The sequence below is a fragment of the Nomia melanderi genome, chromosome 1, assembly GCF_051020985.1.
Source record: "Nomia melanderi isolate GNS246 chromosome 1, iyNomMela1, whole genome shotgun sequence".
In the NCBI taxonomy this organism is placed as follows: domain Eukaryota; kingdom Metazoa; phylum Arthropoda; class Insecta; order Hymenoptera; family Halictidae; genus Nomia; species Nomia melanderi.
Window position 1 is genome coordinate 27,794,733 of NC_134999.1, and position 576,716 is coordinate 28,371,448.

The 576,716-nt window shown below is 31.4% G+C and overlaps 14 protein-coding genes and 1 long non-coding RNA gene across 44 annotated transcripts in view; 4 read left to right on the forward strand and 11 right to left on the reverse strand.

Moving 5' to 3' along the window:
* Window positions 1–441: 441 nt before the first annotated feature.
* Window positions 442–133,728, forward strand: LOC116428571 (trace amine-associated receptor 8c). Of its 4 annotated transcripts, none has more exons than XM_031980360.2 (10): window positions 442–1,025; window positions 58,329–58,927; window positions 76,199–76,324; window positions 92,617–92,733; window positions 115,722–115,876; window positions 120,207–120,354; window positions 127,256–127,510; window positions 129,120–129,219; window positions 129,903–130,028; window positions 130,920–133,728. In XM_031980360.2, exons 2-9 carry the CDS (start codon window positions 58,712–58,714, stop codon window positions 130,025–130,027), a joined length of 1,242 nt encoding a protein of 413 aa, XP_031836220.1. In that variant the 5' UTR covers window positions 442–1,025; window positions 58,329–58,711; the 3' UTR covers window position 130,028; window positions 130,920–133,728. The 4 variants fall into 4 exon arrangements, with proteins under 4 accessions (XP_031836220.1, XP_031836221.1, XP_076224236.1 ...); XM_031980361.2 differs by having other exon boundaries at window positions 115,737–115,876; XM_076368121.1 differs by lacking the exon at window positions 92,617–92,733.
* Window positions 133,729–142,706: 8,978 nt separating this feature from the next.
* LOC116428638 (trehalose transporter 1-like protein) lies at window positions 142,707–154,564 on the forward strand. Of its 4 annotated transcripts, none has more exons than XM_031980490.2 (11): window positions 142,707–142,854; window positions 143,711–143,882; window positions 145,298–145,478; window positions 145,928–146,063; window positions 148,230–148,438; window positions 149,717–149,986; window positions 150,681–150,903; window positions 151,483–151,679; window positions 152,391–152,570; window positions 153,147–153,281; window positions 154,416–154,564. In XM_031980490.2, exons 2-11 carry the CDS (start codon window positions 143,866–143,868, stop codon window positions 154,482–154,484), a joined length of 1,617 nt encoding a protein of 538 aa, XP_031836350.1. In that variant the 5' UTR covers window positions 142,707–142,854; window positions 143,711–143,865; the 3' UTR covers window positions 154,485–154,564. The 4 variants fall into 4 exon arrangements, with proteins under 4 accessions (XP_031836350.1, XP_031836351.1, XP_031836348.1 ...); XM_031980491.2 differs by lacking the exon at window positions 142,707–142,854 and adding an exon at window positions 143,096–143,246 and having other exon boundaries at window positions 145,282–145,478; XM_031980488.2 differs by lacking the exon at window positions 142,707–142,854 and adding an exon at window positions 143,096–143,246.
* A 761-nt stretch (window positions 154,565–155,325) lies between these two features.
* Window positions 155,326–161,112, reverse strand: LOC116428637 (uncharacterized). Of its 2 annotated transcripts, none has more exons than XM_076368185.1 (4): window positions 159,154–161,112; window positions 156,352–159,069; window positions 156,177–156,273; window positions 155,326–155,439 (listed from the first exon to the last, which is right to left on the reverse strand). In XM_076368185.1, the coding sequence occupies exons 1-4, from the start codon at window positions 159,323–159,325 to the stop codon at window positions 155,433–155,435; spliced, it is 2,994 nt and encodes a 997-aa protein (XP_076224300.1). In that variant the 5' UTR covers window positions 159,326–161,112; the 3' UTR covers window positions 155,326–155,432. The 2 variants fall into 2 exon arrangements, with proteins under 2 accessions (XP_076224300.1, XP_031836347.2); XM_031980487.2 differs by lacking the exon at window positions 155,326–155,439 and adding an exon at window positions 155,619–155,754.
* Window positions 161,109–176,827, reverse strand: LOC116428625 (cytochrome P450 6k1-like). Its single transcript, XM_076374077.1, has 12 exons — window positions 176,656–176,827; window positions 176,041–176,295; window positions 175,300–175,681; window positions 173,628–174,153; window positions 172,772–172,993; window positions 172,175–172,426; window positions 171,612–171,769; window positions 163,889–164,236; window positions 162,869–163,394; window positions 162,505–162,726; window positions 161,868–162,119; window positions 161,109–161,275 (listed from the first exon to the last, which is right to left on the reverse strand). Exons 3-12 carry the CDS (start codon window positions 175,633–175,635, stop codon window positions 161,109–161,111), a joined length of 3,009 nt encoding a protein of 1,002 aa, XP_076230192.1. The 5' UTR covers window positions 175,636–175,681; window positions 176,041–176,295; window positions 176,656–176,827.
* A 6,315-nt stretch (window positions 176,828–183,142) lies between these two features.
* Window positions 183,143–188,834, reverse strand: LOC143174576 (cytochrome P450 6A1-like). The gene is made up of 6 exons (XM_076368191.1): window positions 188,772–188,834; window positions 186,857–187,243; window positions 185,925–186,450; window positions 184,384–184,605; window positions 183,945–184,193; window positions 183,143–183,544 (listed from the first exon to the last, which is right to left on the reverse strand). The coding sequence occupies exons 2-6, from the start codon at window positions 187,187–187,189 to the stop codon at window positions 183,372–183,374; spliced, it is 1,503 nt and encodes a 500-aa protein (XP_076224306.1). The 5' UTR covers window positions 187,190–187,243; window positions 188,772–188,834; the 3' UTR covers window positions 183,143–183,371.
* Window positions 188,835–192,637: 3,803 nt separating this feature from the next.
* Window positions 192,638–212,026, reverse strand: LOC116428535 (uncharacterized). The gene is made up of 11 exons (XM_031980284.2): window positions 211,884–212,026; window positions 209,900–210,286; window positions 208,600–209,125; window positions 207,290–207,511; window positions 206,905–207,156; window positions 206,421–206,585; window positions 197,578–197,933; window positions 196,014–196,539; window positions 193,856–194,077; window positions 193,471–193,722; window positions 192,638–192,807 (listed from the first exon to the last, which is right to left on the reverse strand). The coding sequence occupies exons 2-11, from the start codon at window positions 210,230–210,232 to the stop codon at window positions 192,638–192,640; spliced, it is 3,024 nt and encodes a 1,007-aa protein (XP_031836144.2). The 5' UTR covers window positions 210,233–210,286; window positions 211,884–212,026.
* A 1,308-nt stretch (window positions 212,027–213,334) lies between these two features.
* LOC143176912 (histone-lysine N-methyltransferase SETMAR) lies at window positions 213,335–213,865 on the forward strand. Its single transcript, XM_076374420.1, has one exon. It carries the CDS (start codon window positions 213,335–213,337, stop codon window positions 213,863–213,865), a length of 531 nt encoding a protein of 176 aa, XP_076230535.1.
* Window positions 213,866–216,858: 2,993 nt separating this feature from the next.
* On the forward strand, window positions 216,859–222,444 carry Naxd (NAD(P)HX dehydratase). 5 transcript variants are annotated; one of them, XM_076368194.1, is made up of 4 exons: window positions 216,859–217,103; window positions 217,557–218,568; window positions 221,916–222,098; window positions 222,199–222,444. In XM_076368194.1, the coding sequence occupies exons 2-3, from the start codon at window positions 217,565–217,567 to the stop codon at window positions 221,929–221,931; spliced, it is 1,020 nt and encodes a 339-aa protein (XP_076224309.1). In that variant the 5' UTR covers window positions 216,859–217,103; window positions 217,557–217,564; the 3' UTR covers window positions 221,932–222,098; window positions 222,199–222,444. The 5 variants fall into 5 exon arrangements, with proteins under 5 accessions (XP_076224309.1, XP_031836109.1, XP_031836110.1 ...); XM_031980249.2 differs by lacking the exons at window positions 221,916–222,098; window positions 222,199–222,444 and adding an exon at window positions 218,763–218,909 and having other exon boundaries at window positions 217,557–218,602; XM_031980250.2 differs by lacking the exons at window positions 221,916–222,098; window positions 222,199–222,444 and adding an exon at window positions 218,763–218,894 and having other exon boundaries at window positions 216,859–217,390; window positions 217,597–218,568.
* Window positions 218,882–276,804, reverse strand: NKCC (sodium potassium chloride cotransporter). 9 transcript variants are annotated; one of them, XM_031980247.2, is made up of 20 exons: window positions 276,606–276,804; window positions 250,383–250,485; window positions 236,113–236,251; window positions 233,118–233,178; window positions 230,480–230,735; window positions 229,593–229,846; window positions 227,980–228,094; window positions 227,034–227,362; window positions 226,217–226,448; window positions 225,557–225,678; window positions 224,931–225,130; window positions 224,561–224,708; window positions 223,155–223,396; window positions 222,439–222,647; window positions 222,161–222,272; window positions 221,667–221,770; window positions 221,272–221,386; window positions 220,853–220,998; window positions 220,502–220,613; window positions 218,882–220,389 (listed from the first exon to the last, which is right to left on the reverse strand). In XM_031980247.2, exons 3-20 carry the CDS (start codon window positions 236,214–236,216, stop codon window positions 220,254–220,256), a joined length of 2,997 nt encoding a protein of 998 aa, XP_031836107.1. In that variant the 5' UTR covers window positions 236,217–236,251; window positions 250,383–250,485; window positions 276,606–276,804; the 3' UTR covers window positions 218,882–220,253. The 9 variants fall into 9 exon arrangements, 7 of the variants coding, with proteins under 7 accessions (XP_031836107.1, XP_031836105.1, XP_031836106.1 ...); XM_031980245.2 differs by lacking the exon at window positions 276,606–276,804 and adding an exon at window positions 253,266–253,564; XM_031980246.2 differs by lacking the exon at window positions 250,383–250,485.
* Window positions 276,805–277,734: 930 nt separating this feature from the next.
* On the reverse strand, window positions 277,735–399,872 carry LOC116428647 (uncharacterized). 8 transcript variants are annotated; one of them, XM_031980520.2, is made up of 12 exons: window positions 399,614–399,872; window positions 393,358–393,761; window positions 353,549–353,688; window positions 318,849–318,924; window positions 305,393–308,432; window positions 304,664–304,871; window positions 302,192–302,299; window positions 293,756–293,923; window positions 290,536–290,778; window positions 288,127–288,393; window positions 284,804–285,118; window positions 277,735–283,269 (listed from the first exon to the last, which is right to left on the reverse strand). In XM_031980520.2, the coding sequence occupies exons 3-12, from the start codon at window positions 353,558–353,560 to the stop codon at window positions 283,216–283,218; spliced, it is 4,491 nt and encodes a 1,496-aa protein (XP_031836380.2). In that variant the 5' UTR covers window positions 353,561–353,688; window positions 393,358–393,761; window positions 399,614–399,872; the 3' UTR covers window positions 277,735–283,215. The 8 variants fall into 8 exon arrangements, with proteins under 8 accessions (XP_031836380.2, XP_031836381.2, XP_031836383.2 ...); XM_031980521.2 differs by lacking the exon at window positions 393,358–393,761; XM_031980523.2 differs by lacking the exon at window positions 353,549–353,688.
* A 27,899-nt stretch (window positions 399,873–427,771) lies between these two features.
* Window positions 427,772–479,529, reverse strand: PCB (Pyruvate carboxylase). Of its 3 annotated transcripts, none has more exons than XM_031980431.2 (14): window positions 479,360–479,529; window positions 456,385–456,943; window positions 447,857–448,176; window positions 446,765–446,915; window positions 445,758–445,969; window positions 443,631–443,833; window positions 442,077–442,338; window positions 440,935–441,253; window positions 437,389–437,439; window positions 434,671–435,138; window positions 433,302–433,691; window positions 431,708–432,143; window positions 430,642–431,038; window positions 427,772–430,158 (listed from the first exon to the last, which is right to left on the reverse strand). In XM_031980431.2, the coding sequence occupies exons 2-14, from the start codon at window positions 456,515–456,517 to the stop codon at window positions 429,910–429,912; spliced, it is 3,591 nt and encodes a 1,196-aa protein (XP_031836291.1). In that variant the 5' UTR covers window positions 456,518–456,943; window positions 479,360–479,529; the 3' UTR covers window positions 427,772–429,909. The 3 variants fall into 3 exon arrangements, with proteins under 3 accessions (XP_031836291.1, XP_031836292.1, XP_031836293.1); XM_031980432.2 differs by lacking the exon at window positions 479,360–479,529 and adding an exon at window positions 469,018–469,126; XM_031980433.2 differs by lacking the exon at window positions 437,389–437,439.
* A 1,843-nt stretch (window positions 479,530–481,372) lies between these two features.
* On the reverse strand, window positions 481,373–483,991 carry LOC143175174 (putative RNA-binding protein EEED8.10). Its single transcript, XM_076372908.1, has 7 exons — window positions 483,931–483,991; window positions 483,767–483,849; window positions 483,559–483,692; window positions 483,230–483,492; window positions 482,418–482,923; window positions 482,071–482,341; window positions 481,373–481,752 (listed from the first exon to the last, which is right to left on the reverse strand). The coding sequence occupies exons 1-7, from the start codon at window positions 483,989–483,991 to the stop codon at window positions 481,373–481,375; spliced, it is 1,698 nt and encodes a 565-aa protein (XP_076229023.1).
* Window positions 483,992–492,971: 8,980 nt separating this feature from the next.
* LOC116428605 (uncharacterized) lies at window positions 492,972–519,596 on the reverse strand. Its single transcript, XM_031980434.2, has 4 exons — window positions 519,494–519,596; window positions 515,596–516,045; window positions 508,159–508,568; window positions 492,972–502,251 (listed from the first exon to the last, which is right to left on the reverse strand). Exons 2-4 carry the CDS (start codon window positions 516,032–516,034, stop codon window positions 502,042–502,044), a joined length of 1,059 nt encoding a protein of 352 aa, XP_031836294.1. The 5' UTR covers window positions 516,035–516,045; window positions 519,494–519,596; the 3' UTR covers window positions 492,972–502,041.
* Window positions 519,597–520,818: 1,222 nt separating this feature from the next.
* Window positions 520,819–534,857, reverse strand: LOC116428570 (putative methylmalonate-semialdehyde/malonate-semialdehyde dehydrogenase [acylating], mitochondrial). 2 transcript variants are annotated; one of them, XM_031980358.2, is made up of 8 exons: window positions 534,661–534,850; window positions 529,521–529,593; window positions 527,185–527,384; window positions 526,616–526,694; window positions 525,269–525,636; window positions 522,777–523,205; window positions 521,590–521,868; window positions 520,819–521,178 (listed from the first exon to the last, which is right to left on the reverse strand). In XM_031980358.2, the coding sequence occupies exons 1-8, from the start codon at window positions 534,691–534,693 to the stop codon at window positions 521,077–521,079; spliced, it is 1,563 nt and encodes a 520-aa protein (XP_031836218.2). In that variant the 5' UTR covers window positions 534,694–534,850; the 3' UTR covers window positions 520,819–521,076. The 2 variants fall into 2 exon arrangements, with proteins under 2 accessions (XP_031836218.2, XP_031836219.2); XM_031980359.2 differs by lacking the exon at window positions 529,521–529,593 and having other exon boundaries at window positions 534,661–534,857.
* Window positions 534,858–567,162: 32,305 nt separating this feature from the next.
* LOC116428536 (uncharacterized) overlaps window positions 567,163–576,716 on the reverse strand; it is an 11,887-nt gene continuing 2,333 nt past the window's right edge. Inside the window, exons 2-4 of the long non-coding RNA XR_013001467.1 lie at window positions 570,377–570,775; window positions 569,737–569,850; window positions 567,163–567,555 (exon numbers count right to left, since the gene is read on the reverse strand). This is a non-coding gene — a long non-coding RNA (uncharacterized LOC116428536). The remainder of the gene's footprint in view (window positions 567,556–569,736; window positions 569,851–570,376; window positions 570,776–576,716) is intronic.

Consider the following 576,716-nt stretch of genomic DNA (forward strand, 5'->3'; position numbering starts at 1 on the left):
CTATCCAAAAGTGAAATTTCACGCGAAATTCGTAAACCTGAGACTCGGGAACTCGGAATATGTTAATTGAATTATACGGGGTTCTACAGTATTCCATAATGCATTCGTCTCGTTGGTGGATTCTGTTCTACTGATCGTCAACGCGCGCATAATGTAGTACGGCACACATAGTGTTCAATTGGTAAGGTGTTTATAATTTTGATAGGAATAGATTTTTCACGCGCCAAGTAATAGTTCTCATTTCTGATTTAATGTGCATAAACGGGTGTATGTATGTCATAGTGCGATTTTCGACGCTGAGTGAAGTGGATCACTCGGTTCCGATCAGTAAAGGCCGAGGACGAGGAGTATGGAGTGTAATCGAGGAGGATTGCGTGGCAGGGGTGGGGGATGGTTTTGGCACAACGGAGCGTGTCAGTACAGTGGGGGATGCTCTCGCCCTCGCTACCTCTCATTCTCTCATCTACCCTCCCTCTCGCCCTCTAGGCATCTAGTCAGCTCTCCTTCTCACTCTCTTTCCCTCTTGCCCTCACTAGCTCTCGTTCTGTCTCCCTCCCTAACTCCTGCTCTCTCCCTCTTTATTTCGAGTGTTCGACTGTCGGGAGCAGCTAGTCAGTGCGTCGTCAGCCTCCGCGTCGTCGCGTCTGATTTTTACTCCTTCCGACCTTCTTATTTCTCCTTTGCAATTCGTTCAAAGGAAATACGAACGTATCGTGAAATTGTCAGTTTACCTGGTCATTTCATCCAGTGAAAAGAAACGAGTCTCGCCCCTTTCTACGATTAACCAAATAAATTTGATTTCCCCGTTTTCCATTGTACTCGGTTGTGATCAGCGACGGTTGAACGATTCTTTCTAAGGAGCAGGAGGGGGGCAAGGGCCGAAAATTAGTTTCGTTGAAAGAGGGTGTTCGGTGCACTGCACTCTTTGACTTCTAATGAATTAAACACTAGTTTTCTGTTAGTGAATTTCTTCGGGACGTCGAAGATACCCTTGCCGATGCGTGAGACTTCGTTTATATAAACAGGTACGTATGAAGTATTTATACATACGAGTTTAAGTAAATATTTCCTGGGTAAAATGTATTTCTCTTTTGCGAATATTGTAGTAGTTGTTCCTAAATTTCAAACAATCGAAGGAATTGTTCTGAAGGAAAGGAAGTATTAAGCAGAACCGTTAGTAATAATCGCTCTTGAATTATTTATATAGAGTACTTACGGAATACGTTATTTGAAACGGAGGGGTTCAAGATACATTTTTGCAATGAATTTTCTTTTAATGGAACATTGAAATTGAACTGCAATAAGAACAATAAAATAAACAAATGTTTAGTGTATTAAGTTGATGCGACAATTTCGACGTTCTTTTGTAAGAAATAAATAGAAGACTTCTCAACTGTTCACTAGCTAAACCAAAACTAAGTAAAAACGAAGAAAGAAGTGTCCTTTATACACATTATAATAGTTTGAAAACAGATGTTACTTGTTTTGAAGAAAAACATTTTTTTTGTTAACCACGTACAATAAGCGTCAAAATTTCTACGTCAAGCCAACGCGTATTACAATTGTAATATCAAATCAGTATTCCACCAGTGCGAGGAATGTCTGCCTGAAATGGACAAATTTATGATTTCTACGTGTCTCGTCAGTAGTGTTTACTTTTGTCCCAAATGTTTCTATGGCATTCTATAGGTAGTTCAACCTCGGCACGTTCACCTTTGTTGAGTACATAGTTTCTTAGTTTGTGTATTCGATATTCACGGAATTATAGTATACATATACAGATATATGTAGTACATTTACGTTGATTCACAAAATTATTTATCCGAGTATGAACTTGATAAATATGAATAAAATAATTGAATAATAAATTACTTTATTTGCGAATACATAGTTTATACTATAAATGTAACCGCTAACAAAAGTTAAAAAATTGTGTATGGTTAATAATTACATGAAAAACGATTTATGGCGATTGCATACGTGTGTTCACATTACAAAATTATTTGCACAGTTATTAAACATTATGCAAATGGTAAAGTTAATATTTGGATGGTAAATATTGTGTTTGTTTGTATAGCTCAGTAAGCTTCTTTGGCATAGATCCTACTATAGTGTTTACATACACTATGTAATCCTCTTCAACTTTTTGCCATTTTTTCTTTATACGATTTTGCAATTTAGTCTTGTTTGTTATTGACTATTTACATATTTTATTTTTTATTTATTTCAATGTTATTTACTATTACTATTTCAATAGAATTCAAATCAAGAGACTGAACTAGAGTATTACTTATTTTCAGTCAATTGTATAATAACCGTTCTTGCATCGTTTTAAATTTATATTTGGAGTCATTATCTTCATAAAAATAATTACGATTCTTAATTCCTCAACATTATGTTTTAAATTATTTTTTAGTATAGCTAGATACATGATTTTGCCCATCGTTCCTTCGATAAAATGCAATTTACTCACGCGTTGATAATTATGCACTCTCATATCATCACTTTGCCTCCAGCGTGTTTAACCCTTTAAGTGTTTTTGAAGCGTTCATTAATATTTGGGTAATTCATAATTGTTTGATATAATAAAAATAAAACAATTAACCTCATGTCCCTCGTAGCGAAAAATTAAAATAGAACTTAACAAATATAAATGTCACTTAATTTTTTCGAGCCCAAATGAAATATACCTCTATTATCTATTTTGAAGGTTTAGATGAGGAATTTTTGTAATCTAGACTTTATGGTTTATGGAAGTAAGTGTAGACATAGAATGAACGTGGAATTTTTTTCTGATAATTTCTAAACAATGAAATAATTTTGTCGAGGGTAGTTGTAAAAGAAATCGCAATACAAGGGGTTAATTATTTGAAAATAAAATCCGGCGATTCAATTGTTACTGGCTCTAGTAGACCTTTATTTCATAAGTCACAGCTCTAATTGTAACCCGTATCGTAACCTGTTGGTACCACATAAGAACTGCTCCTAAAGTACATTGAGGACGGGTTAACCCGCTGCATTAACCCGAGTAGGTTATAAGTTACACGTACAGGCCTGAAAGGCATTATCGGTCTGCTCACATTGCGCTCAATATTTTTTAATTGTTTACTTTTTCCGGTGATCGATGGTAAAACGAAATCGGATCAGAATTCATAGTGTGAACAAACGCATCATATACAATTGAATAATCGCGACCACGGTCGTATTTAAAATACTGCGGATGCCTTTCTGCCATGTGATATGTTATACATATAATTTGTATACATTTGAAATATAGTAAAAAACCAAACAATGCATTTTACATAAGTATCATGTACACTATCGGTCAGAAGTTTGGGACCAATGCATCGGTTAAAAGAAAAACTTCCATGTTTTGTAAACAATTTTTATTGGGGAATTTTTGTGTATGATAAAGAAACAAGGATATGTGTGTATTAGTCAAATGTAAGGATATATCATTTTTGTTATCTTATTTTATATATTAATAAGATATATTAATAAGATATATAATTTTTAATTTGTGATGTTACATCTGATGTAGCTAAAGCAACAATAGGGTATACGATACGCCAAAAAACTTCACTTTCCGAATTTTTTGAAATTTTACCATCGATGCGCTCAATGGGTACCTAACTTTTTCTAGTTGAAATAAATTCTCTATTGTTAGGTTCCATTTCACGAAATGAAAAAAATTCTTTTGGTCATATCCAATTACAATAATAATAAAAATGACGAGAAGAATATACTACTTTATGCATTTTATATGGTGGTTAGATCAAGGCTATAACTATGATAATAACGTAAAATATAACGCTTTCTGTTTTGTGGAGTTAATCGATTTTGCCATTTATTGGCCATTTTGCATTTAAACTAGAATAAGTTGTTCATGGTTTTACTACTTTACATTTTAGATGCTCGTTAGATTAAGACTATACCTATAATAATAAAGTGAAAAACATTCTATAATATTTATTTAATTTTTCATTTAAACAGAAGTTTGTGAAGCCAGTGTACACAATTCCATCATTTTCTCTGCTTTCTGTTTTCTGGAGTTAATCGATTTGACCATTGCGTAGCTCATATGTTAATATCGTCATAGCAACGGAAACATTGGGCTCTCTAAACGAATAACTGTGTCTTATATATGTATGTGATGCGTGGTCATGAACATGTTAAATGAAACCGAAACGGAGTATGAGCGGATCAACAGTGGGTTTCAAGACTTATGGAAACGTTCAATTCAAACCGCAATCCAATTTATACTAGTTTGACTTAAGTCTTTAATAAAGTTAGTTAAATTAACTATATTTTCCACTAGTGTAGTAGTGGAGATTTCAAGGTAAAGTTAATTTTTTAAAACGGAACTCTATATTCTTTATTTACTACGCACGTTGTGAAAGCGGGTGTTGAGATAAGTTCAACGACACGCTATATTTTATCATTTTATGTGGCAGTGCCATGAATAAACGGGACTTAGTTTCCGTTAACGCGTATCGAATAGCGTCGATCGGCGAAACGTTCCCTTACTTTACATCCTATCTTCCAGTGCAAGATTGATTCAATTGTTAACCAAATACACATACGCTTAGCTTGAGAGAACCGTTACTGCTGCAATAAGCAAAAAAATTGGAGATTATTTTGAATAGTATAAATAGTTTCATTTTCACTTTCTACTTAACTGTTTTAATTTTTACTTTCTAAATTCGATAGCTCAACAAATTTCTAAATGAAAGTTTAAAAAAATATTCTGTAAGGATTGCACAAATAAAATAAACAATTTTTAAAAATCGATTCTTTTATCCAACTAAGTGATGCAATCCCTTAACTCTTACCGCGAGGCTTATGGTGAAGATTAAAAAACGACATTTAATAAATAGAAATGCAATTCAGTTCTTTTGAATCCAAATCAAATGTTATTTATCTGTCATCAATCGTTATGCTTTAAAATAAATGTAGACTTAGAATGCGTATAAAATTCTTATACTTTACTAATGAATTATTAAACATAAAGTAATTATAAGGAGTGGAGATATGGAAGAAATCATAGGACAAGGGGTTAAATATGGTTATAACTAATTTATTTTTAAGAATTTAATAAACAATCGTCATTGACACACCACAATTGATTGCTACCTTCTGTTCAACACATTCAGTCCATTTGCACAACTGAACAAATTGTAATACTGACAACGAAATCGATGGTTTTAATTTGAAATGAGGTCTGTGAAATTCGGCACTGACTTTCCTGTAAGGTAAATATGTATCCTCCTGCAGGGGAACTACTTCTGTTTTTTCCCGAGCATTTAATGACGTTTTCAAAAAAAAAAAGAAATACAAACTGAACTTTCTGAGATTATCTCTGGACTCAGTAACTTTCTGACGACTGGTCGCAAAGTAATTCCGAACTTTCTGTAAGTTAACTGCGTTTCAAGAAACACATACTTGATTGGTTCGTTTTTTCCTTTCGGAATCTCCGGTGGTGAAAGAAGTGGCAAGTTTCGCAGCTGTGAGGAGAAGGAAAACAAGAATTTGAGAATTCAAAAGTTTCGGATACGTTCACGGGACGAAACGTTTTACAAACAAGGTGCGCATGTTAGATTTAGGAACATACAAGGAAGAATAAGAAAGTCAGGAAAAAGGAATAAATGTAAGATACACGAAGATGGATAAGAAAGTTCATTCTTATTTATAGTGATCTATAGTTCAGTGAAACTGAATGGTGATGCTTGTCGAAGGTCTTCGCGAATCGTAAAAATTCCCATCCACGGAACCTACATAACAATAAGTCCCATTTATTTATAACACTACCATATCGGAATACCTAATATATGAAGCATATCATTAAGTGTTCCTCAACACCCACTATCACAGGTTGTAAATAAAAAACTATAGAGCTCCATTTAAAAAAGTTATTTGAAATTTCCTACTATCGCACCCACGTAAAAAGCATTCACATATACCGTATAACATGCCTCTTAATACTAAATAATTTACCTATAAACATTTTTATCATAGCTTTAATATTTTACGAGATATTCAACCTTTCGCATTTAACCGCAACACCCTGTAGCTACATGTAGTACATTTATATATGTGTATAAGCCACATGTACATGTTGTAAGTTTACTCGGGCATTTAAAATTGTTATCAAGAATAATTAATAAATAACTACATAAAGATATCCTTCTTCTACACACATCATTATCTTTGACCCCCCTGATGAAGCCAATTGCAATGATGGCGAAACGTTGGGAACATTATCCAACACGGCTCTCACCCGAAAGCCAAGATCCAATGTAACAATTCAGGCCGTGAAAGCACCAAATCTACTAATAATTAATAAAATATCTATATTTAATACTATTGCAAACTATATCTACAGTTTGATACAGAGGAGTCTTACAAGTATTTTTACGGATACGTCAAAATCTCAGCCGACCTTACGTACTGGTGGTTAAGCTTAAACCTTCGCTGACAAACATGCTTTGAAATATACAAAACCTTCAGCAGATGAAGCTAAATTATACATCAGTTTCTTAATTAATATAAAAAAAGGAAAGTACGTGCTGATCTCTTGTTGTTTCAATAATTACCTCATTCGTCTGCGACTTAGTCTTCCAAACACGAAAATTTCATCTCGTCCGCAAAGGGTTAAAACTAAACTTTCTTAAACTAAACTCTAAGTGATACCTGGACTTTTTTTTCTTTCTTTTTTAAAGAAAAATCCACGATGTATTTACATTGTTCTCAATTGTAGATGAAGTATATATTATAATTTTCTAAAATTAGACTACTTTCATTTGTACGTAGAGGACATTAGGGAGAGATAGCTCATTTTTTCTAACAAGAATGATTACATCATAAATATTATTGATACCTAATAAAAAAGAAATACGTGAACCTGCTTACGGGGGTCTTGACCTAAACGCAGGTTAGAACGTTGTAATACGATTAAAGTCGTGAATTCCAAAACAGCGTAAGATCACCTTTTAACATTATCCATATGAGTTATAGGTGTAATTATTTCCAGACTACTCAGACCTATTTAATAATGTTAAGAATGGGTAATATATAATATTAAGGGTTTGAAATTTTAATTATAGAGATACATTCTTCGATAAGTCACTTTGATTTTCCAAGAGTTTCGTCATAGAAAGAATACTGTTGTATGGAATGTTTTTTTACGTTCCATTTTTACTACAAATCAATTTCTGTCTCTATCAACTTAACATTTAATTTTTGGTATTTAAATTAACTGTGTGTGGAAATATAGAACTGACATAAATATTTAAACTAAATTCAGTTGTACATTTCTTATGAACGAATAATTTTATGTATAAATACTTATATCGATGTATATATTGTTAATAAAACAGTATATAAATGATATATAAACGTTATAAACAATGAAACACTAAGAATTAGATAATGTAAACTGACAATGAGACTGAGATAGTCAGAGTATTAACCCTCATCGTACCACGTCTGTGATAACTATTATCTTTTTTCTTACTTTCTTGTTTAATCGTTTATTTCGCGTAACATTCATTAGCAATAGACAAGAGCAATAAAATAACAAAATACAGGTTCAAAATGTTTGTGTTAACAAGTTCTGATTATAGGTTCGCGTGGGCCCAGGTGTGATCGTCTGCACAATCACTAGAATCGCCGGTACTGTGAGGGTTAATATCACTTAATTGTCTAGCGGCGCTTGTCGCATTACCACGACCACGAACAAAACAATAAGGCATACAATTATGTATTATATTATGTTATGTTATATAATGAACAAAATAAGCAAGATAATACACATTAATTGCTCATCAACAGATTTTCTTATTCAGATATAGGAAAGAAATTGCTTATTTTAATTTGCTGATTCCATGTATGTGTGTATGTATATAATTTTATACATGTGTATAGTCTTCTTATAACCTTCCTCAATATTTGTTTATTAATGAAATTCATGTCATTAGTGAAAAATGTATTTAATAATTTTGTTAATCTATCGATGCAAATTCTAGCTATCGCTGTTAAAGTATATTTTCAAAAAACTAAAAAAATTATATTAAATACTTAGACGTATAGTATCTTCTTATTGTTGTTCCTAATTAAACAATAGGTTTGTTTCTGATGCTGGTTTTGCAAAAAAGTGAGCATCGTTGGGGCAAAAACTTAAGCCACATCCGATTAAATTGGATTAGGATGTAAATTGCCTGAGTGGGTTAATCCACTCTCACAATCAGTGCACTCATACTGACGCGACGAGTTACGATACGGGTTAGACTGCTGTTACAATCCCTATTTCCGTTAACTCTCCGTTGGGAATACGGTTTTTCCCCTAACGTGGCCAACAATATAGACCTTTATAGCCATGCTTGATATTTCATTTTTGTGACGTTTATAAAAATTTGAGAAAATTCTATGATACTCATTACAGTTAATAAAGCTAATAATAATTTTATCGTTAGGTGTTTTCATCGTGTGAATTTGTATTATTAGTTTTTATTACTATATATTATTATTATATTATTATTATTGTTATTATTGTTATTATTGTTGTTATTGCTATATAAAAAACTATATAAAACCACATAAAACTATATAGAAATATATAAAGCTATGTAAAACTATATAAAACTGTACAAAACTATACAAAACTTTATAACACTTTATTAAATATATAAAACTACGTAAAAAACTAGGATACAAAATTTCATATTAAATTTTATAATTTTGCTGTGTTGAATAAAATGGCGACTGAGTCGAGTCGAATTGAATTACATTTTCGAGTGCAAAGGGTTAAACTCCTTCGAATACATAAAGCTTACAACTGGCATAAACTCTTGACGTAACTGTAGACGTAAACGGAAGTAATGATGCACTCATTATGATTATATAAGGTAACGGTGCTTAATATGGAACACCACGATATTTCGAAAATTAAATTTAAATGTACCGATTTGAATATTAATGTTTATTAATTTCTTCGTGTTTTGTTGCAGGTTTCATTGAAAAAGAGCATACCTCTTATTTTGGCAAGCTTTTAAATTCAGATGTTCCATATTAGGTGCGGTTATCCTATTTATATGGAGTAAAAGGAAAGTTGTATATGCTTATACTAGTCGGAGTAAATACAGATATCTACTACTGTTCCATTTGATATGAGAATAATTTTCGTTTACTTAAGTGTATCATAAATTGAATGTTCCGAAGTAATGAAACATTTGAAACTGTGACATTAGACACTTACAATTTCTGATCTACCTTTCATTTATACACCTTGCATAGCATTTGAAATTTTATCAAATTATATCTCATAGATTGAGTTTCGATGTTGTAAACGATTTTGTAGGCAAATTTTTCTTCACCCTTCGAAGTCACGGTTTTAATTCATTTTTTCACAATCCGTACACAGATGAACAATAGATGAAATTGAAATTGATAGTGTCACCGGTGTTTGTTGACGTGTTACCACTTATAAATTCATGGTATATGTTATATCCGTAAGTAGAAATCAAGTATATACAACGTATTTTTTCTATTGGGATATCGAGTAACGCTTAACCCTTTAGTTCCCGGTGACTTAACCCTTTGAAACCACATATTTGAATATCAGTAAAATACGAACCAGTGAACTACACAGTCGCGAAGCTATCAGTATAAAATCGATATAGTAAGTGTCCTCTTTATTTTCGACAGTTGGAACAGCATGTTTTATAAAAGTATTTGTTTTTATTAATCCTTTTGCGTTCGAATGCCGCCATAATAGTGACTTTGAGTTTTGATATTTAAATTCGAAAGCTGCAAATAAATGACAAACAACGACAGATTGATGTGTGCTTTTCTTCTTTTCCAGTGTTTAAGCCTTCGACACATAACGCGGCTTTTTTGTCGACGAATTTTCATGGGTTTAAAAGATTCTCGTCCGCAAACGGTTAACACTGCCACGAAAATTTTGGGAATTTTACATAACACATGATAAATAGGAAGAATTATTAATTATTGGGTATCACAATTCCTACGTTACACTATTATATACTTACGTTATTAAACGTTTTTATTCAATAACAACATATTGTATATTATAACTGTTTCCAAATAATTTAGAAGTGTCAGTAATCGATGACCACCACGGCAGTCAATGTGTTAAATATAATAAGTTAATCAACATATATTGTAAATGTATTTTCTCTAAATATTTTTATTTGGCACCCAAAGGGTTAACACGTCAAATGTAACACACAATAAGAAAAGGTGTGCAACGCGTGAAGCCATGCAGTATCTTATGCGGACATTGCTGGGCGCGTTCGGTGTTTAATACACTCTCGCATCACCCGGATCGATAATCGTAAGGCTGGAGCTTGGGGACCTTTCTTGAAAAATAAATTTTTTAATTTTATCCTCGTCTTTTATGTGTGCTAGAGTTAAAAGCACCGAGTGCCTAATTGCAAGCACCGTTTCATTAAATTATTGTATTTTGGTATAATGTCTCAATTATTCATAATTACCAAATAATTTGGGAAGTATCTTTGATGACAAAGAAGGATAGTTTCTCATTATAATCTTTTGGAAGATACCAATGTTTTAAAATATTTGAATGACTTTGTTGAGTTTTTTCATTTATCATATTTTTATAGTATAGAACAGGGGTGTCGAGGACTAGTGGCTCACGTGCCTCCGAGGGTTTTTTCCTCTCGAGCTGGTGAGCAAGAGTTACCCTCTCCGTACCTACTTATCTATATACACACTTTCCTTTCCTCTTCCAGTTATGCGTGAACGCCACTAAGAGCAGGTTAGTCATCACTACAAATACAATAATGTAGGGGAAAGAGAGTTTACTGAAATAATTAAATCACTTCTAACATATCGAAAGGAATCACGGATTTGAAATAGAAATCGTGGTGGACTAACACTAAATCTACAAAGAATAAAACTAACATCAATAATCAGATAAAATGTCAACAACGTTATACGCTCACAAAGCATATGTAGTTTAATTTCCGGGGAATTGATGTCCGTGATAAATGAACCGTCAAGCTGTAATAATTGTAATTTTATTAAATATATTTATGATAAATGTGTATTAAATATTTTACATTTTATTGTAGGAGGGAGAGAATTTATTCTTCAATAAATTACTTTATAAAATTTAATCTTTTCAAATTATTAACACATCGTTCAGAAACGGTAACTAAAAATCAATTTACACGCACAATATATACATTCGGATACATCTACCTCGCTCGCACGCTTTAATACATTTCCTATAAATGTATAAACATCATCATTCCAATTATTATTAATATAAGAGATATTAAGAACTATCCTCTCAGCGATATAGTTAGGCCCAGATCCGTGAGACACCCTGTATAAATTACAATAGTGAGCTGTTGCAACACATTTAGCGCATCATTTTCACACTATACGAGTAAATTAAAAAATAATACGATCACGCGTAAGCTACAAATTTTATTTAAAAGGAACGTTATTTAGGGTGACAGACAATGAATACAAACTAGATTTGAGACGATATCCATTTATTATCGAATTATCTACAAATCAACTGTCTTACCTTTCAAGTGGATCTCTTGGGAGATCACACATCACCGTAGGAACAGAAAATTGTCTCACGTAGTTCGATCCGAAGAGTAACGATGTTAGGGGGTTCATCCAAAAAATACGTATTCGCTGTGGTGAAATATTCATCTGCTGGCACTACACTTACGACAGAGTAATTTCTAATAAAGAAAAGTGTCGGAGTACTACATGTAGAGTAATTCAAGCCTAATACATTACAATTTTTTCATCTCGAATTTCACTTTGAAGGGGTGAAATCATCCTTTGAAAACAATGCAAATTTTTCTGTCCCATGGACTATCTTGAGAACGATAAAAGATAGCGACAAAAAGGCTCAACAAAAAAATACATTGTTCTTTCACGTCCATAAAATTGCAAAATAATTCAAAATTTTTTTAATTATTTTGCAATTTTATAGATGTAAAGGACATCGTTTTCAATCAGTATTGAGCCACTTTTAAATCTGTTATACTACTCGAAAACATTTCAATGATAGTTAGCATTATTTCCAGAAACCGTCTGAATCATTTGCAATGTTTTAGAACCACTTTTTTTCAGATTATAGTAAAATTTAATGCGCATTCCTTTTTCTTCATAATTTGTCATGATTAAAAGTCATGAAGACATTAAACAACGTTCTCGTACAACAGCGATAACTCGACTGAACGAAGAGTGTGCGCGATGCTGTTTCGTGCATACACTCTATGCATATTAGATAAACTGCTATCCAAGCCAGGAGATACCATGTATTCAGCGTCACCATCAAATATCACGTTTTATGCGAGATATTTCAAAACTTTTTGAATACACTTTGTATGTATATCATCGAATTGACTGCATTTAATTGCGTACAATGGCATATCAGTTTTTGTAAGAAAATATTTTTTGTGAGACATGTGGCTATGGATGGCGGCATGCGTTAAAAAGCAGCAAAAACGTAAAATAGCAATAACTTAATATTTTATTTAAAAAGTTAATACATTTTATAAGGAAAATTATCTGAAATTTTCCGTAGCACAAAACATGTTAGACAAGGCGTTGAATATGTGTTGCGAGTGACGCGTAAAACTCGCGTCAGATTGGTTATTGATTCTGAGCACGAAGCTGCACCCTGCTTAAAACTTTTTAGGGAGTTAACCCTTATTCAATTTAAAGGGTTGCTCTCTCACTTTTCATTTAGCCACGTATTACCTGTTATCTTGTTTATTCTTACTTTTGCTGTTTAGTAAGTCTTGAACTGTGGATATTTGCAATTCATCAAATACCTTTCTTGCTGTTAAAAAATAAAGTTTTTAACCAAATTAGTGAAATGAGTTTAATGGGAGTTAATGAGAAAGGTTATTTTTATAGTTCTTCCTAGTTTGTTGCCTAAATTTTAAGAATAATTAAACTGCAAATGTTTGTCGTTGGTAATAAATTATGATAAACAAATTTCAACCCAGCTATATAAAAATAAAAATAAAGTAAAATTCAAGGATATTCCATAACATTGATTTAACCCTTTGCATTCGTATGTCATGCTGGAGATGATAATACAAATTTTTTATACTTTATTTGTGATATTTTAACACACCTTAAAAGATTATAGAAATTAAATTTTATTATAATAATAATAAATGAAGTAAATGTAAAACGTTGAATTCTACCGCTATAAATTACTTTAATTCGTTTCCTTAAAAATCAATACAAGTTTACATCCAACAATATCGGAAATAAACCGAGTGCAAAGGATTGTTATAGGTCATGGTTCAAATTTTTCTATAAATTCGTCTCTTATAAGAAGAAGAAAATAGCCTATCCTCTTAAATAAAGCAGTTCACGTAAGTGCACGATTCTAAGCGCGAATTGGGCGGCGCTGGTTAGCCGCGGGTTCGCGCGCGGGGCCGCACGCTTCGCCGCGCTGCAAACAAAACGCTGTATGCTCAACCTTGAAGCAGTTCTCATTGCTTTAAGTTCGGTGTGGACGAGCAATTCGCGGTAAATTACCGCTGTCTGTCGCTGTGGTTTATCTATTCACAGTTACCGATATTGAGTAGTTAAATTATTAACAAATTGTTGCTGTTGGAGTTTCATACAAAGTATAGTGAAACAAAAGATTGTGGCATTCGACGCGGACAGCCACGAGTCTAGCGCAGCAGCACGGACCGTGGAGAGAGTCCGTCGTCTGTTCGATCGTCAATTGTCTCCAGCGTGGATCCCAAAAAATGTATAAAAGGACGGATCCACGCTGGACGACATGAGAGTTGTGTAAACCTACAAGCACAGCATTACGGCCCCATTCCGTGTAAAATTGGGTGGTCCTTCGACAATAAAGTTAGTAGACGGCACGAAGTGCAATAATTAGGGTCTAGTTCGTACCCTGACAGTTGCCGAACACCATTTGTCTTCACTGGTCCTTATATAGCTGATTAGTTATCTCATTATATTATGTATGGTCTGTTCAAAAATTTGATTAATGAAATTATAAAACAAACAATATAGAAGCTATAAGCAAGTTACCATTATTATTCTTGAATATAATCTCTATTTGACACAAAACACCTTTGGCAACGTGTGTAGAGTTCCTGGAAACTGTCCAGGGATTTAATACCGGTACCATTTTGGACAAAATTGCAGTTTAATGCCTTTCCCCAGTGTTCCTAACTTTGCTATTATTTTTGTTTAGAGAGCTTCATTTCACCATTAAAACGAAAAATCAATTGTAGGAGATTAAATTAAAAATCATTGTTGGTCAGACTTCGAGGAGCGGTCCACGGTCATTGTTCGGCACAGTTTTTGCGACTTGATTACCAAAACGTACCGAATTACCGATGGTGAGTGCCGGCTGTGGGCAAGGTTACGAGGCCGATGAGCGCCGTACCGAAGTGGTTAATTAATAGAATGTTAATTAAAAGTAATCTGGCAAGGTACTACTAACTATTATGCCAATTTGTTATCTTTACCTTTAATTGTATGATGAGGTAGCTCGTTACTGTACAGTTTGGCACGAAAAACCAATGACGAGTTATACTCGACGTTTTACCGCAACGGGTTAATCAAAGAAATCAGAGAGTAAAAAGAAGGAAAGATAATTTGCAAAACATTGTTTTCTCTGATGAGAAAATTTTTACAATTCAGTAACTTGTTAGCAAACTAATCGATAGAGTTTGGTTGACGGAAACATCTTCTACAGACATGCAACATCTGGTAGCCACTCGCACGCAAGGATTTGCATCTGTAATGGTCTGAGCTGCTATCACTCACAATGAACGTACTCCTTCTGTCTTCGTGCCTGAAGAAGTGAAAATTAACCAGCAGATTTGTCGTGAATTGCTTTTGGAGGGTTGTTTGAAGCCTTGAGCACATACACATTACAAATCAGAGACATGGACATACTAGCAAGATCCCGCACCAGCTCATAAAGCCAAAGAAACGTAAAATTAGTTGAGAAACAATGTTCCCAACTTCATTTCCAATACAGATTGCCCGTCGAATTTTCCAGATTTGAATTCCATGGATTTTTCCGTTTGGGGTATATTAGAGGCAAAGGTAAACTCTGAAAAAGTCGTTTAACCAGTTAACTGTGAAACGTAGATTGATGAATCTCTCACTGTGCGCGCAATAAAGTGAAATAATAAAGTATGTACTAGTCAAACGCAGAACAAAATGCATGTATAATATATTTTAACGAGAAACTAAATCAAAACGAAGAAGAATTACACATTTATTTGAAAATATAAATAATTTATCGTTGAAAAAATTAGTACCATTTTGTGTTTTAAGATGACGTGTATACACGTTAAACGCAGTTACATTACTGGTTAATTTGAAATGGAAGACAATACCATAGCAGCACTTGCGGGTTATTTACAATAACTTTTCTGAACGTTTAAACAAAATAATTGCATACAAAGGTGGCCCACTCGACTTCCAAACATAATATTTTTTAAATGTAAATATATACAAATATTCCAGAGCAATGTTTTCAATGAAAATATTGTTCATTTCAAAATTGTGACCCTTTCTCACGGAACACTTCAATTGTTGGATCCTGTATTTAGGAGGTAAAAAGTTTCAGTCGAGGAATTATAAAGTAAAAGTGTCGAGTTACGAAGATATAACCGGAAAATACCGGTATTTTACATTTAGGTAGAAGTCGCTGAAACTGTCAGCAAATCCCTTTTTAGGGATCGATCGCAGTGCCGCTGTCACATCTCCTTAGATGGCCGACACGTCTGCAAACCGTGCATCTTTCTCGGAAATCGGGTCGATCATGGATGATCTCGATCATCCACCGTATCCCCCTGATCTGGCGCCTGCGGACTTCTTTCTGTTTCCACGCCTGAAAAAGGTCATGCAAGGGCACGTTTTGCGGACGTGTCGAACATGTAAGAAGATGTACTAGCGATACTACGATTTATTCCTAAATAGGCCTTTGCTGACAGTTTATAGAAGCTTCATACAAATTGTCAAAAGTGTGCTGTGACAAATGAAGATTACCTTAGATAAAGTACTTCGTTTACTTCCACTGTTTTGTTTGTTTTTTTTGGCACCATTCACCGAAATTTTTATGCATACCATGTTTATACAGGTTGTCTAAGATTTTAAATATTTAAAATTATAAATATTTAAAATATCAACAATATTTACATTCAGTGTACTTATGTAAGCTGTGTTAATGAATGAATACAAAAGTGATCTATGTTTACATAACATTTGTTGCTTATTTAGTTCATAGAATATTACCTTATTGGAATATACTCATAAAGTTTGAACATTAAAACCTGGAACTTTATAATTGTAAGAGCTTCCGTACTTTTTCCTTGTACTCTTAGCGCAATTCAAATATTTTACTGCGCTATAGAAACATAATATTCCGAATTGAAGTGGATTCATTCTCTACACAACCACTTAATCTGATTGACCGCATGGCGTATTATCTTATTTCTTTACTAAACTCATATAACATTTTACTATCGACAACTCAAAAGGAAAACAGAAAAATTTTCCATTCCACTGTAAGTGTAAATTTGCTTAAATTCTGTTAAATTAATTTAATATATGTTTTGCTATTACGAATTTATTATTTTCAATCTAGACATTTTCATCTCGAGTCTCACTCATCATTGTGTGGCAAAGAGTTAACACATTCACGAAATTTTTCGTTTTTCTGATGCTTATTACCGGTGAAAGTGAAGAAAATCCTAAGTTAATTCCTGCACATTTCTTTAAAACAGGAATAAACAGTGGAAAATTTGTTTTGGAGTGTCAGTCTTGTAACGATTTTTTATTTGAAATGAAGAACTTTCCGTTAAAGAAGTCGCAAATAAAAAAGAGCAGAAGAATACAATATTTTTGAAAGTTACATTTAAGAAGACGTGAATTCTCGTCAGCGATCGTGAATGTGTTAATATGAATCAGATGCCAGATATATATCGTCGAAATAAATGTTTGATCTTGACCATCCTAGATGAATTCTACATCTTCCATTCGGTGTAGTCGAATGTAGCGAAGACTTAACAAAATTCACTTCTGCCGTGAAAAAAAGGTACAAATTTTTTATCGTTTCATCATATTCTACTCGTCATAAAAGCAAGTATTGCAGTTTGGAAGGAATCATAGCTCGAAAATGGTTCGTTTGCTTGTAAATTGCTATTGAGGTTTGTGCGGGAGAGAAAAAGAACGCGATATTCGGTGTCCTCTTCTATTACATGAGTATTGATCAGTTGGGACACGGGGTGCAATGACTGCGTTTTCCTACTGTGCAAAATAAAAAAAACGTAACGCAATTCGTTCACGGATCTGAATGGACGATTCGATTAACAAACAATGTAGTTCACGTTTTCCCAAAGGACGGAGATCCTACAACGTTACATTCGATGAACCATCATATAACAATAGAGGACACTGAATATCATGTTACTTCATTCTTCTATGCAAATTTTAGTAGAAATTTGCAAGCAAACGAATCATTTCCGTGCCGTGATACTTTTTATGCCATTTACTTTAACGATAAAGAATATCGCGCAATAAAAAATGTTGACCTTTTTTTAGAGGTCAGATATTCAAGAAATATACCGTAAATTTTTCTTTTAAATGCTATAACTTATATATTTTCCATGTTTTTCTTCTCAAATCTGATTGAATGATAGCAGATATTATTTAAATTCAAGAATATATCTAATTTTTCTATTCTGATGACTCTAGTAGATGATGAACTACACATCTGTAATGTGTTCCATCGTGGAAGATGATGACAAGACCTGCATAATACTTTGTTAATGATAACTTAATATTGTTAATGAATAGTTGAATATAAAATAACTCTTTTTAATGTCTCAAAACATTTTCTTAACATCACAATAAATTTTAATCTCAAATTATCAATGCTTAGACCAAAAAGAATTCATGAAAATTGCTTACTTTTATGGCGATTGTTCGAGATTCCCTCCATAACAATTTCTAAATAAAAAAATGCATCTATAGTTTTCCGTACCCGTTAAAAACAAATAAAAACGTATAATTTTAAATATTATATATTGTAAATATTTTGTGCATTGTCCCTGTATTATTAAATCACTTATATTTCTTTCGTAAAAATATGATCGGTAGCTGAAGTGCCGGTACGTTTAGTGTTAATTATTATAAGTTCAGAAGCTTGAGACTAGGTAATTGAAATTCCGACTTCACGAGCTTCCGCGGTTCTTCCGTCTTCGGTAATGAAGTTGTCGACCATGAAGAAAGTAACAGAATAGGAAGTGACAAGTCGCATTGAACATAAGCAGGGGACTTCTCAGCTAATTGTTTGCAGCTGAGAAGACGGCCGTTAAACCATGATGATCCGGAACGAGCTAGGCAGGTTGAGCCCCGGTGAGAAACAGTATTACAATCTATGCAAGGAACCGGATTAGCAACGGCGGACATGCACCCTTTACATTTAATTCCCTTATCAGCCATTGCAGACAGAAACAATTTATAATATCAAAGAAGCGTCCGATAGAAAGTAGGTCGGGCCTGATGTTTGGCGAGCAACGAAGTCAAAAAGCACAAACGCTATGGATGGACATATAAATTGTCTAGCATTATTTATTTTCAGTGTTGTTGGGTGCAAATTTCTACTTATTTTTAGGAAAAGAAATGAAAGTATTTTACGGCGGTAGAATTCAATATTTTATATTTATTTCATTTATTATTATTATTATAAAATTTCATTTTTATAATCTTTAATGTGTCGTACTTTTTAAAACCATTTCCATCGTTCTATAACAAATTCGCATTGTCCTTTCTAGTATGACATACGAGTGCATGGAATATGTATTTTTTTTAATATGAAATTTATGAAAAAAACTAATTAGCGCATTAATCAACCAAAACACATGTACTGATAGCAGATTAGAACTTAAGCTGTCAGCCATAAGCAAAGATCCCCTTTTCAGGGATTGTTAAAAGAAGTCTCAATGTAATATATAATTTTTTAAAAGACTCTGCAAATTATGGAAAGAAAAAAAGTTGTTTTACTAAAATTATACATGTCACTTCGAATCGCACATCATCACGTGAAATCTCGTAAAACAGGTATCACTACAAACGTCCAGAGTGTCCATCGAGTTCTTCAAAAATGTAAGTTTATTCAACGATTAAGAATAAAACCGAAACCACCGCCAAAAAAAGCAACATAAAGAACGCCAATTAAGATTTGCAAATGAACATGTTCACTGGAAAAAGAAATGGCAAAGTGTTTTATTTATTTATCGTAGTTTATAACATTCGTTTTATTGTCTGAGGTGTAGCTTGTTCCTACTTTTGAGGCAGCATTTCAATATCGTTTTTAAATTTGTGTTCACGTTATTTTGTAAGTTTTATTGTATGTTCTTTTACATCAACTAACAGAGTTCCGTTCAGGATTAACATTAAATTATCGACTGACCGAGTTTCGTTCGGGTTCGAAACTAAGCTGGTTTAGGACTAAGCTCATTTGTGACGAAGATAGCTGTAATGCAAAATTATCCTGCATTGAGTTTGCACTTCTGTTACTTTCGGGAATGAATGCATCGTACAATGAAATTCCTGTATCATAGAGCAGAGGTATCTAACTTACTCCCCTCACGCTAGTAACTCGAAAACAGCGTCCCCTCACTACCTCTACTCAAGGAGCTACCCGAGATTGTGCATGCGAGCAGTTTTATGCAGTGTTCAATACAAACAGGAAAAAGTACGTATGAAAAGGGTAGCTTTTCGTGAGAGGAGTGTTATTACAGTGCTCGCGGGCACCGATTCAGACACCCTTGTCATAGAGCGTTCGCTTCCACGTTAGAAGACATTGGGTTGGTGGCGTACTTTCGAACTTGTAGAGGTACATGAATGGTAATAATAAGTGACTGCTATGTGTCGCTAATTTTTACATTGGAAAATATGTTTGAAAGGCAAACTTTGATAAATATATTTGGCATATTTTAATCACAAAGTTCATACATATCAATATGTTTATGTCGCTTTCTGAAATCAAGATTTAGAAGTTTAGTGATATAAATGCAATGTATAGGAACTTAGATTAGTGTGAGAAATATAAGAAAGAGGGATAAGAAGGATATATCGGTAGATTTTGAGATGGTAGCCATTTATGCAGCTGCTGTCGCCAATGATCCACAGAATTCTGGTTTATAAAGGCACGACGGTGGACAAAGTTCTAGCAGGCAAGTAAGTCCTGAGCCAAGCATCCAATCTCGTTATGGAAATGTAGGTAGTACCGGGCTAAATGGTGTTACGGCTAATTGCAGTCTCCCAAAGGATGATTCTTAGCCGCCATATTCGTGTGCGCAACTAATCGTTCAGGCAATAACATCCGCGGGGTTTCCAAGGGTGGGTAGACAAGCGATTATATGGAGACGCAAGCGTCAACACATAGCATGTATGTCTATCAACTCCTACTCTCACCTCCACGTGGTGAAACCTGGGAGCCTAGTACCTCGATGGAAGATGGGGTAACCAACCCCCGTGGGAAGTCGTTGGCGGCTGCAAACGAGAGAGGGGGAGGGAGAATGTTTCTACCAGGTCCACGCTCCCACGGAGGAGAAAGATGGCAGTACCACAGAAAGCTTCTACGACCTTTTGGACGGGACATATGCTTGGTGTTTCAGCTACGACACCAAAATAGTCTTGGGAGATTTTAAGGCCAAGTTGGCGAAGAAAGCATCTCTGGGAGGTCTGTCGAAAAACAGCTTACATGTCAGCACTTCTGATAACAGATACAGGCTGATCGACTTCGTGGCGAGCTGCAATCTCGTGGTAGCTAGCACACAGTTCCCACATCTCAACATTTACAAAAGAACTTGGCGATCTTCTGATCTCCAGCATATTGAATGTCCAAATTTTCCGAGGTGCCAACATCGATTTGGATCATTACCTTATCGTGGCCAAGGTTCGACTGCGGATATCCTGGTACCAAGGATTGGAGTATGATCAGTAGGTTTGACGTAGAAAAGTTACAATTACCAGAGATTGCTAGACCTTTTCTAATCGAGTCTCCCTTAATCACACGAGATATCCGTTGCCTATCTTGCGTGGAAGACCACTGGCAGCTCTGCCAGCGAGCCATTAGGGAAATCGCCACTAATGTACTGGATTTCAAACCGTCACTGTAGAGAAACTACTGGTTTGACAATCGTTGTAGACTAGCGCACGCAGCAAAACAATAGGCGTACAAGAAGGCGCTGTACAAAAGGACGAGAGCTGTCCGCGAGCTTTACGAATAGAAGAGAAGGGAAAAGCACCGGCTTCTCAGGAAGGAAAAGAAAGAGCACGAGAAGCACGTGATCGAGGACATGGAGAGGTGTTACAAGAGGAATGACACTCGGAAATTCTAGCAACGGGGAAAAGGACATGACAGAGCTATAAGTCCAGAATGGATGCTTGCAGGGACGAACATGGACGAATAGTAGTAGAGTTGTAGTCGGTGCTGAGATTGTGGGGGGGGGGGGGGGGCACACACTATGGACTGCTAAACGCCAAAGATGATCGCAATCCCACTGGCGGGCAAGATGAATCATTCACCTTAGATGATGATTGCAAAGAATTCCGCTCTCCTGACTTGGACAAAATTAATCTTTTGCGCTCGCATATCATGCTGGAGATAGCAATACAAATTTGTTATACTTTATTTATGGTACTTTAAAAAGTACTACACTTTAAAAGATTATAAAAATTAAAGCTTATAATAATAATAAATGAAATAAATATAAAACATTGAATTCTACAGCTGTAAATTACTGAGCTCTTTGAAGCAGTTGGAGCCGATACTGTGTTAACATTCAAACAAGAAAAATAAGCAATTGCAAAAATCTCTTTGATTATTCATCATAGCCGAAGAGTTATTCGTAATTTGTTATAAAACTCCGAAAAATACTTCAAACCTCGCGAAGAACGTACTACTGTAGACATTTTCATAGATGTAAAAGAAGTGCGTGTTGTCAGTTGAGTGAACTTTAAAGTAACAAATTTGAACGATGTTCACACAGCGATTTAAATAGAATGGAGCAAAATTTCGTAAAAAATGTGTAAAATTAATGGATAGTGCCACGCAGGTGTGCAGTAGTTATTAAGAATAAGGGTTATTCTTCAAAAAGATAAGAATCCTCTCTTTTCAAAGTCTTAACATCAGGTGTCTCATATTAGGCAATGTCACGTTATGTATTTACATATATTCAACTGAACTCTATAACACTGTAAAACTTGAATACACATGCAACAGAAAATTTTCATGAGCGAACGTTTAGTTTATGCAGCACTCAAACAACAACGCATATTCTTTTAGTACCTTATTTTCGAAGTGTTTTCTACCGCATTCAATTACTTTTTCCTAACGCTCTTTAAGTTGCTAAAACTTCCGCAGTGGAACAAAGTACCAAGTAGCCTTCAGAAATAAATTCCATTAGCGATTGTTCAATTTCTTTACGAATTCCGAAACTTTTACCTCAAATTCAATACTGCAAACTATGAAACGAATGAAATTCTGTTTCTGTTATTCCCCGGCAATATGTCTGCTTGTATAGCGAATGTTCTAGCGTGGCAATGTCATTCTATGGCACGTGTGCTACACATCACATACGGTCTGACGATTTCGAAGAAAGCGTTGGGAAGTAACGGGAAAACGTGAATTATACATTCTACGGCCGGTACGATTCAATTGATGAATTGAACAACACACTGCCACGATGGTCCAAACGATAGTACAAATGCAAAGCATAACTTTTCATATTCGAACGTCAGGTTTGTAAATCAGGTGCACCGTTTCGACTTGCTAGTCGATTGCCATTGATATTAACTGTATGTTTCCATTGCAAGCAAGAGTTGACATTCGTTCGGATTTACGATGTGGACGTGATTTCTACTATTTTTAGGGATTTCAGCATGTATCAAGATTCTGCACTTTCGCAGTCGTTTTTACTATTCATGGTCGAGGGACCTACCTGTAATCCGGATGCGAAGCAATGGCGTACGCTCCGCGACAAAATGATAGGACACCCCCAGATTTTTGGTGTTTCATCAGTTTAATACAATATACAAAAATGTTATATGCCTTAACGCAACGAATATCCTTTCTTCAATAACTTATGAAAAAGTCAGCCGCTGTTTACACTCTTCTTTTTCAACTTTATCGATTTATATGTAAAACATGCACGACAAAATGATAGGACAGGTAATTTATATGAAAACTTTAATAGATTACAAAAATCTTATGTTAATCTGTAACTAATAATGTGTCAATTTTCCCTTTTTCTCAATGACTTCTAACATACGTTTAGGTAAAGATTTATAAACAAATTTTTATTAATTTTTTGGGTATTCTTCATTCTTGCTCTATCACTGTTTTTAACTGATTTATTGAATTATTATATTTAAGATATACCTAAAATATTGAAACGACAAATGAAACTTATTAAGTATGTAATTATGTCTATGACGAAACAAGGGATACATCGTACAAATAACTACGAATAATGATATCGTTACAAATAATTATTCATCATGAAATCGCGATCGGTGCTTTAGCAGAGTCCGTGATCTGTAAGTTCACGTTTCTTCACGGTTTACCCTAATTTTTTTTTTTGGTTGCGTTAACGCCGTGTCCCGGCTAATTAGTACTCTCATTAGTACCAATCGCATAGAAGCAAATATCTGAATATACATGCAATTATACAAACTAATATTTATTCCACTTAACTAACGTTCTGTTTTAAGTCAAAACAGAACAGATAATTTAACGCAATAAATACGAAATCTTGCAGTGCAAACGATAAGGATATATCACGATTCTATATTTGTACTTAGTGCTCTTTTACAAGTTTCCTTTGGAGCCGAGACAAAATAGGATATTTTTAAATAACTGTTGTAGTATTCGGACCCTTTTAGCGCGCTGAATACGACGGACAGTAGACAGCGTAACTGTTTAAATATATTGTAAGAGCCGACTTTTGTGTGTAGCGCGGCATCCTCCTTTGTCGGAAGCCGATACAGAACGAATTCCCGAAATCAATGCGGCATGCTCTTTTACAGAGGACCAAAAGGACATGTGCGATGTCCTTCAAAAGCGTTTAAAAAGGGAGACGATCTTCGATCGTCACGCACTCCAAAGTCGACCATCAGTCGCGTTCGTCGAAGACCAGCCCGGTCATTTTTGTAATAAACTAAATAATTATTCTGTTATCTTTACGCGTTGTTAATCGCCTACTACACTATAATAGATCATTTTTAATTTGATAGTCAAAATGGAAATAGAAATTTATTGTAAATTGTTTTTCTCTATTATTTGGACAGTTTTACCTTCATGATTTACAGTAAAAATATATTGATAATTCTATTACCTAATTGTACATCCAGGGTGTATCTAGTAAAAAGTAAAAAATCAGAAAGGAAAGTATTGTATTACTTATATCAGCTGTTTTATAAATATTTGAAACTCTTCTCTCATTTCATGCGGTATAAATAACAACTGCGATAATTACTTTCTTTCGAATTCTACTAGCACCGATTTTCGTACACAAAGGACATTAATTACTTAATGTCTGTATTTTATACTTTCTTCGCTATTCCAGGTATAGTTCTGTTGTTCCCCGTCGGAACACACTCAGAAAATCACACTAGTTTGATTTTCGAATCTGTCCCAACGATTTCGTGCAACTGATGAAGCAACACAACACTATGGTATATCGATGCTCTTGTAAATTCGTTTGCTTTTTTCTGCTATGCGATGTATGCTCGGTAGACGATAGCTCATCGAAACATTTCATATGACCACACAGGAACAGAATTCCCTACGGTCAGTCGCGCGATCAATGTTTTCCGATGAATTCCTGCTATTTCGGCTATTACTGTATATACTACTTGATCCCAAGCTTTCGGCTTTTGCTACATACAGCACGGATTCTCATAGTTAGGGCTTTCATCCTGCTACGATTTTTTATCGGAAATATTTTGGCAAACCAGGTTGTGACAATATCTTTCATTACATTCTCAATGGAATCGTGATTTCTAAGAATTAATAATACAGGGTGCATCTAAAAATTGAGTCTATAGAATAGTAATCATTTTTCGACCATATCAGTGTAACTATCGAATGCATGTGCACTATTACATCTATGAAAAATCTGTGACCCTGAATATACACAGAATGTTATACCATTTGTTTTTGTCCTGTCACATTTTTTTCTAACTTCAACCAGAGAAGAGCTTGATTTACCACCATTTAAGACCATTATTTACCTATTGATAGCGGTTAAATATATACACCTTAAAAACGGACGTATACTACATGTTAACCTTTTGCCCTAGAATATCGTGTCAGATTCGTGGTGAAGATTTCAAATAGAATTTAACAAAAATAAATATTATGCAATTTGTTTGAATGGAAATTGCATATTGTTTCCCTGTTATTAATTATTATATCTTAGAGCATACGCTGACAAAGAATAAGACTGGAATTTTTTATTATTTTCGATAAATTGTTAATAATAAAGTAGATAGATCAATCACAGTTCAAAAAGAAATCATAAGGCAAAGGGTTAAAAGTCAGCAACAATTGAACATTTTCTCTTGGATGTCACTTTACTTAGTCGTGTTAGAAAAGTAAACAGTAATTAATAATGTTAAATTATCGTGGATTCTTGAATTGAATCCGTCGAACTTGGTTAAATGCACTATGTGTGCCGACTGTGATTTTCTAAAGGTTCGGAGAACCATCAACCACTATTGGAAGAACTATATAATACTATGAATTTAACTAAGAACTTGAAGCGGCCTATTACGTTGCGGAAAGGACGAGGAAGTATGGAACAGATTAGGACAGAGGGAGAGAGCATTTCGTCCAGGATCTATCAGTGGACTCATTAGTAAGCCTCTCTGTTTTTTTTATTTGTGTTTTGATGCGAGCAAGAAACTTATATAATTTTTGAAAGAATCTTTCACTGCATATCATGCCCCACTGAATTAATAGGCAGTGAATATTGAATGTGCGAAGAGTAATAGTGACCCTTGTAATATTGACGAGAGGACTCTTGTATATTACGTGGTCACCTGCATACCTGCATTCTGGACGAGAAACTTTCGATACGTCAAATCATTGTTATCTTTGTACTGCTATTAAGTTTGCTATACTTTCAATTATATTGATACATTGTACAGTGCACACGGATTATTTATTTAATATTCCTTGTGCACCACAACAGGAGATCCTTCGAGCCAAATCTCAAGAAACAAAACACAGCGTACTTTCGATTCACTGTAACGAGTCGCACAGTGCGCCACCAGATTGTTTTCGGTTTCTTCAGACATTCATTGTATTATTCAAGTGAAACTATGTATTTTCAAATTCCTTTCGAATATTCAATGCTTTTAAGATATTAACAATTGCGAAACAAACAAATCGAAACCAGTCATTTTGACTGGTACGGTAATTCTAGTGTTAAAGGTCTTTACTGGTTGAGCGACTAATGAATTCTGTCGAGTCTAACTGAACGTGTTAGCGGTTTGTCTTCGAACTCTTTTCGTTTGGTACCCTCTCGTCGGCGCTCTTGCATCCCCGAGGTAACGAAATTCGCTCCCTTCTCCGAAGCGTGGAAGAGAAACGGTCATTGGGGTGAATGCAAAAGGCCGTTGAGTTTTTCTCGGCTCTTTTTCTATCTCGGGTCCATGTGCGAGTGCACATGTTCGCGAATGACCCTCGCATCTGCTTGAAAATTTGCCTGGTTTAAGCCAGGGACACTTTTTAGTGGAACGAAGAGTGCAACATTGGTTTCCGCGAGTCTGCCGATCAGGGCCCGGCTTAACACTCCCAGTATTGTAACCATCCGTCCCTTCCATAAATCTCATTAGTATGTTTGTGCGTTTGTGTGTGTCGCGATTTACGTATTTTTTATTCTATTCGGGGTTGTAAATCCCGAAGTGACCTTTCGGTACCCGGCTCTTCCGTGACACTTGCCCGCCGAATTAATCTTGGACAATTTAATCGACAGCGTTAGATCCCGACTGATGGACTACTTATTTCGACTATATTGTTCCCGAAATTTAAAGAAGTACTCGCGATCTCCCGAATGATGGACTTGCTTAGTGTTTCTCTCTTTTGGTACTCTCGTCTGATCTTCGTAACGTAGTGATGTCACTTGAGTGTGACTGTTTTGCTGTCTTGTCTATGATATGTGTTTCGGTAACGTGTGAATTCACCTTTTTATAATTTTTGGTGCCCGATCGAGGCACCTCGAGGTCGTTCCAAGTTCGCTGATTGGGTTTTCCGATTTTTCAATCAGCGTACATTAAAATTCAATGTTTTGGAACGCCTCTTAATCAATCCCCTTCCTTGCAAGGGTGGTGGTAATGTCGATGCTTGGGGGGTGTCTCGAAGGTTCGACGATGACTTGGAAATTTTCTCCAAGTCGACTTTTGACTGCAAGAACCGTTACGCACGTGTTTCAGTCGACCCTTCGGAAATTCTGAGTTTATGGCATGGCTAATCTTTAGGACGGACGAAACGAAAAATTTAAAGTTATTGTACAAAAATGGAAATGACTCGAAAAATAAACTTTACTGTCGCGAACATGAAATTACCGGTAATTGAGGTAAATTTTAAAAAATGTTCGAGAAAATTAAACACGACAACAATCTTTTTGTCGCGTCCATGTCAGAAACTAATTTTCGAGAATTTTTGCCGTATTGTATTCCGCATCAGACGGAACAGGTATGTACTGCCTGAGTTTAATGTATACGATTAGATTTCATTTATATTCATAAATGTTCTTGAACTCGTAGAAAAAGTGTGAAGATACATCTGAAAACTGTGTGATTTCTGATTGATTTCTAACATGTACATATTAGTTCTTTCATTTGACCTTTATGACCTTTTACAAACTACTTTTATGACCTTTTACAGACTTCTTTTTTTCTGTTATTGTCTTTCATAGAAGAGCTCTCCACACCATGATATTAAGATTTTCTCCCCAAAATACTTACATTTCTATAAGTTTCCAATCAATTTCTTCCCTGCGTCTTCGTTGGTACTTGCACTTTCTTCGTAGGTTTTAAGCACACGAATGTGATGGTTTTGTTTTAAATTCTAGGAGTCAATCTTCCCTCACATTTGAATCCGTCAAACTTGGTTGAAGATTGCATTACGTATGCCGTATGCCGAAGATTTCTAGAGTTTCGAAGGACCACCTTTCACTCTTAGAGGGAATATGTAATGATGTGAAATTGACTAAAAACCACTGTCGAGGTCCAGACGCTTCTAACTATTAAACTATGTTCTTGAAATTTGGTTCTATGACCGTTCTCGAGAGACTACGCTTGAGAGACTATGCTCTAGAGACTTCCCCACCGGCGTTCTTATACCCCTAGGGAAAATGAATTTCGCCTCCTTCCCCGATGATGGGAAGGGGAACGACTGAAGAGTGGATGCAAGACGATGTACAGTGGGCTAGAATCGTCAAAATGGTCCGCAAAAGTCAAACTTTCAGCATTATTAGAATTTAATGAAATTGGGGCTATTAACTCTTAAATGTACAGAGTAACTATTGATGTAAAAACAAATTGCCATAGTTCACTGACAGTTGTTTAAGAGAGCTTTGAAGTTGAACAAAAATGCCTGCCATAGACAAGTTACACGTGTTTCGGGAAACACCGTATTTTGACACAGGTCATTTTCATATATGTATACGCATGCATGTAAAAGGGATCAATTCATTGCCTGTAAGTTGTGAAAATACAAAATATTTTAGGCATGCTATGTTTTTGTCGTAGTATGTAACAACATGCGAGACAATTTTCCCAGTAATAGCGTTTTACGTCACGTATACCATAAATCTTGCTGTATTCTTGTACGCCGAAAGTTTTTCTTTCGATGTCTGTCAACGGCTATAATTTCAAATTACGGAGTCGCATTCGTGAACAAGACCTAGAGATAAATGCTAAGGAGTTTATCATTGTTCTCTTACAACAGACAGTTTTGCTTTTCCCACCACGGTACGTAGTCAGATCCTTCAGGAACAATATTCCAGTACATATTCATTTAGGCCAGACAATCTATCGTCGAGTTACGTGTCATTCCTAAATTTTCCCATATTTTTCTCCAAACTTGATGATGTATGGTATCTCGGTAGTATTCTTATAACTTTGTAAAGTCAAAAGATAAAGAAATTATAGTATGTTTAATACATTCACATCAGGAAATTTTTTGCATACGATTTGAGGCTTTCACGGCCAGGAGTACTATGAGAAGTGTTCAAAATTTCTGGGTGTAAGCCCTGACCATTAGAAACTGTTTCCCGACGTACAGTGTACCGTACGTAATAGTACCAAATATGCAACAAGAAGAATATACAGCCTTACGTAATTTCGACACTAATTTTGGGGCATCCGACAGATACAGATTCCAATAGTACTGACAGTATATAAAAGCGAGTGTAAATTTTGTTTTATCTTTTCGTGTGTAATCTTTATGTTTAATCATGCCTCGTGACGTTTCGCTAGCAATGCAACTCTCATCCTATATCAGTAAGTAATTTCACATCAATATTTTAAAATTTCACTTCGCATTTAAAATTAATTAATATTGTATCGAGATCTGTCAAAATTTGTAATTTGCTCGACTTTGTGCCGATCGTTTTCATTGAGGTCATAATCCAATACCTTAAAAGCATGACAATTACATCATATTTAATTATAAATTTTATCTGCACGTTCGAAAAATAATATGAAAATTTTACCGAATGCAAAAGCTTTTCCGGGACTCAAAGGGTTTATGCGCTGTTCACTCGTAATTGCTGGCAACGCAGGGGCTACGTTGGCATCAGTTGCCTGCGGCGCTAATTACCGGTCGCTTAGCGCGGTCTGCGCTGTATCGCGAGACACCTCGCCTCATCGCATCCTTTACAAACGATTTTTTCCCATTACCCAGCTGAACAGTAACTCTTCAGTATTCGAATGTAGAAAGAACGTTATAGATATAATTGGGCGAGTGAATTTTATAATATTGCACACTGATATTGAAGTGATATCGGTTTGCTTATAATTAAGAGATTTTTTACAGAGCACAACTTCGATCAACCAAACTCTTTGTTGAGTCACATCCCATGGATGGGGTAGTTCCACGTGAGATCGCCCGATTTCATTTAGCACTAAACGTACCGACACTTTGTATATATCTATTCCTACCGGAACTAGTCAATTAACTGATTATAAAATGAAGGTAAACAAGTTAGACAACGAATTTTTCTTAGTGGAAACAGAAACAAAAGGAGGAACAAAAATGAAAAACCTTAATAGTTTTAATAAGATTAGTCGGACAATATAGGAATTCATATAAAGTTAAATAGACGAAAGAAAACACAGAATTTTAAATAAAAGAAAACCAGTCATTTGCCCTGTTGAGGTAAGTTTCATGTTAGATTTTTAAATATCTATATTTTTAATAGTTTTTAGTGGTATGTTAAATCTTGTACAAAGACTTATTGAAGTATTCTTACATGTATTTACTTTTGTACATATATTTTTCCTACTACGTATTAATAATACATATTAACAATATTTAAGATTATTCAGTCAAAATGATATTTGTAACTATCAATTAAAAAGGAGTATATATTTTTATTTCTCTTTATGAAATGTACATATTACTCACTTTTTCAAAATAGTTCATTACGTGACTTCGCATTGAATCGAAATTGATTTAAATATAGAGCCTATTTATTCATAGATCTAAAGCTAAACACAATCTTGTAATAAAGAGCAGAACCGTGAATGTGTCATTCGTCGAAATGAGAAACCAAGGAATTCATTGTCACTGACAGTGGTTTCCATTGATTCGCTGTAGCGCTTTCAGAGACTGTTGTGATTCCAACGAAAGTGTTCATTACCTTCGGAAAACGTTCCGATTCAGTACTTCCCCATCCCCCTCGGTAGAAATGGTTGAGATTCGTCTGGTATCGGTACACGAGCCAAGCTGTTGCTCGTCGCGCGCATCCGACAGATCACTGTTCACAGCATCCGTATTTCTCTGCGGAAGAGATCATCTTCCATTGTCAACGCTAACAATAAGATGCACGTTTAATCAATGCTTACGGGCTAACACGACTGAAGCATTTATTGCGGTGCGACACGGATAAACGCTGTACTCTGTACACTCGTCATAAAGACTGACATAAATGGGTTACGGAATGGCACGAGACGCACACCTGACCACCGCTTATCGACTAATACAACTGGCGCATAATTACAGCACAGCACGGCCGAGGATCGCGTCTCAACGCCTAGGCTAGCGTATCGGAAGGGAGGACCATTGCTAATGTGTACCTTCGATTACAGGAATGCTCGCTTAATCCGTTAACTGTGGAATTTAATTTCTAAAATCTCTGATAATTACCGCAATGAAATCAAATAACGAAGTGTATACACGTCAAACGCAGGCCAAATGCACCTGTAATATATTCTGACGAAAAGTTAAAGTAAAATGAAGAAGAGTTACATGTTTATTTGAAAAAATAGTATAATAATAAAAAATAGGAAACTCATCGGTGAAAGAATTAGTATCATTTCAAACTTTAAGATGACGTGTATACTCGCCAAACGCAGTTAACTGGTTAAATTCTGCAATTCCGGGTCCCAGCAGTGGAATTTAACAAAGCAGGAAAAACAGGAGGAAGCTATTTGCTTCCAGGAATTGATTCGAGCACAGAGACGCGGGTCTTTAAAGCGACGTCGCACGCGTCAAATGTAAACAAGCAATGAAGAACATTTCAATTGCAGTAATTTTAACCTTACCTTCTCAAATGTAGTGCCAGTGAATTACTGAGATTGTTGTGATTAAAATGAGTCCAAACATGATAGAAATCGGATTTTAATGAAATTAACGAAATTAAAGCTCCATTTCCCCCAAATCGATAAAACTAGACCGATTTACGACGTGTTTGGGTTCATTTTAATGAGAAGAATCTAGACATTCAATCGGTATTACGATTGAGAAGATAAAGCTAAAATTATTGTAATTGAAATTTTCTTCATTGCATATTTATATTTGACGCCTGCGGCGTCGTTTTAACCCTTTGCGGTTCAGTATCACTGGACATCATATTTTGGTTGAACAGGTCCACTGTCTAGTACCACTGGACTTATTCCATTGACACACTTATAACGGTTCTAACAAGTACAATTCACGTGGGAAATTGTTTTAAAAGGTACCATATGGTAACTAATTTTAAATTATAATTCGTTTTCATAAGCAGATAAATGAAATCATTACAATAGTATTTTTTTTTCATTTATTCAAATTGACTGATTTGAAAGGGTTAAAGTCCCGCGCCTCGCTCCTTAATGTTCGATAGACTTCGTCTATCTCGTTTCTGCTCGTATTCATTTTCTGTCCCTGTTTACTGGGATCATGTTACACCGATCTCGCGACAATAAGTAGTGGAGGAAGAGTAAGAATTGAGCAGTGGAATTTAACCGAGCAGGTTTTGTGGAATATAAGCGAGCATCATATATACCCTATTCCTTGGACCAGTGCGTAAATTTGCGAAGGCTATATTCATTGAACGGTGTGTTCCGTTTTCCGGCACGCGAACAGTTACGTTTGATTCCATTTACATTTAGATGATTATTGCATATGTTCGATCGGTGTCGGTCAGCGGTGGGCTCAAATATTATACGGAAATGAGAAGTTGGCTACGCTCGCTTCACCCAATTCCCTTCAAGAAGACCCGTAATGCATAGTAGCGGGACCTCTATATCCGCAGGATATTGGGATAATTATTACGGATTCTGTAAACATACGAAACCACGGATATGGAATCTTACTGCGCAAGCAAAATGTTGGGTCTAGTGGAAAGTTTCGTTCGTTTCTGAATTCAGAGAAAGTAATATATTTTCACTACATTTATTAATGTTTACTAAATAATGTAATTTTCATCGTTACTAATGACCCCTTCTCAGCGTGATGGTAATGTGTGGATTCTATTTCTGTAGAGTGATTCACCTTTGGAAATTTGAGATGACATTATCAAGTAGACTTAATATAATTCTGTTCACAAGCCCATATTTAAACAAATATGTATACTTTTAATACAGACCTGGACAAGATGATAACAAACTTCATCTTAATTTCTGATTATTGCGCAACGAAAATTAAGTTTCTGAGCGTTGATGCGCCCAGGCCTGAAAGACCATTATCATTAAATGATGCAGATTTAAGGACTGCAATTGAAACCAATTCGCAGTTAACTTGTTCAGAACTTTCCGTTACTTTTAATGGGTCGGGTTGGTTGCCGTCCTCAGTCGCCTGATAGTTATAGCAATACTGGAAATTTCGCTTAAGAGGAAAGGAAAGAAACTTTCCGGGGCGCAAAAAGTTAGTGCAAAAAGACGCAAGTCAAAATTCGATTGCATCAGAAATACGAACAAGTTAATTTTAAGCTGTTGATTTGGTTAATAACTGATACATTAAATAATTGTCTAATATTGTTTAACCGTTTTGTGTAACACTAAGGATGCAGTGTTTAATTTCGTTGGAATATCTGACAAGATTTATATTCGACACACTAATAAGTAAAATCAAACTTGTGTACGTTCATCGATAATTCAAGCAAGAAGGAAGGAAATTTATTTGATAAATTTGTCTGGTTAATTCTCTTGATCAATATCATACACGAGTCACAAATTTTACAAATCTGTATAATAATTTTTAGTTATAGCTTCATTTATGTGTTCCTAACATTTTAAGGATAGAGTGGAAGCAAGTTTTATATGCGTAAGAACTTTTTGATTCATAACTCTTTGGGCATTTATGGTGGATAAGTACACAACGGAGCAACGAATGAAGATAATTGACTTCCGTTCGCCAGCATTATAATGAAATTCCAATTTCAACTGACATTCCAGGTCGTTCGACTTAATGGCACCTAATTTGTTTTTGTAGGGATACTGAAAGAACCGAGAATGTGTTAATAAACTCCGAATAAACTTCGAAGTAGACTACTTACAGGAGACACGGTCGCGACATTATCTTTTATCCTTAAAACGAATAATAAATGATTCGAAAATGGATAATAGTAAGTAATTAGCAGTAAAAGTTCATTTAACGTAATTCACAGGAGAAAAATTCAGGAGAAAAATTCAGTTGGAAATGAATAATTCAATTATTCGAATAACAAGGCATTGATATGTGATTTACTTTTTTCCAAGTGTTTAAGTGCTGAGGAGCGCGATAGTGCTTCTGTTTATCAGTATCAATTACAATTTTCTTACTATGTTTTTCAAGAAATAAATGAAAGTAAAGTTACTTGAATAAATGTTATTTTTTGATATTTTTTTGTAATAACACAATACTTGTAATCTAATTAGATAACTACTTTTATTAATTTTTTTCATACACACCTAATCGTTTCTGCATTCTTGGTATATATCCACAAAATTTGTTTAGCACTCAAACGGTTGAAAAGAAAATGCCTTATGAGGAGGTGGGACGTGACGATATAAAACTCCGTCGCGTTCGGTCCCGCTTCCCGCCCTTTGTTATTACCGCGTGCTAATAACGACCATGCGTCGAAAGTCGAGGCGACCAGAGCATCGTGAGTGGAATAGTCCCCTTGCCCCTGTGCACTTTTGAACCTATGATCGGCGCTGCACTCGGAAGAGACGAACTGTAAATACCTATAATTTTTTTCTTTTCAGTCGAAATGAAATATATTCTTCTTTGTGTAGAAATTTAATTTGTATATTAACCCTTATCGGACGCTAGCTTTTTATACATGATTCTCACAGGTTGCTGTTAATTTCGGTAAATATGCGAAAATTGCGATGTTAATTGCTCCGTTGCTGATTCTTAGCTGACAAGGCAATTGCACCCATATTTTACAGGCAGCGAATTTTGACAGGATCCGTCTTATCACTTCTCATGTGAGACTTACGACCGTTAAGGGTTAACACATTGCATACCGGAAACGAGAAATCTTGTTTTTATTTTAACCTATCTTTGTAACTTTGATAACTACCACATCATTTGAAGAAACGTTCAGTTTTATTAGAACTGATTACTTGTTTACTTATGAAATAATAATAAGAATTTTGAATATTTTGCATATAGTGATATATCATGAACTTACAACTTGATCTCATTGAAAAGTCGGCCGGTTTTCTAAGAATTAACCGGTACACAATGTGTTAACCTGTTAACTCTGGAATTTAATTTCAGAAATCTCTGATAATGCTCGTAGTGAAATCAAATAATGAAGTGTATACTCGTCTGATGCAGGCCACGTGCACCTATAATCTACTCTAACGAAAAGCTAAGGCAAAACGAAAAAGAATTACATGTTTATCTGTGTACGGTCTTAGAACTCGCGTTTGCGGAAAGTAATCAACGAGTCTTTGACCGGTGTGCTCGACGGCAAATTAATGTCGTGAGGACGCGTTTTGTAGGTGATGTGATTGATGTACACAGTATTATAACTCAACACTTATTTATTTAAAGTTAACTAGTCGATTGATGGTGCGTAGAAGTCTTTATTTCTATAGATAATTATTGTGAATAATAAAGCTTTGAAAAGGATGATTGAAAAAGAAATGGTAAGGCGAGTGGTTGATATAGGTAGCAGCTTTCTACTCGGTACAAAAGTTTGTATCGAATTGTATGAACCCAGGTCAATATGATTTGGATGTATTTTTATGATATTTATTCGTCTATGCCCTTTCATACATTGAAATTGAAGTTCAGCATTGAAGGAGTATCTAGTAACTGGGTCAGGCTACAACTCAAGTGTTGTAGATAGAAAAAACTGCAAATGAGAAATATGTAATGTTTAATATATTGTGTTCAATATGCAATGCATCTTGTTAAGCAAAGTGCAATTGCTTTCGTTTTATAAATTTTATAATATTTTATATAAATTGACTCCCCGTGCCATCATGAATAAAAAAATATTATGGTGCAATGTGAGAAAAGTTAATATTTTATAAGACACTTCAGTTTGTACGGAATAATTAATTTTAGCGTTAAAACATCTTGTCGTATAATTAATGCGTTTATTGTCATTGCACCTACACCGTGTTCTTATGAATAAAAAGAAAGTTATATATTTAAAAAAATATTGAATTCTTTGTAATCGATGGCTACAAATCGAATAGGGACTGCTCAGTAGCATTGTGCTGTTAAATTTTATCTTGTTGTCAAACAACAATTTAGTTTTGGATACCAACTGAACAATATCTATAAAAATTGATGCGTGAAAAACATCTCGTTTGCACGAAGTATTTTTGAAACATTGTTTTACAGGGTTGTAAAACAGGGTTGTACATGTTTGCATTATTTTGTTCTATTGAATTGAAATTTTTCAAAAACTGTATGTAATTAAAAAGAAAGGGTTTCAGAATTCGCATTCAGTACACTAAAGTCTATACGAATACTTGCAATATAAATTGTGTAGTCGGTCATTGCATCGTGGTTTCGTCTTATATATTATGATTTCTGGAACACCTTGTGTATAGAACTCTATCCCTGTAGTGACATCGATTTGAATTGATAATCCGATTATAGAGAGCAGTGGAGATTACTGTACCTATAGAATCGTTTCATTGGCTGATACCTGGCGTTTATCTTGATACCCTTCATGCATTGCTAACTAGCTTGATGTTATAGTCGAGATTCAGATACGATTATGTCAAAGTGTAGTGATAGGGACAAAAGAGTACTTTATATTTTTCTGAACTGATCTTTGACACTTTCTTGTCTGACACAGAATTATGGTTTAATAAAGAGTTCAAACAATGTGTTACCTTTAGGAGTTAGATCAAGTTTAACAGGTATTCACGCATTCAAGTCAACAACAGTATTCATGCTTTGTTTTACAGAATTCAAATATTACTCGTAAGATATAACATTTCATTGGATTTTAGCATGCGCACCTGTATTTTTCAAAAACTTGTTATACAGCGACGAAAAGTTGGCCGTATGTCTACAAGCTAAAATGGCACTGGGAAAGCTGAAATTATTCGCTCGCTCCACCTTCACCCTTCCAACAAGACTCGTAATACATATTACTAGGATCTCCATATCCATGGTATATCAGGTTAATTATTATAAACTCCATGGACACATGAAACCTTTAATATGGAATCTTACTGGATGCACAAAATATAATTCCGTTTACGTAGGGTGGTCCGAGGCGAATCGGATCAGTTCAGATTTAGCAGCGAAGAACTAATAGTTAAAACTGAGAATGAACAGTTTCTTCTATAAATTTGTTATTAACCCTTTGCACTCGAGAGATGACGTTCAGTCACTATTTGATTTGATATAAAGTGTAATATATAATATTAAGTTTTATATAATGCATCAATATGTGAAATATTTCAATAAAATAGCTTCGTTTCTTAATTGACGTATATTTTCTCATTACTTCGCTTCAAATAGTGTCGACTATGTCTCATCGGAATGTGTCAAGTATTTCTAGTGTAAAGCTTCCGAGTGCAAAGGGTTAATACACATTCAGCTTGAATATCAGTAAATAAGAATTTTTTAAAACTCAAAATTTTTCGTTTCATAAGCAAAAAACTGAAAAATGGAAAACATCCGATTCGCCTCAATTTCAGGGATCGTAAATTGTATTCCCTCTTTCCACATTATACAATATTTTGTCATTTGATTCCATTGCTTTCATCATAGTATACACTTGACAATACTACCATTGGTAACGAAGAAATAATCTTCCTTCCATGACACTTTGAAATAAACTGGCTTTTGGCTGTTCGTTTAAAAGAACTTGGATTCGAATAGTCCATTGTATTCAATAAACTTGCACAAGAAACTTTCCAGTGCTCTCTAAGAAAATTCAGATTAGAATGATGCGACGATAGGGCAATTAACATGAATATTCCGAACAAATCACATCAGAGGGGATAAAACATATCGATTGGTCATTTCCAATTTGTGAGAAGTGCTAAGGGTGGTGGTCAAATTTAAATAATTGGTTAACGTTGTTAAGACGAGCGGACTAAAGTGACCACCTCCCAACTAGTGGTTACTTTCAGGCACAACGATACCCTACGGCCGTGTGTAGTAGCAATCCGCCTCAATGGGTCACGACACCATTAAGAACTACTTTAAAATATTCTGTTTTATTGACACTAGGTTTACGGACATTTACAGTGCAGTTTATTTTATTGTTCCTAGAAAAATCGTCGTTTAACCATTTAGTTCTTCGAAGTTAGATTTAAGAAATAGACTATTAATCAAAATTAACGTAAACATTTGCCAAATCATGTTCAATAAACTTCAATATGCATCGAATTGACGCGTTTTGAATTTACTGCGTTTCGTAAATATAATGTTAAAAATAAATATACTTTTTCACAATTATTAGTTTTATTATTAATTTAAAAATGGAATTGAAATATTTGCTATTTAAATGATTAGCTCTAAGAAAAAATGTACCAAATATTACATTTTATATACTCCACATTTTAGACTCGATAAAGTTCTTAGAAATTTTATATTATAATATAAATTATATTTACTATTTACACATATTGTTTGTTTCATGTAGACCTTCTTCATGTAGATACAAATTAAGGAAACTCATGTCGCTGTTACGCATTGAGAATGTTTTCCGTACTTTGGCAGGAAGCACCCTGCGCGTAACCTTCATCTACATAGTAGCACCTTTTGAAGTAGAGGAACTGGAATGCAACTGCGATAATACGTCATAGGGATGCTCCTACACATTTTATGGGGTCTATAAACCACTAATTTTTATTCCCATCGGTTTAAATTGAGAAAGACTTCCGTGTCGTAACGTCGGTCCACATCAGTTAGAAGTCGGTCAAACCGATTGGAATGAGATCGGGTTAAAGTTCGCTTTCGAATCAAGTTAACCTTATAGAATCCGCGAGTCCGGTGAAGTTCTATTCGGCATTTCCTTTCAACATATTCTCAGACTCCGCATTGCCAGTGCATTAACAGCAAGCAACTTCAGGTAATAATTTTACAATCTTTTAAATTCATCCGCGACACTAAACATTCTCCTTATATAGAATATAATTGAGTTATATTATAAAACGTTAAATCTAAGACCTCTATTTAAGTCCATTTTTTTGATACTTTCTGATTTTAAAAAATGTTACCATAATAAATAATATTCTTTTTAGTTATTAAAGGGTTTATTCGTTCCTTCGTTTTTCTTTTATATCACAAAACCGTTCCTTTCGTTACTTCTAAATATGTTGTATAATCATTTCAGAAGCCAAAACATTAATTTTCTCAATTTTTATTTTCTGGACTTAACCCTATTGGCTTCTGAGCGACTCAATTATCAACTAAAATCCTAATCTAGCGATTGAATGTTCCTACACGATACAATTTACAGGTTCGTTTGCGATAACACTTATTTCGAAAGAAAAGATTTTTCCAACCTAGCGACTCCCTAATTTAGCATTGGGTTCGTCTATGAAAACTATACCATTCTCCATATTGGCTCCCTAATTTTATATTGAATTTGTCCTCGCTGTTTATAATCCCAGCGGCTCCTCAATTTCATTGGATTTCCCCTCGCATCAGATTAACAAACTGATTCCATATTATCAGGGTATAAATCCTCTACCCGACCTCTCGCGCTGCTCACAGATCTGACTCGTAACATCACGTATAATGTGTCTACTGTTTCGGACCATCTCGCATAATGTTCGATCGGAAGTTCGATGCTCTTTCAACAAATGAATGTCAACGGAGCGCGTTTCAATGAATGAAAATAAAGTTTGCGAATATTTAGTTCATTTGCCGGTCGACCGCTCAACCGAGTTGACTCTCTGCGGTTAGAGGCGGAGTGGTGTCGATGTTTTCCCCAATTCGGAATACGTCCCCAGTTAGAGGGGGTTGTAACTGTGGTGGTGATTTGTTTGATTGGTGGTGTTCAACAGATGTAGAAATGGTCTTGCAGATCTTATTTGCAGAGTGTATTTATTGAAGTCTTAACCCTTTGCACTCGAAAGTTCTTCACTACAAATATTCAATATTCCTGAATGCAATATAAACGACATTCTTTGAAATGAACTATTAAGAAAACATACATGAATTAAGAATCAAAGCTATTTGGTTTCAATATTTCACGTTCGATATGTTATATGAAACTTAACATCACATATAAGATCTTATAATTTTACCATATCGAATTAAGTGGTCACTGAGAGTCGCCTCTTCAGTGCAAAGGGTTAATTAATTTACAATTCAGTTTGCGTATGGATAAATCAATTTCTTTAATAATTTCTCATACAGACATCTGTTATCTTTTTAATAATTACAAAAACAAGAAATCAGGAATTGGCCATTTTATCCATTTGGTAGTTTTAGTGTTAAAATATGCAGAGGATTTGTGTCATTTCTATATCCGTCACTGTTATGGCGGCGAATGGCGATCCTCTTTCGACGTCTTGACCTGGATACAGGAATGGACGCCGGTACATCTACTAATACGAAAAAAATACTGCTGGAAAAAGTCAGTATATATTACAAAAATATTTATTTCGTATACAATAATTAAATAGCCCAAAAATGTTGAGCTTGATGTGAAATCTTAATGCTTCATAACTTTTGAAACATTCGTTACTCTCGAAATATTTAGTGCTTGGTACATAGAATGACATATAAGTCGTTCATTGGTCAAACTGGTTAGCTCCATTTTACTAATTTTTTGAAATTTTATCGCCAATGCGTTTAATTGATTCCTAACTTTTTTTAGTTGAAATAAATTTCTCTATTGTTGGGTTTAGCTCTATAAAATTACGAAAATTCGTTTGGTCATATCCAATTATAATAATGATGCAAATGACTAGAACGATATATTACTTTATGCATTTTACATGGTGGTTAGATTAACGTTATACCTATAATAATAGTGTAAAACATGTTCTATAATGTTTATTTAATGTTTCATTTAAAGGGACACTTGTTAAGTTAGTGTACACAATTGCATCATTTTTCTCTGCTTTCTGTTTTGCGTAGTTAATCGAATTAGCCATTGAGTGGCTAATACATCAAAATTTGGGTTATACAAGAGGTTGCTCTTTATTTAAATAATTACGAAAGCTCTTACAAAGGATAACCCTTTTAATGTAATTTTCCGTGACATTTTTGCGTAATTCTGGTCCTTCCATTTTATTAATAACAGCTCGTATATTATCTTTAAAAGCTTAGATCGTGTTTGGAACATTAGTATGGCCCCAATCTTTTAGATGGTCGCAAAGATAAAATTCCAGAGGTGTTAAATCGGAAGATCTGAGTGGTCAATTAAATCAAATTATTTTGATGTAAATAGTGACCACATTAATTGTCCTATCAAAAATACAAAGAAACCATTCACGAAGTGCTTACTATGAAGTTGCACAACATTTGACATCTTTAATAATGTATACGATTTACTAAAAAATAAAGGAGTTTAAAGAATTGATCTACGAAGAAAATATGTTTTATTTAAGAAAAGAGTGTAACTGCATTTTTGAAGTGCAGCATAACAGTTATGGAAAATTAAGAAGTTACTTTAGCTTACTCACGGAAAAGTAAACCGAAGTACGGACACTGTCAAGCTGCCTCTGCGGTTCATTCTGTATATTTGGCTAATGAATCAACGGTATAAGCTGAAGAGCAAACACTTCATTTCAGGCGCTACTAATAGACAATGAAACTTTTCGTCCTTTGACTACCTTTGCAAATACAGTTCACTGAGATCAACAAAGAAAGCCTTTCCCTCTTTTTCAATATACCCTGACGTCCGTTCTTGTCCGATAAATTGCGAGTGGCAAGTCTTGAGCCCACAAGAAGAAAATTATTGTTGCATAAAATATGAAGTATGATTTTCGTTGAGTTTAATATTCAACAACAGAATACATTAAAATTTTTATTTTTAAAAAGAGTTAAACACTGTTTACTAATGTGATAAATTGAAGCGATAATTACGAATTTTAATAAAACTTTCTTATAAGGTACTTCACATGGAACATTTGGCAGATATTTTTATTTAACTAAGATCGTATATCTTGAAAAATAAAAGCAACATTCAAAGTTGGGGATACACTTATTTTAACCAATGTCCCTAATGAATTTGTAATTATTCATGTTATCGATTCCTCACCGATTTAGATATCCTTGAAATATATTGTCAGGGACCTGATTGTACAACTGTTCCCTACACACTCGCTCCTTCAGTTACACGGTAAATTATAATTTTTATTGGTATCTTCAATTGGTCATTAATGTGTTAAAATCATTACAATATCTTCTTAAATATAATTTATTAAAATGAAATTATTAAGTATACTTGATTCAGGAAAGAGACACTTTAATATTTCAGGAATAGATGGAAAAGTCTTTGGAACAAGTCCTTCCGAATCGGAACTTTCTTGTTTTATTTTTGAAATTGTCCATTTCGATAAACCTGTATATTGCGCTGCTCAGACAGTTGATTTCTCCAATGGTAAAAGTAATGTATTTTTTAATTTCTCTTTCTACTCTTATTTGCTATTCTTTTCACTATGGTTCCCGCTTGACACTAAGTAGTGAGGGAAGAGCAGGGATGGCGCATTGAAATTAAGCCGAGTAGATTTCTGTAGAATTTAATGGAGCATCACTGTATTGACAGTTATTTTCAGGCCACCTCGGTGGTGATGAGGTAGAGCCTGCGGCTGAGTCCCCTTATGTATCTTCACTTTTGAGCTAGACGTCGGCTTGTCTACTGTGGAAATATTTTTCAAGAAAATATTTCACACGTATTTTTTCTTATCGGCTAACACCCACGTTCAAGAGGTATAAACACCCCTCAAAGTTCAGAGTTGAAAATTTACTTTTTACAATATCTCTGAAACTAGGGGATTAGTAAAAAAATCAAAATTGTTCATTTCGGGGCGAACAATTTATAGAAATAATTTCTTTCCTACAATATAAAAAATGTAAATAATATTATCTTGCTATCAACAGAATGTGTGTATACGTAGGAATAAGAAATAACGAATTGAAAGTAACGAATAAAGGCTGCCCGCATGAATAACGAATAACTGGAATATTAAATAATCGAATAATTGAATAACAATTAATTATGTATTCATTATTTTTATTGAAATAAATTTTTATTCGAATAATGCCCAACATTGGCAGCACGCATTGTTCCGCGAGTCAGCAGCAGATACTACTGGGTGGCACGAGAGCCCCGCCTCCATCTGACGTGCTGACTACAGATCAATTTCAAAATACCGTTTATATTGAACGGTACTGAATGTGGTTTCCAGATGTTCAAATAAATTCTACATGATTTTCTAGATGCTAAAATATTCAGAACATTTTCAAGGAATTTCGAAAATTGTACGGACGCAGATGTATCGACTGAGTAGGAAATTCGTTCGATACAGACCGCCGTTCTACGACGGGTAACCGATCGGCTTTTATTTAAGAACTACCACAAATTCTACGCCACGAACTTCGAGTGGCTGGAAAGAACTTTTGTAATAAGCAGTGCAAATAAGAAAGAAAACCTATCCAGTATCTCAAAAGGGCTACGAAAGAAATTATTGGAAGCTCCAATAGACCAGAAAGATGAAAACGAATAAAATATATCACAGTATGTCAATTTTAGAAATATCCGAGATAATCATTAATGGCGATAAAAAAATCATTTCAGAAAAGTCAAAATTACACAATAGATGAATGAATATATGCCACATTTCACTGGTAGGGGCAAAAGGTATTTCTTCGCTTGGAGAAGCTGTTGCAGTATTTATATAGAAAATTAATTCAATATTTGAGAAACGTGATATAAAGTATGTTTTCTCTTCTTATACGACAGTCACAGAAACAAAAAAAGAATCAATGCTGGATAATTTTAATTATATCTGCACGCCAGTTAATTAATTTATATTAAAAGCAATAAATAAACATTTTTAATTATTTTTCATCCCATTTTATACTTCATCCTGCTTATAACTTTATTAAAATTGAGACAAAGTTTGTAGGTATATAAGTCGTTCAAAAGCTAATGCAGTTAAGTCCATTTTTTTTGTATATTTTCTGATTTTTGCAAATTTTACTGAAATAAATAATATTCTTTTAAGACTTTTATAACTTTTGAATATGTTGTATAATAATTTTACAAGCCGAAACATTAATTTTCTCAGTTTTTGTTTTCTAGACTTAACCGCACTGGCTTCTGAGCGACTCATATAATGAATTCATAAAAATCAAAAATTAATTTGGGTCGGACTGCTGTGAATAAGACAAATTAATTCGGACCGCAAATGGCTTAACAAGTAGAAATATAATATATGTATAATTAAACTGCCAAGTAATTTAATTCTAATAATGACAAACATAAAATCAGTCTATTTCTATTTATTCAATCGTTACATACTTTTGGCCAGTAAAGTTATGATCTTACCCACTGTACAGTGTAGCAGACCGTGCGTCTGTGCGAGTGGCGAAGCTATAGCGACGAATGCAAACTCATTGCAGAACAACTGCCACGAAAACTTGCGTCCTGTGCGAATAGTTGCATTTAAGCCTATGTTCTTCTATGCAACGGCGGCGAACTGAATCCCGTCTGCACCAGGCTTTGGACTAATGTCTCCTAGAAATCAACAAAGTTATCAACAGTCGAAGTTTCCGGGTTACCAAACTTCTCTTGTTGTACAATATACTGCCATTGGTAGACGTTACTTACAACACTGGTCTACGAAATTGAATTCTTTTTTGTCCGGGAAGGTTTAACGGGTGATCTTGATAGTATTTTTTATGCTGAATTCAAATATGCAATCCGTTTTTCTTGATAATGTTAAATTGTTTGTATGTTACTTGATCAAATGAATCGCATTAAATGATTGCCGTAAATATTATAAGTTAGGCAAAGAAAGTATCTATTTCATCTGTTAAATTTATATTTGTTTTTTCAACGTACGTAATAAACAAATTTGTTTCCTATCACATGTTATGAATTTATGAACAATACCATGTTCACCGCTCAGTCTAATCTTTACTTTCTCAAACTTCTACGTGGTTTCTTTAGACCGTTTATTACCCCTCAATATCATTTCTACCACACCTCATTCTTCTTCTTAATCCGGAATTACATTGTACTTAGTAATTGTACTTCAATTATAAAAACGAATTACATTGTAATTTAACTGTATGAAGGAGCTGAATTCCAAAATATTTGCATAAAATGTAATTGAATTACTTTGTAATTATAATTCATGAAGTAATACAATCGTAATTCTACACAAGTTCGGTTATAATACTTTTTAATAAATTGTAAGACAGGAATTTGCAGGCGTAAAATAAAATGGTGAAAACTCGTTGGAATTGTAATTCTAAGTGCTGACCTGAGATGCTTCCGCACTGTTTGCGGCCATGCCTAGGGATACCACATCCGCGGCACCCATGCCCGGTATTTGTTGATTTCCTCCTAAGCTTATACATTGCCGTAAAGCATGATATAACAGTGCTCATAACAACCCGTGACAAATCATATCACAGTACCAATCCAGGAATGCACCGTTAACCTTTAGACTGCCACACCTCTCCCCGAGACACGGTGTCCGGCTGAGTGTGCGTTTACCTGAGATGCCCTTTGGCACCGTTTGCAGTCATGCCTAGCGCTTTCGTTATAGCGGGCTTCGCCGCGGAATCCCTCCTGTAGAACGAAGCGTCGTGCCAAAGGTGTAAACATTGCACGCGCAGTCTTCAGACTTTCGGAGCCAAGTCTTTTGTCTTAAAAACGCCATTGTGACACTGCTTTTAGAAGCAAATTGATTTGTATTCACAGCAATGTGTTTATCATTTTTCCATTACGTATCTTCAATTAAACAGTACAATATTTTTACACTGCGCAACAAAATGCTCCAAAAGCTTGTATAAAAAATGGCCCAACTAGAACGCAGCTAGTCTTGAACTAGATTTTGAATGAAACGTTTACTTCACTACAAGACTCCTTGATTCTATGAAATTTCCTTTAATTTTAATAGAATCCTACAGGATAAGCGAAGCATACCACACGTCCTATGTTCTGGAACTTCCCAAGATTCTTTTACCGTCTGAACCTTTCAGATTTGGGATAAGCGAAGCATACCGTTTGTCGTATATTTTGAAAACCTCAAGACTCCTGGTCGCGGAATATTGAATTAATTCCTCAAACCGTCCGAGTAACCTCCACGTGACAGAGGCGTAATTCGGATGGGTCCTGTGGTTTCCGGACTGCATTGTTCGGTTCGTGATTCACCAACACGTAATCTGGCATTTCGTCCACGATATGGCTACTCACATATACCTACTTGATGATAAGTCACTGTCTCTACTACGAAGTCTTACGTCACTGATTAATTAGTCTCTATATTAACACTATGCTATTCTTAACTGATAACTAAAAATATGAAAGAAGCGAAAGCGTCTGTATCGCGAATAGTTCCAACACTGGGTGTATCCCACTTTTGATTTGTAAAACTTTTGATTGGTGAAAACTTGTTGGAACAGTACTCTTTTTAGTACAATGTTCCTCGCTCGGAGGCTACAGAAAGAATCCCCTGAGACACCAATTGACGAAATGCAAACGACCAGCGTTCGACTTTCCCTTCACTAAGCTATCTTACAAAATGGAATAATGTTCCGGCGTTGAGATTTAGAAGGTAACTCGTCACACACAACACAATGTGATAGGGTGGCTTATACATCTATTCGAGATTTTGATACAATTCAAACCCCAGTACACATAACTAATAACTTTTAATAGATGTTCCCATTATTCAATACATTAGAATGAGTGACAAATAAAAAACATGAAACTATTACCTCTCATATTACTACTATACTCGGTGATTTTATGTGTTGCTCCTTTACTCTGTTGGTCGAAGACTGCTGCAAAAGAACATCCTTCTAAAAAGAAAAGTGAAGGTGGTAGCTTTTAAGCCATTATCTCATCGCACGTGCTACTTGTTTGTCCCGTTAGAAAGATGAAAGCAGCAGCGAAAAATTGTTAGGAAGAAAGTAAAAGCGCAATGATGCTCTGGCAAAAAAATTTAATTTGCCCATCTGAATGCATTTTGTGCTATTATGACATAACTGGTGCACCTCGTAACATACTTCGAGATTACGTCTTGCAGTTTCCCACGTATTAAAATTATTTTAAGCTAAATTTTAATTTTCGTACCAACCTAACTTCTTCATTCTTTTTCCAGAAAATTATACACTTCTATTTACGATTCTCTGCAACGTGGCACAGTTCTCGGAATAATTTAATGTTATGAAAGCTGAATTATAAAATTTGTAGTAACGTCTATTACACGTGTAAATAATTAAACTCAAATGTACAGGCTGTTTAATTTATCTCGCAAAATTTAAATACCTTGTGACAGATAAAATGTTACAATTGTTGTTAGGTATAAATAATACGTCATGTGGTATAAATGATCTTTTGCGGGTCTAAGTCTTCAATCAATTCAATCAATAATTGATCATACATAATACTAAGACTTCAACAAAACAGTTAAAATTATTAACTACTTTGAATTGCCATAATTCTGACACATTCAATATGAAATTAAAGGTATTTGTAATGAAATGTCCTGAGTGAATTAAGTGTCTTTTACATGAAACGCTTTAATACTTATTTTCTACTCTTCAATGGCAGTTTCAGATAACAGACATAAAGAAATCATAAATACATTGACATTTGTTTTAATAATTGCTAACGAATACTTAAATTTCTTATTTATTGGAGCACAATAAATATTTGTAATAAATAAATGAACATTCGAAATGAATACTTGATGAATTTTGTGTCAATATGTGTTCAACAGAACAGACACTAATTATTTGACTGCTTAGAACATTGTTTCATATAAATACAACCACTGGCTGAAAAATTAGTTAGACGTAAAAACATTAGTCGATTAGTCACTATAATGAAACTAAATGTTCTAATTCATATCTTGCCAAATAAATTATTTCAACCTTGTCAGATTTTTATATTTAAATAATTGTTGTATCTAGGGATCAAAAATAATGATTGTTATCAGTGACTAGAATAATCTTTCTTCCCCGTTAAATGTTATGAAGTATCAAAGTATATTTCTCTTATTAGTAAAAATCTTCGGAAATGAAAGAAATTTTCAGACTGTAAACAGTAATTCACTATTACTGTGATTCTTTTTCATTTTGGTTATAAACGTCATGGTCCCTAGTGTTACGCATCTACTTTCTCTTCAATAAGGATCAAACTGATCGTTTAATCAGTTAACTGCGTTTTACGAGTATACATGTCATCCTAAAACTTGAAATGAAACTAATTCTTTCAACGAAGAGTGTTTTTATTTTTTTTCAGATAAAGATGTACTTTTTCTTTGTTTTTCTGTAGTTTTTCTTTGAACTATACCGTAGGTGTATTCGTCTTGCGTGTGACAAGTAGACACTTCCATTTTTGTATTTTATTACGTGCAAAACAACGGATTTTTCAAACTAAATTCCACAGTTAACAGGTTAAGCGATTGCACGTAACTATCTAGAGGAGTATGGTATTTTGAGAATTTGATATAAATGGCATTCATAAACTTTTGATTCGTTTTTAAGTGAATAGTGTCACATTGCTGGCAAGCAAATTATTTTTACGAATTATATTATCATACGTTTTGCTGCTATTTAAAATTTACTTGACAAAAGGCATTCTACACTTCGAATCGTAGTTACTATATCTTTTAGAAAGATCTCAATGGTAGGTAAGTCCGCAGGGTTCGATCGTTTAGGAGACGACGTAAAGATGGAAGAAGTTCTAACCAGTTACTGTGCTCAGCATACACAAATGAAGAGAAATCGATAGCAAGAGTTAAATAACGAGGACGTAGTTAACGAGCCGGAACGAATCATGGCGGTCGTAGGCTACGATATAATTAAAAAGGAACTGCTCTTCCGTAATCCACCTCTGGTCGTTCATTTTCTTTTATTTTACTATTCTCAGATTTTCTTTTCAGTCTTTCAGTAATATTTATAGAAGTACTATATAAAATGTCTGAAAATATAAGAAAACTTCTTCCTACAGCAGTTTACATATTTGGTTAATTTCTCATTTCCTTATTTCTCAGTCCTTATTATTGATCTTTACTATCTTAAGAGAATATAAAATGATACACTCAACAAATTGTAAATATTCACTGAAATAGAAATTTTTCTAAGATATTAAAGCGGCTTCTTATAGTGACAGCTCAGAAAAATCGATTTTATTAAAGCTCAGAATTAGCACTATTTATTTTAGACGTTTACAACATCAGAGTAGAAACTTAGAAGTAAACTGCAGATACTGCTGCAGATGTTACACAGAAATGCACAAAGTTTGTAATTTATGAGGTCTACATAAATATATGATCCCCACTGTAGATAGTCAAATCTCTTGACTAAATTGTTAAAAAACCGTTAAACTAACTTCTTTATATTTTTAGTAAATACTACCAAATATGGAAAAATTAGTACTAATATTGTAAGTAATTATTAGGTTGACAACTAAATTTATGGCCTATTACATGATAGTGAGTTAGGAGTGTTATTTATCAGAAATTTATCGAAAATGGTAGTAGCGTAAATGTTTAACATTAGACAATTTTAAACATGGATGTAAGATTGTAAAGAAAAATTTATATTTCAGTTAATTTTTATTTAAAGTTCATAAAATTTGTACACAATACTAAAAACATGTTAGATTTCCTTTATTATTAATCAAGTCAAAAAGAAACTTTTCGCAAGTGCATAAAGCAGCGACATATCGCTCCTTGGCACTCAAAAGGTTAAAGTTGCGAAGCAGTGTGTGTTTCCCAGCCCTATTGAAACAAAGGTGTGGCACAAAAGTGCTGACTAGACCGCAGAAGTTATTTATGTTCCCCGAAAAAAACGAACTAGCCTCTTTCTTTGCTACTGCTTGCGATAAATACCTTGGGTCCTACTCCTATTCCTGCCCTTCTCGTGTCATTTTCACTTGGAATCGGCCATGAAATGGTAATCGTGCCCGTTCTGCAACGTTGCAGAATTCCCTCGGTCTCTGAGATCGAATAACCGATCACCTCAGATTCTGTTACGTAAAGTGCAAATTTTTGGCCTCCTCGAGGAAATTCTGTGATTTATAACACGGCAACTTTAGCTACCGGCACGGAAACATTCTGGAAATCTGGGTACCAAATGACTGTGAACCAAACCTCGAATTTAACTGATTCAAATTTAACACTAGAACTATCGTACCAGTCAAAATGATTGATTTTGATTGTTTTGATTCGCAATTACTGATATCTTAATAGCATTGAATATCCGAAATGATCTTGAAAATAAATAGTTGCACTTGAATACTATAATGATTGTTTGAAGATACTGAGAATAATCTATTGTTACAATTTTTACAGGGATTTCATATTAATCGTATTAAATGCTCGGTAGTTTTAGCGTTAACGACTGTTCGGATCATAAACTTTGCCTCATGAAACCTTATCAGACAACGTCCTTTTATGCAGACCGTTTATATGAAGGTGTGTGAATATATTGCTTTATGTAAATAGATAGGTTTAAAAATTTAATTTTAAAAATTTTATTCCTGGTTACCGATGACGTAAATTCACGTTCTTTTCAATATTTTCTTTTCAAATATTTGATTCTTCTGCTGTCTTCCATTTGCGACTTCTATCTATATATATTCTATTTTCAATATTCATGTGATATCGAAGTCACCGGTGGTACGTGCCGTCGTGAACGTGTTAATGTCCTATCAAAACTTCAATCGAAATTTGCAAGCAAATGAATCATTTGTAACCATGGTTCCTTTCAGACTATTTACCTTCGCGACGAGTACAATTCGATGCAGTGATAAAAAATTGTAACTTCTTTCTCCAAAGTCATAGTGAATTTTCAGGTCACTTGCTTACACCAGTTTCCATCAAATCGGAGGTGTAGAATTACGTTGTGGTGGTCGTGATACTTAATTTAGAATTATCCTGTACAACAAATATCTGTAGAGTTAAAATTAGTGTTAACCCCTTGCTTTGTAATAACGTGTCAGACTCGAGATGAAAATTTTTAATTGAATTCGACAAATCTAATGGTCATTCATTTATTTTTAACATAAATTAGATATCACTTGACTATTATCAAGCTTTAACATTTGCAGTAAATGTAGACACAGAATCAGTATAAAAATTTCTTTTTCTACTAAATTATTAACGATAAAGTTATTTTATCAAGTATAGTTGATAAATAAATTATAGGGCAATGGGTTAAACCCGGTCACAATGTTTCGTCTGGTTTTTTTTTAATATCAATACATTCAAGAAAGGACACTTTCCATTGACCTCGGTCTCCATAGTGAACCGGATGTTTGGGTGTTAGTTGTTCAGACCATCGAGGTAGATATCCAGTTTTATGGGGCTATACTACGAAAAGGTGTCATTTACTTATCGGAACCATTTGACACGTTTCAGGGAAGCCTCCTTGAAACGGCATTCTGGAAAATGGGTGAACCCGTTGCTGTTCCCGACGATTGTTCGTAGTATTCTCTCTGGAATACGAAGTAATGTTAATGTAGGATGGCGATGAAAGCGAGAAATCAGGTTATTCGGTATTTTATTTTTAATTTTCATGAACATTTATTGGGTATCAAACATTGGGGCTCGAACATTTTAAACTCGCAAAATAAATAATAACTGTTCTAGTATTGAATAAAATAAGGTTCAAGTTTTATAAAAATATTATTTGTCTACTTTTCTGAACATGTTAATCCTTTGCACTTGATTTATTTTTGATGTTGTTGGGTGTAAACTTGTATTTATTTTTAGGGAAATGAATAAAAGTAATTTGCAGCGGTAGAATTCAACGTTTTAGATTTATTTTATTTATTATTCTTATAATCAAATTTAAGTTGTATAATCTTTTAAAGTGTGGAACCTTGTAAGGTACCACGAGTAAAGTATAACAAATTCCTATTGTCATTTCCAGCATGACATACGAGTGCAAAGGATTAAAGTAGTTTAAAAGATACAGACAGTTAAAATTTAAAATCTTACCTGTACATCAATATGCGGCGAAAGACGCATATATTATACACGTAATAATCAAGTATAAAATATAAATCATCCATACTAGTTTGATGAACATATGAATATCTATTAGGTGCCTATATGTGTAGGGCTACTAAAATAAAAACTACGTCTGTAGTCAGGTTAAATATATTTATCATACGATGTGGCTCTAATGAGGAACGGCGAATAACTGTTCTTTCTGAACTGCTTTTCCAAAAAGGAAAACTCCTCAGTCGAGGGCGTATGTGACTCAGGTCATGGTGGTCCCCTTGGTTATAAAGTTGTCAACGGGCCTGTACTATCTCTCAGGTCCCCAAGTATCGACAAGCAAAAGGGCGAACCGTATAGATATAGAAACTTTAATGTCTTCATATCTGCTAAAATTTTGGGTAGGCATTTAACGTTTCACAAAATATTTATATTTATCTGATATTTCAAACACTGAGAATCAGAATGACAATAATATTATATTAATACACGACATGTACCTATCTTATTCTTTAAATGTCAAGACGAACTTTTTGTAACAGTGACCACTCGGGTACAAAATGAAGGTAAAGTTTACATTTGACCGAGCTTGCATAATTAAGGTATTACGCGGTCACACCAGAAAAAGTACGTTGTATCTGCAGCCCTCAGTAAATTTTAAATATAACCAGTATTTCCATTTCTCTATTTTTCTACAAATCTTATAATTTCCCAACATATGTAAGTAAATCTCAGTTGAAGATGTATCATAGAGAATTAATTAAATTATTAATTATACACGCTGCATAACTTTTTGTTTTACAAATGCAGAATAAGGCAATATATTTGTTCTATATTGTTCCTAAAATCCACATTGTTTGATATAAAACGAATATTTAAATGAAGAAAATTGTACCAACCAATAACCCATAATTCATCTTAATTTGTTTGTTCCTAAGTAATATATTATACTGAATATCCATAAAGTTCGGCTTTATAACGAATAACAAACAACAATATTTACTATTTCTTCGGAGTTTGAGAATACGCAATCTGCTGGTACAGAAATTTTCATTATACGAATATATATTTTAGTATAGATAAACATTTGATGTATTCCTTCATATTTTCTTTCCAATAGATAAAAGGATCTCTTAACACTAGAACCACCACACTTGTCAAAATGATAGATTATAGTTTTCTTATTTCGGAATTATTAATATTTTAAAAGAATTGAATATTCGAAATGATCTTGAAAATAAATAGATTCACTTGAATACTATAATGAACATCTGAAAAAACTGAAAATAATCTATTGTTAGAATTTTTATAGGGATTACATATTAATCGTATTTAATGCTTGGTAGTTATGGTGCTAAATAATTATCTAATTTTACCTATTTAACTATTTTACATTAAGGTTATTGTATTTTTTGTTACCACATTATTTTCATTTCAAACGTTATCTGATATTGGTTACATGAAAGGCAAATGTAAATCAGCAACATCTGGTGCACTTATTAAAATGTTTCATGCCTGAACCGTGTGAAAACATTTCACTGCATGTTAACGTCACTTCAGATGTCACGCGAACAACAACGTCTGCGTCCTTCCCTCCGCAGGGCCAGTATATGAGCCACCTCTATACCTCAACTACAGACTTTTCAGGCCCTCAGGGTCTCCGGATCTCAGGCTCCCATGTGGGAATCACGACCCAGTGACCACAATCTTAAGATGGAAGGACTTTTCGCGTGGCGACGTCGTCGATTCCTCCCCCCTCACCCAGACGAGAGGGATGAGAGGTATCCTCTCTTTCCTTCTCCGCCGCCCCTTTCTATCGCATGACCTCCTCACAGAAGGAGGCGATGGCTTTCCACGTTTGACCCCCCTTCGACAGGGCCAGCACGACCGCTCCCGGAAAGAGGTGCCCACCTATGATACGGAACCTGTCACAACAATGCCGACATTTCGCATTCCAGGCTTTTCCGTGGCCGTTCCTCTTCCATACATCGGAAATACGGCGAATTTTGTTGCCTCGGGGGTGCAAGAACGTGGACGAAACGGTACGAAACGAGAAGAGTTCGAATACAAGTCGCTAACACGTTCGGTTAGACAGAATTCATCAGTCTCTCGATCAGTAAAGACCTTTAACACCACACACCCGCAGTAATTCAAAAACATTCAACTACTTACCAATATTCTTATAGTAAAAATAAATTAAGAATAATACTAATAGTAATCTACCCTTCGTACACTCAACATTCGCTTGCCGTTAATTCAGCGAGTGGAGCATGGTATGCAGTGAAAGTTTCTTTCAAAAAGTAGATAAATTTCTTGCTCTTGCCAAAACAGGGGCTAACAATGCACCGAAAAAGAAACCTTCAGCGTACGAGAGTTCAGTAACATTTATAGTATGCGCAATGTAGAACGCTGTTTTTGAGAAAGTGTCCTTAACATCTTTAGACATTTGGCTGACAGATAGGTCCACGTAGCTTTCCCATGACAGTCTCAATAGGGCAAGCAGGCGCTATAAACGTTGGGTCGTCAAAAGGGCTGCAGCTCGAGGCGCCCAAGTGAAGCGTGCGCCTGGGTTTCGTCAACCGGCAAAAATCGGAGTCCGGTTACGCGAATTCAAGACTGTGTGCCGCACTTAGGCTAGGCTTGGAAGATACTCCGCTGCATCATCACTAACCCACAGGGAATTGACGGTGCCAGGGTACCCAATTTAGGCCAATCAAGCCCTGGTATGAACGATATACCACGATATGGAAGATGTCGCTTATTCTTGTATAAGAAATCAAATAGGTCCCACCAATAAATCTACGATAGTAATTGGTACTATGGAGTTCGGGTGCACGACGGTTTCGACCGGACATTGGTGTCGACTTCGTAGTGACAGTGATTGAAAACCCGCATACTAGACTAGAAACTTTTTGAAGGTCTCGGAGAGTGAGCAACGTCCCAGCTGTTCCTGGACTGAACAGGAGATTTAATACAGCTTTGGAAAGGAGCTCGGCGCTATCAACAGTCTACCTCCCGGGTCGTCATCCCCGGGAGTCCACGCTGGTAAGGCTTTGGCCTCGGCTAATTGAGCCTCATCCCAATTCCACGCCTATAGGGGTTCTCCTTGGTAAGCCTCCATAGCAGGAGCAAGGAGGTAAATGGAGAATCCTTCTGCATCATCATCAATAATTAGGAAAAAAATATTAAACAACTACCTCTGCTCTGAAGAAAGGCACTGAGGGCGCAAAGAGTAGGTGGATAGTTGTAAAATTACCTGATTGTTGGGATCCCCTTTTCGGGACTTCCACCAGTCGGCGAGAAGCCAATCGGACTCCTCCTTAGCACGGAGAATTTCCCTTATAAGGGGGAGGCCGTGGCAGTCGCCGGAGTTCTGATTGAACTGGGAGAACCGTTAGGGAACCGATAGAGAACTCTACGAACGTCGATACGCAATTCACGTCACAATCACTCGTGCGCCAACAAATTCTGTACGTAACTTTATGCAGATAAAGACTCTGATAAACGAATACGCTAGATGGTAATTAACCATCATCATACTACAAGTTTCATCGAGTTATTACTGCTACTTTTAGTCTATGACGCGGTGAATTTGTTTGAACCTTTTCGGGTTTCGGTTTATTTATCTTTTTTGCACTTTGTTTGAATTGTGTGGCATCTTATTACAGTATTTGTGATAATTATAATGATTGCAGTTGTACCAACAAATTTAATAAATAAGTTAGAATAAATGAATGAACGTAATTGGAACAACTTTACATTGTAGTGCTTACTTCTCAAGTTATGAATTGATGACTGCTTGGGCGTGTGGCTGGTGTCATATTGCGACGGGGTGGCGCCGGTATGTTTGGGGAAAGCGTGGTTATAGACGGGGTAATCTTGAGTGGTTGAAGATATGCAAGAAATGAATGTTTACAACCGAGTGACTGGATCGTAAGAATTACGTGATTTGGAAAGTGTGTACGTGACTTCGAGAATTCTAGCTATTGATGCAGGGGGCAGGGTGCAAGTAAGAAGAGATGCATGTGGAAAACAGAAAGAGTGATTGAGTGCGAACGTCAAAAGTGCGTGGAAGTTGAACAGCAGGGAAGTATGGTAGTAGGACAGAAGGGAGTATGACAGGATAAGCGAGGAGAGCGTAAGCGAGAATGGTATAACATAGTTTAAAGGACACTTCGACGAACATACAGTAGACGCACACTTGTTCTATAGGTCGATTATTCAGTTTAATGAAACTTTGTTAATATTAAAGTTTGCTACGGTGTCCCAATTTTACATGTATATTGAGACAATAAATCGAATCGCACGTTTTCAGGTAAAAGAGATAAATCGTTAGGCATGATACAATTAACCCTTTGCACTCGATTTATTTTCAACCTTGTTAGATGTAAACTTGTACTTATTTCTAGAGAAATGAATTAAAGTAATTTACAGCGATAGAATTCAACGTTTTATATTCATTTTATTTATTATTATTACAATAAGATTTAATTTTTATAATTTTTTAAAGTATGGTACTTTGTAAAATAATTTCCAACCTCCTATGACATATTTGTATTGTCATCTCCAGCATGACATATGGGGGCAAAGAGTTAAATGGAGATTCAGTACAACATATTTTTAGTAATCATATTTATATGATGTATACTATACTTTTATCGGGTATTAAGCTAATATTGATACTTTTATGTAATTTTCAACGAATATCAATATTTTTGATACCTACATGTTAGGTACTATTCTATACTGCATTATAATTTACGAGTTGCTATCGTTAGTATTGATTTGCTGTCGGTCTAACTACTAACCCAGCTATTAATGACCTGATATTCATAGTATACCGCCAAAGGCTGGAAAAATCTAAAATATTATTTTTCGTATCAATATGAGACAAAAATAACGAATAAACACGGTCTGGTTTCGATTCTGCTTTTCAAATTACTAATTACAATGTGTTTGTCTCATGATACAGATGGGATGGCAAACGTACTTCATTATACCGTTCCCAATTAGCAAACACAATTTCCAAAATTTTGCGCCTATCATTCAAAGATTTAGCACTTGATTGTTGTAAACTACTGTTACTTGATGAAAATGGAACGAAAATATTAATAATGTAGGAGAAAAAGAATATTTAAATTGCATAAACAATGTTTTTAGTGCACGACTTGCAACCAAACAATGACTCTAAATCAAATCGCGTGTACAATATATACATTCAGATATATTCATCTCATTCACACAATTTCTAGAATGTACTACGTACATTTGGAATATTCTAGATTCATTTCACATGAACATCATTAATATGTAAAAATCAATATTACAAAAATTCAATTTAGTCTACAATATTCTAATGCCTTGGATATTTATTCCAAACACACACGCACGCACGCACGCATAGTCGCGCGTTTAACTATTGCACACAAATTCATAGTTCATCAATACATCCGTTCCCACAACAATGAAATAATTAAGTATCTGTTTATCTTAGGCAATTGTTCGAAATGTAGCAATTAACATCCCACAAACTTTTTGAACTGGGAGATTAATATCTTGTTGAACTTAATCTTTCGAAAAGTTGAGCGAAACCAGCAAACTTAAACAAATTTATGTTATTCGTATATCTTTATAAAAGCATCATGCAGGAATGTGTATAAGAAAGATTTTGTATTATTTTTTTAATAGAAAGAGGTTTAATAACTTTTAGAGCGTGTTATCTTTTAATAGTGTATAGTGTAGCTCTGCCGAGATAACAGACTACCCGCGAGCGGAAAGGTCCGAACAACGAGAGGACTCTTCCACTCACAATATTCGAGCCGCCTCGGTCTTCGACGCATGGTCATTATTGGCGTGCTACAGTAACAAAGGACAGAAGCAAGACTGAGTGCGACGGAGTGAGATGTAACGATAAAGAACGAAGTTGGCGGCACTATGAACTTTGATCTCTATTGTTGCGTCTTACTCTGTTGCATTCAGTTTCGCTTCCATCCCTTGTTATCGCCGTGCACCAATAGCGTCTATGCATCGAAGACCGAAGCGACTCGAATATCGTAAGTGGCAGAATCCTCCTACCCCTCTCATGTTTCCACTCGTGGGTAGTCTGCCATGTTGTCAGAGCTACACTATACATTCTCGTACAGTTGAAAATGTTTCCCACGTCACAAACTGACTTTATGTTTCAGGTGTCTTCGTTGAAACATAACACGTCGTGCCTTGACGTTATGTGCCACTTAAAGAATCAGCCTCGCCGTGAAAATCGTCAATCGGATAATCTGGACATAAAGAACCGTTGAGTCGATAATATTGCGGAAGAGCGTCTCCGTAACACGCGCGCGAAGAAGCTGATCACAGGAAAGCTGTTCGTTTGGCGATGATGAGGAAGACCACCACGGTGATCGTTTCAGATGATGAAAAAGCGAGCCCGGTGAAACTGGCGGTACAGCAGGGATGAAAATCTATCGAGTAACACATGTGTCAGACCTGCCTTGCACGAGACGAGAGCGTCTCGTCTGGGCTAGGAGATCGAAAGTAATCTTAAATATTAAAAGCGGTACTCAAAGAGAAAATGGAGCACAAGCCGACACTCATGCTCGCACCTGCACTCAGCAACAGCAGTTGTTGGCGAAGAGACACGTCCGAAGCCGCTTGGACCTCACCGGGACCAGGAGAACTGTTACGTGCAATTTTAATCCTTTTCTTAAGCCTGGGGATCCTTTGCGCGAACTTACTGGTAATATGCGTCATTAACAGCAGACGATACAGCAAATACATCCACGCGCAGGTCAGTGAATTATTCATGTTACTCGCAACACATTGTTGACCGGCAATTTTACGCAGATGCTATCCCATGTCACCGGTTATTATTCCGTGATTATATATGAAAGTGAAAGTATCTAAATAAACTTCAATATAAGGTAAAAGCACTAGTAGTTGATCTGTTAAGACAATTTTTCTCCTTTATTAAATAGAGAGACCCAATGTGTGAAAATTCTGTTTGAACTTCTAATATTACGTAACAAAACGATCTTTCTTGAAATAGTTACATTATCCAAATTTTGTAGACATTTTTGAAAATTCTATATTTGCGTCAGAAGTTGACCTTCCTTGAAAACGAGAAAATTAGTAATTGGCCATATGTTAGTTAGTGGTTGACCACTTATAATAAAACCAAAGGCACTAAAGCTGATTACTTCAATATCGTTTATTTGCAATGATTATGAGAAATTACAAGTAAAAGGACAATTACAGATGAAGAGGAGTTAATTTCTTATCCTGAATTATATGTACATCATTTCTTAACGATAACGTTAAGGAAATTACAGTACGGACGCATGCAAACCACGCCAATGAAATAAACCGTTAGTCTTTACGAATTTAATTCCGGTAAAAGTGTTTCGGAGGTGGGCGGTAGATGCTGCAGCATATCTACTCTACTGCGGCTTTACCGAAAGATTATTACTTTTAAAAATCTTGTTTCTTACGTTTTCTTGAAAAATAATTAACCACTGATACCAGGTCAATGGCTGGTGGCTTTACCTTACTTTATTTATACATAATGAATTGAAATGAAAAACTTTGGACATATTTTTTAAATAACCTGCATATTTTACTTTTGCAATATTCTATATTGCCCTGCGTTTCAAAAATTGAAATAGCCAATGCAAGTGACTCGTGACCGGTCAACAATGTGTCAACCTGTTAAGTGTGCAATTTAGTTTAAAAAATCTCCCGTTTTGCGCGCAATAAGATCGAAAAATGAAGCGTGTACTCACCAAACGAAGAACGAATGCACCTAGGGTATGTTTTAATAAGAAATCAAAGCAAAAGAAAGAAGAATTACATTTTTATCTGCAAAAATTAAACGTGACAAGCTTTAAAGTGACGTGTTTACTCGTCAAACTCAGTTAACTGGTTAACGTTTCATTGGCTTTTGGATTTATTCGTAGAAATGTAGAAAGCAAGATTAATCAATGTAAACTCTAAATAACTTCGAATTATTTATTACCAATTAATTAATTAACTCAAGCTTTCTTGTCGACAAGTTTTCATAAATTTAAAAAATTCTCGTCCACGAAAAAAGGTTTACAAATAAAAAGATCATTTAATTTTTAAAAAGAGAGTGACTTATGAAGTGAGACGTAACGATAGAAAACTTCGTCGCATTCAGTCCCGCTTCCGTCCTTTGTTATCGCCGTGCGTCAATAACGATCACGCGTCGAAAGTCGAAGTGGTCCGAGCGTCGTGAATACAAGAATCTCCTTGCCTCTGTCCACTTTCAGCTTGGTATCTGATGAAACTGACGTGAGAAGCGTATGATATTTTAATCGTATACTAGGATCAGTATAGTGCAGCCCCGGCGAATTGGCAGACTACCCACAAGCTAAAAAATCAGAGGAGCAAGGGACTTTTCCACTCACAATGTTCGGGCCGTCTCGGTATTCGCGGCATGATCGTTATTGGCCGCGCGGCAGTAACAAATGACGGAAACGGGACTGAATTTGTAGGAGAAAGAGAATTTTATTAGAAACAGTATAATTATTTCTTGATAACTCACAGTGAAACACTAACTAACTCGAACAACGCACACACTATTTATATACTCAGATGCTCTTGTCTCACTCACACACTTTCTAGAACATTCTTTCATTACCATGCATTGACTTCACATATATTTGGAATATTCTAGATTCATAAAAAAAAACGAACATTATTAACATATAGAGAAAATCAATATAATCTAGAATATTCCAATGCTTTGAACATTTATTCAAAACGCGCTCACACACACAGTCGCGTCATTCATCTATTGCACACACATTCATCACTCATCAGTATATCTGTTCACACACTCAAATACATCCATTCCCACAAATTCGACAGAGATGTAACGATAGAGATCAAAATTGATAGTGCCGCCAACTTCGTTCTCTATCGTTACATCTCACTTCGTCGCATTCAGTTCATCTGCGTTGAAAACTGAGACGGCTCAAATATTGTGAGTGGAAAAGTCCCCTTTTCCCTATAATTTTTCAGCTTGTAGGTAATCTGCGAATTCGTCGGAGCCGCACTATAGTTAGCTAATCCATCCCTCGGTCATGTCAGCCCGATGATGTCGCGCACGAATTTGAGCTAAATGCAGTCAGCATCTGTGAGATGCGGTCAATACGATCCCACCGATTATCGTGGCTGCGAACTACGCGACCGGTCGCGCGATTTTCGTCTGCGCTTCGTCCGGAGCTTGAGCTTCGTCGTGGTGTACGCGATCTTGTCTTCCGTTGCTCCTAGACGCGTTATAATGCTGACGATTGCTGTAGTACCTTTTCCATCATCGCCACCAATCGTTGAAGCCGCGATTCGAAATGGTTCTGGAATCCCCTTTCCGCGCTACTGCACTCACGACTAATTGACGTACGATCTGCCATAATGCACAGCTCAAAGTTCACGGAGTTCACTAGCACGGGGGCATCAGAAGGTACTTAACAATAAAGTTCACAGTCTTTACAGCTATCGAAGTCCTATCACACTAATAATAATTTATATACACTACCAATATACACTGATGTAGGATAGGCGTTTGTGGACTTAAATAATGTTGGAAAACTGTGTTAGATAGAACCTTTTTACATTGACGTTGTCATCACGGAGGCTACGAAACGAGTGCCCTGAGAAAGGCACTGTTTAGTCGGAAGACCATCTTTGTCAGTGTGGCTCTCGCTCTGTTTATTGCATCCCGAGACTCGGGAACACTTTCCTTTAAGGCGTTTTTTAGCTTGTCGGTGATTTAAAATGTTCATGGTACCTATGTGTACCATTCGGGATGAAGAGATTAAGCAGCGAATGTCTATGACAGGAATAATTGGCTGGAATCTGCCTGGGTGTCGCTTTGATTCGAGCGAGTTCGGGTAAATTCTCGTTGTGTCCGACCAAACCCACCCTTTGTGGAATCCCTAGTTCTGACAGCAAAGTGTACGCTAAGCTGGTGGACAGATGTGTAATATGATATTCCGTCTCTCTGCTTCGAAATGCACGTTATTAAAATGAATAACGTAATGTCTAGACTCACTTTTCTTTAGTCCAGCCTCGCGAAACAGCTCTTCAAAATTGTATTACACTACAATGAGAAATGTAATTTTTAAAGTACGTGCCACAAACGATTTATACAGCGAATTTTAAATTATTTATTATAATACAATTTCTCGATAAATAATATGTACAATCAGTGTCGCAATCAGAAATATAAAATTATTAACTTCTTTAAATTTCCACTGGTGTTCTTAACAAACCACACTAACGAACTGTGTTCCGTCGCGGAATATTCGAGTTTCCATACTTAAAATACTCTCGTCTATTCACAAATTTTTCCTGGTCGACACGTTTGCATATCTCTTTCACTCTTATAATTTTCTGACAAATGCTGAATCATCCGCGCTTCCATCTCAGAAATAATTTCTCCTGGTCTACGCATTTTTGTTATTTTTCAATTGTATCTTCTGTGCAATATCTGCGAATTACACGACTGACCTGCACATCTGCTTTGTTTTTTACAATTCCAGAAAATTTTCTTCATAATTTGCCACACCTGGTAAATATATTTAAGAAAATGGTACTTTCAAATTATTTTTCACGTCAGGAAGCAGTCGGAGTGTTGTCCACTAGACATTGGCCATTGACTCGCGGAACGATACCGTAATAACCCTATTCGTTGGAAAATACTCCGAAACACGGCCTCAAAATTCATATTTGACCATTGTAGTTAACTATTTTTCACTAGATTCCCTTGAAGGAGACGTTTGGAGACAACTAATTAGAAGCGTTAAATTTAAGAAAATCAGGAAATGTTACTCGTGCACACATATTTGCCGAAAAACGTGGCTAAGATATATATCTTCGTTAGTTATACGTTATTCATTACAAAAATACGCGTTTTATGGGTTTTTTAATTCGGAAAATCTAATTGTGGAGTTACCTATTTACTAGGATAAAAAACTACCCTTATAAAGGGTGTTTCATCTTAAAAAACAGAAATTTTGTGTGCTGATTTAAAATACAAGTTTCAGCAGATAACGTCATATAGACATAATCTTGTTTCCCAATAATTAAGGAGTTATTGTTAATAAAAATCATAGACTCACCGTGATAACTTCTCAGATCAAACCCTTTGAAGGTTAATTTTAAGTCGAGGATAATTTACGTTTCAATTCGGAAGTTGTCCTTTTTCTAAATAATTACGATAGCTCTCTAATAATCTACTGATACATAAACCAAAACAAAATCTATAAACGATTACAGTGTATTCAGCTTTAGTAGCAGAAAAGTTTGTATTTAGTGTAGGGGATTAAAAGTCTTCGCGAGGATTTAATTTTAGTTTTGCAGATTACTATTCAAAGAAAAGAAATTCACCCCTACTTTATTTTAATGAGAAATAATTCATTTTTTCAGGAAAAGAGAGTTTTTGTTTCATTCTTAAAATTACTTTTATACAGACATTGCAATATATATTTTCTTCTCGAAGATGAAATGACAATATTCATTGCTTCCTAAAAATTCAAAGAACTGTTTTATATTACTGGCAAGTATTTTCCAAGTAAAGATTTAATAATTACACAGACAAACAAATTGTCGCCACGCGCGTCCGCTTGCGTCTACGGAGTCGTGAGTAACCGTGCTAGTTAACTTTCTAACCACCTTGGGGTTGTAAATCCCAAGTTTTAAGCCCAGTGTAGGACACGATTATTCCGTGGCTATGTTGGAATGGTTAATGATCGAGAAGAGAACTCGGATACTCGCATTTGTATGAGATTATAAATTTGGACGAGATCTAGTTTTCGAATGAGATCATTTGGTAACGAGCCATAAATGTCATGACTTATCAAAGCGAGAGCTGGTGCTTGACCGTTCGAATAGATTCTTCAAATGATGTTTACAGACTGATTATGAAAGTGACGACCAGGACTGAATTTGCGCTCCGTTCGAACTCCTTAGATTTTCAATAATGAGGAAAGAAATAAATTTGCCTAGCTACATAATTATGCACACAGTGAGTGCACGTTATATGCCAACGAATATTTTTAGACTTCTCTATAATAATTCCTATAATAATTATAATTTTCCATAATAATTCTTTAATAAATATATACAAAAATAATTTTGTAAATAGTAATAGAGTCTCGTCTTGTTCCGTATATGCGACAAAATGGAATGCATCTATTTACACATCTGACAGATACGAGGTATCAATTGTAAAATCAGTTTTAAAGGATTCTAAGCTAGTCTTAAATACTTATTGAGAATTTCCTTGATAAATAGTCATTTTCTTCTTCAATGCAGATTTGGGTACTCTAAACCTGCAGCTGTTTTAAGATACCCCTTTTTTCTATATAGCCGTTCCAACAAATTCTTACACTGATACTTCAATTACGTCTCTCTACTTTTATTTTCTATGTCCAAACCATTTTATTAAAAAATTAAGTGACATTACGAGAATGTCCCCATTTCGCCCAAAATGTTGCATCAAAATAAATTCAGTGATAATATCATTATTTATTTACTATTGATGTTCATAATCATATATATACAAATTTTAAGAAATTCCTTATCTAACGATAATAAAATGATAATATGATCCAGAATTGTTACTCAGTTGTTAATATTTACAACACATCAAAGAATAAGATCACAAACGTAAAAATCGAAAATATGACTGACAAATGCACAAAAACGAAATGAACTGACTAACCAGTAGCAGTGTATCATCTATTGTATAATCAATGTGCATTTTTCATGTTTAATAGCATGAATGGATAATAATACGAAATAAACAATTGTCTCGTCTCGCCCCACGAGGGGAAGCCCTATACTTCTATTATATTAGTAAACAATATTAATAAATATAAATCAACAAACATTACTCATCGAACAATCAAACCATGAGAGAATATAGCTGATATATGAAAAACGGCGATTAATAGCTAAAGGATTCAACTGCTGAAGAAAGTAGTATTATTAGGAAGTTAGTGTTAAAATTCAATAAAGTCTTCTGTGATTTCCACTTCTAATTCATTCAACCTTGCTGCATATCGGTAAGAGAAGTTAGAACAATGGTGCTGATAATGATGACGATGAAGGTGATGCGAGATAATACAAAATTCTAATTAATGGGGCAGGTCTACGATATTATTTTGTTCTGCGTGATTATATTCACTTAGTGGTCGCGAAAGAAATATTTGGAGAGTTCAACAGTAGTATTCAATCATCACAATCAGGCATTACACTCGCTCGCGGATAATTTAAACGATGTGGATGAAAACGCGGATAAGAGGTTGGAAACACTGGGAATGGAGTGGAAGTGGTTCACTTCCAATTATCTTTTACCTGCTGCATGAAAGTAAAGCCTTTATTTTTTCGTCGTCAGAGCATTTGCAACGTGTACTTAGAAAAGTTGTTTCGAATAAAGGTACCGCTAATTCACGAGAATATTCAATACATTTCATTGTGTTTTACTGTATGTACGAAAAAATTACATAATATTCGGTATTGATAAATAAATAATGTTTTTCAATTGAGGACTTCTTACCCGCCGGACATTTAGCTCCATTCTACCTACCTCTTGGGTGAAAACGTTTTCGAGGCTCGGAATGCAATAAACGGTCACGTTGACAAGGAGTATTCTAAAACTAGAGAGTGCCCTTTTCGGGGCATTGGTTATGTAGCCATCAAGACGACACCATTGTAATAAAACTCAGTATATTTTTCAAATTTATCTTTATTTTGTGCTCGCATTGTAAAATCAGCTGACTTGTAGATTAATAATAATCTATTTCAGTGTTAGCTATACTCTTCCAAATCAGAAGCGGGGTACATCAAATGTTGCGTAACTGAGTATTTCTAGTCTTCGTGCGATGTATATTAGTATAATAGACGCTTTTCAGTGATTAGTGTAAGAAAATTTAAACGAAGGGAAAGTCGAACAGTGGCCGTCCGCATTTCGTCAATCAGTGCCTTCTTAACCAGTTAACTGTGTTCGATGAGTATACGCGTCATCTTAAAATGCAAAATGGTATTTTATATTTATATTAATTATTTATATTAATTTTTTCAACAATAAACTATTCATTTTCTTAGTTAAATGTGTAATTCTTCTTCGTTTTACTTTAGTTTTTCTAAAGTAAATTGTGCGCATAATGAGAGATTCTTGAAACTAAATTCTACAGTTAACTGGTTAAAGATAAAAGAAAATTGTACCATACGGGGATCTTTATAATTACCTTGAAAAAATATCTAATATTTTTTCTAAAGTTCTTTTGATTTGCAAAGTAGCTAAGTCACTTTGGTATTTATTCTATTAATTTTCTGCAATATTCGGGACCGATATTGTTCCATTGCGCAACAATTCTGCTGTGTAATTCAGCAGTACATGTTGCATAAGAAACATGTACTATTCTTTCCAAAAATATAATCACTGTTGAGAACAATACAGAACGTTGTTATGATTATTTTGTCTATGCTTTACTACTCATGATGCAAAATGAAGAATCATATGTAAACCTTAATCACCGAATCAATTTTGCTTTTTACTGTAAATCAGTGTCACAAACCCTTCCAATATAAAACCTTCCTATTTTTTCTTTTAACATAATTATTACTCTTTTTGTTCATCTTATTAATATTACAGTTGGAAATGTCAATAAAAATTGACTGCATCTAAAATATTGTATTCAGGGCACCAATCGCCTGTGCTAGAAATATTTTCAAAAAAAATGATTTATCTGTCATGCTTTTCGATTTTGTATGGTACGTTAAGCAACTGATCGCCTCGTTGCCGCTGAGCGAATCACACGCAGCCACCGTGCAACCGTAATTTATCTCATCGGCAAAACATTCTCGCCCGAGAATGGCGCTGGGGTTGAGGCGGCACGGAAGCGTGCTGGTGCTGTAAGTATAGAAATGGCGCGCGTAGGTGAACGCGACCCCGTTTCAACAACGTACAGTAGAACCTCGATTATCGGATTTAATTGGGTGACTAACAGCCAAGATAAATGGAAACTCGAATAGAAATTTTTCAAAGCATGGTTGCACACCTCGATTGTATTGGGTCATCCCATAAATAATGCGGCTTCTCATATTTCTTTTATTTTTGAAGGTAATGATTAACGACACTTTTTCTAAACGAATTATAATGTATAGATACACAATTTATAGATAATGAAGAAAAATGTGTTTTAGATTAAAAACAGTTTTGTTTATCTTTACTTCTAAAAATAAAAGAAATATAAAAGACCGCAGTATTTATGGGATAACCCAATATATAAATGGTATATCCTCGGATATAATCTAAACCAAAATTCTGAATGATCTAGATCCCGAAGATCACGCGCATTTAGAACTCTGCATAAACACTTTGTATTATTTCAATCATATCACTGTCAATGTTTATCAACACCGACTTGTACAAAGTTAACCGGTCAAAATAACCACCATTAAATCATATTCAGTTGTTCAAATTTCAAAATCGATTTTCTCTCAAAACGAAGCTTCATATGAAGAAATATTATACCACATTTTTGTCTTATTTTCTTCGCGTAGAATCATCTCCTGCCCGATTGTACTACGATTCCCGACCTACCTTATATAAGTACACGTCTAATCTCATTAGTCAGAAATTTTAATGGTTGAATGAAAATGATTTTCTATGTACTTGATATTATTGGATATAACGAAGTAGTGTATATATTATTATGTACCTACATACTATACGCCTCTCGCGTTAGCACCATCGACCACCAAGCTAGAAGTGCACAAGGGCAAGGAGACTCTTCCACTCACAACGCTCGAGCCGCCTCAGCTTTCGACGCATGATCGTTATTAGCGCGCGGCAATAACAAAGAGCGGAAACGAGACCGAATGAGATGGAGTTTTCTATCGTTACGCCTCACTTCATAAGTCACCCTGTATTTAAAAATTGTGTGATGTTTATATTTGTAAACGATTTTTCGCGGAGGAAAATTTGTTATGAAAACTTGTTAACATGAGAGCTTGAGGTACGTATCAAAGTCCTAAACATTAGAAAAAAAGAAAACAACATATCAATGTCTCGTTCGAACAAGAATTTGAGTAAGACGAATCTGTAGGGAATTTGTTATTGTCGCGCATCAATAATGACCACGCGTCGAAAGTCGAAGCGGCCCGAGTATCGTGAGTGCAAGAGTCCCCTTGCTTCTGTACACATTTAACTTTGCCGGTCGATGGATCTAACGTAAAAGGCGTATAGTACTTGCATATAGGAAGTGTCAGAACATGTGGACATGACGTCGCTATCAGTATATTGGAATAAATGGAACGTTCATGCAGATACTATTTCTGTCTTCCAATAATTCTTTTGACGCAATAAACTTTTCATTTAACTGTTCGGTCCATTATACATGAGCCAGCTGGCTATTGTAGAAACACTGTTTTGTAATATTTCTGAATCGGTTCACTATATTCACTCGTAACATCAAAATGTGTAAAGGACGCTTGATATCCTATCATATTATAGTCCTGTAATAGTTTACATACACATACACTAACACTTTCATTGCCACAGTAGTCCCATGGGACCAGAGCTTTGAAATGACTTAAAATAATTATAACTCATAAGACAACTGACGTCGAATAAAAATGTTCAATACCGTAAATAACTAGATAACATAACGCAAGAATTATGGTAGCAAATAATTAATAATTGTTCTTTTTATCTTCGCTACAAAGGAATAAGTGATACGTAAAACACTGATGTTTTTCGTGGCAGTCAACGTGTTAATAGAACTTCCATTTAGTTTATTTCGATTTAAAATTCCATTGCGCTATTTAAAGATGTTTCTATGGCCTTCTATTTCTTTCGTTCCGAATGGTACATATAGGTACCACGAATGTTTTAAATTACCGGACAGATAGAGAACGCCTTAATGATAAAGGAAAATTGTACCATATGGAGATCTTTGCTTATGACTGACAGCTTCAGTGCCAATATTTATTATCATTAGTGCTTATCTTATTTCTTTCACCGAAAAGCTTCTATTTCAATTGGAAGCAGCTGTTCTTTGCCCTCTTTTTGATTGAAGTGAAAAAATACATATTCAGAAACGAACGGGTTAAAGAGCATTGTAAGAGCTTCAACAAAACAATGAATATTCTACGGCACCTCAGGTGATTTTCCTCAGGTTCATAATGACAGTATTTTTCTCACTTGAAATATTGAAACTAAAAACAGTCGTTGACTATTTGAATAAATCTATATGCAGAGTGTGTCACTTGACTTTGACACCTCAATTGCATCGTCATTAATATTCGCAAGGAAAAAGTTGTTCAACAGAGCTGAATGGTTTCAAAAGAAGTATATTATGGGTTTATTATTTTCATTCTAGGTGGATATATAAAAATCAATTTTACACTAGTCTTTACAGAAGTCTTTTTTTACACTAATCGATGCAGAATTTTGTTTTCCATAGAAACGGTATTAACCAATTTATATCGTAAAGTTATCAGTGTAGGAAATATTTTAATTTAAATAATGGACTATCATTCCTTTCTAATATTAGTTTTATTTACAGAAAAAGTTCGTTACAAGTACCATGTAAATTATAATTTGAAATTGAAAGTAAAGTTAAAATTATTTGCTGTGTTCCTCACATGGAAGGTCAGAGTTTCGTTAATACTAAGGCAGATAACGATGAAACGGTGCAACCTTTTTCGTTCACGATGAAATCGAAATATCAGAAGTTATCAGTTACGCTAAATACTTCGTAGTAACACCTGAGAACAATTTTCTATTGGATGGTAGTCCGAATTTGTAGGCCATTGGTCAACACACTTATTGTTACTGTTGGTGTTGAAGAGTTCATCATTTAACTTTTCTTATTCATTCGTATGAATAAGACAAATGTTTGATACGGTCAGAAATCAGTTGACACGATATGAATAGTCAGATATTTGCATTTCATTCATTAAACATTAACATCCATAAATTTCCAAATTATCTCAAACGTATTCAAAACATTTTCAAACTTATAATTAATTAAACATACGAAATCACACGTCTAATGTTCGTTTTATTGCATTAAACGAATCGCACTATTACCATTTTAATTTGGAGAGCAATGAAAAATAATGCAAGTACTGTATGAGTATTGAGGTATGATATGAAAGAGCTTACATAAATACAGAAATAACAGATATTTATTTGATATATGGCTTTGTCGATTGCAATATCGTTTCGGTACACCATTTACATGCAGAACGTTCGGAAAATAAGGAAACATTTAAACGAATATATGAACGTTTTGATGGTATTGGGTTTCAAAAATGGGTTCGTGTATAATATCCAAGCAATAAAATGTTTCAAGTTCGGAAGTATTTTACGCTGTTGGAGGCAGAAATCGGTTATTTTTCATGTAAATGAGTAAGGGAGTCAGATTTGGTTAGTTGCGAGTTCAATTTATTCCCGTAAAAAATGTTCCGTGATTATCGACTTCATCGATTCAAACTACCTCCGAAATTATAAAATTGAACCAAAAATGTTACTGCTTAGATATTATCCTAAATTCCTGATGAAAAAATTAGGGCCACTCATAGTTTCCAACATTTTTCGCAATAATCGGGAATTAAAAGACTAAAGTTTGATGTTTAATACTAAACTTTGTATAACGCATCATTATGTGAAATATCAAAGTACAATACTTTTGTCCCTTAATTTATCGACTAAATTATTTACATTAGTCGCAACAAGCATCGTCTGTATTTTATCAAAAGCTGTTGAATATTTCTAGCAAAGAACTTTCGAGTGCAAAGGGTTAATAAGTTCTTAGAAAAACATCTATTATCTTTGAAATAATCGCAAAAAGAAAAACTCAGGAATGAGTGATTGTGACCTGTCTGGTAGTTCTGGTGTTAAACTATTATATCTTTTTCGACCCTTGTCCACGGTCTGCCGCACTGTGCGGCGCGTCTATTCTCTTGGCTCCTCTTGACCATTTCCCAACTCGGCCCGCTGCGGCGTGACACTGAAAGCTTCTTCTAGTACGCCCCTAGACGGTAAGAGCTCGAAGGCTTTGCCGGGCGTCGACAGTTCCTTCACTAGTGTCCTTCCTGGCCGCAGTGTCAGCAGTAGGTGTTGCTCACCTCAGTGGATTCGCTTTTACAAGTCACCCGACAGACTCGAGCTCTTTTCCCTTTCAAACGTTGTCGTCTTTGTCGTAGTAATAGCCCGTAAACTTCTGCGACGAGCAGGTGGGATAGGGCGTGCTGCTCCATTCCTCAGCCAGCTGTGAGTGACTTCGTCTGCACGAATTTAACCGAAGTTATCATAATAGCGCCTGCCTGTCACACTCGAATTATTTCGAATTCCGCCCGATTTCACTCGAAACTTCGGATGCATTGGCTCAGCCCGCTCACGTTTCTAGCTCACAAAGGAACCTTTTCAACCAGCACACGCCGATTTTAATGAAACTTATGTGCGGCATAGTTCTCAAGAAAATATTCGTATTTTTCTTATCGGCCAATATCTCGTTTGAACGAGTGAAAACAAACCTCAAAGTTGAGGGTTGAAAGCATACTTTTGACAATATCTCTGAAACCAAGGGGTGTAGAAAAGAAATTGTTTCTTTAAATTCTTCGTTCCGAAATGAACAATTTAGATTTCTTTTTATGATGACAGATTGGTAGATTATAATATACAATCATTGGTAATTAATACGTACGCAGTCAAGTATTAGAACAATTGTAGGAATTGCAGACTAAGGTGTGTCGAAAAGGAATTATTTCTTTAAATTGTTTGCCCCGAAATGAACAATTTAGATTTCTTTTCTGCACCTCCTATTTTCAGATATATTGTAAAGAATATACTTTCAACCCTTAACTTTTTGAAACCTTTCTTCAAACCGTTTTCGTAATGCTGAGAACTCTAGTTTACAATTTCTGCGTAAAAAAATCGGGAAGACCCATTTTTCATCTTGTCTAACGCCCTTCGCTAGTTTTTCAGGAAAGAGAATGGCAATTTATTTCCACTTGCGATGTGAGGAACGAAAAAACCCTTATAACCGTGTCGGGTGAGTCCGGGTCAAATGCTTTACCGATTCCTAATAGCCGTTAACGTTTTTCTGAAAGTTAACCTTTGGGAATACGCTTTGTCACACGCCAAAAGACTGATGTCCATGACCTCCACATTTCCGATAGTAGTTTGAATATCTAACTGCTGGCTGTCAAACCATCTTCTGAATTCTAAAATATCTAATCGAAATCATTTTATCCGAATCTGTGGCATACAATGCATTTTTAGTTTGAAAGTTGGGAAATAGTAATCTTGCAGTCTCGCATTGAAAGTTATTCTTCTTTCCGAAAATATAAAAATATATATGGAGTAACTGTTTTGCAATCTTAAGCAAACTAAAGGTTTAAACATGTTCTTTTTATGTGTTTATATACGCAATGTTGATATTTATCATGCGAATGAAGATTAATGTATTATTGGTTGAAGTAAAAATCAAACTAAAATGAAGGGGTACCTTCTTACAACTACGATAGATGCCAACTTTCTTGCTAATTTCCTTGTATCGCTTAGGGTCAAAGTAAAACGTTATGCAAATGTTATGTTAAACGTTTAAATAGAGAAATAGATTTTTACTGCAGGAATTCGCAAGTTTAGTGTCGGAGCACCTCTTTTTTAACGTTACGAGTATTGTAACAAAAAGTGAGCTATATGTAATATAAACGTGAATGGTCATGAGAAAAAATATTTTAACACTCTTTAACACATTATATCGCTTGGTAATTACATTATTATACATTAGACTTCGAAATGACCGCATTAACAATAACTCCAAAACAGTGACAGAATCCAAAACTTCTCTCTTTTGTCGCATTTAGTGAAATAAATTCTTCTTTAAAACGATGAAATATTACTATAATATTATTATTTACTATTCATAAAACATTTTTGAACAGTATGTTGTTTATTACCAACAATATAATTTTAAAAATTATAATATGACCACGTGAATACATCGTGGTAAAATGTTATTAATTCTATCAACATAAAACTGCGTTTATAACATTATACGCGTTTATTTCGTAGATAATAATATTAACGCATCCATTATTATAAAATGTAAAGAATTTACTTTCTGGGAATACAAAATAATATTAGTTGCTTTTTTAAAAATAAAATTACCTTCATATTTTTTCATTGCAACTGATGTTACTTTGTGTGTTACGTATTATTATATCGTAATTACGACGGAGAAAGTCGTACGAGAAAGATGTCCAGGTCAATTATTTTCCATGAACAATTGATATATATTGATATATGGTTCCAGCAATCGATCAAATTGCTTGAAACTTCATGCTACAACACGTAAGGGTCGCAATATTTACATAAAAAAAAGAATGATCATTTAAAGAATTCCCCTGTTTTCATATCATGAGTATCTTTTAAAAAATTGACTTTATAATTCTATGTATAATAAATGTAGTATTGCGGGACTGTAATAAATTTCTACGAAATATCTTGATAAAGAACTTCCTAAATATTTAAATCACACGTACACCGGAAGAAATTATTTTAACAATAGCAACTAGTACGTATTAACATACGAAAGTTGAAATAATTTTTGCGTGCCACCCGAAAATAATGGTGTAAAGTTACATTCTCATAACGTCAGAGAGTTAATTGAAGAAAATTTGAACAAAAGGTCAATAATTTGCATACTAAAACAATGTAAGCTGCACGGCAAAATATTCACTGCTCGACTACCCTGTGTAATTATGACCAACTTCACTGTAACAAAAGGATTAAGTTGGTGGTGCATGATAGTCTACGGTCCGCGATATAATTCAATTAGACAGTAAACGTTGATAGGATTAAATTGTTCTTTGTGGAAGAAATCTAACCTTTGAAAACTGTGATTATTTGAATTGCAAATATAGCTTGCTTGGTTTGTGGAAATATTTGATGTATCCTTAAAGCATCCAGACAGCAATTGGCATTGTGGAAATAAAATTCGATTTAGATAATTATTTAAACAACAATTTCGATTTAATCATTATTCATGTTGTTACTATATTTCGGTTGTTTTTTTCAATACCTGGGTCGTTATATCACAGCGTTTAACATGATTAAGATGTAATTCTTATAAGGATTGTAACAATAGATATCTTTCGATTTTTCTATATATTGATTACAATATTCAAGTAAAACTATTTATTTTTCGAGTTATTGTGGAGATGTAATTTTGTAAGATATTAATAGTTGCGAAATAAGAAAATTGAAACTCGTAATTTTGACAAGTGCGGTTGTTTCAGTATTAAATAATTATCTATCTATACAGATTATAATCTGTTGTTACAATTTTCGTAGGGATTACATATGAATCATATTAATTGCTCGGTAGTTCTAGTGTTGACTAAGTCCACAATTCAGGCAACATCTTTTCATAATACTCTGCTAGTAAAGGTAGTTAATTATTGTTACTTTTTTTTTTGTGAAATATTTTGCTTTCTTCGCAGATGCCTGCTACGTTGTATTATTTTCTAGAAGGGTCACCCGTGCATTAATTTCGTGTGTGACAAGAAACAGTTTTCATAAATCTTTCGGATGCGTACACCCAGCGTTGTAAAATATAAATTTTTCGGACCATTTGTGCACCAAACGTTTATCTTTCGGGCGTACAGCTAGCCGCTACAAATTTACCCATACATAATGGTATTCCGCTGTTGTATGATAATTGCATTCAGTGAAAATTATCCATTTGGATAGTATTAAATAATGTATATATTTTCATATATAAATACGTATTTATATAACTATTATTTATAATATTTATGATTAAACGGCCATTTTAGCAATTTATTTTATACTATACTGTATATGCGAAACACATATAATTTACTGCGTACAGAAACATCGTAATTTTTTTGCCTTTCGGGAGATAATAAATCCAGCTACGCTGAATGCGATGTTGAGTAGGGGATATAGGTTAAACATGAATTTCGAAATGGTATTACTAATCTGATGGAAAATAAGTAACAAACAGATCACCTAATAAATATCAGTGAGTTCGCGTTCGTGAAATTTGTGGCGTTGAATTTTGAATCGGTGATGTCAATGTAACATCATATTCATCATCAAGGTGTTATCAGTAGAAGTGTCCCAGAATCAGTACGTCACAGAGAGTGTCAGGAAGCCGAGGGTTGAGATCGTTCGAAAAGATATTAGATTGGGTCGAGACGAGCGCCCAAAAATTCCAGAATTCCTGAATGAATCGGGATTCTCAAAAAACTCGGAATTCCAGAAAATGTTGAAGATTCTTGAGCATATTTAAATAGCTTAAACATTTTTTTAGACGTTTTCAAAGGTTTGTTCTTATTTCTCGTAATTTTCGGGTACCCCGAATATTCTCGGGCATCCCAACTATTTCTGAAATCCTGACTTTTTCGAAAATTCCATCTTGAGTGTCTCGACTCTTTTAGAAATTCTGATATATTCGGAAATTCGTGCTGATTTCCAACAAATTCTTATTCCATCCCCACCTTATATTTACAAGTCCTCGCACAGTTCTAGTTATCAGTTTGTTAATCTGTTAACTGTGGAATTTAGTTTGAAAAATCGTGGTTTCTCGCGCAATGAAATTAAGAAATGAAGTGTGTGCAGAACGAATCCACCTAGGTTATTTTTTAATGAAAAACTAAAAGAAAACAAAGAAAAATTACGTGTTTATGTGAAAAAATAAAGAATTCATCGTTGAAAGAATTAGTATTATTTCAAGGTTTAAGGTGACGTGTATACTCGTCAAACGCAGTTAATTGGTTAAGATGTTTGCAGAATGATATTACAAAAAATAGTGAAATATAATTAGCGATAACTGTGATTCACTTCACGGGGTTGCATTGTGACTGTCAGTCACTAATTGCCGTTCGTACAAAGTTTTGTCCGAGCCAATCTTGTAACTGTATTTGAGAAAGCGAACCACGCACCATCAATGTAATTTAAATGATCAACAGGTTCTCTTCACCTTTATTGCAGCCGAGATATTTGTTGACGAGTCTGGCGAGCAATGACTTGGCTATTGGACTGTTGGTTACTCCATTCGGTTTCCTGCCAGCCATTTATGGATGCTGGCCTTATGGAGAAGTCGTCTGTCAAATTCAGGTAACGTTGCACCATATTAACAGCTTCCTATTTTTTTATTGTAATCAGTAAACATGAATTTCAAACATTCACGTGCTTAACCCCTTCGCGGGATACACAAATCATTAAGACGTGATTTCATCACATGTTCATTTAAAGTTAATATCCTTTAATTTAAAAAAGCTGTCAGGAGTATGCAATCTTAAGAGCTTCGGCTGGAACACAGCTCAGTCTTAATCGTACAGTTTTGTTTCTTCGAACTTTAACCTCTTGCTTTATGATTTATTTTTCAACTCTAATCGATGCAGCAACTTTGTCAGCAATAATTTATTGAATAAAGAAAACAATTCTATGTATATTCTATGTCTACGTTTGTCTTATAATATAATAATTGATAACAGAAGAATAATATATCATCTAAATTCGCAAGAATTGAGTAATATTTATATTTGTTAAATTCTATTTAAAATGTTCACCACGACTCTCTCACGTTATTGTAAGGCAAAGGGTTAATAGCTATGAAATACCTGTACATGAGCCATTCATTGGTCAAATCGATTTATTCCACAAAAAAAAAGTAGGGAAAAGTGATTCAATGGTTACACATTGATTCTGAAAATTTCCTTTTACGTGCAAAATCCAATCATCATGACAGAATGTATTTTACTTGATTAACACAGGTACAGCTTCAACCTAAGAAATATGTAAAATACACAAAATAGTGTATTCTTGAAGTAACTTCTATTAATATTGCAATTTTTCCACGACCAAAAGGCGTTTTATTATTTCGTGGTACCAAAAACAGTCACAATGACATTTATATTAGATAGAAAAAGTTAAGAGGTAATAAGGCATGTGAAATCATTCTTCTGTTATCTTGACTTCACTTCAACTCGTGCATCCATATAATACATACTGACATAGACTGAGTCTGCAAGTACCTACTCAACGTTGTTCAAGAGGAGAGCCCTGAAAGTCACTTTCATCTTTTCCGATCTCAATTTCGATACTAATTTGTTATCCGTCAATGCGGTTGCACGCAACCAATCAAAACTATGAACAAAACACATAGTGAAAGACCTCTCTTGCCTCTGCGCCCGCCGTCCCGCGGCTTTTCTCTTGAACAACGCTGAGTAGGTAGATATATACCTATGTATATATACCTATATACGGTCTAAGGACTCTGCGAGCACGAAATCGGGCATTGATCCAAGCGAGCAAAATTAGTTACCCCCTACCTTGTCACTTTTTTTTCATTGCTTAGTGGCCATCACTAATTACTAGACTGCGGATGTTTATGTTACTAAAATATGTCAAAATATGCAAATAACATATGTCGAATATGCAATTAATGCGTATTAATTAGTTGACACAGTATTAACTCTTTGCACTCGAAAGTTTTTCACTGGAAATATTTAACATTTTTCGACGAGGTACAGACGACACTGTTTGAAACTAATTTAACGATCATTCACAGATAAATTAAGCGACAAAGTAATTTTATTTAAATATTTCCTATAGCAATACAAAGTTTCATTTAAAATACTAAATATTCAATTTTATAACTTTACTGTATCAAATCAAGTGGTGACTGAGAGTCACCTCTCGAGTGCAAAGGGTTAAGTATCTCAACATATGAGTCGCTCAGGAGCCAATGCGGTTAGGTATAAAAAATTGAGAAAATTAATGTAATGGCTTTTGAAATTATTATACAACATATTCAGAAGCTATAAAAGAAGGGCTTTTTGACTAAGAAAATTAATAAGTAAAAAGAATATTATTTATTCCATTAAAATTTACAAACGTCAGAAAATATTAGAAAGTGGACTTAACCGCATTGGCTTCTGACAGGCTCATATGTTGAATACGCATTAATAGCATGTCAACATAAACTAGAATATACAAATGTATGCTACATATACTGGAAGTATGCTATAATAATTTTATTATTCAAACATAGCAATTAACAGTTATAATTTTAATTACAATAAGTTACGAGTATTTTCTTGAGATTGCCAATTGTTAATTGATGACGTTTATCGCTTAAGGTAAACTTACACGCTCAGACCGAACATTCATCGCAAGGTGTGATCGGGGCATTTTGAAATTTTCCCCAGAAGCATGCTTTAATCTCATTCAGTTCTTCAATTACCGAACCTCGCAATGTTTAAAATTGTTTGAAAATTTCTTGCTGAAACTGCATCTAATTTTGACACAATTTTGTTGGCACATATTTGGCACTGGACAGTTTCTCCATCATTCACGAAACTTCTTTCTGATATTCAGTCGATCCAATTCTGTATTTTTCTGTGTCTACTGTTTCTTGTTTTAGTCATCTCGTATGTTTTATTTCAGTACTGTCTGTCTGCTATTAGTGGAATAAGCTCCTACTTTAGTTGTAGTTTTGCTTTATCGTGGAGATGTTCTAAAACACCTGAATTCTAAATTTCAAATTAAAAAATTAAGGAGAATATCTTATACCAATGTCTCATAGGCTCTAATATCGATGTTTATATTAAAAATTCGTAGAAAATTTTTATTAACACTAGGTTTACGGAACGCGTAAATTTGACGCAGATTGAATTTTATAAACATTATTTCTACATCTACAATTTCCAAAATCTAAATGAACGAATATCAACTTTCCCAGGAACAATAGAATAAACTGTACAATAAATGCCCGTAAATCTAGTGTTAAAATTAATATTACCACGTGGAATTCCACGAAAAACATCAGCGTTTTACGTATCACTTCTTCTTTTGTAGCAAAGATAAAAAGGAACACTTATTAATTACTTGCTACCTTAATTCTTACATTACTCTGTTATCTAGTTATTTACATTATTGAATATATTTATTCGACGTCAGTTGTCTTATGAATTATAATTATTCTCAAGTCATTTCGAAGCTCCGGTCCCATGGGACCACCGTGGCAGCGAAAGTGTTATAGATAAGGGAGACAGATTGTTTATACAAACGAGAAGGTGGACATTACTTGTGCAGCAATATAATATTATCATCACTTGATTTATACGATTTTTTAGTCCATCCTACAGCTCCCTTTTTAATATGTGATTTTGCCGAGTGCAGTACATCTCTGGCATCGCTGCTGAGCAACTACCTATTTTAAAAGTACATTCAAAAGATTAAGGGACACTTTTGGACGAGACGGAATAAGAAAGTAAATGGCGCGGTAATCCTTCCATTCATTTACATACGGGAACACTAGTACTGCTCAAGGAGGATAATTCACGATAGTGAAGCGGAAATTCGAGCGTATCACTGAAATCCAGCTCCGAGAGGCAAACGTTATTCGTGTGGTCACTGTAAGAACCGCCAATCTACCTTATATACGGCCAATCAAAAAGTGCTCCGTACACTGTACTAAAAACTAATTAACGTAATATAAGGTAAAAGCACCAGTAGTTGGCCAGTTAAGACAAATTTTCTGCGTAAATGATAGTAAACGTTTGCTCTTTTATTAAATAGAGAAACTCTATGTGTGAAAATGCGGTTTGAACTTCTTCCATTAAGCAACAAAGCGAACCTTTTTGAAATAGTTATATTATCCAAATCGTATAAACGTTTCTGAAAATTCAATACTCGCATCAGAAGTTTACCATCCTTTAAAACCGGGAACTAATAATTGAGCATATATTAGTTCGCAGTTGGCCATTTATAATAAAACTGAAAACACTAAAAGTGATTATTTTAATATCGTTTATTTGCAACGATTTCCGTGTTGGAAATTGGAGGTATACAACCGACGTCAATGAAATAAATCGTTAGCTTTTACGATAAATAATTTAATTCAGGTAAAAGTGTTTCGGAGTTGGATCGGTAGATGCTGTAGCATATCTATCGGGTCTTTGTGGAAAGATTATTACTTTTAAAAACCTTATTTTTCACGTTTTACTGAGAAATGATCAACTACTGATATCATGTAAATTACTGGTGCCTTTACCTTAGTTCTTGAAGGCAGAGTCAGAAACAAATAATTTTTACGTTATTATATTCAAAGGCACAACATTTATCATTAAATAAAAACAGGGAAAATATCTTAACAAGAAAAATAAACAAAACAGCAAATATAATAAAAATATGGTCAAAAAGTCCACGGATACATGATTTTAGTATCTATAATTTTATAAATTAACCGTCGAACCGCGAGTAATTTTTTGATTTTTCTCTTTAGAAATGCAGACGAAATTTATAAGTTGTACTTCTTTATCACAAAAATATTTGTAAGGGAACGCGAAAAAGAGATAGTAAAAAGAATTGGAAATGGAGAAATCGTATTTATTTTCGAATATGGTTTTGCGTGTGATACGCTTCACAATCCGATTTTCTACGCAAATTAACAATAGAATTTTAAGAAAATTCACGCAACGTGGATTTCACGTTGTTCGAGGCTAGAGAGTTAATAGTTAGCCCGTCCTATACTGTATTTTTTGATAGCTCTATATAAAAATATTTTCTTTCGTTACTATTTCATAGCTCCATTTTTCCGGAAGTATACGACCACTACTATATAAGTTTATGCATCACAGAATGAGTCATTTCAAAATTTGGTAATATCTCTTATCGTGAAGGTATCGCTTAACTCGTGTACGTGTGTCTTTCAGAACGAGAATGTTAAAAAGCATATAATAGCGTTTAAAACATTTAAACTCCAAAAATGTCTTAATTCATTTGGTGAAATAAATTGGGATGGTATCACATAATCTTATTTTATTGTATCTATAATTGTTTAATCCCAGCACAATGATAAAATATTGCTTTACATCTCAAACGGTTGAAGCGAAACAAATTATTCTATTCAACTGTTTTGCAGCTTTTATGACACATTGGCTGGACGTTATTGGAGCAAGTAAAAATACCATTGGATTCATTTTTCTCTTCGAAGGCACAACATGTTTATAAGGATAATATAAATAAGCGTATGGAAAGATGGGACAGGGCAATAACAAGCTATAGAAATGATATAATAGATTTAGTCAATAAAAATACTTGAAGAACTCTCCTTTTTATTTCTTATAAGAAAACGTCGGAACTTTGGAACCAACCCAATATTATACCAGTAATAATATATACTTGTGTTCTTAGTACATAATTATTCTAAAGAAAATATAAAGTGGAGTATATTTAGCTTATAAGAAAATGAAGTAATCCTACTCGATCGTCTTACTTTTGTACTGTCAATAAATATATATTAAATATTTTTTTTAAATGATTAACACAAAAGACACAAGTATAGCGAACTCATAATTACCTAGTACCTTTCTAATGAGCTCATATATGTGATAATTGAAAAGTATCGATACTAATCACGCAAAATAATTAAGATGTGTATTAGAATTGAAGGAAAATTTCTGCACAACATAAATAGAGTTTAGAAATTAATTGAGATGCATTTGAAAAGTTTTCCACCAAATTATCAACATTAATTCAAATTTCTATTATTGTAAAATGTAAATGACTTCATGAATTATAATTACAAAGTAATTCAATTACGTTGTCTGCAATTATATTGGAAATCGTAATTCAGTTTCTTCGTACAATTAAATTACAATGCAATTCATAATTCTCGATCTTAATGCCTAATCCCTTAAATATCTTAATATGTGATACCTATAAAAATTGTAACCATAGATTATTTTCAGTTTTCGGACATTCAATATAATATTCAAATGAATCTACTTATGTTCAAGATCATTTCAAATATTCAGTCCTTTTAAGATGTCAATAATTGCGAAAGAAAAAATCGAAACCAATCAGTTTGACTGGTACAGTAGTTCTAGTGTTGACATTAAAAACTATCGAGCAGTTAAACTGACTTTTTGAAATTCCTTTATAGAAACTCTAAAAGTGCATCTATGGAGACTTCAATTGATTTACAATTCAGTCTGCGTATTGCTAAATCAATTTCTTGAATAATTGTCCACGGAAATATCTGTTACCTTTTTAATAATTGCAACATGAAAAATCAGGAATGGGTCATTTTGACTCGTTTAGTAGTTTTAGTGTTAAGAAACATAAGGATAGAGAAGGGTCCTGTACACTGTAGCGAGGTGTATGTGTGCATTCCTTTCGTTAATTAAATACACGTGATTTTCTATCCATACTAGATGGAGCTCAGCGGAATTTTCCGACAAAATAACCATAAAGGATTAGATGCAGTTGTATATTACGTCTGAACACGGGGCAGTAAGTTGGTTTGCGTTGAAAATTCTCAGTTAAAGTCTTTCGTGGCTTTCTCAAGGATCGTTTGAAACGAGGTCAGGTCGATCCTGGCCTCTCTAGATTATCAGGGCTTTCTCCTGGCTATACGCCAACCGTTACCGTGGCAACCATCTTAAATGTATACTACCCTCCATCCAGCCTTTCTTACCTCGCACTTTTTTTTTCCTGTCGACACGGATTTATCGAATCATGTTGTCGCCTTTGGTAGACCGTATTCGATTTGGGATTTCGGACTGCCTACTTGAGTCGAGGAGAGAGATGTCCTTGAAAAATCATCTCCAATGATATTTCAGTTATACTTCAATTACACAAAAAGCAGTTCTTGTACATTTTTATGCGCAACAAAACAAATTTGAATGGGATTAAGGGTTCCACTGCAGAAGGAATTATGTAACAATAGTAACGTTCTGAGATATCAAGGATTTTGCAAAAGGTTCTGTTACAGTGCAAATTGCATAATTTACGCTAATATTATATTATTGAAACTTATTAATATTACGATCAGGTATCAGGGAAAATTTTTTACTTTATGTTTCATTCTCGACATACTTAACTTTGAAAATTAGATTATGAGAGAAATGTTGCAAAAGCTGTTTTTGAAAAATGCTTTATGTAAAAATATATTAATTGAGAAGCTATGTGTTTGAATGCGTTTTATTTATCTCGAAGTGTGTCAAAATTTTGGAACTTCTATGAGAAAAATGTAAATTTTATTCTTACATGTGTCCTTGTCAGTATCTTCTCGCGGTGTACGTTTGATCCTTTTTGTAAGTATTGTGATGTAAGGATCGAGTAGAAGATAATGCAGAAGTTTAATTTTTTAGTTGCACAATTGATGTCAGACGTTACACAAAAATAACTTATGGCTCAGCTCTCTTTAGTAGGATATAACAGAAATAGGTAAATAACAGAGTGTTAAGAAGCCTGAAGATGAATAATTATCTCCTGATCGAAGTTTCGTATTCTAGTGAAGAAAACAAATTACAATCTTAAATTTAAAACTTTTGTACGTTATCTATGTGAAATATACAGAAGGTGAGTGTAGAAACTAATTCTATAAACTCTTTGAAACAAACCGAGATAACCAAACAAATGAGAATAAACAGATAAAGTAAACGAGATATCCAATTTCTGTAGATATTTCTCCACTTTGGAAGCTAAAGGTTTGAGAAAGATCTACCTAAAGACGGTTATAAACTACACTTTGCATAAAGTCTTTAAAGGAAGCAACAGCGCGAATTCTGTTTCCAATTTAAAAAGTATATATTTGTGTATTCGTTGTGAAATACCGCCTCTGATATTCAACGACCGTCTGACGTTCTTTCAGTGCAGCGTACAATTTTGTTTTGACGATTTTATTAGCTTGATCCTCAGTCGCGGGTATCGTTAAAGGAATAAGCTATCGTCGATCATTACGTAAAAGAAGGCGTCAGGTGTTACCCTATTCCGTGGATGAAAGAAAAATGAATTCCTTTGAAATCGGTGCACAAAAGCAGAAGAAAGCATTCAAACGCGAAGGGAAATTTATTAATACTGTAAGGTTCTATGGAAATATACATTGCATGGTTCTGGAAATGTCCAGACGTTCTATGCAATGCAAAATTTCAAATAAAGTGCCGTTTATATAATTTTCAACGACATGCACATCTAAAGCGTGCAGTGTTTGTAGCACAGGTTTGCAAACTATCTGTTGCCACCCCTTTTGAAAAAGAATCTTATTTTGATGCCTCCCCCTTTAGTTCATAAAATAATGCAGATACATTTTTAAATGGTAAAATATATTAACTCTTTGCGATCGAATGTCGTTGTCATGGCTACTTCGAGCTTCGATATCTGAAATCGAAAACTGCAAATGTGTTTTTGCATTATGAATTGCATCACTGCATTGTGAATTTTTTATACAAATTAGACCATTACGTTTCTTGGGATTCGAAGGATCTCCTAGTCTTGTATCTGTGTAAATACACAAATTTAATTGAAAATTTAGTGTTAATTATTCAAGTAACGAGGGACTGGCATGTGGTGTTTTTTAATATTTAAGACTTTGATGCATAATTCTGTTTTCCATGAAAAGAATTGTTAGAAGTTCTTAGAATACACTAAACATGCCAGCACTTTATATTTGACTATTCCCACACTAACCAGCTAAATAATTAGTTACAAAATAAAGGTAAACAAATTAAACGATCCATTGTTTTAGCAGAAACTTCAACAAAGGGGCAGACAAAAACTGTTAAACTGATTAATCAGACAATGTAAAAATTGATAGAAAGTAAAATGGTCGAAAGAAAATACAAAATTTTAAACCAAATTTTAAAACCGCTTATTTGACCGGTCGCGGCATATTTAGTGTTAAGACAGTCTCGGCTACAAAGAGCTAATAGAAAATTGTCAACCGTCAAGGGTTAATAGAAAAAATGAGAAAAACATAAATTACGCTTCTGTTAAATTTTTCGCGCGTTCCAGTTTCAAAATCGTCGGGGTATACTAATAAAATGGCTGTTCCACCGCGGAACAATAGCGCGTACTCAGGGTATGTGCCTTTACACAATTTCTAGAAAACGTTCTTTACGTTTTGTCACGGCTGGTGCACACGTAACAGCTAACAGTGTGTTCGAGCGTTCCACAGTCAATTCTCCGAGCAGAACCTGAATTTCAACCCTCGGCCTGTGCCGCTGATTCGCAGAACAATACCGACCGCCATAAACCCTATCTCTTTTTTGCACTTCGAGATCGACTCGGTCACACTGGGAATTGACCATTTTTTCGAATTATTTTTCATCGTTGGAAAGGAGACTTTCTTCTTCATACATAACTCATCAAAATAAAACAAAAGCATCTTTTTCTTAACCCCTTGCGGTACAATAACATGTCAGACACGCGGTGAAGATTTCCAACATGATTTAATAAACATAAATATTACTCGATTCATTCGAATTCAAAGTAAATATTATTCTTCTATCATCAATTATTATTATTTGGAGCAAAGTATTGTACTATTTTACTATATGGAGCAAAATATTAAACTATTAGGCTATGTATTATACTTTTTTGTTAATAAATTATTAACAAAATTATTAGCAAGGGGTTAAGAAACTATGTACAATATATAATAATAATGACATTGTTAATAACTGTATTGAACGGTAGAGTTTATTTAATGTAATTAAAAAGTATAATTCTAGAGGTACGAATACTCTTGTGACTCACTGTATATACGCACTGCGTATAACACAGCTACATTTTTCTTTTTCAAGAAAATTGAGCTGAATTTTCGATTTCCATAAAAGTGAAACACCTTTGGTATACCCTGCAACAATTACACTAAAATGTATATATTAATGCCTTATTCATCTCCGTCGTCTGTATCTGTACCTTCGACAGTAGGTTTTATTCGTGGAGAATATTGATTTAATTATACTGATATCTTTTCTGGTGATACTAATATCCTTTCCAAATTCTACGTGATACTAAATAATGGCTAGGATATAAGCACAGCAACTAACTGTCCTTGCACCATTCCGGCATTATCAGTAATATATGACTGTAGTTTCTTATCGGTGGTGGTAGTGTATCAGTTGAAATTAAAATGGAGTACTACCTAGCTAGAGGGTTACTACCTACTCGACTATCCCGCTTCTACACAGTTCCTCTTATTATCTGTATAAATATCTTCCGTAACTGTCCGACATACCATCTTTATGTCTAAGATAGGGATCTACCAGAAAGCCTTACTGATCAGTCCACTGGTAGATCTCGGACGAAACACAATTCTCTCCCTTCTTTGCCTTCCTTTTTCACCTATTTCTTCCTCCTATTGATGCATTACAGGATGCCACTTCCATACTTTCTGGGAAATGTGTCTGGTCAGTAATTCAGCTTTGATTAATTGCGGTGAGTAAATATTTATACTATATTTATTGGCGGATAATTTCTGTTGCCTACAAGAAATCCATATTTCCCTATAGATTACCTATATCCATATATAATCGAGCCGGGTAATTTTTAGAATTTTGCACAACCCCGGAAATTATAATGATGGTGTTCTGATAAAGGTTTGACGTTTTTTTATAATTTTACGTAATTTTTATAATGAGCTCTTTTGCCGACTATATATTTAAATGTAGGAATCTTGAACTTACTTCGTTTCTATGTTTATCTGATATATTGACCTGTTCTCACGCGTTGGCACACTACCCACTAGCTTAAAAGTCACAGGGGCAAGGGGGTTTTCCCACTCATGATACTCGAGCCTGTTTAGACTTCGACGCGTGGTCGTCGTCGAGTGAGCTACGTGACGAAGAACGCAAGCGAAGCAGAATACGACGAAGCGAGATCTAACGGTAGAGAATGAAGTTGTCGACAATATAAAGAGTGACCCATAGGTGGTAGGTACACGCATTTCGTTCTGTACACAGCAAACGAAAATGGTTCTAATGGTTTCGTGTCCTGTGACTAAGGCAAACACTTCATCATAGTCTACACTATTCTTGCGATTAGCACCCGAAAATCGGGACTGCAACCGAGCACTAATCGTGCAGTGGTGTTGATTCCAAGTCGAGATAAGATCCGAGTCGAGCCCTCTGTTTGTCTTCTGTAAAAAAGGACGTCGCGAATGAAAGAGCAAGAGATCCGATCTCCGGAACGATCAAAACGAACAGATAAGTGAGGGGATATTAACACAACGTTAAACTTTTTTATTTTTCACTTTCATTGACTGAAACATTCATCAATTGAATTGTAAGGTTTTTCTGGTTAAAATGAGATCAAACACGATATATTTTGGAACATATTTACTTATGAATTACAATAATTTATTTTCTTGTAGTGAATTGTGATTTAAAACATGTCGTGTTTCGTCTTGTTTTAATCAGAAGAATCTCACAAATGCATTAATGAAAGTTTCATTTACAAGAAAGCTCTTGCAAAAAGGTTATGTCACTGTATTAATATTGTCTCACCGAGATCTACCACCACTGAGCAACGTATCGTATTACAACCGCTCGGCGGTCGAGTTTCGTGGTTTGATGAGGAGACTCGTCCCTCAGTGCAAGGTGTGACTACCGGGTATTATTCGAGAGAACACTGTACTCTCCTTTTCTGCAAATCTCTTCGTGCTATCAGTCTGGCTTTAAATCTTTCCATGGAGCCGCTTTGATTTTTTCTCGCTCTGGTAACCCGTTTATTTAATAATACTGGTTTATCTTTTGTTGTAAACACTAGGTTCTATGTGTGATTTACCATAAAAGAATTGTTCTCGGTCTACATTGCTTTTAGACAGAAATATTGTAAGACAAGATGTTATGGGCTGAATAATGGAATGGTACGAACTTGGGTTGAATATTACTTCTTTGAATTTGATGTTCCTCGCTTGGAAGTTACAGGAAGAATACTCTGAGAAGGGCACTGTTTAGCCAGAGGACCTCTTCTATCAGTGTACCTCTCGCTCTGTTTATTGCGCCCGAGACTCGGGGACGCTTTCCCTTAACACTAGAACTACCGAGCAATAAGATTAAGCTGTTTATAATTTGCTGCAAAAATTAGAAAAACAAATTCCTTGAGATTCGAAGAGCTTCCTATTGCTGCATTTGCACAAATGCAGGAACTTATCTCAGGAAAGCACCTTTATCATTTTAATAATGACGAAATAAGAATCTTGAAATCGGTCATTTTGATCCGTCGGGTATTTCTAGTGTTAAGAGATTCACCGGTTGAAACGCGGACTACCAGCGCTCGATTTTCCCTTCACTCGGACTATCTTACAATATTTTTCTGAACTTCTCAACGCTTCGCTCATAGTGTTTGGTGATATGAGTTCGTTGTCCTCAGTTGCATTTGTTCTTCGAGAAAATACTTCCCTTGATCCTCTGTCTTGAGAAATTGGTTTCTCCAGTTTGCGATTCACTTTCTTTTTGTAATTCTTCTATGTGAACCGACTCCCCTTCGTCCCTCTCTTTCTTGGTCGCTTCGTTTCTTTATATTTATTAGATTATTTACTTTATTATATTTATTCTTACATCTTGTTTTATGCATTCTGCAGGTTTCAAGTGTTGTTCTGGATTTTGTCAATGTTTCCTCAAAAATCGCATGCCTCTGTGCTTAATGAATGATATACCATATTTCCCCACGATCCAACCTTTTGCTTCTTGAAAGTAATTAATCAAAATATATTTCTCGTCTTCTAGATGAAATTTGTTATTTCTATATTTCCACTTCTATGCTGCGACACAGACCCCTAAGGTTCTCATGAGGCAGAAGTGTGATTTCTCACCTGTCTACATTTCATAGGGCGTTAAATCAACTAAATGTTTCGTTGGACAGTGGTTCGTGATATATAGGATAATATGGATGCTTCTACCCATATGCTTTTAGCAAGATTAATCTCGAGTAGCACGCATCTAACCATTTCCACTAACAATAAGCTCCGATTCGCTCTTTCCGCAATTTCGTTTCACTGTGCACTATATTCCGCGGACAGTCCACTGATCATCCATCCAATTCACCAGGTAATTATTCTCTTGCGTTAACAGTTCTCAATTTCTTCATCGTGTATCCTATAACCTTTGCACACGTGCTTTCTTTCTCTGAACGCATTAAACATATCTACTTTAAAATTTTTACTTCAATCCATCGACTTTTATCTATATATTCACCTATAATTGTTTATATAATGATAACGAGTTTATTTACAAAAATAAGAAAATATCAATGCGAAAATACCAATATGATTCGTTAGCTGAAGGAAAACTGTCCTCAAAACGGGTGCGTGCCGTGGTTACACTTTGTCACACGTCCCAAATGTAAGGAAAGTCCCATCTTTGAGATATGTAGAACTCATCACCGAGGTCTACGCTCGCAGATGATTGCGTCTGTTCAACGTCATTTAATACATTGTTGTCCGGTCATAAGTTAACTCGTGTTTGCACTTGCATTAGCTACTTCAATGTTTGAAACGTAGGGCAATATAAAATATTGCAAAAGCAAAATATTCGAAGTTATCTAAAAGATATGTCCAAAGGTTCATTTTAATTCATTATGTATAAATAAAGTATATTGAAGTTTAGATCGTTTCACTTTTGTATTGGATTACGAAATAATAACCGGTGATATGGGGTGGTTTTTGCGTAAAATTTCCGGCCATCGATGTGTTATTAAGGAGATACTTCGATTTGGAATCTTTACAAAATCGACATTTTACATTTTCTTAAAATTTATATCTTTAAAACATCTATGACGAAGGATACGTCAGGATTCTTAACAATAAAACTACCTATTTTTTATAAAAATTGGAACAATGCTTTTCTTGAAATTGGGTTCTGTATCTGTACAGGTACACAAATTTAATTTATAATCTTTCGCAAGAACGCTTTCATAATTTAAATGCTTACAAAAGTGTGTCAATGTGATCCGTCCGGTAGTTTTAATGTTAGAAACAACGACGTTACAGATACTTGAAGAACACAGTTGTTGCATAACACGACATGTAGCAGCAGGTACATGTTTCTACTACTTGAATTTACTGTGTTTTAGTTTAGGAAATTTCCTTCTAAGTCCTTCTTTATGCCCTTATGTAATCCTCGAATTGCTGATTAATTGAGAATATTCCAAGCAATAAAAAAAATTCCAATCAATAAGCATTGACATTGAAAATCCGATTATTTGGATTCGAGTAGGTAAAATGTTAATATCTTCATTACCATGACGAATTGAATAGTTCACTTGCCAAATATGTTAACTCTATCTTTTGAATTTTTTTTAAATATTACTGTCAAAGCATTTGATTTATTTCTAACTGTTTATATTTTAAACAAACTCTATTAATAAGGATTAATACCACCAAATGACAAAATTTATTTGGCCATTGAATATTAAATTATTTATTTCTGAAGTCCATCTAAATAATTCCATACTCTAATTTAAATATTTCCTGATTTTATTAATACGTAATAAAAATTATTTAAGAATTTTTTAATACAATAATATAATACAAAATGATAACAGTAAATTGTTCATTGTTGTTGTATCATCACAAAAACAAATAAAATATAAAAAATATTTAATCTGTTACAGGCAAATTGCCACTGAAACAGTTACTCGTGAATTTTTAAACAATTATTTTAATTTCAGTGTAGTTTAGTTTTTAAAAAAGGGAAAAAATCTTCGAGAAAAATGTATATAATAAATCTTTTCTGCAATATAAAAAAGTGAAGATGTAATAATAACGATTACTCCAAGGATATTTTATTTTATACATTTTATATGTCGTTAAATGAAACATACATCTGTAGTAATATATTTTACGATGTTTATTCGAATTTATAATATAAAAGGAATTTTAGAAAACATAATGTATTATTTTATCATTTTTTCCACTTTTTGTTTTATGGAGTTAATGGATTCTGCGAGTGAGCCATTTAATTATCTCTCAACGCAATATCGTGTATATAACGTCACAGACGAGTTACTCAGCGACAAAGTGTCGTTCGTAATATTCCGATTATCAATTAAATTGTGTTGTTATTGAAAATTGCATGCCCTCGTTTATTATTCTATAGAAAATCCTTTGAGTTAAAACTTTATCTTTATCCAATAAAGAACTGCGCGAGATATCCTATCTGTGGCATCGTACGAACGGTATTGTGCGGGGGATAATTCATGTATGGTGTTATACGAAAGGTAATGTGTTCCGAGATGACTCATCTGTGACTGCAAAGAGGTTAAAATGTCTGTGGCGAGACACTCGCTGAGAAAAAATTCATAATACCTAAGAAAATTTCACGCGTTTTCTGTCCGCCATAAAATATTCTGCTTCCCTTACAGAAGTTGTTTGCATCGGCCTACAAGTATCTTTGAGCACGAGTCCTAATATATCCTTTTCATTCCTATTTGATTTTCTATCGATGTCGGTTTTCTTTCCAGCATATCTTATAAATTACAGCGTTAAAATTTAGGACATGGGGTAGTTTCTGTGTACAACTGTCAGTCAACATTGTATTAGCAAATTCTTGAATATATCCCTTCAAAGTTGAAGTGGGTACCTACCTTGGGTCTGTGACGTTGTGCGGGCGTTTCTTTTGACAGTTACAGCTTCTCTCTTGCTCATACTCATACTCATACTCGCATTCAAGCTTCTTAAAAATATCCTAATCTACGCTAAAATTCTAGATACTACATATTTTTTACTCGTTGGATATAAAGTTTAGCAACATTGTTGTTACTAAATTCATTCGACGCAATGGTCGCCACCTGTTGCACGGTGAACTATGAATAAACAGGCGTACAATTACCCATGAATATACGAATATAATTAACGCTGACAATGAATGCATAGGTTTACACCCTACCACGTTTGCCGGAAGAAGGAAGAATAGGGCGAGAAAGCTTCCTTACGAGCTATATAGACGCTTCCTATGAAGGGAAGTCAACACTAGGAAACGATTCATCATGCACAGTTGACTTATGGGTGTAGAACCTACATTTTCGCGTTAATTTTAATATAAACAATATTCCTTTCACATAAAATGATAAGATAAAATAAAAAGTTGTATTATACAACGTTCTTATTGAAATTAATAGCTGCACAAACATTTTCTACGTTAGCTGTATATCTTCGAATGTAATGTAAATTAATTTCTCTTTTATTACTTACAATTAGATCGTCGCAATTCTCTGTTGGTGGATTTCCAACACGAGTCATTCTATTTAGTAATGCACGAAAAGAAGAGGGTTGTAAAATATGAACTTGTTCATTGTGTAATTGTCTCAACCATTTTAACTGTTTACAAAGTTGAGGGAATTGAGCTGCCGAAAGAGTAAAATTTTTTTAATTATTTATTATGACTACGATAAAGTGTCAGCGTTTCTAATAGTTGTATCATATTATGAACTTTACACTGTATTTGATAAAAACAGTACTCATCTCCTGAGTTATACAAGCTGAGTTATCATGTTAAAATATTATTAGATTAATTTTATATACACATTCGATTGATTTTACGTTTTATCTTAATAGAGTCACACCGAAAAATAGAAGAATTTTGTTTAAGGGTTTGAAAATTGTATTGTTTCAGGCACTCCTTAGAGGAGCCTTAACTCAACAAAGTGCTGTTATTCTTGTCTGCATGGCAATTGATCGTTACGTTTGTATGCTGCACCCTCACCATTATCATAAGCACGCATCTAAAAAGGTATGTTACAAACATAAAATCTGTTTTATGCGCTACTTTCCATTCATATATTATATTTCATACGCGCGTACCTTCCATGCAGGCTACTATACGTTTAAACCTGTCAATTTCATGTTTACAGCATTTAATAATCGATAACAAGATAATACTTTGCATCTTACAATCGATTGCCAAAGTTTCAATAGGTCTTCTGTAGTCCCGCAAACATTATATTACACGTATTAGGAAGATAAGAAATTAGCTACAAACAAAAATGAGAAATATTATATAAAATATGTTTCATCAAAAAACGATGGAACAAAGCAGAAACAAGTTGATTTACAAATATGTTGTTACATGTTCAAAATGTTACTATATCCCACTAGTATAAAATATTCCTAGAATATGATACATAACATTTTAAGCCTAATACACATTATCGGTCCGTTTTCGATCGGCCCACGTTTCGCTAAAAATTCCTTTCTTGTTTGCATTTTGGATTGGGATTCACAGTGTGATATGCATGTAAGATTAATATTAAACTACGGATTATTTATTAATCCACGTGTTAGCTGATATTACGGTGTAGACGTGAAATAAGATACCGGTTGAAAATATATTCTGAAGTTTATTCTGCCTTAGGATCCTTGCCAATAGCAAGTCTGGCTAACCGTCCTAAGACAATCTTGCAATGAACACCTGTGCTCAGGTCTTATTATCTTTTCAGTGGATGATAATCTGTAGCCCATAATTCCTCTAGACCGAGTGATGTTATCTACATAAAATTTTCATATCCGCAAACTCTTTGCATCATTATACCACATGAGTTTCGCGCCGAAACTTTACCACAGATATCGTATCAAGTTTCCCGCAGATGACTTCTGCATCCGCTTAACGACGTGACTTCGAGGACATCTCGGTACACTTGTACTCATCACCTGCATGCAACCGACCGTAGTTGCGGAGTGCGCAACTCACTTACTAGAAATGGGGCGCACCGGATCTTTAGCAGTTCGTTACGTCGCGATGTTAAGTTTAACGGCCCCTATCTGACGCAAGACTATTATGTAGTTCTTAAGATATATACCGATTTTTCATTTCTTTTCCATTTGAGAATAGTCAAACTTCAAACAGCAGTTGATCAAACAGGGATTTGTTAATAATTAGAGGAAAAGCTGGTAAGTCGGCACCCCAGTTGGTACATGTCCTAAAATTTGACTCGCAACTTCAATTGCTTCAAATTTCTGCGTGAAATGTATATAAATTAATAAAGTTACTTCGTGACAAAAATAACAAAGATGAAAGTGAAGGAAATTAATTGAATCGAAGTTAATATGTATTATGACAGTCAGTCGTTTTTGGACTTTTTACAAAAGTAACAGTAATATGGCCCCCCTAAGAAAAGTCGTAAAAAAGTCATTCTTAACAGCATTTTAAGAGTAAAAGTAGACAGATAAAGCAAACTTCTGGATTTATGTACAAAGAAATTCGCAGTATTTTTTCTCACACAGTGTGGAGTTACTATGTGTTTATAATTAGGTTAGTACACTCCCTGATAAAACTATAAGACTCCCCATAAAATCGTACATATTAGTATTGTACGAAGAAATTTGTTTCTTCTGCTAGTGGATTGTTAATGTTTACTTTAGAAGGTAACCTTCAGTGAAATATTCGGTTTATAGTTCTCCGAATACATGTAAGATCATAGAAACACCTTTGATGTCCAGCGACAAAACTGAAACGCTAAGAAAACGCTGGGAAATTGCGGGACGGTTAGTGTTAACCCTTTGCACTCGTATGTCATGTTCGAGATGACAATATAAATTTGTTATAGAACGTTGGAAATTGTTAGAAAAAGTACCACATTTTAAAAATTTATAAAAATTCAACCTTATAATAGTAATAATAGATAAAATAAATATGAAACGTTAAATTCTACCGGTGTAAATTACTTCAATTTATTTCTCTAAAAATAAATGCAAGTTTACACCCAACAACATTGAAAATAAATCGAGTGCAAAGGATAAAGGCCCATTATATTTAAAAATGCATGTGTGAGGTGTCATAAACGCCCCACCCGCCTACTTAACACTAAAATTACCGAGCAGTTAAATTGACTTCTCGAAATTTCTCTACAGAAACTTTAAAAGTGTATTTATTGAAATTTCAATTGATTTACAGTTCAGTTTGCGTATTGCTCAATCAAGTTCTTTAATAATTTCTCAGAGAAACATCTGTTATGTTTTTAGTAATCGCAAAACGGAGACATCAGGAATAGGTTATTTTGACCCGTCCGGTAATTTTAGTGTTAAGGATTAATGGAGTTTTCGATGGGTAAACATCAATATCCTAAGCAATAAAACTATTTCGTGATCAGTCACGAAGTGCCATCACAATACATATTATAAATGAGCCTCATTGAATGTTTCTGGAATATCCAGTTTTATATTTTTAGGGGATATCTTTCCGGTACTATTGGCAATTATAAGAACCTAAATATAAAGGAACTTTGAAAAGACTTTGCCATTTTAAGCTCATATATTGTTTACAGTTTATTGTAAATCTTATTGTCTTTTTGTCTCTTTTATTAATTATAGATGTACGGTTTTTAATTTCCATACAATTATTCGGACTTTTTAAATATTTATCACCAGTAGTTTTTTAAATTTATTCTTTTAGCTACTTCATGTTCCAATTTTTGCTTGGATCATCGACTGTTGTAATCAATATACTCATCTTGCAACTAAAAGAGTGGCCAGTAGGACTATTTTAGCTATGCTTAATTTTTAATGAGAACATCAAATCATATTTCCAAAAGTTTTTCACCACTTAGGCTTTGCAAATGGAAGTGATAGCAGAAGCTGGACCATTCGGTAATGTTGGTTTACGTGCACAACCATATAACCCTTTTAGTGTCAAGCCCACCTACGCAGTAGATGCGAAGAATGCGGGGATCGATATTCTGAACGTAAACAAACGAGACCGATACATCCGCCCGTGCCAATTTCCGCGTAAACACCTAGAGCCTATAGATCGGCGTGCTGGCACCAAAAGACTTAAAATTCCCTTAGTATCGAATTCTTATTATTTATATCAAGATTCCGCACTGTTTGAATAGTAAAACTGTCGATGCACTGCACCCGCACCGATTTTGATCATTTTGAAATATGTTGTTGAGGACATGATTTTGAACAACTTCTTCCTTTACACGTTGCGTGCGGAAGGCTTTAGTTACCGAGATAATCGCGACAAACTTGTGCTAGTACACGCCAATTTGAGGCCTTACATTTACTTAGTAAATGTTTACGTCGATTTTAATTGATACGATAACACAAATATGTATTTTAATTGTCTATCTTTAAACTTTTAATTTCCAAGATATAAATGAATGAATATCAATTTTTCTAAAACCAATAAAACCTGAATTATCAAACTTTATTGGTATTTGCACATCTATATCGACTTTTATTGTTGCCGAAGAACCATCTTGTCCAAGAACTACTATAGCTATATTCGACAGTGAGCTTCGTCGTGTTCGCTAACTAAAACTAAGAAACTTAGACCACGATGAGATTGCAGCAAAGTTTAGGTACGAGAATCGACTACGTATTACGAAGGTTCAATGACGACTAACTATTGACAAGTTTCTAAGACGAGTGGTTTCAATCAAGGGTTAGCGACAAGTGACGATTAACTGCGACTAACTAACTATAACTACTATTGCAAATTACTAACTGAAAAATTAAATACGAAGTCGAAACTGGCACTCGATTCTCCTCATTATTTTAATGTTACTCTTTGCACTCGATTTATTTTCAAAGTTGTTGGGTGTAAACTTGTATTTATTTTTAGTAGAAACGAATGAAAGTAATCTATAGCGGTAGTATTCAACGTTTTATATTTATTTTATTTATTATTCTTAATATAAGATTTAATTTCCATAATCTTTTAAAGTGTAGTACTTTTTAAAACAATTTCCAACGTTCTATAATAAATTTGTATTGTCATTTCCTGCATGACATACCAGTGCAAAGGGTTTACACGTTAACACCTTGACTTATAATATCGTATGTGACTCGTGGTAAAGATTTCAAAGACAATTTAACAAATATAAATGATTGTTCTAAAGTTGTTAGTACGTATATCAATCAATGTAAAATTTAATATTGCAAAATAAAGGCATAAAAATGATAAAAGCTTTTTTTGTTTGTAACAGATATATAAATCACTAAAAAGAAATTTTGTGGAGATCGATAAGAGATATCGAAACTTTTTAGGGGGTCGGTGATCAAAATAGTTTGGCAACCCCCAGTTTATTATGATTGCAATATATCTTACAATTAATAAAATATGGAAACCTGAATAATTATTGATCCTGTCGCTCTATTTATGCGAAATTTCGAGGATACATGTGAATAAATATAAGTTTTTTTTATACCAATAATACTATTTACCTTACATTTCTCAGTATTGAATATTTTTTTTCGCCTTATACGCGATACTAACATAGTGCCAACAGCATCTGTTCGATAGCTTTACGCGGGACAACAATGTGGTGTTACTGGCATTTGTCCGACAGGTTTGCACGCGACACAAACGCGATGTCACCAAACGGTATAGTGCGAAGACACCTTTTTTGACAGCAGAGGTTAGGTTCACTAAAGGCACGTGATCGATGCAACGAAACTGTGGAAAATAACGGTCCCTTTTCGAAGTACTTTGGCCTACGGCACATCTGATTACCATCAAAGGTTGCGAGAACTTTGGAGAAAGTGCAAATAGCAAGCCAGGCAAACGCCAAGCATAATTGATTTCTGCATGTCGTTTATTTTTTTACATTTATATACACAATCTCATTTTTACATAATAAGTTTGATAATAATTAAACTTTAATAAGCATTAATACTAAAAATATGTATAAAATATTTAAATGTGAGAAAAGCTAATCGAGAAGTACTTGCTCTATTTGCAATCGCTAGTGAACTGACTGCCAACGTGACTATAGGAAAAAAATATTGAACAACAAATTCGAAACTGTAATATTGCGATTTCTAGTTCCCAGTTTATTTTAACTTGTCAAATTAAATTTTTTAACTAATTCTGCGTAAACACGTTCATATTATTTGCGAGTTTCTCAGACATACTTTTTATTACTCAACATAGTAGACATGTGATTTTTTACATGCAACGTTCCAATATAAGCAAATATAGATACACAATTGGATTAACAAAAATCCATTTGCATTTTTTGACAAATCAAAATGACGGATTTCTGGAATTGCACTGTGTATATTGGAAGGATTAAAATTATCTAACTTATGTACTAAATTTCGTTAATTGTGAGTACCATCGAAATGTGTGAGATATATGTATTAATATTCTTTCACTGCACTTAATATTGAACGGCATATTTCAATTTTAGTTCTATCTTTACCGGTATGCTTTGCGCGCACTTGTATTTGTTCTTCTTTTTTTTAATAAAATTTTTCAATTGCGACGGTTCCATTCTGCGAACTACTGAACTCTGCACAATAGTTTTCCGTAGAGGAATTTCTAACGACACGCGCTTACGAAATCAGAATTGAAACTAGTACAAGAACTAATAATGGAACCGTACAGTGGATCAATACGTGTATGTGCACCGGCGATCAGAATACACCCCACTCCATTTACCCAGATGTTATGAGTGTGAAATGATCAGACTAGGATGAAGAAACGTTATAACCGTCGATACAAGGTTGGGCAAAAAATGAATCAACGATTAATGGTGAAATTTCACCTTTAGTTGTCGATGACAATCAACGACTATATTAGTATTTTAGTCGTCACTTGCACATAATTGTTAAATACTTATTTTAGTTAGTTGCGATTAACGATTGATTACATCTCAATTTCATCGCCGTTTAGATGGTCGATTAGTGACTAACTACTAATATTTTTTTGTGATGAACGTTTTATGTGAAATTTGTTGAGACATTTTAGTTTGTCTTCGAATTCATTCACAGTTAAGATTTGAGCGTAAGTGTATATATATATTGTAGTATCTAGAATATTTAGCGTAGATTAAAGTATTGTAGGATGAATGGTTTGTTGTGCGTGCGTAAGGGCGACCAGGTCGTATTGCGACGGACCGGCGCCGGGATGATTGGAAAATAGTGTGACTGCGTTTAGAAAATCTCGAGTGACTGAAAGAATGCGAGGAAGAGTGTCTGGAACTGAGCGACCGGACTGTGAGAAAAGCGTGTACGTGACTGCGTGAATTTTGACTATGGACGAAAGATGCGAGTGAGAAGGGTGCAAGGGTGAGAAAGACAGAGCGAATGGGGGGTGTGTTAAAAGTGAGTGGGAATGCGTGCATGACGACATTTTGGTGAAAGACAGCGGAGAAGAACATTTTTATGCGTGATAGAGAGTCGTGTGTTGGCCTTCGTGGTATTAAGTTGTATTTTTACGTGTTGTCCATATTGTTTCTTTATCTCATTAAATACATATATATTTATTCCTAATTCTCTTTTTACTGAAGATCCACCTTTTCAATATTTATAATAATAGTAGCCCCACTATAAACTTGGGGGCTCATCCGGGATATATATATATATATATAGCAATGAAATATTGTACAGCGGCTAATAGTATAAATATTTAATAATTAATCTCCTTAATCAATTATTACTGGTTATAATCAATACTATCAATTAAATAATCAATCACATCAATTGCCAATTTTCTGACAGTTAATATTTATTAGTCAGTGATTAATAATTACTATATCTTATTAATCCTCCAATCGCGGACAGCGTGGAACTCGTATTCCTTTACGCTCCCACGCGAAATTCAACAGCGATTTACGAGAAAACTATTCATTTTTGTTGTATGGTTCTTTTGGGACTATTTTCTTGCGCGATGAGTTCTATTAGTCACCTATTTCCAACTCTATAATACTTTTCTTCAAAGGCAAAAATATATTGTATTAACTGTTCCCACAATATTTCAACGTATTTAACCCCTTGATCTACAATATCAATATTATTTGACAAATCTAAGTGTTATTTATTGTTTTTAAATCTAAATTAAATATTAACCTTCTATTATCAATCGTTACCATTTGGAGTAAGCGTAGTCATAGGACAAGCATCAGAATTGTTTGTTCCTTAATAAATTATTAATGATAAAGTAGTTGTATCGATCATAGTTAAGAAATAAATCATAGGACAAGGGGTTAACACCATTCATATTCGATGCAACAAATTTTATCTCGCTCCTTTCATAATATCCTATTCCGGGCCACACCATGATGTCGCATCCGCCCATTTGCCTTTTCATAAATGCAATTCCTTCACTCGTAAATCATGAAAATAATGTGAGAAACCATCCGGTCCATCCATATTGGAGCTTTTTTCGTTAGAGAAAATATTCTTCATTTTTTCCACCAGACACATTTCTCAGTAAACGCTTCTTTAGCTGCTTTGTACCTTGTGTGATTTGTAAGTGGCGAGTTTCTTGCAGCTTACACCTTCTCAGATGTTTCTTTCGTTTAAGAATATTATCCACAGACAACGTTTGGTAACTTGTTCATCGAATTGGGCAAGTGCGGCAAGGGGACACGGCCACTCGCGATGAACCCTGACGCCTTGGTTTCGCCTGTTTCTGTTATTGGCTTGTCCGCGTAAACGAAGATCTCAAATCAAACAGAATACGACGAAGTGAGATATAAATAAGACGTTGATGTCCATATTCATTCCCTATCGTTAGTGTGGGCCGAGGCAAATCGGATCATTTTCCGTTTGACACCAGAAAACTAAAAATACTTGAACGTCAACACTTTCGATGCCACAGTGATCCCATGGAACCGGAGCTTCGAAATGACTTGAAAACAATTATAATTCATGAGATAACTGACGTCAATTAAAAATGTTTAATAGCGTAAATAACTAAATAACAGTGTAACGTAAGAATTGTGGTAGCAAATGATTAATAATTGTTCCTTTTTATCTTCGCGACAAAGGAATAAGTGACACGTAAAACGCTGATGTTTCTCGTGGCAACCCCTCGCCCTATGATTTATTTCTCAACTCAAGTGTATATTTGTTAGTACTTTATTGCAATAGATATGTTACCATTTTGTTCTTAGATGGAAGTATTTTTTTTGGAATACACAGAACCCTACGATGTAATCCATTTCTCATATTTTAAATTCGCAATATTGCAATGTGATTCGTCACATACACCAAATTCTAGAAACGTCATTGAGAAATTAAAAATAATATATCTAGACTATCTTTTTGGCGAGGACTGTATTTGTACGAAATTCGCTGGATCCTCACGATGTTCGCTCTCTCCTCGATGTTCACAAACTGCCTCATTCCCTCAATTTTTATCCACACTTTTTTCGACCAACCATTTTCCAACACTTTCTCCCAGCCAGCGAGAGTCTTACGAAATGCATTTCCGCGAAATGCATGCTAGCCCACGTACATAGAATCGACTACTCAGACCTAAGCACCCTCATTGATGCTCAAGGTTTTGCAAGTAAGGGGAATTCTTCTAACGCCAGATATTATCGTTTACTAAAACACCTGAAATTTAGTGGAAAAACTCTGATTGGGAAAGGGTTGGAGAGAACGAAACAGAAGATATTTTGACTTCGATACGCTTGAGTAATGCACGAATTGACAAAGAAAAAGATTGTTTATCGCGCACGATGATAAGAAAATTGTATTATATATATTATATTATAGCGAATTATATTATACAATTCGAAAAGTATCGAACATTTTAAGTTTTTCTCACTAATATATTTATAAAATCATTTTCGTATACATTGATAAATGCCTTTTAACACGTTCACTACCAGCATTACATATTTGTGACGGCCGCAATTTTATATTTTACATAAATAAAATTCAATTAATCCTACAGATACTGTTATTTAAGGTTATAAGCTACGCCAGTATATTTAGGAACTCAGTGACTCGTTTCAGTTTCATTTTTTCAATATTTCATTTAGATGATGTATTGGACTGTATAAAATATTATAAATAAGAAGACCGTCACGGAAATAAACGCTGGTAACGAACATGTTAAAATGTCTTTGACTAAACCACATATATCTGATAGTTTTTCAACAATCTCAATTTGGATCATATTTAACGTGCCAACATCGTATAATTTGAATGCTTCTCTAATATTTTGTCAAGGGCATGATTCTGAATAACTTTTTTCTTACGTATAATACACGCATGGTTGTAGTTTCCAAGATAATCGCAGGAAACTTTTGCTACTACTACATTGAAATCTATATACATACGCGTATCTGTGTGACAACACAAGTTAGTACGTTCGTTGCTTCGGCCTTCGACCTTCTGGGGTTTCAGGTACATAGGTACTCTGCTCTACAAAAGTTTCAACAATTCCACTCACTCGCGGCAGTTTCGTACGCTGTTTCGTATATATAGAAATGAGTTTCACTTAGATGGTAGAGGTTCGTGTGAGTGAGGCTATACTTTATATTTTAATTTAAATTTGGAAAAATAATTTACAAAAATTTCAAACTCTTTTAGCCTTCATAAAAGAGACTGAGACCGGAAGTATTTTTGGGAATTATAAAGTAAAAGCGTGGACAAGGTACATACATCCCAGAAAAACCAGCCCCATGAATACAAACCTCTATGACTTTTGGCAGGAAAAAAGCTGTTCAGAACATTCATTTTTACAACGTATGACAATTTTATAAAAATTGGTGCTATCGTTTAGGATAGAATTTATTTTGAAAAATCTCTTATTGTGTGCGCAATAAAATCAAATAACGAAGTGTATACCTGTCGAATGCAGATTAAATGCAGTTATACTATATTTTAACGAAAACTTAAAGCGAAACAAAGAAGAATTACATGTTTGTCTAAAAAAAATAAATAGTCTTAAAAAAGTTAGCACCATTTAGAGTTTAAAGATGATATATATTCTCGTCAAACGCAGTGGAATATACTTAGCATATAAGAAGATGAAGTAATCTTACTCGACCGTTTTACCCTTCTAATGAACTCATGTATGTGATAATTGAAAAGCATGGATACTGATCACGTATACAAATTAAGACGTGTATTAGAAGTGGAGGAAACATTTCTGCAAAAGATGAATAGAGTTTAGAAACGAACTGAAATATATTTGAAAAGTTTACTACCAAATTATCACGATTAATTCGAATGTCTATTATTGTAAAGCGTAAATGAAATTACTTCATGTTTCATGATTTTCAATAAACCAGGTTTCGTTCATTTTTGTCAAACTATGTTGTCTCGACAGATGTCAGTTTATATTAGGTAACGGGAAAAGTTGGTGCGAGTTCTTAAATCATTTAAACACAAAGAACGTTTTCTTAGAATAATTTTACGTTATTTGATATCAAGGACATAAACACAACTTGCTGCTAATAGGGATTTCGTTCATTAAACCAGTGAAATACTGATTGAAATCGGATCTCGATTCTCTGCTAACAAGAAAACCGCACGAACTTTTACCGATACAGTCAGGCTCCGAACTTACGTCCTAATTGGTACGAGAATGGGCGACGTAAGTCGAAAAGGACGTAGGTCTGGATACATAGGGCAGACATGTATGCATGTATGCGAACATACGTATTTGTACACGTATTTATCAGACTGGAAGGTGCATTTTCTTCTAAATGTATACAAATGATAGAAGAGATTACATTTAACGAATGTTTACGAAGAATTGAAGAGATCACGATATCCACGAATAATACTGGAACGTACTGGATGGTCTTTTTTTATTGCCATTAAAATACGTTCTTTATCTTCAAAAGACGCCCTCGCAGTTGTTTTCGGTAAATTAATATTTTTAGTCCATCTCAAAACCTTGTATTCCATCATCCAATAGTTAAGTAATCATTAATCAAATAATCAACCATCAAAAGTATCTCTAATTTAGTTTCTAAACTTATAGTACTTCTCTTTTCAAGAATATAATTTAAAGATGAGGACATAAGACGCTGTGATGCCATTCCACATGCGGAAACAATGGTCTTAACTCTCGATTAATTACACTTGTGTACTTATGTTTACTGTAAATATATTTCTATAAGTTCGAAAACTGTGTATAAACTATATAACCTAAAATGATTTATCCATAAAAATACTTTAGTCAAATAAGTTTCAACTTGATTCAGTTAAAACTGAACACGCAGAACAAGAAATATTGGTTAAAAACGATTGATTACCGCGTTATATAGAGACGACGTAAATCGGAAGGACGTAACTCGGGGCCTCACTGTACCTAGCAATAATAAAATGCTAAACGCATAGACATTGCATCCATAAACAGATCGAAACCTGCTTCGTGTCTTTGCTCTATGCATACTCGTAGATTGCCACCCACGCACACTCGTGCTGATTCAGAGGTGACAACGCTAGTAATACCGGATCAGTGTTGGTTATAGCGACATCATGGTGTGTAATTCGATGATGTATCATCCCCATATGTTTGACACTCGAATCTTGAGGATCAGATGAGTACACTTACCAACGACAACCTACGTTCACAGTTGCTCGGATCGATCCTGAATCAGGAGATGATCCTTTGGAAACAGTATATCATGGTTAAGGTGGATTCCCATAAATGCAGGATATAGCTTTATCTGTTCTGGCTGCACCGCCACATTACAGTGCACGCGGTTAAAAAATCGGAAAGCAGAATCGTTTAGACATTCAAACTTATCAATAAATCAATCAGAATTTCGAGCGAAGTATGAAATAATTCTACTGCCTCGTCTGCGTTTCATTCGACAGACGGATTGACGGATCGCCAATCTAGCTGGACAAAATTCAAAACAAGCAATTCTTTTGGATTTAACAGCTGATATGCTTATAAATGTATTAGATACGAATATATCTGTATATGTATGAATAAGAATTTCATTTTTATAAACATTAATTTGTTTTTGTACATTAAATATATTTTAAGCTATTTATAATTATGTATAAAGTGTAAGTAAGTATAATACTGTAATATGAAACGATATGTGTATTGTATGTTAGTATAACTGTGTTTTTTATTGTGTTCTTTTAACTTCATGTCGATATGTATAATTTAATCAGTATCCATAGCATCTGAAGATTGAGTTACTTTTCCTTCAGGAAAATAATTTTCTTGATAACAAATGGCGGGTTCTTCTATGAGATGTTATTTGTCAGTAGCGGTCATTTTTTTGTAAAATTAAAATTGCAACGAGAGACAAGCATCTGTTTCTTTAAATTCATCGTATCCAACTCTTCCCCTTAAATTTAAAGGAATCTTTAAATATGTTAACTTAATTTCTCTACAGACTTTACGGACTTTGGTTAGCTTAAAGTTTTAGGTAGTGCCTAAATCTGCAATCATATTACTTGAACCTAAGTTCTTTAACTTAATTTTTCCTCCTTGTAATACTTCTCTAACAAAATGATTTTTGATTCCAATGTATTTTGTTCTGGAATGATACATAGGGTTGTTTAGTAATTTTACCGTTGTAATTATCATGAAAGATAGTAACATTCTGATCAATCTGTACCTTAAGTTATCAGAATGCGCTCATCTAATAAATCGCCTCTTTTAGTTGCATTAGTAATAATTACGTAATCCGCTTCTGGTGCAAGTAATGGTACCACTCATTGCTTCCTGGATTTCTATCGTATAGAACCACTGCTAAAATAGAACAAGGAATCCGTAAATTAATGTCCATCATTTATGAAACTTCCCCAATCAGCATCAGTAAAACCTTCCAAACTTTTATTACTAAGACGATAAATCAAAGAATAACTAATTAGTTCTTTTCAAATACCCAAAAACTTTTCGCGGTTTTCCAGTGTACTCTTTCATAACAGCTATTAAACTGACCCAAAAGACTTAATGCGGAATAGGTAATATCTAGTCTATACTGTATATACATCAGAGGAATACATTAACACTAAAACTACCGGAGGGGTCAAATTAACCCATTTCAGAATTGTTATTTTGCAATAATTTAACCCTTTGCACTCTATACGCGCATCTCAGTCGCCAATTGATTTGACACATCAAAATTATGAAGTTTGATATTTTATCAAATATTAATATCAAATTTCGTATAATGCATCGAAACGTGAAATATTGAAAGAAAATAGTTTCGTTCCTCAATTTACGTGTGATTTCTCGTCAAGCCAGTTTGAAATAATGTTGTTAATATCTCATTAGACAATGTTAAGTATTTCCAATGAATAACTCCTGGAGCGCAAAGGATTAAATTATGAAGGCGTTTCTGCGAGAGATTTTAAATTACACTGATGTATTTATACAGGCACAAGACTAGGAGACTCTTTGAAACTCAAGAAACGTATTGTTTTAATTTTTATAAAAAGTTGGAAACAAGTCACTTTAATTGGTCGGTAGCTTTAGTGTTAACTTACCCATTTAACTTACCCACAGTTTTCTCTGTGAATATCGTTTTTCCTCAGTGATATTTATACGTTTTCATTTAATTAATTTTATCTCTGGTTCCAAAGGAGTCTTGGCTGGATCAGTATTAGGTTGATACTACAGTTTTGACGTTCTTTATGAGAAATGAAAAGAAGGGTTACAATAAATTATATTTACATAGTAATATTTATTTATGTTTATACTAGGTTTTCGGACATTTATTGTACGGTCTATTGCACTGCTCCTACAAAAATGAATTTTCGTTCAGTTGGATCTTGGAGGTTAGAAGTTTAACCCCTTGCCTTACAATATCGTGTCAGACTCGAGACAAACATTTCTCATCTGGTTTAACAAACATAAATGTCATTGAGTTGTGTTAAGTTTAAATGAAATATTATTGTTCCTGATAGCAATTTGTATGATTTCTACTAAATCTAGACATAAAAAGAACATGGAATGTCTTCTTTTACTAGTGCATTATTAACGATAAATAGTTTTAACAAATGCATCTACGAAATTAAATCGTGAGGCAACGGGTTAAAAATAGATAACTCGACGTAAATAGTTACCAAATAGTGTTTATAAAATTTAATGTGCATCAAATTGACGGGTTCCGTGAACCTAATGTTAAAATCAGTTTTGCGCTTTTTCTGAAAAGTACAGAATTTGGAGCTGTGACTCTGTTCCAGCAAAGGGAGCAATATAGAGGAAGTCGCTCTCGACAAATAGCTTCCGTGCTTGGAAAAACACACGAAAAGCGCAAAAAGTGAGCGGTGAATTCAACGTAAGCGTTGGTATAGCTAGTCGGAAGAAAAGCGTTGATATAAAAAAACAAATGCTCTGGTTCGCAAAATCTGGTTCTGAGTAAGTTCCAAATTGTTTTACAGCTTATATAAAATGTCTGATAGGTTTAATTTAAAATCAGTTAGGAGAATACAATAATTTTTCAACGATCTTATTTTCTTTTAATTCATTTTTCCCCTCTTTCTATTTCTTCCTTTGCTATTTAATAAATTCGCATCACGAATATGTATTACAAATTTGTAATTTGTTTTATTACTATAAATTTGACTAACACGAATTCGCCATTCGATAATTCATTTATCTTTAACGTCTTCTTATATATATATAAATTATCGTCACCTCCTATAAATGACGAGAAAATTGAATTAAAAGACCCTAAGAATGTGAGTTAGTTCAAGATGATAGTATAGAGGAAGATGAAAACTTTACCAACAAAAAATTCGATTATATGAGTGTTTCAAGGAAAGCAGTAACGCTGGCTTAAGTTATAAAACTCGGGCTGTTGAGTTTTGGATAAGCGACAAAAACATACAAAGAATTCTCGTCGGTGTGCTATGTAAGTTGAAAAAAGTTAAATCGATCGTGGAATTGTACCAGTGGGAAAGGCTATTGCGAGAGATGGTACACGTAAAAGAAAAATGTTAACTTTGGTAAAGTATGTATTGAACAAACTTAAGGTTGTTATCGATCAGGGCTTATTGGTGCTCGACATGGATACAAGAAGATAGCCGGTAAGAACAAAACAGGAGATCGACTTTTTAACATTTAAAGCTAGTCGTACTTGGAGCGTAAATCTCAAAAGAACGTACGCTGTTTCAAGAAGTTGTACAAGTTACAGTTGTTCCACAGAGTGCGCAATAGAACAAATTGATAGTTACGTTGACACTACATTTTTCATGTACTTTATCATTTACTGATTACAGTCTGAGGTTACATTAATACAGGATTTTTTATTTTCATACCGACAAATGTTGTTGCGACCCGCAACCCTTAAATTCATCGTTTATAATTTTATTTACTGCGTTGACACATTCATGACTGATGTAGTAACCATGACTTGAGTGGCGACTTATAGAAAGTACACTCTTTAATACTAAAATTACCAAACGAGTCAAAATAATCCATTCGTGGTTTCTTCTTTTTGCGATTATTACAAAGATAACAGATGTTTCTCTGAGAAATTATTTAAGAAATTGGTGTAACAATGCGCAAACTGAATAGAAAATTAATTAAAGTTTCAGTGGATACACTTTTGGAGTTTTTATAGAGGAATTTAAGAAAGTCAATTTAACTGCTCGGTAGATTTAGTGTTAATACATTTTCCGCCCCAGACTCCAAAAAAGGATAATCGCCTGTACCGATCATAATGGTAATTAATAGCGGATCGAATACAGATGTACCGCCTGTATGGCCTTAAAAATTCATCGCCGATGGACATCATTTCAAAAACTTCCACGTCCGTTATTTCCCACTCCAGAAATTTTCCTTCCCATTTTCTACCTATTTCCAGACCACACCTACAAATCAAATCTTCCTTATACATCTCCGCGACTATCGCAGAGTCCTATTTCGACATCGTACGAAATAACGCCACTGACATCAATAAGAAATAACATCAATCTATGTCACGAAAAATTCGCAATTCTATTAGATCTTGTGGTTATACGAGAATTAAACTGTTAAGTATTACGAAGCCCAAACTATTCCTTCTAAGCTCCTTTGTTATCACCGCGAGCGAGCGTAGCCGAATTTACAACTCCATAAAAATTCAGTAATCGGATTAGTGATATTCGAAGTGGCAACAAATGCTATTAATAGAACTTTCACCGTTTATGAAACGGTGCATCATGACGCAGAACTGAAGTCGCTTGGAAAGGTAGATTTTATGAGGACGCTTTTAATGTAAATGCCACATATATTTGCAATTCCAACCGCCCACGCAATTACAAGTGAAAAATTGCGTTTATATTAGATCCCTACGTACTGAATCAACGCATGAGCACACGTCACCCCTACACAATATTGCATACATTATGCATTACGTAGGTGGTAACCACTTACAGTTTTAAAATGACTACATAAATAACCAGTATGATATTTTCAAAGTAATAAATTGGTATTCGTGTCATTGTTTAAAGTCCACTTTTTGGAAATTGTTTTAGCATACACGATGTTATAAAAACGTTTGAGAACTTCGAGAATAAAGAATAGAACATGGGTCGAAGGATTACTGTTCTCATAGTTATAAATAATTAGCTATCTATTTTATTGGTAAACGTATTTTCATTCTATGCTCGTATTATAACATAGTATGTATCACCAAATTTGAAATATTACTGAAACCAGGGAAAGAAGAAATGGTAAAGCAATCGAGTACTATCTACCCTTAAACATGTCTTTATATACACTCTATGCACTACGGATGTAAAAAATGATAAATTCTTCGAATAGAGGAACGATTGATTAATCCACTTGCGGCACAGCTATAATTGTTCAGAAAGTTATAGAAAATATCTTAATTAATGAAAAGAATATCGTGTTTCAGAACAATAGAGATCCAAAACATGACGAAAAGTGTACAAAACTGGTTACAAATACAATCCTTCCAAGTTCTGGACTACTCAGTAGAAAGTCTAGACCTTAATCCTATAGAAAAACTCTGACTAATATTTAAGAAACAAATACAAGACACATACAATTCTCCTCCATGTAACATCGATGAATTACGAAGAAGAATTTTTTACGTTCAGAGTGAAATGAAACCTTCCCTTTTATTATTATTTCATCGGTTAGAGCGCAATTGGACAATGCTTATAACATTCTGAGAACTCTCTAATTGATTACAGTATGGTCTTTGATATTTTAAGATAACTTGAAACAACTTCTGATCAAACAGCTAGCAGTAGAATAATCGAACAAAGAGAAGATCAGACATAAAAATCTGTTTTGAATGAAACCTTATTACACATTATAGTAAATATCTAGAAATGAAAAACCCTTATGGCTTTTTCAACAATGGTCCTCCGTTTTCGAAAAGAAATGAGTTTTAAGTTTGTATGTTACTATAATAAGATAAATAACATTACATTAATAAAATACAAGTTATTTAAAGATTGTAATTAAAAATAAAATAGAGAAAAACGGAGGAAAAAAAGAATTGTAATCATGGAGATTTGGAACTTACGACCGCCAGCATCATAGCCAGAGATGCTATCATTGCTGTTAGGACACCTTTTTGTAGTAGGCTTCTCCTAATCATCTTATTTCAATAACATATAAATTTAAAACTCATTTCTTTTCGAAAACGGAAGACCATTGTCGAAAAAGCCATGAGAGTTTTTCATTTCTAGACATGTACTGGAACATGCATAGGATTTCATTCAAAACAGATTTTTATGTCTGGCCTTCTGCTTATAAGAGGCACCCGTATGCAACTTATTTTGAGTAAGTTTTTCTGTAATAATATTGTTACAATTATTTATATGTGCTAATCGATGCTCACACTTGAACATTTCTGTAACCTATTAGAATTAACGTTGTATTGCAAATTGGTTTTAAGAAAGAAAATTCGACTGTTTTCGTTTGATAACCTTAACGGTAAGTATACATGATTCTGCGCGATTTTTGAGATATCCTGCTCGAATAGGAAATATCGATGACGGTCTGGGTCGAGTGTTGGGTCCTTATTTAGCATCTCTAGTGGGTAAAGCATTGTTAGACTGCAGATCTAATGGCATACCTCCACATCTACTTCTAAAGGCATTGTTTATACATGGAATTCGAGCGTTATTTTTCCCCTGGAAGTCGCATTTTCATAATCTATATAGCATTAAATTGCCAATATTATACAGCAATTATTTAGAAAGAAAATTTTTCACCCTTTGCACTCCGTTATTGCCGCTACGGGGCACTCCGTTGTTGCCGCTGCGGTAACATGTATAAGGAAACTTTTTTCATAATCATGCCTCCAACAAAATATTTCAAGGTTATCAAAACCTGTGAGATGACCACGATTACACGTACATAATTACCGTATTTTCGTGTAGACAGCTAAAAAATCGATGTTATCGATTGGGTCCAACTCCTCCGTAGCCGGTGGCAGTGAAAACCTTTCCTTCACGGTGAAGTGCACACGTTAAAAACAAATTAATAAAATGGTCATGCGTGCTCCTGACTGTGCCGAATTTCGGAGTGTCTCCCAGCGGTAAAGGTTTATGGCGGCATTGTTCCGTAAGTCAGCAGCAGGAACTGGGTGGGGCGAAAGCCTCAACTCTATTCGACACGATGCACTGATTGTGGAATAATTCGAAAATACTGTTTCCACTGAATTTAACCACCATGATGTTTTACTTTGAAAAAAATAGTTTCGTTCGAGGTTTAGTAGGATTAGAGGGAGTCGATCGATCTCCACGTAATTTTCACTGTTTTAACAGTGAATTCACTTCGTTTAACCAGTTACCTGCGTTCAACGTGTATACACATCATCTTAAAACGCAAAATTGTACTAATTTATTCAACGATAAATTATTTTTTTCAGATAAATGTGTAATTCTTCTTTGTTTTGCTCCAGTTTTTCGTTAGAATATACTATAGATGCATTTGCTCCGCGTTTGACGAGTATACATTTCGTTATTTGATTTTATTGCGCCCGCAATGAGAGATTTTTCAAACTAAATTCCACAGTTAACTGATTAAGGATAGTACAGAAGTAAAACCCCTAAACTTAGTCATTTATTTTCCCGGTTACTATCTAAGATTTTTAAATGAAACAGACGTCAAGTAAAAGTTATATGCAGATATCTATTTCATATATTTTCTCAGAATATTAGCTTTCGTATTAAGGGTAAAAGAGAGATTTGTCTTAAGGGTGGATTTTCAAAACGTCCTTTTAGTGAAATCCGCTAAGCAAATTAAAAATAATATTCTCTACAACCTAAAATTTATGTATACAAATTTTAGGAAAGTTAAGAGAGTAAAACTCGGTTCAATAAAGTAAAGAAGAAAGAAACTTGTTTTTTCTTGAATGTGAACTAAACTGGAAAGACCTAAATGTTTTTTGACCTAAATATCTATCAATGTATCAGCTGTTTCTTCATATGTTAGACAATATTCTATCTCAATCACATCCTTGTTATATTTTTCGCTTATGAAAACCTACCTTACATCTATTTGCATACAATTTAGCATTTTTTATTAACACTAGGTTCACGCACATTTATTGTACGGTTGATTCTACTGCTTCTAGATAAATTCATGTTCGTTCATTCAGATATTGGAAGTTAGAGGTTTAAAAATAGATAACTGATATACATACTGTAATTGTGTCAATCAAAGTCAACATTTATCAAATAGTGTTTATAAATTTCAATATACGTTAAATTGACTCCTTCCGCGAACCTAGTGTTAAGATCATTGCACTCTGGTTATTGATTAATGATTTTATTTTCCTTTTACATTCATCTTTGTTAATGCGTATATTTTTCAGATATTACAACTTCTTGCAGCATGCTGCTGGTGCTACATTTATGATTTGCTTTTATTGAAGAAAGTGATATTATTGATTATTTTCGAGAGTACCAGTTACCTGGTCTTCCTCTATACATTATTGCTTAACCAGTTATGCTTTCTGGCGCGTGTTGATGTACGTCGCGAAATTCTCATCGCAATATTGAATGAGCTCATTGTTCCGAATCACATCGTTCCAGGAATATTTCACTCCTATCTCTTCCGTACTGTAATGCACCGTGAATGATGTATCAGAACATATTTTGGAACATAAACATTGTCAGCTGCCTACCGTATCTCGTAGAGAAATTTCTTTTCTCGTTACTTCATGTTACTGTTTTCCGATTTATACAAGATCTATTGTAATAATGTATTCAATAATTGTTTGATACAATAATATACTTTTATGTTCTTAATGTTGAACCCTAGGAAACTTTCAAAATTATAAATACATTAATCGTTACATCGTCTATCACTATTTCATCCTCTATATATAATGCTAATATATTGAAGTTTATTATCGTATGTAAAGATATACTGTTCTACCATATTCAACTTATAGTCATACCATTTCAAGGTTTTAAATCAGTTCCAGTTTATTAAAGTTTGTTTAAGGAAATATATTTTCTTTTTTAATTCATGTTACTTTCTGCGATCAATGATCTACTTTACGCAAGTGTATATAAAATTAATTCTTAGTTCAAATATTCATATAGGAAAGTTGTGTTAATGTCAAAATTTACTATAAGATAATACTTTTGTGGAAGTGATGCTATTATTAATCTAAAGCCATTGAGATTCAATACAGGATTGTAAGTTTCATCGTAGTCCGTTCTTTTGCTTGCAATCTCTGATTATGAATTGAACTCTATATATACCTTTCATCGCCCTATATTTGAAAAACCCTTTTTGCAGTAAGAATCTTTTTATCTTCTACACCTGCTTGGTCTCTATCAATTCACGTTTTATTTGCTTCTAACGAGCTCATTTCTTCTTCTATGGCATTTTCCACTTATCTCAGACGGGTCCACTGATTGCTTCCCGATAAGATAAATGATCGTAATAGTTTCCATACCTACGTGTCAGATTCCTTTGCCGTATTGGTGTTTTTTACAGTGTCTCTAACAGTATCTCCTCTTCCATTGTATCGGAGAAGGTTTCTATTTCTTCTATCTCTTTTGTACATTTATTATATCTTCTATTTCTTTAGTAATTTGGTTTCCTTAAATATCCTCTGTTTCTTGATTTATCCTACCTATTATTTATTGTGTTCTTGTCTTACCTGTGTGGCTCGATTTTTGTCAGTATGTGTTTCTGAAAATAATGTTTCTAAGAATTATGATTGTTTTTCTTTCATTAAAATCCGAAGATATCAGAAACCAGATGATCGAAATGGATCAGATCGGGCAGAAAGAATCGGGATTCTCGAAATTTTTGAAAATTTCGTAACTCTCGATAACTATGACTGATTATAGAAAATATAGCATGGAGTAAAAATAATATCCAAATATGTCATTCCTAGAGGTAATATCTTATTTCAAATTCTCGTGTAAAAAGGCTAATCTTCCTATGTTCTTTCCTAGAAATTTTGTTCTACTTTGTGTAAATATATTGCGTTTAGTGAAAAATAGTGATATGCTGGTTGCTTGCGTAGTACAAACACCAATACAACCTCTTATATCCTTTATAGGGGACTATCTTGGTGCTGTCTGTCCACCATTGAATAATATCAATATTTTTATAAATACAAAATCTTTCTCAAAATAAGTTTTTATTTCTACATCTGTACGTACGATGAATGTATCTAGTATTCAGTATTAGTTGCTATGCTATCAATATCATTATTAAAAAAATGTTTAAGTTTAAATATGGGTTTACCTATAAAAGAAAAATTTATTGATAAGTGTTTGAAAAAATCGTAAGTCATATAACTACTTCACAAATATAACGCTATCATATTTTTCAGTTGATGCACATTCTGTATTATTATTGCATTATTAGTAGCGATGGTAAATTGAGTGAAATTTCTGTTATTTCTAAACAATCAGGAAGAAACAATCTCTTTATGTTCCTAAATTCCTTTACATTTGGAAAGCAGTTCGTACGAACTACGTTCATAAAATTTCATAGGATGATATCATCATAAATATATTATATTTACGTTCTGATAAACACTAATCTACTATTGGAACGTCATTTGATGGCAAGGCCTGAGGAATGCGGGACTCATCAATCAGCTTTCAAGTTTTCTCACTTCATTTTCGATACTAATTTGCTATTGGTCAATACTATTGATATAAAACAGTAAAGTACTAAATCATCCCTTGCCCCTGTGCCATCCCGTTAGACATCAAGTGATCTGCCAATAGCAAATAAAAGGCGAGTAATCCATGATTTTTCTAACTTACGTGACTGTAATTGATTCGGTGATTCGGTGTTGTATTTTATGCAATCTTTGCAACAAATTCCAATTCCTCAGCCGATCTTGTCCTAATTAGGTCCTCCACAAAAATTTACATTCGATGTCCAATTTATCCTGTTTCTTGTTGGTGAAGACAATTACACGCCAAACTTCAAAGCAGCAACATTATATAACATTCGCAAAAATTAATGCGATTTTCGATTTACAATTGCATTCAACGTGAATTAGCATTTTACTGTGCAACAATATGGAACAATCAGCCAACCTGGTTTTGCCAGGCAAAGGAATCACATGAGCGTAATGATACACTTAATTTGAATGGTACGAATTAATATCAGTAAGCGCAAACCGCGGAACCAGACCACAGATCGAAATTCAACTGTTGTATTAAAGAATATCAAAGTTCGGCTATGGTTTACTTTTAAAAAATATTTGAGCTGGAAGTTTAAGGTAGAAACTAATTTTTTAGCTTATTTTTATACATCTTCGTCAAGTTAGAGCTGTAGAATCACGCTATAACGCTGTTTACACTTCTAATTTTCGTACACCCTGTACAATAAATTTCGCAAATGCTGCACATAAAATTTTAATGTGTTCTTTTGTCAGTTAAAGCTCTCCAGAAAATAGTTTCATTGATTATGTAACGTATGAAGTTAATTTATCGAGCGTTTTCGTGGGAAATTAAAGCTTACGAATTATCGATTAAAATGTTAACAGCCGTACTTGAAACACTGTGTTTTACAAGTGTAAAGTCGCATGTGTATTTACACATGCCCGATTAATTGCTAAAAGAACAGAAGAATGATCATTTTCTGTGTATGTGACGCAGTATTACATGCGGCAGGGTTGCGTGGCCGTGATGTCAACTACATGGATAGCGAGCGTGGCCATCTTCGGTGCACTCGTGCTTCCAAGAGGTGGTTATTATTTCAACGGTTCCGGCCTCCTCGCATGCGACCCTTTCTTCGCCAGAGCGTCACTTAGGTATTGTTAAATTGAATTTATTACTTATAGACGTAATACATAATTTATCATAATACTTATTATAGTGTATATATGTGGATATCGGGAATATAGAAAAACTAATGAATAACTATGTTCATTAACCCCTTGTCGTACAATATCGTGTTAAACTTGTGGTGCAGATTTCAAATAGAATTTAACAAACATAATGTTATTGAATTTGTTTGAATACAAATTACGTACTATTTCTCTGTTATCAATGATTATACTTTGGAGTACACATTGACGTAGAATAAGATCGAAATTTCTTCTTATTTTCAATAAATTATTAATAACAGAGCAGTTAGATCGTTCACAGTTCAGAAAGAAATCATATGGCACGGGGTTAATATAAGAAACTATATACCAATGATGCACAACTAAAACGATACACAACTTTACACTTACTGCCACGAAAGCCAATGCACGACTCACTGTGCACAGACTTTCTTTCGAACGTTCGCATTCAAAAATCATTCTCTCCTCTACAATCATTCTTCTCACTCGTACTCTCCGCAAATTCTCAAACACGCCCCTTGAAAGCCGAACTGGAAACCTTGGGCCTGCGACGTTGTGCACTTCCCCTCGACCCCTTTCTTATTCAGGAACTATAAAGGATTCTGTTTTCTATCGTTATGTTGCACTTCATCGCATTCAGTCTCGCCTCCGTCTTGTGTTACTGCTACGTACCAATGATGACTGCTGCCTCGCAAGCAATATGCTCATAGAGCCATCGACTTCAAGTAGACCTGAACAAATTCATTTAGGCAACAGATGCTTTCTGCATCTGTGATCCGCTTACTCGGTAAACTGGTACTTCGTAAAAACTTCTAACGAAAGTTCATGTTTCGGAAAGACTCAGCACGTTGTATGAGTTTGTTGTTTGTAATCTGCGATTAGGATATCCGGTCAACGCGCGTCGTCCCGGAGTGCGTCTGCACCGGAGGACAATGGTTGGTCAGGGTGGATTTTCCCATTTTTTACGTACACATCAGCATGTCCCCACTGTGTCGCTTCTTCCATTCTATCATTCGTATTTCTTATATATTTTAACCAATCTGCGTGTCCACCTTTGGCAGCAGGCCTAACTTCAACGCTTCGACATGATCGGGAATTTAGTCAGCAGTCAACTGTCAAGGAAACGCACTCGCATTCATTCATAAATACATTCAGTTCAATTGTAACATGACTCCATCAAACAGTTTGTTTCCTCCCTTGACAATCGATCCTGAGACGGTTAAGTTCGCGATACAATAGCTGAGATAGTTGAGATCAACTCTCAACTATGCAACAATGACTATGCGTCGAAAACAGGCGGCCAAAACATTGTGAGTGGAAGAGTCCCCTTGCCTCCCTGACTTCTTGCCAAAAAGAATAACCGCCAACACTTCTGAGCCTGAGAGTACTAACGTGAGAGGCGTATAGTAGGAACACGTTCAAATTGTTGGTTTCTACAACACATCACGACATATCCAAAAATCATCCAAACCGGTCCGCGCATAGCTTCTCGATCACTCCAAGAAAATTGTATAAAAGTATTATTTATTTTTAGCGTGAAATATGAAATATTCTCAAGTAGGTTTGCCGTTGAATTTATTATTAAAGTGAGAGCTTAAAAGTGTACCGCAAAATATATAATAATACTTTTAACGTCTTCAGCATTATTGCGACAGTTTTAACCAATACTGGAAATAGGTGTGGAAGAAGGTTGGGCGATTAGCTTCTAGGCTATGATACCTCATTGTCAGACATTTTTTCCGGGTAGATATACTTTTAACGTCTTGGCATCCAACTCAATAGCAATTGCAGTACCATAAATTTCTCGAGGCGACACAGGACAATGTCTGCTGAGTGTGCACCCTTCTTGGTCCAAAACTGTTACGGGCTACCACGATGTAGATTTCTCACTCCTATAAATAGCTATCGTTGTCCCGAGTCTGAATGAATTACCAATTCACTTGTATCGAATTTATCAGTTAGAAATAACGTGATCAATGCTAGGACGTCTACGAATATTACTCTTGTCGAATGATTTGTTCAAATTATTCTCAGTCGTTTTCATCTTGCTTAGGCATATTTGGGCGATGCCTGAGCCGCTTACTGGCTAAATCGATTAAATCCACGTTCTGCATTTCCTAAAATTTTATCATTAAAGCGCTACATTGGCTCTTAACTTTTTATATTTAATATATATTTCATTATGACATTAAGTTTTTGGGTTACGGAAATATTGCAATAATAATAAAATTTATTTAAATAATATATTATTTTATGTATTTTAAATTGAAGCTGCATCTGTTTGAACCAAGTAAATACATTCTGTTATGATGACTCCATTTTTCATTTAAATGGAAATTTTAAAAATCAACATATAATTGTTGCACCATTTTTCTCTGCTGTTTGTTTTGTGGAGTTAATCGATTTGTCCAATGAGCGATTCATATGATTCCTCACGTTACATGAATAATACTGAAATTCAAATCCAAGGTGAAATTCAAATTGGCTTTTATTAAAAAATGCATTCTCGTTGGTCGATCTCGATCAAGGCGACTACAATTTCAGTTTAACCCATTCGAGACACATTATACAGTGTGCGCATAATGCATTTCTTAGCCAAAAAATGAGTTGCACAACGTGTGTGTGACGATCATGAATTTCTATTATTAAATAGAAAATATTAGAGAATTAGAAAATTTCTTTATCATCAAGTGAGAAAATAGCTTATTCTACTAGTCAATAGTAAGAATTAATCCTTTGTACTCGATTTATTTTGAACGTTGCTGGGTGTAGACTTGTATTTATTTTTAGAGAAATGAATTGAAGTAATTTACACCGGTAAAATTCAACGTTTTATATTTATTTTAATTATTATTATTACAATAAGATTTAATTTTTATAATCATTTCAAATATGGTACTTTTTAAAACAATTTCCAACGTTCTATAATAAATTTCTATTGTCATCTCTAGTATAACAGACGAGTGCAAAGGTTTAAAAGTGTGCAATAATTAAAGCTTGTATTGGTTTTAAGCTAAGACTTGGTCGTCTCTCAAACACGATCACGTATGTAGAATTCAATGTAATGATACAAAAGTTCTTCGCGGTTACCTCGGAAACTAAATCAGCAATATTTTTTGGAAAGGAGGAAGTTGTCCGCAATATGCATTTCTTGCAATATTTAATGGTTTTATTAAAATCAGTTATCGCAGGGATCTGTTTACGTTTTACCAGCGAATGCATGAGTGCAAGAGGGAGAGAGAGAGGGAGGGAGGGAGGGAGAATGAGAGCGCAAATGAATATAAGACGTGAAAACGAAGGTGATTGACCCTGTTTTAAGCGATGAGCAAACAACAGTAAAGCAATACAGCGTGTTATATTTGATTGTCAGCGTAATATATGTTTCGTCTCATTTTGTACTTTTTTGTTTAGTAAATTCTGTTTTCGGTTTGTCAGACTATATATTCGTTATTTTCTATTTTTCCGCCTTTTCGTTCCTCCCGCACTCTTTATTCCTACACTATTTCTTTTAACCGAGTTCCATCTGCAAACTGTATTCTAACGGTTATTAACTACTTTGCTTTTTTACTAAAATTCGTGCGCTTTAAAATAAAGCAATTATACTGTAAATTAAAGCATACCTTCTTCATTACATTTATCGCAATTTCACCTTGTTATTAGGTTGGCAAGAAAATTTTGTCGTTTTCTAGGGAAAATTTAATTTTATATATTCAATATTAAAACGAAAATTCATCTATATATGAACTAGGTCATTTATGCCGGATGTGCAGATAATCTTATTCTTCGACCATAAAACGAAAAAACAATGAAAACCATCTTTAGACCCTACGCATTTCGACTTTATATGATTCAAAAACAGCACAAGTTTTTATGAGTTTCCATGATGTGCTAAAGTTGGAACTTGAAAAGCATAGAGTGCCGGAAATGAATTGTATCTCCATTCATAATAAACATTTATTTTACAAAATCTAAAAATAAGAAAAACTACTCAAATTTAAAAATCCAAATTAAATAATATTAGCTTTCGATTGCCACCAAGATCATTCGTATCATACAATGAATAACGAAAGAATAAGCGTGTTAAGCGGAGTAATCGGAAAATGACAGAATTTTCTTGATAACCTAATATTTGTTCATTCCAACCTTTTCCATTGTTACTCTCAATTCGTTGTGGAATATTTACGAATTGCGATTGAATAATTTGTACACATGCCCAGATGAGTCTGAATAATATTCACTTTCATCAAACGAGTAGCGTGAGAACTTAATTAACATTATGTCTCCTTATGTTTAGGATCCTCGCGTGCTGCAGTTTTTATTTTCCTACAACGATGGTGTTGATGTATTGTTACGGTTCAGCCTTCCACGTTAACAAACTGCGTCTCAAGAGGGTGGTTTGCATTAATACTCCGGAAGTCGTTAGGGGAGGCCATATGGAGCGGGTAAGTTTGCTTTCACTTGAAACTCCGATCAATAAGATGAAATTAAAGGGTGTTGATTGAATGACCTTACAGAATTATTCGGGTTCATTCATTCCCCCATTAATTTCTTTACGCCTGCACAAACTGTTAATACATGCTTTTCATTAGTTCTTTGGAAAGTATTGTAACTACTGCATTGAATATTTAAAACGTTCATAATATTCAAAAATATTAGTACGACTCAAAGCATAACTTTGCAACAATTTACAAGTCAAGTCATAATTCATTCGTTTTTACTGCTGACTGCTGATTGCTTATATAGTACATATGTATAAATTACTGATTAAAAATACTCGGTAAAGTGTAACATCATGCAAGATCTTGAGACTGCCATAAATTTTTAACATTTAATGGGCAGCCACTTCAGATTTCCATCCGCTTATAATTTTCACTTTTCTTCTGTCATAGTTTCTCGATTGATTGAAAACCGGGATTGAGCTTTTTGCTTAATGAGTTGTTGCATTTAGCAATTTCGAATACGTCTCACTATCTAACAATTTTAAACATTGTCAGCAATGAAAGTAGCGTTTTTGTGAACGTTGTTTTCTCTCCTTTCAATAATTAGAACACGAATAATTACTTTTTGTTTAAAATCTGTCAATAGTTTTAATAACATTTATACGACAAGCGTTATGAAAAGTGATATATCTTATTTGTTTCACGAAGACCAGTACGTTGCTGTTTCTGACCATGAGAAGCAAAATATTACTAAAAATTCGAAATGATTTTTAAATTTCTTTCATGAGACAAATAAAGCTTAACCGTTTTGAGTACCACGTTTTTCTATTTCTACATAAGAAAATTCTAAACAGTGCAGTCGTTCCATTCTTCCATTTCTAAGTAGGTAATTAAGAAAATACAAATAAATAGCTAAAACAAAAATAAATAAATAAACCTAATTTGATTCTACGAACCGATAGGCTGGTACTTTTAGACGATACAATGGAAAGACACGATCGGCACGCTTGACACTCAAACAGTTAATGGGACGTAATTATACAAATGAATTTATTCAACTGCGGACTTTATTATATTTAAAAACAAAAGAAGCAACTTTAATTATCTATTACCTTTCATAAAAAGCAGAGCACGTCGTTAAAACTGAATTCAAGCATCTGAAAGTAAAGACTTCACTGTTTAAAAAAACGTCAAGTAAAATGTTGTCTGATTTTTTTTCGTAATGCTACGCCACTTCTAATACAGACAATTTTTTGTATCAAAGTTTAATGCTGTTTTAATTTCATGACGTAATATGGACAAACTCGGCAAGTGAAAAAGTTTGTGAACTTGTAAACGTAGTTTCAATAACAACTTTACAGTGTTAATCTGAGTTACTTCCGTTTTCCACTGATTTTTTTCTCAAGCAGACAGTAAAAAATTTCCTGACACTTCTGATCATATCGTAACTCGGTTGAAACATATCAGTATAAAAATAACCGTTAGGAGCTCGATTCTAAATTGTTCGAGGCTTGATTTTTTTAGATATACCTGTGCATACCTAGAGAATATCTAGGATCATATTGGGAATATTATAGAGACATCGGTGCTCTCTGCATAGAGTGTATGATACGAAAATACCGTCCATTAAACACAATGATTTTAAAAGTAGAGTAATGCTCGCTTAAATTCCACAAAACTTGCTCGGTTAAATTTCACTGGCACTACATTTGAGAAGGTAAGGTTAAAATTACTGCAATTGAAATTTTCTTCGTTGCATGTTTATATTTGACGCATGCGGCATCGCTTTGCAATTCTGCATCTCGACCCCGATGCTTGACGGTCTGTGTCTATTCCGCTTCCGCTCGCTATATTGATTCTCTGTCTCTGTCAGGCTATGATCAAGTCAATTCCTGGAATTGCTGGGACCTGAAATTGTGGAATTTAAGCGAGTATTACTCTATCAAAATACGCAACTTTTATCTAGTACGATACACCAGTACGGAACACTCTCTCAACTTCCCTGGTTCAGTAACCATTCGATGCTAAACAGTGTTAAACTCCTTCACTATATCAACAAATAGTTGTAGCGAGTTTGATGATAGCGTAGCACCAAGTTTATCAGAAACACATCGTCTGCACATTCTCCAGGACCTGCAGACCCAGCACAGAGCCGTGACGTTAGTCATGAACGTTAATCTATCTGGCGAGCTTATAGGCTTCGAGACCTTAGAATCAGCTTCGTCCCGGTGTCTCTTGATACATGAAGTTTGAGGCATAATTAAATGAAATTGGAGATCCTGTATTAAGGGTTATTCCATGCAAAACCCTTCACGCAAATTGTCAGTCTCTGTGCGGTCTCCGCTTTGAAAGAGCGTATCAAACTTCATCGGGTGTGACGTGAAAGGGAAGAGAAAGGTTCTGTTAGTCGTAATGCTCTGCCAGAAGCCCTCTCGAAGAGAGTTTGGTTTCACTCGTTATAGAATTATCACAGCGACCAAGATCAATATACTAGAACTCTTGAGTTCTGCTGTAGTCAAAACTGCACTACTTACAGTTTGAAAGTGACTGACACTAATTCAGCCGAGAATGTTGCTATACAGTATTCTCGCGATCGGCACCCGAAAATCGGGACTGCAATCGAGAACTAATCGCACAGTGGTGTTGATTCCACTCTGCTTGTCCTCTGTAGAAAAGGACGACGCGAATGAGAGAGCAAGGCATCCGAATTCTTCGAATCTTCGGAACGATCGAAATAAACAGATGAGTGAGGATATTAACGCAACGTTAAACGTTTTTATTTCTTACTTTTATTGACTGAAACTTTTATAGATTGAATTGTGTGGTTTTTTGATTAAAATGAGATCAAGCGCGATATATTTTGGAACATGTATAGTCATTTGATGAATTACAATAATTTATTTTCTTCTAGTAAATTGCGGTATTTGTCTACCACCGTGACATAAAACTCTGTACAAAGAATCTGCGCCTAATTGAAGAATGGTATTGATTACCAACTGTTAACGATACATTTAAGCGCGTAATAATCGTTTGCTTATCTTTTTGTGTATATAAGAAAACAAATTGTAATATTGAATTCGAATACATTATTGTAATTAGTTATGTTTTTGTGGGATTATCATGGAAAAATGTAATAATTTTTTCCAGCAATTGATAGTAAGATAGGGTAATATAGGGTAACATATATAGGTTAATATAGGGTATACCTATTACAATATGTTTGGAAATAATTAAAATACTGATTTGATATTAAAGGTGTTTGATATATTGGATGTGTATTTATACAAATATTCTTGTAACGGACAAATATAAAAATATGTGATCTAACACGACATCGTACCGAGCTTTAATTCTCCACAATTTGTCACTGATTTCTATGTCTCTTTCTAACTGCAGTTCTTATACGTTTTTAAGTAAAAAAAAGTTGGGGGAGATAGAGTTGAAACTCCACGAAGATGGAGCGATAAAATATGTAAATCGTCTGTAATAAATTCTAATCGTGGCTGTGGAAGCCACAACCATTCAGCAATGAATCTTATAATCGTTAATAATGAAAGGTGAGCATTCAGAAACGACATTTTTGTTCAGTAACATTGCGAATTTTTATGTATTTATGGGACATTTTTAAGTGTACAATTACACAAAATGCACACGATATGAGAAAATATATAAAACACTAAAAGTATAACGCTTTTCATAATCATGCTTTATTAGAAAAAGACCTTCTTAATTCTGTTTTTATAATTGTGTTCTTAAAATTTTGAATTCGCGTAAAGATCAGCGGTCTAGTTATGATACTCTTTCGGTTTTCCATAACTGTTTTAGTCGGAACCGAAATATAATAGTTTGAAAGGGGTATTTCCGGAATCCAGACCGTGCCGGATAATTAAATACGCCGGGTGACGGGACCACATACCCCGATGAAGTGATAAAAACAAAGAAAATAATTGAAAGAAGCGCCATAGATAATGTAATAATGCATTTCATTAACAAAAATAAAATATACTTTAACACAGTTTTTAATTGTGTTACATTTTCAACATCTGCTTGCTCTACCATACATCCTCGTAAATAAAATTCAATATCCGGCGATCTTGCGTAGAGTAAATTGGAAACAAAAAGTTGTGGAAAAATTTAAGAAATGAATCAGTAGAAATACAAATAGAATTCGTTAGTATCTTATTAATTATTCGATCAACATCCTGCGTGCAGCAACAAGAACACTAATTTCAGTAAACTCTGTTACGAAATGCAGGAAATTAATATTGTGCAGAGATCTACTGTCTTTTGGACCACATCACTACCGAATGTCTATTAACACGGATAAGACGGTTCTTATCGTATTCAGTCATGCACTAATGAATTTTCAAAGCTGATTTTCTCTAAAACAAAGCTTTTGTCAAAAATATTTGGTGAAAGAGATAGTTATTATTCTTCAACAGAAATTACATGAAATACAGTTACATTATGATTTCCAATGCAATCTGTATTATGTGATATAATAAACGAATCCTTTTAACACGAGAAAGTTTCGAAACAATAAATATTTATCTCGATGACAAGGTATCGCGGTAATGCTGGAAGTCGTAGAAAGGGCGAACAGTTGCGTAAAATTGGAAAGACTAACAGACAAACGTTACAGTGATCATTTACAAAGGAAACAAAATACGGACGATCCAATCACAAGCCCGAGTGAGCAGGACGTCGTTTCATCCTCAGAAACAATAGGCATGCCAAGATTACTTGAGCCCCGAGACCCGGTGGAAACATATGACCCTGTCGAATCTAGAAGAAAGGAAGAGGAAAGGAAAGAAACTCACCCACAAGATCTCTTTAATCTCTTTGGAAACCACTTCCCGTCTTATAACTCTTATCGCTGAAACTGACAATTATATCTATCTCAAAGATCACATCGAAGATTTTATCTCTGATTTCAATCGTTTAATAAACTCATTATATGAACCATTCTTCTGAAACGTAGGAATAATTCTGGAAGAAAGTTCTGATTGCTACTATTATTTCATAAAATATTCATATTTTATTATACGCTGACATAGTGAAGTCACATTGTTTGGGACTGTTTCGGACTATTAGGTATGATGAACCGGGAAGTCCAATGCTTTTTCAAGAATTAATGCCGGCGGACCGCGTTGAATGATCGAAAGTAAAGGTTCGAGAATATATGATTTATTTGCCGGTTGAATGTCGAACATAGTTGACCCTTTCGACGCACAGTGCGGCCGCCTATGACCAATCCCCCAAATTCGACTATTCACATAACGAAAATTGAAGAGTACCAATGTGTTACTAAGTAGTCCCTGTTACACAAAATGATTGTTTCAAAAATAAAAAAGTTGTGTAAATAAATTCCGTTTCTCTACTTGTATAACGTTCGAATCAAAGCACAAAATATCCATTGTCATTTAAAAAACTTCATAATGTCCCCATAATATAAACAAAAATATAATCATCATATGTTTAGCTCTATATCTTACAATTTTTGTACGAAGTATTTTTTTGTATCACTCATACTTTTTAAGTTACTAAGTTTTGTCCAGAAAACGGCCGTTTGGCCGCATTCTGCGGCGGTTGGAGACGAAGTGGCGATAACGTTTCTCCCTAATTCGGAAAACGTCCCCGATTCAAGGGTTACAATTGGTGTGAGGGATTTCTCGGGCTGATGGTGTTCGGCAGATGTAGAAACGGCCTGGCAGATTTCTTTAACCCCTTGACCTACAATATCGCGTCAAATTCGTGATGAAAATATTAAACTAAATTTGACAAATCTAAGTGTTATTTATTCTTTAAAAATCTAAATTAAACATTAGTTTTCTATTACTAATCGTTACTATTTGGAGTAAACGTATACATAAAATAAGCATTGGAATTTTTTCTCTGTCTAATAAATTATTAATGATAAAGTAATTATATCGATTATAGTTCTGAAATAAATCGTAGTGCAAGGGGTTAAGATGTACAAGGTAGAAAGAAATGATTGTACTTCCCTGTTGCAGCGTGATTCTACACCTTCGGTTTGATAAAGTTTGAGGTAAAGAAGCTGCCGCAAAATTACTTCTGATCTTGACAAAAAGGGTTAAAATTTGTTATTGTCCAATCGTATTCTACTTATTGCGGAGACAAATAGTCTCAAAGGAACCATCGATAAAAAATGAATAATTTTCTTGTAAATCGCTGTTGAATTTTGCGTGAGAGAGTAAAAGATCGTGATATTATTGTCCTTTTCTGGTACACTCCGTCCTTAACCTGTTAACTGTGGAATTTAGTTTGAAGAATCTCATAAAATGAAAAAAATGGAGTGTGCACTTGTCGAACGCAGGACGAATGCACCTAGGATATATTTTAATGAAAAACAATATTAGCATCGTTTCAAGCTTTAAAATGACGTGTTAACTCGTTAAGGAAAATGGAATCAACATTGTTTATTGTTCGGGCCGTCGCCGCGGTAAGTGATATGACCATTTTCACCTGGGTAGCGGCGATAATTCTTTTATTAAAGATGCGTAACAACACTATGTAGTCAACTCAATAGTGATCAAATTTTTAAGCAGTTCTCGCATTTTATAGACATTAAGTTTTCTTAATGCTGGGAGGACACTAAATGTAATATTTAGACGGTACTCAAGACGCTAAACCACTTAGCATAAACCGTGTTCAGCCAGAGCAGCAATTCATTTACATTTACTTTCTATTGATATTTAAATTAATGATAACGATTAATTATCCTAATGAGAATCTAATAGCCAGACTTAGTAACCTTAATAACTAGTAACCTCAGTAACTAGACTTAGTAACCTTAATAAAAATAAAAAGTGGCGTAGTCAATGTTATTTTATTCTAAACTAAATTTCTCAGCGTTAAACGAACGAAATGTTATTAATTCCAGCTTGTAGATCACGAAAGACGGCTGTCAACTTCTGCCTCAAGGACAATGGCTGCGATGAGTTTAGGATTCATTGTTATGGTCACGCCATGGACAATTCAGGAAGTTGTTGCAGCTTGTACCGGAAGTAAACCACCGCCGTTCCTTGACTTTCTGGCCACATGGCTCGCCCTGTCTAATAGCTTTTGGAATCCATTTCTATACTGGCTATTCAACAATCATTTTCGCCGGATTTCTAGGGAACTACTTTACACTAAAGTGAGTATAAATAACAATGTATTCAGTTAATGCTTTTACTAAATTGCTTTTTGTATCAAAATTTATGCTTATTTCGTTCATTTCGGAAACTATTTTACAAATTTAAGGGACAACAAAATGGTTTAATGATTTTACTGATTGTAAAATAATTAAATAATTCACTACAGAACATCGTGGCATACAACAAACTTTCCGTAACATGTTTTGGAAAGCAGTAGTGAAATTAGCAAACATTTACTTTGACAATATGCAAAGAATAATTAACATAAATTTAACTGCAACAAGAATTGTTGATAAATGTTATTAAATAATCCTTTGTAAATGTTCCAACAAAAAACGAGATCATCTGTGGTACAGGTGTAATATAAAAAAAGTATCGTATCGTAAACAGTGATAAAGTGATCGAGAAAGGACGTGGTACGCCGATTTATTCGATCGTATAGGGTTTCCATAGAACAGCACGATGCCAGTACTCTTTTTGTTATTTAACGACCTTCTTTTCCATTGTATTTTGCAACCATTTTCTTGCTATTCATTGATTTAGCATGTCGTCGCGATACGTTACGTTACGTTGACCCTAGTAACAGTAACGATCATATATCTTCGTGCTTCGACTTTACAGTCCATGAATCTCGAAAAGCTTGTCGGTGCCCCGTAAATTCTACTCTCTCCAAGATCGTTGCACGTTTCCACGCCGTTTCTACTCGTCATTGATGTATTTTCGTATTGAGAATCATCGTTATCATTCATTACTCTTTTCCATTAAAAATTAATTTCGCTTGTTTTCGCATTCAGATTAAACGTTCGAAATATCGATAATCAATTTATTCAGAAACTTGTATTTATAACAAGTAGAGTGCGGATGTTTGGCACAAAAATATGTCAAAATGTGCAAGTAATATATGTTGAATATGGATCAATAATATGTTAACATATACAAGAATATACAAATATATGCTACATATACTGGAAATATGCTATAATAATTGTATTCTTCAAACAGTATTTTCAAGAGTCATTCAAAAGTATTTTCTCGAAATTGTCAAATATTAATTGATGGCGTTCATCGCATAGGCCAACTTATAAGCTGAGAATGAAGTTCGTCGCAAGATGTGATTAGGGCATTTTTAAACTTGCTCCAGTAGCATGCTTAATTTTTAAAACTGTTTGAAAATCGAGATTTCTGGCTAAAACTGCATTCTATTTTAACACAATTTCATTGTCACATATTGGGTACTGGACAGGTTTCTCCATCATTCACAATACTTTTTCCTGTTATTGAGTCGATCCAATTTTGTATTTCTTGTTTTAAGATAAAATACGTATCGGATTATTTAACTGTCCATATATGCAATAAGTTGGTTAGGGGTTGCTAAAGCAATGTGAACAAATTATTGAAAGAAAAAAAGGGCACTTATATGAACTACGAAACAGTGAGTTAAACATTTTTTAGTTTATAAATTATCTGTGTAAACGATAAATGAACATAATTTTAAAGTGAAAACACTTGCGTGTATATTTTTACGTAACATATGTGACGGTATTTTCAATAATTAAGATTACAGTTTATAGATGATTTAATTGATTTCTGTTTTTCTTATTTTTGCAGATATTATGTAGACCAAAGCCATTAGGATCGAAACAGCATTGTTGCGCGACTAGCACAGGCGGTCTTGACGTTTGCAGTATGGGTGGTGTCGACTTATCAGGTATTATATTAAAAAATATTGTAATATACCCGATGTAAAGTTTGAGATTTCGCACTAATACTTAATACAGTGCTTACACAATAATGGCAATTTAATGGAGAACTTTTTAAAATAATGAAAAAATTGAAGTTATGCTTAAACGTTTATTGCAAAGTATCTGATTCAATATGATTAAATTAATTAAACAAACTGATGATACTAAAAAAATCTAAAAAACTTTTTATTTGTATTTGTATGTAATGTATAGTTTTATATGCTCGAGACACTTTGTCTACATAATTAATGAGAAGATACTTTTTTACAATATATACACAAATGAACATGACATTTATAAATTAATATTTCAACGGAATCATATAAACAGATAATATCATTCTTTAAACCCTTGCCATACAATGAGTGAAATTCTTGATGAAGATTTTGGGATTAGTTTAATAAACATCAATGTTGTTCAATGCACATGAATCAAAGCAAAAAACTATTTTGCTATTACCAATATATTATCTTGAAAGTAAATTTGTACTTAAAGTGGTGTGGACAATTTCTTTGCGTTTCTTCTAAACTACGGATAGAAACATTTTGCACGAGCTTACTAGCAAAAGTAAATAATATGGCAAGGGGTTAACTTAAATACTTTATTTAAAATCAAATTATATCTATTATCAGCATACTTTCTTTTTTAGGTTTAGAACGCTGTTCAATTGACCGTTGTTCAATGGCTCGGTGTTCCTCATCATCATTAACTAATACGCTACCGCTCCCTTGGGAAACCGGGCACATTGCACACAGTGATACTACACCTACGTGAGGTATTGTAGACAAATCATTTTTAATATCTTTAGATAGAGAACAAAGTACACGGCACTATGAGCTTTATTTTCTATCGTTACATCTCACTCCGTCGCATTCAGTCTCACTTCCACCCTTTGTTACTGCCGCGCAGCCAATTTAGAGGGCCAGACATAAAAATCTGTTTTTGAATGAAACCCTGTGCATAGTACAGTGTTTACATGTTTAGTGATGGAAAACCCTCATGGCTTTTTTGTCGATAGTCCTCCATTTTCGAGAAAAATGAGTTTCTAGTTTATATGTTACTGTAATAAGACGACAAATAATATTACAATAATAAAATACAAGTTATTTAGAGTTTATAATTCAAAGGAAAACAAAGAAAATGGGAATAAAAAAGAATTCTAATATAACATTAACAATTATATAACATATAAGCTTAAAACTCATTTTTCTCGAAAACGGAGGACCATTGTCAAAAAAGCCATTATGGTTTCTTATTTCTAGATATGCACTATAACATGCGTAAAGTTTAATTTAAACACAGATTTTTATGTTTGGCCCTCTCCTTGTTATCTAACTATTCATAAACTGAAAAGTCACAAGAACAAGAGAAATCGGTCCCATCGTTACATCTTATTTAGTTTCATTTACATCTTGTATTACTGTCGGCCAGTCAATAAGAACCTCGTGTCGAAACCTAGTCAAGTTCGTGTATCATAAGTGGAAGAGTCAGGAAGTATCAAAGACAAACATAAACACGTACCTTACAACTGCATATTCTAAAACTTATAAGACTAAAGAATCCAATGAAAATTAGATGAAATATGGTTTAGACAATCAGAAAACAATTCAAACTGATATTTTTGATTGAAGTTCGTTTAATGAATTGTTTAATCTTGTGTTTACAGGTAGGAATGCTGCCACGCAAACGGAGGATTTGAGATCTCCAACTCAAGTTAGTTAGTATAGCGTGGCGGCAGAATGGCATCCGATACATCGTGACGTTCAACAAGTACAACGGTCATCTCAAATTTTTCGAAACAATTCATCTTCTTTGCTACGTGGATACCCTTCGCACGTAGACTCAGCAGACGTCGAAGAAACGGCACAAATTCAATATGATTATCGACTTCAGTTGGAGAATACTCGTTTCAAGAGTATGCCTGATCTGATTCTAGATCTTGAACATAATTAATATACATGTAATCTCAGGTACTTCATATTAAATATAAGCGAGTTAGGCATGCCAGCAAAGTTTGCCAAATCAAAGCGAGGTTATCGATGATCCTTATTACTAACTGAAAAGTGATCAGAATTTTATATTATAGGGTATTATTGTCTAATGGAATATGACAGAACATACTTCTTTGAAACAAGAGGTTATGGTTTTTTCATAATTTGCATTAGAGTCAAAATAACTGCCTTCGGCATTAAAATACCAAATGAATAAATAAACAAATACATAAATAATTAAATAGAAGAATAAATGAATTAATGTAGTTCAACGTGAAGCTCTTTTAGATATGACTTTTTGCATTACATCAAAGTAATGTGAAACTAGAGAATTTTGGAGATTATTGTATATTAATGTTACCATTAGCTTTAAATGACATTAGCCTAAAAACGCATCAATGGAACTCACATATTTATTATTTGTCACAAAAACATGATCATGATAATCGCACAAATTGCAAATAAAAGTTAATATTTACCATCTTGCTTTTGCATTGTTTTATTGCTCTCTATCACTTAGGTAATAATATTCATATTGTTCTTCTTCGGGCACTAAAGTTATAACAACGTATTAATATAATTATTTTTAAATTATTTAATACAATTTCACATTTAATTTAATGTCATTTTAATTATTTATTAGTTTGCTCCTATGTTTCGGGATTTCATTATTTAATTACTTGAAAATACGGTGAATGCTTGCCAAATGAAAACGTGTGCTTTGTCACAGTAGAAATAAAGATATTGAGGGTACCTATAAAGTAATGTCGTCTCGATCCGACGTTTGTCGTTGAATCAATGTTGCAAACTTCGTGTGAAACAAGTCGATGATCTATTAGCACTAAAGTGACCTCAAACACTATCCTTGAAAGCTGCTTAAAATTACTGGAAGATTAAATATCATTTAAAAAGAATGAGTTCAAATAAACTGATGAAAGAGCATATCCGACATTGTATGCTTTACAAACTTCGTAAAGGAAACAGTGCTACGTTACAACAATCAATATTAATAGCGTTTATAAGTGTCCGCAAATGTTAATGATGGCTCACAAAACTTTAAAACAGGAACTTCGATGAGAGATCAGGAAGTCCGTCCCTTCTTAACCCTTTACGGTCCGAATTAATTTTTCCTATTCCCAGTAGTCCCGCAAAAAAAATCAGAGAACTTGATTGGAAAACTTTAGTACATCCGCCTTTCTCCCCTGACCTAGCCCCATCCAATTTTCATTTATTTAGATCTCTACAGCATTTTTTAGATAGTAAAAAATAGTTCAATTACAAAGATGTTAAAAACAGAATACAAAAGTATTTTAATGAAAAATTAAGAGATTTTTGTAAAAGGGACATACAAAAGCTCATTTCCAATTGATAAAATGTCATAGACAATTACGGCGACTATCTCATTGACTGTGTGTTTCATATATGATTTAAAAAATTTAAATAAACGTTAATTTCAAGAAACGACATTACCTATGGATACCCCTAATAGATTCATGTCTTCATTCTAGGATAATAGTATCTTTAAGAAGTGTAGGTTTGCAGGAATTCATGTTTGAAATGAATTGTATATGCGTATAATGAACCATACAGTTAATGCTCACAAGTTCATGTCGTTGTCAATTCTAAAACAAGGACAATATTTTCACAAAATAACAATTAGCGATTATTAACATCTGTAATCAGACAATTAACAGGTTCATTTTCACTCTTACAATAGTGTATTTGAGAGACTTCTGGCATAAACTTAAAATCTGCACGGGAGTTTTAAGTAATGAGATTTTCTGTCTAAGATTCGAAGATATCTAGGATACTGATACTATTTCAGTACAATATAAATCATTCACGAATCTTATTCGGTTAGTACAGATTAAGCATTCTATATCCTTCACTGCTACTGCATGTACTTAATTTAACTTGTTGGGATCATGTAACATACAATGGGGTTACTTGAAAGAGGGAAACATTATTTATTGAATATAATGTCACAGAAGGACAGGTCTTATTGTTTTTTGAGCATAAATATTTCTATGCATACGTTTGTTTCATAAATTATTCTACATGTATAATTATATTTTCATATGTGTAATTATTTCGAGTAATTATCTTCAGTTACTAAGGGTTATTCAAAAGAATTATATTCTAAGAATCTTCCACATGAAATTAGCGTTGTAAGAATTTTGTCTGTGAGACACAGTGAGCGTGAGGGACATCATATTGTACATATGTAGTAAGTACATTAGAAGTAATGATTTCGAACTAATTTGGAAATATTAAGTTTTTAAATAAAGTATTTAATAATAAAATTTCCTTAAAATCAATACACTGTAATAGAATGGGAAAAAGGGAAATTTGATATTAATATATACTCAATAATCTATAGTGTACTATTAAAATCTTTCTTGGTCTTTTTATTGGATAAATACTGTGTAGGATAATTGAAACTACTGTTGTACAAGACAAATCATAATACTAACCAAGTTTTCAGGACGTAACTTAAATTTACAGTGTATTTCGATATTTGAGTGTACGTATATTAACGTATCAATATATTGATTTGTGTAATTTTTAATGCAATCTCACTCGCAGTTACATACATTATTATTTTAATTGCCACCCGCATTACCATTTAAAATCCTAATTACCACCAGCAACAAATTACTTTTAAAAAGGATTATTAATAGAATTTAATGAATTTTATTTCAGGGGTGTGAAATTGAGAGTTCGTGAGCTCCATAGTGACCTTGCCCTCACTCTTCCATCCTATTTTTTTAACACTACATAGAGCTGCTCACACACAGTCACAGGCAGCTTCTAGAATAATGGTAGTGGAGGAACACTGATCGAGAGTCACTAACACGAAAGAAAGCAGTTCGACATCTCTAGTTTATTTTCATGTTCTGTTTATACCAGATGATATAACTTAGCAGAAGATATATGTTTCAGGTTTTTAACACTAGGTTTACGGACATTTATTGTACAGTTTATTCCATTGTCTCTAGAAAATTGGATGTTCGTTTATTCGGAACTTGTAGATTAGAGGTTTAAAAGTAGACAATTATCGAAACATTCGTACAATTGCATCAACCAAACTCGACGTAAACATTTACTAAATAATATTTGTGAAACTTAACATGCCTCAAATTGACGCGTTCCATAAACCTAGTATTGCTAAAAATACAAGACTAATTAATGCAAGGGTATCGAAGTGGATGATCACTACCTTTTTAGGGTATTTCCTCACAAGGAGAGTTATCTTTTACATATCTACTTTGACCTGTTTGAATTGACTACTACAATGCAACTCTCACGCTTGAGGAACAACAACAACAACAACAACTTAGTCCATCAAGCTAAAAGTGTACAGGAGCAAGGAGAATCTGCCGCACACTCCACCGCTGTCCTTCCAGGTAACATAGTAACCGAGCCTCTGTGTCCCCGGGATTTCATAAACATAAAAAGCTGCCGTTACGCAGAAACCAAAATCGGCGATAGTGTTCATATATCTCATTTCATCACATTTCATTTCGTTTGCGTAAAAATTCAAAACCAAACAAATTACAACCTCCAGATACAGACTACAAACTAATGGATCGTTGGTACGAAGTTACATCGTTTTTACGGAATATCTCAAACATTAATTAAAAACATACGAAGACTACCTGGCTGAATTAATAACTATATGGCACAAATTCGTAATATAGCCACAGAACACGTATAACCATCCCATTCAAACCTAAGCCTAAGTGTTCCACATTCTAAAGAGCAGGATCACCCTCACCCTTCTACGGTGTCCTGATAAGAACTCGAAACCCTATATAAACAGGACGTCGAGCCTATAGAAATCACAGTCTCACGTCCATGCACCAATGAACGCAAACTGGTATTTCTGAGAGAACAAAGAGCATCGCAGTCCAAAGCGGACAAATCAGGAATTGTAGTAAAATAACACTGAACTGGAAAAAGTAGAAAAAAAGGAAAAAGACAACCATAGCAACCCAGACAACAAATAAGAAGGACACTCGCCAACAACTAGAGGAACTTTTCGAAGTGACGGATGAAAACATACGTAACTGAATATCAGGGGAGCGATGTCGTTAATAAAACCCGTCAAAACTCATAAGACCACAATGGCCTCTCGATGCAATGTAACGGCAGTTGAGTCATCGTTCACCGCGTGGATCAGCGCGGAGGAGCACTCAGAGGAGGTGAAACCCTACCTCCGAAACTTCTCTTATCACATGCACCAACGGCATCAGTTGTGCGTGCCGATGCTGAACAGCATGCAACTTTCTGGTTTCGGGGAGAGATCACAGAAGTCCACGCAGGAACTGTGTCCGTACGGCTCAGAGACCTGGAAATGTTTGTGACCCGAGAGGTCAGCGAAATACGGAGCCTGCCACCACGCTATCGAACTATGCTTTGGCAGTTACGGCAGATAACCTTGGCAGGTATTCGCCCATGGGCAGTGACAAACTGAAGAAAGAACACGAGATTTGCAACCTTTCTCATGGAGTGGAGAAGGGGTAGCTTCCACGAATCCACCGGCACTGAGAGCGGTCGCACCCTAAGACTACTGATGCTCGATCGACAATCGGGCCAACCTCCGGTGGACATGACGGAACATTGGGTACAAGTGGGATACGCTGTCCGGATCTAAAACGACGACGACCCACTACCCACCACCACTCCACAGCTAGAGAATAAGTACACGACACCACACACTGCACTCGAATTTAGATTCCGTTGTCCGTAGGACGTTTCCCACATCACGCACATCGTGATGTTTTTTCTTAGGAGTAGAGAGGGGAAAAGGTTACGTGCGGAAAATGCTTTTTGTATGACTCTTTGGTCTTTGGTAGGAAGCGATCTATGGGTAACCTTTTAACCCTTCGTGTAAACAATTGCTTTGAAATAGACCAACTGGACTAGCAACTGCGACAATGCGTCATACCGCTACTCCTATTCATTTTTTGGGGTATGTAAATCCATTAATGTTTACCCTCATCGGTTCAAACTGAGAAAGACTCCTGTGTTGTTACGTCGGTCCACGTCAGTTAGAAATCAGTTATGTCGATTTCTTATTATTCTTTTGTCTAATCGTTTGGCATACAAAATTTTACATGGAGAGAAGGCAGTGGTTGTAAAGTTGTTTGTATCAAATTCGATGCTATATCCTTTTATTATTCGTTTTTTTTCCACCATATGCTTGGAGACAAAGGTGGCGGTGTCCAGTTCTGCTAGTTTCGTCGATGTGATGGCCTTATTTGCCTCCAGATAGTTGTTGAAAGTTAATTTCGCCTTTCCCATTCCTTTGGGAAAGAGGATTTGGTCAAAAATAACATGTTCCGGAATTTGTTGGGTTTAGTTACTTCGGGATTAACCTTTATTTCTATCAAAACCGATCTTTTGTGAGTGGTGGGGTATATACTGGTTGGTTGGTTACTGAATAGAGTGTTATTGTTAAGCTTGCGCGAATTCTCGTCTATCTTTGGAGATAGGTATTTTCTTTTCATCGATTCCTCCAACGCTTTTTTGTTGGCATTTTTTTGGGAGAAACTGTGCACCATTCTTCTTCCTTATCTATATCCACGATTGCGTTTTTCCTTACCGGAATTGCCATTGTTGAAGGAAATAATAGCATTGTGCATTGGCGACATCTATGGAACGGTAGATGTAGCCGCCAGCAGAATATCTTCGTTTATTTAACAGATCTACTATTTATGTTTTTCTTAATGGTGCTGTACAAATAATGTCAGTAATTTCAAAACATATGTAATTTATAATTTTGTCTCCATCAGATCCGATCTCATATACTACGTGCATGCGTGTTTTTAACTTTTTACGTTTGCTGATTTCGCCAAGTTCAATCATCGGTATGAATATAATTAACGCTAAAACTACCAGACGAGTCAAAATGGTCAATTCCAAAGTTCTTCTTTTTATAATAATTAAAAAGATAACAGATGTGCCTCTGAGAATTTATTAAATAAATTTATTTAGTAACATGTAAACTGAATTGCAAATCAATGGAAATCTCAGCTTTAATGCTTTCACGACCTGGAATATTATATTCAAAAGTGGCTTTCGGGTTAGAGTCGTGTCCAATAGGAAATTGTTTCCAGCATTTCGCCATCATTGCAGCTGGCTTTATGAGGCGTTAAAGATACAAAATACATACAGCGAAAAAATGTAGTGTTGCCATCTAGCAATGCATCCTTCAATACTAAGTCTATATTATCAGTGCACGCTAACTTCCTATAAAACGGATCAAAATAATGAAAATATATGACATTAAAATCACTGACGAGGAAAAGAAATAAACCGTCATCATAGATAAGACATAAAAACAGTTTAATCATCTGTACTAAACTATTTCATTGACCAAGAAATTCAAGATTGAAATACAAAATTGGATCGACTCAATAACAGAAGAAAGTTTTGTGAATGATGGAGAAACTGTCCAGTGCCAAATATGTGACAATAAAATTGTGTCAAAATAGAATGCAGTTTTAGCTAGAAATCTCGGTTTTTAAACAGTTTTAAAAATTAGTGAAATGTTGCGAGGTCAGATAATTGAAGAACTGAATGAGATTAAAGCATGCTACTGGAGCAAGTTAAAAAATTCCCCGATCACATTTTGTGACGAACGTTCGTTCTCAACTTATAAGTTGACCTTAAGCGATAAACGTCATCAATTAACACTTGAAAATCTCAAATCTTTTTGAATAATGCAATCATTATAACATGTTTCCAGTACATGTAGCATACATTTATATATGCTTGTATATATAGACATATTATTAATGCATATTCAACATATATTACTTGCATATTTTGACATATCTTAGTAGCATAAACATCCGCAATCTAACAATTAACTCACTCATCATTATATGACAAAGGATCAAAAGTCCTTTGAATTCCTAAGGGATAAGAAACAAGTTCCCTAGAAGCCTCCCAAAGATTTCTCGGGACTATGAAAACTCTTCGTTATCCCTAATGATCTCTCGAAGGTTTCTCAGGACTTTGAAAGGAGTTCCGGAAATTTCTGCGGAAGATCTCTGAAGATCCTTTGAGGTTCCCTAGGGACCCTAGCAGGTTAGTAAAAATCTTAAAAGATTTCTGAATATTTCTTAACACGTTCGCTACCAGCGTTTATTTCGATAACGACGTCCTTAATAGTAATATTTTATTTAATACAATAGATCTTCTAAACAAAGTATTAAAAAAATGAAACTGGAATGAGTCATTGAGTCCCTAAATATAATACCGTAGCCTATAACTTTAAACAACAATATCTATTAGAATAATTTAATTTTCTGTAAGTACAATATAAAATTGCGTCCGTTACAAATATGAGGCGCTGGCAGCGAACGTGTTAAGGTCGTCAGATATTCGTTCGAGAGTACAGCAAAACTATTAATGTATTATCCACCGTCTCACTATACTTTGCGATCTAAATCGTTCAGAGTCTTGATTATTCACAAACTCAATAATTCAGATTCTTAGATTATGCCATAGGATATACAATAAGATGCAATTTTGCAAACATGCTTTGAAGAATTGTTTACTCCAGTTTCTACTTGTTTAAACTGTCAATCACCTAATTAAATTGAATAATTGAGGTTCTACTGTATTTTGAGATTTTAAAAATTGTTGAATAGAATTCTTTTCTCAACACTATTGTTCTAAAGTACTTTTAACACTAAACTACCACGACCGGTCAAATGACCGGTATTAAAATTTGATTTAAAATTTTGCATTTTTTTCGATCATTTAACCTTATATCGACTTTTATATTAGCCGATTAATCGGTTTTTCAAATTTTGTCTTTCTTTTCGTTTCTTTTCTTTAAGAAAAATTTATCGTCCACCTTGTTTACCTTTATTGCATAACCGATTATATGCCAGGTTACGGAAGAAATAGTTCATTATATAATTACGGTACATTTAGTGTTAAAAACTATAAATAGGTGTATATACAAGTGGATTTCACATTTAATGTACTTTCATAGTCTAATTCTTTGGGGTTCTGAAACATTACCAACTGTGAATTAGTAGATGAAAATGCAAAAATATATTACAGGCTCTTTTTAACTTTTTGGCATGTATATATCTTTACCTTAAATGCAACAAAATTTGGTTGGTTATTAAACAAGCGAAGAAAAACACCACTAAGAATATCTGTTGATGATATTTTCTCTATCACCAAAACTTTATAAGCAGACATTCAGAAATTCGAAGTTTCAAAAGGTGAATGTAAGAACGAATTAACATTATTAGAATTACCGCGCCCCTCAAAGTGACGGGTTTCAGTTTTCTTATTTCGCAATTATTACTATATTTAAAGTATTAAATATGTTAAATAATTTTAAAACTAAATAGTTTCACTTGAATACTATAATCATTGTTTCATAATTATAAGTCCAAACAACGAGGTTTGAAGTTAAGCAATAATAATGAAACAATCAATAATATTTATCGAATAAAAATTTGTTGCATTTGTATTATACTTCAGTATATAATATAACATATTTTCGGTCATTTAATGAAAGGAATAGTTTTATCTTAATCAATTACACGAAGATAGGTGACAGACGTTGGGTTCCTTCATCTGAGTCCAGTAACCTTGACCCAATATTCATATAACTGCCTAGCAAGGCTAACAGCTCAACTTGACCCGTTACATTGACGGTATTTTGCATCCGTGGTCAACTGCATAAAAGATCGTTTTCTATGAAAAATGACCTAGGACGACAATTGGATTATGTAATACAGGTAGTGAAAGTACAAGAAGATTTAATGACCGTTTGAAACTATTCCGAAATACAATCAGTTGATCATAAAAATATTCCTTGTTTTTCATTCTTCAATTTCAGATAATTTAATGTTACGTAGTTCTTCGTAATTCCTCAGAGCAAGAGAAATAACAATTCCAACCACACAAACAATAATTGACCTTTCCTGTATGATACGAAAAATCTTCCGGTTATATCGTTGACTCGTGTCACTGCCAAACTCTTTTTCATAGTCTCCCTTGTCACTTATGTTTTCCATTTTCTAAATGTAGAATTCCAGATAGAAATAAAATTACGTTTGCTATAAATTGAATTTACATGTTACTATTATCTAAACTATCCAATTTTTTATAAAGAAAATTAGAAAGAAATATAACCTATTTATATCATACAGTAGTTTGTATTCTAATTACTAGTAAAAGCAAAATTAGTAAATTCCAGATCTATTAATGACGATGTGGGAAAGTTTATTAATAGTGTATTGTATTAAAGTAGATGCATCACATTGTAATATTCTATTATACAGGGTGTCCCGAATTTAAACATCAGAACATCAGAACACCCTGTATAGGGTGAATCTATGTATTATAATTGTTATATATAATTCTATCGTTCGTGAAGTAGTTGAATAGTATTATTATTAAAAAGTATTACTTAATTTTATTAGCTATCATTTACTGTCATGTAAAATTTACAAATGAATCTACTTTGTTGATTTTCATCGATATATACGGCTGTAAGGAAATACTTTCTACTTATTGTTGTAAGTAGTTAACTCGCGATATGATCTGTAGAAATAAGCCGCATATCGCGGCCACTTTGCGGCGACGAATATTAATCCGTAGTTCGCCTTCCGGAACTTCTATAATTTCACAAAGGACAATCAATCTATCTATATACGACTTTCGTACTTATGGGTCAAGGTTTTGTTGAGTACTTGAAATTTCGGTAAAACAAATTATCATACACTTGTGCCTTTTATGCATATATAATAGTTCAATTTTTAAACAAGTTGTTTATTTATTAGTTGTTTATTATCGTGAATAATGCATTTCTAACAGTACATTTCACAAAATATACAAACGATACCCAATAGAATAATCGGAAAAGTTAATTATAAATCTGCACGATAATTTTTCTCATAATGAAGAAATAATTGAAATAATCGACTTCAAAACTTGGGGGACACCCAATATTTCGGTTTTGGCCCGAACAGTCGGGTATCTGACACATTAGGCGGCCCGCACATGTCTAACATTTGGATCCCAAGAAATTTTCAAACGTGATTATTTAAAAAACGAAGTGTCGTGTGAAAAAATGTTATTGTAAGTTATCTTTTTTGTTCTTTTATATAGAACAATTTCCCTACAGGTTGCAGTACGATTTCGGAAGCATACTGTGTATCCTACATTAAAAACACAATCCAAGTGAATTTACATTTTATCGTTGATTTACACCTATGTAAACAATCGGATGTTGTTTTGTAAGATATCACTTCGTAATACAGTTTTTTTATTAACCCTTTGCACACAATTTATTTTCAAAATTGTTAAGTGTAAACTTGTATTTATTTTTCTGAAAATGAATTAAAATAATTTACAGCAGTAGAATTCAGCGTTTTATATTTATTTTATTTATTATTATTATAATAAGATTTAATTTCTATAATCTTCTAAAGTGTAGTAATTTTTAAAGTATTACAAAGAAGGTATAACAAATTTGTATTGTCATCTCCAGCATGACATACGAGTACAAAGGGTTAATTCCAGCTTACATTATTTTATTTAGACTTTCTTGAACTCATAATGTTTGTACTCCGATAACTGTGAGTGATTATAATAACTCGTAAATCCTAACATTGACTGCGTAAATTCAGTGTAAACATCAGTCACCTCTAAGCGTCTGAATAACTTTGTGACCCTCTGTTTTTGCATATTCAATGTATTTCAAGTTGTACATGAATAATCTTGATACTCTTGCTGTATCTTGCTATATCTCTGATATTTTACTATAGTTACAGTATACTACTATATTACTATACTACTTACTATATCTGATATCTTACTATAGTTCTTACATTACCTTACAGAATCAAGTACATCAAATATATTTTCACCACATACGATTCATAACATAGTTTCGTAACATCGTGTGCACACTTTTAACACTAGATTTACAGATGCTTATTGTGCACTCCATTGTATTATCTCTAGAAAAATAGGTGTTCACTTATATAGATCTTAAAAATTAGATCATCTAAAACAGAAGATTAGTATGATTTCATCCATTAAAATCGACTTAAACTATGGTTAAATAATAGATTGACAGTGAATCGCAGTGAACATTCTGTAAATCTAGTATTCAACAAAAATGAAATGCTACTACGAACGAAATTGAACTAATTAAAATAAACATCCAGAGTAGAATAAGGTATAATTGTATTGCACGATTGTCCCTCAGAACTGAACAACTTCCTATAAAGATGAAAATATGAAAATATAAATATCCTCACATAATTGACTTATTGATCATAAAAAACATTATAACTTTCAGAACACTGGAATGCAACATAACACTCTAGCACACAGTAAATTCATTAAAGAGTTCATAGTTCGAACAAAAAATCGATAACGAACACTTCAATGCGACAGTAAACAATTTCAAAGATCGCGGAATATGTTGACTTAGTTCCGAAGTTAATTATGCTACACTATTTTGCAAAATATACCCTGACTGATGTTATTCATTGATGTTATGCATCTCTAGATGAAGATGAGGGAGTTGGAAGCAATCGTTGCAGCATTATCAACCAGGTTCGCACTCAACATTGAGAAAGGCACTTAATGAAAGTGAGCGGTTTATAAGAGCGCGTACGGTCGAATGTTTCATTCAGTTGGAGTAACGTATCCTACGAGAGCCAGACCTTTTTGTGCTTACTAATACGCAAACTGTTATATAAATGTCCGGTTCTACCAGACGTTAATGGGGATTCTATTTTAGTGCTACTTTGCTCGAGATACTTCATACACGTACCTTGTGTTGTGAAAGTAACAACGATATCAGAAAGACACGTTACATTCCTCCTGACAGTGAATGCCGGAAAGTGTTTTCACGTGGGACTGTTATCGCATAAAAAAATGATGTGAAAGGACACGAAAAATTTGAAGAGATGCGAATTTTGGAGTATCCCATTTTACGAGTTCAAGTACAACATTTTTATTTTGTATCAAGTGGAGGAAAGATAAATGTTACATAAATATAGTGGAATATAATTTAACGTCACTGTGTAATCATAATTTCATGATCAAAATTTATTAATTAAATATACTACTTTTTCGTTTTATGATTATAACCTTCTGATAACATCAAACACAACAAATATGTGTAGAATATATTTTTATCGAGCAACTTATATCAATTTATTCATACACATAATATATACATATAAACAATTAACGGTAGGAGATAATTACTGATAATAAATAAGGCATTTTATCTCCTTATTACTGATAACAAATAAGGCATTTTGTTTTTAATTATACAAATGCAGGAGAAGCTACTTTTTTACTATAATAAAATACATTAAAAGCAAATGTCTGAAAAACATATTGCATGTTACTTAACTTATTTATAAATGAAATTTATGATTTTTATTATATTTTTTCACAGAATTACTTGAATCTACTGAGTATAAACGCAAACATGTTGAAAGAAAAAACTAATGCATCCAAATTTGCACGGGAGTATTAAGTCGCATAGTAAAGAACGTTGGCAGAATTTAATCAAAAATTTCTATTTATTTATTTTGGTACACTGGATGTAATATGGCTCCACCCGAAAAGTAAGTTATTAGTTATTATACCACGATTACTTACCAGAATTATATTGTTATTAAAAAAAGAACTTAGTATTTACCTGCTGTATACTACATTTTTCTGTCTAAATTAAAAATCACATCAAACAATTAAAATAACCTTTCTTGAGTTTAAAAAATTGTTTTTAACAGTTTCTAGAATTCTATACATTATATTCATCAGATGAACTTTAACTTTCGGAGAGCAGATGTTTTTGAGGACATTATTGACAATAATATCTAGCCACATTCAAACTATAAATTATCAATTTTTCCAGATATTTCTGAATATATTGTTGCGAGATGTGTAGATTTTCATATTAACACTTTGCACTCTATAGTTCCTTCACTATTAAACATTCATCATTTTCTAATAAAACATTGATAACATTTTTACAATTACCTTAAAGAGAAATCACATAACAATTATGGAACCAAACTATTTTATTACAATATTTCATGAATCTAATGTAATAAACTAACGATTTAATGTAGTTATAAAAAAGTGAGGTGCTGAATGAAATCTTTGAAAATCTGGGTCAAAATATATTCAGACATCATCATCGAAAAGAATAAATTTTGATTTTTTGATATTAGTTGTAGTATTTCTTTCTTGAAAAAGGAAACTAGTGATGAATGAGAGAGGCAGGAAGAAAAATACGAATAGATGTAAGCAACTGTTTGTATGAAGATAGAAATAATTGAATCATTATTTCTTTTATTTTTAATATATTAGAACAATACAATTTGCCAAAATTAAATCGTATAGGATTTCTTAAATTGTTAATTATTCTTGACCAAAGTTGTAACATAAATCAGCAATTAAACTAACTTAAATATAATTATCACTACAATACTATTTTAATAATAATAATAGCTTCTCATGCTTTACACCTATTTATATTCGTTTCTTTTTTTTCGTTTCTAAACTGACTTGTATCAGGATCCAGATAATTATAGAGCAATTTACAATGACACTTACCAATAGGAAGGAAATTTACAATAGTAGTTATTGACATATCTTTTCGTTTGTAAGATCTTAAATCGTTCATGTTACGACACAGTTCACGCTTTCATTGACTTAATTTATTTTTTCCATAATTGAAGAATTTCAGCGATTGAAAGAAATTTTTAATTGTTTCAAACATAAAAAGAAACTCTGCATGTATTTTGTTGTTCTTGTATTTTCTACACATTAATGATAGTTTAATACCATCTATAATTGCTGGCTACAATTTCCAGCAATTTTCTAATATTTTTGAAAAAATCTGTATATCATAGTATTGTATAATAATTTATAGTTTTTGCGCAATAATCGATTTCGTAAATCATGAATAAATATCACGTTTGTATAAAACGTTAAGAGCATATTCCACTATATTTATAGGATAACTTTATTTCAGTGAAGAACACCATTTGATGTTAAATTACCAGAATGTAAATTATGCTGAGATAACTCAAGTTGAGAATATTTGCGATGACATTGAAAATAACAATGCACACAAAAAAGATGGATGTAACACATTGGATGACAGCAGTGGCCTGGCAACATATACTTCAAATTCAAAAGGAATACTTGCACAGGTAAAAATTAAAATAGTATAATATCATATATGTGTATATATAAAATAAACATACTCAATATATAACATATAAAACACAGTTATAAAAATGATCAATGTATAATTTCATTATTTGTGGAACTATTTTATATTACCTGCATAAATTGTCACTAATATTAATTATAAAGCTGTTGAAGAAATTCATGACGTAATTTAAAAATAATTTAAACACATTATATCCACATAAATATACAATTTTATAAAGTAAGAAAAGAACAAAGATATTTAAGGTATTCAAGATAAACGGAGCATCTTGTAAGTACACATTCGAAATGATATTGCACATTTTTTTTTAAACGTAGAAAACATATATAAACATGTTAAATTATGATTATTATTTTTAATCCCGTCTGACCATTCAAAACAAATTATTTTATATAAGTGTACAATACATATAATATTGTGTTGTAGTGTTTGGTTTCTGGTGCAGTTTTATTACTGGCGGCTGGAGGTGGAATGCCAATTGGATATAGTGCAATTCTTTTACCACAATTGGGCGAAGAGAATAGTACAATTCGCGTAGACCGAGAACTTGGATCTTGGATAGGTATGCACACACTACAAAACTAAATTATAATACACGTATTTTCAATAAAAAATTTGCTACCCCAAGTATAACAATATTTTAAATGCAATACTACACGTAACTATGAACATATGCGCATCACATTTTCTTCCGAAATAAATGGTATTCTATAAACATATGAACTTGAAAAAGCAATTATTACTAGCTGTAAGAAAAAATTTTTATTTATGTAAATACCTAACTTACCGGTATAATTTTTTTAATTAAACTAAACTGTTATTGAAATCAATTCGTAATAAAATTAAATGAATAGCTTTTCTTGTCATTTCTGTTAAAATGGACTCTACAGTTCATACTTTTAGTCTATACCATTTTGAAAGAGCGTATTAACACAAGTACAATATCATCCTTATGAATAAAAATTAACAAAAGCACGATTTGAATCGATTAATATTAGTAAGACTTCCTGCTTAATTTAGGTAACATAGCAAATTATTGACCAGTTGAAGTTATTTAATTGAGAACGTATTTAGCATAATTTTTCATGGAAGAGTGACTCACTCGCCATGCTTATATTGTAACTCTAACACATAAGTAGGGGATTGTCTGATATGCTGTCACTGGTAATATAATCTTTCAAGGATTGATTGCCGCACACCTTACGATTTGTGATGTTAAAGAGGAAATAATAGATTAATAATAGACTAAGGGATGATGAAATATGAATAGGGGGTTTTGAGAATGTATATAAATTCCAAGTTGCAAAATTACATTATTTATACAGGTTGTTTCTGAAATGGTAAAACAACCGCATAAAAATTAAATGTATATGTAAAAACAAGTCGAAAAAGTATAATAGAAGTTTCTCATAAGATAGTTCATTTCCAAAATAATCGACTTTGAAACCTTATCCAATAAGGTACTTCATGGTTATAAGAAGTAGAAATGGTGAGTCATGGTCAGACGTATTAACTGATTTCTACTTAATAGTACGGGCGGCTGATAAATTTCCAAACTTGATTATTTCGAAGACGAAGCAGACAAAAACATTTTACACGATGTTTTCTATTTAGTTCTTCCTGTAAAATAATTTTCTTACCAGCTGTAGTACGATTTCGAAAACACCCTGTATATAATATACAATTAGATACAAATATAACAAAGATTTTCATGTGTTGTAATTCATCACTATAAAGGATAATGTAATAATGTAAATTGATTTTGACATTATTGTTGTTTCTATTCACTTTTGAATAAATTTGAATTTATTATAGTAATTCTCATTAATTTCAGAAACATTATTTTGAATGAAACTGATACCTAAAAAAGTCAAGTTTAAGTTAATAGTACTTCAAATTTGATGCATGTTCATTTGAATTTTTAATAATGTTTTATGCTAGAAATATTTATTTCTATATATCAAGTAATCATTACTGGCGTCTAGAAATATTCATTTCCGAAGTTCAAATTGTAATAAAAAACTTATGTCAAAACTTTAACAGTAGTTTGAATTTGCTATTTAAAGATAGTGTTTAAAGTCCGTTGCGTATAATGCAACTAGCAAAGTTCAAGAACTGCCTCACAGGTTTAAGGACAGTCTGCAATCATTTCAATGCTCACTAGCTAACTATATGTACTGAGCCACAAGCATGTGGTCAATAGCAATTGACCTACATAATGTCTGATTGAATAATTTTTATCAATGCGAGTCAAAGCCAAGTGTAATGACCAAGGTTTTCAACTTGTCCTTGAGGTATCTCTAAGTGACAAATCTCTCACGTAATAGTAGACAATTAGATCATGTAGTATGAGGGTGATAATAATATATGTTTATCCTTATGTAAACGAATTTTTTCATTCACAGCTCATATTTATGGTCCCTTTCCTGAAACTTGTTTATGTTAGAAGAATTTTCTTGAAAATTTTATGTTTATAAAATATTTAACTAAATTTTATGATTATGATTTATTAATTATCCGGTGGTGCATACAAACCGAATTTATTGTTACCTTAAATATTGTAAAATAGCAATTATAATGTTTTTAATTTTTTCAAAATCATTAATGCCATGCTTGAATCATACAATTAAAAATCTATTTTGTTTCAACACGATATTAATGGTGATTTGAGAAAAATGTTAAAATTGTTATCTTTACAGCTTCACAAATAACAAATGTTATTTTACAGCTTCAGTCCATAGTCTAGCGACACCCGTGGGTTCTTTGTTATCTGGCCCACTCTTAGATGGGATCGGTAGACGTGGTTCTTTACAATTATCTGCTATACCTCTCTGCACTGGCTGGATTATTATGGGTGTCTCCACGAATGTACCTTATCTTTTAACAGGTCGAATTGTATCCGGTTTAGCTGTAGGTTTGATGTCTGTACCAGCTCAGGTACGACATAATTTACTATTTCTACTTATATTATATTATTTAGTATAATACTGTATATAAAATTTTTATAATAAACATAATATTATATAATACTTTCAAACAACAAAAGTTTAACCTTTCGAACTTTTTAGAATTTATTATACTATATTATATTACATTATATTATATTATGAAATGGTACAGTTAACTTTTGGAATTTTTACTATAATTTCTTCCATTTCACTTTGTGTTCGTGTATACTATTGATTATATCTCATAGAAATTGTAATGCAACCAACATACACGGTGATATATGCAAATACAACACATAAATACGTGAGTGTTATCGCTGTTCCAATTACGATTAAATACGATAAAATCGAATGGTTCAAAGAATTTTACAGTTTGGGGATCATATTTCCTTTGCAAGTGCAATGACGCATGTACAATATATTTCGATATAAAAGCATTCAAATAAAAATGTAAAAAAATTATTCTGTTTTCCTGAAATATTTTAAACAAAATAAACTTAAAAATATACATGTGTACATGTACAATTATCGTAAATATTTAAAATTTTGCTCGTATCAAAACCGTTATATAAAAATTCATGGAACACATTCATATATGAGTCAATTGTCCACTTTGATTGCTCTCGTTGAACGTATGAATGAGTCACTAAACTGCAGCGATGACTTGCATTAAACGCACGTCTACATCGTTCATTGCACCTTAACCCTTAGAGTACCAACGGGATACTTCGTCCCAGAGCGTACTTAAAAATTTCTGGTGAGCAAACAAACCTTTTGAATCGTACCATTATCCATTCCAATGGTGATGAGATGCACTTTATGGAATAAATCAGTTATTTAATATAAAAATGGGAATTATTCGATCATTTGATTAGTTTATTACAATTTACGTCTAATTATTTATTTTAACTCAATTTTGTCCGAAAGTCAAACAAAAAATGCTCGGTAATCTAAGAATTAAGCCTTCTAATGACTACTTTCTTCTTCCTTTTCTTCACTTTACCTTCTATCTTGCTCCTTTATATATTACATCGTTTATATTTTTCATTGTCTTCATTCTTGTCTCATTTGTGTTGCTACTTATCCTTGAGTCTTCGGTTATTAATGCCTCTATTCTTTTCTTTTTAACCTTTCTTCTTTCATTTCCTTCTATTTTTCCCTGAAGGATATCTTAGGAACATAAAATAGATCAACAATGTTTTACGCGTCGTTAAATATTTTTATAAATATAACTTTTTCTATACAGTTTTAAAATTATCTTTGACAGGTCTTGCTAGCAGAAATGTCAGATCCAAGGCTTCGTGGCATCCTCACAGGACTTTCACTCGTTTTTTATTGTTTCGGTATTCTCCTAGTGTACGCACTGGGAGCTTCGTTTACTTGGGACGTCGTAGCTTTCTGCGGTATTATACTTCCTCTTATGGCACTGATTGCATTCACTTTAATACCGGAAAGTCCTGTTTGGCTTGTGAGGCAGGCAAAGCTGAAAAAGGCTAGAAAAGCTCTGTTGTGGTTAAGAGGGGGTAACACGGATCAGGTACGAATACTAATTCTTAAGAATAATTACATTTTTTAACGTTTATAATGATATTGCGCTGTGCACAATTTAGTCGATTAAATACACTGTCGATCAAAAGTAGGGAACGAATACATTGGTTAAAAGAAAAACTTCTATTTTTTGTAAACAACTTTTATTGGAGAATTTTTGTGTATGATAAAGGAACATGAACATATGTGGATTAGTCAAACATAATTTTATTTATTTAGATATTTATAAAATATATAATTATTTATTTGTGGCGTTACATATTAAGTGGTTCCGATCTTTTAACTGACAGTGTACTTCGTCGTTGGAAATGTAATTAATATTCGTATTTTTCATAGTGTTAATATTAGGTTTGAAATAAAAAAAACACAATTTAACCCTTGGTGGTCGAATAACACCTTAATGTTGACCTCGAGCTTTCATATACAAATTCGAAGACTGCGAATGAGTAATTTAATTATTCAGATAACGAGAACTGATGTGCTTCTTCTTTGTTAGTATTTAATTTTACGAAAGAAGTTTTTAAAAGTTTAAAAAATTCTTATCCGTAAAAGGTTAATATCTGAAATGATAATATTTTCTATGTCACTGAAATAAAAGAAACTAAAGTTTCATTATACTATACATAAATTCGGAAACATACTAGAAATTTTGTATTTGTTGGTAAGTAACGTTTTATTTTCAGGTAAATACCGAAATAGCAATTTTGGAGGCTCGAGTAAAAGCAGATTTAGCACGAAAGATCATAAGTACGTCCTACACAGACCAGATGTTTTCAGCAATATCTACAATCCTCGATCCAACCATTTTAAAACCATTGATAATCATCAATGTTTTTAACATCCTTCTATTAAGCAGCGGAACATATATCATTGTGTTTTATGCAGTAGAATTGATTTCAAACATTGGTAAGAATAACTTTTATATCGAGATTCTTGCATTATCCTACTGATCTCTGATTAAGGAAAGTTGAATAATATTGTATACAAATAGAGATTTGCAAACGTTACCTTTAGACATACACATGTTCCTTTTAACTCATTAAAATTGTAAAGTAAAATCAAAACTAAAAAATTATTTAATAGCACATACAGTAAATTTCAGTAGAGAAAAATTGTTACAGAAATTTTACTCGTGTGTTTTAAATCAGTCAAGAGATGAAAATAGTTCCTAAATTTTGGGATAAGAATTGAAGCAAATAAATACATAATAATACTTAAAATGTTAAAATTAATACATATATTTACGTATCCTGAAAAGGAAATGTTTCCAAGCCTATGTTTCTAACATTTTCAATAATTTTAAATAATTTTCATCTAAATTTTCATTAACAAACATAAAATATCCAAAACTTTTTTTGATAAGATGATGTAATTTTATAAACATCTAGACATTTTTATGTTCTTATAGTAGGTTCTATGTTATTTCATAAAATTATTGTACGAGGTTGCATTTTACAAATGTTCTATTCTGTTTGTCACATACAGGCGGTGAAAATATAAATAATTATTTTGCGGCGGTGATTACCGCAGTTATCAGACTTCTATTCACCTTAATAGGAAGTACTTTATTATTGTTTTTGGGCAGAAGAAGCCTAGGAATATTATCGGCTTTCGGAAGCGGCGTGGCATCGTTATTTCTTGCTGGGTATATATTAACTAGGAAAGAATCTTCTAGCATTGACGTAAGTTATTTACTTTCATGACTAGATCATGATTAGACAAATATTACCTCCAGAGATATTCCACATAAGTTGAAAAAACTAGCATTATATACAATACAACAGTATTTCTCTTTTATAATCGCGCATTATTAAGTCCTTTGTAATAACATAAAATGATATTTCTTCGTTTATCAACTTTGTATCTTTAAACAAAATCGAACTAATCATAGAATTCGATGTATTATTCTCTATATCTGTCTTAACCTTTAGCATACATAAAAGAAGCAATTGACATTCTTTATTTCACACAGATTTCTAATATTTTTTCAAAAATCATTTTAACCGATCGTGTTTGGCCTGTTTTTATTCATTAAATATAGTAAAAAATTCTGTCTGATTTTTTGATAAAATCATAACTTTATTTAAAACAACGATTAATCGATAAAATAATTGCTACTGTTATTTATGATATTTTGCCACATTTCTAGAAATTCGATGGCCTCAATGAAGTGAACTCATTTAGGCAACTAAAGTTCGTTGAAAAAAAACTTTATACACAAAGTTTATACACAAAAACATTGAAAATAAATCGAGTGCAAAGAGTTTAAAGAGTTGAGTGGGACGATTATAACTGAAATATTAGGCTAGCCAAGAAATCTTGTTGCTTCACTTTCCATAGAAAATGTTCTGGTACGAACTGCATTACTTTTGCGTTCTTTTAATATGTTTCAGGTGTACGTCGTTGGAGTTTGTCTATTAATGTATGTAGCAGCCAATAGTTTAGGACTGATGGTACTTCCAGGTATAATGGGTGGTGAATTGCTACCGCAAAGAGCTCGTGGCATTGGCGGTGCCTTCAGTTTCTTTGTCTTTAACATGTTCACTTTTGCAGTAACGAAGATTTTCCCAATGGTATGTTTCCATCAATAACTTCGATAATTACATTTATTAGTGAAATTCCGAGGTATCTTGCTGTTTTATTATTTGCACGAAACTTCCCTATTTTCTGACGTTTTTTAACCATTCGTTTAATATATTTTTCTGAGAAAAATCTTGTTAACTACACAAATTAAACTAGCTTTCAGTCATATAATAATCATATAATAAATCTAATTAGTTAATCATATGATAACCTAAAACAAGACATCTTTGTATTTTTATACGTAAATATAAGTACATTATAATGCAAATTTTTTATATTTATACTTCACTCGTATTTCGAGCATGATAAAGTCCTTGCATATGCATTTCTAACGAAATATTATATTTTCGAGATATTTTACAATTACAATTCCTACCAGCCGCATTATGAAATATAATTATGTATTGTGGTGGGATTTTGGGTCGCATGCTTATGGTAAGTGTGTATATAAAGTAGCGGGGGACTTTTAAATTTGCATCTACATGTTCTAAATAGTCCCAATATTTTTTCCCATTTTATTATAACGAATTAAAACCTACAAGAATTCTTATTTCTTTTTAAAAAAGATAAGCGAAGCTGTTGGGATACCAGGCATATTCATCATTTTTGGTAGTTCTGCGTTATTAGAGACTGCATTCATCTACGTTGCTTTACCGGAAACAAAAAATCGTACTCTTCAAGAAATTGAGGATTACTTTCAGGTAAATCCTTTTAATGTTCTTTATTATTTATTATCGTGTCTACCTTTTTATTTAAAAATAATTTATGATACCCATTTTCCCGATCAATTACTACTAATACACTATATCGAAGATTATTTTAATGAAACTTTTCTTTTCTAATTAAACGACGACTTCATGTTTTTAAAAAACATACCACAATTCTTTAAAAGAGTCATCTTTTTATACATTACTGTATTTGTTTCGTAATCTTCTGTTTAATGTCTAACCGTATTATCGCTTTTATATCGTGGTATAATCAAGAAACATATTTTTTGCCTCTATCAAAAAGGCAGAAAAGAGCTGCTAAATAATACTCGTAAAAATTATTGCGAAATAGTATCAATATTAGTGTTTTGCCACAAACGAATTATAGGATGGATCAGATATGAAATTTAATTCTTTATAGTCATTAAATAGAGTTTTCAATTTAGACTAGTTAGCAAATACTTACATAAATATTGTAAACATAATATTTTTTTTCCTACTTGTCATACGCCTTGATAATTAATATATTATATTTTATATATAATATCATTAAGCGAATTATAGACCGAGACTCACGGGTAATAAATTTTATTAGTTGCAATTTAAGGATACTTAAATAGAAGTACATTATCATAAATAAATTGTTATATTAATAACAAATACAGTACATTATAAAGATATAAGTCTGAAGAACATATACTTATAAACGACTTATACGAATACAAATAGGAAAAACAAACAATTCGGAGAGTGCTATTTAATCCAGAAATTCCACATTATGACAACCCTCAGCCTAAGTCGGATTAAATATAATTCCCAAATTTCTAATTGTCATAACGTAGAGGCGTGAAAGTCACAGGTCGCTTTAAGCGATGATACTACAAATCCTACGAGACACTAAACATCGTGACATGTGTAGTTTATCCTATTCTTCGCTTGTGGTATAGCTTTCGCTGCTGATTGTTACAACACTGACAATAAGAGAAAGGGAACCGAATTATACCATCAGACACGATTCTGACTAAATCTAAATTTCTTTGTAAACCGTTTAAAACTTCTTTATTAATCTATTAGTGACAATATATATGATTTTTTTTAAGTTGATATTGTGTGTAATCTTAATTGCAGCAAAAGAACCTTCTTTGGGTGACACGGTTAAGAGAAAAAAGGAAGCATAAGTCCAAGGATTATAAGTAAGACATTCGTCTGTGCATAAGTTCAATGACACAATCATTACATGATTTTCTATTGGTAACATCGTATGTAACATTTCTCTGTATCATTTTAGTATGTTTAAACGCGTATACCGCTAAGTTATTTAAGATAATTGAAGTGTATAAAATGACTGTAAAAACCGTACGTACAAACACATAAAATACGATCCTCATTGTGATACGTATTATTGTCTCTCCATCCATTTTATACTTATGCAAATCTGGAATGGTATTTTAGATTATAAAACTTTTATTGTTATGGTTGCACAATATTGAAATGCGTTCGAATGTTTGCCTCGATAGAGTCTACGGAACTGATTCCTCTTTGAAAAATTTTCAATTTCATCTTAAAAATGTCCGGAGTAAAATTTATAAATTATTTTTAACTATAAGTAGTATAAGATCTATAAATTATTTTTAACTATAAATAGTATAACTCAGGACAAATTGTTTCGACTGAAATAAGGAGTCGACAGAAAAGATTCTCCAGCACTGAAATTTGTTTTATATTAGTAACGAGCTTTATCTAAGAGCAAAAAAAGGAGAAGGTAGTTTGTAAGGTAAACTAAACTCACTAACCTGCTTGTTATAATAAGAAAAAAATTACTTATTACAAAAAATTAGAACTCAAAGCAAAATATTACATTCTTATACCTCTATTACTGTTAATATTTAATAAACTACTGTTAGTACTACTTTTACTAAAGCTTCTTGACTTCTGGACTAGTGTTCCTTACATCATTTCTAAACATACCTATTAAAAACATTTTTATAAACCGCTTTTGACCATATTTATCATACTACAAACCACTGTAGGAAAAAATCAATACATTAGATTATTATCTTATGAATACAAAACAAAGCTAATAATTTTCCAACCATCTACAGTCCATGATCTTAGTGTTGTCACCACCATTCCAACTATCTACAATCAAATACTGATATAAAGACCACATTATGAATAAATATAAACCATAATTGTGTAAAAAATTTTCAAATTTTAATATAAAATTATACAAGTATTATACAATTATATATAAGTTTCTCAGTCTAACACATAAAAATAGATACGTTTCTATTGGAATCGTTGATTTATAATGAGATTATAAAGATTACTCGAAAAACACTTTATTCAACATTTAAGTTATACCTTCTTGTACTTCGTATCTCGAAATAAAGTAAAAAACTATTTACAATAAGAAAAATAGATTATCATCCTTAGCCGCTCCAGTGCTATGGATCATTGCAGAAATCTGATCAAAAGTGCAAACCAATGCGATTAAACAGAACTCTTTTTATATGGAAAAATATCAAAGTATAACAATTGATTTGATATGATAATAGTATATATAATAAGTATAATGTAATGAAATGTTTAACCAAATAATTATGATCGTTCTGAGCTATGCTCTAATGATTGGTATCCACTGTGCAGTATAACTTTTAACGGAAGTACATTCACAGACCGCCCTTACAATATAAAAAGGCAATGCAAATAACGTAAATAATTTTAATTCGATAATGATACTTTTTACTCTGCAATATTTACTAATCTCATTAATCTATGAAGTAAAATTAAAATATGTAATTACATTCATAGACTGAACATAAATATAAAAAGAGAATAACTATTCTTTATTGTATTTGAAATAATAGAAAATCTTCAGTTACTTACTATACTTCTTCTTTGCTTTTAATGGACTTTCTACTCCGTCTAACATGAGGAGTTACAGGAAATGCTGGCTTTACCAAACAACCACTGCATTTGTTTTCTACAAAAGAACACATTTATTGATGCAAATGTGAGTAGCTGTAGAAAAAATATTTAGTTTATTAAGAACAATCATTACCATCAAATTTGACACTTTTTCGGGTAGATCTTCTTCTCCCACTATTCTCTTCTAGGCTCATGTGGGCAATAGCATCATGTAAATCTATCTTTGAATTGACAATTTTGTCATCTTTAATGCTAACTTTACGCAAACTTTTTCGTTTAGTTTTTGTAGGAGTTGTATTTTCTTTATGCTCAAACCCTTGGTCACATAAACTCCTGGAAAACTTCTGTTTTTGTATGGATGTGTTTCCTGTGATAATGCTTCTATTCCTTAACACTCTCGTATTATCACCATGTTTATCGATTTCTTCAGTATCACTAATAGAAACATTTTTTTGTAATTTCTCTTTGGAAGTATTCAAATCTGGATGATTTGAAATCTTTTTTAATGGCGTCGACGCTACAATACTTGATGATAAACAGTCATCGCTACAATGTAAAGCATTTTGTCTTTGTAACAGTTTTCTTGGTGATGATATATTTGATCTATCATGTAATATGGGTTCTTGGAGTGGTGTTGCAGATTCTATTTTTATAGACGGTATATGTATCTGCATACACTTCTTTTCTTCTGTAGGCTTGGTTATATCCAAATTTTTGTTAGCATTAGTACTATTTTCAGATTCTTCAAAACTACTGTCATTATAGACAAGCTCCCTTTCTGTATGAATTGGTGTTTCTTCACTAGCACAATCAAAATTAAGACTATCTATATTAGCAAATGCAGTAGCTAAATCCTTTTTGATTCGAAACTCTTCACTTATTGGATTTTCATTTAAAATTAAACTATCATCAAAATTAACTTCATGCGTTGCCTTCACGCTGGATCTTGATTGTTTTAATATACTTTTTGCTGGTGTTTGATTTGAATTAGTATAGGATATAGTATCGTCTAAGCAAATTTCTGGTACTTTGCACATTTTACTTATTTTCATTATGGTTAATGGACTTTTGAATTTCTTTGTATCAGAGAATTGCACTTTTTCAAGCAAACTTAATTTTGGTCTGTCGTCACAGAGACTGATAGATTTTCTTGATGTGTATTTAGTATTAAGTCTGTTTTCACTATTTTCATTTTTATTATTCAAAATTCCAAATTGTTGTGCACCAACATCACTTTGTGCTTTTTCAGTCATACTCTGTTTCTTTTTTGCTAAGAAAGCTCTAACGTTACTTGATTTTGTATGCAATGCTTTCTTTTTTGTAACTTTCTTTTTTGTAAGAGGTTTACCAACAACAGATACTTGTTCTTCTTCCCAATTTCGCAAACGTAGTTGTTCTAACTTTTCAAATCGTAAAGTACAATTCTCCACTTCCATGTACATCATATCCCAGAATCCTTGTAAGTCATTACAAGTAACTAACATTTCCCCTTTTCCAGTTGCACAATCAAAAACTAAACTACGAAATCGTTGAAACTTTTTATTCATCAACAAATTTGCTTGTCCGATAGCCTGATTAATTTGATACTGGGCATCTTCCGTAATCCCTGGTTCTTCTTTTATCTTACTCCACTTTTCACACAATTTCTTCTGTCTGTCTATTTCTTTGTTCAGAAGAAATTCGAAATATTGAGCAGTTCTTTCTTCCTCATCCACAGAGATGTTAAGATTTTTCATGACAGTCTCTTTTGTTGGAATGTTATCATTTGTTGAACGACTAAAACTGAAGCCACGTTTAATTTGCTGTTCCTTTCTAGCATTGCTTTTTCCACAACTAGATACTACATAAGGTGAAAGAGAAGCTGGTTCGTTAGAAGAATCAGATTGCAAAGATTTTGGTGTATTATCATTAGTAAAAGGTTCACTTTCTTTAGAAGTATTATTTATCGTATCACAAGTATCTTTAATATTGTCCCTTATTGTGATATTAAATTTTTTACCACTGTCATTAAACTTTTTGCTACTTTTGTCATCTTTAGTACTGTGATTGAATTTTTCACTGATTTCTATATCTTTCTTAGAGTTTCCAAGTTTTCTGTTCTTTTTAGACTCATTAAGTTTTTCACTAAATTTTTCATTTTCCTGACTGTCATTGTCACTATTTCTTCCACTTTTATTATCATTTTCATTTCCTGAAAGAAATTCTTCCTCTTCACCAAAAGATAATTTTAACACAATGGGTTCAATGGAACCTTCTTCTATGTTATCATCATCTTGTTCCTTTTCAATAGTATAAGAAGTATTTAACAGTTTGCTGTTTACCTGTTCTACAGTCAACTTTGCATAACTACTTCTTCTACTGGCTCGTGTAATTTTTGAAAATGACGATACAGGTTCAGTTGAAATGACAGGTGTCATACTACACGTGACTCTACCAAATAATATCTGGGGCAACCCTTCTGGTGGTTTAAATTTGTAATTATCAGGAGCAAAGGAATATTCCTTTTCCTTTGGTACTTTGGACTGTTTATTTTTTTCAGGATTCGCAGGATTTGTTTGAACTTTTGTTGCGTTATTTGTTAAGGCTTTGTACAGTAATCTTTTTTCTGTGGCTCTTGTAATTCTTTTTGTTGGAACCAACAAAGTTCCTGGTACATTAGATTTACATACCTTTTTAGTTATCATGTCTGGTTCATCTTTCATTCCTGGAGAATATAATTTGTGATGCACAGTCCCAACTACGAAAGGTGGTTTTTTCTTTATTTGCTCCAACTTTTTCCGACGATCACGCTCTTCTCTCCATTTCAACAATCGTACCATACGATTTTCATTTACAGAAGATGACTTCATTTCTAAAATGAAAATGTAATCATATAAGAAACAATTGTGACACAAATAAAGATATATATCAAATAATAATAAACCATTTGACAAACCTTGAGCTGCGTTGTTTACTGTACTGTCTAAAATATTTCTGTTTTCATTAAAGAATTGATTCCTTTTATTTTTACGCCAATTTTTATGATTTTCTGTTCGAACAAATTGTGACTCAACAGCGTCACCAAAACCGAGAGGTTTGCACTTGTATTTGCTTTGAAAGCCTGCCATTTTATCGTATGGACAAAAATGTAAAACTACAGCGGAGAAACCGTTCAACGAACACTATTCAAAATTGATGTGTTTGAAAATGGCGCTTGGCATGAATTATGAACACCATATAGAGACGGGTAATATGTTTTTATCATGTATATTCTTATGCTCCCTTCTGTAATCTACCACAGACAAGGTACACATAAGGATAGATATAGTAACATGCAATCTAAAATTTTGCGATAATGTTAAAATGCACAAATTTTGCTGTCCAACAGTTCGAGTATTTTGCCATGAATAGCGTATAGACATTCCCTGTGACTCCCACATCGGTAACACTTGTCTACTAATTTGAGCGTTTTGACACGGATGGCGCTATCAGTCAAGAACGCAGATTTTCCAAAATAGATAATTTTTGCCACTATATGCATTAGATAGTATGTATAGAACAGTAGGAATTATTCTTTTATTAGGAAGATAAGCTTAACATTTTTTTTATTTTAATTTGCAACCATTTGCTCGATATTACTCTGAATTTATAACGTCTTATCGAGAGGAATATCGATTGCCCAGATATCATAGAGATTGCTGCGAAGAAGCTCTGGGAGGTGGATGGAAATTGAATTCCATCGACCTCCTTTTCTAATTCTAAATCTCATTATTATACAATGGATAACACACACCTACGTTTACGTACATATACCTATATATTACAAATATGACTTATTATAGTTTGAGCTTATCAATATGATCCCAGAAATATCTTAACTATGACATTATAGCATCACAATGCTAAAATCTTCGATCACATTTGAAAATGATATTCGATCATTTCTCTAGTGCGAGTACTCGCTTAAACCTGTCCGATATTTTTTCTGACTTGACTGTTCGGATTCTTAATATCTTACTTATTAGTAAACATACATTGATCTATACACACACGAAATTACTGGATTGTTACAGCTAAATCTTTTTACATGCATATACTTGTATACTATAGTTCAAACTATACTTCGAACAAAGAGACGTTTGCTGATTAATAATTTGCAAACAAAGCCGAAATCATAACTTCGCCCTGTAAAATCACTTGTTAACCCTTATCACTCCAAACATATTATAGCATGTTTGCCAAATAACTCAAAATAAATTCTGATAATTTCAATGAGGAAAACAAAGCCGCGGCATAATATTCATAAAGTACTTGTTTATAAGAAGAAATACTTGTAAATTCCAGATAATTATAAAATAGTACTAAGAAGCAAGATATTAATTTATTTTTTATTGTTGTAACTATATTTATGATACTTTTGTTTGTTAGTGGGACTGCCGGTTGGGCCGATAAAGGTTAAAATATTTATTGCACCCAGTCCAGCAACTACTCTTCTACCTACTCTTTTATAAATTAAGAAGGCGAATTTATCGAAAACAGGTTTCTTTTCCATCTTGGATAATTTTTTATCCTATGTTCTAGAACTTATCTATAATAACTTTTTCCTGTATAAATAACCGGTAGTCTCGCTTAGTTTTCGAGATATTTTTTTACGTAACTTCTATTTATAAGAAAAAGCTGTTCAAAACATTGATTTCTACATTTACAAAAATCATTCAAATCAGTGAGGGAGCCAATTTTCCATACGTTGACCATTAAAAAAGCAAATATAAAATTAATACTTTCATATTATAACAAACAGTTGTATTATGTACTGTTTTCAAGTGTAGATTATTTTGAAAATTACAATTATTGATGACGATAAATTTTAAACGGTAGCCGAGTTATAAGTGTAACTTTCAAAATACATTATTATTTAACTTTCATCAGTTTTAAGTATATTCCCCCTTTAGGCTGCAAGAGGAATGCGCCAGGATCGAATTCATATGGAATTTCCGTTTTTTCGCATACATCCACTTTATGATTTCGAAGTATTGTAATCAAACCGACTTTGGTTTGAGTGACTGCAAAACGAGCACCTGAAAAATATTATATAATTATAAAAAATATTATAAAATATAACATAAATATCATATAGGGAATAACAATTTGTAAAAGATACTTTTACGTAGGCATGTACAACGTAAACGATACAATAGAGAGTTTCAAAATATTATTTTATACATAAAATATTAATCCACGGTTAATATAATACCGACTGGTTTCTGTCGATTTTATATTTACATCATTAAATATTTTATATAAAACACCGATTTCTACAGCATACATCAATTTTATGAAAATCGGTATTACTGTTCACATACCTTATGCAGTTATTGATAACACTTTCTTAATGATTTCTTAAAGAGAAGTTAGCTTCAAACAATCAATGTTCAAAACTCAGACCGCATAAACAATATCGAAGAGCTAAGCATCGATTTTCAGCTTGTGTATCGAATTTCATAAGCCAATGCAACTTCATGAAAAATCAAGAACATATACACTGAAGTTGTTGCAATATTTATCATCGACACTTGTTTTCCATTTATATAAACAAATCATTTAAAAATGGGTGAATTCGATTTTCTATCTTAATATAGAATTAATTACATTAGAATTGATATTACATACCAATGCAATTCCTTGGTCCATCTCCGAAAGGTAAATAATGCATAGGATGTCGAGCTGCTATAGCTTCCTCGCTAAACCTTTCAGGATCGAATTTATCAGGATTTGGATAAATGTCAGGGTCCCGATGGATCGCAAACAGCGGAATCCAGACGACAAGTGATTTTGGTATCGTTACTTTCAAAGACTCGAAAGTGTAATCAGATGTTGATTTTCTCATTATGATTGGTCCGGCTGGATACTTCCTTAATGTCTCTACAAAAATAACAAAATTTTAATTTGTATAAAAATATCACTGATAATTTGTATAAATATGAACATTTAAATATCTACAATCTTCTATAGAAATGTTTATTCATTTATTAATTTAAGCAGTGTAATCTGCAGGGAAAGGTCTATAATTTTTAATTCTATTTTTGAATATATAATTTGTAGTTAAAATGAATAAAAAATTACAAAAAAGATATTAAGAATTATATAAATAGATTGCAATACGCTGTAAATGCTTTTGTAACTATTTTTACTTAACGATTAGTTTACCAATCTATATTTTGCATTTTATTTTTTAGCATTCAATTTTTTTATCGAAAATTGTACTAAATAATTAAAAAATGCGATGCAGGATATGAAAAGTATTTACCTTTAAATACTTTATCTAAGTACGGCATCTCTTTTATATCTTCATATTTGAAATTCCCACCGCATTTACGATGGTGTTCTCTAATTTCTGCACGTAACTTATCTTGCACCTCATGATTTTGGGCTAATTCATAAAGAGCGTTACTCATAGCCGCTGAAGATGTCTCAAAACCAGCCGCAAAGAAAACGAAAGCCTGGGCAGTTAGTAATGTCTCTGTAAACTCTGAAGATAACATAAGGTTAAGGAATTGTGTGAATAATCTCACACTAAAATATATTGTTAACATCAGTTTACACATGAGTAAGAACTATAATCTAATTTAGGCTACTTCCTTCCACTGTATTTTATTTTGCAGTTAACTTACCGACGTTGTCCAGCTTTTCTGGATGCTTTTGAAGCTCCATAAGCATGTGAATAAAATCGGGCCTGACGATGCCGTGCTCCTTCCTGTACTTCACCGTGTCCATGACAACCTTCGTGAAAAAGGGAGCCAATTTTCTGTCGGGCACTACGTATCCCAGTAAGTTGTAAAACGTTGGACTGAATAATTTGATTTTTAATCGTAAAACGTTTTCGAAGCTGGCAGCAAAGATCTCTCTGCCCTTTCGACGAAACTCGCTCTCCTTCTCGTCCATCGCGTTCATGTCGATTCCAAATGCGCAACTACCGATCACGTCGGTCGTGAATTTCGCAGTTAGCTCACGGATTTCAACTGATTCTTCTTTTTCAACCACACTGTCCAAATATTCTTCCAATTGTTTTCCACAATCTATCATAAGGCTGAACATTTCCTTCAGTTTTCCTGCGGTGAATGTCGGACTTAGTTTCGACCTTAACGGCCGCCATCTTTTTGCCTCCAGATTAAACAGATTTGGCGACAAGGGTTCGGTCTGTGAACATTTAAAGAAAGTTTTGTTATTTGAATATCGTTGAATGGAAGAATGTTCAGGGATAACAAACACTTTCAATTGTAATATTTACTTCGTAAGCAGGTAACCTGAATATATGTGGTATACATTTCGATCACTGTAACATTTTATTTGACAATAGTCTATTAAATTATAGTAATAATTATTGTATTGAAGATTCATTTGTCAAATAATAATTTATCAATATAATTCTAAATTGAACTATTCGTACAGAAATATTTAGTGAGTTTACAGTATATCTTGCATATTTTTTCTGTTACAGTTTTAAATCTCACTATTAAAAGAGTTTTATATAAATAGGTTTGTGTCTATAAGTATGTGAATTATAAGTTTTATTTTAAGAAAAGAAAATTAAAAATATTTGTAAGGAAAGAAAAATTGTATACACGATTAGAAAGATTTCAATATTATAATTTAATAAAACATCACTTATTCTTCTCCCTTTTCATACATACCCGTTCATGGACATTAAATCCTCGATCTGCAAATTTCGAAAAATCCCTGATCATAACATCTTTTATGATTTCTGGGTCAATTATAAGAAGAGTAGGGGTCATTGCCGAGTATAAACCCACGATTGGTTCATTTTTGTACTTCTTATATACGTCCATTGTTAAGTCTGCGATTGACTTTCTCGCAAACATCACTAGTCTTGTATTGCCAAACAAGAATTCGGGGGGTGGTGCATTTACATTACGTTTCTTCCAGAAATTATACCGAGAAACGATGTAATAATACATGGCAATGAGTAAAGCGCCCACAGCGCATAGAATTTCCAAATAACCCGTCATTGTTTCCGTTATTCAGCGGCTGACGGTGGAAACAGTTTATTTATTTCCTAAAAAATAGTATTTTTATTTCAAATGAAATTATTCTTGATCCTTTTATCAACAGCAAACAATTTATTGGTGTTATAAAGAAGTTTTATAAGTCGAAGTAGGTGGATATAAAACTATATGTTTTGGATATCTAGTGACGCAGTATTTAAGTAGTGTCCTTTTAATATCAGTCAAGTAAATTTAGTGTTAATAAAGTTAAAACAGTATTAATTTCTGTAATTCATTAGCCACACACGAATCACTAATATTTATTCGTTTATATTTACTTACAGAAGAATTTCGTTAATTTGTATATTATGAATTGAGACGCATATCATATCTACCAATATTATTTTTAGACTATACTGAGAGATATATGTGATAGGAGTAATAGTCGATCCTAACGAAATGCAACTCGCTGATGCGAAATGTTACTACAGTTAATGAACTGTAAAATTAATAATAATAAATAAAATATATGATTAATTTATTTAATCTACCACTTGCGAATTAAATAAATGCACGAGTCACATTAATTCATTTAAAACCCAACACGAGGCTATTTTGTAATTGAAATTTTAGAAAATATAAATTGCTCGTTTTTCTACACATTTACAGAACACGAATTTGCAATGTTGAAAATAGAAAAATGTATCTTTATATAAGAAACGAAATGTGAATAATTAAGCTTCATTAGCTTTCTTCTTATCTTATCGCTTGGTAGTTGGTATTTTTAGATGCTTATGATTAGAAACTGTTTAGATTATGTTAGATCATGTTAAATGTTCAACTACACAATAGATTGTTTAGAATATGAACAGATTGAGGCAATGGAACCTTTATCGTTTAATAGTTAAATTAAGGTTTAAGAAATATAATTGTTTTACTTCTTCTAACTATTTTATTCAATTATTTGTAATCAAAGTTCTGCATGTAACTTCGAAAAATCGCATTAATTTTTATTATATTTCATCTAACTTTAAAAAATGCTAATGAAGTTAAAGTAACACATTGTAAGGAGAAAATGCAAAAGAAAAAAAAGAGTAAGTAGTATAAAATTCCTTCATAAAATATTCTATTTTCAGAGAATTTGACTTCGTCTCATTGTTTGTTTCATGACGTCTGCAGTGTACTGATATAATTTCACAATATAAATTCTATAATAGAGATTAATAAATAAAAAAAGAATATTATTTTTTGTTTAAATCATAATCTCACAGGAAAAACTGGTAATCAAAATAAACGATTTTTCGTAAACAAACATTAACCTTTCCTAATTGAAAGCGTTTCTTGATATTGACATTTCAAAAACATCAGCACAAAAAGTAATTGTCTCTATATAATTCAATACATATAAACTGAAGTTCATTGCACTTAGTTTTACCATTTATAAGGATTAATTTCACATTCATTAATTTGCACTGTTTTAGATATCTTTTAGAATATTCATCTAATATGTTACTTGTCGTTATTAAAATTTTTACCTGTTTTATTCGCGGGTTAATGTTATTAATTTTTCTTTTTAAACAAGATATTTAAAATGTACTGCATGAATAATTCACGGTATAATTAACACTCTTTTATAATATGTACAGATGTGCCGTAATTGTTAATCACAATGCTTAACACAATAATAAACTTCAGTTCTCACTTTTCACACTGCAGGAAAATTGCATAATAATTCCACGAGAACCAAGTGAGACATGATAACTTCCGCGCATCACTCTTGTACGACAATTGTGGCTCATCAATGCTACTCGGTTCATATAAAGATCATCTTTTCAAGTCACCATGACTCACTCAGCTAGTACTCACCATGACTTGCGCTTATAATATAGGGTCGTATCTAACTTTGTTGTCCCCTAAAAACAGTGTTTGGTTAATCTGTGGACATTTTGGTATTTGAATTTCACATTGTTTGAATACTGATTATAAGAAATATATAAGTTAAGGTGACATCATAATATTTATACTTCGATTAAAGTTGGTTTTCTTTTTGTGTGCATGACATACATTTGAGTTTTATCTTTCACACGAGCGAGTCAAAGAATTTTCTTAAGAATCGATTTTACTTCAAAATATATGCTAAACATTCGCGTAATTAATTGAAAATATAGCTTTATTAATATTTTTTTGTCAGATTAATAAGTCGTAGAAAGTTTCGTAAAAGGTGAGTTATAATTGGGTCCTTGCAGAAAGATCTTAGATATTAGGTTGACCAAGAAATCTTGTCATTTTACCTTGCAAAGTGGAAATTATATTATAATATTCAAATAAATTATATTATAATATCTGGCTAAAAAATGATAGAAATCCTTCGAATAAAATACACAACATATGTATCAGTGCAACTTCATTCAACGAAGTCAAATTCTTCCTTAAATTTAGTTTACAAATGCAACGAGACTTTGTGATCAACCGAATATATTTTTAGAATATGGAATCTCTAAGAAAATATGAAATGAATTTTCTGAAATTCTTATAAAATTTTTGCTTTCCTTGAACATTTTCATTGTCACTAACACAACCTACGCGTTGCATGAATTATTTCAGTAATATGGCTTATATAAGTATCTGTAGCTGCTGCGTTTTTACTCTTATACGTGTATGTTATAGATATTGGCTGTTATCGTGTCGTTGCAGATGAAATGGAATGTGTCGCTATACTGGTATTATTTATTACTTCTTGATGCAATGTTGTAAGATAGCATAATGTTTTGGCGAAGAAAAATAAAATTTTAGTAGGAGGGATAGTAATAACATAAAAGCTATTTGAAACAGACTCGTTCAGTACATTGACCCTAATGAGAAGATATCGCGCAATATTTCATTTGAAATGTGATAAATATAATTAAGAACAAAGAGTACAAAAGTAATAATTAAGATTAAAAAATGTCGAGATTATTTACACAAGTTTTACGAAATAATTTACAAGGAACCCAGCATCGATAAAATTCTATTTTGGGAATTTATCTATCGCTTTCTCTTCCTCAGTAAAGCAGCGACGAAAACTGAACGACCATTTCGAACAATCCAAGGCTTACATCACAGTAACGAAATGATTGAAGCAACTGTTGAATATGTAAATGAGAAAAGTACGTTTCAGAGTATTTTAATTAAATTGCACTGGTCTGGGATTTGCTAGTATATTTAAAGAATCTAAATGCGACAAATCGTTCATAAAGTGACTTACATCGCAGTGATATTACGAAATAGATTAAAAGAAAGTAAGATAAGATTTATTTATACGATTCAGATAAGCAACTATAACCAATTTTTATCAGTATCAACGTAGATTTGTCAGATGGACTTCTAAAAATAATGTTTTCCACATCGATGAAACACATTTTATGTATATGCGCATACATAGAAAAAACCTATTGAAAATACAAATACACATTTAAGGCAGAAATTTTTATCTAAATTTTAATTCACATGAAGCCTCATTCTGAAACTTTAAGTATAGCAACACGGCGCTGGTAAACTGATTTCTCAAAGTGATGACGCTCGCACCAAATATAAACATGCAATGAAAAAACTTTCAATTGTAGTAATTTTAACTTCATCTCTTCAAATGTATTACCGACAGGTTGTTGAAATTTTTCTGATTAAAATGAGTCCAAACACGACGTAAATTAAACTAGACTTACCGACTTAATGTAATTAACGAAATTAAAGATTCTCACAAATCGATAAAACTCGACCGACTTGCGTCGTGTTTGGACCCTTTTTAATCAGAAGAATCTCAATAAATCACTGGCTTGAATACGTAATAATGAAATTATTGTAGCTGAAATTTTCATCACTGAACGATTGTTGTTTATCTCCGCGGGGCCATACTGAGAAATGTCTGCTTCCTTCCCACGTATTGTATTAATTTTCTGTCTCAGACGAGTTACCTCACGCGGTCTCGGCAAGTCTATCGGATTTATCACATTAAACGTGGGATAAATATCTGTATTTCAAGGCAACATTGAATCACGAGTTACGCTGACGGATACAAGCGATATCCAACTTTTCCACTCTAACATCCATTATTATTCGTGATTTTAATAAAATAAACCTAAACAGAGGTTAATTTTATTATTTTTATTTTAGAGTCGTCTACATAGTGTTTCCAAACGAAATAATATTACGCATGTTTGCAATGTTATCTAATTACGAGTACTGATGAATTAATAATTGAGTACCCTGCTGATAAGAGCTTCACTATCAGTTCTGTTGTAAACATCTGAATTTCTTGACTGCAAGTTGTACCGTTTTAAACTCTTCAATGATTATATCGAGTATGCTTATCTATATGCGATTTTTATTTTTAATTATATATATGCGGGTATGAGAACATGGCACTTTTTGGTTCTATTCTTTCAAAATAGAATAACACTTAAAGAGATAAAGGATTGTTTGAATTAATGAAAACAACTCATAAGAAATCTTGTATAATGTATGTACGTTTTGAATAGCGTAACACGCTTGTATGTACATAGTAAACAGCGATATTGTAATTATTAGCATTTTTTCATATGCATATAATCAGTGGGGTCTGCTAGTTTTCGAAATATTTGCGAAAACCTGCTATTAGCACTATAATCAATTCTGTGTGCGTGACAACGTATATTGGTATTCAGAGACTGAATTTCAGCCATTGCGCATATAGAGGAGAAGAAAGAACACGCGCATTCAAGAAAACCGTGATTCACTAATACTGACTTGAGCTGTTTAAATTAAACTGATTTTAGACTGCAGATCTTTATGCATTTATGATTAAATTTGATCACATATCATTATTTTATTTGCATTAAACCTGAAAGTGTAAAATTTCACATGATGCCCACAGTCCGAAAGAATATATAAAATATGTAAAACATACTGATTTGTCTAACATTCTTGAGGAAATACCGTTTTATATCGTAATTCTATTTCTCTAATTATATTCTTAAAAATTTGAATTTGCATGCAGATCTACTGTCTACTAATTCCTATATACTGTGAGAAGCAGATTTTAGGTGGTCTACGCAAGGTAACTGATTTTTCTCAGTGTATACATGTACAATAAAAAAATACAAAGCTTAGAAGTTAAAATTATACTGATGTCCCAATATTTTCGGGGGTGACTATATGCAAATTGAGTCGCAATATATTGATTGTTGTATCTTATCGTTCCACGATTACGAGAGTCGGGTCACGAATGAATTGTGTATAACGAAGCTAACAGGTAGTAGTGAACACTGGAGAACCAGTTCGTTTTATTGTAAATTACAAATATTTAACTCATTCGCTCCGAATGGTGCACGTAGGTATCACGAAGGTTTTCAATTACCGAAAAGCTAGAGGACGCCTCAAACAAAAAGGCAAATTGTACCGGGATACGCGGAATCTTTGCTTATGGTTGACAGCTTTACCCGTTAAGTGTGGAATTTAGTTTGAAAAATCTCTTATTGTGCACGCAATGAAATCAAATAATGAAGTGTATACTCGTCAAATGCAGGCCAAGTACACTTGTAATATGTTCTAACGAAGAATTATAGCAAAACAAAGATTTACATGTTTGTCTAAAAAAATAAATTATCCACCGTTGGAAAAGTTATCACCATTTTGCGTTTCAAGATGCTGTGTATACTTGTCAAACACAGTTAACAGGTCAATTTTTATTATTATTATTATTATTATTATTATTATTAATGTTTATCTTATTTTTTAAAGTGAAAAGTTTTAGTTTCACTTGAAAGCAGCTATTCTTGATCTTTTCTTTGATTTAGAGGAAAAAACACATACTCAGGAAGGAAAGAGTTAAGCTTCCCAGGTCAAACTCGATTTCTCGTGATGAAGCTATTTGTTCGGATGTTGAAACAGTTATGTTTACAATAGCTGTGGAGATGGTTAAGAAAAATTTGTTTGTAGATGTAGTCTAAAATATGGACTAATATTCGTTGTAGGGTGTGTCTGAAAAATGGTGGAAATGGAGAGGAAATTTGCTGGAGTGGAAATTGGGTGGGTTTGCACGGTTCAGAAGAAACAGAATTTATAATATCACGGGAAGTAACGGATAGTTTCTAAAAATGTATCTATCGGCGATAGATTTGGAAGGTCATCAAACTAAAGATTATACAGGTGGTCGGTACATCAGGACGCGATCCGCCGTTAATGACCATTAGGACTTATGCACATGAACGACGCAATTCCGCTGCGGTGCCGTCGGTTGACGCTGGTGATTGTGTCGTGACCTCGCGGTGGTGACGCTGGCGACTTTACGTACATGTATTACATATATAGAGCAAATTTCATCTTACGTAATATACATAATTAAAAAAGAGAGATACATATATTTGTCATCCTTGTCACAATCCATGGTAGTTTTGTCCATCGCGCGGTGTCGCTGACAATTCCGCCGCGATCTCCGCACGGTCGACACCAAGACATATGAGTGTAAAGAGTTAAATTGCTGGTAAGTTGATCAATTTTTGCTAGGCGTACGGTATTTATAGAAGGTAAAACTAAATACTTCGGAAAGGAGATTGATTTAACGATTTATACTCATTTACATTGCTTTCTCGTATCATATAGATTTCATTATTCAGCTCACTTATTTAATCAAATAGTTTTATACTTTACAAATTGGTTATATTGTTAGCCCAACGGAAGGTATAATACACTTAACTTGTATTGTACCTTAAAACGTACTATTAACACATTGCGTACGGGTGACGAGATATCTCGTCTTTAGCAAGCCGAACGTTGTGGCCGGGCGACGAGATATCTCGTTTTTAGGTTTCTTCGACTCAATCGATGATTTAAGGAATTAAAAATAGATTTTCTTATTACGTTACCAGAGTAACGAAGTCTCGCGTGTTCTCCTAATAAATGATTAGCGAAAAAAAATGAATGTCGACATTCCGAGAACGTAAAAGTCAGTCAGTCAGTATAGCCATTACATCGGTAGCTCTGTGTCGATCGTGTATCGTACTTTATGAAGTGTTCTATTGTTGTACAGCATTTTGTTATTACAAAGTTCGCATTTTAATTTGTAAGGAAACAGCTTTTTAAAAATCATTTATACTTTCAATCTTTTAATGATAATTTATAATAAGAATTTTTTATCAAATAGGCCCTAATTCTAAAATAAAAGCAAAATGACGCATAGAAGTAAATAAAATGAAAGTCAAAAAATGTTAAAATATAAAACATGTATAAAAAATATATAGTAATATTTAAGAACCCCTTACGTGAATATAATACCAAATGCGAATTAAAAAAGTGCATATATGCATCGTATAAATTGTTTCTGGGGCGCCCAAAAATGTGCGGGTCCTGGAAGCGCGTTGCGCGAGCAGAGCGCCGTACGGAATGTGTTAATTACCTATAGCGGCGAAAATTTTAAGTACAATGGTTTCGCGGTCATAGTTATAAATGAAAACGGATGAATCCTGTACTCAGGTGTTTTCTCACATACATCGACTTTATGATTGAGGAGTATTTTGATCAGTCCAAGTTTCATTTGGTAATCGGCAAACCGTGCGCCTGTAACGAAAAAATTCAATATGATTTTAATTAGTAAAATCAAAGGAAAGGATTTATGGCGTAATGGATGGTCGAAAACACAGAATGAGATACATTGAAATATCTTAGGCTTTTGCAATTCAGAAGAAACAACATATGAGCCAGTAATAATATAACCAGCTTAGTTCATTAAGTTCACCAAAATTTATAGAATATACATGAAGTTGCAAGATGTAGACATTTTTTATATAATCAAATTTATGAAATTTTTAGAACAGCGATGATATAATGTAAAAACGAAACTTACTGTTGTATTTGATAATTCTATTATAAATAAATTTGAGAAAAAAATAATTTATATAATTATTCTGATGATCCAAAAAAATTTGCTTCTAATATTTAGGAAAATTGAATTTGGAGACGTACCGATACAATTTCGTGGACCATGACCGAACGGTAGGTAATCCATTTGATGTCTAGTCTTTTTCATGTCTTCATCAAACCTTTCAGGATCGAATTTGTCTGGATTTGGATAAATATCTGGGTTCCTATGTATCGAATATACAGGTATCCATATTTTCGTGCCTTTGGGAATTGATACTTTTGTATTGGCAAACGTGTAATCAGCAGTTGCGTCTCTAGTTAATATTGCCAACACTGGATATTTTCTTAATGTTTCTGTAAAAAAATACAATGCCCTTCGAATTTTCTGCAGAACTCCACCAAAAATTAGTGTTTTAATTTACCAAATAAATTTTTTAAAATTTTAGGTAAAAGTGAGTCTCTTTGGAAATTGATTCTAATAAATCTATTTGAAATCCAATACGCCTGTTTAACATTTTTAAATACTTCCATAGTAAAATTTGTTAATAATAAAATTAAATTAAAAAAGTTATTAAAACTTGTAAAAATTGTGGCTAAATATTTTGTGCATGTCAAAACCATTTATATATGAACAATTAGAATATTCCAGTTAATGAGCTGTGGCGCATACACAGCGAATTATTAATTGTTAAAACTCACCGTCAATCACTTTTTGTAAATAAATCATTTTTTTTGTAACTTCATATGTCCAACTTCCATTATTATCCGAGTTAAACCGAAGGATCTCTTCTCGTAATTTTTCCTGTATGTTATGGTTCAGTGCTAATTCATAGAGAGCGTGGCTCATGGTGGTTGATGACGTCTCAAAGCCAGCCCCAAAGAAGACGAACGCTTGTGCGGCTAGAAGGGTATCCGTTAATTCTGGAGAAGTTAGAAAAGATTAATAAGGAATTACGGAATTCTCCATGAAATTACTTTAATAAGTGAATTACATTGATATTAAATACAACGATTGTTCTTCTAAATTGTATACTTTATAATTCGTTTTATTGTATCAGACATGAATTCTTATTTTGCAAGTGTTCCAATTGTGAAGGCGTTTTCGCGAAAGGTTTTCAATTAAATCCGTGTATTTGCAGAGATACAAAGCTAGGACACCCTTCGAATCTCAAGAAACGTACTGTTCTAATCAACATTAAAAATTTGGAAATATTTTACTGTAATTGCACGTAGATACATTATCACCGGGGGATTATGTATAACCCCCGCTTTATCATATTGACCGTGACCTATACACAAACACGGGATATAATACTATTCAAATCAGTTGCGTCATCATTTGTTGCACGTTTATATCATCCGATATCACCGATGTACAGTTACCTTATTTGTAACATTGATAAATTCTTGGAAAATTGTTTGAGGGTCACCATTGTGACACCGAAAGGTTATATATAATATGTATGTAATAAACTCGTGACATTACTCGTTGAAACAACCGTATCAAAATTATCAAATGAATCAACGGTTTTATGAATTTTATAAACGAACTTACTAATGTCACCAAGTTTCTCCGGATGTTTCCTGAGTTCTACAAGGATATTTATAAAGTCATGTCTGACTATGTTGTCCTTCATCCTATAATCCATTGTTTCGATGGTAACGTCTCTCATAAATTTGGTGGGAGCGTCATATGGCAACACGTAACCCAGAAGATCGTATAGTGCGGGAACGCATTCTTTCATTCTAAATTTAATTATTGCCCATAAACTGGCGGAAAAGATTTCTTTGCCTGTTTCACGAAATTTGCTCTCCTTATCTGACAGAGAATTCATTTCGATGCCAAATACACAGCTGCCGATTACATCGGTCGTATATCTGGCCATTAATTCGCGGGAATCGAGGGGTTCACCACTTTGAATTAAATTGTCCAAGTATTTCTCCATGTGGTTAGCACACTCGAGAATAAGGGAAAACATTTCTTTTAATTTGCCTGATGTAAAGACTGGGGTGAGTTGATTTCTCAGTGGCCGCCACCTTTTTGCTTCCAGGGCGAAAATATGAGCGGACAATGGCTCGGCCTGCGTTAAAACAATAATCGTGTACACCATTCGAATAATTTATTACATAATACTTACAAGAAATACATACTTTCAAATATCAGTCCTTCATATATAAAATATTAACACTACTGGCAGGAACATTTAAATGGTTCTCTTGCCAAATTGATTAACTCCATAAAATAAAAAATGGTGAAAAGTGATAAAATAATATATTATTGTTACACTTGAGGTGTATTCATAAATAAACAGGCGACAAAGATTCTTAATTTTTACGGCCTCCATACTTGGGTCATGAAACGCCCCGTCATCGCATGCGACGCAACAGCTACTTGCGAGTTACTATCATAAATCACCACAACGACGAGACTGGAGTAATAGTTATTATTACTACAATTTTTGCATTACTAAGGGAGTTAATCGATTTAACAAGTGAAAAAAACATTTTCAAATTTAATCTTCACTTTTCATAATTAGTATTACTCTCTTCCATGTTAATATTATAACGGTATATTTTTTCCTTTTTTTTAAAAACTGACATTATAATTGAAATAATTGTTTAAAAATTAACAAATAACTGCTTCAGTGGCAGTTTTTTAGTAACAGATTAAATATTCTTTATATTTTATTTGTTTTTGTGTATTAAATTATTATATTAAAAAATTCTTAACTAATTTTTATTACGTATTAGCAAAATTAGTAAAGATTTCAATTAGAGTATGGAATTATTTAGATTGGTTGCTGAAATAAATAATTTAATATCCAATGGCCAACAAAATTTTGTCATTTAGTAGTCTTAATCCTTATTGATATAGAAATTCGTTTAAAATATAAATAGTTAGGAGTAAATCAAGTGTTTTGACACTAATATTTTAAAAAATTCAAAAATTGGAGTTAATCGACTTAGCAAGTAACAGTGTCACACCGTAAACAAATTGGAAATATGAAATTTTATAAATATTCTCAATAAACTCCTATGTAAATGATATATGATAATTTCTTATTTCCACTATGAATTTTATGTTGTTTCACTATGTAATATTTAAATGTATGTAAATACAATTATCAACATGCAACAGATATGTGTTCTCTGTTACTGTCATGGAGTTATTACCATAGGATATCAGTTCACGTAAGTGTAAAATAGATATTGTATAACATATTTACCACTTCATTCATCGGGAACCCGCGATCTTCGAAACTTGTGAAGTTTTTAATTAGAACGTCTTTAATGTAATCTGGGTCTTGCAAAATGAGAACAGGCGTTCGTCTCATAATTATACCAAACATTGGTTCATGTTTGTATTGCCGACAAAGATTCTTTGTAAATATTGCAACGGATTCTACTCCTGTCATAACGTTTAAAACGTTACCAAAAACTGGCATAGGCTTTGGTCCCGGTACATTTCGCACCTTCCAAAAATCAAAATGCAGCGTAAAGTAATAATACAAAGCAAGTAATACAGTTACGATGCCCAAAAGTATCTCGTAGAAGATAGCCATCTTGCTTCATATAACAATGGTCCAATCGACGTATTGTATCTGTGACCTAAACAATGCAGAGTAATTTTCCAGTTATTAACACTAAAACTATCGGACGGGTTAAATTGACCGACATCAGAACTTTTATCTTGCAAGTATCTGAATTATGAAGGCGTTGTTGCAAATGATTTTCAATTAGATCCGTGTATTTGCACAGATACGAGGCTAGTACATCTTTCGAATCTCAAGAAACGTATTGTTTTAATTTTGATAAAAAATTAGAAACAAATCACTCTAATTCCTTGGTAATTTTAGCATTAAGTACATTGATCGTGTAATCTATGTAAAATTGTCACGTAATAACTAAAAATTGTATTAGAAGCCTTCAAATTCTATAAAATCATATTTGAAGGAAAGACCACTTACCACTTTTGTCCTAGATTTGTATTTTTCTTGAAAATTGTTCTATCTTAGTGGTTCAACTGTAGCCATCATCGACACTCTTTCAATAATATATCAGAAGTTACACGTATGATCAACACTTAAATTGCATTAAGCATCAGTAAGATAATTCCAATTATCCGGCACTGCAATATTCGTAAATTAATTATCTCGAATACTTCCGAACTTGAATCAAATCAGACTTTCAGTGTCACAAACGCATTCACAGATTCACAAAGACTGCAAATAATTTCAGTAAATTTGAATTGAAGACTTTTTTATTGAATGTAAAATGTACTATAGTTCATAGGTATATATACAATATAATATAGTTTAATATATTTAACTGAAAAATACATATGTATAAATGAATATCATTTAAGTTTAGGTGATATACGTAAATACATTAAGTTTTCTGATAATTTTATAATAATCCTACTCTCATTAAGTATTCTGTTACTATTTAGTTGATTGGTTTCTGTTTCCGTCAGATAATCATTAGAATAAATTACAATGGAAATGTATTAAATTAATATATTTACATATTACATTAAGTAGATTATAATAGAAATATTAAGTTTCAATAAAAGTATTAAAAACCTCAATGAAATTTTGTCCAGTTTGATGTTCACGGATATAGATTAAATCCATTTAGAATCTCCAATGTCAGATGGAGACGAATCACTACACGCGGTCTTAGCAAAACTGACGAATATACAGTAGGTTACTCGCTTGATAACAACCAGCCTGCGTCTGAAACGGGTAGACTTCTACCAATAACAGAAACGTGCAGAAACTAATTGCATCATTACTGTGACGTCGAGCGTTAATCAAACTCACCATAATTGACCACGCCTCAAGACGTCTTAACATAAAAAGCTACATCATGCTGACAACCAAGAACTAATCTCTAGATTTTCCTTCGTCTGTATTGACATTTCATTGTTTACAACATTCCAATTCTCGGGTGTAAGTTGTGCTCCTTCGAAATAATCATTTCAACTTTCATAATATTACAACTAGCTAAAGCATATATTTTACTTACCTAGTAATTAACGATATTTTGAAGTATAAATAATCCTATTAATTACCCTGTATTTAACAATGATGCATCAATGATATAAGTCGACTGATACATTATTACTTAATAATTAAACGTCTTTTTCTTATTGATCAACACGCGATGATCGTGGATGATACTTTCATTGATTTGAAGATTATAATATCTTTCAAATTTAACGGTATACGAATATTTGTATATTCTCCACACCATTTACTTGACAGTAGAATAAATCTGGGTCAGATTATCATATTAAGTGAAAATAAGTATAACTTCTTCACATTTTAATATATTTATTTAATATATTATGTAATATGTAGAAAAAATAATAATTTTATTATTATATTTAGTTTAAAATTAAAGACTGTTTCATTAGAAAATTGGCCATGGTGTAATTCCCAACTATTGTGTAAAATGGTTTACATACGAAAATCATATCCACATGTTACCAATTGGTAATTTCTGTTTAGCGAAATTACAGGATAACCATATCAACCTATCAAAAAGATTTCATAATATTTATATATTACCTACTCTTAATTCAGTATGTAACTATTATTCAAAACCGTAATTCACTTTCACAATCCAATCAGTTATATTATAGTATTATATTATATCATGGTTCCGAATATAAGTTTGATTGTTTATTCACTCTAGATTAACGGACATTTAGTATATACTGCACTGTATTGTTTCTAGAAAAACAGGTGTTCATTCACAGAGATCTTGGAAATTAGCTACAAAAACACAGAATTGGAATACGTATTAGTACAGTTGCATGAATGAAAGTCTTCTTAAATTATTAATAAATAATATGCATATAATTTAATATCCGTCGAATTAACTGCGACCATAATAATATAATATAATATGATATAATATAATATAATATAATATAATATGATATAATATAATATAATATAATATAATATAATATAATATAATATAATATGATATAATATAATATAATATAATATAATATAATATGATATAATATAATATAATATAATATAATATAATATGATATAATATAATATAATATAATATAATATGATATGATATAATATAATATAATATAATAATTTTAGTAAAATAATTCCTAAAAATAAATTTATAAACAAATGACGAATACTAAAGTTCTAATAATTTTAAAACTAATTTCACGCTGGAAAACCGTCACATCCTCATTGTGTTACAAAATATTATTCGTCGGGTAAAAGATAACCTAGGTGTACTATCTTTAATTTATCAATGACGCATGCAAAATTTTATCTCTGCAAACACCATTCAATGTTTCTTGACGTAATATACACAATATTCTTTGGAATTAAGTACTAAGGAAACATATATGAATTAAGAATCAAAGCTATTTTATTTCAATATTTCACACTTGATATATTACATAAAGCTTAACATTGCATATAAGATTTTATAATTTTACTATATCGAATTAAGTGCTAACTGAGAGTCGCCTCTTGAGTGCAAAGGGTTCGAGCTGCTTTTGGTTTCTCACTTTGAGGTTCGCGTCGACATTAGTTCATTCAATTACAGCTTAATATGACGCTGTATTTATTTATTCAAGAATATTTCGGAGTCATTGAAATGTTACCTTTAAATGGTACAATTGTGATACTACAAAGAAATATAGAAAAAATTGTTAAAACAGGTAAAGGTTGTAATAAAGTGGAATGTCAGTCTGACTCGACATAGGACTGCTAAGGATTAATAGACTATGCTATCATACCAGTCTTGGTACGGAATAGTCTTCCTTCGTTGTATACAAACCTCTACGATATTGCGATTTATTTTCAATGAACCGCGTATCTTGAGGTCATAATATTTTGGAATGACTCATCATGGATATAAAATTTTGCATGCGCCATTGAGAAATTAAATATGATACATCTGAGTTATCATTTTGAAGAGGAGTGTAAATACATACATAACGATAACGAAGAGACACTTAGGAAATGGCGTTACTATTTCACTCTAACTCTTCAGAGTCACGTGCATGCAAGATGAATTGCCAAAAGCTAAGATACAATATCTCTGGAGAAAGTACTAAAGATGAACTATGAACCCGATTGACTACAACGTGACATGTGACATGTGACATTGTATGTATTAAAGAATTAAGAACCCGTGTTTTTAACACAAGTCTGTGTTCACGGATTCACGTATACATGTATATAAACAGAATTTTTTATTATTAAATTTTTATATTTTCACTTTAGTTTAACCCATTTGCTGCCAGCATTTATTTCAACAACAATATCCGCGGTTACAATATTTTATTTAATAAAACATATCGTCTTTACGAAATACAAATAATAATCAAGAAATAAAATCTTTTATTTAAAATTATTTTATTTATTTTATATTTATTTCATTTATTTTATATCTATTTTATTTCTTTTATATTTATTTTATTATAGTAAGATTTAATTTCTATAATCTTTTAAAGTATGGTACTTTTTCAAACAACCTCCAACGTTCTATAACAAATTTGTATTATCATCTCCAGCATGACATACGAGTGAAAAGGGTTATTAAGTCATTATATCAATTTCGTATTTTCATACAAACGTATACTATTATGAAATAATCAAATTCAATTTTCGGTGGACTTCGATTTTCTAACTTATACATGAGCCGACTTGTATCATTGGCCAAATCAATAAAATAAAGAAAAGAACACAAAATAGATAGTAAACAAACCAGTGAAGTAAGTAGTAAGTCTATATTTATGGCCTCTGACTCGAATTGTTGGATAAATTATAGCATAATAATAATCAATAACACGCTCTCATCGTTACAACTGGCAAAGCATTGTTTGCAAAGTAATGGATTTTAATTGCTCTGACTTCTGAAATAAATTTTGTATTTTAACACTTTATTTACCACTCCTGCTCAAGGCAACCACTTACTAATTATCAATACGGTTTGTAACTATGGAATTTAATTTCAGAAATCGCTGATAAGGGGAGGCATCCACTCAAGGAGCTCGGTCCGATAGTAATGACGGAAACAGTTTCAGTACTGACAGAGTTGTTACTGACAGAGCTGCGAGTTACGACAGAACTGCGCCTTTGTTACTGACAGAGCTGCGAGTTGAGCACACTTTTGAGCTACAGATCGGCTTGACTCACGCGAGTAACACACTGTACACGTTTAACGTAGGCCAAATACACCTATAATATATTCTAACGAAAAGCTAAAGCAAAACGAAGAAGAATTACATATTTATCTGAAAAAAATAAATAATTTATCGTTAGAAGGATCAGTATCATTAATTTTATTTTGTAGGACGAGCGATTTTTGTAAAGATTATTAGGGCAACGAACTGCGCTAAGGCCGCCGCGGTCATTCGACCCATGCGAAAAAACGCGAGTCTTGTCCTGTAAGACAAACAGTGCGAGCGTAAGGTTTTCTGGAGGTCGGATGACTAGCCTAACATCAAAACAAATGATAGATGAGCGAACGAGAGCGCGCGCGGGAAAGTCACCTATGTCAAAATAGGCGACAGTTGATTGGCCCGATGAGGAAACAAAGTCGAAACAATGATAGGATGCGATGACCGCTAAGTTTGGATGTCTACAAATGTGTGTGTCTGTCATGTGTGTCCGTGTGTTTTCGGCAACAGCATATACCTGTATACCCGAGATAGGTTGTGGGAGCGCGGGTAGTGAGTGCGAGGGTGAGGGCAAGGGCGAGGGCGAAGAAGAGAGTTAGCAAGTATAGACCATGTCGTCAAATCACGCAAGGCGAAGTTGGTTCAAACAAACTTTTATTTTACGTTAGTTAGATGTTACAATAATGCTTACAGGAGTGTATAGTACTAGCAGAGTGACGATAGAATACTGTTTTGGTGTTGCTTGAGTCCTCTTTTTATAAGAAAGTTTTGGTGGAAAAATCGGGAGTAGGGGTAGGTAGGAGAGCAGAAGGGTCCGTGAGGGAAATTCAGGGAAGTGGTCCCGGATGCATAAACATGTCATTATGCAGGAAATGGGAAAAAGAGCCTTTTTCAAGGGATGATCAGACAGGTGAAAAAAGGGAAAAGGCCCGGATGCAGAAATATTGGTTACATAAGGAATGAGAAAATTCGCTTTAGAAGGAAAAATAGGTGTAGGCCCGGATACATAAAGTACTAGTTAATAGCGAACCGTGGTTTGGGGAAAAAGGTTTGGGACTAAGGGTTGATTGAGAATCGACAGCGGATGACGAAAGGACGAGTGGATCGACAAACATGGAGTCACTGATTCTTAGAGTCGAAATTAGAGAGTAATATTTCTATTATATTTTGTTAAATGAAAATCATCTACACCAGTCATACGAGGGATTGCTATCCTGGCAGATACAAATAAAAATCCCTACAATGTTGAGATAATGCGTATATCTACTCGTCAAACGCAGTTAATTGGTTAAACCAGCGTAATTTTAATAGGTTACCAATTGCTAAGCATTCGAAATCGAAAAGGTGATTAATAGATTTGCGATAGATAAAGTATTAAAGTATCTTAAAGTTTCTATCATATCGTGATGTAAAACCAATTATTAATTTATTTCAGATATGAAAAGGTAAACTCAAAACCTCAACAAATTTTAAAAGTGGACTTAGTCGATTTCGCCTGTGTGTGGCTCATGCCTATATAGAAGTTTCATAAGTCTATACAGAAATAAATATATAATGTACAGAGTGTTTGCCATAATTTGTGCCATCATTTTTTTCGTAAACGGTAAACATTAGAAAAGAACTGAAGAGCAGGAAGTTGTAGTATATTTTACTAGCAATGTAACTATCAATACAGGTGACATTAATTTTTTTTTTAAATAGAATGTAGTATACTATGGCCTTCAGAATCATACAAGGACAGAAATAAAAGAAATACATTTAACATTTCGTAATATTGTATTTAATTGTATGATGTAGTGATCTCGACTATCTTGTGTTCAATGTGACCTCCTCTGACTGTAGGAATGTTTATGTTTTCATAAGACTAAAATTGACAAAATATCACAAAAATAAAAATTGTTTGAAAATATCCCGAAAACTAAGCAAGACTGCCACTTATATGTACAGAAGAAAAAGATAAAAACATCGAATTCTATAATAGATTCGAGAAACACAAGTCGGTGAGAACATAAGTTTTCGATAAGTTCATCAATCTCTGCTAATTTCTCCAACCAATTTCTCTGCTAATCCGTGCAATACTCAAATGTGTCAAAGCCGAAATATTTTTTGTTTTATTTTTCCCAATCTTTCCTCGGACAAAATTTGTCCACTGTGCATCAGATATTTAATAAATTCTAATGTCCAGCATTAGGGGGATTTCTTCTACAGATATATATGTCGCAAAAATATTTCGAATTACGAGAAATAAATGTACTGTATCTTGAAAATGAAAAACTTTACATTATGAATATATATACAATTTTACATAGCTTATTCTCTATTACACAAAGTAGTTATCGTACACTAATTACGTTTAAATGTTTATGAAAGTCTCAGCCTAACAATGGGAATAATCATGAATTGTTTTTTATATCTACATTCTATGTCGTTACATGAATCTTGATCGAATTGTTGAGTTTCAATGTATTGTAGCTTCAATGTAGTGAGTTGAACTAATGTAGACGTAGTTCGATAACACAATTAGATGTGATTAGGTATTACAGATATGTTTTACATTAATTTATGTATGTTTTTAGCATAAAATAATTAATGAATGACTGGAGGAATATAAAAAGGAAAAAAGGGAGAAAAGAGAACCATGTTATTTTTCTTATTTCAAATTTTCTTATTTCAAATTTTATAAAAAACTTTGTCCAAACTGATTGAATGATCATATTTGTTAAGACGTACATTACAAGACAAGTGTATTGATATCTCAACAAACATACTTGAGCAATATTCGTAAGAAATTAATGACGACACTGTAAGTAATGGTAGTTCTGGTATGAGTAGAACCAAAAATAGTAAACGGCATTAGCAAAGTGTGTAATAAATGGAACAACAAAATAGTAGAATAGGAAGAAGTGAAGTTACGACACAAAGAAAAAATGGATAAGTCAAATGTACTTATGAATAAGATACTTCTGTAAAAATATTTGCCCTGAGACTAAATAAATATATCTGTATTATATTATAATGGATGAAAATATAAACACTGATTAAATTTAATCTAGTTGCATTTCGAGGGAAACGTGTTATTTATTATATTTGAAAAAGTCTAAGCTGTCAGGATGATAAAACATTCTATGAATCCTCAAGTTTTGTTACTTTCAAAGTTATCAAATGTTTTGGAGCCAGCAGAAAGGCACGTTGATTAATTACATACGGAATTACAGTGTTATTGCAAACGTCGACTTTATATTTGCGAAGTATCCTTATGAGACCAACTTTCGTTTGGTAGATTGCAAAACGTGCACCTGCAAATAAAGAAGTTTTCATTTTATTTAAAAAGTAGCATATTTTATTTTATTCATAAACCATTATATATTTTATTATATTTTATTTTTTGAAGTATTATATATTTTATCTTATTTATGAAGTATTATATATTTCATTTTACACGTGTATGTGTTATATGTACTTTAAAGCAAATGAACATGTTTCAGAGAATTGAATAGTGTGTGTGAAAAAATTAAATTTTAGAGATGTATTTTTCTGAAATACAATGCATGTGTTTAGCAAGATTTAAGATTACAGATGTCATAACTTTGATAATGATACTTAAATGATATTTATATTTATTTGAATTTAATAAAATTTACTTTTTGGTTTTTATAAAAATAAAAGAACTTGGGATTAATAATGCTTTGTACGTACCAATACAGTTCCTTGGGCCATCCCCAAAGGGTAAAAAGTGCATTGGATGTCTTTTCGATACTTCGTCTTGTGTGAATCGATTAATATCAAATACTTCAGGATTTGGGTAAATATCTGGGTCATAATGTACTCCATTTGCGGGTATAAACACACGTGTTCCTTTAGGTACCCATATTTTCGAGTCTTCGAAAGTGTAATCTTCTATTGTCTTTCTCATAATTGCAACTGGCGAATACTTTCTTAGTGTTTCTATAGTAATAAATAAAAAAATTAAAACATGAAGGCTTCAAACAAAAATTCCAGAAAATAGTATTTCCGTCGTATAATAAATAATGAAATATTGAAATAAAACAGATATGTAGAACACTAGGATAACAATTATGATAGTGAATTATGTATAGTAAAAAAAAAAAATTAAAATAATGCAAATAATATAAACCTTTAAATACACCATCTAAAATTGGCATAATTTTTATATTTTCATAATGCCATTCTCCATTGTTCATCTTCTCATGCTCTTTAATTTCTTCTCGCAATTTATCTTGAATATCCTGATGCTGGGCTAATTCGTAAAGTGCATTACTAATTGTCGATGATGAAGTTTCAAAACCAGCTATAAAGAAGACTAATGCTTGCCCAACGAGAAGGTTATCAGTCAATTCTGAAAAAAGATATAACTCTAACAGTTAAGTAATAAACATATTATATGTTTATTACAACTTATCACTGAGTCAGGAGATAAATAGTATTGAGTGACAATGTAGTAATGATAATTAAAAACGAGTGAATATGTTGTTTACTTCAGGAATGAATGATGACACCGTATCAATTATTATATAGTAAATATTACGCATATAATAAAATGCACAAAAATATTGCGATGCGTCATCTGTCCAACAGACGACTATTCGATGGTTAACCGAAATTGTAATATCATTTATGTTAAGTGTAGATTATTGGAAACCCGAGAACCTCGAAAATTCTCGAAACTTAAGAGCGAACAGAGATCAGAGAATTCAAAATTTTACACTACTATATTCCTGTGATTCAAAACTTTCGAAATTCAGATTAACCCTTTGCACTCGACAGTATTTTCCACTACAAATATTTATTACTTTCTGATGAAATATTAATAAATATTAATATTAAACATTTTTCACAACTAACACAAGAAATTATCTTGCATGAATTAATGTGTTGTGAATTCCACATGTGGACCCATTATAAACAATTAAATACTGAATTTTAAATTTTGTAATTTTATTGCGTCAAATCAGATGTCGGTTGAAAGACATCTCGAGTGCAAAGCGTTAGAAAGGTTACAAAATCAATGAATGAGGAATCGTTTATAACGTGAATATAAAATGAAGAATTTAGTGAATACACCTCGCACTAGAGTGGACAGTGAAAAAAGTAAAGTATATCTCCATAAATCTTTATAACGCGTAACAAATGTTGACTTCAATCTTTACAAAAAGATATTTCTCTCGCAAAACAAAATCAGCATAAAGTTTGGAATCCGAGTCACAAGCATTTAAAAATTAGGTTCTATCTCACTTTAATTCATATCTAATTAATATACCAGAAGTTAACATGTTAACACTGCCACAAGAATTTTGAGCATTTTGTATGTTAATACTTATACTTTCGTAACAATGTTAAATGATATTAAAAGTAATTACTACTAATCTGATATCACAGTACTAATGTTACACTATTATCTAGTTACATATGTTACTAAATATTTTTATTCGACATGAATTTTGCATAACACTAGAGCATGACCTTTTGCATAACACTAGAACAACCGAGCATTTAACATGATTAATATGTAGTCTTTATACAAATTCTAACAATAGATTTTTTCGGATATTTAACACTTTTACGATATCAATAATTGCGAAATAAGAAAACTGAAACCCGTCGTTTTGACGAGTGTGGTTATTCTAGTGGCAGTTATCAATAATATTGCATACGTACCGATATCTTGCAGTTTATCTGGATGCATTTTAAGATCAACCAGCGTATTCATGAAATCCTTTTTGATGATATTATTTTTTATTCTGTGGTCTATCATTTCCAACACCCTCTTCTTAAAGGCATCATTGCCAACGGGGTACGGTATCACATAACCAAGCATGGTGTATATCCATGGAAAGTATTCTCTTAGTCTAAATCTTATTAATTTTATATACTTGTAAGAAGTAAACTTTTGTCCTATAACGTGAAACTCTGACCCCTCCGCCGACATTGCATTCATATTGACACCAAACACGCAACTGCCAATGACATCCGTAGTGTACCTTGCTGCCAATTCTCGAAAATCGACTTCATCGCTGGTAGCTAGCAATGTTTCTAAATAATTGTTAAGATTGTTGGAACATTCGAGAATCAGAGTGAACAACTCTTTAAGCTTGCCGCTTGTGAATACTGGCGAAAGACATCTTCTCACTGGCCGCCATCTTTTCGAGTCGAGAGCGAACAAGTGTATTGAAAGTGGCTCTGCCTGTATTAAAAAAATGTTTATATATTTAATCAAGTATGCGAGCTGTATACACAGAAAAAATCAGAAGTTTTCACTTAATAGTTATTAACAACGATATTCCTAAAGTTTACCTATGTTTAGGACTCCTCTAGGTGGTGTCCCCCTTAATGAAATTATTATTGTCAAACGAATAGAATTATTTTATTCTAATTACTTTATTCTAATAACATTATTCTGGTAATTGGTCTATACCATTTTTATACTAATTTATTATAGTATATAATAAACTTATTTCTTGCTTATATAGTAAGAATACTATATAGTATTTATATGTATGCAATAAAAGTATTAAATAGATGAATATGACTTAAATAATTCTTAAAAGTAATTTGTTAGAATTTAAATTTATCTATGTTTCTGTACTTACTACTTCATTATACTCAAATGCACGATCAGAGAACTTCGTAAAATCTTTAATAAGCACTGTTTTAATTAACTCAGGATCATTTACAACCAAAGCCGGTTGTCTATTTATGAATATGCCAACCATAGGACAGTTTTTGTATTTTTTGTAAATAGAACTCAGGAACACAACCATTGTCTCTTTTGAAAACAGCAATGGCGCAGCATTTCCAAAAAGTGGTATCGGTTTAGGTCCAGGAACGCCTTGTTTCTTCCAAAAATTGTAAGGTCCTATCAAATAGTAATAAACCAGAAGAGACGCCAGTGCAATGCCACAAAATATCTCGATTCCAGTCATTTTTTATTCAGTTTCGTTCAATTTCTCAATAAGCGAAATCCATTTAGTGATGAACTGCAAAATAGAAAAAAGATGAATATTAATGTTTCTCTTTTCTATGAAATTTGTAACGTACACTACATTGTTATCAGTCTTCAACCATGTTCAGTAGCTGGAAATATTGAAAACGCGCGTCAAACTTTAAAATATTCATTATTTGTTTTATAATCGATAATATTTTTTTGTTTAATATTGATTTGTATTAAAAATGAAATTTATCCGTTTAAAATATTTACTTCTTTTGATATAATTCGTTAAATAATCATATAGTTATCACATTGATAATTAATTAAAGTAAAGTTAATTAAAGTAATAATTAAGTAAAGTTTATTTAAGAAAATACTTCGTTTTATTATTAATATATTATTATTTGTTGTATATATAAAAAACAAACAAAGTGTTTCTAACGTGATCTTAAAACTACGAAGAGAATTATTTTATACAAAAGACTAAGTAGAAGATATACAATAATGTTATCTCACATGATACTTTATCTACGAAATATATAATCGCGTTTAAGAATTTATCAAACACAAGTATCATTCAAAAGGAAGTAGCTTATATTTCTGACCGTTTTTTATCATTTTCAGATATAAATGTCTATATATATATATTCACTCTTTATGCAATTGTATTGTATTACGATTTCAAGAACAACCTATACAATCAAATGGAAGTGATGATAAACATGGAATCGTACTCTTATCATACTTCAGTGTTTTACATACGCGCTTTCAGAGATAACTCTGTGCACAAATTCTTTTCAGTTTTTTCTGGTGCTTAAGGTGTTAATCAGTTCACATAATTAGGGTTACTAATACTTCATCGCATTAGAGTTCAACGTACGTTAACAGTTAGTATCGCAGAAATAAAGCAATGTAATGAGTCTATGTTATATAATAATTAGTCTGGCTGTTATCACAATATATATCTATAAACTGTCTGAAATTTATCTGAAAAATATTACTGTTTTGACGCATACTTCCATTAATAATCATTCAGTATTTTGCATTACTGTATCTTACCGATATTGTACACTATCTATTTAAAATAAATGAAATGGTGTAAAGAGTTTGTAGAGTAATATTTGGAATTTAAATAACGTAGACAAACACAAGAAATATCACTCGACTATAAAAAATTTATCACGCAGAGGGAAATGATCTTCATTTTACTTGCATCCATTTTACAATTAGATTATTTTATTTTTATACACATAAAATGGTTCCTAATGAATGTTTGTTCATATACAAAGAATAGAAGAAGTGATATTGCACAGGATTAGGTTGCAGTTTTCTAATACAATTTAAAATAATGCATCCTTCATTTCAAAAATTAAATACGACTTACAATTTAGTAAAACTCTACGTTTAGATACAAGTACTTTTCACTTATAATAGCAAAATAGTTTTTTGCTTTGATCCATGCACATTAAACAACATTGACGTTTATTAAACTGATCCCGAAATCTTCATCACGAGTCTCACTCATCATTTTATGGCAAGGGGTTAAGTAAACGACTTTTAGAAAAACTAGCTCTTACTTGAAATTCTGGCAATTACAATTACTGGGATATAGGACGGAACAGGCGATGGCACAATCTGAGACACACTGGTTGCTAACTGCTTTCTGTCTGCCTACTTATGATATTATTATATGAAAAAATTATCACATTCCTTGTACCCCCCTTCTGAATTCCCTCTTTCTTAAATCATACACCTGTTTATAATCGCTTTATACATATGTTTCACTGTTCGAAGCAATATGAAATTTGAACTTTCATTACCGGGTTCAACTGTGATAAGAATACCAGAAAACTCTGTACAAAGATACTTTTTTTTACAAATTTTCAGTGAGTGCAACATATGCAAATTAAATCAGAAATAAAAATTTTTTAATAGTAGAATAGTCATTCTCCTAACATGAAATTTCATTTATTACAAATTTCAAGAAAACTATCTGTTCGTTTAAGTGTTTTATGATCTCGTACCTTTTTGGATAGAATGTAATCTGATAATGTGTAATATAATTTTATATTATAAAAATATAATCTCGCTTCTTTCTAACATAGAACATTCCTTTCTTCTCTTAAACCATCGACATCTTCTGTTAAGTGTACGAAAATCAACTTTTTTCAATTTAAGGTTTTTGGAACAAAAACAAAAAAACCATGTAACACCTAAAAATCATTTTTATCATTTAGATTTTGATGATTATTATAAGTGTCGCGTTGCACGTCAATAATTGTAGTTCATAATTTTTAAAAAATGATTAAAAAATTAGTTGATTTTATTGTTATAACTGCAGTTTCTACCCCTAATACGTGGTCTGTTTTATGAAAGAAGAGCCCCTGAGGGTAGTCCGCTTCTGACCGTGTATTATTACTCTCTCGGTGGCTCGATAAAGTAAATTTTTACGTTTATCGAAGATAGTTTACGCCATGGCGTTCAGAAGTTTCAACAATATTTGTTATCTCAGAAGATATTAATCATATATAATTCGTTTTTACTTTATATTGACCAGAAAGAATTGAACTTTTTGAGAAAATTTTAGTTTCAGTTTGAACATTATTTCCGAACAATATAATGATAAATAAATTATTTTATCTACTTCGTCTTAAAATAATAACTTCAAAATTCTAAGAAAAATATAGTCGGTTTCTTTAGAATTCTGCTTAGACAACGCAAGTTTAAAAATGCAGTTCATAATGATTCAAACCATAACTGGTTGTATTAAAAATGACAGCAATGTGTCAGAATACACGTATATGTAATAGTTACATAGATACTCTTATAATAATTACTTAATTGCACTAATTAAGACAGATATTTATAGCAGATATATACAGCACGATTGCGTGAGCGACACGTGACAGCAATAACTCGCTGATAAATTAATATCTTGACGCTCATTGTTACTGATATGATCCCAGCCGGCCAATGGCTCAAAAGTGAAGAGGGGTAAGGAGATTCGGCCGCCGCTCCACCGCAACTTACAGCTGGGCCAGTAACAAAGACGTGTCAAAACTAATTCTGTCACTACTATCGAACCAAGCGCCGCGAGTGGACGTCTTCCCTTGCGCCTCTTCACTTTTAAGCCGCAGGTCGGCTTCATTAACGTGAGATGCTTACAGTACTTGTACTTCGCTCCAAACTAATATAAGTATTTATCAGTATATTGAGTATATACTTAGTATTAGCATATTTCATTGAATTATTAGGTATATATGTTACGGTAAATGTGATTAATCCCGTGATTATGTATAATTGTCGATTATAATATATAATCACCACTAAGTTTGGTAAATGTGATGAATTCTTGAATATTTATCAAATTAACCGGCGAGTTTATATAATTCCCCACTCGTAATGGCGAATGTGATAAAAGTTCGTTACTGTTCGTTATTGGCGGTCTTTGTCGATGTCGGATGCACTCCCTTTTTTTCTTACGCGGTCCCTTTGACGAGCACCAAACGCGTACGTGTCGCGATCAGACTTTGTCAAAAAGTCTGGCAAACTTTGTAATTCCAAATGTAATAACAGCCTAATACGTTTAAATAAGTAAACTTAAAATATTTAATCATTTGTAGTAGTAGCAATAAACGTTATTTGGAAAAATGTATTTTTTTTCTCTAGAATATGGGTTTAGTTTGTCTTTGGTATGTAACTGTTCTGTATGAGTTCTAATAAAATTATTTTCTCTACTTAGGTCTTTCATTTGATAAAACATGTCAGTCCCTTATTCAAATTTCGTTCAGGCTACATCCATGTGACTTAAAATAGCCATTTATTGAATTTATAATTCTATTCTATCTAATAGTAAATTTTACTAATAGTAAATTTTAGTAAACTTAATTAATTTTTAAAAACATTTCAGATATCTAATTCTTTCAAGATATTAATAAACAAAAGATAATAAAATATATACCAGCCATTTTGACTGATTCAATAGTTTTAGTGTTAATCATCGTAATAATATTACTCGTATATGTGTATTCACATATTAAACAGCAAATTATTTAAAACAGAACGGTCGTGAAAAGATTTTCAGCGACTAAAACGATAGTGGCTATCACAAAACAAAAATCGTGTTCTACAGTGTTATTAGTTACAATATAATTGATTAGCATAACGATAGTTATGAAAGTTATAATAGCTATGATAGTTATGGTAGTTATGATAAGGTAGAATACAAATAAGTATTACTAATAAGTGTATTTACATTAAGGATAATAACAAAAATAAGTTTATTACAAAAGAAAAATCATAATAGAGCTTTGAACGGCTCAAACAAGAGTATATACATATAATATACATATAATACACGTATCAAAAATTTTGAAAATGTAGATATCTCAGATGACGTATAATTGAATGTTTGTACTCCACAAATAAGTACATATATATAATACATTCCCAGGAAAATTTTATGTATAGAATATAAGTATATAAATACACAATGTATTCAACGCACTTTTCTTAACGAGCCTATTTAACATTAGGTTTTCTATTATTTCTAGACAAACTGATGTTTGTAAATATACAATTGGGACATATAGTCATACCATTGCATCAATCAAATTCGACGTAAACGTGTACCAAATACTATTTATAAAGTTCAATATTCGTCAAATTGACACGTTTCGTAAATTTAGTATTAATTCTACATATTACAATTTGCATGTATTTACCTAACACGACTAGTATGACAAATCAGAGTATAATGTTCTAGTAATTGTTACTCATTTCATCAAATGAGACATATTAAAAGCATAACAAAATAGAATGTTTATTATGTAATATTAATCCTTAAAAGACCATAAAGAAAGGTAATGTTAGAGACCAGTGGTGTCAAATTATCCATACATGGAAAGTGGTTAAAAAAAGTGTTTATATATTGTTTTAAATGTATGGTATTACTTTTTAATGGTCTATGTATACTTATAAACAACAATTTTGATGACTGATAAAAGACTTTTGAATAGACGTAAGTGTCAAGTAAGTTCAATGAACTCTTCTGGTCTTTTAAGGGTTAAAAATGTTTCTGTTTACTTTCCGTATTACTGCTTTACAATTACTGCTTCAGTTACTAATTGAGTATTTGGTATCTACATTAAATTCTTCTTTGTACTAATTTTTGTACTAATTTCCTTCAATTATCATGCATTTAATGATATTTGTACAAAACCGACGTGGATTAATATAATAGACGCTGCATTGTATGATGAAGTACTCCTAGACTGCAGCAGTGCAGCATTAATTATATAAACCATGTAAGTATGGTAATAAATCGATTACAGTACTTGAATGAAAATAAAAGTAAATGTAAGTTAATTGTAATTTACTGTTATTATACTGCAAGATTATTGTTATTACGCTTGAAAACCATACTTGAAGTGCTATTATTTTATTAACTCTCAATTTTGGTCACTTTCAGAGTTATTGGATGGGTTGGAGTCAGCAAGAAGGCACGTTCATTAATTTTATACGGAATTACAGTATCTTTGCAAACATCCACTTTATGATTACGAAGTATCTTTATGAGTCCAATTTTCGTTTGGAAGATCGCGAACCGTGCACCTGAAACAAAACGTACAATTCCTTATATTACTCGATAATAAATTATAAAATTGATGCATTACGTTTACAAAATTGATACAAATCTTTGTTGTCACTTTATGTTTCAACTTTCCAGTGTTTTTGTTTTTCGTAAACTATAATTTGTAGATGAGAAATACGATATTACAAAAAGCACTCAACCCAGTTTCAGTAATCATTTTATGGAATATATGCTTTGTAAAAACTGTTTAAAAAATTCTTTAATTCAATTCTTTATAGAGTTAATAGAAGCATCTACTTCATATTCCGCTAGCACTGTGCAACATATTTGAACTTTCTTTGTGTCGTGTAATATCCACTAGGTAATCCTTATAGAGTTCCTTGCCTTAAATATGAATCCGAAAACCAAATTCCTGGGTCACGTCCAGTTTTGGAAAAACATGGGTTTCTATTTTTACGACAAATTCGAACTGCCTGTCGTTTTTCGTTTTCACATAACACTCGTTTCTTTCAAAAATTCGATCGTTCTTACAAAAACCCACGTTTTTCCAAAACTACATGTGACCAGCAATTTTGTTTTGGGATTTATATTTAGGACAAGGAGTTCTATAAGAATCACCTAATGGCTATTACAAAACAAAAATCGTGTTAAACAGTGTAATTATACAAACAGTTCTTTCTTACCAATACAATTCCTTGGGCCATCTCCGAAGGGTAAATAGTGCATTGGATGTCTTCTTGATTCTTCTTCTTCTTTAAATCGATTGATATCAAACATTTCAGGATTTGGATAAATATCTGGATCGCGATGTATTCCATACGCAGGTATGAACACGATTGTATCTTTGGGTATCCAAACTTTCATGTCCTCAAAAGTGTAATCTTCCACTGACTTCCGTAATAAAGCTGATAATGGTGGGTACAGTCTCAATGTTTCTATAAAATTAAATGAAAAAATTGTTCTTTAAAGAAACCCTATCTATGTCGAAAACATTTCTATTTTACTTATTGAAAATAACATTTATTTGATTGAAGATACAAATATTTTCAATCAGTTTGAGATACATACCTTTAAATACACCATCTAAGACTGGCATTGCTTTTATATTTTCATAATGCCATTCTCCATTGTTCATCTTCTCATGCTCTTTAATTTCTTCTCGCAATTTATCCTGAATATCCTGATGCTGGGCTAATTCGTAAAGTGCATTACTAATTGTCGATGATGAAGTTTCGAAGCCAGCTATAAAGAAGACGAACGCTTGTGCTGCGAGTAGGGAGTCCGTAATTTCTGGAAAAATACAATGAATGTTTTACATGTACTTCTTGGATACACATTTTTTTAAATAATACGATCACGGATCCTTGGGTATTATTAATTTAGTGCTTTCTACGTAGTTAAAACCATAACCACGAAGCTGTGGATACTGTTTTAACACTTAGCCAACCGAATGGTGAAATGTCCAACTCTTCACTTAGCAACGTGTTGCCTTTTATTCCGTTTATATTTTATTTTATTATGTGGCAAGCCTTCAACTAAGGTTATTTCCGATTCATCAAATATCTTATCTTATTAAAAACAATTAGATTCCTCAATTAATAATGAATAATGTTACAATTTTTAGTGAATTAATATGATTCATAGTGCTATGAGATTAGGCATGTAGCCTTTATCGGGGTTCTATTTTAACACGTTCACTGCCATGAGAATTTTAGGCATTCTATATAATATTCCTTATTCTTTTATAACAATGACAAATCGTGTAGTAACCGATTCACTGCTGGCATAAAATGTGTGATTTCATTTGTACTTTCAATTTTTTTTGCTTTATATTACAACACATTTCAAATACAACCAAGATTGTACCAAACTGGAAATCTCTTGCTACAAGTATATTCGTGACTGGCAACGAATGGGTTAAATAATAATGCGAATTTGTGAAGATGATAATAATAACGTCACTAAGGATTGCTTATCAATTTGAGTAATAGATAAGTGAACTGATTAGATACGTTAGATACAATTAGATACAGTATAGTACACAGTATAGTACACAGCAGATCAAATTATGTTCTTTTAAACAGAACACTTAACTTTCCAAGTATTTCATTGAGACGATAAATCCTTTACGATGCTATTTAATATCAGTTAACGCATTATCAGTACAAATTGTCGAAACAATTCGAAAATTATCAGTTATCATCTACCACAACGATTTTTATTGTTGATACTTGTACCTACCAGAAATTTGTCCAGAACGTCGCTAGAATGTTACACTATTAAATGTAGAAATTAACTCCATGCTTTTTAAAAACTAATTTTCTACCTAAATACCAGAAAATTATACACCTTTCAACCCTCATAATATTTAATATTACCTTCCATGAATTAATTTCCATAACTAATACATTTAATCAAACACCCTGTGTATACACTAGTACTATGTAAAGCTGAAATGTTGAAATATAGAAAAAATGCAAATTTAGTTAGTAATATAATGTATATAATTAAACAATATATAGACAACGAATTAACCGAATGAACCCCTTACCATACAATATAGCGTCAGACTCGTGAGATAGATCTCAAATTGAAATTAACAAAAATAAATAAATCCCAATTTTCTTTACTCACAATGAAATATTGCATTTTTGTTATCAACTATTATACTTTAAAGTAAATGTGGGTATAAAGCAACATGAAGTTCTCTTTTGTTGCCAGTAAATTATTAATGACAAAGTAATTCTCGGTGGTGCAATTATGAAATAAATCGTAGATTAAGGGGTTAATACCGAGATCAAGTATGTAGTGAACACTGGATAATTGCAGTATACAATGGGACCGGAAGATTGCAGTATGAAGAGGCAGAATCGAAGATTTTAGCACAGCTGACGTAGAAAAGGACAACGCGAGTGAAGGAGAAACAAAGACTGAGAGTCAGAGCGTTGGCAACATTAAAGGCTTGCGACGAGATGCAGACTTTTAACTCAAAAATCAAACTTTGTTATTTTTTATTTTTGATTAATGCAACTTTCACCATCACGTTTGTCATGTTGTTATAATTAAAATGACACCAAACACAATAAAATTACGATAATAATTGCTTTATAATAAGCAACTGAAGTTTCGGATATAAAAAAGGACTGCGAATAGAAAAGATAGAGAGCAGGTTTCAACGTGTATGGGGGCCTTTAGATACGTCTGGTATAGAACATTGCATACGTACTGATGTCGCCCAATTTTTCCGGATGCGCTTGGATGTCTATCAACGTATCGATGAAATCTTTCCGGACAACATTATTCTTCTTTCTGTACTCCATCACTTCCATAACAGACTTCATAAAGAACGTCGTGGTTTCCTGCTGCGGTAATACGTAACCGAGTATAGTGTATAACCACGGTGTCAAATCTCTTATTTTGACTCTTATTAACTGTCCGATCGAGGTAGAGAAGAATTTCTTTCCTACTCTACGAAATTCAGATTCCTCTTCGGACATTGAATTCATGTTGATTCCGAACGCACAGCTGCCAATGACATCGGTAGTGAATCTTGCTGCCAATTCTCGACAATCAATTTCATTGCCATTTGCCAACAATTTGTCCATATATTTCTCAAGACCGTTGGAACATTCGAGGATCAAACAGAACATTTCTTTAAGCTTGCCGCTTGTGAATACTGGCGAAAGCCTAGTTCTTAATGGTCGCCATCTTTTCGGCTCCAGAGTGAACAGGTGTTGCGAGAGTGGATCTGTCTATATTGTAAGGTCGATATACAGTTAATATGATAAACTTCTTTTTACCTTCTTTTAAAAATAAGAACTATAATGATTATACATATATAATTAAATTATTATGATAAATTAATATACAAAATTAATCGGTAATATATATTCTGTAATTCATAAGTTTTAAGTATAAACTAAATATCAGTACATATAATAACGATACTACTGATAATGTTTCTTTAAATAATTATTTGTTTTTTATAAATATGTTAACAGTTTCTTTTTGTTGGCAGTTAGCTGTCTCATATAGAAACTATACAGAATATAAACTGAATATTTCTGAACTACTTGAATAGAGAATTTTATTATTTTATAAAATAAGTTAAATTCTGATAAATGAAACGTTATACTTGGCATAGTTCATGCAGATTCTTTTATTAACTAATGGTTAATTAATTATACATGTATATCCATTACTTTTTCAAAATTTAATGTAAAAGTTTGTATATTTGGCGTGTTAAGTATCGGCCAAGTTTTATGTTTTTGTTTAGATGATATCTTGGAAAATAACTGTGCTAATAGAATATGCGATATTATGTTAAGAATTAGTGTAATTTATTGTAACAGTTGAAACAAAGTTGAGTTTTGCATTTATTTACGGTTTATTTTAGGCAGTGAGCGTATTTCACCGTTGAACGGTGGCGAGTGGGACAAACTTCAACAGGATAAAATAGACGTTCCACTTAATGTGTTAACATACACTTAAAGTAATTTCAGCTAAGTTCAATTTTTACGCTATTCATCTATATACGTTTAAATTGCTTAATATTTCAACAAATTGTTTGCCTCGAATTAGAAGAATGAAATATTCTTATCTTATCTAAATTCTATTGTTAAAATATTCATTTACGTATAATTAAATTATTCAATACTTCAAAAAATTATGTAACTCGCGACAAAGGAATAACAAATTTCTTATCTCGTATTTACAAAACGTATCCCTTTACTCAAAACTTGTAACAACTAAATCCTTCTAATAGATATTTAATAGGTTTACATACTCACCACTTCATTAAAGTTAATTCCACGACTAGAGAATTTCGTAAAATCTTTGATAAGCACTGTCTTGATTAGGTCGGGATCGTTTAAAACTAAGGCAGGCTTCCTTCTTAGAAATATACCAACCATGGGTTCACTTTTATATTTTTTGTAAATGTCTGCCGTGTAGGAACCTAACGATTTCTGCGAGAATAATATTTGCTTAGTCGTACCAAAAACTAGTTCTGGTTCAGGCCCGGGAACTCCTTGTTTCTTCCAGAAGTTGTAATGTGCTACTAAATAGTAGTAAAACAGAAGGACCACTGCGACAATGCCACAGAATACTTCGATCGCAGCCATTTTTATTCTGTTTTTATCAACTTTTCAGGAAACGACAGTCAGCTACCGAAGAACTGAAAAATACAATAAGAACAATCGTCAATACATTTTCATTTTCTATGAAATACATAATATATCCTACTATATTATTTTCAATGTTGTTGGGTGTAAACTTGTATTTATTTTTAGGGGTATGGATTAAAGTAATTTACAGCGGTAGAATTCAACATTTTATATTTTTCTAATTTATTATTATAATAAGATTTAATTTTTATAATCCTTTAAAGTATTGTACTTTTTCAAGCAATTTACAACATTCTAAGAACGTTACTAACGTTCTAACAACGTTATAAGAAATTTGAATTATCATCTTAAGCGTGACATATGAGTGCAAAGGGTTAACCCCGTGCTCTACAATATCATATCAAACTCGTGGCGAAGATTTCAAATAGAAATTAACAAACATAAATATTATTTAATTTGTTTAAATGCAAATTACATATTATTCCTCGATTGTCAATGATTATACTTTAGCGCACGCGTTGACATAGAATAAGACTAGAATTGTTCTCTCATTTTCACTAAATTATTAATAACAAGGTAGTTAGGTTGATCGTAGTTCAGAAAGAAATCATAGAGCAAAGGGTTAAATGTATTAACACCAGGAAAAGCTCATGCGAGTTAACACTAAAAGTACCAGGCAGCTCAAAATGACCCATTTCTAATTTTTGTTTTTGCAATTATTGAAAAGATAACAGATGATTCTCTGAGAAATTATTGAAAAAATTGATTTAGCAAATAGGTAAACTGAATTATAAATCAATTGCACTCTCAATAGATGTACTGTTGCAGTTTTTACAGAGAAATTTAGAAAAATTAATTTGAACGCTCGATAGTTCTAGTATTAAATCAAAATTTGAACACGGAGAATGTTTTTGTAAAATAATTTTATTTTATTTAATATCAATAGCGTAAAACTATCTTGCTGGTACTACCAACTTCATTTATTAAACTAGTGATATACTAATTGAAATCGGATCTCAATCCATTGCTACGAAGAAAACCGCATGAGTTTTTTCCGATACCCAATGACACAAATGATAGCTACTCTAGAAGCGTTCAGTTCTTGGTTTTATATGTTAACAGTCACGAATGTAAGCACCATACCAATATCTCTACTACTGTAAACATTAAGAAGTTGTCGCTCGAATTTTGCATTACGAAATTTACATTTTTCTACTCTTTGGGAGGTTTTACATTTTTCATGCTAAAAAGTTGGAACGAAAAAATTTCAAAAAATTCTTAGCTATGCACTGCTATGCCAGAAATGTCTCCGAATTTTTACATAATCAAAAAAAAAAATTGAAATAGAGGACTGAAAATTGGTGTACAATGTTTATGATTAATAAACTATCGAAGGAAACTTTCTCAAAAAAAATCGGTCTATGGGCACTTTTGACCCCCTTGTCCTGCTATACCCGTTTCACCACTGGATAAATTAAATTTTGTAAACCCGTGTAATGTAACTTGAAATAGAGAAATAACATTTGCTTTCACAGTAATATAAATTAAAAAATATTTCTATCTTTTCTGTATAGTATTTCCAGAATTAAATTAAATTTGATATGCTATTAAAAAGGTATAAAATATGCCTAGATATTCAAACCTGGTTCAGAATAAATTTCCACACAGCGTTAGATAACGTTGAATCGCAGAAGAAGTGACTTGCATTTCCTTAACACGCCTTCACTATCACAGGATTGTAAGGTAAACAATGAAACACAAGAATAGAGTAGATAAGATGGAATGCAACAGAATGCTCTTCTAAGTCTTTGGGTTGAATGATTCATTTGCTTTCAACTACGAGAATTTTCAGACTAAAAACGAAAGGAAATTTGCTGAAGCTGTAACCGTTGATATTAATAAATTATTTACAATTATTTGTATATCTCTCAAACTTTTTGTACATATTTAACTGTTTTTTTTCAAGCTGCAACTTAAATCAAGATAAATGCAAATTAAATAAAAATAAATACAAATTTAAAATAAAATTTTAAATACATTCGAGAATCTATTATATTTAACTTTAAGTATAATTACTTACTCTACGGAAGGATCATTATTATTGTAAAACATATATTTCGATGAATTTTTAGTTAATGTTAATTAAATATTTGTACAATACTAATTACATATTATACGTGCTTTATTACTAACTTATTAGTTTCTTAAATGCACATAAATACTGTCATCGTTTGATTATACTCGTACCGTATTGCAGGAAGTAATAACAGATCCGTCCTTTAATAAAGCAAATTCATAAGTTAAGAAATCCGAGGAGCTCAGTCAATGAATATTAAATGAAGTGATTGTCACATTATTCACGATAATTCACAATGCAATAACACTATATTACCTAATCACTTCTCACTAACCTATTCTTAAATCTATATAAGAAAAACGCCGAGAATCTAAGGAATCGAGGTGATTCACAACACCATTAGATGACACATCGGCGAAGAAAGACGTAGCTAACATATAGATTGCGCAGAATTTAATTAGGTTGTTAGAAGTAAACAGTATTGCATTAAAAAGGAATTACAATAAAACAATATTGATGTGCGTATAGGTCACCTACCTGTTGACTAGCTTTTCATAGATATGATAAGAATTGAAAGCACTGTAGAAACGATCTGAAACACACTGGCATCTTACTGCTGGTTCAGCTGTTTTATAACCTCGGTAAATGTGTGTGAAACAACTGGATACTGATTCATAACGGTAGTCTGCACTCACACTGTGTGTATACTTCGCCCATTAAACTCCATGACTTGTAAAATAGAAACAATTTGGCTTTGCTTTGGCTGAATTTTTTACAACTTAATTTAATAACGTGTAGTATAATTGATATGATAAAAGTAATAGTGGATATGATAGGATTAAAATAAATGAAATGGAAACTTGTAAAGTATGTATATTTATAAATATACTATAGATACGATTAAAATTTCAACGAGAAAAATAATTGTGATTATTTGTATGGAAGTAAGATTCATTGTTATGCAGCGGTGTCATTGATTTTTTCAAAATTATATTTTTTTGTCATTGAATATACGAAGTTACGGATCTTTTATTTTTATCATTTGAAGAACAGTTTCATTTCTAAAGGAAAGTAGCTTGTACTTTGTATACTATACTCTCCTGTCGACTTTTAAGAAATTTTGTTATATATCACTAATCTTGTTAGTATTATAAGAGAAACGCAAACTGTGCTAACTTTAGTTTCGCAAAGCTTTAAAAAATCTCGTTGACACCGAAAGATAAGAAATGCTATAAGCGGGATATCAACGTTATGTATTGTTATAATTAATTTGTGTTATACTATGAATCTGGAAAATAATACATATGTCCTTATATCAAATATTTGTTTATTTCTACGATGCTTCTTATATCCGATAGAGAAATAATTGTAGGTTACTTATTTTTATTACACCCATTAGTTTTATCTCTATTTTTATTTTCCCATTAATTAATTAATTAGTTTTTACAATCCCTTCTGCATGTAATAATGTCTTCAAAATGTCATTATTCTTTTTTACTTTTGTCAATACCTCCGTAATAATTTTCGTTATAAATTTTATATAATTCTAAGTCAAATTTATCTTTCAATTACTTCTACTTGTAGTTTGTACCTCCGGTTTTTCAATGATCTGTCTGTACATAACAGATAAAATCTACATTGATCTTTTCATCAGTGCATATTAGTGATTAGACTAAACTGATAGGATATGACATGCGAAAATTCCATTATATATAACATTCTTTATAGTCATTTCTATTCAATTTTGTTTAATAAGTGTAGATACAATTTTTTAGCCAATTCAATTATTTTATACGATATATCTAAGGATTTGAACTCGACATAAAGTTGTCGTATATTTAAAACTAACATGAATTCAGATAAATACATCCGAAAGCATCTTTCTTGTAAGGAAGGCAAAATTCTTTTTGATTTAAGAACAACGAAGAAACACTTGTAATTTTACTGATACATTATTTGATTAACACCGCCTATTTTCTCCCAAAAAGGGGCCTGAATTATTCAGATAAAATTATTCAAAGTCTCAAAATTGAGGTTTCATTATTAAATACTATAATGAATCCTCATTTTTTATACATGATAAATATACACTGTTCCACGAAATTTACTAATCACTATATTGTATTCGAACGATTGCCAATCTCTGTACTCTTATAACGTTGTAATAGGTAAAGTATCGCACAACATTTTGTCTAGGTTTATTATAAAGTGGAAGCTTCTATTTTCGTTGCTCATTACAAAGTGTGAAGCTGCGATTTTTCCTACAGTGTGTTTTCATTTCTAAAATTGTACTCTTGACTCTCAAAGTGTCAAAGGGTTAAAGGGTTAAAATATGACGTTTTTGCCAAATTTTTGCCAAATTTTTAAATATATACGTTGTTAGTCGTTGTTATGGAGAATGTCCTTTATCATTATTGGAAGTTGAAAGAAAAAGGTAAAATGACAAAAATATTCATATTTATATTCGAAATTGTATCAATAAATGTAATGTCTTCGTTCCTAAATTGCTAAAGAGATATTATACACATCGATAATTTTATTACATTACATATTCTCCATTGATTTGATATTTATCACCTGGTAAGTAGATACTTATTCATAAACAAGAAAAGAAAAATTCTTCGTGCAAGACTTCATTGAGTCTCTGAATTGTTGCTAGCGGAAAGGGTTAAAATTGCTGTCATTTAAACGTCAATTTCAATCCGCTTAACAGCTTAAGATCGTCTGTCAGCCAACAGTTTTAACTTCTTGCCTCTATTATGTGTTTTCACGAGAATCCTTTATTTATCGTATAAATAAAATGTATCTTCTCACAAACAAAACTACATTTTGTAAAATCCTAATATTCTAATATATAGTATTATATTATTTAGATATAATTATTCTGATATTTATTCTAAATAGGTGCATATAAATTATAATGCAGTAAAACGCACATCATAAAATAAAAGCCGTAAACTAAACACCAATGTAAAAACGGTAAAAGGGAGTAAATAAAAACGAAAGTCATCGTTACTTTAAGAATATCAAACAATAATCTTCTGATAAATTTCAGTAGTATGATTGGAAAGAATTAAAGTGGACTGACATTTGTGATACGGAACTTCGTGAATATCAGGATGACTATACCATCTAAGACTGATACTGACAATTAACAGGAATTCTACTCAGATAACAGTTTATTTTTCCGCATATTTCATATAAGTTTTTCTTTTAACCGATGTATTGATCCCAAACTTTTAACCGACAGTGTAGGTAAGTACTTATATAAATACCTACTTACTTTTCCGGCGGTCAATTCATCTCGGAGACCACCCCTAGACCAACCCTTTGCCCCATGATTTCTTTCAAATTTCACTCAACAGAAGTATTTTATTATTCATAATTCATTACAAAAAGAAAAAAATTCTACACTTACTCTATGTCTACGTTTACTAAGGAGCATTACAATTAATAATAGAAAAATAATATTCAATTCAGACTTGGAAGAATTAAGTCATATTTATGTTTGTTAAATTTTATTTGCAATCTTCACCATGAGTCTGACACGATATTGCAGGGCAAGAGGTTAAGGGATGGACTATAGCAGTTCCGAATATTGTAACAAGTCTTATCAATTTTCCAATAACATAGTTATTATTCAAGGGAGGAAAGCTTAAGAAAAACATTAAGAAACAGTCTACTAAGTTTCGATGATTTGAAACGAAATATTATTCTCTTAACCTAATATACACATTGCTGTCCTTTAGGTGAAGCTGTTCACGTGTATTCTGTCTATAAGAATAGATATATAATGTATAATATATAAGATATACGATATAAGATATAAGATATAAGATATAAGATATAAGATATAAGATATAAGATATAAGATATAAGATAAAAGATATAAGATATAAGATATAAGATATAGGATATAGGATATAAGAATATATAAGAAAAAATATTTTATAAGATATAAGATATAAGATATAAGATATAGGGTATAAGATATATAAGTAAGATTTAGTTAGTTTTGAGAAATTATGAAAGGCTCAACTTTCCGAATATGACGTTGAGTGTTTCTGGTCCTCCAGAGCTGGGCAATCGATATTACTCTGGACATGGTGTTATAAATTCAAAATAATAACGAGCTAATGCTTGCGACTTACTAAATAATTTTAATTACTGTGATAACTGTTACTTGTTAAATATGGTGTTAATTTTCTATGAAAATTTTACAAATCCCAAAGTATATACGGAATTTTCAATAATTTATTAAAAAACTTCACGGTTTTACTTAGCGATTTTTTGATTAAAATTAACATTTAACACGTTGAATGACAGGGGGGTCACCAGTGACCCCCAACCAAAACGAATTACTATAGTTCATTCTGTTAAACGACTATTATTTGAGGACATTTCTATATTATAAATAATTTCACCTAATGTAGCGACATTCACCAAGATGAACGAACAATAATAATAATAATGCAATTCAATCAAATGATTTAATATTATATTTTCCCATTTTATGTATGTTGTTCTATGAACTCGTGTGGCATTCAACGTGTTAAATTGTTATTGCATTAGGCTGTTCGTTTCATATTTATGCAATGCAATTTCTGTACCATTTAAACGATAATTTCGGTCTATTCAACGATTATAAATTTTTACCCAGACGAAAGGAGTTACGATGACGAAAAACAAAATCGCTTTCATTTATTGTTCGTTACATCGAGTGTTTACGAAAGACGTATTTATTTTTTTCTAAAAGGTTATAATTAGAGAAAGGGGAACAGGGGGTACAACGTGATCATACGTGTGCTTCCATTTGTAAAAACATACGAGCGTAACGCTGAACTGTTGCGACCACTAGATGTCCTAGTCGAAAGTGATTTTATCGCTAGTGAATTTTTTACACTGAAATCTTATAAATTCGTTTAGAATTTGAGTAAAGCATCGCTTCTGGGCTCCATTGAGCTATGATCAAAGTGTAGTCATGCGATGACTGTTGTAAGCAACGCATAATGTACTTGCTTACTTGGATTTTATTTACTTACTTTGTCTCCACACTATTGTACATACTATTTATTTGATCTATTTTTATTCTGTTTTGTATTCTTTTTTATTTATTTTTCTTTTCTATTATGTTGTTGCTTATTTGTAAGTTATTTGCTAACCAAAATTATATTTAATTATATCATGTTAATCGTAGCTGAATAGCGAACGTATACTATAATTTTAGAATTAACCACCCTCGCCATTAAGGCGCAATAATGTAACTACTCTCGCCCGAACTTTGTAAGGCTGGGGGAACATACTTTGTATACACAAAATTGTCTATTCTACTTCAAGTGAAAATTTTATTTGAAGATAATACAATGATAATAGCAAAATAGTTGTTTGCTTTGATCCGTGTGTAATGAGTAACATCGATTGTTGTTAAATTAGTTTAGAAATCTTCATCACGAGTCTTACTCGTTATTGTACGGCAAGGGGTTAATGAATACCAGCTCTATTAGCATCAGCTGGACCGACTCGCCTTGATCGCAAAACGATTTCCCGTATTCGGACTCTGCGATTGAACTAGTCGAATCACAATCGGGCGCGGGTGCCGCGACAGAGTGTAGTTTCAAGTTCAGCGCGGGACTTCACCACTGGCTCCTCCACCAGAGACGACGGCTGGACAGCGACTGCTCCGTCGGGAAGGCAAGACCAGAAGCCCTCCGACATCTACGGGCGATACCCCGAGGTACGGCACTTTGCGTGTTTACACCAATCATTCTCTCTCCCTCTCTCTCTCTCTCTCTCTCTCCCGAAAGTGACGAGAACGCGGTCAGGTTCCACCGGCTGCGCGACTCTACTCATTGGCGGAAATCACTCCCCACCCTACGCGCGTACACCTCCACCATCCTTCATTATCACGAATTTATAATACTTATACAAAATTCAATTAACTGTTAATATCTCGCACGCGTTAAAGATAGGACTAAAGTAGGATCACAAATGTAAGAATCAGAATTGTGACTGGCAAATCATTCACGATGTATCATCTACGGTACAATTTACGTTTCTTCAGTTTTTAATAATAAAGTTGCATATAAACACAAAATAAGCAATAATTTGATTCTGCCTTTTCGCTTCATTTTGTCACACTTTTCTCTATTTAAGTACTTACTTCAAGATGTGTATTTATTATGCTCGAAATGTACACTTAACACTAAAACTCCCGAACAGTTACAATGACTTATTTCCAATTTTTTATAAAAATTAGGACAATACTTTTCTTAAGACTCAAAGGGTCTCTTAGTCTTACATATGTGCAAATACATCAATTTAATTAAAAATCATTCGCAAAAACGCCTTTATGATTTGAGTATTTGCAAAATAAATATACTGAAGTGGGGACCGGTGGTTGTAAAGTGTAAATTGTTAGGAAATTATTAACTCTCAATTTTGCTAATTTTCAGAGTTATTGGATGGTTTGGAGTCAGCAAGAAGGCACGTTCATTAATTTGATACGGAATTACAGTAGCTTTGCAAACATCCACTTTATGATTACGAAGTATCTTTATGAGTCCAATTTTCGTTTGGAAGATCGCGAACCGTGCACCTGAAACAAAACGTACAATTCCTTATATTACTCGATAATAAATTATAAAATTGATGCATTACGTTTGCAACAGTGACACAAATTTCTATTGTTACTTTATGTTTCAAGTTCTAAACAACCACAGATATTTAATTTCGTTTGTTTTTCGTAAACAACAGTTTAAAGATGAGTAATACAATATTGTAAAAAGCACACAACTCAGTTTCAATAATTATTTTGTAAAAAATATTTTAAAAAATTGTTTAATCGAATATTTTATAAACTTAATAGACTTGTTTACGTCACATTCGAATAGTTATCAGAAACAGTCCTTTCTTACCAATACAATTCCTTGGGCCATCTCCGAAAGGTAAATAGTGCATTGGATGTCTTTTTGATTCTTCCTCTTCTTTAAATCGATCGATATTAAACACTTCAGGATTTGGATAAATATCTGGATCGTGGAGCATTCCATACATGGGTATTAACACGGTTGTACCTTTGGGTATCCAAACTTTCAGGTCTTCGAAAGTGTAATCTGCCACTGATTGCCGTATTAAAACTGTTACTGGTGAGTACATTCTCATTGTTTCTATAAAAATAAATGAAAACATTGTTCTTTAAAGAAACCCTATCTATGTCGAAAACATTTCTATTTTACTTATTGAAAATAACATTTATTTTATTGAAGATACAAATATTTTCAATCAGTTTGAGATACATACCTTTAAATACACTATCTAAGACTGGCATTGCTTTTATATTTTCATAATGCCATTCTCCATTGTTCATCTTCTCATGCTCTTTAATTTCTTCTCGCAATTTATCCTGAATATCCTGATGCTGGGCTAATTCGTAAAGTGCATTACTAATTGTGGTCGATGAAGTTTCGAAGCCAGCTATAAAGAAGACGAACGCTTGTGCCGCGAGCAAGGAGTCCGTAATTTCTGGGAAAATACAATGAATGTTTTACATGTACTTCTTGGATACACATTTTTTTAAATAATACGACCACAGGTTCTCGAATGGTTTTAGTTTAGTGCTTTCTACATAGTTAAAACGATAACCACGAAGCTGTGGATACTGTTTTAACACTTAGCCAACAGAATGGTGAGGTTTCCAACTTTTCACTTAGCAACGTATTGCCTTTTATTTCGTGTATCTTTTCTTTTCTTATTTAGCAAGCCTTCAACTGGGGTTATTTGTGATTCATCAAATACTTGATTTTATAAAATAAAGGTTTTAACCACGTCAGTTGAAACAGTCCGATTAAAGATAATAAAAAAGGTTATATTTATGTAGTATATAGTGTTACATAGCTCAAATGTTGAAAGATGGAAGAAATGCAAATTTAGTTATTCAAATATGTACATGTTTCATATGTTAGGTAGATCTCAAATTGAAGTTAATAAAAATAAATAAATCTCAATTTTCTTGACTTCAAATGAAATACTGTATTTTTATCATCAACTATTATACTTTAAAGTAAACGTGGATATAAAGAAAGATGTAGTTCTCCGTTATTTCCAGTAAATTATTAATGATGAAGTAATTCTCGGTGGTGCAATTATGAAATAAATCGTAGATTAAGGGGTTAATACCGAGATCAGGTATGTAGTGAACACTGGATAATTGCAGTACACAACGGGACCGGAAGATTGCAGTATTAAGAGGCAGAGTCGAAGATTTTAGCACAGCTAACGTAGAAAAGGACAACGCGAGTGAAGGAGAAACAAAGACTGAGAGTCAGAGTGTTGACAACATTAAAGGCTTGCGACGAGCTGCAGACTTTTAACTCAAAAATCAAACTTTGTTATTTTTTATTTTTGATTAATGCAACTTTCACCAGCACGTTTGTCATGTTGTTATAATTAAAATGACACCAAACACAATAAAATTACGATAATAATTGCTTTATAATAAGCAATTGAAGTTTCGGATATAAAAAAGGACTGCGAATAGAAAAGATAGAGAGCAGGTTTCAACGTGTATGGGGGCCTTTAGATACGTCTGGTATAGAACATTGCATACATACTGATGTCGCCCAATTTTTCCGGATGTGCTTGGATGTCTATCAGCGTATCGATGAAATCTTTCCGGACAACATTATTCTTCTTTCTATACTCCATCATTTCCGAAACAGACTTCATAAAGAACGTCATGTAATCGGGCCGCGGTAATACGTAACCGAGTAAAGTGTAGAACCACGGTGTCAAATCTCTCAGTTTGAATCTTAGTATGTGTCCGATCGTGGTAGAGAAGAATTTCTTTCCTACTCTACGAAATTCAGATTCCTCTTCGGACATTGAATTCATGTTGATTCCGAACGCACAGCTGCCAATGACATCGGTAGTGAATCTTGCTGCCAATTCTCGACAATCAATTTCATTGCCATTTGCCAACAATTTGTCCATATATTTCTCAAGACCGTTGGAACATTCAAGGATCAAAGAGAACATTTCTTTAAGCTTGCCACTTGTGAATACTGGCGAAAGCCTAGTTCTTAACGGTCGCCATCTTTTTGTCTCCAGAGAGAACAAGTGTTGCGAAAGTGGTTCTGCCTGTATTAATAGAACAATACAATTAATGCGATTTTTAAAGTAGTTATTGGTTTTAAGCTTTCTAAGTTTATCTCATTTTGGAAAGAAGAATTAGTAATAATTAATTTCCAGTATGTGTATTTGAATATTTAACACTAGAACTACCGAGTAGGTAAGCAGACTATTCATAATTTTCTTATACAAATTTCAAGAGTCTATTTATTGAAATTTCGATTTACGTATATTTTAGTTTATGCATTACTGAAGCAATTTATGTCATAATCCCTCAAAAAATCATTTGTGTCTTATCAATAATTCTAGAATAAAAATCCGAAATAGGTCATTTTGACTCGTCTAGTGGTTTCAGTGTTAAAAACAGATGTATAAGTTGTTAACTGAAAATCGATTTGTATAACAATGGAACTATTTATAGAATATTTACTTATTTTAAAAATTAGTTTTGTACTAGAGAAACTATACTATACAAATTGAACCTTTTTAAACCTGGCTTCGAGTGAATAATGCATTATTTATTTCAAGCAGTTTTTTTTGGTAAATCTGACGTTAAATTTCGTAAGGTCCAATTAAAAAACATTTAATTTGAAAATTGTGTATAATTTCTTATATTTTTTCTGTTTGTCCATTTATTCCATTATTAAGTAAATAAATGTAATTACGTAATCGCAGATGGATGTACATGCATTACTTTTGTAAAATGTAATGTAAAATTCTATTGTTAAAGATCCTTAAAAGTATACTTTTTGAAATAGGTATTAAATATATTTATACACTCACCACTTCATTAATACCAACTGCACGATTAGAAAATTTCGTAAAATCTTTGATCAGCACTGTCTTGATTAGATCAGGATCATTTATGATTAGGGCAGGTTGTCTATTCTCATATATACCAATCAAGGGTTCACCTTTATATTTCTTGTAAATGGCTGCCGCGTAAGAACCTAACGATTTCTGCGAGAATAATACTTGCTTAGTCGTACCAAAAACTAGTTCTGGTTCAGGCCCAGGAACTCCTTGTTTCTTCCAGAAGTTGTAATGTGCTACTAAATAGTAGTAAAACAGAAGGACTACCGCGACAATACCACAGATTACTTCAATGCCAACCATTTTTTATTCAGTTTATATCAACTTTCCAATAAATAAAAGTCGATTATCGATTAACTGCAAAATACAGAAAGAAGGATCGTTAATAACGCTCCTGCTTTTACTTTATAATTACTAGAAATTCATTAGATTTTTCATGAAAATTATAAGAGTTACAGGTTTTTGTAATTTATTATTTTCATTTTAAAATTAAGTGGGTATTTTATGGGTAATAGATACTTTTGATATCTAAACAACCGAAAAATGGTCATTTTCTACCATCCACATTTCGAAAAACAATATCAAGGAAACAGGAATACATTTTTCAGTCCCTACTATGATTTGAGTATTTATGCTACACAAAATATTACGCATGCACAACTAAATACGTATTAAAATGTGCATAGATATTGAAATTACGTACGAAATAAATTTTTTAACTAGAAGCATTAATTCTTTTAACACTCCACTATTGTATTATCAGAGTACTGCAAGATAAATATTAGATATAACACCACAGTATGGAAGATAATGCAACATAAAACGTGATCGAAGGTTGTTACGATGAATGAGCAGTTTCCTTCAATTCCGTTAATCTTCGTATTGATCAGAATGGAAATTTACTAAAACTACAACCGTTCGTGTTAATAAATTATTACTACTGCCCTGTACTAGCATAGATCTTATTCCATAAACTTTTTCATACATCTTCAACTGTTTTGTTCAAGGTGCAATTTAAATAAAAATAAGATTTTAAATAAATTGCAGAAAATTAAATCAAAAAGAAGGAAATTTATTTGAACCTTTTAAGTACCAATGGAAATTGGCATTCACTTATGGAAAATGCCATATGATTTTAAGTAAAGATCATTATTATTGACAAACATGTATATTTCGATGAATTTTTAGTTAAAGTTAATTAAATGTTTATGGAATATTAATTACATACTGGACGTCTTTAGTTTTTTAAATGTGCATAAACACTGTTATCGTTTGATTATACTTGTATGAACTTACTGGAAGTAGTAACAATTCCTTCTTTGATCAACTAAATGCACATGTTAACAAATCCGAGAAGCACAGTCCATGAATATTAACATGTCCCCTACCAACATTTATTTCGGTGACAGTCTCCTCAATTATATTGTAATATTTTCTTCAATCTAATAAATCTCCTGAACAAAATATTAGAAAAATGAAACTGAAACGCGTCCTTGAGTTCCTAAATATAATGTTGTAGCTTATAATCACAGCTGTCACTAATATGCGACGCTGATAACGAACGCCTTTAACGAAACGATTCTGACATTATTCACACTGGTTCAGAATTCATTAAAACTATGCTACCTGACCTTTCTTCACACACCTATTCTTAAACCTGTACAAGAAAAACGCGGATAAACTAAGAAAACGAAGGCACTCGTAAAGAACTTAACACTAGAACTACCGTTCCATTCAAAATGACTGGTTTCAATTTGTTTGTTTTGCAATTATTGATATCTTAAAAGCATCAAATATTCGAAATGATCTTGAAAATAAATAGTTTCACTTGAATATTATAATGAATGTCTGTCGAAACTGAAAATAATCTCATGATATCATAATAATCTTAAATGCTCGGTAGTTCTAGTGTTCATTAGATTAGTAGAAGTAAATGTACGTGAATGATGCCTACCTGACAACTAGCTCTTCGTAGCTAGAATGAGAAACGTAAAGCACGTGAAAACAATTTGAAATAGACTGATGTCACACCACTAGCGGGGTTATCTTATAAACTCGGTGAATACGCTTAACACTATTCCTACGGACACTCCACGTATACCTATTCCTATCGCGACCAATCAAATGACTGCTCTTTAGCACAACTTATATTTTTTAATATATAATGAAGATAATAGCCAATTTTACAGTATACAAATATAGTTTCTTTTATTTAGAAATATATAATTTACATTTTATTCGTTTTCACCACATTTTTTACAAATAGGTTTGTCGATTGTACATTTCCCACACACGTACTTTTTACATTTTACACAGATTTTGTTGGTCTTATTGTTTGTGCAATATTTTATTTGGCATGGTTTCCGTTCGCGTGAACCTGTACTTGTATTTTTGACGGGTGTTGCTTGATTTTCTTTGTCTAACTCTAGTTCTTTTTGATATTCAATGGCAAGTTCTTCTGCCATTTATCCCAGCTAAATCTAAAATATTGAAATACCTGTAAAAATACCTGTATCTAAAATACCTGTAAAGGCCATCTCCGACATTTAGATTTTACCGATTCTACCAAGGCCGATAGGCGAGCGAGAACTGTAAACACTTGGAAGTACCGTAAAGCAGTCCCTGAAAGGCACTTGTTGGCTAAAATCATGCCACAACTGCATTACCTTTCGTTTGTAACGACTTTATAGTATCGGAATTGAGTCTTTGAGAGAATACTATTACAAAAAGATATAAATCATTCTACCGGTCAAATGACCGGTCGTGATAGGTAAGACAGACTACAAATTTTTCTCAGAAAATAAACAATAGAAACAGGTGTGAATATTGAAAAATAATTTATACATATATTTTAGGAAAAGTCGTGAAGTATAAAGGCGATTCAATTACGTTGTCTATAGGAAATTCTAATCGAAATTGTAAAAACAGTCATTTGACTGCTCGCGGTAGGAATAATGTTAAGGAAGTGTGAATACTTGAAATCTAGGCATACTTCGACCGATAAATGACATGACTAATCAAATAAATGCATTTTGTTAAGAAAATAATAGTATTATGTTAGTTATGTTATTTATTTTGTTGGACGCATGAAATATAAGTGTTTTTTCTGACAGTCAATTTATTAAAGTGACCAGCAAATCTGTATGAGTTTATTTTTCATGTGTGGTGAAATATTTGTCTTCAGTTTGCTGAAAATGAACAAAATGAAAATTTGTATATATACTGAGTTGGCAAGAAAGTAATTTCGGTTTGCACAAATAGATAACGTTATGTTTGTTTTGTTATGCTTCTGTCAATGTTATAATTTTTTTCTTTTGAGATTTGATAGTTGATACTTTTAGATTACTATAGAAACAAATTCCGAGTGATTTTGTTTACAACTGTTAGTATACGGTCAATTTTAACATGGAGTGCAAAAATAGACATTTTCGACATATTTTACGTTTTTATTTTCATAAGAAAGCGGCTAAAGCGGCTAAAGTTCACAAAAAGATATGTGAAATTTATGGTGTTGATTACTTAATAGAACGCACGTGTCAGAATTGGTTTAAAAAATTTCGGTCTAGACATTTTTCACTTAAAGGTGACCAGCGTTCTAGTCGACCTTCTGAAGCTGATGATGACAAAATGAAAGCCATAATTGAATTTAATCGTCATATCACTGTGCGAGAGATTGCAAAGAGGTTAAATATATCACACATAACAATTGAAAATCACATAAAATATCTTGGATTCGTTAAGAAGCTCGATATTTGGGGTCCGCATGAATTGAAAGAAATTCATTTAACACAACGAACCAATATTTGCGATATGCATTTCAAACGTAATGCAATCGACCCTATTTTGAAACGAATTGTCACTGGTGATGAAAAATGGACCGTTTACAACAACAATAAGAATAATAATAATAAGTTTACAAAACTTTTTAAATGGTAAAAATTTCAATAATCAAAATGAGCTCAAATCGCACTTGGTTGAATTGTTTACTGATAAGGATCAGAAGCTCTATGAGCGCGGAATCATGAAGTTATCAGAAAGATGGCAAAAGGTCATCGATCAGAATGGAACATATTTGTATACAAAAAATGAAATCTCATTTTAATAAGATATTAAAATTTCTACCAGAAAAATTATTCTGATATATTATAATTATGAACATGGAAGTAATATTAAGTGCGCCGTAATGGCGTCACTGATTTTCTTGAACTTATATTTATTTTTTGTTATTGATTATATGAAGCTAAGAATTTTTGTATTTATCATTTGAGTAATGTTTTCATTCAGGAAAGAGCATGATGAAAACTTTCACACACTGAACATTTCGTTATAGATATGTCACTCATATTGTTAATGTTACATGAAAGACACAGACTATGTGTACTTTAGTAAACTTTCATGACATACGAAGATAAGACGTCTTATAAGATGAATGCAGTTTTAATGAATTGTTAGAATTCATTTGCGTCGTACAGGAACCTGGAAAGTATGCTCTTACGATTATATTTCTGTTACTTCTATTATGATTTTTATATCTGATAAATAATTATAAAGTACTTATTTTTGTTATATCTATTAGTTTTATCTTTACCTTTTTTATTTTTTCATGATTTATGATTTATCATGTTCTTCTGAGATGGTCTTTCTGAGATGTCATTGTTTACTGCGAATGTGCTTACGCATCTATTTCGTTTATTTGAGTAATAAATATAATTTCATTCATGTTTAATGCTACATATCTCTTTATTTATACGAAAAATAAATAAATAATATTTAGGTTTGTTGAATTCAGTTGAAAATTTTCATTGCAAATCTTACACGATATTATGAAAGGAGTTAAGTCAATGTTCGGCCGTGAACTCAGGGCGGGGACTTTGGGTTCGTGATTACGCGGTCACTAAAATGACAGCGGTGCAGGGCGCGACCTCCCCGCACTGCTGATAAGCAAGGAAAAAAATTATGTCTTATAAGTATATGAAATAAAATAATAAAAATTATATATCTTTATATTTAACTAATACACGTATGTTTATATTTCTTTATTATACACAAAAATTCTTCAATGAATGTTGTTTACAAAATGAAATTGATTCATCTAACCGATGTATTGGTCCCAAACTTTTGACCGACAGTGTACGTAAGTACTTAACCCTTTAGTCTATAATGTCGTGTCAGACTCGTGGTGAAGCTTTCGAATAGTATTCGGCAAATACAAATGTCACTTAATTCTTCCAAGTCTGAATTAAATATTATTTTTTTACTTTTAATAGTTATGTTTCCGGGTAAATGTAAATATAGAATGAATATAGAATTTTTCTCTTTTTCTACTGAATTATGAACAAAAACAAGTCTCTGCTGAGCGGAATTGGTAAAGAAATCATAGGGCAATGGTAACTTACTTTTCCGCCGATTAATTCACCTCAGAGACCATCGTCAGGAAAGCGCTTTGAGGAATGAACTGTGACTGTTCCGAATTTTGTAGCAAGTCTTATTAGTTTTTTAACAACATAATCATTATTCGAATAGGGAAAGCTTAATACGTTTGCGACCAATGTCATATATTTGTGATGCTCAACATTTTGTATCTTGCGTGAAGGATATTAAATTACTTTCACGTGCGCTTGTATTTAAAATCGTAAGGCTTAGTGTAAAGTGTAGGAAGCCGATACGAATTTTTCTTTAAACTTTATTTACATTTTATCAAGACGATTTGTTGCATTTTATAAAATATTGTAACTATGAAGACTGCTACTGAAACAAACGCTGGTTGCGAACGTGTTAAGGGAAAAAACATTAAAAAACAGTCTACTAAGTTTTGATGATCCGCAACGAAATATTATTCTCGCAACTTAATATTCACATTACTATCATTTAGGTGAAGTTGAAAAAATATTCGTGCACCCCAAATCGCATGATTTTCTTACGAATTTTTAATACCCAAACGTTGAGTGTTTAGTAGACACCATCTACAAGTGACTTGTGAATTTGTCTCGTGAGCGAGAGTGATTGCAACGATGTCAATGATTCGAAAGATATTCGCAGATTGATTTTTTGGTCATCTAATCGAAGAACTTAGTTTTCCAAAGTTCCTCTAAAGGAACAGGAATTTCCTGGGAATTATTTTTCACGTGAAACAATAAAGCTTTGACAAATTTAAACATTATTACTGAAAAGAATTAAATGTGGAACAGTTTCTGTGATATGAAACTTCTTGAATGTAAAGATGACTGTGCATTTTCACATAGATTATGAGTATTATGAGTTGCACTGTGATAACAGGCTATCTTTCCAAGTATTCCAAGTGAAAACCTTAGAAGAAGAAAATTGTTGCAATACTCATTATCTTTATGTCAAGTATGCAGTCATAGGCAGATAGACAATATTTCTATTTTTAGTGGATGATAGAGAAAGTTATTTAACTTGTGTACTTTTTAGTGTGTTCACTATTCCGGTATATAATTAAAATAATCGAAAAATCGCCGACTTTTCGAGTTCGAAAGCGAGAAAAACTGTTAGGCGGTATTCATGAAGTACACACTTTACAGATTAATGATTAAAAGTTTCATGGAAAATAATTTTTACGATTTCTACGAGAAAAAATTTCTGGTTTTTCGAGGTATAAAAATAAATTGTTCGAAAAACGATAAGAACTTCGCCGATTGTATTATGCAATTAAATTTTATACATTTTCATATTGTATTGTAACATGTTGTTATATGTAACATACCGTTTTTCATATTGTATTCTACTTTGAAATTATGAATTATATTTAATATTCTGATAAATGTCTATATGAAGTAATGGGTATATAGAAAAATGTAATATTTGGATAATATGATTAAAAAGTAATGTTCTTCATTAATTTATTCTTATTCACTTATCTACTGTCGATAATGGTGAGAATGATATGACAATGATAATGGAGTTCTAAAATCTCAAAAAATTAGGATACAAAAACATATATATCAAATGCTGGCTATGTCTGTATCTCGTCGGCAACAGTTCAGCTACGGAACAGTATTTTTTTGATTAAATTTTCACTGTCATTGTTATACAAAACGAGTGCACTTTGAAATTAAGTCTTACGCAATTGCATTTGCACGTACATATCAAGAAACCAATTAACACCTAACTTCTTAGTGATTAAATTGCCGACCGCTTTTAGATGTTTTCAATTGTATACTTGTCATGTTTTTGTATTGCGTCTTTAAAATTTTCTAGTTATCGCAACAATATTTCTGTTTTTTGTAATCAAATATTTAATTTCAACAAATTTATATTTTTTGTATTACGTGCGTAGTAAAAAAATTGGTATACCTTTTTAAACATATACAAATTAGGTTATAGGTTATCTGCCTGTTGATTAAACTCTTCATGTTCTTGTTCGATTTCTTTTGATTTAATATTTTATACTAAGAGACGACGTTTGTATAAATCGTCACTTATTTATTCCGATTTTCGCAGGTAATATAGTAATTTAAGAAATATTTTAATTTTCATAATAGATTTCAAATAGTTGTCCTAACAATGTAATTTATGTCAAAAAGTATAATTCACGTATTAGGAGAGACTAAGATTATAATTATAATACTATTAGTGGTATCTATATTCCTTAAGACAAAGCTGTTAGATCAAGAAATGGCTCTCGCAATTTTACATTTTGCCTACAGGAATTCAGTGAAACTATTCTCTACCGCAACCATGACTACATCAGTATCAATGGATGAGCGTATGTTAAAAGGAATAAGAAGAATAGTTCCAAATTTGAATAATGTTAAATATAAAGGACAAGATGGCAGAATTGGCATATTTGGTGGTAGTTTAGAATATACTGGTGCACCATATTTTGCAGCTATGAGTGCTCTTCGCACTGGATGCGATTTAGTACACATATTTTGTGTAAAAGATGCAAGCATTCCTTTAAAGTCATTTAGCCCAGAGCCTATTGTTCATCCAGTTTTAGATCAATATGATGCAATTAAACAAATAAGACCATGGCTTGATCGTTTACATGTAATTATTATTGGTCCGGGTCTTGGTAGAGATGACAAAATATTTAAAACGATTGTTGAACTTATCTCAATTTGTCGTGATATGAAAAAACCATTGGTAATTGATGCTGATGGATTATTCTTAGTTAGCCAAAAGCCTGATATCATAAAAGAATATCCAGGTGTTATATTGACTCCGAATGCTATGGAATTCAGTCGTCTAATGAAAGGAGTGCTTGACAAATCAGTTAAACCTACACCATTAGTTAAAGCTACTGATGTGAAATATTTGGCGGAAGCACTTGGGAAAAATGTTACAATTTTACATAAAGGATCTAAAGATGTGATTGTAGATGGGCATAAAGGTACAGAAGCTGTGTCATGTGGATTAGCAGGTTCTGGCCGAAGATGTGGCGGACAAGGAGATTTATTGGTCGGTGCATTATCCGTATTTTGGTGGTGGGCAATTTGTGCAGGAAGTTGCGAGAGTTCCTTATCAGCTCCGATAACTGCCAGTTATGCTGCATCTAGATTAGTAAGAGAGTGCAATTCGTCTGCGTATAAGATAAAGCAAAGAGGAACATTAACATCTGACATATTGGAGCAAATACAGCCTGTTTTTGCAAGAATCTTTGAAACCCATTGTAACAAGTGAGCTATTTAGTTACATTGATAGCTGGTTCTGGTATGTTTTTATAACAAAAATTTAAATGCTTGTATTAAACAGATTTGTAATAAAGATTTTTATATGTATCATACACAATACATAATATTTTATGTTACATATATGTAGGTATATATATGTACATGCACATAGTAGTAACATTATATAATGTTCATTATAGAACATCTTCATTCAATGGGAGAAATCGAACACGGAGCACTGATTCCTGAATTGTGCTCAGTCGCATATTTCAATGTTTTCAAGAAGCATATAATTTTATGATAATTACATTGCATAGAATTAAATTAGAACACCTTTTAATTACAACAAAATTTTTATATTAGGAACAGAAATCATAAATTCAGGAATTTAACAATATGATTAATTACAATAAATTCATTATAATTAATACAAAATTTGTATATCATTAAATGCATTACAAAATAAATAATACATTTAACAGTTGTGTGTAGATTCAATTATACTTATTGTTTTATCTTATATTTACAAATGATGAATTTGAAGTAATGTTTCAAGTGAAAAATACTATTTTTTACACATTCATGAATTACAATTTTTTTTATCATAAAATAAATTTCCATTTTAAATATAAAAATCGTGTTCTGCGCATGATGAGAAATTTCTACAATATTTTAATAATATAAATTATTCATATCTAAATAATATATTCTGCCTTCGACTCAAAACGTTTTCAAATAATTTATAATAGATCACTTTCAAAAGTTCAGTTTTTATTTCATTTTGTATAAAAACGTTATCCTTCGAAAATGAATATTGATTCTACAAATGAGGAATATTTTAAAATATGAGCCCACATTTTTTAACTTCGTATTAAAATCACAAATAACACGTTTGCGTATAAAATATATTGTATCCAAGCATCAATACTGTATTTTTCTAGTACAAGAACTTTTCAAGTACAATATCATTTAAATTAAAAAATGTTGACTTCTAAATGTTACTGGTTTTCTAAAATGGCACAGAAACATTTATTGCCTTAATTAACAAATAGAAGTAGATCAATAAAAGTCATTAAAAGTACAAATAATTCTAAGTACAATGATTCCGTTTTGTTTCTCGTATCAATTCTGCATTATACACTTAATTCAGTTACAAGATTTGTAATATCACGTATACCACGTGACTAACGAAGTTAACAGATTACAAATTAATCTTAATATATTCCTAAGAAGTTTACGATGTTTCTATACTATTTCTAATATTCACGCATAATATAAAAGTCGTTTATTAATAATGTAACTAATAGAAAATCATTTTTCACTCAAAAGTACGTGACATTTCTCAAGAAGTTTGATTTGTATATGCACTTCTTTATTTGTGTGCCCTAAAATCTTACAAATAGTAAAATTATGATATTATAATTTATAAGTGTCCCTATATTGTTGTCTTTCGTTTCTATGCTAAAATAATCTCGTTATTAAGTACCCCGGGGTTCAACATTGAGGAAAATACTGTATAAAAACGAAAACAGATTATAGCACCTATATAACTTTTGGCATGAATATACCGAATACTGTCTGTACGCATCAGAAAATGTCTTCGCATTCGCTCAGTTGTCGCGTTGTTATTTAACGTAAATTTCATTCTAGAGATTTAAATTATAATTCTCTTTTTGAATTACGTTGATGAACTACGAGTAAAACGTCAGTACTGACGTTTGATTCCCACGTATTAATATTGTTGGCGGCATATCTTTGGTTAAAGCTTCCAACCATGCCATATACAGCGGAGCGGAGACTGCACCTTTTCGTGGCATTGGTAATGACCTATTAAAACCATAGTTACATCGTTTTATGTAATTCATGTAAAAATCATGAATTTAATTCATAAAAAGACAGAAAAATAAAAATGTGTATTTTGAGTAAACATAATACTAACATTACAACCAACGTGGACTGACTGGAATTCTCTAGTAATAACTCCCGAAGTCTTAATTGCCTATGCGTCTTGTCCTTCAAAGATTGGAGTTCAAGTTCTGTCACACAACATTCTGTAATAAAATTACGATATTAATCCCTTGGTGTAATAATTGATTGAATTTATTAAATGAAATTTACCATACGAATGTTGTTTAATTTTGTTTGTGATTGAAATATTTTCGTGAAATTTCAGATAAATAATATTATAACGTTAAAATGATAATATTCTAACTGATATTGACGATTAGAATTATCGGGAAACGTAATTCAAACTACTCAAATTGGAAGAGAATGTATTTTCGTGTTTTACCTGTATCAACAGTGTCATTCTTTCGAAAATCGGATATAAGTTTGTCAAAGAAGTCTTGTGTTTCTTGCTTTGGTTGTACACTTATATCATCCACCATTTTGAGACTAGTATATCTTATCCTGAACTTTGCCATAATCTCTGCCATTCTAAACACCACAATAACAAAAAACATTTCATTAATGATCAATTTTTTTAATATTTCGAATTTCGTTACTGGAATTTATTACAACAAATAATTAACCATTTTTCCGAGCAATTACTACGCGCATACTATTGCAATTTATTGTATACAAATAAAAATTGAGATTTCAAAAATAATTTTAAAAAGATAAATAATAATAAATCTAAATAATTATAAAAAATAAGATTTAATTACAACGATTAGATTTTCTTCGGTTTTTTTTGTATTTCTAACTTACTCTTTCTCTTGCGCGACAATATCTTGTTTGTGGTTCGCCAGTGCGAAAATTCTCATCTTACAGTGTTCCCAATTCGAGCGTGTGCTGATGATATACGGCAACAGAATCGTCAGCCCTGCCGAATAAGAACTTCTGCCACTTACAAATGAGCCTATATTCTTACTCGATTGAATTGCAAACGATGGGAATGTTGAATGTAAATGACATTTATAAATAGAAATTTAAAATACAATAAATGCTTATGTGGCGGGCATTCCTTTTTTCATCTTCATTAAAGAATGAAGAGTAATTATTTTGATCAATGCTCTTAGATTAAACTGTTAATATTAATAATTGCAAGTTATAAACATTTCAATCGTTTGCAGATTCACAATGAGAATATTTATACGAATTACCTCCATCGTCGTATAACCACCACACATCAATTATTCCTTTTTTATGTTTTTTCTGGAATATTGCCAAGTGTTCAGGTACAGCTGTCATTGCGTGCCGTTTTTCCCTAAATATTTAAAAGATACAGAATGTCACACCTAATGTTACTTACATGTAAGAAATTGTATTGAATGAAGAAGGAAATGTATTTAGGTTTCGAATTTTTATGATAATATTGACGCCAATAACAATGATTAAAATTATGTTTTTAGTATGCTACAAGAATAAGAAATCTGATTCTATGAGTATATCAGAGAACATCATCTTCAAACATCAAAGAAGAATATTAGTTCTTCAATTACATAAACAAACATTCAATATGTTTTTAATTTTTTAACTAATTAACCATTGCATTGACGTTAAGTTAAATTAAATTAAAAACATCTTAAAAAGTGGTAAGAATTGATTTACTTTATATTTGTAATTGATTTAAAAATAAAAAAATATTAGTTCTTACATTAATTTTTCGATTGCATGTTTTCTCTTATGTTTAAGATGCTCCCGAGCACTTCCGTGAGTCGGTGAATCTCTAATTATATGTGGTCCATCGACTGGCACAAATTGAGTTCCTGAAATGTACATTTATTTCCCATTGAACTTTTTCGCAATTTTGTAGCCTGTATAAATAATATATGGGAATTATTTATATCAAAATAAGAATTTAAATGCTGGATAGGTAAAGAGTCAAAAAAGTCTACATAAAATTATTATATTTATATGTATATGTATAATTACCCATTGTTGGCACACTTTGAACCCTTGGAATTTCACTGGACATTGATAAATTACTGTCTACATGCATTAAAGTGCTCCCAGTCAAGTCGTAGCTACTTTGTGCTAGGGTACCGTGATCTTCATCACCATTTGCAGTTACTACTTCCGAACAATCCAAACCTTCAGCTATTCGAAGCATAGCCACAGCTAATTTTTGATCGAATGCGTTGCTATAAATAATAATGAATTTCACCTTATTTATTATATTATTACGTGCGTTTTTTCGTACAATTTGTACAATTAATTCTCAGTTTTGTTAAAATGTAATAAAATAAAATTTACAATATAAAAAAATGAAGTTCATTTTGACATATTATTTTACTTCTTCAATGGAATCGTCGGTGAAGATAACTTTTTGTTTCATTTTAATCGATTTAAATAGAAATTTATTTTAATATAATTAACTAAAAATTAATTTAATGTAATTTTAATGAAATAATGATTTCAAATTAAATTTTGAAATCAGCAGTTAAAAGTTTTGTTAACGGATAATTTATTAACGGATAAAATACTCAGTTTGAGTATTTTATAATTGTGTAAAGTAAATAAAAAAGAGAATATGTATTATTGATGATCAATTTCCAACAGAGGTGGGAATGGAGAGTTCTAATATTATCTTTGTATAAAACTTAATTTCTGATTAATTATGATTCAAACACTAATTTCTATTTTCTTACTGGAGGACGTTGAAGTATTCTTGAAGATCTTTATGGTTACAAGTTGACCAATGTGTTTTGTAACCCATTAGAACAACGTTCGGTGCTAATTTTCCAACGCCTGCTACTTGCATCAATGCTGAAGCACCTCGTTCGAAGCACAGATCCTCCACCATGTGATAAAAAGATTTTATGCGTTGTTGATGTAACCACGCGTAACCATTTCTCAATCGAACTGAACGGAGTCGGTACGATAAATTCGTCTAAAAACATGCGAATCAGTTGATATACCTAAATGAACGAGTAGTTTCAGGTAAATGTTTCCTTGGAGGAACGAGTAGTGTCAAATGTTTTCTTGGAGGAAATACTTGAGTACAAAAGATTAATCTATATATGTTCTAGGATAAAATTCTACAAATATCTTAACACTTTATAGTTCTTATGGGGAAGAAATTTCATTTTATATATGTATCAATATCATTTGTTGAAATTTCTGAAATTATCCGCGAGAAATGTAATATTTATTAATATTATCAAATACATGTATTGCAACATTGTTGTAATCTTTTTAAACATTATTGTATATTTTCAACTATTGAGAAAGACGAACTTTAATCAGTCTATCTCTATCTTTTACTACTAAATTAAGCTTTTTATCGTTTGTAGTTTCCACATAATTTCACCATTTTTAAAATCATTTTTATGTAATTTGTATTTTTCAGAAACTAACAGTTGTAGAGCAATTTGGCTTGAGAATTACTCATCTATCCAGTAGATAATATGTAAATAATATTCATTTCATACTCTTTATGTAATATTTCATTAATTCATTAAAACATAGTACAAATATCCCAGCCTTTAAAGATTTAGATTAAACATGAGTAGAAACTTCATGATTAATCATTGGCAACTATTATTTCCTAAATAATAGTTTTTATATTACTCAAAATATTTCGATCAACATTAAAAATAAGGTGAAGGCATCAGTAATTGATCTGGTATCAGTAGTTGACCATTTTTCAGGAAAACGTAAAAAAATAAAGTTTTTAAAAGTAATAATTTACTATTATTTTACGTTTACTATTATTCACGCAGAAAATTTATCCTAACTGGTCAACTACTGGTGCTTTTACCTTAGTATAAGTAAAAAACAGTATACTAATATTGCGACCTGTAATGAACCGTTACATATTTACACGTAAAGTGTAAATCATCACGAACCATACAGTTAGAAATCACGAATCTACGGACGCGTTAAGTTTCTCCTATTACTCAGGGCCACTTTTTTTAATTCTGTGGTGTAAATTGGGTATACAAATTTTTCAACAGTCTTCCGAAAATGCCTAGCGTTAAATATAGGAATCTAACGCGGATTCGTCAGAGTTGAAGGCCACATGGAAGAAAACTTGTTTAGTTATACTACATACCGGATATACTTCACCGCAAATCAACAGGGAATGGTTTTTTGTAATGAGATTAGCCAGATGCAGTAATGCTGGCCTGGCGCCAGGGGGTCCAGCTAGTGCCAAAATTTGAGGAGCGTAATTTTTCACGTGCTCGTCAATCGAATTCAGCCTAGAAAATTAAAATTAATCTTATTGTTACGTTGCCACTGAAGTATAAGCCAATACTTCATAAAAGCCACATATAATTATAACTGTTATTTCGTCCTTTTTAGTGAATTTAAATTATATCGTTATTTTATTTAAAAACGCGATCTTCATACACATCTTCTCACACACCACACTTACTCCTACATGTTATTGTATGCAAAATAAAAATGTATGACATTCTCACCTGTATACGATAGAAAGCGCAGTCTTGTAAGTTTGTGCTTGCGTGCTGCTGCCCCAATTTACGTCTGGTTTCCGATAAACGACAATCAAATATAGCGCGAAGATAATGACGAAGGTAACAAGTGATGTCACCCAGTCAATTAAAAACATTATGGAAACACATGTGATAAAACCGAACAAGGACAACCAGGTGTTGTAATACTGTAACATTTATCAAATTCCATTAGTCCTTTCGTCTTTATTATTATATTATTAATAATTTGTCATTATACTGTTAATTGGAATTCATTGTAAGTAATTAGTAAATTATAATGTAATTTATTGTTATATTATTAACATTATCCTTAAAGGACATCATTAGATATGGAAAATGCGAAGAAAAATGTTTTAAATGATAATTTAATCCGTGTGTAAAGTTATATGCAATTTGAGCTTACAAAGGAGTGTACTACGTCGTCACACACTAAATCTGATAAATTTTCCATGAAAAATAGAAAACAAATTTCTAACAAAAAATTTGCATAATTTTCTTACTATTTCACATTTCTAATTATCTCTTTCAAAGAAAAGTGTAAAGTAAAATAACTTGTATATTTCATTCATAAGTGTTTTTAATGATATTCTTACTCTGAAGGTAGGACGCCATCCAAGAGGTCGAATGAATGCTGCATGAAAAGTGCAGAAATTTATTAAGGCATACGAAGCCAAGTAGAAGTTTGAGATCAAAGGCGCTACTGCATTCAAGTTAGCTGAAAACAGGAACGGTAGATACAAAGATTATATTATAATATTGCAAAATATAGACAATTATTTTAAACAGTTTTTAGAGGTTTATGTAGTAATAAGAGAAAACCTTAAAACGACTTAAACTGACAAGCAAACGTGTTTGCAATGATCATTGGAGATTCTACATCAACTTTAGATTTATTAATTACAATTAAATGAATTGTTTAAACTTATAGGAAAAAAGAATATTATATAAAATCCATATCAAATATCACTTGTATATAACTTTATATGGGAATAGCTACTTTTTCGTTTAATTTTCTATTTATTGCGCTCCTAATTTTTAACATTACGTGATACATTTCTTATTGGTATAGACGATTATTAAGCAAATAATTGATAATTAACCAGTATTTACTATATATTCTACATTATCATTAAATATAACAATTATTGAAAAACTATTCTTCATTTATGATTTATTAAATGTCTACTGTCTTTAATGACAATTTCTTATGTTTCCATTTAATATTGTAAAAAAGGTTGAAATATTTGTTGTACCTATCAAAAGGAATAATGCTGCGACGAAAAACGTTAGAACATATCCACGGTAAGGTTCACCATGTTTTCCATAGCCTTTGCTGAAGTATATCAGACCAGGGTAAATACGGTCTTGTCCTAACGCCTGTATTAATCGTGGCACTGACAACAAGTTTGTTAAAGCTGTCGAGAGAGTTGCAGCAAAACATCCGGCGTATATGAATGGGCCCCAAACGGACATAAGTTGCATTACCTTAAAATAGAAAAACGATTTACGTTCAAGTTGTTTTAATATGTTACTGCAGTTGCATACAAATTTTGAGATATTTCATATTAATACATATTATCAATAGATTTAACTATTTGACACTTTTGAATAAATGAAATTAATAGATAATATTTTTGTGTAATATTATCTATCGTAAAACACTATTATTAATAATTAAATTATCATTAAGTCATTCATATTTATTCAATGAAAATATTAATTATATCATCAAAAAGACAGATTGCTTCTACGTCGAAAAATACATTAACATCAAGTGAAGGTATCGTATGGACTATTTATAAATTCATTAAGTGAAGAATTTATTAAATAGAAAAACAATATGAGAGAAATAGTATTACCATTCTCAATATAGTACCAAAATTATGAATGAGATATTTTACTTTCTTCTATTAGCATTTATTTAACATTCACAAATGGCAAGTATAATTTTCATTTTTCGAGAATTTAATGAACTAACAAGAATCTATTTGCCAAATAAGTAGCGTCTTTTTGATATGACGTATTCAATTTCATGATGATCCATTGATTACTTAAACTGTAAGTACGTACTGAATAGCTGTTATGTAATCCATAAGTGCAATTCACTTGTGGAATGCAATCTATAATGGTGTTATTTGCGATGAGACCACCGGCATCTCTTAAAGCCGCGCCACCAGCGAACAAAACGAATGTGAGGTAACTCAGCATCGAAATTAGCAGCGCGAGAAGGGTCCCTATCGGTATGCTACTGGCTGGATCCTTCAAGTCGCCAGAAATATTAGCTCCTGCCTGAATTCCGGTCACCGATGGAAAGAAAATGGCGAACACGGAGAAGAACGTCTGATTGTTGTTCTCGGAAAACCGATAATCTGGTCCCATATTGTTCATGAACACTTCGCCTAAAAATTGAAGAAAACAATTTTAATCATTAATAAATATTGATAAGCATTTAGCGTTTTAATAGTAGAAATAGCACACCCGTCAAAATTGTGGGTTTCAGTTTTCTTATTTCACGATAATTGATATCTTAAGAGTGTTAAATATCTCAATTGATTTTTAGTACAGTCTCACTTAAATACTATAATGAATATATGAAGAAATCGAAAAAAATCTATTGATATAACTTTTATAAAAATTACACATTCATTATATTAAACGTTTGGTAGTGCTAATGTTGATTACAAAGCATTGTAATATTATTGATTTCTTAATTAATTAATGGAAGTATATCTCTACATCTGTAGGATGAATGGTACGTTATGCGTACGTGTGATATATCTTACATATCTTATCTGTATGACAAGGTACAAAATATTATTAATATCAAATATTTATGTGAAAATTTCACGATGTACATACATACACGTAATTTTAATTTCTTGTAAAATTTATACGCGTTAGCTTATTATTCTATTTTTAATTATTATTAATTCAATTTTTTGTTAAGTGTAGTTGAGAAACAAATCTCAAAGTGTCAAGGGGTTTAAATTGACATGCAAATTTCAACTTAACTTACTAGAGAATCCAAGGAATCCTTGTGCTTTTTGATCGATACTTGATGGTCCCATAATTGTACCAATCAGAAAATCAAAAATGGCTGCAACAATGATGGCTATGAGGAAATTTTGTGCCTGGAATGAAATAAATTTTATACGGAGTCTTTTGGGAAAAATATATTAGTATTCAGTAATCCAATTACAATCTAATGCAAGGATATCTCATGAATTTAAATTGAATGAAAACATTTGGAAGCAATATCGTATGATAATATACTTCTACTTTTGATAAAATCTCTCAATTGCGTTGTAATCGTGAACATATCATAATATCAACTATAAATAAGGTTTATCTGAATAGGTGATTAGAATCAATTACACATTGCCATTGTTTATGTCATGCATGCATTGTCAAGGTCTCTTCTTTCGTTTAATATGTATCAAACGGAACACATCTATAATTCTTTGGTATGTATAATTGTCGAATAGAATGTAAGAGAATCGCATTTTTCTGAATATCGAAAATATGAAAGACGATAAACACGAAATGTGAACGTTATAATTGTATTAACGATTTAAATTTATGCACATTTTAATTGAAAATGAAACACGTGTAAATGAAATACGTGGTGATTATATACTAAACAAGAGAAATATGATAAATGGAGTCCCAGTAAATAAATATAGTTCAACCGATTAATAGTGTAAATTTTCTATTTACAAATAAGAAAAATATCTTTCTTGGGCGAACAATTGTTTTCAAGTTATAAAACATATAAACACATTTTTAATTTGCACGTTTATAAATGTCATTGTATATTTTTGAATAAAGAAGATGGATAGAATACTGTGAAAAATATGTAAAATATTAATTGGTACTCATTATCGATAAAAGTAGATCAAGTAATTGGTTCGTAAGAGTAGCAATTTAGATAAAAATTCGACAGTAAACAACTTTAAACTATCTGTCGACCTCCTCCAATGTAAATACACTTTTGAATTGTTTAAGAAATTGTAACTGTAATTTATTTTTATATTCTGGTCAATATTTATTTTATAATGTAAAAGTTTGACTATAAAGTTTACATAGTATTCAAAACTAAGATTGTATAAAAGACATTGTGATAGGAACTTAGATAAATATGTTATATAAAATAAATTTACACAAACATTTAAACAATCTGATTACAATCTACTATTATGCTAATATTTATATTAGTTATATTAGTAAGTGTTATAAAGGTCATTTGTATAATATATTTACTTATATTTTAATTCATACATACGTGAGGAAGTTTCGTGAACGTGATTAATATTTTTGAATCAATTGAAATGCAAATTCAACACTATTTTTACCGAAGGTATCAAAAACATTTTGTAAAACTTTAATTGAAAATCATTTTTTGAGTTCAATCATATTTCCTTAATAGAATATATAATATCATCATAAAATGAATTTAGCAGTACATGTTTTTAATAGATTATATTATGCAATTTTATAAATTTTATTGCATTACCTCCTGGTATAAATAGGTGGTAAAAATAACGTTAAATACCTCAATACAGAGAAAATTAGAGTTACTCTATTTTTATAATAAACGAATATGTACAAAAGAAAGTATTTAGACAGTACCTTTGATTCCCATTCCATTCCGATGGCGCAAATCAAAATCATAACAATGAGTGCGACTGTTCCCACTATTCGGACGTCATTTACCCCATTGTCTATGATTTTCAACTTATTTTCCCTTAGCAAGTCGTTTAGGGAGTCGCAAAAGCCAATGGTGTTCATTGATGCCGAAACCGCATTGGCAAATGCAAAAACAATTCCAACGGAAGCTCCAAATTCTGCTCCCAACGTGCGTGATATGATGAAGTATATACCACCTATAGGTATTCATGATTTATAATATATATCATTGAACTCGTTCATTTATATAAATTTAAATATGTAGTGTAAAAAATACATTATAAGATATAAAATATATTGCAAACAGATATATTGTAAATGGATTAGATACAATACAAAAGTGTGGCAATATGATATTTACGTGTAAATTGTAAAAAACTAAAAATTGCTTTTGTATTTTTTTATTACGTGAGAATAAAAGAAAGCAAACTGAACAGTCGTTTAATGTAAAATAAGTTCATCTCTATTTTCGAATCACAGTTGAAAAGTATTAAGTTCCTGTTAGATTTTCAGAAATAAAAATTCGATTAGCAGCGAATATAAATATTTATTATTTAATAAGTAATTTTACATCTACGTTGTAAACGAGTAACATTAACATACTAATATAACATAACAACGAGTCATGGTCGAAGTAATAACTTTTTGTAGCCAGATATGGAGTTCTCCGATTTTAAATTGAACTACTTTTGGGAAACTGTCGCAACTAGAACTTTGCGTTGCCGATTCCATGATTCTTGGAAAAATAATTCTCGGTGTGTGGTTAAAGCACACATTGCCACACCTTTGACAGGGAAAAAAAATGAGAAAACGGGGGCCCTGTAACACACCTCCCTTTACTTCCCCATTAGTACTAATTGCGCTAAGGCTGAGCGTTGTGATGACGCAAACTGCCGCCGATATGCCGATAATAATGACACTTTGCAATATGCCGGCCTGCGCCACTACCCAGGACAGCCGCAGGAAAAGCATTACACCCCATATGTTCAAGAGGCATGGTATTAGGACACCCTGGATCCATCCTAGCTTTATGCCCGTGTGTCCTTGTTGCGACGATCCAACTTGGCCAGCTTCTATATTAGCGTCCTGAAATTCAAACGTTCCGGATATATGATAGTGGTACAATATAACTGGAGTTTTCGTTCTTATGAAAACCTTGAAGATAACGCGAAAATGAAGAAGATGATATGAAGTGGAAAGAAGAATAAAAATAAATTGATGGAACAAACTGTAAAGAAAGTATGATAAGCGTAAAGAAGAATGAAAATGAATAAGATAAAATAAAATGTAAAGAGGAATAAAAATAAAAATAACTTGATAAAATAAAATGTTACTGATAATATTGCATACAGTATAAATAAATGTGATACTTTTTTAAGTATTTATATGAACACTACTTTAGTTTTTATGTGAATATATTTATAGAATAAATTTGTTTCATTTTAAATGGTCATTAAAATTGTTGTTTACTTTCTTCGTACAACTATTCAGCCTAGAAAGGAATCTACATTAAAACTTTTAAAGGTTAACGTTAACGTTGATAACTTTACAATACAAGTGTTTAAATTGATGGGAAAATTCTTATTTTATTATTAACCGAATAAAGTTATTCACAATCTAGTTACTATAGTTCAGGTAATATACGTTAATAAGATGTAACTTTATAATTTTTCATATTATCTCTCCATTAATTTTCGTTTATTTTAAAATAATATGGAATAGTTCGTAGCTATGTTTCACATTGGCAACATAACTTCTTGTACGATAGTACCAATTTCTTTACGTAAATACATTTAAGGTATATATTTCACTTGTTTTATACATATGAGGAACATGTAAAGACATATTCTTAAGAACGATAATCTTTTTGTTCTGTTATGATAATCTTCCTGCAGGTCACAGGTTTTACAAATTGATACTTTTTCTAATTTTCTTCGCAGCTGGTATTTACTGCTTCGCAAACCTAATATACTCTCCCCCTCAAGGTTCTCGTTATGAGTTCGATCGTCCTTACCGAAGGAGAAAACTTTTCTACGTCATGTCTCATTAAACGTGGCTACAACCGCCATCAGTTCATCTTATCAGATTTAAGTGTAAAAAATGTTTAAATTACAATACTTTCAGATTTGTTTTATGTTCCGTATTTATTTACCAGATTTTATTTATAAAACAGTTAATTCAAGCGTTTAGTAAATTATTCCACATTTTTTATAATGTCTGTCTTACTTTATTAATCAAAAGAGTTCTACAAATTAATTTTAATTAATGTTAAACCTTTGCACACGAAAATTTCTATTGTCCACATGTATTTATTATTTTCTAATGGAACTTCAATTAAACTATTAATTCTATTACATAGAAATAATACACGAATCAATGGATAGAATTATTTTATTTTAATATTTTATGTCTAATTAAATTATATAATAAATAATATTGAATATTCAATGTTATAATTTTATAATTTTGTTGCATCAAACCGAGTGGCAACTGTGGGTTGCTTCTCGAGTGCAAAAGATTAACTATGAAAGTAGTTTACTTTGAATTTAACAATATCTTTCTAAACTATAGTCTTACAAATAGTTTCGCATTCCTTTTATATTTTATTAATACTGACGACTGTTTAATGTTAGGAAACAGACGAATTTTCGTGATAAGGATTTTCAGAAATCCTTCGAGAAAACAATAATTACATTAATTGTACCTGACAAATGTCACCTTAGAGAATATGACACGTATGTGCTTACATGCAAATGCGCTGTGATATCAATATTAACATTTTCACATTTTCACTCACTTTTTTGCTAACTCGCTTGGTACATTAACATTCAAAACAAGTGAATCATATTTCTAGTTCTTATGATATAATACTACCAGTTCTTCAAAATATTCTTTCTAGTTCTAAGGTAAATATGAAATTTTTATTATTTTTCTCTATAAGTTCAAAATAATTTATTCTACAACTAAATGAATATCAATGCAATTTTTGGAAACCGAACCACTAATATCTGTTACATAATTTACAGTATAATTTTCAATGGAATGGAAGTAGAAACTTTAAGTCATATAATAAGTCGATAAAAAAAACAACACCTTAAAAGATGGTTTTCTTATTAACATTCAAGCTTATTAACACTCTTCGAAACAAATATTTATTTTCAAACTTTTATAACATGCGTAAAAAACACTTCTTTCTTCGTTTTTATTTAGTTTTGGTTTACCCAGTGAACGGTTGAAAACTCTTCTTTTTGTTTTTTATAAAGGATCGTCAAAATGTTTGCATCGACCCAATATTATCGAAATTAAGGAAGATTTTATATATTATAGTTTAATGTTTATAAGCTTCGTTCTTGAAAAATAATTTGTTGAGTAGCGATTTGTAAAAATGATCAATTTTTAATGCACATTGATGTATCACAACAAGGACACTGTTCATAGATGAATGTCCTTTGGATGTGGCAACCTTACCTTTATAAGATTTCCTTCGTGCAGGGTGCTCAGAGATGGTCTTTTAGCGCGCCGACTCAATCTACAAACACAGACGTCCTTGTTACTTGATGTAATAGTATCAACGAGGGAATGAAGTTAATTAAATTAGGATAAATTGACGAACGGGGAGGAAAAGTCGATTAACGTCGGAAACATAATTCTCCGTTCGAGTGTGAAAGAGCCTTAAAATATTGGATCGGTCAACCGATCTTTCTGCAGCCTTCAAACTTTGCTCTTAATTGCTAATTACAAGTCAATTGAACATGATTTATAGTGACGATATAACGTAACTAATTAAATTTTGTGGGTGTAGGGTAAACTTTAAAGATGATGCATTCACCCATTCAAGTAAATAAATTGTTAACACTAGAACTACCGAGAATTTAACATCGGGTTACGGACATTTATTGTACAGTTTATTTCATTGGTATTAGAAAGCTTGATATTCGTTCATTTAGATTTTTTAAATTAGAGGTTTAAAGATTAGACAATTAAAATACACGTTTGGATTATTGCATTAATAAAAATCGATATAAGCATTTACTAAATAACATCAAATTGGCGCGTTCCGTAAACCTAGTGTTAATATGATTGATATGTAATCACTATAAAAGTTGTAACAATAGATTATTTTCAGTTTCTGCAGACATTCCTTATAATATTCAAGCGAAACTATTTATTTTCAAAATCATTTCGAATATTCAATGCTTTTAAGATATTAATAATTACGAAACAAACAAATTGAAACCAGTCATTTTTAATGATACGGTAGTTCTAGTGTTAATCTAATCCGGAGTATTTCGATCACGGATAAAATTGTATCGATATGTTTCTTCTTATTTCAACTTAAACGAAATTACATTAGGTCTATACAAAGTTTCATAGTTATGTTTTAGTGATACCTAGCTTTCATATGGAATATTACATATTACAACAACAGCAAATTTTATGTATCAACCTGTACATGTTGTTGATACTAAACATCATAATGATGATATTCAATGAAATATGATTACTTGAAATATAAATGAAAACTGCATGGACTTGATGAATTTGCGAATATAAAGGAAAGTGTCACATGTTGCGTGTTCTCCACTTTGAACTTTGAGGTAGAGCGATTTAAAGTTTTACCAGCTGATATTTACAGATTACGGTATTTAAACAATCTTATGTCAACAGCTATTTCATTTTTAACGTGAATCGTAAATCCGTAACACGATCCCATAGGTTTTAGCTGCTCGACGACCCGCGATTCGCGGTGCCTTGATTCCTTGGAAACTAGTTAATGTGCGGCCTTCTGCTATATTGAATGACACAGTGCGGTGCACCGTTAAAATTGTCTTAACTAACGTAGTATAGACCATTGTATACAGCAGTATTATATTTAACAGAACAATAACTTATTTCTGAAATCTCTACCGGCACTCTATCTATGTAACATTATTTACACTGTGCAATGTTTTCAAACATATCTAGTAAATAAATCTTACAACGAACGTATGTACATAACAATATTTTAAATCAAATTAATTAACTTGCTTTTATAATTTTCATTAGTAACTAATTTTTAAAGTATTATTTACATTATATAATACTTTGTAGCATACGAAATAAACTTCATAATTTTTGGCCAAACATTTACAAAATATTTTGGGATATTCAATTAATGAAATATCCTGTAGATTTCGATTATGCTGTAACTAAATAACGATTGTATGATTTCGATAATCAATTGTAATAATCGTTTGATCTTTGAAACATTAGCGTTTCCATATAACTATTCTGTGCAACTACTTTCACCGATATTTCAACATCTCTGAACCTTTACGGAAACGTCTGCTTCGATATGTGGCTAAGAAGATTTCTTTTTGGTTGATTCCTATTAATTATATATTTGCATTAGAATATAATGAATTTTATATATTATGTACTATATTTTTATGTTAATATTATATTATATTCTTGAGTTATATTATACATTATATGATATATATAATATATTAATCAGTAGCCTATTTTACTTTTACATTCATTTATTCAGTGTTTAATGGTCTTTTAATTTCCACAAAGAAATATTGGAATTTTCCGCTTAAAAAAAGAAAAGTAACCTTCGGAGCTTTTTACGTAAACGAGGCATAAAGAAATATTTATTCTGACGCAGGAAGAGTTCACAAGTAATTCCTGTACTTCTGTACTCAGAATTTACTGTGTACCATACTTCTGTACTCAGAAATTTGGGAAGTCTGTACATCTGCAAATGTTCAGGAAATTCCCACATAGACGTGAAAAAGCTCCTTACGAAGCGTTTAGTTTTCTTTGCGATTAAGTGTTAGCTTGTCCTGTATCATCGACTGAAATGTACATATTGCTATGTACCTTGGATTTGCAGAATCTATTTTTGTACATACGTTCGGTTACTATAGTTTTTAGCCGTTTTCTTCGAAGAACACTTTTTCGTTTGATCGTCTTTGATACACTTTTATGATAAAACTTTATTGAGTGGTAATACCAAAAAATATGATTATTACGATAGATATTTTTTAATTTTGTTTATATACACATTTTGATAGTTATATTAGTATATTCACCTAACCTAGGTAACGAATATAATATTGTTCATAAAACTTGCAACACTGATGATAAAAAAAATAATGATGATGATGATACTTATATTAAGAAATTCACACCATTAAATATTTAAGAAAAAAATGACACAGTAAAGCTTTTGTTATCATCATACTTATCACAGATTTTAATGTATTATATATCCAAAATGAAACTCTTACATTAAGTTTGTCTTTGATAGCTTATCTGTTTTCGATTGAAAAAAGGAAACGATGCATTAGTATTGAAAGCAATAAAAAAATTTGCAACATATTTCCGATCGGAAAACATGATAAACACAAATTAAGCATTATCAATACCAGAAAAAATAATTTTAACCAATATTTAAATACACATATTTTAAACGTACCTGTAATGGTCTAAACGCGGGACAACGTCCCATAGTCCAGTGACGTTTAAAGTCATCGGTGACCTTTTATTATTCTGATTGTTACCAATTACCTCATCGTCCATAGCTTTAAATGCTGTTCACCAGCGTCTTATTGAATCTATAACAATAAAACAGAAACAGGTGAAAATTTATTTATGTACTTGTAAATAATTCTTTTTGATGTAAAATAATTGTTAATAATTATTTTCAAAATTGATTAAGCAACAGCTAATGAAGAATTTATTGTGGAAATAATATTGTCATTATTATATAATATTATCAGTCGACATACAAATTTCTATCATACGATGCAACAGGTTTTATTTTTAGTAGAATTCCTCGCATAACATGATTTCAGTTCACAGAAATAATATTTTACTGTCCTTTAACAAAATTCCAGTCACAGTTATATTAGATAGGATTGTTCTCACTGCTTTTTTTATCAACCTTATCTTCTTCAAGTGTTAGAAATATTTATTAAATAAAACAGTTGCAAAGAAAATTTAAAGCTGTTTATATTTAATAGATTTAACCTTTTGTCCGTTTTATTATATTTTTACCGGATTATTATTATGAAGTATCTGACAAAATGTTCTCCTGTTAAAAACATCTTTTTATAATTTATATAATCTATAATTAAGATGAATTACAAATATGAATGGAGCACTAAAGAAAATGTAAACTTTTTCGTTTTTCAGTACATTTGTATTAACGTCATCATAGAGTTCCTACGATTTTGATAAGATTCCTAAGACGTATATAAAGAAATAGTCCAATATTTTAACACTAAAATTTGAAAATATTAAAAAATGGCGTTAACCGTTTTCTGTTTTCCGGTACATTTGTATTAGTGCTGTTATTAATCTTTTGCACTATGATCTTTTTCACAACTGGGCTCAACATAACTATTTCATTGTTCAAAATTCATTAGAAAAAGAAAAAAATTGTACTCGTAAGCATTACAATTAGTAATAAAAAAAATAATATTCAATTCATACTTGAAACAATTAAGTGACATTTATGTTTCTTAAATTCTATTTGAAATCTTCGCTCTGAGCCTGACACGATATTGTAAGACAAAAGGTTAAACTCCGAAGACTTTGATAAGATTCCAAAAATTTACATAAGGAACAGTTGAATATTTAATGCTGAAAATTGAAAACATTAACAAAATGGCCTTTGTCCGACACACATGCATACTAACTGTACCAGAACTTTTCCTACCGTAACTAGTCAAATAACTGTCTACAAAATAAAAGTAAAGAAGTCAAATGACAATTTATTTTGAGTGGAAACAGAAACAAAAGGAAAGATAAAAATTGCAAAAACTGATTATATACAATATAGGAGTCGAAAGTTAACACGTTGACTGCCAAGAAAAACTTCAGCGTTTTATGTATCACTTATTTTTTTGCAGCAAAAATATAAAGGAACAGTTATCAATTATTTGGTACACAACTATTAGGTTATGAATTATAATTTTCTTCAACTAATTTGGAAGCTCCGGTCATCGGTGGCTACCCTTGCAGTCAACGTGTTAACCAGTTAACTGTGTTTGATGATACACGTCATCTTAAATCTTCAAATGACACTAATCCTTTCAACAATGAATTCTTTATTTTTTCAGATAAACATGTAATTCGTCTTTGCTTTGCTTTTGTTTTTCATTAAAATATATCCTAAGTGCGTTCCTCTTGCGTTTGACGAGTACACACTTCATTTTTTTATTTTATTGCGTACGAAATAAGAGATTTTTCAAACAAAATTCCACAGTGAACAGGTTAAATGAATGGAAGAACGCGCAAAATCTGAAATTCGATTATTTGATACTGGATCCCCGATACGGTTAGCGTTAATATTTCGCGTTTCGAACTGCCTCCGTGCGAAGCCAGAGTAAACATCTAAATCCCCGTTTATTCTTTGGATCATATTTCCAGCCTTTGTTCTAAAGCTCCAAAGAAACTTCGCGGGAGAAAAAGAAGAGAAAAAAGGAAAACAAGATGCATTGTACGCATACTTGGTCAGAATATTCATGATTGTTTATAGTCTCATGTTCTTAACCTTCAGGTATTTTTAAAGATCGTTAAGTTAGAGGGGTAATGGCGGGAAGCTTGCGCGCGGTGGTCGATGGAAAAATAGATTTTCGGAGAAAGGCGGATTTGTTGCTACGACGTTCGAGCGAAAATGCGGGTGCTACGTATTTCCCCTGTTCGTCGCGTTACTGGCTTGCGTACGCGTGCTCGTAGCGCGCGAAATTCCCCTGAAATTACTTGGCCCCGTTCCCGGAAAACGTAACAGTTGACTTGACAGTTAGCCAAACGTTCCTTTCATTCATAGTTTCACATGGGTCAGTCACAGTTTGGTCAAACTAGTTTTTATTGAATCTAAAATTCACTCGTGACGTTACTTGTAGTAGAACTTGGAACACTAATAATTATAATAATTATTAAAACAATGATTACTATAATAATATTATTAAAACAGTAATAATTATTAATGTAGATCGCAATTATTAGTATTCCAAGTTCTACTACGAGTGATGTCACGAGTGAATTTTAGTTTCAATAAAAACTAATTTATATAAAATATATAATATAAAATACAATAATTATTATATGAATTTTATATGAATATTATTATTATGTTAATAATATTTTAATACACTATTGGTTAAAAGTTTGCAACCACTTGATATGCAACATTACAAATTAAACATCATATATCTTATAAATATATAAAATAACAAAAATTATGTATCTTTATATTTGACTAATACACATATGACCATGTTCCTTTATCACGCACGAAGACTTTCCAATAAAAATTTTTTACAAAAAGTGGAAGTTTTTCTTTTAACCGGTATATTGGTCCCAAAATGTTCACCGACAGTGTACGTATTTAATTTTTCTTTTTTCAATATAGATCATTACCATGAATTCTAAATCACGAACTCCCAAGTGAAATCATATTTCTTTTTAAATTGTATATAAAGATGTGAATTAAACAGAAATGTGTTTCTATTATTGAGAATTATTTTGGTGTATAAAAATGTGATCATAAGATTATTTATTTTAATTTCAGTTTTTATTTCTTTATGTTTTGAATATGAGTATGTATTGGAATTACGTAAAATCCACAGTCTAATGATTGTTAAAATTTAGTAGGCTTTCAGTGATATTACATATCGCTAAATATCAATTTAAATGCATATCAATAAAAAATAGCAATTATTTAATAAAGAATTTTGCAAAAATAAGAAAACTAAAAAAAAATTACGATTTTTTTGTGGCAAATAATAAGAAGATTCATGCATCTCATTGAAGAGCGCATTACCTTAACTTTTTGCGCACTCTTCTACGTCAGTCGGTAATTTGGTTTCACTTGGTTCGTGAATATATAGATTTATAAGGAATCCGATAATTACATGACACTTAATAGTTTCCGTAAATAACAAACCAATGAAAACAGAGATGTCTGAGTCATTATCGTTTTGTGTTACGATTATCCTTTTCAATTCTTTGTAGAGATCTCCGTTTGACGAGTATTTAAATACACGTAACACATGCGATTAATATATCTGTGTTTCAATCCGTATAGTTTTTAATATACGAGTAAGTACATATACATCAAAATATACAGGTGCACGTGAATTTATTAACATATTCATATTCAATTTTATATGTATAAAATATCTATAAATGTATGGACTTATTAATATTTTGTTATTTCGTAACATATTAATAATCTTTCAACACAAAATACAATTTATAATAATAACCATTGAATTATGACGATTCATACCATTAAAATTATTACATATAACAAAGCATGTATTATTTTGTAAATGGATTTCAAAATTTTGTTATACATTAATGATTGCTGGAAATAAAATATGAATCTGTTAATATATATTCAGTACCATGGCCTGCGTGGTATTAAAGATTATGGTTAAATAATTGACATGTTCAGCGATTAATTAGAGTTGTAATAGTAATTGAAATTATGAGTATCAGTAATCTAAACTTATATAAATTATGCCATTCCATGGACATCTTTCTGCGCAGGTTTTCTTTTTCGAAGAAATCCATTTCGGATTAATTCATTTCGAATTTATTTATAGGTCTGTTCAAAACTAAAAATTTCTATGATACTGAAACTTGCATTCAAAATTAAATAATACTGTGTCATAATCAGTATTCATTATAAGTATCAATTTGTCCATATTTATTGTAAGAACTTTATTTATATTATATAAATTGAGAATTTTATTACAAAAACAATCATTTTTCTATATTTAATAATTGAATTATGGAGTTAGCATAATAATGTTGACATGTTCATTGCGAAAAAGTATTTCATAGACTAAATTTCAATTTCACTGAACTTCATAATTTTTTCGTATTTTTTCAAACAACCAAGGAAAATGTAAAAGATCTATCTGAACTTTCGAGTTGCGATTCCAATACATTCAATTTACAGCCTGAAACTTCCCTTTATAGTTTGAATTTCGCTAACGAGATTTGTTCATCTCAGAGAATTCTTAAGTAAACTTAAACAGACAATGAGGTAATATAAACTTGAAGTATAGCTTATCTGTGCTAACAAAGTACCAGAAAAGTCAGTCGATCTTCGAACTTCGTGCTGTGAACTTGTAACATATATTAACTGTGTTTTTTCGAGATATTTATACTTCATGAAGTTGAAACTACTCGTAGGGAAATTTTATACGTAAAAATTAAATAATTTTTCATTTTAAGTTAGAGCTAAAGTTTATCAATTATAACGAGAAATATAAATATTTCTCTGTATTTTTATTTTATCATTTTATCATTTTCATTTATGTTAATAATATTTCTATATAAATATTTCTCTTTGAACTAGACTGACAAGGAAAAGTATCGAATCCGGAAATTTAAAAAATTATTAAACTTTCTGTGTTAATAGAGTAAGTCAAGCCTATTACATTGCAATTTTGTTTAGCTGAATTTCACTTGGAAGGGCTGACATCACCCCTTGAAGAAAATGCAAATTTTTCTTCCCCATGGATACCTTGAGAACGGCAAGAGATAGCGGAAAAAAGTTCAAACAAAAAATATATTATTCTTTCGCGTCTATAAAACATTATTTTGCAATTTTATAGAACCACTCTGCATCATAATATTATTGATAATATTACAACTATTAAAACAGTCTAAGTGTTTTTGATATAATATTTTAATAAAGTTTTTGAACGACAGAATGTCGCGTTACATAATTAATGAGAACAAAAATCAAACTTATGGGACGAACGTTTGCGTTACTTTATACAATTCATAGAAATTATTTTTTTAAGTACAATTATAAATTGACATTGAATTTAATTGATTAAAATCTCTGTGCACAGTAAATTGTCAGCTGTTTCTAACACAATCAAATTTCTGGACATAGATCTTTTGTCAATTACGTTTTAGTAAACTGAATATATATAATACGTTCAACAGATTTTGCTGCTCTTCAAAGCGCATTTCACGTGATCGGCTGGTGTCCTTTCTCAGCACCTTGGAACATCTAATACACATGTTACGGTGGAACGCCAAAGCAAATAAATTTCGAAGCATTTTTGCTGTCAGTTTCACAGACCATCTCCTCGTATCGATGGCCATGAACGTGAACGTAAAAGTTAATATAGTTGGAAACTGCAATTTATACATCAAATAAAATTATAAAATAATTTGTCTATAGATTAAACTATTGTCATTAGCTTCTTGTACATTCATGTGTATATAATTATTCTACTAGCTACTGGTAAATTTTGTATAAACATAATTTTACTATGTTATCAAAAAGATTCTTTTATATAATTTTTCTAGTTACATAAAGAATTATTATTATATTTTTTCTAATCAGAGTTATTCACCTGTTACTATTTATAAATGTAGATGTAATCGTAAATTAGAAACTAAATACATTTTTAATTTTTTAAAGTGTATACTTCTGTTTAACGAAATTATTGATTTCCATTCATTAATATGAATATCAATAATTAATAATATTTAAAAAAATGAATCGGTAAAAAAATTTTTTAAAATCACTCATGGTTAATAACCTAATGGTTTAATGACTTTCGGGTGTAAGCCAGTAGGATGATTATGCCAACGTTTCGTCATCAATCAGGAGTCATTGATCACTGATACTGATGTGCATCTACATAGGTAAATAGACACTTTTGATATAGTGTTTATACTCATATTTCAAAGCACTGATCCTTAATAGTTTTTAATTATCTACCAAAAGAAACAGATTTACTTTACCAGATTGTTTGAAACATTCCCTTCCTTAATTGCAACAGAAATTTATAAAAAGAGAATCATGACACGTAACGATCATAGTTTAAGAATCACTCACTGTTAGATAAAAATATATATGTTTTCTTTTGTTTCTAAAATGTTTCGATAATATTTGTGATAAAATTAATATAACACACTGTGATTACTTGTTGAATTCAAGTGTTTATCAATTCAAGTGTCTACTTATCTACTCATATTTCATAACATATCTAGTATCTGACCTTTCCGACTAACCGTGTATTTTATTTTTCATCCTTATCAGTCTGCGTGACACAGTTATTCTTACAAATTAAATGGCCAAAATTAACAACAAAGAAGTGCTTTTACGAATGAAAACTAAGAATTTCAAAAAATGTTAAGTTATAACTTACTTACATTTAAAACATCTTATTAAACATTAATTATGTGACTATAATACTACCTATTTTAATAGTACAACATAGTACTGTGAAGCAACACAAGAAAAAACATTTGAGTTCAATTGAATAAACAAAAAAACTAAGAATAAAAATTTGAAACAATTATTTATCTTCTTGTTTCTTTTATTCATTAGTATATTCAACTTTTTACCGTTACGCGAAAGTTAGTGATATACTCTTTACCTTTATGTTAACTACATAATTATTGATTTTTTCTTTCCGGAAACACTTTATTGATTCTATATAATTAACTAAGCCAAAATATACATGAAAATTTCTTACTAGAGAATATAGAATGATACAAATTTTCTCTTGGCAATTAAGTAGAAATTATATTTAAAACTAATTAAAATCTCTTTAATCATTTGTATACAAGAAACAATTTTATCTTAAACAGTTAAGCTTAATTGAGTGTCTTATTTGATTAGAATTGTGTAGAAATAAAATGGAATTAAGAAGATAATTAAAAAAAAATGCGCCACTTAACCATTTCTTGTTATCATTCAACGTTCGAAAGTAAACAGTACACGTTATAAGGAACGAATTAATTGCGCGAGCATATGTCAACAAATAATCGACTATTGATTTTATCGATAAAGAGTTAAGATAATTCGATCGACTTTACGCAAACCTACAGTCCGTAGTCGTAAATTTCTCCGCGATTGCTGCCCGTGTTGAAGTTAGATCGAATACATGCTCAGCGGATAAAAATAGTGCGCTCTACTGTAATAACTTAAAAATACGAAGAATCACTGTTGATTTCTGGAGCCTTAAATTTCAGTGGAAAAAAAGTTGCTTGAGAACCAGGGCAAATAATCATAAAGAGAATTTGATTAATTAACTTGTAATTGATGAAAGTATTTTATTTCTCTCATTGCATTTCTCCCATGGCAAACAGAATGTTTTAGAATTTTTTAACATTGACATAAAACTACTTGATTGACTCATTTTTCAGCTTAGTAGAATCAGAGCTCGTGGAAAACTCGTAAAGTATAATATGTAATTTAGTAAAATAAAAAAGAAGACGCAACCTGAATCGTAAATATTGTATTTTTCCATATGTATTTAGTTTTCCATTTGATTTTTTAACTTTTTCGTTTACTTGTTTATATGTCTTATTATTCAGGTATTTTGAATTTAATTTTGTAAGTACAAATTACTATGGGATTATGTTTACGTAAAAATTTGAAGCATTTTTGTCATTCGTATTATAAATATTATATAATTTACCTAAAAACAAATACATATTATACATCTTTTACTTTTAATTCCGTTTAAATACCGTTTCATTACTATAACAGAATAATATTTGGACCGAAACATTTATTTACTCACGAAACATTTTACTTGTTTTGAAATTATAACATGAACCAGATATGTCAGCGACAGAGTAATTATTTAGAACGATTACATTTCAGCGAAGAATATTTCTATGCATCTTGCTTCATTATTATGAAATAAATATGACAGTTTTATGCAATTTACTAAAACTGAGAGTAAATTAGTGAACTTTGATTGTTGTACCTATAAGATAACAGTTTATTTCCTCTGATTTTATCTGGCGAACGTTATTCGAGGAGAATTTCAATTCTTGCAGACGTGAAGCATAGTTTGCGAAAAAAATAGGAAGAGCAAAAGAAGTATCGATCAGAAAAAAACTCGATGTCAGTTGTTTCTAACAGATAAAACTGATACAGCCACGATGAATCAACCTTCATGAAATGTCCGGAAACTCACAAAAATAGCTGATAACCAAATCAACCCATAACAAAATTAGTTTGTTAGTATTATTCCATTGAATTGTTATTAGTTTTCATCAAATAAATTTAATATCCGTTACATATACTTATTAATCTCATTAATATCAAAGTCCTTTAGAAGATCTATTTATTTGTTCAAATTCAATTATAAAAATAACTATAAAAATAACGTTCCAAATACTGTAATAGCTAAAACATAAATCATTCCAATGGTTAACTAAGTTTTAGTTTAATTAATTGAGAACATTATGATTAAGTTACACAGATATTATACTTCTCATCATTAGTAATAGAACAGCGATTTTTAAAATAAAGTATTGATTATTTAGTATGTGTGTTTGTGTGTGTTCTTCGGTCACTCGATCTTTAATCTTGTACACTTTGTGTTCAAGATGAATGATTTGTGTACAAAGTTTTTACGGTATTATTGTTTGCCACTTTCCTCGTGAAAGATAAAAATTCAGATACAGGTTTGCCTCGCTTCAGCAAAGAATGTGATGATTTAAATCAAGTTCAAATATTTGCAGTAAATGTTTTATTACGGGAATGGTTTTAATCTTGATAATGGAGATACAATTCTGTTGTATTCAATGAAAGACTTTATAATCCTGTGAATAATGTTCAAGGTCGAGTTGGAGGTTAGAAACAACAGTCTCAGTGAAATGTTTTTAACTTAGATATGATGCATCTAATGCATAATTTTCGATTGGGATCTTTTTCCAATATTTTATTAACTTTTAATATCAAAGTTACTTTTATTATTGTCACTGTTACTCATATTGGTGTACAGAAGACTATTCAATTCCGTACTCTATAATATTGTGTCAGACTCTTGACGAAAATTTCAAATGGAATTTAATAAATATTATTCAATTCGTTTGAATTCAAATGAAATATTATTCACCTGATATCAATGGTTATATTTTAGAGCAAATGTTGACATAGAGTATCCCTAAACATTTCCTTTTAATTTCAATAAATTACTAATAATAAAGTAGTCAGATCGATCACGGTTCCGAAGGAAATCATAGGACAAGGGTGTAGCAATAGAACTTTAATTTTCAGTAAACTATATTTTATTTCTATTGTTCATTTCATTACCTTGAATTTTTCACAATAAAAGATCTACATTTCAAGATATTCCTACTTGCATGTCGAATTGTTTCACGGAGATTTCTCCTTGACACAGTAAATATCCTAAACCATTGATATGTATATTTGCTCAAGTTGCTTGTAGACACTAGATCTTTCATAATCGGTAATAAAATACCTTTTCTACGCTATGTACATACATTAACCTTAGAAGTATTTTATCACACGCGATAATTATATTGTAGAGAGAAAGATAAAATAAGAGATTGCGGCAGTATCTTATTTTATGATTGTTTAGTTACTACTTTGGTTTCGTTACACGTGTCAATTTTAATTGCACAAAACCTACAGCATTCACTCATATTTTTTATTGTAGGAAACGAAGATTATTTATGAAATATGTGATCACATATCTTTAAGCAGTAATGAAAATACTAATTGCAAGTAGTATATATTAAAATAATCATTGGCAGTGGCGTGTGGAAGTATCAATTCATAACAATGTTTAAAATATCAATTAAACATTTATTTCAAAGTAATCTTTTAAAAATTGATCAACATTTTTTCACATTTAAATAATTTTATTTAAGAAAATTATTGTGCATTCACGTGTCAATTATTAGATTTAGTATAGTCCTTTCAGAGTTAATTTCTTCATTACTAGTATATGAATAAATCATAGGTACAGTAAGCTATTTTCGTTTACAAGTTCATAATATCTTCGAACCATAGATAGATAATAGTAATAACTGATTATTAACAAAAAAAAATGTAAGTAGAATGTTTGGTTCTTACTTATCTTGTGCTCTTTACATTATTTTTTTTATTATGTACCATTGTTGTTTTACTGAATTTATTACAATTTTGCATGATTTTTATTGTATTCGGCCATATTAAATTTCTAATCCATAAATATATTGTATTATATTGAAATCTCGATTGAAAATATGTGTGTATTTGAAGTATGAAATTATATTGTTTAATCGATTAAAAGAAAAGAAATATTTATGACATATTAACTTTAAAACTTGCTGCGGGAAAAAGAAATGTCATACAAGCATGTCATAACATAACATTTTAAAATGTTAAATTTTCTTAACAAACCATTAACTGAAAAATATTTAAATTCGTTGTAAAATCAAACTCGAAGAAGTATACATTGATTAAAAAAAAACATTTGAATCTTTATTCATACGTTTGAATTTGGTCAACGAAATAATCGATCATTCGTTTTCCAACGCAATGTTTTCATTTCGCTTACGCTTTTATGTAGCAGTATCTGGAACACGATAAAGTTGCAACTGAGTTTGTTGTATTACACTGGGAATCTTTATTAAGAGCTTATCAATTTATAGAATTCAAATCATTGCAGAATTACTTGATAATAAAAGAACGTGCTACAAATGATAAGGGAAATGAAAAAAAAGCGAAAGACGAGAAATACAGAAATAATTCCAATCCTTTCTTTGTCTCTACACATTCCGAAGAATTCGTTGTTTTGGAAACAGTTTTAAAATGGTACCGAATCTCGGGCAAAAGGTGTGTCAGACGAAAGAATAAAAATGAGGAAGTAAAAATAGTAACATATGCGTAATACTAACGATTCTGTTATAAAAAATGTTTAAACGAATAATCTTCTGTCATATGGAAATAAAGATATTTCATTATGTGAACTATGTTCTTGGTATTCATAAATATATACTTCGAATAATCAGGATTCTATTGTACGATGGTTGAACTTAAATCTATTGCGTATTGATATGAAAAATCAAATTATTAATGCATACAAAATATTTTTGTACTCGACAATCGTTTTAAAAATGATTGTTAATAGAAATCTAATTTTTTCAATTTATTATAATTTTAGCTGAAGCGAGTTTGGGATTGAAAAAGAGTATGCGCGATCGTATGTTTGGAGATATTTCTCCTCCGAATTGTAAACACTTCGAAGTTTTACGAAAATAGGTATATACGTAAGAAACTCATAGAGATTTGAGTTCAGAATAGACACTTTGCTTCGTTTGCTTTATGCGTGTAACGTATAACAGCTTTATTTGGTTAAAATGGAAAATAGTAAGGTACAGTAATTATGTTTATTATAATTGTATCGAATTTAATAATTATAAATCAATCGAAATGTGTGACTAGTTTATAATTGAAATTTTTATAAAAGCTTATTAAGGTGAAATTTTCCAAATTTTTACCATTTTCCTGATTCGAAATTAATGATTTGGTCTTGGTACCTGTGCAAATATCATTATACTAGTAATAAAGTTAAATAATTTAATCTTTTGTGTCCGTATACTATTTGACGTACAGCAAAGATTTTCGTAAACATTATTTAACGATGCTAACGTTGCTAAAAATGTTTCATATACAGTAATATAATAATCAAAACACACTTTCTCAAATATTCTTAAACATTTTTCTGGTCTGAACTTAATAATAAACTAAATAAAATACAAAAACTGATCTTTGCTAGACAACATAATGCTGTTTGGTCCTTGTCAATATTGCAACTTCAGAAGAATTTAAAATTTATTTTCAATTATTCAATCAGAGTGGACTAACTGCATTCGTAAAAAATCTCAGAACAACGCAACATTAAATAACTGCGACCTGAAAACCCTTAACGTTCCCAATACAAAATTAACTTTCTGCCTATACAATCCGAATGAACCTGTTGCATCGTGTCTACCAAAAATCTCAGAAAGAAACGTACCAACAACAAAAAATCCTACTTTCACTACGAAAGCTCACTCCGCCCACAATTACACTCGCCGTTCCCCTCAAAACGAACAAATAGAAAACAAAACTTACATGTAATTAACATTCAACATGCAGAAAGAGCATGCACAACGTTCCATCGTGAAAATAATCGTGCGAAACTTCAACAAGTGAACGTCTAAAAAAAAGCCCGCAAAATAGAAATCGTTCTCTTCTCGGTGTGCCACTTTGTGTCAAAATGTTGCATGCAAAAAAAAAACAACTGTTCCGCGAGGATTCACATGCAAATTATGAATTTTCCACGACGCAAGTGAAACGAAGTGCTCTCTTCGGTCCTACGGCTAAAGACACAACATTTCGAGTGCGTGACGATGGCGCGCGATTTTCGAATCGCGGCGCTCGAATTGCCGGAAAAGCCACGTTCCTCTCGTTTGTTTCTTTGAATTTTCGCACCACGGCCCGATTCGTATCGAAACAAGGATTCACTCACGGGTCGCCGAGAATGGCAGTGGACGATGCGGTAAGCACGGGACGCGATCCACCCGTGGAATCACGAAACTTGCGCGAGCCGCGAGAGCTGCTTAGAACGATCACCGGGGATCCAACGCGAGCCACTGAACACTGTAGAAACACTCGAATCCTTCTTCGGGGGGCACGGTAGACATTAAGGAAGGAAGCATGCGTCGAGCTTCCCTTCCTCCGTAAAACTCTTTCAAACACACGCGTGCACACCCACTTAAATACACAGGCGGTGGCGCGTGCGCCCGCGCGCGCCCCAGTCGACCCGGACCACAGTGGGCTGGATCGGAAAAATAGGTGACGTTTCGTTAGAACTCTTCAACCACGAAAGGTATAAGGATGAGATTTGCATTAGAATTCATTGAAAAATTAGTATTTTGTAATGGTAAACATTGTAATATGTTGTACGTTTTTAAAATAATTTTTTGGACAATGTTGACTTAAAAGATCGGAAAAATAGGTGACGTTTCGTTAGAACTCTTCAACCACGGAAGGTATCGGAATGAGATTTGCATTAGAATTCATTGAAAAATTAGTATTTTGTAATGGTAAACATTGTAATATGTTGTATGTTTTTTAAATAATATTTTAATCAGTTGTTTAAACAATGTTGTTTTAAAAAAACTTTTCCAGTCGTTCATTCTTTACCTCTACCTGTGTATCTTTATATACTTGTAATATGAAGAATAGATCTTTATTCTTCTTCGAAAATTGTCTGTTCTCGATAATGAGAAGGTATTAAATAATAACTCTTGAATACGAATAAAATAGTTGTAATAAGTGTGAAATATATTAAACATATAATATAATGAAGTGTTTAAACAATATCACATAATATTCTTACTAAAATAGTTTGTATAAGTGACAAAGCATAGAAAACTTAGTGTTAAATTAGTGTTTTCGTGCAACTTTGGACGCTAATAACTTCTGAACGTAGTCGAAGGTGGAAATGATTTTTCCATAATCTTCTAAAGAAAACTATGTTGAGTATATTTCAATTTGTTTGATCCTAGGATCTCTTGGGATCTAAAAATTATTCCTTGTCGAATGTAAGGAATTTTGAAAATTTTCATTGGTTTATTAATCGTTATTGCTCTAATGGATAACAAACAGTACTGCTTAGTGTAACTGTAATTTTGACCAGAAAAGTAATCTGAACATTTTAAGAGTAGAACCAAGCAAAAATATTGGATACAATTGTTATAGCATCATGTAGAAGAAAAGTAATTTCTGTTGCAAGAAATGGTACTTTTAAAATGTGTAACTTTTGATATTTATTACAACTATAATATTTACTAAATTATATTAATTGTTTTGTTTCCGAGGTTTATAGCTATTTAAGAACCAAAATACATTCAGTAGATATCGATTCCAGAAAATTGGCTTTTTGACGAAACGTCACTTACTTTGCCGATCCAGCCCACTGCGCGACCCACGAAAGAGTTATTGTACGCGCTGCTTTGGGAGAAAGGCCGCCGCGTCTTTTGACGCGTGTCGAAGATCCTGAAACTTGTAAATCGATCTGTTAACTACGGAATCAGATGTGAAACCCGTTTTGGTGGCCAAAATTCAAAGGTCATGCAAACTTTAGGGAAATTGGTAATCAGGGGATTTTGGGGTGACTGATAACGAATCTGACACAAAAAATTTGAAATTCAAGATAGCGGATTGGAAACGAATCTTTGTACTGACTTTGTCTCAAGAAAATTCTATCGTTCCTAGAAAACCTGATGTTCGTTCATTTCTATTTTGAAAATTACAGGTTTAAAAATAGACAATTCTGTTACATAATCATATAATTGTATCAATCGAAATGGACATAAACATGTACCAAATAATGTTTATAAAATTCAATATGCGTAAAATTGACATGCTCCGTAAACCTAGTGTCAGGAGAGCACTCGCTATGAAACATTTTAACTTTTCAATTTTCATTTCTTTAGGAAAACTGCTGCGATTATAGTAATTTGATCAGTGTTAAATGGGTGATCAACGTGATGACACGTTAAATTTCTTCATTTTCTTTGTAGTTCGTTACTAATTTGTCAACAAGCAATGTATTTCCTTCACTGGTGAGATGTTACATACGAATTTGTGGACATTGAAAATTTGCAGGTATTATGATTAAGTGCGTAAGCCAAAATACAAACGTACATTGGAAAAAGGGAACCGTATTTATTCAATCCAGGAAGATGTTCGACTGTTTGGGTAGGTTTAAAAATATTTTGGTGACGGATGGAAAACGGCCGACGCGAAGAAAGAGGCACTTTGTGAGAATGATTGGAGGTTGCTCCAGTTTCTTGAAGTAGGTACACCGTTTTTACAGTTCCTCATGAGTTTATGGGATGTTAGCATAATTATAGGAGTTCATCCACTTCCGTATCATTATTTGTACAACATAATTAATCGAGACCTTATAATCATCCCAAAAAGAATTTCAATAAAGATATTCACATATCGTTAATTAAAAAAAAAAGTTCTTTAATCTCATTACTAATTTTTGCTGAACATCTGCAGTTATCTATGGTTGCAGTTTTATTGCTGTTAACAAAATTAACAATAGAAATGTTTAACTAGAGCAAATCGATTTATTTCAATCAAAGAAGAGCTATGGGTCGTCTTTTGTCTTAAAATAATCTTGTCTGTTAATTAATTTCAATTTACTGAGTGAAGCTGCATGCTCGTACAAGGAATTCGTGCATCCACCCGAGAAAAAAGAAAATGATCATTTCATTCCGGTAAGAACCGATTTCGCCGGGTGGTTTTCATGTGAGATCATCTCCTAAGAATTGTTTTCCTCGTTGGTCAGTCACTTCTCGCGAAGAAACATGACGACGATTAATATAACTCTATGGTAATTGTTGTGTATCACACTGGTAAATAGATGATAATGAAATATTAAGGAATCCGACGCTAGTGGTGTCATTGTTCTAAATGAAAGTTGTTGGATTCATTAAATATGGAGACCATGTCTTAATAAGCAACATAGAATCTTATGTATAAGGGATGAAGGAAGTATAAAACATTATGGAAATGATATAAATTGCATATCAATAGTAATGTATGTTTGAGCATAAAACCCACACGTTTCATTTGAACATTCGAAATTTCAGTGATACGATACAATATAATTTAATAAATTTCAATGATATTATAATATATCAAAATTTTAAATATTTCATATTTTTAATATGTTTAATTGGTTTGTTTTATGCAAATGATTTACATTTTGTATAATGTGTTATGTTTAGTAGTTGTAATTGATAACTGAAATATTTAATATTTTTTTTATTTGAAAACTTTATAGCTTGGTTCGATATTTCAAGATAAGACAATCATTCTTCCATAAGATCACATAAATGAATCACTTATTATATCAATGTTTTAAGTATGGTACTGAGAAACAGTATAAAAATAAGAAACACCGGAAAAAGTTTGTAATATGTTATTGAAGAAATTTTACGGCAGTAACTGTTTAATTCTAAGAACAAACTCTGCAGTATGACAACGTAATTAATCATATCAAGATCAAGAACATATTCGTTGATGGTATTGGCCTTGTATTTGATATAGCATGAAATGTTTGAATTAAACAAAATTTTAGTTGAGTATGGTAGTCTTTACTTCATGTTTAATCCAACAGAATTTTGAATAGAATAAATAAATCTCTGTATAATTATTATTAGTTATTAATGCAGTATATTAATTAATTACTTTGAGCAGTGAATTATATTTGTTTCTGATAGACTCCATAATTTCTTTTTTTTTCATTTTGTTATGGTAGTTTCAAGAAAATAATAAATAACTCTTTCTCCATAATTAATATTCAGTTCGTATTATTATTTAATTCACAATTTGAGTACTAATTACAGTGCCATACTTCTTTGTTATCAAATTTTAAAAATTAATAATTAAATTTCGGGTATTTATACGATTCACACAACCTCTTTTATTTAAGAAAGAAAGAACAAAACAGAAATATATATTTTTTATGAAACATTTCCTAAGGCTGAAACTAATTCTTGTTATTATAACAATTATTATTGATCAATTCTTTTGTATTATAATGGTCTACAAACTGTAAATCTGTTAATTATTTATAGTAAATGTCTATATTGTTTCTGCCTGTGGCAAAAGTGAGGAGAACATTATTACGGAAAGTTAATTTAATTTCAAAACGTGTATCTTGCACTAATAAAAAATATCCTTCAATATCATGTCAAAAATCATTTCATCATCTCATTTTGGAATCTTTTATATCTGCTATTATTTGTAGTTATTTATCTTACCTTCAATAGTAACGAAACTAATTTAGGGGTCCATTACATGTGAAACACTTTATACGTTAAAATTACGAAAAGTCTGCAGTATATTGATCACAAACTTAGTAAAATAAAAAATGCTATGTAACGTTGAAAAATCATTTGTAATGTAATAAGAAAATGCACCAGCTTGTGCATAGGGCTAAATTGTGAATCACAAATTCTTGCACTTGTTAAGTGTGATGGAACGGGCTTCAAACTTCAGGAGTTCAATTGTAGGGACGTACGTCACCAATTAAAAAGCAATTGCTTGTTTCATTGGCCGTCGCGATTGTATTACTGGACGATGAGAGATGTCGCAAGCCACATTCGATTATTTTACCGGATAAAACTGATACTGACTAGCTCATTACTATCACGAAGGCACAAGTATTTACTATCGATGGTCGAACGTCGGATTCTTTGTAGGTACATTCCCCTGAACCTTAAAACGCAGAAAAACAGTATCTTCAACGCAATTTTTGTTACAATTACTGAATTTTTGCCATCTAATCATGCAACATATAGGTATCTACAATTTTTGTGCTTCTCAAATGAGGTGTTCTTGGTAGTAAAAGCAAACTCAGCGTTTTATGAACAATTTTTTATGTTATTAACTTGATCTACATCTGAATTACCTTTTAATCTCACCTTATGATTTATTGCTCAATTATAATTGGTACAACTACTTTGTTAGAAATAATTTGCTAGAATAAGGAGAAGAATCTAAGGTTTATTTTATATCGACGTTTGCTATGAAGTTTAATAATTAATAATAAGATAATAGTATTTAATTTGTTTCGTGTTTGTTCAATTCTGTCTGAAATCTTCGATACGAGTCTGGCATGATGTTACAAGGCAAGGGTTAATTCTTTTTTTGTCACAATATAAGAAAAGTTTTTATTAAAAATAAAAAAACATTTTTATTATCTATCGTATACCTAAATACTATTTGTTACTCTTAACATTTAAGGAATTGGAAAAATAATAAAGTTCATAAGATATCAGAACTTTTTGTTAAGTTCTTCTATATGGAAGTATTTAAAATACATTTTTCTCGAAATATGGATTTGCTGAGTTCGTCCTTACAACTCGGAACGCCTTAAATGTTCTCAAGTAAATAATTAAAGTGCCATATTAACTATAATTGAATTAAATAAAGGGTTCATTAAGTTTGAAGCCATACGTGTTTTATTACAAATGCAACAAACTTCCTATTTTATACTAGTAATAGTGAATGAAAATAATGTAAATAATGGTAAATAGTTTCTAGTAATACAGAATAGAATTGTATCTAACTGTCCATAGATTAGTGTTTGGAAATCTGAATTAATATAACTGTCTATGTATAATAATTTTCATATTCGTCCATGAAAAACTGGTAGCCTTTATTTTCATTTTCCGCGTTGACACAAGATAAAAATCGTATGCCGAGTGTACGAACAAATCCAATCTCAGGAATCACGTATGTTTATTTTTCCAATTACGTATAATTAATGCTCGAGACGTAACTCAGTGTAATTAATAGAGTCTTGGGAGGAAGTTGTTGGTCAGTGTTGAATCTTTTGTTTGTTGCAAAAGTACATAAGAACAACTGTTGGCGATTCTCATGTCTTTGGTCACAGTTTTTATTTGAAGGAAATATTTTACGTACTTGTAGATTGCGACATTGTAATTTTCGATAAGTATGGAAAATACTGAGCCTAAAATATTTAAAATTCCACTTTAAAGTACGGTGAAATTACGTTTAAGGACAATATTTACATTACAATTCTATTTTAAATGAAACAGTGGCAATAAATACATCAAACGTATTTACACATATCTAAAAGAATATACTTTTTGTATAAATTGAGTGAGAAACTGCTAGTAAACAAAAATTGTTAATAATTATCAGTAAAATATTTCAACAATATTTGAAATAATCATAGAAATTACGAATTTCGTGGTAACATTTAACGAATGTTAAAAGAATTTCCCTTGTAAAATTTAATATTAGCAACTGATTTGTAGCAGGAGATGAAGAAGCCGTAAAATATTTATTATCGTACTACGAGATACGTTTAATTGGCTGGTTTCATTCAAATTATGAAAGGGTTTCCTTGATTCTTACTGACAAGTACACGTGTTAGCGATAACAAGCCAGGTTAATTCGGAGAGATCAAAAGAAATGTTGCGAATAAAATTAGAGTGTTTCCGAAGAATCTCTGTACAGCATCACGGACGACCTCAAGATGCTTCAGAAAGAAATGGTCCCGTAGGATGGAATTTTTTATGATTAACGGTTTCCGATGCTCATGATCTTGCCATAAAAAGTTGACACTTCTGAAGATCCTAGTGAAGTATTCTGGAATATCTTCTGTAATTATGTACCACACACACATACCATACTGTCATGCAGTTTGCGTAACATATTGTGCTGAAATACAATGAATGAGTTTCATTAGTCTCTGTTCAGTATTCAGGATACAATAGCAATTTTTAGGTGAAACAAAAAAGATCGGTTTTTGTAACGAGATAATGTGGTACAGCTGGAAATTGAGTTCCAGTTAGTATCAGAAAAAAACTGTTCTTTTGTTGTTTTACACGTACAATCTCGTTACTATATGACTCAACATTTTTTGCAGACATATTTGTAAAAACTCTGTGGTCACTACAAGTCAAATTTAAATTAGAATAATAGATATATTTAAGTAAAATATATTTTATAATTAAAGATGTTCATAGTTTAAAATATTTACAATTTAAAATATTTTAAATATATTTTAAGTAAAATATATTTATTTCTAAATTAGTGTTTCATACATTAAATCTAGGTCGCCAAAGTAACTGTGTTGGTGTACTGCATGCAACACGAACCTGGGATTTTGTTGAGGATGATAATCACACCTCTCATTTTTCTTCCTTGTTTTAAAAGAAATTTAATTATTACGCAACAAACGCACATTTGCATTTATTCTTTATGCTTACTTTTTCATAATTTTTAAAAATATTTTGTAAAGTGAATGGAAAATTGTGAATATTAGAAATACGCTACTTATTAAAAACTAAACACGAGAGTCCTTGTTTGAGAACTAAAATTTAATTCTATTGGGCAAAATCTTATTTAGACGCCGAATGGGATTTATACAATTATAAATATTATACTGACAAGTAAATTATATATAATATATAAGTAAATTCAATATAGTAGATATTGTATAAAGCATAACATTGCTGGTACCTTTATGATAATGAAACGAAATGAAATTACGAGAAATAATTAATCAAAATACTAATCACACAAAAAATGATCTTATCTGCCCTATATCTATGTAATTAAAATTTATCTCTCCCCAAACAGGAAATGTTATAATATTACGTGCTCAATTTATCTGCCATCAAAAATCACCCAACAAAACATTTACCCTAAATGAAACTCAGTAATATCCTTTTTTATAATCATGGTCAATAAATCCATTAACTGAAAATACATTTCATTGAACGTTAGAATACACACAGAACGAAACGTTCGCACAATAAAACACTGATCCAACAAAGACTCTAAACACACAGGCTTCACTGAGCGAAAATTTACCATTTACCATTATGATGTCGATCAAGAAAAAGCTCGATCAGGAAATGCAAAAACCAATCGTCAGAAACAACGACGCCAGCGATTCCGTGAACGATTGTATTACATCTTATCGATTAATCGGGACGAGATAAAGTGGACCATGACGCGATTCAATCGGAGCTGCATTTCGGTATTCATATTCCGCGTGCACGGCACGACGCGAGTAAATCTGGCGCTGCTAGAAATAAGCGATTAGTATGACTCGTAATATTCGAAAAATGCGAAACGCGCGAAAAGTAGATGCCGCCGAAAGCCGGAAATGCGGAAGTTTGATGCGTTGCCAGTGAATCAAATTAATCCGGAAATGAGCGGCAGTTGTTCCGGGAGCGACCAATTAAAATATTTCGGCTTCAAACGGATTCATAGGAATAGGTGTTTGTCAACTATCACATGCGCGGCTGATTCATGATTTTCGGCGAAGTCACTCTGTTAAGAATGTTCCTCGTTGGCGTCATTTGCTCTATATCGCTGGACATAGCGCCAGAAATTTGTCTTTGGCCGAATGAGTTATGAAACGTATAATTTTGATTGAGTATACGACAAACTCGCTGGTTTCTTAGATTTTAATTATTAATAAATCCTGACTCAAGAATCGAGTAAGGTGGGATGAGGTGAATCGGATTTGAATATTTTCGGTTTGACAGTGAAGCATTAAAAATACTTGATCGATGATAATGGAAAATGAATAGGAATTTTTAAATATTCCTTCCGTAAATGAGAAATAAAAGTGAGAAATATTAGGTTGATTAGAAAGTTTTGATTTATATGTACAATACACACAAAACGAAAAACCTAAGTAATATCCAAATTATAGTGACTTTTATCATGCTTTTTAGTATACATCATTTTCTATCGTAATTCTGTTTCCCTAATTATATTCTTAAAGTCTAAATATACATAAGAGTCTGCAGTCCAGTAATCAAGTAAAAAATATCCTTCTAGCTTAATATTGTGTCTCGTTGAAATCACGCGAAATTTTCTAGTATTCCCAATAATACAAAGAACTTTCATAGTGTGGAATATTTTACGTAACAGGACGCAGCCTCTACAACTGCACGATCCTCAGGATCGGCAGCGCACAGTTAAACGTTCTATTAGCTAAAGGTATGTCCAAGGAGGAAAAGCACTGAAAATGATTGACAGGAAATGTCAGCTAGCGAGATATTTTGATCGTTTTACACGTCCTTCTGCAAACTGGATGGAAAGAAGGAGCCTCCTTTGATCAGAATTTCAACTTTTACGCAGTACGTAAGCACTTACAGTCAGCAACAAAAGTACTCGAACGTGATCCTTATTAATCTATTAAATTTTAGGGATTATTTCGTTTTAATTAATAATTTTGAGGGTAATCTTTTATTAATGAAATAAATTTAAAGATAATCCACTTTAAGTTTTGCTACATGAGTAGGAGTATTACGTTCATCTATAAGAAGAATTATTCGTATAGAATTAAGATGCTTAAACATAATAAATGCTCCGTAATTTGTGTGCATATTGCTAAATATTTAAAAAATTGTATTGCTTGTATATATGTACTATGAATGCAACTTGTTTCAGTATATAGTAAAATGCGATGTATAATTTTTTTAATGACAATTCATTTATTACTACGCTGTTCAAATACTTTCGTTACTGACTCTATACATGCTATTTTTAGAATTATATTTTATATTCCTTTTCTTACGTGAATTGTGTGTAACATTATATATAAACTCAATTTAATACTGAAACTACTGAATGACTTATTTCGAAGTTTTTATCAAAATTAGAATATGTTTCTTAAGATTCGAAGAGTCTCCTAGTCTAGTATCTGCTCAAGTATACAAATTTAATTAAAAACCTTCGCAAACATGCATTTATAATTTAAATACTTGCAAAATAAACATTCTGAAGTGGTCAATTTAGTGGTAACTCTTCGTCCTGTGATTTCTTTTACAACTGTGCTTAGTAAAGATACCTTATAGTTAATAATTTAGTAAAACAAGAAAAGAATACATGCTTACTCTGTGTCTACGTTTCCTCAGAAAATTAAAGATTGTTAATAGATAAGTAATATTTCGTGTATATGGAAACTAAATAAATAACATTTAGATTTGTCGAATTCGAGTGAAAATTGTTCAATGAAAATCGTTGCTGCGTGTTGTCGACGTTAACACTAAAACTATCAGATAAGTCAAAATTACCTATTCTTGGTGTCTTCTTTTTGCAATTATTAAAAAGATAATGGATGTTTCTCGGATAAATTATAGAAATCGATTTAGCAATACGCAAACTGAATTGTAAATGAATTGAAGTTTCAGTAGATGCAATCTTAGAATTTCTCTATAGAAATTTCAAGAAGTCAAGTTAAGTGCTCGGTAGTTTTAATGTTAAAGGCGTTTGTTGCTATGGGCAACAACGGCGATACTTCTGCTCCGCATAGAGCAAGTATCTTATTACTCTGCGACTGACAGTTGAAGGGTTAATCACTTCGCGTGTCAACGTTTATAAGGAGAGGTCGTTATAGTTTTATTCGTATATTACGAATTCCACGGTACTACTCATAAACTTAGATTGCAAATTTGTATATATTTATTTTAATTGCGAATATATAAAATGCAATGTAATGCTAGGAATATTCTATTCCTTGTTCTTTGTTTTTATAATCGATAACATTCCTTTATTTATCGTTTTTGAGTGTTGTTCTCTAAATTGATTAAAATGAAAATCTGTCTCAAAATATTTATTTCTCTGGATATAATTGATTAAACAATCATCCAGTTGTAACAATAAAATTGAAGGAAATACTTCGTTCCATTATATAAGAAACATTGTGTTAATAAAACTTAACGTCACTTCGACATTATTTTTATTATAAACTATGTTTCAATTAGTGACAACAATTTTAAGCGGAAATATTGTTACTGCGCCATTCATTATTGGCGGATTAATTACTTTACACGTCAATGTTTGTAAGCTAAAGTAATTAAAAGTTCTGTATGTATTGGAATATTTTACTATATTGGTGATGACTAAACTGCAGATCTTTATGTGGGTATTTATATTATAAAGAAATTTGTGAAATATGAAAACCATTATATTAACAAAAGTTAATGAAGTTTTTACTTTATTGTTATTCTAATTCATTTTTTAATCGACGAAGTTAATATTTTTCTCGTTTTGATTTTTATAAAATAATCTATGAAAATGGTAATTTACATGAAGGTACCATATTAATACCAGACGCGGAAGTGATTACTTAGATTTAGTTACCCATTAATTTTTTATAAGAACAGCAGCATAGTTTTTGTTTAATTGTTGAGATTTTGCATTATTTTTATTGTAGCATAGATACGGACGAATATTTAATTATTACCCATAAAGGAATCCTCATAAACTGTGTAATTGTTTCGTCAAATTAATCCGTGTGATTAATGAACATTATATTAGTTACGGCTTGTCACAATTATCGTTATCGCTTTAAACTATGAAAAATGGAATATCAATTACACCACTTATACGCAAAGTAATTCAAGAAATCGGTATATTATAAAATGCTATAATACAGTTTAAAAATTAATACACATGCTGAAAAATATTATAAATTCGATAAAAATATCGCGCTTGATGCTTAAAGTTTTCCTTTTTCAGTTTTTTAAGCTTCATTGATTATAACACAAGATATTCAATTAAATTAAATGAGTAATTCTGCATAATTACAAAAAGGGCAACGATTGTCCAAAATTTAGAAATTCGCTTTATCAAACCTTACACAATTAAAGAATATTTCCAGACAACGTAGTAACTATCAAACTTCAAATTTTTCAGATTGAAGGGGAAAGTTACCTAACGTCACGTTGAATGTATTCTATCGTTACGTTATAATTACGTCATCTTTTAGTATTGCCAGAATTATTGATGATTACAAACAGAAAAGAAAATTGCTCTTAAATTTTCTACTATAGAGCAGTAAAAAAACAAACTTTTCAATTTTAACACTTGATTGATTAATTTTGACAATGTTTTCTAAAAAAAGAACTCATCAATTCTTTGACGCCTCGTATTAATTAAAACTTTATCTAAAATGTTAATTTCGGGGGATGCACTTTCCACGTGATTGCAACGAGGACAGGAAGCGTGGATAAATGTTTAAACCTCTTCAGCTTTATGCTCGGTTACGCGCTTAAGGTTTCTACATACACATGGCCACGCGTTATATGCGTTTTATGCGTTTTCGAGGGGATTCTAAATAAAGCAACAGGAATTCGTATAGCGCGGATTAGCGTGTCCCTTCATAAAAGATGGACTCACCGCGTTTCTCGTATACAGGCGCACGTCTTAATTTGACCAAGAAATTACTTCATCGCGGTTAGAGGTTCGTTGCAGTCGGGGAAAATGTTACGTGACACCGAATAACACTATAAAAGACTTGCGACAATATCTGAGTTCTAAAATACATGATATATTCTAAGGTTAAAAATATTTAGGTGATCTATGTTATACGCGATATTCTGCTTAGCATACGATAAATAGTATTTAACTGTGATACACTCTATAATTAATTTACACATTTGAAATATTAAACGAAAAATAGAAAGACAGTATATTTGTAACAAGATTTTTATAATATTCGGAAACAAGTGAAATAAGTTAACTGGAAAATAGTTAAATAAACTAAATGGTGCTAACAAAATGAGAGAATGATTGGGTTCAGTGGATTCGAAGTATCCAGCAGGGTTAATAATAATATAAGTCCTAAAATACATTATTATACAGTTAAAAACTAATATTCAGTTATTTTGTTTTTTTAATTATTTTATTATTTTTTTCTGAATATGTCGCCGACCAGACAATTTGTTGTTCATCATGTCTATAGTAAACATTTGTTTGTTTGCGTCAAGTATTTTACAGTTTCTTACAGATTACATAGCTAAAAATGTTAAAATAAAAATTAGGTCTATCATTTGTGTAGTTCAATTTGTCATATTGTTATATAGTCTAATTTATTTATGTACTTTGTATTATTAATTTGGAAAAGAATTGGTAAAGTTTACATTTTTAAGAAATGCTTTAAAATTCCATTTATCTTTAAATGGTGGCCATTGATTAGAATCGTTCAGATTAGGTGAACGTTTGTTTTGTTAATTATGATAAGTAAATCGATTGTCTTCTTGTATCTAACTGTAAGTTCCTTTATTTTCATGAATTTACAGAAATGTGCAAATTATTGTCGTCGACCTTACAAAGGTGCGAGAAATAACAATTTTCATCCAGTGAAGAATGGTTTGTAATTTTTTTTATTTCATTTTGATACCTAAGAAGAACACGTGTTATGATCAGTATTTCGTATATTAAAACACGATGAAAACTTTTAATAGAAAGTTTAAATTAGAAACTGTAACATCAGAAAAATTATTTTTTTGTCCTACTTGTTAATATCAGAAAAATTATTTTTTTGTCCTATTCATTAGTAGCGAAAAATTAGAAACAGTGCTTTTACATTTTTTTAATGTTACTTTCAATATATGCTTTACAAACAATGAAATTGAACTGTTTGATACATGTGATAATAGTTAAAAATTTCTGTTCATTTATTCTGTGTTTAAACAAGCTTAAAAATTTATTTGGTGTATTAATATTGCTGCAATCCTATGGTTTATATAATTATCTACATAGTAATATGATTTAGTGATCTAGGGTTAATATAACTATACATCAATTCTAGTAATGCATTAAACGTTGCACGTACAATTTAAAAAGTACAAAAAAGGTAAATATCCAGAAAAAAATATTTTTCTTCCACAGCTTTTTTTCGAAATTTTCATACGTAAACGCTGTATTTTTACGTACAAGTGCACAATTTCCTTTCTTGCATATCATAGCCTGCATTTCCATATTTTGTGTCGCAACAAATTTTAATATCAGTCACTCTATGCAGGACAAGCGAGTATATATTTGCATACAAAAAAGTATATATTTTGAAGGTGAAAAGTGTGTGAAATATGATCTCAGAACGAGAATGTTCTTTGTTATGTATCCAACTTTTGACTGCATTGAAACTGCGTTTAAAGTAATTATTGTATCGCCACAAAGAAAAAAAATGTTTAGATGATCTGTCTTACATGAGGGATTCTGATTAATATAAAAGAAATAGTATTCAACTCTGATGTACTCTACAATTAATCTACAGCAGGATTAATAATAGTTTTCCGACTATGAACTAACTTATGTAAGTATGTTTTTTAAAATGCTGTTTGGTTTTTTAGAAACTATTGCACAATAAATGAAGCTTTGTTCTACAACGAGGCTGTAAATTGAAAGAGCTAATGCAATTAACAGTAGACAAGTTTACTGCTTTTGTTATTAGGTGTGTATTCATTTTCTATTTTTGCAACCCATTATTCTGCATGCACAGATGAGAAAAATTCCAACTTTGACAAATAATCTGATTAACGAAGCAGCTTTAATATGAAATATCAAAAATACTATAAAAGTTTGTTTGTTAATAAAATATTTTCTCTAAGTGTATAATAGGACAATATTTTATAAAATATAAAAATAAAATGAAATGTATGGCAAAATTCTTCTAACAAGGTGATAAGATGATTAAACATTAAAACGTTCCGACAATAAGAAATGTTATATACATAAGAAAAAATAAGTTTCGCGAAGGTGCTATAAATAGGTACCGTTTCAAAAGTGGCTCATTTAGAAGTTTCCATCAGAAAAATTATGTAAGACTGTGCTTTATTTAAGTCAGGAACTCATGAAACGATAATGCATGACACAAAATGTCAAGTAATGTGAAAATTAAGAACACAATTGCCCCTCTGAGTCACTGGTCAATCAGTTTAACTAACAGTTTATTAAACACGTGAGTTAATGTAATAGATCCATCACAAACATAGCTTGGAACTAGCGCGAACCTATTCAATCTAGAACCAATTCACGCCTTGGTTAGGCTAACTTTTAGAAAAATTGACTGTTCCCTGGTAGCTGTTACCACATAAATTCATCTGTTTACTAAATTATAACAATTATGAAATTCATCGCCGAAAAGTACACTATTAATAAATGTAATATGTTAAATTTGATAATACTATTTATATACAAAACGTGTTATTCAATCAATGTAGTAAATGTTAATTTCGATGAAAAATGTTACATTATTAGTCTGTTAGCTGGTACAACAGATAAAATATTTGAACACCATGTAAAATTGTATTTTATTAACATTTAAATTGATGTTCTAGCTGCTTAAAAAGTTTCGTTTGTGAAAATGTATTTTTTTTTTTTTTTTGTAATAGAGACATTTTTATTTTTCCTTTGAATTGAACAAATAAATTGTCTCTGATTTTTGAATATTCGATTATGAGACTAGAAATTTGCATTAAAATTCGGCCAGAGTGAAGTGAAGAAAATAATAAAATTTGGTATTACAGTTTTTCTACACGTCCAAGGAATAGTGTTGCAATCATTCTTTCTTACACGACAGAAATGTGGTTCACTCTCGAAATAGTGAAGTACCAAAGATTAATTGACGATATCTGTACAGTATATTCGGACTCGTAAATACTGATCAGATTGTTATATGTAACGAAGACTTCGTTCAGATACAGCGGATTTGACTGTGCCAGAGGAAAAAAGGTAAAAAAAGAGGTGCTCACACGCAAGCGGCTGCCGCGCAGTTACTTGGAGCATACCACTGGGACCAAAGTGTATCTTGGAGTATTTAGGACGATGGTGTCAATCTGCTTTCATTTTGCCATAACAACACCTTAAGATTTAGAAATACCTTTATGTTTTCACACTGTACTAATATTTGTAAAAATGTGTCATTTTCTTAGTGTATTGCTGAAGAAAAATCTCAATATATTACATTATATATTCTATAGTTTTATGAACTCCTAACAAATTATAAATAATTGTACTTTTGAACAAGCGAAGCTCGAAGTTCATAGCCATTGCTGCAAAATAGAAGTAAATCGAACATGGAGTCATACGACATTTCTTGTTTTAATTTATACTTCTTAAAATAGTGTAATATATGTTTGAAATTATAAATCATTTATATTGATTCGTGCGATTATCTTCGAATCTATATCGAGATATATTTTAGATAACAGAATATCAAAAATACTAAAACAATTTAGTTCAGTGTTCCTTACAACAAATTAAGACATCAACGTTTGAACCATTAAGTAATAAGGTGTTCTTTTAATTTTAGTATTGTGTAGGTATCATTGTTCAAATTGATGTACTTTTATACATTTTTATGTACAACTTATTGATATATTATATACTTGTAGGTTCTACGTATGTTTGTAAATATATGATCTTACATACGCTCTCACAAGTATTTTTACATATTTCACCATACGCTTATAGATCTCACTCACAAATTTACTGCTTAAACAAACATCTCCATGACAAACCATGGGAATTAAGAGCAATTTCTTCTCCGCGACATGTGAACAGTTACATTTGATTTTACAAGCTGTAGGCTACATGGTTAGTATCGTTTTATTTGAACCAGACGAAACATTCGTGATTTTTCAAGTTGGAAAATTATAACACACCTCTGACATAAGAAAACTAACGGCGTGTAAATTGTATAACGCACCAGATAAGCGTATGATAATTATATTAATTACAGACTTGAAAAAGTCGATAAAATTCTAAGTTGTAATTTCACACAATTTGAGACAAATAGTACCTCACAAATATTATATACAAATATTTCATACTGTACTACAACTTTATAATGAATATAATCTTAATTTAATATAATTACTGAATATATAGTAATATTTAATGAACAGTGTAGTAGTAAATACAAATTATTTTTAAATAATTAGCAATAAAAGTTCGATGCAGTGCATAATATCGTATTAACAGTATACTTACAAAGTGTCTTTTCTAGGACCTTTAAAAACTGATGCGAAATGTACAATAAACGATGAGATATCGAAACCGTGTAATCGATACCTTTAACATTAGGCTTGAATTAGACCTTTTATATTATCACGCACAGTTGTCGAAAAACGTTCGGATTCGAGAGTCACTGATAAAATGAAATTTCCCGTGACGTTTTATAGCTTTTAGGACGGATTACAGCGTTGCGAAGTCGGGTCAAAGAAAAGAGATTTAATGTCCGAGATACTCTCCTAAGAAGGTATCGTGACAGAGTAACACGTGTGCCTTAGGATTTCAACATTTTCATACAGAATACACACGACGATTACATTTTTATCTAATACTCGCAATCTTTGACGAAATTACCGTTTTCATTCAACTATATTGCACCGGCAACACTAAAGTCGTTTCTCTGAATTGTAAACTTGAGTAATTCTTTTATCGTGTTCTCTTAGGAAACAGTGCCGTTTAAAAGTACAAAAAAAGGGGATTCACAACTGATCTAGCACGTAATTATATCGCATATGTGTACACATGCAAATTCGCGTTTCCACAAATCAATTTCACGATATGAACATCGGGATAAATTAAAATTGTTAATGAACTACATAATCTCCATCATTACATCGTGCTCTGTTTGCATATGCTTGAAATTCACACTTCGACGATTAAGTGTTTGTTAAATAGAATGAAATTCAATCGAAATCTCTCGTAGTTTTCTGTTATTTCGCGGTCACAGTATTTTAACTTGTCACGAATGAAAATAAAATTAATATAAACTATAAAATTCACTTTCCCAAATATTAATTTTGCTAAAATAATACTGCTACAACTGAAAAATTACTTTTCATAAAAAATCAAAACAACGATATCTTTATTATATTCTACAATAATACAAATAAAACTAACATAAGTACGATAGAATTTCACATAGGAAATCTTTATCTCCAACATTAAAATTCAGCTTCCTAAATATTAATTTTACTAAAATAATCCTGTTGCGACTGAAAAATGATTTCTCTCTGGAAATCATAACGACGATATCTTCATTATATCCTACAATAATACAATACTGGCAACATCTCGATTTCTCCCATGAAAAAAATTGAAACCATAAGAAACCATAGTTCGCATCACCATACAGGGAACGGTAGTAGTTCACTAATTGTTGTTTCACGAATTGATCGGAACGAAGTGCACCGGTGAATCAGGATTAGCGTAGCGTTCCAGAAACATTCTCGCAGTTGTCACAATGTTATGTGAACAATAATTTAAAGGACTATGACAGACACCGGCCTCTGCGTAACCAATTATTCCGCGAATACGCTCAGATTAATTTGCGAGTATGTTTCCTTCTGCGATCGAGTAAACCAACCCGGACGTCTCGAGATCCAACAGCCCCAATCCAGTTCGAGCCAGTCCGATCCAGCAAACGATCTTGTAGACCACCTGGATAAGAGACGGCTCTGCTACGGGTATAACATCGATGGACTCGTCTTTGATGAACGTTGGCTATAATATGCACGTACAGGTACAAATACGAAGTGGTAGAACGAGACCATGGGAAACAATGGAGTCATTGCTCTAATGCACTAGCCGAAAGGACACGCGGCAGAATTATAGGAACGCATAAAACTGCATAGCGCGCGTGATAATCACGATTAAGAAGTTTTTTCAATTGTTTTCAATCATTTTGACAGTAGAACTAAGTCTAATATGATTTTTATAAAGATTGTAACAATAGATTTTCTTCGATTTCTTCATATATTTAGGATAGTGTACGCATGAAACCATTTATCTATAAAACTAATACGGATATTTAACATTTTTAAGATATCAGTAATTGCGAAATGAAAAAAGATTGTAGTTTGATAGAAATTTGAGGAAAGGTGGAGAAAAAAGGATTTACTGTGATTTTAAATCCCTTTTCGATCCATACACGTTTCAATTCAAATCTTTAACAAAACGACTGTGCGTGTAATATAATTAGTATGTAATCCTTTTAAAAATTGTGACAATAGACTTTTTTTCACAATTTCTTCGTGCATTCATTATAGTATCGAAGTGAAACTACTTACTTTTAAAATCATTTGATATTTAACACTTTTAAGATATTAATATTTGTAAAAGAAGAAAACTGAAATTCGCCAGTTTGAAGAATGCTATAGTTTTAGAGTTAATGATGCAATGTTCAATTTGTTTTTTAGAATAGTTTGCTAGTTAAGTCGTTGAATTTATTCTTTTACTAGACTGAGACACATGCAATACGAAATTTGCGTGTATTTATTTATATATTCAGGATGGAATTGACGATTTAAATATTATAAGGTACTTTTGGAAAGTGATTGTGCTTTGAATTGGAAGTGAAGGTTTATTTTGCTCATAATATTTCAATTTTGAACGATATATTGATTTTATGTGTACTTTATAGATAATGAAATGGACTTATTTATTGCAGTTTATGTATTTATATTGTGAATATCTTGTTTTCGAGGTTCTTACTGATATTTTATTTTCACTGGACATGTTACGAATACAATACATTTGTTAATATATTTGAAAACGTTTTGTTTTTATTATTATAGAAAATACAATACTTTTAATACGATAATTAGTTAAATGAAATAGTAAATGCAATTAGTTTTATGTATGATTGAGAAGGAATTAAAAGAATGTTTATTTATCTGTTAAATAAGTGAAAGACATTTCATGGTGAGTTCTTAAATATAAATTTAACATAGAGATTTCTGTATCTTTGCTTAAGAAATTTAAGCAGTAATAAAGAAATAATTAATATTTTGATTAATGGTCATTTATAAATCCACTACAAATCGAGATTATTAAATGATTTCAGTCACGGTGGCCCATACATTGTCATTTCTCCGCTGACACTTTTGTTTCTAATGTTCTTCCATTATGTCTTATTGTCATTATACACTGAATATAAATAATGATTATTAAAATTCAAAGAAAACGTTATCTGAAAGTTATTTGCATTAATATATTTTTTGCAAGAAATTACCGTTTATGTAATTGAATATAAATTAGCATGAAATGTAATCTTGGGTATCATACGACTATACGAAATTATGTCATGGTAACACTAATTTCGAAATCATGGTTGTATCATGAATTTTTCATGATGAGATCGCGTATTCAACAAGTTTTGTGAATTCAGCTGAAAAAATAAATCGTTCACCATTTAATTCAGTGATTTTATTGTTATGATTAAATACATTATAACGATTAAAAACAGAAATTGTACTTTTATATATTTTGCTTCCTTCATGTTTCATAATTTATAATTTTAAAAATTTCGAATTTTTTGTTTCGTATTATCTTTTGTCATGCCATGTCAATACTTAATTATTTTTCAATAACTGATCATTGTGTGTTAACCCATAGTTTATTGCAAACAAATGTATGTTGAATTATATTTTCTAAGTAGATTTCTTTTATATCATTTTGGCTTCATTATTTTATGTCACAGGTTTTGTAATTAACAATTAATGGTTAAGCGTAAGTAATCCTAGAAATCAATATTTTTAAATTTTTATTACTGATCTATGCACAGTTATATACTTATAATCATAATTTATGTTATAATAATTACATTTCAAAATTTTTACAAACATATCGAGACTTATAATGACCTTTATGTTTAAATATCTTCAAAGAAGAATGTAACAAAAACTTTAATAGAATGTTATTTTTATTTTCATATTATTATTAATACGCTACTATTATTAATACAATTATTAATACAATAAATAAAAAGGTATGCCTTACAGTTTCACGATTCTTGATAACAAAAATGTATTTATGACTTTAGAATAATGTAAGGCTTAAATGAAGTAATGAAAAAGATCTCGTACATAATTATGTAAATTGCGGGAAACAATGTACGAAAAAATATGTTTTGAAGAAAAAGAAATTCATTATCATAATCTAAGATTCCAAGAGACATATTCACATTCATTAAGATTTTCCTTCATATTGCACTAATCTCGTGAATGTACTTGCGGTTCTGGCATTGCTAAACTGTTTAATTACGCACGTTTATGAATCAAGTTTGGAGCAGAATCACTGTTGTTATGCAATTTACGCACCAGTCGTTATGACGTACAGTTAAAAATAAAAGAGACATTCATTATACAGTTGATAAGTGCAAATTTAAAAATCCTGCTTTAAGGAGACATTATGTACAATATTTTCTATAATACAAAGAATTGGTTTGGTACAATTTTTAATATATTTAAATACATCCTTGTTAAAACTGATGTGTTACTATAATTGGTTATTTAAATTACGGAGAATTATTAGTCATTGTAGCTCAATGTTTTGATTCGTTGCAATTTAAAAATGTTATTGTAATATACTGCTAAAGTCTAACTGTCGATAATAATTAGTTCGACTGAAAATATGCAAATTTATTTTAAAAGAAAGATATTAATAACAACCTGATGAATTAAAAATCTGTGATCTGGCCCTAAACACTTTAAAACTATAAGTAATATCTATTATTAGTCTATGTTTGGAATAACATCGTCTGCTTTCGTCTTTATTCTATTTAACATATTCTCCTCAATTTTATTCAATTATTTATCACACATTAATGGTATTCATGTATTTATTATTTCTGGAGAAGATTAAAGCAATAGATGGAAATGGCAGTTATTAATTTTATTCTCCTCGGAAGACTTAACATCCATCATTTAGTACTGATTTAATATATTAAAGAATTTAATATTAGATGTATGAACTATTGCGTTACTGACGTTTTATTACTCAGTTTTCAACACGCGAATTTAGAAATAATTAAAATACAGATTTAAAGACAAGAACAAATCTTTCAATTTACTGATAATTAAAAGTACTCCTAAATATAATCCTGTTTCGTTGAAAACCAATGTTACACATTAAATTACTTCTGAAATCGCCTCACGTATACACCAATTACATACACTTTAGAAAATGTATACATATTGAATTGAAGATAAAGTTCTGTCGGTAGATTCAAGGAAAAAAGTATTTACTAAAACAAAATAATTTATTTCTCAATCTTAAATATATAATTCCAAATCTTCTTACCTCTGAAAACCATAGATATAAATGGTGCCTGGAAAAGGATTATTAAGTCCTTTAATTTAAAGGATATTTAATAATAAAGATAACAACAGATTATTTAAGTTCTTTAATTTAAAAGATTTTTAATAGTAAAGATAATAAAAGATTATTTAAGTTTTTTAAAAAATGTTAACAAATTTATAAGAATTTTGTCGACAAAACTTTCTGTTCACCGGAATAAGGAGCGAAACGATCCAACCTTAGGAGAACCCTTCCTAGGGATGCCGAAGATATCCTTCTCAAGGGCATCCGACTATTGACCCAGTATGGTGCCGTCAGCAAATAAATATCGTCTCCAGATAAATGTGGAGAAGAATGGCAGATAACAGCTACATCTTCATATGTAAGCACATATGAAGGCGGTCGATTGGGGACCCTTTATAGAGGGTGCTTCTGAACTAGTGTCACAGTGTCACAAATTTTACGACAGCTCATGCCCTACACTTCCTCTAGTAACAGAAATTCCTTTAACACTAAACACACCGGCACTTTATACACACACATCTATTCCTCCATAATTTACATTTTCTACATCATGGGAAAGGAAATTAATAAAATGATATTTTTTGTATTAGGATGATGCATTTTGTGTTATTAAAAATATACACATACTGTAATGATGAATTGTAATTAGTTTCATCAGTTAGATGATGCTATTATCGCGTGAATTTGTGCAAGCTGAGGATTGTTTATAATATCATAGCAACATAGTGAATATTTTTGTACGTTCCAAATATATCAGAATGTAATCATTGAATTTTGAAAATTATAATAAATAATGTAACTGATTCCATAAAATATTCAAGTATTAATTTTTAATAAAGGGATAGTAATAGAACGCCTAAGAAATTTATCTTCAGTTTCTCGAAATAACATCAACATTTTTCCTAATAACTGTTTAATCATTCTATTCAGTATTTTATCAAGTAACAATATTGTTTATTTCTATATTTGTCCTGTTCCCAAAATAAGCATCATCTAGGCTCAGGGCTGCAAACGTTTTAATTTTACTTCCATCAATAAATATATCTTTCGTCCACGATTCTTCTCCCTAATTGAAATATTCTTTTTATTAATTAAAATCGAGCACGTCGATTGCTTTTGATACCAATGATTCTATGTTTATCTACACATATGCCCAACTAATCTACCCATTAGTTTAAATTTACCTGAAAGACATTGAACAATTCTCACAAAGAGATCTTCGTCAAGATATGACAATATTTCATTATGAATATCAACTGTGGTTTCAAAACGGATTTCCTTAAAATGCTGATGAATCACATGATTTGGTGGTCAGTTTCTTTTACGAAGTTTCATCTTTCAAAGAATATTTTTCAAAGTGTTATAAGCATCAATATACTGCATAGCTTTTCAATATGTTTCAATGGACATTCGCAATTCTGGTATTCTTGTACGTCAATCCCTGTTCTTGGAGGAACTACAATTTACGTAATTACTGTGAGTTATGTTTTATCTTTTACTCATGATTAATACTTTTGAAACTTGTGTACAAACTGCACGCAAACTGTATATTTCAACATCCGGATAAACCAGTGAAAACTGACTGCCAGGTCGAAAAATATAACAGATATTTACAATGTTCGATGTTTGCAACAATATTACAGAGCTAACAAGGTAAGTCTACCAAGAGACACCTGTCGTCTTTTAAGCACTTCTACTATGGTATAATGTTTGAAAAAATATTTGATATGTTCTTTTTGCATCTGCAGTTGTTCATTTAGTAGGGTTACAATAAATGAACAATAAAAGGTTACTGCAATAGCTGTTATTAATAATAATAATGATTACAGGAGTCCTTGAAATTAGAAATAAAAAGTAAAGTTTTTGCATTTCACTTTTATTAGATTTAAGTTAGTTTTTTATTTTGTTAGTTTAAGTTACTCTAAAGTTAGTTTTACTGCCCGGCGTTATGCAATACTATTAGAATATTATTATAATATTATAATTACATAATGAATATTGTAATTAGAATACTATTATAATATTATAATTACATAATGCATATTGTAATTAGAATATTATTATAATATTATAATTATATAATGAATATTGTAATTACGTTTGCCTAGGACAAAAGTTTTAGTTTGAAGAAAGTTATATAAAGTAATATTTTTCGAAAGCTTTCCTTTAGTCATCGCATAACTGAGAAATCTAAAAAAAGCACCTTCAAATTGATCATCAACGTACGTATAGCCTAAATGCTTAGAATGGAAATAGTTAAATGTCTCGGAAATTATTGACAAATTGAAAAGTTTCTATATTAATTCTAATATAAAAAATGTCTAATATGTACAGAATATGCGTTCTCAAATAAAGGATCCATATAATGCAGCAAATCAATAAAATAATTTATTTAAGAATTATGTTCAAAACTAATATTTTCTTGAAAATTGTTTTGTCTCTATAATTTTATGTACACATAAATTTAGTATTAAAACGTAGTTCATTGCGGAACATATGTATAAAGTTGTATGATTCCCACAAACTTAACGTCAAGTCTGTCATTTATAATTTTTTCTAATCAATTTTCACTCGTGCCTTTCTCTTTTAGAAGAAACATTTTCCCATTCACGTTACTTTTTGATTTTCTTACGACAATTAAGTCGTAAGAAAGCAAACGCAAACAATCCGTCGAGTCGTGCAGAAATCACTCAAACGTTCGCAAACACTCGCCCCAAAAGTCAATCGTTTGTCAAACATTGACAAATACACGTTCGAATAGTTGCAAACAATCTCCTGAGTCGTGCAATGTACAATAACAAACAGTCTAAAATAAATCTCTCGTCAAACAAGTCTTTCTCGAGTCTTAGATCAGTTTGCATTCGCGATTTCTTATTCGATCAAGTCCAAAGTATTTACTCGGTAACAAACAATCTCAAACCTACGTAACCGTTTGTTCTGCCTTTTAAAATCAATTGTTCAGTATTAATTTGATGGACAACAGCCTAGGGTATTTATGTTCTGCAAATGGTCAAACTCAAGCTTTACAATATTAAAAAGGTTAAAGCAACAATCCCATGCTTATTCGAGTTATACAGTTCTATGATAGTTTGAGCTGGATTACAAACAATAATGCGTATGTATATTTTATTTATTTATATATTGACAGTGACATAATTAAAAATTTCTAATCGTTGTTAATGTTGCCCTTTAAATTAATCTTCAGCTTCTGTTTTATATGGTTCAGTTAGCGATTGCGCAGTACAAGATTGTATTACATTATTTGTGTACGTTTCTATGTGTACTAAGGTTTGAACTGATTGAGAATCAGACAAGCGTGTTTGACGATCGATTTGAGCTCGTTTCACGAATTATATTGTATAAATGCACTTGGTTCACAAACAATTGAAGAATGTTTTATATGAATTCTTGCACTGTTTAACGAACGATGTAGTACTCTTCACGGCAATGTGAAGACTATTTGTCTCTTTGAACACGATTGTTTGTTAGATGAGTGGTTTGACGCACGATCAAGGACGGTTCGAAGTCTCACGAATGACTAACCGAATGGCTTCTAATTGCTTTCACCCCGCAGGAGGAGGGATGCGCCGTTTTTCTCCATTCTCTGTGACGGTGGAAACTTGACCTTCAGGGTGAAATATACGTCCGAAAAATTTAGATATTTAAATTATTAACAATAAATTACATTTTATGACACTGTACTTCGTGAACAGGTTTATTAGTTCTTTAATTAAAGGGTTAACTCCTCATTGCATTATATTAAAGCACAGTTCATTTTATTCCCATAGCTACGTACATTACCACATTTTGCTATATAATTATTGATAATATCATAATCACATGATCAAACTTTAGGAATACGCGAACATTTTATTTACATCATAATTTTAGTTTTCTAAATATATATTAGTCATCTATTTCATCTGTTTCATTTTTCTCCATATCTGTCACGATATCACGCAAGATTAGCTAATGCTTTTTATATTTAGTAGCTAAGAGTAAACATGAAATTATAGTTACATTTCTGTCGGTATTTTTTTCATGTTCTATACATTATTTGATTTTCTTCGCGCAATTTCTCGCTTCTAACGTTTCTCCCAATGCTTCGCGTAGATATTACTACCTTCGGTGTACGTTTACCAAGCTCTCACGAACCCTTGCACTCTGGCTGTTCATTACTTTCTCACTTTTTCTGTGTTTTCTTTGTATTCCTGTTTTCCTCTACTACATCAATTATACCGTTTTAGTTTCATTCCCTTCCTTCCCTTTTTGTCTGTTTCGCAGAGAGACGCTTTCGGCTTGAAGAATTTTATTGTTTTAATACATTGAATTGTTGAAAAATAATAAAACAAAATATGTTTTGAATAAACTTTCTTTAAATAATTTATTCTTATAACTGGGTGATATTAACTTAATAAATTATGCTCAAATAAGGGAATATTTTAAACAGAGTAAATTTAACTTTTAACCTGTTCGGAGAGAGTGAAACAAACTGATGTAAACAAAAAGATGTTAACGATTACAAACAAAGAATGAATGCTTCGAACTTTGTTGCGCGGTTTGAATATTTCTAACAAACATATTTTGTCATTTAATTCTTTATTGCATGAATTTTTATGAGGAATAAGGAAGTATATGGCTGTTATCCTATTTAAATTATGGTGTGGTAATAAAATAAATAAGAAAGTATGAATAAACAACGTTATTTGTGGCATTTTATGACGGTTCCCATATGAGAACTTCATACACATACCAGTACAAAATCAAAAATAATAATTAATTTCATTTCAGACAAAGTTCCCACTCGGCAACGGGATCCAATGGAAGGTTAACTTCTTTACTTCAATTGAATATTTAAAGAATGTACTATCTTATTTTATTTCACATTATCTTAAAATTATTATCCGCCAGTTGCTTAGAAGAAGGAGGTAATTTTCGTCTAAGTAATTTTGTTGGTCATCAAATAAATTCTTACATTGCCATACGTTCTATGGTTTGAATAAATGTTTCCATAAATAGTTTTTTAAGGGTGAGTACTACGTAAGCAGTTTAAAATCAAATTACTTAATTCATATGATTTCTGAAATAAGAATAGTAAGGTGACAAAATGATTTACAAAATTGAATTTTCTTATTTTCTACTTTGATTTCGAATAAAATTCTCGAACTTCACTGGTCGAAAAATTTGTAATGATGCTACAATTTAGGAATTCCTGAGTAATTATTAAATATTGTTAAATACTTTAAATATGCCAAATCAAGATGCTGTGAAAACTACAGTAATGTAATAAAAATTTTAACACTATTATCCTGTTCGTCGTAATAAATGTGGATAATACAAAACTGTTATATAACCATAATATTAGGGTAAATCCGAGGGAGATGGCTCACTTTTTTTAAAAAAAAAGATTGTATCATAATTTTCAGTGATATATAAGAAAAAATAATCATTTATGAAAGTAAATATATATAAGAAAAATAATTATTTAATTATAAGCCTCTGTGCAAGAATCAATATACCACTAAAAACAGTTAAAAACGTAGATATTTGATGATCTAAATGAGATCGGGCAATCTTATCCGGAAATACCCTATATATTCATAATAACAAGTACACGATATTTCAAAGATAAGAAACCGTCAGAAATAATAATCAAGAGGAAAATAATTTTCCTTGAATTGTTATAATTTTTTCACAGGCCTTACCGTGGCATTCCCTTTATCAAAACACTATTATTGTCTTGCTGTTAATGTTTCATATACTGTACACAATTTTCACACGTGCGATCAGACTTTATTATAAAATTATTTTAAACATATTGCAACAACAAAACTACACGCGATGTCATCGACGGTAATACTAAATCGAGTTACGAAGATCATTCTTCTGATCCTTCAGACTTACCGAAATACACTGCACATATACATAAAGTTAGCAATCGCTTATCGCTCATAGTGATAGCGAATAACTGAATGTGTACCAGTGATGGTAATTCCATGAATGACATTTCCGCGATAATAATAAAAAGAATGTTTTTGTTCCAAATCAGAGAAACATTTCATTGGTCACCGGAGTGTAGAAGATAACGAATCTGCGTTTTCAGATCTCTAATGTTCAGTACAACTGGAGATAATCCATTCATACGACATGTTTATCTTTAAAAATTCTTTAAAGTAATATCATATAGTTGGTATAAAACATTGACTGCCACGGTGATCACCGATGACCGGAGCTTCCCAATTAATTGAAAACAATTATAATTCGTAAGATAACTAAAGTTGAATAAAAATGTACTATAGCATACATTACTACGTAACTAATAGTGTAACGTAAGAATTGTGATGCAAATAATTAATAATTTTTCTTATTTAACTTTGCCACTAGAGAATAAGTGCTATATATAAATAAACTATAAAATGATGAAATTGTATATAATCAATGTGTTAAATAAAATTACATAACTGGCTACAAGCAATAAACAGATCCTTACCATTCCAAATTGTTGGAAAATAGTCGAAACGGGAGCTAGTCGCAGGTCATAGCGGCTACAAAATATTATTAATAGTAAAACTACCAAGCAGTTAAATTGATATTTTGAAATTCCTCTAAAGAAACTCCAAGAGGGCATCTATTGAGACTTTAATTAATCTACAATACAGTTTGCATATTGCTAAATCAATTTCTTTAATAATTGCATACAGAAACAATCTGTTATTTTTGAAATTATTGCAAAAAAAAGGAATCAAGAATAGGTCATTTTGACCCGTCTGGTAGTTTTAATGTTAATAATAAACTTTGAATAAAGGTGAAGGTAAGGAATAATTTTAAACGAAGTTGTACATATCGAACAATTACATTTATTTTCTTGGTCCAACTATAGTTTGGCGTAGTCAACACAGTGATCATGACAACTATGCGATTCGACAAAGTTATCATATTTTGTTCGCCGGTTTCCAATCTCTCTAGTATAATTATACGTGTAGATTTAAATCGAATTAATAGGCATACATATTAACTCGCGAACATTCGGTTCCTCTTATATCCGCGACAAAGATACGCGTTTATTCGCCATTTATAAAGGATTTGTTATACAAACACGTCTTTCTTTATTTTCCGTTGAATATAGATATCTTATAATACCAATACTAAACACGTATATCACTAAATATTTAGCTTCTTTTTTGGTATCTCAATCTCAGATTGTCCCATAAATAACGACCACTTTTAATGAACACATTTCGTTGCGGCAATTTTTTGAAATACAAGGTTCAATCCATTTATAATCCTTATAAGCATTTAAAAATATCCAGATAATTATTAAATTCTTTTGTTCTTATGATTGTAAAAGTAAGCAATATTTCGGAGAAACTATAATTATCCAAAACAATTATAAGTTTCGTAAACAAATGTATCAATGGTTTATTTAGATACAATGAAACTTGAATGATAAGCAAATAGCTAATTACTTTTTTTATCTGTTAAAGAGAGCTAACGAATATAATATTATTTTCGTAATTAGTGTTTTGTTGGGCAATTGCAAAAGCAAACAATGACAGAAGTGGGCATACATCGGAGGACAATCCGGTTATGTTTCCTGAAATTCCTTGTTATAATGGTTAATATATTTAAATAACATTCATTCGGTGCATTAAAACCGGTTCAAATATTCCACGACCCATGAACTGTACGGTACTTTTAATTTGCACATTCAATATATTTGACGATATCACACATAAATGTTTTATACTATCACGATTATTACGTGCTACTTACTTAGCAATTACAATGTTAAGTAAGACAAAAATACTACTACATGTATATGGTTACACCATCTTTCGCGTGTATCTAAATAGTATTCGACGAATAGTAAAAAACATTCTAATTTTACGTACGTTTTAACACTTGACATGCCACACATTTTACGTTTATAATAAAAAATCTCACGTATCAGCTACATCACTACCAGACCTTCTCTTCTACCTTCCATTGAAAGCAACCATTTTTCTTAGTCACAATGGCGGCTAAGAAAAGTATTGTTTGCTTACTTCGAAGAAATTTTAATTCACCTTAATACCGAGTTTTAGTACATGAGATCATTATGCTTTTACTTCTACTTTTTTATAGTTAGAATCTATCCCTTAGAACTCTATGAAGGTATAAATTTATGTTTGGCAATAATCGTGCTGAAGTATATATGAAATATTATATCGACGACTTCTGCATGCTTGTGAATACAAATTATTATGATAATTATAAACGTTCGATAACTGTCATACTCCTGTCGATCAATAATTTTAAAACCATCTTACATAAGTGTCTTTTGACAAGTGAAATATAAACTGTTATAATATTTTTGTCGATTACTTAAAATTGCTCTTATAAGTAAGAATCTTATCAATTGATCTATATGGTTACAAATAATTGGTTGACAGTAACTACAAATTAACCCTGTGTCCCTCATCTTTCTTCGTATAAATGCTAATAATTTGAAGAACAATTGGAGTGTCTCTAATAGTTGCATATATGTAGTAGGTTTAAAGAGATAAGAGTACGATTTTGATTTTGTAGAACATTGATTCATACAGAGTTTAATTGATAACGCATCGGTAACGTTATTAAATTATTCCATAGATTTTGTCGATTAATTTTATTAGGTTTCATAGTTACATTTATTATTTATTTATCGTTTAAAAGTTTAGCGTAAAATTCCTAAGCGTATATGCAATTGATCGCAGATTCATGGACGTCTTTTGTTTCCATTATGCATGGTTCAGTCTAGAAACGTTACTTTTTTAAAGTTTTTTATCATTTCGAATATTTCTTGTAAATTCTTTGCTAACAAATCCGCGGACTTCATAGATTTGAAAATGATTAAAGATTCTTGTTAACCATTCTACATATTAAAAATACGTAAAAGGAATCGAGATTAAATCTTGTACAATAAAATTGTAATTACGTATATTATATTTGAGTGATTTATGAACAATCATATGGAATTATTTAAGAACCGAACAATCACAGAAATTCGCTACTCTGGATCAAACAAGAATCTGCAATGTACATAAAAGTCTGATAATTTACAAGATTGTTAAGAAAATTAACCATTTGCCCTACAATTTATTTTCCAACTCAGATCGATGCAACTACTTTGCCATTAATAATTTATTGAAAAAAGAGAAAAATCTGGACATATTCTATCCCCACGTTCATTCTAAAATATAATAACTAATAACAGGAGAATAATATTTAATTTAATCTTCACCATGAATCTGATACGCTGTCATAAGGCAAGAGGTTAATACAGAAAACGTAGACAATAAAAGTAACTATTTTTACAATCGTAAATCACGTGAATAAGCGTTCACGTTTATTGCAAGGTTTAATTATCTTCGATCGCTAATGACGACGCTGAAATACATTTATTAGGGAAATACGACAAAATTTACGGGATGATTCAGCCCATCTCTCAAATGTTGTCGAGATCCCGGAAAAATGGCGATCAACGGCAATTACGCCGTAACATTTCACTGAAATTGCGATACTAATCGAAGAGTCGAACATCTACAAACAAAGAATGCATTTTTCTTGCTTTTCATTCTCACGAAATGACACGGTTAAACTTATCTCTGACTGGTTTCTATGTGCAGTTGTAGAGAGCGACGTGCTACGAGTCGAATAATCTGTACAATCATAACAGCAACAATAACAATAACAACAATAATTCGGTAATACTTAGGTCGATTGGAAAAAGAAGAAGGAAAGAACGGATTCGATTCTGTAATCTCTCTGGATCTTTACAAACATAATACTACTCGCCTAAAAAGATCGTGGTATTAAAAAATAATATTATCATGTACACATATTTACAGTGACCCATAAACATTTTCAAACAAGACCGTCACATTGACTTATACAAATGACATACTCTTATCCTTTGCATTAGAAGCGGGCAAAATAGGTACTACGAGATTGTTCTATAAATAGAAAAATAAAAACTGAAACGGATTAAGGAGTATAGATAACGTGACCGTTTTCATAATTATTCGGAATGTATGTGAATAACACTATGAGCCACTATACAAAAGTTTCACTTTGTATAATTCATATACATGAATATGTTTACGGTAATAATGCGCACAATTTTCAAGACATGTACGGTAATAAAATAGATGAAATATACTTGTTTCTAACAGAGAATAAAATGACATAATAAAGATAAGTATTAGGATACTCTGAAGTTATAGAAAATTTGATTGATAAAACCAAATAGTTTTCACATTTTCTTGCAACCATTATTAATGCAAAAGAATATACTTTTTCTGTACACTATTGGATAAATTGGTAAGGACTTTAATAGAACAATGTACTAGCGACAATTTAATGAAAATAAGAGAAGAAATATTTGTACTTTAATAAATTCATTACAAATTTTGATTTAAGTCGACTAGTGTTAATTCGTTAATTTTTTATATTTTTATTGTATCTGTCCTGCACCATGTGATAGAACTCTTATTAGTGTATGAGTTTTTCTCAACATTCAATTAATCCAATTTTTGTAAGTTGTTTTTGACTTCGTAAATAGTATATACTTTTAAATCTGTAAAATAAAGAAAATATACTTTCAAAATTGTTGTCTTCTCAATTTTCTATTTTAGTTAAAATGGATAAAATGTTGTATTTTATTTTTTTTTATTCCATGAAATTCTCGTAATTGCTAAAAAATTGTGCGGGATATTACGACGAACACTCTACAGACGTGTAATTCTCAAAAAAGGATATCTTGTTATCATCGAAAGTTTCTAGCTGCGAAATGTTTATAAAAAGAAATCGTTAGCCACGACAGCCTTTCTGAAGTAATTCTACCAGCTACCAACGTTAAATATTCAATCTATGCTTAATTAATTTTACCTATAAATATACAACATATAATACATATACATATATCTCTATAATAAAGTATTGACAAAGAAGGCAAAGCCTACAATAAAAAGAAATTTACGAAATCGTAGAGACTTCAGAAACATGAAGCTATATAACGTCGACAAATAGTTCGAATATCACAAATGAATTTTTGCCTCCCGATTCGTATTTTTTCACTCGAACGAGGTATCTCTTACTTCGTCTTCTCCTTTCGGTCATAAAATTTCTTAAAAACAGTACATATTAATTTTATGTATCATAATGCATGTTTTAAGAATAATTTATAGAAAATAAAATAAAATGTACAAAATAAAAGAATTTAATTTCATTTACAACTGAATGTATGAGCTGTGATTTAAAATTTTGTTTAGCTTAAGGAATATAGTAAAAAGTATCAGTCTGTGATACTCTGTACCTCTATAACGTATAAAACTTTTACATTAATAAAACATCGATTAAAATTCATCAGTGAAAAATATTTGTTTAATCATTGTAACTGAATAAATTCAAAAGAAAGATATCGTAGGATTTTAAAATCTAGAATTGTAGAAAGATAGAAAAATCCGAAATTTTAAAAAATCAAAAACAAAACATTTTGCTAAAATTATTCAGGTTACTAAATTTTGCATGAATCATATTGCTTCCATTTCATAATCGTTAAAATGTGATGACTTTAGATTCAATTGTTCTTATCGAATAAATGTTAAGAATTGTAACTTCCGAAATTCGGTTTAACTGATGTGAAAAATGTTATATCTTTGGGATTTATTCATTTACAGCAACCGGCAAATTCCTCAATTAAATAAGTTCCACTTAAAACCTAATAGAAAACGTATACGAAGTATCATTTGTCAATATAAACGAAAATTTGCAGTTTTATGGAACAGCCATATCAGAAATTTATAACAGAACGGTATAATCCTTCCAATAATATCAATTTGTCTTATTTTTTACTTTCTAATAATATTATATTGTAATATTATTTATTTCGTCAGAATCGTCCTAATATTACGTGAAAATTCCTTTTAAGTTGTAATTAGCAATTGTATAATTATAATAGACGTAATATAGGCCGAAAGAGAAAGACAAGTAAATGGGAACTGGTGTCTCAATTTTCTCTTATCAATTCCTCAAGTTCCTAATAGATCAAGTAAAAATCGATAGAGACGATAATTGATCGTCGGAATGGTCCACTTATCACAAGTCGCCTTTTTTAATTCAATTATTACATAGTATCTTCCTACTTAGATAAATCTTAGAACTCGAGTGTTTCATAATCTCGCGCTGTACGTCGCCTCTGGTGATGTTCCTTTTACCCTTCATTGATACAACAGATTTCTGATCTGCATTAATCTCTCTTCGACGCAAAAGATTTTCGATCTTCACTCGATTAATTCACGTTGAATCCAATACACCGCCGGCTAATTTAGTAGCGTACAAATTTAAAGCCTGAAAAATGAAAATTTAATCATAAGAATTCACCATATTCTAATTGAATCATTTTTTTGTCAATGTTGACATAGATATAAAAAAATTCAATTTTTTTATTCATACAATCATCAATGAAAGCATTTTTTGTATATTTTCCTGACATTTACATATTAGAACCTTAAAATTGCAAACTTGATCTGAATTTATTAGAAAAACATTCAAAACACTGTATTCGTTTCTCACTACAATCTTTATGAATATTATGTCCAAAATTGTATGATGGAAAAAGAATTTTTTTATAATTAATTTAAATTTTTGAATTTGTTTCAGTATGTTAATGTTAATACTTTGATGGTCGTATATTTAAGCATAATAATAAGTATACGCGTTTATGTACCGTCGGTAATTCTTTAGGAGATTTTACCATCTGCTGTTAGTGCCATTCTTACAAATCTTACCATCTACTTCCAAGTGAATGTATTTCCCACAAATGTTGCAGTGTAATTTTGAGACACTTATCAGAAGAAACATTGAAACTATAATTCGAATTTCATGGCACATTTTCAGTTTTTTGTATTAGTAAGAGACAATTTTGAATAACAATTTTATGATATGTATCTAAACATCGAATTGGTCATTAAAGTCTTAAATTTGAAACTTTTAAATTAATTACGTATTGTTTGTTTATTTAATAAATTAAAATTGTACTTTCTTATAAGATATGACCAAATTCGAAAGCTGAAAATGGATAATTTTATTTTTCAAATAACGAGAGATTGATATGTGGTTTTCTTTTTTTCTAATGTTTAACACTAAACATACCGCGACCGATCACAAAAACGCTTTTAAAATTTAACTTAAGATTCTCCTTCTTTGTTCATTCATTTAACATTGAATCAATTCCTACATTGCCCGATTAATCAGCTTTTCAATTTTTGTCTTTTCTTCTGTTTCTGTTTCCAGTAAGAAATATTTATCGTTTAACTCGTTTATTTTTATTTCATAGCTATGTTTTTTCACTAGTAGTTTCATCAAGTTTTCATAAGTTTAAAAAATGTGAAAAAATCTCATCCCTAAAAGGTTAATAAGTTAATTATGGAATTTAGTTTGAAAAATCTCATTGTGCGCGCAACAAAATCAAGCCATAAAGTACATATATACTCTTGAAACACCGTGAAACTGTACCAAAACAAAAAATTACATATATCTGAAAAAATAACTAATTCATCGTTGCAAAGATTAGTATCATTTCGAATTTTAACACTAAAACTACCGATCAGTTAAATTAACATTTTGAAATTTTTCTATAGAAACTCCAAGAGTGCATCTATTCAGACTTTAATTGATTTTCAATTCAGTTTGCGCATTACTACATCAATATCTCTAAGAAGTTCTCGGAGAAACATCTGTTATTTTTTTAACAATTGCAAAAAGAAGATATCAAGAGTAGGCCCTTTTGACCCGTCTGGTAGTTTTAGTGTTAAGATGACGCGTATATTCGACAAATGTAGTTAACTGATTAAAAGTGAAAACCAGGAACAAAGAAAATCACCTTATAAATGAACGCATATTGTTCCTTCGTCTGGACAGCCCCAGCACGATCCCGTCTGATAGTGTAAACGACCCTTGGCACGTCCACAGTTCTCGTAATCTCATATTGTCTAATTCCTAGGTCAAGAGCTATTAACGTTCCCGTGCGTCCAGTGCCGGGACTACAGTGGACCACAATGGGTCCAGGGCCACCCCTTTGGAGTGCCCTCGCCTCAAGAAGCACGGCTATCAAGCCCGCTCCGTCCGATTGTGCGCCATTGACAGGCCACAAATACCAAATATGATACACCTCCCTGAACGTGTTATTCTCCAAATTCTGGAAAAAGGAGATTTAATTGAAAAACAATTGATTTATGCAAAAAATATGAATGTCTTTTAGTTGAAACTTTACATATGTTTTTACAATACTTTCGTTAAGTTTCGTGAATTTTTTTTAGTTGAATTTATTCAGAAATACAGTTCTTACAGCTCATAGATAAAAATGTTATAATTAAAAGACATTTATATTTTCTTCTATAAAGGTTGAATCTATATCCTTTATTGAAAAAATGAGATTTTCCTCTTAAATTGTTGTGAGTTAATTATTATCGCGTTAAATTATCGGAATATTATTGTTCCGTTAAGTAATAGATGATTTGATGTGACGATACAGTTTCATTTTTTTAATTGTAGAACAGAGAGAATTTTTCTGTAAAATTTTCTGTTATAGAATTTATGTATTGAATTCCTAAAAATATGTTGTGTTTTTAGTCACGTATTTGGACGACACATTTATTCATTGGTCACGTGTTTAATAATTCTATCCGTTTAAGTCATATGTCATGCAGCTACGAGCGGGAGAAATTATTAAAGTCCTGCGTTCACAGGAAATATTTATTGCGTTGCTCCTAAATCTACGTGGTACGCACAATTTACATAACAATGCAAAAATTAGGCAAAATAATTTATATTCTAACTTACTTTGATTAAAGTATCGACCTACTCATATTTACAACACACGTTTGAAATAATTGCTTTTAAATTACAAATTAACGATAACGTGCCTAATATTTTATTAAACGCGATATCGTGCTTTTCACGGCATAATATTATTTTAAACTGTACATTAACAAATATTTCCTTTTATTCCACTTATTTCCATATTTTGTATTATTTTCAAGATCTTCTTATAATAAATTAATACAAGATTGAGTTAACAAATAAAATTTCTTTTTCCTCTACTTATTTCCATATTTTGTATTGTTCTGAAAATCTTCTTATAATAAACCTACATAAGATATAAAAAGAATTCTCGATTTTGAACAGAAAAATATAAAAATTGTCTGTAGGTTAGGTTCTTCTATGCGCACTCGTTGCGTCGTCCCTGCCTCCTTGAATGTTATACAGTACAATGATATCAATTTGTTCGATGAAGGTGCTCTCAATCAGGATTGTTTTATAGTAGAACATTGATTCTACGAAGTAAGAGGGAGGAAGTAAAATAAACAGTATGATTGTTTTCGTGGTATAAAGTGGGAAGCTATATGATATCCTAACATTTTACCTATAGAACCTTAACCCTTTGAGGACGGATTCCGTCATACTAGTGACATCAAAGTTTCATATCTAGAATACAGAATTGGGAACGAATAATTTAATTACTAAAATATTCAAAGCTCAGTACGTAGTTTCCTTTTGTTCTAGCAGTTCAGAATTCAGTCTATTATTTAGCTTCCTCTGCTGAGGTTTTTGAGTACTTTGAAAAGCCCCCGTTCACAAAGAGTTAAGAATATAAAACACTACTCTAAAGGTTAAGATAGAAGCTTTAAAGGCTCAATATAAAAGCATAATTTTTCTTTAAATAATAATGTCAGAATAAATTGTGACGTTGTGTTATTTAAAAGAATTTATCGATGTACGATTGCCATTCTGATTTCTATTGGAGCTAAACTGATATTGAATTGAAATCCTTATTACTGCAGTTATTGATATAATTATTTAATGTCGATGTTTAACAAATTAGTAAGTAACATAATAATTTCAGATTGTGCTATTGTTAATATCACAATTTTGGACTAATCTATTAAGTTCAGGTGTTGATTACGCGATGTGAGGATATTGAACGTTGCTTTATGTAGGGTCCTCAGCAACAGGTGGGAGAACATTTAAGAGGAGATCCTCCACGATAATATTATATGAAAATTCAGAATAAAAAACTGAGATTCCAGCTTCATTTCCAAGTTATTAATTCGTTTTACGCGAATGAAAATCGCGTAGAGTTTGTCGGTACAAGAGAAAACAAAATATTGGAAAGAAAAGTCGGTATAAGTTTTCGAAACACATACTTATTGCACATAGCCAAACAAAAGAAATAATAATAATGACATTTCAGAAAACGAAAGTATATTTTAGTCGGTGTCAATGAATTCAGATCGTGTAAATTAGGATCGTGCATAAAACCACCGCGTAAATAGTGCTATAATTTACGGTATAAAAAAAGTTCGCGTAAATCGAGGGTCAGGTGTACCTTTAAGCTATAACGATTCGATGATAGTTGAATGACGCATGAAGCATAATTGGAAGTCTTGTACTTAATTAAATTTCAATTATTAAAGCAAATTTATTTTTGCTAGACCAACTTAGAAAGCTAGAAATAACAGAGAATTTAACTTTTCCATTAAAGGTCGTCTTTAATTAAGTATAAAATAGGAGCTTTATATCAGATTAATTTTATGTTCGTAGATTTTCCTAGAGCCCGCATTCTATTAACATACATTATATAATAACTGGGAACGGTTAATAGCATTATGCGCATAATTAACGAGTTTGTGTCTTGTGTAATTAGATTACATTACTAAGATATATTAATAACAGTTTTGCCTAGAATTTCAAGTAAACTATAATTGAAACTTGAAACTGAACTAAAGAAAGGAACATAATCTTATGGTTATCAGATGCAAATATAATATGAGAAAGTTTAATGATCTGTAATGGTATATATTAACATATCTGGAAGATGCATAGAAATTAATTGATTTTCATAATGTCAGGCAAATAGTGTTTCTTATTCTGATAACTTGGTAAATGGGTAAAAGTGTTGTTTAATAATCATATAAGCAGAATAAGTAAAGAATCTACCTTTTTGTAAAATAAGAAATTTCCCAAACTGACGTGTAGAAACAGAATGAAAAATTAATTTCTTTGCAATTCAGCCATGTTCCATATAACGGGTAGTTTCAGAAATAATAGCATTTACTTATTAGAATGGAAGACCCTGCATTATATGCACTCGTATTTCTCATAAATGCATAGAATGCTCTTTTAGAATAAGAATTTGTTATGTACCTTTAAATGAAGCGTGGAAATGGCATATTTTTCTTTGGTTTCTCTCTTCTTCAGAGTTACTTGGAAATCACCGTACAACCGGTGGCAGTCAGTTATTTCTGAGGGTGGAATGTACTCGGTACACTTTTCCACTCCATTTTCAACGAGGTCGGTTAACATGATGATCACTTTGCACTGCTGCTCCCAGATCATTCTCCAGAAGTCGGTAACGGTCAACTCCATTGGTGCTTGACAAGCGATATAATACCGCATCGCGTTCTTTGGTCCCTGGATAAAGGGGAATAATCATTACTAAACAGTGAAAATTAGTAGAATCCCTGCAACGAACGATTCGCACTTAATTTAATCGATTAATTTTTATTCTTCTAGAGTTCATTAAACTAATTTAACTCCTTAACCTATGATTTATTTCAAAACTGCGCCTGCAGTAATTACTTCGACATTAATCATTTGCTAGAAGCAAAAGGAGAATTCCACACTTGTCTATATCTACGTTTACTGTAAAGTGTAAAAACTGATAGCAGAAAAACCATATTTAATTTAAACTAACGAATAATATAATACATATAAATTTATTAATCTATCATTTATTTATTTATAACGTAATTATTCTGAAATACAATGAGTTGTGCTTACAGATGGTTATTTCAGTCAATGAATTAATTTTTGTCGAAGACAATTTGAGATGATTAGAATAATTTTTCTTCAGTATTTCAGTGAGAATTCATTCCTATAAAATGTAAGTTGTATTTTCATAAAAACGGTAAGACGTTTCAATGTAAATTTACATTAATCAATAAAGTACTTAGTATCAATTTACTGACACCGATATGTCAACAGGAATTTAGTATTTAAAACGGAATTGGTTTCAGTCAGTCCAAGTAAGCTAATACTTGTAATAAGCGTGTGATCACGGGATTAGGATATTGATTAATAGTATTGATTAGCTACTCCCTGCCGATGTTAATTACAAACCGGAGGGCACTGCGCTGAATGCATTCGATCTACACTAATGCATGCCGACTAATTGAATATACATATATGTATGTATATGTGCAAACTATCGCTAAAACATCATCAAATTCTACATTTTTAATCACAGTACACAACCTAAATTTCACTTTACTTATATAAATTATTTATTAAAAGTTATTTACTAAAACTTGATTTTTATTCCAGATTTTGTATATGAAATAAAAAAGCTGAACAGATAAAAAATATGTTCATACTTTTTGCTCTATAAAGTATGAAATAAGAAATATTATATACGTCTTTAAATAGTTTTGTAATTCGCTCATTTTTTAAATACATTAATTCAATATTTTTTTATACAAACCAATAAACAGATATAATGCATGTGAATAAAATATATCTGCATTGTCATAAAAACAGTATTGTATATATATAATCGTATAAATAATATATTTGTTGAATTACTTATTTTTTCATATAACATTTTTTTCTAATTATAATGATAGCAAAACTATGATTTCTAACAATTATATAAATCACTTTTCTTAATATTATCTGTTTAGTTTACAACAGCAATGAAACTATATTTGAAATTAATTATACTTATTAATTTAAGACCTATCGTGTTCTACATTAGAACTTCCTATGCATTTAAGGCAACTGATTAGTGTAATAACGATTGCCCATAATTTTAATATGATCACAATAACAAGGTAATTAATAGTTTTAAAGATCATCGATTACCATTTGTCTTATTACAAGGCATAATTTAAAGTTCCTAATCATTCAGTAGGAACAGGTGTTAACGTCCGTCCTGCTTCCGCGTATTGCCGCGCTTGAGGCTTATGCAATAAGCATTCGTGTTCTTCGTAATGCATTATGCAACATCCTTTTCTCATGCAGACAAAACGCTGTGTTAGCTGTTACTTCTGCTTGGATCACACGAGACACGCCGAAGTGCATTGTTACGTAGATACATAGTCACGTGTACACCGAAGATTGAATGCGGAATTACAATATTGAAGGGAATTCGAAATTCATTTAACACTAGAATTATCGCGATACATTATTTCAGATTGTTTTGTACAAATTATAAGATTGCATTTATTGAAATCTAAATATATTTATATTTTAGATTGTCTATAATAGATAGTCATTTTGATTCATCTGGTAGTTGAAATTTCACTAAGTTACCAAAGAACCCTTGAACTAAAATGTTCAATTGAATTTGACAAATCTAAGCGTTACTTAACTTTCAAAAATAAAAATAATTTCTAATTTTCTATTATCAATCTTAATATTCGGAGTAAACGTAGGCATAGGATAAACGTACAAATTTTCTCTTTTCCTAACAAATTATTAACGACAAAAGTAGTTGTGTCGATTATAGTTGAGAAATAAAACATAGGGCAAAGGGTTGGTAATGGTATCACTTACCCTGACGTAACTGGCGTTAATGTATTCCGTAAGAGAATCGTTGTTAATTTTTTGGAGCGGCACCCTCGTTTCCGGGAGAGGTATCACGTTCGCGTATCTGTTCTTCACTTCAGCCCCGGCCGGCAGCTCGTCTATCTTCGCCGAAACTTGCGGAATACCGGAGAATTCCTCGTTGATTGCATTAACGTCGTTACAGAAAGATGAAAGCCCGGCAAAATTCAAAGGGTGGGACGGTATAGCGCTCTGGAACGAGAACACACCGTTCGTAGAAACACAATTTTCGAGGCTTTTATCGCGACATTAACACAGTTAACTGCAGTTTCGCTGGCTGGCTAGCCGTCATTTGCCCTCAGACTCGATTTTCACGATTCCTTTCAGAGTTGTTGCAGTTTGATCAATTTAAACGAACGCTGGCTTGATGCATTTAAATCGTCAGTCCTTAAATGCGCCGTTTAATCAGCCTGTATGGCCACTGTTTTCACGATTAACACCAGCACTACCGAGCATATGAATCGCTCAGAAGGCAATGCGGTTAAGTCCATTTTTTGACATTTTCTGATTGTTATAAATTTGAATGGAGTAAATAATATTTTGTTTAATTATTAAAGGATTTATTCGTTCTTTCGTTTCTTCTAGATTAGAAAGTCCTTCTTTTTATAGCTTCTGAACGTGTTGTATAATAATTTCAGAAGCCGAAACATTAATTTTCTCAATTTTTGTGTTCTGGACTTAACTCAATTGGCTTCTGAGCGATTCATTTAACCCTTTGCACTCGTATCTCATGCTGGAGATGACAATGAAAATTTGTTATACTTTGTGGTACTTTAAAAAGAGATTATATAGATTAAATCTTACTATAATAATAATAAATAAAGAAAATATAAAACGTTGAACTCTATCGCTGTAAATTACTTTAAATCATTTCACTAAAAGTAAATACAAGTTTATACCCAACAATATTAAAAATAAATCGAGTGTAAAGGGTTAATACGATTGACATGTAATCCTCGTAAAAATTGTAACAATCAGTTTTTGATTTCTTCAGATATTCGTTATAGTGTTTAGGTAAGGCTATGTATTTTCCAAATCGTTTCGAATATTCAATGCTTTTAAGATATCAATCATTGCAGAACAAAAAAATCAAAACCAGTCATTTTAACTGTTACGGTAGTTCTAGTGTTAATGATGCTTATTGTGCCCGAAATTCGCGTCTGTACTTACAATTAATTTTTTATCTTATGAGTTCTATTGTTGGGGAAATGTGGCTCGTTATATCGTGCTGCGATACATTCCCTTTATTAAGCGATAAATTAACTTCTGTATGTGTAAATTATTTTGTATCTTATTATTTCCATTGTTAGAAAACGTGGAAATTGATATTGTATGAAATTTACGTTAATTTTATTATCTGTCAATTTAATTTTAATTTAATTTAATTCAGCTTTCATCTGATAATCTCTATCGTTGAATGATGTAAGTTATGATATTGTATGAAATTAATATTTGGAAGTATTGAATTGGTTGTAATCAATAATAATTATTATTACAATGCTTCTGATAAGTTGTATTTTTTATGTTTTTTAGAAAGCGATAACAAAAACTGATTATTTGTTAATTATTAAGGAAGGGATATAAAATATTCAAACATTATTATACAATATCCATTAAAATTTTTTAAATATTAAAAAGATATTAAGAATATTGGAATTCTTAGAATTACAGATATGGCATTGAAAAATTTTATTGTCTATCTTAATGAATTATAAAATCTCTGATTTAATTATCATACATATGAATGTAGTAAACTTGGATTAATTGAGCAATCAAACAACAATTAAAAATAAAAAATCTTACACATTCGCTTAATTCCATGAAACTCGATTCGTTTCAAGCCTGTAGATTGATCTGAATTAGATGCATGTATTCGAAAATGAGAGGACCAGGATTAATTACGAATTCCTAATTTTATAAAATCATTCTTATTAAGGTATTTAAACAAACTTTTTCTCTTCATAAGGATAATGTTTCTTCTTCGAGTGAAAACAGAAAATGACATCACATTTCTACAAAAAGGTTCCACTATAACATAATTCAAATACTACAGGGAAACAATTCTGAATAATTTACCTGTGCAATTAATTTATATTTACAAGAACGTGTTAAATGCATGCTGTAAACAGAAGAATACGTGTGCTTGGTATAAACGAGATATATATTCCATAGCAGAAAACTGCTATTCACATGAACGAAAACAAACAATATTTATCTTCCATCATATAGACATTCTATACAAAAAGTTTCAGTATTATTATTTACAAATTGTTCACATATAAACTCAAATTATTTATAAGTTCTCAATGATTCGCCAAAGTCTTTGCTTCGAAATCAACTAAAAGGTCGAAATAAAACAATAACTCATAAATCACGATACGAAAGTCAGGATGTTAACACGTCCAGTGCCACGTGTACTACATGTGATACACGCCAATTTTTATAAGAAAATATTAAGGGACACATGGTCACTGATAGCGCAATACGTTGCAAAGCAGTGAAAACATAGAGAAACAATATTACCACGTTGAATACCATACGATTTCATAATACAAAATACTCGAAATGGAAAAAATGTAATATTAACACTAGGTTTACGGGCATTTATTGTACACTTCATTCTATTATTTCTAAAAGAATTGATGCTCGTTTATTTAGATTGTGGAAACTGGAGATTTGATAGTAAGTGATTGGGCTACACGTCAGTGTGATCGCATCAATAAAAATCGGCATAAACATTTACGAAATAATATTTCTAAAATCCAATATGCGTCAATTTGATGCGTTCCGTAAACCTAGTGTTAAATCCTTTGCTTGAATTGCATTGTTATTATTGCACGTTCATCCAGCGGAATGTCACCATATTAGCTAGTATTATTTATAATATAGAAATGTTTTCAAATAATCGTGGTTTAATTGAGTGACCTATAATATTCGATTTGGTTCGCCTATGGCATTCAACGTGTTGAAGCATATAAAAATTACCAAAAACTTGATATTTTTGATTAAAATATTAAATTATATTCAATACAATTCATAAGCAAAATATAACTGAAACTTCCGTGGCGCGGAACGTGTTTATCGTCAGACGTCAATTGCGATGTACAGCGCCGCTGTTTCGCATCCTCTAATGAAAACGTGCAAAGTGCAATGGCTGATCAATACTTACCGAATCCTCGAACGTGGGATTTCCGTAACTTCTTTTCGAAGATCTGGCCACTCCTTTGCGTCTCACGCTGTTGTACGCTGAAACGCTGTCCACACTGTAAGCGTCTAAAGACACTGGACGACACCTTTCGCCGTAATTGAATCTCGTTTGCCTTTTCCGCATTATAAACTGCAAAGAAATCATTATTATGCTGTCATTCATTATTGTAATTACCGTTGTAAGAAGCTTCCAGGCTCAATCTTAAAGGCTGGGTTTTGAATGCTTACAGTTAGAGCTTCATAAAGCTCCGAAGCTTTAAGGCTCAACTTTAAAGGCTCAGTCTTCGAAGCTGTAGGGCTCAACTTTGAAGCTTTGAAAGCTGGTCTGAGCTTTGAAGCCTTAAATTTTTGAATTTCGTAGGCTTAGACTTTACGATGTTAACCAATTGCCTTATGATGTTCTTTGTAACTTCGCTCCTTAGAATTACTTTATGATTAATAATTTACTAGAGAAAGAGAGGAACTTTATGCTCCTTCTCTGTCTACGTTTACTGTAAAGAAAATTATTTTTGATTGCTCATTATTCAGCTATACAATTTTTTATTATTAATTGTAATATTTATTTATATACTTGTTGCAAAATTGTTCAAAGTGTAAAATTGTAAATGATAAATAGAAATTAAAATGTTTATTATTAAAATAATTTATGTAAAATAAAGATTTGTTATTGCATGAAATTTATCTGAAATGTAAAAGCAGGTCATAAATTTTGTAAATAAAATTAATAAGACAGCAAAGGGTTAATTTGAACTGAATAACCATGAGTCCGACACGATATTATAAGGCAAAGGGTTAATACAGTAGCAGACGATACGGGTCTTTGATAATAAAGATTGAAATATTAAAGACTTCAGCTTTTGAAGCTCAAATCTTGAGCTTTGAAAGCTCGGGCTCTTAAAATTGAGCTGTGGAACGTTTCCAACACTAATCAAAGTAACACAACATGAAAAAACTCAGTCACTCTGCAAAATAATTGTTTCTAAGGTACTCGAGGCGGAATTTCAATGTCAGCACAAGTCACGTGGCACGCTGTTTGTCAAAATGTAAAGTGTTAGCAGGTAAAGATAATATTCCGAGTGTCCGTGCTAATAAAGTTAGAGTCAATGCTCAACGAACGTGGAACGTTCCGTTGGATGATTGCGGAAACAAAAAAATTAAGCAAAACTCGAAGCGAAATTTGCACTTGAAGGAAGTTCGTGAACATATGGTGCAGCATGATTGTTGTGATTGAAATCATGAAGAAAATTGAATCAACCCACAAAAATACGAAGAGTGTAGAAGAATAGAAAGCGTTCAGTGATTTGAAAATGATAGGTAAATGATACCATGCTATTAAGAAGTTGTTAGAGAATTAGGTGAATTTTTTGTGATCGATGTTATGCATAGAAATGATGGTTGTCGAGTTATGATCGTCTTCGAATTGCCTTCGACTGCGACACGAAGCTTTACGCTGAGTATCTGTTGGAATTATACTCATTTATTGTACGTGATATAGAAAGCAGAAGCAACGATAATTTCAAATAGCAACCAGACAAGATTGTATTTAATTGAATAGAAAGTTTTATTGGCAAAATTCTTACGAATTTGTGAAATTTCTTCAAGGATTTCATTCTTTTCCAGATAGTTTTTGTTTGTTTTGTGTTTGAGAGATAAGGAAATGAGGGAATATATATTTTAAAATGAGAAATGAATTATCTTTTTAAAATAAGTTATTACTTTTTCATCAAATTTATCGAGAAAACTTTCTGTTTAACTTCATATGTCAATGCTTTTATGTTTTATCGATGTCTTGTAATTGTTTGACTGTGTTGTATTGACAAAAGTGGAATTTACATTTATCGTTATGTTTAATAAGATTAGTAAAATGGTCATTAGCATTAAGAATGATTATATATGCTGAAAGCCAAAGAATTCAAAATTAATCCAATAACAATGTCCCCCCAAAGTAATTTTTAAGGAATTTCATTTTGAGGAAAGAAAATGGGATATTCAAATTTAAACATCACTTATGCATTAACTATAAAACGAAAACAATTGTTATCCTTCATATATTAATTATCACAGTGGTCACTGATAACTGTAGCTTTCAAATTGCTTGAAAACAACTGCAACAAGAAAACCTGATGTTGAATAAAAATATTTAACAAAATACGTAACTACCTAATAGAGTCACGTAAGGACTCCGATACCAAATCATTAACGATTACTTCTAATACCATTTATATTAATAATTTAAATCTCTTTAGTGATTTAGTAATTTATTTATTTAACGATTTAAGTAATATTATATAAACGGCTAAAAGCTTTTGTGACAAACGCGTTAAAAAACGATTTTATAGGCCAATCTTCAGATCAAAACAGTCAATCTTGACTTCAACATTCAGTATTTAAAAAATTTCCACGTTTCATAAATTATTCGTTTCGATCAAAAATAGCTTTCAGGAACTGCGCATAAAAGTTAATGTCCGACATCAATGATAGATCATAGTTAATGGAACTTTGACAAGCACCTCAACAGTTGTTAAAGCAATTCAGTAAAAAAACGGCACTCTACGTATTGCGATATCATCCAACTAAATAACGCCGTTGGTACCCGTTAATTCACACTGCTCGCCGACGATGAACATCACCGAAACATCGGCGATCATGTAACAAGCTACATGTTCCTCCTCGCGGAACACGTTTCAACAGCGGAGCTCAGGTACGTACACGGAATACGCAAGGTGGAAATCAATGAAGCGGCGATTGTTGCGCGATCTAATCATCGATTCAAGGATGAACGTTATATCCCTCGTTCGCAACAAGTATCGCGGCGCATCGCGCTTCTTCTTGACACCACGGAACCACAAATGATCTCGGGATTGTAAAAAGATTCGACGCGCTACAGAAAAATGTCGTTAAAACTAGAACTACCGAGCATTTGATGTGATTAATACGTACACTGTCAGCCAAAAGTGTGCCAATACATCGGTTAAAAGAGAAAGTATCATTTTTTGTGAACAAATTTTATTGGAGAATTTTTATATATGATAAAGGAGCATGAACACATGTGTGTTAATTAAACATAAAGATATATGATTATTGTTATTTTATACTTGTAAGATATATAATTTTTCATTTGTGACGTTATGTATCAAGTGGTTCCAAACTTTTGACCAGCAGTGCAGTTCTTATAAAAATTATAAGAGTACATTCATTTTAATTTCTGTTGATATTTCTTACATTAGGAAAGCGAAACTATTAATTTTTCAAAATATTTTCAAATATTTAATATATTTGTAATATCGGCAATTGCGATATACGGAAATTAAAACCTGTGTTAACGCTAAAACAACTGTCAAAATGATTGGTTTCAGTTTTCTTATTTCGGAATTATTGACATCTTAAAAGCGTTAAATATCCGAAATTATTTGAAAAGTAAATAGTTTCATTTGAATACTATAATCAGTATATGAAGAAATCGAAAAAAAGTCTACTGTTATAGTTTTTATAAGGATTACATGTTAACCATGTTAAACGCTCGGTTATTATGCGTTGTTTTATGAAACTGTTTTATTTTCTCAATCGAAAGCAACACTACACAAGTTTTGTAACTTTCTTTGATGGTTTCCGTACGAAAAGAAACTATTTTATCGCATAATAACAAACAAATAATAAATGAAATAAGTAAATCAACAAATAAATAGACTTTTATCTAAAACACATACACAGTTTCCAAAATAAATTAAAAAACATATCCCCTCAAAGAAATTTTTCTTAAAAATGATCACCTCGAAATGAATAATTTAGATTTATTTTCTAAACGCCCTAGTTTCAGAGATATTGTAAAAGATATACTTTCAACCTTCAACATTGAGAGATGCTTTTACCCGTTCGAAATAGACATTGACCGATAAGAAAAAACGTGTTAAATATTTTTGAAATATGGCTTACATAAGTTTCATCGAAATTGATGTGTGCTGGTTGATAAGGTTCCCTTGTAACCATTGTTAAAATATAATGTTGTATACAGTTCTATGTAGTTTTATGGAATTTTACATTGTTCTGAACAGTTTTGATGATGCCAATGAAGAACATGAATATAATTGAAGTGTTCTTACATAAAAACACTTCAAAAAAAGTATCTTGCTTTATAAAAACATGGGACAAGTGAAATAAAGGAAGATAGTTAGCAGTGAATGTTTTAATTGAAGCTCTTGGAACATACGTTTGTATTATGTCCTCGACATATAAGAACGCTATATTTATTCCAAGCTTGTTCGATCATAATACGCAAAGTAGTACGTCGTCATTTCGACGACTGGTTAGTTATCTAGGGTTAAACAGTCGAGCGAATGGACTTGCATATTCATCCTTTCCTTTCGCCTTTCCGTAGCGAGGACATTTAAAGTCTTTAACAGTGATGGAAACGATATTTATACGACCGTGTGAATGGCAACGTTCGTAATAATGACACGAAAATTTTTGTTCAAGTAGCAATTAGTGCTTTACGCTTGAAAATTTTTTACTAAAAAAATTCATTGTTTTCTTATGAGATACAGATGCAATTTTTTAAAGAAAAACCAAATTAATGACCGTATTGAATTAAGGAACAAAGCTATCTTATTTCAATATTTTACATACTGATGGGGTATACAAAGTTTAATTAAATATCAAGCTTGATGATTTTACCGGATGAAATAAAGTGGCCATTGAGAGTTTCCAGCGCAGTGAGTTAAAGTATTTTATAATATAATGATCCGTAGGCTATTGCAACTGTATTAAATGCATAGGATTCGTAGTTTAGTGATCGTAGAATGTATTTAGTGTAATGATTCCTTGGTAATCGGACTCTGACTAAAAAATCAATACAGAAACATGCTAACTTTGTTTCATCACGGCATTTATGTGTGTACTAGAAGTTTACTTAAAGTTCACCACGACTGTCACCATAGTTGATACGTAAAACGAGCATTTTGTAAACTATTGATTTTCAGTGACCTTACCATAGAACATCCATTTGTATGAAGAATGAATCAAGGAATTGATTAATGTAAAAAGAAGGGTATGGCAAAAAAGAGTGAAATTGCACTTTACAAACGAAACAATGGACTGCTACAGCAGTCGTGTTGTAAAATTGAGTTCAGTGGCGGTAGTTCGTGTTTTGTGAAACTGTTTTATTTTCTCAGTCGAAAGTAAAACTTGTGTTGCAACTTTCTTTGGAAATAAACTGCTTTATCACATAATAACAAATACATTAAATAACTAAATCAACAAACAAATAGACTTTTGTCTGAAATACTTAGATAGTTTCCAGAATAAATTAAAAAATCTAAATTACGTATTTAAATACTCGTAATCGTAAGAAATATGTAATATCATATAAAAGTATCATGATATTCATAATTCAATATCATGGAAATATGATGATATAAAAAATATGTAAACAATATACTTTTCTTATTATCATTTTATATTGAGGATGTCTATACAATTATTTCTTGCAAGAAAAATTTATATACAAAATTGTTGTAATTAAGAATTTGATTTTGTGAACAAAATTAAATTGACAATTGTTTGTCGATGGAACATTATGTGTTATAAGAAAATATATAGAATATTTACTTTATAAATGATAAACTTTTCTTGTTTAAGTTAAAGAGTTATTGACTATCAATTAAACTAATTAAGCTTATCAATTTTTCAGATACAGTTTTAACTGAATACAACAGAATGCAGAGTCCTGCTGTTATTGATTAATTCTACGTGTGTTGGGTTTATAAACAGTGACAGTGACACAGTGTTATTTTTTATGATAAAGTGACGTAAATTGACATAATAAAAGACAGCCGATAAATTATAGATAATATTATGTCATTGTCAATGTTTGCAAAAAGTGCAAACTGAGTTATAAATCGGCACAATAATCCATTGTATTGTAAAGTACTTGTACATGTATACATGTTTAAATTTATTTCATTCGAAAATGAACCTTTAAATATAATTATTTTATATGGTTCCAAATAAAAAATGTTTGATAATTAATAGATACAAATAATCTCAAGTTATTATATACAATAATATATATTCATATGAACATTACATTACTTTTAAACTCCAGTAATATACCTTCATTCAGATATTTTTCTAAAATTTTTTCGTATTTTTACATATATTTTTAATATTTACTATTTTTTAATATTTAATCTGATGTGAGTACGATTTTGAAACGAATCCTCTGACGTATAATTATTTACGTAGATTATGGTGTAATATAAAAGAATTTCTTGAAATTTCTCGTGTATAATTAAATAGGGCTAATTAAATAGAAGAAACCTTTATAATTTAAATGTACGCTCTTGGTCAAGATAAAAGGTTGAAACTTGGGACACAATGGTTTCTCTTAAAAATTTGCGGAACGGTTCATTGTCGATTCAAGTGCGTTAAAGCGTACTTTTAACTCCCTATTCAGCTATAGTCTTTCATTCTACATTTTTTATTCATTTTCGCATAGAAAATTACCTGCTGCCTGCACGTACCATATTCTCGACCAAATTTAACTCCTCCAATCCGACATCAGTACAGTCACTAGCCGAATTTAATTTTTCATGTCAACGTGTGGTGCATATTTTAAATAAAAATTATATTACAGCATTTCAGCATCTTATACATCGATTTTTAAATTCAATTTTTTTAAAATGTGAAATTGTAAAATGCATTCCGCTACGTCATGTACCTTTTTAAATATTAGATTCTCTTATAACATTATTTTTAACGAAGATCTCAATTACATCGTTTAAAATTTTAACTTGACATTATTTTCTAAGTTCAATCATTTTCCTTTCATTGACTTTTGAACTTTCTCTATAATGAATATATAAATAATTGAACAGTATATATTTCCGTTAAACTATATTAAGTTATTTATTAAATTATTAAATATATTAGTGAATAAATTTGATTAAAGTTTTATTAAAAATAGTTATATACAAAAAAGCTGTAAAAACAGTGTATTTTAAAAAGTAATTCGTATTCTTCATATGGAAAACTGTATAAAGCCTCACTATGAATTCAATACGTTGCAGCAAAAGTTTCAAGAATGAGAAAAGTCATAAATAAGTTTGAACACGGTTTTACTATTTTCCAAAATATTCTCCTTCACTATTACTATATTCTCCATCGCGTTAGAACTTCCTAAACTTCAAAATGTGAAGCTTTACGAAAAAGACAAACAACTGAATGACAGTGGATTCTCGAAACTTTTGCAGTAACGTAAGTACGTATCTGTTCGGAACATCAGTGAAACCATTTTCCTGCCGAGAATTAATTATTCAGCGAACAAAGGTCGCCCTGGCTTACAAAATTAATTTCAGCAGAAACTGCTATCATTTCGAATGGAACCTACAATCCCCGACATTAGAGTACGCGTTAGGGGTTGCTTCCGACCGGCAAAAGCGATACAACACAAACACACATATCTACTAATGATGCGTTGTTACGTACACTGTGGTTAAATCGCGAGTGTGGATGGATGAATACGTAACACCACGTGAAATGAGCTTAATGCAAGTACGGCGAGGCCTTTCAGAGAACATAGACCTTTGCGGACCTGCGCAGCTAAAGCTTCGTTCGTTAGTTCAGACCCTTAACAATCTTGCTTTTATGAGGTGTGTGCGAATTGGATGGCGTGCTTTAACTGTTAACATATGTCTCTCAAGTGGACAACGCAACAAAATGGAAAATAATGTTTTCATGTAACATGACTTATGATGTGATTTCAGTCGCAGTGAAGCCGTCTTGACACTAAAACGATCGAGCAGTCAAATTGACTTTTCCAAATTTTTCTATAGGAACTTTACAAATGCAGCTACTGTGATATCAATTGACTTATGAATCAGCTTGCGTATTACTAAATCAATTTCTCTAATAATTTCCTAATCGATTCGTTACCTACTTCTTCAACCTGATTTCTTAAAACCCGGTTCAAATGAAAGTTCGAAGGAATTACTGTATTTCAATCCATTCATCAATTAAAAGAATAAAATGAGGTCTGTTGTTCTATTGGGAAACAAAAATATAATATTAATATTTCTAATTATTATAGTTACAAGGGAATCAGTTAACCCTTTAGGTCCCAAATAAAAGCTTTTAGGAGAAATACATTTGCTTTGACGATATACGTTAAACAATAAATATTTTTATAAAAAATGTTAGTAACAATAATAATAATATTGCGAGAGCAATGTCGATTTTATATTGGTGATATTGAAATATATGGTATCAAGGCGATGCCACTGGGAACTAAAGGGTTAAAATTAATTTCAGGGACTTGTTAACGTTGGAGGAAAGGCACGCAAACAGATTAGTATCTATTTGGCATTTTGGTAATTGATTAATGAAATTTAGATAAGAGTCTTACCAGGAGACCGGCCAGAAGAAGCAGACAGATGAAAGCAACCACGGAGACCACAACCACTGCTATCGCATTTCCGGAATCCGGGATCGTTTCCAGACGAAAGCTGTGTATCTGAAAAGAGCGGGTGAAGCGGTGCCAACCGTTAGCCATGTTGAACAAATCGATAACGCATCTAAAATTGACATTTAATCATCTTCTATTCGTTCGTCAAATTGTAATAAATTCCAGTGAATTGTAAAGACGAAAACTGTTTTAATTAAAGATACATTGAAAGGCAGTCACACTGGCTGATAAATAATACTAAATAATTAGGTAATCTGATTTAATGAACGATAAAATAATTAAGCCTTACAGATGAATATTATATTATTGTTATGTAGATATTATTCGGTATATTGATTACAAAGCCAAAGGTCTGTGCTGTTGTCAATTAGAATTAAGTACTCGAGTATTAATTATACTTCGTATTGTAGATACCAATGGAATAAACTAATAATAATAATAATAATAGTAATAATAATAATAAAAATAATAATGTCTTTTATAATAACCCAAAAAAATTAAATCTGTGTATTAGCAAGGACATACTGACTCTGAGTGACAAAAATAATGTTTGTTGCAAGAATTAATTATAATATATACAATAAAATCATTTGTAACTATTATCTAATTTTCAGACCTTTGTCCAAGTAAAAATTTCAGTAATCCTTCCATTAACAATTAACTTCGATTTATTTCTTTTTGAATATCAAGAAAAACATCAAAATAGGAATAATGAATTGCTTCCTAAACAATCATTATTTCATAAAAACTCTATGAATTATTTATTAATTTTCACCAATAATGGTTATAAAAAATAATATGAATTTTGTTACATCTGTTTTACGGATAAAAATTTTATGTTGGTAATTCCTTTTGAGGTGAAAATTGCAATACATATTTATATTTATGTCTAATACATGAAAGGAGATATTAATTTCGAATGGAATTGATTATTGGAGTTTATTTCAATGGAAGCGACGTCCGCGATATCCACTACGAATTAATTTTTATTCTGTACTCCATCTGCGTGAAAATAATTTTTATTTCCAATATTTTGTCGATCCTTTTCATTATTTTAGTAAATATAAAACTTTCATATATTGAACCTGATTTTTAAATTGGAATAAATGTTTGTAGCGTCGTATACTATTATAATATAATTAAATATAATAATATCACTTCCCTGTTGTAGGTTTGTATCAATAACTAACGTTTTGTAACACAACACTATCAGAAAATATGCACAAGGTTTAGAAAATTATCATAAATAATGTATCTTTATACATAAAAATAAATGGTTAAGAATATGCAGCCTTGTTGGAATAAATTCGTGTCAGGGGTGACGAGTTTAAACAGAAATAGACAAATGTAAATGTCAATCAATTGTTTGGATTTCAAATTAAAAATGAATTAAAGATGATAGATATTAGTTTTACATTATCAATTATTAACCTTTGAAGCAAACATTTCCATGAATGAAAGTGGAATTCTTTGCTTGTGTACTTAATAATTAATGATCAAGTAGTTTCAGCTAGTTCTAATTGTGGGACAAAATACAGGGCAATGGCTTGAAGAGCTTTCAGGTTCTAAAATTTGTCGTAAAGAAATTTTAAGTATTTTTAAAGTTCGTAAAAGTTACAATAAGAAAAGACAAGTATACAACGCAGAAATAGGAGGAAGATAAAAACGAGAGCAGACAAACATTGAGCTACACAAGACTATAAAAATATTACAGTCATTTGAATCGTATAATTTGTGGATTCTATCTATTTACAAGGAGCAAAATCATTTCCATTCAATGTTTTTCTGGAATTCACTAATACCAATACTTGAGTAGTTCAAAATAATAATAGCCTCTCTCCTACTTCTGAGCTCTTGAGAAAGAAAATCGTTTGTGACATATTCTAGAATTAATTAAATACCTACTAATATTACTATTGCTAACATCAATATTAACACTAATTATTGGTAATAATTAATAATGTAAATCATAATTATTGATGATATTTAATAATATTAATCATAATGATTAATAGTGTAAATAATAATTAAACGTTATTAATATCATTAACTCTTTGCGGTCCAACATCGAGTCTGACTCGACATAATATTTCCTTGCAGCAGGTACAACGTCAAGTTCGACATAGTTTTTAAATGAAAAAATTCTAATTATTTTAATTATTTCTGCATGTCAATTAATTAATGTATATTAAAAGCAATTAATAAAAGTCTTTAATTGTTTCTCGGCTCATTTTATACTTCATCTTGTTTATAACTTTATTAAAACTCGGACAAAGTTCTTAGATATACTATGAATTGGTAGAAGTCAATAATTAATTCAAGTCGAACCGTAAAGAGTTAATAATTGTGATCCTTTTTTCTCGATAGACAGCTATTATTCTGAGCCAATCAATTATAATTTTATGAACTTACTGCAATAGGGAATTTGACAGTATCTTTGACGTCTTGGTACAAAGTAGGCAAACTATTTGTCATAGTGCTGTCGAATTTTCCGTTTTCGTCAACGACGTAAACCAGTATCGACGTCAACGGTATATCCGATGTCGTCGGTGTGGAACTCGCAACCTCCGGGCAGAGTCGAGGTTGCCGATGGAACATAATTTGCTTATCAGAAACCGACCTGCAACGTGAAAGACGACGATGTATCACTGTTCGCTTAGCATCTTGCCGCGATGTCAAGGATTAGTTACATGTGTATTAATTAACCTCAAAGTGACTGACATGACTGTGCGAGCTGCGAATGAAGTTGTAGCTTATATACGACAGTGTATATAGAATACAATGAAAGATTAATGGTTTCGGATGATTTATTAATGTGAATTCGACTGACCGTTTTGTTTATATGAAAAATAACAGAGCTTTAATCGTAGCTAATCTTAGCGTATCGTAGCTTGTTTATTTACTGAAAGTTAAAGCAAAACGCAGAAGAATTACATGCTTATCTGAAAAAAGAAATAGTTGATTGTTGAAAGAATTAGTATCATTTTGATTTTAAGGTGACGTGTATACTTGTCGAACGCAGTTAACTCGTTAATACGGAATCACCATTGAACCAATTGCACCAATGTAAACACCCCTAAATGTCATTGTAAATTTCAATTCCCAATTTCCATCACAATTCTCAAATCAATCCAAACTCACCCCTTCATCCCAACCTTCAAAACCTCAGCCAGAGTCGACCTCAGCTTCTCCATCTCCAGGCAAATTTCATTCCAGGTGCCTTCCATGACGATATGCACCAACGAAGTGATCTCCTCGGGGCCGGGTGACATCCTCGTGTCATCTGTCGTCTCCATCGGTACCCCGGGAGCAGCTGGAGTGCTGCTGCTGGTGCTCGAAAATGTGATCCCCGGTCGCGGACTACTCGGCACAAAGGGGCTGAAGCCAGCCACTCGAGTCGCACCTGTCGTGCTAATACCCGGCGCCATTGTGGCCTGAGCCGGAGTTTCAGTAACGTTCAGCATACGCCGAGAATCTTTGGAATCCGTTGTAAACGACTCTTCCGTCCTCCCAGTGACACCTGCATCATCCTCACTCACGGTAGTCCAAGAATCCGTCGCGCTACTCGTTTTCTGCCCCTCATCCTCCCTCGTCGAGCTCTGACTAGTCTCTTCCTCAATAACATTCGTCTGAGTCGTAACATCATCCCTAGCCCCTAAATTCGTCGTCGATATAGGAACCGTCGTCTGCTCAGTGGTCGATGCACTCAATCTCTCCTCATTATCAGTAGTCTCCGTTTCATCGATCAAAGAACTCTCAGTAACCGCTGCAATCTTCACTGTCGACGTCTCATTCAGGGAATTCTTACCAAATAGATCCTGCACCGTGGGCACAGTCGTGGTTTCACTAGGAGACCCGTGAACATCGGAAGACACCGTTTCCTCGGTAACATTTGGATTAAAGAAAGTAGTTGTCTCAGAGAGCCCGACGAATTCATATTCTATCGTCGTCGTCGAGGGTACGGGGCTATCATCAGAACTGAAAGAACCAGTGACACCGGAAGGGATTTCATTTGTACCATTCGTATCCGGGGTGTCAGGTGTTTCGGTGACATTTTTTAATGTATCGACGGTGGTAGGTGGTTCGGTGATGTTATCAGGTATCTTCACAGTGGTGATCTCTAAGTTGGTAGCAATGGTAGTGTCTTCTTCGGAAGAGTTCTTTTTGACCAAAGGGTACTCGGTGGCGAGTTCCGTGGCGTTTAGAGTCGATCGGATTAACAGCGAGCTTTCAGCGTTTGTCTGAACGTCGGCAACGTTCAACCCGTCCTCCGTTTGCGTCGCTGGGCCGGATGTGGTTCGGTCGCCGGTTCCGCGGAAAGGCGGCTCGTAAGTTCGTTTATCGGCGCTCTCCGGTTTTACGCTGACTTCCGTTATTCCGTTCCCGGTCATGTCGAAGTTCCCGCTCCCAGTAATCGCGTCGCGACCTTCGCTCCATCGCGGAACATCATTTCCGCTGGTCGAGGACTTCCCCTCGGCCGTCGCCGGATCGATAGATCCGACCGACCGATTCGTCGGCCGCGCTTCGTCTGACGTCGACGGTGACACCGTGGTCGTAGCCACTGACGGACGAAGCGGAGTTGTCGAAACTGTCGAGGAATCATTGCTAGACTTTTCATAGTACGTAGGCCTGAACTGCTGGATGCTATTCTCTAAAACGTCGGAAGCCTCTGTAACTATGAACTTTTCATCTGGTTGACCCCTGACGATCGTATTCTCCAGTGCTGAAGCTTCTTCGGTTGTAGCGTCGACCACTTGATTGCTAGCATTATGAGCTTCTTCTTTCGTGGATGATTTCATGTAAGGATAAGGCTTTTGCTCTGCTAGCTTCTCAGAGCTAATGTTCTTCTTCGAAAATGCTACGTCGATTTTCGAAGTTGTTGTGGGTTTCGTGTCTAGATTCGGGAATTCATTTATCCCTGAAAAGGCGATGGTCCTGCCTCTAGGAACAGGGCTAGAAGCGTCTTGAGTTGCTAAAGCTTCAGTCTGATTTGATTTATCGGTTGCAGCTTCCATCAGTTTCTGCTGATTCTTCTCGTCGATCAGCTCATGCGTTTCGATCGCGATTTTTTCGGATTTAGGAGGATCGTGTAGCGATTCGTTTGGACTTAGCGAATGATTAAACTCATCTAGAGATCTCGTTGAATTCTGAGATTGCTGCGCTTCAATCCTTTCAACTGCCACTTCGGTCGCGTTGCCGACAACTTCCACGTCCTCTTTAGGATCCCTCGGTTTCTGAGTTATGGCACTGTCTTTGGAGATAAAGTTAGTGGCGTTCTCGATAGCACTCGACTGCCCTCCTGAGACCGTTCCCGAGTTTTTTTCCGTCGAGGTCTTGTAATGGCGACTGTAGTTGACGTACGTGTCGTTGATTAACGAGATAGGCTCGCTGCTCTCTTTATTCTCATCCGTTTCCTTTAGGTCAGGTACCTCGACGTTCTTCGTCGGGCTCAAGTCTTCTGTTTTCTTCAGCCTCTCTTGAAGCTTCTCCGATGAAAGAGTTTTATGCGTGGTCGATCTATCTTCAACATTTTTCCCCTCCAGTTTGGAAATCTCGGATTCGTTTGAAGATGTTCCTTTTTCTGTAATAGTTTCATGTTCTTCTTTGGACGTAGACGATTCGTTCGTTTTGTTTTTGTCATGATGACCGACGTCGGGAATCGTCTCATTTGTCTTTTCGTCGGATTTCGACTCTTCCAACGCGGGTTTTGTGGTTGCAACGATCAAATCGTTCGTCCTGGATAATCTGTTCGACTCTTCGGAGATTGTTTTCGTGCTGGAACTCTTCCCCGAAGTTCCATAAAGAGTTTCATCATACTTCGAGCTTGCGTTGTTCGAATCCGAGGACCAGTCGACTTCGTTCCGTGGTCTTGCCCCTTGCCCCTCGAACTCTCTGTCAATCGGAGTTGGCACTTTCTCTTCGTCCTCTGTTTTGGCATCATTGGCAAGCTTGCTGAACGCTGACTCTGCATCGTTTTTACTCGCATTCTGCGAGCTGATTGATTTTCTATCGCTGTCCACTGAGGCGAATTCTAGCGTTTCGTCTCTTGAAGGTATCTTGTTCAATATCGTTTTGTTCTTTGCAGCTACCGACGCATTCGAAGCGAGGATTTCGTCGAGGACTGAAGACGAACCTATTATCGTGTCCGCTGTTACGGTGGTGAAGAGCAGCAGGAACGTACCTGGAACGTGAGTGACGGCAAGCTTTTTAAACATTCCAAATAGTGTATGTGAAGTGGTGATCGTTATTATTCACTGTTAATATTTTGCACTCGGGAGGCGACTTTCAGTCGACATTTGATTGGAAGCACCAAAATAAAGTTTTATAATTTAATATTGAATATTGAATGTTATATTTCATAATATTAGTAATATTAAATAAATTTAATATTAAATTCTGTATAACCTATTAAAAAGTGAAATGTTGAAATAAAATGGTTCTGTACCGTAATTATTATGCAAGATTTTCCTTTATCTTAATTCCGAAAAGTATCGATATTTCATTAATGAAATTATTTTCTAAAACATGATGAATACATATGGTGGAAAATATTGTTGAATGCAAAGAGTTAATATCGTGTCTACTAGAATTTTATTAACGCACTGTTCATACTGGCACAGAAATGAATCCCTTTTTGCTAATAATATCAATAGAAAATGTTATGCTTTTGTTCTTTACACTAACAAAATTTCTTAAAAGAAGCTCACATTGTTTACGAGGCATATCCGTTCTCCGATGTTCCTGTTATTCTTACCTGTTCCATTATCCTCGGGCACACCATTCATAGATAATAACGCCTAATAAATTGCGCAACTGTGCGCAAGCAACTTTCCCTTACACAATAAATTCTTGAAACTAATGTATTACTATATTATATAAAATAGGCCGCGGTCGAGAGGTGTCACGATAATAACGAGAAGAAAATGAAACTGCCGAGTGATGTGAAAGTAGAAATACTTATATTTACGTCGAGATCCGAGATATGTATCAAATAAAGTTACGAGACAGACTGCAGTTAAAGTTTATCTGGGAATTGCACATCCTGAACAACTTTCACGCGGAAAAATTCGGTTCAAGTGAACATGTCCAAACCGGAAGTACCTTGATAATCTATTTTGTTTAGATTTTTCATGAGAAAACTTTGCATATAATTTCTCTATGACTGTGAAAGATCGAATACTGGAAAATATTAGATTCTTTTTTCTGAAAATTCTATAATTTTCTAATCAATATTGATATCAGTCTGAAATATCATGAAATTGATATTTAATTAATAGTTTTATCAAAATTATACATATTACTATGCATGAATTTTTATTCACAATATCTTACTTATCATGATTATACTACTGTATGCATTTCTTATGTTCATTGGATTAACCCTTTGCACTCCGAGTGTCTTCTACACTTCCTTCTCGATAATTTTGTATTGTTTTAAGTGTTTCGTTTGAAATCGATTTCAAAAGAAATTAGTTGGGTTAGATAATAGGGAACATTTCTATTCTTTACACCAATATTATTGAAAATTGTATAATAATATAATTTTAAAATGTACCAATAGAGAAGCACACTTTTGAATAAACCTGATATCGAATCATATTCGACACAGGAATGCAAAGGGTTAAAGCTGAACCTATAGTAATAAAATAAAATACATGTTGGTTTTCAATTTAAAGACAAATTTCAAAAATAAATGGACACTGCTGCATCACCTTTCTCTATTTTTTCTTTTACGGAGGTAACCGATTTGCCCAATGAGTAGCACAGATATCAGGTCGCATCACCATAAAATAGAAACGCGACACATCACCAAACGAAATTCATACTGAACATCGAACTTGCATTAAAAAACTCATAAATTGAATTTCCAACAATGCTGAACACAATTTCGTTATCAATAGTATTCGCATAGCTCCGATTCCTCGCGAGATATTCCAGCATTCTCATTCAGATGTGAAACCTTCCAGATCTTATGGGCATCAGAGAAAAAAGTAATGCACGGTCGTCGAACGAATCGATCGCCGGCAACAACGTTTAGTTTCCACAGTAAGACAGAATAAAACTGAACAGAGTGTAGATGAAGCTTTTAATGGACCTAAAAACCGGTTGCCTGAGAATTACTCAGCCGGCTTTATGGCGATTCATGAGATTCTATGATATAGTTCGTCGCGCATACTACGTTGCAACGGGCGCAAAAATGCATATGGATCACCGTGTGTGCTCTCGTGCCACTGAATGTTAAACAGACCTCGGAATTATGCAGAAGATTTAAGTATGCACACCTGATCTCTCGCCTATGCGGTCGAGTTACGTGTGAATGCGTGCGATTGTATAAACTTCTGTCCCAAGTGTGAACCGATCGTCGCAGCGGAGCGATTAAACTGAATATGGATCAATCCGATACATAACACTTCTTTTTTTATATTTCAGTTTACTTTGTGGTGTTCACATTAACATCGCATAAAGTCATTAGTGACTATTAACATTTGAATACATTACTTGAATGGCTCACTTGTCAAATCAATTAACTCCGTAAAACACACAGCGGAGAAAAGTGATGCAATAGGTCTACAATGATTTTCAAAATTTCCGTTTAAATATAAAATTAAATAATCATTATCGAATGTAGTTTACTTCGTTATTACACGTGTAGCTTCAATCTAAAGAGTATGTAAAATGTATAAAGTAGTGTAACTCCGAAGTAATTCTTATTATTACTGCAAGTTTTGCAGTAGAATTTTGTTATTTCGTGGTATTACACTCAATAATAAGGAAATTTATTTTTAATATGAAAAGTCAATAACCAATGAAGCGTTTTAACGATAAAATCTTGAAAAAGCCAAGAAGCGAAGTTAATCGATTTGACAAGTGAGTCAGTCACTTGTTATTTAATAATACTTAATGCATAATACAAGATTTTCGGAACAGACATGACTTAATTATAATGAACTCAGGAGGTTAATTTGTCTGATAAACTTAAGCACACTCTGGATATCGGTAGGATCATTCAAGTTCATCTTCACATCAGATTTAATGTTACAGTTGTTTCTATTAGAAGAGAAACGGGGTCAATACGTGAGATTTATTTTGTTATTATTGATAATAATTAGAAATGAAATAGAAGTATCTAGAACAACGAGTCACAATTACTCTAAAATTATCTGTTCATTTTATCCGATTTAATTTAATGAAATTATTATATTGTGATTTATAGTATACGTAATAATGAATTTCATTTTATTCTGGTACCATTTTTCAACTTTCACGTACGTCTAATTGACATTCCATGCGCAGGAACATATTCATAAATCATAATTATGGCAGAGACCATTTTTTTCTACTCTATCTTGGTTTATTTGAAAGTTAAAAAATTGTATTCGTTCAAAACTGGAAAACAGGAAATACTGCTGTTGTAATGTATTGTTTGATCGTGTCTGAAACTTTTATTTGCGTTGTTTGGAGAGACGTTTGTTTAGTTTTTGACCACTGGAATCACGTCTCACGCGCGTGAATGCAATCTCAAGCAAGAAGTTTCAAAAATTTTACATTCGTCGTTTTGTTCAATTCTGTGGGATAAAATATTGTATCTACTATTATAATTGTAAGTATAATATAGATACTTTTATTTCGTCACCATCAGAGATTGTTTTTAACTAAGATAAATGTACTAATAACTAACTACTTAAGGCAAAAAAACATATTAAATAAATACAGCTATATTACTATTATTTAAAAAATATTAAGTAAATATTTATATTTATATTTATGTTTATGTATATATTTGTATTTATATTTATATTTATATTTATATTTATATTTATATTTATATTTATATTTATATTTATATTTATATTTATATTTATATTTATATTTATATTTATATTTATATTTATATTTATATTTATATTTATATTTATATTTATATTTATATTTATATTTATATTTATATTTATATTTATATTTATATTTATATTTATATTTATATTTATATTTATTATCCTTATAGTCCAGTAATTGGTACATTTACCCTAACTATTATAAAATTAAGTACACACGGATGATTCCAATTGACGTGGTTAAAAAAGCAGATGTTGCATTCTCTTTAGAAGAAGTGATGATTGGAAATGTTGCGGCAGAAACGGTAGCTGGTTTCAGGGATCAGGTAGAACTATTCTTATAGAAACTTTTTTTACACATTTTGCAGGTAAAGGATCTACGAATCTAGGAAAATATCCAAGGTAAGGCGAATGGAATATTTATTCCCACGTGCTGACCCTCTGCTTGTTTTTCTTTTTAATACGAGACGCTACGTGTTTGCTTGACGTTTTAGAACGACGCCAAATCGAGTCAAACTTTGTATGCACGATTATATTTTTGTATTTTTATGTAATTCAGTAATATCCTTTGTTTACTAGATCTAAACCATGAATTTACATTGGTTATTGAATACTTCAGAGAAAATTCTGATCATTTCTTTAAGAAAAATGTATTTTATAACAGGAAACGTTTAATATAAAGATTTTGGAATTTATTTCAGCAGTTGATCTTAGAAAGGAGGTTATAATGAACAAGAACAATACAATCATTTGTCTTCGAAGAATCATTACGCAGCTGTGTCTATAATCGGTGACCATATCCGCTGTAATACATTGCAAAATACACGTCCATTGATGTTGTACACAATTTTAAATATTCAAGTAGTATTTGTTATTATAGAATTGATTATGTATTTAATATGTTATTTGAATGATTAAAAATGCGTCTATTTGCAAATAAAATTTCTATATAATTTAAAATTATACCGTAATAAATATGTCATTAATATATTGTGTAAAAAAACATTATTGAAATAAATTAAAGAAAATTATTTAGATAAGTACATGAAACAGATAATTTACTGCAAATAATGATTAATTATTGTTCGAGTAAAGTCATCGAATAACAAAAATTTATTCACCTAATTATCTTGGACGAGTATTTACCTAATTGAAACAATTTAAGAGAACCTACGACATTAGAATAATTCTCAATGATCCGTTTCATCATCCTCTTATCTTGATTCTAGGTAGAATTCAATAAAGACCTCAATTCTTCAAATCGATTCAATATTGCAGTGCATTGAAATATCTGCCATCAAATCAGCTATTGTCCAAGTTATTATACGTGAATACAGATAAGCTTAAAATGCGAATAATAATTATACATATATTGGTATATTCTAATTACGAAATATTTATATTCATCCATTACGAATTACGAAAAAAGTTTTTGTTCATTTAAGAAAAATATCTTGTGTTCTTTTTTAATCTCGCATAGATATAATAACTGAAAAATACTTGTTTAATACGATTTTTTAAAATTTATGATTACTTTTAGTTTTTATAACTAAAAGTGATTTTATACACAGTCGAATAGGGATTTAATATCAACGCAAATTCTAACCTTCTAATCTGATGGTCAATAATCACTTTTACTTAATTAAATTAAATTCGTAATAATAAATGAAAAAAGTAGCAACTTTTAGATTTCAGCGATCGAGACTAGGAATGTTTCTTCAGAAAATTATAAAATGTTACTCAAAATGTTACAAAATAGCAGAATTATTGGCTAGGAAACTGAAAAAGAAACGAATTAATCTTTTTTATCCATCGCAGGATAGAAACCGTCTAATTTTCTGTTACACATTTACATAATTCCATTAACTACCGATGGGAAAATTGAATGTTACAGGAAAGTGATTAAACGAACGAGTCTGCATATTCTGTTAAATTGTCTACAACATGTAAATAAGAAATTCACTTGTAGGATATTACAAAGAGTATGAAATAATTTAAGAATCATTTCGATGGGAACATTGAACCGCGTGTACCATATTCGAGAAAGAATTCCGCTTTCTAATTCCTTAATTGATCCAATTCCGCGGTTTGAATTTCTTACGAAGTTACCAGTTTGGAACGAATCATCCGGTAATAATATGGATTCGGTTGGCAAGACCAGATTACAAGAAACTTTCAATTTCGATCCCAGAGGACTGAACGGATACCGGAAACTTTCGTTCTCGATACTATGGTTTTGAACGTCGATCTTTCGTGTAATGAAAAAATCGTGCGCGCACATCTTTCGGCATCTCCATGGTTTTGGTTTAGAATTATATGGTTTATTTTTTTAGTATTAATGATTTATTTTTTCTTACTACCACTGGTTAATTTTTTTTATTATTAATGGCTCATTTTGTACCATCATGAGTTTGTTATTTATTTCATTTTTATATCCGTCACTAAAATTAACCCTATCTAACACTAGGTTTACGGAACGTATCAGTTCGACGCATATCGAATTTATTAAACATCATTTAGTGAACGTTTACATGGATTTTCATTGTTGCGATTGCACGAATACGTGAAAACTTTAATCGTATACTCTTAAATCCCTAATTTCCAAAATCTAAATGAATGAACATTCATTCTTTTAGAAAGCACAGAATAAACTTTACAATAAATGTCCGTAAACCTAGTGGTAAGCAAACATTAGTGTTGCAATACTTTTGCTAAAATTCTTTATTTTTGAAACAAAAAATCGAAGTACTAGTGTTAATGAAATGGAAATTCAATGTAAGTCAGATTTTCAAGGGAACGAAGCAATTTTAACAATTTTCAGGGACCCAAAGCAATTCTGTCAAATTTTCACGAGAATAAAGCAATTTTGGACAAATTTTAATTTATGTACGTCTTTAATTGACAAGATATTACACAAAAAGTTTTATATCAATCCTCGTAATAAAAAAAATATTGTTGTTTTATTTTGACACAAATAATGAATCCTTTGTACAATTTTATACAAAAATATTTATATTATATAACATTTATTAATTTGATATAAAACAACAATATTTTATACCTTTTTTTTAGTGTGAAGCATTCGAGGACTTCATTTTTTGAGAAAGAATTTAGAAACTTATTTTGTAATAATTTATGCAACATGGTTCCTTAATTACATGTTAAACTATGTATCATATATACAGTATATGATGTGGTGAAATGATTTATAACGCAACTAATAATTTCCTGGTATTTCAGTATGTAACATCGTGCAATAAAAATGACTGTACACATACTTTTAAGAAATGCTGCATATTTAACAATAATACTTGATTAATATTCAGAATTTCAGTTACTGTTGTAATGTTTTGCAAATATTAAATAGTTTTAACACAAAAGTATCAGAAAATGGCAATTTAAATAAACAAGTATCTTCTAAAAGTATTTCATGTCCTATTGTCTCGTGTCATTTGAATTTATGTAACATTTGAGTGCTATCGAGTTCTTGTAACTTTGTTAAAGATAAATACATTAATCTTTTCTACACGCTCTGTCGATTTGGAATTATAATTGCAAAATTTCTAAGCATAAGCAAAATAAATTGCCATACATTTGACCTGACAGGTGTGAAATAATAGTGATACATATCAAAGTCTTTCTATTTTCTGTTCTTGAGCAATTAACTACATAGGTACGTGAATACCTGTTTCCTTCCTATTAATAGGATTAGAGTGTGAAAAGAAGAGATCATGAAACTATAAAAAAGTGAACTAATATTTGTTACTTCTATCTGATTAAAAAAGAGTTCATGCAATGAAAATAAAACGCATATATAAAGGAATCTATTCACATTAATTATGTATCTAATGTTTCATATGACATATTGTAATGAATTAAAAGAAAATAATTAAAAATTCATCTTTTTCAGAAAGTACACTAGTACATACATAATACTATGCAATAAATGTTTATATCTTATGTAATTGAATTTCACATTTGACAAAATTTTATTTATATTTATATTAATATCTATGTAATCTCAAATAACTAAATAACTGCGTTTTGTTTGAACAAAATAATAAGTTACTGTGGAATCGATATCAAAATAAGATATAATTACAATATAGATTTTAATATCCATATTAAAAATATAACATTAAATGTCTAATATATTTGAAAACAATTCTTATTTGTCGCTTTACTTTATACGTATCTCACGTATTATTATAGATTAAAATAAATCCTATAATTCATCAATTACAATTAAACACTTCATTGATCAGTTGGATTAGTTATATCACTATAGAATTGGAAATATCGCATTCCAGTACAACCAAAATTATCAGTATCAATTATCCAAATAAACCGCAATTTTTTAAATTACCTAAAGAAATAAGGCTTTAAATAAAACATTTGTTAATCCTGCCGAAACTAACTATTTCATAAATTCCATAAACCGTTACAATTATATCCTTAACAAGCAGTGAATGAACACAATTTGTATTATTCAAGAACGAATGCACATTACACGTGTGGTGCAAACGTGAAATCAATGAGATGTAATGTATCGTGTGATCGCGAAAGTAAAACTTGGGAAAAAGTTATTCTGCTTTTCCACGGGAGTAAGTGGATTCTTGAGTGCATCAAACGATGTAACGTTCAGGGGAACGATAAATCTGTATTGTCAAGACAAGTGTTACGGTTAAGTTACAGTCCGGTACAGTGCAGTAACTCTAACAGTACTTCGTGCCAGCACAGTTCGTGCAGTCTCCTCGATTGGCAATCTTCGGATCACGGTATCGCCACGGAACAGGATGCAATGGAGACTTCAATGCTCTCTTCAACGGAAACCTACTTATGCAAATATATACTTCTCGTAGTTACATTCGCGTCGAAGTTATGACGAAACGTTCCTTTATAGTAATTTAATTTATAGATTATTTATTTATAATAAAAATATTTATTCACAAGAATTAGTAATTTAATTTATAGAGCATTCATTTATAATAATATTCAATTACGAGAGTTAGTAATTTAATTTATATGTTATTAGCTTATGATAAAAATATTTATTCACAAGAATTGGTAATTTAATTTATAGACTACTTATTTATAAGAATATTATTTATTTATAGGAATGACTGATTATTTCTGCAATTGCTTGCATTTTGGGAAAAGTAAATAATATTATCAAAAATTTAGAGCAATGTTTGAATATACAAAATGCAGCATATGAAGATATCTACGGCAGTGTGTTTTGAATACTATGAGGTCACAAAACATTCTTTACTTATGAAATATTAAAATCAATAAGGCCATACAGCAAACAACAAAAAATCTATACGTATATTCCTTATTAGAAATTAGAAATTACATAAAACATTAATTACAGAGATCGTAAAACATCAGTTAATAAACATTGCTTTCATTATAAAATAATTAAACTTAGAATAATTTGTATAAAAATATAATAGCGTACTTGTACTTATTACTGTATTTGTATTAATTACAGATTAAAGAAGTAATTGATGTAATACTTGATAATTGGTGTCTATGTAATAAATCTCTACTGTACCATAAAACATTATGAATATGTATATTAAAATCTAAATCAATATAAGTACATATATGTATATGTATGTATATAGTAAAATAAATTACTATTTTATCGACCATCTGAAAATATGAATATTGCATAATAACCACTGTTTATTCAAATGTATGAATGCTAAATATTAATTGTCGATATCACCGATGCTTGCACATTTTTAGTTTAGACAGATTCTAAAAGTAAAATAAGGGTTGATAATGAATTTAAAATAAAAACTGCATTCGGTTCAGTGCCTGCCTTGTTGACCTACTTCCACCAACCGAGCAGGATTTTGATTTAATTGATAATTGAATTTTTTTCAATTAATCAATGTGACTATACGTCTGCATAAACTTTTTGTATCAAGTAAACAACTGAGAAATGTTTATTCTTTAAACTTATCTTATGAGTGTGTGTCTGATCATCTGTCACCAATTCTAGTTTAAAGGTTTTATATTTATTAGACAAGTTACTGAATGTAACAAATAAATATTAACAAATGAATTAATGACTAAAATAATTTAACTAATTAAAAAGTATTTAAATAATACTTTAGTTTGAAATAAAATAATAACAAATGATTCATTATTTCACTCCCTTTTATTTGACTTTTTGAAAAGTTTAACAGTGTTTTAAGAATCTTGTCAAGATACTTATTTTTTTCAATTCTCATCGATTCATGTGAAGATATTATTATTTAAAACTTATAAAAATATCGTTGATATTAACTTATAAAAATTCTTCTTCATTCGAAGAATACTCATATCTTAATTTTACGAAATAATTATAACTAATTATTATTAATCGCAAATACATCTGTTAAATGTTCTAACCAAGTAGAAATAATATTAGATTATCGAATAGGATATATTTAATTATATCAAACAATTTAATATTTGTACATTTTTAAAACGTTAATCACAATTGACTGCTACCAAATATTTCGAAATGTATTTTCGAATTTCACTAAAAATAAAAATAAACTGCTATGTGATTTTAAAATAAATTTCTCTTCTATGATTTTGAACATGTTGAGCTTTTCATTTCATTTCTTACACCGTTTGGTTAAAGCAATAATGGTCGGCAACCTTGACCATGGAAATATTCCAGGGATGTGTATAAAATGCACATACGATATAATGGATTATGCAAATCGATCGGTAAATACTGGTTTTTAATGTATTCTTACCTATGCATACTCTTAATGCGGGAGGTAATCTTCTTCCTCGAGTCATCTCAACGTTCGTTAGACCTCCTCGCGAAATCTGCAACGATAATGATATTCTGAATTACAACTTCATTCGACATACCATTCCTATCGTTCAATTCTGTGCACTCGTATGTCATGCTGGTAATGACAATACAAATTTGTTATAGAACGTTGGAGACTGTTTTAAAAAGTACCACACTTTAAAAGATTATACAAATTAAATCTTATTATAATGACAGTAATTAACCCCCTGTTTTGTGATTTACATCGTCTTGAACGTTCTTGCTTAGGCTAATTAATTTTGTCCCAACACCGTGGACAACTGTTAACAAATTGTAGAACTGTATCTACAATCAGGAATACATAATTATTCGAATAAATTTTTATTTCATTAATTATTTACTTAACAAAACTTGACATTTATCGGTACTTCACTTTTAAAGAGGAATAGCATATTATTTTTAAATTATTTAGTACATAATTTTTAAGTACGAATAATGTGTGTTGGAAATGATATAAATTAAGAAAAATCGTAGTATGCTCTTTGAAACTATCACTGATTAGAAATTTTATTACGTTAATAAGTATGAAAAATTAAAATCAAGTGTATGACTTGTGATTGTATATTTCGGAAATTATATTTTAAAATAACGTAAATAGCCCTGTTATACTCTCCGTATGTGGGTTTATAGTGGTTCCAAAGACCAAGTTTCTAATCCTTTTTTATTGTTGACCTGGCCTTCCACTTTTTTCCACAATTTTATTACAGTGTCATTTATTTCCTCTTTGAATATTTTCTACCTCTGCGTCACATGCTCGTAGAATTCCTTATTGCTTTTATGATAATGATCCAACAGTTTCCTTCTAATTTATTTCCCTGAGTTTAGTATTAGGTATCTCTCAAATGTATTTTCATCCTTATGAATAATTTGAAAGGAGATCTTCTTCTGATACGTAAAATACTAGGAAATTAAACTAATACAATTCATTTGGTAATTACTTAAGGTAATTAATGTAATCCCTGTGTTAATATATTTATTATAATATTTATTTAACTACTTCATGTAATTTATGTAATAATACTATACCAATTACATCAAGTAATTAAATAATTAGTCGATACTGATATCTTTGATCCACATATTATTATTTAAAAAACACCTCGACATGGTCCGAGCAGAGTTTAGTCAGCGTAGAAATAGGTATCAGATTGCTGCGCTCTACTTATCTACAATGTCGATCTTCATTGGCAGATGCTCTGTATTTTCATCATTACAGACTTTTACAATTATATATGTGCAGTATCGTTAATTTAATTACAATTGTACCTACAGTCACGATATTTTCTGAATATAATCATCATGTGGTAAGGCTTCGTTTACCATAGACAAAGTTTGATAAGTAGACTCACTGATAAGTAAATTGCAGATTTTTATAGAAATTCAAACTTTAAAGAACGTAATTAGAATATTAAAATTATGTTCAAAAATGTTTTTTTTCTGTGAAACATTATAAGGAACACTTTAACACTTTCAGATCTTGAACTTATTAACAAATACAATAAGTAGTCACAGAACTGAGGAAAGTTAGAATTTTATTTTCTTCCCGCAATTAAGTTTTTGTCTTAATCGTTTCTGCGAGTTTTTGCGAGTTGTCAGTGCATTAAGGTTGGTAGTATACTAATTTGACTTGCAAATCTGGGGTAAAATTCCCTTCTCATTATCCTTCTCTTCTGCTTTCAACCGCCAAAGGACTCATTTAATCAGGAAAACATCCCCGAGCGAATGGTACCGTTTTCACAGCAATCAGCATGACTTATAAAACAATTTGATTGAAATATATATATATACTCATATATTTATTTATTAATGTAAAAATATAAAATAATTTGATGTTCATGAAAAAGTAGTGTTTGTCACGATTGCAGTGTCATCTACTTAACTCGCTTTTTCCACGTCATCGATAGTTACTAAATCTTTATTGAAATTTCCATTTACACAAACCATTATAAAATTCAGAATGAGGAAACAATTCTTTTATCGATTAGAAGATTCTTTGTGATAAATGTGAAATTAAAATGCTATTCAGTACTTCCTAAAATATTTATTATTGTTTATTCATTAGTTTATTTAATATCTTTTAAGTACACATTAACTTGCATTAGGTATATTTTCAAATAACATAAGCACACTAGAATTAGTTTAAAACTGTCAAAATAAAAGGTTTCAGTTTTCTTATTTTGCAATTATTAATACCTCGAAAGTATTAAATACCCAAAATTATTTTAAAAACGAATAGCTTCACTTGAATACTATAATAAATATATGAAAAGGAATATTATTACAATTTTTATAAGAATTATATCTTGATCATATTAAACGTTCGGTAGTTTTAGTGATAAGACCTCAGTTTTCCATGTAATCATTAATAGATTGCGAATTATTGTGTAAACATTTTTAACACGGACTGCTGTATAAGATCTAGGAATATATCAATTTTAGTAAATTAGAACATAGATTATTCAGGATAATATTAAATATCTCTTCCACCTAACATAAGGAAATATTAAAGAGCCTACCCAGGCGGGAAAAACAACAGAATAATTAAAAGTGAACACGTGAGATGGTTCATCTTGCATATCTCCGTGCATATATCAAGCATATTAATACTTTATCTACCGGAAGCTTATTAACAGATTCCTTAATGGTTGTGCTACATTGGAAAGAAGTTCATAGTTTCCTTTTAAATAATAATTTTCAAAAAATGATTCGTTATATTATTTAATACTGTTTAAGACAATTGTAATCGGTGGAGTGCGGATTTTTAAGAATATTATTAGAAAAATCATATTATGATAGAACATGTTTTTTCATAAGAAATATTGTAAAAAGCACTATAATTTGCATATTTTATATACGTTTTTATAATACGTGTACATTCTATGCAATTTTGCATGTTTAAATTTCCTATAAATGTTTAAAAATCCTCAGTATAGTAATTCTTCTTGTAACTAGAAAATTGATAAAGTGGTTCTCAGTTTTTAATTATTGATTCCTAGAACTAGTTTTATCGAAATTGCCAAGAGACATCTTTCAAAATTTTCACTTTATAATAACATCTTACAATTTTTTATTTTTTTTTTTTAGATTTATCAAATCAAAATCAAAAGGTTATTTTTTCACAGTTATTTGCATCCAAATGCAGAAGTGTCATGTAATGTCTCTTGGTAAAAATAGGTATATACAAAAGAGCGGAAAAAATAATGTCAAAGGAATATTGAACTTAATAAACAAGTTATAAATAAAGTTTCTTAACCGTAGATCATGAATTGCTCGTCAAAATGAAAATCGTAGTTATTATGTACGTAGCATAATTGATTATATATGGTTACACAGCCTAATTTATTTATGTTCTTTTGTATCATTAATTTGTAGAAGAAATGTCAAAGATTATGTTTGTTTTGTAACTTTTATATGATATTAAAAAATATTATTGAAAAAAATGTAGTTTAGTAATCTACAATTAAATCAGACTATAATATGACCTGGTACATGTGTTTCAATTGTTAAGCTGGCTACAAAACATCGAGTTCAACCGTACTGCAGTTTAAAAATATAAACTCCAAATTTTACCACAGCTTTGGCCGATCCAAGCATTTGAAGTTAGTTGCTTCTATATCGCGAGTCCGCAACTGTTGTTTTCCAGCTTGCATAATACACTACATGGAATAATAGATCGTGTCTATCTCGTGGACACAAAATTGTTCCGTATCCTGGTACAAGTTTGCTTGAACCTCGGTTTCCGCGTTAACATGGCAAAGTTAAAAAAAAAGGTACACCACGTAGTATTTTCCTTACTGTTTCGAGTTCTCTCTGCTGTCCAAATGAAATGTAAACGATTTATAGTTTTTCAATAAGGCAAATCAACATAAATATTTAAAACTTAAGTTTATTTAACGCTATTTCCAGCAAACGCGTAAAAGGAAACCTTTTGAAATTTTCATTCAACTTTTCCAATAACGATTATAAACTGAAGTATGCGAAATGTCCAAAATGAAATTAAGGAAAAATTATTAAACCGAGAAAATAATTTTAAATTGAAGTTTCGAAAAGTGTCTTTTGACACCTTCGGTAGAAATAGTGTTAACATTAACATAAATAAATACTGATTTGAACAGAATCTGATTTGTCGATTTTTTAATTATTTTTTCACTGCTGGTCAAAAATTTGGGACTACTATGTCGTTAAAAAAAATCATTTTATAAAAACAACTTTTACTTGAGAATTTTTGTACATAGTCACGGAATATAGAAATATTTATATGTATTAGCTAAAATACAAATTTAATTAAAATACAAAATTTTTGGAATCAAAACTACATTTTTATACCCAATGTTGCTTCATAATTGTAGAATCATTCTGTTTTCAATTTCTCTGACCACTACAGTGAATAATAGATCGTTTCAACCCTTTGCACTTGTATGTCATGCTGGAGATGACAATAAAAATTTGTCATACTTTATTTGTAACACTTTAAAAAGTACTACACTTTAAAAGATTACAAAAATTAGATCTTATTATAATAATAATAGTCAATGGAATGCAAAGGGTGAATATTTTTCTGTAATATTTAGGAAATGTAATATATGTCCTTCTTGCAGGAACTCATTGAGTTTTCATTGTGTCCGACTGCACCTCGTTTATTTTAATATAAAACTCACTAAGTTATGCCTTTATTTCGTATTTTATGTTTGTCGACTGTCTGCAGAAGTGCTTATTGCGATCGTTGAAGTTTTATGAAATGAGAAAGAGAGAGAAAAAGTTTACTTCCCTTTTACTGTTGGTCGAAAAATTGTGGTTGAAGTAGGAAGGAAAGAAGGAAGAATGAAAGTTGGAGGTGGACGCAAATTTATGACTCTGGAGGTCTAGAAATCGTCTTCGAGCTTCTCGAGTGTAATACCTATTGAATCATGATTCTGCGAATTTCAAAGAGGACGGAAGTGCTTAGCTACCATATGTTGGGAGATATATGAGCGTTTTTTGTACCTAATGTCATATCACGCTTGAAAATGTGTTATCGCCAGAGTTATCAGATTGTAATGTAAATAAATGAGGTTACGTTCGATATCACTTCACTGCTGATTTTTCTGAAAATTCAAATTTTTAAGAATATTGTTAAAGAAATCGAATTATGGCAGGTTCTTAACAAACATTATATTACTACACTTACAGTATCACTACATTTTGAATATTTCATATATTTTTTCGTATTATGGACGATTGTGCAACTCTGCAGCTTTAAATTTCCTATAAACGTATAAAAATTCACAGTGTAAACATCATTACTCTACTAGTGATCATAATTCAATCGAGGACCTTCATACAAAACTCCGTTTCCATGGAGAAGTTTATGAAGATCGAAATAAGAGAGATATTTATTTAGCGTAATAATAATAGCATTAATTCTAGCTAAAGTAGAAGATGCATTGAAAAGAAATAAAGTAACAATGCTATGAATTTGTATTAAAATACATGTTTCCTATGAAAACTGTGATTTCATCTAAGAAAATAAGAATTAAATCAGTTAATATGAGAAAATGGAGGAATTTCAGTATTTTCAGTTAATTTCACCTACCTATGAATACATAATAAATTTTACGAAAATAAACCAAGTTTTTATTTTTCTTTCTAAAAAACAAACAGTTTGTTTGTTATCTACTTTCAGAAGATAATCTGAAATAGTCTAAACTTACAAGTCAGAACTCTATAAATTAACAAAATTGCTTTCAGACGTTATACATGGTTTGACAGAAAGTAAATTTCTTTTTTTTTAGGTTACAAAGTAAGTCTACTAGTGTCTCAACACATAGTAAGTAGAATATTCCAGGCCAAAGATCAGAAATGCAGCAAGATAAGTAACGAAAGCAATGGAAAAATATTAACCAGTTAACTGCGTTTGACGAATATACACGTCATCTTAAAGCATAAAATGATACTAATTCTTTCAGCGATGAATTCTTGATTTTGTCAGATAAACATGTAACTCTTCTTTCTTTTGCTTTGGTTTTTCATTAAAATATACCCTAGTGCATTTTACTGCACTCCAACCGAGATATTTTTCAAACTAAATTCCACAGTTAACAGGTTAAGCAGAAACAAAAACTGCTTCACTCATTTTTCATTGTTCACAAATTTGCTATTGGAGAAGTGTTTACATATAAATTTGTTTCATCCAAGAATATTCAGTGAAAGCCAAAAAATATAAATATTATGCTATTTTTTACTATATCATTCGCCACCCAACGGTTTCGAACTCAAGCAGAGTACAATGCTATGCTAAGTTACGCGATGTAGTTAGGAAAATATCTCTTCAAAGGATTTTTACGTTTTCCTTGAACCTGTTAGTCCGTTCGGTACATACTGCGTTCTTCTCAGTTGTAAATCTATTCCGGTACCTTGCCAAGTTCGTCCGAGAATATCACGATTTGCACGAATATTGTGCGCGTTTTCGTGATCCTGGATTCCAGACTGGAATACCTCGTTGAAAACGATTTCACGATTTCCCTTTCCTCGCGCTACCACTTTAATATTTATGCGGACAATTCGCAGGAAAATATTATGGCAGCAGTCGTAGAATGCGGTCGACTGCATAAAAAAAAATGATTCTAAACATTCTGAGAACCTGTCACTTCTTGAATAAATCCTTCGGACTTCATGAATTAAACATTCAGAACTAAAATGCTTGTATTAATTCGTTACTATTTCTATGTGTCTCACGTCTGGTAATATAATTATTTCTGCTTCCAATGACTAAGAATGGAATTATTAATATATTAATAATAAATGTATATAATAACCACATTTGTGACAAGTATTAAATTCACAGATTTCTAATGAACAGCAATGCTATAAACTACTAAACATGTTTACATTTTAAACAACAATGAATGTCCTATTTGCTACAGTAAACAACGACGATTATTACGGCACTTAGAAAATGTATTTTTCTAATATAGAATATTATCGTTACTTAGATTAGTCTTATTTATAATATTACTATTAGTATCAATATAGAATAATGACAGAAATTTGGTTAAACATTAAAGAAAACGTTCTGAAGATTAATTTGAAGAGAAACTTCTAAATCTACAAACTGCATAAACAAAACTTCCATACCACATTTCATCGGAGTTCATTAGTATATTATATTTCTATTAAAAAAATATACTATCGTTAAAATATATAACATTACATTACTAAAAAAAAAAAGAAATGAAATTCATCTTAACCCTTTCGTCTCTGAATATGTATTTTTCCCATAAATCAAGGAGAGGGCCAAGTGAGCTTCTTTCAAATGAAATTTTAACTTTTTAGTGAAAGAAATAAGATAATCACAAATAATAATAATAATAATAATAATAATAATAATAATAATAATAATAATAATAATAATAAACACTTAAACTGTAAGCAATAAACAAACATCCACGTGTGATACAATTTTCTTTTATCTTTAAGGAATTTTATAGTTTTCCGATAATTGAAAATATTCGTGGTACCTATGTTTACCACGTAGGATGAAAAAGTTGAACATGACAGAATCAATTTCAAGGAAACAACGTTCAAAAATAGGGCAGGTCGTTTAGAAGAATTTTATCTCTTGTATTAATTAACAGCGTGACGTTAGATTTCATGGCAAAACATTAAGAGAGCAGTAAACCAATGAGAAGCGAGTGTTCCAGTGAAACGAGATTCACCTGAGATCATTTTCCGAGTTAACAGGGCATGCCACTAGAGAACTTGTTTATTGTTCCACATACGGTGCGTCGAACCTTATGTAAATTAATTGCTTGATCCCCGGTCAAGGTGAGGCAAAATGTCAAAGTGCAAAGTTCGGGGTGACTCACAGTCACTTACATCGAATTTGTACGAATTAACCTTTTCCTCGACCTTCTGCTTATTTATGCATTCATAAACTCTTTTGTTTCATTGAAGCATTTTCTTGAATTTCATTCAGCAGCCACTCGAACGTGGTAAACTTACTTTCTAAAGCAGTATAATTATAATTCCAAAAATGTATAAATCTTGATTTCTCTTTGTATAAATTATTCATTACTCGTAGCCATTCATAAACAGAATTGTGGCTTTATTTACGTAAAACGAGAGAAGAATCTGGTCGTTAAATAGAATCGTCCGACAGATTTATAATTTTATAAGAATTTCTACATTTACATTGTAATTTTGTTTAAACTATCGAAACACTCCTTATTGGCGCGTAGCTTTCTTGCGCATTATTCCTTCACGCGAAGTGGCATACTTTTCTTTCGATCACTCGGGATTATTGCATTTAAAGAGACTTTTAACCCGTTGCAATCGATTTATTTTCAATGTTGCTGGCTGTAAGCTTGTACTTATTTTTAGGGAAATAAATTAAAACAATTTATAGCGGTAAAATTGAACGTTTCATATTTGTTTTATTTATTACTACTATACTAAGATTTAACGTTTATAATCTTTTAAACTTTGCTACTTTTTCAAACAATTTTCAACATTCTATAACAAATTTATATTGTCATCTTCAGTATGACATACGAGTGCAAAGCATTAACTCTTTGAGGACTAATGTCGGTATTTTCAGTATATCAAACTTTCATATCCATGTTACAAAATTAGCAACGTATAACGTTATTATTCGTATAACAAAAGATCGATGCATATTCTTCTTTTTCTTTAGTGTGCGGAAATTTCGTACATAATTTAGCTGCCTCTGTTGAAAATTTGGAATATCTGGAAAAACTCTCGTCCGAAAAGGGTTCATTAATTTTGTTTTAGGTAAAAAGCATTGGTTTCATCTCTTGCACGGTAGTCTCACTTTTCAAATCATGTTTAAGGTCGCATCAACTGTTGTGATTATTAGCAACCATCGTTTCTATTATACTATTTTCTTCATTAGATATACTTCTTTTATAAATTTTACGAGGATTTCTATTTTGTCTTCTTTTTAGGCTCTCCTCTAGTAGTAGGTTAATGTGCCTAGTATAGAGACTTTTATCGATAGTCTTGTTAGATTACACAAGTACTTTGGTTTGAAATGTATCAATCTACATATACAAAATTATTAATCGTAAAATCATAAAGTTTGATATTTAATATCGATCTTTGTATAATGCATCAGTATATGATATATTGAAGTCAAATTGTTTGATCCCTTAATTTATTAATTAAATTAGTATTAATTAAATTAAGCAAATTCTTATATATCTCAATGTATGAAAAAATGGACTTATACTATTTAAAAAGAAAAGAGACTCATATTATGTATGGGACAACGAAGTACAAGTAAATACATATCGAATGTATCCATGCAACAGCTTCCCATTCGTGGTCCGTAACTTTTCAAGCATGCGCACTGAATGAAAAGCATTGGACGACCTTGGACATCCTTGAGAAATGTGTGTCAGTGTCTTTACTGTTTCCAAAGATACAATGCCACGTAATCGAATATACACAATCCCAATTTCAGTAGTACAAGTACAGAAACAGAAACTGAATGCCAATCACTGTCTATCTAAGATAGGCATCAGTAGATTGTAAACGTTTGTGCATTTATGTTAAACACGATTTTAAAAGATATAATGAAGTTACGATATAAATTCCAATTGAATATAATATTATTTTTTATTAATATAATATTATTTTACAGCAGAATCACAGTGTCAAATTTTGTATAAGATATCAACATGTGAAACGCAGAAATTGGATAAGTGTGTATATCAATTTATGCAAGATACTTTTTGATAGATTGCGAATGATAGAAACTTCGCACTTTAAAATCTAAATAAGTGTAGTGGGAATGATATACAAGTATTTTTCACACAGTTAAAAGTAAAAGTTAGAATATCGGTCATTTTTCACTGAAAGTTCAATAATCCTTTAACCTTTCACGTGAATACATATTGAAATCCTAAATAGAGGAAAGAAATTCCTGTTTCATTCCAGCTCTTATAAAATACACAAATTTTATTTCATGTTGCGTAAAAATTTGCGGTTGTTTTACAAGCAATTACAGTAACTCTCCCCAATATCTCGAAAACTAAGAGACCACCTATTACATGCACACAAAAAAGTTGTTTACAATAATGTCCTCGACAACATATTTTATAATCATTAAAATCGACGAGAACCTTAACATTCATCCATTTACAGAAGAAAATGTGTTGATCTCCTAAACTTCTCTCCCCAAAAACGAGAATTATATCTCCAAATATTAAACATTATAAAACAGAAAGCCACATATTATCAACATAATATATTATATATTATAAACATAAGCCGCAATTCGTTATTTGTATAATTAAATTATTCATTTGCAGCTTTCCATTTTAGAGAAATCAAAGCAAGAAGCCATCATTATCGTCGTCATTCGACCGCAAAGGGTTACACCCTCTTCATTAAAAGCTTAAAGACGCATAAACATCCGCAATGTGGTAATCACTGAAGTCAAAATATGACGCGTCTTTCATAATTACCTTCTAGATTTACGACGTTTTAAAAGTTCTATAATATTCCTGTTTTTCTTGGCACGCAGACTTGCCGGAATAATTAGCCGCGCAACAGGTAAAGAATCAGTCGCCAATCTTCATTCAACTCCTACACGCTTTTCATCTCGCGAACAAACGGCAGTTGCGCAACGGCAATCGTTGCATTAGATAACAGTTCAATCGGCGCGCGACTGTGAGAACTCTCGACTTAAAGCAGCACATTAAAAAGTGCATTTTCTGCCGCCACCCTTTCACTTTCGAGCTCTTTGTTCCCGTTGATTGGGCCGTTCTTCTCACGCCGATGGAAAAACCCGTTGCGTTTCGTACACGCTTGTTTCCCGCCGGCAAATTGGGCCCGCGCACAGTGGCCTAAAACGCTGAAATCCTGGTCGAAAGTTATGTCTTGAAATTTCACGAGAACTTTTTGAATAAATTATAGTAATGTGACTTTAGAATGATAATAATGTACTTTCTTTAACCCCTTCCCTTAAAGTGATGTTAGAAGCTCGTGGAGAAGATTTTAAATAGAATTTAACAAACACAAGTATTAATAAATTGCTACGAATTCAAATGAAATATTATTCTTCTATTATCAATTATTATACTTCAGAGTAAACGTGAATGTAAGATATGTCTAGGATTTTTCTCCTTTTTCCAATAAATTATTAATGACAGAGTAGTTCATCGATCACAGTTGAGAAACGAATCGTAGGGTAAGAGGTTAATGTTAAACATCGAATACAAAAGTCACTTTTATTAACCCTTTACTGTCCGAATAAATTTTTCCTATTGCCAGTAGTTTGGTCTAAATGAATTTTTAACTTTTATCAATTCATTATATACCTAAGAACTTTGTCTCAGTTCTAATAAAGTTATAAGCAAAATGAAGTATAAAATAAGCTGAAAAACAATTAAAAACCTTTGTTGATTGTTTTTAACATAAATTAATCATATTAAATTAATCATGTTAACAATTTCGTTGACTGCCACGAAAGACATCAGCGTTTTACGTATCACTTACGTTACGTTATTATTTAGTTATTTACGTTATTGAATATTTTTATTCAACGTCAGTTGTCTTATGAATTACAATTGTTTTCAAGTAATTTCGAAGCTCCGGTTACCAACGACCACCGTGGCAGCCAACGTGTTAATTGGCGTGCAGAGATAATTAAAATAATTATAATTCTTAAATTTAAAAACTATGTCGAGCCACATTCGACGTTGAACCAATATTATGTCGAGTCGTACTCAGTGTTGAACCGCAAAGGGTTAAATATAAGAATAATTAAATTTATTTATACAAACACAAATATATTCTATAGTATATTTATCAGTTTATTGTAGTACAATCATTTAATTAGAAAATTAGTCATATTATACAGGTAAGACATGATCTTACATAGCAAATATACCGCTCCGTAGAAGACATAGACTGCATAAAAATAACAATAACTCAGAAAATCGGAAAAAGCCGCAGGGAAATATAATGGAGCCTTCTTGAGGAAGGGTCAGACTTTATTATGATATAAGTATGACTGCGTAACTCCGCGTAACTCGTGACCTTTTTCTAGGTGAAAAGAAAAAACATACAGATCTTGTATCCTCCCTCATTATAGTTATAAAAAGTTAAATGAAATAATAAAACCAGCGTGTACTATTAGTTTAGACCATGTAGATAGCTACCAATACTAAAAAAAGAAGTTATATTTGATATAAAACCAGAAACTTATATTAAATTTCATCTAAAAAATCTCACGTTGTATAACCAACAACTTGTATGAAGATGAACCTGAGTGATCGTACCAATGTCCAAAATGTGCTTAAGTTTTTAAAACAAATTAACCTCCTGAGTTCATTGTAATTAAGTTATGTCTATTCCGAAAGTGTTGTATTATGTATTAAGTGCTATTAAGTAATAAGTAATGTATCCAAATGTTGGTGGTCACTAATGATTTTACTGTTAATGTGACGATCTTAAAATAAACTCAAATATAAAAAATAACTTTCAGATCATGTATTTTTAAGAAAATTGTACAAGGAAGATTATTATTAATGAATAAACCTACTCTGATTTACAAATGAAGTGCAATTCAGATATTTTTGAAATTGGGAAACATTTTTTTTACTTTTCGTCAGGATTTAGGTGTTTTATTTTTCTATTTATAGGGATATTATGAAGCTTTTTAAATGACAATGGATATTTTGCGTTTCGATTCCAATGCTATATAAATAGTGAAACGAAATTTATTTACAGAAAATTATGTGACATCGGGTCTACATATTACGGAGAACATTTCCCATTGTTAAAAATCTGTATAAATGTATTAAACAATGAATACAAGGTAAAAAGATAAATACCTAGTAAACTCGGAATATATGTAGGAATTCGTGAATTTTTGAAATAAAAATAATTTTGTACAGCAGGGACTACTTAGCAATAGATTGGTAACCTTCAATTTTTTTTTATGCGAATAGTCGAATTTTTGGATTTTGTCCACAGGCGACTGCATTGTGCGGCGACCTGCCATTTGTTTCGGTAGAATTCTACGAAAAATGCTACCCAGCTAACGGTTCTGTGCACCCTTTTTTTTCTTTAATTCACTTTACGGCGGGAACAATGAACTTTTCTGGCACAATAGCGCCATTTATTCGAACCAATCAGATGACAAGACGGTTCGATCGACTATATTGGTTCGATAATAAGGGTAAGTTGTCGCGAGTAGCTGCGCGGATTTTTAATTAACCAGCGAATAATTAACAATTGAGGAATATGCGGGGTACCGGATTAGCAGAGGACAGTATTGATGTGTATAAATTCATTTGAATCGATGAATGTGCTTTATTTTCTACGCATATGTGGAAAACTTTTGATATGCAGAATCGAATTATAGGTCAGATTTGGTGTTAAATAAATTGTAATACAAACTAATAATTCCAATGAACAGTAAATTCAGTTTCTATTAGACGAAAATTTCAAAGAAGGTTCAATAAATGATAATAGAATATAAAGTCAAATGATTAGTACTAGAATAATGTACAAGAAAAGAATTCGCGACAGATAGACACACGAATCAAAGTCACAATATTGAAATATTCTTTCTTCCGTTTTAAAAACGCTTGCTTCGACGAAGGTGATATTTTCCACTTATTCAAGTCAGATTAATTCTGATTAATGGTCGCTCTAATAATTATTAACTCGCAGGTTTCGGACACATCCTACGCATTGAACTAATTTGTAGCTGCGTTTATGAATAAGAATCAAGACAACAAAACGGAGCATGTCGTTCGTTTATCAACTTTGACTACGACTGTTCCAGTTTTTCTTTCTACGAAATATACGAAATCGTTCTATTGTCCTTTGAAAAGATTGACGATCCTTTTTTATTTGTTCATCATAGTGGTTCGATATCGAGCAGCTTTATTTTACAGAAATGGTTGACTGCCGAAGAACCATCGCCGATAGAGTAGTTCCTATCGAGGACAGTGTTGGGCTGATCGGCTGCGAAATTGTACGACCGATGTAAAAATATGCTGAGTAGTTATTCTTTAGTTTAATTCACTCATTTCGCTTGTTTCTCTTTATTCCGGTTCACTTAGCCATATATGCAGTTTTGCTCTCGTAACTCGATGTGACCAACTCGAAAGACCACGATGGTGGGACTAGGAACCGGTACCTGCTACCGGTATGCTCCCGTGGGTAGGGCGACATGGTTGGCCTGTGCCCATCAAAGCCATAATCGTCACGGAGATCCTACTTCTTTGTAATCCGCCCGCACTGCTCTCTTAAGGGCAGGGTGTTGAGAATTTAATGGGGGAACGCTGACGCCGGTAGAGATCATCCTCCGATCCGTAGATGAGGGAGCATCGTACCTCGGCACTGTGGTTCTGACTAGTCTGATCCGCGTTGCCTTCACTTTGCTTTTTATAAATCAGAAACTTCTTTTCTGATTTCTCTCATTGTCAAATCGAGAACTTCTTTCTTGATTCGCCCCCTTTGCTTCTGAAGATTGCTCGGCATACTGCGACCCATGTCATATTATAGGGATAAATTAAGTTAAAGTTAAGTTTCCACCCCCTCATTTTGCTCTTGTTGAAACAGAGACTTTTTCCCTGATTCGTCTTATGCTGGAAACAAGGACGACTTCTTCCTCGATTCAGTCCCTTTAATACTGCGACGAATGTATAATTTAAGTCATCCGTTAAGGTTACATTAAATTAGAATTAAGTTTACGAAAGAAGACATCGATCATCCGCCGTGGGATACTTCATGTTATAGGCAAGAAAGGAAACAGCCGCCGTGGGATTAATATTAAATGCGATAGCTCTAAGTGCGTTAAAAATAAGATTTAGAATTAGAAAGGGAGGTCGATGGAGTTCAATTTCCATCCACCTTGCTGGGTCTCCATTCGCAATAACCTCCACATGGTGAGACCTGGGCAACTAACATTATCCCGAGTAGAATATTTTCTGTGAAGAATTATGTTAGGCTAATTGACTACGATAATTTTGAAATTTAAATATGAAAGATACCATCATGGCCAGGTAAGTATTTAGACAATATTTACGTTTTTCGTGGATGATGGAGAGAATTGTTTAACTTGTGTACCTTTTAGTATGTTCACTATTCCGGCGCATAATTAAAATAAACGGAAAATCGCTAAATTTTCGCGCTCGAAGGCGAGGAAAATTGTTAAATGGTACTTATTCACGTTACGAAATGTGCACTTTACAGATTGGCGATTAAACATTTCATGACAAATCATTTTCAAAATTTCTATGGGACAACAGCTCTGATTTTTCCACATATAAAAATTAATTGTTCGAAGAACGATAAGAACTTTGTCGATTATATTATACAAGTAAATTGTGTACACTCTGAATATTCATATTGTATTGTACTTTAAAATTGGGAATTCTGTTTAATATTCTGATAAATGTCTATAAGAAATTACGAGTATACATCAAAATGTAATATTCAGACAAAAAAATAAAAAGGAGTATATTTTTATTTATTTATTTGTATTTATTGGTATCGACTTAAGCAAAATCATAATATCTAAATTCAAAATAATACCTAAAAGTGTGCTATACATTTTAATCCTGAATGTTTAACAATTTTATCAGAAACATTATAATTTAAATAAAAATGTATATTGAGTTTCAATTTTATTTCTAAAAATTTCCATTATTAAAATAAAAACGATGGGTATATATAATTTATCGAAAAATTTTCTACAACTGCATAATAAGTCAAAATGTTTTCTTATATAAACTTTATGGATGTACTTTACATAGTAACTGTATTTATAAAAATATTTACATTTGTGCATTGTTATGAAGTTCTATTAGATAAATACTTATTATATAGTTTCTGTACACAGTTATCCATGACACACTTACACATATTAATATTCATTATTCATTGATTACAAACTCATTAAATATACAGTTCATTTAATTAATAAAAGAAGTAATCTTGTATGTTTCTAATTAACCCTTTGCACTCGACAACCGATTCTCAGCTGTCACTTGATTTGATGTAACAACATTATAAAATTCGACATTTAATATTAATCTTCGTACAATATAAATATCAATATCTAAAATATTGAAATAAAATATCTAATTAACTCTTTGCACTCATATGTCATGTTGGAGATAGCAATACAAAGTTATAGAACGTAGGAAATTGTTTTGAAAAGTACTACATTTAAAAAAATTATAAAAATTAAATCTTATTATGATAATAATAATAAATAAGGTAAATATAAAACGTTGAATTCTACCGTTGTAAATTACTTCAATTCATTTTGTGTAAATTACTTCAATCATTTTCTGTAAATTACTTCAATTCATTATTCATAATGTATCAAAATATTGGTGGCCACTAATGACTTCACTGTTAATATGTCCACTTAAAACTAAACTCAAATATAGAAGAATGAAAATAATAGACTCTTTGATGTAAGTGATGATAAATCGCCACAAGACTATCCGCTATGCAAGGGTTAAAGGACCGATTCCGGAAACCGGTCGTGCGGATCGTCAAGGGTGTATATAAGGGGTCGCGGTATATGATGTTATTGTCCGGCGGTGCGTGAGGTAAGTATGTAGCTAACGGTACTACATAAACTGATGCACACGTTAATTGAACGCTCGAACGTTTCGCTTTTCAAACAATACGCCGTTCTTCGAAAACACGTTAATAATGATCTCTCGAAGAATGCAGTCAATCCCTGGAACAGAACGATGAAATTATCACCAGTTCTTCTTCCCAATAACTGTTTATTAGCTTATATCACCGGAACTGAGATTTATGTAACTAACTTTTATTTATACATGATACTTATACAGGGTGTTCCAGGTTTTAATATTCCAACTTTGTCAGTATATTCTATGGAACTAAACAAAAAAAAAGAATATTATGTAAATATAGATCATACAGAGCTTTACTAAAAAGTTATACTAAAAATACGGAATACAAGTAATATAGGAATAATAAATAACTTGCTGTTACTCCGAGCATTGGCTCGAATAGATCAGCAATATTCACATTCAATGTGCTCGTGTAAGCTGTGTTAACAAATGAATAATAAAGATTTATAACGCATTCAATGAAATCAAACAGAACAGAAGCGAGATTCACACAGTTGTAAATTCGATCCTTAATTGCTGTCAATTATGTATTGCCAAGAACAATAGACATTTTAAAATGAAGTATTAATTAAACCTGAAAGTGACGATGTCAAGTAGTAAATATATTGATCCATTCGAGCTAATGCTCGCAGTAACAATAAGTCGCTTACTATTCCTATATTATGCGTATTCCGTATTTTTGTTATGACTTTTCAACAAAGTTTAATGGACCTACGTTTGCATAATATTGGTTTTTTACTTAATATATATATATATATATATATAATTAAATATTAAATTTATATAAATATAATTAAATTAATAAATATATGTATGGAACATAAATGGCAAGCATCATATACGAATGAGTTTTAACGCTAAAGATTATTATTTATATTAAGTTTATTATTAACCCTTTGCGATAAGTGCCGCCACAGTGGCAACATTTAACATTTGTTTTCAAAATCGGCGTTGCCAATATGGCGGCATGATCTTTTTTTCTGAGTGCAGTGTTATTTTACGATCGCGAGGTATTGTAAGTATTTATTATTCTTTACAGTATTTATACTCAACAAAATACATTATCTTCAAAAAATAATTTGTATGTTTTAATATCCATGTATTTATTATAAATCACGTTTAGAAAAATATCTTTAAGAATATATATTTTTGCTTCGACTGTTTGGTACTGCCACCAACACAATGTGTCAATCGTAAAGGGTTAAATGATGACACTTTGCAAATACGTGTTACTGTGATTAGCTCCTTGTGGTCAAATGCTGTTACAATAACGACTACAAGCATTGATATCTAACAGTATCTTTTTCGAGAGTGTCAAAAGACAATCTTTACAATTTTAATATAAATTGTTTTCTAAGATTAGACCCAGTAAGCAGAGAGAAATATGTACTGCTAAAGTAGTTTTATAATAATTATAACAAAAGTGAAAAAATCAATGACAAAAAGATGATTAAAATTTGAAAATATTCTTATGTTAAAATTATAAATGAAGTTTTTCTGTGCGAAACTGTACTTATTTCATCTTTTAAATCGACGACTTGCGTTATGGTAAATGAAGATAATTTGATAAATAATTCATTTGATGAATAATATCATTAATAGTTAATTATTAAATATTAATAATTCATTTCTTGTGGAATATACATACATATAATATAATCCTAGGTTTGATTTTCCGTAGAAACGTGTGCAAATTGAAAGATTTAACGCTACAACGATAAGGTTATTCTAGAGAACTAGTCTTCGATAAAAATATGTTGAAAATGTATTATAATAAAATTTCTTGAAATAATCCATTCGGAATAATATAGATGACTCGGAGATCGCTGATTACGAACGTTTATCTGATGAATTTGTATTGTTTATACATATTAATAAGAAACAAGTGAAAAAATTAACACACGTTAACAAATATCTAAACAATTGCCAATACACCCATCAAATTTTGTAATGCGGTTGTAAACATGTTTGTTTATCACATAAAAAGAAAATATTTGTTTAAATGGATCTAAAAATATTTTTATACGATGAGCAAATCTTCATATATTTCCTTAGATAAATCTTTAAATATTTCATTACACAAATCTAATCTAAATCCAAATCTAATATATATAAAATTTCATTTGTATTTTAATCCGTACTATACATATATGCAAAGTTAAAATCCATTAATTGAACGCTATTGACAGGAAAGGTTCAACGTATGCGTACAAGGATCGATACCATAATAGAAACGCTGTTATGAAGCTGGAACTAAATTACCGGGTTGCACGTTTCCTCTATGAGTAATGTATTAATGACCGTGATGCGTTTTTTGCACACACTTTTCCGCAGAAAGTTTCTCGTTCTAATAAACCAGTTTACTTCAGTTTACCCGGTATAGAAGCCGACACTCTCTCCAGCTGAACCGTAGTTACGATCACAGTGATCACGAATCTACTCGTCCTTTAATAGAAGAAGATAACTAAATCATAAATCTCCATAGAAAGCAGAAGGTCATCGGGTTCAGTAATCAACAACATATGTCTGATACTTACTGCAGTGTAGATATCTACGAAAATAATATCCCACAAAGAGAATGTGGCTATTTATGTATGTATTTAATTGTTATTATTTATGTTTATTAATCCTTTGACCTATAACATCGTGTCAGACTCGTGACAAACATTTTCAATTGAATTTGAGAAATCTAAGTGTTATTGCTTTGTTTAAATATAAATTAAATATTATTTTTCTATTATCAATCGTTAACATTTGAAATAAACGTAGATATAGACTAACTACAACACTTTTTCTTTTTCTAATGAATTATTGACGATAAAGTGGTTGTATCGATCATAGTTAAAAGGAAACCATAGGGAAAAGGGCTAATTGTTATTATTATTTAGATTTATTTAGTTATCATTATTTACATTTATTTGATTACTATCATTTACATTTATTAATATTATTATTTTTTTATTTATTTTGTTAATAAATTTACTTCATTTTTCATTTTTACTACACTTCTGTAATCAGAAATTTTCTATTAAATGAAATAAAATATGTTTTTATTCTGGTTTTCATCAAGTTATTTAGAAAAATAGGAATTTGCACTTATTTGTGAAATCCAATTAGAGAAATGAACCTTTCAATCGAACTAATAGAAAAAGTTAATTCGCAAAGACCAGCAAATACTGTTGAGACATCAGGTGTAATAATGAGATGTGGTCCTTTCACAAGTATCCTTTTATGGACATTGAATAATTATGTTGTACATTCGAAGTTTCGTTACAATATTTGTAATATTGAAGAAAATATTATATTTTCTTTATATTATAACATAGATATAAAAAACATGGAATGATTAGGATGTCAACAGTTGTTGTTAACATAAATATAGTTAGGAATTTTTACCGAATTTTATTTCAATCCACTATATCTTTTCAATTAACCAAAATAAGCTTTCGAAATTTTTGATGTTGTAACAAATAACACGTCTTGCAGACTCCAATTTAAAACGCAATTGATGTGTGCAATTTGATTCATAAAAAAATAAGCAAATGTATCAATCAGTGAAACTAACATTTGATATACACCGACATAGTATATCCATTTAAAACACATATTTGTTATTCAATTGTATACATTATTACAGCATTTGGAAATCTAATTTGACTGTTAATATTTATTATAATATTATATTATTATAATGATATTTATTAATTTATTATAATATTTAATCTTGTAATTATTATTGTTCTTCATATTATCGCAGTAAATATCATAAGAAAAATGTCTGATTGCACTATCTATGTAACATTCCATATGTTTACTACAATAATATTGTTGCTTAATATATTAGCATTGTGTTTTAATGTTCAAATTAGAAAAAGTTCTTCGATTGAAAGGAATGGTTACATGCAATTAGACGTATGTCAAAATAATCTTACATTTTGTTTAAAAATATAATACCTATATTTCTTAAATGAAATATAACATTTAAAAAGATTATTATATTTGCAAGTTCCAATAGTTCATTTAATACTCTACGAGGTTACGTGTATTTCCTGATTCTTCATGTTTCAGTAAATATGAAATGGATTTCGAAATTGTGTTCTGAGACGTGAGAAATGTGGCACTCGCTCGGTATTGCATCCGTGATGCACCAGGAAAAGATGCATTCATAGCTGAGATGATGTGTCGATATGTACGGTACGTAGATCTACTGTATTTCATATACACATGGAACATCCCCTCGGACTCTACCACTTTTATGTAATTTCTATGTACAGGGCGTACAAAGAAAAATATATTCATAAATATATATCAAGTTAACTTATGGAAAATTTTCGTTCTATGCATTCTAAGATTACAGTGATTTATAAAAACAGTTTTAAGTATAAAAAATATTTTCCTTCCTGAAAGTAATAAAATAATATAAACAAAATTAATGTAAGTACAAACGTTAATACAATTCAAATGACTATTATAGAAAGTTTGTTAATATGAGTAAAATATCGAAATATTAAACCCATTTTTCTTTAAATTGTCCACACTATTTAGAAGTAAGTAAACAAATATTATTTAAGTGCTGATAGATTTAATAAATGATCAGGAATGTTTGTATGTTAATAATATTAAATAAATAACACCTAATTATGAATATTTACGAAGATGTATAGGTATAAATTGCATAATTCGTCATTTTAAGCATAACGTTAAATATTACTAATATTCAGCACCATCTTTCCTGTACACCCTTTACATTAATGCGTCTCTTTCCAGGACTTTCTCCCCTTTTAATACCATTTATACTTTTCCTTTTCCGATGCTCCTTTGCCAAGACACTTTTTTCTCGTTTCACTTGTTAATGTTTTTTTTTCCTTTTCATAAAGTTCAACCTTCTTTCCGCTCTACATTGCATGTCTTTGTCGCACGATTATTATTTATACCTTACTTCCTGCAGAGCAGTTGTTTCCTCTGGCGATTCAAGTTTTTCTCATTTCGTATCGGATAAACAATTACTCGAACCCCTCTTTGGCGGTACAAGTCTTTCTCGTTTCACGTTTGATAAACAATTTTATCTTTTTTAATGCTGTCATTAATTCCATGTTTTATTTTCCTCTTCATTTCTTGGTTTAATATCGTTACTTCTGTGCACTCTTACATATCCCTTTATTAAATGTGCCATCTATTTTTATCACTTGAATGTTCTGTTGATTATATCTTTCGTGATTGTTATTCTTGAATAAGAAAGTCTAAAATAAAAATAAAAATTCTTAACCCTTTGCCCTATGATTTATTTCTCAACTGTACTTGATAAAACAACTTTATCGTTAATAATTTAGTAAAAAGAGAAAAAAATGTTATATTTATTCTGTATTTACGTTTACTACAAATATCAAAGATTAATAATGGACAAGTAATATGTCATTTATGTTCAAAACAAATGAATGAAATCTAGATTTGTCGAATTCAATTGAAAATTCTCATCACCAGTCTGAGATGTTATAAGGCAAAGGGTTTAAGATTTGGATAATTTAGTGAAGGACAAAAATAAGAAGTTTCGTTTTGTTATTCGTTTCTTTTTCATTTCTATCCTTTATTAAATTATCCTAACCAATCTTTAAGACTTTTTATTGACGAGACAAATGGAACGTGGCATTAACTATAATTTAACACATGACTGACGATCGCTGCGAGTCATTTTGATTCATAAAAATATAATCAAATCTACCAACCACTGAAATTAACATTCCACATGCACCGACATAATGCATCACTTTAAAACACATACTTGTTATTCAATTATACGCATTGTTACAGAGAGACATACATATATACACGTACATATCGCATCAGCTTAAATCATAGTTAAATCACTTCCATTTCAATCAGCACCGTAGTTGTCGCGACGCAAATGCACATCGCTTTAGAAAAGGGTAAGTATCAGCGAAGTTCACCAAACGGTATTTTCAACTCTTGTCAAATCACCATTGGACTTAGGGTTCTAGAAGTTAATTTATTACGAAACATTTTTAGCAAGCACGCTTCTAGAGTCCTAGCTCCTAATTCAATGGAAACTGACGTGTCATAAACCTTCAGATCTGACACAGCAATCAATAGATCCGCTAACCGTATCTTCTTCTTGGCTCCATTGACTCCGCGTGACACCTTAAACGCATTTTCATCCCTACCAGAATGCAATAAAGGAAGTAAGTCTTCTCGTATGGTCAACCAACTACGAGGTATGACAAAAATGTGAAAAAAATAAGGACATTCGAGGTGTTACTCGTAAAAGCATTTATGACTCGCGAATGTAAAATTAACCCCTTGTCCTACGATTTATTTCTCCACTATGATCGATACACCTACTTTATCATTAAGAATTTATTGGGAAAAAGAAACGAATTTAGGAGTATTCTATGGCCATATCTACTAAAGTATAATACTTAGTAATAGAGGAATAATGTTTAATTTAAATTCAAGAGAATCGAGTAATATTTATGCTTATTAAATTCTGTTTAAAATGTTTATCACCAATTCAACACGTTGTTATAAGGCAAGTGATTAATGATAATTGCTGTTGATAAGTCCTGGGACAACTCAGAAACTGTCACTTATATGATTATTATGTCAAGGCAGAGATTGGACTCTCGGGAAACGAGATTTTTATTCAAAATTATGTTCTTTTGAGTATTTTTTTTATTTGAAGTGGAGAATTAATTTCACGATCGCAATTTTAGAACTATACATGTCATTTTGAAGGTTGTAAAAACTAACAGCAGTGTTTCTAGAAATAGGAACAAGGTTTTCTTTTCTGTATGGGTTCTCAAGGCAGCCACACTGAAAGCGATAAAGTCGATTTATAGATAAATTCGCAATAAAAGTGTCTACGTTCTGTTTCGATATTTTTCTGACATAGGTCCTTCATATATTTATATAGATTTGTTAACCTTCTTAAAAATTAATTCAGTGTACGAGGAATAGATTTTAATTCAACAATAGTCGATGCTTTATTTATGTTAATTTTTATTACACTTTTGCTCTGTTTTCTTTCGTACCGTTGTCGTTAATATTTTACTAAAGAGATAAAAAAATTCATTGCACGTATATTTTTATTGCAAAATATAACAGTTAAAGAAAACTACTATATTGAATTTAAAAGAATTCCCAACGAATTAAATAACTTTTATATTTCTTAACACTAGAATTATCAATCAAAATATCCGCTTTCAATTTTCTTATTCATTTTTATTTTTAAAAAACGAATAGTTCCACTCGAGTACAATAATAAATACCTTAAGAAACCGGAAGAAATCCATTATTACAATTTTCAATCATATTAAATACTCGATAATTCCGATATTAAATTCTACTTAAAACCTTTACCAAAAATATAACAAAACATCGTGAAGAAACAGATTAACTAATTTATCTCCACGATTTTTATCCAATTACCTATACAAGCAATTATACGTAATACAAGTGTGCACGAAATGTAGCACATAATTTCTTCTCGACATTTGCGTACAATGGAGGATCTGTTACAAATGAAAATGGTCGTCCGTTATGAGAGGGTTAATTCGCTAACGAGCAGCAACATATTACGAGCAAGGATTATTCAAGCATCTTGACTGTGATTAGCGTTGCAGCGTACACTTTCAATATCTTCGCTAGAATTTCTTGGTTCCTTCCGTTCTCTCCTGCTTTCGCTATCTTTCCATTTCACCGCGAATCTACTGAATTTCTCCTCTGATTCACTGTTCCGTTCCCTTTCGACCTCTCGATCTTACTCATTATTCCACTCCATTTCCCTTTCTTCTTCGCTGATTTCCTTTCTTTCACGTTGTTTCCTTTTCTTCTTCGCTAATTTTCTTTTATTTACCCTTTTCTCTTTTATTACGCCCTTATATCCTTCATCCTTTCCTTCTCTTCTCCTCTTTTATTTTCTTTCTCTTTTTCTTCGTCTCCACTACACGTTTTTTCACCGTCCTCGTCCTTTCTTCGTTTCATTATTTTCTCTGCCCTATTTCGTTCGCATCGCATCATATCCCCTTATAACCCCCTCGCCAAGTCAAATGGGCTACAGCTGTAGAATCGCGTTGCCCGACTTCCTTAATTTGCATGCTAATAGAGGCACAGATGAATCGCGGATAATTAAAGGCCCATTGTTGCGCGTGGAAGAGCGAGCTCGCGTAACCCGAGCGTGAAAATTTTCCGACATTCCGGTGGCTACACTTTCGCTCGGCTTCAATGGCCGACGGGCTAAGGGTTCGGGTCACTCGCAATTATTTCGCGATTGGAACAACTGGCGAGGAATCGATTGTACATACTCGTTTGCTGATGGTTCATTAGACATTTGAATTCGACACTTTGTGGAGCGAAGTGTTCTCGTTACTTGACAGTTATTGTTAGCCAACCGTCTACAAGCACCTATAAGCATAACCTTTTTCGTTAACTTGAATTGAACTTATTCAACAGATTTGATTAGAAATTGTGTTTCATAAAAGCAAGAGAAATATTTAATGAATTGCAGATAGCCCCAGTTTAAGACTTATTCAAGGATAAACTAAACTGCAATGGCAATGCGTTGCTAAGGGAAAAGTAGATCTTCCCATTCCATTGGTTAAGAGTTAATGCTAGATTCAAAGGCATTTATTGTATTGTTTATAATACATTATTTATTGTTTATACAGTTTATTTTATTGTACCTGGAATAATAGGGACCCATTCGTATATACTGGTTCACGAAAGTACTTACAATATGGAGAAAACCATTAGCGTAATAAAATCATTCTATTTCATTGTCAGATGTATATTGTTCGATATCAATGAGATTTATACACAAATCTACTTATGTAAATATCATATGCACAAGAATTTCAAAATATTTATTGGTCTATCCATTTCTGTTGTATATCATATTTTAAATACTTCCTTATACCCCAGTATAGATGGTGGTAGTTAAAGTCAACAAAATAGAAGATTAGGATACGTATTTCTGTAGGTAATTGTAACAATTAAAATTGACATAAACCTTTGACAAATAATGTCTATGAAAATTAATATGTGTTAGATTGATAGGTTTCGTAAATCTAGTGTTAAGAACTTCAGAATGTTAATTACAAAGCAACGTTCTTATGTTTCTCTGAAGTATTTTTGTATTTTATATTACGTGTAGTTATATTTGTCAATAATATATCAAATTTATAATTGTAGTATTAACTCATGAAACTTCTAACCACGATTAAACCGAATTTATGCTAATTGGTGTTTGAAATTCGTACATTAGAAAGAAACAATTTACGTGCTTTAGTGAATATTTCGACAATCTTGTTTTCAAATTGTACTTTCATGTATATAGAATGATTGTGATATTATGAATAATTGAAGCGGAAAATGAACAACTTCATAGCGGTAGAAATAAAATTGATATAAAATGCGCGTGTTTTGACATAAAACAGCAAAGTATTAACGTTTCGAGATTTGAAATGTTCTTCGTTTCTCACTGTGGAATTTGCATCGAAGTTTCTTAATTTAGTACAGAATTACGTTCAATCAACTGCATTATCCGCGACTATTGAATAATTAGAACATGTTTACACTTCCGACCGAACTTATTTACGTTACGAGCTAATGAAAGAGGCCGATATTTAATCGATGTTGTGTAATCTTCGTCAGTTTGGTTACATGGTGCAATTTACTTAATTACTTTTTTTTTAATACCACTTGCTTGTTAGTACAAAGTATACTTCCGCCTGTGTAGAAATTCATTAGAGTTCTTTCTATGAGAAATATCAAGAAAAACTGAGACCATTTTATGAAACTTATACCTATTAAATTCATTTATTACTAGACTGTGAATTTCTATGCATTCATGAGAAATATTAAAAGTATAGAATTGTATAAATTGCACACAATACCAAAAAAAAGTATACATAGGTATATAAAATAGTAGTTATTTTTATGTATCAGAACGTACGACCGTGTATTATCAAGTGAACTATCTCACGTCTGCCAGATTTTATATCTTGCATTGATCGATACTGATAGAAACTGATTCACGCACGCAAACACGATAAACGTACATTTTTACGAGTGGCACACAGTAAACACATCTGGCATTGCTGTAATCATGAACAGTATTCATTTGGTGCGAGCTTTGAAATCAAATTAATGTTAAAATTATTTAAAAATATAGTGGTGGCAACTTTTTCTTAAAAATCCAAAAAACGAATAATAACAATAGCATAGAAATATACACCACTTGTTTTACAATTTTGAAATAAAATTTTATTGTATTTTTAATTATTCTTACTGACAATGTTTGCCAACAATTTTTACTAAAAAAGTACTACAATAACCTCTAAAGATTCTGAAAATATCACTCTTATCCCTTTGTATTCAAGAGGAGACTTTCATTCACCACTTGATCCGACAGAATAAAAACATAAAGTGTAATATTTAATATTAAACTTTCTATAATGTATCACTACGTGAACTATCGAAATAAAATAATTTTTTTCCTTAACTTACGTGTAAATTATGATTGAGTTAGTTTCAACAAACATCGTCTATATATCATCAGAAAGTGTTGAATGTTTCTAGCGAAAACTTTTGAATGCAAACAGTTAAGATATATAACATGTATACATACAGTAAATCATAAAAGTATTCATACCTCCTGAATACAAGTTTCAAAGTTCTTATTAAGAGGAATATATATTACAGTTATAAAGGTTTTAGACTTATATAAACTTTAATTACGTAAAATTAAATTTTTGTTATATTGACATGTTGTTTTGCAATAATTCATATATAAGTTTGAAAACTTTGTAATTCCAACATACATTCCTATTGATAACAACTTTGAAACTTCCATTATAAACAAACGTTAATCGTTTAAATTCGGCAGTTCAGGATAACTACGAATACTCTTGTGACTCAGTGACTTACAAATCAATAAAAGTTGTATAAAAAAAGTGAATAGATATAAAAAGAAGCAATTTCCACTATTTAATATATAAAACTTGAGTGGTTCTTCAAGTGAGTCATCTGTCTGTTGGGGAGTGTAGCTTCCCCCTTGCGACGTTTCTAAAAATCTTTAAGGTCGAAGGTAACTCTAGGTCTGAGGGCTGTAGCTGGCCGGCTTCATAAAAGAAGCTTTCGTTTATGATCCCGCTGGGTTTACCGCCTCGCTATGTCGTTACATGGATGTATAAATTTCACGATTGGATGGTTCGACGCTGAGCTAACAGCCTCGTGATTAATACGTGAGGGAACTATATAGTCACGTGTCGAAAAAATGTTACAGTTATACAGAGCGTTCCAGTTAACTGGAAATGCAGGAGTGTCTCGTAAACCGTGGAAGATATGAACAAAACTGTTATTACGAGAGTCCCCTGGTATGAAGGCCGATTGAACTCAGTTAACCCTTTCGCCCCGAATGGCGCACATAGGTATAATTTAATTTTATTCAAAACGAATTTACAATTTTAACAAAAAGAAAAATCAATTCAATTTAATTACATTTTTAAGATTCTTTTATTTTATTATTAGTAGAAGCGTTAGTCTGCGTGTATGTTTGAAACAGAAACAGTTATGTCCGTCCATCACGATTGCACAAATCTACAAAATATATAACATGGAATTGATATACCACGAACATTTTAAATAATCGGAAAGCTAGAAAACCCTAGATAGAGGAAAAATTGTACCATACCCGAATCTTCGCTTATGACTGACAGTTTAAGCACTCATCAGCTGTCATTACATGTGTTTTGGTTGATTAATGTACAGTAGTAAGGTTTCTTTCACAAAATGAATATTAAAAAATACATATTATAAAAGGGTTAAATAGACTGCTATTATACCTTCAGTCTTTGATCCTGCAACTTTATCGTAGTCATTTCTTTCAGGATTAATCAGTTAGCTGTTTCTGACGAGTCCAAAAACAATTCACTGGTTAAGGGAATTTTCATTGCTCTTGCACGGTTAGATATTATCAATACTCCCAAATGTAATTGTGGTTATAATGTATAAAATCTTAATCATGTAGTTTAGCAGTGTCCCATTCTAAACACTCAGAGAGTTGTCTTACTGGACAAACTGAGCAAATACCAACTAAATTCACCATTAAATATTATATCGCTGCTCCACAGGCCGAATATTCAAGCGTGTCAACTTATACATCAATTTTTAGAAAAATGCAATCTAAGAGTATAAATTTCAAGTATAGCTTTATAATTCTTTTCTGAAAGTTTCAATTAAGCTTTAAATAAAAAAAAATCAATATCAAGTTTACTATAAAAATTCCCTAACAACGAGTGCAAAGTATTTAATTCAACAAATAGATATTATTTACATATGTACATGTCACGACTATGGGGACCCTCGGAATCTTCACGTTTAAAATTTCTATTAAAAACATCTTCCTCAAGTGTGAAGAAGGTTTTTACGGTCACCCAAGAAAGTTTTAGCAGTTCGCTATCTCTTGTCCGCAGGCTTCAAGGGGAAGCTAATTTAGAAGGTAGATGTTTTGCAGAACGCTGGGCCAGGCGTTAATTCCTTAAGCTTATGATACCTTTTGTCGACCGCTGGACTCAAACCTCAAGCTAACCACTATTTATGGTATTACTGGGTTTGCTACTTTGCTAAGTCGTTACCGTCCATTGTACCCGCGACGTGTACTACGAAAAAGGATGCAGAGGAGACTGTAATAAATAGGAAACTACAGTTGGCGCAATGCCTGGACGTCTGTAACTGTGTAAATAAATGTTATTTATAACAATTTTAACGGTAACGCTTTCATGGGATATAAATACTGCGGATAGGTGTAGCTAAGATCAAACCATTATAGAATTTAACCTGTTTCATAAGTTAATTTTAAACAAATGTTTCAAATAACTATAAAATGTAATAAATAACATAAAGAAAATACCGCTGACATTTAACTCCTTGCCCTATGATTTCTTTCTGAACTGTGATCAATCTCACTACTTTGTTATTAAGAATTAATTGAAAACAAGAGAAAATTCCAGTCTTATTCTATGTTCAACGCGTACTCTAAGGTATAATCATCGATAATAGAAGAATAATATGTAATTTGCATTCAAACAAATTGAATAAAATATATGTTTATTAAATTCTATTTGAAATTTTCACCACGAGTTTGACATGATATTGAAGGACGAGGCGTCAACACTAGGTTTACGAACATTTATTGTACAATTTATTCCCAAAAAGATTGATGTTCGTTCGTTTAGATCTTGGAAATTAGATATTCAAAGATATATTATTAGGAAACATATTCCCACAATTGCGCCCATCCAAACCGACGTAAACATTTACCAAAGAATGTTTAAAATTCAATATGTGTCAAGTTGACGCGTGCCGTGAACCTACATAGTGTTTTAATCGTGTAGATAATTTAACTCGGATTTCTGTTTATTGGAATAAATATTCGTAGAGAATTGTTCCAGTATTCGTGGAGAAATGCTGAATATTTTTTCCGTGCAGGAAAAGTGATGATTCTCTTATCACCGATCAGACAATACAGTTTGTGCCGTCGATAAAATTAGAGTATCCTACTCGTAAAAATATTTTCATAGCCCAACGCCTCTGTTTCATCGCAAATTTACGCTTTTAGACATTCTTCAGCATCGGTTAAACGTCCAATAACAGTTAACGGTATTCCAGGATTCGCGAAGTAAATTCTCTATAAACCCTTACCGTTAGAAGCCACTCGTACGCTCGACGCGATCAAATTGAACGTTCATCATACCTTTTATGAAACTTTGCACGTTTAATGAAGCTTGGAATTTTTATTGTCAATAAATAGTAACAGAAATAATCACCTTTCGTACGTCGAAAATGTTCGCAGATTCTTCGCGAAACGATTTCATTCAAAATAATATACATTTTAGATTCCGTTGAATTATTTTTCTGTTTAATTACTCCACCCAAATCATTAATTACTCCGTTTGAATACACTGGAAACAGTTTTATGTAAATATTTTAACGGTATACACGAAATACTATTCTTCTATTAATTACAATTTTATGTATACTTTCATAATGGTAAATATTGTTTATAGATCATACAATTTTTATTTAGAATCACTTAAAAATAAACTGAAGGAGACCTATAAGTTGTGATTGTATTTAAAAATTGAAATTTGAGCGTGGTATCTGTTTATAAATATTAATTTTTATTATCATTAACTTTACAGTTCACCAATGTTGAAAAGTGTGCACCTTTACATCACGTAGCTTCAGTTAATCATTTTTTACCTTCAGATGAGCTAACAAAAATAACAAAAATAACTATACTATAGTATCTACAGGTAAGTATAATGCATCATAGGAAACACTATACACCGAGTAAACACATGCTAATATAAGTATTTATGTGCAAATTACTTTAGCTTCTGTTGCATAATAAAAACGCAATTTATGATAAAAAATCTTAAAAGTATTAAAGAATACAATTTCAAGTAATGCTCATTTAAAATACAAAATATGCATCGAATTGAAAGAATCTCCTTCCATGGAAGCTAAGCATCGGATAAATAAACTTTTCGCCAAACTTTTGATTTATTCACGCATAACAAATCACCTCTTGCCCGGTTATACGATAACTTCGGATGTATCCCGCATATATCATAGTATAAACTTTGATTTATAGCGTGACTAATGTACTTCCTAATACGATAACTAATAATTCAGTATAATACTCGTCATAATTTTGGCATTGAAGAAATTAAGTAGCTCATAAATAACTAACTTTCCTGTATCTTCGCCATGCGTTATTAATGTTCGGATCAATTGAAGAAACGAGTCTATGAAAAAGAAGAAAGCAATACGTATACCATATTAGAACAAGAAATCGTACCATAAAATAGTACAGTAATTAAATCTATAAATCCCAAAATAGCTCAAGTCGATCAATCAACATTTCGAGAAAATAAATGTTTCTTTTCATCTTCGTTCATTCATTTTCTACTTTGTTGATTCTTGCTGCAAGCATTGGCTACACATACATATTCATTACATGCATATTTTTAACATTATTAAATTCCTTTGAGTAAGCTGAAAACAGTTAACCTGTCAGCTGTGGAATTTATTTTAAAAAATCTCTCGTTTCACGTGTAATAATATCGAAAAATGAAGTGTGCACGCTAAAACTACTGGACGAGTCATATTGATCCACTTCGCAATTTTTGTTTTGCAAGTATTTAAATTATCAAGGTGTGCTTGCAAAGGATTTTTAATTAAATTTGTGTATTTGTACAGATACAAGGCTAGATTAGAAATAAGTCATTCTAATTGCTCGGTACTTTTAGTGTAAATGAAAAACCAAAGGAAAACAAAGAAAAGTTATATGTTTATCCGAAAAAATCAAGAATTCATCGTTGAAAGAATTAGTATTTATCATGTCAAGCTTTACTATGACGTGTATCATCGTCAAACGTTAACTGGTTAAATCACTAACTCACATGGGTAACGTTAAAAGTGGATTTATGCTGATTTGGAATTCACAGCTTCAAATGTTAAATATTCTCCACGATGGTTTTCAACCTTACTCGGAACTACAATTCAACCCGGTAGCTGGAATTACTCTCTACGATACACGGCTCGTATAAAGTATGTCGGAACACCGATTATCGCGCGACTGCAATAGAGTGATTGTACGTTTGAACGAATAGAATGTGTGCGTGTTTCACTGGACAATGAAAGTAACAAGGAGAGAGTGATAAAAGAGAAAGTCTTCTACCATCAGATGGATAATAAGTACACTTCGACGTGATTACAACCTTTTTTGTCAAATTGCATGATATATCATTGCTGGCTTAATTTCTTTTCAAGTCTTCCACTTCGGTGCTGTCACTGAAACAGCAGATACGGTCTGATGACAAATTATTCTATGATAATCAGCTATGTGAGACACATAATGTTAGCAAATTTTTGTAGATAATGTGGAATAATGTACAGTTTAATACATTTTTAGTATACAGGGTATTCATTACTAAACATCGTTTTTATTGAAAATGATAGGTACAAAAAAATAAGTAAGGAAGAAATTGTACAGTTTCGAGAAACAAGAATGACCGATTTTTTAAATGAAATGGTATATATTTCTTTATGTCATACGAAAGCTTCTATTAAATTAATTAAAACTGTCTGTTTATACTCATGTGATTGATTAATATATTTATTTTTGTAAAAATTGCTTTGTTTAACATAATTGTACTAAGTTGTCCCAAAAGTTTCTTTCGTGGCTTACACATAAACATTTAGTCTTGTAGAAATTAAAAAAAATAACCATATAAAGCTTCCAAAAAATGAAAAAAGCCAATCGGTCTGACTTTATTAACACGATATAAAATAAAATACTGTGCATCCATAGCATATTAACTCTTAACACACCAATGCCGCCATATAAGCGACACTTTTACTTATTGAGTCCAATGCCGCGTATGTAGTGGCAAAAATCAATTTATTATTTTTATCACTGTTATTGTTGTAATATTTACATTTAACACGTTAAATATTGTGCTAGGTCACTTCTGTGAATTTGTTTCCGCTTGTTATCTATGATACGGTGTTTTTATATCGGCAAGTAAATTTGAAATACTTCCGGTCCGTTAAGGGTTAATAAAACGACAGAAACTTCTAGGGCAACCTAGTAAATTTTCGAGGATCTTGGAGATTATGAATAAATTATATTGGAATATCAAAGTTAAATTTGTAGGTTTGTTTCTCACAAAGTGAGGGATCCTTGAGCAGTGACCCAACAGGGCATGGATGCGGAATATGTGCATCATGTTTGCAGGAGTTGCACATTTCAGAGGAAATCCTAATTTGCTACTGGCTCTTCCACGTTCCTGACTATGCATTTTCTTCAAAGGGATGTTTAGAAGGAGAATTCAAGTTTGTTTGTTAATAAACTTTCGGGGCACTGGTATTTAGATTTATTAATTTTACGTTGGTAAACTAACGCATGAAATTTTGAAATGATCACTTTTCCTTAATTAGTACAAAAGTAAGTTTAGTAAGTTAAGTAAGTTTTAAATAATCATGTATGTCACGAAGACAGTAATAATTTGAGTCTTTTTATTGAATATTTCTTTTATTAAAACACGATTCTCATTAGGACTTTAAATGGCATTTCACGAAATTTAGTCCTACAGGTTAATCTGTTCCAGAATAAATGTGCATAGGAATTTTATTCATATTTCATCTGAATCTGTCAGACGTTTTAGTTTATTCCAGTCCGTTTTAATTTATAGAACAATTTATTCTTGAACCTCACACTTGCCCTGTATATTTAATAAGAATATCTATTTCGTGTAATTTTATTCAACACGTATAAGTTTCCACTTAAACGTTTTAAAAATAAAAACTTTGAGAAAAGTTGAACACTTAGTGTGCTTAATTAGGAACTTGAATATTTTAGTATATTAATTAGGTACGGAGAGTGGGTACATTATTCATTTTGTGTCTTTATTAGCGTTGGAGAGATGATGGAGAAAGGTAGCCTATTAATGTGAAACGATACTACCTCTTCGTGCAGTTTGAAAGAAATTGAATGATAAGGTCTAACAGCTCAGACGTATGTATATGTTCAATAGCTGCGAAATTATTAAAGTGAACCATTTCTCACGATCAGTAATAGCTTTTACGTACGTTGACGTGGAGGATTTTCAATACTAATGGTACTTTGAGAGTTACTTTTAAAATATGCTCATAAAATCGTACAAAAGAATAAATGATAACATTTTCAAAGATCCAGCTTCATAATGCTCAGAAGCACATGCATAATGTTTCGTGCACTTAAATACATCGTAAGATCAATTTCCAACTGAACCTGTTTTATAGAGCATTAATAAAGGGTACACGCTGCTATTAAAAAATACATTTGCGTTAATAATAATTAAAACGACGTAGCAACTAAATATTATAGTAATCACATAGCACTTTTTAGTACCCTTACCTTAATGCTCATGCGTGAAGAATGATGGGAAAGGGCGCAATTGCATCCTGCAAGTGCATCGTTGTATTTCTGAGAATAATGGTAACATGGGAACTCAGACTTCTTCAAAATCAACTTCTTCCTTTAGCATTTTTCTTCATCTAAAACCGAAAGAAGAAAGAAGATCCTATAATAAGTGCATATGAATTTTTAATAAGTTTGTAATTACATCTTGCACTTTTAATTTTTCAAGTAGACTAAGTCTCAAATTTCATAGGTAATTTGGAGGAAGTCAAGATCAAAATAAAATTTATCATCTTTGATTTATATTCATATACTTAATTTATACGTAAAACAATGGGAAACTCGTTTTTCTTTTCTATAGCAAAAATTCCTTTTTCCCGATTATATTAATTATTCACGTTTATTGAATGTATCTACATTTATTTATATTATAATTTGTTCTTTAAATTTAAGAAAGGAAGTATAATTTAATTTTTAATTATAATACATAAAATTCTAGATACTTTATATAAATCTGACAAGTGATTCAAGTGATCAATGATATGCTACAGGAAATTAGATCAACACTATTTTAAAAAAACACAGCTTTGAAAATTTTGCCTATAAATTATTTTCTAAGTTTAATCATTTTTTCTTAGTCCTCCTATAATAATTATAAAAGTAATTATAGGGAAAATCGAAAAGTCAACTGAAGAAAATGATTAAACTTAAAAATTAATTTTAAGTTAAAACTTTAAAGGGTGTCATTTAATTTCAAAACATTTTAACCATTCATATCAAGAAATTTTTGCTAAAATTTTCCGAATAAAACTCTGTGTTTTAATGATATAAGAACATTACAACATGTGTATTAAAACTGCGATAATTATTTTTGTAATTAATATACAATATAATATATAATCTAGTATTTTAATAGTGTGAACTTAATTAAATAATAATATTGTTAGAAGATTTCTAACATGGTTTAATAAATATAAATGTCACTTAGTTCTTTTGAATTTAAATGAAACATTATTTTCCTTATCAGCAATTTATGTGATTTAAAGTAAATCTAGAGATAAAGCATGGAATTTTTTGTTTTACTAGTCCATCATTAACGATTAATAGTTCTAACAAGTGCAACTGTGAAATTAGATCGCAAGGAAAGGGGTTAAAAAAGAAGTACATACAACTTCACCTGTTAACTGTGGAATTTAATTTGAAAAATCTCTCATAACGCTCGCAATGAAATCAAAGAATGAAGTGTATACTTGCCTAACGCAGGCCAAGTACACTTGTAATATATTCTAACGAAAAGCTAAAGCAAAACGAAGAAAAATTACATGTTTATCTGAAAAAATAAATAATTCATCGTTGAAAGAATATACTACACGTACCAGCACATATATATTACTATTTCCACTTTAACCAGCTAAATAATTAGTTATAAAATGAAGATAAACAAATTAGACGAGCAATTTGTTTAGTTAAAAACTTAAACAAGAGGAAAGAGAAAAACTGATAAACTGATTAATCGGACAATATAAGAATTGATAGAAAGTTAACTGGACCAAAGAAAATATAAAATTTTCAATCAAATTTTAAAACCGGTCATTTGATCGGTCGCGGTACGTTTAGTATTAAACTGTATTGTATGGGAATTAAGAATACACATGTACAAATCTGTCGAGTGATTCGGTGACATGCTAGCAAATTTCTGTTACTTGTACTGTCTTGTCCACGTCACCAGAGGCTGCGGTACAAAGATCAACGGTTCGTGACCACCTGTTCCACGATGATGTTCCATTGTTGTTCGTGGCATGACAGAAGCCGCAATTGTTCGTAGTATGGCATTTTGCCGGATACAGGATGCAGCAACATGCTCCATCAACTTTCCCGACGTCTTTTATCATCAAGACACTCGGGGATTAGCGAAACTTTAATGCTGATTAGACACCAGAAGACCCTCAATGAAACGTAAAACACGTAATCATGAGTTTTTTTGCACAAACCAAACGCCTGTGGCAAAAAGTGCGCACAGTAAATATTGGAAAATCGAAATTGGAATTGAAGTCGTGAATTATAAAACAGTACAATTTCACTATTACATCAGTTAACTACGTTTGACGAGTATGCACGTCATTTTAAAGTTTGAAGTGATACTAATTGTTTCAACGATGAATTCTTTATTTTTTCAGATGAATACGCAATTCCTCTTTGTTTTACTTTGGATTTTTATTAAAATATACTCTATGTATTTACATTCGTCCTGCGTTTGACGAATACATACTCCGTTCTTTTATTTTATTGGGCGCAGAACGAGAGATTTTTCAAACTCAATTCCACAGTTAACAGGTTGTCCATTTGAATACTCAATACCCGCAAACAAAACGTTCCGTGTGGACGAAATATTCTGTTGGTCATCTGAAAATTCATGAATTCTGTTAATTCACACAATTAGTTCAGTTGTAATTAACCCTTTGTACTCCAGAAGCGTTCCGCGGGAAATATTCAACATTTTCAAATGAGATACAGACGACATTTTCTGAAACTAACTTGACGAGAAATCGCACGTAAATTGAGGAATAAAACTGTTTTATTCCAATGTTTCACATATTTAAGCGTCATACAAAGATTTGTATTATATATCGAACTTTACAATTTAACATAGTGGATCACTATTCTAAGATAAATTTAAAAAATAATATCTTTGTACAAACAAAAATCTAAAAATTATTTTAGGTAAGTGTCAAAAATTTCAAATAAAATATACCGAATTTTAGGCAAAATATTGTTTTCAGTTGTAAATACATATTTGTTTTACAGTAATAGTAAACACAGGAAAGTGATGTAACGGTACAGAAACAAAAAATTATTTTTCCGTCAAATGCCTAGTGTTTAACGGTTTCGACCAACTATACGTCGAGGGTTGTAGCGTATTAAGGGTAGCTTGGTGGAGATGTGGCGGGGATGACGACGTTGCAATTATGCAGAGGTCCATGATGTTGCAATTATCCAATGTTCACTGTATTAAAAATGTATGAATACCTCTTGGAATCGAAAAAATTAAATATTAAATATCTTTATAAATGTCGTGTGTTGAAGAAAATAGTCAAATAAAGAACGACTGATTTTTGCTCTAGATTTATTAAAATAAATTTTATTAAAATTGATGATTCAACCACTTTGACATCTCCTTACCAGTAAAATTGACTTTTTTATTATTTTCATTTTTATCTTTAAATATATTATAAATACAGTAAATAAATAAATATATCAAATATATAAATAAATGTATCAAACTCATAAAACAATTCATGTTTATAAAATAAAAACTGCTTCACCTATTATTCCTTACTTAAAATATTTATTCAAAATGTTTCGCACGTCACTGGCAAATACTCGAATGCCTAAAAGAACATATCAATTTTACGAACGCGATACGATCCATTTCAAACATAATCCCGAATTGAATCTCGGAAAAGTTTCGAGCTCCCGAGCAGTCATGTGCAGAAATATACTTTCGGGATCTCTTTTGAGCCTGTCCGAATTTTTCCGGCTCAATACGAAGCTCGGTTATATGTATATCTGTATATCTCTATCGTTCTTCTCTGTGCTTTTCATTTTATTTTCTAACGATAGTATCCTTTGTTTTCAACGTATTATTAGTAAAAAAATAGGAAAATAATTATTGCAATGAATAACGTTGTAAAATATAATTTTATAAAAATTAGTATAAAGATATTATACAAAATTTAATTACAATTCAGTGAGTTTTGATGTTGGTTTCATCTAATTTTAATAGTAATTGTGAAAATTTATAGTTTTATACAGTATCGACTTCAATTTGCATGATTCAACTATATAAATAGAAATAATGGACTACGTTACATGTTAAAAATAATACTAACGAATAAATGAAATTATAAAATAAATGTTTCATTTATCTACTACATATATCCACATGGTTGAGCAATAACGAAGTTAACGAATCGTAATAATCAAGAAACAAGTTTCTTTAATGCATCTTCATTCACGATTCAACTGGATTTTATATAAATCTAGAACTGTTTTTTCTTTATTTGTTACTTGTATATACAATGAACAAACAGAGCGTGGAGTCAGTTAGAGTCAGATCACGAAAATGCTTTGCCAAAGGCATTTCGTCCAATGTTTGTCATTATTTTTTTATTTATAACAGCTAAAGTTAAATATTATTTGTATCATTAGTTGTTAACATACATGTGTATAAAATAAGTACAATGATAAATCTGCATTGGAAAATTTTACTTTTAAAAAGTAGGCAATTAGTAAAATAATTTTACTTGTATAAAATATTTTATCTTTTCCAAAAAAAGTGAATAATAATCAAAATTTATAGGCGACAGTGTAACTGGATCTATAGATTTTTAGTTAATTATTACAAAATAATAATTTACAGTTTCATTAAATCCTGAACTAACTGTAAGTTCATTATAATTAAGTTACGTCTATTCCGAAAGTGTTGTATTATGCATTAAGTACTATTAAGTAATAAGTAATGTATCCAAATGTTAGTGGTCGCTAACGACTTTACTGTTAATGTGACCATCTTAAAATAAATCCAAATATAAACAAAATAATTCCTCCTAATAGGATTTGAAGAAAACATCAAACGAAAGGCTGATGAAAAACTGTTAAAATCGTGGAAACAATTATTGTGACGTACAACTGCACAATTAGCTAACAACAGATTTAATCGAATGCTCCTGGAGTCACGTGTATAATCAGCCGGCCTTGTTAGTGCAACGTTAGGCTTCACAATGCCTCGAAATAAAATCGAAACTAAAGGCGAGCAGGTGTGGCCAACTGCTGTCGTTACACGGATTCGTTGTGATGTAATAATTCACGGCATTCGATAGAAAAACCGATTACACGTGACTGCGCTATCGACTTTCTCCTTTACAGATTTATTGCGTAACCCTCAATAGAATATAGGAACAAAGAAAATTTTCAATAATACAAATTTCCAAACGAAAAAATGTATTAAACGTTCTTAACATAAAGAACTATGTTAAAATATAAAATATATAAAAGACAATTTCACGTAATACTGAACTTTATCTACATTCTACCTTACATACACCTTATCGACATTACCCACATCTATTTGCATTCAGTTGCACATCTATACACATAAAAAATTGCAGTAGGTATTCATTTGGAACGTAAAACGTATATTCTAAGAATTTGTTTTAATTTACATTAAGTTGAATTTTAAAATAAATAAATTTTAGATACGTATGTTTATGAGTAATAATAATATGATATGAATGTCGTATTTTTAGAATAAAGTATAGAGTTACGTTATCATTGAATACACAATAAATATGGGAAGATGGTTTGTAAAGATGTTTGTTCAAGAATATTCTGACAAATGTAAAATTTAGATTCCTGTTTCATTCATAAATGTTAGGTGGATTGAGGCACTTGTAACCACTTAACGAAATTACATTGAAAAGTTTCACTAATTATCGAGTGACATTATTATTGGAGACACAACAGACATGGGAAGATGGTTTATAAAGATGTTTATTCAAAAATATTCTGACAAATGTAAAATTTAGATTTCTATTTCATTTATAAATGTTAGGTGGATCGAAACGCTTGTAATCACTTAACGAAATTATATTGAAAAGTTTCGCTCGAGAATCTCTCTCATTCTTGTTTAGAACAAGAAGAAAAACTCTTGACAAATCCGTTTCCGAGTGGAATCACCACTGGTCCGCAAGAGGAGTTCGAAAAGTGCTTCAAAACACGACTCGATCGTTCAACTAGAGGATATCGAACGGTTTTCCATTATCTTCGTCCTTTTCACTGGAAACAATTCTATCGAACACCGATAAACCACGTACTATTTTCTAAGCCATTTAATCATTTCTTAAACGATATTCCAATATTCTGTAATGCACTTGGTATTCAAATGTTAACTGACTGTGTCGTTGCAAATAATCACTGAATTAATATGGCTGATTCAAAAAACGGAAAATTCGTAAACTGTTTTTTAAAACATTTTACAAAAATATATGCGAATATACATGATATATAAGTACTGTTTAATATATAACTTTGTTAATCTTAAATTAAGAAATAAAACAATATACACATATTATATTTGCTTTCTTTTTAAAAACAAATTTAAAAGAATATTATTGCAAATTCATGTTTGATTATAAAACATATATATTGATATATATATATAGGATTTTGTGGTATAATAATATATCCAAAAATGAAGGAGATATGTATTACACTTTATCCCAAAACTTTAATTACTAATTTAAATATGTATAGTGATGTAGATTTATAATTACAAACTTAATTAACTTTAATCTGAGGGATTGAAAGAACTGACAGAGGAATTGAGTGAAAGCTAATACATGTAGTAGATAAGTATTTAACTATTATCCCTATTACAATCACTAAGAATTTAGTGACTATTCATTTAAATATGAATGATATTAATTGCATCAAGAGGATTAGTATAATATCGAATTGAAGATTATTTAAATGCGATTTGTTATTATATTGATTTCCAATGTTACATAAAATTTCCCAAATTAATTACATCCAATCTTTGTAATTGCATATTAATTAAATTCGAATTAATTGATCGAAGTGTTAAATAACTGAACTGTTAGTCTTGTTCTCACGCTCATTAATAATCGTTAAATATCCAGTGAAATTGTTCTCGCGTTTAAATCGCTATTATCAATATTAATTGTTAGTCATCATATCAACCGATATAAAATAATATATTTGGCACACAAAGGTTATCAGTGTTATGAAAAAACATACAAGTATAAATCTACATTCATAGTATCTCTGTGGAAGCTGAATAAAAACATCGAACCCAGCAATTTCATCGAGCGTCATCCATTTTTGATTTCTCCGGGCGGAATTATTTGCAACTCCACTCTTGTACTTCTGCAATTAAAGGCACAGAAGTAGGAAGAGCTGAGAAAGTTTATCGACGAAACTCCGAAACGATCCACTTCCACGGAAACCCAATAAAGCGGAAGCTTCTCTCTGCTGCGTGTGGAATCATTTGAAAGTAGCTCGAGAAAGCAGCTCAAAAAGATCTACTATTAAATTAATGCGATTTTAGTTAAACAACACTGCGTATAATTAAGCTTTGCGAGTTTAAATGAACACAGCGCCCTCCCGCTCGCGGAAATGAAAGTTGCGAATCTCGAGATTCTTCTGAAGATAGCGATTCTAGGATTCATTTTAATGCAGCAATACAACATTGTACTTCACGGGACTTTGACGTTAATCGTTTATCTTTTTTTAGTTCTATTTTAACACGTTCAATGCTATGCGGTCATCGTTGGCCCCCAAATAAATGGAATTACTATAGTTCACTCGATTAAGTGATGAGTATTTAAAAACATATCTATATTATAAATAATGCTACCTAATGCGGTGATATTCAGCTGGATGAACGTGCAATAATAATATTGCAATTCAATCAAATGATTTAATATTATATTTTTCCCATTTTATGTATTTTACGACTTCTTTTTAAATTAATTTCAGAATTTCAATATTTTGTGACATTCAATGAATTAAATTCTTTCTTATTATTATTTCTTCTTTTTCACATTGACTAGCAAGGTAAATAGGTAGGTCGGTGTTCTGTGACTTACGAATCACTGTTTACCATGCACGATCAAAGTTGCACGATCAGCAACAAGTTCAATAATTAACCCCTGACATACTTTCATGTTTGGAATACCAAGTTGCAAACAAATGATCTAACCACTCAAACAGCGAGAAATCAGTACATAGTTTCCTTATTCTTCATTATTTAAGCATTCAATATCTAATTTGACAGAATCTGCAGAAGGTTTTGTACGTTTCACAGAATCTTCGTTGGCTAAAGGTTAAGCAAGCATAATTTCGAATTGAATTCACGCAACAGTCTGTATCTCTATCAATGTTGTTTGAGTGCATTATAATCTTCAGAGTAGTTTCAGATTGAACTCTGATAATAGTTCCACTCTTAGAAAATTCACAGCAAGAAATTGTAGGGTGAGGTGTATAAGAAATTATAACATTTCCTGAGGATGCGGAGAGTTCTGTTTCAGTGAAATCGAGAGGAGACTCGAGAAACATGAGCAATGCACTCGTCTGGGATGTATGCAATCGGATATTGCGGAACAGTAAATGATAACAGGACAAAGGATTCCCGTCAGCGAGGCAAGAGTCATAACCAAAAGAAATCAGTGAAATGAATGAAACTTCCCTTGAGTATGCAATAAAGAGATGATGAAGCACCTTAACACGTTGAAAGCCAAATCGGCCCTCATTAAATTATTCGTACGATTAAGGTAATTTTTCGAACTATATAGAAACTGAAAAAGCAAGACTTTCTAAAATAATAGCTCTTTTAATCTGTTAATTGTAGAATTTAGTTTGAAAAATCTCTCATTTGGTGTGTGCTCGTCAAACGAATGCACCTAGGGTATATTTTAATGAAACCAAAACAAAGAAGAATTACACGTTTATCTAAACAAATAAAGAATTCGTTGTTGAAGGAATTAGTATCATTTCAAACTTTAAGATGACGTGTATACTCGTCAAACGCAGTTAACTGGTTAAAACGTTGAAAGCTAAATCGGCACTCATTAAATTACTCTTACAATTATAACAATTTTCCTAACGACGTAGAAACTGAAAAATCAAGGCTTTCCAAAATGATAGCTCTTTTAATCTTCTTGCACCTCATCAACTCAAGAATCTTCGGTTTGTTCGACATGTTCCAAGAAAATTCATTTTTCAATTTGTGCAAAAAATGATGTCACCCCAATTCAAGTGACATGGCGGTTAAAGGATTAATAGCATGAGTATTGACATACCACGAAATAGTGTTAGGAAGGTTTTAATTATTGAAATTTAATTTTAATCGTTAACTTCGTAAAGTAGGATTTTTTCAGAAAATCTATGCATGAAAATTGTATATGTTCAAATCATATTTAAAGCTTTGGTAACTTCCAGCGAAAATCTATATAGTGCTGTTGATTGGTATCATGGATTTAGAGATATTGATTATATAGATATACATAAAAGTACAGTTTTTCTGTTATAATAGATTGAAGTCTTAATCGATACATTTTTATTAACATAGATTTAATTAGCACATTCCTTGCTCTTTAATGTCATTTAGATTAATATTATATTACTTACAATATAAATTAGTTGCAAAATTTTGAAATAAAAACACCATATATACATACCATTACATCAATCAAAATCGACATAAATTATTGAAATGTAACAAACAGGTGTAATTTCTATAATTTGAAATCATTTGTAGCATGAAATCTGAAATTCACTAAACCGACAGATTTCGTCAATCTATTTAACAGGGAATTGAACAGAATATAATATAAACGTTTATGAACGTGATAAATAATAAGAAAACCAATTTGCTGTTATTATTCTTCAAAGAATAATTAATTTATATTTAGTATTTTTCAAAGAATAATTAATTTGTCAGTAAAATTTGCATTCTACCAACACTCGACGTACTCACAGAAACTACAGTGGCTGTTAATTGCTCGTCGAACAATAATAGTTTTCTTAAACAACACCGAGGTGCGTTCAATTAATAAACATCCTATCAGCAGGCCGACAAACAAATCGGACTCATTTTCAAATTGCCCCACTGCTTAATGGTGTGTTGTTGTTGGCAACGGAGCCTGAGACTTAAAATCGTTCCGAGCTATTATTCTATGAGGAGCATTGCATGAGAGAAGCATGACTATGAATACGAATATCAGCACGGGTGCAAATACCGCTGTCCAATTACTCAATGATGACCCACGGCCTTGTCTCGCCTTTTCCAACAATGATGACCTGTTATATGCTTTTTTAGTTTGTTTGTCATCGAACAATGACACCCTGTTTCGACGGTTTGTTCGTGATAAACGTTGGAAAGTATACAGCAAACTCTGCCAATCACCATAAGGCAGTTTAATTTACTGTGAGAATGAAGAAACGTAGCAAGTGTAATCGTGTATTATAAACTGTGCTTTGCAAATCACAGAACACTGACCTACATTATTATTCAATGTAGAGTAAGAAATAATTAACATTATTGGAAACTGGACTGGATTTTATTATACACCACAAAAAGTTTCGAATTTACAAACAGTTGTTTGATTTAAGCATGATTAAAAGCACTTAGAATGAATCAGGAAATATTACATGTGCTCTTGATCATGATTAAACCAAGCAACTGTTTATAAATTTGAAACTTCCTGCGACGTATAATAAAATTTCCAACTCTCAATGATATTAATTATTTCTTTTCTAGATTTTCTATATTTTTCCTTATCAGGGAAATCGAAGATTTGATTCATGCGATTTTCGAACAGTTTAAAGTATAATCATATTGTTTTACTTAAGAAGATAACCAAGAAAGAGAAACTCGTTTACGTAAAATGTTCGTGTTATGAAACTAATGGAAAAATCTTATAAAATGACGATAACACTAAATTGATTTGTAAATGACAATTACTGAAGAATGTTGCATGTATTTTGTTATCGACATCCACTTATTATACAATTTATGGTTTACTAACATTTCAGTTGATTATAATATGTTATATCACTATGTACATGCAGATTAGTCAAAACTGAGTTACATGTTTGGAAATATATTTAATACATTTCTATGGAAGTATTATTAGAATATTATATTATTGTTACATTATAATATTACTAAAGTATTATATTATTATTAAAGTATTATATTATTACACTATAACATTCTTATAATATTACTCTAATATTATATTACGTAATCTTCTCTACACTAATCCATAAACTGCACGCTATCTAACAATGCCTATGCAAATCGAGTATCAAGTTAACGGTCTATGATATTCTTCACGTTACGTTTAATCCGTCCAGTAATTTTACATATCGTCCGAAATTAAATTCCATCTTCCGTATTTTCAAACGCGAAACATTTCCTGCTGCCTATCTGCTAATTTTATAAAATGCTTTTTTATGTAAGATATAAGTGACGCATTATTCGGCCCTGTAATAAAACTTTACATAAGAAATTAACAACAGATAGCAAGAGTTTCCCCGTTGAAAAAAAATGCTAGCATGTAGTGGGTGATTCATGAGCAGAGAAATATTTCAAACGGTGAATTCATGCATTGAAAGAGAGGAAAAGTGACTTGCCCTGTAGGTCGTGGGTAGAATCATTTCTGAGCCATGAAAGATTACAGGAAATGCTTGTACGACGTGTTTTGAGATTGAATCTCTCACTTACTGTACAATGTCAGACATCATACGAATAAAATTCAATTCAATTCATACTATTCTGTAAGTATTATGAACATTATTATGCATATTATTATGAACATTAATACGAATATTACTATGAATATTATTATGAAAATTACTATGAACATTATTATGAACATCGTTATGAACATTACTATAAACATTATTATGTATCACGAGACTAACACATCTTATTTATTACTAGACTTCGAATTTTCATTCATTTGTGGAAAATTTGAAAATGCAAAATTACAAAGAATGCACATAATACGAAAAAATATACAAAATGTATAAAGTGTAATACTTTTTATAACATTCATTAGGAAAATCCATCTTCAACGTGATTCTATCGTTCTAATTATATTCTTCAAAATTTGAATTTGCTAAAGATCTGCTAATTACAACATTCTAATGATTTTATTAGAACACACCCCTGCCCATTTGAAATCCGTTTAGTTCAACCGGTAATGGGAAAATTACTCACTTCCAAAATTTCGGGAAGTCACCGAAGACGCCCTCACCTTCTTTTTTTTTGGCAACGACAAGAATTTTCCAGGAATTAACCAGTAAGTCAACAACGAAACTCTATAAGCTCAGGAGCATTTCCAATTTACGTTTGTACATTTTCCTGTACATTAATTTTAGCGACTGAGGTCGCTGCATAATCAAACTCCAAGTATCAGCTAATACAATTCACTTTAACCTATTAACTGTGGAATTTAATTTAAAAAATCTCATTGTGTGCATAATGAAATCAAACAATAAAGTGTATACGCGTCAAAAGCAGAGCAAATGCACGTATAATGTATTTTAACGATAAACTAAAACAAAACGAAGAAGAATTACATGTTCATCCGAAAAAGTAAATAACTGTTTATTGAGAAACTTAATACCATTTTGCGTTTTAAGATGACGTGTACACTCGTCAAACACAGTTAGCTGGTTAACTTATAATAAATAATTCAAAGTTACTTGGAGTTTACAAATAGTTTGTCAAGCAACATTAAATCTCGTATGAAGACGGACCTAAATGGCCCCAGCAGTATCCATAATGTTTTTAAGTTTTTCAGACAATTTACCCTTCTAAATCTATTAAAATTAAGATATGTCTATTCCGAAAATCTTGTACTATTATTCACACTAGTATATTATTATACAATAAGTCATTATGCATTAAGTATTATTAAGTAATAATCAATGTACCCAAATACTGGTGATCACTAATGACTTCACTAATAATGTGACCACCTTAAAATAAACTTAAATAAATAAACAAATAAAAAGTAATAGTTGGACTACAAATCTTTATGTGAATTTAATTTTTCGAGATTATTAATATGACAGAATACACATTAGGTATTTCATGTATTTTCTATATTATACGGCTATAATTTATTTTCATATTTCATATAGTTTCTCTATAATATAATGAAATAAGTAGATTTTAGTACTGATGTGTTGTCGGTATGATTATATGTGACTTCTTTATCTGCTTTATTTCTAAGGGTAACCCGGTATACTGTTATGCGTAGACATGGAAACGATTCATTGAATGATTCGTAACCGTGGAAATATTCACGGGAAATTTTCCGGGGGTACGCGAGTCCCGTTACGTTGTCAGCTCCTAGACAACAATAACGAGACAATGCAACGATCTCCCTGTATGAATAATTCTCGACGCGCGGCGCCATTTCGCAATTGCCCTCGCTCGCGTGCGCGCGCGACAAAATCGGCGTTCCCCTCGAACAATGCGTTGTCGGACTTCGAACGAGACGCGTTATTGCCAGCGCGAGAAAAGAAGCGAAAGTGATGAAATTATAAATGCATGGGAAACTCTCGACAAAGGAGCCGTGAATTACTCGCATGAGACATTTCAATTGGGTCGCGTACGACTGACCTTGAATGTGTAATAAATGAGAAAATCAAAATTAGCGATAGATTGCACGCGTAGAAATGGAACGGTAATGTGTTCGTTGCTGAAATAATAGTGGACACGATTTCGATGGTATGGAATATTTCGATACGTTCATCATTTATCGATTGTGGATCTATGTATATTTATGATATCTGGAAATTTGGGAAACGTTAGAAAATGTTGATGTTAACTGTGACTTTGCTATTATTCGTTTATTTTTATTACAGGCAATGTTTTATTACACGAAATTGGTTTGTTTTTATTCTGGCTTCTTATTAAATATTTTATAAAAATGAGAATTACTCTATATTTTATTCTAAGCAACTACGATTTTGTTTCAATTGGAAACAAATGAATAATATTCATATTATATTTATAGTCATTCTGCAATACAAAATTAAATAAATCAATTTAACCCGGTATATTGATGTGTGACTTCAAAGTCGCACGAGCCTATAGAGGGTTAAGAATCATATCTCTATCCGTTTTGTTTGTTACGTCTTCATCGCAACGACCCTTTTCGTAGTAAACCTTCTCATAACGGACCTTACCCCCCACACGAGACAGTATGAGATCACTATAAACGTGAAAAATGACATTTCACAATGGCTGTTCTGGAGAATGCTTCGCAAGCTATCACCGTGGACAATTTTAACCTTCGTATGATGAATGTTGAGTCATTTTGACTCAAGAGCAACCTTTATCGTATTTATATATTTCCATATTTATTAATACTAAAACTACCGAACAGTGAAATTGACTTTTTGAAATTCCTCTATACAAAATCCAATAGTGCAGCTATTGAGACTTCAATTGGTTTACCATTCAGTTTGCGCATCGCTAAATGAATTTCTTTGATAATTTCTCAAAGAAACATCTGTTATCCTTTTCGTAATTGCAAAAAGAATAAATCAGGAATGGGTCGTTTTGACACGTCTGGTAGCTTTAATATTAATTTATTTACATAATTTTGTACACATGTGATTATAATATATGCAGTTAACATTATGTTAAAAATTAAATATAAAATACATGCGCGTACAATACAAATTCTATCATAGTTCAAAATGACTATTCGTGATCTGGCTTTAGAAATATTATTTTGTTCATTATTATTAAATAATATTTAGCATTTTAAAAATATCAATGTTTTTTTAATATCAATTTAACTCTCACGTGAACAGTAACTGTATGTATTATCAGATATTAGAAGCTCGATCTACATTAAACAGAATGTAATTTATTAAACTGTATCAACAAATATTTGTAAATAAATGTATCTACATATGTTGATTTTGTGAATAGTTTACACTTTGAATAAGTTACAGTAAAGAGAATATGTCGTGTACATTTTTTATACCTACCCATTTCGAAATATTAAATACAATAAACTTAGTATTCGTTTCGCATGATCAAGATTGTATTACGAGTTATTAATAGATACACTCGTAATCGATATTGTTACTTGTCAATAGATTATATTTCTATTTGCAGCGGATATCGAGAAGGGCACAAAGCGAGTAGAAAAGTAGGTAATTCGACACTCGATAAAAATTGCTTCTGTCAAAAGCTGGTTACAAAACAGTTCATGTCGTAACCCGTAAAGAATAGACAATAATAAAATAAATAAAATAAAAGGAAGTTCTTCTGAAAGAATCTTACGATGATGATAGAAACAACTATTAATAATAGCGTAACTAATAATTATCATTATAAACAACTGTTTTAATTTGATCTGAAAACACATCGTTTCAGTGTTCTAACAAACAATTTAACCAATAAAAATATTTAATATAATAAATTGTTTGTATGTACTTCTATTGTTATACTAATATTATAAACTCTCACAATCCTTAAAATTTAAGGTAATGAGGATTAAGATTGACCGTATTATCATAAATATATTAAATTATATTTTCTACCATTTTACCATTCACTTCACTGTAATCATTACGACGCAATTTTACAATATACTATTGTTAGCCATCAATTAATTTAATAAACAGTAATTAACACCTTCACCTTCGTCGACTAAATACACCGTCAAACACCACTACACTATTACTTTCAAACAATTGGAAATAAATGTATTTCTCTGATACATCACAATCTGCTTATTGAAAGTTAGCTAACAGTCATAAACCGTGGCAAAATAAACCTTTATCAAGCACGCTATGAGATTAAATGTGAACTGGTTTCATTTAATGAACCGATAAAATTGATCCTATAGTAACCACGAAATTTTATTGCCGAAAGAAATAACAGGTGGGATGTCTTTTTTTCGATCGACGTCGAAATTATTTTGATCAATTAAACGGCGAGATAAGATTGAACACAATTACTCAGTCGTATTATCGTTAATACGAGCAGGCTCGAGAGAGTTGAGATATCGGCCGTATAGTGACTACTGAATCGAGGCTAAGAAACGAGTTAAAGGCCCTCTTTGAGTCAATAAATCACCACAGAGTCTTTACGACTTGCCCGTCTCTAATGCAGAGAATTGCCGGACGTGGTTGACGTGCGATTGAAAATAGACGCTTCCGGCTTCACCTCAACACCGTGCGTTTGCTCGCGACATATAATTCGTGCCATGGAATCTGACCAAATCACAAAACAACAGTTTCTATTGGAGAGTAAATATCATACAAGTCCAATTATGTATCAGTTTATTCTCTAAGTAAACTAGCTTCTTCTTTTACTGAGTATATTAAAGAGACCGTTTCGTTTCGAATACTGTACAAATACTTAATCGTCATAGCAATCGGCACTGTTGTTTATATAATGTTCTGTTATTTTACTGAAAGCGATACATTACTAGAAATATAGTAAATTAAATATAGTATAATTAATAATAACTAATAAATATACTATAAATAGTGTAAATTAATATAGTATAATATAATTAATAAATATAGTACAAATATAGTATATTAATATTAAATATTAACAGTAAAAAATTCTGAGTAGAAAATTTCCAATACATAGTCTGTTCGACGAAAGTTATTTTTATTAAACATAATTCGCAAATCAAATAAACAGTTTATAAAACTTTCAATACAAAAATTTATGATACGAATATTTAGAGTCCAGTATTTTTAAGACCCTATAGACAAATAATACTTTAAAACGAAATTGATATTCATCGGAAACAAAAGTTTAACTGTAAATGCTCCCACAATATTGTTATTCAATGTACATAACAGATATTTCTATTTTTATTGATTTCCCACACGTCGAAGCTAAGAAGCAAGAAACTTCAGAAGTTACTTTATTTGAAACGAGTTTCACTATACACGTGAATTTTTATCGTAAAAACGGTAACATAAACAAGAAACGAAGTATTTTACATTTTCTTGCTTGCGTTCGACGTAACTTCTTTTTCTCAGTAAAAGGAATTCCTAACACACGACTGAAAACTTTACATACGTATTTTCTACGATAAATACACTCGAAATTAAAACAAATTGACAAACACATAAAAAATCAAGAAATATTTGATCCGCTTTAGACAATTCTAAATTCAAAAACTACTAAAAGTATATCGAAAAACGAAATCACCATGCATTGAATAAACATTACAAATATAATCACTATAACGGTGTCAATTAACATTCTTCTAATCACTTCAACTTATTTGACGGACAACTGATGAAATTTTGAAAAAATATTCTTCATACAAATAAAAACAGAAGACAGTTTGTTTTATAAATGTTTTCATTAATTTTGCCTACCATTCAGCTCGCAAAACGTCAGAAAAAAGACATTTAAAATCACAATAGAGAAATAGAATTGCGTTCTATGCGAATTTTTCCCACGAGTGAGACCCCATCGAACATCGTCTCGATCGAAGAATCGCAATTTGCATTTTAATTTTCCTGTTAAATTCGCACCGATGAGGAATCGATTCACCACCGGCGTGCGGTTTAAACCTTTTTACAACACGGCTGGCCTTATCTTATCATCACGGCCGCCGTGACGTTCGCACCTTGGCTGCTACCGCTAAATCTCATAAACTTCGAGGCATAGATGAGCCGAGGTAACGATTATCGAGGAAACGCTTCCCGTTTTTCAGCTCGACTACTCTAAGAACTGAGAAATCGTTTCCTGAGTTACGTTTAATCCGAATGTGCGGAACTATTGCTAAGTTGCACGTTCTTCCAGTACTCTTACGGTTTTCTAATAGTCATTTAACTTTATGTTTTTATTTCCTCGTACAACAGTTTCTGGGTTTCGTTCGAATTTCATGCTGCATTTAACACTAAACCTACCGGACGTAGGTTGCTACACTAGATGGTACACTTGTCTTCCGTAATTTAGTGTTAGAAAGTAAAAATAAATAGATAAATGTATATGTGAATAGATTAACGTTAAAACTACCGGGTTAAATTGACTCATTTCAGAATTTTTATTTTACAAGTATTTAAATTGTGAAGACGCTTTTGCGAAAAATTTTTTATTAAATTTGTGTATCTGTACAGATACAGGGCTAGGAGACCTTTAGAATTTCAAGAAACGGATTGTTGTAAGCTTATAGAAAATTGGAAATAAGTCATTTTAATTCCTCGGTAGTTTTAGTGTTAATAACAAGTACATTTTTCAGACAGTAGTGAATTACTAAATGTTGCAAAATTGGTTTCTAAGTATCAAAGCGGTTATGAAAGAAATTTGAAGGTGTTACTCACAGTCCTGTATATACGTGTATGTAAACAGGTTCTAAAAATTTGTTCCTAAAAATCATCCTTTTTTTATTTTAAGAAATTGTTATATATATATTCTTTTTCATTGCACAAAGAACTTTATCCTTAAATAAATTTTTATGACATTCTTTGTGATTGATTCTTTCCATTTGTTTTCGTTGGGTCATATTTCATAGATATCAGTTGTCAGTAAATGACACAGAACATTATAATTACATACAAATGGCCTGTTTAACTTTCAAGAAAAAGTTACATACCTTGTACACAATTGGATCCAAATTCTTTTTTACTGTTTATGTAATTCAAATGTTTGCGTCTCATTATAAATAGTGAACTTACTAATGATTTTCACACAAAACATTCAAACGTAATTTTTTCATACTTATTTCTCCAACATTTATTTGCACACATCGTTATACGTACGTATGTACATGATATCGCTTTTAATTATCAAGCGTTGTTAAATATTGATAAGACAAAATATTACACTTGAAAAATGGAACCATTTCACATGGCAAACTTATAGGCTAAATTACAATATCATAGTGGTGCTCATTATTGACTAAAAAATTATCTTAATTTTATTTAACTCGTCTCATAAAAATGTAATAAAAGTAAGATCTGGTAACTACAATTTAGAATATGTATAACTACAACCATTAAACGATAAAAGAAATAAACACATAATATTAAATTTACTGTATATTGATTTTTATATAATTTTATTTTATTTCATCATATTGTAGTTTCAATTACAAAAAAAGCATTAGTGGAGCAATCACTGTAATTTCTATTCCCACATTATTAAATAAGTTTTATGCTATAAATTAATTTATGATATTTATACTATGTATAATCTATATTATTCTTATTATATTATAATATTTACATTATTGATTTAATATAAAGTTACTAATATATTATTTGTTATATTTATTAAGATTTATATTATACCAATTATAATGAACATATCAATAACGCATTTACAGATTTACTAGTATAAAGTATGTATAAGAGCTAATGTGACACCCCTTATACACATCCTAATTGCTTCGGTTCCGTGTGAGTAATTATTAACGATAATTCCTGTGGACATGAATTATTAATGATTGCCTACAGTGTTTGCTGGTTACAGGAAAATGGTAAGTCCATTAAAAAGTACAATACACGTATTATTCTTGCAACTAAACAAGTTTACAGAAGACGTTCAACGTTCAAGTTAAATGGCAAAATTCTTCGATCTTGCGAAACAGTCCACACAAGCTGAGGAGTAGATGGAAACAATTACATCTGAAATGTCAGGACCGAGTGTGCCGCATGCAAATGTTTGTTGTATGCTGTTACGGAGTAATACAATGTTAAACGCAAACTGGACATAGTCCTTTGAATTGCTTGGCTGAATCGTGGGTAGAATGCATACGAAATTCCGCGCCGAGTATCTATTGGGAATGGTTGCAGCACACACCTACCAAAGACAGTGCCCTAAAGTGAACCGTTTTAACGAACTACAATCTTTTATCTCAACCATTTAACATTATAAGGTAGACCGAGGCGAATCGAATCAGTTCAAATTTAACAGCGAAAAACTAGTAGTTAAAACATAGATTCAACATTTTTTTTCATAGATTTTTTATTAATAGACATTCAGCTTCGATATCAGTAAAAAGAATTATTAAAAAACTTAAGAACCTTCGTGTTATAAGCAAAAAACTGAAAAGTAAGAAATATCCGATTCACCCCGGGACTTTGAACGAATCGGTTGAATTCTGGATAAATTTCCGAAGCCTGACGTACGATCAGTTATTTGGAGTTAACTCTCATTATTGTGTCTTTTATTGTTTCTAGGCTGCGGGACGGGATAAACGAATAAAATACAATATAATAATCTAAAGTACATTAAATACTGAATTTAGACACCTTAGAGACTAATAATAATCAACTCATTTGAATTACCAAGCTTAGCTTGCCATGTTAAGTGTGAAATTCCGAATAACGTATTTTTGAGTAACCACAAATTCGTTGCGTTCGCACGTGTTCGCTTCGATTTTACTACGTGTTGGTGGCAAACAGTAGTTTGAAACAATTGAAGATGTGTTGGATTAAATGTGGGGAAGATGTACGAAGTCATATAGACAGTCAGCATACGAATTTCTATAACAAGGTAACAAATATGGCCAATATTCTTATTTTTACCCGTTTCGCTATAGAACTACCGCACCCGTCAAAATGGCAGTTTTCTTATTCTCTTACTTTAATTATCAATTTACTTTAACATAATTTAATGTAATATAACTTTTCTCGAATAAATTTTGTAATATTGTTTTATCTTATTTTTAATCTCTAAGTATGAATAATTAACCGTTAAATATTCTTGTTTGTAGCAGTTAATAAACAAATTTATTGTATTTATTTGATTTTACTGATTTAAATATCTCTATATAACAGTAGTATTAACTATATAACGAAAAAAATTCACGAAGGTCACTACAGCTAACTGTATAACACTAAAACTACCAAACACTTCAAAACGATCTGAATTCTTCTTTTCTAAATAATGAAGTGAAAACAAATTATTCTCAAATAATCATCGAAGAAATTGTTTTCGTAATAGGCAAACTGCATTATAAGTCAGTCGAAATCTCAATAAACACACTTTAAACGATCCTATAAAAAAGATAGTAAAAGGCAAGTCGATTTCTCAGTAGTTATAATGTTAACAAGTACCGGACGGGTTAAATTGACCCACTTCGAAATATTTACACTGTAAGTATTTAAATTATGAAGGCGTTGTTGTGACAGATTTTCAATTGAGTTTGTATATTTCTACAGATAAAGACCAGAAAACCCATCGAATCTCACGAAATGTATCATTCTAATTTTAATTAAAAATTGGCAATAAGTCACTTTAATTGCTCGATAGTTGTAGCGTTAAGTAATGATTCAAACGTATCTGTAATCTTAAGTTCATGAGAGATATTGTAACCCAATTGCAAATTGAGACTTCGCCAATAAACAGTTCGAAAAAAAAAAATATGATAAATGTACTACGAGAGAAACTGGAAATGTTGAATACATTAAGAACGCGATAAGACACTTTAGAGGAGAAAAGGTGATGCAAGGGCAGGGAATGGCAAAGATCTAGGCGCGACAAAGCGTTTGCAGGAATATAAAGCATACGTATATACGGACTGTAACCGTAATCCGGCCGACAGAGCCAGTCTCTTGACCTGACATTTAATGCTGTTACACAAGACAGAATACTCGGTGCTCTTTGTCTGCAAAGATCGTGCTACTTATTGAAACGACAGGGCAAAGGTAGAAACGAGTCTACGGTTCCGTCGCGTCATTTAAAGTGCACTCGACTCGTCGCTTTTCAGATTTTTTTGTGTCATTAAGCGACTTGCGCAATTACTGCTAGAATTACTTCCCTCAAAACCGTTCCTCCATGAAACTTGTTGCAAATAGACCTTCAATATTATTTCTTGTAGTGTTTACGGATGTTTTTTTTGTTATTTTTACGTAGAAAATATAAAACTGTACAATACGAAATATATAATTAAAGGTAGCGTGAGCAGAACATCATATTTACGTAAAATTTTAGATGTTCTATTTAGTGTTTTAATTGTTGAAATTAATGAATGAAGTACTAAAAATGAGTAAAAAGGATTAAATGAAATTGCAGAGAACATAATATTAATTATACTTTTGCTGAAAATACAAACATGTATAAATGTTCGAAGTTAGTTAAATATTTCGAGAACATGTAACTTTCATTTCGTGTATGGATTAATTATATTATTCCATAGAAATAAATAAGAATTCTTTTATGCTTCGATTAAAAATAAATTTTTTTATTTAAAAATGCAAACATAAGAATTCCTATACAATAGAAGTTCCTGCGTTGAATTTCACTTAAGGATCATTAAATTTAATTGATCCCCTATTAAACTATAACGTTCTAGTACTAGAAGTTTTGAAATTACGACTAATTATTGAAATAACTATTTATTTTGATAACGTAATATTATCTTAAAAATAAAGTCAACACCCCTTTTACACCATAGTGTCCTATAACAATAAAATTGTCCATTCCAAATGCAACAATTCCTAAATTAATAGCATAATTTACTATAAAGCATTCTAATTATCAAATATTTAACTACGAAATGTAATTACCTAAACGAAGAGGGAAAACTTTACGAGTATTCGCGAGTACGAATCTCGAAGACTGATTTAAACGCAAGTAATATTCACGTCGCAGACGGAGAGAACAAAGCTTCCCTGGATTTGTCAAAGTTTCCGAACCCCAACGTGATTAAATCGATTTGACTTGTGGTGAAACGAGGTTCCACGCTTCTCGAAACACAAATTGTATGTACTTGGCAACTTTGATTGATTCGAGATTGAATCCAAGCGGAACAATGCGTACGTCAACGTACTGTTATACTTATATGACAGCGGGATGAAGAATGAACTTTACATACACTATATTCTCCCATTAAACCGCGTTCCTCAGAATCACGAATTTATTCGAATATAAAGCGTGTTATCATTAGTTGAATGTTTATATAAATTCCCATTTTTATCGACAAGTTTTCAAAAGAAAAATTATGTAGAATATTATTCTTTCTAACAACGGTTTGAATATATGAAAAGCCTGTAACTGTATCAAATTTTATTGAGCTTCGTTATGTATCGATTATTGAATTGTTACAATGCTTATTATAACACTAACGTAATAAAATTATTATATTATTTTGTTGTATCGTGAAATGCAAAGAAATGAGAGGTTGATGTTTATACACAAGTTGCATACGATATTAAAAAAGTTGAAGATACATTTTTATGAAAACCTCATATTACAAGCCCTTAATTACCAAAATATTTGTAATAATATTGGTTTGTAATAATAATTGATTCAGTGCTTTTATTCATAAAAAAAAATAATTTCGTTTGTAATATTGAGAAAACGATCTTATTTTATATTTATAATAATGGAATCATTGAAAAGGAGATTTCTTTCTGTGTATGCAGATAAACAAATAAAAACAGAGAAAAGTAAAGAAATTCCAAAAATATAAATTCACAAAACAAAAATAGAGACAATAGAGTAGTTCAAGATATCGAATTTTGCCCAGAAAAATATAACCTTGGCATTCAAAGGGTTGAAGTGGGTTAAACACTATTAGTGGCAGTAGGAAAAGAACCACAACGCTGTAGTACTTAAAAAACGATTTAAACCTTGCTGTTCTGCCTGATTCGTACATAAATCGACCAGCAACTCTGAATTACAGTAGAACCCCCATTACCCAAATTAACCTTCGCCCACTGAATGCCGGATCACTTTAACCTGCCTTGTACAACAATTAACTGTCACATTTTGAAATTGATTCATATTACTTTTGTATAAATAATGCTACGTTCACTCAAAGAATTAATTGAAAAATGTAAGAAAAGCTGTTTTAATGGTTCAAACGTAGTTTCAATCTTGTCTATGAGAAACTTTGATACAAAAGTTGCAAGAATTTACATACAAAGCGACTTATATAAATTATTTACATCTTCCAATTGGTATAAATACCATAATTAATCTACGTATCTTCATGGAATCTAAAATTTTTAAAAAGATAATCACAAAAAATAGATTTTCTAACAGATACTGTAAAAAGCACTACATCTTGGATATTTTATATAGTTTCCCGTGTTGCGTGCAATATGTGCACTTTTATATTTTCAACTTTTTCATAAATGTATCAAAATCTGTAGTCTAATTATAATTGAATTCTATTATATATATTATATTTTTAAACTACATAACTTATTATTAACCTAAATAATTAATCTAAATTTCTAAAATCTCATTGATCTAAAATTAAAAGGGCTATACAGTTTTAATCCCTAAATGACTATTATTTTTACATAAACAATGCTACGTTCATTAAGAGAATTAATGAGAATAAGGAAATAAGAAATGTATTTGAATACTTCGACTGACAATGAGAGTCGACAGTGAATTGTTTCTATTACTAGCCGTGAGTAATTAACGTGATGCGCAACGTACAAAATGCATTCTGTGCACGTACATTTCACACTTAGTGTTGTAATTGTATTGTGTTAACTGTTCTATATTTTTACGCAACGTTATTTGTACAATGAAATCAATTATTATTAACTTAAAATTTAATAAATTACATGTTCTTATTGGACATCCAAAATATTCCATAATACGTAAGTAAAATGTTAAAATCAATACATAGTTGATACAGGATGTCTCACTTATAATAAATATTTTAATCATTCCCACAGTTATTCAAAATAAAAAAACTATGATGAAGAGGAGTTTATATGTTTCGAAATGAGCATCGTTCTGTGACATTAACCAATTAACGGCGTTTGATGAGTATACACGCCATCTTAAAGCTTGAAATGATATTATATAATTCTTTCAACGATGAATTCTTTATTTTTTCAGACAAACATGTAATTCTTCTTTTATTTTGCTTTGGTTCTTCATTAAAATATACCTTAGGTGCATTCTTCCTGCATTTGACGTGTACATAGTTCTTTTTTTTACTTTATTGCGTGCAAAATGAGAGAGTTTTCAAACTAAATTCACAGTTAACAGGTTAAATCAGACTCCTAAAACTTAAACACATCTTAAAGATTATTCCGTGATTATCCGCATTCTTCCTTGCCCAAATACCTGGATTTTATGTTATCCCATAAAAGCAGTTAAAGTCTTATAAACAATAAAATGTCTTCGAAACGTGTCGTTAACTCTTTATCTTGCGATATCTTTCGCGACTGCCCTCGCCAAAATTGTTTTATCACTAACAATTTATGGGAAGAGAAAGGAATCCTACTTTCACTGAAAGTCTACACTTACTCTGGACATTGAATACTGATAACAGGAAAATGGTACTGCATTTCAACCGCAGTGAAGCTAATAATGTTCCTGTATGTTAAATTATGTTTGACAGTTTCGATTACAAGTAAAACTCGATACCGTTAGGTTAACCAAAAGATCTTCTTTCTTTTTTACACGATGGGACAATAATACATAATATAAAAGGGTACAATGAAAAACGATAGGAAGATATTAAACCTAAGCAACAGATTATTAAATGGAGTCCATTTTAAAGAAATTTTAAAGAAAAAACTTTTAAAATTAAAAACTTAAACAAAAATTTTTTTAATTAACACGTTGACCAGTACGAGAATTTTGTGCGTCTTGGATAATATTACTTGTTCTCTCGTAACGAAGATAAATGGTATTGAAACTGGTCATAAATAATTTGATATCATAGTTCTTAAATTACATTATCATTTATATAGTTATTTATGTTATTGAATACTTTGATTCGACATCAGTATCCCCCATATAATTGTCTTCAAGCATTTTAGAAGTTCTCATCACCCTGGCAGTCGACGTATTAAAAAATTAACAAATTTTTTTAATTTACAAAAAATATAAAAAATTTCTGAAAATATCAGAACTAACGAAGAGTGTACGACTTTTTCTTATCTTTCATTAGAAATTATAAGTATACGCGTATTTTAACTAAATTTTATAAAGCAACCTTATTTAGACTCAATTTCAAAAGGCTAGGAATTAAGGCAGACAATAAATTACATAATAATCTGACGTCTTATAATTTTTATTAAGTTGGCCACTTTCGATGTAATCGACTATTCGCTAAGAACAATAGGCTCGACGACTTTCGTTCAGATCCGATCGAGGTTGTCGATCATGCGTTACGATTCCGACCGGGGAGAACTGAATGACTTATGGGATCAGAAATTAAAAATTATAATGCCACCGGCCGCGTATTGCGTAGGTCATTGAGAGTGTCACGCGTGACGTGGGAGCGTACGTACGCAGAGGTATGTCAGAGAAAATACGACGGAAACACGTACAGGTCTTAGGTACCGTGACGGCGAAAGAATGAAAGGGAAGGGGGCGTTTGAAGATGGGTAGCAAGGCGAAGGGGAAAACAACGTACAAACTATATAATCGTCTTTTCAACAAGTCTGTTCGCTTTACTGTGAAAGAATCGCTTAAAAATCAAATTTTACTTCGGTCATATGCAATTAGCTATTTAATTAAAGATTCATTTTGGGAAATCGTGTAAAATTGGGAAATCCTGGATAAAAATGATGGAACTCATACATGTCGAGATGTAAAATGTATTTCTTTCAAAAAACTCAAAACAATCATGTAAATAAAACAATGTTTATATTATATACACTGTCGGTGAGAAGTTTGAGACCAATACATCAGTTAAAAGAGAAAGAACCATTTTTTGTAAACAACTTTTATTAGAGAATTTCCGTGTATAATAAAGGAACATGGACGTGTACGTATTAGTCAAATATAAAAATATATGATTTTTGTTATTTTATCCTTACACATTTATTACATGTCTTTACTTTTTCAGCAGTTTTACGGAAGTAATAGAAAATAAATGAAAACTAGATAAGTATTGCATTCTGATAAATGGCACGTATGTAGACATAAGTTGCGAATTTGAAAAAATAGTAAAGAATATTCCAACATATATTATACATAAGAATATTTTCTTTACTTTTTTAAAAATATTTCGTAGTCAAAGGTTTAAATAAATCATCAATGGTTATGAAAATCTTTAATGAAGCATATTTTATATTAAACTCAATAAAAAACAATCAGTACTTTGATAAATTACAAATTTCATCCATTAGCAACTCGTTTGTTCAGAAACACTTATGATAACGCGAACGCCAATGCTCAGCGATAATAACATTTCGATGCATAATTGCAACAGAACCAATAATGATTAATGTACATTAGAATCTAAATGAACGAAGGATCAAGTTTTTATTGCCATTCAGTATTATAGATTCAGTATGACGCAATAATGAAAGAAAGGATCATGGGAAACGATAACGAACGCATTCCGTGCGTCATTTCGATCTAACATCTTTTATACTTGCGCAATCTGCTCGAACGCATTCACTTATGGATTTTCTATGCAATCTTTAACCTTTTACAGTTCAGTATAACTAGCAACGCAAGGTGTACAAGCGCATCGAATAAAACCTAAAGCATGCAAAGAACTGTTAGTTAACAGAATTTAGTTTTATATCTCATAAAACTCGCACACTTGAGTGATCGAAAGTAGTAAGTTTTCTTATAAGACAGTTATTCGTCCCACTTCGCAATAGTCAACGCGACCACACATTTTTTGCTCGTATTGAACGGCAACTTTAAACGCACAGCAAAATACGAAGGTATTCGAGCTTCGTTACATTACCATAGATTGACAAAAAGTGTAAGTATGTGTATAGGTATATTGAATAGATAAGCCTTAAATAAATATATCAACCATTTTTAATTGAATTTGAAAATGGTATAAGTCCATGTATTCATACATTGAGATATTTAACCCTTTGTACTCGTATGTCATGCTGGAGATGACGATACAGATTTGTTATGGAATGTTGAAAATCGTTTTAAAAAGTGCCACACGTTAAAAGATTATAAAAATTGAAACTTATTATAATAATAATAAATAAAATAAATATAAAATGTTGAATTCTACCGCTGTAAATTACTTTCATTCATTTCCCTAAAAATAAATACAAGTTTATACACGTTTCTTATCATTTTCAATTTTAACATTTTATTACATTTTCACATCAATCCACACTTTCGTGTTTTGCGAGAAAATATTCGTTGTTATTCCTATCATTTTGTATGCAATATTTATGCATAGATTCTTAAGAAAGCGTTTAGAAAACTTGGACTGCTTTTCACATCTTTATATTCACGTAGAAGCAGAAGAAATTCAATTTTACGTCGACCAGTTTATTCTTCACGCTCCTAAAGCGAAATGTTCATAAGAATATTTTCCTATGAACATTTTTCGTAATTTTAAGTCTGCTACGTTCTTTGAGATTGTTTTTACCCAAACACGTTTTCATTTTATAAGTATTATTTCGTCTGTTCACTTTCTTTTGATTTTGTTGCGTTCTCATTTTGTAAAGGATATTTTCAAATGTGAAAATATCATAAGAAAATGATTAACCCTTAACGAACCAATGCTGCCATATAAGCGACATGGCACTTTTACTTACCGAGTCAAATGCCGCGTATATGGCGGCAAAAACCATTTTACTATTTTTATCACTGTTATGCTTGTAATATTTACAATTAACACCTTAAGTATTGTGCTAGGTCACTTCTATGAATTTGTTTGCGCTTGTTATCTATGTTACGGTATTTTTTGGCGGTAAGTAAACTTGAAATACTTCCGGTCCGTTAAGGTTAATAGACTTTTAATAATATTTCCTCCTACTTTTTTAATAATATTTCAAATTTATAGATAAATTGAGGACTGCAGCAGGATTAAAAATAGTAGGAAAAAGGAAAAGCATTTTATGGTGTTTGTTGGTCCAATTCTCGAATTCGCTGGACGCAGCAGAAGATATTTATCAGCAGAGATTAAAACGGGACTCTCTGTGTGTAACTGCATACGTTTAACTTCCTTTCTACGACGACAGTACACTCACGAATTCGAATACCGTAAGTTTTGGGTCCGGCCGACGAGTACGGGCAGCCTCCAATGCGTGAGAAAAATAGGAAGTTTCAATCGTATTATCTCAGAAGATTTGTAGGCATAGAATTATGAATATAGAATAAATACAGAATGTATATATTACTACATATGTATTTATGTGACATTTAAGTATCTACCATTTGTAATTGACGTTTTTCGGATTTAAATACATACGTAGTTTCTACTTTAATACTTGTTTAATTGCCAATTATGAATAATAAATAATAGAATTTTAATAAGTCCGTAATAAATATTTATTTCAAAGTATTATTTAAATGTAATAAGTATAAAAATGAATACGATATCGTTTAACCATTTATACATCCGTTTGAAACTTCCATATTTGCCTTTCATTTGGGGATTTTTCATTTTTCCTTTCAATAAAATTATTAAAAATACTGTTTAATATTTTCAAGCTCGAAACACGTGTCATTTTCTTTGTAAACTCATAATAAATTTATTTTAAAGAAGCACTAAAATAACTTATACATCTAATATTTGTGTATTATCTATATAAGTAAATTAACATTTATTTATGATACTTGAATACCTTCTTTTTGTTAACTATGACTTGAAGTATGTTAAGGTACGTGTATACCTTAAAATTTTTTAAAATACGATTAAAAAATATAATTTACTTTCATGACTAATCCAAATTCTTATCATATTACTCATGCTGAGTGATTCAAGCCCCAAAGTATCCTGAGTCAGAATTTGAATACCATCTTTTAATTTACGTTTCGTAACTATCAGCAGTGCAATTAGTACTGTAAAATACAACGAAAAATATTTAAAAGAGACGTTAATTGAAACAAACTCTAGATTCTTCTTTGACATTTGATTCAGAATTAAATTTTCCTAAAACAACTTTATCCTATTTCATCAAAAATGAATCTTTGGTTTCAAAGATACTTTTATTCTTTGTATTTCATCGCTCACTAGTTTGGCAGTACTTCCGAAGAAACTAATGAACGACTACATATTTCTAAGAAGAGCGTACGTTAATTTTGTAGAAATTCCAAAAAACTATCACGATTTATTTCTCATTACTGTAATTAGAAAAGTTGAAAAATAAATAATTACATAATAATAATTTACTAACTGTAAATATAAAATTAAGTATAAAAATGACTATTTCTGATGAGTTTTAAAACTGCTTTCCAAAAGAAAATCTCTTGAAGAATTTCTATCATACACCCCGTCTTCTAAGTACCAATTTAAATGTTCTCTCAACGATTACGTGTTCTCCTGTTCTTGCGTATGTATTAACCAAGTAATTCTTACCGCTCGAACCGCACGCTGGCTAGTTACGAATGGTAAGAATCACTGGAGCACTACGTACACTCCGGAATTGTTCCGCAACGTTGAAAAAACCACAGTGCAGATGAGTCAGCAACTTCTTTCGCAACTTTCTAACGTCATTTACACGCTCGCAAATCCGTGTCCAATCATTTGCACGTAACCTGATTCGAGGCTTGTCTATTTGTCACTGATGTACACAATTGTCTTATCGTCAGTTTTCGTATATTTACATCCATCAATACATAATTCACTACTTGCTTAACACCTTCGCCTAGAATGTCGTGCCAAACTCGGGACGAAAGTGTTAAACTGAATTTGACAAATTTAAGGGTTGCTCATTTTTCTTTAAATATAAACTGAATATTATTTATCTATTAGCAATCATTAACGTTTGGAATAAACATAGGCATAAAATAAGTTTCAACATTTGTTCCTTTCCTAATAAATGATTAACAATAAAGTAGTTGTATCGATCACGGTTAAGAAATTAATCATACGCCAACGGGTTAAATATATTAGTAACATTGTAAATTTAAAATATAAGTATTGAGTTGATGCAAACTTTTCAACGATTTTTCTACGAGGTTAACAAAAACATTTTGTTCGAAATAAATAACATCTGCTTTCAAACTATTATAAGGTGTATAAAGGACATTTCTTGCTTCGTTTTTACCAGATTCTGGTTTAGCTATCGAACAATTGGGAACTGTTCTCTTTATTTCTTGTAAGAAAACGTCAAAACTTTCGCATCAACCCAACAGTTCATTGATTTGAGTAAAGATGATTTTCTTTTTGACTAATTTTTAGTGAGTTTAATGTCTTTTGTCTGGTTTTCATTGGATTTGCTGGTTTTGTTAAATTAGTACAAGAGTTATAGGAAATTATGTGGCTTCTATGAGAACGTTATTAACTATTCGTTGTATAATATTTTTCGTAACTATGATTGTTATAGCACATACGTTTAAGTCAAAGATAATTTGGTTCATTTAAGAATTTTTTAAATTTTCTGATTCATTCTAATCCGTTCTTTAACTCCTTGTTCTGTGATTTCTTCCACAACTGTGCTTTATAAAGCTATGTAGTTTATTATTAACAACTTATTAGAGAAAGAAAAGAATTTGATGCTTATTCTATATCTGTATCTACATTTTAACTCAATTTACTAGGTCGTTGCAAACAAACTGTCGTGTTTACTACATGATGCATTCGATAATTATTGTATATATAGAAATAATTAATAATGGCTACTAACTGAGTTAAAATGTACGCTTCATTATTTACAACGCTCTGATTGTTTTGATAACAATACGATTCAACGATTGCTTAATATGAATTACAGTCGAGAATTATTCTTCAAAAATTGATTAATAACATTCAAGTTTATACTGACACTCGTATAAAATATAACTTCACTGAAACACACACGTAACGTATATTTGATTAATCACATTGATTAAAATGCATTACAACATGGAATAATATTAAAAACTTCGTCATTATATGTACATAGGCATATTCTGCAGGCACAACGATACAAATATGTTTTCCTGTCAAGTTTTTAGGTTTAGTTATTAATTACCAGTGAAAAACAAAAATGTCAACTTCCTTATCTAATACAGTAATGTAAATTTTTTACTTAGAACTGTACAATGTCTACGCAGTAATTAGTAAATATATTCATTATACTACCTGTTTTAATAATATTTTGAAGTTACTGGAATTTTTCATAATTGTTCATCATAAATTGACCATGTTAGAATACTTTTAAATAATTTTGTTATATTCACTCTTTCGAAGATCATAATACTGAAAAGCACACAATATTTTCGACATATTTCATCGTCATAATGAAGCACACGTAAAACTTTCACTGAAAATTTCATTTCGAACGATGACCATGATGAAGACGGTATTAATTAATTAATTTTCCAAATGACAGACACACATTGATTAATCGACACCTCGCAGAACTGGAACGTGAATTTATGGATGAATTAATTTATAATGAATATATTTCAGAACGTTTTATTACTTCATAATTAACAAATAATTATGCTTTGCATCCAATAATTCCATTAATTTTGCATTTACTAAATATTATGAAATCATGATTAATCGAAACTATCAAAATCTATCCGAACTTATGATTGTAAGCAGGAGTAGACGATATTCATAAAATACGTGTATTTGGTAATTGCTTTTATTCCTTGAAATGTATTGTGTAAATCATACCTTAATAACGAAATTAATAAAGCTATGTTAATTTTTCATATTCTCTATATACAAAAGAAATACAATTAGTACATTACGTTATATTATATTATTACTACCTATTTTCGTAATAAATAATTTAACTTGCCAGACTTCCTTAAAGACAATAATACGATTACTTGAATGCAAACAAAAAGTAAATTATTAAATCGTCCTTCAAATATTACATAAAATCTCCACTATTTTATTTAATTTCTTTTGAATAACTCCTTTTCTTTTGCGTTTTTCTCTAATCCTTCTCTAATAAGTATATCTTAAAATATCTTACTACCTGGAAAGTGGAGAAATATCTGTGATCTAATTGCAAACTCTACATTTAAATTAGAAAGCCTCCGTCTTAGTTACGTTAATTCACTTTCCGATTAACTTTATCTAACAAGATTTGTGACTCTAAGTTTTCCGCAGTGTCCTAAGGATTCTTGAAACTTGCATTTTGTAAAAAGTTAAAGGTCGCTTAAAAACGCACACTTTAGTAGATAATATTATTATGGCTGTCATATGATAGGGAAAGAACTTATCATTAACAACGAAACAATGGGGAAATCATTAATATTTTTTTATTAACAGTTTCTCACTCCATCAAACTATAAAAGTTCTCATAATGAAATTTTGACAGAATTATCATATTTTACTATCAAAGCATTACGTGTACTTTAACTTTGCACTCAAAAGTTTTCCGCTAGGAATATTCATCGTTTATACCTTTATAATTTTGCTATATCAAACCAAATAGCGACTGAGTTGCCCCTCGAGTACAAAGAGTAAATCGAACATACAGAAATTCGAAAAAATTGCTTCATTTTGTAGTTCACTTATTTCATGATTAGCAGTTAGACATCTTCCACTTCGTCAAAAAGATAAGTTCAGTATAATACGAATGTCTTAACGTTAAAATAAATTACCACATTCTTTTATTTTCATCTTCAACTGCAAGTGGCGCACTTTGCGGCGGAAAATTGCTGCTTAATGAAATCTCTTTCTTTGCGTTTGCCTAACGCACTATTCAAAGCAGAATAACGTCAAATCCAATTACCTTAATTTGACTACTTTCTTTCCGCAAGCACTTTTCTCAGTCCTTCCAAACTGGAAATTGAATATTATTTCGCGTTGAAAGCCACGATTGAAGCTTAATTAGATTCAATGTACCAGTAACGAACCTAGATATTGCCGAAGTTACAATGCTTGTCAGCTTCTACAGAAAATACCACGTTGAATTATAATGATTAGAATTTGCTATACAGACGATTGAATATAAGGGATTTCGCGGAAGTTCATTTACTATTTTTCATTGGATACAAATTATACCCACCTTTATTAATCCTTTAATAATATTCTAAAGAATTGACGTTGTCAATTTATAATTACGTCGTAACAATAAAATGTTAACCGTACTATCGATTGCATGCGTTTGATTAGCATGAAGTTAAACTGGAAATTATTGGGACATCCCATAAATAATGCGGTTTTCTACATTTCCTTTATTTTTAAAGATAAAAATGAACAAAACTGTTTTTAATCTAAGACATATTCTTCTTCATTATATGTAAATTGCCTATCTATACTTTATAATCACTTAAAAAAAATTTTGCTTATCTTCATTTTTAAAAATAAAAGAAACATAAAAAATCACATTATGTATGGGATGACCCAATATTATGTTTCTTTACTTTCGATATCCCGTTAAATAGCACTTATTATTAGACGCTTGGTAATTATGACATCTTTCAAACACACAATACAAAAAGTCTCACTCATAATGAATACTTCAATTGTTTCCATAGGTATGAAATATATGATGAAATTACTAATAATGATTGTACAGTGTCTTAAGACACGCTTTGAACATTACGCAACGATCTATTGTAAGAACATAGAAGTGCAAAAAGAATTGCATTATAAACTACCACATATCAAAGTAATCAAACTTCAATAATAAATTCATCCACAGCTATAACGAATGTCAAATTTTAACTTAATCCTTAACCCTATGGACTGGCAACGAATTCAGAGATTCGATGAAGTTTCGCGTGAAAAATTTTATACTTACCAATTTTACACGAATATGCACAGTAATTTTATTGATTAACCCTTTGCGGTCGAAAGCCGTCATAATGGCGACTTCGAGCTTTGATATCTAAATTCGGAAGCTGCAACTGAATAATTGAATAATTTGAATAATTTCATTATTCAAATAACGAGAAATTTATATGTAACTCTCTTTTTTTCTAGTATTTAAATTCATAACTCAGCTTTTTTATGCAGCAAATGTTTAAAAGAAGTCAAAAAATTCCCGTCTACAAAAGATTAACAATTCTATACAGAGTAATACATTTCAGAAGAGTCTTGAATATGTAGTGCAACAACACTATAGCATGGTCGTTGGTCATTTAGGAACAACAACCAAATTTCTGTTTATACCTATTCTTTCCATTTTCATTTAGACAGTATCTAATCTTGTTATGCCATATATCTTTTAACCAGAGTCTAATAAATAAATAAACAATGTTAATAATATAAATAATATCAGTGTGTAAGATTTTTTATAATAGTTGCACAAGTTTGAAAGCCTGCAGTAGTTTCTGACCTTCGTATGATATCTATCTTTCAACTAGACTCTGGCAAATAAATAACCGCGACAAATATTTCTATGACAGTTATGTCTGTTTGGACGCCTACATTAGTTAACAGTTAATATGTAAGAAACGTACGACGATAGGTAACTATAGTCGCCTGCAGGACATAGAAGTAGCTCAACAAAGAGCAATTATAGTCACCTTTAACAACGATAAGGTTAGGTGGATGCAGCTCGGTCAACCGTCAGTTGGAAGACTCCCCGACAGTCCTCGCCGCACCGACCTGTCCTAGAAAGTCTGTCTTTTTACTATCAGCTGCGCTTAGCAGGCGGGAATAACAAAAAAGCAAAAAAAAAGACGTTCATTCAAACGTGCGTACTGTTTGACCCGGTTTCCGAATTAGAGGCATTCTTGTATTTCAGCAATTCTCTCGCAAGCTGAAGCAGGGTTGCGTATTCATAGAACCCTGTTTTCAAAGGGACTATAGAAAATGGCATTCTTGACATCAATACGTGCTCTTTCGCCTCTTTCCATTGAATCCCGACACACTCCAAAATTCCGAGTGCTCTAATTCCGCGGAGAATTGCTACACCTCACAATCAGTTTCCAAATGTTATCGAAATGCATAAGAATGCTTGCACCGCGAACACAGGGTCGAATGGAACAATTGCACGTGTTCCTGTCCGTCATCTGTGTACTACCAATTAACTCACATTGCAGATCTCTTTACACGCGTATATTTAGATAATACCCTTTCTCGTAACAGAAAGCATCAACAAATTATAGGGTAACTCCAAGTGGGATGGTCTGAATTCATTAAAATTGTTAACCTGTTAACTGTGGAATTTAATTTCAGAAATCTTGGATAATGCTCGCAATGAATTCAAATAATGAAGTGTCTGCTCGTCTAACGCAGGCCAAATGTACCTGGGATATATTCTCACGAAAAGCTAACGCAAAACGAAGAAGAATTACATGTTTATCTGAAAAAATAAATAATTTATCGTTGAAAGAATTCCTATCATTTTAATTTTAAGGTGACATGTATACTCGTCAATTGAAAAAAAAAATTTTTTTATTGAGTAAAACATGCAGAATTTCAACTAAAAGAAATTGATTATCTTTTCCACAAAAATTACTAAAGAATCTATAATTTTCGTGAAAAAATGGCATTTCCCTTAACACTAAATTTAGAGAAATCTATTATTTATACAGTTAATTCTACTATCCTTAGAAAAATTGATGTTCATTTACTTAGATCTTGGAAATTAGAGGTTTAAAAATAGACAATGACATAGAATACATATCCGTGTAATTATATTAATCAAAATCGACGTAAATAATTATAATTCACTAACATTTATGAAATTCAATATGCATCAGACGTTTGCGTTCCTTAAACCTACTGCTAATAGACCGAGTACGAGCCAACTTAACACTAAAACTACAAATTCAAATTGACATACTTCAGAATGTTTATTTTGCAAATATTTAAATTGCGAAGGCGTTTTCGCAAAAGACTTTTAATTAACACTAAGTTTATGGAATACGTCAATTTGACTACATTAAATTTTATAAACATTATTTGTGAAATGTTTACGTCGATTTTTGTTGCACGAATACGTATCCTCATTATCCATTCTTCTACTCCTAACTTCCAAGATCTAAACAAACGAACATCAGGTGCTCTAGGAACGATAGAATAAACTGTACAATAAATATCTAAATCTAGTGTTAAATTTCCATATTTTTCCAGACAGAAATCCCTTCAAATGTCAATAAACGTATTGTTCTAAGTTTTATAAAAAACTGTAAATAAGTCACTCTAGTTGTTCGGTGGTTTTAGTGTTAAGTTCACCTTTCTTCAAATTCCAATCAACTCACCGGATTAATCATTCGAGCCAAAAGCTTATCGCGTCTTCAAGCAACGCGTCATCGCGCAGTTCGCGTGCTTTAATCGTCCCTATCGATCGTGAAGAAGACATAAGTAGGTGCCCGACTGAACGAGCCATACGGTAACGGTTTATAGGACTTGTTACGACCTCTATTGTACTTTCTATTGACCGGCTAGACCCTGCTGGAACGGTCCTTGAATAAATCGGGACCGTTTATGATCCGGTCGGTTTTCTTTCTTTGAAGGATATCCGCGGTTAACTTTGCGGTCAGTCCACCATGCACTTTCCAGGTCGAGATTTCAAGTTTTCATTGCAACATCGGTGAACTCATTTTACATCCTCGTAATTCACGCGACAATCGAGAGTCGAATGATATCGGGAATCGAACAACAATCGGATAATCAAATATTTACACTACACTTGAATCAATCAACTATTTTTAACGATGCGAAATACGCCATTAGGGAATCTACTGTTTCCACGTGAATGAACCATTTGTCTGCAAGAAAAATGAAACGACCCCTACTGGGTCCTTCGGGTCTTCGATCCAATCACCCTTTCGATTCTTTAACGCTATTATGCTTTTTTAGTCGTTACTGATTTAGTTAGGTTTTAATCTTGTTGAGGATACTTTTAAATTTGAGAAAAATTCAAGAATACTGTAATTAATGTACTATGTTTTTACTTTCTCAATAATATTATTTCAAATCCTGTTAGATTTTTATTTGTTCTTCAACATCGAAAATCAAAAGCAATTAAAAAATTATTGAAATATTCTATAAAAAATTGTTGTCTTTACAACTTGAAATAAGAACATATGTCACAATAATATTTATTAACTAAAATATGCTCCATTATCTTTGTCCTAAAAGACTGATTAAATTCTGATTGATGAATTCACATTTTCAGAAAAATTAGTATTGTTTTAAGTCGATAAATTCTTTTAATGCTGTATAGTTGATTTATTATGGATGATTTTACTTTTCTTTTGAATGTATGGACAACAATAACAGTGATAATCTGTTGAAAAAGATTTATGTCGTGATTACGATAAGTAGGTATGATAGAATTTGATACGTTATTTCAGGTAATAGTTCTTGGAATTACGATAATGTTATTATTGTTTCTCGGAATTGCAAAAGGAAGAATGGATTACGCCCTTCTGAAACCATACAGTTATCAGTCTTTCTAACGCAATAATAATTGCGTGAACAAAAGTGTAACAATCTTATGTACGTAGCCTTAACGAAGACCTCCTCTTAATCTTCCACATGATAACACATTTAAAATATCTCTCTTAACATTAAGAAATCTATACTCATTTATGTAAAAATTATTTCAATAGTTATTGTTAAGTTATTTTTCTCATCAAATAAATTTACAAGGAGTACAGTAAACTTCAAGTTACATTTAAAAGCAACGTAGCTATAAATACCTCATTTACTGTCCATTATTGTAGACAGGAAAAGATGTTCAATTGTTAATTATATGTACATAATTAGAGACTAATGCAATATAATTAATGCGATATCTGAAATCGAAAATTACAAATGAATAATTTAATTATTCAACCAACAGGGAACTGACATGTGGCTTTCTTTTCTTTTAGCATTTCACGCTACAATTACTGAGCATTCAATACGATTTAATATGATAAACCCTATAAAAATTGTAACAATAGATTATTTTCAGTTTCCTCAGACATTAATTACAGTGAATTAATTCGAGTGAAACTATTTCAAAATCATTTCAAATATTCAATGCTTTTGAAATATCAATAAAGAAAGAAAACAGAAGCCAGTCATCACTGGTACGGTAGTTCTAAAACAAATGTCAGAAATTTAAAACAGTCTCGTCAGCAAAGAGTTGATATAAAATTGTCAACCGCTAAGGATAAAGTTATTCATTTATATCTTTCAATCTTTACTGTCAAATCTCGAAGTCGCCATTACGGCGACATTTGCCCACGAAGGGTTAAAAACGGTTACATAAAAAAAGAGCACATGTAAGAAAACAACAGAGAGAAATCGCACAATGTATAATACGCATAGTGCATAACACGTATAAATATGAATTATACAATTGTAAAGAAAAGTGTGGGCTGCACCCCTACTCCGCGAAAAACTAGCATCACCTATACCGATTTTTATGATCTAAATAAATCTCTTCTGGATGCACAGTAGCAGCAGCCGTTAATACTTATAATACATTGATAAAATTAATTTAAAAAACTAGAAAACTACTGAATTTTAAGAAGAATTGCAAAACAATAAATAATTTGTGAAATAGGCATTTGTGGACTGAAATAATATTGGAAAACTGTGTTAGATAGAACCTTTTTACTTCGATGTTGTCGTCGGGAAGTCTACAGAACGAGTGCCCTGGGAAGAGCACTGTTTAGTCGGAGGACCACCCTTATCAGCGTGGCTCTCGGTCTGTTTATTGCACCCCGAGACTCGGGAACGCTTTCCCTTAAAAAGGCACCGATCGACGAAACGCAGACGACTAGCGTTCGACTTTCCCTTCGTTTAGATATTTTTACAAATTTGTTTAAGTAAGTAAGGAAGTATTTCTTGCAATAATTTAATAAATATGTAGAACTCCTTCCTCACTATCGTTTTACAATTGTACAATTCATATATGTACGGGTTATGAACTCTGCGTATTTTACATTGTGCGCTTTTCTCTATGCGCGCATTTCGCTATGTGCGCATTTTCTACGTCCGCTCTTTTCTTGCGCGTTCTCGTACATGTGCCTTATTCCATAAATATGCGTTTTCTGAACCCTTTGCAGTCGTATATCATACTGGAGATGATAATGCAAATTTGTTATAGAACTCTGGAAATTGTTTCAAAAAATACCACACTTCAAAAGATTATAAAAATTAAATCTTGTTATAATAATAATAAATGAAATAAATATAAAACGTTGAATTCAACCGCTGTAAATTACTTTCATTCATTTCCCTAAAAATAAATACAAGTTCGCACCCAACAACATTGAAAATAAATCGAGTGCAAAGGGTTAATGCTTATTTTATTTTCTTAAATTTAGACATTTATTATTATAAATATTTTATTTTATTATTATTTTTTATCATTTTATCATTATACACCATTTTTCTGTGCCTATTTTTCATATGCGTTTCTTTCCTGTCCGCTGTCTTTCCGGTTACCCTTGAAAACATCCCCTAAATCCACGCACCAAGAAAATCCAAGTTTTCTCTACTTACTACGAGTAGACCCGAACGTCCTGTTGATCAAGGCGGAAGTACCGAGTCCGCATTATTCTCGCCGTCTCGGTCACTCTTGGGCCCCGTTCTCACTTGCGGCCACGAGAGAGTAGCCTTTCGAAGTCTCGCCGGTCACGCTTGTCCACGGTCGTTCTCTGTCTTCCCTTCTCGCCGGTCTCCGTTCGTGCCTGTCCGTTTCTTATCCTGGCTCGCGGCACTTTTTCCCCTACCCCGGTGACCTCTATCCCTCTCTGTTTTTCTTAACTGTCGATCCCCCGTCTCCCTTTCACTCTGGGCTTCCTCTTGATTACGCGTTCGCACTACACCCGCGGGCCACAATGCTGGGTACCCATAGCGACGCGTTCTCTCGACGTTCGCGCGGATCCCGGCGCTCCCTTCCTGATCTACGAAATATCATTCCCCTTAATCCGATCGCATTCACGGATCCGCTGATTAACGATCGAGTTCCCTTTGTGAAGCTCGTTTGCGACCGTTAACTCGGAACCGGCGGGCACGCGAGTCAATTTCACGATCGAGTTACGAGTACGAGAATTTAGGGACGTGCCGATGCACTGCTCTGTTGAGGAATAGCGAAACCCTTTATGGATTGTTTGGAAATTGTTTGAACTTCGGCGAAGCCTGTAGTGGGTACTAGAATTACTGTACCAGTGAAAATCACTGGTTTCTATTTGTTTGTTTCGCAATTGTTGATATCTTAACACTAGAACTAACGAGCGTTTCATCGGTTAACTACGTTTGACGAGAATACGCGTCATTTTAAAGCCTGATACTAATTCTTTCAACAATGAATTCTTTATTTTTTTAAATTAACATGTAATTCTTCTTTGTTTTGCTTTGGTCTGTTATTAAAATATACCGTAGGTGCATTCGTCCCGTATTTGACGAGTAATAATGAACAATAACGACTAAATTTCACAATTAATTAGTTAATATGATTGATATGTAATCCCTGTAAAAATTGTAACTATAGATTATTTTCAGTTTCTTCAGACATTTATTGTAGTATTTGAAATCATTTATTTTTAAAACCGTTTCGAATATTCAATGCTTTTAAGGTATTAATGATTGCGAAACAGGAAAACCGAAATCAGTCATTTTGGCTGGTATGGTGTTTTACTGATAAAAGCATTAAGTATTCGAAATGATCTTGAAAATAAATAGTTTCAGTTGAGTGCTATAATGAATGTCTGAAGAAACAAAATAATCTATTGCTACCATTTTTATAGGGACCACATGTTAATAGTATTAAATGCTCGGTAGTTCTAATGTTAACCTCTTGCCCTATGATTCTTTTCCAATTGCGTACGATAAAGATAATTTATTGTTCATAATTTCGTTAGAAAAAGAGGAAAATTCTACACTTGTTCTATGTCTATGTTTACTCAGAGCATTACAATTAGTAATAGAAAAATAATATTCAATTCAGACTTGAAAGAATGAAGTGATATTTATATTTGTTAACAATAATTTATTGAAAATAAGAGAAAATTCCAGTCTTATTGTATGTCAACGTGTAGTCTACGGTATAATCATTGATAACAGAGGAATAATATGTAATTTATATTGAAACAAATTCAATAATATTTATATTTGTTAAATTGTATTTGAAATCTTCATCACGAATTTGACACGATATTGTAGGCAAGGGGGTAACTATATCGAAATCTCGAATACCAGGGAATAGGGAAGTTGCGTATCAGTCTATCTTATTTGAATAATTAAAACTGTTCCTGTCGATCTTTTGTGTATATTTTTAGTAAGAGGTAATGGAACGGAATCTATTAAATTACGCAGTACAATCTAAACATATATACCGACAAATTAATTTCATAATCATTGGAGGAAATATCGAAAAGTCTATTGGGGGAAAGTGATTGAAGTTATGAAACTAATTTCAAGTTGAAATTATAAAAGGTGTCTTTTGATATTTTGGAAAAAAATAAAGTTAGATTATTCATTTGAAGCTTTTGGGTTTAGGTATCGTAGCTTAAAGTCGCTATTATTGCAGCATTCTACCGCAAAGAGTTAAAGAGTGATATATAAAATGTGTAGTGAAGTATGAGATGTTTAAAGGAATATTATGTGTTTTTCGTGTAAAAAGAAATAATTTAAGAACATACCAATATAAATATAAATTTATAACAGTCTAAATGAATTGAAGATAATTAGGCTAAATAAGATTGTAATTGTAATTATCTATAGTTTGATAAATACAATGTTTATAGACTAACTATGTTTGTGTATAAATTATTTTAATTTGAGCTATAGTCATCTGCGCCATTTTAAAATCCATTCGCTTTACACAGAACATTCACAGAAATGTGAAGAAACAGTTTATAAAATAGTTATAATTCAAGGAAGCAAAAAATGATACTTAAATTATTGTCTTTATAAAAGGTAATACAAAAATTCAAATGAAAACAATTATTTTTCAGTGATATTTCCAACAATTCCTTATGGTTATAAGATAATTGACTTTGTATTGCATAAATAATGTAACGATGCGGGGAATTTTGCGACGAAATCAGAACTAGCGTCTGGTGATCTGGAATCTACATATATATGTGTAAAATCATTTCTCATGTCGCTATATTTTGGTGGGTGTGACGATTAGCGATGAGTAATGGATTATTAATTAGTTCTGTCAAGAAAATATAGATAAGTATCCTCCTCCCTTTTCCAAATCATGCGATGCGAATATAGCGATAAAATGAAGGCGAATATATAACTCATCTATTGTGTTTGACAACTACATTATCATCCAACAACCGACTACTAATAATAAATTAAATTAGAAGATAAAGTCGCAAATAAATTGTTATTCTATTATATAGCACTTTTCCTACTTTCAAATCAGATATACAGGTTTCCAATGATTTAATTTAAAAGAATGAACGTAATATTTAAAAATAAAATATTTCGTATGAGAAGTCGGATTCCTGAAGTTTACAAATTAACATAGATATAATTTCAATATCGATTTATTAAAATGAACGTCACAAATTTGTAATTAAATAAAATAAATATTAAGGAGATAAAATAACAATTATTAATAAATGTTCAGTATCATAAACGTTCCAAGGTTTAAACGTTTCAATTAGATAATAAAGATAAGATTGCAAAGGTGAATCTACTTAAAAAATGTTTCACTCTCATAAAACGTGTAACTCATCAACCTAGTAATTATATAAAAATGTTTATTGCCTCTTATGGAATATTTGTAGCGTCATACTCATTTATCGGTTTATAAGACCGCTTGATACATCTGATATGTATGTACGCACACACACTGATTAGATCGCGTTTAAGCGAATTTCCCGTTCTTAACACATTCACAATCGCAAGTGCAGTAACTAATTGCGCCCATTAGTTATCTCACTTTCTCAGGGCATTGTTTAAAAAAAAATACTGCTACCAACTGCCTTATTAAATAATCAGCGACTGTTAAATGCTTCAAGTAGGTACTTAGCATAACTCTCTAGTACATTGTGTACGCGGAAGACTGGCGTTTCTAATCATGCTGTGCTGATTTTAATGCTACGTTTACGGGAATTTCATTGCTAATAAGATGACTGTTTAATAATCACTGAACTGCATGTTTTGATGCATCGAATCTGTGCAAAGGAATTTGGAATTTATCAGAAATTGTATTATTCTTGCAAGAAGTGAAATACAGTTTGAATGGAATAAGGAATTGTGTAGAATGTATTATTAGTTTGTATATGACACTTCTTATTCTATAAGTAATTAATTAATTAAAGTAACTAACTAATTGTGAATATTGTAAATCTGCAAGATCCAATGTTGAATACAATGTAATCTAAGCGTAACGAAAGAGAAAGCTGATCAAAATGGTGAAGGCTCTATTCCAATAAACGTGAACTATGCATTTATTTTAGTAGTGACTTTTGCATTTAACTGCTTCTGTTTTAGACAACTGGAAACATTATAATTTTCAATATACGAGTTAACTTTACCAGTAATTATTAAATGCATATTAATATAAACAAAGGTCATTTACAGAATGTATTTGTTTATATTTTAATTCACATAAATGTGAATAAAAGCATTGGACTTTACTAAATATTATTTTGAAATCGATTGAAATGCGAACCTTTAAACATTTTGATAAAAAACGATTTACACTTTTATAATAAGTGGCCTATTTACTAACCTGTTTACAATGTCTACTGATCAGAAGAAAAATCAATAAATTAATTTGATCATTGCCAACTGATTCCTACTTCATGAAAATTCTGCTTAACCCTTAACTACCAAGATGAAAAAAACTTCTCGAGTCCAACATGCACTTTAAGACTCAATAATAGCATCATATAATTTTCAAAAACAGAAAAAAGTTTTATTTACGATTTATCTTAATGTATTTTTTTTACCAATTGGAATAGAAAAAAAAGTCAATATTTATTTTAATCAAAGTCATTCACTAACCCTTTGAGTACCGAGGGCCGATATATCGCTCCTTCATGAACTTGGGAAAAGTTTCTTTTTGATCTTATTAATAATAAAGGAAATCTAACATGTTTTTAGTATTGTGTAGTAATTTTATGAACTTTAGATAAAAATTGATCCAAATATGACTTTTTATTCATAATGATGCATCTTTTTTTAACATTGTCTGGCATTTCTCGAATATGCATGAAAATTTCCCTTGGCACTCAAAGGGTTAATTTCTCTGAGGGTCATATCTCATTAATACTTTTTTTTGGTCCCTGAGATTAAGATCAGTACCTTAACCCTTTGTCTTATAATAACGTGTCACACTCGTGGTGAAGATTTTAAACAGAACTTAATAAGCATAAATATTACTCGATTCTCTTCAATATAAATTAAATATTATTCTTCTGTTTATAATTGTTATATTTTAGAGCAGTCCTGAATATGGAATATGCCTAGAATTAGTTTCTTCTTCTCGATAAATTATTCATCACAAAGTAGGTGTATCGATCATAGTTGAGAAATAAACTGTAGAGCAAGGGGTTAAAAGTGAAGATGATACGAAATTCTAAGAGACATCGGTAAGCAGATGTGTACAAGTACATCGCGAATTACGATGGTGGGAATATTCAGAGCAATTCGACAAACAAAGAGTTTAATTATTGGAGAAATTTGTCGCGACCGTTGGCTGAATTGAACGGAATTGCACGGCTGATTGTCAATCGTACTCGTCTGAGTAACCAAGCGTTGAATTTCAAACTAACAACTCCTATAGAAGGAAGTGGCGTCGTCCAGACTCCTGCTGAGGGATGCTAAATGTCCTCAAATGCTAACGAGACTGCTTCCAATTTTTTCTCTAAATTCTATTCCATAATAATTTTATAATACTGTTCAAAGAATCTCAAGATTATTACAATTATGATTACTATGATTATTGTAATGATAATAATAATAATAATTATTATTCTTATTATTGTTATTACCGATTGAAAATACAAAACTAGACTACATAAGTGATGAAATAATAAACGGCCGTTCCACACTGAAATTTGTATAGGATTATATTTCAGTGATAATATTTATTTATGTTAGCGCTTGTGCATAACGAGAGATTAACATGGAAATAATAAAGGTGAACAAAATTGCAGCGTTATGGTTACGATGATAACGAGAAAGGTTGCTAAAAAGTTATAGAATAAATAGAGAATGCCAAACGCTTTGAAAACTTACAAAAATATTGACAGATGTCAAACAAATAATTAAAATGAATTTTTAATGGGATTAGTGTTATTTCATCTCATTATATTTACATACTATTAACGTCATCAGATTTGTAATACGATTAATGACATTACATCCCTGAAATACAATCCACTGTCATCGAATACAATATAAAATAAAAGATAACATTCCCCAGCTTCGTTAATTATAAACCGAACACACATTTTAACCAGCAATAACATTTCAAAACATCCAAAATTCCGATAAGATTATCATTTCCATCGTCGTGGAAAATTTCTTTAAATGTCATTTTCTACTTCCGGGACAAACAACGCGGTCAACCTCTCGAGTGCAGACGAGAATACGTCAAAAGGTATCAAAATTTCACCGATAAAAAATCTCCCGCGATAAAGAAGAATATTTTTCACTTGGGAGAATAGAATGGGCCAGGAGTAGAAAAAAAAAGTGAGAAACGAGCGTCAGTAATCGCGTCGAATTACACGACAATTTTTCACGGCTCGGAAACGTTCGCGGCTACAAAAACTGGAATGATGCTAACCTTCGAATACTCGTGATCGACGAATGCAAACGGTTTACCGACGCGTCGTCGATACCTTCCCGCCGGAAGTGTCACTAACTTCTCGGCTGTCACGCACACCCGTCGCTTGGTTTTCGAATCCGCGGAAATATTTGGTTTCAACGCTGCGGGAACACGGAACAACCTCTCCACCATTAAAACGAACGACAACACGCACTGTACGACGCTCGCCGCGAGACTGACGACGCGAACGGTGCACGTAAGCGTGCTGTTTCGGAGCGTCTCGACGTTTACCAATCAGTACAGCGGATTCTTGCGTAGCTACGCGTCCGCGCACGCGCGTTGCGCCGCGAGTCAGGCCCGCTTGCCGATCACCGGACTCCGGTGACAACTTATTCGAACAAAAGTGACAACAGAAAATATTAGATAGTGTAATATGGAATGTTGGATTTCCCTGGAAAAAGGAAACCTTGTTTGATGCTCCGAGAGACGTTTATGTAATGAAGATATGCTCCATTCGATTCGATACACTTCTGTTAACGTGTTTCTAATGAATATATTCCTCTTTTGAAAAATTATAAATATTGGATGTTTTCGAACGTTGTATACTGCTAATTACAATTATATGTTTAGGTTTTATAATTAACATGTTAACTATCGGTGTCACATGTTTTTGACGGCCGCAATTTTATATTTTACACAAAGAAAATTAAATTAATCGTATAGATATTGTTATTTAAAGTTATAAACAACAACGTTATATATATATATGAGCTCAATGACTTGTTTCAGTTTCATTTTTTCAATATTTTGTTTAGAAGATTTATTGGTTTGAATGAAATATTATAATTGAGAAGACCGTCACCGAAATAAACGTTTGTGGCGAATATGTTAATATTGTATTCAATATTAGTGGATTCTATTTCGAGGATATAAAGTCATTAATACTAAAGATATCATTATAACCTATTAATTTGCTGGTTTATCACCCGGTTCATTTTGCAAGGGAACATCACTGAAACGAAATTTTGCAAATCAACGCTTCACTGTTCTTTCGTTCACAGTATTGCCACTAAATGCTTTGTTTATATTTGCAGTGGTTTTTGCAGCAGTATTTCCAAGTTTGAATTCATATGAGGGAATTACACGTTTGCGGTATCCATGTTTACAAGAAACGATGCAAGAAATAATTATTATGCATCATTCGAAAAAGGTTTTTGCAAAAATTGCTTTGATAATCGACAATGAAACTGTTTAAAGGGTTGTATGAAAAACAAAGGAATAAAACCAAGAGGTGTACAAACATTTATGAGTAAGAAACACCTGATATTTCATATTACGCGATTTAATAATTTTGAGGCGTGCGACCTTTTGCGATCCGAAGTGTGATTCGGTGATTCGATCGAGAATTTACAACAGGGTTACTTTACTCAATTATAATTCAATATTTTGCTTTAATAATCTATTTGAGAACATTTGAGAAACGCTAAGTTACATAATTTATATTGCATGAGTATAATATAACTAATAAATATGAATGAAATATAGTAAAACACAAAGCTACTGGAATGAAATTTAATCCAGTCTCTCTGGACACAAGAGCGCAAAAGGGTTACACATTCGCGATCGATAAATTTTTCGGGTTTCTAATACTCACCCCTAGTGAAAATGGAGAATAACCTTAAGTTCCTTGCAGTAAACTTCTGATGAACTAATTTCTGATTAACCCATAGCACTTGTATCTCATGCTGGAGATGATGATACAAATTTGTTATACTTCATTTGTGGTGCTTTGAAAAGTAGCACGCTTTAAACGGTTATAAAAACTAAGTCTTATAATAATAATAATAATAATAATAATAATAATAATAATAATAATAAATCAAATAAATATAAAACGTTGAATTCTACCACTGTAAATTACTTTAATTCATTTCCCTAAAAATAAATACAAGTTTACACTTAACGATTCTAAAAAAACATCGAGTGCAAAGAATTAAAATAGAGAGAGAAATGAGAAAATTTGAAATATTAGTTTTGTAACGCTCTGTCGTTTATAAAAATGAAGGACTTCACGTTAAAGGACTCGCAAATAGAAAAGAGCAGAAGAGTAAAATATTTTGAAAATTATATTTGAAAAGACGTGAATTCACGTCAACAACCGTCGCATTATTTGATTGCATTGAAAAAATAATGCTATTTTATCATTGATAGTTCATTGATTATTATTAATACGATTTTATAGTTTTAATTAAGATTTTATGTTAACATTTTTTTACATTCCAATGTTTCTTAGAACAAAAATTTTAATTAATAATTCTTTTATAATTTTTTCTAGCAATGAGTCAGATGAATATTGGTTTCACAATTAGTAGAAAATATCGTTTGTAGCAAACTTGTTTTTCGAATTATCACTTTGTGCATAGTAATGATAGCAGCCAAGAGTACAGTTTAACCACACGTTCACTTATCAATAAGTATGAAATATCAGACAAATTTTTATTTTCATAAATATTTGTAATATAGGGCAAGTTGAATATATTTCAATTTATACTTGATACATACGTATATTTAATAAATTTCTACGTAATAAATACTGTTTGTTAATTCGATATGGAAGCATCATTTTAATAAGTACTTCGAATGGTTTAATGAATTCTCATAACCACGTGTATCTGCAAAGTACATGGAATCAGTAATTCTTGAAATTTGCAATGAGCAAATTAATTATTCAAACAAACTCCGAAACTGTGGACGTAATTATTTCGCGCTCACTATGTATCGAATGCATTTCCAGTAATATTCAAACCTGTTGATTTTGAACATGGACGTACACTGTATATACAATACTTATAAATTCTGAGTGCATATGTCCGGCTGTACACAGTTTGCATACTAATATTTGCCATCGAATTGAACTATAATTCAATATATTACACAGTTTAATTAAATTCATTGTGATTTTTATTTTATTCGCAACTTAATATTTGTAACATTTTCTTTTGAATGGTGTATTAATAATATATATATTTCATATGTTTCAAAGATACGCCATTATGTTCACTATTATGATACACAAAAATAAAATTAATTATGATATAGATATAGGTATAGAAAATATCTTATTAACTTGTCTCGCTTTATTTCATTTTATTTTTAGAAACAGGAAATTATAGTGTACTTATAATTCTTCAATACTTCTAGCAACGGGTTTCCATAATACAATTAAAAACTGCGGTCTCTAATCAGATGAAAACGTAAGACTGCGCATTGAGAACTAAGGGAGCATTTCCGAGGAAGATTACAAGCTGTTTGAAGAGGTATTAGTTAAGAAATGTAAAAAAATTAAATAATAGACCGCTATGATGTTTTGATGCGGAAATAAACGTATCAACGGAATGTCATTTAAAATTGTTTGCAACTAATAGAAGTTCATTTAGAAATTATGTTACTGTTCATGAAATATCGTAAAATCATAAGAATTTGATGAATATGGATAGATTTGTTTACACGTACAATTAAGGGTAATCATGATTTCCCCGTTAAATCCTAACGAGTATTTAAGTATTTGCCATTTCCAGGATAGCCTCTTTGCTCCTATAATTGTGATTTATTTGCTCTTTATATAGGTTTGATATCACGGAGGAAAATTATGGAAACCGACAGATTTTTGTTTTAAGTATCTATAGGAAATGTATATAGATTCCACCTCATTGCTGTAGATTAATTCTTCTTCTGTATGTACAATAGCTATCATTAATTTCCTAATAAACCTTTCAATTTCAGTGAGTCTCTAGTATAGAAAATTAGATAAAATTAATCTTTTTTCGCAGAAATGTTTCAAATTTAAAGTTCTTTTAAGTTAAAAAGAATAACTTTACAACAAACGTTGACCTTTGTCAATAATATAATTGTGTTATCTTCATTAGAATATTCTTAATTTATTTATACTTTACTATATTTCATTATTATGACAGTAGTAAAAATTTAACTTCCATATTTTTCATTGCACCTTTTTTAGAAGTTTCCAATAAATCAACGTTATTCCCTTGGTAAATATAAGATATAAGAATCCAGTCGAAAGAAGTTCAATATTAATATCCCAAGACGATACTTGAAAATAAGACTGTCGAATATAATCAAGCTGAATAAACGTGTAATGACATGTCACCGATAACTTCTTCAATTTAAAAAAATTAATGATTTCATTTTCATTGATCGTTTTATAAGTAATCGTTATAAATACATATGCGAGGAAAATTGCCCAGAAGAAGAGGCAGATTAATGTTAATGTTCAAAGTTTTTGATCTTGATGTTGGTTATACCTATGATCACCTCTTTTACCGCTGATTTTAATAGCATATAATATGCTGGTTATTTTCGCTGTACAATGTATATCACAAAGGCACAATACGTAATACTTTATATTTTAAATCTACATTTTAACTTTTTAACTACGTTCGAAAAAAGAATTTCATGCTCATTCTATGTCCATGTTTACTTTAAAGTATTATAACTGATAATAGAAATATAGTATTTAATTTGGATTTGAAAGAATTAAATGATATTTATATTTGTTAAATTGTGTTTGAAATTTTTGCCATGAGTCCGACACGATATTGTAAGGTAGGGGATTAATTTACAGTTTACCATAGTAAAGTAAAAGCAAACTTTCTTCTTTCTTGTTTATTATCATTGATGTTCGCTTGTTCCTCTTCTAATATAACAGACGATCTATCTATAACTCATTAAACGTTATCACTAAATCATTCGATGAACTAGGAACAATCAATTTAATTAAATGATCAATAAAAGTGACTATTTATTTTCAAATTATACGAAATCATTCGTTAATTTATTTATAGTATATATATTTTAACACAAAAATATTAATTTTTGAAATCGTTGGAAAAAAATTAGAGATGAAATTAAATGAATGAAAATTACTTTAATATTTTAAACAGATATTAGGCACGTGGTTTTCTAAAATTGTTACCTTGTTATTGTGTACTTTTTGCGATGATTATAATTACTTTCTTCACGATACTACGTGATTCGTGATAGGTGAAAGATTGTTGAAATAAAACAATCATAGGATGTTGATAGCCATCGAGATATACTTCCACATAATACGTTTCTGTTATAGTGATTCTGCACGAACATGGGGAAGATATATTTTTCCCAGGAGCATGTATGCTCCTTACAATAAAACTGGAAAATCCATTGCACTACCACAGTTTGGTACGGTCCACGGGTTTTCTCGTTACGTGGCGTGAACTCGAAAATTGTACTTCCCGGGTACTGCGCGAATTACAGTAATAATGAGCACTGATTAACTGAAAATCTTTTCGCTGCTGGTCCAAAGATTATAGAGATATTTCTCTGTAGAAATATTGTGGTTCGATTCTATAATAAAAATCTCTTTGGTGAAAGCTGTTACTATCTTCTTCTGGAAATATAGAAAACTCAGTTATTTAATTTTATAAACAACATTTATACACAAAATATGTGTATATACATAAATGTAAAAAATGTAGTAAAATTATAAAGTTTTATTTATTATATTTTTCAGAATACATTTTTAACTGCATAAAAATGGCAAGATTTTTTTATTTTATGTAAAGTTTGACTATAAATGGTCATATATTTAGGAGAAACCCCGATGTTAAAAGAAAATGAAGAATGATAAAGTTATGCTAGAAGCTACCTTTTCGAAGTATTAACAATTAAACATGTCCCTGAACTATGGTAATCCGACAAAAGTGGCACATGTGAGTCAGTCAGTACAAGAATGGATAACGACGTATCTACCATGTCAAAGACAAACAATTAAAAATTGTAATTTAGGGTCTGTATATAATTTCTTTTTAAATTATAATCCTTCAAAGGGATGACTAACTGCAATTAATCATCCTGTAGATATAATTCTATACATTTCTATCGCATTAATTATAGCAAAATATTTAATTATAAAGTTTAAAATAATTACATAATTTATAATTATACCATCGATATGTATATATTTATAGTGCACCTTTCTCTGAAAGACGTTACAAAATAAATGTTACAATAATACTTTTCCTAATTGTTCAGTTCTCTTTTATAATGAAAATAAATGTCTAATTTATAAAAACATTCACAGGTTTGTATTATAAAAGTTGGAAATTTTATAAAGAATCTTTTTTCATGATGTTTTTTTCCAATAAGTTGTAAGAGTTGTTTAATTGGTTGTAAATTCGCTGATTGTACAAATTTAAAAGCGATTCAATTAATTTCAGGTTTGCAACAGTGTTAATTCGTAAAATAAATGCATTATAATATTATGAAACATTAGCTGATGTATGCTTGTCTCCAATTATTATTCCATGCAGAATAATGACAATAACAATATAACTTTATTCGTTGTAAATTCAAAATGTATGCACCTTTTATTGCGGGACGAGCTTTGAAGTTTTTAAATTACAAACCTACCAAGCTTGTATGTAGGCACAAAAAGGTTCGCTTGTATATGATGGAGGATCTTACAAAGTGAAATGTGTTGAACTTTATATGAACTCGTAGTATACGCTTTACCCGGGAATAATGCACACTGCACGCATCATGTGATAGAAACGAAAAGTGGAATACTTTATGCGATACGTATCGTTGCACAAACGAGTCTTTAAAAAAGGGCTAACGAGAAATTCTGAGTGAGTGCACAGTAAAAAATAAAAGGGAGTCTCAATAAGCAAAAATTTCAACGTAACTATTACACTTGTATGACCAATGTTTGACATGTTTTATGTTATTCTAAAAGTCTTTTCTCATTTTTTCATTTACATTAAAAAGAGAAACAAAAGGGAGAATTTTAAACTTGACGGGATTTTTTTAATTATTTACTTTTTACTGATCTCTATAGACAAATAAATTTTATATAAACTATAAAATGTATATTCTCCTGTTGCTCGTATGGTAACAATTCTACTTATATTTTCTTCTTATAATTAGTAGTTTATGACGTTACAAAAAAATCAACGTGCCCAACGCAACATGGGTATCACGTTACCCGCAAAGAAAATACATGTTTTTGTGACATGTTGAAACGAAGACTATTAGTTTAACAATTCATTAAATTGCACATCTTTGGACGTGATTTAATCATTTTTATTCTATTGGTGCAGAACCCTCAAATCTGTTTCAAGAACCTTTTTAAGCTTATTACGAACTTTCCTTTCTACCCGAGTAGAAATCACATTCAATTATATATTTTCTGCCTTTTCTTGCTTTGAGCCACATTTTTATATTGCCCAAAATAGTTCCACGAATTTTCTTCCATTATTATATCATTAGGTTAGGATGCATAATAAATCGTCATAGAGAACAAAAACGTAATCACTAAATAATACTGTAACATCTGCCCTTTAAAGAACAGATTGCTGAGTAAATATAAATTCAATGCGCAAACTTCTGAATACTCAACTTCCGAAAACTAATATTTATTCCTTGTCAACCTAATACGTCGAGAATTTTACAATTTTGTTCTATTTTCTGCGGTTCATTGTAAGTTTAAACACCCTTTTTCCTGCGTTTATTAACAAATTGATTGAGCTTATGTAAACTTATATGGCCAAAACTAAATTAACGAAAAAAGCATTCAGTGAAAATTTGTTCTCTATATTACGATTTTATTTACTGGATCAAATATAAAATAGTCTTGAAAAATATCCACAATTTACTGATCGATAAATCTCGTGATTTGAAAGCAACATTTAATAATTCTGAAAAAGAAAAATTTTCAATTACGTTGTATCTATATCTGCCTACATTTTTAAAACTGTTCCAATCAGTTCTTTGTTCATTACGAAGGGAAATATTATGCAATTTTCTTTTTGAGAAAAAGGGCGTATATATCACATCCAACATTATTCTTTCACAGGTCCTCAAAAATCATGTTATCACTTAAAAAAGAACAAAACATAACAAAATATCAAACAACTTACACATAAAAATTTTAAAATATTTTGTACACTTAACACTAGATTTATGGAAAGTGTCAATTTGACGTACATTGAATTTTATGAACTTTATTTGATAAATGTTTAACTCGATTTTGATAGATGCAATTATACGGATATATATCCAAATTATCTATTTTTAACTCTATAGTTTTCCAAATTTAAATAAACAAGCATCCACTTTTCTAGGAACAATAGAATAAACTGTACAATAAACAACCGTAAACCTATGTAGCGTTAATTACATATCACAATTCCTAACCTAAATATACAGTTAGGTACTTCGTAAGGTTTTCCCGGAGTTTCCCTAAGAAAAACTGTTCTTTATTATAATCCTTTAACTATACAGATAAAAAAAATAAGTTTTCTTTCTCTCAGATAAAAAGGTGGTTTCTTTTCACCCTCTGGCAGTCGGTGTGCGCACCAAACGATCAGCCTCCCCTGACTATTTCATTAAAAAACAAATGTAATCGTTGTCGACAGTGTTAGAGAAAACAGTCGGTAAGCTTTCCTTTTTAGTTTGTTGTATTCTACATCGAGGTAAATATGAGTGGGGTTCACTGTAACTGCAAAGCGAATTACTCCCACAAATACCAGCCACTGTACGCGACTTTAACGCAGCAAGCAGAGAACGAAAATGAGAATGGATGCAGCGCTAGACTTACTCTCTCGTTCTCTGTTCAAGCAAAACGTGATAACACGGTGAACCCGTGAATACAGAATACCACGCATCTCTTTCAGTGCACTGGAATACATGCAATGTACTTATAATACTATTTGATAATATGGAGATTCGTACATTTCATTGCACATCTCTGGAACATGGTCCCACATTCGCTGCTGGTACCAGCATTCCATTATTATTACATTGAGATTATGTTTTGTTATCATTGGATTTAATGGAGAAGCTTGTAAAGACAAATATGATATAAAATGTACATTTATAGAGCCTTTGATTTTAAAATACTGAGATTTACATTGGTTAGTTAAAAAGATAAGAGTCAATTAGTGTATAAAATGATTTAATAAATGTGGAATATGAATTTTGACTGTGGATATATAATTTTATAAAATTATTTATTAAATAATTATTTACATATAATGCAAATTATTATTAAAAACTTATGATTTGGTGTGAACAGTTTTGGAGAGAAAATAAAATGAGGGAAAAAGTTTTTTATTTCAATATTCTGGTTGTATATATATTTGTCATATTAATAAAATAAACGAATGTTTTCATATGCCCTCTGGGGGCATATTGTAGATAAAATATTACTTTTATTTATAATTTATTGCTAGTAATGTTCATTGCAGTTTTCAGAGTAAAATGAAAGTAATGAATTTACGTAAATAGTTATACTGTATATTATAAATAACATGCATTTATTTCTGCTTACATAAAAAATTTTATTATTTTGACATTAATTATTACTTAGTGCTATTTATACCAAGTAAAAATTAAAGAATGTATGTTAAAAGCAAATGTCACGTTGAGGAAAAGTAATGGGCAAAATTAGAGAAAAAAGTGTTATTCACTAATAAACGTTGAAATAATAAGACTTTAAAATATTCGTATTCATCATTTCTACAATGCTATTTCTTCATGTAGTATCTCAATTATCCTATTATTTCCTTATTTATTGACAATTTTAAAAAAAAACAGTCGAATATTTAAGAAATTTATTACCTATCAAGTATATCATAATCATTTTAAGTTCTATGCATCTTTTGTATATCTATATTTATTATTATCCGAATTTCCGTGCTTTTATATCAATATTTTTATTACGATTATTAAAATGATTGCTTCATTACTATATAAATGCAGTCCTTGATAACGAATCTCCCCATGCAAGTTAATGTTCGTCCGTTTATGTAACTTCGTCTTCTTGCCACATCGCACTATGTAATTTGCAGTACATTTCACGCTTTCACGGTGTCATGTTAATAAAAATGAAATATCCGTAGTGATTGTTACCTTGGTATCGTGATTTTAACTAAAGATTGTGGTAAGCTTAAAAATCTGATTTCTTTGTTACCCGTTGTCGTAAAAAAAGAAAGAATAAAGAACATTTAATTGTGTCAAGGCATGCTCGAATTCCGTATTAATTCTCAATTCTTCACCGTTCCTTTTCATTCGCTACGTACGGAATTAAAGGACAAATATTTTAATTAACTAATTAACTGCGTTTGATGAGTACACACGAGTACATACATCTTAAAACTCGACATGATACTTATTTTTTTCACGATAAATAAGCTATTCTTTTAGATACACATGTAATTCTTCTTCGTTTTATTTTAGTTATTCGTTTCATTGTGCGCACAATGAGAGCTTTTTCAAACTAAATTCAACAGTTAATAAGTTAATCGACTTAACACCTTAACTGCCTCGTAAAATATCAGCGTTTTACGTATCACTTATTCCTCTATAGCAAAGATAAAAAGGAACAATTATTAATTATTTGTTATCAGAATTCTTTATATTATCTTATACTTTATACTCGTTATACTATCAACTAGTTATTTTCGATATTGAACATTTTTATTCGACGTTAGTTGTCTTATGAATTATAATTCTTTTCAAGTAAATTCGAAGCTCCGGCTCATGGGACCACTGTGGCAGCGAAAGTGTTAAACTTCACAATTTCATCAATGATAAATACATTTTGTAATTGTCAACTCTATCTAGAAATGCAATTGTTCATCGTGCTTTATAATTATGTATCTAATCAGCAACAAGGTTTCGTCCCGCCATCAATGGAAAATTAATTTCTCCAAGTATGGTTACTCAAGTCGGCCTCCATGTTTCACGAAATTATCAATTCTTCTTACTCGTGCGTACTTACTTGTGCATGAAATCTCCGATAAGTTTCTCCATAAATCTTGCACAACCAATTTCCCAGAGTTGGAAACTTTATTCCTCGTTGGAAAATAAGTTGTCCGATCGACTTCGCTGTAACTTCGATGAACTCGGCGAGCTCTTCTTTAAATGAATACATTTGCTCCGGAACATGTGGGATTTTCGTTCGCAACATCGTGATATATAGAGACGGAACTTACCGCGCTGCGATTCGATTCCAGACTGCACGCTCTGAGAACTAATTGTAATACGAGCCCACGAAACCTTATCCATCGAATTTCGGATTAATTTGACCCGCCCATTGCGATACCAGACAAAATTAATTTCCCCTTTAAAATTGCACAGTGTAATTGTAGTATGTAATTGCATGGTGTTACAGTAAAATTATAATAAAAAACACGTGCCATGCAAATTAAGTTTTTAAAGGGAGTAGGAAAGTTTGCTGTTCGAATTTCAGATCGAAATTCTTAGGTTACTTCGAGTATCAATATATACAAAGATTTTTTGCAGTTTCACTAAATGGAAAAGAAATATTTCATAATATTGTTCAATATAGTTTCAATATTTTCTGAAAAAGGGCGTAGAGAATTGATCAAATTATCTGGTAGATTGAAATTGATTTTGAAACATCTATGAAAGAGCGAATGATCAAACTACAAGATAATTATTTTGAAAATTTATCCAGATTGTGTCATTTGAGGAAAGAATTGTTAATAGGTTCATTAACAACAGAGGTAATTTTACATTAACGTAATTAGATGGCATCACATCCACCCACCCACCCAATACCCACAAAATCATTCGAATTCGTAAAATGTTGGTAACGAAATAATTCATTTTCCCATTCGTTACATAAAGCAAAAATATCATAGGAGAAAATGGCTTATGAAAGGCAAAAATAGAAGTTCTATGCTTTGTAATGAACTCAGACAAAATATTGTACCATTTTTTATTACAAATTTATAGAAGCTAAAAGATCGATAATTCTTCAACTATAATTAGTGATCCTTTAATCCTATGCTAACAATATGATTTTTCATCAACGTGGCCAGTAATACAAACCTTTCACAATTAGCTTTAATTTTTTTTATTGCTATGAGTTTGTCCTTTAACCCTTTAACTATCGAATTTTCTCGGTAACCAGTACCATTCAAAATCATTAAATCAAGTATTAACCTTATTCCAATTTTCTTATAAACACAAAATTGTTGCCATTCAAATCCTAGCAACAGAAACTTTTCGTTTGTATAGGAAAAACGAACCGTATTCCAGAATTTTAAAAAATTAATGTTTAATATTGATTTTCGTGAAGTCTTCGTATATGTAACGGGCTCGACAGTTAAGGGATTAACACTCAAACTACCAGACGAATCAAAATGACCCATTTCTGATTTCCTCTTTTAGCATTTACCAAAAAGATAACAAATATTTTTCTTGGAAATGATTAAAAAACTAATTTAACAGCACGCAAAATGAATAGCAAATCAATTAAAACTTTGGTAGATTTGGAATTTCTATTGAGATTTTTGAAAAAGCCAATTTGACTAAAAAGTTTTATTGTTAAACAGAATGAATTTCTCTTTTAACAAGGTTCAACGGGAAATGAAATTATTTGATAAAAAAAACATTATCAAATACAAAAGACTAAATTGAATTTTTCTGCGCGTTTTGAATATTTCCAACAATTACGATTTCCATTATTATATTTTTCAATAACGTACATGATGTATTGTTCTTTTTTAACCAGTTCATGGAACTAGAAATTTAAAAAATTTAGTTTATTTGATTAAGATTGCTATCAAGTTGAAAATAAAAAAAGTACCTTATTAAATATTAATTAATACATAACTGTATAAGACCTTATTTCAGTTAAAGCTTCAATAGGCGCAATCCTGAAGTTTCAATAGAAGAATTTCAAAAAGTCAATTTAACTGTTCGGTAGTTTTAGCGTGAATGGTCCATATTATCGGTGGATGGTTAATTTTGTGAAATAACATGTATATCGATTATAAAATAAATTCCAAGATCTATCTATTTGTTACATCAAAATTACTCAACGTTCCCTTTCAGTTACATGTGTTAACATTAATTACATAAAAACACAAGTGTTCTTTGTCACATAACCAATCAAATATTGTCCAGCTTTAGTCTACATACATTATTAACACATTATCGACCGGCAATTGTACGCAGAAGCTATCTCATGTCACCGGTTATTATTCCGTAGTTAAATATGAAAGTAAAACAACCTAAATAAACTTCAATATACTTTGTTTGTACATAATGAATCGAAATGAAACTTTGGACATATCTTTTATATAAGTTTAAATATTTTACTTTCAATATTCTACATTTTCTTGCGTTTCAAGAATTGAAATAGCTAATGCAAGTGCAAACATAAATTAACTCGTGATCGGTCAACAATGTGACTGATTTCAAAATCCAATTAAAAATGCTGCGTTTTCTGTCGTTCATTTAACTTTATATCAATTTCCATACTATCCGATTAATCAGTTTCTCAATTTTTGTCTTTCCTTCTGTTTCTGTTTCTACGATGAATGATTTATCATCTAACTTGTCTACCTTACTTTTGCAATCATATATTTGAATGAGAAATATATTTACTGTGAGAAAATGTAAAGATACATACGCAATCGATCTTATTCAATCGAACTCAAGGAAACGATGTCAAAAAGCACAAAAAATTATTCAGTCGCAAGAAGTCAGTATCTACTTATTTATAAATACATCAGTTTCATAACACCAATGCAACAGCTGCTCGATCATGCGGAAGAACGTTACACTTTTTTCCAAACCGATTTTTCAAATCGATTGGACTCTGTCACAATACTTCTGCTTCCGTTCTAGAACAACCGTGATCGAGTTTCCAGTCGATAAAATTCTTTTCGGCAACGTTCTTGTACCCATTAACCTTTAGTGGCACCATAATTGCTGCTCCGATTCGACCACGTACCTACTTAATTCCATGATTCTATCGATCGAGGCTTCGTCGGAGGCTGCGGCGCCCTTAACCCGAAATTAAATTGGACAATCGCGACGGAGCTGCCTCGATTCTAAGGTTGTACGCAACGCCGAGATGGGAAAACGATTTGCATCGTCGAAGTTCGTCGCCAGGTTTCACGGAATATACGTATATTTTCCCACGTCCGATGACTCCTACCGTGTCAAGGAAATCCGCTTGCTTTTTAACCTTCTCTCTAATCTCGCTTCCAGGTAAGCGTCGTTTCTCCGCTAACCTTGATCCCGTTCGCCCTGATCTTTGAGACTGTTGAGTGCCGTATAAGCGTTACAGCTTTTCGACGTTGCCGAATATATTTAGACGCACCGTATTACAATTTGCGTTGCACTACGGATCAAAGCGGTTAAGGTAAAAGCATCAATACTTGACTAGTTCAGACAAAATTCCCTGTGTAAATAATAGTAAACGCTTGCTCCTTTATTAACCCCTTATACTCGATTTCTTTTCAATGTTGTTAGGTGTAAACTTGTATTTACTCTTCGGGAAATGAGTTAAAGTAATTTATAGCGGTAGAATTCAATACTTTATATTTATTTTATTTATTATTATTAGAATAAGATTTAGTTTTTATTACTTTTCAAAGTAACACAAATAAATTATAATAAATTTATATTGTCATCTCCAGCATGACATACGAGTGCAAAGGGTTAAATAGAGAGACTCTATGTGTAAAAATGCTGTACTAATTGCTTACATTATGTAACAAAGCCAACTTTTTTGAAATGGTTATATCATCCAAATTTTATAGACATTTTCTAATTTAATATTTGCGCAAGAAGTTGACCGTCTTTTAAAACGAAAGAATTAGTAATTGACCATATATTAGTTAGTAGTTTGCCACTTACAGTAAAACCGAAAACACTAAAGGTGATCACTTTAATATTGTTTATTTGCAACGATTATGATAAATTACAAGTAAAGGGACAAATACAAATGACAATAAGTTAATTCCATGTTAGAAATTGCAGGTATACAACCAATGTCAATGAAATAAATTGTTAGTTTTTACGATATACAATTTAATTCAGGTAAAAGTGTTTCGGAGTTTAGTCGATAGATGTTGCAGCATATCTATCGCACTTTTATCGAAAGATTATTACTTTTAAAAACTCTATTTATCACGTTCTCCTGAAAAATGGGCAACTACTGATACCAAATCAATTACTGGTACCTTTACCTTAACTCCACTGAAACGCTTGATGTATTAGGTCGTGTAATGTGGAATATCGAATTTTGCTGGAAAAAGGAAACCTTGTGTGATGCTCTAAAAGACGAAATACGCTTTAACACGTTCGATATCAGCGTCACATATTTGTGACAGGCGTAATCTTATATTTTACATAAAGCAAATTAAATTAATCTTATAGATATTGTTATTTCAAGTTAGAAGCTACGGCATTATATTTAGGAAGTCAATAACCTGTTGCTGTTTCATTTTTTCGATATTTTGTTTAGAAGATTTGTTGAATTCAATAAAATATTACAAACGTATTAATCGATTCGGCACATTTCTGCCAACGTGTTTCTAACGGATATATTCTATTTTTGAAAAATTCTGGATGATTCTTATTCAAACTTTGTATATTTTGTAATATTGGGGAAAATCCACACTTGTTCAATACCACACAAAATAAACATGCAGATAGCGAAAAGCGCACAATGTAAAAATTGCGCACATAGATCAAAGCGCACACTGTAAAATATGCTCAACACATGATCCGCACATACAAGAAATGCGAAATATTTATTGAACTGTTATAAGAAAATTAATTTTTGCGTGCTATTTCATACGATTTTTCTGTACAGCATTGGAAAATATTTTGGTGAGTGCGAGGAAACGTGTATATATTTTCGGTACAATTATTTTTTACAGTAGAAACTCGTTTTATGCAAATGCTCTGTTTTCTAAGTACTAAACAGGTGAACACTAGAACGACCGAGTATGTAACATCATTAACATGTAATAACATGGAACTGAAACCTGCCATTCTGACGGTGCGGTTGTTCTAATATCAATCAACTCCTGTTTTTGTATTTCGATCATAACGATGTCCGATAATATCTTAATAATTTACTAGGAAAAGAAAATAATTTGATGTTTATTTAACATTAAAACTACCGGGAAGTTACATTGTATTTTTGAAATTTCTCTATAGAAAGTCCAAAAGTGCATCTACTGAGACTTTAGTTAATTTACAATTCAGTTTGCGTATTGGTAAATTAATTTTTTTAATAAATTCTCCATAATAATTGCAAAAAGAAGAAATCAGGTATGGGTCACTTTGACCTGTCTGGTAGTTTTAGTGGTAATGTCTACTGAGTTGAGTTAATCGGATTTATTAGGTGCTGCATTTTGATTATTCTAATTAATTGCTATTTTTACCGTACCTAAATCTTTCAGTTCAATGGAGATACGAGTTTAGCTTTTACGTACACAAAAGAAATTATTATTATGTTACCAAAAGAAGTAATTTTAAAGTAAATACTTGTTTACGTTTTAGTTCATTCAACATTGGAAAATATATTCACTGTTCGCGTATATATTATATTATACTTGACTTATCGCGCCCAGTTCACTACAAGAATAATATCGATCAGTAGAAAATGCTTATTAACACGTTATCGACCGGCAATTGTACGCAGGAGCTACCCCATGTCACTGTTTATTATTCCGTAATTAAATATGAACGCTAAACAATCTAAATAAACTTCAATATACTTTGTTTATATATAATGAATTGGAATTAAACGTTGGACATATATTTTACATAACTTTAAATGTTTTGCTTGTGCATTATATTCTACATTACTGTGCGTTTAAAAAATTGAAATAGCTAATGCAAGTGCAAACACGGATTAACTCCTCTTACCTCGTGACCGGTCAACAATGTATTAACTATGATCGGTACTACTACCTTATCGTTAATAATTGATTAGAAAAGCAAACATTTTTTTATTTTCATTAAAAATTTATTATTTAATTAAAGTATTATTTAATTTATATTTAACACTAAAATTACCAGATAGATCAAAACGATCCATTTCAGATTTCTTCATTTTACAATTATTAAAAAAAACACATGTTTCCCTGTGAAATGATTAAAGAAATTGATTTAGCAATACGCAAACTGAATAATAATTCAGTTGAAGTCTCGATAGATGCACTCTTCAAGTTTCTATAGAGGAATTTCAGACAGTCAATTTAACTGCTCGATAGTTTTAGTATTAATTAATAAATAATATATATTTATTTCAAAGACGAGTTAACTCGCAACCGGTCAACAACGTTTGGCTATGAAAACACGAGTTAACTCGTGACCGGTCAACAGTGTGTTAACGTTCGAAAATGCAGTAGATCGTACAGAAACGCGTTGACCGTTTCGATATTTAGGAAGCGTGGGAAAGGTCGTCAGTTGGTCGAGAAATTTAATAGAGGGTAATGGAATAGCAAATGTCGAGTCAGACGATGCTGCTTGCTTCATTTGAAGAATTTGTGTTAGGGTAAGGCTGAGGAAACTATCACGGTTCATATACGGTATTAACATAATCCGATCCACCCATCTTTCATTAATACCTTTCAGACTAACCAATGTTCTTTTTTAAAAATTTAGTAACACGAATTGCTATGATTACATGAATTACTAAGTAATAACTGTATTATGAAGCTTATTTCACCAAATAGTTTTTAAAATGTCTCAGAGTATATATAATTCATTCCCAACGTTATTGTTGAGTTTCCCCAATACATTTGTAAATTCATTGAAACTGAGCACACGTTAGCACAGTTTGAAAAAAATTTTATTAATAATATTGATAATTATCAATTATTAATATTAGCAATTGTGATATTAGTGTCTAATTAATCCAATAATATTTTACAAAAGTTTACTTCCCAAGAACTTAGATATTGTAGTTGGACCACTGTTGTTCTAAGTCACTCACCTATTATACAAATAAAATCTAGTACCTTTTAATATAATGTTGATAACCATATAGTTATATTAATATCAACATATTTTTATATTACACGCAATGGAATACTGAAAATTAAAGAAATATGAATTATCATTTATATGAAATCATTCAATTGCATTGAAAGAGAACGAACGTCACTGTCATATCGACACACCAATAAATTATCAATAAATATTTATGAGTGAATAATGCACATATGCACGTACGTCTATCAAAACGAACATGTGAATCATGCAAAATTTGACGCTCGTGTATTAATATCACGTTATCAGGAAAACTTGTATCTGGCGCAACCATTGATAATTTAGTGAGGGGCGTGTGGTAGATTAAATTCACAGGGAAACCTAATTTCTGTTACTTCAAGTGTGCTTAAATTCACTCGCTTCCGAGATTCATTTCCCTATGTGATTATTAAATGAAACTTAAATACGAAATGTATTACCGGTTTCCAAATATGAGTAACGAATAAAAAATACTGCCTATTTGCATTGAAACTTTTTACAATGATAATTAAAAATTTATTGGAAATGATAACACATGACTCAATTCTAGTTTTCTTTTTCGATGTTGCCTTCTGATTTGCCTTCGCATTGTAATATAATAACGAGAAAAGTGTTTTAGAACGTGTGAGATAAATGAAACGTGTTTTTAAAATGTATTTTGTACATGCAAATAGCATTATATGAGAATAAAATGATAAATTAAAATATTTTTAGTTCACAATTATTATTAACTCTTACTAATTATGAACTAATAATAATTGTATTAGTAGAAAGAATTTGGCAACTCTAATAATGGTAGAAACTTTTAATATCATTGTTAACCTAGTATTTGATCTTTCCAATTTTCCCAAATGAACATCTCATACGTGAAATAATTGTCCAATTAAAACACTAAGTCAATTTTTGTCTACACCATTTCACGTTAGAAAAAAGGTAACTATATTGACAAATGAGTATTATATTGCGCTATACATAAATGATAAATAATATATTTATATTAATATTGTAATCTTTCATGAGTAAACGGAACACACACGCTTTATCAATAAATATTAAATATGTACCATATTCGGACTTATATTTTCTTTTATTGTCATGATTTAATTACTTGATAACAATGAAATTTTCATCGTTGTCCCACGCAATTAAAATCTCGGAACGCTGCAAGAAAATTTAGATTTCTTTGATTCAGTATTCACTTATTCGTATTCACTGTTTCCTCCTGGCTGTTTTTACGGCATCGAGAGTACCATTCACTTACCTCACCACTTTGCAGTCTTGTTTCCAAATATTTTAACTGTAGAAACTAGGTAAGTGGAAAGGGACTTTAAAACAGCATTCTATAATCATTTGGCTATTAAATGAACGACGTACTGGCTGCACTTGCTTAATGCATCGGTGCGCAAGTAAAATATTGACACTGTCTAAATAAACTGTAATTGAATTTCAGTGCACCACACGATTTAAAACTTAAATTTCTACGACGAAGCACTTCATTTTATTCGTAGTTGAACAGAAAAAGCAAATAAATGTATTACGTAATATTAAGAATCTTTGTGAATTATTTTTCTGCAAAAAGGTTAAATATTTACGTATTTTCCTAATTTCATCACTTAAAAGATGTGTGCACTTTATAAAATAAGAGCCGAAAAATACCTCGCAATCTGAGTACTCTTTCATCTTTTTCATCGTTGCAGTGCATTTCATTTCGTTGAAAGTCATAAAAATGGAACTCAAATTCAGAGAATTTATTTTGTAACGGAAGTCTTTCTCCATTTTCGAAAATTTTGTTTACTTTTTATCTGTAGCACTGAGTATATAACAATTCTCTCTTGTTGAGTTACTAAATAATATCAATGTTATAGTTCACGTTATATATTTAATTTTAAAATATAATATATTTAACAAAGGAATCAAGAACAAAAATTGTAATAATTTTTATTAAAAACTTTATTTGACCCTTTGCCTAATAAAACCTTGAATAAAAAAAGAGAAAGCGTTGTATAAAAGCTTTCATTATAAAAACTGATCAATAGGCAAAAATAAAAATAAATATGATAAAAATAGAAACAACAGGAAAAAATAGAAAAAAACAAAAAAATTACATAACTGGAAAATTATAAATTTTTGTAAGACAAGCTTGATTATTTTGAATTATTATAATTTTATAGCGACATATGGAAATACCAATTCGATATAATAAGAAATCTATGAGACAAAAATGTTATAATGACGTCATTCGGTGTTATAAATTTTCGAAATCGTTCTTTTCCTATCCATAACGGGGAAAGCGCAGTTTCGAGTTGCACTATTGCTGCAGCAAATGAGCGATACGTACATTCACTGACGCTTGAAACTCTGCAATCACATGACGTCCGCAATACGAAAACGTAAATACATTTAGAAACCTATAACAAAATACATACGTAAATGGTGATTCGAGAAATTGAGTCTACAGTATTCAAAATCACCAACGCCAAAAATTATAAGCAAATGTTGCTAATAATTTTTAAAATAGGAAGAGTAAGAGAATGATTTCAATATTTCATTTCATGATCATGATGTTTAATAATATCCTTGAAACAATAATCTTATAAGTTTAAAAAGATTTGTATCAATTATATTATTTCTACTTGTAAAAATATATTTTTACATGCTTCAATATATTCTTATATTCTTTAAAAAAGATGTCTTCCTGTATAACATATTATTTCAAGCTTACTTATTAGACTGTAAAAAGCACACAATAAAAAGAAATTTATAAAACAACAAAAGTATAGTGATTTTTATAATATTTCTAATAAAACGAAGTATGTCTTAAATAAAATTTATCTAATTCTCTCATTGTTATAACATGTTTAATCAGATTCAGAGACAAAGACACAGATCGATCTAAACAAAAAAATGTTATCGATTATTAAACAAAGAATAAATGTTTTGAACTTTGGAAATTTTGGCAATTTTGTTTTTCTAATTATATTCTTGGGAGTTTGAACTTGCATAAAGATCCTCAGTATATTTATTACATTCTAGTCTTTATTAGTTCATATACAAAGGACCCATACGATATTGCAAAGCAATCGACAAATACATTATTCCTGATACAACGCTGAATCGAAAATGTAAAACAAGGTGTTTTTCATACAAGGCTTCGTTCACCGAAACATCTCATGCATATTCATAAGTGCATGTGGTATTGGAACTCTGCCGGCGTGACTGCAGGTTTAGTTACTGTTTCTACTCATTACAAATACGAGTGCATAGAAATCAGATAAATTTACAAAATCGATCCTCGCGAAAAGAAATCTTTATATGGAAAAACTGTATTTTACATTTTATATTGCAACCGCACATTAATTCCGTCAGATGAAGTTTATTGAATACTATAAAGAAAAAGCCATTAAATTATACAAATAAAAGGACTTTATACGAATTCTGTGAAATTTATTTATTTTGTCGAAATTTATTTCATCCATTGTGCATTTATTTCATTCAATATTCAATACTTTAATATAGCAATGAATTCGAAGAACGACGTGGTTATGAGTTTGTTAAATAATAGAGAATTATCACATTTAAAAATTCCTTGAAAGAATAGTTGAATGAAAATTTTCAATTAGTGTATAAATGTACACACTTCGGAGTTTTTTTAAAAATACGAATTATTAATTTTTATTATTCTCAATGTATTTTAATTTAAAATTTGGGAAAATCGTTTAATTTAGTAGAAATATTTGAAGGAACGCCTAAGCACGAGTGTGATTAGAAAAATAGACGAGAAAGTGAAATATCATTTAAAGATGAAGTGTAGTAAAGATCTACCGCAGTATTGGTTAAGTGATGTAGGAAAAGCATGATGGCGGGCCGCATCGAAACTCGATGCCAAACGCGATTATTATTCCCGTAAAATCTATAATTTATAACGGTGGGCGTATCTTCTGATTTTTCATCCAGGTCCAAATAAAATCATACAATATTCATGGGTAAAATGGTATTGAGTATGTCACCAAAATAATATTTCTGCTGAAATATGTAAAAGAAATAACAAAATTTGATAATCATTTTCCCGTAAAATTATTCATATCTTGCATTTTGCTGTAGTAAATTGTTCATATTAAAACTTCATATTTCTACCTTGCTTTTGAAAATTATTCATATCTTGCATTTTGATGTAGTAAATTGTTCATATTAAAACTTCATATTTGTACCTTGCTTTTGTAAATTATTCATATCTTGCATTTTGATGTAGGAAATTGTTCATATTTCGCAGCTTGCTTTAGAGTAAACAAAGTTGTCGAAAGTTTACATTCTGTTACATTTACATTCTGATTAGAATGCTTGTTGTAATATTAGATATATATTAATAAATAAATATAAGTTGCAAACTGAACTTTTACTTTTTACTTTCATGATTGAACTAAACAATTAAAGCATTATGAGAAAAGTTCAATTAAAAGTGAGATATAATTGAGAGATATTGTAATTCTGCAATTTATTTTCTATGGAGCCATACTTGTATCAACAAAATATATTTTCTATGCAAACATTTTTCCAAATTTTCACTTTCTCTAAACTTTCGAATTTATCGGAATTGGATTGACATTCTTAATAGTTTCTATTGATACAAATTGCGATTAGACTAATCAATTTAACAATAATAGAACAAAAGTACAGTTCAACATAGATTTCGTTTCATTCTTAACTTAAAATGAACATTTTCAAATTTCCAATATTGCAAATGTAAATACATGGTGGTTTAATTACCACTTTTGAAAAGGAAAAATAATAAATTGAGTTGGGAAAAATTTCGTGAAAATTCAGAGAGGAATGTACAATTTTTGCCAGCAACGGATTGGTGTTTCTGTTACCGACATAACAGTGTTTGCAAGCGATGTATTTCAACGAGCAGCGTCGACATTTTGCGGTAACACCGATCGATCGTCGCACATTCATGTTTCTGACGACTTCTCTGCGAATAAAATATTTAATCGGCCGGACTATGCCACACACAAGCGTAAGTTATAGAAAGGGTCAGTACCCTCTCAATCGATTTCCTCCGCGTTCTATGTTTAATTATTTAATGATCCATACATTTCCCAAACTTTGCGTGCCGAACAACCCAGACATATAATGTCGAAGGATTATTTTCTGCTCGGTTATATAATACTGAAAAATATTACATGAACTCACATGAATAGTTTAAGCAACCTTTTAACTCCACTTCTATCAAAGGTGTCAAGAGACACCTTTCGAAATTGTAACTTAAAATCATTTTCCAAGTTTAGCCATATATTCTGTACTGACCTTCCGATTTTTCCAACAAAGATTATAAAATTAACTATAGGAAATGTGCAAAATTCAATGAAGGAAGAATGAGAAACTTCAGAAAATCATTTTAAATTAAAATTTCATAAGATGTCTTTTGACACCTTCGGTAGAAATAATGTTAATACGATGTTTTGACTGTTGTGGGGTTCATATATGGTTAACAAAAATTAGAGATAATGTACTTTCTTAAAGTAATTAATTGTTAAATATTTAATTTACTTGTTATATTAACTCAGTATTCTCTATAATTTACTACATACGTATGAATATATCTAAAATAAACATTGATGGAAAGTTATCAAATTGGAGACTGTACGTGAAGTTTGCTTCTAATCTAATCCGTATAAAAAATAAATGTAGTTGAAAATATGTTGGGTTTTTCATCATTATTATTACGATACAATATAAACCTATTAGGCTTTTAATAAATAATAATACTTTTATTAAATACACAAAGCGCAAATAATACAAACCATAAGACACCGCAAACAAATGAGATAGGAATATATATATGACATACATCAATGTGTATATACTTTTCTAACAAAATATTCCTTTTAATCGTGTATATTTAAATTCTTGGTTGTATGCAGTTCTTAGTTTATGAACAGGTTATAATTATAATATAGGAACAGCATGTATATGTAATTTAGTATATTATGTACAACGTGATTATACACACTTCACGTAGAAAATGAAAAGAACTTTAAAGACGAATTATCACAGAATATATAAGACAACTTTTGGCATAGAATTTATTTGAATATAACAGTCATTTAAAAACAGGAATTTTTGATTATTGAAAAACGAATAGATGGTAAATATTTAATTTTGCAGGTAGAAACAGAACATTACAGATTTATGGCTAGTAAGCATAAATAATAATGATAATAAATATTATATTAGTCTAATAATATAAAATAATTCTGTCGAATAAGATATGTATTGCAAAATGTAATAACTTATTTATGATCCTATTGTTTCTGCTTGGTTTCGAAGAAAACCAATGACTGTTTAGAATTTCGCGGAAGTTCGAATTGTTAGATTCTTTTTCGGTTGGATGGTAATGAATAGAAAGCGACAGGCAAACGAGCTATGAAAAATGAACAAAACGCTATCGGATGCGTTCGTTACGCCACACCTTTCTAAAGTTCCCTTCAATCATTAAAATATTTCCTTAGTAATAACGAGAATTAAACCCTATTGTATAATTTTCACTATCTGTTTCATATTTATTAGTTATTACAACAAAAATATTAGTTTCCATCTTCAATTTTCACCTGAACCTTGTGAGTTTATTTTAACTGCTCGAACAAACTTTCTCCCGTTACAAAAAGTTTCATTCAACGAAAGAATAATTGTCATGTTTCTTATAAATTTATTCAAACAATGAAATTATTCACACTCCCATCAGAAATTTAGCTGGTTTTTAGATTTTCGTGTCAATATTCGTCAAATATATAAAGGGTCAAAATGAGTGTAATTCGACATTACAAGCTGCATTAATTTATTAACGATAAATGTAACAGAGATGCAAGCTAGTACAATTGAATGCATTAAACCTTGTGTCATGTAACACTATTTTGTCCTGTCAATTTAAAACAAAGTCGTGTTGTAGCGTTCTTCGATGGTTTTTACACAAACAAAGGCTGCTTTATCGAGTTACAAGAGACTAAAAATGAAATGATAAAACTAAAATCCAACAAGATTTTCATTCACTATGAATATTCTTTAAATAAGTTTAAATCTGTCTAACCTTCTAATGTTACATATTATCTTATTTGATACACTTTATAACTTATTAAATATTCAAATACAAGAGAAGAATTTAAATTTGTTTGACAGTATTATGGTTTTCTACTCTTTCCTCAAAATTTCGAACTTCTATCACGCATATGTAAGGATACATTTTGGAGGAATTAAAATAACTAAATTAATTAATTTGTACTCTGTGTACAAATTAATTAATAAATCGTTCATATTGCGTGAAAAATGAAAAGCAATTACTTTTATTCAAAAGATATTCCTTCGTGCTTTAAAACCATCCTTCACTTTTAAGCGGAAAAAATTGTTCATAAACGGAAAGTCTCATTTTCATAAATGACTCATTCATCGGTTTATTGTTGCATATCGTTTTGACTTTCATTTTCAGATTAAATGACACTATCACTAACATTATATCAGCAGCAATGACAATTTATACGCGTAACTGAAAGTAGAGTTATCGACACTTATATTCTGGAAAATAATAGAAAGCCAGAATATATTTCGATTTCGGTATTTGTGAAAGCTGCTGAAAGAAATTTTTTCGAACTGCTAATATCCTGAAAAATATCGGCTGTCTGATTCACATCACAGAACTAACAGGCTTTAACGATTTATTTTGTACTCCTTATGCCTCTAATAATCGATATTAATCGATTCGACTTTACATGAATACTATGTATAAAAGAAGTAACGACTGTTCCTGTTTCTAAATATCGAAAAAGAATTAGATGATGTTCTTTTGAATAATAAAGAAAATATTTTATTAAATTTGTACACGTTGTTTGATCAAATGTTTGAATATTTGCTTGAAACCATCTTTCTTCAGTGTTATGTAATGTGCAATTGATTGCCCAAAGTTTATACGATTATTATGCCGCAGAATTGGTGGTTGACTACGAAGAAATTAGTATCTGGATTGGTTAATATTTTTCTCGAGGTGAAAAACGATGTTACTTCCAAGAAACCTTTCAGGACTATTCCGACAAAATTAAAGGATTGGTTCCGAGAACCAATCGCGCGATCCATTAGGGGTATTTCGCATGGGTCGCGGTTTATGACAGTATTGTCCAGCGACTCATTGACGGGGCAATAAATTGTAAGGCTATAACTTCCGCAATTGACACTCTAATCGTAAAATTACAATATCGTATCGATAATGATTGTTATCGCTTTGGAAATATTTTGTTATATTGTTTAAATAAATATAAATAAATATAAAAATATTTTCTTGAATGATCCTGCATTAGAGGATATAATATTTCTCTGAACAACTGTTGTTAGAATTGATATTTAAATATTTGAAGAAATCTAAAGTGTAAAAACATTATCATGTAATAGTCTTATCTCCATTACGCAATTTTTGCATGGCAATTTGTTCTTTAATTGTTATAATTTAAAAGACATTTAATGTAATTTTTACTGTTTTGTCAGGCACGGCTGACATTCGAGCTTATTTGTGAAAAATTCGATTTTATTTTTTAAAATTAAGTTTCAAAGAGATTGATAGAAAGACTCTTTTTAAATTTTTATTCAATAATAATCTATGTGAATTACGAAATGTTGGAATACAGTAAAAAGAATAAGATTTGTTGGACAATATTATTACACTTAAAAATCAATTTAGATAACTGAATATTATTAATTTTTATTAGTTTACTGTGTATAGTGAATAACCTGATTTTTTAAATAAAATTTAATTTTGTCTGTCAAGATAGGTGTTTCGGTTCTTGTTATTTGCTTAAGAGTGGGCTACTGATCTTTATTCGTTTATAGAATTTCTGTATTACCTTACCATAAAGAATCTTTTAATTAGTGAAATAAATTTGTCCTTTATTCTGATTTTTATAAAATAATTTATGATCTGCATAAAGATTCGTAGTTTACTTATGATTGTATATAGATACATAGAAATTACCGCAAAAAGATTATCGTTTGTAAATAAATATCAACAAAAATATACATATATTATAAAAGAGGAATTACACATCAGAAAGAAATACCTCAGACTATTAATTGTAAAAGACTCTTTTGCATTTGTAAAAGCATCATACAAATGTAATTACATTCAATCAATTTCAATATCTATATAAATACACTTCGAACATGTTTTTCAAACGCACATTAGGGTGTGGATTGCGATAATTGCAATATGAGATGCCATCAGATGTTTATATGTCACATACCATTCTAAAGTGCTTCAAAATGCAAACAAAGGAGAAACCTTGTTATTCCTTACATACCTACACGTATACTGTATTTATTTATATGTACAACGTTTTCATGAATTTTACACATTCATTTTCAAAAACTTCTTAAATTAAGTTTTTGTTTGAATGTGTAACAATAAATCAAGTATGACAGTATATATTTTTTTAGCAGTAATATCAAGACATTGTAAAAGATTATAATGACTTTTCAGGAGAAATGTAGACGATACTTGTACTATACAATATAAAAATGGGTGAAGTTATTGAGATGTGATGCCAACACTGATTAGAATGATTTCTGTATACGTTGTGAGTCGAGATAAGTCGGGGAGAGATGGCTCACTTTTTTAAAAAGCACTAATACGTCATAAATATCGTTGATACCTACGAAACAATAACATATATGTGTGAAAACAGATATACCTATATAAGAATAATAGTTAAATAAATCTCTGTATGTACAAGATTCAGTATACCATTCAACAAAATTGAAGATATTTGATAATTTTAATTAGATCGGACCATCTCACCCGAAATTACCCTATAAATCAATATTTTGAACAATTTTTTTTTATGCATATGTATAACCAGTGAGCTCACTTATGTTTTCTAATTATGAAAAGCTGTCGGTAATACTACAATGAATTTTGTATCCGTGACAACGTACATCTATACTGTTGTTCAATCATGTTACTTATGAATTAAAGCACCTAGTGTTTACACCCCCACCCCGAAAAGACAGCCTCACCAATACTATCCTCAGCTATCTAAATAAAATTCATTTCTTTACATTTAAGAAACTGATTTTAGGTAAGACACCCTATAGATACTGAAGCTACATCTAACAACACTTTTAGCTGCCAGAATTAGCAAAAGAACAAGTTATATATATAAGTGAAAGTTGTTCAAAATATTAATTTCTACAACATATTAAAAAATCATATGAATCAATGAAGACATAGATTCTTGACAGGTTCACCTAAAAATAATGTAAACCTTCAAAAACGATTATGCTAATTTATTTTAATATCATTATGTAAGGTATGTAATTTCTTATTGAAATTATAAACAACAGAGAATTTAATAACAGTCACTGAAGGAAACATCATCTATTATATAAATAATATACAACTACAATAATTCAATTCATTATTGAGTTTGATCATTTGTGCATAGAACTATTTCAGATTGTTTTTACATTTCACATAGACATTCCAGAAATATCAGTACCCGGTAGATAAATCTATTATTGAAAATATATAACATTTCTTGCAAACACTTCACGTTTCTAGATACTTTCGGTCTCCATTTTCATTTTACAACTAAGGGAATGATTTTCCCAAAACTAATTTTACATATACTTGGACATGAGAATTGTTAAGTTCTTACAATTCCGTTGAAAAATTCGCAATGCTTCAATAACACATTTTGGCAGCTTTGATCGTACTTGGAAGAAAACAGTTTCACGAACTGCTAAAAGTTTAATTAATATTATTCATGGTCATTCGATGCGAGAAGCATTAATATTTTGTGCAATTGTTTAATTCACAATTTTACTCTTATCTAATAAAAATTAGACGCAATATGTAAGAAGTATAATATTTTCTACTATTTTACTTAACAAAACAATATTTAACAGATCAGAACTTTGCGCCAATATTTATTTATACGTACCGCGACAAATTATATAAAATTCATATTCAAGGATATGTAAACTATATTGTACGTAACACCGGAAAACCTTTTCGTGCTGTAAGCATAATTTCAAAACGGAATTTAAATTTAATAAACACTTATCGTATTTCCAGAAATCATATTAAAATTATGATACTCAATATCTCCGAAAAAATATTTCCCAAGAATTTCATAACATTCACGTACATAATTAATTGGTATGTGAAAAATAGAGGCACAAAATTTCAAACTGATATTGCATTTAATTTTTTAAAATAAAACTTTTCAATTACTAATAATAATTCGACAATTTCATTAAAAAATGAACTGTTAATCATGCGAAAAATGTTTCGACCAGTAATTCGATAATGCAGTTTTGTTACAAAACAGTGAAATAAAATAATTATTTACACGGTTTCGAGGTACAGTAACATTAACAATGAATTAAAAATAATAATTTTCAATTCTCGATTATTCACCTCTTGACACTCGCTTCCCGATTTCTTAAAGTCGTAGGCCTATATCTACTACAGTTTAGTTATCACCAAACATGAACACATTAGCCGGTTGAATGATCATCTTCAATTTTTCATAAAAAATAATTGATATATTTGCAACATTAAATTAAGTACTAGTAAATGATTGACGCAAAGCAGTGACTACAGAGAATGAATAAAATCAATTAAGATAAGAAGAATGCGACATAACGGTGTCACAGAAACCGTTTTAGCAAGTAATGCATCTACAGTGCGATGAAAATTTTAAAAGAATATTCATTGCTACTGTTTTAATTAATGTTGCAAATCGAATTCTTATGTGCAATGTTCTTCCACATTTTTAAATCCTTCTACTGATTTACGAGGTAGTAAATTAATTCCTAACTTTCATAAAATCATTCACAATTTACTGTATCATACTTTCTTTTTAATGCTGCAGACAATATTACTTCACCTTTTTGAAAAATAACAGATGTATTAAAATAAAATTTTATATGGACAAGGACATAGAATAAAAATGTATTTTAAAAATTCAAATACGTTCCTTATATATATATATATAAAAGTTCATGAAATTTCAACCTCTGGTTAAAACTAGAATATGTACAATATCTATTTTCTACAATTTCTTAGACGAGTAAGACTTATCCGTAGACTGCTGATTTTTATGCGAATTTCTGTCTATACCTATTCTACAAAAATTATGATCAGTGACACATTTTGTTCGGCAGTAGAAAGATCGTACCAAAAATGAAATAAAAATTTCATTATTATATATTAATATACACATTCCCTCATGTATTACGAATTTGTATATGCAATGGATGCACGGAAATCCGCAGTCTACTTATCTGTATACAAATAGTAACGACATTCAGCAACTATCAATTAAACGAAACGTACTCTTGTCTTAAGAATGTATACAACGACATGATTTCACAGTCATTCCAGTCTCAGTGGATATGGAACTCTATTCGAATGTCAGAACTAGATCTTCTCCCTCTAATCTCATTCCCTGAGAGATGTCGAGAGTCTTAATCTTTCCAGCTTTCGGCGCCTGCACCACCATTTCCATTTTCATGGCCGACAAGACGATCAACGGTGCTCCTTTCTCAACCGTATCGCCAACTTTTACCCTGATGTCAATCACTGTGCCAGGCATCGGTGCTCCAACCTGGTTTTTGTCTCCTTTGGCAGCTTTTGGATGAACATGAAGTTCCTAACAAAGAATAATGTTTTTTTTTTAATTACAAACTCCTTCGTGAGACAATTTCTTTTTGTTTATATTATAATAAACGGATGGGCGATTTTTACATTAACCCTTTACGAATGAGAATTTTTTTTAACTTATGAAACGTGTTCATAGAAAAACTGAGTTATATGTCAAAGTCTTAAACACTAAAAAAGAGAAGTCACATATATATCTTTTGTCATCTAAAGAATTAAATGATTCACTCGCTACTTTCAAATTTAAATATCCAAACTCTGAAAAATGATGTATTATATTATGATGTTAATAGAATATTATGTTCATGTTCTGAGTTCATCTGCTTCGAACAGTGCTAAAGGAAACGTGTAATAAAAGCAGTTTTCCAATCATTCAATATCATGAATAGAAACGATCATTCTCATTAATTTGCAAAAAAATTGTAAAATTAGAAAATTGAAAAAATTGAAACAATTTTGAAAATCATGACTTTACCTTTACAGCTTCCTTATCCCTGATAAATACAGATCTGAGTTGTCCATTCATTTCGAAGAACACTTCGCGTTCTCCATTCGGCGTGAGATCTTCTGCAACGGCTAGAGTCTTGAAAGCCAAAGTTTTGCCCTTTTCAATAGTGACATCGAACTCTTCTCCGACCTTTGGGCCTGTTAAGAAAATTCTAGTTTCCAGTTTGTCTACTGGTCCATACTGTTCTCTGAACGTTAAGAAATCGTTCGTCACTTCAGGATAGAGAGCCGCTGACATGACATCTTTGTTTGAAATGTGTGGATGAGATTCTTGCAACTTAGCCTTCAATGCGCCGAAGTCTAACGCAGGCAAACTTTCTCCGGGCCTGCCCTTGATTCGTGGCATGTCCTTCAATATTTTTGACCTGTAAGGAACATAATGTTGATAGCGAAAGCTAGGAGTCCTAGCATAAAATCAGTAAGAAAAGTACACAGAAAGATTCTAATATCAAATTATAATAATTACAAATTCTATTATAAGTAAATATGATCTGAAAGTTTTAAATATGATCGTTCATATTAATTTAATATGATTAATATGTAATCCTTATAAAAATTATAACAATAGATTTTTTTTATTACTTCAAATACTCATTATATTATTCAAGTGAAAGTGTTTATTTTTAAAATCATTTCGAATATTTAACACTTTCAAAGTATCTTTTTTTGACAATATAATTTAAAGATGAGGACATCTAATGTTGTTATCATCTCAACTCTCGATTAATTACACTTGTGTTACTGCAAATATATTTCTTTGCTCAAATAAGTTAGACTGATTCAGTTGAGACTACGTAAACACGTAGAGCAAGAAATATTGGTTAAAAACAATTGACTACCGCGTTACATGGAGACGATGTAACTGTGAAACAACATAAATTGGGAACACGTAATTCGACGCTCCACTGTATTTAATTTGAATTCACAAGAATTGAGTAATATTTGTACTCGTTAAATTCCCTTTAAAATCTTCACCGCAAGTGTGACACGTTGTTATGAGGCAAGGGGTTAATATTTATATAAGCTTAAGTTACCTAAGTGGTTCAGGGAATCCTCCATAAGGCTCGCCAATCGCACCCTGGAAGAACTCGACCACTGATTTAGGGAATGACAGTTCTTCGGCTTTGTTTCTGACGTCATCAGCCGTGAGCTTATTTTGTACCATAAATTGGGCAAGATCGCCGACAACTTTCGAACTCGGTGTGACCTTAATAATGTCACCGAGCAACAAATTGGCTTCCCTATAAGCCTTCTTAACATCTTCGAAGAATTCTCCCAATCCAAGGGAATAGGCTTGGAATTGTAAATTCGTGTACTGGCCACCAGGAATCTCATTCAAATAGACGTCTGCATTTCCGGATTTCATAGTGGTCGTACACTCGAACGGCGCGTATAATGTTCTCGTTTGTTCCCAGTAAGCGGAGTATTCCGAAACGTCACGGAGGTCAAGATTAGTATCGTTCGGCGTACCTGCAAAAAAGGGAAGCACAATGCTTACAGTTGGAGTATGTACTAAAATAGAACACTTATTTGGATACTGTTTACAACAATTATTTGAAGTTTAAGAAAGATTATCAATATTTTAATAATTGTAATTACTTAAACTGTAAACGAAGTTATCAATATTTTCATAATTATAAGTATTTAAAATATTTAAAATGTTATGAATATTTTAAAAATTATAATTATTTAAAATATAGAAAAATTAGGATAAAAAATCTACTTCTTAAGAGTGTTTGGAGATAAATTTCATTTCACTAAATTAACTCTTTGCTCTATACCGAAACGTGATACAGATAATGTGAGATATATAAGACAATTTACTTTCGTTTATATCGTCGCAAAAATTTTCTATTGTTTGCAGTAACTATTGAGGATAGGTATAAGCTAAAAAATCTCTAACTCATATAGACCATCGTAATATTATATAACTTTATCATTGTGTATTTTTTAGTAATAAAAAAATAAGAAAATAGAGATAAAATGTTGATAATAATTCCTATAACAACTTTGGTTCACAATTATAACCAGAATAAACAAAAATAGACCAAAAATAATAACTAGAATAATAACTTGATTTTTCTACCGGAAAGTTCTTTTTTTCGAATTAAAAAAAAATAATACATTTTCAATACATTTATTAATATTTAATATTGAAATTTGTATTGAATTAATATTAATTTATATTGAATAATATAATTTCCATCGTAAACCTTTTAACTACTATACATCACTATAGTGGCTTCCGTGTATAACATCCTTTTGAACGGTGCGCCACTATAGCAGCTCAATTCGTTCTCTGTCATCGATAACTGTGCACATTATAGTATAATCTAACGTAATTATACAGTGAAAAATTCTATCAGTCATAAATCGCAGTGCTGTATTTATGATACGCAAACCGTGTCAAACCTTGCTGTACAGAGGTATAGCCTTGAGGTTAGTCCCGCCGTAGCTAAAAGGTTAATGACCTCTTCCCAGCGTGATGGTAACTCGTAGATTCCATTTCTATAGAACTGTGCGTCTTTGAAAACTTGAAATGACATTATCGAACAGAACTTTCCAGTAAACCTAATTATAATCATATACAAGCGAAGAATAGGTAAAGTCGATGGAAAAAGAACTCACCACTAAGTGCCGCAACTATAGCACCCATGGAAGGTTGACTGGTCATTCCGGACATACTGTCAACGGCAACATCGACAACATCGGCTCCGCTTTCCGCGCAGGCTAACATGGATGCTACCCCAGCTCCAGCAGTGTCGTGCGTGTGAATGTGTAATGGTACGTCGGGATGTTTCTGCCTGATCGCGTCGATTAGCATTCTCGCTGCTTTCGGTTTCAGTAATCCTGCCATATCCTTGATCGCCAGGACATGAGTGCCGGCTTTTACCAACTGATCCGCTAAGTTAGTGTAATACTTCAGGTCGTATTTCTTCTTGTTCGGATCGCTCACATCTCCAGTGTACGAGATAGCAGCTTCGACGATTCCACCGGCCTTGCCAGCTGCTTCCATACCTAGAGAATTTCATTTTGTTTTATACGAGTGAATTGATTAATGACTGCCTTTTAATTTTACGTTGATTCATGTTTCTCGGCATTATCTGTCGTAACTCGACGTTGCCTAATCTATGACCGATACCAAGAAAATACTATTTAAGATGTTTTGTTTTTTTTTTTTAATTGAATGAAGTTGAAACTATTAGTTTGACTTTTTGGAAATTAATCAAAATAACGCTAAGTAAAAAGATATTAGAACAATGATAACTAACTCTTTATTCGTAGTACCTCCTAGAACTTACATGGATATTATATATTTTTCATACAAAATACAATACGTACTGTTTTTCATCAACTATTCTCTGAGATATCGTGTTCAACGTATTTTCATGAAAAAAATAAGACTAACAAGGAAAGGCATCGAACCCGTAAATTCAAAAAATTATAAAACTTTGTGTGTAAGTATAATGACTCAAGCTTAATACATTTTTTCGTGCCAAATTTCACTTTGAAGAAGTGAAACCATTCCTTGATGAAAATGCGAATTATTCTTTCCGATGGATTACCTTGAGAATGGGAAGAGATAATGAAAAAAGTTCAAACGAAAGATACACTATTCTTTCATGTCTATAAAATTGCAAAATAACATTTTCCAAATGTTCAAATTTTTCAAAATTCCCTCGCCACCATACCTTTTAGAAAAATTTTATTTTGCAATTTTATAGACACGAAAGAGCAATATATTTCTTGTTTAAATTGTTTTTCGCTATCTCGTATCGTTCTCAAAATAATCCACGAGAAAGAAAAATTTGCATTTTCTTCAAGGGGTGGCTTCGCCCTTTCAATTGCAATATATACGACTTGACTTACTCTACTTAGACACAAAGTTTCATAAGTTTTTGAATTTCCGGGTTCGATACCTTCCTTGTAAGCTAGCAGACCAATGCAATTTAGAAGAAAGTTCATTTCTAGAATCTCGAATATCCAAGTTACTCACCGATAAGCAAGTTCGGTAGATAGTTCAGCGAATCGAATACTCTGAAGACGTCCATTCCAGTCTGTACAGCCAGTTCGCAGAATTTATAGACAACATTGTCAGGATAGTTAGTGTAACCTACAGCATTAGCACCTCTGAGAAGCATTTGGAAGGGGATGTTCGGTATGGCTTTCCTCATATCTTCCAACCGCTCCCATGGACACTCGTGGAGGAACCTAAGAGCGACATCAAAGGTAGCGCCACCCCAATTTTCCAAGGAATAAAGAGTGTTAAATTTCTGAGCGACGAAAGGCGAAATCATTAGAAGATCGTGCGATCTCACGCGAGTAGCTAGCAGGGACTGATGAGCGTCACGGAAAGTGGTGTCCATCAACAGCAATCCTTTGTGTTGCCTGATGGCCTTCGCGAACGCTTCCGGCCCCTTTTCCTTGTAGATTTGACGGAAACCTTTCGGTGGTTCTTTAACATCTGAAAAATTAGTAGAAACTTGTTGAATAACGCGTATCTTTGGAAGTCGGTATAAGCTTCTACGTGCAGTTGTTAGTAAGCTGAAATTACTTTAGACAAGAGAGATTAATCGAGAAATGAAAGCATCCTGAAGTTACTTTGAAATGATTTCTTTTGTTATTTACAGATAATTTGATTGTTAATAAGCACCTACAACCAAGAGTAGGGATTATGATTGAAGCGTTTCTGTCGGGTTGTATTACCTACCATCACAAAATCTTTGCTTCTAATTAATTTCTATGTCTAAATTAAATTAATAAGAAGTTTAAAACACAGTAAAGGTGAAAATATTTGTATATTTAAAGCTACGAGACTTTGTTATCTCGTTTTTTATTTATTGTATCCAGTTTAATGTATAAAAGAATTGTTTCATAATTAAATGTTATAATTTGTTATTATCGACCTAATTCTATTTGCTGTAGCAAGTATTATTCTGATGTTGGATCTTCCATTTTATTGAATAAATTAAATACGAATTTCAATATTCTTTTATTTCATTATTCACTTTTATTAAAAATCATTTTACGTACGGAGATTTGTCAAAAACATGTTCATTTTTTTGCTTCCCAATTCGCAGTTTGTATTTATATTATTCTGAGCGAATTGTATGAATGATATCCCCGAATTTTTGTTAAAAAGAGCTTGAGCTTTGTTCCCAACAATTTGAGAACTCTATAGCCCGATGAAGTATGAATGTAAAAGTATCTGTGCATGTTGTATCAATGTTTGTGTTCGTTTCTGCGTGCAAAATGTAAAATAATTAATCTTATACTTTGACATATGTTTAGTTACAGCATCTAGACTATTATAATAGTTACTAAACCAAAAAACTCTTTTGTATAAACAATGATAATTAATTACAAGCACATTAATAAATTATGAAAGTAATATTATGCAAATGATTGAAAAATATTCTGTAATATGTACAAACAGACATTCCACATTTAACACAGTACACCTGATTCATTTTATTTAAAAAAGTCAGTTGTTCAGTGAAAATAAAAAATGCCTTTAATTGAAAAGTCAATGTGATTTTTTAGAATAGTATACAGTACGTTAAATGATATTGTTAATAATATTATTATACTTAAGATTACGTTAATCCTTACTATTTACTATATTATAATTAAATTTGTCGTATTAAACAAAAAATGTGTACCTATAAAAATTGCTATAAATATCTTTCTATGTATTAAACAAAATTATTGACATATTTTCAGTGAGAATATTAAAATTCAAAGTAATTTCAAGAACACAATGCTGTAAACACTTGAAAATAGCAACATTACAAATAAAATTCGATTTGAAAAGTTTGAAATTAGCTTTAATTTTCTAAATCAAGTAAAAGATTTTTCGATTTCATATTCAATTCAACAAGTTAAATTGTTCATAAATTACTTTTTTACCATTCCATTATGCATGCCTCAAAAAACATATATGCAATTACGATGATAAATTTTTCTGTACATTCTCAAAAATGGACTTAATCAAATTCACACATAAATCAAAATCTGTAAACACAGTGTTTAGTCATTCTAACCAAATTTTGTAAATTCGGCTGTAACAAAATTGTTACCTTCCTTTGCTTCTATCGATAAAACAGGAACGAGTGACTTGCGAACGAAACAAACTTAATATTGTATTCATTTTCTTTAATAATTATGACATTTAAAATAAATCGTGTGATCATATTGAAAAAGTATAGTAAAATTTTATTTTTTTGTTTCTCGTGTTCATTCTCAAAAGAAAATTTTGATTAAGCTTTTATACTTAACACTTTTATTATCGCATAAATATATGCACTTTTATATTTAACGCGAAAAAAACAAATGAAATTTTTATGTACTAGTATTATTCAAAATATGAATTGAATATAATTGAATATAATTTAATATAACTAATAAAAGTATTGGTAATGCGTTGCAATTTGCAATCACAATGAAGATCGTTTATCGGAGAAAAATAAATACTAAGAAATACTTTGAAGTCAATTATTCCAATTAAATTATTGAACACAAATTTCTAGGCTGGAAGAAAATCAAATAAAAATGACCAAACTCTCCTGAAAGCAAATAAAAATAAAAAGTCGACGAACTGCACCCTTTCCTGCTGTATTTTAGATAAATAAATCAATTCCCTAACCACAACAGTAGTTTCTGTGTCTTAAACCAAAATAAAATAAAAGGAAAAGATAATACATAGTAAGCATACCTGGTAAATCTGCATCACCGTTCTCTTCAGCAGCTGCAAGCTTAGCAAAGTCTAAAAAAATGGCCAAACGAAAAGATAAAAGCATGCGGTCAACAATGAGGTATAATAACTAAAGGTCATTAATATCTAAAAGAACGTGAAGAGTTATTTAACAACAGAAAAAATAGTGCTGGAAAGATAACACTCTAAACTAGAATTTTCTAGTTGGGTAAACTGTTACGAAAATTAACGAACACAGGAAGAAAATTTGAAATACCAAACGTTCAGTCGGATCTTACCCATCGGTGAAAACATAAAGTTACAATACATAGAAAAAACGTGAAATACCATGCCAGATTGTAATAGAGAATGAACGTTTCGTGTTTATATAGAGGATGTGGAATGTGTGCACGTGATGCACTGTGTTCAATTATAGGTGTAGAAATAAAATGCAACATAAAATGTTGAATAGTGATGACCCATTACAATTGTCTGTGTACCCAGCACGAAAGCATGAAATATTATTTTACTAAATTCTAACTATAAGCTAGCAGGGTGTCCACTCCTATTTCATTTTGTAATATTAGTAAATACTTTTTTCTCATAAGAATTTCTGATTTGTTACAAAAATTATTAAGTTTTAGAAACATAGTGAATATTAGAATAAACTAATGAATGAAAATAAAACTAAAAGTGTAGTGTAGAATTGGGATAATAATATCTAGTTTTATACTGTTGTAATGTCTAGTGTTAGCTTATCTTACTATGATTCTAAAACTATAGAATCTAATACTAATTAAAAACCATACATTTCTAATTTAATAATAATTTTAAAAATCGTATCAAGATAGAATTGATTGAATAAACGTTTATAATAATAACTAATGTAAATAATATTTCTCTTAAAACTTTTATACACGACTATTACTTGCTTTTCATATTCTTATTCTTATATAATTTTAATCAGTTCAAATATTAATGAAATCGAATAAAGTAAATTCAATAAATAGTGTTGAATTTATTTTTGCAACTAGAATATTAATTAATTTTTCATATTTCTTAGAGATTTAACTATCACTTTTTAGTCTTTTTTGATACTTCTATTTTCTGTATTTTCAAATACTTATTGAAAAAAGAATTTTTGTATTCGAATGTTATGCGGAGATTGTAAAAGATCATATCAGGGACTGCTGCTTCCTGTAAAGGACAATCAGGTTCTAAAAATATATGACTGCTTACAAGAAAAGGATTTGAAAAGTTAATACGCTTTGTTAAATGAATTACACCTTAAGTCAAAAGATTTTACGAGACATTTAAAAATTATTGTATTTTTCTTTTATGAGGAAAATTTATTTTCTTTTATTATTACGCTTTTAATTTTACATCCTTTATCCTTTGTTATCCCCGTTGGTAAAGCAGAAACTAATAAACGAATAAGAAAGTAACCAAATATGATAGAAAATGTTTATTTTTTCAATTATTTCAGTCACTCGTAAGTCTCATAAACAATATTTAACTTTCTAAACCAAAACTGATTATCTTCTTTTCACCTAGACATTTATTAGAATAAGTGACGTATTTCCATTGTAAATTTCGTTCCTCTGACTCAACAGTGAAATAAAGTAAGACAAACCGAGTGACCAGCATATAATAAACTTGGAACACAGTTATATCTAGACATTTTATACGTCTATTCATTACATCACAGTGTACTGATCTGTTTAAATGTCTAAATAAGTAAACACTTCACTTCAACACTAATTTAATGTATCCCCTGAACAGAAAACTTTCTATAGTGATTTCACGTTAAATATACGACGTACGAAATTAAAATCAAAAGATTAATAAAATTATATCAAAATAAAATCGTAAATCGTATTATAATCTATATAAGTATTCAAAAGCTGCAGTTTCTAAGCGATCATAAAACCGAGATTCAAGTTTTCTATTGTGCGACTCCTTATCCTGTTAATAACAATATCTGATAGTAATATTTTTATTTTTTTCTAACTGAACATCTAAACTGAAGAAAAAGAAAATATATAATAAAGAAAAATGTTACCCACATTACAATATTTGGACACTGAAACACAAACCGCTTTCAAACAAATATAGGATTCATTTAAATCTACAGAATATTCACGTAATTGTTACTACGTGTAACCCCTTGCCATACGATTTCCTTCGCAATATAACTCGACCAATTTTATTATCGATCAATTCTATTGTCAATAATCTGCAAGAAATGCAAAGAAGTGTTTCATTTACTATAAATACACATTAACTTCGAAGGTAAAATATTGAAAATAGCAAAACAGTGTTTTGCTCTGATCCAGAGTCTTACTTGTTATTATAAAGGAAGAGGTTCACCGCAACTTGAAGTGTGATTCATTAACAAAAGCGTATTTCGTATTCCAGATCTCTAATTGTCAATGTATAACACATTCACGCTGGGACATGTTTCTATATGTTTAATCATACATCACAATAATAAAATTTGTAAAGCTAATGTTGAAATACGTTCTTTTGTTATATCTCCAGTTATGTGGCTTTAATTGCTAATTGTAGGTAAACGTAAATAAATAATTTGATACATAACTTATTTACTAACATTGATTTATTTTAATGTTATAAATCAGCCGTGTACCACAAATGGTATATACCGGCGTGAACGTGTTAACTAGTTAACTGCGTTTGACGAGTATACACGTCTTCTTTAAGCTTGGAATGATACTAATCCTTTCAACGATGAATTCTTTATTTTTTCAAATAAACGTGTAATTCTTTGTTTCACTTTGGTTTTTCATTAAAATATATCTTAGATGCATTTGTCCTGCGTTTGACGAGTATACACTTCATTTCTTTCATTTTATTTATCTCTCGTAAAACAAGAGATTTTTCAAACTAAATTCCACAGTTAACAGCGTAATTATTTACAACTCTGATTCCTCGCCGATTTGATTGACCTTGAAATATGTTGTCAAAATCATCATTCTAAACAAATTTTTTCTATGCACGTTTGCTTCATAACTTTTGAATTAATACTCACTGTCAAAAGTTCTGGGTGTACATAACAATGACCTTAATAATATATGGTAAGATCAAGATCATACGAGGTTCATCCTTTTCGTAAATGAGTACAGAAGCTCCCTACTTTCGGACATATTTTTACAAATATTTAGAAAAACAAGGCCGAACAGCGGTAACATACGTAGAAAAAAGTTCAGAATCAGTCCTCCACAACATATTTCAAAGACATCTAAATTAAGGAATCAGTGTTGTAAATAATTATCGTTAACAAGTTAATGAGCATCAAAATCCTCCAGAAATCAGCCTACATAATCATCAATGAGTATAGACACCCTATGTACAGAACAAATAAGAGAAAATAATCTGATCCATTGATTCGCTGACCCTCGCATGAAAAGCATGCGTTCCGAAACTTTCAACCGTACCCAATCATGTTGATCGTGAAATCGAAGTAACGAGATTCGCTACTAGGCTTCGCAGTCGCGGATAAGTGTAATCCGGTAAAAATTGCTACCAGCTGAAGCATTGATACTGTACCTAGAGCAATCTGGGGAATGTGCGGTTTTATTTCCGCCGGTTTCAAATCGGTCGCCAAAGGAGTGCTAGGACCGTTTACGAGGACAGAGCCCAGATAGTTTAGCAACTTTTGCGCACGATTCCGACTCGGCTGGAATTGGAACAGCTGCGGATTTTCGTCGATGAAATACGTGTCCACCTTTCCGTTGAGGAACTTCTGGTTCTCCAACACGTTCAACAGGAATGGAATATTCGTTTTGACACCGCGAACACGGAACTCGCGAAGAGCGCGATTCATTTTCGCGCAGGATGACTGCAAGTCACCTGCGTGGGCTATCACCTGTAATAAAATGAAAATGTTGGAATGAAAATATAAATCATTTTTGTGTTAACCCCTTGTCCTATGATTTCTTTGTCAACTGTGATCGATACAATTAAGTACTTTATTATTATTGATTTATTGATTTATTGAACAGAAGAGTGGAATTCTAGGCATATCCTACGTGTTTGTTTGCTGTGAAGTGTAATAGTTGATAACAGGAAAATAATATTTAATTTGAATTTAAAAGAATTGAGATGTATTTATTTTTTTTATTGTATATTTTAAGTTGCGTCAACCTCATTAGGTCATTGGCAACTACTTTAAATAATGCAGATGATTATTTATGTATATTATTGTATTGTGTATTCCTTAGTTTTCTTCATTCTCTTTGGTATTTAATGCATGAGGTGATTGTGTGGTCAATTGAGCTCACTGTTTGTTGTATTCCATTTGAAATCTTCAACGCAAGTGTGACACGATGTTATAGGACACGGGGTTAAATGAACTTTATATCTATCATTCTATTTCATACAGTTTGTGTACAATATTTTTCTGTAGTAATGAACATTTATAAATAATAGATAGACAATTTTCAAAGTTGAAAGTTTGAGTCTGTTTGTTATAATTAAATTTCTGAAGATTTGAAGTGGACAAAGGAAATTCATTTTTGGACTTGTGCTTAATGTATAAAATCTACAATAGTTGTTTATAAACTATGAAATTAATAAAAACAATAACCATTTTAATTTAAATTCGAAATAATCATTTGTAGACATTTAAACTTAAAAATAACGTTAAAGTTAAATGTTAAAAATTAACATTTTATTATAATTTACTGTACCTTGACAAGAAGGGAATCATAGTAAGGTGAAATAATCGCTCCACCAAATGCAGACGCACCGTCCAATCGGATACCCATACCTTCACCGGAACGGAACACTTCGATTCTTCCAGTATCCGGCTGGAAGTTCTTCGCAGGATCTTCTGTGGTTACACGACACTGTATAGCGGAACCTTGAGGATGGATTTTCTCCTGCGTCATTCCTAGCTCAGGTAACGTGATACCCTCGGCAATACGAATCTGAGACTGTACCAAATCGATTCTGAAAAAGTTATCTTGAATTAATTAAAAAAAATTATCATGATATACCTTGAATTTAACCTTTTGTAGTCTAAATTACTGTAAATAATTTATACAGTTTTTGAATAAACCAAATCTATGTAAATATTTACAACTTGAGTTTATGTAATATTAACACAATTAAATATTGTTCTGAACAAAATCTGATTTTTTAATTTTGTTTCAAGTTGCTCTTTGTAGTATGTATATTTGATTAGTGTTTTTATTCTCGTCTATGGGACTATGAAAGGTTAGTAGAATTGAATATACAGGGTGTTTTTATAGAATTGAATATTCAATGTGATTTTATATATAAAAAAATAAGAAAAAATATAAAATAACATTTCTTCATATGATACTTGGTTTTTGAGATAATTTTGCTCCAAGATTTATCGAGTGAGCATGTTATTGAATAAAAATTAGCTAATAAGTTTGTTTATAATTTAAGATTTTCTCTTCCTGTAATTATAAATGTATGTGTGATAAACACATTTGAAATTGATTATCTTGGATATAAAGTTTTGTATGAGAAAAATTTTATTCTATGTTTCTGACTGATTTTTTCATGTGGATTTACTTCCATCTTGATTATTCCATGATTCAGGAAGCATTCTGTATAAACATTCAAAGATGACATTCAATTCTGAACCACGAAAACAAATTTCAACGTATTCCAATGTTTTTCTGTTTCGTATTAAAATTCTAACAATTTTCTATATGTATCAAAGTAAATGACAGCACTACAATTTTATTTATATCAAACATAATACCATTATCTCTTAACGAAGAGAATCCATGAAGTGTTTGAGACTCCAGCTCGGCAGTTAAGAGTTAATAGTAATAATTGGTAATCTCGCCAATTTAATTTCAACTGACTGATTCAAATAGAGAGTAAGAGGTGTTTGTTGACTTGTATCGTACAATTTACATTACAAAGGATTGGCGCAATAAAGCTGACCTCAGAAAAGTAATAATACTTATTCTTTCGTTCTATTATATTAACTATAATAAACATTCAAAATTATCACAATCATATCATTCTATTATGAAATTAAATATAATAACAATTAACAATAAAAATATTAAAAGTTCGAAAGTACTTTAAATTATCATACACGAATAATACTTGTGTTTGCTCAATTACAAATAAATTTGTATGTAATAAAAAAAATATTTAGTTTTAAAGCAGTTAAGTTATTAATATCTATTTATACATGTGTGTAATCCGTTTGCCTTTACACGAAATCAATTTTCAGAATGAGAATATTTTCTTACCCGGTAATTTCTTCCGTCACTGTGTGCTCAACTTGAAGCCTGGCGTTAACTTCAATGAAGTAGAAGTTTCCGGACTCGTCGGCCAAAAATTCGACAGTACCTGCGTTCGAATAACCAACGTGTTTCGCCAGTTTTACGGCATAGTCGGTCATCTTATTTCTTACTTTAACATCTAGGAGCGGTGCAGGAGCAATTTCCACGACCTACAAATTTTCATCGTAATTATTCGACAAATCACCAACAGGAGAGTTGAATAGGGGTCTGAAAGAAGAGAGTATTTATATTACATCGTATAAAAGTTCCTGGGAAATGTAAAAACGATTTACTGCTCATCATAATTAAAAACTTGACAGAAAGTTATTCACTGATTGTAAATTTAAAAATGGGTATAAAAATGACTGTCTCTGACGATTTTTAAAACCTTTTTTCCTAAAAGAGTAAAAACAAAAAAAAAGGTTTCCTAATACGAGTAAAAACCATTTATTGTCCATCGTAATTAAAGAAATTGAAAAATAAATAATTCTTGATAAAAGAAAATTATTCACTGATTGTAAATTTAAAATTGGATATAGAAACGACTGTTTTTGACGATTTTTGAAAGTTTATTTTAAAGAAAAATTTCTTAAGACATTTGTGACCAACGCTTTTCTTCTAGACACCTATGTAATCGGTCAATGTTCTATTTTTCATGACAGATGAAAGACCTTCACTCTGGAAAATATTCCAGCTCCAGATTGCCCATATCAATCTTTTACGATGCTTTGTCAAATACGTCAGCCTACAAGATTTTATTACATCTGTTTTTCTACCGTACTATGCTACAGAGTTTCGCGTTCTTGGCCTCGTTTTGAGAGAAATACGAACGTGAAAATGGTTCAGGGGAACGCGGACGATGGTAAAACACTAGTATACATGACCTTGAAGAAATTTGAATCGAAATAAACTAATATTCAGATTATTTATTGATGATTATATAATTCAGTGTACAGTTAAAATGAATTGAAAGTGAAAAACTAAGACTTAAATTAATTAAACTATGCAGCCATAAACAGATAGAACACGTATTTCGTATATGTTGTTACTTTCTAGAAAATTTCAAAAATTTCGTACATTTCCCTGAAATATTACAAACAAATTTTTCTTTCTCTACAGACATATAAGTTCAACCCATAAAAAGATTTGTTATGATAAGATGTTAGAAACCAATTATGAAAGTGCACAATGCAGTATGATATGATATAATATTAAATAATATAATACAGATACAAAAGGAAATTCGAAAGAGTCAAAAACAAGATATTAAAATATCGATATACAAAATGAGTTTATTATAGTACAATGTGCATATGTCAGTCACGTAAGTTTAGTTCAGGCACTTCACAAAGTGTAGAAGAAATGAATATATGATTCTTTAAAATTCTTAATGAGCACGTGGTGTTTTAGTAATATAAACTGAGAGGACCAGCGAGCAGCTAGCTGATAAGTTTCTATACAAAGAGTAACTATACCGTAGTTCGTCGTCATGTAAGTATCAATAGCTCCAAACAAGGGACGTTAACATAAGGTTAATATAAAATAATAATTAAATATAATAACGATAATAATAATAGTTATTAATACTTGGTTTTCACTTCACAACCTACACACGTAAAAATAAAATAAATATTATAAAAAAATAAAAAAAACTGATAACTAATATCTCCAAATTTGCATTTGAAATATTCTTGAACAAAAATTTAACAACAAAGTTTTAGCGATTTAATATTTTTGCTAACAGAAATGTTTATGAGGAACGATTGAATTAAATATTTCCATTTTTGGATTCGCAAATTTAATGAAAATAATAATCGTTAATTTTTCTATAAATTGTTTGGTATTTTCCTAATAGATGATTTGGTGTTGCTTCATCGTCTAATTAATGAAGTTTTGTTTCATCACATTTGGTCGTATAACTTTATATTTGTTATATTTATTCTTCAAAGTGATATTTTAAACTAGATAAATAAATAAACTAGATAACATATGGATGCTGTAATACTATATTTTATATAGTACAATATGCAAATAATAAAGAAATAGATAATTGTAAAGTATGAATAGATGACTTTTATTGTCACGGGCACTGACCTTTTGATGACGACGCTGTACGGAACAATCACGTTCGTAAAGATGGACAACATTGCCAGCATTGTCACCCAACAATTGAACCTCGATGTGTCTTGGTCTCTCAATGAACTTCTCAATGAACATGGCTCCGTTCCCGAAAGCAGCTGCCGCTTCCGACATTGCACGTTCAAACATTTCTCGGACTTCTTCCATCTGTCTTACAACTCTCATTCCTGAAAAATCAACACCATAACTAATAGTCTTTATCTACTGCGTTACAGAATGAAACAAAATTTCCATTTTATTAACCCTTTGCACTCGAGTGTCACGCTGAAGATGATGTTATGATAATACTATGATAATAGTGAATAAAATAAATATATTAGATTGAATCCTGCCACTGTAAATTACTTTAATTCATTTCCCCAAAAATAAATACTAGTTTACACCCAACAACACTGAAAATGAACCGAGTACAAAGGATTAAATTATAGAAATTGGGATATTTTATTTGAATCGAGGTACAGTAACATCAGATGCAACAATGGAGTTCCACAACAATACTATTAACATGAAAATAATCTACTTATGACGTTTCGTATCACAATTACCATAAATGTAAAAACATGCAGGTAAATATCAACACACGTAATTTTGTCATTTTGATAAGAAATTATGTATTCATATTCAAATCACTTTATCTGTCATACAGTTACTTGTAGTATTAATTTTCTTTGAAAAATATCTATGTTTAAATTCGAAACACGTATTAAAATTTATAAGAAAAACTGTTAATTGGTAGTACGTAAAACTATAAGAAGTTAATCATAAATTGAAAATTACGTAATAAAGATTATACTAATATACTTCACCGACAGATTTACAAGGGACAGATTTACACGTAATAAAAATTGATTTTTTGAATTCTAGTAACCGTATGTTATATTTCATTGTTAAAAATGTCATCTAGGTTTATTTCGATAGGATCTAACATATTATTAATTAATTTCGATGTTTGATGTTATCACCTCTGCCGCCTCCACCGTAAGCAGCTTTGAAAATGACCGGAAGTCCATGTTTCATACAAAACTCTACCGCTTCATCGGACGAGGTCACTGGTCCATCTGTTCCCGGAACGATCGGTACCCCAGCTTCTATAGCGGCTTGTCTTGCAGCAACCTGATTTGTTGGAGATATAATGTCAACTTTACCAAATCAGATTTTTCCCATTGAAATATTAATACAAATGTAAATTTAAGTTTACAAAAGAATCTTACTTCACTAAAACATTATTTTTTAATAGGGCAACTATGGGGTCAAAATGAATCTGCAGATGTCATATGAAGATTAAACCCTAAAGTATAATCGTTTGCAGACGAGGATTTTTCAAAGAATCCCAAAGTTCTAACAGAGAGAATTAAATTATATGTTTAACTTTGAAGTAATAGAGAAAAAGAAAACTATAATCCAATCTTCTGTTATATGAATTGAATTATTTCTTTGTTACTTCGTATTCTAAATATGAAAGGCAGACATCACTAAAATGTCGACATTCCTCTTCAAAGGGATAAAGAGGATAAGGATATAAATAAACATATTCATACACTACACGATAAGAATTTTAAATAGTTTAATTAAATTTTAATGAAACGCAGGTAATGTGCTAGACCGTAATTTCTCTGCAATTTTTCGAAAAAACTAACAGATTTAATTTCTGTTGCTAATTGCAGTAGCTTCCTTTATTTACAAGAAAATAAGAATTATTAGAATGAATTAATATTAATTCGAATAATTCTATTAATAATCTATTAACCAGTTAACTGCATTCGACAAGTACACACGTTATCCTGAAGCTTGAGATGATACTAATTCTTTCAACGATGAATTCTTCTGTATTTTGCTTTAGTTTTTCATTAAAGTATATGCTCTAGCTACATTGGTCCTGCGTTTGAGGAATACGCTAATAGTCTATAAATATTAAGTTAATAGTAATCTATAATATTATTATTAATTCTAAATATCCTGTTTATACGCATAATCTCATTAGAAATTTTATTAATACCATTAATTTCGTTACAAAAATAATTTCCTAAAAATACAATTTGAAAAAGAAATTATACCTTGTCACCCATCTGTTGCACGACTTTAGGGCTGGGACCAATGAATCTGATTCCAGCGTTGATAACAGCTTGCGCAAAATCTGATCTCTCAGACAGGAAACCGTAACCCGGATGGATGGCATCGACGTCGTTCTCCTTTGCAACTTTTATGATTTCAGGAATATTCAGGTAAGCTTGAACAGGTGGCAGCCCTCTGCCGACCATGTAAGCCTCGTCGGCTTTTTGCCTGTGCATTTGCATTTTGTCTTGCTCTGAATACACCGCCACCGAACGAATACCCAGCTCGGTACATGCTCGAAACACGCGAATCGCGATCTCACCTGCACAATATCAAATTATATTTATTAATAAGTGAGCAAAACTAAATTGAAGAGTAAACAGTGGGGCCCCGTATAACGCGATTAACACTACTGTTACTCTAGAACCACCGTACCAACCAAAATGACTAATTTCGATTTGTCTATTTCGCAATTATTGATATTTTAACATAGAGTATTCGAAATGACTTTGAAAATAAATAGTTTCACTTGAATACTAAAATGAATGTCTGAAGAAACCGAAAATAATCTATTACAATCTTTATAGAGATTACAAATTAGTCATATTAAATGCTTGATAAAGTAAAGGCGCTAGTAAATGACTAGAAGTTGAGCATTTTTCTGGGAAACGTAAAGAATAAAGTTTTTAAAGGCAGTAACCTTTCAATAAATGCGCGATAGATGTGCATATACCGACCCAACTCCGAAACTATTTCGTTGAGGTTGGTTGTATACCTGCAATTTCTAATATGGAATTAACTTCTTGTCATTTGTATTTGACCCTTTACTTGTAATTTCTCATGATCATTGCAGATAAACCATATTAATGTAATCAATTGTAATGTCTTTGGTTTTATTATAACTGATTAACTGCTAACTAACACATGATTAACACTAGGTTTACGGAACCCGTCAATTTGACGCAGATTGAATTTTACAAACATTATTTGGTAAATGTTTCAATCGGTTTTCGTTGATCCAATTACACGAATATGAATCCTGATTGTCTATTTTTACATCTACAATTTCCAAAATCTAAATGAACGAATATCAACTTCCCCCGGAACAATAGAATAAACTGTACAATAAATGCCCGTAAACCTAGTGTGAACTGTTAGCTATCTCGTTTTAAGTATTGAATTTCAAAAATGTCTTCATTTAATTTCTCATCTTCTTAGAGCTGACGGAAGCCGTCGGTTGATTAGAAGGTTTAATAAGGATACCAACGTCATCTCATCGAAGTACGATTGGAAATTAATTCAAGTGTACGTCTACCGTTGTGCGCACACAGTGCTCAAATACATATTTGCCTTTCAAAGATCACTTGAGATCAAGGTTTTGTATTTGTATATGCTTATAGTAAAACTTTGATCCGATGTAGTTACGTGAGCACTCATTACTCTGCTTAAAAGACTAAAGTTCCTCAAAGAAATGTCCACAGTTCTCTAGATTTCTCACAGAAAGAACACAATTTTTCTCAATCGGAAGAATATGTATCTAGAGACTCAATTTAAAACGTAAAAAATTACGCAATAAAGTGTGTGACATATAAAGAAGACTTATCGCTGGAATCCATACAAATGTCCCCATTGTTTTTAAGCCCTTACCCTATGATTTCTTTCTCAACCATGATTGACACATCCATTTCGCCATCAATAATTTGTTGTAAAAATGAGAAAATTCTAGGCACATTCTATGTATATGTTTACTATCCAGTATAACAACTGATAACGGAAGAATAACATTTAATTTGAATTCAAAAGAATCGACTAATATGTAAGTATGTTTGCTGAATAAAACCATCAGCACGAGTCTTGCACGATGTTACAGGTCAAGGAGTTAATGATAGTATAAGAAAATGTTTAAAGTACAGGTTAAACGAAAAACAAATACATATTAAACACTGTTTTCAAGGTTGTCTTCTTATAGTTCTTACCATTATCAATATTTTTGTATATGAAAATATATATGTACATAAATTATTCCTTCACTTTGAATATTATAATCTATATCGTTAGAAATTTAAATAATCTATTGTTACAATTGTAATAATAATTATATATCAATCGCACTGAATATTAACCGTTTCTAGTGTTAAGATATACATAGATAGGAGATGAATATATCACATTGTATGTGAATCGTGTAGTTCATTCTAAAAAGCACGTTGTAATTAGGCGAAGTGCTCGGATGAATGCTTCATTACAAAGGAAAAAAAATCCAGTTCGATTAATCGCATGACCTTGTTCTAAATAATGCGACGATACTTCAAATCGAACGTTCGTATGAGATTAAACTGGCAAGATTTATTAACGCTTCGAGATTATACCCGATCTGATAGAAAATGCATAATTCATTTATAATGTACACAATTAATGTGCATACCGTAACTTTCAGTAATATCAGACGAATAAAACAACGCATTATTAATTTATTACAAATTCAATTTCTTTCTTCGACAATTTGATTTCTATGGTCATCGCGTAAAAAGAGTTACACAGTATGAATCGGAGTATACAAAAAACTGAAATACATAGAGTGAAAATTTTAAGAAATGAATTCTAAATGAATCACATTAAATATTTCCAATGATTGTTAAAATTGTGATATATATCTGCTTTATTGTATTTAGAAGAAACCTTGATTTAATTAATTTAATCATAATTAAATTAAAATTTAATCATAATTTAATTATAATTTAATCATAATCGTATATTAAAATACACAGAAATGAATAGCTTATTTTAAGACATTGTAAGATTCATAGCTGAAATTACTTCATCAAAATATCACACTCTAAAATTAATAAAACTATGTGTATCCTGTTTGCTGTTTAACCATAAATACAATCAAATAAAATGTTTTGTGTAACAAGATCGATTGCTCAGAAATTTATGTAAATACAAAAGCTACCCATGGATTGTGACTTATTTTTGATCCTCTACACGAATCTATTAAAATCCTTTCCCACTAATATACCATTCTTTCAAAATTCAATTCTTGGATGAAGAGCTGTTTAGAAAACGTTTACAGTAGTACAATTTTCTAACTTTTAATAGGCTAATAAAAGGTTAATCGATGTTCGATAAATGTATATAATGAATTGTGTAAGTACAAACTACATATAATAATCACGTAATTTTCATACAATTTAATGAATACAGAGAAAATTACATTTCAGAACACAGAAAAGATTTATTTAATATTTTGTGGATGAAATAAGATAATAAATCATTTTTCAGTATTACTATGCAACACACTAACTGCTATGAGGGTTACAAATGACCGACACTTGACTTTACAGCGGCACCATGGGCAAATTGCGACGCAGGCAATAATTAAAGTAATAAAATAAGCGATATATAATGTAGGACCTCCCCTATGTGAACACTTTAATATTAGAACATTTTATTATAGAGGTCTGTTAATCCTGCACAGTTTCTCCCAGCTACAGGTAACATTCCATTGAACTAAATATACAAGGTGTCCCGCGTATTTGAAATTAATTGCATCTTTAATATTATCCATTGTAATTTGTTTCATTTCACGAATATTACTTTATCATTAACGATTTCCTAATAGAGACATGTTATACAATAAAATTTCAATATTCACAAAATTTAAATAGCATTTTTTAAAATTTATAAGTAACTGAGGAGTATTCGATACTCATTAATTTATATTAATTTTTATTTCCTACGGTAGTGTTTAATTTTTATTTTTCACGGAAATTTTTAATTTTTATTTCTTCCAGTAAATTTATTCAATACGATTATGTTCTTTTAGACAATAATTAAGAATAAAATAAGTTTAACAATCCTGATTACGAAAGAATTATTAGGAAAGGATAATTCAGATAAGTGAAAACGTTGTTCACAATTTCTTGATAAAGAAGAAGAGAAACGATTGGCACAGTAATAAAGTACAATTGTCGAGAAATTTGTAGATGCTCAGTTCTAATGACCACTTCAGTCAAGGCTTAAGAGTATGAAATCCGTCCATAAGATTCGTGAGCAGGTAAATCAGCGTTCGTCTAAAGATCTTACGGAATGTCGATGCTTACCACGCTGAGGCCGATGGATTTTGTACGCATTATATCTATAGAAAGCGGACGATCAGTTCTTCTTTTTTCAAACATCATAACATTTCGTTCTCGTCAATTTTAAACACATTCGTAGTATTTGAAATTCTCCGTTTTCATTTACTTATAAGGTGTTACTATAATTTGATTATAAGAGCACGAAATTTAGGTTCGTTGGACACCTTCACAGATTCATAAATATTTGTTATAACTTTGCTTTGAAACCTTACAGAATAGTTGAATTAATTAGTACTAGAACTTACTGATTCATCTTACTTTTCATTCATACTTTTCGTTTCACTTTCCATTAATATTTTTTATCTCATTGTTCATCTATGCTTTTCCTTGAAATTTCTAACATACTTTCCACCTCATTTTTCATGTATGTTTTTCACTGCAATTTCTATTATATTTTCACCTCATTTTTCATCTATGTTTTTCACTTCAATTTCTATTATATTTTCACCTCATTTTTCATCTATGTTTTTCACTTCAATTTCTATCATATTTTTTACCTTATTGTTTATTTAACTTTTTTCTAATTTTTCTTATCTTTTCCACATCTCTTATTAATGTAATAAATTATTTTTCGTGTGACATTATTTTATCATTATTTCTTTATCGACTGTATATATCTCAATTTTCGCGTTCATATCATACTTGAATAAGGTTACAAACAGTGTATTTACACAATCATAGAAATATTTATCTCATGTGTCTCAAATTTACGTATAAAAAACATTCAAAACCACATCACTGATAAGATAAATTATCTCCAATTTATTTTATCCAAATTAATGAACATACATTTTCGTAATACATACTCCGTTAGGTTAATTTTGAAATATTAATATAATCAGTTCCACGACAGATATATGTCTCACCTGATATTCAATGTGTAAAACATAATAAGTTAAAATGTACTCGCACATAGAACTTCTCCGTAGTAACCTGACGTAAAAAATAGCATGTCAATACATTCTTACTTTTTTCTTTACTGTTTATCGCTAGATTGCAATCTTTATACATTTACCGTTTCTAAGTATCCGATTATTCGTAATTAGTTGAATAAGATAAAATGTAAATATTTATTAGTGGAATGGGCATGAATTTATACGACTGGCGTAGATATCTACTAGATTATCTTAAACAGATCTACTAATAGGTGGATGAAAACTAAGTAAGATTTCAGTCATTAATGTATCCAACTCACCGAGCAATAAGAGAATTAGAAGTTTGAAGTAATCTAACAACAATGAAACGAACGATCATTTAACAATTATTTTCATGACATTATTTGATTATTATTATATGATTTCAATTTAGTAGTAGTAATTATTCTGTTATTTCAATATTATGTTACAATTTACATCTTGTTATTGATTTTGACTGAATTTGCTCTCAAAATGAAACAAAATAGATTCGATAGTCAAAGAGTTAACACTTCTTCTTTAATCTAATTCCAGGCCTTTCTTAAATATATCGATAATTCTTTTTGGATTGTTCACTCAATTTTCGTTTAGCTCTATCTAGGTATTATTTTGTTATTTATAGAAAATAACACCAAACATTATTCGTATCATTAATTATATTTATATATTTATTAAATATTTACCGATTAATATTATTATTATAAATATTTAATACATTAATAATTATCAGCTTTCCATGTATTAAGAAAATACATTGAGAAAAGCTACATTAAGAAGTTCCATGTTAAATATATTTCATGAATTTTCGATGAAATGAATGATACTACTTGTTGACAGTACATAGTATACAATGTATAAAAATATCATCTTCTTTGTTTTGCATCATAAAGTAAAGACAATAAGAAAGTTAAATATCGATATGTCATCCATTTCACTGTATGCTGAGTATTGTTATCAAGCCCAGACACAGCAAAAGAAGAAAATTGAGTCATTTATTGTTATCATTCGTCTCAGCTCACCAAGCCAGTCTTCTTGAGATTTACGTCTTTCACGTTTGAAAATGCTGATAAGGGTCGTGAGTTGACTCACTGATACTCTGTAGAATGGAACCAAAGTTTTAAAAGGTCAATGTTATGCGGTATCGTGACGCTGTTTACAGATTGCTTAACTTAAGGAATCAGTTAAAAATCAATTAAGATTAAAATATTTTGTAACAGGTTACTTACATTTTATTGCAATTTATTGCTCACTTTATAATCAGTGTTTAAACAATTGTATTTCCGATGGTATTAAAAGTAGGGCAAAACAACAAAAAGGAGTTTGTATTTACATTAAAGAGGTTGATTAAAAACTGTATTTTTTAATAAACGATAAAGCATTCCACAGAATATTTTGCTACGTTTAAGTTTAACGCTAGAACTACCATATGGATCAAAATGGCCCATTCCTGAATTTTTTTTTATAATTATTGAAAAAATAACAGATCCTCCTCTGAGAAATTTCGAAAATAATTGTTTTAGTAATACACAAATTAAATTATGTATGATCGAAGTATTGATAGAACTCTTAGAGTTCCTACAGAAAAATTTTGAAAAGTTAACTTAACTGCTCATTAGTTCTAGTGTTAAAGTCGTGTTAGCTGCAACGTCTCATTACGAAAAACAGATGTCACTCCAAAAAATATAGAGGACCTGGGAATGACTGTTAAGACGACCTTGGGGGGATTTTTATTCCGGCATCAGATGCACGCCTTAAGTTATACATAAATTTCTTTTAATCATTTTCTTTTTACTTTTAACACGAGCGAAAGTGACTTGCTTTAGTGAGACACATATATAAAATATTGCACAGTGTACATTTAATAATTTAATAATTATATTTTACATATTCCATTTATAATTACTTATGAATATTTAACTCTTTACACTCGTATGTTATGCTGGAAATGACACAAAATTTATTATAGAACGTTGGAAATTGTTTGAAAAAGTAGCACACTTTAAAAGATTATAGGAATTAAATCTTATAATAATGATTATAAATAAAATAAATATAAAACGTTGAATTCTACAGCTGTAAATTACTTTAATTCGTTTCCCTAAAATTTTCGAAAATAAATCGAGAGCAAAGGGTTAACTTTCTATCACCCACGTGCTCAAGAAAATATTATCAGGGAATGGAAAGAATTTAATCCGAAATCCAATGCAATATTTAATTTGTTACTAAAACAACAATTGTATATATTAATAAGAAGTGTTTATATTATTCAGTAAATATTAATAAATATATTGAAATTATATATTTTTTAAATACATAAATTCCATCGTTACTAATGACCTCTTCCTAGCGTGATGTCAATTTGTGGATTTCATTTCTATAGAATGACTCATCTTTAGAAACCTGAAATGTCATTATCGGACAGAACCTTCCAGTAAACCTAATATCATAAACATTGACAGTAAAACTACCAAGCAGTAAATTGAGTTTTTGAAATTTCTCTATAGAAACTACAAGAGTACATCTGTTGAGACGTTAATTGATTTGCATTTCAGTTTTCGTGGTACTAAATCAATTTCTTTAATAATTTCTTAGAGAAGGATTTGTTATTTTTTTAATAATTGCGAAAAGAATACGTCAAGAATGAATCGTTTTGACCAGTCTGGTAGTTTTAGTGTTAACTTGATTTTCTTGGAAAATGGACTTAAACCACTTTTAAACTAAACGTCTCAATTATTCATAAAGAATTTCTTTCATTGAGACAAACTGTCAAGGCACATATCTTTACTCAACTAAATTGGATCGTTTAATGGATGTTACTACGACTAGCATACGATGAGCTTTAGTAAACAGAAGAGGCGTCATATTGCAATGTGACACCACTAGACTTTATGTCTAGGTCAAATCGCTTTCAAAAAAGTCCAAGAATAACCTCAGTCAACTTTCTCATATAATACTCAGTTTACCTCCTACATTAACCCTTTTGATTGCTCAGTATTCAGTTTGCATTCAACAGGTTAAATGATTTTTGACACGGAAAAAGTTACGATAATATAAAAAGAACGAAAACTGAATTTGTCACATTTTTCATTTAAGGAAGTATATTTAAAAAAATTTTCAAAGATTGCAGTAAAAGATAGTTCTAAATTATGAAATTTTATTAACAAAAAATCTGTCGCTATTCAAACAATCAAAAATACAATATAGATTTCCATGGGACTGTAATTATCATCCCTTAATTACAACATTTTACTATTCTTTTATAACAACAGCAAAAAAATAATCAACACATATCCAATTCGTATTCAAAAAAATTAAATAATATTTATGTTTGTTAAATTCTATTTGAAATCTTCACCACGAGCCTGACACGATATTATAGGGCAAGGGGTTAACGATAAAGTAATTGTATCCATCGTAGTTAAGAAATAAATCATAAGGCAAGGGATTAAGACATACTTCGTTTTATCAGAAACTTACCTCGATTCGCGACGAGGACGCTTCTGATGGGTTTGTAGTGTACATCGGTGCCAAAGGTTCTCGGTGTAACGTTGATAACTCGTAGCACGTTTCTGTGGTGCACGAGTGCACTTCTCACTCGTGAGGACTGCATTTTGAACAATTCGATTCTAACACACTCCCTAAATGTATCGGCTGTACCACAGACTTTTTAACAGAGCGCAGTTTAAACCAGGCTTCTTCGAGAATACTTTTGAATTCGTTTAAGCAAACTGTTCTTCTTTTCTATAATTTAAATATCACTTTTCGTTGACAACGTGTACATTAGACGTTTCGATTGTGAAACTTTTAATAAACTATAGATTGACACCAGAGCATTCTATATTCATTACAAAAATATTTGTTCGTTTCTTAGTCACAGAACTGATCACTGTTTATGGAGAACAATTTTTCTTGTTTAGAAAACACTATTTTGGGGTGGATTCGTTTGTGCTGCTGCAAGCTCACTATTCTCGAATAGATTCACCTAAAATTTGTTCGTTCCGTTTCGATAGTCCAGCTTGGTGTGATCGACAGATGTCTGAAACAAACAATTTATAAATTTAAAGATAACGTATGATCAATATAATTAATAAATATAGTTAATAAAGAAATTTATTATATTCATATTGGTAAAGAAATTGTATTATATTACATTAATAAAGACATTTGTTTATATTTGTTGTTCACTGCTTTATTTCTTTACACTAAATTATTGTTTCATAAATGAATGTATAAATGTATTTTAAAAAGATACCAAATTAATTTTCGCAATTAATAAACATTTATGCAATTAACAAATAAATACATGTTACAACACAATTCTGAGAAATTCATTGTTAAATAAGAAAATGAGATACTGAAACATTTGTAAATCTGTTTGACACATTAAACAGTACGATAATATATGTAACAAGTGTTTTTAATTAGAATTCTAGTCATGTGTGCCGGAAAACATTTTCGATTAGCAACTTGGGAGTCCCAAGTTGGGACCATATCATCAAGTATTAGGTAAATATCGTACAAATAAATATGATAAGATGTTTGTAGCTTTTAATCAGAAATAATGGAATATGTGAATATTTAAAAACTTTCCGTTGATTAATACATTCACTTCACTAATATACACAACATTTTAATATTTTCCTTTCCTATATTTTTCAAAACAACAAATGAACAAACGAGAACACACGAAAATAAACTATTCAACAAATAAAATAAAATTAACAATCAATTTAAAACTTCCGATATGTTGTTCAAAATGAAATAAGACTAGTGTTCGAATAATAAACAAATACACAGTAAAATATTTAACACAATTACCTACCACAACATATACTCAAGTATTTATCACTTCATTCGAGTAATTAAAACATTTACATTATTAAGAATAAGATCGAACGATATAACAAAACTAATTTCAGAAAGGTTGCATTACGTTCAAGTAGACCGAAGTAAATTTAAATAACTCCGATTAGAATGAACGTGTCGCGTTCTGTGTAAGTGCACATTGTTGTGAATGAGTGTCATCATTCTTGCTGATTTTTTTTTCCTCCGAGCGTTGCGTAACGTCATCGCGTGACCGAGCATTGCGAAATATTTTCATGAGTAACCGACCACTCTCATAAATTCCATGATATGAATTATAATAATTCCTCGTGAACATTGAACCAGTAGTAGATCGAATGAGTTTGGTCGATTGATAAACTATTGCGTTAGAGTACGAGTGTTTGTTGCCATTCTATCATTCTTCTTATCGCGTGGATCGTGATGAGTAGCTTAACGGAAACGTGATTTAATCCACGCCGGCGTGGCTGAGATTAAGTGCCTCGCAAGAATTCCTGTTTGTCGTCACGAGATCGCGAGCTGCTCTCGCGATAAATAATTGAGTCGTTCAGAATCCGATGCGGTTATGTCCAGAAAACAAAAATTGAGAAAATTAATGTTTTAGCTTCTGAAATTATTATATAAGATATTTCAGTATAAGAATTTCAGAAGCTATAAAGAGGCCCTTTCTGACTTAGAAATAAACGAAAAAACGAGTAAATCTTTTAATAACTAAAAAGAATATTATTTATTCCATTAAAATTTACAAAAATCGGAAAATATAAAAAAATAGTCTTAACCGCGTTGGCTTCTGAGTGACTCAATTAGTGAATGCATATAAATGGAACGGAAACGAGGAAAAAGCGAACAGGAAAAGAACGCACACGAAAAATTCGTACAGAAAAAGCATGGATAATAAAAAAAATAATAATAATTAAATATTAATAGTAATAAGTATCTCAATTTTTGTAATAACGCATAGGAAAAAACAGACGTAGAAAAAAACGCGCATAGCGAAATGCGCGCATAGAAAAAAGCACTCAATGTAAAATACGCAGAGTTCATAATCTGTACATGTACGAATTGTACAATTATAAAGCAACCGCGAAAGTGAGGGAGGGTATCTGCATATTTATTGAAGTATTGCAAAAAGATACTTACTTATTGTTAAACAAATTATTTATTGCTTTACAATTCCTCTTAAATACTACAGTTTTCTGGTAGTTTATTATAAGTATTAACGGCTGCTGCTACTGTACATGCAGAAGAGATTTATTTATATAATAACGATTGGTATAGGTGGGGTTAATTTTTACACTTTTGCTTTACGATTAACGGTTGACAATTTTGTATCAACTCTTTGCGGATGATACTGTCTTAATCTTCTAACATTCCTTTGCACAAGAAACTGAATGCATCGAATTCTTAACACTAGAACTACGGTACGAGTAAAATCACTGGCTTCTGTTTTCTTGTTTCACAATTATTGATATCTCAAAAGCATTGAATATTTGAAATTATTTCGAAATAGTTTCAGTTAAATATTATAATGAATGTTTAAATATACTGAAAATAATCTATTATTACAATTTTTATATGGATGTCCGCTGTTTTCATGTAATCGAATGGAACGTAACAATATACATACACTGCGGGTCAAAAGTTTGGGACCACTAGATATGTAACGTCACAAATGAAAAATAATGTATCGTATAAATATATAAAATAAAATAACAAAAATGATATCTCTTTATATTTGTGTAATATACATATGTTCATGATCCCATATCATACACAAAAATTATCCAATAAAAGTTGTTTACAAAAATTGGTAAGTTTTTCTTTTAACCGATGTATTGGTCTCAAACTTTTGATCGATAGTGTATTAGACAAGTAATAGGATCATTAGTGATAAAAAGGAAAATTCTATGATTCATCTGTTTGACGGACGTTGCATTTATTTATTGTTGTCATGAGTTAAAGGAAATAATTAATCAGTATGTTTTCGATGAGGAAGGCACTTTATTCCGTGGCATATACAATACTGAAATAATTATCATGGTTGAATTTTTCTCGTTTAAAATAGAAGTAAATAGAGATGACAAATAGTTATTCTGTTAAGGAAAGAATATACATATATATATTTTCTTGATAATAAAAATGTGTGTAGATAAGTTTTGTATCTTTATTTGCGGAAATAAATAATTTTTATGTGTTTGTGCTAAATATGTTGTTATTTCAAATAGCAATATGAAATAAAAAGTAACATGATGAAATTAAGTGTGTAAATTGATTCTAATGCATCAACATTTTTCGTCTAAATATACCAATGTATTTGTATAAATTAAAAAAAAAATATTTTCACTAAAAAAAATGTATTATAACATATTAACCCTTTGCCCTGTGGTTTCTTTCATAACCGCACTAAAATTACATTATCCTTAATAATTTGCTAGAAACAGAAAACAATTCTGGGTTTACCTCAAAGCGTAATCATTGATAACAGAAAAATAATATTCAAAATTACAAAAATTCAGTGACACAAATTTTTATCGCCTTCCATTTAATATCTTCCTCGTGCGTCTGACACAATACTTTATGAAAGGGGTTAAAGTCTGGTTGATGACATTAAAAGTCAGATATGGAATATTTAAACGACGTTGTATCGAAGAACAAATGTTGAAAATCAGATAGCATTAGTCCCGAGGAAATATATTACGGAATCGTGGATTCGATTGATTTGCAAATTAAACAGAATGCAAAATCTGACGTGAATGCGAAACAACGCGTCCCTCGTTCCTCGGCAATACACCTGGAATCCGCAACTCAGTTATCAACATTCTCATTCGACACACGTCTGCCAGAAAGTAAATAAAACAAGATTAAAGTCTTCTCGAATATATTGCTTCAGTTATTGTTGGTACGTTGCGGGCGTAACGATGTTCATTGAATAGATTAGCACGACGGAATCCATTGTATGATACATGAAAACAACATGGAACACGCTACAAGTCGCAATACCATTAAACAAGACCATTGTGGATTTTAATTGAATGAGTGTTACGTATGAAAGCAATTTTATTTTCCGTAAAATAATATTTTTGTAAAACTATGAATGAATTGCATGAAATATACTTCGTAACGTCTAACTTGCCTACATTTTCGTATAACATACTGATGTTACATAAGAAATAATAATATTACGTAAATATTATGTAACTTTTGTTATAAAAATGTGATGTAAAGAAAATTTAGTTTTTCCAAATATATTTTAATTATTTTTTATTCGTTTTTAATTATTTTCATCATTTGTATTATTTTTCTAGACTGTTTTTAATTAGTATTAGGTACCGAAAAAAGTTCGTGCTGTGTTCTCGCTAGCAACGAATTGACGTCCGATATTAATTAGTATTTCACTAGTTCAATGAACGACATTGTTATTAGCGGCAAGTTATGTTTATGTCAGTTTCAAACAAAATAAAATTGTTTTACAAAAATGTTCTCTGCGTTTATATTTTGATTTAACTCGCACAAACTATATCCGGTACTTAATAATAATTTTTAACATTCTTTCTTGCACGAGAAAAAATCTTCGAAAATCAAATAGGTAAACCGTTTATAGTTCATTTCGTTTGTTTCCAATTCGAATCTTCAGATTTTTTATTAAAAGAATATTCGAGAGGAACAATTTGTTTTCCTGAAATGACCATCGTTTTTTCCCGCGAATTTCTATTCTATTTTCTACACAAAGACGTGTACACAAATTTAATAAGTATGACCTTGACAATTAGAAATATCGGTTGTTTAGACGTTATGTTATGCGAATATCGGTTACTCGGGTAAATATTGTGAATATACAATGTCCGTCAAACATAAGCTAGAATATCGCGAACATACCATTGCTAGATCATTTTTACATTATACATTAGTATGTCAACAGAACGTTGGCGTACCATCTTATCAACTGGAACGAAACATGAAATATTACATAACTAGAAAGAATTTTTCATAGAGAACGTAGCTCTGATATAAATCGTTCGATTATTCTATTATCTTAAACAAAACTCTTTAATTTACATAACCCAGGTTTTATTATACTTTTCATTGTCTACTATAATAATATTACGTTATCCTATTCATCGAAGTTGGACTCCTACGAACTTCATTTTCAAAAAATATATGAACCATTTACTTTAGAAGCTTAAATCCATTAAAAAGATCGTTTAAAAAGAAAAAGATACCGTAGAATTGTAACTATTATAGTCCAATATGAAAAATATAAAAACAGACTTAAGCCACTTTTAAAATGTATTAACAAATTAATACAAAGAAATATTGATGAAGAATAGAAAATTCTAACCTACTTTAAAAATCATAAATTATAAATCATCTGCTCAATGGAATATGCAGACATACGTATCTAAAAATTCTAACTCATCAAAAAATATATTATGGAAAAAAGAATTATTCCTTAGAAATTTGATTAACAAAATTCAGGGGTTGCTTAATATTAAATAATGAATAACTTAGACAAATGTTTCTTAAAGGTGATACTACTTCGCCTAAAATGATAATGAAATTTACGTAACACTTCAACTTTGATTGCGCAATCGTCTTTGACTACCTGATCCAACAATAAGAAGTTTCCTGATCGAATAATCAATTTCATAATGCCACTTCTTAAACTTGGGCTAAATGGATAACCCACTTGTTTATGATTCCTTCGAATCAACGAAGTTTGTAAAACTACTGCACAATGCCTGTGGTCGTAATAGATTTGTACTGAATACTGTAGGTAATGAAGCTAAAAATAAAATCCACGAAAAACTATTTTACACAGGTGCATGGATCTGGTGAGACTTCACTTTTTCCGGATATAAACTGTTTTTTGAGGTATGAAAGAATCACCACGAATCGTCAGTAGAATAGCAAGAACCTAACTGCGGGATATATTTCTCGGCCTACTGGCCTACTTTGACCCGCTGCGTCAGTACCTACTGTTTTGTTGCAAATGCATACAAGAATGCATTCAGCTTACACATAAATTACTTGAAAAACTTACCTCCTATTCAATAATGAATCCATTAAACGATTATGTAAAATTTCTACCAGGTTTTATCGTTCTGTTACACACGCATAAATTTTTACTGTAATTATGTTTACGCAGTATGTCCGTTTTATTTGTTTACGCTCGAATATTTCCGGAATTATTGAAGATACGAAGAAATGTTCCAGATCAAAATTGTTCGACGTGACATCATTAAACTTCACATCCTCTTTAACACGTTCGCTATCAGCGTCACATATTTGTGACGACCGCAATTTATATTTTATATAAAGAATAAATACATTTTAATAATATATAAATAGTTATATATAAATAAATACGTTTTATATACAGCAATGTTATATTTTATATAAAGAAAATTCAATTATTCCTATAGATATTGCTGTTTAACGTTATAAGCTACAGCATTATATTTAGGAACTTAGAAGATTTATTAATATATAAGATTGAATAGAATATTATAATTGAGAAGATTGTCACCGAAATAAACGTCGGTAGCAAATATGTTAATAATAAAAATCTTACTATGAATTTTTATAAAAATAGCCGATACATTATTAATGAAACGTAAACATTGTACATATCGTTGAATTCACGAAATTCACATTCAAAAATTGTATTCACCTTGAAACCTCTTCAAATGCCAGTATAAAATGAAATCGAAACAAATCGAGAAACTTTTATCTGAAACATTTTTTCGTATCTTTAATAATTACGGAAATATTCGTGTGTACATAAATAAGACGGACATACTCTATATTGTATATAGTTTTATATATGACTCAAATATAAATTTAATTATATGAATACAATTCTAATCTTTGTTACGAAACATTAATTGCACCGATAAAAATTTGATTGCAATTTACAGTATTCACTGAAGATTAAGTTCCTTTAACAGAAATAAATATATTCCAGAAATTGCAATCACTTCACACATTACAAATGATAATAAGTTTTAGACTTAATTATAATATATGATAATTAAAATGACCAAACAAATATTTATTCTAATAATCTTAAGTGATTATGAATTATAAATTTTAGAATTCTGCTATTATGTTTATTATTTGTTTCTTTACGCCTTAAGTTTTTTATATATTAGCAACTGATAGGTAATTATTTATCCGAACTAACATGTTCACTGAAATATACTTTTAAAAAATATATTTTTAAGTCACTGAGGTCGCTATTAGTTAATAGTAACAGCGACTGTCATTCTTCTTCGACACCGGACGTTTTACAGGGTTCTTGTTGTGTAACACGTGCAGACTATGAACCATACACGAGAGTATCATTTGCAATTTTACTGCATTTTAGTGTGTATATACTGATATCATTTTTGCAACAGAAAACCAAAGTTCTGATTTGATATTTCTTCACATGAAAATAAATGTCAAACTCTTAAGTCATTTTTAAATATCTTTTTTTAGTTTTCAATTGGGTTTCTTTGTTGAAGATTGTAATATGTACATATTTTTTTATTAGTAAATATCAGTCTTCCAAGAGTTTATTGGGTTTACTGTATCTTCATACTTCAATCATAATAATTTTCTTGATACAAAAATCATACAATGTTTTACAACGTTAATTTAGTTAACTTTTATTAGAGTTGTAAAGAGATATAGCAAAAATGAAGCAAAATATTAAATAAATATAAAATTAATGAATATTACACTAATTTAAGGAAAATAATACTCTCCTTTCAGTTTCTTAAAATAAGAAATAATAAAAGGATTACTTCTATTCCTAGCTTTATGAGAAGAAAAACCGTATGGTACATAGTTAATCTATTAATTAAACTGTAAACTATTATAGGTAACTACATACATTAATTAATTAAATCCTCTTCAAGTTATGAGGCAAGATTGATTCGTCGTGTAACGTGTTTACTCGAAGTATCACTTTCCAAATTAATATTGCACTACAAATTTTAAATGGCGAATAAACATCGTTTAATAACTTGTGTTTCATGATCTGCATTACAAATGTTTGTCGCAACAAACATGTCTCCGCATAAATGATCACAGATAAATTATACGATCAGACCTTTCCTGACGGAACTTCAAATAAAGACTTAATAAAAATTGAAACAGAAATAGCCACGTTTCTTCGAACAGTGAGAAATATGTGTTGGTTTAAACTTGTCAAGTGTTCACAACAAACTGACAAGGCTTTGTCAGGAACTTTACGAAAGATCGCATAAAATTTTTATGAGAATGCACGTGGAACGGATCGATCAATTTATTTATAAAGTGCGTGTCTCAGAATCAACTATTAAAAATAGAAAACTGTACGTTGATTGATAGATATTTTGATAATTACTAACTTAATAAGTCTTCGGTATTGGTCAACAAATTTTTGTTACCTAAAAATTACGATCTTTTTATTTTTAGGTATTGTTGATTGTTGTTATTAAGTTTCACAAACATAATTTCTCTCGTTTCATTAAATTTTATTTACACTGCAAATACGTTTGAATTCGTTGATTTTATCTACTTTGACAGAAAATATAACTAAAAACCTTGAAACTCTTAGTTCATTTTGAAAGTGGCTGAAATCCATTAAAATGACCGTTAAAATATAAAAAGAGAATGTAGAATAATAATTATTATAATCATTAATTTGATTCTTTCGAAATCTAGACTTGGAAATACACTTTAAGGTTATTTACTTAAGTCTGTGAAAGAGATAAACTTCTAAATAATTATTGGAGTTTTATACGAATATCTCAGAGACAAAGGTCATGCAGCAGTAAAATGTAAAAACTTCCTCCGAATCATGTTCATGATAACATATTTGAAGGTCATCCTTTTCTGAAAATGAAAAGCGATAATTGCTTGGAGTGAAACTCTCGCAAAGCTGTTCGACCTAATTAAGGGACCAATTATAAGCGTCTATCACGAAGGGCATTTTGCAGGGGTTGCAATTTATAACGATATTGTTGCAAAACCTGCGAAGTACTTGATAGTATACAGGAGCAGAAACAAATATTCATTACACGTCACTAAAGCACTTTGTATTTAGAATAATACACCAATAAAAAACATTTTTTATTGTAAAAATATGTGTGAATGTTTCAGCTCTAATGTAATATTTCAACTTCTTGATAAAGTTTCTTCAATGGAAAATTTATTATCTAACAAGAAAATAAAATATTGTAGCACTTATAATGCAATTAAATTATTTTAAATAACAAAATTCTATGTTTTAATATCGATCGTAATATGTACATATATAATTTAGACGAAAAAATAAAATGTTCATCCTTGAACTAAAAGATAATCAAACTTCAAAGTAATATAACAAACAAGCTGTAATAAATCTATTAAAAATAACAAGAATTTAACTATGTTATTTGTTGCTTTGCTTTCTTTCACATATTAAATACTTTCCATAATAAAGAATACGAAGGATACTAAATGCAATTAAGAAAAGAATAAGATAATTGATAGAAAAATAGATTATAAAATACGTAAGTAACCGATTAAATTATACATACATATAAAACCCAGTGATTCAATGTTCCAACAATACTGTTCGACAGCGATATTTCTTCTATTTATGTTTCGATTACGCAATAACAGAAACGGTAATAGACTGCACATATATATTCTATAGTACATTTTTTGCACGTGTCTGTCTCTTTTTTATCTTTAAACATGCAAAGCCCTTTTTACTCCCACACTACTACAAGATTCATTTGCCATTTCTGAAATAGCAACCAATGCTTCTGCCAGAAAACACAGATCCGCGAGTAATGCGCTAAGATTGAATTTTCTAGTTTGCCAAGGAAGCTACAAAGAACTAATTCACAACATTCATTCGACTGAAAATACTACATTGTTCAGGCTCTACTTACGTAAACAGTCACTTAACATTGCAAGTGGACAGTATTCCATGTATAGGTTACACGGAATAATAAATCGATAAAGATAAGGTTTATAATATCATAATCTATAAAATAGTTTTTCAAAGAAGTCAGCACTTAGAATGCTGAATTCCAATTTTGTGCTGCGTCAGGAACATACATATGCATCGAATATATTAACAGTTAATTACCCACATTATGTCGAATTCGACGTTTACATTTGAGAAAATAAAAAACAATGCCACGATGAAAATATTCGCTATAACTTTTAGAAAAACATGTATAATACATTATATAATATATGCTATTATATATCATTTTCGTGACATACTTTTTATAAATTTATAATTTTTATAATTTTATAACACATTTTCTGACAGTATTCACTATTCTATTAAAAAAAAATATTACTCGTCAGTATGAATTCCATAGTTAATCGAGCAGAAAAAATATAAAGAAAATTGAAAATCAACGCCTGAACATTTGTAACTTGTAAATATTCCGAGAAAATCGCGTGACTTTGATTTACCGATTACCATGTGTTTTCAACACTTTCGATTAAGTGATGGATTTCCTTACGCTTGAACAATAGAAATACACATATTGTTAGCTACGCTACCTAATAATTTGAATATTTAATACAAACACATCAGCATAAATTAAAAATTCATAATTTCGAAAATGAACGTACACGATAGTCAATCTAACTTCACGTATACTCCAAATTTCATTGAAACAATGTTAAATTTATATTTTACGAGTAGTTTTTTATTTCTTAATATTTTAAGACTCAACACACAATACAATAAAAAATGTCTAATCAATTACAACCATAATATACTAAATACATAGCTACATACTCTTCACATTCCGCGTTCCACTGGTTCTTAGCTAACATTCCTTATAAAATTGTTACACGTGTTACGAATGCAGTACTTCATTTCAATCAATGTTTCCTTCCTTTATTATCATGCATTCTATAATTTATAATTTTAAGTAAAAAGTATTTGTGCATACGTTTATTCTTACTTGCATCGTCTGCTCTGTGAGTTCTAGAATGGCTAAGAACCACTGACCTATGCATACGTCGTCGAGATGGCTATATAAACTTATATAGGTGGATAAAGCTAATGTGTACAAATCACAGTGCGCGAAGTAAAATTGTATTCTTATACAAAGTGAGCCATTGAAATGTGTCATTAGCCGGCCTTGGTCGCGTGTCATAAAACTGGCTCAATAAGCCTAACGCAGCACATCATATCGACTTCTAATTCTAGGCCGAGATCCAAATTTCGTAATAATCCAATTCAATGCGTGTGCAATTGCATAAGCAAAGTTTGATTACCCCGTTAGTTTCTGGTGCGACTGCATAATCGTTCCTCAACGTAGCTTAACCCTTATGTCCGTTCATTAACAATATATCGTTGCTTCATGCACTTGCGAGAAGTTTCTTTCCGATTTTATTAATATTAAAGGAAATCCAACATGGTTTTCGAATTGTATACAAATTTTATGAACTGTAAAAAATAAAAAATAAAATCGATAAAAGTAATTAATAAAAATAATTGTGAAAATGATAATGATCGAGGATGTATTACATGTTTTCAATTAAACAAATTCAATTACACGAATTGTTATACTGATTAGGAGATCTTTCAAACAGACATTTGTATTTCGTTTTACAACAAAACTGGATCAGTTTAAGAGCAATATGTCACGTTACGACAATAACGGTTAATGAGACTGCCTCTAAGATTATTGAGAGTGATTAATGATTGACAACACTGGACCATGTAAGTCACAAATCACTTGATAAAAGTTATGTAAATCTTGTTGGAAAGTTTCGCTCATCTCGTGTTCTACAGATAATTTGCTTTTCGATTATCACCTATTTTGTGTAGTAAATGAAAACGCAAACATACTTCTACGGTTACTTCATAATGATTATATTATCATACGATACTATAAGATGATTAAATACTAACTTGATATTGTAAAAATGGTATTAAAAGTATATAATATAGTAAATATCGATAATGTCCAAAGAACATTATTATATACGGAGACCTTGTATTTTAGAGAAGCATAACTTTGACTAATTTACATTGCGCAGATGAAAAAAGTTTATAGTTGTTAACAGAAATCATTCTATTACGTCAATTTTCCATTGTAGTTATTATATGAAAAAACAGTGACGATATATTGCAGCTGAGCTGTTAGAGCATTTAATTATAATTTAAAGAAAAATTAAATATCTACTTGTAAATGTAAAGAACGATTAAATGTCCAGAATGATGAATGAATTAAATGTCTCCAATGATCCACACAGAAATGAAATTTGAAAACATACTTGAATCAATTCCAATCATAGTTGAATCTTCTGTGTGTTACGTTAAGTGAATTTTCGTCAAGTAGACCGTACATGCAGTGTCTCTGAGAAGTGCACTCGGTAACTGAATGCACTTCTGTCAACAGTCTGACGGCAGAACATCGGAGAAAGAGGGATGAGACACGAAGACGAGACATTTCTGACCTACATTAAATTTGTTTACTCGTGAGTCAGAAACTGAACTTTGCTAGCTTTTATCTCAGAAAATTAAAAATATATAAAGCGTAACAGTTTACTTGTATAGATATCATAACATTCGTTTATAAGTAACGTTCAATATAAAAAGTTATACTGCTTACTGCATTATTTTTACTATAGATAGAATATTCGTATTTACATTAAGCAATTTTTATAAACTAAAAGCTATATTTTTTTAAGTAACTTGTAAACACATGTAATTCTTTATAAACTTATAACACTTTCCAACGCTCTAAGAAAAATGTAACAGTTGAATTTTTCAATTATTTTCATACAAAATATTTATACTACAATGCTTATAGTATGTGTTAATAACATAAACGAAACAATATGTTTCTTCAACAAACATCGTAATTCGTAACTTTTTCTTCTTAAACATATTAACCCTTTGTTCTATAATTTCTTTTACAACTACGTTCACTAAAAGTATTTTACTGTTTCTAATTCAATAAAAAATGAACATTCTGTTTCACTCTTTTAATATTGTTTAATTAAATTCTGTTTGAAATCTTCGCCACGAGTCTTTACACGACATTGTACGACAGTGGGTTAAAGGTAATTGAATTTTATCATTACACATGTCGTACATAAAAAGTTAGAATCAAGTACTATATCCACTTGAAACGTATATTTCAGTTTCTGAACTCGGTAATAAATAAACGGCAATTCAGACTGGCTTAAAGTTCTCGATGAAAATAGAGTAACTACAATTTTGCGTAATGGCCATTGAAAAAGATTAGATTATCTCTCACAATGGAAGTTTGACGTAGTACGAGGTTGACGCTTCTACCTATGTATGTAGATGTATTGATAAGTCACTTATCGCTATGCTTCTGTCATAAATCATTATACACAGGTCGGTGTAAAACAATATGGACCTATTGCCTACAGAAACTGTATATTCTCAATATAAACTCCATATTCATAGCACGTTCATTAAAACAATATGTTCACTGACTAAAAAATAGATTTAATCACACGGAATTCTAGTTTTGCGCTTTGACTACAGAAGTCTAATTTCACACTGACTACAAATTTGACTTTGTATGAATTTTTAATCCCTTAGATTAATCAACAGAGGATTGTTGAAGTGTATCTTAAAGTGATAAAACCATTCAAACAGGTAAATAATATTTAAAACTAAAACGAATCAAATAAATTGTATCATCACAAGAAAATATCAGAAATCGTTTAACTAAATGATTTTTAGTCTTTACTTAGCGTAAACCTGTTACAGATAAACCATCAGTAGAACGTAGAATTTTAAGAAAATTAATTACAAAAAATATATACATGCATAAAAATGCATCAACTTAAATGAAAGAATTTTTTTAAGTTAATTTCAGAACTGAAAAATACGAAGGAATGTCAGAGATCATTATCCACGTAAACAAAATGTTAAAGTGTGGAATAAAATTATAAATTCAAAATAAATAAAATGAATTGTAGTGATATTTTGATATATGTATTTCTTTTCGTCTGATTTCATGCTTTGTTTATTTTTCTCACTTCAATTTTCTATCGTAATTATTTCCTTAAACAACATTGCCAATACGTTGCAGCTGAGCTATTAAAACATTTATTTGTTTTAATCAAGCAAGAAATCTTGTGGCTGAAATGGCACGAAAATCATTGTCTGTGTATCAATTACGCAGTCACTGAACGTCTGGCGGATAATCTTCCGAACTACTGATCTCTGAACCTTGCTTCTACACATCGATGATTTTTATGTAAATGGTCATAAAAGAATGTGACACAGATGCAGACTCTTTTAACGTTACAACGTAACAATGATGCTTTTTTAAAAAACAGTCATATGCAATACGGATCCTTTTCAACCGAACAATTACTGACTTTTGTTTTCCACGTGGATATTTCAATAGACTTTTGTACGAAAGTCGCCATTTGTCATTAAAGTAAGTGAGGTATTAATAGAATCATTGTTTAAACAATGCGCTGGTATAAACACAATTTATACCATTTCGTTTTTAAGTTCAAGTTCCTACTATAGAGCATTTAAAGTATTTATCGTATCGCTGTCAAATTAACGTTATACCTTATGTTAAACATTATATTCATAATAATATGATAAAAACATAATATTACAAATATTAATAATACAAAAAGATAACTTATAACGTGGTCATTATGTAAGTGTTGCAGTAAATGTATTCACTACCTATTATATAACTAAAGAGAATTTTGTATAACTTAAAATAGCTCAACAAAACTATAAAACAGGGAACTTTAAAACAAATTAAAATTTAAAATAAATTAATTATTTACCTTATTGTTGAATTAATAGAATTATTCATCAAAAAATTATATTACTATAAAAACTTGAATTTGCATAAGTATCTACAGTTTATCGCCAATATTGTTATTTTATCTACAAAACATAACTCCAATGTATTTACTTTATTCTACTTTCACCACTGTATTCAAAATAATGTGGTAGTATAGTATTGTAGGTTCTACGGTTTCACTAAATTTTCACATGTTCATATCTTTTTATCTTCTCTTCCAATTTTTGTATGTAGCACCTGATAAAAATGTAACAAATTTAAATTAAACAATAACAGTATGTGTCTATCTTGATAATGAAGTACAACAAAGCTGCACTATATACGTAGGTATGGCGTTTTTTGTTTCAGAGTAAGCTGAACACGTGTGTGAAGTTTGTTAGATATTTCGCTGGGCTCAATGTATGTTTTTTAAACAGAATATGCATATATATGTGTAATATGTATATACATACCTACCTACATATTCCTCAATACGTGGGTACTCTACTGCTCAAAAACATTCTGCTCCCAAACGTTATTTAAATGGAAAATAAAAAATCTTCAAAGAATTTTATAGTTCTTATCTCTAGTTTTTATCTATAAATTTCTCAATTAATGTACAAAAATGGAATCAAAATCTGTACGTGTAACATCTAATAAAATTGAATTTAAAAAAAAATTATTTAAGTTTAAAAGGATTCATTTCGAAGTTGTCAGTTAGATAAAATAATTTTTCTTAAACATGCAAAGAAATTAATCCTGAAATAATTAACTAACTAACAAAAAACTACTCTGAGTGCATAAGTAAATTTATAATATCCAAACCCAGCAAGTACTACAAAGCAGTATTATTCACAGAGTTTACAATAAAAGATTTTAACATATAATGTATTTATTTAACAAAGGAAATAACAGTAACTACTTAATTTTACTGATTCTCGCATATTATTAACATTTAGTATCATTGCTAAGAAATATGGGAAGTCCGAATATTTATGAGCGTTAGCGACCGTATAGATTTTATGTTATTGGTGAGTTAGAACAACTTGTTATCAGTTTATCAGTTATCATTTATCTTTATTTATGTTACGGAAAGCATAGATTTTAAGGAGTACTTATATTCTTGAAACATGCAGAAGAATTCCGAAACAAACTTTTATTTTGAATCGTAACAACAATATCACAATATTGTTTAACATGAAATAATAAAGCTTCATACATATATACTAAAAATTATAATAAATTCTACTGGATCATATTCTTCAAAGACACGCAGAGTTGATTGTTATTTCACATGAATGCAAAATTATAAACTAAATAAAATTACTGTTTTTTTTATCAAGAATCTAGAGCCTTAGAATAAAAGTGATCTAACTATTATTTCTGAGTTCTCAAGCAAAAGAAGCATTTGTGAAGTATTCGTGGATGAATTAAATACTAATATTACAATGTTATGAATAATATTAATTACTATTAATTATTAATCAGTAATATCAGTAATTGTGATATTAGTACTTAATCAATCCATGAACACTTTACAAAAGCTTCTTTTATTATTATACTAAACCACTTAATTATAAAGACAATAATATGAATTGTAATTAATTACTGACGCTAGAACGTAAACAAAAAAGACAAAATATTATTATGCGATCTTGGTACAAATTTTTTCTCCTGACGTATAAAATTTCATTCAGGACTACAGTCATCTGTAAACCGGAGACGTTTAACTCTGACAAGGTTTATAATTAAGCTTCCAAGGTCATTTCCGCGCTATATGTCTTCATTAAATTAAAATCAGCATGTGTTAACGACGGTAAGATTGTATTTCAATTAGGACATGCGTGCTGGGTCACTGTTTCATGGTGTACATGAGCAGGGGGAAACGTGTGAAACAATCCCAGCTATCGATCCAAGAGCAATGTAACATCAGGAACAGCTATAGCAAGAGTCAGCGAATCCGTTCTGGCTACTGCCCTTACGTACTTTTGGAAGATAAGTCAGATTGTTGTCTTTTTTATTATGAATAAATGTCTAATTAAAATCAATTTAATACTAATTGTCTGTAATTCAAGGATTTTATCAATGATTACTATTTATATATGGCGAAGACAGGAAAGTTTGTGATTTAAAAGAAATAAACTTAGTGAATGAAGTTATGTTGAAAGTATTCTTACATTGAGAAGTTCAATAAAATATAGCCTTTTTACATATTTTAATTATAAGAAAAATTTGTTACTAACTTCGTTGGATATTGCTCTAAGTAATTTCACGAATTAAAAATTATTTTGATCAAATTAATTCTGGTAGAATAAACTACATACATTCGAAGACGTATAAAGAAATATCTAATTCGACAACTTTAACTTATTTCGATATTGATTTTTGCGTAAGAAAATGTTTCAAGCAAAGTTTACCATTAACGAGGATATATAGGGTGACTAGAAGAAAGTTTCAGAACTTTCAAGGTAAATAAATAGTAGATACTTACCAAATAGAGAAAACGTCCCTTTTCTAACATTATTACAATTTATTTACAATCAGTACCTTTTATTTACGTTTATGTACGTTTTTTGAAACAAATTTCAAAAGTATAATTAAACTGAGGACAACATCAGAGTTAAATATTGGATTGGCCAAAAAGTCGTTGTTTTCTTTTTCAATGAGATGCTTATTCAATAATACACAAATAAACAATGTAAATAAATTTCAAAATGATTGACATTTGTCGAATAACAAGAATAATGTATAATTCAATGAAGTTTAATTTGATGGTATAAAATTTGTCTTAAAAAATATGACAATACTTTTTGGCCAATCTAATATTTAGATGTTAGGCTGATGCCAGGAAATTCTATATTCACACAAAACTTGGTTATAAATATATAAATATATTCGTGCTACCTGTGATTCTTTTTTACTGGGAATTAGTGATGTTTGATTACAACGGTAAATGATCAGAATGAATACTTATGACATAATAGTACGCGATAACGTTCTTGTTTTCTTCGATGATATCATAATTCTAATAAACATTATCCGACATACTGAAAAACGGTATGGATCTTACGTATCAAGAGCATTGTTAAGATTAAAACGGCTGAATCATCATTTTTATAAGTGCTTAAGATGAATAGCAGGTAAAGAAATGACTGGCCCCACTACTAGTTTCAAGCTCCCGAAAATGGGGCATGAACCAAATCGATACTTCCGGTGGGAAAGTATTGTAACTACCCTTGCAGGATCAGATTATCCTTCGCATCACGAGGGCTGAACCGGTGGCCATATAAAGAAGTATTAAAACGACTGGCGGCAACGCAGCACAAAATAAATGAAATTTATAAATTTGTAGGATTTATTGTATATTTTGTATATTTTTTGTGTACTATATTTTGTAATATTCTTTTGTATTATTTGCACTTTTTTACATTGTTGCACATTTTGTATATTTTTGTATATTTCAATATTACTACTTCAAATGTCAACCGTGGCACTTATTGATTCCCGCACTTCAGGAGAACACAATGAAAGGATCACATAATCTCGAGACCAGTGTCTACTATGGATAGTGGTCGGTCCGATACAAACGCATATCGATGGTTCAAACAATTCGTTATCAAAGTACTATGTGGGAAATATTAAAAGATATGAAAATGTCAGCACTCGCAATCATGTTTGATGTGGCTGTTATGTTCCTTAAAGCCATACCAAATGAATACTGTGCTGAATTAATACCAGTTTCATACTTTATATATAAATTAGTGCAATATTCATGCAATATTAATTTCTTTTATGTGTACATTCACACAGCCGTCTATACTTAATAATAACTAATAATTCACGCTTAATTGCTTCATTACAACAAACCTTGCAACAAATTGATTAAATTCACAAATCGAAAATTAGAGGTTCCATGAAATTTTATAAATAAGAAACGACTCAAATGCGTATGTTATATATACTAGGTTATCTATTTTAGTCAGGATACTATCGCATTTATCTAATGTCGGCATACTTGAGAATTCCAAATTTGTTAAATCTCTTATTTTTCAATACGACTCTAGTTTACATTTTTATCGGATGTATGACGTATTTAGATTTATTTACCCAATAAAGATAAGACTATATCCGATTTAATACAATCATTCAATAAAAATATTTTTAGTAACCTGATCATGTTTTCGTCATGATATCACGGTTAAAAAAAATTAGATCTCCCTAAACAAAATAAATCGTATACAATAAATGTCGGTAAGCTTAATGTTTTAAAAAACATATTTCACACGTTGTATGCGGGCCATTTTGATCATTTCATCTTATATCAATCATATTAGTCTTATTTATTTATTATTCAATATATTTTGGAAGTTTCTATTGCAAATAGAAATACTTTTAATTATATGGAAAGAAAATGGAATTTTTACTTTTAACACAAAATGTTAATGAAATAAATACAAACACTTATTTATTTCTACTCGAAGATATACGAAAGACGTATTAATACGTTTCTCAGAGATGATGTATTAATATTTTATATTAGGTTATTAATATTAAAACTTTGGAGAGTTTAAAATGATTAAAACGTAATATCTTATAAAAGAATTTCATAATTCCGATTTATCAATAGTATGACACCTGTACTGCAAATTACACGTGACCCTATAACAGAGGCAATAGAGTTATAGATTATATTGAGTGTCTCCGTAGCGTAGCCAACAGAGTGCAACGGGTCAAAGGGTAGCCCTATGAGAAACGATCTGATTTCAAATAGAAACTAATGTTAACACTACTGCGTTCTTCGAGTCTTTTTTGACCCAATAACATTTCCATTTCTTTACATTTTATTAAATTTGTGTAAACTTGCTCTATTTAATTTACGTTTTTTAGATTTAAACTTCAATTTTCAATTGTTTATATATATATATATATATTACAGTCAAACGTGTTTTTGTGCGGTCCTTTTCTATGCAATTTTCTTTTTGTGCAATTTATTTTGTGCGTTTTTTTTATGCGGTATATGAATTCCAACGGTTTTGTTGTTTTTCAAGTGTCGAAAGCGACTTTGAACCAGTTTATCACAAGAAGATGCGCGTTTTGGATTACGACGAGTAACAGTGAATTATGTGCATGAAAATTTTTCCATGTATGAAAAATAAAATTTTCTTTAAATGATTCCATGTGTAATTTAATTATTTATTTTGTTTGAAAGCACTTTCTCACTATTTCGTAAATTTCTAAATATTTTTTTTGTGCGGTTTCTTTTATGAGGTCTCTATCTACTGCACAAAAACAGGTTTGACTGTATATATATTTATATATACTATAATATAATATATATTTATATGTAATATAATATAATATATATTTATATATAATGTAATATAATATACATGTATATATAATGTAATATAGTATATTCTTTCCTAAAATTCACGAAATACGTAAAATCGTCAAACCATTTTTTTCATGAGAATATTTCCTATATTTTTCCTATTGACAGACTAATTAGTACTTAAGTTTGTAGAACGTTTATCTTCTGCAGTACCTGTCAGGTAAGAAAAAGCGGAATAATTGAATACTCATTCGCTACTTGCTTTATGTACCCTCGGGCATGGACATTTCAGAACGTTAGAAAGAGAGCAGGACTTTCTCATAGATCCAATTTCAAATCCTATTGAATTACAAATAATTACTTAGTTATTATTCAATTTATCGTGCTACTGTAATGGTTAGTTAGGAATTCATATTTTCCTTGTCACATATCGCGAGTAGATATGCAAATTCGCATAATTTTGAACTACTTTACCAAACAAAAACTTACGTAGTTGTCGTTAAATTCTCGGAATCGGTAAAAGCAACAAGTGATAAAAAGAAATTCATATAATACTTTGCAAAATACCTTTGTTTTTTTATCAGTTTACATGATATTATTACTGACAATAATTTCTGTTTAAATACGTGACATTAGCCCTTACATAAATCCTTCAATGTGTATTCGGTAATTATTCTATGTAAACAAAGCAATACTTCATTGTACTTTTTCGATCTAATGGAATATATTGAAATTGTATCCATTGTTTAATAATTAGCATAATTCATAAATTGTTAATATCTAGCTATTTGTTGATATTAATTGAACTGCTTGTGCAATTAAGTTAACCATAAAATATTTAAAAAATTTTTTATATTACATAATTTATAAGAAAAATGTATAAAAAATGTAACAATGTATATTCTTTCAACCGGCGTGAAGGTTGAAATGGCGATCCAAGTTTAAAAGAAAAAAGAGGGTGCCGCACCTTTCGTTGGTACATGATAATGGCACCCCTTATATTATGGAAAACGATTCCGGTACAATTGTGTAGTATAAAGATATACCCTTACAACCAACAATTAACAAAAAAGAAATTAATAATGCATCACGTTTCTTAATATAAAATATAATAAATAATTTATAAAATGAATTTATTATGAAACTTCATTCTAAATATAAATCATTCCAAACATACTTAATTTCATACGGAATGGAATTTTATTATGAGAGAGGCTGTAATTATTATCGGAAGATAAAAAGAATACTTAAAGACGCATAATATCCGAACGCAATGGAAATCAGCTACCGACTGATGCATTGTCGTTTAAGCTTTTGTGGAGATAAATGGCAAAGTCGAAGTGACTCGATAAGGAATTAAAACGTAGAATGACACAAACTGAGAAAACTATACTAATATTTGTCACGGAACAGGTTATGTAAATAACGCGAATTCTATTGACATAATAAATAGATTCTCGTAATGAGAGATTACGATGTCAAGTATAAATACTCTTGCTTAAGAGTATAAATACTATGCTTTTCTCATATATCTTTATCAACTCGTCTTATATTATTAACGCGTCTCGTAGTAACCTTATTCATTAATATAGTCATGCGTATATAAAATATTAAATTGAATTACTCCCAAAATATTTTCTTTTTTTAATATGAGTTCGATATTCCATCGACAATACTGATAATTTTTACCGAATTACAACGGGACTATTTGAAAAATCGAAAATCGATATTACTATCGGGTGATCGATATCGAAGATCACGATCTTTGACCCTAGATCGAGAGTCCGTCGATCGATGCTTATAACCATCTATCAGGTTATTACATAAACGTCCTAAACGTCATTTGGAGGAGACGATTTGGACAATGACGGTGAGTATTTCATACTTTAAATTTACAAATTACATTAACCAGCACGTAATGTTGGCAACGAATTACTTTAAGTGATTTCATTTGAAAATATCCAAATGGAGTCGATAATTTTAATGCATTTTTGTTTTTTGAATTTGTACGAGTGCTAACCATAATGTTGCATCAAAAACGCGAACCTACTGAAACGGGGAACACTGATTTTCCAAATCCGTTTACAAAAAAAAATAATCGATAAACGTAATGGTAACACTGACCAAAAATTATACACCCGCGCAATCAATCTTTGCGTTGCGACGACAAACGTCGCATTTGAGCAAACTATGCCACGAGAATTCGTCGATGAATTTAACAGCAGACATCCAATTAGTGAGAAACTTGTACAGAAAAAAAGTGTAGAAAATATCTACTGAAGTTTCATAGCACAGTCACAAACGCATGGGTTCAGGTTTCTCAGCTAATTTCGTCTGTCACTTCTCACAGCCACAAAAGAATTGTCAATAATTGATGCGCCGGTAAAACGGTTACCATGGTTTACAAAGACGTCGCTGTGTACACGACGCGACACGACTAAACGACGCAAAAATATGACAAATTTCAGTCAAGAATTCGTGTACTTACAGTAACACACACCGCAGACAAGAATGGCCAGACCCCGTCCGGCTGAAGTCTAAGCCGCACTGAAGTCCTCCAGCATGTCGAACAAACTCTTCCTTGGCACATGCGTCCGACCTCTACAAAAATAGAGGTAAACGTGATTGGTGAACCAACCTTAGCGTAACTCGTATCATAATGCGTATTGCTTTGGTCGATTGATTAGGATGCCATCTAGCGGCGTATCATTGAAAAGTTTCTTTGGATACTGCAGTCTTGAATCAAACACCACAGATTTCTGAAAATACACTCACACCCCACGTGCAACTACTGAAATTTCTAATAATAATAATATATTTTGAATAATAATCATAAATGAAATAAATGTAAGTATACTTTCTGTAGATGATCCTAACAATAATACTAATAAATAATCTGCTAATATATTAGCTGATACTCGAATAGATAAATTCATAATTTTCAAATTTACTTGAATGAAACGATCAGCTATTAAACTATTTAAGACTGCCAAAGAAGGTGCTTAATTTCACAAAGATAAATATCTTTATTTATAAGATTTTATTTATAAGATAAAATGTTTTTATACTGCAACACAGAAATCCTGTAACATAAGAATCATTGTATAAATCTTAATGGATTTTACCTCAGTATCATGTTCAATGTTAATAATAATTTACGTATTTACACTTGTTAGTAAGAATCGAGCTTCTTGCAAGTGCATTCCATTCTCATTTGTGTAATGAAAACTGTAAATTATATTTTAATATGTATAATCATTTGAACAATAATGCATCTGGTAAAATAATTGAATATTTATGACTGAGATTTAGGTACATGAAGGTGATTCTGGTCTTATATCAAATTCAGATATGTCTATTATTTTTCTTATTATTCTTTTTCTTCTTACTACTCCGGTAAAGTCCGTTAGCGCTCTAGGTCTGTTGTTTTTGACAATTTCAAGCTGCAATATTTTGAATTTATGGAAGAATCTTAAACCCATGTCTGACAGCAATCTTATATAGTTTACTAACTGACCGTCGGAGTAAAACAGAGTTCGCTAGCATCAACGAGGAATAAGGTAGACCATATCTTTTAAACACTGATGACATTAGATACTACTGTGCCATATGAAAAGTTTAATATGGGGGTGAATTTTTGACATAGCTTCATTTTGCATAAAAACAATGTTTGCGAGAAAGATTTTTGGCGATACGAAAAATGAGATGCAAAATTATGGAAAAAAGTAAAACTTTTGAAACTTTTGTGCTCTGATTGGGTTTATTTTCTACTTACAACTTCATTTTGCATATAGAAAATATGGATGTGAAGGATTTTTGGAAATTCTAAAGTTAAGACACAAAATTTTGCAAAAAGCGTTTGATCATTGTACTGTTACCTTAAGCGGCCTTAAGCATCGTGAGTAGAAAAATCCCTTTGTCCCTGTGCACTTTTAACTTTGATGGACGTTGAAGCGAAGGTGGGAACTGCACTGTAAGTGTAATTCTATCAAATATTCACTCAAACTAACAGTTATAGCGCTACCAGATGCTGCCACGGGTAGTATAGTACACAATATAAGTATATATACAATTGTATATACGTATTGCACAGCTATACATCGAGTCTTTCTTGTATAATTTTTATGACTTATATTTGAAAAACCAGCCACTTATATGACCGTATTTGTATTTATATGAACTTCAGTAATTAAGTATAATTAGGAGATGTTAATCATTTTTCTCATAACACATGAATGAGAAGAATAGTTCAGTGAGGTGTTAATTTCATCAATTTTTGTTAAATACTAATATAATTATCATTTTATCTATTTACTGTTTCAATGATGAATTATGCAAAGAATAAATTTATTCTATGTTGAAGCATGTTTCTGTTGATGTAGAACTTAGATAATGACATCTTTAAAGGTACAAACATTAAACATTTTATTACGAAAAGAATTTACAAAAACATTACACGGAATATTATTAAGGTATAAATATTACACAAATAGCATTTTGATTAAGAGACTACTTCAATTATGTCCAACAACGGCGTTACTGTTTTAAAATTGGCTAGGTTTATTCTAGTTTTGTCAATAAAGATTTTTAAGACTTTATTATTAACTCTTCTTGCGGTGACCGCGATGGCTTCTTTTAATGTGGCATCCGTAATCCATTTGCAGAATGTTAAATCCAATAATTCTAACTCAGGCACAGATATTAAAAGTTCGATTATTATTTTATCGCTAAACTCGCATGCACGACATTCGAATTTCTTCAAGTTACGCAAATTCCGCAAGCTGACATCGCATATACTTCCGACGTTATTCATTATCAATGTTTCTAAATTTTGTAACGTTGCTACAGCTGCTATACCATCCGTTCCAATAAGTCGACAATCTGCAACAGATAAAAATTGAAGAACAACTTATATAAATATGATGTGTCTATGTATAGGATGAGATACTCAATTCACACATTTGATAATGTTTAAATTATATGTTGATTGAAAAATTCTTATATATACGATTATATAGTTTTACAACTATACTTACGAACTGTACTATACTAAGGACTAATAATTCAATAAACTTTTATTTAAAATTTTGTATTCCCCAACTTTCATTATACAAAATCCAACATTCCATTTAGAAGCTACTTGAATGTGTGAATTAAATATCTCACCTTGCGTATATTGTGAAATAATATTCAGCTTACCGGAGATATCTAGATAAGTAAGTTGCTGACAGTTTGATGATATGTACTGAATATGTTCATTCAGAATAAATTCATTACCACTAATTATCAGAACTTCAAGATTAGACAATTTCGAAATATGTAGAATTGCATCTGTCGTCAGATACCAAATCCAAGAAAATTGAAATATTTTCAAATTTTTGCAATGTGTACTAATAGTTTTAACGTCATTATGGTGGATATTACAACATTTAAGTCTTAAACTCTTTATATTATGGCATCTTTTGCTTGCCTAGAAATATATAAACAGGATATATTAAAATAATTTATAAATATATATCTATATATTAGAGAAGTATTTAGTTTACCTCTTCTAAATGCGGCCTTTCAAGATTCGAACACCTTTGTAAAATAATTTCTTCCATTGTTTCTAATGGTAAGTGTAACAAACAAGTTCCCGACATATCACACCTATATATATTTAGACGTCGTAACTTCGGATTCATGTCAAATAATACTTCTAAGTCCTTATCGCGGATATTGTTAATAGGACCAAGATTGATATGTGTAATATTACGACAATGATATGCTAATGAACTGATTCCACCTCTAGAAATACCGAGAGGATTGATATCAATCCTTTGTAAATTAGGACATAATTTTGCAATAATGTTCACTGTACTCCGGTTTAATTCGCATTTTCTGTCTGATAGATTGATTTCATTTAAAAATTTTCCACATCGTCGTAAAATTTTACGTAGAGTAGCTGTATCAGTTACCAGATCAGAAAATATAGAACCCGTTGTACTTGAAAGATCCAGTTTTTTAATATCGCTCCAAGCTTCTTGTCTTAAACTTTTCCATCTTTTGCACACTACAAACATTGAAACATTTAATAATGTGTATCTATTGTATATTAACACTAGGTTTACGGACATTTATTATACAGTTTATTCTATGGTTCCCAGAACATTTGATATTCGTTCGTTTAGATCTCGGACGTTAGGGGTTGAAAAATAGATAATGAGGATATGTATTCGTGTAGTTGAAACAATGAAAATCGATACAAACATTTAACAAATAATTAATAAATAAATAAAATCTAAACAAACGAACAATAGAATAAACCGTACACTAAACGTTCATAAAGCTAGTATTTCAACATAGCTTATATTCTTACCTCCTTCTATTCTAATTCTATCTAAAATTGGTAACTGTTGAAAAATATGCTTTAAGCAATCATTATTCAATATTTGAATGCTATTCTCTGTAGTGCTACATTCAATGGGGATTTGACTAGATTGATCATTTGACACTTTTTCACAAGGTTTTTGTCCTTCTTCGTTATAATATTGGTATTCTATGCTATCTGGTTGATGCCATAAATCCACTACATCCATAAATAAGCTTCTATTGTGCAGTTGTATGAATTCACGTGGACGCCTGTAAATTATTAAATTTTTCATTGAAAGTTTCTAATGGTTAATTTATATTCGTTTTTATGCGTACTTTATATGATGTATCGGTGCAGGTGTATCAAAAGTAACAATGCCAAAGTTTCTTCTTCCTTGATCCTTCACTATGAAGCCACTTATCACATTCCCATATTTAGATAATCGTTTTTTAAGATGTTTAAACTTAGTCTGCGAAAAGGAATATTTCAAAAATATATTTTCAGTTATACATTAAACATAATATCGAAGATATAAACACAAACCCTTTTTGATAAGTTACTAATAAATATTTTTTTAACTGGTAGACCATGAGATGTCACACGAATATTGGTATCAATAAGTAATTCTGTAACACATAAGAATCAATACTTGATAATATTGATTATACTTGTTGATAGTATTAATTAATAAAATAGTATATAATTACTTTTCTGGTGTTCACAATATGCAGTAAGACTCGTAGAAGACATTGACTGTGTTGATAGCATCACTAATTTACTTTGTTACAAGTTGTTTATTTGCCGTTGTATTCTTTTATTTATCACCTGAAAATTAACATTAAGAGTAAAAAATTAATACACGACCAAAAAGTATTTATTGTCTTTTAAATAATGTACAACATGTGTTTGTTGTCGACTCTTTGAGTCGAATAGAAATATAAGTGAACTGTATAAGATGTTGAAAAGATAATTGCAACAATTATGTAGAGATATAAGGAATTTAATAGAATTAATTTTAAACGTGAAAAAAAGTTTAATCTTATTTAGCTAGACGTATAGTTTTATAATTTTCACAGCTCTAATAAATGTTATTTTTAAACTTATAGAATATATATTTAAAGTAGAAAAATACATTTCAGTTACTTTCATTTTAATACATACTCATCCGTTACTCACATGAGCCCAGCCGGTCTGTGACTTAAAAGTAAAGAGGGGTAAGGGGAGAACTGAGGTGGAGTGTACGACCTTGCTCCTTTTAATTTTTGAGCTATAGGCCAACTTGGCTCAAATGAGTAACGCACTGCAGATGCTTCAACCGAATATGTACATACCTGTATAATATTTAATAATAAACCTTTTTAATATTTATAAAATCTAAATGTCAGCTTAACCCCGCATGGTGCGAACTTGTATTGGTGGCTACAACAAAATATATGCAATATGAAATTAATGAATATCAACATATGAATACAAATTAACTATGTGTTTGATAGTGTTAATAATTCTATTAACACGAATATATTTTGTAACTTTGAAGTTACAATAACATTAAACGTTTATTAATTACTATGTAAATTGTAGTTCTTTTTGGTTGATGAAGGTGATACTCCGATTTTGATACTGAATCTGTTAATAGTAACGTTCTCGAATTCTGAATTGGAGGATTCGACAATTGGAGGTAGGCGGTTATTCCTATGTATCATATGTTGTTATCTTATATTAAATTTTAATGTTTATAATTTTGTTGCGTTGAAGCAACAAAAGGCGACTGGAAGTCGAATCTTCAGTGGGAAGGGTTAACCCCTTGCCCTATGATTTATTTCTTAACTAGCATCGACACAATTACTTCATTGTTAATTTATTAGAAAAAGAAGAAATTTTGATATTTATTCTATGTCTACGTTTATTCTAAACATTAATATAAAAGCAGTATTTCATGCATATTTGGAAAATATAAATGACACACAGATTTCTCAAATTCAGTTTCAGATTTTCGTCGCGAGCCTGACAGAATATTCTAAAATTCGCAATAATATATATTGAAAACGATTGTTCGTAATATACGTGTATAACTTTTTACCGTAAAATATAGATACTTCAATCAGCGCCATTAAAACACAAGCCCAAAATCTATAAGCGTATTAAAATAAAAATATAGTTGCGAAGCGGAAAACTAGGATCATGCTTATACTTCGCAAAATTATTATCTTAAGGTTGTTGCTAGTAGTTTTATTTGCGTCTGTATGTAAATAACTGTAGTATTTACACAAATAAAAATTTAAAAAAAAATATTGTAGGTCCGGAGATTAAAGTTTAAAACTGTGGACTATGAAGTCTGCAGCAATTATCAATTAGAAAAGACCGTTTGCAATGATGCTGGTAACAATAGGCGTGCAATTCCGTAGTTAGACGAGACGAAGTACATTCGAACATCTTCCTGGGTAGAAAGGGACGGCAGGTGTGTCCCTACCGAAGACAAGGACCAAGAGAACTCATTTTAGAAATGTGCAATGCCAAATTATTATAACTATATTACCAGCTACTAATATGTAAACTATTTAGAGTATGTTAACGACAGCCGATCGTCTTGAAGTACGAGCAAGCACGAAGCCGATCATCTTGAGTTTCAAGACCTTTATACTAGGTTTACGGACGTTTATCGTACAGTTTATTCTATTGGTCTTGGAAAAATTGATGTTTGTTCATTTAGATTTTAAAAATTAGATATTTAAAGATACACAATTAATGTGCACATTTGTCTTATCACGTAAATCAAAATCGACGTAAATATTTACTAAATAATGCTTATAAAATTCAATGTGCGTCAAATTGTCAAACCAATAATCACTGGCAAAAAATTGTGTCAAACCAATAATCACTGGCAAAAAATGTAAATCCCTGGGTGTACAGAACAATTATCTTAACAATGTATGTCAAAAATTAGAACTTCATTGCGAAGCGTTGTCTTTTTAACACTAGAACTACCAGATGGGTAAAATGGCCGATTTCTGATTTTTTCTTCCACAGTTATTGAAAAGATATTGGTACACGAAGAAATTACTAAATAACTTAATTTAATAACAAGCAAATTGAAATACATTATTATAATTTTTATAGATAAATAGCAAAAGTCAATTTGACTGCTTGGTAGTTCTAGTGTTAAACCCTTTACGATAAGCGACTCGTGAACGGAAGCCATTGTACTTGAGATCGAAGCAAGAGGAAAGAAAGTTTGATAGGACGATGATTCGTTGTACTCACCCAAATGAAGTCCCGGAACGGTGCTACTATGTTCGCTGCTTATATTCACCAAATACAAATGATCGGCACGCTCTGCTATTGCATACTTATAATCCTACGACTGTTGACGCAGCTGAGGTCTGATACTAACTATGTTTTTGGTCAATGGAGAAGTTTACAGTTCGACGGTTCGTGATGAATCTGACGTTTCTGTGGAAAATCTTTCAGGAAAAATGTGTAAGAAGGGGGAAATGCGATGGTGGGAGATCGTAGACCCTAGTGGAGTGGGGGAAAGGGTAGATGGGTACAGGGCGGCGCAGGACAACTCACGGCACTACGATTTATATTTAACAATATTTATAGTTAATGTGATAATTACAATTACCAGTAACAATGATGATGATAATACTAATTATTAAAGTAAAATTTACAATTACCAATAACAATAATGATGATAATACTAATAATATGACGACATACAATCTGACGATCACGGATTTATTGGGTTGATGCAAAAATGTTAACGTTTATACCACGTGATTAAAAAAAAGATTGTTTTCCAAACAAATAAAATCTGTTTTCAAACTATTGTAACATGCATAAAGAACACTTCTTTCATTTTTACTTAATTTTGGTTTAGCCAGCGAAAAGTTGAAAACTCTTTTTGTTATTTCTCAGAAAAAGAATATCAAAACTTTTGTATCAATCCAATAAATGAGTTTCAATCCCACGATCACCGGGAAACTGTGACGCAAACCACCAAGTGTGATCCCACGATCGCTGCAGCCATTTTAGGCACAACCGCGTGATTGTATAAAAAAATATGATCGAAATGTTGATGTTTTCAACACGAATGGATTGATTATCCGGTTCGAATGGACCAACATGTTTTGTTGGAAGCACTTAGCTTTGTTGCATCGGTTATTTTACGACTTTACACGCCAAATCATTATCGCATGACTTCTTTTAACCAAATATAAATATATGTGGGACGTGTTAAATGTTGAATGACAGTTGGGTGTGTAGGAAAAACAGTGAAGACTTGGTGGGTGTTTGAAGTATTCATTTTCTGGATGCGGGGTGAAGCCCGCAGCTAGTACGTGAAGTGGCAACTGCGCAGAGTTCCTCCAGGTGCGGTCAACTCGCTCAGGACCGAGCTAAGACCATCGTACCTTTCGGAAACATTCGGGTTTATGGCACATCTGATTGTCATCGGGAGCTGTGAGCAATTTGGAAAAGAGAGAATTAGCAGTTCAGGTAAAGCAAGGATCCAGGTAGAACAAATTTAAATGTTCCTTAAAAATGGCTGAGCAAGTAAGGACGTACCATAAACCTAGCTGATGGCGCATCTCACTGAAATGACAAGGTGTCTAACAATATACACTATTTAAATGGACGTCTTATTCTATTGAACACTGGGTATAAATTGAAAGAAATACGAAAGATTATGAATAACTTACATTCATTTAAAGCAAAATAACTGTTAAAAATTTGGCTTATGAGAATTTACGATTTAAGTAACTTTTATACAAATCGCGGCACAATCTTCTCCATCAGGTATATGTAATATTATTTAACTGAAATATTTTGTTAGTGGGTACCTTTATCAAGATATTAACACGTATGTGATCTAAACCAGTAAATACTGAGGACAATAATAACTTTATAAAAACATAAATATTATGTATATCATAATGTATATACACCGTGTACGAAGAGAAGACGTCACCTAAGCTAGAAGTTAAACAGTCAGGAAGGCAAGGGGGCATTTCCACTCATGATGTTCGATAGGAATGACGTTGGCGACACTATGATTTTTTATCTGTATCGTTATGCCTTACTCCGTTCCATTGGTCTTGTTTCCATCCTTTGTTATTGCCGTGCGCCAATAATGACCATGCATGGAAAATCGAGGTGGCCCGAACAGAGTAAGTGGAAATGCCCCCTTGCCTCCCTGTGTTGTAGTTTATAGGCCAGGTGACGTCTCTTCTCCATTGGACGGTACCTATTGCTTACCTATTTATTCGTCTATGTCCTTAGCGCCATCCTGAGCTAGATACACCTGTCGTATTCGAAGAATCACGTCATCAAGTCAAACTCGTGATGAAAATTTTTAACGGAATTCGATAAATCTAAATGTCACTTATCTATTTTTCATACAAATGAACAGGTGTGTAACATTAATAAATTATATTTATTGTTTAAAGACACGAAATAGATGCATAAACACATTCAAAATAAACAATAACATCTCAGAAAAATTATTTATACACATTTTTAAACTAATGAGTAAAGGTAAATGGTAAATAATTAAAAAATAGAAACAAGTAAAGATCAAACTAACGGATATAATAAAAATAATTACTTTATAATTACTCATCTAACAACAGATGTAAGAATCATAATAGAAGTAGAACAAATCTGATGACAAAGGCATAGTTTCCGGATTGTTGAACGACACAAATGAAGTCTAACAATTTTTGAAATTCCATTCGTCTTACAATACTTCTTTTATCTTTGCATGTCACGAAAGTTTTCTAAAGCTGTACATAGCTAAAGTTAAGAAACAGAGAAAGGGCAACCTCTTTTATGACCTTGACTTTGATATAAGGTCATTATTCTGCCTGCTTAACATTTAAAATTTCTTGCAGTGATTATTGGTTCAAAAGTTATCAATTTAAAATTATATTATCATTTCATAATTGCAAAAATTCTTCGAATATATTAGGATTATTGGCAGTTGCGATGTGATAACGTGACACCCTCCAGCCCGAGAAAACTAACCCCCCTAATACCGTTTTCTATTATCCAAATGAAACTAATTTCAATCAATTATACGAAATAACTGCAATAAATAATGAGAAACTATAATACGACACATATTTTTATGTATAACTCAAAAACTAAAAGAGATCGGCCATTATATGAATAGGAAAAAGTTGTTCAGAATGACGTCCTTGACAATATATTTTATGTCACTGACATCGGAGATGACACACATCTAAACATTTACCCATTAAATTGGAAGAAATGAACGTCAGCAAGATGGCGGTTGAGAATAGGGTTGTAAAACTGGAACCTTGCGAGCTTTCTAGGTGGGTCTTTCCCCGCACGAAGAGCTACCTGCTCCATGGCCGTACCAACCTAAGGGTGCAAAGAGTGCACCGCACTCGGGTAGCAAAAAGCAACTATCTCAAATTTATTTTATATACCTAATATCTAATTTGGATTATTTAATGCAGTATGACTATTAATGGGGTGGAGAGTGAAACAGCGTACAACCCTGCGGTGAAGCAGTATTGAAAAAACATAATAATGTTTTCAAATTTTTAAATGACCTATATTTATTAAAACCAATAGAGGAAAAAAGAAAATTAAAATATCGTAAAGATTTGGAGGTAAAATTAATAAATGATAAACATTCTGATATAAACTCATTGGAATAATGTGAGAAAATAAAAAATATTTTAATCTACTTTAGACCAAACATGAACACGCCTTTGGTACTGCAGTATATGTTTTCGAATGATCTTGGGGTTTTCCCCAATTTGTCAATAGTACTAAGAATGTAATCAACAATATTTGTGACTGCTGCAACTGATGAAAGTTCATTTTCGAAGCTGGAAACAATAAAAAATCATCTACGTGATACAATGATACAGGATAAAGATAATTACGTCAGATAAAAACGTCACCAGAAATCAATTTTACATAAAAACATATGCAAGTATTCTTTGTTTATACGAAGGGATAATTGTCCTTTTTATTTGTTTTTGGAAAAATGTTAAAAATAAGTATACAAAATATGTATATGAAAATAACTATAGATGGTACTTTTAATAAATGAGAGATTTAACTTAACTTATTTCTTCTTAAGAAGAGGCTAATAAAAGTTAGCACCCGGGCGACAAATACTTTTGGTCCGTTCCTGACCTTTTCTCTATACCTACATACTTTAAGCCATTTGTACTGCACATTATTTACCATAGAGCTTATCACCTTGTTACGGCTCGCGCAGTGCTTAAAACGGGCCGCAAAATAACTGTTAAAAATCCCTACATAAAGGATCTGAATGAAACAGTTATGAAGAACTCATGTTATTAATGACTGTTGTGAAGACCCGATACTTTGGTCTATATCGATTTCGGTTACGGCCTTCTAGATATAAAGTATCGACCCTCATATTATTGTAGAACCGATATTTTTTTGATTCTCATATGTATGTAGGACCGTTATTTTCCCGTTCACATGTCTGTTTTAGGATTGTTGTTTTTAGATTTTTGTATCGATCTAAAAATTGGTTCTGAGGTTTTCCTCACTTATAATGTTATAACCGCTGAATTATTAAAATTATTCAATTAAAAATGCTTGAATTCCTTTGACATATTATGATACTAGTCAAGGGTATTATAGGATGTTACCCCGAATACAGAAACTGTATTCTAATACATATTACTTCATTTTCTTCGTATCTAAATTATTTTCATCGAAGAAATACACGTTATTGCAAAAATAGAAACTTCACGTTTTAAAATGAGCTACAATTTCTTTTCAGAAAGTTACAATAGTCTGAATATCGGTAATTTTTCATGGAAAATGTGATCCTTTAATTTTTCATACCAGTATATTTATTGTTTAAATCTATATTACGGCTTATATTACATTTTTACAGCATAGAAAACCTTAATATTATTATGTTCTGCTAATGACAGTAATCTAAGACACGATTCTTTTACGTGCGGAATGCTATATTGTGGCATTAATGTTATTATGAATTGTACTTTTAAACTTGCATTTTCTAAGCAGAACTCTAAAGAAACTGATTATATTTTTCTTAGAATTTTAATATTATTATTTTAATACGAAACATATAAAATGAAAATACTTGTATCATTATATTGTTTGGAAGTAATGTTCAAACTGGAACTAAAATTTTCTCAAAAAGCTTAATTCCTTCTGATCAATATAAAATAAGAACGAATTATATATGATTAATATTTTCTGAGATAAAAAATATTGTTGAAACTTCTGAACGCCATGGAGTAAACTATCTTCGATGAACGTAGAAATCTGCTTTATCGAGCCACCGAGAGAGTAACACTCTGTCTACAGGAGGGAAAAGGACAGCATATTCTGTCTCACAATGTGACAACGTTGCCCGACTTTCTGTTAACGCAGTAGGTTCCCCACCAAGGTACACGGTCAGAAGCGGACTACCCCTAAGGGTTCTTCTGTCAAAAAACAGACCAATAAAGTATTTCCCATGATAACTGACACATCAAGTAATTGTAAAATGATAAATACTGTTCGTCATTAGTTTTTCATGTCAAACTGCACAGTGATGAGCTACGCTCGTTAAACGATTAAAGTTACAAGTAACATCTTTTTACACGTACAAAATTTGTGCAGTTCCTAATTGAGAATAAATTGGCATAATAGTTAGGAGTACTTTACCAGATTTCTTTTAATTAATATTCTCTTAATTAGCAAAACGTGTGAATTATAAAATGGAACACGTTGTTTTCCTTAATAAAAATGAAATGCTTCTATCATGCACAAGTTTTTATGATTAAACCATACCGGAAAGGGTTAATTCATTATTGTCCGGCAATTGTACGCAGAAGCTATCCCATGTCACTGGTTATTATTCCATAATTAAATATGAAAGTGAGACAATCTAAATCTACTTCAATATATTTTATTTATACATAATGAATTAAAACGAACCTTTGGACATATCTTCTATATAACTTTTAACCCCCTGCCTTACAATATCGTATCAGACTCGCGGTGAAAGTTTCAAATAGAATTTAACAAAGATGAATATTATTTAATTTGTTTGAATGCAAATTATATATTATTCCTTTGTTATCAATGATTATACCGTACAGTACACGTTGACATAGAATAAGTCTGAAATTTTCTCTTATTTTCAGTAAATTATTAATAATAAAGTAGTTATTCGCCTTTCACGTTACGGCCACTAGCCAGTACCTTAAAAGCACAGGGGCAAGGAGAGATGTCCATTCGCGGCGCTCGATCTGATAGTTATGGTGGTTCAATTTCGGCAAGTCTTTGTTACTGGCCAAGCCACGAAACAAAGAAATCAGACGGCCAATAACAAAGACGTGCCGAAACTGAGCCGCCATTACTATCGGGCCGAGCGTCACGAGTGGACATCCCTCCTTTGCCCTGTGTACTTTTAAGCCATCGGCTTCCGGCCGTAACGTGAGAAGCGAATAATAGATCGATCGCAGTTCAGAAAGAAATCATAAGGCAAGGGGTTATATTTTTCTTTTGCAATATTTTACATTGCCTTGCATTTCAAAAATATAAATACCTAATGCAAGTGCAAACACCAGTTAACTCGTGACCGGTCAACAATGTATTAATATGTTTTATCATTTTAGTAAACAAATATTTACGAGAAGGACTTTCACCAATTCCAAAGCAAAGATACAAAATTTGGTGAAAATGCTTTTCAGGACATGCACATTTTGAATGGTCCCATACTTTTATATCACCTTGTAGAGGCAGACAAAGGAAACAGAGAAAAATAATAATTCGTTCTCAATATTTTATTTGTTTGTATACACTTATAGGCCCTAATTAGGCGTGAGCTATTTCAGTTTCAACTCGAATTAACAATTCAATTCTCAATAATAAACGCACCACGATCAGTAGTTCGTGTCGTGATTCTTAAGACATACGTTACAGTGTTAATAATATATTTACACAGAATTGGTTTGCCTACCTAAGCTAGCTAATGCATCAAGCCGTGTAACGGAAACCAATTGTGCATTAGGCTTTCATCGATAATGCCAGATTTATTATTATTTCGAATCGTTTGATACACGTACAACTGCATACACATTTCCTTAATCATGTAATTTACGGTACTTTATACTCAAGGTGATTCTTTCATAATACACTATGCTCAGCCAAACACGAATACAAGAGAAAAACAAGCGAAAACACTATGAACGAACAATTTACAATTAGACATTGTAAACAAACGTAAACTATAAACGGAAAGTGCTACTTGTTAGTTCAGCACTAATTTTTATCCTCCTTATTACATTTTTCGAAATTTTGATAATCGACCTGAGGACATTTTTTTTATGAAAACAGATCCAAACACAGCTTCGTTCAATTTTAAAACATTAGTAATTAATTATTATGAATTACTATAAAGAAATAAATGTTACACCATTAGGAACCGAGTTAATATTTTGTATTATTTTTTGTAAAAATAGAATGGAAACTAGTGAACATAGAAGTATGAGTGGTGTAAGTACAATGCTTTGATTTGTTTATTAATATCGAATTTGTTTGTTCTTCTTCTTTATTACAGTATTCCTTTAATTGCTCAATTTCACTCAGGAAGTATTTAGAATAACTTACGTAACCCAAGAAAAGTGTCGTCCTTCAGAAATTGTGGTGACGATAATGGAATTAATGGTTATTGTTGAATTGCACTGCAATTACACGATCACGATTTCTCATTGAACATTCGTGTAGCGTATATATATTTTATTAAAGCACTGTCTCGCTTTTAACGTTCCATATCCCTTTTACCTCGAACAATCATTCATTAATATACAACTAAAAAATTTTATTTTGCCAGTGAGATGTAAGTCAGGTAGGAAGATAAACTTGTTTCTCGATAAATTTCGAAAACTTAATAATTTAAAGGCAAAAGTATCACATGTTTCGAGTTACGACAAAGGTCGCTACAGATTTTAACCTTCGCTTTCAACCGTCTTACAGCTGTAACCATTTGAAAACATTGGCATAAACCATCCAAACAATTGATTTAATTACAATAGATATAATAATGCGAATGGGTACGATTTCATGCGTTACACGGCCTTCTTATCGAGTACATACATAAATATACAGGGTGACTCACCTAAAATTGGAATTTTAAATATCTCCATTATCATTAATGCCAGGAATCTAAGGAAACATATTATTCAACGGAAACTTATACACGTTTGTCAGGGTCGATATTCTTAATATGTCAATGTTGCTTACTAAAGCTAATAGTTTCTTCAGTATTGTCCGAGTTTCTTTTTAATGAGATCTTCAATTTCTCTTTAACGAAAAGCGCAACAGTTTCATGACAAGAATTCTTAGAATTCAATTTTCATATAGCAATTAATACGGAATTTCTCCGATCGCTCATTTTTACAACAATTTGTTTGTTTAAATACAACAGCTGTAGTGTTAGTAACATTTTATCATATCAGCAATCTGAGAAACTTCACGCCACTGCCTTTCGCATAGGTAATTACTTTTCATTTAATATGCTGCAAACTCAAGGGTGTCTTACTTTCAAATTATGCAACAAATTCCAATGCAGTTGTGTGTAATTCATAGTACGATTGAATTCTTGTAATTGTTCCTTTCTTAGTTTACATCCTAAGGGTATGTATGTACAATTTCCGTCAACAGACAACTTCACTGAGATCGTAATCGTCATCAGACTATGATTCGAATTGAGTTTGAGAATTATCCGCAATTCCACTTTTAGCTGACCCATCTTGCGTACATTACCTCATTATCCACTAAATAATATTTATAATTTATGTATATAGATATATTTATATGTATATAATAGTTATGTGAATACGTATATACAATTATATGTATATATATATAAATATATGTATGTGGAAGTCAAAAATTAATAAAGTTAAAAAAATATAATTTTCAAAATAGAAACTATAACCGTCTTTCTCTTTAGCTACAGCACTATTGTGTTTACTTATGAGTCCTTTTATTTTTTCCCTCTCACGAAAAGCACAATCGAATATCATTCTTTCGTTTTTTTTTCCTCTCATTTGTTTGTTTGTTTGTTTGTACGGGATTACACGTGTATCTACTAATTAATACCTGCGATTACACGGTACTGCGGTTCATTGGCTCGTAAGCCCATGGAACGGCTCGTAAACAGAAAAGTTACATTTGTCGAATACCCCTTGCCCATTTGTTTTCGATTTAGAGCGTCGTCAACTGATCGGTACAAATAATAATTAAATTTCTTCGCTTGGGGAATGATCACGCGTGCGCGAAGTAAGTACCGCCCGTTGCAGCGAACCTGGCATTCTCATCTGAGTAGCCAGATTCGAAAGTGTACGCGTTTTTTACACAGATTTTCAATTCTGGAACATGATTCGCTGACACGCTCACGCACACTAATCGGTCCGCGCGACGAAGGGCGCGAAGAGCCATTTCTGAATTCGTAATTGGATTTCTCGGAGCGACTTATCCGCCCCTATGACGTTGCGAGTGCCACGTTTGCTGCAATGGACAATAAGTTGTTCTTGCGACCATTTTCGACGAGTTAGTCGACTACAGTATTCTCGCGATTAGTACCCGAAAATCGGAACTGCGACCGAGCACTAATCGTGCAACGGCGTTGATTCGAAGTCAAGATAAGATCCGAGCCGAGATCCTCTATTTCAAATTAATTGGATCGAAACAGATGAATGAGGGGATATTAATGCAATGTTAAACTTCTCTATTTTTCACTTTTTCCAGTTGAATTCTAAGGTTTTCCTGGTTAAAACGAGATTTTCGAACATATTTACTTATTTAATGAATTACAATAATGGATTTTCTTCTAGTAAAGTGTGACTTAAAAGGTTTTGTCATTGTATTAATATATATGCATTACAAAATATATTAACCTGTTAACCGTGGAATGTAATTTCAAAAATCTCTCGTTTTGCGCGCAATACAATAAAAAAATGAAGTGTGTACTCGGCAAATGCAGGGCGAATGCATTTAGAGTATATTTTAATGAAAAATCAAAGCAAAATAAAGAAGAAGTACACGTTTATCTGAAAAAATAAATAATTTATCGTTGAAATAATTAGTGTCATTTCAAGCTTTAAGATGACGTATATACTTATAAAACGCAGTTAACTGATTAATATATATAATAATAATAATATATTATAATTGTTGGCTCGCTGAGATTAGATTACAGATCGGACCGGGTACTAATCGTGAGAAAACTATACAGCTTAAATAAGTTCGACGCGTGGTTACGCTACGAATTTTCCCTATAAAAATTTATGTTGTAGAAACATTGATCGTCTCGTAAAGTTCTCCAGCTACTTCCATTAATCTTAAACGTTAGTTTAAATGCCTCGTAGAGCATTGTTCGGTTAACACGTCAACGCCGGCGTGCACTGATAGGAGATCACTTGATGGCTAGGCTGAGGAATTCGATAAATCGATCAATTCTTCAGTTTTTCTCATTCAATTTTTTACTGGTTTTATTTATTTATCTTTCAGTTCCTAATATTTTCGATCTCTAATTTATTATTCGTCAATACAGTTACACGTAACCAATCGAAACTATGAAACTGTGAACGAAGGACACCTCTTGTCATGGACTCATCTTCTTACAGTACTGTTGGTAGTACAAATAAGCTTATCTCATTAGGAAGCATGTGCCATTGTCGATACAAAGAAAGTTGTTGTCTATAGTACCATTTTTAATTTTGTTCATTCATTTTAGATGTGTAAATAACGTTCCCACAATTCTAAAACGAATAAAAAGTGGAATACTTTTGAAACCATGTTTCAATTATTCCCATCGATTTTGTATCCAAAAAGTGATTTTTTGATTTCTAACACATTATGATCCAATGGAGAAAAATACAATTAACCTGTTACCTAGAAATAATTTACTTCTTTATCTCGAATATTCTCAGACTTTCTTTTTGTACTAGAAATTATTAACCCGTTGACTCGGTGTAATAATTTCGGTATTTTTGCCTTTTATCATTTATTATTTATTATTTTTTCATATTATGGTTAATTTGACCTTCTTTGTAAATATAGTTTTCGTAATACTGAATTCGAATACTAAAGAGAATGAATATATGATTCAAATTTTTTATTAAATTTTGTAAAATTAATTCATACGACGTACGGTTAATGGAACCACCCGGTATAACGAATTATGAGTTACAACGCCGGCGTTAACGAGTTAAACATAGGCGCACCACATTCATCATCCTCGGGAGAGTTCGAACTCTTCGTTTACGCTAGCCTGATTGTTTTCTTAATTGTATATAAGTGAACTGCAAACGTCTCGTTAAAAATCCTCGTCGTGCTAAGGAAACAATAACGGTTGAGCAATGAACCTCACAGATAATGGTGAACTTGAACGGAAAGCATTGATATCCAAGACCTACTGTTCCAATCTTTCACACGTTTTTATCCTCTCTATGTATTTCTTAACCAATGAATGTTTTCGTTAACAATTCACACTTTAAAAATTAAGAACACATGTAACCCTTTACACTCGAGAGACGATTCTCAGTAGCCGTTTGATTTAACACAGGAAAATTATAAAAGTAAAAATTTAATATGAAACGTTGAATAATTTATTTGAATAATTTAATTCTCTCCTTTAATTTATGCAAGACGTTTCTTTATGTAAGTTTCAAACAGTACTGTCAATATTTCCTTAGAAAATAATGAACGTTCATAGAGGGAAATATTGTCGAATGCAAAGGGTTAATATAAACGCATCAAGATTTTCTCAAAGTTATTGTTAGTATCGTGTGTATTATGAACGAGAGTTTTTACGAAATAATTATGAGACATGTATTTCGACACTGATGTACCAAAGCCTTTGCATAGTTTGGAGTCAATACATTCAAAAGCTTTAGAAATAAATGCATTGGAAGGTTCAGCTGTTCAGTGTTTAATCAGTTAACACTTAAGTACTGTTGAATTTCTTTTATTTATAATATGTTGTTCAAAACATACGGAACGTGTCGTGTTCTAAAGAATAATGTATTTTGAAACAAGTATTTTACTTTTAGCTTCACGAGAGATATTTTTTTACAATAATTATTGTTTGAATTAACGAAATGTAGTTTAAATAAACGAAACTTTTGAAGCTTTTGTTTTTACTGGCATAAACTTTTAATATAACTGAGGCAATAGAATTAATTATTAACTTCTTGTAACTTCAACAGTAAGTACACTAATTAAAATCTGAATATACATGACAAATATGTATTTAACATAGCTCGCAGTCTTCATATTTAATATTTAAACATTTTCATTGAATTGTTTATTTAAACTAAATATAAACTTTAAAGTTAAGTTTTGTATCGAATTATGTGAAAAGCAGATTAAACGATTGTTTAGGAATCCATTAACTTTTACGAAATAATGGTAGCCGCAAATCATAAAAATGTACTTCAGTTGATTTAATTTATGTTAAGACATATATTTAAAAAACAACATCATAAGTAACAAAATCAAATGAAAAATTGTTTTAGTGGTAGTATCTTTATGTTTCACTTTTTTGTATTTAAAGAAAACAGAAATACGTTAAATAATATTTTCATAATAAAAAGTAGGGTTTATGAACTATGAATTTTAATCTTCAGAATTTATGATTAAAATTACTTTAAAAGCAACCTTTGGATATAATCTTTTCTGTCAATGTTAGTTTCATAAGCAAATTCAGTTAGCCAGTTTATCATTAAAATTTTCAAAATGTTCATAAGATTACAAACTTTCTTTTTCGATAAGTCAAGTAAAATCAACTAATAATAAAACTTGATATAAAGTTTACAGATTCGACTGCTGGAAAATTAAATAAAAACAATTGTCAAAAAATATGATATAATTTTATTTTACTATTAAATAATGAAATTCCAATTCATTAAGAAGGTAATGCACTGCCCTACGTAATATCCATTGTTGTAACAGTAATATCGTTTGTGATAAGATATTTCAGAGAATAGTACATATAAATTGATAATCACTTTATCAGAATAAACATTTCATGTACTTATCAAATTACGCGTTGCTCCGTTGTATCAACGCAATTGTTTATCAAATTTGCGAAGTCGTGAGATCAAATTTACATACCCACTTTGACCCGAAACTCTCGGTTTTGCTGTAATTTGTGGATTGTATTTTAGGAATTATAAATATGAAATTTGACTGAATTGCAAGCAATCGTGCAGATATATGTACAATAATTATTAATTAAAATCTTTTTGGCAATGTTGATAAGGGTACTCACCGCGAAGTATGACAAAAATACGTATATATGTATCACATATATAAGTTTTTCTTATCCTGTATTATTTAACATATGTGCTAATATAAAACTCGATTAATTTTTATATTCTAATGTTAATACACTGTCTTTAAAATTTTCGATTTTCTATCAGTATTTCCAAAAAAGTAATCAATTGTTTTACAGATCAAAATTAATTTTATTTTTATAAATTTGTTAAAGTAATTTCTCGATAATAATTTCTGGTGCAAAAAAGTTGTAGAACTTCATTTAATTTCATGTACTCTTTTAATTATTCTTGGCAGTACCTTCAAATGATTGGATATAAAAAAAAACCTTGAATATAACATTCACGTTTAAAGATTCAATAATGGTAATATCATAACATGATTGTTGAAAATGAAAAATTCATGTTATCAATTCAATTTCATTTATAATTCGTTGTATGAATATTTAAAAAATTTCAGCACTAAAATTAAACCAGATCAATGTGTTTCCTCATCCGAAAATTGAGTTAAAAAAATGTATACAAAAACTGATCCACTTTTTGCAACGAAGTTTCTTTAATGGAATTCCAATTTTTATAAAAAAAAACTGTACTATATAGATTGATTTTCGATCACTACAAAAACGTTACATAGTCAGGAAAGAGGTATCTCAAGATGTAGTTACATACTTTAACAGCTGCTTTTCACAGTATCACACAAAGCTTAATTCCAAAACAACGTCACATTATATTCTTTCGTGAAACAATAACGGATTAATATCGCTGTAAATTATTTACGATACCTAGTACCGATTTACTCGTTATCTGTTGTATCAAAAGTGAAAATCATGATATCGATCGCCGATCACTAAATGTCATGGAATCCAGCAAAAGTTTAAAAGTCGCATAGAGATGTTCTAGATATTATCGACATTAACACTAGAACTGCCTAGCTCATTAAAATGACGGGTTTCAGATTTGTTATACCACAATTATTCATATCATACCAATGTTGAATATTCAAAATAATTTGAAAAATCAATAGTTTCACTTGAATACTATCAATATATGAGGAAACCGAAAAAAATATATTACAATTTTTATGAGGGTTACTATAATTATAAAGTCATATTAAATGCTTGCTAGTTCTAGTGTTAATCGTGTTTCATTTTAACACTTTACCGACCGATTTGCTGAAATGAAAACACGTTATGAAATTCATTATAAAAGGGAACAATTTCAAAATATTTGATACATATGAAGAATTAATAATAAGACCAACCAATACATGCATAATAACAGAATTTATACAATGTTAACCGTTTGTACTCGATTTATTTTCAATATTGATGGATATAAACTTGTTATTTTTAGACAAATGAATTAAAGTAATTTACAGCGGTAGAATTCAGCGTTTTATATTTATTTTATTTATTGTTATTAGAGTAAGATTTAATTTTTAGAATCTTTTAAAGTACGGTACTTTTTAAAGTACAGCAAATAAAGTATAACAAATTTGTATTGTCATCTCCAGCATGACATACGAGTGCAAAGGATTAATTGACTCGATAAACATTAATTAAAAAAAATTCCAGTCGGTAAATAGTGGCATTGAAAATCTGATTTATCGGATCCCGGTAGGTAAAGTGTTAAGTAACATCGCGACAACAATATTCACCGTCAATGAATGAGATGTATAAAACATGACATGTGAATATTTCCAAAGATATCAGTGGTGTGGAACAATATAGTTAAATAAATTTGAACTGATTTCGAAAATGCTCAAATCCTCGTTGATATGTAAGTTTGACAGTCTCTGCTCTAATTAGTATTAATTAATGTTGCTTGTAATGGCAATGATTGGAATGATTTCACATTCTACGAGGTTCTTTAACTGCCACTTTCATCGAACTATGAAATTAAGAATTTTTCATATATCAAGTACAATACGCGAACGAAATGAAAAATAGAGTATTTCTTCATTGATCAAGGTAGGCTATAGCTAAAAAGTGAACCACGCGTGTTCCTTAATGTAAGGAACCGTAGGATTATAATGAAATATGTACAAATATAATATATTTTCATCATTTTTCCATCTATTGCTAAAAAAGGATGATAGAAAAATAATTGCATCATCGAAACGTGTAAAACTGAAAAACAAGATTAATTTAAGAATCTTCTAAAATAGTTCGATAATTTCCGACGAGATTTTTTAAAAATTCTTAATATTTTTGGAAATATTTACTGATTAGTGTTTTATGCTGTTTTAACCACCTCCCTCTGTAAAAACTGAATGAAAATCAATGAAAATGTTAATCACTTAGTCGTCAATTCCTTAAATAGAGTCTCAAGCGTTTAACCAAACGGATCTATACAGTGTTCGGTCTTTTTTCCCCATATACTTACATACTCATGATCGTCCCTTCAACCTTTCACGCAAGACACCTATACCAAACTGATGTGAGTGTTGTAAAAATATACGAGTCTTACGAGCTACATGCTTTTCATGTCGCAGGATCACGATTACTCTTTCTCTTCGATTTCCTGGCTCTCGGCGCCAAGTAAGGTCGATTTGTCTTCCTCGTGACCGCCGGCTTCCGGTTCCTCTATGCTCTGACGTTGGCGCCGTGTGGTCTTCCGCTGCACGTAGAACATAAGGACGATGCTAACGCTTGCCAAAGATGCTAAGCCTGCCAGGACTACATAAATTGTTACTGGTATTTGATTCAGCCCCTAGAAATAAACAAACACATTTGGCTGTTTATGGGTGTTCACTAATTGACACTATCACTACCAAGCTATTGGAGTGATTTGTTTCTAAATTCTTATAAAAATTAGAACAATATGAGTCGCTCGGAAGCCAATGCGGTTAAGTGCAGAAAACAAAGATTGAGAAAGTTAATGTTTTGGCTTCTGAAATTATTATATAACATATTTAGAAGCTATAAAACGAAGGACTTTCAGACCCAAAAAACAATTACTAAATCCTTTAATAACTAAAAAGAAAATTATTTATTCAATTAAAATTTAAAAGTCAGAAAATATTGAAAAATGGATCTAACCACATTTGCATTTGAGCAACTCACATGTTTCTCGAGATTTAATGGGTCCCTTATTGTTGTGTCTGTACAAATACACAAACTTATTTTATAATGTTTCACAAAAGCCTTGTCATCATTTAAATGCTTGCGAACTATACATTTTGAAATGGGTAAATTTGACCTGTTTAGTAGATTTAGTGTTAACACTAATTAACGAATATGTAATTAATCGTTATTTACTATCCATCATTTCTTATTCGCGTTTACAAACTCGTTTGCCAGCAAGGGAATCTCGTTTACGTTTTTCGCGTTATATATAGTGTTCGGCAAAAGTTATTTACACGAACGAATAAAAAATGGCGAATATATTCAATTCATTTATTATCTGTGGATGGTGGATATATTAACACGTTGACTGCTACGAGAATTTCAAGCGTTTTGTACAGTAATAAAGATTCTTTCATGACAATTTGTCTATAAATTTTATAGATTTCTTTTTAATTAATAAATTACAGGGTACTTCATTAATTAAATGACACATCATAACAAAGGGAAATGACATTAGAAATAATTATTATTAATGATTTGGTATGACAATACTTGTGTTACACTATTATTTAGCTAATTGTACTATTCAATATTTTGATTCAACACCAATTTTCTTATTGTAATCGCTCTCAAACAATTCGGAAGCTTCGGTCGTCGATGACCACCGTGGCAATCAACGTATTAAAGTTAAATTGCAAGTAAATTATCTTATGTATGAAAGTAAGTTTATAGGTACATAGTAAAGTATATAATTTATAGTTAGACTGCGGACTATAAATTATTACATAGATAATAAAGTTTAATAAGACTTTTCGTTCATTTCGAAATTAAAACTTTTAATAAAATGAACAAGTTATTATTAAAATCTAATTTCGGTAAATTAGTTCATTGAATTCGTATTAATTTATAAGTTCATATCAAATTTTATTTAAACATAGAAATTTAATCGTAAATATCTGATTGCGAATATAAATCAGATATAAATATAAATGAGTTCGTTGTTTTATTTGCACTGCGCAGTTGGATTATCTCGTTAATTGTGACCACCGTTAATTGCTTATAAAAAATACTGTGCTCAGATTTAACCTGAACGCAGGAGATAATTATCATCTCTATTACGTGAAGAAAGTAGATTCTTTTAATTAAAATTATTTCGTTATGCTGTAATATATGGGTATGGATATTATAGATTATTAAATAATGTCGTATAATCAATTTTTCATGCAAGATATTCATAAAAACAGATGCACTCGTTACGAATGATCTCTGTGTAAGTATTTGCCCGACACGGAGTAAATTAATCCGTCGTGATGACACAAAACTCAATATCGGAAATTTTGTCCCACTTAACTAACTCGGCGTGATAATAGCTTAAAGCTTCGTGTTTATTAAATGGATGACTCCGTCATAAATATTCTGCAGTTGCTTATTAAAGAAGGACATAATTTTCTATAATTTAATATTTGTAGTTCATACATTCAATATTAATAAATATTTCCATTTGCAATATTTAAACGATTATCGTAATTACGTGTATTAAACGTGTAAACAAAATAGTTATACGTTTCTAAATAAGTTTAATTTGCGGATCAATATGTGTATAACAAATTATTTAAATGTATATTAACACTTCGTTGTATATTTCAAAAACAAATTATTATGGCACTGCTACAAGACACTGCTAGGAGCAACATTTAATGATTCTTTATTTAATCACACATTTAAACGAATAATAACATTTTACATTACAGAAAATTAATTTAATTCACTTAATTCTTTCAATAGTTGCAACTATAAATTTAATTTGAAATGAAATCGTTCAATCTTCAAAAATAAATAAATCATATTTATGATCTAGAAATTACATTCTCTTTTTATTTCTGAAAGAAATGTACATATAACTATATTTATAACAATATAGATATTTACATTGAATTTCAATAAAATCATTCAGTTTAAATTAGCATACTCCATCTATTGAAGACAATACTAAATTTAATTTCCATTGAAATCGAAACCGGGTATCGCGTGTGCAGATAGAATACCTTCGATACCTGGAAGCTTCGAGGATAACGTGTTTGAAATTCTGATTCCAGGATCATCTAACACTCGGTATACGGAGGAATCTTTCATTTAAATAATTCGCAGGAGACACATTTTTTTTTGAAATTTAATTAAACGCAATTCCTGGAACTGAACTATTCTGGTATAATGAATTTTTCATCGAACATTCATATTTACATATTAATCATCTGTTCTTTTTTAAAATATGTTGTAAATTCAATCAATAATTGGAACAACATTCTAATCGTGTTGAACTATTCATTATTACAAACATATGAAATATAACGAACAGATTTTTTCGCAACAAATTCCTAGAATAAATGCACTTTAAGATGCAATAAAAGATTAAAAAAATTATTTTTATATAATTTTCATGACTGTCTTCGTCCGTCTTCGTATTGTTCATTCTGTACCAATATGAACAAAATAAACTGCATCCAAACGAGAATTAAAATCATTTCTGTCTATTGTAAAAAAAAGTTAACCTCTTCAGGGCTGAATTGTACAATAATATTTTAATAGTTTTAATAATATTAAATATTAAAATATTTGAATACGTATATATTTTTTTGTAATATATTATTTCATATTATTTGAATATATATACAGCTACACATACAGCTAAATTTAACTCATTAATTTGAACCCTTTGGTATAATGTTAACGGGACGTCGCGTCGAGATAATTTTTCCAAAGAGTCGAGGCGCGTACCCGAAAGGCTCTGTGCTAAGAACAGTATAATTCATGCAGAAATTTATGCTGATCCCTGCGCCTGACAACAATTATTCTCTCCTCGTAATAGCGCGTTTCAATAAAATGAATGGCCTTTTTTTCTTACCAACTCCCATCCAGTAATTTTCATATCACTGAAGACGTCCCCGTTTCTCTTTAAAAAAAAAAGCCAGAAAAGAAAAGGTTCGCTGAGATAATCAGCGCTTCGCCGCGTGAGAGTGTTACGCGGCTAAGAAATTAAGAGATAAAATATAACAAAAGCAGTTGAGAGTGAATGAAGAGAACGGGCGAAATAGTCTCGGAAGAAAGGAAGCAGTATGTCTGTTTCATAGGTAGAAAGATACGGATAATGGCGACCTAGTGAGAAACGTTGCAGGAAAATAAAGAAACCGACCGTTTCCCCGCCTCTACTTTTAGATTCACGAACATGGTCTGGTTATCGATCGGTCCAGGTATTTCAGTTTATACGACTTTAGAGGAAAGCAATCGTTCTTTACGTTAAATAGAAATTAAGGTAAAACCACCAACAGTTGACCAGTTAAGAAAAATGTTCTGCGTGAAAAATAGTATCCGCTCGCTTCTTCATTAAATAGAGAGTCTCTATGCGTGAAAATGCTGTTTGAATTCCTTACATTACGTAACAAAGTGAACCTTTTTGAAACAGTTATATTATCCAAATTTGACAGATATTTTTGAAAATTCAATACTCGCGATAAAAGTTGACCATCCTTTAAAACGAGATAACTAGTGTTTGACCATATGTTAGTTAGCAGTTGGCCACTTATAGTAATACCGTAAACACTAAAGGTGATTTCGTTAATATCGTTTATTTGTAGCGATTATGCGAAATTACAAGCAAAAGGACAAATACAAATGAAAAGAAGTTAATTCCATGTTGAAAATCGGAGGCATACAACCAACGTCAATGATATTCCATTGGTTGTTAGTTTTTACGATAAACAATTTCATTCAGGTAAAAGCGTTTTGGAGTTGGCTTGGTAGATATTGCAATATATGTATCGTGTCTTCATCGAAAGATTATTACTAAAGCCTTATTTTTTACGTTTTCCTGAAAAATGGTCAACTACTGATACTAGGTCAATTACTGGTACCCTTACCTTATTTCTAAAAAACATTCATCGCTTTTCGGCTTGTGCTGTCCGTCTTCGGATCAACCCCCTGCCATATGATTTATTTTTTAACTATGATCGATACAACTACTTTATTATTAATACTTTATTAGGAAAAGAACAAATCTCGATGCTTATTCTATGTCTATGTTTATTCCAAAGGTTAACGATTGGAACTAGAAAAGTAATATTTAACTTATATTTAACAAAAATAAATAATAGTTAGATTTCAAAAATTCAGTTTAAAATCTTTATCACGAGTTTGATATGAGTCAATGGTTTAAGCAGCAATATCTCTTTGATTTAGGGGAAAAAATACATATTCAGAGAGGAAAGGGTTGAATCAGCATAATTTCAACCGCTTGACCTACAATGTCAGACGCGTGAAGAAAATGTTAAACTGAATTTGAGAAATCTAAGCGTTACTTATTTGTTTTAAATATAAATTAAATGTTAAACTTTGGAGTGAACGTAGCCATAGAACAAACATCAACACTTTTTCTTTTCCTAATAAATTATTAACGATAAAGTAGTTGTATTGATCACCGTTAACACATTCGCGACCAAGAATGAGATTTCTCGTTTTAGGTGATGTGCAGGATTTCTTGATTATTTTCCAGATAATAGTATTCTTTGTACTTTCGAACATTATCAATCCTTTTACTGGGAATATTTTCAGTAATTTTATTTTTAGGGATACTTATATATAAACAAAAGAAGGATCATTCAAATATATATTAATTTCAATCAACTATCGCAGTTTTATTACACGCCTTCCAAAATAATTGTATATGACTAAAATCATCGGTCTCATAGAAAATTTTAGTAAAACATCAGCGGTCGGAAATGTGTTCAAAAATAAATCATAGGGCAAGGAGTTAATAAGTTATCGATTGTAAACACTAAACGTATCGGCACTTTATATACATCTGTTTCTACTGTAACCGGGCAAATAATTGATTATGAAATAAAGGTAAACAAATTAAACGATAAATTTTATTTAGTGACGACATAAACAAAGGGGAAATTAAAAAAGTGATTAATCGGACAGTGTAGGAAGTGATGTAAAGTTAAATGAAAGAAAGGAAATGAAGGATTTTACATCAAGTTTTAAAATCGGTCATTTTACCGGTCACGGTACGTTTAGTATTAAGCATTCGAAATCGAAAATCCGATTAAGTCTTGCGGTAAATAAAATGTCAAGAGTTTCAACCCTTAGCCCTCGTATGTCACGTTAGAGATGACAATACAAATTTGTTATAAAACGTTGGAAATTATTTTAAAAAGTACCACATACTAAAAAATTATAAAAATTAACTTTCATTCTAATAACAATAAATAAAATAAATATAAAACATGGAATTCTACTGTTGTACATTATTTTCTTTCATTTCCCTAAAAATAAATACAAGTTTCCAAGAACGTTGTAAATAAATCGAGTGCAAAGGGTTAATATATGGTTATCGTAGATTATGTTGCAGCATTTCCTTTTTCTTCATTCGAAAATCAATTTTATCCAGCTAAAATGGCCATTCGTTAGACTTTGCAGAGTTGATAAACACTGCTCTATCAGTTTCGAATTTTCAGCCTTCATTACAATCCTTTGAAATCGAAAGTGTACCTACCTTCCACTGGAAGTCGGAAGAGGGATCAGTGAAAAACCACTTCTGCGGCCAAGGTTTTATCGTCCCATCCGGTGTCTTGAAGATTAACCCCTCCAGACTTAGGCCGTGCGCCAGGACGCTCGTGGTGATGTTGCCCTTTTTATACGAGGCTATGCCCGCCTTCATGTACATCTGCGGTATTGTTTCGTTCTCCCTGAGCTTCAGCGTCACCCTCGGCATCTTCGACTTCCTCGACGCACTTGAAATCGTCGTGGTAGCTTCGTCCAAATTACTCGGCAATGATTTCAGGGTAGCCGAAGAAGGCACCGGTGACGAAGTCGAGGGAAGCTTGGTAGATGTTGATGTTTGCTGAAGGCTGGTTGGTGACTCGGAAGAAACGTGTGATCGTTGTGTACTGCTTAACGTAGAGTCTGAATAAAAGGAGGAAATCTGATGTTATTGTTAGAAGTTGACGACGATAATCAACGACGAATTTTTGGAATAATAACAAGATTAGTGCGACAAGATGTCACGTGTTTAACATCAGATTTACGGACGTTTATTGTACAGTGTATTCTAGTGTTCCTAGAAAAATGCATATTCGTTTATTCGGATTTTGGAAGTTAAAGATTTAAAAATAGATAATTTACGTATATACTGGTATAATTGCATAAATCAAAGTAGACGTAAACATTTACCAAATAGTGTTTATAAAATTAAATATGCGTCAAATCGTCGCGTTCCGTGTACCTAGTGTTAATCATTTTGCTGTTTCTGTTTATACGACGAAAGAAGATAGTGAATTTATAATTTGATATTAAAACTATGAGCGTTTAATACGATTAAACCTTTTAGCGTCAGAGATTTGTTCCATAGATTTGCGAGAAAGCCAGCGGTTTTTATAAGTTTTTGTAGTGGCCCGGGAATGCTTTGTATCAAGGTTAATTTTGGAATATTAACTTAGAAGTTTTTACGTAGTCTTTGTAACGTATCAGATTAAATTTAATTAGCATAAAATAAAATATAGTGTTTCAAATCCTGCAGAAATGGATATATTATTCTGAAAGAATATTTATAAACAAAATGAAAACAGTATTTCTCACACAGTAATTAATAACGCATTAACATAATAATAATTGTACACTATTAAACCTAATTCGAATATCTTGTTTTTATACACTGACATTTCATGTGATGATCGCTTACCTCTTACGTTATTACATTTTCCTTTAAAAGAAAGAAATGATTGATGTGTACCACAAATAGGACCCTTAACTCTGGAAATTATTAGACCCGCCCGATTGGAGAAGTTAAATGGATTACTTTCAATAAGAGCAACTCTATTCCTATCGATAAATGTTATTTGCTCCAGAAACGGAGATGTCAATTTGAAATAACCATCACGTAATGGTATATTTTTCTCTTATAGAAGTAAAAACAGAACCTGTTACATTATTTAATATTAAAGGGAAGATATTCTGAAATTACTTGCCATAAACGGTCATATTATAAATGGAATATACGTAATAATAAATTCTTTCATTTTAAATCCTGCAGCTCAATCTGCAACCGTGTCTGATTTGATATAGGTTTAAAATGGTTGCAGAAATCTAATTTTGTACAATTGTCCCACTTTTCTATGTAGTATAATATAATATATAATAGAATTTGCACTTTATCTTATTAGCATTGAACGAGCCAATTTCGATTCAAATGGAACTTTGATACGTGAAGCAGAAAAAAATTAATACACAAGGAAATGAAATTAATTTTCAAATATACGATTTCAGTGTATTCATTCGGAAATGATTATAGATACAAAAGCTATTCTAAACATTACTAAACGGTTTTTGCTGTAGTAAAATTAGCCATATGCCGACGCATATGGCTTCCTTTGCGATAAGTACAAAATTCCATTTTTTATCTTGACCGTTTGTGATATTGAGATGAAAACAAATTGTAAATTAAATTTATACTGCCATATATTGTAGTATAAATATATTACTGTTTAAGTGTATTTAATAATACGTTTAATTAATGTTATTACTGTTTATACTAATAGTTCTTATTTTTTATGCTAATATTTAACTATAATTACCCTATATATATTTCGGCAACAGAATAAACAATTTTTCAGCAGAATTTTGAATTATTATACAGTAAAGGGGCAATGTTCTAAAAACCGAAGGAATGAAAATTAACTACAGCTCACAGATTGTAGGTTGATACATGGGAAAACCAATTTTACTTATTCGTATTATAGGAAATATAGACATTTAGGAAGATGTAGAAAGATTTGGAACATGTATAGATACATATACTCTTATGGACACGTGTACATGTGAGTTTGGACAAATCAGGAAGTAGGAAATCCGTCAATAAAGTAGTAAGTCTTAAATATATGAAAATCAATATTTTATATACGGGTGCATATATACGTTTGAACACTCTGTTGAAATTTCGATGTAATGAAAAACTTATACTTTGATACAAGTTCATTTATACTATTCCAAATAATCATATTCAATGAAGTTTATTGCCACTAAAAGTACCGATGATTTATTATGATTATTAGATGATCCTTGTAAAAATTGTAACAACAGATTCTTCTCCGTTTCTTCGTGTATTTATTATAGTATTCAAGTGAAACTATTTATTTTTTAATTCATTTTGGATATTTCTGATATATGAATAATCACGAAATAAAAAAAGTGAAACTCATCATAGTGTTAAAAAATAACATATTTTATACAATTTGTATAATCGAATCTTTATAAAGGAAACTTAATAAAAGTCACCATCTGTATCGATTTAATCTTACATTGTCGTTTAACAGTTCTTACTACGTTATTCGATCTTAGTGTAGCAGAATTATGTTTAAAAATAGTCTAAAATAAATTATATAGTGCATTAAACATTGAATTAACTGAAAATTTCTGATCGATTTCGAATTAAATGGAACATGAACGTCAAAGATATTTATAATTTCAATACTTTACAATGTAATTTCCTGTACGGGCTACGACCCGTTACCATTTTATCGATAACATTCCGATGTTGTGCATATAAAACTGTTGAACCTTCATTGTTATAAACTTTGTTACCGTTAATGCGTCAAATCCGAGTTTATGAATTTTATAACCGTCGTCGTTGTATGTTCTCATATAGTACCATTCCCGAAAACAAATTTTTAGTGCTCGCATCGCATTATATTCACGCTGGAACTCGTAAAGAAAGTCACTGTTATAAACGTATTTTCTCTACAAACGTGTCCTTGTAGGTCACCGTTGATAAACTAGGTCCAGGACTTTTAAAACATTTTACTTTATACAGAGCAGCTAAGCAGAAATCGATGGAATTCGTTAATAATAACAATTGCCCAGTCGTTTCTCAATAACTTTAAAGGAGGTAATTTGTTTACATTGGAAAATGGAAGAAATTTCTGAATAGCTTAAGGTGAATATAATATAGTACGCACTGAAAATATTTGCTGTGAAAATAAAACAGTACTCTGAAACGAAGGAATATTATTTGAAATTTGTTGAACATGGAACATACAAAATGGTCTAATATATGAAAAGTATAAAGCTTATTTTATGCAATATATTATACAATGAAATTAAATTAAATAACTAAAATAGACCCTTGCCTGACATTTATGTTTTAAAGTTTGCTATGGAATTCAGTGGTGAATTTGTACCTATACAAAATATTTCCAAATAACATGTCAAGTGGGTGACAGGTAATTTTTGGTAAAAAATATAAAAAAAAATTTATTTATCCAACGCTTAAGTTTTGGGAAAATGGAGTTTGAAAATTCACTATGAAAAGTCGGCAAATTCCATTTCCTTGAAAATTAAGCATCGAGAAAATAATGTATTCTATATTTGTTCATAAGAAATCATCTTTCACCCTCTTGACATGTTATTCAAACGTAATCGGTAAGAAAAATCTCATTTACACAATAACCTCATTTACAACGTCTAATTCATACAGCAATAAAATAAAACTGAAGTAAATCATTATTCGCTTCATCGATGGTAACGTTGACCCAACAAGGCAAAAAGATGTATACATGCAATGAACGGTTCAGTCTACAGCAATTTATAATTGTTGCGTTAAATTACAATCTATGCATATTCATGTCAGAGATCTGTATGTCGTGCAATATACATATTTCGTAGAAGTAGACTACGACTGGGGCAGAGAGGGAAGAGGGTTAACTGCGATCGCGTGAGTACGAACTATTTGTTCTTGCCCCGATTAAAGTGGTTATTAACATGCTTGAATAAATTTTACCGAATTTATTGACAGATAATAATACATGTTGACACTTCAAAGGCCTTTATTATTTAAATAAGAAATTAACTTGTTTGATGAGAAGCTGATTTAAATAATTTTACATTACATTACTCGATGAAGTGTACGAGTGATTATGATCAGTAATTACTGCACAAATTTAGGGACTTTTAGGTTTATGATTTTTTAAAGTTGTGAACATCCAAGTGTTTCATAAATGCTAATCAATTCTATGTATATTCATTTGTACAGATTGACTAACTTTGCTCTCTTTGAGTCAGAAGAATTGTGTCTGACCCAAATTTCTATAAATTAGTCCACAGAACTCTTCACGTATTAATAGAAACTCACGTGCATGATGTCTTTAACACATTGAGTGCCATGTATATTGTATAGTGGTTATCCATGACCTCCATCTGTCTTTTCAGTATTGCCTAGACGGTCACGAATGACCATCAGCATTCATTTGACGTTTTTTTGACGAATTCGAATCCCTTCGTTTTTTAAATATGATTATTTTCACACTTTGAAAAGCATATGAAATACTTTGTAATTAAATTGACAAAAAATTCTGAACGGATCAGTATGCTTTTGAATCAGATTTATTCTTCTTATTTAGTGCAGAATTTCACACTATAAATATCTCTGCAGATAAATAATGATACGATATTGGAAGGAGTATTGAGGATGAAGATGTCCATTCTTGATATCTGTGAAGAGTTTCGAGCACACTACCGAGAAAGAAAAAGATGAAGATATGGCAGCAATCCGGATAAAATTGGATCAATCACTTTTTGTAAGATTAAACTTTTTCCATCACATTTCCTTCAGAATACTTATTTAATTTAGTAGGTATCAAATTCCAATGTTTTTAATAAATCAAAGAAACGTCTGGCTAAAATAAGTACCTTTATATTAGCAAAAATTGAAACTAACAAAAAGAGGCTCGAAATAATTATTCACTAGAATACATATTCAAATGATCATGGTATATAAATTTTGTAGAGATTAGATTCTAAGACAATAAATATCTAAAACATTCTCGTTGAGAAGTTTATCCTAAAATTATGTATTTACGTTGTGTACTAATATCTTAAATAATAATGCAGAATAATAAGAATTTTTCTTGTCTGACAAAATTCAAGAAAGACAAAAAAGAAATAGCGAATTATAAATATTAAAATTTATACGTAGAAGAATACTTTTATTTCTATGCAAGAAAGAAATCCTTAAACTCCATGGAAAATAAAGAATGTGAAGGTAATCTGCTTCTACAGTATGTTAATATTGAAGTAATTCAGATGGTACGATAGAACAAATATGCAGTAAGGTAAATATTTTATTTGAGTAGCTACTGAAATAAAAGTTTACTGCGGTAACATTGGTGTTACTAGGCGAGGAAGATTATAGGAATATTGGGAACATGTATCTTTATAATCTGAATATGTTGTTCCTTCAACTCACCATAAAACTTTATGTGAAAATGTTTCATACTTTTCAAATAGAACATACGCTCATACTTGTTCTTCCGTTGAAAGTACAAGAAACGAGGAAACTTCCGTATCTGTTAGCATGAAATCTTCTTTCAGCGTTATTTGTTCTTCTCTTAAAATGTACGACGGTATTCCCTTTGAACGCATTTCGAAGAAAATGTAAATCATCGTTGGAACACGATACACGAAATAAAGGGACATAAATTTCAAAATAAAATGCACCTCTGTGTGCATATTCTTGCATTGAAATGCGGAAAGGTAAAAAGCCTTCTTTGAATCTAATTTATGAGACAGCTGTGAAATATCCCTCTTCTAATTTTAAGTGTAATTTTACATTATTCAATGTGCAAAGACAATTAAAGTTGTAAATTACTCACAATAATTTGTGTTTTTAACAAATTACGTATAATCTATATATTACCACGTAAAGTTATAGAATCATTAAATTTTTTTATGAAAAATTGTCGATATTTAAACTGTTATAATTTCATTAAAAAATCATACCATTTACCAAGCATTTTAAAAAATAAAGTTTCTACTGTCACGCTACTATATTACTTTTCCCAAAGATGTTTTTGCACCGCGAAGAAAAAAGGCTGGAAGGCGAAGACAATTTTTCCTCTTGAAAATTGTATAAATGCAAACACTACTCTGGAGTTTGTTAAAGTTATTTCGAAATGGAAATTGTTACAGATTTGAAGAGTAGAATCAGTTTTCTGTGAAAATCTCTTAAAACTTAGTATACAATGTTTGTCAGCCTTTTATTCTACTTTAATATGCTGCTAGTAATAAAATGATTTAAAATACCCATTTCTTTCTGGAGATGTGCAAAGTTCTAATTATTCCTATTATTAGTGCATAAAATATTTTTCTAGCGTTAACAGAAAAATTTTTTTGGTGCTACATATTATAATATCAGTAATGTCTAAGAATGCTCCCGTTTGTCCCCTTCTAACTCTTATTCGTATAAAAATATACTAAAGAATATAAGTATGTAAAAATGAAACATACAATAAAAATGCAAATTTTAACCTAAGTTTAATGGAATTTTTATTAAACAGTAAAATAAAAAATTTTATGTTAGTTAAACTTGTCTTTTTATCTGACTAAGATCTTTTAGGAGGAAAGCAAATTTCCGTAAAATTCCCATTCTTCTACGTCAGCTAATATATCTTGGATTCAATAATGAATTACATGCGACGGTAGTATTAATTTACTAGGTCAGTGTATATGGAATATGAATCTTATAGTGGCATTTAACGTTCTGCCCAACGTTAAATGAATTTTATTATATAATTGAAGTGAGATTCTTTATGTACTTTGACAAAACACTAATATATTATCAATAATGAGAATTTTGCAATTCAACACCGATATTTAGGAAATAGATAAAATAGATAAAAATTAGAAAGTAAATAAAACTTTAATATGTCACTTTGATAATTGATATCGACAAATTGAAGCTATTCTGTATACTACAAACTCTGTGTCACTCTGTGTATACATGCCTAACGATTTCCAAAAAATGAATCGTTACATTTGATAATAATAATTTTTATATTATACTCTGTTCTATTATATATTATGTTTATATTTGATAAAAAATTATTATTATCAATTAAAATATTACTTTTATATTTAATAATGATAATTAAAGCATTCGTACCTGTAATCGTGAAATTCTCAGTCTCTTCTCCCTCTGTCTTCGACCACCTCACCAGCGAAGTCATTCCATCCTGAACGTTCTGTTTCTGAGAAGCTTCCGTCGACGACGTCATCTTCTCCGGCGGCTTGCTCCTGATTCTTTCCGCGCTGACGTTCTCTCCTTGACCCCTCGACGGGTTTTTGGAAATTTTGCTGTGCCCGACGCGACCCAACGCGAGTATACTGCTGGCGAAGAGGCTCTGGTCATCTTGATTCATTAGAAACGGCGTTGCCACGCAGGAGAGAATGATAAGAATCATCAACGTGCCCATGGTATATTTGATGATCCTCGGCCTCGATTTCGTGGCGGTTTGAGGGAAACCAGACGAGGGGAACTGGTCTGTTTGCGGTAGGATTGTGTACTGTAGGCTGGCATCGCCCTTTCGTACTGTTTTGTACATAACTAATAAACCTGTGGAATGAAGTAAGTGATTTTTAACTAGATAAAGTGAATATGCTAGTAACTAACCAAGTTGTGAGTATCATTGAGGGTTTCAGGACAATATACTTGTGTTATAAATATAAATATAAACATAAGTATTAAAATAAACAGTAAAATAAATATTAAAAGAAATGTTGAGATAAATAGTAAAATAAATATTAAAATAAATGGTAAAGTAAACAGTGAAATAAATATTAAAATAAATGTTAAAATAAGTAGTAAAATAAACACTGAAATAAATGTTAAAATAAATAGTATAGTAAATATTAAAATAAATGATAAAGTAAATAGTGAAATAAATATTATAGTAGATAGTAAAGTAAATATTAAAGTAAACATTCAAATAAATATGGTTGTATAACCTTAACTGGTTATTTACTGGTACATTTATTTTACTTTCGTTACATATGAACCTTTTGTTGAGAGAATAAAATATAGGGTATAAGGTCACACATCTGGGTTAAATTACTTTTATCTCTAACGATACATCGTTGTTCATATTTATCTATTTCTCAAATTTATAATATTATCGGGAGATCGTTATTATCCAGAACAAAATATTCGATTTTTAGTAACTTTATATATTCTAGAAGCTTTCAAATGAAATACTTAAAGAAGTTATACCGTATTTGCACATTAACACGTATGGAAAGATCATTTTTTTAATTTTAACATCATTTCATACTAATAACTATGTTTAAAAATGAACGCAAAAACACGGGTATTGTTTCAATTTAAATGCAGAAATAAATAAATATGAGTTTAAAAATTGGTTATACTATTATACATTATATTAACACTGAAAACGTCAAATGGATTAAAATAATCTAAGAAACTATCCGAAAAATGATTAGATAAACCAATTTACGAATGGGCATCCTCAAATTTGTAAAACTATTTATATTTTTTTAAAGTAGATATTAAAAATATATATTCATTAAATTATTATTTACAGAAGACGAGAAAGTAAGAAATTTTATAAACATTAAAATTTAATGAAAATAATGAAATTTTTCTATGAATAAAAACTTCTGTCTCTCATATTTATTTTTGCAGTCTTTTTAATTTCGTGTCATCATTTAAAAACAGTCCCGATTATATTTCAGAATTTATATTAATTCATTAAATAATTCGATTTTCCTCCGAAAGTAATTTATTTCAGTTTCGTCCCACTCGCATCATTTTTGAGATTATGGCTTCATCTATATTCGTCAGGTGATTTGCACATTTTTCAAATGGAACAGATGCAATGCACATATGAAAAATACATACGCAAACATAAATATGAATTAAATGTAATAAAAAATATATATTCAGGTCATTCATATTTATTAGATGTAGAAATATATAAAATATATACAGATTCCAGGATTGCACAAATAAAAATATGCAAGATAAACCAAATAGTGTGTCACAAGCTGTTATCTCAAAAACGACAGCAGATGGCGATTTTATATTTTGTTTGAATAAAATGTAATATGTATACCAATCATTTTATTTTTAACAAACGCGATTGGTATAATTGCTGGAATGAAAATGAAAAATCACATATTAATTTATCTTTGCTTAGAAAAATTATAAAAACCTTAGTTGAAGCAACTTTTTATTATGCATAGTTGAAGAAGAATAAGGGTGAATAGTTATATCGAAGAATAATTTTTTTCGGAAGAAACGCTGGAAACTGGTAGAAAATATTTAAGTAGACATGTTTTGGAAAATGAAATAATTGACGCAGAAGCCTTATACCTTTTTATTTTTCCTATTCCCATTTAACTTCATAGAGGAAAATCATCTTTGTAATCTGATAATGATTATTTATAAACGTAATGAACATAGCATAAAATAACTGTATTTAAGCATGTGCTAAATAAACAAAAGTTTTTTTAGATAAATGTTATTCAGAATATTTTTACGATGAAAGTTAATAAAATCAAAACAAATAATACCATATTTCATTGAAAAACTTAAATGGTTCTCTTCTGCCTATAGCAAGTGGACCAAAAAATGTATTGTATATTAAATAAGTAATTATTTGATTTTATATTTAATTTAATTAAAGAAAAAGCCATTTTATATACATACACTAATTTACAAAGTGATTATTATACTTAATTAGTCCATCTTCTATATTTAAGTGAATACTGAAATTATAGCTAGTGTGAAATAATACGTTAGTACTTTAATTTTTAAAAAAGGAATGAAAATATATAACAAGTAAATCTTGAAAAATTATTATGAAACAAAATTTTCACCGTCTGTTTCATAGACAATACTACAGAATAATTGCAACGCATTTTATACGGATTTTATAAATTAATGTCTGTAAGAGCATTTGTAATCATTTGTAAAAATTTGTTTCCTACACGTTCTATGTCTTTTCGAGAAAATTTTCTGTCATCACATATAGTACACCTGTCACTGTTTTAGCTTCCAATTCGTGCCTACATTATTTCAAGTACCACGATGCACCTGCTTGCGCAACTAATTTAATTTACGGAATATAATTATAAATAATATACTAAATACAACACTCACTTGTCCTTACAACAAAAATGACACATGCATTTTTATAATATTTCAAATGCCATGGTAAAAGGTGTAGAACAAAATCAACATCATTTATTGAAAAACGTAATTCCATGAAAATAATAACAAAAAGAATTCAATTATCAGAAAATTACTCGCGAAACTTGTTGAATGAGTTTCACAATAACAATCTACAATGCACATTCGAACGAAGCAACATTAAAATGTAGAAACCGTGGCTCCAAGCAAATCGAATCGATCCCCGTCAACAAATAAATAATTAACCAGCAAAGGAAATAAATAGAAATACCATTCACCATCTTCAATGAATTCGATCGATCGAGGAGCTTAACCAAAACATGTGTCTCCGCATTAATTTAGCGATGTGCTCGCGATAGCGACAGCCTTCGATCAAGATCCCCAAAGGTCCATTCGGAATAGCCGAAGAAAAATAGTAACACGGGACCTCGACATTTCCCGTCGACGTGATCGATTTTCGATTTTCGTTTCGTCAAATGTTAACCACCACGCGAACTGGCAAATCATTCACGTCGACGACACCGGTCCCTGCCATCTGAAGGTTAACTCCGTGTTCTCAGGACCACGAAAATAATTAAAAACAGAAAATAAAGATCATAGAACCAGACGCGAAATTAAACAGAAAAATTGCTGCGAAACTATTCATTGCTGACGAAGAAAAGAATCATGCTAGGAATACCGAGAAAAACGCGTGAAACAATAGAAAGTACGAAGCAAGCGAGCTTCTTTTTCGTGGTAAACGTTAGAGATCCGGTTGGTGTTGTTTTGTTCAGTGATTGGAGATCATATACGACATGAGAATATCGGGAAAATAATGGTGAAGATGGTTATATTATGATAAACAGATACTCACGATATGTGAATAACAGAAAGGGTTGCTATTCTCCGTTTCTACTTCCGGCAGTTTGCTCCGTCGAACGAACACGACAATCCGGGACAGGCAGAACCTCCCCTATGAGAGAAATTCTCGTGGAAAATGCGCAGATGCGCCTCGGCGGGGGTTGCGCACGCGTAGCGGCCAGCTTCCGGAAATCCGTCACTATTTGAATGCCGCCGAGAGAGATGCGTGGGACCGACGTGGGTTCAAGGACATTTGAGAATTCGTCGACCTTGAACTTCTCTTGCGACGTTCCTGTTACGCGTAGTCCATGCCTCGTCTTGGATCTTTTTGTTTACGACAGGAACCGGAAATAAGAGTTAGAGGTGCACCGAGGGAAACCCAATCATAGGGTAAATTGGATCAAAAACAGTCTATGTTTGTTATATCAAAAATTATGTTTCGCAGTTTTTGCTTCTTATTCGTGAAAGAAATATTTCGAAATTCTTGTAAACTTGTTGTTAATATTCCAGTTTACTGAATGTTTATTGTCGAATATAAGATGCTTTGGTTTTCTTTGGTTTGGAATATTGAAATACTTTTTTTAAAGAAATTCAGGGATTGGAAAACTACACGATTGAAAGGGTGGATGTTCTTGTTACATATTATAATTGTATGTTATTAAACAATTTTTTTCAGTGAAGATATCTATTATTGATAAGATAAAGCGTTTTTGTTGCTCTGAAGGAAAGTGTAATTAGGAACAAAAGGACAAGGAATCAAAGATTAAGAATTGAAGATTTCATGAAATTGTTGGATAAATAGGTAGTTTATCTGTTATGTGGCGTGGATTTTGTAAAAACTACACGAGAAGCTGTTTAATAATATTAATGATATTTAGATGCAAAAACGGTATAAAAATCAAATTCTCATTTAAAGGATAATTTTCATCATTTTTATGAGGCAATATATAATAGTTATTATTTAAATTTATTAAAATGACGATAGAAATTAAAAATTAATACGACATTTAGTATAATTACTTTTGTTTTAAACAAAACATTTAATCGATTAATTGTAGAACATGAGTTAATTAGTCACATGTATATACTCCTGGTTGTGTCTTAATCATTTGTAATATTTCTATCAATTTCTTTGTTTAAGGATTTTTAAATTTTATTAAATTAAAATATTCATATGAACACAACTGATAACAACTTACAATGTCTCTTTAATTGTGTTCATATATCGAAATTGAAAAAAATGATTTATTCTATAAGATTAATTAGTGCAAATTATTTAAGAATTTTCAAATGTAACAACTACATCACATTAAAAAGTAATAGTTAACAAACACGAAGTACAAGATTACGAGAACATTACTTTATTATTTTATTACAAAATATATTCATATTAAATGCAACAACAAAAATATATCGAATTAGAAGAAGTAACATTTAAATATATCGATGAAATGGAAGACATTATTTACATATTATTAGAAAATAATAAAGCTTCTTCTTTACAGGAAAGTCATGATAACTTCCCTACTTGACAATGTTGATAATCTTTATAAATTCAACAAGAGCAGTTTCTGAATTAAACAATGAGCACAGTCTTTATTGCATTGTTGGCATGGCTGTTGAGGATGCAATATCAGTGGCATCTCCAGATCGCCACAATTGCGTTATCGTTTTCGTTTGTGTATGGAAGTTTATACCCTAGAAATACGTTAAAAATTAAAAATATATAATTTAATATTCATTTAGACATATTTCGAAGATACATACAATAAGAAATTTCGTTTCAAAAGTAAAAGTAGAAATTCGATGCAAAAATCAAATTATTTATTACCTACGTATGTTAATTAATTATAAAATTTAATTTTCTGGACAAAATTTGTAGAATAAAATATATTGCATAATATTAGATTATACAACATTGGAAATATTTATTTTGAAAGATTAAATACGTAAAAGAATTAATCTCGCTATATTACTCCATATTTTTAATCTCTGTGTAACATATAAGTGTAAACATATAAGTCTTACTTTTAACATACATTTACAGAAACATAAGCATAAAGCATTCGTACAGTAAGTATTAAATGAAATTCATAACTATATACTTACATATTTTCCATAAAAATGATTATCACCCAAGAAGGATCCTTTATTGCCGGTGAAACTAAACATTGGCAATGGCACTGGAATAGGAACATTTATACCAACTTGTCCAGCTTCAATCCTGTTTACAAACGTTCTCGCTGTTGCACCGTTCGTCGTAAAAACAGCAGTCCCGTTTCCATAGGTGTTTTTATTAATAATATCAATAGCTTCATCCAGAGTATTGGTGAAAATGCATAAAAGCACTGGCCCAAAGATTTCCTCGGTATAGCATTGCATCGTTGGCTAAAAAGATAAAATTCATATTTTACCATTCTTATATATTAAAAAGAGGAATGTGAATAAAAATTATATTTATCGTACTCGTTCTACCAAGTGCTATCAGCTGTCATTTGAATCATGATTCATTCTACGTCTATTCATTCAAAGTTCTTTCGTCCTAATCGGAAATCCCTATATTAACCCATTTGTATCATTAAGCGGAATAATCCGCACACAATTACTTCTAGTTGTCTATATGTTACTCGGCTCTATCGGTCAGAGCAGATTAATTTCAATCAAAAGCTTGCAAGACTTTCTGTTGTGCATTCCCGATTTACAAAGTAAGCTTCGCATTTAGGGTGAAGATGCAAATGGGTTAAACTTACACAATATTCATTTAAATATTATATTAATTCAAATACTATATTTATTTAACCAGTTAACTACGTTCGACCAATATGCACGTCATCTTGAAGCTTGAAATGGTACTAATTCTTTCAACGATAAATTCTATATTTTTTCAGATAAACATGTAAATCTGCTCTGTTTTGTTTGATTTCTCATTAACACTAAACGTCCGTGACCGGTCAAACGACCGGTTTTAAAATTTGGTTTAAAATTCTGCGTGTTTCCTCGTTCATTTAACTTCATACAAATTTCTGTATTGTCCGATTGATCAGTTTTTCAATTTTTGTCTTTGCTCCTGTTTCTGGTTCCAATAAGAAAAATTTATCGGCAAACTTATTTACTTTTATTTTATAATCAGTTATTTAAATAGTTACCGGTAGAAATAGGTATATATAAAGTGTTGGTACGTTTAGTGTTAAAATATACCCTAGGAGCATTCGTCCTGCGTTTGGCGAGTAGATTTTTCAAATTAAATTCCACAGTTAACAAGTTAAATATTTATTTAAGTGTTAAACGATATGAACCTTCACATCTGCCAGCACGGTAGGACCAACGAAATTTCCTTTTTCGAATCCCTTGACGACAAGTCCTCTGCCATCGAGAGCCAATGTTGCGTGTTCTTTCACCCCCGACTCGACTAGACGATGTATTCTTTCCTTCGACTGAGGCGATATAACTGGTCCAAGGTCGGTGCCAGGTACATGTCCAGCGTTAACCTTCAACCTTTTCGCGGCCTCTACCAAATCTGGCACCCAGTCCTTCGATTTACCGACGAATATGGCAACCGAGAGCGCCATGCATCTCTGGCCAGCTGCTCCGAATGCGGCTCCCACAATTTGCGAAATCGTTTTATTCTTGTTCGCGTCTGGCAGAACGACACAATGGTTCTTCGCTCCCATATTGCACTGCACGCGTTTACCGTGAGCACTGCTCTGTTTGTATATATATTTTCCCTGGAAAAGTAATAATTGGCGTGTTTTAGAATTAAATGTTAAATAAATATACTTTATTCTATATTTTTCTCTTATTTTGTTTTCAAAGGAACTCAGTTCGTGCCTTTTCGACAAATCACTCGACAGCATTTTGTATAGTAATTTTGTTCAAGTTATAGAAAACAGCTATAAGTGAATTTCATATTTAGATCATCCAAAATATAACTAAAACTCTGTTTGTATATACATATATTTTCCCCAGAAAAGTAATAATTGGTGTAGTCTAGAATTAGATTAATGCTCTGTTTTCATCAGTAGGAAATTAGAAAAGGTTATTGTTAAAAGGTAAAGGTTATTGAAAAATAGATGCACAGCTTAACTAATTGAAAATGTTGTAACGATGACAATGTATTTTGCATTAGTTGTAAATTTTATAGAAGGAACAAATCACTAATTAACGCATTGATAAGGTAGTAATTTAAAGTTATATCTGTGTTTTACATAACACGTTACTAAGATTAATTAAAAGTTCAGTAATTTACGAAAATTAATTCTTTTCGGACAATGATCTACTGTCAAAAACCTTTTTCATGGAAAGCTGAAGTATTGATCGAATCTTCAAATGACAAAAAAGATGAGACTAATACGTCAATCACTCATTGGTTAACAATAGAATACACGAAGAAATCGAAAATAATCCATTGCTGCAGTTTTTAAGGAGGATTACATATTAATCATATTAAACGCTAGATAGATCTAGTGTCAAGTGATTAAATTATTTCCTTAAAATGTTCAATTTCAAACAAAAATATCGCACAGCGGTAACTTTTGACAAAAAGCTGGCCTGAATTCATAATTTTATGAAATTTCCATAAAAATTAGTATGCTTATATTTTTGGAGTTGCTATCTCTGAATATGTAATCAAAAATACAAAATTTAAAATGGCGGATTTAACTTGACTGATATGAACATAATTTTTAAGTAAATTTTTTTTTAAATTGATTGTTATTCAACTTTGATAAAATTTATACAATTAAAACATCGAATTTAATAGGATGATGTTAATTTGAAAACGTTTTTGAAATGATTTTTTACTTTTAAAGAAATTATTGAACTAACCGCTCTAAACTGAAGCTTTATCAAGTTACAATTACAAAAATACTGTTCAGTAAGACTGTATCAATGATCTAGATAAATTTCCTTATTTTATATTCAATTTTTTCAAATACATTAACCTTACTAATGCCAGAGATATCGTTAATATAATTTAATTGGACAGACTGTATACACCTCTCATTAGTATTTTTAAATTTAAATGTCTCAAAATGACGCAAATTTGTGCAAATTTTGTTAACGAGATATCATACTAGACATCTTACTTGATATGAGGAAATTTGTCTCAGCATGACACTCGGTGACACTCATTATTGTTTTCCTTCCAGTTTGTTAAAACTTGACTTAGATTTATGGTACATTGAGAAAGGAATTACAAGTGAAAATTCAAAAATTCTGTTCTCTAATATCGTGTCAATCTCGCGGTGAAGATATTAAACAGAATTCAACAAGCATAAATATCGCTGAATTTTTCTAAATTCAAATTAAATATTATTCTTGTCATCGATTATTATACTGTAAAGTATAAACTTGAATATGAACTAAAGTATGAACTTTTCTCTGTTTTCAAATTGATGACAAAGTAGTTGTACCGATCACGAAGAAATAAATCGTAGGGCAAAGGGTTAACAGAAATTTTCCCTGGCACATTAAACGGGTTCTAATTTTCGAAACACCAAGAGGTTTCAAACTTCGTCAACTTTCTATATCTCAGTAACCAGTCAATATATTTAACAATTTTACGCGATATTAAATGCACTGAATTGTATGCAATAAATCAGCTGCATACTTTGAAAATTGAATTGTGGCTAGTTTTTCGTCAGTAGACATCACTGTGCGACGTCCGTTCACACTGTAAATAAATTGAATAAGAATAGATCCAATCGTTCGGATCCAAGTACCGTTTCCGCATTGAAACCATGTTCCCCGATGCTGTGAGCACGAATCAATTTTTATCGGCGCAACGTACCGCTTGATCGGAACCAACGAAAGAAACCGCCTTGATGTCCGGATGCTCGCAGATAAAATCAACAGCGGCGTGTTGGCCGTGTATAACATTCAACAGACCTGGCGGGGCACCAGCCTTGGTGAACAGATCGGCCAGAATCATCGAGGCGCCCGGCACACGCTCCGACGGCTTCAAAATGGTGGCGTTTCCGCATGCGACCGAGACCGGAAACGACCAAAGGGGAATCATCGCAGGGAAATTAAACGGACAGATGGAAGCAGTTATGCCGAGAGGAACTCTGTAGGAAACTATGTCCATATCTGTGGCAATATTTGGCATACTCTCGCCCATTTGAAGGGTAGGAATCGCGGTGCAAGCGTCAACCACCTCTGCAACGCAAACCATTTACGCATACATCAGAATGGAACAGTTTGAAACTTTGAATGCGATGAAATTTGAAGAATATCAAGAATCGTTCATATTTCTTTTATATTAGAAGAAGTTTTTTTAATACGTTGAACGCCGCACGATTACATAGAGCAAAATAGAGAAAATGAAGAAAATATAATATTAAATCGTTAAATTGAATTGCATTATTATTGCATGCTGATCTAGCTGAATCTTATCGCATTAGGTAGCATTATTTATAATATAGAAATGTTTTTAAATAATCGTCGTCTCATTGACTGAATAGTAATTCGATTTGGGTGGGGGTCACCGGTGACCCCCATGGCGTTTAACGTGTTAACCAGTTAACTGTAGAATTTAGTTGGAAAAGTCTCTCATTGTGCGCGTAATAAAATTAAATGATAATGTACTTGTCAAACCCAGAGCAAATGAATTTTCCAGAGAATAACCAGTAAGGATTCAAATTACAAAGGGAAAACTTCAAATGCAACTGCATCACTTGTTTATACAACATAATTAAACTATCCTGGAATTCCCCTATTCATGATTCAAACAACTCATATTAAATAGTGCAGGGTACGCCATTTTAATTTATAAATAAAACTGTGTCTTGAAGTATATGTTGTTTAAAAAATGTTTTAAGTAGAATACTTTTCCTTTTGAGTGAGCAGTAACGTGCTATACTTAGTTTATAGTATAGCAGTTACTAGACCCCAAATACTTAAGTAAATTTATATTTTCATAGATATATATTAAAATTGAATAGAGCTTTGACAGACAAATTAAAATTGAAAACAAATGAAATTCTATTTCCCAGTTTTATTAGGTTAATTTTGTTTTTTAATTTTTCTTTTTCTTTCTTATACCAATCTTACAACATGGATCTTCTTTTACAAACACCAACCAATTTTTGAAACTCATTTCAAGGTTCGAATTTAATGTTTTTATAAAATTACTTACGTAGTCCTCGAAGAACATCTCCTTCGGCATCGGCCATTGTCTTTCCATTTTCCTTGACTAGATTTTCTGCGATCTCTTTCTAGAAGAAACATATTTTAGACACATGAGAATGTAACAATTTGAAACTTTAAATCAATTAAAGTATAAATATCGAAAAGCGACTATACTTTGTCACATTAGCACTGGTAAGTTTAGTTAAAATGTTCACTTATTCGTAATTCAGATAATTCAAATTTCACGAAACTTATCTGCTTATATCGATATCAATATATAACACACTGCTGCATATCAAAATTAAAAGATTAAACAATATCAGACTAAGTTGACTAGTTTACACAAAATTATAACACTCGTTAAGGAAAGTTATCTTTTTGACCAATTGTTGGCGGAAACAAGATAGAAATCACATTGTGTATATAAATAAACAAACCTGGATTACTCAAAATAGTTTTCAAGCATCATTAAAATTTGTAATAATTAATTTGAAAAATATATCATACGGTACAACTTTTATCGAACTTGATGCAATATGTTTGCATAAGATATACTGCTTTTATTAAGGATCATACCGAATGTTCTCGAATAAGTGCTTGATATTTCAGCATCAGAGTTTGTCTTGTAAGCACACTGGTGTTTTTCCATTTTTCATAGGCACTCTTTGCACTTTGGACAGCCATTTCCATTTCCTCTTTCGTGCTTTTCGGAGTGCGACATAGCAGTTCGTTTGTTGCTGGATCGTGAACATCGGTAAATTCCGTTGCTTTTGAATCTGAAACAAATTAATATCGCTCACTTGTTTTCACGGTATTTTTCGAAATAAAATTTTGAAGTTGTTCAAAGAATTATAATGATGTTAATGAAAGCATAGTTTGCACATAAATTATTAGTGACAATTTCGTTCGTATACTTATTTCTCTAAAAGATTTATATTCTTTCAACCCTTTCATTCCCTAGTAAAATATTTTTATAAAAATTCTAGTAATGATACTACTAATAATAATAATAATCCGAAGGTGATTATTACGTCGATTTTATACTGATAGCTTCGCGACTAATCCACTGATTTGCATTTTACTAATATTAAAATATGTAGTTTCAAGACGATGCCACCGCGAACTAAAGGGTTAAATAGTAAGATAAATCTGTTGTTACATAACATAACAATAATTTTCGAATTATAACGCACTCTAAAAATCTATTTTATTACTTAAATATTATAAGTACATCATCTCGTTAATTAATTATCTTTGATAACCTTTTGAAAAATTTTTCTGTTAAACTACTTATACTTCTATTTAAATAGAACATTTCACCTATTCTAAGAAACAATTATTTAACACTATAATACCAGATAAAACTAAAGAATTCATTAAAGATAGTAGTAATTTTTGTTTGCATATTTAATATCGTTTAATTACAATACATTGTAGTCGATACTTGTTCATATATATTTACCGATATTTTGCACAAAAAAGTGGTACTGATTCCGCACAGAGTATAAAAATATGCTTTGCAGATAGTATCCATTTAACAAATCATGGAATTTTTATTTGTCCGATAAAACATCTATAAAGATTATATGAAAAACTGCATTGCGGTGTATATACATTTATTAATTGAATAAATCCATTTCATTTCAGTTGTTATTAGAATTATAGTGCTACAAATTTGTTAATATTGTTTTAATTTACAACTTATAAATAACATTTTCCTTGCTTGTTTCATTTCCAATTTAATACTTGCATAGTTGATACAGTTTTATCGTATCTTTGTTCTCACTGTTATTAATACATCTTCTGTAAATTTAATTCAATTAAAATTTTTTTATATTCTTATTATTTTAACTTATGTTCACATTAATATATTAATACCTTTTTATTAAGCCAATGTTGGTAAAAAATCATAAGACCATTACATCAATGATATAAAATCGTTGAAAATTAGTCAAAAAGTTTTAATTTACTAAAAACAGTTCATTATGACTAAAAATGGGGAAATTAAAGATTTTGACGAAATTCCAATTAATATATTCATAAAATCAATTATAGGCAATACTCGAAATTGTATTCTTGAAGTTAATTGAACAGATAAACTTCGTGAACATTTTTATAAAACAATTTAGAAAATATCAATTGCTTCGTATACAATTAGCTTAATTCACTTCGCTCGTAAATGTTTCTCATTAAATTGATTCTTGGCATTAAATTCACTTGGAAATATGGCTCCTTTTCAATTCAATTTCAATAGGTACTCTTTAACGGTACTTGTGCCGCACTGGCTTGGATTAAAACACCTTCAGAAGTAGTCTTTCAATACTGATAATGGAATGCGTCATGTGAAAAATAGTCTGTACACCACTTTGCAAAATGAATATTTATTTCACAGAAATTGCATGCGTTTATCATAGTAATATTTATACTTTATATCATTTTTAAAAAATCTGTTAAAACATCTACAATACGAGCTATAAATACCTTAATTTCATTTAAATATTACTTGTTTATATACAGAATAATATATTACTATTTATTAAATAAATCACTGTTATTTCAATAAAAAATTGTACAAATATGGAACAGTATCGTTTGACAAGATCTTTATTATTTTTAACTCTAATTGTAACAGATACAATCATATGGAATTGTCTTTTTCACAAATAATACATTGCAACGCAATTACAATTAACTATAGGAAAATTGATTGATTTTTCGATTTACTTAAATTGATTAATTTTCTTCCTTCTTGCTATTAATTATTTGATCTTTATATTGTATTTCTAGTTTCTCCGCTAAAATATAAATTTAAATAACAACATACACATATAAACTAGGAATTTATAAACAACTCAGGTCTAAATTCTGAAATCAACGTTATTAATAAAATTTTAATAAAATAATATAATTACCTACGAATTGGCCATTAATGTACAGCTTAACCGATGGTACGCTACAGCTGTAACTCCTTATGACAATGCGCGCCTAAAATATCATCGAATCCAAATTAAATACACCGAATCGCGTTACTGAAGCCGATGGAATAAATCTTACATTAATTCTACAGAAATATTCTATCTATATTCATACCTACGCACAATCATGAAATTCTGCCAATGATTGAAGCAATGATGAACAATTTAAGACGAGCTTATATTTTTAGTTGCACCTTACTTTATAATACATTTAAATCTACGTCACCCATTTAAAGTACAATTTACAATTACAATTATTTAAAACTCTAATACATATGATTTAAAAGTGTAAGCACTGGTATATACTTAAATATGCCATCAACTAATTTTAATATAGGACATCTTCTCTCAACTTGCAAATACGTTTCCCAATATTCCCATCGTCCACGCATCATCACTTTTCACGTTGAATACACGTAAAATGAAAATATCCGATTCACGAACTTGTAAAATAAGTATAAGTACAAAGATATTGCAATTCCGATAAATATCAGATAAAAGTTCGAACATACAACGCATCGTACGAAAATACTTTAAGTATCTTCGTTTTACATTTCACATATAAATAAGTAGGACTTGTTCTATTTAAAACTGGTTCATCTATAGGAGATACGATAGAACAACATTTTTTCCCATTTATCTTGTATACAGCAGGGATATTTTAAACCCATACAAACTCGAGCATTGTTGTGTAGTTAAAAGTGTAACATATTCACTCGAATGCTCCGAGTTTTCAATTAATGATACTTTTGTTGGATAAAGGATAACCCATTCAAAGCAATTGTTTGTTGGGGGCATGGTAAATGACGCTTTGACACGATATTCTGATTGGCGAATCGATTCAGCTCGGGGATTGTGTTACGTAAAGTATGCAAGTTCTATTACTCGATTATTGGTAATGGCATTCCCCTTTGCGAGTGTTACTGCTCCCGTCAACTTCATTTCAGAATCAATTGGAGCGAAGATGCGTATCCGTAGAAAACAACGTGTATGTTCATACGTATTGCGTGAATTTAACTCATTCTCGCCGGCATGTACCACCGGTGGTAGACAGTTAATTTATAACACTTAAATAAATCAACTTTAATAAGTTTATTATTTATCAAATTATTTATTTACATTCACCCGTAATTAGCAACTAAAGTTAAGAAACTAGAGACGTAACAAAAGAATACACTTCAACGTTATTTTTGTAAATATTATTGTTATTGTGGTCTATGATTAAATTTATATAAACATGTCCCAACGTGAATGTGTTAAACATTGACAATTAGAGATTTGGAATACGGAATAGGCTTTTATTAATGAATCACGCTTTAAGTTTAATCAAATATCTATTTTCTTCATTACACGTGAATCGAAGCGAAACACTGTTTTGCTGTTTTCAACTGAAGTCAGAAAACTAGAGACGTAACAAAGGAATGCCCTTGAACATTATTTGTTCAAACATTGTTATTATTATGCTCTATAATTAACCAGTTAATTATTAGGATCTCCTTGAAAAGTTTGTCTATAAATATTCTGGTATGAATATTTACGTGTTCATATGTACAAATACTTTTCCAAACATTTTCATTCGAGTAGTGTATACCTATGAAATTGGTCGTTTCGAAAATGAATATTCCCTTAACACTAGAACTACCATACCAGTCAAAATGACTAGTTTAGAATACTATAATAAATGTCTGAAGGAAACGGAAAGAATCTATAGTTACAATTTTTATAGGGACTACATATTTTCACAAAATTTTCATCGTGAAACAGATTCTTCATCTTTGAAATTAACAGCTACAGTAAATGAAACTTTATACTTAATATTTAATAATTTTATTACTACACGTAACAATTGCACACAAGTTTTATATACGTTTGTTCGCATATTTTGATCTAAAAGTAGCTAATTTTTGTGAAGGTGGTAGTGATAAATTGTGATATATATAATGTTCCACTCTGACCTACGCGTAACGAATAATATTGATTTTTCAAAAATTGAGGTGGAAACTTTATCCTTAATCTCACTTATCGTTGTGCAATTTGCAGTTGAAATAGAAAAGTACACTGAAACCTCGATATCCGTTATCCAAGCTTGCTTACCTAGCGAATTATTTCGTTATCAGTACAATATACTTCATACCATTCGTGTATGTAGTTTATGCAATATTTACTTTCTTCTACGTCTCAAATTCTTCGAAGACAACTTTCAAACAATTACTTATACTAAGAAATTTATGTAATTTAGTACCTAAAAAATATTGGACCTTTCAAATCTGATATGATGCTTCAATGTTTGTGTTCTAAAATATTATTATATGAAATTTGGAATAGCAAGAATCGTTATGTTTCGCGAAAGTTCTATTATTCGAAGATACTTATTTACCAATTAAGTTCCAATAATCGAGGTTCTATTGTTTATTGTTCAAGCTTCCGGGGAATTCTCTGGTCAACACACTATTAAAGAAATGCTGTGACAGAGAATTCAATGAATATAAAAGCTCATTTAAACGTTAATTAATCAGATGCAAATTATTATGAATCGAATCTGAATTTTTCTGTACTTAATAGCAAAGGTTAGGCTCGATGAGTATTGTTTCGCAGATAAGTACATACAGTTGCATTGTAGTTTAAAAATACATGTGTATGATATTATAGTTTTAAAAATAAACGATAAGATGATGAAAGAATTATTATGACTTTGATTAAATTTATCAATCAGTTCTTAGATTAAGTAAGTTATTTGAAATATTTTTAAACGAAAAATATCGATTTGTTTACGCAAGTAAATATTAATTTACTTTTGAATTACTATAATCTAAGATTGTGTATCGTTGAAATGTTTTTAGATCAAATTTATACGTTTGATAATATTAAACTAATTTTATTAACATTCTACGTAATCCTACTAATGCCTCTCCCTTATTGTACCTATCTTCTCTCTATACAGTCTGTTCGGTAACAAGAGTTAAAATATTTATAGGACTGAATGTCAATAAAAATGTGAAGCAAAAATTAAAAAGAAAAAAGACTGAATTATTGATTACTTTTTTGAATTGAATAATATACTATGGAAATCCAATGAATTATGACCATCCACTAATAGCGATATAATTGAGGAAGGTCAGTACCAAACACAAGCATTGTCGTATTTCACGAAAGATAAAGACGGAGATATAAGTCATGTATCGTAACTATTAAATTTTAAACACTAATAAATTATAAACGATCTCAAACTTGTGATTGGCAGAATAATACATTCAAGTAAAATTGTACCAACTAAAGAGGCAATTGTAATTGTAAATTTTCTTTTTACGATGTTTTAATGATTATTTGAGGGATGTTGATGTTTTTTCAAATGTAATCATAGATTCCCAATTTTGTGACATTCTAGCTGACGTTAAGGTGTGTTTGATGACTTCGTATCTTTTGAATAATAAAGTTAGATACTATTCCTGGTATGGCCATGAAACAACTTTTAATTTAGAAATCTAGATTTGATCAAGGAACTCTCGAACTATCTGTTGCTATGCCAACGTAAAACAACTATTGCGGTTCTCAAACCTCAAAATATATGTGGATTTGCATACTGGTTAATGGTGTAATTAAACTACAACTGTTTATTCTAATATATTCTATTTTAAAGATGACATTATTATCATTAATCAATTGCTAATAATTAATATAATCATCAGTAGGAGTAGGTTGAAGAATATAGTGACGAAATAGAAGTAAAATTTATTTTGTTTAAAGATTTTCCTTTATTTAAAATAAATAAATAATATAATATTTTAAAACTCAATAAAATAATTAAACAGTTAAGTCAGTTAGATGATTAACCAATATATTCTATATTAAACAAATATTGATACGTGCAACAAGTTGCTCATATTTTTAAATTTATAGACACATTTCAATAACTGTTAAAATGAATTCAAGTTAATTTATCACAGTCGATTGTGCAATAATCACTGTGATAGTACTTCAACGAATAATATCTGCACTAAAAAAGTTGCGTAACGGAACTACGTTACAGTCAATAAAATATTTCACAATACATTCGAGTCGGAGGCAGGAACTTTCTATTGCATGTTTATTAAAAATATGTTATAATAACTTTAAAAAATTATAAGTTACCTCAATAATAATAATTTCACTTCAAATAGTAATAAAAATAAAAAATAATTAACTATATAAAATATACTATATAAAATATGTGGTTAAATATAGAAAGTCCGTTTTATTTATTATTTGGATGTTTATTGTAATATTTTTTATAATTGTTCACAGTAATAAACAGAAGTATATACGTTTTAAAAACTGAAAATTTTCAATAATTCATACATTTATGAATTAATTTCAAGCCTGCAGCTTAACACAAATTAATAATTATGTTATTATTTATTATACAAATACGTTATTTATATCATATTAATAGCAATCTCGCTAATTACTTTACAATTATATACCTTTTCATTAGATTGTCATTGCCGAAAACAACCCCCAGTCAAAGAACATATTAATTAAATTTCATCGGTATAAAACCATACGATCCATTAAAAAAAGTGTATCCTAAACAAATAATATTCATGTGTAAGTAAAGAAATGAATAAATTTTCCCTACAATTTTAATTATGAACCAATCCACGAAAATTTGAATTAAGGGATGATCTTCAAAAAAAGAAAATGGTGGCCCGAATAGCGTTGATCCAGCATTCATACATTTCAAACTAATCCGTGACACGAAAGCGTATAATAGAACTGAACGACGGCAATTTGATACTATAAACTCGGATTGTCCATGTATTCTTAACATTATATGTATAGTCAGCGAATCACCGGTACATATCTGAAGACACGGATCACAGATAAGAGGAACAAAACGAGCACGATATCTGTAGCAGCGGCGTGCATCGATTTTTCACGACCAATCGGAAAGCCTACATTCGCACGCGTACACACGCACACGGAAGCGAAAGTTTTCAACGTGCAACCAATACAGATTCAACGCGTTGGTTATTAGCGAATTCTAAGCAGAAAACGATCAAGCCCGAACGGAAATGTTCATGGTGTGCCTGTAACGTACCTCACACTTGGCGATTTTCGCGAGGAGCGCCATGATTCAGAACACGTTCGTGGCTGTCAGTGGTAGAACTGGTCGATTCACTGAAAAAATGGCCTTGCCTAGAGTCAAGCGTGGCAGCCAATGCTTTCAACGCGGATAATCACAGCTGTTTACAACGTGCCGAAGCGCCGATGTTTTCAGAATCGTTCTCCAGAGAATTCTCGGCTCGACGATGTCCGAGGGATCCACGAAAATGGCCGAACAATATGTTTGCTCTGTTATCGATTCAAGGAACTGTTTCGCTGGGAATTTGATAAGCGTTGATCTTAAATTACGAGTTTGATTTTTATTTTGGCGAGAGACGACGAAATTGTATATGGTTTCTTGGTGTTGAATATCAGATAGGAGAGAAACATTTTGATTGTTATTGAATATTGATAACAGATTTGAAGGTGGTTCCTTAATTAACCGTTGCAAATTTCGTAACCGACAATTGTATCGATAAGGTGGGTATTATTGAAAGGGTGATACCAACAGTTGGGCGGTCGACGATGTGTGCTTTGATTTTGGAAGATGTCGCCACGTGATAAAAATATACTATGAAATTATTGAAATTATTTTTTTAAGATTTTTTAATTTTTCAATATTGTAGAATTCTTTTCATTTCCCTAACTGTTATGTGTTTTGCATGGACGAGTGTACGAAAATAATTGAGCGTTGGAAGATTGGTATTCAAAAGAGACAAGAACATAATTGTTTTGAGAATATCATGCTTAGTATGTAGCTATTGAATGCAATTGTCAAATGTAGAAATATTGTAAAAATTAATTTATGTATCAGTGTTGTAAAATATTTATTTGTCGGATAGGTATTACATTTTACAAAAGAAAACTTGTTTAATTAGTTAAACTTCTTTACAATATAGAAGAGAATTGCATTTGTAAGATAACAAAATTTCATAATAATATTCTATTATAGTTCATTATTTCACATGTATGTGTAACAACTGAAACCTTAGTTTGTCTTGTATATTCGGTCAAATTTAGGAATTAAAGATCAAAACTTCAAGGTGTATGCAGTCGTATATTAAAAATGTTATATATCGTTTATAAAATGTATGAGACATTTCCAAAACATTCATGCAATTAATTAGTACATAATTATAACTTCTTAAGACTTCTTTAATTTAAGAAAATCGTTTTTAATTCCAATGAACGAATTGCAAATGAATAAGTATGACACGTTTCCATATTTTATATTGAAAACACTTATTCATTAAGAAGTTGATATGGTTTATAAAAAACATGGTATAATTTTCATAAAATTGAAAATATGAAAAATATTCAGTAATATTTCATTTCCTATGACCCGTTCTAAACATTCAATCTCATTTCAGTAGCAGAATCGCATTTTTTTTCATTGAATTCTTCTGGTGTCAGAAAATACATTTATGAATGCTTAATAACATTTAAAATAGCTATTGTGAATATTCATTCATTTATATGTACAACACTGACAAACTGTATGAGACCAAGTTTCATAATTAATAAAGGTTGAAATTATTATTCGTCGAAGATTTAATAATACCGATACATTCCAATTCTACAAAAATATTTTACATATCTCCTGACTCTATTAGTTTTATAATATCGTTCTAAAATAATCTTTCCTTTTTAAATAATTTCGCATCTTTCACGTTTCGCATTTCATTTTAGTTTTACATTTTCTGTGGGTGGTGAATTTGCTGTAATGACATAAGGTACCAATTTTGGGAAAAGTATAAGAAAGAAAAGAATGTTTGTGTTGATTGCCGACGCAATGACATGAATAATAATTAATCAGGAGATTACACGGAAGTTAATTAGCAAATAATCGTTAGATCTCAGCAACATGTCTTGGCACAGCATTAAAGCATCGTCCGTTTTATACGTGCAGCCTTTAATCGTCTTCGAAAGCCGTCTACCGATACACCAATACAATTATGCATGGGGCAACAAAAGTAAAACGGTATAAAGGAGATTAAACGTGTACTCCTTTTCTTATTAAAAATACGTGTTATCGTAGTATTAGAAAATGATAGTTGGAATCGTACCAAAAATTAAAAATTAACAACCGAGACATATAAATGTTTCCTTTATCAGACTTATCTGTTCTCTTGAATGTAATCGCGAAGTTGCTGTTCATTACAATTAGTACGTGTATTCTGGGGTAATTTAAATACATAAGATACTGAGAGAATAAAATTGGATTTTTATAAAAATTATATTTATCTTAAAGGCTTGGAATACGATAACAAAAGGTAATAATTAAAGTACTTTGATGAGTATGAACATTAACTTCTTTGCCTTTATTACTAGAATTATTTGGGAAAAAATATTTTATCTTGTGCGATGATCAATTAAACGATTATGAAATAATTTATTATATAAAAAACCGAAAGTTAATTTTAATGTATATATTTAAATAATTTTTTCATACAATTTTTAAATTTGAAATAGGCATGCGCATTTTTTAAATAAAAATATTGACACATAATCAAATTTTTTAACTATAATAAAGAAAAATCCTTTCTGTATATAATTAAATAGATGTTTTTAATGTGTTTTTACTTCGAAACAAAGTTTGAATTTAATTAAGGTCAGGAGTAAGATGGCTGCAACAGAAGTGAAACGTCGAACGTGGCCAGCTTCGTCCAGCTGTGACTGTTCGAATAAAAGTGAAAAGGAAATGAAATATACTTCTTATAAGTAAGGTTCGTCGTATTAAGCTAGCCTGACATAATGGTGACACATGTGTTTTCGACACCAATCGTTGAGAGCATAATAAACTGAACTCTATTATGTGTATCCTTCTAACATTCAACACAGGATAAAATCCTTATTAATAATGGAAAAATATTACAGTTAATATAAAAAGTATTCAAATGACCAAGTAAAAAAATTATTTATTGAACGATGCTATTCATTCATTAGAATTCAAAAATAGTTGCAGCTTCCTTCAAATAAACGAAGCAAATAAAATTTATCTCTTACATTTACAGTGTCGTCATTATTATTAGCAAACTTGGGAAACAAATTAATTACATTCCAAATATCCGTTGAAAACTATAAGAACAAGGAAAAATTAGTATTTAGAAATAATTAATTTTTTTATGAATTTAACGAAAAGTGATACAAAGCATATTACATGGTATATATCTTATAAATAAATAAATATCAATTTTAAATACATTTTACTTATCTTACATAGCAAAACAGTAATGGTAAGACATTTTGACAAATCTAATTCAGCAGATGTTTATTTATTATACAAATTAAAGTAAGAGTAATACAGATATAAATCAGAAAAAATTAACTACACTTAGTTCGAGTAACCGAAAGTATAAATTTTCAAAATTAATACAAGTTCGATTTATTTTCGAGAAATAGTAACTAAAATTGGAAATCGACTTTGTATGGCTTACCTGTTTTCACCTAAATTTCTATTTCATCGAACGAAATCAGTACGTGGTAATACCGTAACGTTTACATGCACAAGGAGAGTTTCTTGAGCGTTGTGTACAGATTATGTTATCGTCTTGGCAGGGATATCGTAACGTATTTTGTAACTTGCTGCTCGACGTGTTGAATATTAAGCTCATTCTACAACGTGAACAAAGAAACCAACCTATGTTCCTAATACTTAAATACTACCAATAACGTCCACAAAATTGTCTGTATTAACAATTTAAAATTAACAGACACTTATACATTTTTATAAATTAATATATTTAAACTAGAATTACACTACAGTTCTTAAATTACTATGTATATACCTATTTATTTAGTAAATATAAGAGAAGAATGATTTAATGTTAGAAAAATAACAATATAAAGTAATCAGTAGTTTATTAATGCTTTGCATAAGTCTTGAAAGAGTTTTATTTTGTATTTAATTAATTTATCTTTAATAAAAGGTAGAAGAATGCAATCAAATGACTGAAGAGTACATATTAATTGCCTTATTTAAGCCTTTTATCAATATGATCAATGTATTTCGAGAAAATAATTATTAGATCGTCAGAGATAATTATAATATACCTTTTTCTTAAGAGAATGTAACTCGATTCAAATTATAAGAAAGAAGATTAAAAAGACGGAAGTCGGAAAGTCCTTGGAAAAGTAAAAGTACGATTTTCAATATGACGGTATTATTACTGGAAACTAGACTTATGTCGTTAAGCTTAATTGAAAAAGAAAATTGAGCTCGTGCATTTTATTAATAAACACATACGTGCTCGGAATAATAACCTATAAAATTAATTCCCCTATAAGACAGGTAAACGTGTTAATACGTTACGGACGGATGACGAAATATCTCATGTTTCGTATATATTTTTAACGCGTAAAAATTTCAAAATATTCTTTGACGTTAATTATTTAACGTGACAATGATTTTTACTGAGGACAAAAATGAATAAATACAAATAAATACTAGGTATAGTTGGCAACGAAATGTTTAGTCTAGAATTTTTTAACACTTTATCCACTGAAAGCTTATTAATATAATTTTCAATATTTATTCCTCATTACAGAATAATTTAATACTGTACATTTCCTTTATACAGTAATAACTCTAATTCAATAATATTTCAAAATTCCATTCTTCCTCAAATAAAATTATGAAAAAATTCAATTCTTCTTTAAATAATAATAAGCAAAAATTCAAAGAAGAATCGTTAGCTCACGATTAAACTTAATTGCCATTACTATTGAAAGATCTATAAAAAAATCCTTGGTTATTAATTATTAGTTATACAATTTCATTAATTAACTACCACTTGCACAAATATTTAGAAATACAAATTATATTCCATTCGAACGTTCACTGAAGTTAAAATCCTACACATCTGTTCACAAAAATATCTCTATAGCCCGTCACATCAGTGTCTTTTAAAATTCACGTTCCTCAAGCATTTTCCAACGTCTGCTAAACATTCGATAATTGATAACGGTATTTGAAAATATCGGTTCACGAGATAGCAACGACGTCCGTAAGGTACCTAAGTACTTACGTACCTACTGATTCCTACCGCTGACTCGCGGAACAATACCCCCATAAACCCTTACCGTTAGAAGACGCTCGCGAACTCGACGCTGTCAAGTCGAACCTTCACCATATTTTTAATTAACCACTTCGGTTAGACCGACGACTATAGCCGATAGCCATCGAATGTATGTACTTACACATACGACCGTGTATCAACTGTCGTCCCGAAGATGTTTAACGAAGCTTTTATCTTGAAGGACAGGTTTCTACTAGCCAGGGACTACCCTTCGAGGAGGAATGTCGTCATTTTGGCGGCATGTAACTTTCATACTTAGGATACAAAGTTGGACAAAAAGTTATTGAATTGTTCAAATAACAAGAGGTCGGTGCATAGTTTTATTTTTCGCTAGAATTTCAGAGTTTGGTAGATGGTTAACACTAAAGCTATCGAGCAGTTACATTGACTTTTTGAAATTCCTTAATAAAATCTCCAAAAGTGCTTCCACTGAGACTTTAACACTAAAACTAGCAGTTAAATTGATTTTTTGAAATTTCTCTATAGAAACTCGAAGAGCGCATCTATTGAGAATTTAATTGACTTACAATTCAGTTTGCGTACTGCTAAATCAATTTCTTCAATAAATTTTCAAAGCTATATCTGTTATCTTTTTAATAATTGCAAAAAGAAAATATCAGAAATGGTTTATTTTGACTATCCGTTTGGTGGTTTTAGTATTAACTTCCTTTGCGAAGGGTTTTTAATACTTCAACGATACTCGTCCGCAAAGGGTTGATAATCGGTATAATTTTGGAATTGGTATTAAGCATGGAAATTAAAACCAAAATGATATTAACCCACTGCTGACAATATTGACCATTCACCCTTTCGTCTCTGAATAAGTACTTCTTTTTAACCAATTAACTGTGTTCGACGAGTATACACGTCATTTTAAAATCGAAGAGACACTAATTCTTTCAACGGTCAATTATTTATTTTTTTTTAGATAAACATATAATATATATTTCATTATTTGATTTCATCGTGAGCATTGTCAGAGATTTAATTAAATTCCACAGTTAATAGGTTAATATGAATTTTGTAAAAAATCTTACGACTACACACTAATCAACTAAAACACATGTACTGACAGCTGATTAGCGGTTAAACTGTTGGTCATAAGCAAAGATCCCAATGTGGTACAATTTTCTTTTATCTAGGCGTTTTCTAGTTTTCTGGTAATTTAAAATGTCTGTGGTTCCTATGTGTACCATTCGCGACGGTAAAAGGACTGTCGAAAATCTTTTCTTCATGACTTTACCATGATTTTCAATTTTGATTACAAAGTGATATGAAAATTTGCTTAACATTTTATTTGTACATTAAATTATGAATTATAGTAAGTGTCTTAACATATTTTCTGACTTCCACAAAACTCTGAACAATGAAAAATTGAGACTGACCATAAAATGGTCTACATCGTCTGTACGTTGGTAAAAAATCATATTACCAATAGAAGGTTAACCCTTATATTAGCAACCGAAATGTGTGCGTTCGTTCAAACCGTGTTGCAATATTTTTACCTAAATCTATTATTTCCATAGCACACATCATCACGAGAGTATTCAAAAAATAGAGGCCCTAATTAATTTTGTTAAATTTCTACAAGAATGTAACAAATCGTTTAAAAGGAAATTTATAAATATATACTTGGGTATCGAGTAGAAAATACAAGATTGAACAGAGTGATTGCTTATGGTCTTACCTCTTGGACGTACTGCCATAATTATTAAATTTAATATACTCTTGCGTACTACCATAATTATTAAACTTAATATAATTTTGCATATCACCTGGAAGTATCCCACGTACCACCTGTGGCACACGTGACATAAATTAAGAACCGTAGCCACAGTTTTTTATAATAATATATTACCGATACACCATGATTCATCGTTGAGATCGTTTTGCATGTCGGTTTTCATTGCAAGTACCGACGTCAGGGGAAAATGTCAGCCGACATATAATTCTTTCTACAAATTCGCCAATTTCGCGTTGATGCTCGAACACGAAGTGTCATCAATAGGGCATGAGTGAAGCGCGTGCGACGATCTCGCGTAATACCGGCTTAATATTCAGCGCGACGAAGCGGCCCGATTACGAAACCGTGCCGCAAGACACCTGGTAATTCGATAATGATTACGTGGCTGCGTGCAACGCTATGGGACGACAACGTAAAACAGTTTCGAAATTGGAACCGTGGGTAACGTGACCACGTCCACGCATTCGTTCACCGTTTACACCAGAATTCGATGCTTTATCGATCTTTCTGTACTGTAGACCACCGTTTCGCAACGATTTCTTGAAATTTGTATAGCTCCTCTGCCACTTCGACACTACAGCTACGCTATGAGCTTGCTTAACACTAAAACTACCGAACAGTTAAGTTGACTTTTTGAAATTCCTCTATAGAAACTTGAAGAGTGGATCTGTCGAGATTTCAATTGATTTATAATTCAGTTTGCGTATTGCTAAATCAATTTCTTTAGTCATTTCTCAGGGAAACAGCTGTTATCTTTTCAATAATTGCAAAATGAAGAAATCAGGAATGGGTAATTTTGACCTGTCTGGTAGTTTTAATGTTAAATTTAAAGAATTTTGAGATGTTCTTTGTAGAGCTGTGAACAAAGATTGGAGAATTAATTAGAACCATAGTTTGAAATTTAAATAACAAATTGAAAGGATTTCAAGTACATTTTCAGTAATTTTATAATTACTGAAAGTTATCTGAAGTTTTGAAACAAATTGCAAAGGAAACGAACATTTTACTTGAATAAATATTCGAATGAAATATGTGAACATTTACAGTCGTTTGTAGAACGATGGAATTTGGTTTGATCGTTCTACTATTTGTCATTTTATTTAGAATAATTATATTTTATTTATTATTTAGTTGTATAAATTTCCATAATTTCTATAGAATATTTTAAATTATTGTTGAAGATGTGATCTTCACATCAGAACTAGTACATTATTTACTTCTGAGTAGCACAGTGTGCAGTTTGATGTTTTCATAGGTATTTGCTTTCCTTTGGAATGCAATCTGCAGGAATGTCAATGAACGAATCGGTTGGTAAACATGCAGCTTAACAGATAGACGAAATGTGCACATGTAGCTGCAATATTGCAAAAGTAGGTAGACGAACAGCTGAATAAACATGTCTACTACGGTACAGTTAACAAAAAAAATACATGGTCAAGTGGAACATATGGAGTGAATGAACTTGGCTGGTGTTTTAATTGATTCTCGATTTATGGAAATGGTTGCAAACTACAAGAAACATGATCTAATCTGTATAGAACGTATTAAACTAATTATACAAAGAAGATCTGTCAGAATGAATTTCTTACGTCAAAATCAGTTTCGTAAAAAGCCACTATAATTATTACAAGTTAAGTAAAATTCAAACCATTTAAAGTAGATAATTTTAAAAGTGTCGAACAATGGTCAATATTTTTAATTATTGGAGATTCTTCTTCCTTCGACAGACTACATAAAAACAAGCAGTTTTACTGTTGATTTTTTAGAAATGTTCATGAAATTTAATTACGTAAATTTTATTGTATAATTTTTAATATTATTTATTTTAAGAGTTATAGAACATATCAAACGTCGAAGAAGATGGAATAGGATACTTGTGTTCTTGTAATCGTTATTCCTACAAATTAGTACCTATGTGAAATTATTTTGCATTGAAAAGTATGCAGTGGAAAAGATTTCTATAAGAACATCGCAATTCACTTATAAAAATCTGATGTATTTTACAAAAATCAGTGAAGTTTTGGTCAAAGTAAGTATAACATTAGAGTGGAAATTTGGCGTTGCAGGATGCACTTATAATTAATTACCCTTCTAAAAGTCTAATATGGAAAATCTTGTTTAATTCAGTTTGCTTTATTTCAGTTTCATTAGTTGAAGAAAATATTACCATTCAATAACATAATGCTACAATGTGTAGTGTTAAAGAGACACAAAAGTATAAACAAAGAAACTTGTAGCTTCTCGAAAATATTTATAGAAAACCTTAGCAAAAGCAATATACAAAAATAATAAAATAGAACAACAACATTACAAACTTGAAAAATAGAATAATACGCGAATGGAACTAGATCTACATGAAGATCTTTAAAAAATTAGTTTCCAAAGTAACACTATAATTTCTACATTTCCATAATAAATGAAATAATCTGTAAGATTTTATTCCTAACAAAGATAAAACACTATTTATCTTAATATCTAATACTAAATTAACAATTTAATTATTCCCTAATCATTTCCCAAACATTTCTCCCATCACATTATCAAACCATTTCACTCTTTCTAATGGAGAACGTATTTCTACGAAATCTTCCTCATTTCACACAATGTCCACCGAGAACGTTTACGACAAAACGTTTTGTCCGAAGACAAGGAACTGTTGCAGAAGGTATGCCAAAATTACTTCGGCTTAACGAAAGCGAACAGTGTTGGTAGCAAGGTTTGCAATTAAGTGAAAATTTTGGCAGGCGAGGCAAAACCAAATAGGTACATAAAATTACGTGGATGGAAAGAGTAGAAATCGTTCGCGACGTATAAAGTGTATTCTCAGCTCCCGATGGACGCGTTTACACAAACTACAGAGGATTCCCGAGATTCTTGGCGATCGGCCAAAGACAATGAGAGGTAAAAGTCACTCTTTCTCTCGACATCGTCATCGCGGGAACCGAGAATTCGCAAATCGGGATCCGTTCCTGTTCGTTTTGTCTTGGCTCGGTTTAGATCGGGGTTCCCGTTCGCTCGCATAATTCTGGAGGCGATCGTTTTTAAGTGAAATAATTCCCCGACGGACAACGGGCTCCTCCGTATTTAGATCGGAACGGTTCAACGGTTTCGTTTCACGTTCCCTCGGAAAATTTGCGTCCTTAACCCCTTGTCTTGTAACAATGTGTCAGACTCGTAGTGAAGATTTTCAATGTGATTTAATCAATAGAAATATTACTCAATTCATTCGAATTCAAAGGAAATATTCCTCTGTAATCAATTAGTATACTTCACCAGTTAACTGCGTTTTACGAGTGCACATGTCATCTTAAAGCTTGAAATGATACTAATTCTTTTCATGATGAATACGTTATTTTTTCAGATAAACATCGTAATTCTTCTTTGTTTTACTTTCGTTTTTCATTAAAATATACCCTAGACACGTCTTGAGTTTGACGAGCACACACTTCATTTTTTTATTTTATTGCGAGATAATTGCAAAACGAGAGATTTTTCAAACTAAATGTCACAGTAAACAGGTTGGGAGCGAACATAGACATAGAATGTGTCAACAATTTTTTTCTTTTTCCAATAAATTATTAATGACAAAGTAGTCGTATCGATCAGAGTTGAGAAAGAACTTATAGGGCAAGGGGTTAAGTTACACCCTGTTCCTACGCAGCTCATTGTGCGGACAATTTAAACGTTTCGTTTCATTGTCATCGTGGCACGCTAACAAAGAGGAATGAAGCTGTAAGATGCGGTTTATATTTGCTTTTTGACTAACCCGATGTTTCAGGTTAAATAGAATGAAAGGGAATTGGACACTTTGTTTCTGTGCTGAGCGCGCCGAATGTACTTCGTTTGTACATTCACGTGCGTAATTTGAGGGCTATAATTACGAACTACTGTCAGTATAAAGAGCATAAAGGGATATACGAAGTAATTGTTTTAAGATTAAATTCGACACAATGTTTGCATAATTTTTATCCGTCATTTCATTTCTGTAAGATTAATAATGTACATTATTAATATAATTTACTAAAATACTTTTAGTTTTCAGAATAAACTGTACTTAAATAATTTTACACGAATTAGATCATTAAGTATAATGTAATTAATTGAAGTAATAAATATAGTATAATGGATGTAACAAATATAATCAAAATACTTTTATATTTCTAAGGGAAATGACAAAATTAACAAAACACGTGAAGATATGTTGAACTCACGCTGACTATTTTAAAAAACTATGTTTAAAGAAGGATTTATTTAAAACTTTTCTCATGCCTCCGTGTTTTGTAGAATGTTTATGTGTCACGTTAAAGTTGTTAACTAGAACATTCTACAGTTTCAGGCTCATTTGACTTCAAATGCTATTCCATTTGTAATATTCGAATTGCTTATTGTGAAAGGTACTGAATAATAAGAATATCTTTGAAGTTATGGATATTATTTTTATCATACATGTTTACCTCTATGACAACAGTAATGCAGAATATTTTTACGAGGATTATAGCCGCACATTTGCGTATAAATCTGAAATTACATTGCAACATTCTATTGTATTTCAACAACATACACACATTCACACCAATATACTTTGAAGAACAATAATCAAACAACGCAACATTAATTTTCTTCTATTGTCAGCTCTCAGTTTATTGGCACTCTATCTCAGAGACAACATGCTCTACTATTTTAGTTCCTATCAAGTTATTATGGTAGCGCGGCACAATTGAATAGTATAGAGAACGATTTCTCAATCGTAGTTGATCAAATTGATGAATACAGGAAGGAGTAAAACAAACATTAACTGGCGTAGAGACACGCGTACAATGCGGCCTGAAAAAGTCGATGAAATTCAAGGTTATTTCTATTAAACTAAATACTGCACGTTTTGTAACAGCTAACCCAGATTTAAAAATCGATTCCACGAAGGAGAAAGTAAAATGATACTAACTTATTAATTAGGTATTCATTTCAGCTTTCTACTAAAAACGTTTTGCAATTTTTTTATACTAATTCAATCGTATTGTTTCTTTCACAGTACTATTGACATAAAATTTCTTATTTTAATTTGTTACCTTCAACATGTTTTTATAGATGGTTATATTTTCAGAAACGCAATATATCTGATAAGTAGTTTAGAATAATAATGGTTTAATAAATGTTATTTGGAAATTGCAGAGAAACACAGTTTTTGTGAAATATTCTTTAATTAAATTATTTATATAATTAATTTATATTTAATTGAATATTGTTAGATTAATTAAGATAAAAACTAATATTACAATTATTAATATTAATGATTAATAGTAATTGATATTTTTAATGATATGGAATATTAGCATTCAATATTTAAGAACATTTCACGGAAGCTTTGTTTCAAACCTCAAAAATAGGAGTTCAACAACTATTATTATTCGGATATACACTCATATAACACTGCAAAATGGAAGGAGATTGTGCATGAGGTCGTAGGGCATTTCTTGTCACTTTGAGCTCCCCTACTATCTGTTAACACCTTAACTGCGGAGACCGTCTATAGACGTCAAAGCAATTTCGGTCATTGTGACGCTTGACTAACAACGAAAGGGAGACATAACAATCTTCGTTCAACAATGCGATCGTGAATCGAATAATGCATTAGGTCATACCATAAATAGTGCAGTTTCCCATACTATTTTTATATTTAAAAATTCAATTAAATTAAAAGTTTTTAATGTGAAATATATTCTCCTTCGTTATCTGTAGATTATTTTTTATTATAGTTAATAAAATCTAATAAAATAATCTAGAAATTCGCTGTAAAAAAGTTTTGTTTATCTTAATTTCCAAAAATAAGACTTTGCGCACGAAAGATTTTTTTCGCTATAAATACTTATAACTTTCCAATAAAATATGAGTTTCATACAACTAACCTAAAGAGAAATAATCTATAAATGAACGAACATAACAATTTTATCTTAATATTTCATGTATTTATTAATACATCACACAAAATTTGATGTTGAATATCAAACTTTATAATCTTACTGCATCCAACAAGTGGTAACTAAGAATTACTCCTCGAGTGCAAAGGGTTAATCTTTGAAAACATCAATGGTTAATAAAAAATAAATCAAAATATAAAATATTATTTCCTCTAACAAAACTAAATCTGAAATACAATCTTATTCTGACTATTTTGAATCATTTGTCAGAAATGATCACTGACCAATAGAATGGCACGTGTATATACTTACTCTGTTATGTTTCTGAGGTAAGCGCCATACTGTCTAACACAGACTATCTCTTCACTTTGTAGCTAGAACCTGCAAGAACAATATCCATATATTTTAGAAGATACAACGGTTGAACCGCTTCCCAACTTTCACAAGCTAGTGTCTTGTAAATATTGTTGTGATGTTTATAAGCCACTGGCCTCAACAGTTTTGCTTACAAAGTCTTATGCATTCCTAAGAAACCATTCCTAGTCGATGGTCTTACCATAAATCCTTCACAGGCTGCACTTCGTCTCATCATTTGTCTTCCACTCTTCTTAACACGACTGTTATCAATGTCATATAGTTAGAATCACCATGATTTTGTATTTTAAATATAGAAAATGAATGTAATCTAATGGAGGATTCTTTTTTATTATATTGAGTTGTAACATTAGCTTAGAGGATATTTCAACTTTATTTTTGTTGAATTCGTTAGATCTTCGTATTGAGAGCAGCTATGAATCGATAAACACGAAGATATCGGAAATAAGATCTAATGAATTCAACAAAATGAAAGCTGAAATATCTTCTAAACTAATAATTCTTCGACGTATATAATTTATCACTTTGTTCGTAGTGAATGAATAGCTCTATCGAATGATATATAGAAAAATAAATGATTCCATTAAATGAAAGTAACTTTGAAATCTTCAAAACTCTTCCGCAGACAAAAAACTTACTACCGGATTATAGCTCTCTTGATATTGAAAAACTTTTATCAATAATGATTCTTATATCTTTAAAAACAATAGAGATAATCAAGTGATAATTCTTACTGAAACATCCTGTATAGTTCAGCATCCTCTGATTTAGTATCCAACAAAAATAAAACAATTCATTTCTTAATTTTGAGTTCCTAGTCTTATTATTACTTCATTATTCCCTACCCTCCTATTACTAGAACGTTTAACTCCTAATTAAGAACAAATTTCGTAGGAATCTAGACCACCTAATATAAAGTTCATTGAAACGATTCATTCGATTTTCAAACGCTTACGATAAAATGCTTTGGGTCCTCACGTACTATATGGACCACCTGTGTTTCTTAACTGGTTGTGTAAAATATGGAGTACTTTATATTTATCACCTTTAAGCACCTTCCACGAACGATTACTTGTCTCAAAAATCGATTACTTGTGTCGGATTTTCAAATAAAACACTTGATATCGATGACAAAGGTACACGAGGTATCTCGTCCATAGCATAGTCTCTTCGACATCGTGGAACCGAGATATTTCGTTCATTGTAGCGAAAGGATTAACGATCGCGTAGCTGCATAAATGAGGATCATTAAAGAATTAGGTAAACAGAAACACTGGGATAAACAAAACAGCGGATTAAAAGCAGGCATCACGCAGGCCCCAAGAGATCAATAGAAGCGTAAATCCGCTTTACGAGCGGGGTCAGCTGTACCCCGGAAGAACGCCTAAGCGGTAGGGATTAAGGCGAGGCCGCGGCAGGCGACATAGCGGACATAATAAAAGTCAGTCCCAACGTTCGACAGAGCCTGGGACATTTCTTGATCGTTCTCCAAAAGGTACCAAGCGAGGTAGCATTAAGGTTGCGTTCCGCGAGCGGGGCTCTCCTCTCTCATCGCGCTAACCTTGGCCAGACCGTTTCCCTGTTCCGCATTCTAAAAATATTTACCGCGCGAGGATAGTTACCCGCGATAGACACCGATGCGCCGATCTTCCTTCGCAGTCTTCTGCTACCGGAAATCTGGAATCTCCGAGAACAAACGCTAAAGACCTGCTAGTGACAGATGACGGCACTTCCACGATACGATACGATATGATTTTTTATCCGTTCGCGGTCGACTGTCGCCGTAACGGCGAGCTTCGATATTTAAAATCGAAAATTGAATAACTTAACATTGAAATTACCGGACGTAACAAACTGGCCCACTTCAGAATTTTTATTTTACAAATATTTCAATTATGAAAGCGTTTTTGGGAAAGATTTGAAATTAAATTTGTGTATTTCCACAGGTACGGGACTATGAGGCTAATTTTGATAGAAGACTGGAAATAAGTAATTGTAATTGCTCGGTAATTTCAGTGTTAAATACTATAAAAGATGAAAATCGCGTATCAATCTCTGCGATGTTCTAATCTCAATCCCAAAACTGATTCCTTGTTATTTGAATAATAACATTATTTATCTACAGCTTTCGATTTCAAGTTTGCAAGCTCAAAAGTATTTGTACAAATATAAGAATAGGACGACCTTCGAATCTCAACAAACGTACTGTTCTAATTTTGATAAACAATTTGAAATAAGTTTCTCGAATTGCTTGGTAGTTTTAGTGTTTATTATTCAACTAACGAGAAAATAACATGTGGCTTTTTTGCTTTTAGCATTTAAGACTTCGATGCATCATTAAGTTTTTTTTTAGACAAGGAATGGTAGAATATTCCTAATTACGTTTTTTTGCAATTATCAAACAGATAACATGATTCCTTGAAAAATTACCAAGCACATTGATTCAGCAATACGTATATAGAATTGTAAATTAATAGAAATATCAATAGATGCACTCTTGAAGTTTCTGCAGAAAAATTTGAAAAAGTCAATTTGACTACTCGGTAATTTTAGTGTTGAGACAGTCTCTTCTGCGAAGAGTTAACCCTTTACGCTGGAACGCTTTATCACTGTTATAAATATGCGTCGTGTTACAATGCAATATTCATTATATTTTTTATAATTTAAATTCAAGGGAATTATGTATATTGAGGAACATAATTATAGTATTTGAAATTTCATTTATTAACGCGTTACACTAAATTTAACGCTAAATGTACCGCGACTAGTTAAATAACCGGGTTACAAAGTATAATTTAAAATTCTGCATTTTCTTTCACCCATTTATTTTTGTATCAATTTTTATATTGACCGATTAAGTAGTTTTTCAAATTTTGTCTTTTCTTTTGTTTTATTAAGGAAAATTTACTGTATAACTTGTTTACCTTTATTTTATAATCAATTATTTGGTTACTATACTAAATTGTACGGCGAATGATAGTCGTCTGCTGAGTGCAAAGAGTTAATTGTCCAGCTGAACAATTATCATTAGAATTGCTGTACCCGTCAAAATGATTCTCAGTTTCCTTATTTTCTTATTCCGCGATTGTTGATATCTTAAAAGTGTCGAATATTCGAAATAATTTCGAAAATGGATAGTTTTACTTAAATAAAAAAACATTTTATAAAAATAAACGCCTTTTATTTAAGTAAAAATATTTATTTTCGAAATTACTTCGGATATTCTACACTCTTAAGATAACAATAATCGCAAAGTAAGAAAATAAAACTGAGAGTCATTTCGACGGGTACGATAATTCTAATGTTAATTGTTCAGCTGCATAATTAACCTTTTGCACTCAAGAAGCGGCTATAATGAACATATGAAAGAACTACAAGAAATCTATTTTTACAATCTTCTAAACACGTGTCTACGATGACGTTTTCTTTGATATACTCGTAATGTCATTTCAGTTTTCGCATTCGTGCCTGTGGATTTTGCGTGCAAGAATTACAAATAAATTAAATGACGAAACATGCGTGCAACGTTCATGTCGACGTGCGATTTTTTAAAATTCAATGACTCGCGCTGTTACCTCGACTTTTTATTCAGACAGGATTTTAATTAGACTCATCCAGGAAGCGTAATTATAACCTTCTGGTGAACCCATTTTATAAAAGTCTTCTGTATAAACAACAAATATTATTCGTCGAATAATATTTATTCGTGCAGGCGTAGATAATAACTTCTAGCATCAGTATAATCTCTAAGAAAATTGGTTATTTCTAAGCACTAAACACTGTTTTTTGACTTAATTCTGTACTTTTTTTATAGATTAACAAAATTCAGTACCTATTACGCTAATAGACTTCTTCTTATAAACTGAAGAGGAAAAGTTTCATAAATGAAGGTGTTACTGCTTTATTTTTAATTCATTAATTACGAAAAGACGGATCAATTTGTCATTAACCCTTTCAGTGCCAAGGGAAATGTTCATACATATGCGAGATATGCCAGACAATTTTAAACAAAGCTGCATGAATATTAAGAAAAATTTATATTTCGGTCAATTTTGATCTAAAATTTGTAAAATGTTTACACAATACTAAAACATGTTAGACTTTCTTTATTACTAGGAAAATCAAAAAGAAACTTTTCGCAAGTGCATGAAAGAGTGATACATACTTTCCACTTAAAGGATTAAGCAGAGAACACTATTATAAAATGACAAAAATGTGGAAAAAATAAAAAATTAGAGATACTTTATCCAAAGTATAGGTTTGATGAACAAAAAGTCAACCAATGTTATTATCTCGAGGTTCTCGAATAATTAAAAAGATTTAAGTATTTTATCTAAAAATTAGGTGTATTATTCCATGTATTAACAATCTATGATAATGAGTATAATCAAGGCTATACACGATTCATTTTATCCTGTATAATTTTTTTCTAACATCAGGAAAAAGATATGGCTTATTACAGTTACGTGAATTTCCTTGTAGGTAAGTATGAAATTCCTCTTTGCTTCTAGTAAATGATTAATGACAAAGTAATTCTGGAAAGCACAGTTACGAAAAAAAGTCACAGGGCAAGGGGTTAAATATTTCAAGTTCGTACCCACTTTTAGCAGGATATTCGATTTGACTCGATATGGTGCCAGTTTCCCTGGAAAATGGAAACCTGCTTCGAACGGTTCGAATATACCCATCGCTACTCAACAGTGGCAAGGTCGTCACCCCTTCGGATTAAATTATCAAGTTATCACAGTTTGCCGATCAGAAGTGCATTACTTACTTCCCTAACGGTGTTTTATGACAGAATAATCCAATAACATTTTCGTTATAGTATTCAAGTGAAACTATTTATTTTCGAAATCATTTCGAGTATTCAATGCTCTTTAGGTATCAGTAACTACGAAACGCATCCAAACATTCGAGATTAACACACGAATATTTACTAGCAAAGCAACCTCCACCTAAATGCATACTTTGAAAAATACCTCTTACCATTAAACACATTCTAATAAATTGAAAGTATTATTAAATAATAAGTAATGTAACCAAATGTTGAAGGTCACTAATGATTTCATTCTTAATACGACACTTCAAAAGAAACTCAAATAATAACAAGTGTTAATAGTTATTCGACTTCCAGTGTTGTTTATTGGGTAAATGAAGGAAATCCGAGTTCTTAATTTCAGTGTGTAACAATGTTAACACTAAAACTAATGATCAGTTGAATTGACTTTTTAAAATTCCTCTATAGATATTCTAAGGGTGCATCTATTGAGACATTAATTGATTTACAATTCAGTTTACGTATTGTTAAATCAATTTTTTTTAATGGTATCTCAGAACAATATCTGTTTTCTTTTCAATAATAGCAAAAACGGGACGGCTAATAAGAACGGTAGCATTTGGATTTCATTTCGGTAATAACACACGAATCTTCTTCCCTAGCCGACTTGACGTTCAATCCATCAAGAGTTAATCATCGATGGAAATTTACGGTTGAGCACGCGATAGGATTAGTTCCTCGTAGCTTGCGCGAAATACGATCTCGCACGATCTCGGTGTACACTGTCTATCCTACAGAACTGCAGTGGCTGTATTTTTCTTAAAATTAATGCCTTGATTAACACATCGATTGCCATGAGAAGCTCGAATTATTTTGTACGATAATGAATAGACTGCAGATTTTTATGCATAGAAGTACAAAACTGCATAGAGTGCACACGATATGAAAATGTATATAAAATGATCACAGTGTAGTGATTTTTATGATACTTGTCAGTGAACAGTGGTATAACTGTGTAAAAAAAGATGTATGGCAGTTAGCCTAGATTGTCGACCATTTATTGTCTAGTACTGTCAAGAGATTGTGCATAAGAAATCTAGCATATAGACACTTATACTCTTAATCTTTTACACTCGTATGTCATGCTAAAGATGGCAATACAAATGTGTTATAGAACGTTGGAAATTTTTTGAAAAAGTCTCACCTTAAAAGATTATAAAAATTGAAACTTATTATAGTAATAAATAAAATAAGTATAAAACGTTGAACTGTATCGCTGTGAATTACTTTAATTAATTTTTCTAAAGATAAATACAAGTTTACACCCAACAACAAATAGACTGGTTTCGGTTTTTTTGTTTCACAGTTATTAATGTTTTCAAAGCATTGAATATTCGAAATGATCTTGAAAAAAATAGTTTCACTTAATACTAGGTTTACGTAACGTGTCAATTTTACGCATATTGAATTTGATGTGGATCGATGCAATACATGTATACCACTTATCTATTGTCAAAGCCTCAATTTCCAAAATGTAAACAAACGAACGTCAATCTTTTTAGGAACGATAGAATAAACTATACAATAAATGGCCGTAAACCTAGTGTTGAATACTATAATGAAGGTCTAAAGAAACTGAAAGTAATCAATTGTTACAATTATTCTAAGGATTACATATCCATCGCATTAAATACTCGGTATTATATATAGTTCTAGTGCTCCTTATCACCGTGTTTATCCGATAGGCACCAAGACATTTCCCAACAGTACCTACTGGAATTAATGCCATGAAATTTCCTATCGCGTAGGTAATTCCGTACGCACGCGGGTCCAGCCGATGTTTGCACACGCGTGTTATTTCTTTTTGCGCACGTGACGTCAAGCTGCACCATAATTCTCGCCCCGGCTGCACAAAGGGTTCTTTGGTTAAAACCACTACAAGCCGTGCTTTCGTAGCGAGAGGCCGGGACTCGATAATGCCGGTGCCACCGAGGCGTCGGGTTTTTACGTGACCGTTACCACCATAATCGAAATTGTTCTTCTTATATTAGACAGTCTATAATTCAACCGGCAGTTTCAGCACGACGATGATAAAAAATGCTCATGTAATTCCAGTTTGATTTTCCCAGTAGCTTCTTACTCGTTATCCGTTTCTCATCGATTTGCAATTAGTTTGGTTAAGTCATAAATAACCGATATTCTCTTCTTTTTTTCATTTTGTACGCCGGAATGACGGAATGGGAAAATGTATCTGATATCCGATAGCTTCGATCAGCAGTAGATTTATTGGTAGGACTTTCATTATACTGTGGCACCTCGACTTACGAACTTAACTCCTTGCCTTATAACAGCGTGTCAGACTCGTGGTGAAGATTTTCAATATGATTTAATCAATAGAAATATTACTCAATTCATTCGAATTCAAAGGAAATATTCCTCTGTAATCAATTAGTATACTTCACCAATTAACTACGTTCGACGAATGTACATGTCATCTTAAAGCTTGAAATGATACTAATTTTTTCAATGATGAATACGTTATTTTTTCAGATAAACATCGTAATTCTTCTTTGTTTTACTTTCGTTTTTCATTAAAATATACAAAGAGGACCGAAGTTGTAAGATGCGGATTATATTTTCTTGTTGACTTAACCGATGTTTCATGTTAAATAGAATCAAAGGGAAATCAACACTTTGTTTCTATACTGCACGTCGAATGTACTTTTTTTTTCTTCATATTTGATATTTTTGTTTATATTAATTCTACTATTAATTCTTTGTTTTACAATTGGATCCGACTTAAACGTTTTTACTCACACTATTGATTTCTTATCATTTAATATACTTTTGAGGAAAGATGAACATAGGAGGTTCCTAGAATTCTTCTCTTCTTTTCAATAAATGATTAACGACAGAGCAAGTGTTATATCGATCATAGTTAAGAAATGAATCATAGATCAAGGGGTTAATTATCATTCGTCCAACAGGAAAAAATGAGTTTCACGAGCAAAAAATCGTGTCACCAGTATACGACCGGTACGACGATCAACGCGTTAACCATACAATTCGAAAAGACAATAATTTACGAAGTATTAAATCGCCGCTGCGTAGCACTTATTGCGTGTCTAACGGAAACTAGAGTTATTGTTACCCGCTCGGGAGGCTCAGGATCAAAGAAACTCACGTCGAAACAATTCAAGCAGCCCGTGGCATGAGCTCGAACGAAATAATTAAACCATTAAATTTACTGCGCGATTATAAGGAACAATTAGGGTCGCACATCGAAACGGAAACTCGTGTTTCCTCCGCTGTTCAGTTCAGCTATTGTCGCAAACGTTTACAAGCTTAACTGGACGCTTACCAGTTTTTAGAGTGCGCGCTCGCCAGCCTCTGGTATACACGACGCCGAGCATCAAGGCGATTAAAGTTCGGAATAGAGTTTAATTGGACAGTTGGAAGAAGTGGAAGAGTTGTAACGCGAAGGTAATTAAACAATTATCGTCGCAGCGTATGCTTCTTCTTCCAAATGCATAGCTGGCTTTATCACCTTGTCCCTTGGAAAATCACCCAATGTCTTAACTTTCACAGCGGCTCGCATCGTCACGTGTGCGTTCCCTGGATTAATTATTGATATCTTGATAAACGTTTCCATTGCACAATGTTTTTAACTGTTATTACGCTCACATGCGGTTTCAGTTAATTGGAATAACAATAAAATTAATGAAGGAATATAATTACTGTGCGTGAACACTGTGACATAATCTTGTAAATTTAATTTTCTTTAGGAAGGTTGCGTAAAAGTTTTGTGCCTCTCCTGAACTTTTGAAATTAATTTTCGTTAATGAAATTAATAAAATTAAATGTGTATTTTGTCTATTATTTTATCGTGTTTATTCATATTGTATTTCATTTGTCTACTTATAAATTATTAGTTTTAATCCGTTGATAATGACTATACTCATCATGATTAGTTAAAGGTAGTTAAACCTGATTCATAATTAGGTATAGAAAAAGTCTGTTTTATCTGCACTTTTTTAAGTAGTTGTCTTCCAATTTTCACTAAGTGAGAGTTTCTGCAGAATGTATTTTTTATACATTACAATCTTCAAATGACTTTCAAAAGTCTAGGTTAAATATATATTTTATATAATATTTTTGGTACTTTAACGAACAATACTAGTTAGGTATTAGAAAATTGACACAGAATATACTGATTTTGAACAAAAAGTTATGACAGAAAGATCTATTAATGTTATAATTCCATTTTCAATGATAATGTAATTTTTGATAAAAGAAGATAGTAATTTTAAAAATTGTCAAAAACAGATATAAAAAATAAATGCATGTTATTGCGCTATTCTTAAAGAATGCAAATCAAATTATTTTTATGAATCAAACTTTTCGTTATTTAGAAATATGTTAATTCGTTATTAAAACATAAGTTAGTGCCATTGCAGACTACGGTAGCGACACAAGTAAGTTAGTACATTAGTGAACAAAACTTGAAAAAAATTCAGCCGTTAGAAATGTAAATAAAGGAAAAATATAAATCTGAAAATGTCGAAGTCGAAAAATCATTAAAAATGTTAGATACCCATATATTTCTCCGAAAGCAATAAAATACTATTATATAGAAACAAGATTGGGTAACAGTTATGTAGTATTTAATAACAAAATTTGAACGTAAACATGATAGTAAACTATTATATATTAAAGAGAATTAATAATAAATTTAATAACAAACACGTGAGAAGATACATACGTGGCTATATAAATGTATTTTTAGATAGCCCTTATAATCATAAATTCAAATGATGAAGTACTAATAAACGTAACGCCCATAACTTGCTGTAAATGTAAAATCACGCAAGACTACGTCAGTGATCATCAGTTGTAAAATTTAAGATGACGTAGAAATACGTCACCAGCTACCGGATACGTTAACAGTAAAACTACCAGACAACTCAGATTGACCCACTTAAGAATTTTTAGTTTCCATATATTTAAATTCTGAAGACGTTTTTGCAAGATATTTGAAATTAAAGTGTATTTATACAGATACAAGGCTAGGAGATCCTTCGAATCTCCAAAAACATATTCAAATTATTATAAAAAATTCAAATTTTTATAAAAAATTAGAAATAAGTAAATAACTCTAATTGCTCGGTAGTTTTAGTGTCAATAATACATCTGTATTATTATAATATCATTCTTTTATATATAGACGTAAATGAAAGAATACTTCGTACGATGCAGTTGCATGTGCTGCTAATGCACACAACAGAATACACAATAATTTATTCATACTAATCGTTGCGCTGACCTATTTCCATCTAGACACGCTTAAACTTTAAACGTATGCAAAGGTATATTGTGTTACATGCTACTGTTGCACGGTTAAATGGTTGGTACATTTACTAATTAGTTTAATGGAGTTGCATGTTCCTAGTTTCTTACATTTGTTTATATGATTTTTAAGAATGATGAGAATATAATGCACTATATTTATAGCATACAACATGACATTGACTCATACTGAATTTAATAAATATTATTTGGTAAATATGTGGGTTCGTTTTTTATTGACCCAGTTATTCAAATGTAGATTCTAATTGTTTACTTTTAAACCTCTAATTTCCAAGATCTAAACGAACAAATATCAATTTTTCTAAAAACGATAGAACAAACTGTACAGTGAATGTCTGTAAATCTAGTGTTAAAATCAAAGGGAATCTTGCAACGTCGTTACAATTTATCTTGTTTTAAATCAATTCACTTCGAATTGGTTACCGATCATTCAACATTCGAAATCGATGGGCCGATTAATACGCTCGCGGTACATAAAGTGTTGACTTAGTGTTAGTAACCATCGAGCAATTAGAATGATTTATTTTCAATTTTTTTATAAGAATTAGAACAATAGATTTCTTGAGACTCGAAGGATCGAGTCTTGTATCTGTACAAATACACTTTAATTTAAAATCTTCCGCAAAAACGCATGTATAATTCAACCCCTTTACAGAGATAGTCTCCATATGGTGCGTTTGCAATAATTTCTATGTAAATATTTGTTTACTATTTCCTTTTTTATTATGTTTATTAAATATAAACATCCTCCTTTGTTAGAAAACTAATTATGTTGCAAAAAAACAATAAACTCAAAGGAAAAAAAGAGTTGAATTAAACTGCGTTAAATTGGGGTTAAATATGTGCAAGATAAAAATTCTGAAGTGGGTCGATTTGACCTGTCTGGTAGTAATTCTTTGTTTTGCTTTGGTTTTCCATTCAAATATACCCTAGATGCATTCGTCCTGCGTTTGACGAGTGCACGCTTCATTTTTCACTTTATCGCGTGCAAAACGAGAGATTTTTCAAACTAAATTCCACAGTTAACAGGTTAAGTACTAGCGGAATGCGAAGTTGCCCGAGAAGAGACGGAACAAGCAAAAGAAGCTCCGTCCAAACAATATGTCAGATTGAAATGGAAAGTTGCACGGGATTTCTGCCGTTACAATTGAAAGTGGCCACTTACCGCTCACGGGGCGACTGTCAATGTAATCTCGCTCGCGCAGCAGAAGACACGTTTGTAGTTCGCGAAAGTCATGCGACGTTTATGTCGACGACAGGAAAGCTACCCGTGATTACTTGATTGCAGCATAAAACGAGTCGTCGTTACTGGTAATGTTCCACTAAAACCAGAAAACGTGGCGGGCTGCCGGATGAAAAAGGAATTCTATGAGAATTCTTCATTCGACGGGTCAAGCGAAAGATGGATAAAGAGGAAGAAAAAGAAAAAGCGCCACGCTCGTTCGAATTAATTTCGGTCATTAATTAAAACTGCGGATTTCGTGCGTTTATGGCACACGAACGTGTAATATGCGGAATGAACACTTTAATAACAATTACACAAACGTTTTTTTCTCTTTCGTTTTCAATTTAAAAAGACCTTTAACGGCTGCCGTTAATGCCTCTGCAGTATTGAGTTTTGTGAAGTGCGGACTATAAACGTAGATATTCGTGCAAACGTACAAGTTTTTCATTTTCACGTGCAATCATTTGCAAACTGGAATTAAATAGGTATGTGTTTTTTAATAATGAAACAAACAATATTGAAGTATATGTATTTTTGCTACTTTCGTAGATTTGACGAACATCTAGAAAAGGATATATGATATTTTATTTGTCAGTATTTTGAATTTCTTTCTGATTCATAATTCATCATCGTAATCAATCGGCAGAAACAACTTTCGGTTGCAAGAATTATTAATATTTCATATTTACTTTTTCATTCTTAGAATTATACTATTCAAAACATTGTTTGCAAATAAATTTTGTTTTATCAGATTGAGGGGAGTAAATATAAACTGCAATTGATGTAGTAGTATACAACTTAATATTAATTGTTTTATATAAATAAAAATCAAAGAACTTTTAATGTGTTTAATTTGAACATACATTACGAGGGAAAACAGAAATCTTTTTAAAAAATATCAATTTTAGTCAATTTTCTCGAGATCAAAATTTATTTACTGCACGTATTGCGTATTTTTTTAATTATATTAAAAATTCCTTGATTTTGACACAAAAATGACCAAAAATTCACACCGTGACAACATACGAATGGTCGAACTTTTCCAATTGACTCATACAACTGTTTGCCAACGATTTGTCGAATAATTTAATGTCTCGCGAATGATTAATCGACGACTTCTAATTGATTTTATCCTGAAGGAGGAGAATTGCGCCATTTTCCCCATCTTCAGTGGTAGTAGAAACCTGCTTTTAAGAATAAATAGTGCGCAGAAATTTGAATGAATTTTCGGTCAAGGTTGACCGCGTCGAGTTTGCAAGTGTCTCCCGACGATAAGGGTTTATGACGGTATTGTTCTGCGAGCCCGTGGTTAACTATTGCTAAACGCGAATAGATGTAGATAAATATTTAAACAAAAAATAGAATAGAATATTCTCTGAAAATATTCACTAAAAAATATTACAGAATATACAGATTTTTATTAATCCTCTTATTAATATGACTTTGATATTAATTCTTTGAGAGAGAATTAGTAAATTTCTAAATAAATATCTCTAATTATAATACAGTCAGTGTAAGTCATATATTATTTTCCGTCTCCGAATATTGCAATTTAAACTGTGATCTGTCGATATGCGAGATTTTCTTAGTTTTCTTTTTTTGAAGATATAGACTCGATTTCGTACTTAAGTCAGTGTACGAGAAGATCGTACGAACAATGACTATCAAACGTACTGTCACTTTAAACCCTAATATATGCACACACGTTACAGCCTTTATGACATCAGGCAAATCGTGAGGAGAGTGCAATTTAGAGCAATTTGCTATATCGAAAAATACGTTTGGTCGAGGTAGAGGTTGACGAGCGGCTCGGCAGTGGGCACATTTGAAAATAGAACCAAGTGCTCGAAACTCTTCAAGGCCTCGGGTCAGAAGAGGCTAACGGATTTTCGTGGCCACGACTACGGCATCCGGCATCCGGTTGCTCAATGTTTTTATCGTACGCGAATAATCATGTACACAATGCTCCAAAAATTATTAATTAATTTTTGTGGATTTACATTAAAGTTATTGGTTATGAAATTACTTAAGAATAAAATAGCCGTAAAAGCCTGCTTCTCAAAAATTGAACGATGTAAAATAGTAAGGAAGAATTTAAGAATACTATTAATAGTTATTGTTTTCGTAAAATTCGATTATTTACTAATTAAAGGACATGAAATTTAAGTTATATTAATTTATTCTTATTTTTTAATATCTTACGCCAATCTTGACAGAAGAAGAATTAGAGGTAATATTGGGAAGTTATTTATATTAACAATAAGCAATATTTTAATCTATAGAATTTAATGAAAATTAGATAACAACAGGAAGTTCTGCAAAAATTAGAAGTAAGTCTCCATACCCATAACTCATGTATGAAGTTTCACTAACCTCAAAAGGTACGAAGTCAAATCATATTAATTGTCAATGTGAAATAAAAACACATTAACTACTAATAATTTAAACTGAGCTGTTATTATTAAGTTAATTTCTTTAAGCGTTGTGTCGCAATGACAAATTAAGGCAGAAAATAATATATTATCCATTTTGCGTTTCGAGAAAAAATAAAGTAATTATATGTCAAATAAGAATATAAAGAATATAATATTATTAAACTGTAGATACATTTACAAATATCATTGTTAATTAAAGTTCAGTTCAAAGAGATATTCGTTCAAAACCGTCACCAGCTTCCATGGTTACATGTGTCCATTGTTTGTAAACTTTTTATTATAGGAGAAACAATAGAATACATGGTCGCCATTCAGGTAAGCATTTTTTTGGACACCTGGTATACATGTACAAGCAGCAAGGACTTTCGCTTTCGAAAGCTGTGCCACTTATCGATTGACTTTCTTCTCTTCCGCCATCGTTCATTTTCTGTCCAGTTCTGTCGTGGACTATACTCACGGATGTTTACTGTATTTCACTTTTATACCGTCGCCTTACGACACTCTTTACTTTTCCTTTTTCTACAGAACTGCTTTCGTACAACCTGTTAATTTAAAGATCCGACACGTAAGCTTTCTTTTTACAAATCTTTAAAGCATATTGAGATGTCAGAATCTATCGACTCGGAAGAACATTTTACGTACACACATTATTTTATTTCCTTAAATTAATTAAAACCAATTGTCCCTCGTAATATTTTTAGATGGAACTACATTTTTAACAGGAGACATATATTTATATGGTTTAATATTGATTGCAGTGAAAATTCAGAATTTTTTATTTAAGATTTAATTCGTTTAAACTCCATACTTTATATTCAAATATATTACCCTTTCCCACAGTGATTTTCAATTATTTTAATGATACTGATTTATTTATATCTTAAGAGAACATATTAATATTTGAATGCAATTTTATGCGTACCAACAAAGTTATTAACTTAACAAAGTTACTATTATCCTCGTTGCCTTCATCTGAAACGTAGAAACAGAAAATAATGCTATGAACATGGTCATCCTCCACATTAAAACGAACCAAGAAAAATGCGTGCAACAAAACAGCGGCCGCGTAGAGACAAAATATCTGTTTCATGAAGATTTCATACTTCTTCTTCGATTAAAGAACAAAAACCGTTGCAGATACTGAGATAATTTTACTGCAGATTACCAAGGTCTGTCTACCTACTTCATTCCTACGCAAAATCGCAAAATCGGTTCAGTCGTTCGTCAGATATTACCACGCCAGTACAAAATGAAACATTACATATAACATTTAATTACTTTGTTAATGCTCGTAAAAACCGCGTAAAAATATTATCTTACCCCCTTAAAATATGAATAAACACTCGCGGGATTCAAGTTTATTACTTTTTAATCTAATCGTAATTAAGAAGTCGCCGAAAAACGGCCCGCCCGAACGGGAGTACCCCCTTTAAATCTCAGAAATAACAGCACAATTAAACCATCGTGATTTTTCGTGTCTCGGGGTAGGAGCAGAGGGTGGAGGGGTGGAGAGAGGCTCGCTAGATAAAGCGATCGTTAATTGCAAGGAACACCGGGGAACAACGAGGCGTATCGGCGGCAAAAAACCGACGCATTCTCGAAGTCGTTGCCGTAAACGTGAATCTCATGGTGATTTCATTTTCTTAATTACGTACTCCATTCACGAGCGCGGTTCTTGCGGCTGCGTAAGGCCCGTCCGTTTCCCCCGTGTTCGCTTACGTTTTCCACCGTCCAGGCTAGACACGTTTGTTCCAAGACGGAGCTGCGCGTCGCATCGCGTCGCCTCGCGCTGGGACATACTAGCGGCGCTACCACGATCTTTCTTTCGCTGAGAAAACGCTCGCCTGGAGATAAATCACGGACGGCGTGGCCAACTCGTAATAATGAAATGTTATAGAGAGCCAGCGGGAAATGGTAGACGAGTTGAAGAAGCAAGAAGAGAGGATAAAATATGACCGAACCGTCCACCAGTCGGACACTGTAGTACTCAGCCCCGGCTACCAACGTAACCTAGAATCCGCGCGCGCAACGCCTGCTTGTGCTTTTCGACATTGCCCAGATAGATTGCACTGTAATTTCCCTTCATTTTCAATGACTTTTCGAGAACATGCTTGGTTACAGCCACGAAATTACTGTATTCCGGGCTGCGCGGTATGTTTTTCCATTGGGAAATTTATTGGCGTTGTTTTAGCGTCAAATGTTCGGTGAGCTCGGGGTGAATTTGACGAGTATTATTGATACAAGGGATCGGATGGTTGATTGTTCGAGCATCGAATGTTCGAACGTTCGATTATTCAACTTTATAATTATTTGAAAGTTAATTAAGAAACCATTTGACTATTTAGACATTGGTCTGTTAAATGTTTGGCGATTAAAAAATTTCGATTAATCGAATATTGATTATTGTAATGTTCGATAATTCGAGAATTGACGTTTGATTATTCGAATATTGGTTGTTCGATTAATATTTATTATTATTATTATTATTATGTATTGTATTATATTGTTCGTTATAATGCCTATTAAAATTAAACGGAATTATAAACAACCAACACTTTAGATACATTCTTCTATTTTATTATCATTTTGTTATATTAACGGTGAAATATTAAATTACAATGTAATTACATATTCGAATAATATTTCTACCCTTAATCGGAACGACGTACTCAATATTTCAAAGTACTTTATACCCGTTCTAAATCATCCTGCATGTTTTACTACAGGGTTGTCCACTAAATTCTGAAGTCATGCGCGCGAAAACAATTACGAGCAACAAGAGTGTAAGACCTAGAAACTCTACCATAACACATTAACGTATCTCGATATTCGTCCAGTACAAGATTCGTTGATTAAGTCTTAATATAATTTTTCAACAGTAAGTTAATTCACATTATCATTAAATTTATTTCGATACTTACATTCGTTTCAATCAAAATGATATTTTGAACCAACGAGTGATGTGACAATTACATAGCTACGAACTATAACAAATATAATGAAAACTAATTATAAAAATTATACTTCTTTGTTAAATTAATTTATTAAAGTGATAACTTATTCACACTTAGGCAACCACCTGCAAAGAAACTATAAGTACAATCTTTCTCAATAATTTTAATTATTATTGAAAAACAATTTGATGAAAAATTTGAACAATATGAAACTGAATATCCCCAGTTCAAAGCTTACTAAATAACAAAATGAAAATAAAAAAAGTAAATGGTAATGCGTTGAAAAATGAAAAGTGGGAGATCTCCTCATTCGATTAGCTACCAATAAGTGTTAAAGTAATTTTCGAGCTTGCGTTATGATTTCTAATACTTCTCGAGACATAATCGTCAGGTATGATATTAAAAACATTTGTTTATTACCAACAGTGCCATAAAAGAAACATTACTGCCTTTCTTTAGCACGAACGTTGGTTAATAGTTCCTGTTACGTTTTCAAATTATTAGCAATTATAATTTGTCAATACGGTCGCGTGAGTCAGGTCTCTGTGTCTAATACAGTATGTTAATATCCACCTTTGTACCTGACCTGCCTTACGTGCACCATTATTGACGGATAGTTATCCTAGTTCAGCGTAATGCTCTCGGACGTGAAAACTGCAACTTCTTGACGTCCAATTTTCACATCTTGAGATAAAAAAATATGTGACTAAAGAAGTCCTGCCTTCCAACCACGAATGTATCTTTACAGAAAAAATTTACGTAATTAAATTACTCCGGTAATTAGATGAAGCTGAGTAATTGTATTACGATATTCATTAATATTTCTACAATAGTTTTAAGTTAAATACTTAAATTGTATAAGCAATATGTTCTGTTAAAATATCTACGTAACAAAATAATATTTTAGTATAAGTATAAAATTGATAAATGTATACCTCTTACGATAATTTATTATATTTGGTACTCGCATATTTGTAATTAGAATAAGAAAGAAAAAGAAGTATTGAAGAATTTATGTAAAATTATAGAAGAATTTGAAAACATGAAAATTAACCAACATCTCTTTTTATATAATTTTAATGAATTAGAAATAAAATGGTAGTGAATTATATTTTATCAAGCTTTGTATTTGACAAGTCCTCTAAGATATTTATAGAAGTGTTTAAATAATTTAAATTGCTTTTATTCCTTGTTTACCAGTATCTCTACGTCATGGTCACAATTAGATGACGAAGCAGAAATTACAAAGTCAGTATGATAGTTACAAATGTCCTAAAAATTGTAGCAATTTACTCGCTTTATCTGTGTTGGCATAATAGATGCCTTACTAATGCCGCAATTTGTGATTGTGTCTTTCCAAGAAACAGCGTTATCAACCACTGGATTTTCAAATGTGTACCTCTACGCAACAGCGTGTCACATTTTCAGAGAAATTTAAATTTAATATATAATAATTTTTTAATGAAATCATATGTTTTTTAGAATTTCGTAACTTCTGAACAGAAATTTATAGAGATAAAATAAAACTGCGAATAGAAAGCGTTGATAATATTGCACTTGGGTTGCTGTAAAAGTTTTGGGAAAGCATAAGGAAAATTACAAATAAGTTTGAATAGTTTCATTGTTTGTCGAAATATTTTCCTTCAACATTAACACATTTTCCATTGTGTTGTATTAGCAGCTTTCAAACCGATAAATGTGACGCTTTACGAAAATAAACAACTGAATGGTAAAGGTAGGAATGGAGGTTTTCTTAAACTTTTGCAGCAATTTACGTAATGCAAGTGTAAACCGATAGAATTAAAATCAGAAACAATAAATATACGTAAATGTGAAATGAAAGGGACAAATCAACTGATTCAACGGAATGTCGTATTCTCTTATGGTAACATTTAACCGTTGCATGTGATCATTCTGTTCACCTTCTACCTCAACTTTCACTTGTTTTCCATCGCTATGCATCTGCTAAAAGAAATATGTATTTTTAACATGAGCACCAATGACCATACCACGTTTATGTTAATAAAATAACGTTTTTTCCTTAATTACCATTGTTACATATTATCTTTCATTTTTCTTAAAAATACACAGGTTTCTAAATCATGAAACAGTCATTCATTTAGTTCATGCTATATTATGACATTGTTAATTGTTACTAGTAAAACAGTTAAAATTGAAGAATATGGTAAATTGCGAGAAAGAATTTGATCAACACAAACTAATTCGAAGTTAGATTTATATTTAAATTGTTTCAATTAATATTGAATAGTTAGGAACAGAAAATATATGCAGAAACTAAACCGATATCGCATGGTTTATAGTTTCAAAATATAATACAATTTTAGTGAGTCAGATTTTAATATTTTCTTACGCAGAAATGTTACATTAAAGTCATCCACTTATTCACGACTTAAATTATATTTAACATCTCTTTCCAAGACAGTTTGTAATTAATTCGTAAAATTGAACCTGAAACGGAAATGTACTTATCCAACTTCATTTTTTAAAACAGTTTCAGCCAACAGAGTAACTGAGGAATTATTTAAGGAATGTGGATAGAAAATATCAACTTTGTTAGAGTTAAAAATAACTTTTAATGTGGAAATAACTAATATTTTGGTACCAAATACAAATTGTACCTTGCATCAACGTTAAAACGTAATTTTCGAACAGAGAAAATAAATATACTGAATAACCATTTGTTATAACATCGTAATTATCAATGACATTTAACGTCAACCACGTTGATTTATTTCATCACTATAGACACACTACCTGAACGATCAGACATGATAAACACGATTGACCTCATACAGGTTACAATAGGTAATTAAATATTACTTATCTACATTGTTTTGCATTCAATGTAATTTTGCAACAATGCGAGTACGTGGGAATATTATACAGGATGAGCCGAGAAAACTTTTACAAGTTGTTTTACTGAGATCACAGCAGGTATCGATTTAACTTCTTCCAGTTGTAAGTTCGGTTACATGAGAGATACTGCCCATCACTTGTTACTAAAAGAAAGAGAAAAAATGAGGAAACTTATAATGGAATTCGATTATAATAGAATTTTAAATCTGTTACATTATAATAGGTTTCTATTGTGGCAGAATTTTAAATTTACTACATTAGAATAGAACTTTAAATTTCTTATATTAGAATAGAATCCTTTTATAATAGAATTTTAACCATAATAGAATTCTATTCTAATATAATAAAATTAAAATTCTATTATTATAGAACTTATAAAACATCTAAGTTTCATAGCTTGTGTGGTAGAAGATTATTCGCCATTTTTCTTGTACTATTAAAAATATTTATTATTCAAAAAGAATTAAAGAGAAATATTTTAGTAATCCTACTATAAAATTGCAGTAATGCTTACAGTTTGTGTAAAAAGAAACGGTATTTACTGTTTCTTAAATACAATATATCAAAACATTCACGGACAAGACAACTGTGACTGCGAACAACGAATTACAATAAGCAATGTTCTTTCACAAGATAATACAATAAAAAGTTGTTAATTGTTATTAAAAATAGTAGACTTTAAGCTACTGTCTGCATCTATCAAACACATTCACATTTCAACGCACGACTTGAATTCAACGAGGTGTCCGTGAACGTAATATAGTGTCAATATTTTTCACTTTATTGCACTTAAAAACACATGCAACCTTGTTTTATTATTCATACATTCAACTAACTCAAGTTCATTTGGTTGACACGAGGAGTGAAAGGAAATAACAAGCAGAAGAGAATTGTAAAAATAGAAGTATAAACATATACCTTTCGGTCAAGATTTAACCCAGACCATTCGGACTATATTTCATGGTTCACGATCCTCAACAATTTACAAAATCACGAAAATTTATGAATATTTAATCTCTCAAGCGATTTTTGATCTTTCGAATTTCGAATCATTTCCTGTATATATATGAACACTCAAACAAAAACTTACTCATTCCAATCATAAATCGTCCATTCTTGGTCACTACAGAATGAAAACGAATAAAACTGTAAAAGCGTTATTCATGGGCCACCATATTAGATGTAAAAACTAATTATGTATGTTTTTTAAATAAATATAGTGCCTGTTTACAGAAGAACTGCTCAAATTTCCCAATAGCTTTTATGTTTTTATTTCCTCCTTGAAACAAAACTGGATAATCTCAAGATAAAATAACAAAGAAACGTTTAAAACTACATTCTCTATGTAAAAAAGATTGTTACGTAAAAGAATTTAAATTTCAAACAAATTACCTGACATCGTACTCTCGAATTCCAACCGGTAGACTTCATTTATTTTTTACAATAACAAGTGCAAATCTTTTCTCTACTTTACGTTGCAATAACACAGAAAAGCAAATTATGTGGATGCCGAGTATAGTCGATTGCGTTGAAGCGTTAATTTGTAAATGATTGAAGAAAAAGGTAGTAAATAAATTTCTACATTTAATACTGTAGTAATAGATCAATTCTTAGAATTGGAACACGTTTATAGCGGTGTCCGAACTATTCGTGTCACAACCTGATAGAAGCGTAACTAGTGAAACGAAGACCACATATTCCCCTCACGTGGCAGGAATATCCGGAGACGAATGTATACCAAAGATTTACCACGTGACTACTTTGAAGTTCATCTTTGTTCCCAGAAGTGAAGTAAAAGTTCCGGGGGTAGAGAATAAAGCTTGATACATACTGTTCGTCCGCTCTCAGTCCACTCATAATTCTTTCCTTGTTCATTGCCTTCAATGAACAAAGACAGAGCGAGATTGAACCGAAATAGTGAACGGAATTCGTAATGTGAATACATCTGCCCCTCGATTTACGCGGACTTTTTTCACGTAAGTCTCTTTTTTACGAGGTAAATTAGAACACTATTTATGAGATAGTTCTTATACGCGATCTTAACACAAAACGTACCGCGACCGGTCAAATTACCGGTTTTAAAATTTGATTTAAAATTTTGTATTGATCGTTTCGAATTTCACTTTGAAAGGGTAAAAACACCTCTTGAAAAATACAAACTATTTAAAATTTCAACTTTTCGAAAAATTTTATTTCGTACTTTTATAGATGTGAAAGAACAATGTATTTGTTATTGAAACTTCTTTTCATTTTCTCTTATCATTCTCACGAGAAAGAGAAATTTTGTACGAACAAAAAATTGCAATATATTAGGCTTGACTTACTCTATTTACACACAAAGTTTCATAATTTGTTGAATTTCCAAGTTCGAATTTTCCTTGCTACTTCCGATACACAATGTCAGGAATATTGGTACGATCTTAATGCCGATATTAGGCCTGGAAGTTAAAACCGAAATAATATTAACTCCTTTTCAACTGTGATCGATACACTGCTATATTCTTAATAATTTATTGAAGAAAGATAAAGATTCTAAGCACCTTCTATGTCTATGTTTGCTGTAAACTAAAATATTATTCAATTTTTGTGAATACAAATCGAATATTATTCTTATCGATGATTCTGGTTCTAATTAATAGAACCTCAATATTACTCAGTTTTTGTGAATACAAATCGAATATTATTCTTCTATCATCGATTATTGTAGTTCTAATTAATAGAACATCAATATTACTCAGTTTTTGGAAACACAAATCGAATATTATGTTTCTGTCATCGATTATTATAGTTTTAATTAATAGAATATTAATATTACTCAATCTTTGTGAACACAAATTGAATATTATTCTTCTGTCATGAATTATTAACTTTTCATAAATTCTGTATACTATATTTGAAAAATTTCCGGATTCGATAACTTCGCTCGAACAATTCAGGCGAACGTTCTGAATGAAAACTACTCACGGTGAACACCGAGTAGGTAGAGTACACGCGTGTAACCTGCGGACGATACAACACGGCTCACCCTGAACCGCAGATCCATATCGTATCCGCTTGTCCTATGCGCGGCGACCGCGATGCAGCGCACGGGCACACCGAAGGTCCTTTTACTGCTGCTTTTAAACCGTCCGTAACGGCGAACGGTTCTGTCCGTCACAGCGCGCGCCGCGGCTGCCACAACATCAAATCAGTCGTAAAAAAGGCCCCCACGTGTCAGCCTGGCTGGAACTGCAATTTTTAAACCAACACGCCGGCAGCTGCAGTTCCGCGCTCGAACCTTTTGACGGTCTAAGTTCTCCGTGGGTTATTAAATCGCTGGTTTATTGCACGGCTCCCACCCTAACAAAAGGGTACAAGTGTTCCCTGAAACAAACGAAGATGTTTGAGAATGTAAATTTAAGAACCCTATTTTCTTTTTTCCCTCCTTTTCTTCCTCTTTTTACACTCTTTATTTTTTTCGTTCATTCGTTCGTTCGTTCATTCGTGACCGAGCGCGCTTCCTTTTCGGGGAAACGAAGCCGGGGTTCGTGACCAAACGAACGCCACCGGAGAATCTAATTTTCGGAGGATGAAGACTGATTCGTATTTTTAAGCTGTGACGAACTGGGTTTATGCGCTTCTTAATGCCAGGACTACCGAGCGTTTGAGACGGTTTTGATGTTATTTCTTACTGGAATTATAGGAGTCGGTTCCATTTAGGTTTGTTTTTGAGATATTTATTACGTCGTGTAATTGAAAGTGTTGGTTATGAAAATAATATTGTGTGCGGATACGTAGAATTTGGTGATTGTAAAATCGGAAAGCTGGATATAGGTGAACGCAGGTAGATACATTTATGACTGATCAACAATCAACAAAGGGGTGTTTAATCCCCATCCCTTTCTCATTTCCTCGAATTAAATTATGTACTGCTATATAAATACAGTTATGACGAATATAATTAATAAATTATAACTAGTATTGAACGATATTTACTGCATTCAATGATTTCCTTAATCGTGCATTGACAGTTAATTAACGTAATTAATATTGTTAATCAAATTAATTAAATTAATAATTCGGTATTATTTTGCGTATAAATTAAAGCAGTCACTATATATGACGATTAATTTCGTTTAATTACAAGTATTAATCAATTAATATACACCACTGACAATAAATAAAATGAGAGAACTTATACACAAAATATAGTTTCATCATTATTGTATTTAAATTTGATTATTCAACAATTAAATTTAATATATTATGAGGTCCCACAGTAAAAAGAAAATAATTTATACTTTATTATATCCTTACCTCCTTACAATTTTTCTGAATATTAACATTTTGCAGTACTTCAAACTGAACTAACCAAAGGTTCTAATTACATGACAGAAAGATTGAATAACGTTTGTCACCTTTTCAAGCCCTTGTAACCAAAACTTGCATTAAAAGGAAGAAAGCGTTGAATTACTTTTTTGAACTATCACTTTCCTTTATCAAACCTGTTAAGCTTATATATGTAATATTGCTTTTGCTTAATTATGAGAACTAGTTCTGCATACTTTTGACCGGCAGTGTACATGTCAGCACGAAGTTCCGAAAAAACGAGTAAGTCTTAAACGCGTCTCAGAATATTAAGAGGAGATAAGTTTCATGGTCAACTCGCTCCGGGGAAACCTTTCATTAATAAAGCGATTTACGTAAAGCGAATCAACTTTGTGAAACGATGGAGTGATAAAAGCCACCGATTCTTGAAGTAAGTTCTGTTCGCAGATTAAAGTAAATTCGCTATTCTATTTAATTCAATCCTGTCTCCAGATAACAGCCAGATCTATACTTAGATAACTGTGCCTTAGTACAAAGAAAGGAGAGATCTGAGTTCAACTCGGGGAACGTTAAGATAACCATAAAATCATAAAGGATGTCTATCTACCTGGGTTGTTAAAGACTGCCTAGCACCAAGAAGTGATATCAAATAAGAAATCATTGGCTAAACATTCTATACGAAAGTTGAAGCAATATTAGACACCAAATTAGATGATAATAAAATAATTATAATTTGTTAAAGACTGGTGATATTATATAATTTTCTTATATTATTATGAATCAATTATCTTTTACTGAAATCATAAGGTAAATGATATACAGGGCAACCTATGAAACATAGAAAAAATTTAGGGATGATTTCAATACTAATTTTAATATTTTATAATTAGAAGCTAGTTTTATTTGATTTTGTTGAAACGAAGTATCCAAACATTGCAAAAGAATATTGCATAACGTTAGTAAGTAATGTTCTCAGAAAGATCGAAGCAGTTTTCAAAGCAAGAAGTAATTATAGCATATACTAATTAATAAATCGTTTAACTTCGCAGCCGTTTATTTCCATGCCTCTTTCTTTTAAATAAAACTTAACACTGAATGTACCACGACCGGTATAACGACCGGTTTTAAAATTTTATTTAAAACTCTGCGTTTGTCTTCGTTGATTTAACTTTTACCAATTCTTATATTGTCCGTTTAATCAGTTTTTCAATATGTGCCTTTCCTCTTGTTTCTAATTGTAGTAAGAAAACCTCACCGTTTAACTTATTTACCTTTATTTTCCAACCACTCATTTGATTGGTTACGGCAGGAATAGATACATTCAATGTGTCGATACGTTTAGTGTTAAATTCTGTTGAAAAATAAGTATGCAATTTAACTTACAACAATGATTATTTACACCTACTCAAGTTTCATACTTCCAAAACAAAAATTCTGACTACACCTTCCAAGAAAAATATGTCGGGAACGCGTGAATGAATTTATGAGTCACTGTATGACTTCGTAATTTAGTGAGGACGAACTGTTTAGACATGTGCGTTATCTGATAGAACGTGCAAATGATTTCTGTCCTTTAACACGATAACCACCAAGTCAGTCGAATTTGGGTGACACAATTTTTGTATTAGTTTAAAAAATGAATTTTCATAGTGATTTATTGAACAAACAAAATTTTGTTAACATCTGTAAAATACACAGCAAGTTAAGAAATTGTGGCTAGGATGGTTCGTAACGTTTTATTTTCTGTTTTGTTAAGTAAATTACTGTGAAATCTCTATTAATTATATTCGTGGTCCACGTCGATTAGAGTCTTATGTTAATTATCTAGAAACTCAGTATTTCAGATTCCTAACACGTTCGCTACCAGCGTTGTATATTTGTGATGACCATAAACCTATATTTTATATAAGGAAAATTAAATTAATTCTATAAATATTGTTATTTGAAGTTACAAGCTATGGCATTATATGCAGGAACTCAGTGACTCATTTTAGTTTCATGTTTTCAATATTTCGATTAGAACATTTGTTGGATTGAATTAAATATTACAATTGAGAAAATCGTCGTCGAAACAAACGCTGATGCCCAACGTGTTAAGTTATATCTCAGCATATATACGATCGAACTTTGCAAACATACTTTGTAAAGCTTCTTCTCGAGTTTTCATTTATCTGAGCTATTAATCTCGCAATTAATATTAGAACTACCACACCCGTCATAATGACGAGTTCCAGTTCTTTTATATCGCAATGATTAACGCGTTGAATGCCGCACGATTTCGTAGACCAAATACATAAAATGGAAAAAGTAGAATATTAAATCATGTAATTGAATTGCATTATCGTGGCATGTTCGTCTAGCTGAATGTCACCACATTAGGCAACATTATTTATAATGTAAAAATGTTTTCAAATAATCGTCTTTTAATTGAGCTAACTATAGTAATTCGTGGTTGGGAAGTGACCACCATGGCATTCAACGTGTTAATATCTCAAAAGTGTTAAATATAAGAAATGATTTTAAAAATAAATAACTTCTCTTATATGTAGATATATAGATATATAAAATATTACAATAAATATACGAAAAAGTCAACAGAAATGTATCGTTACAATTTGTATAATGGTTACATAATAATCCTATTAAACGCTCGGTAGTTCTACCGTTAAATCGTGTAATCCAGATATATTATACTTCAATTTTCCATTGGTTACAATAATTGTAGCAGTGTTTGTACACTTCATTTCAACAGAATCAAATAAAAATACCTGTATAAACTTTTTAAAAATTTATTCTGATGTATTAAAATCATCCCTAAATTAGTTGCTATTCTATGAAAGAAGGGATAGTTGCTGCACCTTTGCCGTTGTCTACCTGAATCAACAAATTTTTGCCACACTAAGAAACTAGCGGTACTGGGGTTTCTTATATGGTTATTTATTGCACTCAGTGACCTTCTATTCGAGATGGAGTGTCAGCGAAAACCAGTAAAAATATAATTTCTCAAAATCGTATATTTTAAATAAAGCATGTATTATCAATTGTCATAAATAAATAGATTCTTTAATCATTAAATTGTAGATATTCGTGAATATTCATGTACTTGTATTTACAACTTTCATTTTCTTAATTAAAATGACATTTTTATATATCATTTTTATGATTAAGCTACAGACGTATGAAATGCAGTTATTATTGAATTAAATGTATAACTCAAATTGCACATTTTTCAATAAAATTCAATGAATATGAATTTTCTATTTATCATAAAAAGAGAAGGAAACCTGATAAATACTACTAAAAATTGTTTACTATTTAGATACTACGTAGTATTTCAATATTCATATACTACCCAATAAATTAAACAATTGAAATTGTGATTGGTATCATTCTGTACTACCTAACCTATTTTCCAAGTACAATACTCGCGGAAAAAGAAGAATATAAAAATCGAAATTCCGATTTCCATGTGCTTATGATACTTCCGCTCATTAGGAACAGTTAAATAAGGGATATAAAAGTGAAAAAAAGGAAACGATGAAATCACGGTCGGTCGCAGACCAAGGAAGGCTACTAAAACTATTTGCACGCAGCATATACGAATGATATAGGAGCTATAAAATTAATTGATCAACTGGTTTGACCATTAACCGCAATTCCGATTAGTTACTTTCACAACGTTGACGCTCGTTACCGTTACAACGTGTAATTACGATGCCATCGGCGGTCCGTGTAACTTTGAAACGTGACGGAGGTCACTCTCGCGCACCTCTGAAATGCAAAATTCGAGTACGACTTTTGATCCCGAGGTGATTGCCAAAAAAAACGGAAGACACGAACTAGACGTTCCCCGGAATTCATCACTTTTCGTTTTTATCGCGCACCTCGTTCAATGTGAGTCAGCGTCTTGTTGACTTCGCATGATCAGCTTACACAACGACTTTTACATTGTAATATGCAATTTAATCAATCAATATTCAACTTCTCAGTTTCGACGACTCAGACTTGCTAAAATAGTATTCGGCGTCGGGCTTCATTATTTCGGGTGGCGAAAAAATTATTTTCGTTGGTAAGATTACGATTATTTACGTTAATTGTGTTTTATTGTGGGTAGACTGCGAATTTTTATGGATTTATGTACAATTTAGAAAGTCATAATTCCACGGAATGAATACACCATATGAATGATGTAAAATATCCAAGGTGTACTGCTTTTTTTATAGTATTTGTTAGAAAAGACTAGTTTCTGTCGTAATTCCATTCTTCTAATTGTAATTTAAAATTTGAATTATGCATAAAAGTCCGTGGTGTAGTTCTGGATTATGTATAAAATTAAATAAACTAATAGTACAAGTACTGATTTTCTAAGCTGATTTGAGATTCTTTTTTATGATTTCGTTAATTTGTGTATAATTATAGTCCACCACATAATAATATATTTTTTCCAGACTTCTAATATCTCAGAAATCTAATATATAAAAGTATAAAAAATGAAGGAATAAATTTTATTTTATAATATATCCTAGATTTTTGACAAATATAATGATGAAAGAATAGAATAACTGCATTAATTTAAGGAATCACGAATAAAGAATTAAGTTCCATTATAAATAATTCATTTGAAACTGCATCATATGACTACACAATGTAAAAAAAATACTATCAACAGAAAACTGTTTAGTATTAAATATTTTACAATAAAAAACGTAAAATAAATAAGCAAATTAGTATAGTTAACCTTAAATATTTAAGACATATAAAATCATACATTATAAAACTATGTAACATGTATATGTTTTTCACGAAATCAGAGTTTCCTTGTTCGTGTCAATATCTCATTACATCAACTTATTTTTATTGTGTATACTTTACATTTCAGTTTGTAATATCTTAATATAAATACTTTATTATAATTTTATAACGGTCTACAGAAGTATTGACACGTAGTTTTATTAGTTTATAGATGTAGAAATAGCATATACTTTTACTTCTTCAA

What these genes read in the sequence shown, in the direction of transcription:
- LOC116428571 (XM_031980360.2), top strand. Translation starts at nt 58,712, where the DNA reads ATGGAGCACAAGCCGACACTCATGCTCGCACCTGCACTCAGCAACAGC. An exon ending in AAGTCGTCTGTCAAATTCAG is followed by an intron (nt 76,325 to 92,616) that starts GTAACGTTGCAC and finishes GTATTGTTTCAG; the next exon opens with GCACTCCTTAGAGGAGCCTT. An exon ending in GGGAACTACTTTACACTAAA is followed by an intron (nt 127,511 to 129,119) that starts GTGAGTATAAAT and finishes TTATTTTTGCAG; the next exon opens with ATATTATGTAGACCAAAGCC.
- LOC116428638 (XM_031980490.2), top strand. An exon ending in TGATGTCTGTACCAGCTCAG is followed by an intron (nt 148,439 to 149,716) that starts GTACGACATAAT and finishes TATCTTTGACAG; the next exon opens with GTCTTGCTAGCAGAAATGTC. An exon ending in GAGGGGGTAACACGGATCAG is followed by an intron (nt 149,987 to 150,680) that starts GTACGAATACTA and finishes TTTTATTTTCAG; the next exon opens with GTAAATACCGAAATAGCAAT.
- LOC116428637 (XM_076368185.1), bottom strand. Translation starts at nt 159,325, where the DNA reads ATGGCAGGCTTTCAAAGCAAATACAAGTGCAAACCTCTCGGTTTTGGT. An exon ending in AGTAAACAACGCAGCTCAAG is followed by an intron (nt 159,070 to 159,153) that starts GTTTGTCAAATG and finishes TTTTCATTTTAG; the next exon opens with AAATGAAGTCATCTTCTGTA. An exon ending in AAAAAGTGTCAAATTTGATG is followed by an intron (nt 156,274 to 156,351) that starts GTAATGATTGTT and finishes GTTCTTTTGTAG; the next exon opens with AAAACAAATGCAGTGGTTGT.
- LOC116428625 (XM_076374077.1), bottom strand. Translation starts at nt 175,635, where the DNA reads ATGGCTATCTTCTACGAGATACTTTTGGGCATCGTAACTGTATTACTT. An exon ending in TTTACAAAAAGTGATTGACG is followed by an intron (nt 172,427 to 172,771) that starts GTGAGTTTTAAC and finishes ATTTTTTTACAG; the next exon opens with AAACATTAAGAAAATATCCA. An exon ending in GATTTAATGTCCATGAACGG is followed by an intron (nt 163,395 to 163,888) that starts GTATGTATGAAA and finishes AAATGTTCACAG; the next exon opens with ACCGAACCCTTGTCGCCAAA.
- LOC143174576 (XM_076368191.1), bottom strand. Translation starts at nt 187,189, where the DNA reads ATGACTGGAATCGAGATATTTTGTGGCATTGCACTGGCGTCTCTTCTG. An exon ending in CATTTGAGTATAATGAAGTA is followed by an intron (nt 186,451 to 186,856) that starts GTAAGTACAGAA and finishes TTTTTAATACAG; the next exon opens with GCAGAGCCACTTTCAATACA. An exon ending in TTTAGATGGTGTATTTAAAG is followed by an intron (nt 184,194 to 184,383) that starts GTTTATATTATT and finishes TTATTACTATAG; the next exon opens with AAACACTAAGAAAGTATTCG.
- LOC116428535 (XM_031980284.2), bottom strand. Translation starts at nt 210,232, where the DNA reads ATGGTTGGCATTGAAGTAATCTGTGGTATTGTCGCGGTAGTCCTTCTG. An exon ending in GAAAATTAGCAAAATTGAGA is followed by an intron (nt 197,934 to 206,420) that starts GTTAATAATTTC and finishes TCGTTTCCTGAA; the next exon opens with AAGTTGATAAAAACAGAATA. An exon ending in GGAAAAATTGGGCGACATCA is followed by an intron (nt 194,078 to 196,013) that starts GTACGTATGCAA and finishes GTATTTTTCCAG; the next exon opens with AAATTACGGACTCCCTACTC.
- LOC143176912 (XM_076374420.1), top strand. Translation starts at nt 213,335, where the DNA reads ATGGAGTGCAAAAATAGACATTTTCGACATATTTTACGTTTTTATTTT.
- Naxd (XM_031980248.2), top strand. Translation starts at nt 217,565, where the DNA reads ATGGCTCTCGCAATTTTACATTTTGCCTACAGGAATTCAGTGAAACTA. An exon ending in TTTGAAACCCATTGTAACAA is followed by an intron (nt 218,569 to 218,762) that starts GTGAGCTATTTA and finishes TGTTCATTATAG; the next exon opens with AACATCTTCATTCAATGGGA.
- NKCC (XM_031980246.2), bottom strand. Translation starts at nt 236,216, where the DNA reads ATGGACGATGAGGTAATTGGTAACAATCAGAATAATAAAAGGTCACCG. An exon ending in ACGAAGGAAATCTTATAAAG is followed by an intron (nt 230,736 to 233,117) that starts GTAAGGTTGCCA and finishes TTTGAATTTCAG; the next exon opens with GACGCTAATATAGAAGCTGG. An exon ending in GTGGTTATACGACGATGGAG is followed by an intron (nt 221,387 to 221,666) that starts GTAATTCGTATA and finishes CTTATTCGGCAG; the next exon opens with GGCTGACGATTCTGTTGCCG.
- LOC116428647 (XM_031980521.2), bottom strand. An exon ending in CGCATTAAGAGTATGCATAG is followed by an intron (nt 308,433 to 318,848) that starts GTAAGAATACAT and finishes CTCACGTTCCAG; the next exon opens with GTACGTTCCTGCTGCTCTTC. An exon ending in ATCCCACGTTCGAGGATTCG is followed by an intron (nt 290,779 to 293,755) that starts GTAAGTATTGAT and finishes TTCTCGTTCCAG; the next exon opens with AGCGCTATACCGTCCCACCC.
- PCB (XM_031980431.2), bottom strand. Translation starts at nt 456,517, where the DNA reads ATGCAGTCCTCACGAGTGAGAAGTGCACTCGTGCACCACAGAAACGTG. An exon ending in CGTCCTCGTCGCGAATCGAG is followed by an intron (nt 448,177 to 456,384) that starts GTAAGTTTCTGA and finishes GATATTGTGCAG; the next exon opens with GTGAGATCGCGATTCGCGTG. An exon ending in GGATTCCCTGAACCACTTAG is followed by an intron (nt 431,039 to 431,707) that starts GTAACTTAAGCT and finishes TGTTCCTTACAG; the next exon opens with GTCAAAAATATTGAAGGACA.
- LOC143175174 (XM_076372908.1), bottom strand. Translation starts at nt 483,991, where the DNA reads ATGCTATCAACACAGTCAATGTCTTCTACGAGTCTTACTGCATATTGT. An exon ending in ATATTGTGAACACCAGAAAA is followed by an intron (nt 483,850 to 483,930) that starts GTAATTATATAC and finishes TATGTGTTACAG; the next exon opens with AATTACTTATTGATACCAAT. An exon ending in TACTTATCTAGATATCTCCG is followed by an intron (nt 481,753 to 482,070) that starts GTAAGCTGAATA and finishes TATCTGTTGCAG; the next exon opens with ATTGTCGACTTATTGGAACG.
- LOC116428605 (XM_031980434.2), bottom strand. Translation starts at nt 516,034, where the DNA reads ATGTACAAAACAGTACGAAAGGGCGATGCCAGCCTACAGTACACAATC. An exon ending in TGAGAATTTCACGATTACAG is followed by an intron (nt 508,569 to 515,595) that starts GTACGAATGCTT and finishes CCTTTTATTCAG; the next exon opens with ACTCTACGTTAAGCAGTACA. An exon ending in CTTCCGACTTCCAGTGGAAG is followed by an intron (nt 502,252 to 508,158) that starts GTAGGTACACTT and finishes GTTTATTTCTAG; the next exon opens with GGGCTGAATCAAATACCAGT.
- LOC116428570 (XM_031980358.2), bottom strand. Translation starts at nt 534,693, where the DNA reads ATGGCGCTCCTCGCGAAAATCGCCAAGTGTGAG. An exon ending in AGATGTTCTTCGAGGACTAC is followed by an intron (nt 525,637 to 526,615) that starts GTAAGTAATTTT and finishes TTTGCGTTGCAG; the next exon opens with AGGTGGTTGACGCTTGCACC. An exon ending in ATCATTTTTATGGAAAATAT is followed by an intron (nt 521,179 to 521,589) that starts GTAAGTATATAG and finishes ACGTATTTCTAG; the next exon opens with GGTATAAACTTCCATACACA.